The sequence below is a fragment of the Oryctolagus cuniculus genome, chromosome 16, assembly GCF_964237555.1.
Source record: "Oryctolagus cuniculus chromosome 16, mOryCun1.1, whole genome shotgun sequence".
NCBI classification, from domain to species: Eukaryota; Metazoa; Chordata; class Mammalia; order Lagomorpha; family Leporidae; genus Oryctolagus; species Oryctolagus cuniculus.
Window position 1 is genome coordinate 20,715,730 of NC_091447.1, and position 545,505 is coordinate 21,261,234.

Sequence of the window (545,505 nt, forward strand, 5' to 3'; positions counted from 1 at the left end):
GACCATCCTATCCTAGCATGGCCTCGTCTTAACTATTTATACCTGCGAAGACCTCATTTCCAAATAGGATCATGCTTTGAGGTTCCAGGTGGAGAGGGGTTTGGGTGTGACACTCTTCAATCCACTGTCCCCATGGAAAGGATGAGAGCACTTAGAGCACTATCTAGGTGCATGGAAAGAATTTCAGGACAGCTGGACATGGGGTTGGCAGAGGACTGAGGCTCTGCATTTCCAATGAATCATATCAGGATACTTCAAAAAGTTCATGGGAAAATGGAATTAAATGATATGTGTATTTTGGTTAAAAAATTTTGAAATCTAGGGCGTAGTGGGCTAAACCAGCACATATGATGCATCCATCACATATTGGAGTGCCAGTGCAAGTCCTGGCTGCTCTGTAGCTGATTCTGTTCCCTGCCAATGCACCCGGGAGGCAACAGAGGAGGGCCCACGTGCTTGGGCTCCTGCCACATACATGGGAGACCCAGATGGAGTTCTCAGATCTCGACTTCAACCTGGACCAGCTCTGGCTGTTGCAGCAATTTGGGGAGTAAACCAGCAGATGAAAGATCTTTCTCCCTGTGTCTCTCCCTCTATCTTAGTCATCCTGTCTTTCAAATGAATAAATAATTCTTGAAAAAAACTCTTTTGAAATCCATTCATAGCTTTCCATAGTACTCATCTTCCATGAACTTTTGGAAGTCTCCCCATCCTGTCCCTGTCTTCCTCATCCATTCTCCAATGGGCAGTGGCTTCTGGAAAAGCAAATGTGATGAACTCCATGAGCAAACTGCCTGGAAAGCACCCTGTGATGAGGGAGGTCATTGCTGGGCGTGCTTCCAGCCTGGCTATGCAGACACAATCGGCAGGAGCATGGGAGACCCACAAAGTGAGTGCACTCTTTCCCTGGAGACGATGTATTCCCTATCCATGCTGCTGACTAAGCATTTCTTTTGGTATAGTTGACAAAATATTTTTAATGCTTTAAAGAGGAATACTTCCAAAACATCTGTCCCCAAATTTTCCTAACTATGATCAAGTTAACAGTTGAGAATCAAAATGCATGATTTATGGAGGAAGGTCTAACTGCTCCAGGGGAAATGTTTAAGCCCCTTTCTTCGATTGAGAATACTCAGTGGTGAGCAAAAGAAGAGATAAGAGACTGTTTAATATTTCTAATTTGTTTGATTTTTCTGAAAGAGCGTCATTCCTCAACCCTTGTGTTCTCTGTATTTACAGATTCCTCAGAGGTTGGATTTATTAGGCCTTGGTGGGTGAGACTGGGTCCTAATCCAGAACCTGATATCAAGTGACTTAGGCAACTTATTTAATCTGTTTTCTCACCCATAAATAGTAAACCTAATATCGGCTACCTGGCAGTGTTGAGATGAATGGGATTAATAAATAAAGGCCTTAATAAATGGCAGCTCTATCCATACTGACAAGATCATATCCAGACCACAGGACTCCTGGCCTCTGTCTGCAATTCTATTCAACGGTCTGTCCAAGATACTGAATTCTATCCGCATACCACACAAAAGCATGTCCCACCCTCACCTATGTCCAGAGCTTTGCAGGTTCCTTATAATCCAATTAAGATGACACAGAGAATGGCTTGTTTACACACCTCGAGCGGTAAATGCAATTCCATTTGTCTAGGTTTGCAGGTTGGACTTTATATCTGCAGCTGCTGCCACCAAGATTAATGTGGAACTGGAACGAAAACAGGAGAACTGATTACAGCGATCGTGCCCCTCTCAGAAGTATGCGTGTGTGTCTCTCTCTGTTCCCCCACACTTGTCAAGGCTTCAAGCATGGCTCCTTTTTAAGTGTCCATGCCTGTCTTCCATGGAGCCACCTCTGGGCTTGAAGACCCAGCTCACTGGCACACCAGCAAGTGAAACGCCGCAGCCGTCCGTGTATTCTCTTGCTCAGAGGGTGCTTTGCCTAAGCAAGGACGTCAGATGCGTCACACCCACACACTTGGAAAAGGGCATGGTGCGATTACAAAAACGGGGGGGGGGGCCAGTCCAGGAAGCCCACAGCTGCTCCGCACCTTCTCCATCAGTGTGGAAGGCTTCAGGACGTGGGAGGTAGGCCCAGATGGCGTGACTCAGCCAGGAGAGCCACACACGTGCCCTGCTCAGCTGCCTGAAGGCTTCAGTTTGCTGAGGAAGGGGTGCCTCGGAAGACTGGCCTCAGGCTCCGCTCTCCAGGGAAGCTGTGGATAATTGCATGGTAATTATTCGTAACAAGTGCTTCCACTCCCAGCCTGATGACCCTGCCCTGGGCTGCCGGCCTCCCTGTGCCTGGTTTTGGGAGGGAACAATGCCACATTCCTCTTCCTCTGTAAGCATCTTCCTCTGACTTCCCAGTGGTTCAGCCCCTCGGGCAGCAGGTGTTCAGCCTCTCTTACAAAAGGGATATTTTCAGTTTCCCATCAGCTGTGGGAAAATGAGACGTTGGTGGGTTAAAGATAAGTGAGAGGATTAGGTTAACTTGCCCACTCCTGACAGCAGAGTGAGCCCTATGTGCCACCAGGAGGAAGAATCAGTGAACCTGTGTAGGGCTTTTAGGATTTGCCCTGCACATTTCAGGTATGTCATCGCTTTTCATTTTCCCTTCAGCCCTGCAACGTACAGATTGACATCGTGATGAGCCTGCCAGTGTGCTGGGGATAGTGTCTGATTAAGGGCGAGGCCTTCATGGGGCTTTGCATCCTCGCTCATCTGCCTGTTAGCTGTGTGACCTTTGCCGTGTGAATTCACCTCTGCAAGCCGTCACCTGCTCCTGTGTGGAAGGAAGACAACACCAACCCTACGGGGTTCGTGGAGATTTAATGAAATTTCGCGCAGAGCTGTTAAGTCAGTGCAACACCTGGCCTGTAGCAGGCGGTTCGGTCACTTCACCAGTTGAAGGAAAGACACTAACAAGTGATAGTCAGAGACAAACAGGATTTGCCGTCTCCCCTTTGTCTCTTCTTTAGATTTTTTTTCTTCTTATGGAAATACAGGCTCACCCAGGTGCCCTGCATACTTGTAAGATAGTGTGCCTGTGCTTAGTTGCAAAATTCAAAGCAGCAGATCCAGAAAAATGGCTCTACTGGGTTGGTTCTACAGCCTCTCCAGGGCTTTGATGAACTTCAAGAACATCACAGGACGAAGGGATTCAAGTCAAACGGGCCAGCTGGACCTCCTGGCAGGGCTGCTCCAGCACTTGCGTGAGATTGCACCTGGCTCTCCACACCTGGCAGCCTTGGCTGTGCTGCTCAGAGCCACCTCCTGCTAACGCCTATGGACTTACAGGACACTCTTTTCCATCTGAGATGGCCAAACCCTGGGGGCACCCACCAGCTGCGAAAGAAAGAGGCTATGAAAGACCAGCCCTAGGATCTTCCTTCCCTGGCTTCTTTAAATCTATTTCTTCATCTGAAAATGTAGGTCCTAAGAACTCACCTACTCCATCTACCCTTCCTGCTCTCCCTGCCCCAGTGGGTGGAGGTGACTAAATGCACTGGGATAGGAAAGCTATACAGTGTGTACCATATGCCACACAGCGATCACTAACATGATGTCAATTGCCTGGGCTGGGTATCTCCCCCACGCAGATATCCAGCAGCCAAAAGAACAGTGAAGGAAGGCCCTTCCTCCTCTTGGAAGAGTGATCCAACACTGAGTTCTTAGATTCTGGGCCCCTTGGCCCAGGGATGGTTAGAAGCATTAATAAGTTCACTCTTTCTCTGTGTACCTAATTGTTCATTTGTTGAGGCCAAAAGGTCAATAGTGAGCAGCCCCACCTGTTCAGCCTCAGGTGAGGACCTGAGCAGGGGTGGGGACATCCATCTGCTGGCTGTATAGTCAGCCAAATCACTGGGTCTGGCCCTGCCGAGGCAACCGCAGGCAGGACCCAACATCCAAGAAATGTATAGCACTTTAAAAACAGATTTATTTACTTGAAATGCAGAGTTACAGAGAGAAAAGGAGAGACAGAGACAGAGACAGAGAAATCTTCCATCCACTGGTTCACTCCCCAAATGGCCGTTAACAGCCCAGGATGGGGCTGGGCCAAAGCCACAAGCCTGGAACTCCATCCAGGTCTCCCATGTGCTTGGCAGAGGTCCAAGGACTTGGGCCGTCTTCTGCTGCTTTCCCAGGTGCATTAGCAGGGCACTGGATCTGAAGTGGAGCTACCAAAATACAAATAGGTGCTCATTTGAGATGCAGGTGTTGTAGGCGGCCGCTTAACCTTCTGCACCACAATGCTGGCCACAAGGCTAATTTTAAAGTTGATAAATTTTTTGGCCCTTGAATGATATTATAAATATCTAATGGCCCTTGGGAAAAAAAAAATGTTCCCCACCCCTGGAAGCTGCCATCATGGTGGGAACACATGAGAAAAGAGAGAACCCATCATCAGACAGAGATGGCATCCTCCAAACCCTTCCAAGGTCATGACCTCCATCTCCCTAAAGGCCTGCTGCTTGATCCTACCTCCTAAAGGTTCCACACCTCTTCTGCATTGCCAAACTGAAGACTAAATCCAGCAGATGAACACCCAGGGGAAAAACCCACATGAAAACCATAGTGATAAACTAAGTACTAAGACCATTATCAAATAAATGAATTATAAGTCTCTTTCCAAAGCAATAGAGGAAGACAAGGACCAAAGAAGAGAAAGAGATGAAAAGGGGCTTGAGAACTTACTCTTAGCTAAAGCCATGCTGAGTATATCACACACATTGTCTCATTTAGATCTCACCATAACCCTAATGGATGCTATTCTATTCCTCATTTTATCAGGGAAGTAATGCTGCTGTGGATTCGTTCTGAGAGGAGGAGCGTGGTGGGGGGCAAGAGGTGCGGAGTCACCACACAGACCCCGGGAGTCAGTGAAAGCAGGCCAGAGGCGAGCAGCCTGCAGACTCGTTTATTTCAGTTGCTACAGCTGCTTGTATAGCCAAGGTGGCCAATCCATTCAAGGGGTAGTCTATGCCCTAACCAATCACAGCCTGTTGCCAGGCAGTTTCCAAAGCCATCCAATCACAGCCTGTTGCCAGGCAGGCTCCATTGTCATGTGGTTTCCGAAGCCATCCAATCACGGCCTGTTGCCAGGCAGTTTTTGTTGCCAACAGCCATCTTGGCATGACCTTCTCATTCAGCACAAAATAACAGAAGAACAGAGATATTCAATCATTTGTCCAAGGCCAAAGGACCAGAAGTAAAATTCAAACCTAGGTACATCTAATACAAATTCCCACCCTGCCCTCTGCTCTTACATCTGTTTCACAGGCTCCACTCTCAAGTTTAAAATAAAAGACTTTGGATTATTCATATCATGGCCTTGCTTCCCTGTTTTTCAATCCTGTCCCTTTAGCAAGGTCAAGTGTGGAGCAGGTACTTTCTCATCTGGGCCAGGAGGGTAAGCTGATTGGAGAGGGCAGTTGACAAGTCTCCCCTTGGAGGTGATTTCTTCTAGAGAGCAGGGCAGCTGGAGGGGGCGTTTCCTAGATGCCCTCTGTCTTTCCAAGCAGTCCTGGAGTCCATCAGGGTCTGAATGCTGGACAACAAGACTTGAGCTGACAGATGACAGAAGGCTACATGCTCCAACAAAGTCCACCAAGCCATCTCTATTAGATAGAAAACTTTTTCATATTCAGTCTGGCTCCCCACTACCCACCCCTTCAATCTAAAGAGGGCTGAGGCATAGGACAGTGAAGCATGATGAGATGGGGGAACGTTCAGGTGATGGGGGCAAGGGAAGACCTTGGTTAGGCAGCACTGAAACCTCAAATACAGGGTACTTAAGAATGTTCTTGGGAAAATGGGACCACAGTGTTTGTTTTGGTGCAAAACAGCTTTGAAATCCTTGCTTGCAAGGGGACTTCCAAAAGGCCACGTAAAATGTTCATTATAGAAAGAGTGTGCATGGATTTCCAAATTTTTGCACCCACATAAACGTATATCTTAATTCCATCTTCCACAAAGTTTTGAAATAAATTCATATTTGCTTAGAGTTTCCTGGCATCAAGATCTTTTCCACATTCCTTTCCCCACTGGGCCATTCCATTTTGCCTTCTGTTTGTAAGTTCTCACGTGGCATGTCATCTCTCTCACAAACCTAATACATCTCAGTATTAGCTTCCATGTTCTACAAATGTCAAAACAAATTTCAATGATTAGATGCCACAGATTAAGCTTGCTACTTATTTCTCTAAATTTGATATGAAGCAGACAGTTTAATTAGAACGTCTAAATCTAAGCTACTGAACCACCAAGACACTTCCATAATCCAAAATCTTTATCATGAAGCTCTAACTGCTTACAGTTAAAATACAAAAAAAAAAATAAATAAATCCAAAGACAGTGATCTTGTTAAATAACCAGCCTCAACTCATTTCATTTCATTTGGGTTGAAATTTCGCCCTGAGGAAGTGGAGGGTAACTCAACCAAAGCATCACTGATAAAGCGCGTCTATGAGAGCATCTTTGATTCTTTTCTCTTTAGATGTCTGTAAACTCTAATTAAATATGTGCTTATTGGTGTGAATTTGACCCAGAGAGGCTATTATTCTCACGCATAGCTTACACACACATCATGCTAAATGAGCAGACTTCTGTTCTGCACAGCCCAAGACCAAGTCCATGAAGTCGCCATTCTCTGTCAACACTGACAATGGTTCTATGCACCTGGGGATTTGTCTAGAGAAGTCTATCCCGCACTGTCATTGTTGCCATTCTGTGGCTGCCAGGAGCCTATACATCTAATTTTAACACAAAAGAAGAGGACTAGCAAACATCAAAACAAAAGCTACCCTTGGAGCTTAATTTTCATTTTCACACATTTGTTCATCCTCCCCCCTCTGGATGTCAGCAGGAAGTAATCTCACCTATGGAAAGAAAGCCAGCATCCTAACTGCGCTGATAAATTGCAGAGAAATGAAAAGCCTTGATGATTGCTGAGCTTTAAACCTCTTTATTTCCAAAAGAATAATAAAGAGCTTTCTTTTTCTCTTATTTAACATCCTAATCAGCTGTGTCCACAGCTTACTCGGCAGCTAGCCACACCTCTGCATGGGGAAAAAAAAAAAAAACATGCACGCCCTCCACCCAGCCTGCCACACCCTTTGGAGCCTGTGGTGTTGCATCCTTAATCAACGCCCAAAATTGCAATCCAACCTATTCAATACCCAGCCCCTGCTGGTGTCAGGAGTTGCGTAGCTTGTGGTAAACTGCTATCCGTTATTCTATATTTAGATCTTCTCTAGAGAAATGGCATTATCTCAGTCACTAAGCTGAAAGAAGCTTAAAGTTAGCTTTTCACAGTTGTTTATTCACAGTCTGTTTCATGTACCCTTCATTCACATGGCTTAAAAAATATTCAGATGGATGCACAGCTACAGAAATGCAACTATTGAATCCTCCTCTTACAGAAAATGGGCTATGATTTGCATTTTTGCTAATGTTGGGGTAGGTCAGAATGTTATTCCTCTCCTCTTTGTAATGTTTCATTGGAAGTAAATTCTACTTCCTTCTACCAGTGAAAAGCCACTCAATGACCTGAATAAGATCTGGTGATAGAAAACGTATTTTCAGTAATACTGAACTCATTTTTCTGCCAGAACAAATTAGTCAATAGCTATCTCATATGTCACAGAGGTTTTCAAGAGGCACTTAGGAAGATGATAAAAAAAAATAATAACCTTCAATGTAGATTATTTGAAATGCCATGTGCTAATGCAAAAATGCTCTGGTAATCTTTCTGTTTCGCTTTTCCTTATTAAAATACTGTTTCTTGTTTGTGATTCCACTCTCAAAAAGATGTCTTTTGAAGATGGTTCCAAAGACAACCAGAAGGCAAAACTTATCGAGCCCATGAGAGGCAAGATGGAGCAGTCATCAGATAAAGGAAGCAAATTCCTAGGGGGATTTTTATTCCCCTGGGATACCATCTGCACCAAAAACTGGATAAGAAGCGAGGGATGGCTCGGATTTGTAGACAACTTTCCTCAGAGTTGACTGTGATAAAAACAGAACGAGTGGGTGGGCACCTGGCACACTGGTTAAAACACTGCTTGGAGACGGCGCCGCCGCTCACTAGGCTAATCCTCCGCCTAGCGGCGCCGGCACACTGGGTTCTAGTCCCGGTTGGGGTGCCGGACTCTGTCCCGGTTGCCCCTCTTCCAGGCCAGCTCTCTGCTGTGGCCAGGGAGTGCAGTGGAGGATGGCCCAGATGCTTGGGCCCTGCACCCCATGGGAGACCAGGAAAAGCACCTGGCTCCTGGCTCCTGCCTTCGGATCAGCACGGTGCGCCGGCCGCAGCGCACCAGCCGCGGCGGCCATTGGAGGGTGAACCAACGGCAAAGGAAGACCTTTCTCTCTGTCTCTCTCTCTCACTGTCCACTCTGCCTGTCAAAAAATAAAAAAAAATAAAAAAAATTAAAAAAAAAAAACACTGCTTGGGATGTCAGAGTCCCATATCAGAGTGCCTGGGTTCAAGTCCTGGCTCTGCTTCTCATTCTAGGTTCTTGCTAATGCGCACCCTGGGAGGCAGCAGGTGATGGGTCAAGTACCTGCCACCCACACTGGGGACCTGGATAGAATATAGCTCCTAGCTTCTGCCTGGCCCAGTCCTGGTGTTGCATGTATTTGGAAAATGAACAAATGAGTGGAAGATATCTCTCTCTCTCTCTCTCTCTGCCTTTCTAGTCGTTAAAAAAAATGAACAATTGTAAGAAAACAGAATGAAATCCTGGATGAATGAATGAACGCCTGTGATCCAGACTGTCTTCTTCAGGGCTCTCTGACTTCTGAAGGAAAAGCAGTGGTCAGCTCTCACAGAACCTCACGGGGCATCAGTTTCCATCCTCGGATAACAGATACCCAGTCCACCATCAGAGGGAAGTGGAGCACAGCCACAATGCGTTTGCCTAGGAGCAGGGGTAGATGTGCCTGCAAATGCAGGCAGGAGGCTCACTGACTGCTACACAGCATGGTCTCTGGGGGATAGTGTCACTGCTAAAGCATGCGGGAGAGGAGGAAGGGAATGTTGAGCAGCCGGTCTCTGATGTGTGTGCATACTTAGTGAGGACTCCAGGACTCAGCACTAATACGAGAGTGTCCCCAGGAATCTGGCTGGGTGGTTTGTTTGTTTGTTTGTTTGTTTTTGCCTCTACTCAAACTTAAAAGACACTATTAGTGGTTGTATCTGCAATTTCACCCTGTTTAAAATATTTACAGATCTTTTACTCTTTGGGAGATACTCTTGACAGATTTACTCTCTCTATAAACATTCCATTGGGAGCTTTTATTTTATTCTGATAGTAAAATCTACCAGAGGATTGTGACTTCAACCTGATTTCCAGATAAGATATCCCACAGCCACTGAACTATCCTATGTGGCTACGATCCATGGTAAGAGTACACTTTCCCCGGGGAATCTGCCAGCAGAGAAAAGTAGAAACTAGCCAGGCGGGGCTGGCACTGTGGTGTAGTGGGCAAAGCCACAGTTCAAGTCCAGGCTGCTCCACTTCTGATCCAACTCTCAGCTATGGCCTAGGAAATCAGTGGAAGATGGCCCAAGTCCTTGGGCCCCTGCACCCACGTGGGAGACCTGGGAGACACTCCTGGCTCCTGGCTTTGGATCAGCATAGCTCAGGTTGTTGTGGTTATTTGGGGAATGAACCAGCGGATGGAAGACCCACCCCACCTCTCTGTGGCTCTGCCTTCTAAATAAATAAATAATAATTAAAAAAAAAAAAAAAAAAAAAGGAAGAAGAAGAACCTAGCCGCCCATGTGAAAGCCTGGCCAGTCCCTGGAAGGCTCTTCAGGACATGTGCACTTGTTTTCCTGATGGACTCCAGCGGGTGGATTTCTTGACCCAGGGAGTGTGGATGTTTAGAATGGACATCAGGAATCCATTACTTAGTTCTTCCCTTTGCAGAAGAGAGAACCTAGCACAGAAGAGATTCAGTGGTTTTCCTAAGACTCATTGTGGTAAGAGGAAGAACCCTCTAGTCCAAACCAGAGTCCATGTGGTCCTGAGGTGGGTGAATTATTATCTAGGGCAGTGCACTTTGCATGATGGAATTTGACAATTATCTGCAATGATAATTGCTTCAGATGAAATAAAAACCTATTCTTTTTTTAAAAAATATATTTATTTATTTGAAAGGCAGAGTTACAGAGAGAGAGAGAAAGAGAGAGAGAGAGAGAGGTCTTCCATCAACTGGTTTACTCCCCAGATGGCTGCAACGGCTGGAACTGGGCTCATCTGAAGCCAGGAGCCAGGAGCTTCTTCAGGGTCTCCCACGTGGGTACAGGGACCTAAGGACTTGGGCCATCTTCCACTGCTTTCCTAGGCCATAGCAGAGAGCTGGATCAGAAGTAGAGCAGCTAGGACTCGAACCAGTGTTCATATGGGATGCCAGCACTGCAGGCGGTGGCTTTACTCACTACACCACAGTGCCGGCCCCAAAACCTATTCTTTTTGAAAAATATAACATCTAAAAGATATTTTATGGGGGCCAGCATTATGGCATAGAGGGTAAAGGTGTCATCAGCGAGTCCCAGCTGCTTCACTTCTGATCCAGCTCCCTGCTATGGCCTGGGAAAAGCAGCAGAAGATGGCCCAAGTGCTTGAGGACCTGCATCCATGTGGGAGATCTGGAAGAAGATCTTGCCTCCTGGCTTCTGCCTGGCCCAGCCCTGCAGGTATCTGGGGAATGAACCAGCAGATGGAAGATCTCTTTCTCTTTCTAACCCTGACTTTCAAATGAATGAATAAATCTTTTAAAAAAGTTTTATTTGGCCGGTGCCGTGGCTCACTTGGCTAATCCTCCGCCTGCAGTGCCGGCATCCCGGTTGGGGCACCGGATTCTGTCCCAGTTGGTTCTCTTCCAGTCCAGCTCTCTGCTGTGGCCCAGGAAGGCAGTGGAGGATGGCCCAAGTCCTTGAGCCCTGCACCCGCATGGGAGACCCAGAAGAAGCTCCTGGCTCCTGGCTTCGGATCGGCGTAGCATGCCGGCTGTAGTGGCCATTTGGTGGGTGAACCAACAGAAAAAGGAAGACCTTTCTCTCTCTCTCTCTCTCTCTCTCTCTCTCTCACTCACTGTCTTACTCTGCCTGTCAAAAAAGAAGTTTTATTTGTGATATAGTACTGCTATCATTTGTAGTTTCCTGTGTAAGTGGAGAAATGGAATGACTTATTCTAAATTCTAAATTTACTTGCATCAACATGAAATAGAGGGGGTAGGGGTCTTCCATTCACTGGTTCACTCCCCCCAGTGCCCACAACAACCAGGAGTAGGTCAGGCCGTAGCCAGGAGCTAGGATCTCCATCTGCATCTCTCATGTGGTGGCAGGAGTCCACGCATTTGAATCATCATCTTTGCCTCCCAGGATGCATTGCAGGAAGCTGGATCAGAGTGGAGCAGCCAGGACTCAAACCATCAGCTTGCTCCACTATGCCAACAACACCCAGCCCAAGGGACAATCCCTAGATATTCTTCCCACGAATGCACTCACAACCATTGCCTTCACTGCCTTCATTTTGTGAAACATCTCCTCCTCAGTGTGGTGTGCTCTGAGCCTATGCCACATTGTCCACCCCGGGGGGACGATCGATCCACTGTAACCTGCTCCAAATTCCCACAGCATCTGTCACCTGCTGGCTGTGCAGTTCCCCAGTCTAACACCAGAGTGTGAGCTTGTGAGAACTGGACATTTTGTTGCTTTTGTTCACCAATGTGTTGCAGGTGCCTACAGCAGTGGCTGACCTGCAACAGGTTCTCCATAATATCTGTGGAGAGCATTAATGAGTTGTTCCTGATTGACTTTGTCTGGGCTGTCATGACTATACCATCTTCCTGTTGGTGACCATGGTCTGCCCATCAGCCTGCAGTATACAGGAGAGTCAGGCTCTTCTGAAAGATATGCTTTGTGCCCCTTTGGGTCGTTTTTAGAATGCTCACTTTCTTAATAACAGCACAGTTACTTGGTGCTCACAAACAAATCCTGCCTATTTAAATCTAAGCAGTTTGCTACCTTTGGTAGTCAGAGTGTGCGGAGTTGCCGCCAGACATTCAATGTTCACAGAGAGACATCAGCAGGACATTCTGGAACTTGCTAGATTAGCGCCCCATAAAGTTTCTCTAACTCCTTGGTATTCCCCAAGTCAGTTCTTTGGTTCCTCTGCAGGGTGCACCAGGTTATTGACTTAGGCATCAATCATTTCCTACTTCCTCTTGACTTATGTATCATATTCAAATGATGATGATTCTTTTTAAACTTTTTATTTATTTTTATTTTAAAAGCAGAGAGACAGACAAAGAGAAAGCTTCCATCTGCTGGTTCACTCCCTAAATGTCCAAAACAGCCAGACCTGGGCCAGGCCAAAGCCAGGAGCCTGGAACTTCATCTGGGTCTCCCACATGAGTGACAGGTACCCAAATACTGGAATCATCACCTGCTGTCTCCCAGATTCTGCATTAGTAGGAAGCCGGAATCAGGAGTGGAGCTGGGACTCAAACCCAGGCACTCCATGTAGGCTGGTGGTCTACCAAATGCCTGCCCTGATAATGTTTATCAATCACTGATGACAGACTGAAAGTCTCTATTTTTTAATTAATGTAAAAAGATTTATTTTGTTTATAAATATCTGTCAACCTTGAGATGATATTAAGAAAAAGTTTAACTTTATTGAGTCTCCTATCAAGCTTTTCTTACTTTTTAAAACTTTATTTTCTCACCTTCTTTTCTACTTATTTCTTATTTTCTGTTCAGAAATAAGCCATCTGACTTCTTACCAGATGTTATCTTAAACCCCTTCCTCTGCCTTATCTATGATTAACTAGATAGGAGAAGCTGCTCAAAGTTAGAGGAGAAACCGAAATGTTTTTAGCATTGGCCTTGACTGGGTTCTTGAAGCTGTGCTTGTGACCGGGCAGGACAGAAGGTAGAAGAGGGAACAGGGAGGAGAGGCACAGTTGCTCTTTTCCAGCCCATTTTACACGCCACTACCAGGGACTCTCCCTGAGCTGCCGCCTGCACTGTGACTTTCTCCTGTGTAAAGTCCAAGGCGTCACAGAGCCTGCCGGGGGCAGCGTCAGCCCTTTGGTTAGCGTCAGCACCTTTCACGGTCCAGCCTCTACTGGCCTTCCAGCTGGAGCACTTCTACTTATCCAGAACCTCCCATTTCACCCCACTGAGTCTGGATAGTCACCTTTAACTTTTCTTATCCATTTGTGCTTCTTGTCCTGTTTGAATTGGTCCCTCCCCTGAAGTGATGCACCCTCCAAACTCCACTGGTGCTGTGGTGGGGAATGAGTGACCCACAGACCATAGAGGACCTACAGGCAGGACTCAAAATTCAATAGATCTACATCAAGCTGATTTTTCAGTTGATTGCTGTGTACGGCCTGTGAGTGATGTCATAAATACCCAAAGGGCCCTTGACAGAGAAAAGGTTCCCCACTCCTGTTTCTAAGCCCATGAGAGAACAGATAAGCATCTCTTATCCACAATGCTTGGCACCAGAGATTTCAGATTTAGGGTATCTTCAGTCTTTGGAATATTTGCATACACATGATGATGTTTCTTGGGAAGAGACCCCAAGTCTAACCATGAAATCCACTTGTGTTTCATATTTACTTTATGGACAGATTCTGCAAGTAATTTCATACAGTACTGTTAAGATCCCTGTGTTTTGAGTGGCACCTGTCACATGAGGTCAGGTGTGGGAGTTTCACATTTTGGAGCAATTTTCAGATTACAGTTAGTCAACTTGTACTTGAACTTTGCCTGGAACGAATGGCCTTTTATTGAACTTTAAATTTAATTCAATTTGAATTTAAAAACTGATTCTTAAAATTTCTGCTCTGTGAAAGACCTTGCTATGAATATTTGTATCTGCTCACTTACTGTGAAGGCTGGACATCTTTTGATATTTTTGTTGGCCATTCTTTTTTGGCTCTTTGTAAAATTCCAATTTGTGGCTTTTATCTGTTTTTCCACTGTTTCCTCTTTCTCTTATTGATTCATAGACATTTCCAGACATTTTGTCTTCTTGTCTTTTGTCAGTTTTCTTTCAAATTTCTTGACACAACTTAGGGTTTTGTTGTTTTGTTTTGCTCTGATAGCTCTTAAACAAAACTCTTGATCTTTGAAAATTGCAAACACAAAACTAGAGAGAGCAGGATGCTGAGCCTCTGTGTAGCCACAACAGAGCTTTGGTACCCGCAGGCACCTTGCTTCATCTGCAGTCGCTGCTCATCCTCCCTATTCTAGGACGCTGAAGAATGTTCTAGACCTTGTGTATTCCACCTGGGCATCCCTGGGGGACTCTGCTCTCTGTTGGCCCACCTTTACCCCAGGGACTCTGACCAATCTCCCAACCTTTACAGGCTAAAGGCTTTTCCCCCTGCCCATCAAACCTAAGCAATGGATTTGACTCTTAGGAGATTTGTGTCTTTCAGTCTTTTTCTTATATTATTTTAGAGGCACTAGAAATAATTTAGCTTGGTGGATACTAACAGTGTTTACACACTAATGACAATGTTCTGTGCCCAAATGTTGTTTACCTCTGGGTTTACCACCATTAATTTTACCTACAAGCTTCTAACAGGTCTGAGCGCTTCCTGCTTGCATTGTTTGTAACAATGCCCAGCCCAGTGTGACTCAGGAATGACAAATAAATTCTGTCAGATGAAAATGAAAACCACAGTGCTTATCAGGAAATCAGGAAGAAAATGAACTCGTTACGGTTTGATTATTTTTGTTTACCTATTTTTTGAGAGAGACAGAGAGAGAGAAGGAAAGAGAACCCATACCTGCTGGTTTAGCCCCTTCCAAATGCCCTCAAGGGCTGGGGCTGGGCCAGCCCCAAATCTAGGAGAGCCAGGAAGTTAATCCAGGTCTCCCATGTGGGTGGCAGGGATCTGAGGACGTGAGCTTTTACCTGCTGCCTCCCCAGGATGTGCATTAGCAGGAAGCTGGGACCAGGAGCCCAACCATGATTCAAACCCAGGCCCCTGATACAGGATGCACGTGTTAGCTCCTAGATTAAATGCCTGCTGCTGGCTTGACTTTGACAGGTAATTCTAGTGGCTGTAACTAGAAATGTGCTTCCCATAGAATAGGATGTGGGTTTTTCCATTCAACTCATCTCACTTTTCTTCTTTCCATACCTATTCTAGCTAACCCAGGCATTGTATGTTCAGCACTATTGTTAAACTTTTTTTATTTATTTTAAAGATATAGAGACAAGAGAGAGAGAGAGAGAGAGCGAGAGATAGAGCCATCTTCTATTTGCTGGTTTACTCCCTAGATGACCACAATAGCCAAGGCTGGGCTAGGCTGAATCCTGGAGTCTAGAACTCAATCCAGGTTTCCCGCATGGGTTAGCAAAGACCTGAGCTGTCACCTACTGCCTTCCAGGGTGCACATTAACAGGAATCTGGAATTAAGAGCATAGCCAGGACTTGAACCCAGGTCTGATGTAGGATATGGGTGTTCCAAGCAGCATTTTAACCACCAAAAGCCCACCCCAGCACAGTCTTCTGAAAAAGTCCATAACTCAAGCATAGTGATTGTACTACAGCTCAATGTACTACACAGATATTAATATCGCAGAAGAATCTGGGAAGAGCAGCCTGTCTCTCAGTCCCTTAAAATGTGTCATCTTGGTGAGTTACTTCTGAGATAACGTGTGGTGTACTTTGTCTTTCACAGTTTAACATTTTCTTCTGTACACTCCTCTACATTTAGAGGTTTTGTCATTTTAAGTAGCACACCAGTTGTCAGTTTGCTCCCTCCATTGTTTTTACATGAATACCTAAATTCAATAATGTTCTGTTCATTAAAAACAAAATCAAACCATTTTATTGTTGTTATCTTTCCCTTTAAAAGGGGGACGCGGAGACCAAGTAGTGAGTGGGAGAGTGGGGGTAAGGACCCACCCGTGAGCACGGCCTTCCTCTGCCTCCTCTCCATGGGTTTCCGCCTTGCCTGTCCTCCGCACGCCGTCACCAAGTGCAGCTCTGTCTTCAGGACCTGCGTCACAGCTGCCTTCCTTCTCTCCAACCAATGCTTGCGCAGCGGGTGTGGCTGCTGCCTTCTCACTCCCCTTCCTCTGATGGGCTTCCTTGGCCACTTGCTGTTTAGCAGTACAGTGCTGGTGATACTAATGGAATTCTCCGCATGCCCACAGCAAGCAGGACTAGGCCAGGCCAGAGCCAGGAGCCCAGAACCCAGGCTGGGACTTGAACTGGCGCTGATATGGGATGAAGGCGTCCCAGGTGGTGCCTGCACTGCAACGCCTGTGTCTTCCTTTGTTTTAATATCTGACATATTTCTTTCTAATTGTCATTAGCAGTACAACTCCAGGGAACAGGAAATCTTCAAACACAAGATGTTAGTACGCTTTCCTTCTCAGCAGTGTTCTTTTAAACTGTGCATGTGATAGAATTTTTGCTCCATTTGATAGCAAAGATTTGCTCTTCCTTTAATTCATTTTGATATGGGACATATTAGTTTCTTCCCTTGTCATTCATAGCCTCTCCAGGTGCTCATCTGGGGGCTCATTTAAGTAATGTGTGCTCAGCTTCACTTTACAAGGCTTCTTGCACATTCACTGAGTATTTGGAAGGAAAACCAGCCGTTACGTGACAAGTGTGTTTCTCATGCTTCCTATTCGTGAACTCCACGGAACGCCTTGGGATGATTTTCTGTAATATTTAACCTCAGGCAAAACTCGGCTGCTACTGCTCCATGGCTCAACCCATCTAGCTCTCTAATGGCTACAAATCCACATCGCTCTTATTGCTTGCGAGGCATGTCAGTCAGGACGCAAGGTGCACAACAGAACAAACTGCTGGGTTTGCTCTGGGTCCTGACTCTTGATTGCACGGCTGCGCCGCTCCTTACAGGCGCACAGGTGGTCCTTACAGGTGCTCTCTTGCAGGCAATAACAGCTCTGACACTCCCTGGTGAGTTTCCTACACTGTTCTTTCCCTAACAGTCTCTGACAAGCTCTTTGGAGCATCAGGGGATTGCTTAGGTCTGCCACGAAGAACAGTTCATTAGCCAGGCTTGGCTATTTCATGGGGCTATAAACCTACAAAATACCGAGGCGACCCAGTGGCGTGCAGCATGCACCGGTTCAGAGCCCTGGGGCTGAGCTTGTCAGAAGAAAGAGCACCATGCCTGGAATAAGTTAATAGGGTGGGGATTCCAGTGGGAGAAGAATCTCTCCAGAACCTTCCTCAATTCAGCTGCTTTTTATCAAGGGCCTTCTGCGTATAGAGTTTAAGGTCAGAGATTGCTCATGTTTCTTTCACATGTGATGGAGCAGACAAACTCGAAAACCCGAAGGGACACTGTTTAATCAACTTCTGGGAACTGCATCCCTGCAAGCCAGACAGGGCATCACGTGTGTTGCAGGCTGAATCCAAGCATTCATTCTTAACAAAGTCTAGGACACTACCAGGTGTCTCCAAATAACGCAGTTTCATTACCACAATAAGCACGCGCCAATCTGACTTTGCCTAATTCATCACTTTTTTAAGGGATGAACTGGTTGTGATGAAAACATTTAAGCTCACCCTCACAGACAGCCTCTACAAATGGAATTTAAAAGCTGATCTGGAGAGAAGCTCAATTCCTGTATCCTTGAGCACAGAGAACAATGCAGCTCTCTCTGAAGAAGGCTGCCCCCACAACAGAATACTCAACTTAGGGCACGGGGGAAACGTCCAAGGAATTTTTCAGCCAAGGAGGAAGGGGCCACATTCAGCCGCTGTGGCCACATGCGATGTTAGTTGGCTGGTTGGTGATGACAGGCTTGGACGAGGTTGCCACCCAAATAGAACCCAAGGAGGACCTCAGTTTCCAGATCTGGGGGGATTCCTGCAATGATGCAGTCCTTCAGTAGGGCTCCTCTGTGGATCACTGGCACGCAGCACCGCCTCCTCTCCAGCACCCAGTGCCGAGGCCTTAGCAGCTCAGGTGCCATCTCAGCTGGTGTCTGCTAGTTGACTGGTTGTATCGAGTAAACAGGCTTAATGGCCAAGCATTCTGCTTAGTGTAGCATCTGGGTGTAAAGTTTATCTTGGCTTGCTATGACAACTCTCTTTCCCTCTCTCCTCCTCCCTCCCCCTCTCTCCTTCTCTCTCCCCCACCTCTCCCCCTCTCTTCCCTTCTTCCTCTCTCCCTCCCTCTCCCCTTCCTCTCTAATCATGTAGTCATCCATTTATCATTTGTCCAAAAAAGCTTTGTTAAAAATAACCAAGCATTTGGATTTATGAAAACCATCAGAATCAATTTGAATTCCCTTGCAGTTGGGAAATGAATTTTAAATTATTCATGTTAACACCCTCCAGATAAATTGAACTTTTAGAGTATTTAAGAAAAGCTTAGTAAAGTCAATCTTTTACATTAGTAGATTCCATTTTTAAAATATTAATTCCACATTAACCATTGCTTTTTGACTTACACAGCCATCTGATCAACAATTTCAAGGGTCATTAACATTAATAAGAAAAGAAGTTAGTCATTAAAATTTTAATGAGTATAAAATATTTTGTTCAACTTTTGTTTCTGGCTATATAACTTACTACATATCTAGAGAAGCCTTATCTGGGTAAGATTTTTTTTTTTTTTTTTTTTTTTTGCAATTTGTTTAAATACACACCTGAGCTTATAGGAAAGTAGGGAAACCTCTAAGGCCAGTAAACCATGATAGCAGGAACCCAGAGGAAAGTGCGGTGTGCAATTGGCATTGCCTTGAAGGCATTTGCCCGATGAGAATGGCCTTGGCCTTGGTGGTCCATGTAATTCATCCTCCAATCCACACTCTTGTGAAGTGAAAGGAGAGGGTATTGATGGTGCCATCACGTGCCACACAACATTGTGGTCCATGACGGATGACATATATGACAAAGGTCCTGAAAGACCACAGGGAGCCATCGAAATGTCATAGCCCAGTGGTGACGCTGGTGGCAATGAATGCACTGCACATACAGTCATGGAAAATGAGTAATAGTTGGGAATGATAATAAACCACTATGGTCCTGGGATGTGTATCTATCAGGCCACGTTTTATCATTATAAAAAACAAATGCACTGACGAACAGTGTGCTGTGTGACGCGGGCAGCAGCCTCCTACGACTCACGTCCACCTCGTCGCTCCTGGCATCAGGAGGTGTCCCTGAGTAGTGCCCCCCGCCATCCAGGCTGGGGGAAAGGCCACCTGAGAGTCCCCCGGGACGGAACTGCCTAACCATCATTTCCGCCGTTCAGCGACACACGGCCGTACCCTGGGAACTCCTCTCCTTTTTGGAAAGTAGGAGGCCACTCTCAGCCTACCAGCAAGAAAAGGATGAGCAGGGAACAAAAATCACAATTTCCCTTAAGCTCTTTAGAGAGCTGAGATCCTAAGGCAACCAGGAAACTGAACTTCAAAGAGAGGAAGGCACCCCCAGGGAGTTGGCGGAGTGTGGGAGGAAGGGGAGCTGCCATCGAGTGGGTAAGAAGTGCGTATTTCCTGAATGGCGGATTTCTAAGGCTGGGAATGCACTCGTCTCTCCCGTCAGTTTGCAGTGACTGAGTTCCAGACACAGCGGAAGCCACCCACCACCCGACATCCTCTCTGCGGTCTCCACTGGGGGAAGCCCAGAAGGCTGGCAAAGCCCTCTCTGGAGGACAGGATATGGAAGGACCTCTTAGGAGACTGTCGCTCCCCGTCTTCGTGGAGGAACGACACAGGACCCTGCGCTGTTCTTTCGTCTGCTCGGCCCTCCCCGGGTTTGCTGCTGGTTCTTCCCGGGTTGGCTACTGTCCCTCCCACCTCCGTGGAAGGGCGGTTCCCCCTGCCACATTCCCCACTTCCGCGGGGGAGCGGCACACCGCCGGCCGGCTCTCTCGGGGGCTGCACAGGTGTTCCCCTTAGATGTTCCTCGTGCATGCTGTCTCTCTCCTCCTTTATAGTCCTCCTCTGCCAATCCTAACTCGGCTGCCCACACGCCGAGTACGCTGCTCTCCTCCAATCAGGAGCAGGATCAGCTCCTGGAGGTTATCACTCAAGTTGGCAAGAGGCAGCTGTGTAGAAGCTGTTTTCTTCTCTCCCAGCGCCATATTGTGGGAGAGCAGATGCATAGAATAAGTCTTAATTCCAGTAACTCCGTCCAGTCCGGGTTGCTCCCCACAGAGACATAGAAGCCTTGAGCTCTGGGGGAAGAAACAGTTAACCCCCTGGACCCCCGTTGCTGGGGACTAAGGGTGGAGGCAGAGCCAGCTGCCCTGGGGAGAGACCACAGAGCTCTTCCGGGCCAGGAAGTTGCAGCCATGGAAGTGGAGGTCTTCTGGCTGGGATGGAGCAGGCCTCCCATCACAGGGAGAAGGCTAGGGAGTGGGTTTGCAAGGTGCAGAGAGAAAAGAATTATGACAGGGAATCCCAAGTACCACAAGAGGAACAAGAAGCTATGAAACATGGCCTCATCGACTCGGAAAACAAATTTCTAGAGCTGAAACATTTTAATGTTATTTTCAATTCTGCTGATGAGCAGCAGAAGAGATGAACTGATAGCCAGGAGGAGAGAGAGTCAGTGCAGTGAAAGATGGACTAGCCGCTTTGGAGCCCAGAGAAAGAGATGCCTGTGAGGGGCTATGGAGCTTTGCGGGAGAGGGCCTGACATGCGGCAGACTCGCCGAGGTTGCAGAAGGAGGGGACAGGCACGACTCAGTGCACAGCTTTCGTCTAGAATTGAGAAAAGACGTGGCGTTTAGCTCCAGGAAGGCCAATGAATCCTGGGTGATAAATAAAAATAAAGTCAGAGCTGGACACTGTAGGAAAACTTCAGGGCCCCACGAACAGAAGGGAAAATCTCCTAAAGTAATAAAAAGAAAAATGATTGCCCACAAGGAACAATAACTAGATTTACAGTGGGCTTCTTAGCAAGGATACACGTCAGCACTCAGTGCAATACCTTCAAAACGCCAATGGAAAACAATGGCCGGCTTGAATTCTTATACAAATCTAGTTTTTAATTCCAAAGGAAAGACAAAACAATTTACAGACAAAAATGGAAAGGGATTGCTACTAGAAATTCTTTGTAAAGAATCTTTAAAAGAGTATTCTATAGGGAGAAGAAAAAGGAATACAGAGGGGGGAGACCTAGGACAGGTGCTTGGCTTCGTAGTTAAGCCGCCTGTCAGAACATGCGTGACCCCCAGGGGGCGCACACGGACAGCCCTGGCTCCTGACACCAGCTTCTGCCTAACATGGACCCTGGGAGGCAACAGTGATAGCTCAGGGAGTTGGGTTCCTGCCCAGACGGGAGTTCCTGTCCCACAGCTTTGGCTCCATCCAGGGGCCACTGCAGGCACTGGGGGAGTGAACCCAGATGGAAGCTGTTTCTCCATCTGTCTCTCTGCCTCTCAAATAAATGAATATTTTTTTTAAATATCAGCAGTTTACAAACCAACTACAAGATGGAATTTCGAGCCAATGAAATGAGAACTTCTATTTAAACCTAACCAACACTGATGGTGTAATAATAATAAGTAATTTCTGATGTTTACAAAGCAAGACTGAGCTAAAATTCCAGACAGAGAAGCATATGGAAACAAAGCCAGGGAAGGAAAAGTAGAGCCACCGGCTGCCCTCTGAGTGCTACTCAGGACAGGGACAGGGATGAGCTTTAAGCTTGGTTAGCACACATGCGTGAGCTTACATGTCTTACAGCAACTTCTACATGAATAGAAACTGCTGACGACTTTCCATACAGAGAAAAAGAGAAGGAAAAATTCACCTAACGCAAAAAACAATGCAAAAATCGAGAGAGGCGAAAGCACAGAAAGAAGAGACAAGTATAATTCGCTTCTTCAGGGAAAATATTTTTGGGTTAGGGAGCATTGTCTTCTTGTAGAAAGACAGTAAAATAAGTGTGTTCACTGGGAAAATACTCCTTTCTAACATTCAGGTTGCTTAAAGTTATCTGCACCCACATAGATCTTAATTTTTTTTTTAAATCTCATCTGCCTTTGTAAGCAGAATTGTTAGTTCCAGCCCAGACCTCTCTCCATGCAGTACGTGACATCTCCTTAGATGTCTGGCAGGTGCCTCAGACTTTGCATGTCCACTCTACAATGCTGGGTTCCACCCCTACCCCAGGTCCCCCTCCCAGAGCCCTCACCATCTCTGCCAGAGGTGCCGCCAGCCTCCCTGCTGCTCAGACCCACACCCAGGAGTCATCCTGGTGAAGCCCCCCAGCTCCCACTGTCATCAGCTCCACCCTCATGCTCCGTCTCCAGCCTGACAGGGTCTTGCCATCTCCACCGTGGCCATCTGTGTCCACCCCACCAACCTGTTTCTCCCAAACCACTGGGGGAGGAGCCTCGTGACCTCTCCCCCTCTCTTACTACGCTTTCTCTGCAGCAGCCAGAAAGATCTTCTCAGAGTGGGTCAGATCATGCCATCCCTTTTCTAGAAGCTTCAGTGGCCTGCCATTGTGTCTAGAAACAAGCAGCAGACCTCCACTGTGGCCCGTGCGGCTCCCCTCAGCTCTGTGCCAAGTCTGCCTCTGCTTGCTGGCACTCACTGTGCTCCCACCCCACTGGCCTTCTTCCTGTCCCTCCCTCGGCCCAGTGAGCATCTCCCTCAGGCCTTTAGATCCGCTGCTCCCTCGACACCTGCAAGGTCAGGTCTCCAGCGAAACACAGCATGGAAATGTTGCCTGGGAGCTTTGTTGTATGTTCAGGTGAATGCTGATTTTTTTTTTTCAGCACTGGAACGTTCCCTTTTTTGTGGTTGATTGTCTGAGTCTTCAGCTGGACGGAGTATTTAGCCACTTGGGGGCAGGAGGTTTTTCTTAATCGCTCTTTGAGGTCTGTAATAATTCCTGGCACTTAGTAGGACCTCAGTTCTCTGTTCAGTGACTATATGGCATGAACTAGTTCCACAATTTGGGGTGAAAAAAGATTATTATTATTGTTATTATTATTATTATTATTATTATTTTGGTAATTTATCTAGGATTCCACATCCCAGAGCAAACAAGAATTTCCACCTCTGGGGCTGGCGCTGTAGGTGAAGCCTCCGCTGTGGCACTGGTTGGTGTCCCGGATGCTTCACTTCTGACCCAACACTCTGCTGATGGCCTGGGAAAGCAGAGGAAGAGGGCCTGAGTGCTTGGACCCCCTGCACCCTCTAGGGAGACCCGGAAGAAGCTCCTGGCTGCTGGATTCAGATCAGCGCAGCCTTGGCCATTGAGGCCATTTGGGGAGTGAACCAGATCATGGAAGAACTCTCTCTCTCTCTCTCTTTCCCTCTCTCTGTAACTCTGCCTCTCAAATAATAAATCATGAAAAAAAAAAAAAGAATTTCCACCTCTACAAGAACAGGTTAGCTGTCTCCTGGCGACTCAGCATTGTAGAGGATCCCCAGGCTCTCAGGAGGTAGAAGCCAGGAGATTCCTGCCTGCCAGGCAGGGCTGCCACAGTGGAGGTTCCCTGGCAGGCTCGGCTCCCACGCGGAGAACTGCGTGGGCGTGGCCACGTCTTGCTGAGCGTTAGAAATACCCCAGGAGGCAGGATGGCTTGTGTCCCCCGCCTCCTGTAAGAGGGGTTCTGATTCTCTGATTCTACCTTCCTTCTCTCCAGGTTCAGGCCCCCACAGTCAGCTGTGATGGCGATAGAGCTTCCTAAACTTTTGGTTGAAGTCTTGCGGGATGAGAGGTGTTGGACCACTTTTGGATGCTGGAGAACCCGGGGACCCAGTCTCAGCCCAAAGTCTTCATGGAGAGGGGAGCTGCCCTCACACCTACCCTAAGCCTCAGTAGCACGAACGAGGCAGATGCGAACAGCACAACACATCTTCTTAGAAATATTCTTTGTCAAATAGAATTACTCTTACCTATGTAAATCAACACGCTCCTTTTGTAAGTAGAGGGACCATCAATAATGACCATGTATTTATTCCTCAAATTACAAAATACTTAATGGCTATTCCATATTTTATCAACGCAAAGCACATGTAAGCACTGGACATTTGCAGGGGTTATTTAGTGTTCATTATTTTCATGTTTTCCTATGTTTTGCAAAATGTTCAGTGATTTAGCACATGTGAGGACATAGTTATAATATCCCTTGTAAATTCAGTTAGGTCTCACAAGCTTAATCTAATCACCATCTCACTTGGAAAATCTTAAAACAAGTTACATTGCTAAGTGTTTGATTAATCTTTTATTGCCTATTTCCAGTTTATTATTTTCCCCTGGTGACAGTGGAAACACCACTGAGAATGATGATGTCCTTTCATTAATGATGTAGATTGCTTTATTTCCAAATGTTCACACATCGCGGTTCCATGTGTACCATTCTCAGTATTCCAAAGTCAGTCTGTTCCTCAATAGTGTTTTTTATTAGAAGGGAAAATATTTCACACCAAACATTTTAGTAACATCATGAACCAAATATGAAATCTTTTTTAAAATGTGAAAGAGGGCCAAAAGCCCTAATGTGCAAAGAAGCCCTGTAAATTGATTTGAATAAACACTAAGTATCCGTAATGTGCCGAGTTTCGGCAGATTATGAGCCAATAAAAAGTCCTTTGCCACAAATTTGACCAATCCAAGGTGATTATGATCACCATGTAGAGAGTTACAACAAACTTGTAAGAAGAACGTTGACACATCCATTCAGGAGCACTGAAGTCCAGTAATTAAGCACTCAAAGCTCTGGAGTTTGACAGAGATGGGTTCAGATCCAGGCCTTGTGTCTTGCTCTGTGCTGTTGGGCAAGAACCTTACCTTCCATATACCTCTTCAAGTTTAATTTGTAATACAAAGTCAACAAAAGCAGCTGCCGACAGTGTAATTGAAAAGAAAACAGGGGCCAGCATTGTTGTGTAGCAACATATGGGTGCTGGTTCAAGTTCTGACTGCTCCACTTCAGATCCCACGCCCTGCTAATGTCCTGGGGAAAGCAGGAGAGGATGGCCCAAGTACTTGGGCCCCTGACATCCATGGGGAAGACATGAAAAATGCTCCTGACTCCTAGCTTCTGCCTGGTCTCGCTCTGGCCACTGCAACCATCTGGGGAATGAACCAGCCAATGGAAGATCTGTGTGTGTGTGTTTACCTCTCTCTCTAACTCTGCCCTTCAATTTTTTTTTTAAATTTATTTGACAGATGGAGTTAGACAGTGAGAGAGAGAAAGACAGAAAGAAAGATTTTTTTTTTTTTTTTGACAGGCAGAGTGGACAGTGAGAGAGAGAGACAGAGAGAAAGGTCTTCCTTTTGCCATTGGTTCACCCTCCAATGGCTGCCACGGCTGGTGCGCTGCGGCCGGTGCACCACGCTGATCCGAAGCCAGGAGCCAGGTGCTTCTTCTGGTCTCCCATGCGGGTGCAGGGCCCAAGGACTTGGGCCATCCTCCACTGCACTCCTGGGCCACAGCAGAGAGCTGGCCTGGAAGAGGAGCAACCGGGACAGAATCTGGTGCCCTGACCGGGACTAGAACCCGGTGTGCCGGTGCCACAGGCAGAGGATTAGCCTAGTGAGCTGTGGCACCAGCCGAGAAAGGTCTTCCTTCTGTTGGTTCACCCACCAAATGGCCGCCGCGGCCAGCGCACTGCACCGATCCGAAGCCAGGAGCCAGGTGCTTCCTCCTGGTCTCCCACGCAGGTACAGGGTCCAAGCACTTGGGCCATCCTCCACTGCCTTCCTGGGCCACAGCAGAGAGCTGGACTGGAAGCGGAGCAACTGGGACTAGAGCCCAGAGCCCATATGGGATGCCAGCGCTGCAGGCAGAGGATTAACCAAGTGAGCCACAGCACCGACCCCCTTAAATAATTTTTTTTTTAAAGAAAGAAAATAAATCAGATCATACATGAGTGAATCTTGGTGCAGTTACCAGGATTCAGTACTTACTGTTTTTTCAGCAAAAGATACGAATGGGTAATTTGCAAAGCAAGAAACACGAAAGGGGCCCTGTGCTGTGGCGAAGTGGGTTAACGTCCTGGCCTGAAGCGCCGGCATCCCATATGGGTGCTGGTTCAAGACCCGGCTGCTTAACTTCCAATTCAGCTCTCTGCTATGGCCTGGGAAAGCAGTAGAAGATGGTCCAAGTCCTTGGGCCCCTGCACCCGTGTGGGAGACCTGGAAGAAACTCCTGGCTCCTGGCTTCAGATCGGTGCAGATCGGATTGAGACGATTTTGCAGGAGATAATTTGACCATTCTTATCCAGGGCTTTAAATATGTTATGGCCTTAGACTAAGGCTGCAGCCGTAGGTCTGTTCCAGCAGGCACCACTCACACTGAAGTTTGAGCTTGTGTTCCTGGGAGCATCATTTTTGCAGACTGCTCTGTAAGCAGTGCTGTTGTGAGTCGTGAAGTTGGTGGCCTTCCACTAATGTGTTCAACCTACAGCACTCAAGTCTGAGAAAGTAAACAGTAATCACATGGAGATTTGCATGGAGGGAGCTTCATCTCATGCAATTCACAGAAAGCAAAAATGGAACACTTCACATTTCAATCAGAATAGGAAGAATGAAATAAATTATTGTGGATTTATACAACAGAGTTTTATATAGTCATTAAAATTCACGTTAAGGGTGGGTGTTGGGGTGCAATGGGTTAAACTGCCGCTCATTAAGCCCACATCCCGTATCAGGTCGCTTCAAATCCCAGCTGCTCTGCTGTCAGTCCAGCGTCCTGGAAGCAGCAGATGATAGCTCAAGTTCTTGGGACTTCGCCACCCATGTGGGAAACAAGGATGGAGTTCTAGATTTCTGGCTTAGCCAGGCCCAGCCTTGGCTGTGGTGTACATCTGGGGAGTGAACCAGCAGATGGAAACTCTCTTTCTCTCTTTGTTACTCTGCCTTTTAAGTTGATAAATAAGAAGCATTTTAAAATTCACATTAAGAACATGTTATTACATGGGGAAATATTCATACAAGTTCATCCAGAACACAAATAACTTTCTTAAATTGTATCCAAGCAGAAAAGTAAAACACCCATTTAAGAAGCAACACAGGCCGGCGCCGCGGCTCACTAGGCTAATCCTCCGCCTAGCGGCGCCGGCACACCGGGTTCTAGTCCCGGTCGGGGCGCCGGATTCTGTCCCGGTTGCCCCTCTTCCAGGCCAGCCCTCTGCTGTGGCCAGGGAGTGCAGTGGAGGATGGCCCAGGTGCTTGGGCCCTGCACCCCATGGGAGACCAGGAAAAGCACCTGGCTCCTGGCTCCTGCCATCGGATCAGCGCGGTGCGCCGGCCGCAGCGCGCCGGCCGCGGCGGCCATTGGAGGGTGAACCAACGGCAAAAGGAAGACCTTTCTCTCTGTCTCTCTCTCTCTCACTGTCCACTCTGCCTGTCAAAAAAAAAAAAAAAAAAAAAAAGAAGCAACACAATACAGAAAGTTAGACACTGATGACTTTAACACTCCAAGATAGCCGTCAAATATAAGTGAATGTAGACACTCTTTTTATGCGGAAGACAGAGACAGAGCGCTCACTGGCTGGTTCAGTCCTCAAATGCCCACAAAAACCAGGGCTGGGCTGAGGCCAAGCTGGGAACTGGGAACACAACCTAGGTCTCCCACGCGGGTGGCAGGGACCTGGTTCCTTGAGACAGGGTCCACGCAAGCAGGAAGCAGGAGCCAGGAGCCGACCCAGATACTGAACCCAGGCTCTGCAGTATGGGACACGAGTGTCTTAAGCGACATCTTCACAGCTAGGCCAAATGTCCACTTCCCAGATAGACATTTTTCATATAGTTCCTATCATATTTTTTTTTCCACGTGAATGTTCATACTTCTACGTTATGTAAACTGCCAAAAACAGACTTCCAGGGCCAACACTGTGTGAAACCACCACCTACAAGGCTGGCATTCCATATGAGCCATATCAAGTCTTGGCTGCTTCACTTCTGATCCAGCTCTCTGCTAATGTACCTGGGAAACCACTGGAAGATGACCCAAGTGCTTGGGACCCTGCCCCTGTGCGGGAGACCTGGAGGAATCTCCTGGCTCCTGGCTTTGGCCTGGCCTAGCCCTGGTTGTTGTGACCATTTGGGGAGTGAACCAGTGGATGGAAGACCTCTCTCTCTCAATCTCTCCCCATCTCTCTCTGCAATTCTGCCTTTCAAATATATAAATACATCTTAAAAAAGCACCCCCCCCCCAGAAAAGCAGGCTGATAAACTCCTAATCCCCACAGGGAAGAAAAGACAACAAAAGGATTAAAGTACTTATACAGGGCTGTGGGAATATGGATGCTTTTTTGGTTTTATTTGTCACATTTCTACCTCCAATGTGTCTACAGTATGCATGAATTCCTTTATAAAAAACATTTCAAATAACATAAATGCCATAAATGACTTCTTCTTCCTTAACTTACGACTATTTCTTTCAGTGCTTTCAATACAGAATATAAAAAGTAGAGAATATTCCTTTTGCAAAATGAAAAATAACACTCATTAATCATTTAGCAGTCTTCTTCTTAATGAAGACATGCAAATGTGTATGCAAATGAGCTGAACTTCTATTATGAGATGGTGACAGGTTGCTGTACAGAAGAGAAGGTAATGATAGAGTTTGAAAAATCGGAGGGCAGAGGAAGGTTAGCAGTGGTGGAAGATTTCTGTTCTGCATGCCTCAAAAGGATTGCATTAATCTCATAGTGTTCTTTCTAACGGTAATAAAATAACATCACAAAGAGCACTAAAAAATGAAGGCTACTCCTCATGGCAGGACACACAGAGTGTAATAGAATGTGAGCATGGAGAGCCAGATTAAAATGAAAAGGGAGAAATTATGCCATCCTGCTGACTTCTTCTTCAGTCTTGCAAGGTCATCATGTACTTGCCACATTCAGATCTTGTTACCCATCTATCATCTTAGGCTGTTTTTTTTTTTTTTTTACCCAATATCATATATTTGGATGAAAAAATTTTTAAAAGTCAGTTTAACACTCAAATATTTTGTCTGCACAATTGCACCTATTCACATATTTGAAATTCAAATGGAGTGAACTCAACACTGCTCAAGAGTGTGAGCACTCAATAGACAAAGATGAATGTCATAAGAGGATGGAGCATTAAGGCCCTTGAACAGAATTATCCCGGGGGGAAACTGAAGGGAGACTTAGAGAAAATCGGATCCATGGGACAGGGCAGGAGAGAGTTCCAGACAGCATGCTGTTGTGTTCTTCCTCTTCCTGCCCCTCCGTGTGGACAATCAGGTCAGCCTGCTGCCTCTACACGGCTGGGGAGCCAGGACAAAGATTACACACGCAGCTGCATTCTGCAAATACTTTCAAATCCGTATTATGGGGAAGATTTTTAGGGGATGGAAGGAAGAGGCACAGAGGGAAAAGCACCATCGCTGCCCTCCAGAATCTTCCCACTGCCTGAGAAGGCCAGGAGGGAAAGCAACCGAAAAACAGGGCCCGATTGGTTTGTTTGTTTTAAAGATTTTATTTATTTATTTGACAGGTAGAATTACAGAGAGTGGGAGAGAGAGACAGAGAAAAAGGTCTTCCCTCCGTTGGTTCACTCTCCAAATGGTTGTAACAGCCAGAGAGAGAGAGAGATCTTCTGTTGGTTCACTCCCTAGATGACTGCAACAGCCAGAGCTGTACCGATCCGAAGCCAGGAGCCAGGAGCTTCTTCCAGGTCTCCCACATGGGTGCAGGGGCCCAAGGACATGGGCCAACCTCCACTGCCCTCCTGGGCCATAGCAGAGAGCTGGACTGGAAGAGGAGCAACCGGGACTAGAACTGGCACCCATATGGGATGCCAGCAGAGGATTAACCTAGTGCGCCATGGCACCAGCCCATATATATATATATATATATATATATATATATTTTTTTTTTTTTTTGACGTGCTGACTTGGTGGCATAAACACCAGAAGAGGAGACTAAGTGACAGTTTAGCCTCACACAGGAGCTTGTTAGAAATGCAGGCCCTGAGGCCATGTATGAGGGTGGAGCGCACAGGAAGCTCTCCAGGGAATGGTTTTGGGTGTGCAGCTCTGCAGCTCAGGCCCGGTGATTAAAGAGGACAAGGGTTTCTGTTGCTCACAGTGAACTAACTTCCTTCCTCCCTTCCTTCCTTCCTTCCTTCCTTCCTTCCTTCCTTCCTTCCTTCCTTCCTTCCTTCCTTCCTTTTGACAGGCAGAGTGGACAATGAGAGAGAAACAGAGAGAAAGGTCTTTCTTTGCCGTTGGTTCACCCCCCAATGGCTGCTGCGGCTGCCGCACCGCGCTTCCTTCCGTTGGTTCACCCCCCAAATGGCCGCAACAGCCGGAGCTACACTGATCCGAAGGCAGGAGCCAGGTACTTCTCCTGGTCTCCCATGGAGTGCAGGGCCCAAGCACTTGGGCCATCCTCCACTGCACTCCCTGGCCACAGCAGAGAGCTGGCCTGGAGAGGGGCAACCGGGACAGAATCTGGCATCCATAAGCTTGGGCCCCTGCACCCACATGGAAGACCAGGAAGAAGCACCTGGCTCCTGCCTTCGGATCAGTGTAGCTCCGGCTGTTGCGGCCATTTGGGGGGTGAACCAACGGAAGGAAGACCTTTCTTTTTGTCTCACTCTTTGACTGTCTGTAATTCTACCTATCAAATAAATAAATTAAATCTTTAAAAAAATTTTAAAAAGTTCATAGAAAAATGGAGTTTTTAAAGGGTTAACTTTATTTTGGTGCAAAAGAAAATTTCGAACCCACTCTGGGATTTTCTCATAAATTCGTTTCCATGAATTTTTGAACCTCAGATCCATGTTTACGATGTTGCACAAAAATAAGCCAGTATTTTAGTCCCATTTTCCAAGAGCTTGTTGAAGTGTCCTTGTCTATATACACACGTGTATGAGGTGCGTGCAGCTAAGAGAGATTTATCATAACCTCAGTGGCTCACACGGGTACAGAGGCCGGCGGTTCCCAGGCCTGCTGGAGACCAAGGGGGAACTGACAGTTTGGTTCCAGTATGAAGACCTGCAGCCTTGCAGCCTAGGAGGAGCCAATGTCTCCGTTTGAATCTGAAGCAGCAACAAAGCTGGTGACCCAGTCTAAAGCAGCCAGGGAGAGTTTCCTCCTCCTGCCAGGGGAGCAGGAAGCTTTGTCCCAGGGAAGCCTTTGGCTGGATAGGTGGGGCCCACCCACACAGGGAGGGCAGTCACTTGGCAGTCCGAGTCTGCCAGTGTAGAGCTTTACCACATTTGGCATCACACACACAGAAATCCCCTGCATGACACCTGACCAAACACCTGGGCACTGGATGGCCCAGTCAAGTTGACATAAAATTAATGATCACACCCAAATTAATCACTGTAAACATTTAGTTTATTTAATTTGGTACCTTTTTTAAAAAATATTTTGAAAGTTAGAGAGAAAGAGGAAGACACACACACACACACACACATTCAGAGAGAGAGAGAGAGAGAGAGAGAGATCTTACATACAGTGGTTCACTCCCCAGTTGGCCACAACAGCTCCGGCTGGGTCAGGCTGAAGCCAGGAACCAGGAGCTTCATTCGGGTCTTCCACGTGGGTGGCAGGGGCCTAAACACTTCGGTCATCTGCTGCTGCTTTCCCAGGCACATTAGCGGGGAGCTGGATTAGCAGCCGGGACATGAACTGGTGCCCTTATGGGATTGCTGGCATTGCGGACAGTGGCTTTACCTGTTAGGCCACATCACTGGCCCCCGTTTGTCACCCTTCCAACTTTAGCCTTGAGGAATGGGATTTATGTGGAAGAGAATACAATTTTTGAGTGTAAATAGTTGATTCTTGTGGGCATTCGGCATAGAGGTTCACGTGCCACTGGGAAGCCTGCATCCCACATTCACCCTGGGTTTGAGTTCCAGTTCCGCATCCCTGCTTTCTGACAAAGCACACCCTGGGAGGCAGCAGGTGATGGCCAAGCAGGAGACCTAGGCTGAATTTCAGACTCCTGGGTTAGGTCTGTCCCAGCCCTGGTTGTTGCAGGCATTTGGGGAGTGAACCCATGGATGGAAAATCTGTCTGTCTCAATCTCTGCCTTTCCAATAATGAAAAATTTAAGGAGTCTTTTCTGCCTCTCTGTTTCTGCTCCTGTTAGATGTGGATGATAAGTACAGCCACCTGTGATAACACCTTTCCATCAAGTCGAGGGTTTCATTTTCATATATTCAGAACACATAAGAAGTTGAGTGTTTTTCCCCAAAGCAATTTTTCGAGCTGTGGCGTGAAGTATTTCTCTAGCATAAACATCACCCTTCAACCCCATCTGAGCTGAAAATCCCATTTCTAATCTTCTTTCTGATTGAGAAATGATAGAGTGGATTTGCCGGCAAACATCTGCCTCCCTGACAGCTGGCTGCTCTCGGGAGAGTAGCCCTGAAGTAGGTGTGTATTGTTGATATTTGCTCATCAAGAAGTCTATTTTAAAAATCATGACGTGGACCAAAATTGGAAGAAGAATGGCCTCGCTGTTGATTGACACGTTTTTGTCCTAACGTTGGATTGTGTCCTGTTTTCTCCCTTGTGATGTTAGTGGCGATGAATGAATTTGCTTCCCTCTCCTTCCCCTAGGACTGGTCTCAGCAAAACCATGAAGCAACATCAACCTTTGTCATTTTCAGCCAATCTCCTCAACAGAATAACCTATTTGCTAAATCCCATCTTTCCCAATAGTGGTTTCAAACATTAGCCATGTGTTGGAATACTTGCAAGTTTTTAAAAACAATACTCCCGGTCGGGGCGCCGGATTCTGTCCCGGTTGCCCCTCTTCCAGGCCAGCTCTCTGCTGTGGCCCGGGAAGGCAGTGGAGGATGGCCCAAGTGCTTGGGCCCTGCACCCCATGGGAGACCAGGAGAAGCACCTGGCTCCTCTCTTCGGATCAGCGCGGTGCGCCGGCTGCAGCACATCAGCCGTGGCGGCCATTGCAGGGTGACCCAACGGCAAAAGGAAGACCTTTCTCTCTGTCTCTCTCACTATCCACTCTGCCTATCAAAAAAAAAAAAAAAAAAAGAAAGAAAGAAAGAAAGAAAGAAAGAAAGAAAGACCAATACTAAGGGTTGGTTCCTACCCCAACAGATTCCAACTTGATTATTCTGGAGGAATGACCTGGGACTGGGACTTCTGAAAGCCTTCGGGGTGATGCTACTGTACACCCAGGTTGCCAATTCTCACACCGGCCCCCCCAATTCAAAATGTGGTGACGCATCTCCTCTTTGCTACCTTTGAGCTTGCTGGAGAGCAGGGTTTGGGGACTGGCCTAGGCCTGCTGAACCAGACTGCATTTTTGCAAGCCCTCAGGGCAATGTGTAGACAAGAGAAAGGTTGCACAGCCATGTCGTATGTGTTTATCCCCCTCTTAGAATCAAACTCAGCTTTTGTGGCATAGGAGAACACAGGTGGAAATAGTAATTTTATGTAATGCCTTGAAAACCCCAAAGGTGATTGAATTACAACAGGTGTTCAAAGCACTGTCGGAGTCAGTTAAGAAGTAGAAATTTTCTTTATGCAACGTCAAGCATCGAAAGCTAGATAGGCTGGGGATTTTCATTAGAGGGAGTTGTTGGTTTCTTGAAATCCCCTCACTTGGGCAAACAGCTTCGTGCTGTCCCTGATACGATGCCTGTCCCTGCCCAGGCCCTTGGAGTCCAGAGCACCAGTCCTGTGAGTTTTCTGCAGTCTGCCCTAAGGCTTGTGTTTGATGCAAGGCAAAACAACAGCATAATCCCAGGCTGCAATAGAAAACCATGAGTATTCAATGAAGGTCTTGCGTTGTGGCACAGTGGGTTAAGCTGCCATCTGTGACAATGGCATCCCATATGAGTGCTGGTTCAAGTCCCAGTTGTTCCACTTCTGATTCAGTTCCCTGCCATTGTGCCTGGGAAGGCAGCAGAAGACGGTCCAAATGCTTGAGCCCCTGCACCCATGTGGGAGACCCAGAAGAAGCATCTGACTCTTGGCGTCCATCTGGCCCAGCCCCGGATACTGCACCATCTGGGGACTGAACCAGCAGATGAAAGGTCTTTTTCTCTCTGTCTCTATCTCTGTAAGTCTGCCTTTCAAATAAACAAATCAATCTTTAAAAAATGAAAAACATGAGTGTTCAAAGCAAAGAAAATGTGTGTTAAATTTTTCTTTTTATTTATTTGAAAGAATGAGAGAGAGAGAAATATAAAGGAGAGAGAGAGGAAGATCTTCCATCATTTGGTTCACTCCCCAGATGTCTGCAACAGACAGGGCTGGGCCAGGCAGAAGACTGGAGCCAGGAACTCCTTTTGAGGATCCAAAAAAAAAAAAAATGTATTTTAAAGACTTCCTTTCTCAACTGAGCAAAGGCTCAAATGGGAAAATATTTACCAAAAAGGCAGAAACTTCAAACAGAAACTGACAGGTAAGTTTTTCTATCAGCATGTTCTGAAAAGAATCAACAAAAGGTGGGATCAAACAGGTGCCTACACTTATTTTTTTCTTATATCACTTTTTGTTACACTCTGCCATACAATCTACACTTTAACAAAACAGATTCCTTGTGAGAGTGGAATGACTTAGTTTTTGGTATAAGGTGAATATACTTATTTGTTGATGCCTATAAAATAAATAAAATTTTTTTTGACAGGCAGAGTGGACAGTGAGAGAGAGAGATAGAGAGAAAGGTCTTCCTTTTGCCATTGGTTCACCCTGCAATGGCCGCCACAGCTGGCGTGCTGTGGCCGGTGCACCACGCTGATCCGAAGCCAGGAGCCAGATGCTTCTCCTGGTCTCCCATGCGGGTGTAGGGCCCAAGGACTTGGGCCATCCTCCACTGCACTCCCGGGCCACAGCAGAGAGCTGGCCTGGAAGAGGGGCAACCGGGACAGAATCCGGCGCCCCGACCGGGACTAGAACCCGGTGTGCCAGCGCTGCAAGGCGGAGGCTTAGCCTAGTGAGCCGCGGCGCCAGCCAAAATTAATGAATTTTTTATAGTCTTTCCTTTCTTGGCTTTCCCAGCCAAATGCAAGCAGTGAGGATGACAGTTCCTGCACCCAGGGATATTAGGCAGTGTGATTCAGCCATTCCCTGTTTCCTGGCCTCAGTCTCCCTACTGGATGGTGGAGAGAACAGTTCCCTCTCAGGAATGTTGTGGGCGTGCAGTGATGCAGGAGAAGCGGTGAGCACAGTCCTGGAGTGCGCTCGCCATGGTGGGGAGCACAGGGAGAGGGCTGACAGTAGTCTCACAGCCCAGTGTCATCAGGGGTTACTCTGCTCCCCGCTGCATGGGGGCAACACCTGGCAGAGAGCCTAGGCAATCTTTCTCTCCTCCCAATGGGCCCAGGAGGGCAAACGTCCCAGTGGGCGGCATTATGCACTTGTGGGGTGTGTGTGCGCATGAGAGAGGGAGAAAGAGAGAGCTTCAGTGTTCTCTTTTCATACTACACACTTAACTCCCTGGAGTTTCTGACACTGTCCTCCCTCATGTCCCCCCACCCCTGCAAAACCCACCCTCTTCCCAGGGACTATGCCAGAAAGCACCTGCTACACAGACTATTACTGAGTGTGTGGCCAGTGCTATGGCATGGTGGGTTAAGCCGACGCCTGGGACGCCAGGATATCACCGGTGTGAACCCTGGCTGCTCCACTTTTTTTTTTTATTGTGGGTATTTTTATTGTTATTTACTTGAAAAGCAGGGCGACAGAGAGAGGTCTTCTACTCTTTGGCACTGGCGCCGGGGCTGCTGCACTGCAGGTGGCCTGGGAAAAGCAGAGGAAGGTGACCAAAGTGTTTGGGCCCCTGCCACCCTCATGGCAGACCCAGATGAAGCTCCTGGCTCCTGACTTGGGCCTGGCCCAGCCTTGGCCACTGTGGCCACCTGGGGAGTGAACCAGCTGGTGGAAGCTGTCCCTTCCTTTCTCTGTAACTCTTGCAAATAAATAAATACATAAATCTTTAAAAATAAAAGATAGGTGTTGTAATAGGAGGCTCATGGGTAGAGACAAAAATCAACTCTGCATCAGACCCTGACTCTCCCGGATTACCTGGAAAAGTAGGTGCCAGTGTGTCCACGTGGGTCTAAGGGCATCTAGAACTCCTAGCCGGGCTTCTCTTCATTAGGCACTAGGGACCTCTATTATTTCACCTGATCCCCACAAACTCGGTAACTAGGGATCATTAACCCCACTTAAAAGGTCAGGAAATTTGGTCAAGGTCACACAGCCCATCAATGACAACCCGGATTGAAATCCAGGTCTGTCTGACTCCATGGGTGCAGATTCAACGTCCCTGGAATCTCCTCTCCACATCTTCTTTTACTGTCTGGGACACTCATAGAAGGCTCCTAAATCCTGCTTTCTGGGTCAGGTCAGCCCAGATGTTGTGTGTGCTCACTTTCCCTCAGTGCCCACTTCCTCTCCCTTGTGAATAAAAAGAAAAAGATTGCAGCATTTTATGGTTGAATTTATAGCCGCTCCAAGGAAAGAACTGGAATAAGACGAGGATTTCCCGGGCAGTAAGGGCAGAGAACAGTGTCACTTAGCTCTGGGGAACCTGTCGTTAGGCGGTTTTGTCCATGGAGTGAGCTTGCCCATACCTGGACGGCATGGGTGACTCCCTTGACTTGGTCTCTCGATGGACTCAAGAGATGAGGGGAGCACTGGGTGTGTGCGTCCGCTGCTGGTGTAACACGACGAACTGCACACAGTGCACCTTTGAGAAAAGCAAGTAGAGAGAGTACATTCCAGAATCATGATGAGAAAGTACAGGCTGGAGCAGTAAGCGAATACAGAAACCAGGTCCGCTGGTATCGCACCAGCATCGGCCGTGAGTCCTGTGCTGTGTCACAATGTTACGAAGGCTGTGGCATCACCACACTTCAGGCCTTTTGGGGGTTCTGTTATAATCTTTGGGGTCACCACCACACATGCAGTCCCACTGTTGGAAACGTCACACAGTGCTTGACTACATAGCACTGTGCTTGGTTCCTTAGGCTGAAAAGCTAAAACTCAGGATGAGAAAGCACCAGTTACGCAGAAATGGACTTTGAGGCTTGGTTTTGGAGATTTTGTTTGAAAAAAAAAAAAAATAGATGAAAAGAAAGTCATCACCTGTGTGGATAATCCTGTACTTGCCAACCAGGGGCTGCTTCTGTAATTCACAACTCTGTCCCAGCTGAGCTGTCACCATCCCAGCAAGGAGCAGAGGGCATCACATGGTAGGACACCCCCTCCCCACCCCAGGGCTAGGGTGGAGTTTACCCCTTGTGTGTTTTCCCCTGGCCTGGCACACTCCCTAAGGCACAATGAGTGCTGAACAAACACTCCTGGGTGAATTAGCAGGTGCACCAATAAACAGTTAGCAGGGAATAAGCCCATCAGATGCCTTTATGGAAGCAACTTTGCATAGTAAAAGTGTGTGATGCCTTAGGCAGCCCCCAGAAGACAGGAAAACAAAATCACCCCACACTTTTGCCCAGAGCCTTGATTATCTCTCAGGACGCTGGGGCAGGGCAGTGTCAGGGAACAAAGCCAGAAGCTGCAGTAGGCAGAGGAAAGCAAACTGACATCCCCCAAGTCTGCATTGTTTCTCTTAAGAAGCTCTCTCTCTGCTCTGTCTTCTCTCGTGTGCACACGCTCTGTATCATTAAGGACATCGTAGCCCACAGCGTGACCTAAGTGTATGCACGCCTGTGTGTCTGATCCTTCCAAGTCAAGCTCCCAAACAGGACAAAGCAATGCCCAGGGGACCCCTTGGTGGCTGGGTGAGATGCAGGCTTACCTGTGCCTGATGCGTGTGTCGCCACTAGGGGTCCTCAGCAGCCGGCGATGGGCACCAGGGGCTGGGTAGCTGAGGCGGCCTCCTTTTGTGTGGCACCCCAGGTGTGGACTCTTTGTTCAGAGGCAGGGGTGTTACCTGCCACGGCTGCTGGCCCGGGCCACCCTGGGCTGCTGTGCACTTTGCTTCTTAGCTTCTGCTAAGTAGTTCCAGCTCATGTCACTTCTGAAAATCCAGGGTTTTCTCGGTCACAGCAGCAGGTATCTTTGTGTCTGAAATAGGGCTGAAGCTACAAGGGAGCTATGTCTCACCGCGACAGACGATATTGATGTTGAGAAATGGATGGCCACGGCACCACTTTTCGGAGTCGAGTATTTGCCATAAAATATTTAAAGCAAGTTGACGAATAGCCTCACTGTTCTCCAGTGAATGCCGGCCCCTGGATTAATCTTGAAGGCAAGGAATATTTCATCCTGTGTTTAGCACAGGGAAAAAGAATGACCTTTACCAGGAAGTGCCCCAGAGTGCCTGAAATGAGGCAGCGCAGCTCCAACCCTGCGGTGTTTCCTTGTCTGCTTCTTAAACTTCAAAGGAACAGTAGCACAAAATAAACAGATGACAGGACCGTAAGAGCTGCCCAGTAAAGGGCAAATCATGTGAGCTACAACAGCTGACAATGGGGGTGGGCGGGCCCTGCAAACATGTGCTCGGTCAAATTTCTACTCTTTTCACCATTCCAGTGTCCTCAAGCGTCCATCAACTCCCCGATGTGTCACTCACCGGCTCACTGCTCGGTGGTCACTGCTTCTTGGGTGACAACTGGCATGCATGAGAACCATTTAGTGTCTCAGCAAATATCTCCTGAGCACTTAGTGTGTGCAGAGCAAGGGCTGGACAGACCAGGATCCTGTCCCCAGGAAGCTTTTAATGGATGAGGGAGATAAAATACACGCCCAGGTTACCATTAAAACAAGACAGCCCCTGAGATCCGCCATTTGAGTCAATAGGAAGGCTGGCTCCAGCTTGGGAATCAGAAAAGAGCCCTGAGTGGGTGCATTCCAGTTGATCTGTACTGTATGTAAGGTGGGCAGCAGGCAGGGCCTAGGCAGGAGCCAGTGCAGCCAGTCTCAAGGGGCCCCAGTCAGAGAGGGTCAGTTTTGCCAAGAGGCGAATGGAGAGAAGTTAGAAGGCTTTGAATACCTAGTGAAAGCTAAAACAAAGCGGTGATGTTTTAATCATAGCTAGAACAAAGTATTAACAAGTATCCTTTGATCCCAAAGTAGAATATCTGAAAAAGAAACTTCTAACAGAGTAGATTTCAGATAGACCTAAGATCTCTGTAGCACCAATAATCCCTTGCCCTCTGGCCTGTAGGAGTTACCTAGATTTAACACTCTACATGAATGAATAAAATATGCAAACTATTTTTCTCCTTGTTTCATTTGGAGAAATACTTCAGATGGTCCACAAACAGGTTTCGGAACCAACTGGTGGAGGAGGGGTTAGCGTTCTATTCAGCCTCTGCCTGCTGATTTACTGATGGGAAACATTTGTGGGAAGAGCAGCAGACCTAGGCCTTTGAATCCAGGAAAGAAGAGAGCGAGCCACACTGCCTGCCACGTTTCCTCCATCGCTCGTGCTTGACCAATGCCAGTGATCAAGCAACCCTCAGGTTTCAGTTCTGAACCTGGCGTTTTCTTATTTCTTCAAAATAAGGGGCTTCTCCCGAACAGGCTGGGCCTGCTGTGTCATCACATTTCTGCTCAACAAGCATTTTTGTTGGCCTTGTAGTTGCCTTCTGGCCTCGAGCCTTTTAGAAAAGAGTGAGTCTTCATTTTCTGCTACATTTGTACAGCACAGGGCGGCCCTGGGGTGGTGCCTTCACAGCAAGTGCCCTTCTGTTCCCTTGTCTTTGTTTTTCTTTATTATTATGTTTTGCTTTCCTTTTTAATGTTATTTGAGAGGAAGAGAGGGAGAGAGAAATCTTCCATCCTCTGATTTACTCCACAAAATCCTGCAACAACTAGGACTGGGCCAGGCTGTAGCCACGAGCTGGGAATGAAGTCCAGGTCTCCTATGTGGATAGCAAGGACCCAGCTACTTGAGCCATCACGTGCCGCCTTCCAGGGTGGCCATTAGTGGGAAGCTGGGACAGGGGGCTGGAGTCAAGTCCCAAACCCAGGCACTCCGATGCGGGAGGCTGGTGTCTTCACGGCTAAGCCAGACAGCTGCCCCCTATTTGTTGTCTGGAATCATGAAAGTCATCTACGTGACCGGGCCATGCTTTGCTTTCTCTAAGTAACTAAAGCTTATGAAGGCAATGCTATCGATGCTACCATCCGAACTGCACAAATAGAGTCTGAGTTGCATTTCTGTGACTTCAGAGTAATGAAACTTATACTTGTTGCTCAATTTGGGACAAGAAAGGTGTAGCTCGTGGGTCAGGGAGGAGCTGTTTCCCCTGGTAGAACAAATCACTGCTGATTAGCTGTCTCCTGATAAAAAGAAAGTTGCTTAAACTACAGGCAGGATCCTTCAGGCAGCAATTTACAATTGGTTGGGAACATGGACTTTGGGCCAGGAGCATTGTGGTTTTGTACATATCTCATTTAACCGTCACTTAACACACTCCCTTATCTGGGTTTTTTGTTGTTGTTGCAGGTGAGGCCCACCAAGTCAGTCATTTGCTAAAGATCTCACGGCTGGCAAGGGGACGACCCAGGGTGTGAACCCAGGTTTGTCTTCTTCAAAGCCGGAGGAGCAACACTCCTGCTGGGGTGCAGGGCCGAGCCATTGAAAGACCTGCAGGGATGCAGGCCAAGGCCACCTTCCATTAGGACCTGGGGAAGGGGGGAGTTCTGCTCCTAGAGAGAGGTCAAGGGCATGCAGCTCCCTGAAGGGTTCCCAGTGCAGTTGCACCAAGGCTGCCCGGCACAAAAGAGGGAGATGTTGGGAGAGGATGGAGGAAGCGACCAGGCAGCACGGCTTACAAGGTGCAAGCCGATGATGGCCTGAAAAACACGGTCCGAGGCCACTGGCAGGCACTGCCCGGCCCTGCGCGCTTCAGCAAGCCACACTTTAAAGAAGCAGCCTTACTGGGAAGACACACTGGCATCCTGCAGGGAACGCATATGGCCGACATCATCTGGGGAGCATGACATGGGTGCGTACTGTGATTACTTAACATTTATTATCCACACGGTGTTAGCTCCACGTGGACCCCCCCAGGACCTGGCTGCTGTTCCCCAGTCGCTTCCGCTAATTTTTAAATTGACTATGTCCTTTTAGCCGTGTTTTCAGAAATTGAGCCACCCCGACGTGAACACTTTCCATTTTGCTATATAATGAGAGCATTTTCGTTCCTTTAATGTTTGCTTTTCCCTTTGATCTACCAATTTCTGTTCAAATTTCACAGTTTTCTGTTGCTTCAGGATTCAAAGAACCGATTGCCCTGCTGGGAGCGTGAAACAGACTTAAAAAATCTGTGTGATACTTCCTCCCAGTGAAATTAATTGAGGTTTAAATGGGGGTGGGAGGAGGCACACACCTTGCACGGCAGTCTGTCTCACACCTGAGTGGTCCCTGGCCCTTAAAGGGTGCAGTCAGACCCTCTGCCAAGTCTCCGGGCTCTTGGGAGGCTCTTCTGCCCGACGTAGTCGGAGAATCTCTTTGACACTGGCTTTGTGTGAGCCCCAGTTAGCACACTCAGGACGTCCGTTTCTTTGAAGGCCACTCTCCGAAGCCCCGTTGCCCCGGCGGGCACAGTCCGTGCCTGGGATACTTAAGTGTAGCTGGAGTGGCTTCCGGGGTGTTTGGGGAGCTGGGCAGGGGTCTTCAGCTCCAGAAAAACAAAGGACAAATCTGGAAGGCAGTGGAAGGCGCGCTGCCCAGCCGCCCTGGCCATTCCTGAGCCCCTCGGCCCAGCCCCGCGTCCAGCGCGATCCCGCCCTCGCCCTCCGGGTCGCCGGGCGCCACCGCCTCCCCCTGCAGCCCCGCCCGGTCGCCTTCAGACCCCGCGAGCAGCGCTGGGCGCGGCAGCCGCGCCCCCGCCGGCCTCTCCAGCACCTCGGGGGCCGCTCCCACCCTCGGCTTCCCTCCCGCCAGCCCCCGAGGCAGGAGCTGTCAAGCCCGCGGCAGCTGAACCAGCCCGCGGCTCCGCTCCTTCCTTTGTGTGCGCGCGAGCCGGGCTGGGGCGGAGGGAGGAGGGGGAGGTCGCGCTGTCGGTGTGTCTCCCGCCGCCGGTGCCCGTGCAGCTCAGAGTACGGCCGCGGAGGCGGGAGCCCAGCCCGAGGGTGAGCGCAGGGCTGGCGGGGCGGCTCGGGGCCGCCGGCGCGCCCAGGTCCCAGCCGCGCGCGGGGTAGCGCCGACGGCCGTGACGCTCGGCCAGAGCCCCGACCCGCGCGCCCGGCCAGCCGACCCCCGTGCGCCCTGCGCTCGCACCTTCCTCTCCCAGGCCCCCCGAGAAAAGCGCGCAAAGGCGCGGAGAGGGACGGAAACCACAAATAAATAGCGGCGGCAGCAGCGCGTCATCTGGTGGAGCAGGAAGTGCAGGCAGAGTCCGGAGGCTCGTGCTTTCTGCGCGTCCCCAGCACTTTGCCATGGGCTGGGGGCCGCGGAGGCTGCGAGCGGCCGACCCAGGACAGCGGCGGCGGCGCCGGCAGCGCGGCTGAGCGAGCAGCGACGCGCGGGGCGCCCGAGATGGCTGCGTCCAGCAACTCCAGCCTGTCCGGCTCCTCGGTGTCCTCCGGTGAGTTCCAGCTCCGCGGGCGCGGCGGCCGTGCCGGGGCGCGCCCCCTGCCCTCGCCCCGCGCCCTGGCACGCCCCGAGCTACCTGTGGCGGGCCGGCGGCGCTCCACGGCGGGGCTGGCGTGCGGGGGGCACACTCGTTCGGCTGCCGGAGGGCCCCTCGGCGCCCACCGCACCTAGGCGCCGACAGCTGACAGAGCCGAGGCGGGCGGCGGTGGCGCCCTCCGTGTGCGGGCGCCGGGGTGCTGGGCTGCGGGCGCAGCAGGCGCGCGGCGAAAGGAGCCTGGCAACCTCGCGCTGGGTGGCGCCGCGGGAGTTGGGGGCCGGCGGGGCGGGGAAGCTTAGGGCGAAGCGGGGCGCCCCCGACCTGTTGGCGGCGCGGCGCCCGCCACCCTGGATACCCAAATCCCAAGGCGAGGGGCGCACACCCTGGCTCCTCGCAGACTTGGTTTTCTTTCTTTGTTTCAGAAATGAGCGCTGTGGAGACGCTCGCTTGAGGCACGGGTGGGAGGTCGCAGCGGGGTGGGCTGGTGTCCTGGTCTTGATGGAAGTGGGTTTGGGGAAGCGAGGTCGAACCCAGCTCCTGACTCGGCACCTTTACATTGTGTGTGTGTGTGTGTGTGTGTGTGTGTGTGTGTGTGTAGAGAGAGAGAGAGAGAGAGACTGACTGACTGACTCTCCTTGGACATTTCCTTAGGATACTCTGTAATTTTACTTTGAAGGCGAACATTTCACCCCTTTGCAGTGTGGCTGAGCAAAGGGAAGGCTTATTTGAGCCTTTCTACAGTTGATCAGCGGATCTAACTGGAGAAAAAATTAGCTAACGACTCTGAAGGAGTAGGAATCAATGGACAGACTCCGATTCCTGAGTATGACAGGTTTCTAATCAGAATGATGCATTAGGCAGGGCTCCCCGCGTCTGTGGTCACTGAGAACTCTAATGGCAAGCCCTGAAGGGCTGGCTGGTGTGTACCAGGCAGTATTGAAGGGGCAGGAAGGTCTTGAGTCCTAATGGAAGTGCTCGATGTGTTAATAACGTATTAAGCCCTGTTGTGGTCTTTTTATTGTTCCCAAATTAAACTCCAAGGCAGGGACGCCTTTTGGGAGGCATTGGCCAGCCAGCCAGGCATAAAAGGAGCCATATCTATAGACACGAAACTGATCAGACCTTACATGTGGGGTGAGTCTGACAGAGGCGCGATTGTGGTGTGGCTCCAGGTGATCATTGGAAAGCCATCTGTTATCTTTCTTTGGCAGGTGTCATTCCAGGGAAATGTCACTTCCTTTCTCCATCGCTGCCAACTAATCACAAACACAGCCTTGTGCGGTTCACAACCTAGTTCAAGTTTTTGCCAGTAGCAGCTAAGGGGGCAGAGCAGTCCTATCTTATTAAGCGCAGCAACAAGTCGACCGCCTGTGGTTTGAATTCTGAGAACTCAGCAAATGCTGCAGCTTATTTTTAGTACCCTCAAACCGCTGCTGCTGCTTCTCAATTCATTTTGGTTGACTAACATTGAACTTAAAACATAGTGATGTTGGCTGACTTGTTAGCGTATGGCTTTCCCGCCCTGAAAACTGCCCACGAGAAAATCAACTGGTGGAGGAGAGATGGCGAAGGGACGGTAGGAGCAGGAGAGAGAGGCACAAGTTGGCCGGCTGACTTACTGGGGCGCTAGTAACGCCGCCGTGCGGGGTGAGTTTTTGGATCCTCATGCAGCTTTACAGAACCAGATTGAAAGCCCTGACTCAGCCCTGGGAAGGATACCTTGCGTAGAAGCAGCAGGGTGCACGCCCTAGCTGATGGTGATGGCTTTCCAGATAGGACAGAGCTGCTAACCACGGTCCTCGCTCCTGCCTTGTGTTCCTCTGGGACAGAAACTGGGGAATTACGTGACGGCTGAAATTCCAAGAGTGGACATGATTGTGTTATTTGGAGCCCGTGAACTTACATTGCCTAATTCACTGATTAATCAGGCACTTTGGAAAAACATGGAATTGTGGTTCTCTGATTTAAGCACCCTTAGCATTGTGTGGATCATGAATAATTCAGAGGAGAGAAGCAATTCACACCTGGGAGGTGTTGGGCAGGCAAGAACAGAGGCTCTTTGTGGTGGCAGCTGGGCTGTCCCTGAGAAATTAGGGCCCTTCGTGCAGTGCATCTATTAATCACCACTTTCAAGGACCTACTGTGTGCCAGGGGTTAACATGTACGCTCCAACTTCAAGGAGGTTACGTGAGGATGTGGTGATTCTGGGTTTCCTTTTTTTTTTTTTTTTTGACAGGCAGAGTGGACAGTGAGAGACACAGAGAGAAAGGTCTTCCTTTTGCCGTTGGTTCACCCTCCAATGGCCGCCGCGGCCGGCGCGCTGTGGCTGGCTCACCGCGCTGATCTGAAGCCAGGAGCCAGGTGCTTCTCCTGGTCTCCCTTGCTGGTGCAGGGCCCAAGCACTTGGGCCATCCTCCACTGCACTCCCGGGCCACAGCAGAGAGCTGGCCTGGAAGAGGGGCAACCGGGACAGAATCCGGTGCCCCGACCGGGACTAGAATCTGGTGTGCTGGTGCCGCAGGTGGAGGATTAGCCCATTGAGCCACGGCGCCGGTCCTGGGTTTCCTTCTAGCTCTGGATTACTGGGATTAGTGTCTGAATTGTGGCTCCACGGCTGACCAAGTGAGTGTCTTGGGATGAGTTATGGACTTCGTGTTGCCTCACTTTGCTCATCTGTAAATGAAGCTAATGCTAACACAGGACCCACTTCACAGAAGAGTTGTGGGGATTAACGAGAGGATGTGTGAAGAGCATTGAGCACAGGGCCCCAGGCTTTTACTAAGTGCTTGGTGCCAATAAACTGAATTCTTTGGAGTAATGGAAAAGAAGGCACTCACTGGCTCAGTTAGGTGCAGAAATAAGCCCAACACCCATAACACCTGTCTCTTCCATCACACGTGAAATGTGATCTTGCCTTTTGGGCTTCGTTAAGCAGCTACTGAGTGTCTTCTGGGTTTCAGGTGTAGTCCTGAGTGCTTGGAGCAGAGAGGCCAATCAAGAGCCTTTCCCTTAGCCAGTAGCAGCTGAAGCGGACAAGCAGGTGGCAATGTATCTTCTAGTCTGATCGCATGAGCTCTGTGCAGGGGAAGGGGGTCAAGGCCTCAGTGGGGGGATCTGTGGCGGTGACATGATTCGGCCTCAAAGGATGAGCAGGAATTTTCCAGAAAGCAGCAAGAGCTTAGGTAAAAACGGGGTGATGGGGAAGCTTCTGGCCTTGTTGTGACTTTGCTGATGAGGCTGTTGATCCTGTCCCTGGGTGGTTGCCCCTTCCTGGACCGCTATGTCTAGAGGCCCAAGGACAGCATCATGCATGTCTGTTGAGGAAGCCAGTGGATGCACTGGGGCACTGAGCGCTCCTGAAGGAACCATGGGTCTGTAGCATCCGCATCCAGAGTGGGGGGCTCCACATGGGCTCATGCTCCCCTTGAGGAATAGCAGTGGGCGGTTCAGATCCAGTTGTGTTTGTGCAGAGTCAAGATCTAATAATTTACTCAGTGTTAGGCTCCAAGTTATCTGATTTTCCTGAGAATAGGTTCTCACTTGCTGTTGTTTAACTACATCACCCAAGTGTGTCATTTATTCTGCGCTACCAACTGAGACATAACAAATGAGATAATCAGGTTAAAATTAATTTAAAAATACATTTTCTGAGAAGGCTTTAGAAATTTTTTTCTGGAATGTTCAATTATGAGCAAAATAAATTGCTTTGCCGTAGTTTTAATGATAACTGCTGGTAATTAAATTTCAAGCACCTAGATTGGCAGGAAGGTTTGATTACCTTTGTTTTAAATTGCAAAAAAAAAAAAAAAAAACTTTATCCTTAAGCTTTTAATCTAGTCTGTGGTACTTGATTATATTCTGAAATAAACAATGGTTGATTTGCAAAACAGTTTTCTTAATCATGGGTTACATTTGCTTTTATAATTGAAATAAGATTTTTTTGCGTATTAGTAATTGATTGCCAAATGGATAATTTCAGAGTCAAGAAAAAACTAAGCAAAGTAATACATTAGCTATGAGATGTTTTCTAGTAACTGTACAGGGTATAAAATTAAATATTAAAGGGGAGCCCCCCAAACACACCAGGGTAAGAAGTTAAGATTTTGAAAATAAAATATAAGTATATTGCACCATAAAAATGAAGTCAACATAGACTTTTAAATTAAAATGCAAATGGAAAAAGGTAAACATCAGTATCGTATGTGCAGTCATCAAAAGCTTAATTGGGAAAAGAACATTCCTCTGTGGATTGAGATGTTTATTTCTCTGGATTCTCTACAGCAGTAATGGACCCAGGTAAATGGCAATATTTTCTGTTGTCACCTTGGTGTTCACCCTAGGAATGATAAGTAGGATTTTCTGTACTGATTGATTAATAGAGTCATGACCAGGATATATGCAAGTCCTCTATGTTCTTAAATGCAGAAGGTAAACTTGAACAAGGGTAATCCCAGCAAGACTTGAGAATGTACAGTTAGGAGCTCTGTGAACCCAATACTACAAGCCAGGGTGCCATGACTGCAACAGACATTCTTCTTTTGGACCTTTGAGTTCTTTTTTGACAGGCAGAGTGGTCAGTGAGAGAGAGACAGAGAGAAAGGTCTTCCTTTTGCCGTTGGTTCACCCTCCAATGGCCGCTGCGGCCGGCGCATCGCGCTGATCTGAAGCCAGAAGCCAGGTGCTTCTTCTGGTCTCCCATGCGGGTACAGGGCCCAAGCACTTGGGCCATCCTCCACTGTATTCCCTGGCCACAGCAGAGAGCTGGCCTGGAAGAGGGGCAACCGGGACAGAATCCGGTGCCCCGACCAGGACTAGAACCCAGTGTGCTGGCGCCGCTAGGCGGAGGATTAGCCTAGTGAGCCGCGGCGCCGGCCTGACCTTTGAGTTCTTTAGACAGTTTCTTCTGGAATATTCCATCATGTGTAGAAGAAATTTCTTTGCCTTTGGTTTAATGGTAACTGCTGTTAATTAAATTTCACAGTCACCTAGATTGGCAGGAGGGTTGGATTGACTTTTTTTTTATCTTGAATCGGATGCACAAAAAATGTGATGGATAAACTTGCAAATAAAAAAATCACAAAGCTGCAAGTAGCTCTTGAGAGAAGTCAATCACTCAGGGTGCTGTGCTTGCTGCTTCTCTGGTCTTTCTGCCAGTTGGATTGCACTGTCCATGGGCAGTGACTCAGGGGAGCCATGCAGTAGTCTCAGTGGTAAGGGGTTTTTCATAAGCAGCTGTGTGTGTATGGGGGGGTGGGGGTGGACGCAGGCCCCCTGGTTTGTGTGCATTTGCCAAAATGCCAATTTCCTCCCATGAACTGTATTGGATGACTCTGTTGTTTGTTCAACTTAAAAATTGTTTATTTGAGAGAAAGAACTCCCATCGGCTGGTGAGAATGCCCACAATGGCTGGGGCTGTGCCAGCCTGGAGCCAGGAGCCAGGAACCCATTCCAGGTCTCCCACGCATGAGGCAGGAACCCAACTATTTGAGCCATCACCACTACCTCCCAGGGTGTGCATTGGCAGGAAGCTGGAGCCAGGAGCTGGAACTAGGACTCGAACCCAGGCACTATGATATGGGATGCAGGCGTCTTGACTTGCATCTTAGCTGATAGGCCAGACACCTGCCCTGTATAGCTTTTGAGAGATGAGGACATCAGGTGTTTTCCAAGGCCAGCCTGTGTGGGGATTAACTGGACAGTGTGTTCTCTGAGCTGCCACCTGGGGCCGAGTGTTGGCCTTGCTGAGGGCCATCTGCTGCTCGGCGGGGTACCTGGTTTGTGCACAATGGTGGCAGTAACCCAACACTGGTTTGGAAAACCTATAGGTTAGCAGCATCACTTTGGGGTATGTTTTGTAAAAGCGTTTTCTGCTAGAAGAGCAAGATTACTGCAAAAACAGATGCAGGAAAAGAGAAATGGACCTAGTGCTAAACAGACATATGGTTAATAGCATCCACTGATCACTCGCCAATGCTTTATCTTTTATGAATGCATGAGGGGATCTTAAAATGTCCATGGAATGTGGAATTCAGAGATAAATTTTGATGCAATTTTTTTTTGAAATCACATGAAGGTTTTGAAAAAGTTTTAAGAAAATGCATGGATTTCAAAAATTTCTTTTAGGATTTACTTATTTGAAAGGAAGAGTTACAGAGAAAGAGGGGAAGATAGAGATTCCATACACAGGTTTACTCCCCAAAAGTCATAATGGCCAGGGCTGGTCCAGGCCAAAGCCAGGGGCCAGGAGCTTCTTCCAGGTCCCCAACACGGCTGCAAGGGCCCAAGGACTTGGGCTGTCTTATGCTTTCCCAGATGCCTTAGCAGGGAGCTGGATCGGAAGTGGACCAGCTGGGATTTGAACTGGTGCCCAAATGGGATTCCACCATTGCAGGTGGCAGCCTGATGTGTTAAGCCCCAGAAAAAAAATTTTTTTGACCCACAATAAGCTTAGCTTTTAATTCCATTTTATATTAACTTTTTGAACTTGTGTGCATGTTTCAGGCTTTTGAAATATTTTAATTTTCAGAACAAGTGGATTCTCCTTTCCTATTCCTCCTTTCTTAGCTCTCTTCTTCCCTCCCTCCTTCCCTCCCTCCCTCCCTTCCCTTTTTCTCTTCTCGTCTATTATGTCCGTTGGATTTCCACTTGGAGATGCTGTCCTAACACCTTTGTTTGGGTTACATTCTCTGGGTACCTTCCTGCTTCTCCTTCTGCTTGGCCCTTGGGAAAGGAGGCTGCTAGCCCATTTCTCACGTGGCCCCTGCCCAAAGGCTCAAAGTGGACCCGGTGACTCTGGTGTGGGCTGCTTGGTATCACAGCACACACTGATGTGTCTCAAAGCTGCTGACAAACATGGAAGCTTACTCACGTTCTGCATGGCTCGAGGAAATCCCAGTTAGGGAAGTGCTGGGCTGCACTGGGAGTTGGCTCTGCAGGGACCCACGTGAGTGTCCCTTGGCATGTGAGGCCCCAGGCTTGGGATGTGTACACTGCCAAGTGGCAAGGAAACTTTCTGCCCTGCAGCCAGTTAGAGCCGTCCGCCAGCTGTTTGTGCAGGTGACCTTTCTCCTCACTTGGAATTAATTGTCTATCTGTGGGATCTGATTTTTGAATGTAGTCTGTACAATACGGCCTAATTACTGCATTGTTTTGCTTCAAGAGGTTGCCAGTCCTGTTACCCAGCCTCAGCCTATCTGCAATATACTATCAGCAGTGTAAAATACTACTTTAAATCAACCAATCTCTCGGCTCCCACAGACATCTCCTAATGAATACGAGATGGACTGAGGAGGTTTAGAATCAGAAGGGACCTGGGATATTGTTGAGCGGCTTTCAACCTCGTGTGAGAAAATCAGAGCCCAGGACCTCGGGAGCTGCCCTGCGGTGGTGGAGCCAGGGCCGGGACTGCCATCTAGGGCCCACAGACCCATACTGTGAACTCTCCCTCCTCCTTACTGTCTCACCTTACGAGTAGCATCATCCTTAGAGAATTTCCTTGCAGACCTTCTGCTGCCTGGCTGTTCTATTTAATTATTGAATACCTTTTTTAAAAAAAAGGAAGTCCTAAAGTGCTTTGTATTTTAAATGGGCCTCAGAGCTCAAGGCTGTTGTGCTGTGGAGGCACAAAGACACAAGTGAGCTAGGCCTGCCTTAACTCTATGTAGGTCTGCTGTCTAAAGCAGTAACCACTAGCCATATATGTCTATTTCACCTTAAGTTAGAAAGCATTCAGTTCCTCACTTGTACTAGACACGTTTCAAGTGCTCAGTAGCACAAGTGGCTGGCTGCCACTTTATTGGATTACCCAGATATAGAACAGTTGGAATCATTCTGCCGAAAATTTTACTGGTAGTTCTGAGACAGGGCTCTATTTAATGTAATTTAACAAGCTAAAGTTAGAACATTTGTTCTCTCTACTTCTACTCCTTAGGTTCCATTGCTAATTTTGCAAGCTGACTTTTTAAAAGATATTTATTTGAAAGAGTTAAACAGAGAGGAGGAGAGGCAGAGAGAGGTCTTCCATCTGCTGGCTCACTCCCCAATTGGCTGCAATGGCCAGAGCTGTGCTGATCTGAAGCCAGGAGCCTTTTCCAGTCTCCCACGCGGATGCAGGGGTCCAAGGACTTGGGCCATCTTCTGCTTTCCCAGGCTGTAGCAGAGAGCTGGATTGGAAGTGGAGTGACTGGGACTCGAATCGGGGCCCATGTGGGATGCTGGCACTGCAGGCCACAGCTTTACCTACGCCACAGCGCTGGCCTCAGTCAACTGACTTTTAAAAAGTTTCTTTGTAACTTTGAGGGAAACTGGAATGACAGATGGGTGATGATGTTGGGGAGAGTGATGAAAATGTTTGTAAAACTCCTCTAGTCCAGACGCTTGATTCAACTTTCCAAAAAAAGGCCTGCTTTTTCCCTAATAGTAACTCAGTTTCTTTCTGAAATGAGTTCTCCTTGGGTTGTAACTTTACTCTCCACCAGGAAGAAATGTTCAGGTCCAGAAACACTTTGGATCTCTCCATTCTCTTCCAAAACATCATAAAGCAAGTAGAAAGATTGTGACTATGTGAACTGAACTGGCTAGTGGCATATCCAAGCCATGCTATTTTTTTCCCCTTTCATTTATTTTTGCCAAAGAAACTTTATTTAATGAGTACAAATTCATAAGTATAACTTTAGGAATACAGTGACTCTTCACACTATACCTGCCTTCCCACTCCTACCCCCACTCCCACTTCACCCCTCCTCCCCCTCCCATTCCCAGTCCCATTCTCCATTAAGATTCATTTTCAGATAACTTTGTACACAGAAGATCAACTCTATACTAAGATTTTATCAATTTGCACACACAAACCCACACGTTTTGCAGTAAATTCTCATTTATTGAGGACAAAGTCTTGCATGGGAAGTAAGTACACAGTAAAACACATTAATTTTTTTTAAGACATACTAATTTAACAATTAACTCTTACGTATGACATCAGTGATCACCCAGGGCTCTTGATGTAAGCTGCCAAGAATATGGAAGCCTTTTGAATCCAGCAGTATTTAGACAAGGCCAGAAGCAAAGTGGAAGCTCTCTCCTCCCTTCAGAGAAAAATACCTCCTCCTTTGCTCAAGCTATGTTATTGAAGAGAGACATTCTACCAACCAAGCTATCAGCAAACAGTTCATCTGGAAGTATTTCACTTCTAACAAAAGACTCACATTCATAGAAGAACAAATGCATTGGTTCGTAGAAAATAAAATTGGCTTTTGGAATTTTCAGCACATTCAATTGGGGGGGGAGGGCGGGAATGCATGCAAATAAGGAGTAGGCACATGGCAGTTCTTAAGAGAAGGAAGCCGTTCTCCTTGAACCTCTGCCATCATCTTCAGGCTCAGCAGAAGTGGAAGGTGGGAAGCATTTTTAGAGCGTGAAACTACTGTCAAGGACGCGGTGGTTGTTGAGGCTCCTGGGGTCTGCAAGTAGAATAAGCACAAGGCTGCATGCGTGGCTCAGTCTTTACTGGACCTGAGGTCGTAGACTGGAGGCAGCAGGAATCGCAGAATCCCTGGGAGATTGTTGTATGCAGTTCTCCATCGGAGGCCTAGTTCTTGGATTTCATCATGCCCAGCATCTCCCTTTGCAGTTTCAGTGTTGGCTAAGTGTTGTCCTTTTTAAGGAAGTGAAACCTAGCACTCCCTATTGGTGCATCCAGTACCACACTAGCAATTTACAGTGGTTTTGGTAAATGTTTCTGTTTCCAAGGAATCAACCCAAGAGACCACATTAGGGCAACAGGGTTGTAGGAAGCACGGATATGGCTTTAGGGGTAAACTTGCTGCCGCATGTCTCAGATACAGCATAGGAGCTGCAACATTGACTTATGTGGGCTTGATTCTCAAGTCAACACTGTCCAGTGCGACGGCCACATGTGGCTGCTGAGCCCTGAAACACAGCTACTCAGAGTAGCAGTCACACTGTAGTTTAAAGACTTAGCATGGTCGGTGCCGCAGCTCACTAGGCAAATCCTCCGCCTGTGGCGCTGGCATCCCGGGTTCTAGTCCCAGTTGGGGCGCTGGTTCTGTCCCTGCTGCTATTCTCCCAATGCAATTCTCCGCAATGGCCCGGGAAGGCGGTGGAGGATGGCCCAGGTCCTTGGGCCCTGCACCCGCATGGGAGACCAGGAGGAGGCACTTGGATCCTGGCTTCCGATCGGCGCAGCGCGCCGGCCATAGCAGCCACTTAGGGGGTGAACCAGCGGGAAAAGGAAGACCCTGTCTACCTCTGCCTGTCCCTCACCCCCCCCCCCCAAAAAAAGTCTTAGCACAAGACAATATGTAAACTCACTCATGAACAACTTAAAAAATACTAAGTATATGTTGCAATGATAACATTTTGGCTCTACTAGGTTAAATGGAATATATTTTTAAGATTTATTTTAGATGTTTTAAAATGTTTAATGTAGCTGGTAGAAGGTTTAAAACTAGGCATGCAGCTTTCATTGTACTTGCATTGGGCAGCACTGGTCTGGACAAGTCCAGTGAGAATGGCCTGGCCTTTATCACAGGATCTGCTGTGTGTAACCTGCTGATTCACTGCCCAGGGGCTCCCATGGGTGTTGCCCTGTCCACTTTTCAAGCCAGAAGCTTCCCCACCATCCACTGATGCCATTGAGCCCCGTTTCTCAGGTCCCTTTTTTCATTCTAGTCCCAAACATGGACAGATGTCCCTCATTGCTCTAAGTCTGCACAGTGATACTGAAATGAAGTCGCGTTCTTAGGAACAGTTAGGAACTTTAGGCGGATGCTTGTTTATGCAGGTTTTTGTCTTGTTTTGATTTTGCTTTGCTATACTTCTAGACTTCACATATTCACTTGTTACATTGATGTCCACACCTCCTTCCACAGGAAGCCTGAAAGGCTAGGAAGTTGGAAAATGTTGAGAAAATAAGGAACACATTTTTTCCTCTGAGTGTAGGAAACTTGCCTGGTGGCCTTGGTGCTGAGGTGCCCTGCCCTGAATGTGCGTGTCTGTGCCCACATGCATGCATGCATGTGGGAATATGTCTGTATGGGTGTTTATACATGTCTGTGTGTTTGCATGGATATGAATGTGCACAGAGGAAGCGGAAGTGGATTAGTTCAAACAAGTTATTTCCAACCTAATTTATATTGTATATAAACTAATATTAAGGGAAATGAAAAGTCAGCCTTAGCATTACTTTTAGTAATGAAAAAATTCCCTTGGGATTATGCTAATGATCTGTTGATATTAATACACATAATTTGGCTGCCTAATACTGATTTAAGTTGCTCATTCAAATTCACTTTATTAGAGAAAAATTAGCCATTTTGTTTTACTGTGCTTGTCCCCATAGACATTAAGAATGTTAAACCATGTTTATTAGGTAAATAATACTATTTTGCTGACTTTCATATGCAAAGAGAGCCTTATTATGTTTCCTTCAGAATTTGCCCTTTGAATTGTTAGTGTTTGGTTGGAGGCCAGTTAGTTCAAGCCAGATATCCTCTCTCCTGTCTGCCTGCTGATCCATGTCTGGAGTTGAAGGTACTTTCAGTGACCAGGCACAAATTTTCCTTGTGTGTGATATTAATATGTCCTAAGGCTGAGCTTTGGTTATATGAGAGTTCTGTACTGGTTTTATACAGCCAAACTAGCCCATACGCCTTTTTTCTTTTGTTAAAAATTTATTTCAAAGGCAGAGTTGGGAGAAAGAGGGAGATTTTTCCATCCACTGGTTCACTCTCCAAATGGCTGCAAAGACCAAGGCTGGGCCAGGCTGAAGTTGGAAACCAGGAACTCCATCCGGGTCTCCCACAGGGGTGTGCAGCAGCTGAAGCACTTGGGCCATCCTCTGCTGCCTTCCCAGGCACATTAGCAGGGAGCTAGATTGGCAGTGGAGCAGTCGGGAACTTGAACCATCGCTCATGGGATGCCTGCGTTGCAAGTGGTGGCTTAACTTGCTGCGTCACCATGCAGTCACCTGTGCCTTTTGTCTAAACACGAAATCTTCCGTACAGGAGGAAGCAACTGACTGTGCTTTGAAGCTTTCCTGAAATAATTAACATCAGAGGAAGATTAGGGATGGAACTGCAGCAGCTCCTAGGCCATTCCAGATGGAAGCTGTGATTTTGAGTTAGTGCCGTTTGTCAGAACACAGTAATTGCCACAGTACTCACTTGGTTCTATGTTCTAACTCTAGTAGTAACAAGAGGGGTATTTTGTAAAACTGCCAGCGAGCTTTTAGGGAAGAGATGGCCTGCGGCCGTGTGGTTTTTCCTGGGTTGCTGAGTGTAAATCTGTCTTTAGCCAGCCGCAGTTGTAGCTGGTGTTGCTTCTTGTAGTCCTGAGTCCCTTCTACTGTCTACCCATAGAGAGCGTTGGTATTTCCTTCTGTTACTCTAAGCCTCATTTTCTGAAACTCGTTTCTCTCTTCCATTCTTGAGTTTGTAGACAAATGTGGGTTCACTAGAACCATGGACTTGAGTGTGATGTTGTGTGGCCAGCACGAGGCAGTTGGGGATCTGGTCTTAGCACTAGCACCGAACACCTCTGCTGACCTGGACCTCACTGCGTATCCACTTTCTCTTTCATAAAATGGGCTAACAATATTAGTGCAAACCAAGTGTGTGAATGTGAAAGGAACCTGACATTTTGAAACGTAAAACTTGTGGTCTTGTGAAGTTCCCATTCCAATAAGATGTTTCCTAGGCTCCTTGCCAAGGTGACTGGTGGCTTGGAGCTCAGGATTTTTCTAAGATGTGCAAAATTGCCCCTTGCTACATTGCTGTGCTCTTCCTTGACAGGTGCCCTACCCCTTGAAGCATAACCAAGTCAGTTAAGAATCCTCCACTCTGTGTGCATCCCACATTCCTGATGACATTTTAAATTAACTTGGGGGGTCCCTAAGGGACACCACTGTTGATACTTTCCCTTCCAGAGGAGTGGCTCTTTTTTAAATCAAATTTTGTATTATAGTCCATACAGGTGCTTCTTCACTTACAAAGGGGTTATGGTGCTGATAAATCTGTTGGAAATTGAAAATATTGGAAGTTGAACATACACATAACACCCCTAACCCGGCAAACATGCTAGCTCAGCACACAGCTCGCTGTGGGGCCTCCAAGGCTTCGTCTCACAGCAGCTCGGCTGACTTGAATCAGTGCTCACAGCCCCTGTCCAGCAGCAAGCGAGGATCAGGCTGTCCAGTGCCAGCCAGGAAGAGATCCAGGTCCCAGACTCCACATAGGGGCTCCACTGAATACATTTCTGTTTTGCACCATTGTAGTAAGAAAATTGTTAAGTTGAGCTATCAGTCAGAGACCATGCATGTATGTGAACGATATCTACAGTAGACAGGTGAGTTGTGAAGCCACAGCCCCGTTTAGGAACAATAGTGTCCTGTGTCTTCCTCTGGACTCCTCTTTCCTTACCCATTTCCCTCCTGCCCAAGCTTTCTATTCACTCCCTTTTTCAAATTTTATCAAATTTATCACTTATTTGAGAGACAAATGGGGAGGGGAGAGAATATGCTGGGAGCCAGAAACTCAATCCATGTCTCCCATGAGGGTGGCAGGAGCCCAACCATGAAGCCATCACTGCTCCCTTCCAGGGACTGCTTAACGCATGCAGGGAGCTGGAGCCAAGGGTCAGAGCTGGGTATCAGTGTCTGAGGGGGCTCTGAACCCAGGCACTCTGCTGTTGGACACAGGCCTCTTAGCCACTAGGAGAAACACCTGCCCTCAGGGTACTTATTGTTTGGTGCCGACTCCCCTGTGCTTAGTACAGTGTCTGACATGCAGTAGGCACTCAATAACTGGATGCTGAGTGAGTGCATATGCCTTGGTGCCAAGCACTTGCTCACAGGGAGCCACCAAGCCCCTCTGTCAAGACCCCAATGCTGGTTCCTAGGAGCCAGTGCCTTCAATGGCTTTCAGAAAATTTGTCTGTAAACTGATAATATGAAATCTTTGCACTTAGTTGCAACAAGGGAATCTCAACAAAATAGCATGGACCTGTCTTAATTAGGACTTCATAATTTGATTTGCAGCTCATGGACACATTTCAGGTGTGAATAGTAAGTAGTTCTGTGCTGTGATGGGGTGAACCTGGGAAAGCTTGGGCTAGGTGAAAAGCCAGTCACGAGACACCATGTGCTGTGTGATTCTACCTGCATCAGATGTGCAGGACAGGCGTTGTTCCCTGGGGCTGGGAGGATTGGTGGTTTGGAGAGAGAAATTGGGGAGTGGCTATGGGTTTCTTTTTAGGGTAATAAAATCTTTCTAAATTTGCTTGTTACAATGGTTGCACGGATCTGTGAATATATTCAAAGTCATTGGGTTGTACAGTTTTAAACAGGTGAATTGTAGATATGTGGAGTGGAGTCTGTCTCAATAAAACCATTATTTTTAAAAGGCCACCAAAGTGCATACAGTAGGAATGAGAAGGTGAGATGGTTGCAAGGTGAGCCAGTGGAAAGACTGTAGGTTGTTTTTCCTGGGCAGAGCATTTGTTGTTGGAGAGGAGACGTTACTGTCCAGTCACTGATATGTTGTGCAGCATGTGGGTGAGCTCTTTCCCCTACATTTGCATTTCCACGTTCATCTTTTCCACCTCCCAACCCCTGACCTGCTCAGATGGCTCCGTAGAGACTGCCCTCTGTGGCTGGTTGGCGGGGGTCAGCTCGGCCCCCACTGGGCAAGCGCCGCCGCCTCATGTCTGCCTGGCAGCGGGTCTCCCGTGCTGATGCTGGACAGAGCTGTGAGTGCATTCTTCCCGACTCGTTAATTAGAGTTTGATCCAGCTTTGCAAGCCCTGGGCTGAGCTCTTAGGCCCTCATGGTAGAACCTGAGCCGCCCAGGAGCCAAGTTCCCCCGCTGTGTGCCTGGCACTTCTGACGGTTACCAGCACAGGGGTGCTTGTGCAGGCGCTTCCAAGGATATCATCTGCCAGCTCTTTTGTTGTTTCCCATCAAAGGGCCGACACCCTTTGATCACACGGGATCACAGAAGGGGACGATAAACACTTTGTTCGACTAAAATGCTGCACAGGTGTAGCTGTCTCAGATGTCCTCCCGGTGTTTACTTTTACTCTAAGCAAGTAAAGAAAAATGCATTTGATCAGATGAGCTCTAAAATATGAGTTATTACCAGTGGGGACATTCCTAGAACTGCATACATTCTGTAATGAAGCCAGGCGGTAAGCACTTTTTAGAATGCTGGTTTTGAGTGCCAGGTTACGGCCAGGTATTCCGTCCCCTCCAAGTGTAGACTCCTCTAGTGACACAGAGCTACCGTCGGAGGGCTTGCTGGCTGTGGCGTGGAGCTCATGGAGGAAAAGCTGTTGTCTGGAGACAGAGTCCCTGGGTGGCCGCTTTTCTCGGGCAAGCTTCAATCTTGAGTGGCTGGTTTGAGTTTGGGGACATTTTTGTTCATGGCTTTTTGTCCCTTTTTGCCAGCATGGGACTCCTGAGATCCGCACCCCTACAAAATACCGACAAATAGCAGTACTTGGGGGCCTGGGGGCGAAGCAGGTGCTGACACCTCTTCCCTGATAGCTTGTGTTTTCCTGGCACTCGGAGGAGCAGAGCGCGGCTACAGTGGGTCTCTTGTTCTGTTGTCCTTCCTTCGGTGAGCCCTGGTGCTTTGGGTCCCCTGTGGCAACGGTGCACAGGGGGCAGGTATTGCGCATGGTGCTGGCCTCTGCACCTTACTTCAGATGCAACTTTACACCTTGGTCTTCCTACTTTCTGATGCTATGGGCTACACTTTGTCTGATATAAGACTCGTTGTTCCTGGGACCAACTGCTCAGCAAGCTTTTCTCATGCTAACGCCAGTGTGTATAACACATTCACACCTCCCTACTTCCTGGCCAGAACATTCTAGGGTACCCCTGTTGTAAGGGTTAGCATGCTTCAGCTACAAACAAAACCCCAAAAAGAAGTGCTGGGGTGGTGGGGCTCCACTCACTGTGGCATCCGGCTCTGTCTGCTGCTCTCTGTCTCAGGGCTCTGGCTTCTTGGGGGATGGGCTTTGTCCTCAGTGTTGTCTTCTACGATGTCAAGGTTACAACAGTAGTCTCTGGCATGAGATCTAGGAACAGAAAAGGAATAACCTCTTCCTCCTGCTCTGTGGAATACAAGAAAACCTATCGGAGAAGCACCTCTTCCTGGAGCAAACGCACCCTTGCCTCATTGGCTATAGGTTTTGTCACATGGTTAGATGCGAGTCAAGATTCCCATGGTGCACTTAGTCTGGTCATGACCGTTTCCTGGAATGGGGTTGGAGCAGCCTCCTGAAACGGTAGGGGCACCAGAAGGGAAGGAGGTTCTGTTAGGAGGAAGGAAGGGGATGTGCGCATACTCAGAGCATGGCTATCTTCAGTCCTTGGAACCTCCAGGTCCACCACAGAGACGCTGAGAGTTGTCAAGACACTCGGCTTCTCGTGGTCATTGGGTTTACGTCTTGTTTGAGGACTGATGAGTGCAACCAATTCCTTTGTCACAGCATCACTCCCTGCCAAGCTTTTCTCCTTTCCAACCACATTAAGGTGCTGACAGCTTCTACTGGATGCATTGTTTCCATGTGCTGGTGCGGAAGGGTTTGAAGCACTGTGTGTCATTGTTATGGAAAAATATGGATCTGTTAATTCAGATGTGGAGGGATTCTTTAGCTCTAATGAGAAGTAAGATGGCGATGAGGGAAGGTTTTGATTCTCAACAGATTTTCACATCCCTGGGCCTGATCTTAGTAGGAATTGTATTATAAGGAAGTCAGGAAGAAATAGCAGATGACTCAACCACTCCTGGTTGCTATGGCAAGGAATTTTTAAGGCTTTGATTTATGAGAAAGAGAGATCATTAGCAGCTCCTTGTTTTAAAACAGATTCCTGCAAATTATCAAGGCTCAAGTGGAATGGGTGATTGGGAAAAGAATCTCAGGTTATTTCCAAAGAGCAGAGGACAGGCCGAAGACACTGAGAGAGTAGGCTCCTGGTGTTCATTTTTAGGGCAGGCCAGAGTGTGTCAAGATCACTGGAGAACGAACTAAAGGATCATGTCTGTGTCAGCTCTCTCTCAGCATTTGCTTTTCCCATGGCCTGGGGCAAATTGTGTTACCATTTTATACCTTTGATGCTCATCTGTAGAATTATTAGGTTGGACCAGATCATCCTGAGGGTCTTGAAAGTTTTATGATACTCTGACTCTGCCTGTTTCCTCTTGCAGATTTATAGTGTTTTCCCCAGGAGAGCAGCGCTCTCTCCACCCACATAGACACATACTTCCAATAGTAATTATTGGTGGCTCCCTTTGTGCCAGGCACCCAGGCTGCAAGGCAAGACTGCTGACTTTCCCTTACTGCTGCCCTCACCTTTCAGTGCGCTCCCAAAGCAGCTCAGGGATACTGCACATGTGTTCCAGGGAAGCAGCGGACAAGCCTTTTGGGCTGTGACCTACTCTTAGAAGTTGGTTTTATTATTTTTATAAAATTAATTCATTTGTATTTGATTTAAAAGGGCAGGTTGGGGAGAGAGATCGATTGACCCATCTTCTACCACCTGGCTCACTCCCCAGGACTGGGCCACGCGGAAGCCAGGAGCTCCATCCAGGTCTCCCACATGGGTGGCAGGGACCCAAGTACTTGAGCCATCACCTGTGCCTCCTAGCATGTGCATTAGCAGGAAGCTGGATCAGATGTGGAGTAGCTGGGACTTGAACCAGGATGCAAGTATCCCAAGTGGCACCCAACACCCACTCCAAGAAATGTATTTATGTCACACCCCAGCATACACTCCTTGACAGACACACATGATTCATTTGATATATATTTATTGAGTATCGTGCTATAGGTTTGAAAGATACTACTGCAGTGAACAGACAAACATTCTGGACCGTATGGAGTTTTGAAATAACAGATAGCAAAAATTATTATATGTAATTTATATGTATAAATGTGGATCTTTTAATATGCTAATGTATAATTTGTAACTGACACAGTATGTGAGAAGGTGATAGCTCCATGGGGAAGAATAAGTCAGGAGAGGAGGTGGGAAATGCTGGAGGTAGGGAGTCTGCATTTTGACTGGTAGGCAGGGAAGGCTTTCCTGAAGAGAGGACATTGGATGGTGCAGGAGGCAGTGGTGCAGGTGTCTGGAGAAGAAGCGTTCCTGGCCAAGGGAACAGCGGTGGTGAAGCCCTGGGGTGGACCTGTGCCTGCTGAGGTCTGGAAACAGAAACGGGGACCATGGAGATGGGGTGGGGGATGGGGTTGTAGGACTGAGCAGTGACCCGAGGTGCAGCCATGGTGGGCTGCTGGGTTGTTGGAAGCATTTCAGCTTTTACAATGAGGGAGGTCACTGGGGGCTGACTTCGTTTTGAACAGAAACACTTTGGCTATTACCTTGAGAGTAGACTATGCACACATGTGGCATGGACACACATGTGTAGAAATACAAGTTCCACAAACAGCGCTTATTCTGTCATGCGTGATGTGCTGTGATAGTGTCTTCTCTACTGTATTGGTGTTCATTCATCGACATACTGGTGAGGGCGCACAGATTGACTTCAGGATCCACTACAGTGGGAGGACTGGCAGTTTGCAAACAGGTTCTAAATTGGTCCAGAACCTCAAAGACTTAGTAGATTCAGGCTTCCTATCAGGGCGTGGTTGTGATAAAGTATCTCCTCTGTGGAGGCCTCATTTTCACATGCAATGATCATCTTCAAGGAGGTTTTGTTTAACTCGCACGGAATGACACTGCTGTATTGAATGATTATTTAAAAGTTTCATCTTTTCCTGTATATTCCACAGGCTTTTACAAATTCACATTTTAAATAACTTTTTACAGAGAACATTGAAACATCTACAAGTAAGAAAAAACACGATGAACCTGTCATCGCCCACCTTCAACAGTGGTCAGGTCGGGGCCTGCCTTCACCTGTGTTCTGCCCCCAGCCCCTGGGTTTTTTCTGAGTGAATTCCTGGCATCGTTGTATCTGTAAATATTTCAGTTGGAATCTCTAAAACATAGGACTCCTTTTTTGTTAGATTAATATATTTATGGCTTAATATGTTTGTTGGTTACATTCCTGTAATCTGGTGTATGCACATACAGTAATTCCCCCATTGTAGTCCGATCAGCAGTATGTTTTTTATTTATTTATTTTTGACAGAGTGGACAGTGAGAGAGAGAGAGAAAGGTCTTCCTTTGCCGTTGGTTCACCCTCCAATGGCTGCCGCGGCCGGTGCACTGTGCTGATCCGATAGCAGGAGCCAGGTACTTATCCTGGTCTCCCATGGGGTGCAGGGCCCAAGCACTTGGGCCATCCTCCACTGCACTCCCAGGCCACAGCAGAGAGCTGGCCTGGAAGAGGGGCAACCGGGACAGAATCTGGCACCCCGACCAGGACTAGAACCCGGTGTGCCGGTGCCGCAAGGCGGAGGATTAGCCTAGTGAGCCATGGCGCCAGCCTCCGATCAGCAGTATCTTTATTCATTAGCCTGGGAAGAGAAACACAGGTGACTTTCATAGGAGGAAGCCATGTTCTTGGTTTCCCTCTCCTGGTTCTGACAATGGTGTGTCTGGATGCCACACTGCCTCCAAGGGCAAAGCACCTTCTCTCCCAAAAATGACTGAATTCAACCCATTCCCCTTTTATGCTTTCATATGTACCCACACATGGCCTCCTCCTTGGTGGCTCTGGACTGATGAATGGTAAACACCTTGAGGAAGGCCCTGGGTCCTACTCAGGTTGATGCCATTGCAGTGACCCTGGTGTGGACCCTGGCACAAAGTGGCTCTCGCACTGTTAATGGTTTCCTCCTTCCTGTCTCTAGTCCCATCGCTCCCTTTGGCTGCGTGATGTAATGTGGACACAACGTGACTGTTGGAGGACTTCTTGTCTCTACCAGGAAGAAAGCTTTTCTAGATCAGTATTGATGATGACACAAGCCTTCAAATTAACCTCAACTCTTAGGGAATCCTTTCGGCCCACTGTTTGTCAAGTTCACCTCTGATGGGTAGTGTGGCGCTGGCCTGTAGTTATTGATCAGATGCTAATTTGATTTAGGCTGCATTACTGAAAACAGTCACTTCTGAATGTTCAATCAATTTCTGATGGAGATGAGTAAATATTTTTAATATGGGGGTACATGGTGCTTACCAAGCCACTATGGAATAGCTCTTATTTACTTAACTACCCAGATATTGGCAGGGAAGTGGCAATAGCCTGAATTTTATTCTTCTCTTCTCTCACTTATAAAAATGGAGTGCCCAGTGAATGCTTCCACCATGCTTTGGCTCCAGGGGCATAAGGAGATGGGAAGCGGCGCATGTGTAGCTGTTCAGGGTCTGTCTCTGTGGACTGTCACCCTGTGAAGGCAGGGACTCGTAGATCACCAGTTATTAGCAGAAGCACTGCCGCTTCATCACGTAGGAAAAGCAGGTTTTGGATGAATGACTGAATGGAGACAGGGACCTCACCGGAAGGGAGTTCACAGCCGTCCAGCGCAGAGAAGCGAACGAGGATTTGGTAAAACCTCGTGGACCCTGTGAAGTCATGATCGGTCTTAAGTGTTTGTAGTTCAGTCTCTTGGCTCCAGTTGCGCCTCTCATAGATGTGAACAGAAGCTTCTAGTGGGAATCTTCACAAATAGGGTCCTGGTGTGACCTCCAGGTGGCGAACCAGAGGCTGATGGGAAGGCTGGCCACTTCATTCACTGCCCTCTTGTCCTGGCAGGAGGCAGGCGTCTGGCTGCACGAGGCACTCCCCGTTTCTCCGTCTCCTGGTTCTGCCAGTGTGAGTCTTGAGAGGCCTCCCGGATGTCCGGATTAAGGGTCTTGTTTAACCTGGAGCCGGGCCTGCAGTTGTTAACTCCTTCCCATGGGCAAAGCATTGTTAAAACCACACAGGTCCAAGGCTTGTTTCCCAAGGTTTTCTGCTTCTGTTGGAGTTAGGATTTTATGTTTATGCCGCGCAAGCAGACATTTACTTCTGGTTAAGCAGAATTAAAAATACTTGTTGCTGTGTCATTCCAGGGCAAGGATTTGCTGTGTGTGTGTGTGTGTGTGTGTGTGTCTTTGTGGGATGTGGGATATATATGTGTGTCTTTGTGTAATGAGGCATATTTAATTCCCAGTGGAAAGAAAATCTTCAAAGGACCATAAGTTATGGTTATGGATAAAATTTTAGCTATCATTTCTCCTGGTTTTAAATTATTTGCTCGTCTTCCTTAAGTGACTGATTCTGAATATGAAAGAGTTCTTTTAAAGACTGGGAATAATACCATTTAACATTTGAATAGTTATATATAATTAATCTTGTTATGTCAACCAATTTGTTTTAATCCCCAGGTAGGGTGTAACTAATGACTGACAACTCATGGAGTTGAAATGTCAGAAGCAACCATTTTGGAGGGGGGTTAAATTTTTTTTTAATACATTTTAGTTGCTGAAAGAGTCCTTGTAGATTTCTCTCAAAATGACAAAAGCAAGAGGAAAAGGAAATTACAATTAATAGCCTTAAAATTCCAATTAATCTCTCAAATAGTGATTAATTTCCAGAGACACGGAGACTCTGCAGTATATCTGAGAGGAAGGAAAAGACAATTAGGAATGGAGAAATTGGTAGAGGACACTCGGGTCGGTGGAAATCCCACCAGCACTGAACTGCACTCGGGTTGAGATAATTGACAAGATTGGAAGCCTGCCAGAAACTGTGGCTGGTGCTGCCCGTCTTAATGGGGCAAATGTGCCCATTTGGAAATCCACTGACCGTGTTGCCTGAAACTGTCTTCAAATACAGATCTGTTATCCAATGGCATGTCTGCCTTTGTGGCTCTGTAGCGCCTGTCAGTTGGTAGAGCTCCGGCCCCTGCCCTTGTCCCCGCTCTCTCTGCATGGCAGCGTCTTGGGGGGCTGGGGCAAGTCTGTATTGGTGTAAGGTAGCAGGCGCTTCACGTTTCCAAGGCCACTGAGACAGCATGGAAATCGCAAGGACTGACTGGACCAGTTTTCCTTCTGTAAGGGGAAAATAATACAGCGCACTGCCGTTTGTTTTGCACAAATTGTTGAGGATGAGATAAATTAGACGAACGGGAAATTAGTATGTTCGCATAGAGCTGGGGATGGTTCTGAAAGTGATACTCATTTTCACATGTAAATGCTAACTTGGGATGGTGGCTAGATTGAGTCTTAAGTAGTTTGGAACTTACTGGTAGAGAATACCTGAAGTTTGAGTTACATGGAGTGACGATGGTGCTAACCAGTATCTTAGTTTATTATCTGCTCTTTCCCTCCAACTGTACTTATTAGGAGGAAAAAATCCCCCAGAAATATCATAATTCCTTGAATGTCTAAATATATGTAGCATTTTACAGAAATAATGTAAGTGAACTAACCACTTGTGGTCAGCTGGAAAACTTAACTTTCAGAGAGGGATCTGACCAGCTGTACTGACCTAGAAACTAAATGAGCAGTTTAGAAAATCTGGTTTGTGTGTATAATTATTTTTATATTATCTCAGGCTGTGCCTTGCAAAGAGTAGACCACAGTAGTTATCTGACCTATTGCGCAGCTCAGTAATTCTGTAAGACTCTGCATGTTTAACTGTGCCTGCGGGACGTTCCTCAACTCGGGTAGCCCTTGGATCTGAAGCCCACACAAGGGCTCGCTAATACCCTTTATTGAGAATGGAAAGAAACTTTAAATTGTGACCAGTGATAACATTTAGATGCTGGAAGGCCATTGTGGAAATACCAGAATTGAAAAAGCTATGGAAGATGGAATTGGAAGGTGTGTATTTTTATACCTGAGTAAATAGGTATTGGTGATAATTTTCCATCTCTGCATCTCCCTGTGCAGCAGGCTGGAAGGCAGGTCTTTAACCCGAGTGTGGACCGGTGCCTTCTGTAAGCAAGTGCACATTTTTTCCTGGATGTGCAGGAAGGGACAGGAGAGCTAATTAAAAGAATACCCTGATGGCTTCTTGTCCCAATGAGCCAGGATTGTAATCAGAAGGCAGTAACTTTTGTTTAAAACATGAGCTTGACTGGTAGAATTCAGGTATTTATTAAAAAAAGAAAAACTAAGTTCAGTCTATGCTTGTAGCTTTCTTCATCTTGTGTCGAAGAAAGGACACTTCAAAGGAAACAATTAATTGGAATTAATTACAAAGCAGGAAAGGGCCTAGGTGATTTGGGTCTTATTTGAGGTTGTGACATCCCCTCCCACTCATGTCCCCAACCTACCCTTGACCTGCTCACCCACTGCCAGCATAGCAGCCCTTTCTGTTCTTGGCTGGGAAGTTAGGGCCCTTTCCTCGTTCACTTTGCCCTGGAAACATAAGCTCTGGACAGCAGAAATCATGCTTGGTGAGGGGGTCATGTGGGGTGGTGGAATCCCACTGTATCTACACTCAAAGGTCACGCCATGTTAAGATACGCTTTCAGAAGCTAGGTTCAAATACAGACAAGAAGTTCAGACTCTGTCAGAGACTCATCCAGTGCTTCTTAATCCTGAATCACCAGGAATGGGTTTGAAAACACAGTGGCCTGGACCACATTCCGGACTAAAAATTCAGAATCTCCTAGAGACAAAGTTGAGTGGCACCTTATGCAATCAAGGTAATGAAACTGTCCCGTGTTTCCCTAATATTTTTAGGAAGCTGTTAAGGAACGTTATTTAGAAAGAGGGAAAATGACGAAGTTAAAGAAGATTGAAATAAATCAAGGAATTATTTTATAATATTTACGGTAATCATCAAAATCACAATAAGTGAAGCTACAACTAAAATGCTCATTAGAGAAAAATAAGATACACAATATTTAAAACTTAAGAGGAAGTGCGGTTCTTTGAACAGATTAATATAATTGATAAATCTCTACCAGACTAATCAAGGAAAATAGAAAACACTAGTTGGGGATATCATGGAGAAAATAAGAAAGTCAACACTATCAGTAATAGAGATGCTAAAAAGATAATATGAGGATAATTTGGAAAAAATTAAGTGAAGATGGCCACTTAGAGAATATTGAAATATTTCTTCAAAAACATATTTTTCCAAAATGAACACAAGAAGAAACTAAAACTCTGGATAATTTCATGTCTAATACTTAAAATGAAACCACACTTAAATGACTTTGCATAAATTAAATTCCAGACCCACGTTGCTGTAGTAATAAATTCTTAACATTTAAGAAAGAAGTATTGCCAACCTTACATAAACACTTGCAGAGAGTAGTAAAAGATGGACTACTTCTCAACTCATTATGTGAGGTTAGCCTGTTCAAGATTTGACAAGAATGCACTAGTGAATAAAGTTCCTACCTAGTCTGTCTCCTGAACCTTAACACTTATTTTCAAGCAAACCGAGTTCAGTGAAATTTAAAAAGATGGCACACCATGGTCAAATGGGATTTATTCTAGGAATCCATATCTTGATTCAATGAATGGAAACCACCAAGGGTTGGGTGTTTAGTGTAACAATTAAGACTCCTCTTGGGATGACTGCATCCCATATTGGAGTGCCCAGGTCTTTAACTCTGCTCCCAATGCCAGCTTCCTCCTCATGTGTACCCTGGGAGGCAGCAGGTGAGGCTCAAGTACTTGGGTCCCTGATCCTCATGTGGGATACCCAGATTGAGCTCTGGACTTCAACCTGGCACAGCCCAAGCTGTTGTAGGCATTTGGCAGGAGTGAGCCAGCTGATGAGAGATCTGTCTGCCTTTCAAATAAATAAGTTTTAAAAATTAAATTCAATGCCTCATTGAAAAAAATAGGAAAATCATGTAATTTTAATAGCTACCGAATAATCATTTGTTTCAATTCAATCTTTATAATAAAAAATTCTCGACCAATTGCTAATTCATGGCAGTTTGTGTAATTATAGACTTTTTCCTGTCCTTTAATTTTGTATGTGTGGCATCACTCAGTATGTGCACTTTTATCTCTGATTTATTTTCCTCAACACTGTTGAGATTCATCCATATATTGTGTCTACCCATGGCTCATTTTTTCAGAATATCCCAATTTCTGTGTATTTCAATATATTTATTGGTAGATTCTTGGGTTATTTCCAACTTGGGGCTATTAGGAACAAAATGCTGCTGTCAATATATATATTTTTTTTTGACAGGCAGAGTTAGAAAGGTCTTCCTTCTGTTGGTTCATCCCCCAAATGGCTGCTACAGCTGGCGTTGCGCCAATCCGAAGCCAGGAGCCAGGTGCTTCCTCCTGGTCTTCCTTGCGGGTGCAGGGCCCAAGGACTTGGGCCGTCCTCCATTGCCTTCCTGGGCCACAGCAGAGAGCTGGACTGGAAGAGGAGCATCCAGGACAGAATCCGGTGCCCCAACCAGGACTAGAACTCAGTGTGCTGGTGCCGCAGGTGGAAGATTAGCCTAGTGAGCCATGGTGCCAGCCTGTGAATATTCTTCTACATGCATGTGTTCCCATTTCTGTTATGTGCATGTGCAGTGGCTTTATGTGTATGTATTCAGCTTTACGAAATTCTCAGCAGTTGTTTACATTGGTTTTACTCATTTACTTGCCATTCCATCTAGTGATATATGAGGATTTTGTGACGTAGCTGCCCCATGCCTGTGCCTCATTACTTGGAGTTTAAACTCTGATGGTTCTTTTGACTGGACTCTCTAACACCCCATGGACAGTAAAATTCAATTATTTTCTGTTTCAAGAAAAGCAGGTTTTTTATCAAGGGAAAGTTTAATGCATTGTAGTGGAATGAGAAGGCCATGACAAGGTGGCCACTGGCAAGTGAGCATCAGTTACTCAGGAATGGCTTTGGAACCCAGCTGGCAAATGAGCCTGCCTGGCAACAGGCTGTGATTGGTTAGGGCATAGACTGCCCCTTGACTGGATTGGCTGCCTCTGCTATATAAGCTGCTGTACCAACTGAAATAAATGAGTCTGTGAGCTGCTCGCCTCTGGCCCGCTTTCACCTGACTCCCAGGGTCTGTGTGGTGACTCTGTGCCTCTTGCCCCCACCGTGCTCCTCCTCTCAGAACGAATCCACAGCAACAATGCATTTGCCCAAACTGTTAAAGAAAAAAACACTGTCCAAAGAAGCAGAAAGCAAACATGGCAGGCGAACAGTCTCACTTTATGTGCTGAAGTTAGCTCCTCCTCTGGGCCACGTTCTGAAAGAGGAACATTTAGGCAGAATTGCTGTGCCAGAAGAATCCCTTACTTCTTAAGAAATAGTTGTTTAAAAGATTATTTTTATTTATTTGCAAGCCAGAGTTAGAGGGAGAGAAAGATCTTTGGTCTGTTGGATTACTCTCCAAATAGTTAAAACGGCCGGGGTGGGGTGGGACTGGGCTGAAGACAGGGGCCTGGAACTCCATGTGGGTCTCCCACAGAGGAGGCAGGAACCCATTGTCTGCTGCTTTCCCAGGGGCATTAGAAAGAGCTGGATCAGAAGTGGAACAGCCAGGACTGGAACTGTCACTCATATGGGATGCCAGCGTCGCAGGTGGCAGCATAACCTGCTGTCCCACAGCACTGGCCCTGTCACTAAGAAATTTTTCCCCAGAATTCTCAATTATGAAAAATTCTGAGCCAGTTTGGGATTAAGTTATACTACATGTAAATACGGTAAATATAACAAAAAAAGGGGAGCTTTTTAAAGGCCATGATCAGATACTACTGGATTTTAACTAGTTAACTTATGTGACTAACTTAAATTATGCCAAGAAACCTCACAATATGAGTATCTTCAATGTGTAGTGAATGCTTAGACAGGGTTTATCTCTAAATGCCTGCACCATTTAAGGAGAAATTACAGGAAAGAAATTCGGAAGCTCAGGGTCAGAGGTCATTTCTGCGTCTACTAATTGTGAGTTTGGTCCCTCAGTATCTGTATCTGTGTTGTGTGTATCTGGAGAAACTATGGCACATTCTGTCTGCTCTGTCAAAGATGATTGTGAGGAACAGATGAAATGGCCTATAAGGACTACTCCCAAATGGGGACATAAGGTTAACAAAGCACTTTCCATGTATTTTCACTCCTGTATTTGAAAGCATCTTGTAGGGGCAGGTGTCTAGCACAGTGATTAAAATCCACTCGAGACACCCACGTTGTCACCTCGCAGTGCCTGGGTTCAGATCTTGGCTCTGCTGTTGATTCCAGCTTCCTGTTAATACACGCTCTGGGAGGTAGCAGGTGATAGCTCCAATTGCTGGGTTCCTGCCACTTATGTGGGAGACTGGGATTGAGTTCTGGGCCCCTGGTTTCAGTCTGGTCCAGTCCTGGCTGTTGCTGGCATTTGGGGAGTGAATCAGCAAATAGGAGATCTCTCTCTCTGTTTCTGTCTCTCTCTGCCTTTCAAATAAAAAGAAAGGTAAAATAAAAATTTTAAAAATCTTGTAGCTGGTAGGTGCTGCTTAAACAGCAGTTACTTTTTCATGTGTATTTCTGGAGAATCTTATGTGCCTTGTGCCATCAAAGGAGTCTAGCAGAGTGCTTTCTGTAAGTCCAGTTTGCTCATTCTCTTTTGCCTTGGGAGAAAGAAATGGAGAGAATGATTCATAATGAGTAAAACACATATCATCTCCTGGAGATAGAAAATAAGGATAAAGGCAGATTTCCATTTGGGAGAATTTATTTGGGCTTTGGAAGTAATTTAAAATGGCTATCCTCTGTGTTGGCAATTTGAAGCCTGCCTGAGTCGACACCTCCATTTTCAATCACAGCAAGATAGCTTTAGGTTGTAGGGAATTACCAGAGCCAGGGCTTAGGAACCCTGAAACTGAGCCCTACTCAAACTCCATCCAGATTTAAAGCAGATGGGATAAGAATGTGATCTTCTTTTGTGATTATCACCCTATGTGTCACAAATTATTAAAATTAATCCATAATCTGTCTAAATCAAGAAAGGGGAAATGCAGCCTAGGTATACCATGGTTCTATTATAGTTGGGTGTGCTGAATTAGCTCAGAAAGAAGTGTTAGTTATCAAATATCCAAACTTTGTTATAAAGTAGTTGCTTGGTTTAATGCATAAGAGAAGCATTTTCACCAGTAGGTGAAATCTGTGTGTGTGTGCATACTTGCATGTATCTTCTGGCCATCTGTCTGTGCAAGGATTTGTCTGTGTGTGGGAGAGCCAAATCAACAAAGATTCTCTGTGCAAAACTGAGTTTGATTCTATATGACGTGAGTACACTGGTTTAACATCTCTTTTTTTTTTTTTTTTGTCCCAGTTTTTACATGATATGGAAAATCTAGCCCAGATGTAGAACCAAGCTGGTAATCCTTGCTACATTTCCAAGGCATAAGGGGACTGGAGCAGAGGACTGACCATTCACTCTTTGAGGATTCCCCATCCTGAGGCTTCCCCGCTTCTCACACTGGAGAAGGCACCTTCCCTCATGTCAGGACAGTTATAGTTACTGAGAGGGTGTTAGAATCTCTGCATTTTACTGTAGCTAAAACACGATACCAGCGCTGGCACTGTGGCACAATAGGTTAATCCTCCACCTGCGGCACCAGCACCCCATATGGGTGCCACTTTGAGTCCCGGCTGCACCTCTTTCCCATCCTGCTCTCTACTAATGGCCTAGGAAAGCAAAGGAAGATGGCCCAAGTGATTAGGCCCCTCACTCACATGGGAAACTCGAAGAAGCTCCTGGCTTCAGATGAGCCCAGCTCTGGCTGTTGAGGCCATTTAGTGAGATTTAGGGGATGAAAACCTCTCTGTTCCTCCCTCTCACGGTCTGTAACTCTACCTCGCAAATAAATAAAATCTTAACAAAAACAAAAACATGGTGTTGAGACATGGCCTGCAAGCCATGGGATTAGAACTTTATTAATAAAACTCCCCAAATAGTATTTGCCACATGTCATTCCACTTGAAAAGATAAATAGGGTGAAATTAAATGAACACAGATTGCTTATCTTAAAATTAAGAACATCATACTAGAATGAATTCTGAGTTGATAGCAGTTTCTGGGCTGGCCAGGGAGACATATTAAATAATCTTCCTTTTTTAAAAATATCTTTGGAGACATAAATTCTTGTGGGGGAAAAACATAGAACAATGAGCTGTCTTTTCTCAATTGATTGCCTGTAGCATTCTAAATGCTTTGAAAAATGAAGGGAAATTTAACCTTTTTAAACGATCTTTCAGGAATCTTATTCTGAGAGAAAATGAGCCAAAGTACTTGAATGTTAGACTTTCTGGAAACTTCCATGATGTAAGCTAGGTAGATTTAGGGATAGACCAGCCCACATAGCACAGTGACTTGGGACACAAACATGAGTCACTGTTTATTTATTTTTTTTTAAAGTCAGCTAAAAAGCCGCACATCTAATGTGATTTTTTTTAAAAAAAGAAAATTAGACAATGCTTGTATTTCGTGACGTGAAAACAATTTTAATTCCTCCTTGGAAATGTCAGTTTTATCCTGTTTTATGGTGTGCAGTAATATAGCATCAACTTGAGTCTGTGTATTTTAAGACCTTGGCTCAAATAGCATATGTTCTTAAGCATAGCAATGTGGAGAGCTGAACAATTACCCCATCTGTTTTAAAACAGAAAAATCAATGTATACAAATCAGAATCAAATTCATATCAATTTACTGATGCAATGACTTCCCAATCTTTTTTTCTGTGATTTATCCTAGGGATCTTAATTTTGCTTTTAACATTCTTAATGTATACCTAAAGTAATATGAAGAAGAAAATTCTATTGTAATGTTATTGATAACCAATAGTTTTTTATTTATTTATTATTTATTTTGACAGGCAGAGTGGACAGTGAGAGAGACAGAGAGAAAGGTCTTCCTTTTGCTGTTGGTTCACCCTCCAATGGCTGCTGCGGCCGGCGCTCTGTGGCCGGCACACTGCACTGATCCGAAGCCAGAAGCCAGGTGCTTCTCCTGGTCTCCCATGTGGGTACAGGGCCCAAGTACTTGGGCCATCCTCCACTGCCTTCCCAGGCCACAGCAGAGAGCTGGACTGGAAGAGGAGCAACCAGGACAGAATCCGGTGCCCCGACTGGGACTAGAACCCAGTGTGCTGGTGCCGCAGGCAGAGGATTAGCCTATTGAGCTGCAGCACCGGCCACTCATAGGATTTGATAACCAATTGTTTTTCTTTGTTTCTTGCCCAAAATGAATTTCCTTAGACTGTCTTTACTTTCCCCACCTCCAAAATGAAAAATTAAAAAAGCCATATAGGGGTGGTATATAGCCCAGCAGTTAAGACACCGCCAGCCCGCAATGGAATATTTGGGTTCAATTCCCAGCTCTGCCCCTGACTCCAGCTTCCTGCTAGTGGAGACCCTGACAGGCAGCAAGGATGATTTAAGTGATTGGGTCCCTGCCACCACGTGTGAGACCTGGATTGAGTTTCTGCCTCCTGCCCTTGACCAGCCCAGTCCTGACTGTTGTCAATATTTGAGGAGTGAGCCACTTCTAGAAGTGCATTCTCTTTCCTTTTCTCTCTGCCTCTCAAATGGAAGGAAAACAAAAAAATACATTTTAAAAAAATGTGCAGTGCTTGAAGTATGTAGAGAGCACATGTGGTTGTTGTCATGAATGCAGAGTTGCTCTCGGTTGTGCTTACCAAAGGAGTGAGAGTGCTTCCCTGAGTGTAAGTCATTAGAAATGTGGTGAGCTGTGACATGTTGCTGTTTTGCTAGAATATTCCAGGACTCTGCTATTTCAATGTTTAATTTAGAATTGTAGATATAACTATGTTTTTGGTAAATTTAGCAGCTCTTGTTTTCCCCACAGGTCCTATTATAACAACCATGCACACCACTGGCAGTAGGCACCTTCTTGCAGAGAGGTCTCTGTGCCTTGATGGGCCCCATAGCTCACTTTTCCATTTGCACATTTTTCTGATTTGGAGTCGCTTTGCCAGCCAGGAATCCCCTTTCCGCCGCTTGCCACCTGCACTCCATTCAGTTGTTCTTTCTTCCGTGACGCAGACACAGCGAGTTCTTTGATAAACACTTGCCTGCTTTCCAGCATTGCTCCACCTTAAAAAACAGTGCCCATAGCGCCCATGCTGCGCACGAACATTTTTCCTTGTCATTATCCCATAAACAATACAGTATACCAGCTGTTTACATAGTACTTACAGCATGCTAGGTCTTACAAGTAATCTGAGAGATGACTTAAAGTATGTGTGAGGCTGTGCATGGGTTATATGCAAAGCCTATGCTGTTTCACACACGGGACTTGAGCATCTTTGGTTAAAGCTCCTGATTGTCTTACAGGCACTTTTCCAAATCCACACAAGCTTGAAGCGTTTGGGGGTTGGGGGTGGTTGGTGGTTCCAGCTTTAGTTGGAGCCCCAGGTTTGGCTGGAAACAGCGTTATGACTCTATTACAGGGACCATCAGCCATTTGCTCTGGGTTTGCACCATAGTCATCTTGTAGTGAGCCACCAGGGACCTGCCACAGCCTGCCGTTCCTCTGGAGACGGAGCTGAGCAGTGGAGAACTGAATCCCTGGATCCCAGATCTTCATTGTCTGGCCCTGAATCCAGTAGTGGCTGGAGTTCTCTTGGCCTTTAGCTGCTTCAGTCTTTATTATTATTATTATTTTTTAGCTTAAAGCAGTTGGAATTGGGTTGGGGCTTCTGACATCTGTCACTTGCCACAGAACTAAGCCTGAGTGATACAGACCAAGTATCCAAGTTCGTTGTCACTGTTTCCTTGTTTAGTCCTGTTTGTTCCCACTAATAAGTCACGGTGGCAGCACTTTTCATCTGTCAGTGCTGTCATCCAGCAAACCTATTGTGCAATTTGAACTTCCAGGTTTGTCAAGTTCCCTGCCTTGTATATTTCTAAGTTGTAAACATGATACCCATAATACCAAGTTTCTTAAAATCAGGGAATCTACAAGTCATTGTGCCTAATACACACAGGGTATCATAAAAGAATACACACACAGGTGCGTGTCTACAATAGGCAGCCCTCCATATTTGTGGGTTCCTCATCCATGAATTCAACCACAGTTCAAAAAATGTTTAAAAATGTTTGTACTAATCATGTGGACTATTGCTTTTGTCATTATTTTTTATAGATTATTTATTTATTTGACAGGTAGAGTTACAGAGAGAGAAAGAGAGAGAGATAGAAAGGTCTTCCTTCCGTTGGTTCACTCCCCAAATGGCGCTACAGCCAGCGGTGTGCCGATCTGACGCTAGGAGCCAGGTGCTTCCTCCTGGTCTCCCATGTGGGTGCAGGGGCCCAAGCATTTGGGCCATCCTCCACTGCCCTCCTGGACCACCAGAGAGAGCTGGACTGGAAGAAGAGCAACTGAGACTAGAGCCCGGTGCCCATATGGGATGCCGGCACTGCAGGCAGAAGATTAGCCAAGAGAGCCACAGCGCCCGGCCCTGCTTTTGTCATTATTAATACAACATGACACAGCACTTACATTGCACTAGGTATTATAGGTAATCAAAGAGATGATTTAAAGTATCTGGGAAGCTGTGTGTGGGTTTTATGCAAATACTACAGCTGGTTTTAAAATATTTTATTTGAAAGCACAATTAGAGACAGAGAAATCTTCTATTTGCTGGTTCACTCCCCAGATGGCCACAATGGCTAGGGCTGGGCCAGGCCAAATCCAGGAGCTTCATCTGGGTCTTCCATGTGGGTGCCAGGGGCTTGGGCCATCTGCTGCTGCTTTCCTAGGTGCTAATGCAGGGACTTGGATCATAAGTGGAGCAGCCAGGACTTGAACCAGCACCCATATGCAGGCACTAGCTTAATCTGTTCTGCTACGCTGTTGGCCCCAACACTGTTTATATAAAGGATTTGAGCATCTTTGGATTTTGGTATCCACAGGGGCTCCTGGAAGCAATCCCCCACAGATATCCAGGGATCACTGATACACACAGATACGTGTGTGCAAATATATATATAGATATGCATATTTGTATAAGAGTATATATGTGAGGAATATTCAAAATGTTCATGGAAAATGCATATTATGAAAAAGCTGCATGGGTCTCAAAATTTTTGCATAAAAAATTTTAATGCCATTTTTTGTGAACTTTGAAGGTACCCTCATGTGAGGGCACAGATGTGTATTATATGAATGCAAACCAGTGGATGTGAGTGTCTTCTGAATGACTAGGCCAAGGGGTTTGACACGTTTCACTTGCTGGATTGAAAAAATCAAAACTCAGCCTTCCTATTTTCCCATTGGGCAATATCAGGAAATAAATACACCAAGGCAGAGAATCGGACGTGATCAAAGTCCAAGGCCATGTGGCTGCAGGCACAGGGGTGAAGTAGTTGTTTGTCTCTTCTGACCCCAGGGTTCTGGGAGGCCCATCCGCCCACGCCTGCAGGGCAGGGTGCCAGAGAAAGGGGCCTCTGGCGCTGGGCTGTCCTCCTCTCCTGCACTCTCGTTCCACGCCCACTCTTCCTCCGGCTCCTACTCTCTTCCAGTTTGGCCTGATTTCCCAGCATGGTGACGTGCTGGCATCTGGCCTGTGGACTCAAGGAAGGAATGGATTTCTGGCTTTAACCCTTGAAGCTCCCTAAGAGAGGGTTTGCCCGCCTCTGGCCTCTTAGCCCCTGGCCGCTCTTGACCTCCTCCCTGGGCTGGAGGGGCTGTCTCCGTCTTCTACACTGGAGGAGGGTGGGGTGAGGAAGAAGGCTGAGATGAAAGAGGACAAAGGTGGTCTCCTCCCTCACATGTCTTTACCTTATCTAAAAATACTCCCCATTGGCAGAGAGAGGAAGCAGCTGAGCACATTACAATCTGGTACGCTCGCGAGCATATGCCATATTATACACTTGGATTACAGAGTCTGGGTATTACAGCCGTAAACATATGTAAACATTTTTATGTTTTGCTAAAATGGAAAAAAAATCACCAATGATGAATTATCCTAATGAGCTGGTTACGAAGATCAATTAATTATATTCCCACGATCTAGGTAGTGAAGGATGACACCGCCTGCGGTGATGCATTGCTCAGCCGCAGAGGGGCGTGGGGGCATTTTTGATGGCATTTGATGGTCACTGTTGACTACAGCAATGTTTTACATGAGAATCCCTGGACTGAAGGACCCTACAGATGTGAAACTGGGCAACTGTGACCTCCTGGCCCAAACCCACCCTGCCGTCTATTCTAAGTAAAATTTCCCTGGAACCCAGGCAGGGCCATTTGTTTAAGAGTGGTCTGTGGCTGCTTTCTACCCCAGCAGAGCTGAGTCCTTGTGACAATCGCCATATGGCCTGGAGATGCCGAAATAGTGACTCGCTGGCCCTCTAGAGAAAGACTGTCAGCTTACTCTAGGAGGCCATATGCGATCATCTGTCTGCTGGAAAGCTCGTATTCTGTTGTGTCACCAGCGTTTGCCTCATTAGTAAAGATTTGTAGGGGCCGGCGCCGCGGCTCACTAGGCTAATCCTCCACCTTGCGGCTCTGGCACACCGGGTTCTAGTCCCAGTCGGGGCACCGGATTCTGTCCTGGTTGCCCCTCTTCCAGGCCAGCTGTCTGCTGTGGCCAGGGAGTGCAGTGGAGGATGGCCCAAGTCTTTGGGACCTGCACCCGCATGGGAGACCAGGAGAAGCACCTGGCTCCTGGCTTCGGATCAGTGCGATGCGCTGGCTGCGGCGTCCATTGGAGGGTGAACCAACAGCAAAAGGAAGACCTTTCTCTGTCTCTCTCTCTTACTGTCCACTCTGCCTGTCCAAAAAAAAAAAAAAAAAAAATTTGTAGGGACGAACCTTGTCCTGTCTCGCTATACCCCAACTCTTACTAATCAGAAATGCTTTGTAAGGGTGGCTTAACCTAAGTCCTGTATAATGTGGGGTGACCCCAGTTCTTTTTGTCTTTAGTTCTTTGCTTCAGCTGTTCAGTGAGAGCCTTTCATGTAAGATGATCAAACAACCTCATTTTGTCCTTTCCTCCCCTTCTGGTGTAATAACCACCCCTGTTAACACCCTCAAGTCTTGAACCGTTTCTGCGGCTTACTTTCAAAGCCCTTTCTGTTCCCTGTAATGGTAATTCTTTGTTTGTACTTGGAACTGGACATTGTCCTCTGACTGTATTTACTTGTGACAAAGTACATCCAGGTATATCATCAGTTTGTGTCTCACTGGACCTCGTGAGGACAGCAAGTGCTTGTGCTATGCCCATTTTGCCAATGAAAAGCCACTGTTATGCAGCCCACGTTGCTGATGAGGCAAGCGGGGTTAAGTATCCTGTCCAAGAACATGTAGCCAGGAATTGATAAACCTTTTTCCAGTCTGCTACACTGCCAAGTGTGTGGTGATGAGCCTTGCAGAAGGACTTGGCACAGACCCAATAAGCTATATTGCATGTGCCTGGCCCTGTGCAGTGCTGGCTTTGGAGGAAAAATGTTCTTTCCTTCTTTGTATATCTGCTGACTTGACTTCAACCCAAAGCAGGTTGCACATGGGCCAATGTGATGTTGGTTCTTGGCCACTATTTAAATACCATCACTGTGCCCTGGGTGATGTTAGCAGAACTGGGAGAGAGTGTAGTTAAATTAGCAGAACTCCACCATCCGTGGGAGCAGAGCTGTGTGATTTGCGGGGAGCTGGGTTTTAATGGCATTGCTCTTGTCTCCGAAGGGAGAGTTATCTGCAGGTCTTTTCAGCATTCCTCACAGCCAGCTCATCCCACCTTCTGTGTTGCGCCATTTGGCTTTCCTTTTCCTTTGTACTGAACTTGACTCCTGATTTTACAAATTCTCTTAGGTTTTTTGAGTCCACCTCTGAAGGTACTCTCTGCTGTCTTTCTGTATTACCGCTTTGTGTTAATGTGAGTTCTCTCTCAGTCACTAATGAAAACAGTAAAAGAACCATCTGGTTCATAACATTGTTCTCAGCAAAGCACAAAGATAGCATAGGGCACTGCTGTGGAAATAAGGAAAAATTGATATTGCACTTATGGGAGTATTTTCTATTTAGTCTTTTGGACATTTCTTTTGGATCAAATTATAACTCTGATACTATCATTAGCACTTTGGATTACTGACTGCCGCGTATAAGACAGGTCTGGGCTGCCTCTTAAACCTTCTGCGTTTTTAGTTAAATTCAACAAAGCATTTCCTTTTTTGGTTGCATGTGGCTTGTTCATCTTTAACATCACATATACTCAGGATTCCTACGCGTACAACTCGTTTTACCTATTAAATTTCTCATTGTGAGTCATCAGGTAGTTTTAGTTTAAGTATTTATTTTTATTACTGGCAATATTAGAAATTCTAACCCATCAGTCCTTTGAAGCATGAATCTCTTTTCACACAAACAGCAGCAGCCTTGCCCCCAGTGTCTTTGTGTCTGAATCCTATAATTCCTGGTGGTTGTGTAAGTCACAGGAAGGGCACACTTTGACTACTGAGACCCCTGGGCTGCAGCGGAGAGAGACCAGTGAGGAAACTCATCTTGGGATTCGAGCAGACGGGTAAACCTAGAACACTGGCGAGGACATCACGGGGAGACAGTAGCTCCAGGACCTTGCTGTCACTTTCATGGTCAGAATTAAAGTGAAGTGGGACTTTTAAATATGTTTCTTTTTTCTTACTGTTTCTTCCAGTCTCCCCTTAAAACTTCCTTTGTTTTTTTTCTCTAACCGCTCTCTAGGTTAGCGGCCAACTCTTATTCTCATGCTGTCAGATTTCTTCTTGTTCTTTTATGTCTACAGCCAGGGAGCCTTACTAAATCACTCTCCCAGAGTCCCAGATACATTCTCCCTTTGAGAAACCATATACCTTAGATCTCCTTCCCCCCCACCCCTTAGAGTTACATTCAATAGATAGAATTTTCTTGCCCGAGAAGCAGTCGGCCTTAAATTTTTTGCAGACTTAATTTCATTCTGGTAGCTTCAAACCTGAAAGTAAGCTGTGCAATCTGATATCTTTTTCCGCCCAAGAACAAAGGTGCATCTCCTCTTTTCCCCAGTGCTGGGCTTCGGGCGAGGCCGTTCCATTCCATCTGAGCCTGCCCATACATCCCCTTGGTGTGCACGCACATATTTTAGAGTTGTCGGATGCTTGTTGAATGCAGGATGCTGCTAAATTTTGCAGGCAGCTTTCTAAGCTGTTATTTATTCTCCCCATGAAAACTTCAGTTGTTTTTATGACAGACATTATTTTAAAGGGACAGAGGTGACAATGACTATTCATTGATTATTTTCTTTGGATTATCCTCTTGTGTCTACAATGTGGTGATATGATTTGGCGTACATCAATTTCCATGGTCTGTTTTTAGCTTGAAAGTTTCCATTATTTCTATAATTTATATTTTTTACTCAGCTCCTCTTTAATTTTTTCAGTGTTTTATCAAGGAACAAACCAATAAAAGTTCGGAACTCAAATTCTAGAGTTGGAAATCTTACGGTTTTAAAACCCATCCCACCACTAAACTAGCTGTGTGACTTGGGCACGCGGCAGTCTTCCAGGCTGGCTTCTTTTTCTCTAAGGTGGTGATACGGATGCTGCTCAGCTTCTAAGGTGATGGTACAGTTCATGAGTCAGGGCATAGACGGTGCTTGGAAGGGAACCTGGAATTGCTCACAACGGCAGCCATTGTCATCATCCCTGCTCTCTCCCAAAGAGGATGGACTACGTCAGACAGTTTCTCTCCAAAATCCTTTACAGAATCTCATATTAGAAGTGAGTGCTCCAGGGATGAGTGAAGTAAGTGTGGGGCAAATAGTGCCCCCCCCACCCCATGTCTGGTCTTGAACCTGTGACTGTGTAGGCCGCGAGGCAAGGGAGCGTGAAGGGTGCAGGTGGACTCGGGGTTTTTTTGGTGAGCTCATGTTGAGACGAGATCCTCCTGGTACACCCAGTGTATTTACAGGGGTTCTTTAAGCATGGAAGGAGGATGGAGAAGAGCCTGTGTAAGGGAGAGTTGAAGTGAGAAAGGTTCCGCGGGTTACTGGTGGCCTCGAGGATGGGAGGGAGCCACTAGCCAAGGCCTGTGGGCTGCACTAAGATGCTGGAGAAGACAAGGAAGGGATCCTGTCTTCCCTGGAGCCTCCAGAAGGAAGGCAGTGCTGCCAGCACCTCGGGGTTGGCTCCCAGAGACCCAGCTCAGGCTTCTGACCGCCACAGCTATTATGTAATGTGTTTATGTGACTTGAAACAACCAAGTGTATGGCAAGCTTGTTGCAGCAGCACTGGGAAACTAACAGTGGCCAGTTGACCGGGATCATGGCAGCAAAGACAGGTTGCATTACAACAAGACCTAAGGGCTGGGGCTGTTTCTTAAAGCAGTAAGTTCTACACCTTTCTCCATCAGACTCACTCCTTCAGAATAGCTCACTTGCACATGATAATGAAGTTTTGCATAAAATTGAGAGAGACCCAGAGACTTCACTGTAGCCTTCCACTGGCCCCAGGGTTATACCCAGGTTTGCAGAGTATTTGTTAGGGCTCAGCCAATGACGCAGTCTCGGTGCCGAGTGCAGGTGCTCTGGGCGCTGAGTGCTTTGAAGCTGTTAGGAGCAGAGGCTCTCCAGATGCTCATCAAAGCTACTACAAGGTCATTTCGAGATTCGGGCCCTTCCCCCACCCCTCCAGTCAAACTGAACCTTCAGAGCTTACTTTCCATTTCTGCTGTGGCGGTGTCATATCCTGGGGCACACGTCTCTTCTCTCATTTGCTCCATTTTTAGAAAAAGTTCTCATCACCGAATTAATTGGTGTCTTAAAAAAGTGACTTGTAAGCCAAGGTGATGTTAGTGATATGGCTACTGTTAACATGAGTTATTTTAAAGGTTTTGTTTATTTTAGAGCAGTCAAAAAAACTTTTTTAAAAAAGATATTTATCTGAGAGGTAGAGTTACAGACAGAGGGGGAGAGAGAGAGAGAAAGGTCTTCCATCTGCTGGTTCACTTCCCAAATGGCTGCAACAGCTGGAGCTGGGCTGCTCGGAAGCCAGGTGCTTCTTCTGGGTCTCCCACATGGGTGCAAGGGCCCAAGCACTTGGGCCATCTTCCACTACTTTTCACAGGCCATCTGCAGAGAGCTGGATCAGAAGAGGAACAGCCGGACATGAGCTGGTGCCCATGTGGGATGCCAGTGCCGCAGGTGGAATCTGAGCTTGCTATGCCACAGTGCCGGCCCCAGAAAACAGGTTTTTATGTCCCTATCACAGGAAGTGCCCTCCCGTGAAGGAGATAGCATAGGAGGAGGTGTGTTGTCCACTGCAGGCATGTTGTCCAGACGTGCTACTAAGATGAGGAACACTCGTGATAAAGACTGGTTGCAGTTCTGTCCTTGAATCTTACTCTGACCTTTGTTAAAAAGTAAATGCACCTTGCGGGTATGGTTTCAAATGTGGCCATGGGGCTCTTTCTAGTGAGTGGGTTTTTCTGAGCTTATCTTGAAAATAACCTCTGGCTGGAAGAGGGCATTGGGATGGGTCGGGGGAGGGGGAGGTCAGGAGTACAATAAGGGCCTGAGGGGGCAGATAGCCAGGGATGCTAGTGAATGGCACCTCCACTCAGCTTGGGGTTCTCTTGACAAGTTCCCCAGGGAGTCTAAGAGTGACAGAAGAGGGTGGGAGGTTCCAGGTGGTCAGCACAACCCTTGTTAGCTTTTGTGACTCAGTACCTGCATTGGTTGTGCTGGTGTCACATGGAGCTTGCCGTGGGCTGTTGGCAAAGTTGCTTCTGTGCAGCTGTCTAGGAGCTGCCACTGCCTATGATGTCGCACACATAACTTCAACATCCTCCACCTAACGTGATGCCTCGAACATGGGCACATTCTCAGACGGAATCTGCTGATGGCCTGGATGTGGGCATGAGACTGGAGTAACGCGCTGTTGTAGCTCCCTACCATGGATCCAGTAGTTTAGCACAGTGCAGATCGACTGCATTCTGGTGGCCTAGGTGCAGAGTGCTACAGTGGGAGAGCAGGGCTGCGACCCTGCTGTGGGCTCCCGGGAGGACCCGTTTCTGTGCCTTTGCCAGCTTCTGGAAGCTCCCCAGGTTCCTGGTGTCCTCCTGCTTCCGTTGTCACCTCTGCTTTCTTCTCCATGCCTCTCCACAACACTCGCCTCCCTCTTACCTGTATGGGGACCCTTGCTGAGCACGTTAGACCCACCCAGATCACTCAGGAGTCTCTCATCTGAACGTTCTTAGCCTTAGCTCCTCTGCAAAAGCACCCTTTGCTATGCAAGGTCACACACTTAGAAGTTCCAGGGACCAATATGTAGGCATCTTAGGGGTCATTCTTCCTTTTATGTATGAAACTCATTGACGTACTTGAAAGCAGAGAAAGTGTTAAAAAGATCTTCTATCGCTGGTTAGCTTCCTGTATGGCTACAACAATCAGGGCTGGGCCAGGCAGAATCTAGGAACCAGGGGCTCCACCTGGATCTCCCACGTGGGTGATAGGGACCCAAGCACTTGAGCCGTCACTTACTGCCTCTGAGGGTGCATGTTAGCAGGAAGCTGGGTTGGGAGTAGAGGTGGGATTTGATCCTGGGCACTCTGAGATGGGATGCAGGCCTCCTAAGAAGTTCAAGTGCACAGTGCCCACCTGGAGGGGCCGTTAACCTGCCCGCCACAGACACCAAAAAGATGACAGCAGCCAAGCAGTCAAGTGATGTCTTGGCTCAAGGTCGGGAACCCAAGGCCTAGTTGTGGAGGCAGCGCAACCTTTGTAAGCTCAAGAAGACCCACTGTCCACTCTCCACAATAATGCATGTGAGGGAGAAAGTTCACTGTTGTTAGAGTTAGCAGCATCTTCTCTCTCACTTAGCTTGGCAGGGAAAGCCGGTGGGAAGCAGCCGATGTCCGGGTTCCGTGCCTTGCCTTTGCAGGTCTGTAAATTCCTCGCTGGATTCCTGACTGTTTCCATAATCCCTCATCCCTTTGCCTTTTAAAGTGTGCTTTACTCTGCGCTTTTGAACATATATGGCATACCTTTCCTACGTGTGTTTGTGGAAAGCTGTTCTGCAGATTTCAGCTTCATGTCCACATAGGGAGGAGTCATTGTGATTCTCCCCCACCCCCCATAAAACTTCAAAAAGTCTGATGGAGAAAAGAAAGGGGGAAGCAGTATCTCCATAGAGCAAGGGCCTTTGCCAGAACCTTCCCTAGGCTCCTCTCTGCCCGACATCCACCCTCTGGGCCAAAGCAGACAGGAGAGCAGGGGCTTGCAAGGCTGGGCCTGGAGGCAGAAGATCAGCTCTGAGCCAGGAGATTAGGCAATGGGGTTGGAGGCCGCAGGGCCAGGAAGCAGAGGTTCCTGAGCCAGAGAAGTGAAAGATGCAAATGGGAGACCAGTGGGAGGAAGCAGAGGGGTTGAGTCACAAGTCAGACAGTGTGGACAGCTCTTGCATGCGCATCATTCTTGCCACAGTTCTTTGGACATGCATCCAAGGGGCCAGGACACGATTTCAAAGGAGCAGCCCTGGTATTTCCTACTGCACAGCACAACACTCGGTCATGTGGTGGTTTGTTTCTCTCTGCCCATCATTTGGACCTCTGCCACTCACTCACACTTTCACATCCACCTTTTTTAAGATTTATTTACTTGAAAGAGTTAGAGAAGAGGCAGAGGAGAGAGGTCTTCTATCCATTGGGTCACTCCCCAGTTGGCTGCAACAGCTGGAGCTATGCCAATCTGAAGCCAGGAGCCAGGAGCTTCTTCTGGGTCTGCCACATACGTGCAGGGGCCCAAGGACTTGGGCCATCTTCTACTGTTTTCCCAGGCCATAGCAGAGAACTGGACTGGAAGAGGAGCAGCTGGGACTCGAACCGGCGCCCATATGGGATGCCAGCACTACAGGCAACAGCCTTACCTGCTACTCCACTGCCCTGGCCCCTCACATCCACCTATTTTTAAAATTAAAATGTCAGGGACCAGGATTCTGGCATGTGAATCCCGTATTGGAGTGCCAGTTCAAGTTGTGGCTATTCTACTCCTAGCCCAGCTCCCTGCTAATATGTCTGGGAAGGCTACAGAAAATGCCAAAATACACGAGCCCCTGCCACCCACGTGAGAGACCAGGCTGGAGTTCCTGGTTTTGCCTTTGGCCTGGCCCAGCCTTGGTCATTGTGGCCATTTGGGGAGTAAACCAGCAGATGGAAGGTCTCTCTCCTTCTGTCACTCTGCATTTCAAATAAATACGTACATTTTAAACAATAAATCAAACTTTAGGCCTTACAGATGTGTTTGTAGCCAGACAGACCCTTACATTTCTTTCTTGCGAGGATTGATCATATAGAAGTATAATCTTAAATGTAGAATTACAGGGAATACATATTCATTGATGTCACACATGGTTATCAACTATGTGTCGAAGCTGCTTCTAGGCACAGAGGAGACGGTAATTCATAAAACACATGAAAGTCGTGTCTTAGAAGGGCTTATATTCTAGCTGAGAGGGATGGAAAAACCACAAAAACAGCAAACATTTAGAGAGGAAAAATTAGGGCAAGGAGGGGAGTAATGTCATAAGAGGGGTAGAATGTGAGACGAGGTGGTCAGGGAAGGCCTTCCTGAGATGGAGACTGGCTTTTGTGAAGCCTAAAAGATAGCAGGAGAATGCAGTAGGTTGGGGAACAGCCAGTGCAAAGACCCTGGGGCAGGCACATTCCCGGGCTCCTCAGAAAACAGCATTAAGATGGGTGTGTGCAGAGAGAGCAGAGATGGAGTTGGTGTGAGGGGACAGTGGTTTGCAGGTCATGGAGGTCCTTTAGGTCACAGCAGGGCTCTGTCCCCCTCAGTGAAGGGGAAATCACTGGAAGATCTTGAGCTGGGGAGCCCAGTGTTGTGCAACTGGTTAGGCCTCTTGCAACGCAAGCATCCTATATGATAGTCGGTCCCATTTGCTCCACTTCCTATCCAGCTCCCTGCAAATGTGCTGCTTGGGGAGGCAGCAGATGATGACCTAAGTCTTTGGGTCCCTGCCACCCACGTGGGAGACCTGAATGGAGGTCCTGACTCCTGGCTTTGGCCTGGCCCAGACCTGGCTGTTGTGACCATCTGGGGAATAAAATAGTTGACGGACAATCTCTATCACTCTGCCTTTCACGTAAATACATACCTACATAAACGATTCTTTTTTTAAATTGTTTTGACAGGCAGAGTGGACAGTGAGAGATACAGAAAGATCTTCCTTTTCTGTTGGTTCACCCCACAACGGCCGCTGCAGCCGGCGCACCACGCTGATCCGAAGCCAGGAGCCAGGTGCTTCTCCTGGTCTCCCGTGCGGGTGTAGGGCCCAAGGACTTTGGCCATCCTCCACTGCCCTCCCGGGCCACAGCAAAGAGCTGGACTGGAAGAGGGGCAACTGGCACAGAATCTGGCGCCCCGAGATAAACGATTCTTGAAGATGCTGAGCTGGGCAGTGTTGTGACTTCACTTTTATTTTGCAAGTGCATTCTAGCCTCTGCGTTGAGACTGGACCACAGAGGCCATGGATGTCAAATTAGGGCAACGTTTGGGGAGCTGGTCTAATCCAGGAGAGAGATGACAGCTTGTGCCCGAGTGGTAGCAGTGGGGCTGGTGAGGCCTGGTTGAGTTCTGAGACTTTACTAAAGCTGGAGCTACAACGGTCTGGATGTGGGCGTGGGCGAATGTGGAGTCAGGGCGACGTGGAAGTTGTTGGCCTGTGCAACTGAAGGGAGGGAGGTGCCGTTCGCTGAGATGGAACGGATGGCAGGAAGAGCAGGGTTAGGGGAGCCATCGGCTTGGGCGTGTTCAGCTTGATGTACTCCAGTGGGCAGTTGGCTATATGGGAGTGATTTCAGAAGCGAGGTCCTGGCTAGGGATCTAAATTCCTATTTGTACACATACACCTCGCCAAAGGTGTACCACCTACACACCTAGCCTTTGCCCGACAATGCCCTTTACAACACCATCTTACTATAGTCTAAGAAGCAAAGTTCTCATTAAAAAGCACTTGATCTTTTGGCTCAGAACTGCTTTCCACAGTAAGGTCTGATTCTTCTGGTTTCCATGTCACAGCATCAGTCTTGAATTCTCTTGCTGGGCCCAGCTCGAGAGCTGTGAACTCCACACAGGGCCCAGGCACCGAGTGTGGTGAACTGCAGAGACACGCCCCACCCAAAGAGGGCAGCATCTATGGGGAAGCAGGATTTCATTGTTACCCAGCCCTTCTCAGAGTTAAACTAGAAATCTAGATTGCTTTCAATGCACAATATTTCAGTTTCTGAACATTGGCAGCAAACTCGAACAGTTTTCAAGAAGCCGTGGGCCAAACAAAATACATCTATGGACCAAATCCAATCCACAGCCAGCCAGCCAGCCAGCCCTTGACCACCAGTGCCTCTGTTGGATGGGCTGACCAGCTGGGGTCTGGCACCTGGACAATACCTCTTGAACGTATCCGCCTTGGTTTCCCCAAGTGCAGGCTGAGGGTCTGAACCACACCACCTCAAGGAGTCTCCTGGGAGATGTTGCCTGCTGAACCCAGGTCCCACAGGCCCTGCCTCTCTGCAAGGGATGATGAGGCCCCTTCCCCAGAACTCTCTGGAGAGCGTTTGGTGTCCGGTTCTCCTCCCCTGACTTCCTGCCTGCCCTTGTCTCTCACTACGAAAGTGGAATGAGTATCGATCTCATCTCTTAGGTGAGATGAGTAGGGGCTACTGAGCCAGTGACTGGAGTCAGCACCTGTGTCTTTGATGCTTGATTGAAAGATTGCAAAATAGTAGCTGAATGTCAATTGGAGCAAGAAAGTTCATCTCGGGCGGGTGGAAGAAACTAGATTTTCCCAACAATTATGTATTGGGTACCTGCTAGGGGCCAGTTGTTTCATGATGTGCTGTGTGTACAGAAAGGAGATAAAGCGCAGTCTAAGACAAATAGGAAAAGAAATGAGAGCAGCTGGAGAATAGCAGGCTGGGGAGGCCACAGAGCAGAGCGTGGTGGAAGATGTCAGGGAGGCTTTTGGGGGCCGGCGCTAGCTGAGCCGCAGTTTGAAAAATGCAGAGGTCCCCTATACCTGGCAGACCCTGGGGCACTCACACCGGCAGTGTGGCTTGGATCGGAAGCTCTGCATTCACTGTCCGAGCTTCCAGTGTGAAGGTGAGGGTGGGAGGGGTGGGAAACACGGGGTAGGAGGCAGTGCCGGGGACCTGGTTCTGAAGGAACTTGCCCAGGGGGCATAAGTGGTGCCTGTTGGCCCATCTGTACCAGCAAGCATGGTTTTTGGTTTGAGAAGGAAACAAATCCTGTTTCTTCTCCCAAAATGTATGTGAAGAGGAGAACCACCAACCAACTGAGTCTGCTGTAACCTTCATCACTGACTTAGAGACCCCATGCCCTGCATACAACACGTGGGGCATCACATGGCCCTTGCACAGCACTTCCTGTGTGCCCGGCATTGCCCCAAGGGCTCGGTATCCAGACGCATTCATGCAGCTCATTTGATGGTCACGACTACCCTCTGATCAGACAACCCTTTTTACCTTTGTGTCCTGGTGTCACACAGCAAGTGACAGAAGCAGGCGTGGACCCTAGCTGTGCCGCCCCTGCGCTGACCTGCAGGGCTTCTATCTGCCGTGTCACTGGCCTCCTCTCCAGCGGCTTTGGAAAGCAGACAGCAGCCCTTCGACAGGCAGAGACTGGCAGTTGAGTTTGTGTAACACCATCTCTCTGGCATGGTTGGGAGGGAAAATTGGAAGTGCAAATCAGAGAGCTCATCTTCACACAGAGGGCGGTGGGAGCTGCACACTCAGCTGTGGCTGCCCGCTGCAGACGCCAGGCATGGATGTCCCTCCTGCTTCTTTCAGGCATTAAATGCAGCCCCGGCAGCCTCTCTTAGGGCAGTCAGGGATTGTCTTGGTGGAAGCAGAATTGGCTTATCAGCATTTTATTTTAAAATTTATTTCTTAAGAATCACTTTTTTTTTTTTTTTTGACAGAGTTAGAGAGAGAGAGAAAGGTCTTCCTTCCGTTGGTTCACCCCCAAATGGCCGCCACAGCCAGCACACTGTGCCGATCCGAAGCCAGGAGCCAGGTGCTTCCTCCTGGTCTCCCATGCGGGTGCAGGGCCCAAGCACTTGGGCCATCCTCCACTGCCTTCCTGGGCCACAGCAGAGAGCTGGACTGGAAGAGGACCAACTGGGACTAGAACCTGGCACCCTGGGATACCGGCGCCGCAGGCAGAGGATTAGCCTAGTGAGCTGCGGTGCCGGCCAAGAATCACTTTTTGAGAGACAGAGAGCGTGTGTACTTCCATTGACTTGTTTGTTCCCCAGATGTCTGCAACAGCTGGATGCTAGTTCTGGACCAAAGCCAGGAGCCAGGAACTCAATCCTGGTCTTCCATGTGGGTGGCAGGGAGCCAACTACTTGAGCCATCATCTGCTGCCTCCCAGGGTGTGCATTAGCAGGAAGCTGGAATTGGGAGCTGGAGCTGCAAATTGAACCCAGGCACTCTGAAATGGGATGTGGGTGTCGGAGCCAGCATCTTACTGCTAGGTAATGCTGGCATGCTGAGCACCTTAGATAAGTTATTTCTACAGCTATAGAGGGCTGGATTCAGGTGAGGAGACCTTTCGGGAGAATACATAGCCCTGTGGTCCGAGAGCACTGCAGTTTCTCGTGGATGGCTGTCTGCGTGTGTTCAGAGCGGTCTTGGATACACACAGGTACAGGTTTAAAAGCTAAACTCCTGTAGTGAGAGCCTCTGAGTGCAGTGTGGGAAATTCTGTCGCTCTGACTTTCCTCCTGGAAGAGGAAAAGAAAGGACGAGTGAAAGATCAGGTCTTCCTACAAGGAAAGAGGAATTGCAGTTCTCCAGGTGAACGCTTGCCTTTGTCTTTCATGGGAAGTAAAGTTAACCCTTACACGTGTGTTACAAAATATTCCCACAGGGAGGGGAACAAGCGCATTTTTATTAATCCCTGTGTTATTTATTCAAGGAACAAGCAAGGAAACAAATACAATGGGGGACATATTTGTGATCATTTAAAATAAACATATTGTGTGTGTGTTCTGAGAGGTGGCTTGCTCGTAATTAAATTCCATTTTTACATAATCAGTTAATTAGTTTTAGATATATGGGATGGGGAGGAAATTACTTTTTAGAAAATGGGACTTTTTTGGTAAATATTATGGAGAAACCACAAGAACAAAAAAACTTGTAAAATATGGTGACTTCTGTTCCCGTGAGTCATATCTCATGGGGTGAATCTCAGGATATTTCCCATTCGTTCTGGGCCCATCAAAGTCCACCTCACACAAGTGCATTTCACTTTGGGTTGCAGGTGTAATCCTGAAGTGTTGGATACCAGTCAAAATTTCCTATATTCAATCACTTAAAGAATGCAGATAAAACCTTTTTTTTTCTTTTAAAAGGGATTCCATGGAGAGTCTTTCTGGGGGAAATGAGCAAAATAGTTTATATGAGGATGTCTCAGATTACCTATTTTTGACATTCAGGTTTTAATATGCCAGTTAACCATCACGCAGGCATTGTTTTGTTTGTATAAGTGATATAATGTTACTTTGTATATGTTACACTGATTCTGTATTAGAAGGATCTTAAAGTAGTCCAGAAATTTGCTTGTGAAATATGTGCCAGTATCTGTTATCACTTCTTGGGGTGAAACAAATTCGAACAGAGAAGCAAGACTCTTCCCCAAGCCTCAAGGCTATGGAGGGAAGAGAATCCAAAATTCCCACACTTGCTACTCCTGTGCTTGCCAATAGAGCTCCTTAATCTCCAATTCTATCATTTAAATAAGTCTGGGGCTAATTGCAGTTCATCTCGATTGCAGATCTATTTATAGGCGCCAGCGTGCACCCAAGTGGGGCCAGCAGTCAGGACCCGGCAGCCCTGAACATTCAGTGCCTCTTTAAAAAAAAGTCGCCCTGTGTAACAGCTCGCTGGATTGTTCTATTGTTAATGCTAAGGAGGGGACTTCCTGACTTTTTTTCTCCATTTTTGTTTAGTGATTTCTAAACTGAAAAGGAAACACTGCGTGGTGCTTAATTTTAAGTCTGTAGTTAATATGTTATTTTCTTCCCCCTCCCCCCCACTCTCCCCTCTGCCCGCCATCCTCCAGCGTGGTGTGACCACGGATTTGAGGACTCTGAGCAGTGCAGGGTTCCCCCTCTATTTTCTGTTGTAGTTTTGATGTGAAAGATAAACTGCTGTGGAGTGAACGTGGCAGACGAAGCAGGGGTGGCTGCAGTTAGCCGGACTTGTCTGCTGGAGACTAAATGCCTGAGCTCACGCAGGCAAACAGGTTGTCGCTCACCAGGGGGATGCACTCATGGGATGACTTTGTGGGTGACTGGGGCCTCCCTTGGTCACTTCTGCTATTCTGTGTAAAAACTTCAAGCTTTTTTTTTTTTTAATTAAATAATTTGAAAGGCAGAGAGATCATCCAGCCACTATTTCATTCCCTAAGTGCCTGCCACAGCCATGGCTGGGTCAGACGAGGAAGCCAGGAGTGAAGGAACTCCATCCAGGTCTCCCATGTGCTTGGCAGAGACCCAGCTACTTGAGTCATCACCTCACCTGCTGCCTCCCGGGGTGCACATTAGCAGGAAGCTGGAATTGGAGTTCGAGCCAGGACCTGAACCCAGGCACTCCCATGTGGGATGCAGGCATCCTGACTGCTGAGCCAAAGGTCCATCCCTCAAAGCAGTAATTTTCCTATCAAGGCAGCAAAGCTGAGGGCTGATGGGTTCCATTTCTGGGAGCAGCGCCACCTGTTGGTGGGGCGTGGCACACTGTTGAGGGTTGAGTCTGGACTCCCTGATCTGAGAGATGACTCCCTGGGGTGAAGGACGAGGAGGGAGTGTAGGAGCCGCACGTTGTCATTTCTGGTGTGGGGGTTGCAGATCCAGACTGATAATCGGGAAGCCAAGGTTTTCATCCCAGGTCTGTCCATAAGGAGCCACATGACCTTGAGAAAGACAATTTCCTTAGGCCCGGTGCTCTGGTCTTTTAGAGGGGAGTAAATCTTGACTCTCTAGTCTACAAGCAATTTCCCAGCCTTGCGTTCTATGCCCTCAGGCCATACCACTTGTGGCTGTCACTTTTCGTGAGACAGGTGCTGAACCTTCATCTTGACCTTCAGGTCTCTCTCGGTCTGACCTTGCACCACTTTTCAGGCCCTGTCTTCAGTTTTCTGCACAGGCCTTGACCATGCTGCACACTTCCCTGCTCGGTCGCTCTTCTTTGATAGGCAAATGCTTTACACGCAGTGCCTGTGGCCTCCCTTCTTCTCTGCTTACTACAGTCCTGCCCACCCTGTCTTTGAAAGACTCTGAGCCTCATAGATCTCCTTCTCCTGTGAGCCCTTTGTACTCTATGACCAATAGATTGAATACATTTCTATCAGGCTGTCCCTACTGTGTTTGTCAATTCACAGTGGGCAGGCTCTGTGTTTCAGGCCTCCATAGTCTATAGACTGTCTTCAGGGTCCAATCAGGCTAGCGAAATGTTGTAAACCTTTCTTTGAAGAGCAAAAGATAAGCCCAAGGAGCAATGATAGAAATAAAAAGGCAAGGAGGTTCATTTAGGCCAATAAATACTTATCTCCATTGAATCTGAGAACAGCAGGATGGCTTAGTGGGGACCAGGAAGAGTAAGACATGGTCTCTTGTCTTCAAGGAGCTTCATCATCGTCATCAGCATCATCCTGATACTTTTGTTGCATTGGTCCATCTCCCATTGCTCTAACAAAATACCCAAGAGTAGGTAATGTATAAAGAGGTTTCTTTAGCTCACAGTGTTGGAGGATGGGAGTCCAGGATCAGGCAGTCCCATTGGTTTTTGGCCCCTGGTGGGAGCCTCACATCAGGTGGCATCACAACAGTGGGAGTGCATGAGGCAGAGAGGCCAGCTTGTTCTCTTAGGAGCTAACGGGGGTCACAAGAACTACATTAATCCCTAACAAGGGCAGTGGCCCGCTGGCCTGACCACCTTCCACTTGGCCCCAAACCTCTCATATCCCCACACTGCTGTTGAATCTTTGGGGGCCAGGCTGCGTCTAAATGGTAGCATTGATTGAAGGCAGACTTTGTGCACATTCTACATTCCTAGAGCAATTCTGCAAGGTGTCATCGCCTCTCTCTGATGGGTGGTGAAGCTGAGTCCCTGGGAGATGGAGGGTCTTGCCCAAGGCCACATAGCTGGTAAGTGGACGCTCAGAGCCTGAGCCAAGTGCTGGAGTGACGCTGCCTGTCCAGTGGAGGCGGATGACAAAGACTGACAGTTTCCCTGCGTGGTCTCTATTTTCACATTCCCAAGCTTTTGCTTCTGCTGTTCTGGCCGCTTGGAACCCTTCACCTTCCACGCCTCTTAGTTCATGGAAGGGTTTCCCCTGCGTCAGCTGTGAGCATCTCGGATAGCTCCTGCTTGAAGCCGCGGCTGCTTTCCTCTTCCATCATGGCCCCTGGTAACACATGGGGCTCTGTGCACATGCCCGGATTGATGGCACTCGTGCCAACTTCATCTCTTTCTCCATCGGGAAGTTTCTAAGGCTGAGGTAAGACATCTCATGAAACGTGGCTGGAGAACTTTGTTCATTTCACAAACACCCATGCAGCACTTGGCAAGGCCTTGGTAGCATACAGAGGAAGACTCCTAGCACACAACTTACTCCCATTTGCTCAGAGAGGGACAGGTGACACCCTGGTGAGGTCATCATCTAGGATTCATGTTTCAGGGACAGAATCACTTCCTGCCTTGGGCAGAAGCACAGAGGTGCTCAGAGGTCAGTGTCCCTCTCCTGGTTCGGGTCCACACAGCCCACAAGAATGTGGGAAGATGGGCCCTGGTGTGGAGTGGACAGAGTCTCAGAGACTGTTCACTGCAGGAGTTGCTACACTAGAACAGGCTTTTGGGAAGGACACCGAAGCTGCTTTATGGGGTCAAACCAAGGCCATGATAGGCATCATTTCTATTCATTGGTTAATATATTCTTTGATTAGCATGATCTGTTTATCTTTCACGGCAGCCGTTGAGCACCTGCTTGCAGGTGCCCTGGTGACAAAGATAAGGCAGCACCATGGCTGACAAGTAGCTCACATGGCTTAAATGCACATCTTAGTCCATTTCCACCAATAGGACAGACTAGCATGAACTGGGTTCCTACAAGCAGTAGGAGTAGAAATTTATGTCTCATGATTCGGGAGACTACTGAGTCCAAGAGCAGTGAGGGCCTGATGGGTGGTCGTCTTCTCACTGTAGCCTCTGATGGTGGAATGGATGAAGGAGTTCTAGAGTACCAACCCCATGCTCTCATTGGCTCTGCTCTCTTAACCTAATCATCCAGGGCCTCCACCCCATAACCCCATCACCTTGAAGGTTAGGATTGTAACAGGTGAAACTGAGCGGGGACTAGGGGGGGCCCTCTTGCAACCCCTGTATGTGCTGATACTGTTACAGACCAGAGGGAAACAGCATCTGCCATGCCTAGGGGCTTCAGAAACTATTTCATGGAAGTGGTAGCATGTTTACCAGCACTTGGATGATGAATGGGATTTTACTAGGCCAGAAAGGAGGCAGGGCCCTCCGGGAAGAGGGACCAGTGAACAGAGATAACTCGACAGAGCAGTTTGATGCAGGTGGAGCTTGGAGAATGCAGATCTGAGCTATAGGCAGAAGCACAGATTTTGGATTTTCCGATTTCAGTAATGCAGTATTTATGCAATAGCACAGCCATCCAAAGATGCCGGAACAGGCCTGCTCTGGTTGCCTCCTTCTACTACTCTGTCATTTGGGGAAGTTGCTGGCCAGCATCCTCTGCAGATGCAAGGGCCTGCTTGGCCAGTGGCCACAGGCGTCCCCAGCCTTCTGCCCACAGCCAGCCTCACCTGCTGCCTGAGCCCCGCTTGCCAGGGACCTCATGCACAGGGTCTCCTCTGCACCCCTGCATTACGTGGTGCCTGTGCCATGGCCTGGAAGGGGCCAGCACTTGTTTGTTCTTTCCTCTTACACAGATTGTCAACCCCTGGGTTACAGAACAACGAACAAACAAACAAAAAGGCTCACTGTGCCTGCTGTCGCCTCACAAGACCTGACCTTTCGGGAGCCGGTCTTGACCTTCATCGTTCACAGCCGGATCCCTTGGGACACGAGTGTTGACACTGTGCTATTGTTTCCTCCGCGCTTTCCCTTTCTGTGGCTTGGCTTTCTTATTAAAAACGAAACAAAGCAAAGCAAAAGTCAAACAAATCACTAGGGGCTCTCGGCTCCTTATCCTCAGGTGGTCCTTGTGTGTGGAGCTGTGTGCGCGCTTGGCCAGGGTCAGGTGTTGATGTCTGAGAAAGGCTCAGACGCCACGCAGGGGCCTGGCTGGGGGTGGGGTGGAGTCTGGGCTTGGGCTGGCGTCCAATGCTGTGCACTGCAGGCTTGGATCTCACACTCGCAGGGATGGGAGGAAGTATGGCCAGGCGGCTGAAGGATAGGGTCCAGCGTCTCGGGGAGGAAGTCCCACTGCACACAGTGACCCCAGAGGCCAGGAAGAAGTGGCCTCTGATGTCCCACCAGAGACCCGAGCTCTAGACTGGCCACCTGGGACACTGGCCTGCCTTGGGCCTGCTCCTCGTCAGCCTCTTGGTTGTTCACCAAGTCTCCCCCAGCTTCCCTAGCATCCGTTTCTTTCTCCGTGTTCATGCTGCCATGACGTCAGCCCACACCTGGTTGCCATCGTCAGGTGAGTGGTGATTCCCTGCCTGGGGTCTCTCCCGTCAGGGCTGCCTTTTGGAGCAGAGCTGCACGTCGCACTCTCCACTCCTTGCCATCTTCGCTGGCTGCCAAGCCTCAGCTGTCTGCACGGTTCCTCGTGTGCTCTGAGTATTTCCTGTAGTTCTCCACTCATCTTAGGCCCAGTGCTCACCAAGACCTGAGCTCTCAGAAGAGTCTGGGGTGGTGGGAGCTTGTTAAGCCCGGGGCCCTCGGCTCCGATCAGAGAGACACGCCAGTACACTGAGGGTGTGAAGTGGACACTTTGAGCGTGGCCTCTGGCCACGTGGATCTGCAGATGCGCCTTTTTCTTACCATTCCTGGGTGCTGGGGCGCCCTCCCTGACCACTGGAATGCTCTGTTCTTCAGGTTCCAGATTAGCTCGGGCTTCCTCCTAGGGGAACTCTGGGATCCTAGCAGTTGGTCTGAAGGCCCTTCGCTCTGTTAGTCATCTTGTCCCTGCTAGCAGGCAGTTTATCCAGTGTGTCTTGCAACTTCCAGGAAGCCAGTTTAAACCTCACAGCTCCATAGCCACTGCAGTGTGAAAGGTATTGTGCCATTAAATAGTCGAATAAAAATACACAGATAACACATTTTTGTGACATTTTATATCCGTTAAAATAGGGAACATATCTCAGTGGTATTGACATGAATAGCAATAATCAATTTCATTTTTTTCAGTTTAGAAATGTGATTCTGAACAAGTAGCACTTTGCTTTCTAAAACCATGTGTAAGAATTACCTTTTTAAAAAATTACTCATTTGAAAGTCAGAGACAGAGATCTTCCACCCACCAGTTCACTCCTTGAATGCCAGTAACAGCCAGGGCTGCACCGTACTGAAGCCAGGAGCCAAGAATTCCATCTGAGTTTCCCACGTGGGTGGCAGAGACTCGGCTACTTGAGATGGCACCACCGCCTCTCGGGGTGAAGGTTAGCAGGAAGCTGGGATGGAGGTGGAGGCAGAACTCACACCCAGGCACTTGCATTTGGGTGCAGGTGTCCCAGGCCGTGTTTAAAGCACTGTGCTGAAATCGTTTCTTCCACTCTCTTAGCTGAGGAAGAGTTCACAGCGCCTGAATTTATCAGTGTTGCCAAGGTCTTATCAGCTTTACCTTACTTAACATAAGGTTTACGATTTTATTGCTCATCTGTGACTGTTGTGTGTGTTATATTTGCTTTGGTTTACCACCAGAGACACCAGTTAGCTGTTACCAGGCATAGTGTCATGGCATTCTTTGAGATGACAGAAAGATAGGAAGAGTCAGCTGTTTATAACTTTTATAGCAGCAGCTTTGTTGATATATTCTCATTTTAAAGGTTCTTTTATCTGCATTGCAAAAATGAAATTATATATCCATTACCAAAATTAGAGAGGCAATTTATTGGATCAGAAGTGCTTTCTTTTTAATCCTTAAATGACCAAAATGCTCTTCTCTGATAATTCTGAAAGAGTTTAAGTTGCCTTTTATCCTGAAGTATTATGGTGGGGAGATTAGCCAGGCTCTGATTTACCAGTCTAAGCAGTGCCTGTGTCAGGAAACTGGGCAGAGCTGGCAGAGGTGTGTTCAGAAGATGCGAGACCTGGGTGAATTACAGCATGACTCATTAAAGAATAGGAAAGTGCTATAAAATAACGAACTGTTTTAGACTGATTTCCTGTTAAAGCTTGAAGGCTTCCTGTTTATGGATGTCTAGTAGCACACACAGAGACCTCCACTTGAGAGGAAGGCTTCCCTTTCTCGTCTGAACGTCTTTGTAGTTCAGTAATATTTCTGTTGCAAATCAATTGTGGTCAAGGATGGCATAATTGAGTAAAATGCTAAAATTTACCTATTTGCTAAGCATTTATTGTGTCTACTGTGCAGGATGCTTTGCAAGGACTGTGACTAAAATGAAAATACCTGCCTCTCCTAAGCCACTTTTTAGGGTTTTTACAGGGATGAGAAACATGCAAGGTAAGTGAGTACTGAGAAGGTAGTATTTTTAAGGTGACTTTGTGTGAGTAACACAGAGTGAGTTAAGACAATCCAGACCTATTAGTAATGTTTGGATAAACAGAGATTTCACTCCTTCCCCAACACAACATTCTAAGATTCAGCCGAAGGGAAATGTGTCGGTACATGTAAACTGTGAATGTTTATTCTCAACTGTAAAAATAAAGCCAAATTTGGATCTAGTGGAATATTCACATTGGAAATAGAACCCAATTATATTAATTATATATAATTCAAGACTATAAGACTTGATGGATGACAGTTATTTGAAAGATTCAAGCGAGTAAAATCGGGGCGATGCTGGTTTATTCTATGAGTTTGTGAAGGTGGATTTAGATTTTACATCCATCTCAGTAATCTTACGTGCTGTGTAAACGTGGAAATAGTCCAAACTCATTTTTTTTTTTTTTTGACAGGCAGAGTGGACAGTGAGAGAGAGACAGAGAGAAAGGTCTTCCTTTGCCGTTGGTTCACCCTCCAATGGCTGCCGTGGCCGGCGCACCACACTGATCCGATGGCAGGAGCCAGGTGCTTCTCCTGGTCTCCCATGGGGTGCAGGGCCCAACAACTTGGGCCATTCTCTACCGCACTCCCTGGCCACAGCAGAGAGCTGGCCTGGAAGAGGGGCAACTGGGACAGAATCCGGTGCCCCGACCGGGACTAGAACCCGGTGTGCCGGTGCCGCAAGGTGGAGGATTAGCCTAGTGAGCCACAGCGCCGGCCTCCAAACTCATTGTTTCTAACCATGCAAAAGTTATAGAACCTCTGGGTTAGGGGAGAAACCTAGGGTTAGGTACAGACTCTGCCACTATGGTGAGTTGAGTGATGTTCCACCAAAATTTGTGTGAATTAGGAGCCCCAGGATGTGATCTTATTTGGAAATATGTTTCTAGCAGATGGAATTAGTTAAGATCAATTGTGCTGGAGTGGGGGCCCTAGACCCCATGTAACTGGTGTCCTTGCAAGAACTTTTCTGGAAAGCCCCAGCATATTCAGTTTCGTTCTCTTTGACTAAAACTGGGTCACATGACTGCTCCTACATGTGAGGGTGTCTGGGAACTTAAATATGAGCTGGGCTCAGTGCTGTTCTGAATAAAATGGGCAGTCTCTCTGTCAGAAAGCCGAGCATCCTGGATTACGGGCAGGTAATTACTAGTGTCTGCCATAAAAGAGATTTTGGAACAGGTGAGAGATTGAGTGTGAGGTGCTCTTCCAACCGCCAGACCCAGAGCCATGGTTCACAGATCTACACTCAGAGCAGCTATCCCTTATCTTGGAGGCGTGTTCTGGTCTCAGCTATGTGGATTTTGATCTCCGTTCTAACCCTTACTAGAATCCTGATCGTGGGCGAGTACTTATCCTCTCTTAGTTCCTTCATCTGTAAAATACGGATGATAATGTGTTATTTTGAGAATTATTAGCTAAATATTTGAAGTGTTAATTATAGTTGTCTTTTGGTATCTGCGGGGAACTGGTTCCAGGACTCTCCATGGATACCAAAATCCTAGACATTCAAGTCTTTTATATAAAATGGCAAAGTGTTGACATGTAACCTATGCAGGTCCTCCCATTCACTTTATATCATCTCTAGATTTATAATATCTAATATGGTGCAGATGTTACAAATGCAAGTTGTTACACTTTTGCTTAGGGAATAATGACAAGAAAAACATCTGAGCGTTCATTACCAATGCAGTTGTTTCTTCTGATATCTTTGATCCATGGGTGGTTGAATCTGCAGATGTGGAACCCATGGACACAGTGAGCCACCTGTACGTGTTTGGCACTGGTGGATGATAAATGAATGTAGCTGTCTTTGTCTACTAGAAGGTAAGCTGCATGAAGGCAGGGACTGGGTCTGCTGTGTTCACTGTAGTAGCCTCAGGACCTAGTTCTTGATGACCCTTTAACAGATCCTTGTTAAGGAAATGAATGGATGGGACAACCAGTGTTGATGCTAATGAAAAACACGTTAAAAGTACCATTCCCAAGTGAGAGGGGACGTCTGTGTCTGAAGCACCTGCTGAAAGAGTGAGGATGGACAGAATGAGTTAAGGGAGAGGAAGGGAGGTATCAAGATACAGTGTTGCTGGGAGCAGTATTGTTAGTTGCAGACAGCAGAAGCCATTCTAACAAGTTTAAGCAGAGAAGACTTATCACAGGGTGTTAGGAACCTTGAGGAAATAGAGCTGTTCTAATACCCACTCCCTCCCCAGACCACTCAGGCTCAGCATTGGTTTTACTGAGAACTGAACATGAGAATCAATGAACCAATCACTCTGTTGCTCTAGCTATCCCAGACAAATTACACATGCCAGGTGTATAAGATGAACCAGCCTCCCTGGATAGCGGCTGCTTGATAACACCTTCTTCCATATCTCCTGTGAATGCATCTGTCAGAGCTCATTGAGACCACTGCTGCAAGGGAGACTGGGAAGTGTAGTTTTTAGCATTCTGGCCTCTGGAATCCAGGTCAGGGACTTGGCTGCTAATGCATAGTGACCAGTCCGGAAGTCATTCTGGGCAACCATGTACAGTTGTCCCACCAAGACAGCTCGCTGGTCAAAGCAGGGCTGGGCTGTTGGGAGGAGGCACTGGAAGACAAGATGCAATAAAGAGTTCAGGCCAGCATATGCCAGGAGTCCACGGAGCAAGCTCCCAGGAGTGGACCATGGGTTGCTGGTGGGTTGCGGAGGGACAGAGGAGGAGAGGAGAGAAGGTGGCAGTCCTTTGTGCAGGGAGACCAGCTTCTGCATTTCTCTCTGCCTGGTCACTGTCCCAGGTACTCAGCTTCCAACACAGGAATGTGTTCCAGGCTGCACCAACAAGTTCACCCCACAGCCTAACCAACCCCATGGCAGCAGAGCCAGGATGGGAAAGCAGGGGCTCCTGTGATAGCTGTGCAGGATGGCTTGTGGCTCCTGTGTCCTGGCCCACATGACTCTCCAGCTTGTCCTTGAGCTTAGGGCATGGACAGGAGTAACGGTGACACAGGAACAGGAACACTGACCTCATGGAGGACCCTTCGTTAGATCCTCCCAGGCATGAAGGAAGCTGAGTGAATTTAAAAGCAAAAGAAAAACAAAACAAAAAGCAATGCTTGGTCGGGGCTGTTCTTTTCCTTTCTCTGCTCCGCTTTCCTTCCTTTTGTCTTTGTTTTCCATTTAAGTTTGCATTCTGTAGACTGTGTGAAAGGCAGTGGGGCCACTGAGCAATTAGTTGGAATTGATCTTGCAGACGGCCAAGATGGCAAGCTGGGTCGTTCAGGTTCAGAAAGGATCTTTGCTAAAAGAGAACAAGCAGCCGTGCGTTATCCCCACCCCCACCCCCACCTTTTATCCAGTCTTTTCTGTAGGCAGTTGTGGAGAATTTGACTGATATGCTGACATCATTTCTTTCTTCAGAGGCTACATTCAGCTTTGCCCTTTTTGCAGGGATACCTTTGGTAAGGACAGAATCTATAAACGCAACTTGAGGTGTGCTACGAAAAAACCACTTTCTAGAAATGGATTGGGTTTAATGCCATCAAATGCAATCCAAAGTTATCAAGCCTCTTCCTGGAGCGCTCTCCCAAATGTAACCTAATCCAATTTACTGTTCCTTTGGTATTTACCTTCCTGACAGCAGAGTGGGCATTTCTCAGCCCTTTCTCTTCTTCATTTCTTCGTTCGTTTCATGTTAACAACCTGGTGTGATGTTACTGTGGGTTTTAACTCTTGGGTTACGGCCAGCTCTAGACACAGCGAGGTGCTGTCATTTCATAAACTGCATTTCAAGGCGTGGGTGTGTCAGGGATTTCTGGGTGAGAGGATTTGGCATAGCCCTGCCCTCGAGTCCCAGGTGAGTCCTCAGGAGTCAAATCACAGGGTTGTGTGACCACATGGGACCACTTTATCTCCAGTAAAGCTGGAGTTTAATGACTCATTAGCACATGATTTTAATGCTTCCTTTTATTGAAAATGTTCTTTCTTAAGAATAAAAACCACGCACACGAACTTTCAAAAGGAAAGAAAAAGCCGTTTTCCACTCTTTGAACTTGGACGTGGTTGTGATATTTTAATCTTCTCTTTTTGGCTTTGGACCTTTGTGGTGCAGGATGCCTCCAGGTGACTTCATTACCTGTCCCTGCTCATATCACACCCCCCCCATGCCACACCCCTCCCATACACGTCACATGCAGGCACACATGTACACACATCACCCATACATCACACACATACACAACACACACACATAACATGCAGGCACACATGTATACACATATACACACATCACCCCCCCCACCACACACATACACATCACATGCAGGCACACAGGTACGCACATACACACATCACCCCCCCACATACACGTCACATGCATGCACACAGGTACACACATATACACACATCACCCCCCACACCGCACACATACACATCACATGCAGACACATAGGTACACACATATACACATATCACACCCCCACAATTTTCACATCACAGGCACACATGTAACACACAAACACATATCACACCCACACAATATACATATCACACATACACATCACATGCAGGCACACATGTACACACATCACACCTACATAATATATATACCACACATATGCACATCACATGCAGATACACACGTACACACATGACACCCACACACATACACAGATCTCACCCAACATTTATACAGTCATACATATACATACACACATCACACATACACACCACATGCATACACATATAAACATCACACCCACACACATATCTCGCCACACACTATACACAATCACACATAAATATACACATAAACTTAGGCACACATATACACATGATACACAGGCATACACACATACATACATAAACACATATCACACACACATAGATGCACATATATACAAACATATACACATACACTACACACATACCCACACATCAGACATAAACACACATACGCCACACATACCCCACATAAGACACACATGCACATACACACCCACTCACATACATATATGTACATATATAGACACAAATATAAAATAGAGACATAACACATACAGACACAAACACGCAACACGCATGCACAGTGGAAGTTGAGAGTGGAGTAGAAACTTTCATCCCCAGAGTCTCCTACTAGAAGCTGGGGTTCCTGAGTCATTTGTTCAAAGAGTGATTTTCAAGTTCATGTCCCATTTAGCATTAATTAGGGCTGCATTGGGCAGGTCTGGCATGGATGCTCTTTGATCTTTTGAGACCTGGCCGCATGAGCTCCAGGACAGGGGAATCTGATCACCATCGACAGTCCAGGGGCCAGTCCTACAGTGTATGAGAAGCTGACAACCCCTTTGTCTGCATTCTCCCTGTGAGATTGTCCGTTAACCAAAGATCCCCTCGTAGGAAGGAGTTCTGCCTGCAAATCCCTTTTGTCCCTGGGGAAGGAAGCCTGGAGCAATGGAGGTGGCACTTTCTTGGGGCCAAGTTGGGGAGGCCTAGGTTTTCCGTAAGTACACGCTGGGCGAGGGCAATAGAGCTCCTTCACCTTGGAGCCTCGGTTGACCACACTGGGAGCTGGCGACTGGCCTTGCTCTTCGAGACCCATCCTGTTCTCCCAGGCCGCCGGGCCTGAATCGGACAGCTGGCAGCACCGGTCTCTGCCAGGCACACGTGGATGTTGGCAGTGACCACTGGCCCTCCCTGAAGTCACTTGCTGGAAGTCTCTAGGTGTGTGCCCCATCTGGCCCTTGATTCCATCGATCTTTGTCACATCCCTCTGTCCTCTGAGATGTATCTTCAAATCCTCACTTCACTGGCCTCAAATACGTGCACACTGCATGGAAAGCCAAGCTTCAGTCTACCTTGTGGTCCCCCTCACTCGCCCCCTCCCCCTTCACTTGTCGACCACTCTGTTCTCCCTGCACCTCATGCCCATCTATTCTGTCGCTGCCCTCACCCTCCTGTCATCCTCGTCCACTCCTGTGCATATCCCTGCCCCTAGATGTAGCGAGCATCTTGTAGACCCTGGGGTAGTAGAGCTGAAAGCACTGTAAGGCGTCTGGTCCAATACAAACAGGGAGACGGCCGCTCCAGGGCAGTCAAATCGGTCACCCTGTTCCAAGTCAGTAGGAGCAGAGTCAGCCCTGTCGTCCTTCCCCGTCATAGTTGTCACTCAGTGTCTGCAGGTACCCAGGGCCCACTGCAGACACCAAATCGGAGGATGCCCAAGGCCCTTACTGAAAATGGTGTGTGCCCGCACCTGTCCTATACAGTCTGCTGTGTCTTTGAGCTCACCTTTAGATTGCTCATAATACCTAGTAGAACGGAAATGCTGTGTACATTGCTGTGCCAGATCGTTCAGGAAGTAGTGACAAAAAGAATGTACACATTCACAGCAAACGGAATTCTTGTAGATATTTTGGATCTGCAGTTGGTGGAATCTGTGGTCTTCAGCCATTCTGTACACTCAGGAATGCAGGTGCTGGGAAACATGACTCTTGTCTCTGTTGCACACGGAGTTCTGGTAGTCCTTGTCGGTAGGGTGGCTGACTGTAAAATTTATCATACAAACCATGTCCTGTGAAAGAGATGCTAGGGCCGTAGGAATAAAGCAGGACTGTGCTGGGTACCCTGGGACACATGGCTACACTTCACACAGCCACGTCATAAGGGCCAGCCTTTCCTTCCTGGAAGGTAAGCTTCCCATGATCAGGCTCAGCACCAAGAATCTACACAATATTTCACCCCAATTTTCTCATCTTTCTTGGTGTACTTTGCGCATATTTCTACTGGGGAAACTGGACGTCTTTCTCTGCTTATTTAATCTCTGATTTCTCAAGGACCCGGCTCAATGGAGAAACCTTAATCTTCTAAGTCAGTCTCATCTCTCAAGGTTGTCTAGCTCCTCCAAAATTATGACTTGCTGTCTGCTACTAATTTGACACAAGTGATAAAACGAGGTGTTCCGATTTTTTTCTTATAGTGAGGATAGAGCCTCTGATGAGGCCATCTATAAATAGGTCTGCTACAAAAGCTTGAGACCCACAAAACAAGGAAGGAAAAAAAGTAAAATGAACAAAACTTTCAAAATGGAAATCAGAGCTTTACTGATGAGTATCTGAAACTATAGAATCTCTACTTTGCATTGTCCACCAGACATGCAAGTGCAAGCCCACTTCTGTCTTTGTGTCCACACAAGTATGAAACAGTGCATGCTGGAGACTGTTGCTTCTGGCATGACTGTGATCTCAGAAGGGCGGGAGTACTGCGTCCAGCAATAGGGAACTGGTGGACTAGACTGGGAAAAGCTCACATGGAATACTATGCAGCTGTACATAACCAGAACAGAACAGGGAAGCTCTTTGGAAGTGTGGAGAGAGCCATAGGATATGGAGCAAGTGGAAAAGCAAGGTGCAGTAAAGGGATACTGAGTGCTAGGGTTTGTAAGAAAGTATGGGTGAAGAACTTGTGTGATTGATTGCATATTCACTGTATTGTGTTTCCGTGCATATACATCCATCATATGTAAATGTATCATGTGTATATCCAGTTTTCTATATTTTTTCAAGAAGTCACTGTGTTAATCTAAAGGTATCAAGTTTCAGTTGTAAGATGAATTCTGGCACTGCAACGTGGATCATAGTGATGACAAGTGAATCTCGCTGCATTCTACACTTGAGATTTGCAAAGCACATCTTAAGTGCCTGACTTCCCTGCACACACAGATGGCCACTAAGGGTGATGATGGTTGTGTTCAGTAATTCGGCTGTGATAATCATTTCACATCAGGCCATCCCATTGTATGTCTTGAATGCATACAGTTGTTGTCAAATATACCTCAGCATATCTAAGAGGGAAGCAAAACCCAAACAGTGGAAATGTAAGTAGAAATTAAGGAAGAACAATGAGGCAGAGGAGGCAGGATTGAAAGCCAGATTTTCCTCTGTGTGTTTTCCTATCTAATTTTGCATTGTTTTCTTTAAAGAGTGGTTAGCTTGTTGACGTACTTCATTGTATACAATTCTGCCTTTGGTGAAGTTGAGGACAGTTGATTCATGTGGCTTTCCCTCCTTGTCAGTGTTTCTACACTTGCACTGGTGGAACTGAGTAGCCATGTGGAGAGGGGCATTACAGTTGTGCCCCGGAAGCTTTTGGGGCCACCTTTTGAGGGCACATTGGCATGGGGGAGCCTGGAGGAGGTGTGACCAGCCCTGGTGGTTGCTCTGCCAGCCACGGTTCCCTCTGAAAACTCACCCGTTTGCTGGCTCTGAGTCTCAGTGTTTTCTTCCTAATGTCCTTGGCCTTGGAGTTTGCTTTTCAGAATATTTTATTCATCAGCATGATTTTTCCAGCCTGTTAACTCTGGACAGCAGACCCATTTTCTTTGACGGTTTCTCCCAGTAGCGCAGGAAACCAATCCTTCATTCTACTCATCACATTTTGTTTCCCCATGACAAATATAATTTATGGCTCTTGGTAATTGTCACTTAGAAAAGCCCTCAATTAATAAGCCACTTTGCAATTGTACTCTACTTTCTTTCTAATACCCTTTGACTTTCGTGGGGGGAAATTAGAACATTATTTTTAATGCAGACATCTGGGCATGATCTGTTCTAAGAGATACTAGAGAAACTCTGAAACAGATGATGTTTCTTTACCTCCAAGTCAATTTTAAACCCATCTGTCCATCATCCATCCTTCTTTCCATCCATCCATCCGTCCGTCCCTCCTTCTATCCATCCATCATCCACCATCCATTAATCCATCCATCACGTAGATGTCTTCAGAAACTCTCTATCCAGCTGGCTATTTGCATTTCCATGTGCTCCATTTACCATCTGATATTATTCTCCATTCTTTTACAGAATGGAAAAGGGAACTGAGGCTTGGAGAGGTTCAGAAACTTGTTTAAGGTCACACAGCTTATTTAGAGACAGGCCTGGGATTTGGCTTGCACAGTATCTACTGCCTCCCTAACTTAGCCAAGCTGTCAGTCCTGCCTCTACTAGTGTCTTTCACATAAATTCCAAGGCCATCAAGTGGAGCTGTGAGTTTTTTTTTTTTTTTTTTTTTTTTTTTTTTTTTTTTTTTTGACAGGCAGAGTGGACAGTGAGAGAGAAAGACTGAAAGGTCTTCCTTTTGCCGTTGGTTCACCTCCAATGGCCGCCGCAGCCAGCGCGCTGTGGCCGGCGCACCGCGCTGATCCAAAGCCAGGAGCCAGGTGCTTCTCCTGGTCTCCCATGTGGGTGCAGGGCCCAAGGATTTGGGCCATTCTCCACTGCACTCCCTGGCCACAGCAGAGAGCTGGACAGGAAGAGGAGTGACCGGGACAGAATCCGGCGCCCCGAATGGGACTAGAACCCGGTGTGCCGACACCACAGGCGGAGGATTAGCTTATTGAGCCACGGCACCGGCCAAGGTATCATAACTTCTTAACTCAAGCACCTGATTCCTCCCAGCAGGGCTGTCTCCAGGTGTTCCCTCTTGCAACCTCAGGATCCTGATTAGAGTCCTGAAGGGCCACAGGCTTTCCTCCAACTCCACACGCATTTCCCAGTGTACCTGTTCAAATGCACAGCGGCTTTTTGTTTCCTCTCCAGAAAGTTACTCCTCGGATCATCAGACTCTGCCTCGCACGTGTGTCTTGGCTGAGCCTGCTGTTCTGACTAGAGCCATAGTTGACTCCTTGACTTTGGCCCACAGGAGCATTGGAGGAGGACAGGTTGCTGAAATTATTTCAGACACTTACCAGGGTTGGATGCTCAGAGAGGTCACCTGATGACTTCAGAAAGGAAGCCGATTTGCATGGGTTTCGTGATTACTCCCAGGCTCCGAAAGGTGAGACACACACCATTGTACATAAGCCCTTGCAGATCAGATCATTTTAAAATGCAGTAAAGTAAGTGGTGATGTCTTCTCTGTGGTGCTCAGGAACACACATTTATAGGCATTCAAAGAAAAACTGGTCTTGTGTTACATAAATGCCTAGTTATTTCCAGCGGCAGCATCGTATACAACTCCACAGTGCTTTATCTCAAGCAGGGCAAGTGGTACAAGGAAAATCTGTTACTTGATTCAGAAGTGACCCTAGTGACATATTCAAATCTGGTTAATGCTGTGTGCCAACAGCTTAATAAAATTGTTTTATAAAATGTGGGAATAATAAAGAGCAGGTTGTATTTATAACTATTATCTCATACAGCGTGTTACTGTGAATATGCAAATATCAATTGAATACATATGTTCAATGAACTATTTCAACTTAAGCTTTAACAGTGTGTATATTCAAATTGACCAGCAAAGTTTCTCCCTCATCTCCTTTTTTCTCAGTGAGAAAACGGACAGTAGCTTTATTTTCAAGATGATCTTTTTTATTTCTTAATTTATTGATTTGTTTTTTAAAAGCCAAAGTTATGGAGAGAGAGGTAAAGCCAGAGAGATCTTCCATTTGCTGGTTTGCTCCCCTGATGGCCACATGGCCAGCACTGGGCCAGGCCAAAGCCAGGAGTCGGGAGCGTCATCTGGCTCTCCCACATGGGTGGAAGGGGCCCAAACCCTTGGGCCATCTTCGTTTGCCTTTCCCAGGCCATTAACAGGAAACTGGATCAAAAATGGAGTCTGGGGACATGAACCAGCACCCAGACAAGATGCCAGCACCTCAGGTGGTGGTGTTACCCACTCTGCCAGGACGTCCTCCCCAGGGTGACCTTCTGTTCACATCTGAACACTGTAGAAAATCAGATACAGGCCCTGCCCTTGCAGCTCTAACAGTGCAACAGAGAAGTATAACAGGTGCTATGGCTGCATCACAAACTGCCTCACATTCAACAGCTTACAACAGCAACCACTTTACTAGGCTCTTGTATTCTGTGGACGGGAAGTTCTAGAAAGGCCCAGAGGGGACAAGCTTTTCCCATCCCATGATGCCCAGGACCTCAGCTGGGAAGATTTGAAGGCTTGTCTGGAGTCCTCTAGTTTCTCCTCATTGGCACTGGGCTTCCTCACGACATGGCAGCCTTGTAGTAGTCAGATTTCTCACCTGGTGGCTCAGATCTCCAAGCACAGGGGTTTTACTGAACAAAGCAGGAGCTGCTTTGCTTTTTTCTAATCTGGTCTTTTTCTGATGATGACGACCCATTGTAACTTTCGCCACTTTGAGTTATAAGCAAGTCAGAAGTCCACATTTCAAGGGGGCGGATTGACAATAAGATATGAGGTGGAGACATTATTGTGGCTGGTTTTGGAGGATACAGTCTGCCTGAGGATCTTTGGCAGGCCCCTGACTAGCAGTGTGAGAAGGTGAAGTACTTGAAGGAAGTTGAACTTCCAGAAATGTTGTTGATGGGTGAACTTGGGCAAGGGAGGAGAGGTAAGGTGTAGACACTTGGAAGAGTCCAGAGGGTGACAGGAACAGATGTAGAACTCAGGAGAACTAGGCTGCTGGCTGGAGATGTGGGCTCAGAGAGGAGGGTGTGCTTAGGGCAAAAATAAGGAGCGGAGGCTGACAGATGTAAACAGGAAGGAGGAAGAGGAGGCCCGAGGAGGAAGGGCCAGCAGCTGGTCTTCATGGTGTCTGTCACCTCAACACCACAGTTCAGGCATCAGCTCCCTAGCTGCTGTGCCCGCTGCTTGCTGAAATTTCTGTGACATAGGAGCCCCTCTGTGGTTCATTCTGACGGAGCTTATCTGGGCCTTTCTGTCCTCTCTCCTCTCTGCTTCTCCTGGGACTTGTACCCCCAGAGCCTGTCTTTCCATAGGGCACGCTCGGCTGTCTCCCAGGTTCTGCTGCCGTGCTCTGGGACCTCCCCCGCCGGCCCCTTGGACCGATTCACAGCATTTGCTTGAGTGTACCGCCCTCTCCTCCGGAGACACTCCCCATCTCCTGGCTCTCCTTCAGCTCTCGGTGCCTCTCCTTGGCTGAGTCATTGTGTGTTGGTGACCCCCTAGGTTTTCTCCTTGCCTGTTGTCCCTTCTTGCTCTGCACCCAGCACAGGAATATGAGATGCTAGTGGACCGTGAGTCTTGTGATCGTCTGTAGTTAGACACCCATGCTGGGAGATGGCCCACAGCTTCTCCAGGCTCTTAAAGTGGTCTCTGAACTAAGACAACCCCAAAGGTTAACGTTTACTGCTTTCTCTGTAATCACTCCATGCCTTCAGGTTATATTCAGCTCATTGCACTCAAACTGTGGGATCCCTCCCTGACTACACATCAGTCCCAGACCAATTGACTTAGAATCCTGAGTTTGGGGTCTAAACACCCTGTTTCCAAAAACTGCCTGGGAAATAATAATGTGAAGTCAGAGTTTGAGATCCATTAGATTTTTCTATCCAACTATACTCAAGATATTTGTATGCCAGTCTAAGAATGATAAGATTCTTGGGAGAAAAGCTTCAGATATTTGGAATTAGTACTGTGTGGGATATTTCATATGCCAAATGCATTTGATTTTTTTAATACATTTCAAAGAAAGTGTTAACTCTGCTTTGTGCCAGTACAGAAAATAGTTAATACTTTAAACTATTTTCTCTTCACTGGGCTAAAAAGTTATACTACCTTAAACAGAGTTAAATTATATCAGGATTAGACTGTCAATTTAGGTGACAAAAATCTAAGATTTTTTTGAAGTAGAGAGAATAGATTAAATTTAATTGTTTTCTTTGTCTTCACTTCAGTGCTTTAATCTTGTCTTTTTGTCTAATTGTTTCTTTATTTTTGTCTATTAAATTGAACTTTCCTTATTAAAAATAGCCTAGGTTTTAATTGGTATAGTTCAACTTTTCCAAAGAAAGTGTTTTAGAGACTGATGGTGGAGATAGTGGCTCAACAATATGACCATGCTTATCGCCCCTGTACTGTAGAATTGAGAATGTTTGGGGGTGATTTGGGCATGGTGAAGACACTGCTTAGGGTGCTTGCATCCCACATTGGAGTGTCTGGATTCTGGTCTCATCTTTGCTTTATATTCCAGCTAATGCGTTCCCTGCTGCAAGGCAGCAGGTGATGACTCAAGCATTTGGGTCCTGCAATCCAGAAAGGGAGATCTGAATTGAGTTCCTTGCTTCTTGCTTTAGCCTGGCCCAGCCCTTGGCTGTTGCAGGCATCTGGGGAATGAACCTGTATATGAAAGATCCATCTCTCTCTCTTTCTCTTTCTCTCTCCCTTCCTCCCTCCCTCTCTGTCTCTCTGTCTCTCTCTCTGTGTCTGCCTTTCAAATAAAATGAAAATAAATTTTAAAACTTAAATGATCAAGGTGATAAAATGTATATTCCATGTGTTTTTCTCAAAACTGAAAGTAATCAGAGAATTAAAAAGACAGTTGACTGTTAAAAGTGGCATATGAGCCACCAGCGTAAGGTGGGATCAGTAGCTTGCCTTTGTAAAGGAGATCTGATTTTTCTCAGCGAGAACTCCATCCCTTGGGAAAGGATAACAGAACCAACCAGTTCTGACGTCATGTGCAATCTGGAGGGTGGAACGTAGCTGTCGTGGCACTTCAGAGAACTTGGCACTGACAAGTGGGTGGATGCACTTAGAGTCAGGAGAGCGGAAGGGGCTGGAGCCTCCCAGATGCCTTTCTCCTGTGCTCTCCCAGGCTGCTCCACCCGCACAGCCCTCGCCGCCGCCCCTGCTCCTTTATCTTCTCCTTTACACGCTTCAACTCTGCTTAAGACCCCAAGTTCCCTTCCCGCTGTGTAGCCTCCCCACTTCCGGAGGGCAGTCTTGACCTCGCACATGCTGATCTGACCCTCTGATTTTGCACTGGATTTTCCATCTGATGAGTCTCACATGCCCTTCTAGACTTAGACGGGGCAAACCAATTGTCACGAGTCCCCTGGAAGCCTTGGTCTCTTCTGAGTTTTAGTTCTGCTTCCTTAAGACCCCTGGCTGTCAGGCAAGGCCTCCCTGAAGCTGAGCTGGCCATGAGCGAACTAGCAGAACTTTGCAAAGTGCTTAGGAGATGTGGGTAGGCAACAGAACTCCTTAAATGAAGATGCAACAGCAAAATAGAAGTCCTCAGGGTTTAGGATGGCGGCACCTGCCTTGTCAGTCCCTGGAGAGAAGGAGGAGGCTTTGAGAGAGAAGGGCGAGGAGAGGAAACAGTCTGGGAAAAGCAGGAGGCCTGCACCTCCCAGCAGCGTGCAGGGAGTTACAATTGAGGAGTAAAGGATTTTCAAGCTGACTAGGCTGAGACAGCACCCTTTGCTTTGATGGGTGAGTGCAACAAGAAGCGAAAGGCTTGAGTTGGAGTCGGCTCATAAAGTCTGTTTTCAGTGGTAGAAACTTGACTGCTCCAGAAGCGAAGATGCGCCTCAAGCACACCCAGTTCAGTTGCTATTCCTGCCAGTTGGCTGCAGGATGCATTTCCCCACTGATTGCCAGGGTGTGTGTGTCTTCCCCACAACAGACTGACAGTGCGCCTAGAGCTCGAGGTGTCCAGGAGCCTGGAACGCTGTGAGATCTTACTGAGCCTGCACCAGGAGGTCCCTGTCCACAGAGGGGAAGTCTCGGTTTCTCCTTTGTCCCTAACTTTTTTTCCCTCCTCTGTTCCATTACACATACTCCTCTAAGTGTCAAAGAACGGATGTCTGTCTACTGAGATGCTAAACAGGAGATATTATTATCTTCTAATAAGAATATTCTTAAGTATTTGCTTAATCACAAATGGATCCTCTTGTCTATCAGATGGGCCAACAAGGCGGAAGTTTTTCGAATTCTGGAGAAGTCATGGACTTGGTAATTACTATTTCAGTGTGCATGGAGATGGCACAAAGAGTTGGGATCTTGCATTAACTGATCATTTGTGTGCAAGATCACTGAGCCCCCTACCGTGGTAGGCATTTTACAGTTGAGGGAACTGAGCTCTGGCAAGGACTATGATTTACCCATGGCCACCTGGTTAGGGAGAGTGGAGCAGGATTTTGTGCCCTGATCCACTCCCCAGTTCTTTTCAGTATAGCACATTTTCAGCCTGAGTGCCAGAGTGGTTCTAAGCACTGCCCACCAACCCCCTACCTACCCTCCCTCTACCCACACTGATGGCCATAGCCACAGAAAACTGGGGGCCAACCCGGCTTCCTTCCAGGAACCTCCCCCAGCTCCTTTAGAGGCGACCAACAACCTGGGCCTCTCCTCATTTTTTTGGGAAATGAACTGATTAATCGCACTTGGATGTTTTGTCTGTTTTAGGTGAGAAGCCAGAGTCACTTGCTGGTTGAAGTTCTGCCTGTCTTTGAATGGAGGGACTCTGTGAGTCAAATCCCTCCTTTCCCTTTGGTACGTTCCTTCCTGGCTCGAGCCCCACTCAGCCCTCAGCTCCAGTAGCCCTTAGGACTCTTCCTTTCCATTGGCATCAGCATCCCATACCTGGCCCCGTCTCTGCAGGGCAGCTCAGGCCCTTCTGCACATGAGCACTAAGTCCAAGTTTCTCCTTGGCTTATTAAAAGGGTCCAAAAGGTATGCTATTTTTCCACGTGGAGGATCTTGAGGGATGCGGATCCTGGAGCCCAGAGCAAGGCACCGGCACCCTTGCGAGTGCCTCTCATCTCCCATGACTTGGGATGCCACGTGATCCTGTCCTGGGACTCTGGCATTTGAAATGGGAATGAGGCCGTTCTTCATGTCACAGAGTCCTCCGGATGCTGCTGGACAGGACGGGCTCCAGAGCTGGCCACGAGCACATGCCAGAACCACGTGTGCTGTGTTTTGGCCCATGTCCACTTTGGATGACTCTCCTCGAAGCAGGACAGCCAAGTCTGCTTCTTGCTGATCACAAAAGTCAGGTTTTACAGCTAAGTCCCTGGTTGGGCAGGGTGAACAGGGAGGCAGCCTGAAATACTGATTCGTGTTGGGAAGGGGTCATGGCCCTCGAGAAGGCTGAGTATTTGCTACTGAAACCTCTTCCCTCTGCCCGGCACATCTTTCCTGTAGATGTTACGTGAAGGAAGTCTTTTTGGTTATTTTTAAATTTCTTTTATTTGCTTAGTTAAAACCCTGGGACTAAGGGCTGGGGAACAAATCATCTATATTTAGTGGCTGTGACTGGCTCAGAAAGTCACCCATTTTAGATAAGATGGGAGAAAGTAGAGATGAGCAGATAGTGTATCTGCCATTTTCAATTTTTAAAATGTCTTTCACATTCCCATGCCATTAAAAAACAACAATGACAGCAACAACAAAACCAGGATCTCCTGGGTACTAGCTCCAGAGAACCAGTACCAGCTAAAGAGAATTTTAAAAAAAATAAATTTGACAAGCTATTTGTGCATTTTCAACTTCTCTTAATCCTTGCCTAAGGAAGATAGTACTCCCCAGGCAGCTCTGAAGATAACAACAGAGGTGAGAATGCATGGCTGCCCCTGTACCAGCTCCCCTGGAAGGATTTTCCAGATAGGGAATGCCACAGGGAGTGGATCTGGCTGGGATCATTGGCAGCTGCCAGCCTGCGGTCCGGTCCGCAGTCCATGCTAAACTGGGGCTGGGACCCCAGTCAGCAATATGACAGCTATGCTGAGAGCCATGTCCCTGCACAAGGCATAGCTCCCCTCCCTGCAGTTCTCTGCAGGGACTTTGCCCCCTGATGCAGGGAGGAATGCCTGGGACTCCTACCTGGTGTGTAGAGGAAATACCTTGATCCCCTCCAGTGGGCTGCAGTTGGATAATTGGGGATTTGCTTTTTATCAGCGTTTTAATCTTCAACTCTTCTGAGACCAGTTCTTAGGATGAGGCAGGGCCATGGAGTGAAAGGGCTGGGGCTGTCAGCCAGAGAGCGAGCGAGCGAGCATGGTCCCCTTCCAGGGGCTGTGCCCTGTGTGAACCCTGTCCTAGTCCCGGCTTTCACACTTAATGACTGTTAAGCCTTACCCCAAAAAAAGTCTGACTGGCTTTCTGAACCTCATCATTTCCAGGCTTATTAAGTAGGCTGGTTTCGAGTTGTCCTACCTACTTCACAGGCTTGTGCTGGAGATCAAAGAAATTAATATAAGTGCTTTGTCCACTGTAAAACCAATTTAAATAGAACACTCAGATGGAATAAGAGAGAGTCCCTGGTGTATGGTCTCTTTCTAATTCCATTCCTTTTCTGAATGATGACCTAAATCATAAGCGCTTCCTGATAATAACAATAGCAATCATTTGTCGAACATTTTTCCGTGCTGTGCATTGAGCTAAATGCTTTGTAGGCATTGTTTTGCGTAATCCTCCTGGTGCCCTTGCTGGTTGGTATTCTTTTTGGCTTCTCAGTCCAGTGTGCACTTCCAGGAAACCTCATGCACTTTCCTTAATCTACCTTCTCAAAGAGTCGCATTCATCCTTTTCAATTTTGAGCTCTTACAAAGAATGTAAAACGTTAACAACAGACCACTGAGTCCTTTTTAAATGTTTGAGTGTAACATAAGGGGTGCCATTGTGATTACTGAGCAGGGTGAGAGAGTGTGTTGGAAAGAAAAGGCAAGAGTAGACGAGGGAGGGACCGAGAAAGAATTCATGACTGAGAGAAAGAGATACAATTATTTTTTTTTTTTTGGCTGATAAAAAATAGTGATTTTGTGAGAAGTGTTTGTATTTGTAAGTCTCATCTATATTTTACATACACATAACCCTTAAAAGCATACGATTAATTAGTTAATGGGTTTTTGATGTTCCTAGCACAGCAGATTTGGAACGACATGATCTTGATCATCTTTGTCAAAGATTAGAAGAGGCTTCCAGTGTGACTAGACTGTGATGGGCAGCAGTGGTGGAGGTGGGGGTGGGACGTGCCTTCACCAACGACTTCCCCAGCTTCAAGTGCCTGGCAGTGGTAGGTCCCTGGCACACTCCAACAACAAGTGGACAAGTTCAAGTCTCTGGTGGTTGTCTGCATCTGGCAAAAGCCCCCCTGCTTGTTCGCTCTGGTCGTACGTATCATATAAACAGGCAAGGGTTAAATGTGTTTGACAAAGACGTTGGTGATTCTGGGGCCTGTGCTGAAGATGAAGCATTTAGCCATTCACAAGCCTTCTGAGTCCCATTTCTCAGAAGCCCTGGGGGTTGGGTGGCCCTTTGGATGCCTCCTAAGAGCCTTTTTAGTGAGTCCTGGCTGGGAGCCTGAGCCCAAGCAGGTCTGCAGTTTGATGGGAAGACAGGCGCTCTCTGTCCAGCACAACTGGATTTGGGGTACAGAAATACAGTTATAAGGAAGAAGCAGAGAATCTTTTGCAGAATTCCATTTCAGATGCTGATTGTCCAGTGCTGAGTTCTCTAGGGCTGCTGTTTGCTTCCTTTCGGGGCTTTCCCTGTCCTGGTCACAGAGTCTCATTGTCTCTAAGAGCCAGGCAAAGTAGGAGGCGTGAGTAAGACTCCAGGGCGGTCACACTGCTGCTTATGGGCAGCCCCTGGGGGCAGGTAGGGGGCAATCCTTCCTCATCTTTCAGCTTCTGCTCCCCACCCACTACGGGCGTCCACAGGAACTCTGCAGTTGTTTACAGAGGGACGAGATGGCTGTGACTATTTCACTGTGATTGCAGGAGAGAGGTGGAGGTAGGGCTGCATGTTGCTTGTCAGGAGGGATCCCCAGGTCCCTGGAACTTGCTGGAAGTGTGGCTCTCCCTGGTGTCAGTCACCGCCCTCGTGGAAGGGGACATTTATTCCCTAACGCCTTGCCCGCTGATTGACAGGCTGCCATCTCTTGCTCCACACTGCTGGCTGGGGGCTTTGTCACAGTCCCTGGAGCCCAGGTTCAGGATCCTTTCTGGCTCCCCAGATCTAGATGCACTGCTCTCCCCCTGTCAGCCCATAGAGGTGCGCCTGTTGTCTGCTGATTGATGGACCAGGCAGACATGACAGTCCCCAGGGACATCTGGACAGTGCCTGATTGACACCCGAGGGGCCAAGGCAAGCTACTCTTCTCTGCCTTGCCAGGGAGAATGAACAAGCTGTGAACTTCCTGGGCCAGCATCATGGGCAGAATAAAAATGATTCAGTAATAAAGATTTGGGGCAGTGCAGGTGATGATGTTACGAAGGTGAGAATCTGAATCCAAGACCAGCAGAGTGGTGAGTCCAGCGGGTGGGTGCTTGACTCCTGAGCTGGGTGAGGAAGGCAAACTTGGGCTGTGTGCAACAGAAAACTACCAGATTCTCCAGATCAGGGGTTCTCAAATGATTGTGGTCTCAGGACCTCCTCATTCTCTTAAACATGATTGAGAGCCCCAAGTATTTTATGGGGGTTAAATCCATCCATATTTGCCATATTAGAAATCTGAGAAAGTTGAGAAATAACTTAGGAAGTTATTTCAAAGAATGTACGTTAACACATGTGATCTTTATTTCAAAAACGATTATTATCCAAAGTGAGTTACTGAGAGTAGTGCCTATGTTTTCATTTACTGCACATCTTGTGTGTCTGGCTTAAGAGACGTGGTTGGATTTCATATCTGCTTCGGTATCCAATTTGTTGCAGTACCATGTCATGCACTTTCTGGAAAGCTCCACCGTGCAGCTGAGAGAGAATGCGAATGCACAAGCCAAAGAACACTCCAGGATTATCGTGAGGATGGTTTTGACCTCCCAGACCCCCTGGAAAGGTCTCAGGGACTCCCAGGGTTCCCCAGACCTTGCTTTGAGAGCTGCTTCCCTAGGTGCAGACCCCCGAAACCTTCTCTCCATGTGTGTCCCATGTGGTCATTGCACATGATGATGCTCCTGCATGAGCAGAAAGTGGGCGCAGAGAGCCAAACCAATATTAAAGCTTTTGGCTTGGGATAGTGCCTGTGAACATCCCAGAAAGCATCCCAGAGATGAGCTCAAAGAAGATTGATTGATGTACAGTGTCCTCTCGGGCAGCCTGGCCAACATGATCAGCCAGAACATGAGACAGGCTCTTCTTCACACCTTTCAACACATAAACCTCAAATTGTATGTGCTCCATGTAGCCTGGACGACACTGAAGTGTTCCTCTTCCCAGTCGCCAAAAGCTGTGTGAGAGAGGGGCAGCCTCTCCCCAGGCCCCTCTCGGCTTCCTGTTTCCAGTGTCCAGTGGCTGCTGAGATCTGCTTTTCAATTGGCCAGTAACTGGGCAGTTTACTCAGCTCGTCTGCTGTTTCCTGGGTATAGAGTTGTCTCACTTAATCATAATGCCCTCTCTTCTGTACTGTCACTGGTTCGGCTGTGATACCCACAAGATGCACATGAATGGAAAGCTATGGTTTATAAGGATTGTGAGCTGGTTTTGCTTAGCAACAAACCCCCCCCCCCCACCCCGGGGGGGGAGGATGACCGTGGGTATGGTCAGTCAGTCTTCAGCCAATATGCAGATCAAAGAAAGGCTGCGCAAACACCAGAGTGAAACACAGGCATGTCATTTTCTTAAATATTTATTTATTTATTTCAAAGGCAGAGGTGGGAGGAGAGAGAGATCTTTCGTTCATGGGTTTATGCCCCGAATGGGCACAGTGGGTAGAGCTGAGCCAATCTGAAGTCAGGAATTTGTTCCAGGTCTCCCATAGGGTGCAGGGGCCCAAACACTTGAGCCATCCTCCACTGCTTTCCCAGGTGCATTATTAGGGAGTTGGATCAGAAGTGGAGCAGTCAGGACTCGAACTGGCGCCCATATATGGGATGCTGGCACTGCAGGTGGAGGCTTAACCTTCTACACCACAGTGCTGGCCCCAGGAATGTCATTCTTAATGTGGCTCAGAAAACGTTCAGCTTTACTCCTATGGAAAAACTACCGGTGTTAATGCTCTAACCTCCTGCAAGCCAGCAGAAGGTGGTCTCTGTTGATTGCCTTTGGCTTAGGGGATTTTATAGCGAGGAGAGTTACGTGTGTATGTGTGGAAGGAAGGGAGTGTGTGTGTTGTGTGCATATATGAGAAGGACAGGGTAGAGGCAGGGTGGAGACTGCACTGTCATTGCCAGTCACCACGAGTCTTGTCTCTGTCCCCCCACCAAGCCTACCTGTGGGGCTCAAGCCAGCGTGTGAGGCCTGTGACCTTGGCAGTCACCTACTCTCTCTGTATTTCAGCTTCTTTATCTGTAAAAGGGGCAGGGCAGTAGTATCTGTCTCATACGGGTATTTTGTAATGGGAAAAAAAAGGAGACACAGAAACTGCTTTTTAAAAACTATAATATAGGTCCAAAATAAGTGCTAGACATTCTGTTCTTATCGTTGGCTTGTCTGAAACCTGGTTTGCTCATTGGCAGAGTAGGGTTTTCCAGGTTGGTGCATTCACTTAGAGAATATGTGGTCAAGTCTTGGAGAAAATGTCAAGTACCCTAACAAGTAAGGTGGTGAATTTTGGGGAAAATGATAAAAATGTAATTTTGTACCTGAGTGCACACATGATTATCTATATACCATTTTAAAAGCAGGTCAGTTATGTTTAAATAGATGAATATGTAAAAACGAGAGCAGAAGCAGCAATAGCAGTATAATCATAGTTAGCAATATCAATAGCTCATAGTCATGGAGTGGATTTCTTGGGGCAGCCCTACGCTGAGTACTGGAGACACTGTCTACTTCTCCCTGCAGCCCTTTGAAAGAGGCACTGTTCTTAGTAGTTACTGGAATATCTAGTTTGTAGAAGTGGGAAACTGAAGTCACTCAGTCACCCAGGCAGTGCATGGCTGGGCCAGGGTTGAACCCAGGCAGGCTGGTTCTGGAGCCAGCATCAGTGTTGTAACAGGTGCAGTCGTCCTGAGGGAAGTAGAAGGGGACTGCATCCCAGCGTGAGCTCAGCAGGTGCAATGTAGGGTATGCAGGTGATAGGATAGACACAAGAGAGGATGCTTTACCATCCGCATCAGGGGGGAGAAGGTGGATGACCATACACAAACCAGGGATTGAGCACAAAATAGATTGTTGTGATGGGGAGATGAGCTATAAGATTTTAAGAACTTTCTAAGGAGTAGCAGAGTGGGACAGGGTAAGGAGGGAACTGGAATGGAAATCCACATGGAGTTTCAGAAAGGTCTCTCACAACCCCGAAGACAGGTACTCAGGGTAGAACCCAGGGGGACAGCCTGGAGGTGAGGTAGGGCTTTTGGGGGTGGAGGAGTGCAGTTTGTCTAGTTGACTGGAGGCTCTCCCCAGGGGCCTGGGTATTATTTCCCTATCTCTGTCCAAGGCTATTTGTTGGTGCAGAATTAAGCCCCACAGGCATAGCTAGCTGCTTCTGGGGAGCCTGATGACCTTAGTGATTTAAACTGGAAACTAGTGCAAGCTTTGGGGTTGGAGAGACTTGAATTTGCATCTCAGTTCTGCCACCTAAAAGCTGTGTGGTTGGACAAGTAACTGATTCTCCAAGTCTTCGTAGGATGGTTGTAAAGATGAAATGAGAAACAGCAAATAAATGCAGTGGTTTTCAAACAGTGTTTTAAACTTTTGTCATACATTGATAGAAATCATATACTCCTGTGGTCTTAATGATTTTGTGGCTATTTTAAAATTTACTTTAGATGAGTGAAGCAGAACATCTTTCATTTGATTATTGTTTATGGCTTTTGCCAATTTTCCTGCTGGGCTGGAGGCTTCAGCTTTTTATTTGTTGAACTCTGTATTTAGTTAGAGCCATTAAGCCTTTGACTACAATGTAAACTTAGAATATGTTATCTCAAAAAATAATAAATGAAACATTGGGTGGAAAAAAAGAAATAGCTTGTAGATTAACCACTGGGCACGCTGTGAGCCCCCAACAAATCATTCCTATTATAATCAGCTCTTCCCGCTTGGCAGGCTCCTAGATCTTCCAGGTGTGCTAAGAGGCTGTCCCTCACTAGTGGCTGGACCCCAGCCACTTTAGATCACTACGTGGTGCCAATTACAGGGCCAGGAGGGTTGAGTAAGGGCCTGTAGGTGCTAAGCCTCCTTCCCTGCAGGTACATTGTCTAAGGTTAGGAGGGCGTAGGCCAGGTTCTTCTGCTTGGTCCTGTTCTAGCCCCCAAGCCTTAAACCAATATTGGGGGATGGCCAGTTGGCCAACTGCAAAGTCTGCCCCCAGCTCAGCAGGTTCTGGGCGTAGTTTACTATTTCCTGAGTTGGCAGAGCACCAAATTCTGCCAGCGTTCATCAGAACTGTGGTCATGTGTCTATGGGCCACCCCTCATTACATCAGATAGGAGATGTTACTTCCTCTGAGGGAGACCAGGCGTGTATCTAGGAAATGCAGGAACCACCCTGCCCACCCACAGCTCATTAGCTGAGCAGAGCCCAGGAGTTTTGCAGCATGCCCTTCACTTGTTCAGTCGGTTGCTGAGGCACGGATGTTCTTGAAGCATCACTTGGAGTCAGTTCTCTACCCACGGGAGGAGTCCTATGTGCATGGCAGACCAGAGCCCACCTGGGGTTGTCTGGGGATGAGTTTAGCTGAGCGACGTCAAACCCAGACTGGCTCAGAGGCAGGGCCACGGAGGGAAGGAAGCAGGTTCCTGCAGAGCAGATGTCAGGTGCCCACAAATGTGCTGTAGCCCTGGTGTGCGACCCAGATAGCAGGATCAAGGTCTCTAACGTGAGTCTGGAAGACACCAGAGACTAGCAAGGAGGTAGACAGTTCCTCCAGGTGCCGTAAGCCCTGATAGCGTCAGCCTTGCAGCTCACCTGTCCCCTAGCCCTGCTTTAAATGCCGCTTGTCTGGTGTGGTCATGCACAAGCCGCAGTGCCGAGAGCTCCACGTGTATGAGGGTGCCTCAGAGCATTTGTGGAAAGTGGAATTAAAAGCAGGAGATTTTGGAGGCATCAAAAATATTTTGGCACCAATTTTTTCATAATACGTGGAGAATACACATTATGAAAACACTGTGAATTTCAAACTGTTTTGCAGGAAAATAAACCACTTTTAATCCTATCTTCATGAAATTTTTGAAGTATCCTATATTCTCTTCTTGAATCTTCACAACCTAAGTGTTGTTATCCCCATTTCAGAGATGGAGAAACTGAGGTTTGGAGGGTTGAATTTGTTACGGCCATTTAGCTAGTAAGTGACAGAGGATGCAGAGTAGAATTTTTTTAGATTATTTTTAGAAAAGCAGAAAGTAAGAGACAGACAGAATCTCCCAACTTCTGATTGTCTTCCCAAATGCCCGCAACAGTTGGGGCTGGGCTAAGCCAAAGTCAGAAGCCTGGCAGTCAATCTGAGCTTCCCACATAGATGTCAGGGACCCGACTAGTTGAGCCATGACCTGCTGCCTCCCAGGATGCACACGAGCAGGAATCTGGGAGCAGAGCTGGGACTGGAATCCTGGTGCTGGTAGGGCATGTGGTGGCTCAAGCAACAACGTAGAGCCAGGTGTATCATTCTCACCACCACTGCCCCCAGCCCGGTCTTTCCATGACTCAAGCTGTTATGTAGCAGTCAGCTGAGCCGCAAACTTACTCGTCCACCTGCTCAGCGGCTTCTCAGAGTTGCTGCATGAGGCTGGAAAGTGGTTTGCAATCTGGACTGCACGTTGAAAACAGCTTATGCCTGGGTCATGCACCTGCGATTCTGCTTTCAGGCGGCTGGAAGTGCAGCTCGGGCATTTGCTAGGCCAGGATAGGCTCGCTTTGCTGTGTGAAAGACAGCACTTATTTTAAGCTTTACAGGCTGTGTGGTGTCTGCTGCAGCCACTAGGCTCCACCTCTGTAGAGTGAAAGCAGCCGTAGATGACGCATAAATGAGTGAACATGGCTGTGTTCCAATAAGACTTTCCTTGCATAACCAGGTGACGTGAGCCCGTTTGCCAACGGCCGATCAAGTCTGGCAGCTCATCAATGGGTCTGTCCCGTCGCCCCTGAGGTGGGCATTCGTCTTGCCCTGTAGATGTGTCTGTGGTGTCTTGGGAGATGAGATCCCTTCCCCCAACACCCTGCAGGCCTCCAACCTCCACCTTCCGCCTTCCACAGGCCCAGTCTCTCTGACTGTGACTCTAAGCATGGCCTCTATTTTGGTAGAAGACCCCAGTTCCCTGCTGGGTCCAAAACCCTGCCAAGAGCTGCCACCTGTTTGGCGGGGGTCCTGTCTGGCTTGCTAGCCCTGCCCTAGGAGGAGTTAAAATTTCCCCCCTCCCCCTTGGCCTTGGCAGGCAGCCAGGTAGTCTGTAATTAGAAGGATTAGCTAGCCCTCGAGGCTGCCACCTGTTCCACCAGGAGAATGGCATGCCTCTCCCTGCTGGACGCCACCCAGACTCGGCTCCCTCCAGAGCCGGTCTCCAGGGAGGTCCAGCCCCCAGCCAGTCCTCATCCAGGGCCATGCTTTCTTCTCCTTCCAGCTGACCTTCCAGGCCTGCTGCATGCTGTGACTTGAGTGGTGGCATCATTGTCACGCCAAGGAGTCAGGATATCAGTCTTCTCTTAGGCAATATTAATGTAGTATTCCTGACATAGTGGGTTGTGATGATTTAAACGTCAAAAGCACAACTGGAAAATAAAGCTACTGCCTTGTTCGTGGTGATTGGACTCATGCCTGCCCTGATCCTCCAGCAACACAGAATTCAAAGCCTTCTCTTGTGTCTGCACTCATGTCTGCTGTCCTTGGCAGTGGGGCACGGGGCACTTGACGGAAGTGCTGGACTCAAGGAAACTGTGGTCAGAGGTGGCACAGAAGGCATTCACAGTCCGTGTGTACAAAGTGTCTTTATAAATTAGTTGTTTAGACATTGGAACACGTTTGTTCAACTAACATCTATCAAGAACCCACTTTGTTCTATTAGTTAGGGATCCAGGCTCTTGTCCTCTCCAGAGACAGATCATCCCATAATCCCGTAATGTGTACACAGCTCCGAGTGACAGCCTGGAAGGGATGCCCGGGGTTTCAGAGAAACAAGGTTACATGGGATGCTTCAGCCTGACAGCAGGGGGAAGGTGTTTCTGGGTAGAGGGAACAGTGTCAGTGTGGTTGCATAGCGGGAGTGTGCAGCCCTTGGAAGGAGAGCATATGAGTTGAGTCTAGACCGTGGCTTGGGGTCTGGGTGTTCCCAGGGTCATGGGTAATCTGGGCCAACAGAAGAGCAACAGCATCAAGTCTGATTCAAGAAGGTGATCTGGCAGCAGTGGAGACCCTGGGTTAGGGTGGGGGATGAAGAAAGAGCAGGGCTCTGTTGGGAGACTGTTGGCAAAGTGAAGATGCCCCAACTAGAGAAGCAGGAGCTAGGATGGAGGGGACCAGGAAGGTGTGATTACACCTGGGAGACACAAATGAATGGGTACTGAAGGTGAGTGGGAAGGAGTTCTTTTTTCAAAAAATACTTGTTTGTTTTCATTTTAATAGAGAGCTTTTCTGGTTTACTCCCCAGATGTCTGCAGCAGCCAGGGCTGGATTAGGCTGGAGCCAGGAACCCAGAATTCCATCTGGGTCTCCCACGTGGGTGGCAGGGGCCCAAATACTTGAGCCATCATCTGCTGCCTCCAAGAGAGTGCATCAGCAGCAAGCTGGGTAGGACGTGGGGGAGACAGGACTGGAGCCAGGCACTCTGATCTGGGATGTGGTCGTCCCAAGTGGAGATTGAACATTGCACCAGACACCTGCCCCAGGAAGGAGTTTGATCAGAAAATGTGGACAGAGGTGGGGAGGAAAATGACTTGCGTTAGAGGAATCTGGGGGACGTACAGTTGCAGTGAGTCATTAGGCTGTGAGTGATGTGTGGCAGGAAATCCAGAGAGAAGACAGGAGGTAGAAGTGAGATATGGGTGGTGAGTAAGTTCATGGAAGCAAGTGATTTCACCCAAGGAGGGAGATAAGGAGAGGAAAGGGAAATGAAACATTTAAGGAACAGAGTGGAAGAAAACCCTGCAGAGCAGATAGCTTCTTCGGGTGGATCAGCGGGGAGTGGGGTGGGGTTGTCTGGACTTTAGGGACCTGTTTATCCTGGGATGAAGGGCAGTGGTGTCTCAAGAACTCCAGTGTGTCCTGAATAGCCTGGGAACCTTGCTATTACCACTACAATTCAGGACGTTAGACTTCATCACTGGCCCCTTCATTATTGAATTCAACATGTGCTCTCCCAAGTACAAGACACTGCGCGAGGCACGGAGCGCGGACGTGGTTCTACGCTTTGCTGCCTGCCCCTAGCAGAGAGGACAGACACTGAGCGAAGTGTGTGGAAGCAGAGGTTTTTTTCAGAGCAACCTGTGACTGTGGACCTGTGTGATGGTGGGCAAGTTGCTTGTCTTTCCCAGCCTTGACTTCTAAAAACCAAAAAATGGATCATAAGAACCACAGCAACCATGTGGTGGGCAATTAGACCACTACACATAGGGTCCATCTACACGGACAACCTCATGCTTTAGGAAAACTTAGGTTTGGAGTAAGCAGTATGTTCTGATGGTATGAAGTTCAAAATTCATACAGAGATAAATAGTAAGAAGTCTCCCTTCCACCGTGTTCCAGTCCCAAACACTCCATTTTCTCCTGTGCCCTTGCATTCTGCGCAGGTGCAAGTTTGTACTGTGTGTGTGTGTGTGTGTGCATGTTCTTCCTTTTTTCCTTATTCTTACATAAATTGGAAACATACTATTCATTATTCTGTACCTTTTTTTTCTCCACAAAACAAAACATTTCCATTGAAGTTTATAGCACAGTTTTTACTGAAGCAGCCCCTCCATCGCTGGGCATCTTGGTTGTTTCCAGTGTTCCATTGTTATGAACAATGCTGTATTATTTCACACATGTCAGTATAGTTATAGGATAAATCCCTTGGAATGGAATTACTGCATCAGAGAGGATGAACGTGGGTTTGTAGGTTTGATGGCTTTTGCCAAGTTTATCTCTGTAGCGGCTTTACCAGGTTGCGTGCCTGTTGGCAGGTTCTCCCGTGGTTATGCACAACCTGTGAAGCAATGTGTTCAGAACACGCTTGTGAGCTGCAAAGGGTCTGTGTAGCTAGAGTCCTCATCCTCCTTGCCCCTGCACAGTAGCCCTTCTGCCTGCTGTCCGCCTTGCGAGAAGTGACAGCTCAGTGTCAGGGTAGACTGCTCACAGCTCTGTCCAGCTATTTGCCACTAGCAGTTACTCTCCAGTGTTTTGATGTGGGATGTACTTCTGTGTCCTAATCTCCCCTACAGGACAGATGATCTTGAGCACTGTGAGCATCAGACAGTGTCACCTTGCAGCTTCTGCTGCCTTGACACCGGGGTCAAGGGAACCCTAAAGGCACACTAAGGACTGCCTCCCAGCCTACTCTATAGACAGTGCAGTGACGGCTATGTTGACTCAGCAGGGCAAGAAGGAACAGGTCAGCATGGGTACAGTGACCTCACCTGGCTTTCGGCAAGCATGGAAGATGTAACTGATAATGCATGTCAGTTCATTTGTCCACACAAGCCGTCTGCCATGAACTGTGTTCATTGCTACTGGTTGTGTTTGTTTTGAAAACGCTGTTTCACGCTCGTGTTCAGTATTAGGGAGGAAGACAAACGCTAATTAAGTGGATCTACAGCTCCTCAGACATCCGGGTTTAACAGACTGCTGCTGAGACCCCACATGTCAGCTCAGGAATTCTCTGCTGAGTACCTACTGTGTGCAGGGCACAGCGCTGAAGTGGGTCCTATTTTTAAACATTGCTGATAGCTCCATCTGGGCTGGCTGTTGACACCGACTTTGGCAGACTTGCTTTGCTCTCCCTTTTCTAGGCACTCATCGTATTTTTCACTGGCAAACTAGACTGCAAATCTGTGGATGTTTTACTCTGCTCCACAGAAGTCATGAAAATTGGTTTTGAAAATGAATTGTTATCAAATGAATAATGTTTTAACTGCACTGGGGGATTTTTCCAGGAAAAGGAAATTCTGGTACTGAATTGTTTTTGGAAAGTAAAACATTATTTTCTGATTTATCTGTTTGGTATGGAGGAATTTTTAACCTAAAGGGAAAATAAGTCAAAATTTAATAACTTTTTAGAAATTGTAACAATATCAAGCACATACTTTAAAAAAATGTTTTAAGCGCCTGTGAGCAGGAGTAGTAGCACAAAGAAGCACTGTCGTAAAGACCCCGTGGCAGAGCATCGGCCGGCCTGAAGGAAACCCATTGTCGTGTTCCCTGGTGATGACTAATGATGGCAAATGATCTAGTGTGGGGAATAGGCATCACACGCAAAGCAACAGAGAAAGAAGAAAAAAGAACCACAGAGAAAGGGAAGGCGAACAGCAGGTGCTGGACACCTGTGTGGCAGCGGAGATTAAAGCCGAGTGGCTGAAGCAGCAAAGAGCGGGCTTTGGCCAATAGGAGAGAACACAGAAGCCACCTCCTTGTGAGGTGCCATCACCTGACCCACTTTCCCTGTTCGTGCCTGCGAGCCAGTGGCTGACAGACGTCTGGATTCCCCTGGGTTCGGTTCTTCCTTGTGATACCATGTATGTCTGCACTACAGCGCCTTATAACTTGTGTGCAGTGCTTACCTGGTGCCCGGCTCCTGCTCCAAGTGCCTCAAGTCTAACTCGTTTAGCCCCTATGAAAACCCCTAGGAGAAACCTTGTCCCTATTTTATGGGTGAAGTCACTGCGTCTCAGAGAGGCCTGGCCAAAGTCAGCAGCTTTGGGTGGCCAAGGTTGCTGTGATTGACATAATTCTAAGATGGTCCCCAAGGGTCCCACCTCTTGGTATGCACACCCGTAGAATCTCTTCCCTTTGGTGTGGAATTACACTCTCCTGATTAGCTTACGTCTTATAGCAAAGTGGAAGAGATTTTGCTGATAAGTTAAGGTCCCTGTTGAATTGATTTGGGATTAATCTAAGAGACTTGCTGGCTGAGCGTGACCTCATTGGGTGAACTCTTTAAAATGGGTGCAGGCTTGCCCTAAAGAAAGAGAATGAAAGCAAGAGACCCTTCTGCTGACCCTGGGAAACCGAACAGCTGCATAGTGAACAGCCTGTGGAGAGGCCACATTGTCAGGACCTGACAGTGACCTTAAGGAGCTGAGAGGGGTCCCTGACTGCTAGCTAGCAAGGAGACAGACCTTGGTCATCAGCCTCAGGGAGGTGAATTCTGCCAGCAAATCCTATGAGTTGGGAGGAGGACCCCGAGCTCTAGAACGAAACAGAATGCAGCTGACACCTTGGCTTTGCCTGTCAACCCCAAGCCACGACCATGTTTCTGACCTACAAAAGCTGAGCTGGTCATGGCTGTAGTTTTATGCCACTAAGTTTGTGTTAATTTGTTCCGCAGTGATGGAGCACAAATCCACTGAGATTAGAGACTTGGGCTTGTGGCTCAGTGCTCACGCACTTCACCCGTGCTCCAGCCTGTCTCCTAGGAGAAGTCACCTCAGATTCACTGGAACTTCAGGGTTGCTCGGCACCTTTGCGATCATCCAGACTGGTGTCTCGATCTACACCCTTTCTTACCAGCAGAATTCCATAGCATGAACAGGTTGGGGTGCTGCTCTGCCTGCAGTGGGGTATAAGAGCAGGAAACTCCCTTAGTGGAGCCCCTCTTCCTCTAGGGCTTTTGATCCTTGTACTCCCCCCTCAAGGCATCCCAAGGAACACAGTTTGAGAACCGTTGCTCCCGTCCAACAACCCGTCTCTTCCTTACACCCCTCCTCACTCCGCGTCCTGTTGACCTCTGTTTGAACGCCTCCCTGAACTTTTCTTGCCATTTACAGTCGGGCTGTTCCTTTGGGAAGGCTGCTGTCTGTTGCATTGACATCTGGCTGCCTATGAATCCCCACTGTTGGTCTTGGGCCAGCCATAGATGATCCACAGAACAAATAGAACTCTTCTCCCATGAGCCAACTTATCACAGAATGAAACGCAGTTCTCACATTTCATGGAAGCCTTCTATTTTCCAGACAAAACATCTCCAGGCCCTCGGAGGAGTTTCTGGTTCCTTCTCTCCTACTGAACTTCAGTTTGCCTTTGTTTCTGGTAGAGTGAGGTCAGGCTCTGAGAGCAGACTCTTGGTGTGGTCTGTCTCACATAAAACGCAGCGAGCCCAGCATAAGCCACAGTCTCGGGGTTCTGTTTCCCTCCGTGCAGCATTAGACCACATTTGCTTTTTGGCAACCACAGCTGGGTGTTGACTCATACCACATGCAGAGCCAACCCAGACGCCGTTCTTACACACGGGGCTGCCGAGGTATGCCTCCGCTGTCACGTGCTTGCCTGTGTTTATTTTAACCTGAACACAGCCTTCGATTCATCACCATTGCATCTCATCAGGGATCTGGTGCATATCTGGTGTGATCCTCATGACGTCATCCAACAATAGCGCTGCTCTGCCCAGCATCACCTCAGCTCTCAGTCTGGTAAGTATGCCACACACATCCTCGGTGCAGTTACTGACAGGAGTTTGGAACTGGACAGGGCTGAGGTCAGAGCCCTCTGGCGCCATATTGATGACCTATTCCCAGCGCCTGGGTCCTTCAAGCAGTAACAAATCCAACTTGTTGGATCATCCAATGGCAGATATCCAACTCTTAAAGGTACCGTCAGGAATATCAACTACTTGCTGAAATGCAGGCATAAGGTGCTGGGTCCAGTTCTTTGGTTTCCCAAGCGTGGAGGTCCCAGAAGCTCCCGCTGAGTGCTCCCTAACCCTTCACGGCATCTTTTCCAGGGTGTGCAGTACCCACCCGTCTATTGTTTGCTCCCCCTTATGTACACATTGTCTCAGCAGAACTCCATTCTCCATCTCTTTTCTCCTGAGACTTCAATGGGAATCAATGAGAAACCACTTGGGAGGCACATCTTTGGCACAGCAGTTAAGACATCACTTGGAATGCCTGCACCCCATAGTGGAGTGGGAGTGTCTGAGTTTGAGTCCCAGCTGTGCTTATGATTCAGCTCCTTCCTAATCCACATCCTGGGAGGCAGCAGCTGATTGCTCAAGTAATTGTGTCCCTGCTCTCCACATGGAGATGTGCATGGAGTCCCAGGCTCCGGGCTTTGGTATGGCCCAGCCTTGGACATTGTGGACATTTGAAGAATGAATGAGTGCATAGGATATCTTTCCCTCCCTCCCTCCCTCCCTCCCACCCTCCCTCCCTCTCTGAGTTTTTCTTTCTGTCTCTCTGCTTTTCAAATAATTTTTTAAGTGAAATTTTCCATAGGTCTTTAAGGTAGTTCTAGTATCCAGAGACCAATAGTTCGTACCTGGTCACTGAAAAGGAATTATTTGGGGGTGAAGGGTGGGCATTAAGCCTAGCAGTTCAGTTGCTTATTGGGCTCCTGGAAAAGGGGCCTTGGTCTTTCTCGTTTACTTGGAGTGCTCTCTTCAGCTCCTTGACACCAGGAGGGGAGAACAGACAGAGGGAATGGCACCAACACAGAAGGCACAGGTGGGAGACCAGCAACACTGGACTCTGAGCTGACGAGGAGGCAGTGATTCAAGTCCAGGCCCGGGAGCCAGGCTGCTTGGGTTCAAAAGTGGTTCCTCTGAGCGGCTTCATCCCCATAACCTGGTGGCTTCCTCTGTATGCTGCAAGTTGAACAATACCTATTCCTAGAGTTGTAGTGAAGATCAGGGGAGTCATGTGAAGTGCCCAGAAGGTTCTCCCAGCATGGGTCTGTGCCGCACACTGTTGTCATCATCTGTGTCATGGCCATGCCTAGGATGAGGCCCACTCCATGTGTGTTTCAGTTCTAAGAAGCATGATTCTCTTCTGTGTTATCCAACTTGGATTCTGGTTTTGTTACTGTACCCAAAGAATCTTAACTAGTAGATTCAGTGAAATCAAATTCTTACTCAGTTTTCAAGTTTACCTTCCTTTGGGACAGTAAGGTAAAACTAATCTCAAATCATATGTTCCTTTCCTGGCTATTGTCCCATGGTGAACATGATCCTGGAGCAGGTTTGTGACTTTCTTCTTATCTTCTGGGTCACATTTGTTTGAAATTTATACTTTTGGCCGGCACTGTGGCTCAATAGGCTAATCCTCCGCCTTGTGGCGCCAGTACACCAGGTTCTAGTCCCGGTTGGGGTGCCAGATTCTGTCCCGGTTGCCCCTCTTCCAGGCCAGCTCTCTGCTGTGGCCCGGGAGTGCAGTGGAGGATGGCCCAAGTGCTTGGGCCCTGCACCCCATGGGAGACCAGGAGAAGTACCTGGCTCCTGGCTTCGGATCAGCGCAGTGCGCCGGCTGTGGCGGCCATTGAAGGGTGAACCAACGGCAAAGGAAGACCTTTCTTTCTGTCTCTCTCACTGTCCACTCTGCCTGTGAAAAAAAAAATTTCTACTTTTGCATTTCTTAAACTACTGGATGGCCAGTTATTTTAAGAAACCTTTGAACATTGCAATTAGATTTTTAGAATAAACATATACTTTAGGTTCTTTATCTTGAATTCATGTGATATTTTAAGATAACACCTTTTAATATATGTAGTTAGAAATAAGTAAATTTTAAATATAAATATTATAAAAATACACGCCAAGTCGGGGATGGGTAGCTGGCTGTGGCTGTGGCTTGGAACCGGGAGCAAATCCACAATCCTGGGAATATAGCCCATTGGCTGTATGGTTTTGAGTGAATAGGTGCTGGTTCACTTCTTGATGTATGAAGAGTGGACAGGTGAGTCTCCTAGGAGAGCTTTCCTAAGCACCTAAGTGAGATCCTTTGATATTTTCTGTGTTTGAAATGATGGAAAGCAAATTAGAAAAAGCCTCTTAATGAGACCCATGTGTGTTTTGTGATTTCTTAAGAATTTATAGAGGATATTTGAGGGGGACTCTCCTCTAGTTTCTTCCCATCACTGAGGGGTTTGGTTTTGTCTCCGCTTATTTTTTTTTTCTTTTCTTCTCTCCTTCAATCTTAAAATTCTGTGTGGCCTTTTGCCCAAGTCTGCACCACGCTTGGTCCTCCACCAGGAGCTTGGCCGTTGAAGCTGAGAATAGCAGCAGAGGAGCTCAGCGGCTCTAATGAGCAGACGGCACGCAGAGAGGAACAATTAGGCATCAGGATGGAAAACAAATAGCAAACTAGGGAAAATGGAGACAAAGAAATGGAGACAAAGAAAGGGAGTGAGATTGGCTCAGGGAGCTGGGAAGAGGGAAGCCACCCTCCTGTTTGTCTTCCCATTTCTTGGCATGCACAGCCAGGCCTGTTGTGACCGTGGGCCCTCGGTGGCTCAGGGTGAGAGAGTGAGGAGACAGGTGATGAGAGAGGAGAGCCAGCCTGTGTTTGTGGGAGGACGCCCTTCCTCCAGCCAGCTCAGCGAGCCCAGAGACGCTGCGGGAAGAAAGTCACAAAGGAAAACTCGGGGTACTCATGTCCCAGCGCAAAATGCAGCTTCCACTGCCAAGGCGAAAACGTCTGAGCCATTGAGTGAGGAACAATGTGACATTTGAGAAAGCTAATAAGTCGCCTGCTAACCCGAACCAACACATTTGTTTTTGAAAATCATGGTGCTTATTTGCAAGTGAGTATTCATTTCATGCCTTGCTATTTGGCTTTTGGGTTGGACTTAATTAAAAAAGCTGTAGCATCTCCGAGTCCAATTTCCTCTTTTCACATAGCATCTGTCCCTGACAGCTTGTGTGAGGCTCGGCTACTTGTTGAAGCCCAGGCTGGAGGAGGGAATGACAGGGGAGAGGCGAGGTGGACATAAGCCTCTTGTTGGAGGTGGCGCTCTCCAATTCTGCACGGCCCCATCACGTGCTCTGGAGGCTTCTTGGTTTTAGCAAGACAACAGATGTCTCCAACAGGGGGGACGCTGGCAGCGTCACAAAGGCCAGCATGACTGCGGGTTCGGCATGAGTGAGCTAACTGGAGAGCAAACCACACCTGCCTTTGCCCTCTGCTCAGAACTGGAAAATAGGCCAAAATTGGGTAAGAGCAGATTCTAGAACTGAACAGAGGGTGAAAGCCGAGAGAAAAAGACTGATTTGGCACAAGCAGAACCCTGGAGTGAGGCTCAGAGGGCGATGGGATGACTCTACTCAAAGGCAAGTCCGCCCCAGTGCTCCCTGTATTCAAATAGATGGCACAAAAGAAGCCAGTGCTGAGTTGACTTGGATATATAGATATAGACATGGCACTGTTTGACCTTGCAAAGCATGGCTGTCTATTTGTGCATTTAACCAGAAGTTTGGTTCTGAGAGTCACCAAGAAAGAGCACTGGGCTTTCTCCCCTTAGCTCTGTCATTCGTTCTCAGTGATGAGGACAAGCCTTGCAGTAAATCCCAACCGACTTAGGTAGCGTTCCAGGACAAGGAATGGAGTTTGCAGCGAGCAAGCCTTTGAAGAGGGAGCATGCCCTTTATCTACTTTCTGTTTGCTGTGTTTAGTGTTGGTTTTAAAGCAGTTTGCTTGACTTCAAAGTATTAGGATGTAGTTCTTCGGGATCTTCATTCTTAATTTAAGGAGTCTTTGGAAATTGCTTAGACCTTGTATTGGGCCTTGTCCCAGAATTTTTTTTTTTTTTTAGATGTTTTCCATCTGCTGGTTCACTCCCCAGATGGCTGCAATGGCTGGAGCTATGCTGATCCAAAGCCAGGGGCCAGGAGCTAGGAGCTACTTCCGGGTCTCCCATGTGGTGCAGAGGCCTAAGGACTTGGGCCATCTTCCACTGCTTTCCCAGGCCATAGCAGAGAGCTAGATCAGAAGAGGAGCAGCTGGGATTAGAACTGGCGCCCATATGGGATGCTAGCGCTTTGGGCCAGGGCTTTAACCCACTGTGCCACAGCGCAGGCCCCTTGTCCCATAAATTACCTGGAATGTCCCCAGCTATGCTGTTGTTGTAGCACAAGACCCTTTTCACCCAGTATGTGTTGGGTTCACGTTCTCTTCCGTAAGCGCCCAGCCCCTCACCCCACAGGTGTCCTGTCTGCCTTTGTTCTCTGAACTTCCCCAGTTGTTTGGAAGCCAAGGACCCTGACATCATGACACATCCCACCTGAAGCTTATCTTCAAAACGCCCTTGGCATGCTTGGATCTCTGCAACTGGTCCCACTTCCTTCCATTTGATGACCCAAGAATACAGGCGATGATTGCTGAGCAGACCATTGCAGATCTGTGGAAGGAGGCCATCTCTGGGCCATGTTAGGGCTTTCGCTCAAGCATGTCTAGAAAGCCAGTGAGGGCTGGAGCAGTGAGGGTGCATTTGGTCGGTGACCTCGTGAGACATGTGTGCCACCAGGGATCATGTCTAGCAGGTTTCACCGACTTTGTAGTTCCACAGAGGGCAAGATGAGACTTGGGGACATCTTAGAACAAAGTGCCGATGAGCAAAATGGACAAATCCTACACTTAGAAATAACCACTTAAATCTAATTAAATCTCATTTCCTTTTCAGTACATTCATAAATGTGAATATAAATATGATCAGGTTGTTCAGATTAATTTTGTTTCAAAATCTATGAACATTCTTCCATGTCTTTAAGTATTTGACATTATTTTTAGGACTATGCATTGTTCAACTACATGGATGGAATTTTTTTAACTTGATATTTTATTCTTTCTGAGATAACATATTTAGTTTACATATTATAGTCAATGGCTTAAAAACTCCATTAAAGGGAGAGTTCAACAAATAAACCGTTAAAGACCGTAGTCCAGGAAAATAGGCAAGGGCTATAAACAGTGATCAAATGAAAAGCTGTTCATGTCCACTCACATAAAGTAAATTTTAAAAAGGCCGCACAAATCATTAAAACTCTGGTAGTATATAATTGCCATCCATTTTCTTGACAAAGATTTAAACAAAGTTTGACAAAACACTGTGTTCATAGCAGTCACCTATTGTTAAACAGGTAAATTGATTCCAGTTAGCCACACTGTGATGAACAGTCTTGAAGCTCAATTTTCGTGTGTCCTTAATTGTTTCTTTGGTATTAGGACTTTAATTGTTGGGGAGAAAACTCATTGTTCTCCCAGGAATCTATTTTGTATGCCCTTTAGTTTGTACAGAGCACCTTGGTGGCAAAACTAGCTAATAGTTTGCAAGCAGAATCTGAGATGGGAAAAGAAGATGGCAAGTGATTTGTGCCTTCTACGCTCTGGAAGGTTCTATGGGCATTATTCCCTGCCATGAGTTTGAAGAGTGCTGGGATTCTTGCATATGATTGTTCCAAGCCCTAAACACCAAATTAGATGTTCAGAGGAAGCCTCGTGAGCCACCAGCAATGGATGTTTTTAATAATGACACTTTTGCCATGACCGGCACAGTTGCATGTCCCTGCTGTGTCTGCAAGAATACCTGTGTGTGTGATTGTGATTATGTATGGGTGGCAGGGGAAGGAGAGAGACGGGGCAGTCTCCGTAGTTTGCCTCGGTGTTGAATACAGATACATGTTTTTGATATGCTGAGAGGAGTTACTGTAAAATGCAGACTAATAGTATTTCACTGGAGAATAGGAAATACTCAGGGAAGCCAGAGTGCTTTGAGACAACCTTTCAATCCATTTATCAAAAGAGCTTAAAATGGAACACTCATTTCAAGGGAAGGTCAAACGCTAATAAATATTGAGAAAAGAAAGTTAAAAGGACATCAAGTTAATATTTTACCATCCCTTGTTTGATCTTGGAGAGCTTGAAATATTTTTCCAGGCTAATTTTGTGATTTATTGATTCCTTCCTGCCAATTGGCTTATTGGAGCTGACACAGATGCCTTGCTTTTAACTACAGCTTAGACTTCCACGATGCTTTACAATGCCAGCAGATTTTTATGTATTCACTGGCATCACGTATTGGTGTTACCACTGTTTTGGAATAATCTTTGCTGGTTAAAAACTGGATTGTTGTCAGTAAAAGCAACTGAAATGTTGTTCAGCTGGGTCCCAATGCTGCAGTAACACATCTTGGTCTTGTTATACTGGTTTTGAGGAAAAACAGTATATCTTGTACGTCACTGACACTTCTATATTTACCTGTATTCAAAACATATTCAGAGTCTGATGTTCCTGCTTCCATGGCTGCCACTTTGGTCTTGAAAAAATAAACATTTGGGGGTAGGTGTTTGGTACAGAGGTTACCGCATTGGTTGGGACACCGCCTCCCATATCAGAGTGCCTGGGTTCAAGTTCCAGTTCTACTTGCACTTCCAGCTTTCTGCTAGTGCACACCCTGGGAGGCAGCAAATGGTGGCTCAAGCTCTTGGTCCCTGCCCCCATGTAGGAGACACAGGTGGAGTTCCAGGCTCCTGACTTTGGCATGGCCCAGCCCTGGCTGTTGCAGGTACTTCGACATGAACCAGTGGATAGAAGATCTCTCTTTCTTGCCATCTCTGCTTTTCAAATAAAAAAAATTAAACAATTATAAATTTCCACAGTACTATCTCCTTCCCTTCCTCCCTCCCCCGTTCCTTCCTCCTTCCTCCCTCTCTCCCTCTTTCTCTTTTTTTTTAATTAATTTATTTATTTGAAAGAGTTGCACACAGAGAGAGGCAGAGAAAGGGAGGTCTTCCATCCACTGGTTCACTCCCCATTTGACTGCAATGGCTGCAGCTGCACCGATCTGGAGCCAGGAGCAACTTCTGGGTCTCCTACGTGGGTGTAGGTGCCCAAGGACTTGGGCCATCTTCTGCTTTCCAAGGCCATAGCAAAGAGCTGGATCGGAAGTGGAGCAGCAGGGATTAGAACTGGCGCCCATATGGGATGCTGGCGGTGGCTTTACCTGCTATGCCACAGCGCTAGCCCCACAGTAGTCTCTTAAGCGACTGCTGCTTCCACTGTGCCTCCCTGCAGTCTCTCTTCTGAACCCAGAAGTCAGAGGGCGCTCCCCAGACAAGAGTCAGCCCGCGTCACACCACCTCCTCACTCCGACACCCTCTGCAGGAAGGGCCCCTGCCTTCTTGCCCTGCCCTGTGCCCAACTCGTGCTATTCCACAGGCGAGACACAGCGGTCGGAGGTCTCCATGAGTTCTAGCGCACAGCTGCGTCTCCCAGGCTCAGGGTCTGGACACAGTCTGCGTGTCCTGCTTCTTCAGAAGGTGACCACCTCTGCTGCTGCCCCAGTGACCCCGTACCCTCGTCCTCGAAACCCTTCCGCACCAACCTGGTCCCTCACCCCTTCTGACAAGTGCCGCTCGGCTCTTTCATCATCCAGTGTTTTCCTCTATCAGATGCGTTCCCAACAGCATTTGCTCATGAAAACAAAGGATCCAAACAGCAGCACTGTTCTTGACAGCATTCCTTCCTCCAGCGGCCACCCCATCTCTCTGCTCCCTTTACAGCAAGACTTTGTCAGCCAGGCTTTGCCTGCCGTTCTTCCTTGAAGTCTTCCCGCAGCTAGGCCTGGCCCCATCTCTCTAGGGGCAGGAAATGACCTCTGCAGCATCGACTTGACGTCTCTCCTGTCCTCACTAGCCTTGGACTCTCGGCTTCGTTTGCTGTTAGTATTGATCGTTTCCTCCACTGGGAGGCGTGTTCTTTTCTTTGCTTCTAGAAACTACACTCTACCTCGAGTGCCTGGCCACTGTTACGGTGTTCCGCAGCTCGCCCCTCCTCTTGCCTCTCTCAGTGCAGACACACGGCCTCCTGGCAATGCCCAGCTGTGTCAGGTGCATTTCAGGGCCTTTGTGCTCACCACTCCTTGTGCTACAAATACTCTCCTTGTACATAGGCTCTTGGCTCTCCATCCCGCTTTGCTTTGAGGAGTTGCTCAAATTCCACATGCACTACCCACGTCCTTTTCCTGGCCTTTGTCTCCATAGCATCGCTCACCACCTGGCTCACTATCTACTCTCTGTTTCATGGATTATCAGTTTCTGCCTGCTAGACTCTGAGCTCTATGAGGGTAGGAATTTTTATCTATTGTGTTCTCTGTTGTCTCCTCACCACCTAGCAGAGTGCCTGGGTGCATGGTAGGTTCTCAGTAAGTATTTCTTAGAAGAATGAATGAGTGGTATTCTCAGTATTGCTGGGAACATATTGGAGAAAGATTTCGGTGGATCCATTTGAGTCTTCCACTTTAAAGGAGTTTAAAAGATTTATGGTCTCCTTATATGACTCTGGAAAGACAAGAGTGTTTAAGGACAAAAACAGCAAAGGTTTGGAAGGTAGATGCCTTTTTTACTTTGCCGGCTTTTCTGTGTACACAGAAATACTTCTCAGAGCTGTACATTGGGCCATGTCCTCAGTGTCTGTCTGGTAACCACAAGAAGGGGCCACTTCTGTGCCAAACTTGGTGACAAGGGCAGCGTCCAGGAGCAGCAGATGCTCTCCTGTCTTGATGAGGCACATTGGACTCAGAGGCCTTCCAAGGCCCGAGAGACTGCGGAAGGCATAGCACGTCTGCTGCCTGTCTGCTGCCTCCTACCCAGGAAAGGCCTCCCAGGTTTCCACTCCTGTTCCCCAAGCACATCAGCACACTGTGTGTGGACACCGCATGCCCCGCACCATCCCTGCTCCCAAGTATTTGTTGTTCCCCTCTTCACATCCCTTCTTGAGTTCTGCTTGCTGAAGCCCTGTTCCTTTGAAGGCCCAGCACAATGCAAACTTGTCTGCAAAGCCTTTCCATAGTCTTTTTTTTTTTTTTTTTTTTTTTTTTTTTTTTTTTTTTTTTTTAAGCAGGCAGAGTGGACAGTGAGAGAGAGAGACAGAGAGAAAGGTCTTCCTTTGCCGTTGGTTCACCTCCAATGGCTGCTGCGGCCGGTGCACCGTGCTGATCCGATGGCAGGAACCAGGTGCTTCTCCTGGTCTCCCATGGGGTGCAGGGCCCAAGCACTTGGGCCATCCTCCACTGCACTCCCTGGCCACAGCAGAGAGCTGGCCTGGAAGAGGGGCAATCGGGATAGAATCTGGCGCCCCGACCAGGACTAGAACCCGGTGTGCTGGCGCAAGGCAGAGGATTAGCCTAGTGAGCTGTGGCGCCGGCCCTTTCTGTAGTCTTTTCACTGTCAGCATGGACCTCCCCCCCCCCCCAACAATGCACTGTACTCCTTAGAACAGCAAGCCATGGTGTAGCTCAGTGTAGCTATGACCACACACATGTATACACACACAGACAGACACACCTGTCATATCATTGAGGGCAAGGACTGTGTCTTTCTTCAGCACCGAGAAAGTATGTTCAATATAATCAGCATTGTCATAATGAGACACAGGCTCTTTTCTGTCAGATAAAAGACCGTCCTTGGGGATGCCTCTCTGCTGGTCGTTTTCCTTCCTCTCCTGTTCTGTGGGGATTTTCAGCTGCTGTGGTGGATGTAGTCATTCTGTAGAGAAGCCAAGTGTGCACACACTACAGCCCTGATCCAGGGGAGCTCACTGCTACCTGCCTGTCCAGCTGCTCTCCTGTGTGTGCTCTCCTGATGCCACAGCGTGCAGCACCAGCAGTGCATCCCATCCCAGTTTTGCAGAGGAGGAAGCAGGTTAAAGAACTCACATAGGACCGCCACTATGCTTAGTAGGTTAAGCCTCCACCTGCGGTGCTGAAATCCCATATGGACGCTGGTTCATGTCCCGGCTGCTCTGCTAATGACCTTGGAAAGCAGTGGAAGATGGCCCAAGTGCTTGGGCCCCTGCACCTACGTGGGAGATTGGGAAGAAGCTCCTGGCTTTGGATTGGCTCAGCTCTGGCCATGTGGTGGTTTGGGGAGTGAACCAGCAGATGGAAGATCTCTCTCTAACTCTCAATAAATAAATAAATAAATATATATATTTAAAAGAATTCATATGTACGTTCCTGCAAGGCAGAGCTGGATGTCAGTCTCTGGTTTTCTGAAGTCCCAGGCTGGGGGTTCTCAGTAGGATATTGCATCTATATTGTGCCTATTTGGCAGCAAAGCTGCACAAGCATAAATTTCAGGAGTCAAGATAGAATGGTAAAATTGTGAGACAATCTGTGTGTGGCAGTTAAGGCTTTTCTACCTGTGTGTTCACTTGATGACATATGTAAGTCACGGTACAGTTGGCTGTTGAGCCTGCTGACCCTTGGCTTTTCCCAGTATTTGTTAGCAAGACCAGGCAAGTGCTTCTGGAGGCTCTCCGAATAGGAGCCTTGTGCAGCTCTGGCCTCAGTGCCATGACTGTCTTGCCAGCTGTAGGGATTAAGCAACTTGGCAAAAGGCCTCCAGCCACAGGGTCTTGTGGGAGGCCTCGCTGATGTCTGAGATGTTGGGCATTGGGTCCCAGAGGAGGAGGAGGAGGAGTTGGCGTGATCTCAGCAGCCACACTGTGCGTGGGCAAAGAAGCTAGAAATAGTTCCTGTTGGAGACATAGGTGCTGTAGCTGAGAGGCACTTGGCCAGGATTATTACAGAAGGGGCGAGGTATGACCAGGTGCAGTCACCTTTACAAGAAGTCCTAGCTACAGCAAGTGCATTGTCAGGCTTCTGTCGAAATGCTGGACAGCCACCTGCTGTACAGTGATTCAGTCACAGACCCCATATCACACAGTGGTCCCAGAAGTTTGTAGTAGAGGTGGGAAAATTCCTCTTGCCTGGCGTTTTGACTGTGCTTTTTCTGTGAACAGGTGCATTTGTATGCACAATGCCTACCGTGGTGTTACAGTTGCCCGGGAGCAGTAAACACCGCCATTTCGCCTATGTGTATTGTAGGCTCTTCCAGCCAGGTGATGTTCACACAATGGTTAGATCAGGTAAAGATGCATTTCTCAGAATGTTTTCCCATCATGAAGGGATACCTGCATTTGGAAGGATTCCTGATGATGTTGGGTAAACAACTTGCATTTTCTGAGTGCCATAGAGTAAAACAACAGAGAGATGTTGCAGACTTCCAGAGATGAAAGGTGCCTCAAGAACAGTGTTACCCAGTGGACTCTGCCAGCTTCAGCCTGCAGGTGTTTGTGGGCTACAGGCTGAGTTTCTTTCTATTGTGTGTCACAGAGAATAATTCTTCTGGGGGGCTGTCATTGTGTACAGTAAACTAAGCTGTCACTTGCAGTGCTGGCATCCTATGTCTTAATGCTGGATTGAGTCCTGGCTGCCCTGTGTCTGATCCAATTTTCTGCTAATGTACCTGGGAAGGCAACAGAAGATGGCCCAAGTACGTGGTCCCCTGCTGACCGTGTGGGAGACCAGGATGGAGTTCATGGCTCCAGCCTGGCCTAGCCATGGCCGTTGTGGCTATTTGGGGAGTGAACCAGCAGATGGAAGGTGTCTCTGTCTCCCTCTCTCTGTCTCTGTTACTCTGCTTTTCAAATAAATAAATAAATATATCTTTTAAAAAACTTCTTCTAATGGCATATGTATACACCATTCCGAAAGTGAGAGACAAGGGCCGGTGTTATGGCACAGCAGGTCAAGTCTCTGCCTGAGATGCTGGCATTTCTATGAGCACTGGTTCTAGTCCTGGCTGTTCTGCTTCTGATCCAGCTCTCTGCCAGTGCTCCCGGAAGGGCACCCGAAAGTGGTTCAAGTCCTTGGGCCCCTGCCACCCAGGTGAGAGACTTGGATGGAACTTCTGGCTGCTGGCTTCTCTGTCTATCCCTTTCTGTGTCTCCCTCTCTAAGTCTACTTTTCAAATAAATCTTTAAAAAGGAAAAAAAGCAGGGGAAATAGATGATACTGAATCTGTTTAGTAGTCTCAGAGACACAACTGAAGCCAGAGGTCTCACGAACTTACCGTGAATCCCCCTGCATGGGTGCAGTGTAACTTTATACAAGTGAATAACTCTCGCTGGCAAACTTTGTTGCTGAGCTGAGACCGTGCCCCAAGTTAGCTCCATGCCAGGATCCTGCACCTGGGCACGGGGCACATCCAGGGGCTGGCCTGTTAATGGCTCCTCTGGATTAAGAAAGGGAATTTGTCCTAAAGAACATTCCCAGTGTGGATCCAGGGTGGTTTCTGCTCTCGTCAGAGCAGCATCCTTTGTGTAGATTCTCCTGAGTCTTGGTGGTCATGTGTGTTTGGGATGATTTGCGTGAATCAAGACCAACCTGACCTGGCCCCACCAGTGGTGCTGTCTGGAGACCTTAGCCAAGGGGTGCCGTCAGGTCAAGCCTCCCTTCTGTGAGCGCTTCGTGTTTGTCTAGCACTTTCTCTGCTCACCTCTGATAAGCAACATGTATGGGGCTTCCTTGTGCACGTGTGTCAAATGGAGACAGGAGCGTCACCTCTTTCAGGAGTCTTGTGCTAAGACGTGATACATCAGGAAGGCGCAACATGTAGATGACACAGTTATTGCACGTATCTGGGAACTCCGACTCCTTATGAGAGGGACAGACTTGTGAAATGAGGCCACTGATGCTGTCTGGGGTCCTGTGATGATTCCTGTATTTTCTGTTAGGTAGCAGACATGGGGAACTGAGACAGAAACACATGTAACCAAGACATAGGGTAGAAAGACAAGGGTTTGCAGAGATAAACAGCTACCTCTCCATGAAAATACAGATTAAAGGGTGGGTTTCCATGGAGGCAAATTGGGGAGGAATTAGTGGATGAGGTGGCAAGTGGCCAGGCCATGGGGACGGGGGAAGGAATTGTAAACCAAGGGCGTGAAGGGAAGATCTGAGGCAGGAACCTAGAGGGGGACCCAGAAGAATCGATGTCAGACCTGGTGCATTGAGTGCACATTGGGTTGGGAAGAAAGCCAGGGGTGAGTGGAAGTTCTCACATGCAAGCCGAGGGCTGGGGGCTTCACAGGCGCAGCTGAGCTGTGTGTAGGATGAGAGACCAGAAGCCCCAGATGAGATGGAAGGTGCTGATGTTTTAAACTAGGGCATTTCAGAGAGAAAGAGGAGGAGGAGGAGCCCAGAAAGGCCCTGAGAGAAGAGGCAGGAATTAGCCTCCTAATGAAACACAAGAAGCAGAGGTGAGCTGGTGAGAGGTGGCCGGGAGAGGGCCAGCTGATTCCTTAGGGCAGGGGCTGTTTGCCTGGGCCTTGGACAGACGCTGGCTTCTGAGTGCACGGTCTTGGGGAAGCATTGCACTGCCATGTCCTTTCCCAGTATTATTGATGCTACTTTCTACTTTTGATTGTGTTCAGATCAGCCACAGGTACAGCATAATACTTTGAGTCTGCATGCGATGGGGCCAACTGGTAAATTTTTTTTTTTAAAGATGTCAGTTTTGAGACTTCAAGGGTTTTCCTCATTTCAAAAAAATGCCAAAACATTGAACTCTGAATTAATGAAGCGAGTAAATTAGCAGGTGACTATTTGAATAACAAAATGAATCTTTTCCAAAAGCTTTTCTTCAGGCATTCTTTTAACAGCAGCGAGTCTAGTCTGCACCCATTTAAAAGGTGATTTATTTGTAGGTGTTTGATAAGACAAGAACAAGCTGATCTCATAAAGCATGCTATTCCTTAGTGCTACATGTTACCATGTACAATCATTTTTAAAATGCTTACCGATACATATATGAAGTAACTATAACATTGAGATTCTTAGAAATTGAATAATTGCATTTTTATTTTCTGGTAGTAAATTTTGAGAGTGAAAGCCATAATTTATTTATTAAACCTATTAAGTTTAAAGCTTGAAAATTATTTTGATTACTGTCATTTGTATAGTTCCCTTTTAAATACTGAGTCCAGAAAGTCCTTTGTCATTTTTTTCTTAAAAGGCCTGTGAAAAGAAAGGCTTCTGTAGCGTGATTTGGGAAAGCCCTAACAACGCCTTCCTTCATGAATCCTTACAGGGGTGTATTTAATGATCGTCTATTTTTCTAGCAGCTCCTAGTTTTCTTCTATAGAATGCTTTTTAAAAATTACTCTGATACTCAAAAAGAATGAAGGCAGGGACTTGTAGATGTTTGTACATAAATGTTCATAGCAGCACCATTCACAGTACTGTAGGGTAGGAGCAACCCATCATTGGCCTGTGAATGAATCAGCAAAATGTGGTGTGTGTGTGTGTCTATGTCTATATCTGTATCATGTAACTGTCATCTCTCTATGCATTCATCTATGTACCTATCAACTATCTATGCATCCTTCTATCTATGCATCCATCTTTTATCCATCTGTGAGTACATCTGTCTGTATTCATCTATCCATCGGTCTGTCATCTATCTATGCATCCATCTGTCTATTCCTATCTGTCAATCTATCTTGATCATCTGATTCACTTTGGGATCTAAGTGCAGCACCAAGTAGAATGTTTACCCCAGAGAGAGGGAGCTAGATATCCACGGCCTTTCTGTGTTACGCTGACTTCTACTGATCCAAGCTTTCCCAGGTACTGCCTGTGTTCCCTGAAAGGAGAACCTGATGCAGTGCAAAGGGCCACAGATCTGTACTCGGATTATTTGGACTGAAGTCCTTGTTTTAGATGACTTAGGCAGGCCCCTTAAACATGCAGTGCCTCATTTTGTCTCGTTTTTGGCACTGGTATAAGTTGTGCTGTTTACCCTGCTTGAGCTGGAGGAATTGTATTAGAATGAGAACGCTCTTTGGGTTTTAATGCACTTCACAGAAAGACGTGGTTGTCATCATCGTGGCTGTAGATTTCTTCCCATTTCCTCCCCCTTCCTCCACAAATCAGTCCACATTTGAATGTTCTGGGTACAAAAGTGTTAAAGCTCCCAACTTAATCCTATCTGTCTATTCTCTTTATTGAAAGCATGTGGCAACCCTAGCTGGGCTGGAGGTGAGCACTTGGAGGAATAGGAGGTGAAATGACATCATGGCTAGCAGATACGTGGCCCTGGAAGTTTGTGAGATGCACTTGGCCTTGGGGAACAGGGACAATGCCAGGGTCACGGGCGGGAGGATGCCTGGCATATTCAAGTTGACCACTGAGGGTTGCACTTTCCTAAGAAAGTGAACCAGAGAACTATAGTTCAGTGGGGAGCAATTATTATTATTTTTTTTACAGGCAGAGTGGACAGTGAGAGAGACAGAGAGAGAAAGGTCTTCCTTTTGCCGTTGGTTCACCCTCCAATGGCTGCCATGGCCGGCGCACCGCGCTGATCCGATGGCAGGAGCCAGGTGCTTCTCCTGGTCTCCCAAGCACTTGGGCCATCCTCCACTGCACTCCCAGGCCACAGCAGAGAGCTGGCCTGGAAGAGGGGCAACCGGGACAGAATCCGGCACCCCGACGGGGACTAGAACCCAGTGTGCCCCTGCCGCTAGGTGGAGGATTAGCCTATTGAGCCGCGGTGCTGGCCTGGGGAGCAATTATTTTTAAGAGTAACATTAAATTTACTATTTTAACCCTTTCCAAGCAAAGTTCAGTGTAATTCACATGGTTGTGTGGCCAGCAATGGCTTCTACGCCCCAGCGGAACTCTGTACCTGCTACACAGTGATTGCCTGTTCTTCCCTCTCTCCCATCCTTGGCATCTGTCTCTGTGAGCTGAACTACTCTACTGACCGTATAAATGGAGTCATCTATTACTTGTCTTTTGGTTTTGGGCATCTTTCCTTTGGCACTGTCTTCAGTGTTCACCATGTTGTAGCACATGTTAGAAATTCATTCTTCTCTCAGGCTGAATAATCTGTTATACACATACACACACAAGGATGTAGTATTCCATTATACAGACATGAATATTCCACTTATACATATGTAAATACATATAATACACAGGGGAGTATCACTGCATTATACGCAGGTATCTTCCATTACACACACCTCTGTGTATGTGCTCGCGCGTATGTGCACAGGGACGAGTGTTATTTGGCTTAGGTTGCTTAGGTGCCTGACCCACCACTGCACAGGTTGGTCTGGCCTCCAGTGGCCTCCCTCAGCCCTCACTCAGGGACACAGGATTCTGCTCATGGCCATTGTGTGTGGGTACTAGCAACTGTGTCCTGCTGAGTCATTGCTGTGTCAGCCCATGGTCCCCACGGCGAGACAGCTGAGGGTCTGTCTCTCTCTGAATTACTTTTTTTCTTTAAAGATTGAACTCCTTTTTTTGAGTTATTTTTATTTATTTGAAACAATTACGGGGGTTGGGGGTCTTCCATTCGCTGGTTCACTCCCCAAATGGCTGCAACAACCAGAACTGAGCTGATCCGAAGCCAAGAGCTTCCGCCAGGTCTCCCATGTGGGTGCAGGGGCCCAAAGACTTGGGCCATCCTCTACTGCCCTCCCAGGCCACAGCAGAGAGCTGGATCAGAAGTAGAGCTGCCGGACTCGAACCAGTGCCCATATAGGTTGCCGGCACTGCAGTCACTGTTATTCACTCTGAAGTACTTTTGTGATGTAACTTCACACACGTGGGTCACTCTGCTTTCCGGTAGGAGACGTTTCAGGCTGCACGAGGCTCATCCTGCTTTGGGGTACGCTGGAATCCCGCAGTGTTCTTGTAGTGTGCTTGGACCCATCTCGAGCTCTGTGAGCTCCAGCCACACTGCGCAGCATCTCCTCTCTACACCTGCCCAATCCTCCCTGATTCCTCCAGGACCGGGTGTACCAGCTTCCCCCCTTCCTGTGCCCCAGCTCTACCTGGGCTTTCCATTATCCACTTCTCTCTGAGCTCTGCCTGGAACCTGCCACCGCCACCCACTGGTTCTTCCAGCTCTCCCCATCCACAGGACTTTTCCTCAGAGCCTTTGCTTATGTATCCTTCCAAATCTTCAGCCCATACCAGTGCTAACGATTTTGAAAGACAAAAATAATCAAATTCTTTGTTTTCTGCTGTTGTACATTATCCTGTGTCTTTAAGGGGATGAAAACAGTAGTCCTAGCTGACAGGTTGGGTACTGGGTCCAGGGACTAACTACAAAAATGCCACAAAAAGCCACTGGGGTTAGTGCTGAAAAATACTCTCCTCTCTGTTGTGTTCAGCCCATGGTTTCATGGACATTCAGGGCACAAGCAGAGCGCAAGAATTAGAGAAATAACAGAGCCAACCAAATTTTCAAATGATTAAAACCTGATCCTTAATATCTCTGGGAGATTTCTATGATGTGAGGCGTAACTGGGAGTCAAGAAACCTGACTGACTGAGAGAGCAAATAAAAAAAAAGTATATTCAGTGAGGCCTAGGCAAGCTGTAATTATAGCGATGACAGCTCCTAAGTGAACGGTGTGGAACAATGCAAAATGTGATCTCGTGCACAATAATTGTCTTATTCATCAGCTTTAGAAATCTAGCATTTGCTACTGTAGGGTAAAATGGAATGTTCTTATATGACACTATGTTAAAATAGAGCTGTTTTCATCTCAGCTTTGGCTGAGTATCCACTACAGCAAGTGTGCCCTTTCACAGCGTGGTGTGAGACCATTGCAGAGGTACAAAGGCGTGCGTACAAGCTGTGTTTGGGACTCTTACCCTGCCACCTTGAGGGTGTGGCCAGGGACAGAGTTAAGATGTGGGGGTCAGCTTGTGCTCTCTGCTCTCCCACCCTCCCCTGGAAGGGAGGCACGCCATGTGCCTGCCCTTGTCCGCAAGCCCAAGGAGAGAGACTTCAGCGTGACCTCCTGGAGCGTTTAAATGAGTGTCCTTTACCTTTTAGGGGACACAGTGAGCTGGGATTTGTTTCATCCCCTGGAAAATCTAAAGCACAGCTCGCTCTGAAACTGCCATCCTGGGCACTGTCAGGGCAGAGGATGCGATTGTTGCCCACAGAGCAGACTGGGCCTCAGCACCAGCTATCAGGGGGTCAGCTCAGATGTTGCCCTGCAAAATAAAGTGGCAGCAAAAGGAGGCTGAGCCTTCATATTTTCAGTGGCCAAGGGAGGAGCCCTAAGCAACCAGTGTTGGCTGCCTACAGGTGGCACAGGTGGGAGGGCCCAGCAATGGCAGGAGGGGGATCTCTCTGAGAAACCCATGACACCACCCCGGGACAGCAAGGGGCTGTTTTACTTTTTAAATTATTTATATATTTATATAAACATATTTTAAATTACTTAAAAGGCAGGGAGAGAGAGAGGAATAGGGAGGGAGGGAGGGAGAGAAAGAGGTATCTTTTATACACTGATTCACTTCCAGTAGCCAAAGCTGGGCCAAGCCAACGGCAAGAACCAGGAACATTCAGGTCTCCCATGTGTGTGACAGGGACCAGCTACTTAAACCGTCACCTGCTGCCCTCCCAACCACGTTCAGGGTGCACATTAGCAGGCAGCTGGAATCAGAAGTGGAGCAGAGTCTTGAATGCAGGCATTCTGATATGAGACGTGGGTGTCCCAAAGAGCATCTTAACCAGAGTCTGTTTTAAATGGTTGTTAGGAGAGCACTTCCGTCTGAAGCAGCGCTGACCCAGGAGGTCAGTCCTTCCCGGCTCCGACTCTCCCCTGCCTGTCTAGAACAATCTGAGACTTCAGCTGGCCAGATGGAGGAGGAAGGATAAAAGGGCAGGAGAGGGAAGAGGGTTCTACCTCGGGCAACAACCCAGAGCCGGCTGAGCCTGAGAAGTGAGAGGCTGTAACTCTGAATCAAGGTGAAATGTGATGATTTCACTGGACTGACCGAATTAGTGATTCCACTTTGGATTTCGTGAGTACTGTTTTCACGAGTTTCTTATTCTCTAAAAATAATCTGAAAGCCATGGGATTTGCCCTGAATTTCTTTTAGGACAGGGAAGAATTAACAAAATAAATTTAAAGGATGAGAAAGTTGATTAGAGCCCATAAATTTTGCTTGCTCAAAATAGTCGTTACATAAAGATCCAGAGAGATACATTGCCCGTATCCAACATACGTTCTTGAGCTCTTTCTGTATCAGGCAAAACCATTAGTATAAGGGATAGAAGTGGTATAGAAATGGCATAGAAGTGCTGTTCAGATTCCTGCTGAAAGGCAGACATAACTACTCGGCACCCAGCATTCCATAAGGATGGTTTCCAACATGCCAGAGAGAAGGTTTTTTCGTTTCGTTTTTAGTTTTATTCTGGCTTGTGACAGTGCTTGTGATTTATAAGAAAAATTTGCATTGTTAAATCTTGCAGGTGTGATACAATGGAAAGTTGAGTCAATAGCAGCATAATTTTTAGAGACAGAGTAATCAAAGCAATTGTAGAGTTAGCTATTTGGCTTGCCTTGCGATGAATGAAAAGTCTAATAAAGTTTACTTGTGTAGAAAGCCACATCAGCTGGCCAGAAACTAACAGTTCAGGCCCCGGTCTTATTCTTCTGAATTAGAAAGTACATCCGGCCGGCACCGCGGCTCAATAGGCTAATCCTCCTCCTGCAGTGCCAGCACACAGGGTTCTAGTCCCGGTTGCCCCTCTTCCAGGCCAGCTCTCTGCTGTGGCCCGGGAGTGCAGTGGAGGATGGCCCAAGTGCTTGGGCCCTGCACCCCATGGGAGACCAGGAGAAGCACCTGGCTCCTGGCTTCAGATCAGCACGGTGCGCCGGCCGCGGTGGCCATTGGAGGGTGAACCAACGGAAGGAAGACCTTTCTATCTCTCTCCACTCTGTCCACTCTGCCTGTCAAAAAAAAAAAAAAAAAAAAAAAAGTACATCCATTATTACATGGTGATCTCTCCCCTCCTCCACGCCCCTTTCCTTTTTCTTCCTCCTCCCCCTTTCTCCTCTTCCCCCTCCCCTCTTTCCTCCTTGTTCCTTCTCTCTCCACACTCCCCTCATCTTTCTTTGTTATTCTCACCTTCTCCCCAATCCCAGACCCTTCTAGGCATGTACTTCTTTGGCTATTTTATATATTAGATTTATGTTTCACATCTCTAGGATGCCTGTTTCCAGGTGGGCAAAACGTAGACTCATTGTCAGGGACATATCTCAGATGTTATCAGTCCTGTGATTTGCTTTCTGTCCCATTGTAAGTTAGGTCCCCTTTAGCGTTTGTGATGGAGGCTATTTTGTGGGTATTCACTGATTTAGTCAGTAGGGGACCATGTGAGCCGATCAATCATTGGTTCCTAAACTGGTTGTGTCTTAGGAAACAGACTTGAAGGCATCATATTGTTTTACCCAGTTTTCTGAGAGTGTTTCAAGCTGAAAAACAGGTAAGCATCTCCTGGGGTCTTAATTACTAGTACCTATTGAACATGGAAGTACTGGCATCATGTAGAAGCAAGGGCAGTGTCCTGATTAAGTAGCTTGCTTAATAAATAAGAAAGAGGACCCACACAGCAGTAAATGCAGGAGGAGGTGCCTGATGGGAAGGCAGATCCCTGAAGAGAATGTTGCTTGGCCAGAAGGTGACTGCACACCAAGAACCGGGCAGGGGCAGGAAGAGGAGGCCCTGGGTGGGGCAGATGCTGAATAAACCGTCACATCCTCAGGCTGGGGCAAGTTCACTGTCCATGCACAAATGTCTAGGAAATCTCGAGTCCAGAGTGACTTCTCAAGTGTTTTGCTCCTCATTTAGACATTATAAAGGATCACTTAATCTGGTGTAATCAATACGGAGAATCTCTCCAGACTTCCCCTGTCCCGGTAGCATTGTTAGCGTGCCCGAGGGGTGACGTGCACGTGTCATCAGGTCAGCTCAAGGAGCATTGCTTTGGCTGCTCAGTTCTGCAGAGCTGCTCTGTTCCTGTGTACTAACACAGGAACGAGCATTTCCCTCCAGACAGCTGAAGGGTGTCTGATAAGCAGTCTTCTGCGGGTTTTATTTTTGAATTTATTTATTTATTTGGAAGGCGGAGACAGAGACAGAAACTCAGAAACAGAGGAGGTGGATCTTCCATCTAGTTCACTCCCCAAGTGCCCGCAACAGTGAGACTGGGCTGGGAACTCCAATCAGGTGTGTCATGCGGACGGCAGGGACCTAAGTACTAGAGCTGCCCTCTGTTGCCTCCCAGGATGCACTTCAATGGAAGCTGGATCAGAAAGTAGAGCCAGGACTTGAACCCAGCCCCTGTGATATGCGATACAGGTGTCTCACCCACTGTTGCAAATGCCTGCCTCAGTCCCCTGGGTTTTAGCTGTGCTTGCTCATGTCCAAATCTTAGTGGTTTAAAGCAATAGGACTTCATTTATCCCTTAGGTCACAGTCCTATTTGGTTGGGGTGTGTTGTGTATCTGTATAAGGGACAGGCAAAAGGACTGTGCTGTGCCCCACATGGCCATCTCATGGCTCTCCCCACCCCAGTCCCAGGAGTGGGAAACATCACTTGTGCCCACTGCCCCCCCCAAACCCCACACCCCACCCAGACTCAAGGAGGTGGGCGTGTGCTCTTCCTGTGCACCAGCAGGGAGTTCCAACAATCAGGTGGATAGTAGCACGTTTCTGCCCCCACCCCGCCAAGATTGTTGTAACTGTCTCCATGAGGTCACTTACTTATTTCCTCCATAGCACTTTATAAATCAATCATTCATTTGCCCCTTTGTTAATTGTGTTCCCTCTCAAGACCAGAGCTGCCTTAGGACAGGAATGTTCTTGCTCACAACCACACGCACACACCTGATGATGCTGTGTTATGCATAGATTAGACGACCATTGGAAGTAGTTCACTCACGTGTGATGGGTGCACAATCAGGTTATCCAACAAGTGCATGAATGGGAAATGGAGCTTGTCTAGGGGTGTCTACTGTTACAGCACAGACAGAACAAATAGGTCATGAGCTTGTTCAAAATAGGTTTGAAGAAGCAACCAGAAGTATTGTTTGAGTTAGAAATAGTGGCCCTGGGCTGCAATTCACAAAGTGCTTGCAGTGTTTGGGTTTCAGACCTGGATTCCAGACCTCCGGATAAGCAGATGCACTCCTTTCTTTCTTGGGTTGATGACTTCTACTCTTGTTGTTTCTGAATGGGGTACAGACTCCTTCCAATACCCTCTGATTTCCCCCTCCTTCTGTAGGCACAGGGGCCAAACTGTTTTTATACTACTCTTCCACTGCCTATCAGTACATCCGTGGCCCAAGGATGGAGCGGGCCATTGCAGATGATGGTGTTTTCTTACCTTATTCCTCCCCATTGTTATGTTCCTTTCTATTTTCTTAAAGATTTATTTATGTATTTGAAAGGCAGAGTGATAGAGAGGGAGAGGCAGAGACAAAGATCTTCCATCTGCTGGTTCACTCCCCAAATGACTGCAGTGGGACAGCCCACGGCCAGGAGCCTGGAACCCCATCCAGGTTTCCCACAAGCACAAGCAGTTGGGCCATCTGCTGCTGCTTTCCCAGCTGCATTAGCAGGGAGGTGGAGCTGAAGCAGAGCAGCCAGGACTTGAACCAGCATTCATGCTGGTTGCCAGCATCACATGCAATGGCTTAATCTGCTGCACCGCAATGCCAGCTCCTGTAGTGGTTCTTCCTGGCCCGTTTCCTGGTTGTATGTGGTAGTCCTGGAAGTGAAATGCCCAACCCAAGGAAGAGGAAGGACAGGCACTGAAGTGTAACGGAACCCCACTGGGGAACTTTGGGGCTTTTGTTTGTGTTTTCATCCATTGGTTCATTAGGATCAAGCCTGGCTTCCCTTCCTGTTCCCAGGGTGGGGCACTGAGGAGGCTGCCTGGCTGTTTGCTCATCTGAAGGTGGAGACGGAGGCCTCCCAGGCTCTTGCATGGGTCGGCAGGGCTGGAGCTCCGTGTGTGCAGCAGGGTGAGGGGCCCGAGGGCCTGCTCCCTGGAATCACTAACCAGGCATGGTCCCCTGCCTCTGCTGGTTCTCTCTCACCCAGTTCTGTCCCTTGTGGAGCAGGGACATGGCATGCAGGTAGCAAGGAGCCGTGTTTGAGGTATTGTGAAGAGTACAAAAAACCACATTGTGGATTTCCTTCAATTGATGCTGTAACATGGATGAAATACATTAAAATGGACACTAAAATCAGGGGTGTGTGTGCAAGGATTTATCAATAGGAATGTTCAGTAATAGAAAAAAAATGAAAACAATCTAAATGTTCGCATAAGGGAGTAGATGAAAATAAATTATGATAATCCGTGGAGTGAAATACTTGAAAGTCATTACCACTTATCATGTAGGAGACTATTAAATGACATGTAATCATGTTCACTTTTAATTTTTAAAACTCAGCTATAAAACAGTGGATTCCGTATGATCCCATTTTTTCTATTAAATGTATAATAAATAAACTTCCATAAACAGTGGAAAAGATCAAAGGGGGATGGTTAAATGAAGTAATGAGATTGAGTTATTTTTCTTGTATTCTGTGTGCTGAGTAATATTTTCTAGATTTTTAAATAATGAACACATATTTCTTTTGCAAAGGGACACAAATCAGAGATGGCATTTGGCCATTTAGATGCTTCTCTTTGTTTGGCTGCTGTGACAAAGGTACCGCAGACGGAGTGACTTATCAACAGCAGCAATTTGTGTCACATAGCCCTAGAGGCGGGAAGGTCCCAGGTTAGATTCAGTGTTTGGGGGGAGTCCGTTTCCTGGTTCCCAGGTGGTACACGTGACAGGGGGTCAGGAGGTCTCGGGGCCTCTGTCCTATGGGCACTCCTAACATATTCATATCATTGATTAAATCTCCAAATAGCTACTTATTCTAAAAGATGTCTATTGACAAGAGATGTAAAGATCAAGTTACTGAAATGCAATAAAAAAGCCCCACACTCCGTCCCCCTTCTCCGTCTTCCCTGTCCTCTTGCTTTCCCTGCCACTATACTTCATACACCACTGAGCCCTGCAAGTCTGGCCTCCTTAGCATCTCTTGTTTCCAGTGTCAGCCTCGTCTGCCCGCTGCCTCTGCCTGGTCGTCCCTCCCAGCCTTAGCTCACGCTGCTCAGCTGTGCACTTCTGTCCTGCACGCCGACCTGGAAGAGAGGCTGCTACGGTTTGAACCTGGTTTTGCCCTTGGGGAATTTGTGCTGAAATCTATGCACTGATGGGACGTGAGTGAGGCCTGGTGGGAGCTGTTTGGATCATCCGGCTGGAGCTCCTTTCTCAGGACTGGGTCAGCTACCCTGGGAGGCTGGTCACTTCCCTGTGGCACACAGGGTTCTCGCCACTCTTGCGTGCACTCTGCCACTGGATGTCAAGGTGTCAAGGTGCAGCACGAGGCCCTCGGCAGGGGCAGCCCAACCTTGAACTTCCCTGCCTCGGGAACTGTGAGCCGGATCAAAGGCTTTTCTTTAAAAATTACCCAGTCTCAGGTGTTCTCTCACAGCAACAGAAAAGATCTCAGACAGGGGCTGTCTTAAGACATTTAGCCCCAGGGCCACGAGTGTTCTTGTCTCTCCTGACAGTCCCCACCACTTGCCTCATGGAACCTGTCCAGCCCCACTGCACTTCTTCTTTTTTTTTTTTTTTTTTTAATTTTTTTGACAGGCAGAGTGGACAGTGAGACAGAGAGACAAAGGTCTTCCTTTGCCGTTGGTTCACCCTCCAATGGCCGCCATGGCCGGTGCGCTGCGGCTGGCGCACCACGCTGATCTGATGGCAGGAGCCAGGTTACTTATCTTGGTCTCCCATGGGGTGTAGGGCCCAAGCACTCGGGCCATCCTCCACTGCACTCCCTGGCCACAGCAGAGAGCTGGCCTGGAAGAGGGGCAACCGGGACAGAATCCGGTGCCCCAACCGGGACTAGAACCCGGTGTGCCGGCGCCGCAAGGTGGAGGATTAGCCTAGTGAGCCGCGGCGCCGGCCCCCACTGCACTTCTTGACACTGACTTTGTGCCACGTGTATTGTGGTTCCCCATATTAACTCTTACATTCCTAGCAACATCCCTCTAAGGATTATAGCCCCAGTTCATAAATGAGAACACGGAGACACAGAGAGACCAAGAAATTATCCATTACAGGCAGGGAGTGGCAGTCAGGGCCAAGTCCAGGCAGCATGGCTGTAGCGTCTCTAGGCTTTATGTGTCTGTGCTGCCACTTCTCGTATTTGTAAGGCTCTTCATGTGACTCTGGCCCCAACCATGTTGCCAAAGAGGGATCATATCTTAAAGTTATCTGGACTTTTCATAACAATTCCAGCCATTGGCATAGAGATTTTATAATGAGCATTGACTGCATGTCTGTTTCGGCAGCAAATCTTTAATGAGCATTAGCCATTGGCCAGGCATTGTTTTAAGCACCTGAAATGGCTTGGTGGTGGAGGGGCTGATAGATCCTAGTGAAAACGTCAAAGGTAATTGGGTAGGTGGCTCAAGGATTCCTTAGGTGACATTCTTACATCTGCATCTGTGCTTCACTGGATCACATTAAAAATTCTTATTTTAAAGTTTGGGTGTAATGCGCAATAATCACGGCATCAGAAGTTAATGCTAATCCATTGTTCGTCCTGTCACGGCTCTGTAAGTGGCCAAATGTCTGGGATCCATCAGTGCTCAAATCAGGGCTGTCTGTGCTTCCTGATGCCTAGAAACACGTTCTTGGAAACGGCGATGCAAACCTGGAAATCTAACGTTTTCCTCGTTTCTGTGTGCTCTTCTTTCTTGTGCATCTCTTCCGCTTTCTCCTGTCTTCTGTTCCTGTGACACCACCACTGTGCCTCCTGCTTCCCCCTCCCTCTCTGCTCTTGTTTCTTCCTTCTTTCCCTTCCCATCCTGCCAAATCTGAATTTCTTTAACTGTCGGCCAAAATTCATAAAGCACTATGGGATTTTTCTCTTTCAACGTCTAGGTAAACTGCAGAGGAATTCATCTGACCAAATTTTGTGTCAACAAGCGAAATAGATTGTTGTTAGGGAAAGAAGAAAGAGAAGCTAGCATTTTTTTGAGGTCAGAGCAGCCTCATAAAGTAGATATTATTTCTGTTTTATTAACAACAAAACAGAGATTCCAAAGGATTCGTTGTCTGAAGTCACCCAGTGATAAAGAACATGTGGAAGAACGGATTCTTTTACAGCCTGTTGCTAACCATCTTTAGAGTGGGACTCTGAAAAAAAAAATCCACTTCTCTTGCTTGAAAAATGAATGTTCCTGCATTCTCATTTATTAAAATGAAATTGAGGTATTAAGGAAGTCAGTCTATTCCCAAATAATGGCATTATTTTAAAACAAATGGGGTCTTACAGGAACAGAAATAACCTATTATACTTGCAAAACACTAGCTTAAAAATGTACTACCAGAATCTACTCTTCCTCCACTTTTGCCTCCCCACTGCAGTCTCCCTGCCTGGAAATCACTCATTCCCTTAGATATACATTAAGTTCTCAAAACCATAGTGTGGCCCTAGGAAGCCTCTGCATTTGTCCACAGTCTTCCTGAATTGTGAGCAATCGAACACCCAGGATTGGCAGATCTTACCTTTTGCAGATGCTGTTTTTTATCAAGCTCTGATGCCGAAATACGCCTGGCAATCCTGTACCTCTGTTAGTCTACTTCATTCTTAAACTCTCTGCAGTCAGACTTTGAGCCTCTCTGAACCAGCTTCTGAGACCAGTGATGGGCTCAGTGCCAAACCCAGGTGTTTCCCTCAGCTCTCGTCCTCCTCACCCTTTGTGAGATATAAGCAACTGCTGGGTTGATGCTCCATTGATCAGAAACAAATTGTCACATTTTTAAGAAGAGGAGGAGACACAGTCAAGGTCCTGTGCATCCAAAGTGAAAGAATTCCTCCGATGCAGCAAGACTTTGGGACAGTGAGAACCGGGCAGGCAGGGCATGTGGTTTGCATGGCTAAGCTCCCAGAAGGGTGGGCTCATTTTAAAAAAATGCACACGTGTGCTGGATCCCCGCTCCAGACTTCTTTTCCCCCTGCACTCATCTCCTGAGCGCTCTACCAGCTGCTCTGGGGGCACACTCTGGAAAGCATGTCAACTAGAGAAATGCTGTCCTTAGGATCATGATACTTGGCCAGACCAGCAAACAAAGATTAAGCTTCATAAACCTCAAAATATTCATTCAGTCCATGATGATCCACTTGAGCAAATATTTCCAAGAAACTCTTAGTGTTACCTTGGTTCTGGTATTTCCCTTCATCTCCCTGCTTGCTTACCACGTTCATACCCTTTGTTGTCTCTAGGGCAGTGAGAGTGGTTTTGAGATAATTCGCTATGGACACTCAGTATTTTAAGAAATTGCACACAGTGCAAGAGCTCCTGCAAGTTGTAAGCTCTCAACATTCTGTCCAGGCATTTATCCTCCCTATTTGATTATAAAGTAATTCTGCCCAGTTTATTCTTGGAATCTCTCTTCCTCCCTCTCCTCCCTTCCCTTCCCCTCCCCACCCCTCCCCTCCTCTTCCCTCCCCTCCCCTTTTTTGTATCCTGTGCTTAGTGCTTGTCTGTCTGTGTGTCTCTGTGTGTGTGTGTGTGTAAAATAAACACTTGTACATCAATGATAATGTTAGCTTGGTACTATATGAGTCAGCAGTTCCACTTCTGGGTCTTTATCCAAGAGAACTGAAGGCAAAGATTTGAAGAGATATTTGTACACTCAGGTACATCACTCACCAATAGCCGAGAGGTGATGTGCATTGACAGATGAATGGGTAAACAAAATGTGGCATATACATACAATGGAATAGTATTCAGCTTTAAAAATCAAATAGATTCTGATAAATATTCTGATATGTGACCAGCATCGTGGCTCAGCAAGTTAAACCACTGCCAGTAATGCTAGCATGCCGTCTGGGCAGAAGTTCAAGTCCTGACCACTCCACTTCCAATCTAGCTCCCTGCTAATGTACCTGGGAGGATAGCAGAGGATAACTCAAGTGCACTTGGGCCTCTGCCACCCTCGCGGGAGACGTGATGGAGTTCTAGGCTCCTGGCTTCAGGCTGGCCCTGCCCTGGCCATTGCAGCCATTTGGGGAGTGAACCAGTGAACGGGAGATTGTCTCTCTCCCTCCCTCTCTAACTCTGCCATAGTAAAATAAGCTAGTCACATCTAAAAAGACAATACTGCATGTTTCTATGTATGCCTGGAGTAGTTTGGGTTCTCAGACACAGGAGGTAGAATAAGAGTTTTTAGGGACGGGAGGAAATAGGGCATGGAGGACTGTCATTTAATGTACTTTTAGTCTTGTAAACATGAAAACAGTTCTGGAGATTGGTTGTACTACAGTGTGACTCTATGGAACACTGCAGAACTGTACTCTTACAGATGGTGAAATGGTTCACTTAGGAAGGAGGCAGACATTGAACTTGACCATTTAGAGTGAACCAAGAAGGATGGGCAAGACACTAAAGCAAAATAGAACAGTATTTTAAATGACCTGTACTTGCATTGAAGGAGGAATAATTAAGAATTTACTGCCTTTTATTTTTCTGATGTCTTATAAACTGTTCTGGGAATAATTCCAGGTATCTCCTCCATAAAATGTCACTGGATCAAATCACCAGTGTGGCTGAGGTGGGCAAGAGCATTCTAAAGCACCATGAAATCCCTCGGAACTAATCACAGTAGAAAATAGCATCCTCAACACAAACGAGATAACTTGACCATAACTTAGTCTTCGATTATGAAAATGTTGTACAACTTCCTGAATTTTTATGAAATTATGATTTTTATCATGTTCCTGTAAAATAAGCCACATATCCATTTCTGTATTTTTGATTACTTTAAAAATAATCAGATGAGATGCCTGATACTGTGTAGGCTTCTTGTACGAGCATTTCCCCACACTGATGAATTGCATTACTTGGTGATGGTTGCATCTAAGAGAGAGAATATGTCGAAATTGCCTGACAAAGTCTGCTACTTTTGATTTGCACTATCTGTCTCAGCTTTGGCAGCTGAGCACAAAGATTGCAATTTCCCCTGTACAGTCCCAGGAAGCAGACTGCTGAATCATAAGAGTCCTAGCTTCAGGTTGAAGGTGAAGATAATTCCTTCAGGGAAGAATGTATAGGCACAGTCTGCGGAATTAAGCTGATAAGAGATGACATTGCATTAGGAGGCTACAATAATAGGATCACCTTAAATTAAGCTCCCTGAATGAATAAAATAAACCTGTTACTCTGAGGTTCACCTCAGCCTTGTAAAACGCTTGGCACATCAGAAGTTCCAGAAAAATGTCAAGTAGATGACATAAAAATAAAGAGTTCTGATAGTGCCCTGGTATGTTGGAGGGTAGCATATATGATTCATTTCTTTCATGCAGCAAATACTAGAGTACTTTAAAGAGTTCATGGAAAATGAAATTAAAGGTAAGTGTGTCTTGGTACACATTTTTTGAAATAAATTCATAGGTTTATTTCATAATCCATATTTTATTAACTTACTAAAGATCCTTTGTCTAAATTTCAGAGTAGTTGCACTAAAATAAATTTATCTTTTAATCCCATTTTTCACAAGCTTCTTAAAGTACTCACGTATTTCTTGACCTCTCACTTTGTTCTGAACTCTGTTCTAGGTGATAAAGCAGTGAATAAAAGGCAAAAATAATCTTTGCTTCTAGGAATCTTCCTTGCTGATAGGAAAGAAAGGTGATTCAAAACATCGTGAAAAGGCTAAGGAGAAAAGGGCTCTGAAATGCCATGGTTGGTTTTGCAGTTTCAGATGAATTATGAAATTTCAGAGAAGTAGAACACACACAAGACGACGATGTGGAACACATTCAGTCGGCGGAGCCCAAAGGCCATTTGTGCGGCATGAGGCCAAGGTGGTTCCAGGGCTGGCTTTGCCACTAATTCATTGCTCAAATCATTTCTTCTTGTCAAATATGCAAGTTGGACAGCATGATGTCCAAATGTCTTTCAGCTCCAAAATTCCTTGAGCATTAATTTTTTTTTATGATTCGAAGACTCCTCAAGATCCTGCAGTTCCCAAGAGCTGCATATGAAACCAGTCATAATTGGTCATCCTCAGGTTCTGTATCTACAGATTCAACCAACCAGGGATTGGCTTACTGGGGGAAAACAATTGCATCTGTACTGAGTATGTACGGACATTTTGTTCTCTCCTAAACAATATGGAATAACACTATTTATGTGGCACTTGCATTGTATTAGGTATTATAAGTAACCTAGAGATGATTTAAAGTACATGGGAGGATACATCATTTGCTTGCAAATACTATGCTATTTTATATAGGAGACGTGAGTAACATTGGATTTTAGTCTCCCTGGAGGATTCTGGAAGCAATGCTTTGTGGATACTAAGGGATTATTGCATTAACACATTATATTTGAGCTTTCTGGTCATTTAGATTCTGAATGAATAGAAATTTTGCCATAAATATACTACAGAATAAAATTCCGTCTTATACATTGTTTATCAGTTGTAAAACTGCCATACCTTTGTAATCATTTTCTTCTGTAATTTCAGGTAAGGCAATTTGATTCTCTTCATTGGAGATAAGTACAGGGAGAGAGCAATTTATATGAGTTGATTATAGTGCATTTTACTACAATTTAGTAGTGAAAAAGCCTGGTTGGAATCACACATTCGCCATGACACCCATTTTCTGACACAATTCGGCAGCAGGCAGGTTCCTTGCAGATTGTCAAAGGAGATGTAATTATCCAAAATGCTGAGATTATGTGGTGAAAACTAGCCGACATCTTAGGGATTCATGACATTTTTATACTAGATGCGTTTCCAAGCAAAATGAAATGTAGCCAGAGCTGCTACCCCAATGTGATATCTAACTTTGCTGAATTCATATAAAAAAAAAAGTGTGATTTTTTTTTTCTCTGCAACACTGTTGGGGTTATACGTTTAACTTGCCCAAGCAGATAGCTCAGCTTTCATGGAGTGTGGATTCTTCCAGTTAACCTAGGGGAGTAGGTTCTTGGAACTCTGTAAGCATTTATTTGCTCTGCTGATAAAGGAGGTTTTGTTGCTATAAAAAGGGGTGTAGGTAGCCTGAAAATAAGTTTCGATTTGGCCATTGTGCTAGAGTTCTGGGAAAACAGATTGTTCTTTTGAGTTTCTGAACAATAATAATTTGCTTGAGACATTTGCACAATTGTGATAAGTAACACATCTAGATAAGAAAGCCTTGTGTTGGCAGAGTATCTGTAGAGGGATCACCTCACAGATAATGAGCACAGTTAGGTTTAAATTCAATTAAGTGGGCACCAAGGGATAGAAGCAGATAGGCCAGGAGGAGGTCGTTGAAACAGAAAATAGTCCGAGGTGTAGAATTGGCAGTGCAGTAAAGGCTGCAAATTTAAGAGGTCATCCGGTGCCATCAACTATTTTACTAATTTATCTGGAATTTTGAGTAGGTGCAAATAATGATTTAATGAGATGGCCAATGATGGAGGATGGGGAGAGATCAACATGTATGTCACAATTGAAATCTCTGTGTGTATGGGCTCTGTGAGACCTAAGTGTATTTCCTGGATCCTTTGCCATTCAGAAGTTTGGACGATGGCCCAGCAGCGTGTGGCCTCCTGGGAACTGATGAATCAGAACTGATATTAAGCAAGGGCTCCAGGTTGTATAGACATAAGTGCACACTGATGTTTAAGAAGTGCTGTAGAGTTGCTGTAACATTCACTCACTCAATCAGCATTCATTTGAAGTTCCTTTCATAGGACACTAAATTAGACTGTATGTTGGGGAGATAGTTACAAACATGGGAAAGACATGGCCTCTGTTCTCCAGGGAACACACTGATGGAGTGCAACATTTGAGGGTCGGTGGGCTTTGTGCTTGACTGTGGGTTGCCTGCGAGGGGAATGGCAATGATGCCCCAGGGTTAGCCCTGAATACGTGGGTTCTGGTGCTGTGTTTACAGCAGACTCGGAGTAAAAGAGAGGGTTCCGGCTTTGAAACAATGACTTCTGAGGCAGCTGTGGAATTTTTAAGTGAAAATGTCTACTAGGTTGTTGGAATCAAGACAGGGGTCAGAAAACAATGAACCAAATCTTCTCACTTGTCTTTGCGAATGGTGTTTTATTGGAACGCAGTCACACGCCTTGATTTGTATGTTGTCTCTGGCTGCATTATGCTGTGGGGCCAGAGTTGCCAAGGTGTGAGGGAAACCATGTGGCCCACGACACTTAAAGTGTTTTCTCTCCAGTCCCTAATCAGAGGCCTACGGACCCCTGTCCCCAGTCAGCCATGCAGCCATGGGAGCAGAAGAGTCCACCCTGGGAGGGTGTTCAGTGAGAAGGCACGAGGGCCAGGCCAGAGCCCCAAGAGAGGCCCTGCTTGCTTTTGTGCCCTAAAGGGTTTCCCTGGGTGTCCACATTCATTGTTTGGATGACTCGAGTAGTTGGGTTCCTGCCACCCATGCAGCGGACCTGGATTGAATCCCCAGCTCTTGCTTTTAGCTCCTTAGCCACTGTAGTCCTTTGGGGAGTGACCCAGTGAATGGGAGTGCTCGCTCGCTCGCTTGCTCTGCGCCTCTCAAAATTTTAAAAATAGAACTGAATGTGGGAATTTGCACATTTCCAAGCCATTGGCTGGGGTAAACTCTTTAGCTACTTCCTGGGAGTTATGTAGAGGTCTTTGTACATGAAGTGTTTTAATGAAATCATCATGAAAAGAAAAGGATTCAGGCACCCATTCTTAGTGCACCTTTTATAGAAAAATAGCAAGGATGGTATTAACTGCTGGGTTGCCTGGTGAAGCTCGTCGCGTGTGTTGAGGAGAGCAGGTGGAGAACAATGAGCAGATGGAAGTCAGCACCTGCTTGGTGGGTGAACTTGTGGTCTCACTGCATCTTACACCAACACCAGGCAGGTGTGTCCAGGCAGCGTGCGTGGTTCCTTCACCGACTTCCTTGTGGGCCTGATTCAGGAATCACAGAGCTGCCAACATTGCTGATTTACACTTGATCTAAGGTCCTTACCTTCGGAGAGCTGTTTTGAGAAGAGGGAAAGATAACAAAGGTTAGCATGCGATTGCATTGCCAGGTGAGAGGTGCCCAATTTGTCTCCATTTCCACCCTTCCTCTCCACCCCTTGTGAGAGCCGGAAGGTGTCTGCTCACAATATTGCAGTGTGGGGGTTTTCTTTCAGGCCTGTGGCTCATCTGGGCATTTGTTTACCCTGGAACTGAGTGGCACCAAACCCTCTGTGACATCTTGCTCTTTCATGGTGAATGAGCCAGTGTTGGAATGTGGGCTTCCTTTGTGACACCTCCCCTCCCCCAGCCTCACTCACTACCTTCTGTCTTTTGGCTATTTCTGTGTTTTTGTGCTTCTTACTAGAGGGCAGTGTGGAGAATTGATGAGTGAGACAATGGTCATCAATATTTAGTGAGGAGGTATTCCCAGTACATTGCACATATAAGCTCATTGGATCGCCCCCGTCTGCCTGAGGGATGAATCCAATAGATTTCTCTATTAAATAGGAAGCATTGGCGCTTTGGGGAAGTTCAAGAATGTGCCCAGAGTGTCACGGCTGGGAAGGGACAGAACTGGATTAGAAGACTGGAGTGGAGCTCTTAGCCATCAGGGCAATGACAGCACCAAATATAGACACTAGAGAGTTGAGCCACCACGCTGTGGCTTCTGATTTTTTGTGGTCTTTGCCTCCACTTGTCAACTTCCTCTCCAGAGCTTAGACACAGCAAAGCAGGGGTGACAGAAAGCTGTGGATCTGAAGAACAAGGGCATCCTTGCCACAGTTTGCCAAGGAGGCCTTTTGCTGGCATCTCCACAGATTTGGGACCGTATATTCTGTGACTTTCTTATGAAAAATTCTTTTTAAAGATTTATTATTTAAGAGGCAGAGTTACATACACAAAGAGGGAGAGACGGAGAGATCTTCCATCTACTGGTTCACTCCCCAAATGGCCACAGTAGCTGGAGTTGGGCCAATCTGAAGCCAGGAGGTGCTTCTTCCAGATCTCCCACATGGGTGCAGGGGCCCAAGCACTTGGGCCATCTTCCACTGCTTTCGCAGGCCATAGCAGAGAGCTGGATTGCAAGAGGAACAGCTGGGAGATGAACCAGTGCCCATATGGGATGCCAACATCACAGGCAGAGGCTTGACCTACTACGACACAGTGCTGGCTTTGAAAAATTCTCTTTCTAAAAGAGAAAAAGCCAAGTAAATATTAAAGAAACATGAAAGCCAACAGAATGACTTCTAGGATGCCTTTTCTTTCCTTGCTAGCATTGAACAGCAGCCGGATCTCATGCTCCAACTGGAGTAGTAAGGTGGATGACCAAATCTTGTGAAACTGTCTCAACACACCTAGGCTCCCATTCCCTTGGGTTCTGTCCTTTTCGTCTGTTTTCTCTGAAGTCTTCCCTCTGTTGATTTCCTTGCCTGGCCCTCGCCCTCCTGCCTTTGTGTATCTTCTTTTCACCTCACATCCTATGCACAGAGGTGATTCTCTGGTGAACATTGAGACCACAATGGTTCCGTCTTTACTTTTTCTCCAACACTGGAATCTGAACCTGTTGAAATTAGACCCAGCGCTGGGAGCAATTAGGTAAAGGTCTCTCTCCTGGGATGCTTACAAATGGCTTCTTTTCAAACTTCTTGAGAACAAGATCTATGAACTCTCATGGTCTCTTTTACAAAATAATCGTAGGATAAATCTTTATGGACAGTTCTGGTGCAACATTTCATTAGGGAAAATAGTTGAGTTTTTTTTTTCCTTTCAGAAATAGATTTCTGGGAGATGTGTGCATTTCGTTGATGCTTGCTTTCCAAATATCCCACTGCCCCTCCCCGCAGTATCGTTAGCTACGGTCAACCCAAGATCTCGCTTAAGCAAGTAGAAAGCACAGAGATTGGCCTCAGCCACCATGCTAAGGGCTTGCTGTGCTCAGTAACCCACAGATAGTGCAGCGATGGTGGAGACTAACAGGGGAAGCACACACCAGGGCTCTCACAGGTGAACTGCTGTGTTCTTCACAATGTCCTCTGAGGAAGGATGGGCTCCTGTGATCCCCATTTTATAGATGGAGACTCAGGGTGCAGAGTGGTTGACCCACTTGCCAGGGTCACCCAGCTCCTAGTTGGCAGAGCTTGGATTTGAACTCGGGCAGCCTCGTTGAGACACCATGCTGGCACCTGCTCTTCAGCACCTCACACACAGACAAGGCAGGTCTCCCACTTCCTTTACAAATCTTACGGATTAGAGGGAGATGCTTGCCAGTCTTATTTAAGGCATGCTGTGTTAAACACCACGGTAGAAACATAAAATAGAGTGCCTTGAGCCCTGGGTGTTTTCATGGGATGCTAAAAGCCCTTTTGGATCTACTTTCCATCCCGGAGAATTACCAGCCCCAGAGATAATTGAGGAAAATGAGATAAAATGAGGTGAAGGGCCTCTCTAAGCTGTCTTTTCCTTGTCAGTCACCACTAATAAGGGTCAAATGGCTTTTCTCCCACTCTCTCCTAAGAGCTTGGCTCGTCTCTGCCGGTGCATCTCTGCATTCCTGAAACCCAAAGTTCTAACTTGGTGCTCGATTACTGTTACTTTCCATGCCATCTAACAAGGAGAGTGTCCTGCAGAAAGGTGAAGTGTGGCCTTGACCCATTACAGTGGAGCTTGGTAAAGAACCAGGTTACAAATTCCCAACCCAGAGTCTTATTACAAGGTGAGAGGCTTTGTCGAATCTCCCCCAGCTTCCCTGGCTGCAAAATGGGCAAAACAAAACTTTGATTTCCTCCTCCTCCTTCTCCTCCTCCTCCTCCTCCTCCTCCTCTGTCGCTCCCCCTCTTCGTGGAGGAACGACACTAAACCCTGCGCTGTTCTTTCGTCTGCTCGGCCCTCCCCGGGTTTGCTGCTGGTTCTTCCCGGGTTGGCTACTATCCCTTCCACCTCCGTGGAAGGGCAGTTCCCCCTGGCCGCATTCCCCACTTCCGCAGGGGAGCGGCACACCGCCGGCCGGCTTTCTCGGGGGCTGCACGGGTTCCCTTAGATGTTCCCCATAGATGTTCCCGGTGCATGCCGTTTCTCTCCTCCTTTATAGTCCTCCTCCGCCAATCCTAGCTCGGCTGCCCACACGCCGAGTACGCTGCTCTCCAATCAGGAGCAAGTCCTACAGTTTATTAGCTGAACTGGAGGCAGCTGTGCGGAAGCTGTTTACTTCTCTCCCAGCGCCATATTGTGGGAGAGCAGATGCATAGAATAAGTCTTAATTCCAGTAACAGTCTAGTCCGGGCTGCTCCCCACACTCCTCCTCTTCCTCTTCCTCCTCTTTCTCCTGCTCTTCCCCTAGAGGGAGTATTATGAAGATAAAAAGCAGTAATTAATGTGAAAAAAAAAAAAACACCCTGAGCTCCATAGATGAAAGCACTCTGTGATACCAACAGCTCATTAGACTGGCTTTATTGGGATTTCCATACGGTTTGGTGGCTTACAGAAGTAGCTCTTGAAGTTGACAGTCAAGTCCTAGGTCTTTATTCCAGAAAGGGTTCAGTTGCCTCAAATACCATCTGTATAATACCATTCCCAGTCTGTATAACACCATCCCAGTCTGTATAGTACCATCCTAGTCAGGGACAGCCTAGGATTCAAGGATGGCCCTACCCCATTTTGGAAAGCACCATTTGGTCATTGCCTTAAAAGGCTCCTGGTGATAAGGAACTTCTAGCTCCTGAAGTAGCCACTAGAGACTGTTAGTGTGCTTGCTGTATCAGCACCGCTTCTGCTCCTCTGCAGCCTTGGGTGGCGTCGAACACATCTGCACCTGGCTGTTCAGCTGTTTGAAGAGGGACACCATGCTTGCTCAGAGGCAACTTCCTTTAACCATGTTGTACACGATGAAATTTTGAGTCTTCTCAATCTGTTCATTCTCCTCCAGACATATTCCAGTTCTCCCTGAGTATCTTAGAATGTGGTGCCTGGAAGCATACACGGCACTCCAGGGTGACTGACCAAAGCAGAGGGCCTTGTTGTCATTCTGTGAACATGATTGAGGATCACAGAATTTTCTGGTAGCTTTGTCACTTTAACTGCCGTTGAAATTACACCCATTATAATCTCTGCATCTGTACCATAAGTACTCCTTCTAGGCTGTGTCTTCCCAGTGTTAGCAATGATTTTTTTTTATTCTTGAGGGAAAAGTCATATTTATTACTTTTCAATTAAAATGGTATTGAATTTTGTGGCAGGCTATTCTGATCATTTTAATTCCATATTTTGATATATATTCCATGAGGGGTCAAGGGCTCACTTCCTGCAAATATAGTGGAAGTTAACCCGCTATCCATGGCTGCTAGTATTGATTAGACTGCTCCCTGCTGTAGGGATGAGGCCAAAAACTGTTTTTCTACCAACTAATTCATGGCCATTCTGATTGTCAGTCATTATGTTATTCCTCTACCAAATGGTGCTGGCCTCTATGCTGTGTTTGGAACTGTGTCCAAAATTCTTTGGTGGAGTCCCTCTTGCCTCATTTTCTCTGATCCACTAATTTCTGGACTTCGTCCTGGAAAGAAGTGACTGGACATTAGGATGGCTTGAATTATTTTTAGTGAGTCTGGATGTGTTCCCAGGGCACTACCATTCCCAATTCTCCTTACATCCCATCCCATTGATAATTTCTGGGTCAGTTTCTAGCACAATCACTGACGTCTTGGGGGAAAATGGAGACCTTTGCCTAATTCTTTACTCTGGTTCCACTCTCCCGGATCATTCAAAGACCTCTGTCGGCAGCTTGGCCATCTCATCTGAAGGTTTGCTGGGAGCCCATGGTGCAGTTGTCCAGATGTGAGATTTGAATTCAGAGTAGTTAGATGCTCTTCTGCTATTCAGATCATCACACCTTGGGCTCTGTTTCTTTTTCATAATCTTTGTGTTGTCCTTTGCAGTCCAAGGAGATTCTCCTTGGCAAAGAAGCCAGTGGCAACTAGAAAGGGAATTGTGCTCCCTCTTTGCCATCCATCCACATCACTCCAAGGGTGCTAGCCACTTAGGCCTTGTCAAAGCTCTTCTGGTTCTGAGCCTCACACCATTCTTTTAAATGCTGTTTTCCCCTCTTTAAGTGACCCTGATGCAAATACCTTCTAGAAGCAATGTACTTTGAAACACAAGACCAGTCAAGTGCTAACATCTTCGTAAAACATAGCTTTTATCTAGGCCTATGAAGTTGTAAGGGTGGGTGGGTTTTAAAGGAAGTCAACCTGAATTGCTCACAGATGGCTGGGATGAAACATTTCCCCTTCACAGGACTCTACACTAAGTATCACTGAGTGGACAAGAGCCAATGCCTACTTAATTTTTGTGGTGGGGGATGCTCCAGTTGGGTTCTTGTTTGCAGGAACTGAAAGGAGTGAACCAGAAATAAACTGGGATTATGAGTTAGAAGCATGGGCCACACTCCCAGGATTTGCTTCTAAATCAGTGCTATCATTTTCTATGAACTGAGAAAGTTGGCTCGATTTTAATTCACTGGGAAGGCCATTTCAGATTCTGTGAGACTGCATCCTACTCTGGTCCCATCTTTGCCGTTATAATTGGCTTTGGCTCCTGTATGCAAAGTTAGAAGGCTCTCTGCCTCTTAGTTTGCTTGATTTTAAAGAGAGAAGTGATTAGTGTGCGGTTTTCTAGATGAGCTGGGAGCCAGAGAAGCAGCTCGGGCACGTGCAGGAGGGACGTCTCGTCCTCTCACTCCCTGCTCCACCACAGCAACTCAACACCTACCTCTCGGTCCTCTGCGCAAGCTTCATTCACAGAAGAGTTTTGTTGTTGCTATTTCTATGTACAAGCCATGTAGTATAATGCCATGGAGGAATCTGAAGTCCCCATGTAGCTCCAAAAATGAGATATTAAGCTCCCTGAGTTAGGGATCAGGACTTGACAGTTTATTTCCATTACGCTTCAAGAGCCCCAAGTATAGTAGGCCTTGGATCAATATGTAATGATAATTATTAGAGTTTGAACTCCATGCCAGGCGTTTAATGAATTCATGGATTACCCAATTAATCCTTAAATTAAACCTGTAGGGCAGATATATTTTATCCCCACTTTACAGACACAGCAATGGAAGTACTGCGACTTGTGTTGACGGGAGGCAACCTTACTATATCAGCAGCGTGGCCTTGGTTCTGTCTGGGGGATGTACTGACTGCTACTAGGGGATGAGAAAGCCGGGGGGACAAGGCCAAAAGGAAAGGGAGCATCGTCCTGAAGGCTGAACCCAGAGAGAGAGAAGGGTAGTTCCAGGGTATGTGGGAAGTGGACCGTCTGTTTCGTAGGAGTGAGCTCCCTGGGCTGGCAGTGAGCTCACCTGGGAGCCTGTTGAAAATGCAGGTTCTCAGGCCCCAGCCCATAGTTCCTGAGTCAGGAGAGTCAGCAGTGAGGCCCAGGAGTTTGTGTTTGAATGAGCCTGCGACTCTGGGATGTTCTGATGCGTGCTAACATCTGAGAACCACTGCTGTGATGACAAATTCAGTAGTGGTGGAAACGTCTTGCTTTCTTGTGGTGGGAATGATATTGTAAATCTATACCAATATTTAAGTCTTTGATAGGTGAAAGATAAGGCTGGACAAGATGCTTGCTTGGCCTGAGAGACACTAAAGATCAGATTCGTCCTTTCTACCTTCTGTTTAGTCTGTAACCCGAGGCCCGTCACTTAACTCCTGATTCTCTGCCTGTAAAATGTGGTTAATGACACTGCTCTCCCCTATTGGCACAGCCAGAGAAATGTGTAATTAGTGGTTGGGAAGCAGCTGGAGCCCAGAGCGCCATATAAATACTGTAGGATAATAACCAGTTTATGGCCTTAAATGCCGCCTACAATTTGACACGTTTAAAATTTCTTCCCTGAATTGTAAAGTTTCAAGTTAATTTAAGAGTTTGGTATTTGCACTTATTTGGTTGTTCATTCGGTAGACTGAATTTTTTTCTTTGTGTTTCCTTTAGCCCTCCAGAGAAGTGGGCAAGAGAGAGAGAAAAAAAGAACTTAAATAAGCTAATGCCTGCTTTTGGCAGTCCAGGCTGTGACTCTTCAGACAGTCTGTCTTGTGCAACATCTTCATTTCTGCTCAGTGTTGTAGCAGAACCCTCCTCCTCCTCCTCGGACTCCGAGAAGGCTAAATACTGGTTTCTACGTGGTCATTCTTTATTCATGTCAGGCAAACACTTCCTTTTTTAGGCAAGACTGCTTGTCTTATGTACACGCTCATTTTAGGTTGGATTCGCAGCGGTCCAGGCGAGTTCATCTGACTCTAGAGCAAAGACCCTTTTCCCCTTAATACTCAGGAGATGAACGGCCAAAAACAGACACCTTTTGGGATGCCCATATCCTAAATCAGGGTGCCTAGGTTCAAGTCCTGGCTCCTCCTCGTAGCGTTCTGCTAGGTTGCACTGTGAGAGGCAGCAGGTGACATCCCCAACACTTGATTCCCTGCCACCTACAAGGGAGGTGGATTGAGTTCTAGTCTCCTGCTTCGGCCTGGCCCAGCCCCCCGTATGGCAGGCGTTTGGGCAGTAAATCAGCAGACCAAACACCTCTGTCTATCTGTGTCTCTCTCTTTCTCTGACTTTCAAATTAATAATAATATATTTTTAAAAGCCCCAGATGAAACATAGTAAGAGTTTGATAGTTTGGGACTGAATCCATATGGAGAATACAAATGTGCATAGATAATCAAAGATATGTATTTGAACGAGGCTTTTATAACAGCAGTTTGGTTTGAAGAAAAAAAATTAAAAATACTAAGTAACCCTAGCTTGTATTTTGTATATTATAAGTTTAATATTAGAACAAAATTACTGGGCATGGAAAACCCCCACTCTTCCATTACCATTTCCTGACATTTGAAATCACATACTACTGCTGAATTAAAAATTAAAAAAATAAAAAGAACAGCAGAAGGATCATCCAGACCTTGAATCGGCAAATGTATTTATAAACGAAGTCCCAAGTAAGCAGGCTTGTTTCTCCTTGTGTCTTATGCTGGAGGTCAAATGCTTACACTAGCCTAAAAGAACAAGTTGAGACATGTTTTCATAATTGGAAATAAAAAGAAATTCTGCCATCTGCTAATGAAAAGAAAAGTTTTGCAATAAAGCTGACAGCTGCTGTCATTTCTGAGGAAACCTCTCCAAACGCTCGGGAGACTGTAATAGGACTCAGGGCAGCCACTACGCATCCCGGGCTCCGTGACTCACGAGGAATTACCTGGGAGCCATCGTGCCGGTTCCTGGAAGGACCGCATGGAATTCCTCAGTGGATGGCTCCCCTTTATGGCGGTCTGTGGTTGGTCATTGCAGACTGAAAAGTGTTTCCTTTTCACGTCCAAATCTGCGGAGATGAACAGGACAACAGAGAGCAGGGAGAGCAGCAGGCAGGAGGAACCTCTGCGCCCCCGACTCTTGGAAGTCTACCAGCTGAACTGCAGAACGGCTTCTTTCACACCAAGCTAGGAATGGCAGTGTGCTAAGCACTGCAGTGAGATGAAATAGTAGTTAAGTCTGGCAGATTGCGAGGGCTGACAGCTAACAGAAAGGAAGAGTTTAACTCCTCCTCATCTTCCACGCTAGCATTCAGCCTTCCAAGGAGGCAAGAAAAATGGCCCGCTGTTGGGTCAGCGTGCTCTTCATGATAGCACATGGTCCAGCCAGCAATCCATCCTCATTTTTTTGATCACCTTTCTTCTCTGATCCTGTCTTTTCTTACTGGGTGTAAATTATTTGCAGCATTTCTAAAATTGCTCTAAGATCAATAGGAAAGTGGTGAGGGAAGGGAATATCATTCCACCGTCCTCACTTCTCTGAAAGCCACCGATTCTTGCATTGGTGTACTTCCTGCTGACTTGGTAATAATTAATGTATGGTGTGTATGCAATCTGCAGAAACCTATCAGGAGTAAGTGCATTTAATCATTGTTTGAATGATAAGCGTTTTAATAGTAGACGGTGTGGCCAGCAAGCCTCAGCAATGAAGAAAGCATGTTTGATTGAATTGGGTAATTGAAAGTTACCTTTAAGAGTTTTTAAAGTAGGAACAGTTTCTTTTCAGCGAGGAAATGTTCTCCTGAGGAGTCTGCCTGACAGTTTTCTGTGGTGTCTCTGCAGTCTTGGCGCTCTGTCTGCACTGTGCATGTCTCACCTTTCACTGGTTCTTTCATGGGCTGTTATTCCTCTTCCATGCCCTAACCTAAAAGACTAAACTTCTTGAAGGTAAGAATCGTCTTCCACATTTCTTTATTTCTCAGAGTGCCCAAAGCAGCAGGTTTTCAGTTAGTTGTCACAGATTTTATGTATTGAATCATATTTGGGGATCTAACTTACTTTTTTTTTTTTTTTTTTTGACAGGCAGAGATAGACAGTGAGAGAGAGACAGAGAGAGAAAGGTCTTCTTTCCTTTGGTTCACCCCCCAAATGGCCGCTACGGCCAGAGCTGCGCCGATCCGAAGCCGGGAGCCAGGTGCTTCCTCCTGGTCTCCCACACTGGTGCAGGCGCCCAAGCACTTGGGCCATCCTCCACTGCCTTCCCGGGCCACAGCGGAGAGCTGGACTGGAAGAGAAGCAACCGGGACTAGAACCTGGCACCCATATGGGATGCCGGCGCCACAGGTGGAAGATTAGCCAATTGAGCCATGGCACCAGCCCTGATCTAACTTACTTTTTATTAAAACAGTGGGTCTCACCTTCAGCGTATTCTATATATCATTAAGTCATATTGAAACGTATTGTTCACGGGGCCGGTGCAGTGGCTCAGCAGGTTAACACCCTGACCTGAAGCACCAGCATCCCATATGGGTGCCGGTTCGAGACCTGGCTGCTCCACTTCCTATATAGCTCTCTTCCCTGGCCTGGGAAAGCAGTAGAAGATGGCCCAAGTCCTTGGGCCCCTGCACCTGCATGGGAGACGCAGAAGAAGCTCCTGGTTCCTGGCTTTGGATTGGCACCGCTTCAGCTGTTACAGTCAATTGGGGAGTGAACCATTGGATGGAGGACCTCTCTCTTTCTCTGCCTCTCCTTTCTCTGTGTAACCCTGACTTTCAAATAAATAAATAATTCTTTACCAAAAAAAAAAATGTATTGTTCACCAGTCTCTTTTCTAAAATGACCCTGGCCTGGTTCAACACAGTGGTTCATGATCTAGAGCCTCTGTACTAGGCCCTGGATGTATATTATGGTCTGGGTGTTTGACCTAATCAATCTTTTTAAACCAGTGTTACTGTATTGGAGTTCATTTCGGGACACAAAGTCAGATTGGGTCATTTCTGCATGAGTATAAATGAGAATTGTTACCCTCCTACCCCCAGACCCTTCTACTACTGGAGGACAAAAGAAGGAAAGAGGACCCCTGCTCTTAGTTGGATATTTATCTACTTATTGTAGTTAATAAAGATTTAATGAAGGTGGCCTTTCTGAAACTTGTTTTTGGAAGTTAACTTTGGCTACTGACTGATCTTCAAGGGACAAATTCATGTTCCTGGACATTGTATTTGCATGTGTATGCATGGTTTAGAAAAACAAAGGAACCATTTGGTATCTGCACCATATCATTTAAATTCTTAGAAATCCCATAATTGAAGATTGGTGGTGTGCATATCATAAGAAAAGAAAAATAGCCCACCACGCCTTGAGGTCTTGCTTACGGTCAGAATCTATCGCAGAGGAGTTGACGGGAGACTGTTGATAGCTGTGTGATGATTTTTATTTTTAGGAAAAGCAAGAGTGTGGATGAAAGTCCCTGTACCTACACTGAGTCAATTTGGAAGTTTATTGCAGATGTGAAATTATGCAGTATGTAACCAGGATAAATGTTTATTCATATTCTAAATTTAACCTTCCCACATTTAAACTTCACTTGGAAGTGCCGTTTTGGCTTGTGGGTCTGAAAGTCTGCCTGCACTGCCGTGTAGCCCAGAGGCAGAGCCGTGGAAGACATGGAAGCTCCTTTCCCCTCTTTGAGGCAGCGTACTTGAGTACGGTTTATGAGAAGTGAGACACAATCAGTGCAAAAATAAGATGTCCTAGTAAGGTGCTGTGAATCCTTCTGTGATGTCGGGAAGGCAGAGGGCACCTGTCAGGGTTCCGCAGGGGACAGAGGCACGCTCAGCTGGCATGGCTGAAGAAGTGGTTAAAGTAGGATCTGTCGGCAGGGGTGTAGGCAGGTCAAGAGAACCATGAGATTATGGTTTCCAACAACGGGAAGCCATTCCCACCAGCAGGATAGCATGGCCCTGAAGGACAGCTGGAGCCACGGGAGAGGAGCTGAGACTGTGGGAGTCGTGGAGTCGCCTCCGCCGCCTGCAGCATTAGAGCAGGACAGCTGAGGTGCAGATACCCTGGCCTCCTCCTACCCTCCCCTTTCCTGCTGTGGCTCCCATTGACTCAACCCAGCTGGAAATCAGAGGCCAGGAAGTTGCAGCCATGCAGCTTACAGGGGTCAGACCCCCAGAAATGAGGAGACCCCCATCAGAGTCGATTCTGCCCTTCTAATTCCAGGGGTTATGAGCACAGTGGGTTTTCATGGGATTGACTGGGAGATGGGGTTGGAGGGGCTGGTTACAAGAAGGGCTTTCAGAAGTTTAGCTTATGTGATCTAAAAAGACTTTTATGTCCATGCAAAGGAGGAAACAGAGCCACGTGGAGTCATGGTTAAGAACACTTGCTGTGCAGTGAGGCTGTCCGTGTCCACCCAAGCCCAGCCCCTTCCCAGCGGGGCTATCTGGCCAATCTTCTCTCCAAAGCTCTGCTTGCTCATTTTTAAAGCAGGGATAATGAGCATGTGTATCCCTGTGGGATCTTCAGGAGGCTGAAATGAAAAGATAATTGTAAAGTGGTTGGCCTGGGACATAGACATCACTCGGTAAACATAGAAGCTGCCTGCTAAGACAAAGCACAGACAGGAAGGCTGGGTCCTGGCTCTCGTCCTGTCTTGGAAGACCTCTCTCTCTCTCTCTGCACAGGCAGATAGAGCACAGTGAGGAACAGAGAACGTGAGCTGACGTTAACTGAGCAGTGCTGTCTTAGTCTTGCTGTTGCTATAACAGAATGCCTGAGGCTGGGTACTTTCTAAAGAAAAGAGGTTCATTTTGGCGGAGGGTTCTGGAGGCTGGAAGTTTCAAGAGCGTGGCCCTGGCATCTGTTCAGCTGGTGCTAAGGGCCTTGCACGACTTCACTTCGCGGTGGAAAACAGCAAGGCGGTGAGCACGAGGAAAAGAGACAAGGCGTGTGAGACAGCCTCACTGTATGTCCACCCTCTCTTGGTAACTAAGCTAGTCTCTTAAGAGCAAGAATGCACCCATTGGAGAAGGGGATTCATCTGTTCACCAGGGCTACTCCCACATGACTCAGACCTCCCACGGGGCTCCGCCTCCCAACACTGTGGCCTTGGGTACCAGGCCTCAACATACAAATCCAATTCAGACCACTGCAAGTTGCCACCATGCCCGCCTCTTTATAGCGAAATGCAAGTCAGGCCTGCTTCTCTCTCCTGCATTGGTAGCCTAGGGGACTGGGAAGCAGAGAACTGAGGAGGAATGGGGTGCTAGGTTCTCAGGGCGTATACAGCAGCATGGGAACAGGGGAGACCGCTCCAGGGACTGAGCCCCCATTCATTGTCACTGCCCACACAGAGTGGGCATCAGAGAGGCCTGTGCCCCCGGCCCTGAGCCCACCACCTTCCTAGCTTTATAGAAGAGCTGCTGCGAGGAATGTCCGGGCCGTGCTGGGTCTTGTTTGCAGGAATGGATCCCCCTTTGGAGAGGAGATGATGCAGTGAGCAGGAGATGTGCACTCAGCCAAGGGCAGATCAGGAAGGAACGGAGGTCTCTGGAGGGAAAAAGGATCCAATAAAAGAACTGCAGATGGAATTGGATCCTCTAAGTTCATTCATTCTATTTGTATAGTTTTATTATTTTTTTTTTTTAGTTTTAAAAATAAAAGTTGGATGAGCATACTGACACCAGCAGACTCGGGAATCGGAGGCAGAATTCTGCTCTAAATTCATGAAGGCATGGCACTGGTTCACACTGAACATGCTCAGTTCCTGCTTAGCGTCCTCCTAGCTGCTGCCTTTTCTGGTCCAAGATTTCTTTCTGTTTTTCCAATCAATGTCAAATCCCTGCCTACCCACCCACCCACAAGCTAGTGGCTGCCAAAGGCGGTATCTTTTGTAGCAAGAAATCTCTGGATTTTCAGCAGTAATGGGTGATTTGGAGACAAGAGGACTATGTGGGAGCTGGTGAAAAGGATCCAGAAAAGAATAAAAATGCAGGGAGTGATTCTGGGGGAGCAGTAGGTAAAGTCACTGCCTGCATCTCCACATCCTATATATGGGTGCTGGTCCATGTCCTGGCTGCCCCATTTGCCATCCAGCTCCCTGCTAAAGGCCTGGAAAAAGCAACGGAAGATGGCCCAAACACTTGGGCCCCTGCACCCATGTGGGAAACTTACATGAAGCTCCTGGCTTCTGTCTGGCCCAGCCCTGGCCATTGTGGCCATCTGGGGGAGTGACCCAGTGGATAGAAGACCTTTCTCTCTGTCTCTCCCTCTCTCTGTCAAATATCTTTTTAAAAAATAATAAAAATACACTCTGCAGTGGTGTCTGGCAGTCTGGGACATTTTGCAGATTACCTGGCCTTTGACAATGGGTAGATATGACCCTCGTGCTGTAAGAAAGGATTACAGATACTGAGTAGCCAAATGATAAATAAATGCAATTTTACAGCGACTAGTTCACTATACAGGATGAGGGGAGGGATTTTTGGCAGACAGTTGTGGCAATTGGACTTCACAAAGCGATAATGGTGAGAAATTAGAAACCTTTGTTTAATTGTGTTTGGAAAGAAATAGTTTGAGAAAAGATCCATGGAGTTGCATGCTTCTCTGAGTGTAAGGATTCGGGTCGAAGGGGTAGAGCGGGTCAGGTGCAGAAGTATCCTTCCAGGTGTGGACAACGAGCCTGTGCGTGAGTGTGTCTGTGTAGTATGCGTCATTTCTAAGACGTTATTGGCACCTGGGTTGAGCAGTGCACTAAGTGTGAGAGACAAGTGGATTGCTGTAGAATGGGTCAAGTTTGTTTTTAAAGTATTGGTGACCTAAAGCATATTTAGAAAGACATCCAAAATTCTACAGGAGCTATCTCAGTGGTGCTCAAGGGCAGAGGATGGCTTCTCTCCGGAACTGTCTCTAGTGCAGTGGTGTTCACTGGAGTGGAACAATGTGGAGTCACTCATGCATTCTCTGTCACTGTGGTGGACTGCGGGAAAAACGCCTGCTTCAATAGGGTGAATTAATTCTGAAAATAGAACTAATTCCTAAAAAGCCAAAGGTTGCATGTGGAAAACTCCACACAGCTCTTGCTGCGGCCTGAGTGTCTTGACTTTGCTCAGTATTCCTGGGTACAAGTGGTCTGTTAGTGCCACGGGGGAGCACCCTCTTCCCGCTGGTAGGTGTGAAGCTGTGGACACAGGGCGTGTTCAGGAAGTGCTTCTCCAGCAGACCCAGACATGGGGAAGACAGGGCCTCCACTGTGGTATTTGGGGGTTCCCAATCCAGGCATTTCTGGCTGCCTGCTTTGCTACTTTTTGAGTTTTGGCGGCCGGGTCGTAATCTTGCCGGTTAGTGGTCTGTGTGGGAAACTGTGTGAGTTAGGTAAGCCACATGCAAGCCTTGGCTAGGAGGAGACTTCCAGCACGCTCCATGTTCCTTTCCTTGATAGATCCGCCGGCTCACAACTGCACAGCTGCCTGGCATTGCAGACGGCGGAGACCACCTGCCGCAGCTGGGCCCTGCACGGTGCTTGTACCTGGTGCAGACATCCCAAAGGAGAGACTGACTGGGGTTTCCCCTCCACTTTTATGGCGGGCACTCGGCTTGGTCCATCAGACAAGCATGTGTTGAGCACCTGGAGTGTCCTTAGCCAATGCTGTGCTTGGGGAGGGTCTGCAGAAGGGAGTAAAGCTGCAGGGGAGGGCTGCACACATGCCGTCCTCACACTCCCCCCACCCACTTCCCTCCGGAAATGAGAGCTGACCCGGGAGAGGACTTTGTCATCGCTCTGTATCCAGTGCATGACTTGAGATCAGAAGCAGAGTGATGGACAAATGTTTGTTAAAGGGACCAATTAGGAAATGAACAAACGGTCTTTCATAAAGGCACAGGTGTGTAAATACACAATTTGCTCTCGCGAAAATGCCGCGGAAAATAGGTAAACAGAGGTTAGCAGTGCAAACAGCGTCAGAAAGCGCACACTATCAGGGGAAGGTTTGTTTTAATATTCGGTGTCAGATTCTGGTAGTAGAAGCAGGCGCTTTCACAGGCTGCGATTAAGAAGACAAATGTCCCACTGTGCAAACAGCAAGAGGATCTGACTGCCGCCAGCACGCGGTACAGCTGTCCCAAGCCCTATGAAGACATGCAACACTGCGATAACAGCAGGCCACCGGGAGGGGATCTATTCTTCTTGCTCTGCTATGCAATGCAAATACTTTCTCCTGCGGAAATCATTGGGACTACTTGTTGTTTGCCTCATTCTTAACCCTTTAATTATAGACCCGCCCATGCCATGGGGTGACAGGAAGACTTTCCTTCCTGAATACATTTGTTCGAGCCTTTGGCATGAGAGTGATAAATGCGTGCAAGGCAGAGCTTATCGTGGGGCTTTAATTAGCCCCTTGCAGGTTGGCCGTGTCGGGGTTGCTCCTACTGTCAGGTACCCTGACTCTGGCTTCTCCTTCCTGTCTATCAAAGACCCGCTCCCTGTGCTGTTTTTGTCGCTTTGTGGCATAGTTGATGAGGCGGATAAAGTGTTGCTAGTGTGTGCATCTGTGATCTCAGAACTGTTTTCTCTGTAAGAAGTTATTTTGAAAGTAAATGATTAGAAACCACAAAGGCTGAAACTCAGGAGGCCTCCAGTTTCGGAGCCAACAGCTGCCCCACTAAGACAGTCTTACCATAATGGGTAAGGTATAGGTTGATTGTCCATGAAGACAGACTTTGTCTACGGCTGTACCACCCTGAACGTACCCAATCTCGTCTGATCTCAGAAGCTAAGCAGGGTCAGGCCTGGTTAGTACTTGGATGGGAGATGAAAACAGACTTAATATATTCAAGTACCAGGTTTAATGTTGGAAAGTGAATCTGTTTAATTCTTATGCTTAGAAATGAAAGGCTAGCCTTCCTAAGATTATCATTGGGTATATATCACATCAGTCTTATGGGATGCATATGAGTTGGCCAACTTGGGGCAAGGTGTCGTCTTTGAGACTCATGTCTCATAGCTGTAAAATGGGTTGGTAATACCCACCTTACAGTGCTGTCTGGAAACTGACTGTGGTGTTACAGGTAAAGTCCTAGGGCATATCAGGGCCCAGAATGATGGGCAGGATTTTATCATTGTTTTCAGAGTTGGAATTGGATTTGAATACCTAGTTCTAGGTGGGGTCTTCAGAAAGTTCATGGAAACATAGTAATCCTTCTATAAGTCAGTTGGAAAAGACTACATTCCCCCAGATTTATAACAGAATGCCTCTTCTGGATAAGGGATATGAAGATGGGGAAGAAGGTTTGGGGGTAGAGGTTAAAAAGGGGCTAAGTGCTATACCAAGACATTGTTTATATTACCAGGTAGTCCCTTTGCTCTCTGTTTCCAAGGGAGGGAGGAGGAAGGAAGGAAGTTCATGGAAATGCACATTAGGAAAAACTGTAGATTTCAAGAAACCATACATGGATTTTGCATCAAAACAAAACTTTTAATGCCTTTTCCCCAATAACTTTTCTGTAAGATTTATTTATTTGAGAGGCAGAGTTAGAGAGGGAGAGACAGGGCCTGTTTATTGCCAGACTCCTGCAGGGCTGACGAGCTAGGCCAGGCAGGGCTGACTATCTCTGTGCATAAGGAAATCTGGGAGGAGTCACACACTCTGCCTGATACCTACACAGAGGGGCCCTGAGGAAGAACGGGGAAGGGCAGATGGCCGACTGACTGGGTGGAGGAAGGGCGGGTGGGAGAGAGGGAGGGAGGGAGGGAGGGAATCTTGTTTAGTGCAATTGCACTTTTAAAAATCTTTATTTGTGGCCGGCACCGCAGCTCACTTGGCTAATTGTCCACCTGTGGCACCGGCACCCTGGGTTCTAGCCCCGGTCGGGGTGCTGGATTCTGTCCCTGTTGCTCCTCTTCCAGCCCAGCTCTCTGCTGTGGCCCGGGAGTGCAGTGGAGGATGGCCAGAGTGCTTGGGCCCTGCACCCCATGGGAGACCAGGAGAAGTACCTGGCTCCTGGCTTTGGATCAGTGCAGCGTGCTGGCCGCGGCGGCCATTGGAGGGTGAACCAACGGAAGGAAGACCTTTCTCTCTCTCTCTCTCTCACTGTCTAACTCTGCCTGTCAAAAAAATCTTTGAGGGGTGAAAATCATGTAATGCATGAATTACTTTTCTGTTCATCTAGTGCTGTTTTCTGTACTGTTGGAACCATGTTATATTGTTGAAGGAGACAATAAATTAAAAATGAAAATGTCCTGTTAGCTTCTGCACTGGGGAGCTAAAGCCATGAGGAGAAAACCAGCAGGCTCCGAAGCCAGACAGATCTGGGCCGGAGCTCCACCTTCTCGTACACCATGTGGCTGGGAAAAAGCCTGACTCACTGAGTTTGTTTCTCATCTCTAGGAGGTGAAAATACCTTACAGGAACTCAGCTGCATGGTCCACAGCCCCTGTACTGTGTCTGCTGTAACTTCTTATAGTTTATTTCTGGGACTGTTTGTTGACTTCATTGCTGGACTGAAGGCTCCTTGAAAGCAGGAACTGGGACACTTGGTTTGCAGCTGTGTTTGTCATGGAGCTCAGTGCTATGTCTTTATCAGGGAGCTCTGTGTCGTGTCTTTATCGTGGAGCCCAATGCTGTGTCTGTCTTTACCATGGAGCTCTGTGCTGTGTCTGTCTTTATCATGGAGCTCTGTGCTGTGTCTTTATCAGGGAGCTCAGTGCTGTCTGTCTTTACCATGGAGCTCAGCGCTGTGTCTTTATTGGGAATCTCGGTGCTGTGTCTGTCTTTACCATGGAGCTCTGTGCTGTGTCTGTCTTTATCATGTAGCGCTGTGCTACCACAGAAGCATTTGCTGAAAGGATGGGCAGGTGGGTTGGTGGATAAGTGGATGTATATTTGGTTGAATGGTAGAGAGATCGTTCAGGAAGATAGTAAGACTTGAGATAACATATATAAAGGGCCAGCCCAGAATCTGAAATATACCAGGCACTTACAAATAAATGTACTCCTATGTGGAATTTTTTTTAATTTGTAAAAAAATTAATTTGAGAGTTAAGATACACGGACTAACATCCCAGTTTCCCATACACTGGCTCACTCCCACATGCCCACAGTGGCTGGGACCAGGCCAGGCCAAAGCTGGTAGCCAAGAGCTCAGTCCAGGTCTCCCCCATGGGTGGTAGGGATCCAGCTATATGAACCATCACCTACTACTTCCCAGGGTGCGCATTAGCAGGACACTGGAATTAGGAGTGGAGTTGGAATTTGAACCCAGGCTCTCTGATGGGGGATATAGGCATCCCAGCAGAGGTCTTAGCTGCTAGGTTAACACATGGTTACCTTTTCACTTTGAGTGGAAGACCTCTCCTCCTCCTCTGTCTCTGTAGTTCAGGACGACTGGCCTCTGAGACAGGAAAAGAAGGGCGCCTTTTCCTGCCAGGAGCAACATGGCCAGGAACATGATGTATGGGTTACTTTCTTGAGAATTAAATATCTGAAGAGACACAAATGCCCACAATGGACTCAAGACCCACACAGACTGTTAGTCTAATAGGAGAACAAAATGAGGCTCTTCTGAATGGCAGGGGTGGAGAGCTGGCCCATCTGCATCGTCTCTTCTCCGTTCTCCTAGCACTTTAGATTGACTCGTGCTTGATAACCTTGATAATGCATTTCCCACCTTGTGTTACGGGGACATGCACCTAGAGTCAGGGACCTGATGCCAGCAGGTGGCCAGTTAGGGTGTGGCCAGTGAATGAATGAAGAGTTGGTGTCCTGTTTCATCTCCAAACAGATTCCTTGTAGCTAGACCCTACGTCTTCCCTTTATGCCTGCATCCGTATTTGGTACAATATTCTGTGCCAAGTAGGCTGTAAGCTCTAGGTAAATATTTGCTGAAATGAATGCCCAAAAGGGCCTCTGGAGGAACGCCAGGAAGACCTTGCTCTGATGAGAATAATTTGTAAAGAGGCTGGTGAATGCCAGGAGGAGGAGGGGCTCCGCAGGCTGGGTGGAGGAGGTGATGGTGGCGAGGCGGGAATAGTGGAGGAGACAGTGGGCGAATGACGGAGGAGGAGATTGTCCACAGGGAGGGCAGCTCCCTTCTGCTGGAGGAGCGTGATGCTCATGGGAACTGAGTCTCTGAAGAAGGAGAGGGCTCCAGGACAGAGTGGGTGGGGGAGACCCCGGGCCGTGGCATGTGGTTTGGCAGTGGTAATGGTGATAACCAACTTGTTTATCGTCTCTCGGCAGTGCATCCTTGTGACTGCGCTGCAAACCTTCCACTCACAAGTGCTGACTCCTCAGCTTCCATCCACCCTGTTCTCAGCTGATGGGGGCCTCCACTCACGCCTTTCAAGGCCATCGAAGCCCCCGTGTCACTGCAGCCCTGGGCCCCTCCAGGCTCCTAAAGGAGCTACCCATGGTCTTGACCGTATTTCCCTTATATTTTAAAGATTGGTTTGTTTGAAAGGCAAAATGACAGAGAGCGAGCAAGTGAGCTAGCTTCCACCTGTGGGTTCATTCCCCAAGAGGCCACAGTGGCCAGGGCTGGGCAAGCCCAAAGCTAAGAGCCCACATGGATGGCAGGGGGCCAAGGACTTGGACCATCTTCCACTGCCTTTCCAACAGAAAGCTGGATTGGAAGCAGAGTAATCAGAACTTGAACTGGCGCTCGGCTTTGGGATGCTGGCGACACAGGCGGTGGCTCAACCTGCTGAGCCACAAGCCCAGCCCCATACAATGTCTCCTTTGTCAGTGTCTTCTGCTCAGCCTCCCATGTCATCTGTCCCCTGGTTTCTCTCCTGTCTCTCTGGCCTCTGCATGTTTTCTTCTCATCTTCATCTTGGGGGCTTCTCTCAAGTTGCCTTTGCTCACTCTGACCTCTCCCTCTCTCTTGTACCATCTGCGTTAGTGGCTATAGCCACCATCTGTTTGCCGGAGCTTCCACTCCTGCATCTCCAGTGTAGGTCTCTTCTCAGCTCCAAGCCTCCTAGCGATGCTCACTGGGCTGTGATAGCCCTCTCTTCCCGACAGGGAAAAGCCGAGAGCATCACCGTGTGCCAAAACCACTTCTCCTCTGGTCTGCCCTGTGTCTATGAGCGCCGTCCCCCACTCCTCCAGTTGCTTAAGCCAAAAGCAGTTGCTCTTCCTCTGCCCAAGCCAGGGGCCGTTTCCCCTCCTCTCCTAACCTGTATTCATCTTGTAGAGTCTATCAAGTCCATACCATTTTCCTTGTCTCTGCTGCCACCATTCAAGTTCAGACCATCCTAACCTCCCTGGGTTAACTGGGCTCATTGCCTCCTACTGCCCCTGCTTGCCATCTTGTCTCCTTACAGTCCAGTCTCACTCTGCAATTGCAGTGACCTCTCTAAAATACAAACTAGACCCCATGGCCTCTCTGGTTTTCATTTCCCCTTCCCTCTAGAAAAAGCCCCTAGCACGATTGTAAAATGCTTAATTGTTTGGTCTCTGCTTATCTCTCTAATCCCCAGCCACTATGAAACAGCCCACCCCATGCACATTGCGGAGCGTCCACCAGCCAACTGCAGGGCTCTCAGCTCTCAGTGCCATGTTCTGTCTTGCCTCTGGTCCTGTCGGGCCACACCTCCGTCTGTGTCTCCATGCATTCCTTGCCATTGGCTGCTGTAGTTGATGTGAGTGTGCTGCGGTATTGGAAGTGACTCATTCTGCTCTTTGGCATGGGGGACTTGGGCCTTGCTGTTGGATTCTGCTCCCCTGAAGGAGTCCTGGAGGGGGCTGTCCAAGGCCCGAGATGACTGGACTTCTCAAGGTTGGGCAGTTCCGTCATAGACAATCCCCCTACACCTCCTCTTGACACTTCACACTCCATTACGCCTCCTGTGTATCCCTTAACAGAATGCACATTTTGAGTTTCTGTCTTGCATAGGCCCAACCCCTCATTGAGCACCTGCTATGTGTTGGAATACAGCAGTCAGGGCCATTCCTGTTGGGCCATCTGTGCCTGCCCACAGGGACAAGTGGGGGCTACACCCAGCCTGGGCTCCCACAGGAGCCACATTCTTCACATCCAGGTGCTATCCTAATTCCAAAGCACCTGCCTGAAAGGGACACCTTGTTCTCACTCACAGAGGTAACCTAATAGGCTCCAGGTAATGTGGAAGCAGAGAACAAGAGGCATGAAGCTCTTACCCTCTCAGTGCTGCCTGTCTATCATGGAGAGAAAGCATATAAACAGACACGTGTGTGGATGGGATAGATCTTTCTCTCCTCACGGTTTTTCTGTGTCATTCTACCTTTCAAATGAATTAACAAATATTTTTAAAAACTACAACATTATTGGACTTTTTCTGTTTTTCAGACAGTGAAAGGGCTTTGCAAAGAACTAAAGGAAGTGTCTTGGGAACCAGTGTAGGTGGGTAGTACAGGAAGAATTCTCTGCAGAGCCAGAACGTTCCAGCTGATCAGGAGATCAGAGGGAAGAGACTCTAATGTATTCTTGATGTATTCAAGATCAAAAGAAAGATGAGAGTAGTTGCTGAATTATAGGGAGCAAGAGGGGGAGGAATGGGCTGACCAGGGAGCGCTGGTCGGGAGTCAGGCTATGTAGTGCTTTTGAGCTGTGCCTGCCCTGCTCACTGTGGGAAACCCAAGGTCTGCCTCATTGTTTTTATTCAATAAATGCCTTTTGGGTGGGAGAGTTGCATCCTGCCTCTCTGAATAGAACACATGGCCCAGAACAGAAGCTCCATGTGGCCCTCTAGGGGCCACAGACTCCAAGGCAAGGCTCTTGATGGCTTCATCATCTTCAGACAATCTCTTCCTGGCCTTACCTTGGGGCCCAGCAAGAGTTCCTGGAGGCTGTCTTATTAGCTGTCCTCTGCAGGTAGGACTGTATCAACTACAAAAAATCCTTGATAGGAGATCCACAGTCCAGGGCACATCAGGCCCTCATCCCTTACCCAGGCGATGTTTCCAAAAAGAATCCATGGATGTGTAATGTCTTAGGGGAGTGTAAGGAGACTGCACAGGTGATCAGCATGAGCAAGAACACTCTGGAACAGCCTTCCCGTGTTAATGTTTTGCAGTAGTTAGGATGCTCTCCAGGGAAGCTTGCAATTCTGATTTGACACCATTTGGCTGTGACTGTCTGACAAGGCCAGAGCCACCGTCTGGCTGCACACCCTGGCCCTTCCTTCCTTCTGTAGGCTGAGGTTGGGCACGTTGTGTGGATGTGGAAGACATCCTGTGGCATGTGCACAGACATGGCACACCGCTCCCGTTGCTGTTGTTGGCTTGCATTTGAAGCCCATCCCATTCTGTGCCTATTAAGCTAATCACCCAGCAAATCCTGGACTGTCTTCTCATTGTGAGGCTGTTCCACGCCTGATTGAAAAGCCTGCTCTCACCCAACTTCCCTGGAAAAAGCCCACTGCAGCCCATTTGCAAATGTGTGCATCAATAAATCAAAAGTGACAACAGACACGTGGCTTCCCTGGGAGAAGGGAAGGGGGAGAAGGAACTCAGTCCTTCCACCCTCTTTCCCGCATGATCCTCAGTGCGGTTTATACGGCTTTGTTGGGAATAAGCTAAGGAATACATCACCTCCCGCTTCCTCGGTGACTCATTCTGTACATCAGTGGATCTTTGTCTGCTCTCCTTTTCCGAAGACCATGCACCTGCTTTTCTGTTAATCTAGTCACCCTCCACTGAGCCAGGCAAAGGAATCTGGCTCTCCTCCTGTTGGTTACAGGTATTTCCTCTTCAGTGACCACTCACCCAAGTGAAGCACATGCATTCTTTAGCTTTTCTTCATTAATCAGTCTCCAGATTCCTTTACACCTGCTCCTCGGGCAAGTCCATCAAATCAACCTGTTTCTGGAGCTAAAAAGAAAATGCCTGGAAGAACACAGCTGCAGGTACCCAGATGTGTGCAACGGCGTATTTTCACCTCTCTCCATGGCCATGTGTTCCTGCAGGTCCTCTCCCTGGAGCTTTGCCTGCCTCCATTTGCTACCCTGCAAATGCACACTTTGCCTTGTCAACCAAGAGAAACAAAAAATGGGTAAAGTGGAGGCATGGCGAGAGGGATAACAGCAGGGCAAGGAGAACAGGTACCCCTCCATTGTGCACTGAGTCGGATTCAGAGAGCTTGGAGCAAGGAGAACTGTTTCAAGACAGAAATGAGGATTCCACAAGATATTTTGTAGCAGTCAACTTTGGTCACAGGGACTAATTACAAGGGTGATGGCAGTAGAGGTGGAAGAGACAGTTGGCAGCTGAGCCAATGTTTTTGCAGAAGTGCATTTCATTTAAGATGGTTTTGTTTAAGGTGGCTGTGGCCTTGGGGAAAGCTTGTGGTCCTGGCGGTCTTTTGTGATAATTTCTACCATGCGATCGTGTATAACCACTTCCTTCAGACCCTCCTGGGTCTGTTGTTGTTAGGGTCCATACATGCAGGTCCACCTTGATTCTGACAACGTAAATGGTCTTCTCTGTGAATTTTCCAAGTTTTAAAAGTACCAAAAATTGACATGCATGTTGATAACAACCAGTGCTAGCAAAGGAAGCATGTGGGGAGACCAGAGTTTCTGTACACAATGTTGACAATTCTGATTGACACAGCATTCTTTTTTAAAATGTTTGCAACAAAATAAACTTGCCTTTTAATTTCATTTTTCCATGAACTTTTTGAAGTACCTCTGTATGTGATATGAGGTCTTTTTAAAAAAATGTATTCTAGCTATTGACAGAACAAAGTGTGGAAGAATTCACATAAATCTATCTTGGTGATGCTTTGCTCCTAAGACAGGAGACCTTGTGAACAATGCATTTTTAAACTATTTGGAGGTATTTGAAGGACCAGCATTGTGGCACAGTGGTTAAGCTGCTACCTGCATTGCCAGCTTCCTGTATCAGAGCATCAGTCAGATCGCAGCTGCTCCTCTTCCCATCCAGCTTCCTTGTTGATGTCCTGGGAAACCAGCAGAAGGTGGCCTAAGTATCTGGGCCCCTGCCACCCATGTGGGAGACCTGGATGAAGTTCCTGGCTGCTGACTTTAGTGTAGCCCAGACCTGGCTGTTGTGGCCATTTGGAGAGTGAATCATGGATAGAAGAAATGCCTCTCTCTCAGTTAAAAAAAAAAAAATCAAAATTAATAAAATGTGTCAAATTAGGACAAATTGTATGTGGATGGGGTGATGTTGGAGACAAGATTTGCTGCAGCATATTAAAGATCTTTTGTACTCTGCCGCTTGACCAAGGCCTCTTAACTGTATGTCTCAGAGGTTTGTGAAACGTGTCTCGAGGGCCGGGGTAATTCTAGCTGCTCCACTGAAGCATGACAAATGGCCTCTCACTTTGAATTCGTGTATGGGAAAGGAAAGCCTTCCATGACACCAGCCCTGGAACTCAATTACAGGCTCCAGATCTGGGGTAAGAGTGAAGTCAGGCATCGGCTGTGTTCCGGAGACAGGAGCGAGAGCACAGACCCGACCTGGGCAGAGTAGGGACTGAGTAGTGTGGCAGTAACTACAGTACGGTGAAAGCCAGGAGACGTCATTGAGAACTGACTGCGGGTGCTGTACTTCCTACGCACTGTCTCACTGAGTTCTCACAATACCTCTGCTAAGACATAGGTTATGAAATCCATCACAGCAAACCAGCCAATCAATTGATAATTTCAGATAACAAGTGCAAGGAGGAAGGTGTTATTCAGATGGTAGTCAGTGCTGCGTATTAGGGGAGCGGGAGGGCATCGGAGCAGAGCCCTACGACATGGAGCATGGAGCCACAGCAGGATCTGGTGGAGCAAAGGCTGGGGGCGCTCCAGAGTTGGGCTTGCTCTGGAAGCAGAGAGAAAGCCAGCGCGGTTGGTTGACGAGTGAAGAGGGGAAACATCTCTGCGGTGGTGTCAGAGAAATGGGCAGGTGCCAGATGCCACAACACCTTGAGGGTCACAGAGCATGTTTGTGTTTGATGGCGCATGCAGGGGAAGGCGTTGGGGGATTTTTATGCCGGGAGTGCTACCATCTCCAGTCTGCACTGGCGGCTCTCTTCACCTCTCCGAAGAAGCCAGAGGAGCTGAAAAAGGCTCCCTTGTTTGCAGGGCAGCCTACATGGCAGCCGAGTTAGCGGACAGTATTTCTGTTGAAACAAAACTCTAGATTTTTCAAGCAACAAGACAGATGGTCAGTGACAGGTCCTCTGGTCTCAACTTGTCTGACTACCGGGAAGAAAACCTTAGCAGGTCTGAGTAGAGCGTCTGGACTATGAAGGTCTACGTAAAGGGATCACTTCCGTGTCCTGGGACTGTCCCATGGCATACAGGGAGTACTCCTCCAGGGCTGAGCGAGCTCCCTCACTTCCTGGTTGGGAGGTGATACTCGCAATCTCTGAGATAAGACATCGCAGTTCCAGGTCCATAGCATCTCAGGGATTTGCATTTCTATGCAGTGTGTGTGTGTGTGTGTGTGTGTGTGTTGCATATCTTCATGTTTGTCAGTTAAAAATTATTTTTAAAAACTTATTAGAGTTGCAGAGAGAGCACTCCCATCCACTGATTCACTCCCCCGAGTGCCTGTGAAGGCTGGGGCTGAGCCTGAGATCACTCCAGTCTCCCCCATGGTGGCAGGAACCCAGCCATTTGCACTATTGCTGTTGCCTGCCAAGGTCCACATCTGCAGGGAGCTGGAGTCAAGAGCCAGAGCAGGCAGGCATTGAACCCAAGTGCACCAGTATATGGGATGCAAGTGTCAAGCTCTAGACCAAGTGCCTGCCCCCGAGGAATGATTTGTAATACCCCATCGATGTTTAAATGCACAGCTTCTGGCTTTTCTGGTGAGGTGACATTGTGTGGGTGGTTCTGAAATTTTGGTGTCAACTCAATGACTTCGTTTATTTTATTTATGGTCTTTATATACAAACACTGATGTTAACCCATTAAAATTGGTTTATGTCAGATACAGGGTGGACTTAGTTGGTTGTTTAGGTTAAAAGTTCCCTAATCCAAGATCCTGTTCTCTTACATTGACAAAAGTATTAAGAGTTAATGCCCATATTTATCCAGCAAACTAACCTTGAGTATTGGGAAAGTGACGGAGTGGAGGGACGGCTTTGCACAAGGTCAGCAGCAGCCAGTGTTGGTGGCTCTGTTTGTGTGTCTTGGTGGCTGACTCTCCGTGTGCAGGTCTGTGACAGTACACGCCTAACGACATGGACTGGTTTGTATGAAACATGCTTTGGAGGCATTGATTTGAGCTCTGTGATATGTGGACCCCAGAGAGCAGGATATTCATTGTGGGGGGACTTAGCTGCAGCTACATGGTGTGATGGAATAGGACTCCAGGAGTTTGACTTGGTTGTTATTTCTAAATAGCGTTGTTTCTTGGGGGAAGACATGCTCCAACTATTTGCTGTGTGAGGGTAGAAAAGTTGCAAGTACCTGGTTTGATCTCTTGCTGCAGCTCCTGACCCCAGCTTCCTGCTAATGCAGACCCTGGGAGGGCAGCAGTGATGGCTCAAGAAATTGGGTTCCTGACCCCCGACCCCTATGAGAGATTTAGATTGGGTTCCCAGCTCACAGCTTCAGCCCTGGCTGTTGCAAGCATTTGGGAAATGAATCAGTGATTGGGTGTGGGGGAGCTCGCATGCTCGCTCACTCGCTCTCTCTGCCTCCCTCCCTCCTTTCCTCCTTCCCTCTCCATCTCTCAAATAAATAAATAAAAGGAAAGAAAAGTTCTAGGGGCTGGCATTGTTGGTAACTGGGTTAAGCCTCAGCCTGGGATACTGGCATCCCCTGTGGACACCATTTCATGTCCCAGGGTCTCCACTTCCAGTCCCGCTCCCTGCTGATGGCCAGGGAAAGCAGTGGAAGATGGTCCAAGTCCTTGGGCCCCTGCACCCACATGGAAGCCACAGATGAAGCTCCAGTCTCCTGGCTTCAACCTGGCCCAGTCCTGGCTATTGTGGCCTTCTGGGGAGTAAAACAGCGGATGGAAGATCTCTCTCTGTACCTCTTACTTTCAAAATAAATAATATTTTAGAAAGGAAGGAAGGAAGGAACGAAGGAAAACTCTTAAGAGGACAGCAGCTCGAGGACAGGCCATTTGTTGCCTGGGGAGCACAGGATGTGCAGTTTCCTCATCTAAAGGTGCCGAGTGAGAGAACCCTTAAGGTTCCCTACAGATGGCCATTCTGTGGTTTGAAAGAATTTCTCCCCTGCTTGAGCTAGAATATGTTTTACAAAGCCTTGGGGCAGTGGGCTCAGGAGGACTCTTGACAATCGGTGCAGAATTATAAATTCGGCTGTCAGCTCTGGGATCGTTGAGTCGACTGAACAAGCACATTTCCTCCATTGTCTGTTTTCTTGAAGAGGAACAACCCAGTCCTCTCTATTCTGTTGTAAGCCTTTCACTCTGACACTTCTGATTGCTAAGAAAAGAGATTTCTGGAAAGAGTTCATTCCAGGAGATGATGGGATTCCAATGGGACCCTCAGTGCCTCCACTGTCAGACCTGGTATTTTAGGAGTTGGCATGGGTTGAGCTGTGCACCTTTGCAGAGTGAATATGACATCCTTGCTGCTTTGCATCTCAACAAATCTTTATAATGGGCTAGAGATCTGACTGGAAACTGTGAGATAAATTACATGTTTATGGCACCTGGTTAAGTAAATACTATTTGGATTAGTAGCGGGTACAATCAAGTGAATTGCTTAAAAAATCTTTTTTGATATGCTAGGCCCTATGAAAATGGGGAGCCATTGATTCAGCTATGGGAAGGCAGGGAAGAAAGTGGTGTTGTCCCCACAGGGTTTGCATGCAGGCTGCCTCCCTCGCGCCTGAAACTGTCCAGAAACGCGCAGGGGGAGTCCCCAGGGACGGAGTGTGAGTGCTGCTGATGGAGTGTGCTCCTGCACTGCAGACACATGCTGACAGTTTGACGTGCAAGCTGACGGATTGATTTCTTTCTTTTCATTCCAGATGCTGAGGAATACCAGCCTCCAATATGGAAGTCGTACTGTGAGTACACACAATGCAACGCCCCTCTGAACAATTCGTGCTGTGGCTGCAGTGCACGCGAGTGGTGCCGCATCCCAGTGCTGGAAACCCTGCCCGCCCTTCGCCCACCGAGCAGAGCCGGTGGTCAGGAGTGCTGACTCCTCCCTGCTCCGCCCCTGGGACCTGGGAGAGCCCAGGGCCTGTGGCTTACAGCGGGCAGGAGTCCACAGGGACTCTTGGACGTCCGATTTGGGACTGTTGTTTTAGAGCTGTGTCCAGTTGGTCCAGGAGCAATGCGTTGCCTTCCCTGAGTTCTGTGCTTGGCTCACTAATCAGCTTAAGGCTGTACCCAGATAACGTTAGCCACTGAAAAGTTAACAAATCATTAATCATGATGACCTCCTCATTCGTCATCACCCACTGTCTCAAAGGCTGGCACTTGATATCAACCTGACCTCCTTGTCTGTCTCCTGAGTATCGCTGCCCAGCTTAGAAACCATCCCCCAAGAGAGAGGTCGGATGGAAACCCATTTGTGATGGGAGCAAGGGCTGCGGCTGCTCGTGGGGGCCCTGCTTGTAGGCAGCAGCGTGAGAATAATTAGCTCTGTGGTTACTGATGATGCTGGGGCCACTACAGCTGGCTGAGAACCTGCTCTGGCCAGCAGCTGCAGGAAGCCACTGAAGCTCAGCTTCTCACCCAAGCCCTAGCGGACAAGCGCTACTGGCATCTCCATTTCACACAAGGAAACCACAGCTCAGGGCTGCTAAGTACCTTGGTGAAGGTTTTGCAAAATGCAGGAGCCAGGGGCCAGCCTGACCCACCGCCTGCAAGTCTCCAAGTCTTTTTTCTTATTATTGAAAATTTTTAAATTTTAAAATTTAAATTTAAATTTTTAAATTTTAAAATTCATTTGAAAAGCAAGACACACACACACACACACACACACACAGATAGACATAGAAAGACCTCGCATCTGTTGGTTCACCATGCAAATGCTTGAGTCACTGGGACTGGGCCAGGCCAAAGCCGGGAGCCTGGAACTCAACCCAAGTCTCCCACATAAGTGGCAGGGACCCAACTACTTGAGCCATTGCTGTGCCTCCCAGGATTTGCCTTAGGCCGAAGCTGGAATCAAATGGAGCTGGAACTCAAACCTATGCATTAAGCATCCTAATTACCATGCCAAAAGTCCACCCCTAAAATTTTATACATGTACACCTAAATATATATCTATTATCTACATACACATGTACATATTTGTTCCAAAACAATTTCTTTTCTACATCAGAGAAAAAGTTTAGAGAAATACAAAAAAACTATGATCCACATGCCAGCCGCTACCCAATTCTATTCCTCCTTGCCACTTCCCGATGACTGATTTCTGTTTCTTTGGAGGGAGGGTGCTTCCCCAAGTTGTTTTAAAAATAATATTGAGGCATTTTTGCTGCTTGGTTGCATTTTGTCAAAACGGCATTATGCTGGACCTGACGCCCTTCAACTTCCTGTTTCACGTCACAGATGTTTGGCTTGTGTCTCTCCTTGTCCACACAGGCAGAGGCACCTCTCTCTCTATTACCTGCATCTGTTCTCCCATCTGTGAAATGAAGGCTTTGTGCTGGGTCTCCAGGGGCCTTTCCCATCCAGTGCTCTGCACTCTGATCTTCGATTTTAAAAGGAGTGCTAATGACTTAGTAATTGGATGTTTTTGTTTGTTTGTTTCCTAATGGAGTGTGAAGTGCTCTGACAGTAAATCAACAAAATATCTGCAGTGAGAGGTATTGGATGCTCCATGGCATAGGGTACCTGCACACGTGAACTACCCAATAAATACTTGTTGAGTGGGTGCTACCCCCGAGAGCTTTACTGAAGCGTTGGATGCCATTGGCTCCATCTAATTTCACCTTTTTCTAAGAGACTTTTGGCCACCCAATATATCTCTTAAAAGCACATCTATGTCACAAGGAAACTAGGAAAAATGCTAATTACGTGTTCACCATATTGATTTTACCCTAGTGTGTTGGGTTTGATTTTCTTTTAATCTAACCAAGTTGTGGGTTTCTTAATTTGCTTTAGAATCACAAAGCTTTCTGAAAGAAAATGCTTGAGGCCATAACCCAGTGGCACATGAGACACTCCTTCTTATTGCACCCAACTAACAGTCATCCAGGCATTTGAGGGCCCCTAGTGGTGTGGCACTCCCAATGGTGCAAGGGAATATGCTACCCAGGGTATCAAAAACGTGTTGACCAAACCCTGCAGAACACAAGGCAGAGAATTCTCTCTTGTTTGTCCTGGACCCATGAATTCTTTGACTCTGGGTGTTGCACCATGTATAAATGTTCCCTACACAATATGGTTCTCAAGCTGGTGTCATGTGTTGATTTAATCTTTCAGCGAATACTTTCAGAATACCAGAGGATTTGTGTTAGGAATGAACGATGAATCAGTGGCCCACACTGTCCTCCCATTTATACTGTAAAGGAGACAGATGTAAACCAATAAACTTAAAATGCAAATAGATATAGATTCTAGGAACAAAGTATACCTCTGTCGCTGCTGGAATTGGGGAAGATGTTGAATTTGCCCCTGGATCTTAGAGGACGCCCAGGAGAAGGCGTCTGAGGCCCTTAAAGACCCTCCTGGGGTATTTTCAAGAGTCCAAATACATAGGATGGGCACTGGGTTCAGCATTTATATGCTGCTTGGGATGCCTGCGTCCCATATAGCAGTGCCTCAGTTTGAGTCCTGGCCCTGCTTCTGATGTAGCTTCTGGCTGATTTCACCCTGAGAGGCAGCAGGTGGTGGCGTAGGTGGTTGTGTCCCTGCTACCCACGTGGAATTCTTGGCACTTGTCTTCAGCCTGGTCCAGCCCCTGCTGTTGTGGGCATTTGAGATGCAAACCAGCAGATAGGGAGACTTGGCTTTCTCTTCCTCTCTCCAGTAAAATAAAAATGATTTTAAAAAATCAAATATGTTAAAGCTATAGCATTTTCCTAATATGAAAATCCAAGAAAACTATCAGAATATTAAATTTGTTTTGTTTTAAATGGCCTGTCGGTAAACCCATTCTGAACTGTGGCAATCACCACATCCTTCTCTTAAGTGCTCACAGAGCATCCTTGGGGAGAATAATTTTGTGTATTCATGTAAAACTCATTAGCATATCACTTATGGTATCCATATTTTTCCCTCACACACTTTTTAACTCCAGCAATTATGTGTCTCTCACATCTTTTCCAAATGGAGTACATTTCTTGCCACCACATTGGCCTTAGTTTAAAAATGTGTGATTTGCAGTGGGTGTAGACTGTGTTAGTAGAACTGTGTGTTTACCTTCATTGACCATTGTTGGCCATAATTGACTTATTTGGTATCTGATTCCTAGTATGAAGCATTAATTCCAGTTATGAGATTGTTCCTAAACAAAAGTTGGTCCACTTCCAATGATTCATTTTATGGAGTTACCTCTATGTTTTTGTTTCGTTTATTTTTTATTTGAGAAGTAGAGAAAGAGTGCTCCCATCTGCTGGTTCACTCCCCAGTTGCAAGGTAGTAGCCAGGAACTCCATCGGGGTCACCCACATAGATATGGCAGAAACCCAGCTACTGGAGATGTCACCACTGACTCCAGGAAGCTGGAATCGGGAGTGACGACGGGCATCGCACCCAGGCACCACCGGGTCAAACATCCACCTCCAGTCCAGGTTTTAATGCTAACTACAGTGCCTTTGGTTACAAGCAACAGAATGCTCCATGAATCCCATTGACTGACCTAACCAAAAAGTCCAGAGGCACTTGACTTCAGGCATGATTTATTCCAGCAACTTAAATGCCATTGGCAGAACCCTGTCTGTATCTATTCCTTTCTTGGTTCTAGGTTTGGCTCCACACTTAGTCTGTTCTTCTCTTGTGATTCCCTAGGTAGCTACCAGTAACACCAGGACTATTGCGTCCTCCTTCAAAAACAGCAAGCAAAGAGACAACCCATTTTCTTGACCCTGCAAACAAAGTCACTGTTCAGTCACTATTGACTGGCTTACTTGCCTGTTCTTCACTCCATTGCTGCAATGGGCTGAATGCCCCAAACCGATTCGGACCTATCGCTGGGTCTCAGGGCAAGATCCATCTTATGTCCACATGGCTTAAAAACTTGTGGTAATGTTAGGAGGAGGGAGGGGGAGATGGATGTTACGAAGCAGCTGCAAATCCTGACTTATAAATGTAGAGAATTAAGGAAATTTTAGAAGTCAGCCCTCAATATTTTATACAAATAGTGCTCATTAATTACTCATTCAACAGACACATACTAAATCTCTGCATTTGTGAAATCTATGCCTTCATTGTGCTCACAGTACTTGGAATTGTGGAACCTTAAGGATGAATAGGAGTGGGTCTTGCTTCCTTTTACCCTGGTTTCCCCTCCTTCCCTTAGAAGCTAACATTATCAAGTTCTTGGCTACTTTCACAGAATAATCTTGTCCCAAAGTCTCCTGCATTGGTGCTAATCTGTTGTTCTCAAAACTCAAAAACATTGATGAAGTCACTGAGAAAGATTTAATTTCTATGCCCTAAAAAGACATTATCTTCAAGTTCAGTGGGAAAAAAAATAAAGCCACGTTCTAATGCTTATGCCAGAACTGTATGAACTATGTGCCCCCAGCAGACAAGTTCAAATCCAACCGTCATGGGTATGCTCTGAAAGATTTTCTTTTCTGAGAGGCCAAGTGCCAATTGGGCAGCTGGTGTGGTGGCTAACAGTGCTCCCAGGCGTCTGCCCTGGGCAGCAGGTTACGGAGTCCTAGCTTCTGCCAGTTTTCCTAAATAGGATTATAGAACCTCAAGTCCTGACCAGCAGACCCCCTGCATCAGAGCCACCTGGTGGGAGTATTTACAGTGATTGTCCCATAACTCTCTCCAGGCCTCTGATTATGAAAAGCAAGGTGGGGAACTGCAATATATTTATTTATGTTTAAGATTTATTTTATTTGAAGAGCAGGGTTAGAGGGAGAGGGAGAGAGAGAACATATGCTTCCTCTGCTGGTTCATTCCCCAAATGGCCACAATGACCAGGGTGGACCAGGCCAAAGCCAGGAACCAGGAGCTTCTTCTGGGTCTCCTATGAGGGTGCAGGGGCCCAAGGACTTGGGTCATCTTCTGCTTTCCCAGGTGCATTAGCAGCAAGCTGCATTGGAAGCAGAGTAGCTGGGACTTGAACCAGCACCCATATGGGGTACCGGCATTGCAGGAGGCAGCTTAACCCATTACACCACAATGCTATCCCAAGAACTGCAATTGATTAAGCCCCAAAGGTGTTCTTTCTGCACACTGATGTCCAGGACCCTGATTTGAAGGTATAAAAGCTGTTTCTTGGCTTTCTCCCAGTGCCACTAGGGAAGGGAAGTCAACTCCAGTAAAACTTGACTTTGTTAGCAAGGCAGGGTCCTCCCATGGCAGCCTGGGGGGCTGGGAAGCACCTGCAATTCCCTGCCTTTACCCTTGAGAAGTTCCCATGACCTCTGGCTCAGCCACATGACCGCGTGGCCGGACGCTATTCATGGGTCCACTTGTCCACTTTAGAAAGAAGTGGCCTGTGAGAAGCCATCCCCGTGGTCTCCTAGGGACTGATGGTCTGGACTGGGCTTCAGCATATGCAGCCATGAGTGCCCAGGTCATTGGCAGGGGTGGGTTGATTCTGTCCCCCAGGAGGGCCAGGCAAGCTTTCTTATTGCGGAAGAGGCAAGGTGAGCTCTGGATTGCTCATTCTGCTTTCAGATCCTTGGGGAGGTGGCTTCTACCCTTGCCCAACAGCTTATTCCCAGGCTAGGCCTTCCCTTGGGTACCACGGAGGGCTCTGGGCTGAGAGTGCTGGGAACGTATTCAGAACATTCCCGTGGGAGCAAATCCCAGCATGCCATTTCTCAGCTCCCAGCACTGCCCAAACAGTGACATTCAGCCTTGGATTTTGTTCACGAGATGTGTGTGTTGAGCAAAGAAAATCCAAGAAGTGACATTTTGAGATTGTGTGACAGGTTTCAGTTAGGGTAAGCATGTCTGGGAGGTGTTTCTTCCCGGGTGTGTGTTTGGTCATTGCTGACTGGGAAGGTGGTGGGCAGGCTGTCGATTAAAGCTAGAAGAGATCAGGCCCTGTTTTTCACCTGGCTGCTCTTGCCACGTTGCCTTCTCCTTATCTTTAGAGACAGATGCATTAGCCCTTGGCAGATACACTTGCGAGCCTGGTGGCCCACTCCCGTGGCTGCCAGCAGCACAGAGCAGCTCTTGCGACTCCAAGCCTGCTCAGCAAGATGCAAGTGATGGATGAGTGTCACATCTACCGTCAAGGGTGCAGAAGGGGGAGGCAGCCCCAGGGCTCTGCCCAGAGCCTCTGCCCTGCCCTCCTGCAAGTGGCCCCTGGGCTAGCAGTGCACTTGCTGGGTTTCCCACTTGGTGACTACTGCGTTTCTTTCTGCCACAGCCCAGAGTGGCTCCAGACCACCAGGCTTTGGGACTTAGCCTGTTGACGTAGGAGAGGAACTTTCCAGAAGGGCCCCATCGCCTGCCTCCCCTCCTTCTGCGTGTCTCAGGACTCAGCTCCTGGCTACCAGGCGGTTTTTCACCAAGTCCTGTCAATCATCCTGTGCAATCAACTACCTTCTCGCCTGCATTTCCACCAGTGTTACTGCAGCTTAGACCTTCACAGTCCCTTTTGTGTGCAAGTAAACCACTCTTCTCTCCTTCTCCCCCTCTCCCTCTACCCCTCCCCCTCCCCCTCCTTCTTCCCCTCCCTCCCCCCCCTCCACTGTTGCCCCTCTCTGATGCCTCTGAAGTGAGGGATCATTCCCGGAAATGGGGTCTGGGAAGCTGAATTTCGCAGCAGCGTCTCAGAGCTTCCCACACGGGATGCAGCCACCGTCTGCCAAAGCCGAGAGAGCAGGGTTTGGTTCAGGGATGCCGGCTCCGCACCTCGATGTTGCCCTGTTAGCCGTGTCACGCTGGCATTTTCTAAGATGGCAGGCATCTCCAGTGGTTTCCCAGGGAGTGAGAATGAGTCCCCTTGGGAGCATAACTGGGAAAATAAGATGCAGATAAGGCTTCTGGCACATAGTAGGTGTTCAAAAAGTGGAAGCCTCTGTTCCTCCATAGGCTCATCCTTGTCACCCTTGTTCTAAAACAGACGAGACTGCGTCCCCTTCCTGTTCAGGATGTGGTGCAGACGTCCGAGTCCAGCCTTGGGTGTGTGCCTCCCACACATCCACACCGGGGCCCAGCAGGTGCCTGCCACACATCCACACCGGGGCCCAGCAGGTGCCTCCCACACATCCACACCGGGGGCCCAGCAGGTGCCTGCCACACATCCACACCGGGGCCCAGCAGGTGCCTCCCACACATCCACACCGGGGCCCAGCAGGTGCCTCCCACACATCCACACCGGGGCCCAGCAGGTGCCTCCCACACATCCACACCGGGGCCCAGCAGGTGCCTCCCACACATCCACACCGGGGCCCAGCAGGTGCCTCCCACACATCCACACCGGGGCCCAGCAGGTGCCTCCCACACATCCACACCGGGGCCCAGCAGCCCTGATGGCCCCTCGCCGACTCTTGAGCAAACCATCCTCTCTTCCCCCTGCAGCTCTGCCTGCACCTGACTTTCACCTGCAGAAACCCTGTGCCTCTGCCCCTCACTGAGCCATCCCTGAGCATCAAGGCTTCCTCCTCTCTCCCGCATGAAAGCCAATGGCCCACCTTGCTTTGTTTTCTCTGCCCGCACCTTCCTCACTGGGTCCCAGGCTGCTCGAGGCACAGGCGATGGTCCCTGGGCTCTTAATTTCTTTACCCACCCACCACTCACCCAGTCTGCATGAAGCACCCACCATGTGCCAAGCACTGTTCTTGGTTCTGGGGACACTAAGTGGACAGAACCTGCCCGCGGACAGCATGCATTTGAATCCAGGAAGATAATACATAAAATAAATATTTACATTTTCTCCCTCCCCTCCTTTCCCCCTCACCTTTCCTCCCCCTCCCATTACATTTAACAGTGCTAATGGTGATGAGCAGAATCACAATGCCATGTAAGGGGGTGGAGTGATGGGGTGGAATTTATTTTTAAAGATTTATTTGTTGACTTGAAAGGCAGTGACAGAGGCAGAAGGAAAGAAACACACACAGAGGTGTTTCGTCTGCTGGTTCACTCCCAAAATAGTTGCAATGGCTGGGTCTGGCCCAGGCTGAAGCCAGGAGCCTGGAACTCCATCTGGGTCTCCCGCGTGAATGGCAGGGACCTGGCTCATCACCTGCTGCCTTCACAGGTGCATTAACAGGGAACTGGATGGGAAGCAGAGCAGATGCTGGCGTAGCAAGTGGCCGCTTAACCTGTTGTACTACAACACTGCCCCCTAGGGGTGGGATTTTATGCAGCGTCAGGGAAGGTCTCCCTGATCAGGTGAGATTTAAGCAGAGACCTTAATGAGGGGGCCAGGGTGAGCCACGCAGATATCTTGGGAAGGAACAGTCCAGGTAGAGGGAGCAGTGAGGGCAAAGGCTCGGAAGCATAGGGAGGATAAACCAGGGATTTGCAATGAAAAGATACATTTTATTGGAAGCCCTGAGTTAAACATTTGTCTTCTATACTTGTTCCCTCTTGGAGAAATGAAAACAGTGGCCTCTTAGGAAGATTCAGTCAAGTATGGCTGTGATACATGGCAGTCCCTGTCTGTCCCCTCCCTCTCGCCCTCCATTCCTCCTCAAGGCCTCCCCTTGATGCTGGCTGCGGTAGCTGGCGTGCGGCAGGTGCTCACCCGCTCGCTGAGATAAATTGCAAAGGAGCACGTAGCTGGCAGTGCTTCCCTCTTGTAAAAGGTGTTTTTCCTTTGCCATCTACATTCCCAATTATGTCCACAAAGTCGTTCCAGCCCTGCCCCCTCTCCCCCAACCTGTCACTTTGGGCTTCAAGGCATTGACAGAGGAAGGAGGGGCGCAGACAGGATCCTTTGCATGTGGGTCTGGCGATTCTCCTCAGGTCTCAAACTCACAGCTCCAGGAGACAGCCCTTTGGTTCCCACTGTCAGCAGCAGCTTCCTGCTGAAACCCAGCAGAGCGGGGCTGGGGCTGTTCGAGGGCAGTAGAGGAGCTCCGTAGCAGTACTGGCACAGACAGTGTGATGTGCACCGCGGTTCCTCTCTCTGATCCACCAGCTCTGCCTAGCGGTTCCTCTTTGGAAACCAGCCTCCTCTGACCCTTCTTTTGCTGCATAAGCCGTGCATCCCCGGTTCCAAAGTCAGAGCAGTAGACTCAGATACACGTTGAGGAATCTTCATCCGCTTTCATCCTTGTCTGTCTGCTCATCCCCTGAAGGTGTTGCACCTGTTACTTCCTGTTCCTTCAAGAGTCTCTTAATATATAGAGCAAAAATGTGAATGTACACGCACTGTTATCATAGTTTTTTTTAAGATTTATTTACTTGAAAGTCATAGTTACAGGAAGAAAGGGAGAGAGATCTTCTATCCACTGGTTCACGCTGCAGATGACCACAACAGCTAGGGCTGGGCCAGGCCAAAGCCAGGAGCCAGGCTCTTCTTCCAGGTCTCCCATGTGGGTGCAGGGGACCAGATTCTTGGGCCATCTTCCACTGCTTTCCCCAGGCCATTAGCAGGGAGCTGGGTCAGAAGTGGAGCAGCTAGGACTTGGATGCAGGTGTTGCAGGTAGTGTCTTGAGCGGCTGTGCCACAACATTGGCCCTTGCCCCTTTTCTTAACATGTACTAAATATACATATGGGAGCATATGCGTGTACATGTTTACCTTGCTTTTTTTCCCCTAGCAGGGTATCTCAGATAGTATCACATGTCCAAGTATGAAGAGCATTCTCAAGCACTGTTACAGGAATGTGGGATCCATGGGAAGACCCTCTGAGCTATTCCTTCCATTGGGGATTGGCACCCCACAGCCTGGAATGAGTGACACTTTGCCCACTTCTGCACTTACCATGCTAATTCCCATGTCTCCCCCCACCCCCCGAAGCTGCTGCTTGTTTTAGTTCTGTTTCTAGCCGTTTCACTCTAGCAAATGCCAGGACCATAAAATGAAGCAAACACAATGTCTGCCTTCACAGTGGGACTTCTAACATGGGGAAAAGCAAGCATTGTTTTTAGAACTCCCACCAATAAATGCAGACTTACGATTGTGATAGATCCTGTAAAGTGAAGTGCAAGGAGTTGCAATGGCACAGAATGGGGATGACGTTTTTGGGTCTGGTGTGAGACATCCTGAAAGGCTCCCTCATGACACTGATGTTTGGACTGAGGTCACAATGATGAGGTTGCCAGAGGTGGAGAGGGGGATAGCATGGACCAAAGGGATAGCACTGCAAAGGCCCTGAGGTTGAAGGGAGTGGTGTGCATTTAGGGAAGGAGGAGGAAGCCAAGGGCTGAGCAGAGAGCATGGTTCCTGGGGAAGTCGTAGAAGTTGGCAGAGACACAACTGTCCATGACAGGGGCACATGTTAGAGACTTTAGCCTTCATCCAGCGGCGGTGGGAGACCATGGAAGCAACGTGGTCTGGTTGACATTTTAAAATAGCCACACTGGCCAGGGGGTAGGAAAGAGGCTACAGGGGGTCAGAGCCGAGAGCTGGGGGTAGGGTGTCAGTGATGGTGATGGACAGGAATGGACGGCCTGAGAAACATGAACAGAGCCAGGATGATAGACTGATGGGGAGCTGGTCACGTGAGTTGTCATGGGTGACGTAGGAAACACCTGCCAGAGAAGTGGCTGGGCCTTGGGTCCTTCACGGGATCCACAGAGAGGTCCTATTGGGAGGCAGTGATCCTTAGTTCAGTTTTTGGGATGTTGAGTTTGAGGTCCTTTGGCCAAACTCAGGAGGAATGTCTGAGATTAGATATGCAGCCTGGAGCTTAGAGGAAGGTGCTGAGCAGAGATGGGTGAGAAAGGAGGTGTTAGGAGAGGAAAGAGAATGAGTCCCAGAGAGGGGCTCAGGTGAGCCTTGGGTGTGACCTCTGAGCCCTGGAGGGGTTGAGGAGGAGGAGTCAGCAGTAGGCATGGGGTGGGGACACCGAGGGAAAAGGGAGACGGCAAGGGTGCTGGTGGGTTGAAGAGGCCGTGGGCACGGTCACTCGTCTTTCCTGTGGCCCACCCCTCTTGGCATCACTCCACTGGAATCTGCAGGGGGAGGAAGGTGCATGGAGGCCTTCTTTTAACTGCCAGTCATTGCTGGTCTCCTTCAGCTCTGCTGTCACAGGCGGGTGCTGTTGTCCTGAGGTGTCACACGCACGGTCGTCAGTCTGGGCAGCCTACGTGTGGCCTATTCAGACATCTAGTAGTGGGTCAGTGTCCTCTGCATGCTAGGGCTGGGTCCTCTACCTTAATGAGATAGCAAACAACCATGTGGAGCCAGGATTACAAAATATATGCCATTATTTTCATATCTGTTCCCCTGTGACTGCCCTTCAATTAAATTTTTTTCTTTCAAATATTTTTAGACCTGAGAATAAATCATAAGTTTTTGCTTATTACATTTTCTAGGAAGACTGGGTGTGATTTTTGTTTGGACTTTTTTGTGGCTTTATCCCATCTGAAATTAATTCTTCTCAAGATTCCCAAGATAACATCACCTTGATTGCTGGCTGCCTCTGATCTCTCCGAAATAAAATGCTAAGGTGTCAGCCTAGGGTAGCTTTCCCCCTGGGAGAAGTAACTAATTTAGCTGAGCAGCAGAAAAAAAAAATCACAAATAATGATTCACTAAATCAGGTGCCTACAAAAGCTTGCCGGATTTTATGCCCCAGGCTGGAGGGACGGGTGTATTGTTAAAGCAGGGTAAGTGAGTGGCTGTTAGGATTTCAGATGTGACGGGGATAGGAAGGAGTCAAATGGATGGGCATCCACAGAGATAGAGCAAAAACTGGAGGGAAGAGGAGAGCCCAGAAAGCGCCTTGGCGTTTCACTCACTCACGGCACAGTCCCCTGTCTGTCTACAAGTGGAATGGTTCAGAGGGAGACTCAAGTGGCAGTGCCAGCTTCCCCCTGGTGTGCACAGAGCCCTCAGCGCCTAAACTCGAGAATCCTATTTACCCTGTCTTACTAGTCGGAGGCTTACCCTTGGAATTTCATTTTTCAAAAAGTCAGAAGAAGTTGAATAGCATCTAGTCTCCCTCGAAAGCCACCAAATGAACAATGCCAGTAACAATTATGAAACTCAATTGGCCTTATAAGGAGAAAAGAGAAATCAATTTTGCCAGTTTACATTCATGGCAACTAATTTCCATATAAATGATCTGACTTTATCCAGTCTAATAAAAAAGGTGCCCTATCCCCTTTGGTTTTTCTTTATTTTTTATGTTTTGTAGTTGCTGTTCTTGAGATGTGCTTGGGTGGATGGAGTTGAAGGCGTGTTGGGCATTGGTGTGCGTTGCTGTTTCCTAAAGGGATTGCTTGTTTTTGCTTTATTGGCAGTGTATCAGCTACAGCAAGAGGCGCCTCGTCCCAAGAGGATCGTCTGTTCCCGGGAGGTCAGTACCCAGCTCCTTCCCATAGCTCTGGTGAATTGTCAGCACCGTGTTGATACTGGAGGCGGTGTGGTTTTCACGGGAGCTCATTCCTGCTCATGTTTGTCAGAACATCGCCAAGTTTAACATCTGCACGTTCTGTATTTTGAAGCCAGACGTTATTTTAAAAACACTTGAAAGCTAACTTGGAATCCGAATTCTCCTGTCTTGCACCATTGCAGAGACAGGGGCCATCTTTGCGCTTCGTGTTTAAGTAACCAAACCAAACCTTATAGGAAAAGTCACTGTGTTTTCATTCTTGGCAACAGCTTAGAAAACGCATCCCCCGTGCAAGGGCTCCCCAGCCCTCCAAGCTTCCTGGCCCTCTTGCACTCAGATTTCTTGTTCCTCTGGGTGCCACTTTAGTCAGCCAATTTCTTTTTGAAAAATGTTTGTTTATTTTGCAAGTCAAAGTTACAGGGGAAGGAGGCAGGGAGGGGGAGGGAGGGAGGGAGAGAAAGCGCAAGCGAGCGAGCGATCCAGATCCAGATCCTCCATCCACTGGCCTGCCCCTCAAATGGTGCAATGGCTGGGGCTGGGCCAGGCCGGAGCCAGGAGCTAGGATCTTCCTCCAGGTCTCCCACATGGGCACAGGGGCCCAAGCACTGAAAGGCCATCCTCTGCTGATTTCCCAAGCACATCAGCAGGGAACAGGATCAAAAATGGGGCAGCTAGGACTCGAACCGGCACCCCTATGGGATGCCTGCATTGCAAGTGGTGGCTTAACCCGCTATGCCACAGCACTGGCCCCCAGACGATTGCTTTAATGAACAAAATAACATCCTTCCAACCATGGGTCCTTACTTATTTTTGTTATTATTCCTTTGATAAAGTGTAAAGTAGCAGGCAGCTTTGAAAGCACCCTGTGTGCCTTGCTGGGGCAGGGGCTCCAATTCCAACACCCTTGAGATTCAGCCTTGAGCACCAGTGCTTTCGGGTTCTGAGCCTGTTTCAAAGGCCTCAGCCCATCCATGTCCTTATCCAGAGTCAGCTTACGTGGCTTACTGAGTTTTTCTACAGAAAATGTTGCTTTCGAAGGGGATTAAATTTCTTCAAGTAATCTGGATTTGAATAGAGAAGACATTTCATCCCAGGAAAATAACTGGGGAAAAACAACAACAACAAAAAAGCCGAGGCGTGTGAAAAAGCCCAGGATGAGTTCCAGTTTATTTGGTAGTCGGATCTTGTCCCGTCACTGCCTCTGCCTTCTGTTGTGCTTTGGATTTCTAGCCGCGTCGAAACAAGAGAAAAATAGGACAAGCATAAATGTTTTAATGAGCTGTGCTCAATAAGGGTGTTCTCAGAGAGAATTAAGAAACGAGTTGCTAAAAATTCCTTCCCTACTGCTTTTCATGTAGTATTTCTCCCAGAAAAGCTATCACCATGTGTGTAGGGAGATCGAGGGGCTTCGGTGTATGGATGAAAAGAACGTTCAGAATTAGCAAGTGGCCAAGGACTCCACTTGGAGGTGTCCACACAAAGCTACCAGGCGCGGTCTGGCACCCACACTTGAAACTCAAGTGCAGGGTAGTCATTCATTCGTTCCTGTGTTGAGTGTATGTGTATGGAAAGCCGCTTTCAGCTATTGGCATGTTGAATGTCATTAAAAAAAGAGAACAAAATTAGGATGTAATTAAATATGTATGTCTAAAACCTTGCCTGTGTGTGAGAGAGAGGGGGAAGTAGGGGCGGGTTGGGGGGGAGTAGGCTGGCTGACTTTGTGGGATGTCTGCAGTGGAGAGAGGTGCATTCGGATTATTTTCTTAAAGAGCCCTCCCCGGTTGATGGAGAGGCATCGGCTGTGTGCACTGCCCAGCCAGCTAATGTTTCACAGCTCTCACCCTCCACCATCCCTGAAGGATAGGATACATGCACAGCCTTTCTTCCCCTCTTGTCTGTCTGCTGAGCTTGGCTGCCCACTTGTGCCCTTTGGCCAGCTTGATTTGTGGGTAAGCCCTGCCTGATCAGCGCTGGCCCCACAGGTCACTCGCCTCTGGGGAATCCATATCCCCTTTCCGCTGTGAAACACGGGCCTTCCACAGCCCCCTTTCCCTAGCAGGCAGCAGGTGTCAGGTTCCAAAGGGCCAAGTTTGCTGGCTGCTGCACAGATGCCACTCAGCTGAGAGCCATAGGGGGTGGCGTCCATTCCCCGGGTCCTCCAAGGTGAAGTTCATTGCAAAGAATTCCTGCCCCTTTCCGGACTTGGCCTCCTGCAGGGGCAGGCACTGCCCACTCTTGGATGCTCCTGCTGCCCGTGGTGCTTCACCAGATGCCTCTTTGCCCTGTCATACACCTGTCTGCTCTGGGTACCTGCCTGATCAAGACAGACAGCCCTTCCATTAGAGCGCGAGGCCTGACCGATTGAAGCTCTGGCAACACCTTTACATAAAGCCTATGTTACAATTTTTTTCTGTTGCATCTCATGTCTTAGCCAGGTCGGAAGAGCCCACACCTTCCTTTCCGATGTAGCCGTCTTGGGTTTGCACCGAACCCGGCCACTCCTTCCCTGGTCCCTGGCTGGGTTGCTCCTCTGCCCTCATTCTCCAGTATTTCTCTGATGATTGGTACCTTCTTTGGCATGGGCCTCTGTCACATCAGGCCCCTGGGCTCATGTGCTAAATGCACACATTGGTGCCCTGAGTGAAGCTTGCCATGACGGACGCAAAGGGCCACTGTCACTCCAGGGCCACCTGGCTCGCTGCGTAGCTTGCTGTCCACAGCTCCCAATCATGGATGGGACCTTTGCTGGAAATTTGATGAGCCAGGCATTCAGACCACACCACAGGCACCATTCAACAAGCTCAGCAAAGCCAAGGAGGCACCTTGGACTTGAGACTTCCGGCTGTGCCTCTTTCCAGCTTCCTGGCTTGGAATCCGAGGGTGGAATCCACTTGGCAGGGTTGCTGTCATGGGCTGTGATTGTCCAGTGTCTAGGATGGCCCCTGGCGCATAGTAGGTGCTCGATAAGCAGTCACGATTCCTGGCTGGTGTGGCAGCCTGTGAGGAGCTGGCTGTGAGACAGTCCCGAGGGACAGAGGCAGAGCAGGAGGAGGATTCTCCACATGGGAGTGCCAAATGGTGATGCCCAAGAACAAGGCAAGATGCTCGGGTCAGGAATTGACCTGGCACAAGGCACGATCCTGAGGACGAGGAACAGGAGGTCCCAGCGGCTGAGCAGCAGCTCTGGCGCCCGTTCAGCCGGGCAGGGGCAGCCGCTGAAGGAGCAGCTCATTGCCTTCTGGAGATTGATCTCTCTGAATTAATACTACTGAGATGCCGCGGCACCTGGCACTCTACACACCTTTCCTCAAGGCTCCTGGCCAGGAGACGCGAGACATCTCCCAGGTTGCAGACTCCGCCCTCGTCCTCTCTGTCAGTCAGTCCCTTCCGAAGAATTGATTCGTTACCAACTGTGAGACTGGGTGGGCTTCCCAGGACTGTGCTGAGCACCGACTCCAGCACATGTTTCTCTGCGAAGACCTCCAGCCCGGGCTCCAGACTCCACTGTCCAGGTGTGTGCTGGGCCTCTCCCCAGCCGTCGAAGCCTCGCGTTCTAAACAGAGCTGGGCTCCACTGTGAAATGGTGCCTAACCTCAGGAGCCCGTGGTTCTCCTCTTCATACTCTCACTCGCTTCCCTTCTGTTCTTAGCAGGCAGCAGGTTTCCCCCACATCCATCTTCTAACTTCCGGCATTACTGCATCTCCGTGACTACCGCAGGATCGGGCCATCACTGCTTCCTGCCTGGGTTAGGGCAGGTCAACAGGCTCCTGTCCTCTCCGGTCTCCCTGCTCCCACTCTTGGCACCCGGTTCACAGCCTGCGTGCGCGCGCGCGCACACACACACACACACACACACACACTTCATTCTTCAGGCAGAATCCCGACTCATCTTTGTATATAAATTGGAGCCTTCAATATTCTTCCCATTACTCTTTTTTTTTTTTTTTTTTTGACAGGCAGAGTTAGAGAGACAGAGAGAAAGGTCTTCCTTCCGTTGGTTCACCCCCCAAATGGCCGCCACGGCCAGTGCACTGCACCGATCCAAAGCCAGAAGCCTGGCACTTCCTCTTGGTCTCCCATGCAGGTGCAGGGCCCAAGCACCTGGGCCATCCTCCACTGCCCTCCCGGGCCGCAGCAGAAGGCTGGACTGGAAGAGGAGCAACCGGAACAGAATCTGGTGCCCTAAACGGGACTAGAACCCGGGGTGCCGGCGCCGCAGGCGGAGGATTAGCCTGGTGAGCTGTGGCGCCGGCCTCTTCCCATTACTTTTAAAATCAAAGCAAATCTTGCTGTGTGTTTGCAGGATTGTCACTGCCCTGTCTGCAGCATTCTCTCTAGATTGCCTTTCAGCCCCGCTAGCTTCCATTTCCATCCGTCAAACAAACCACAGTGTTGCTATCACAGGGCCTTTGCACTTGTCCTTTGCCTGGAAGTCTGGTTCCCAGGTTCCCTGCATATCCAGGTTTCATAGCATCTCTTACCTGATAAACAAGGCCTTCCTTAACCCCATAAAAATGAGCACCTGCCCCAATCCTCAGGTATTCTGTGTCCTGTCTCCTTGCAGTACTTAGTGTATCACTATTACACTTTCCAAATGTATCTATTTAATTGTTGCTGTGTATCTTTCTCTGGGGACTTCATCAGTCTTAATCATAGGTATCTCCCTAGCACTGAGCATAGCTAAGCAAAAATGTGTAATCAGTAAATATCTAGCAAAGTGATGGAAAAAAGGATAGAGACCGCTAACGTAAGGGATTTTGAATCCTCAAACTATTACTAATAGCGTATCCGATTTTCTCAATGCTGTTATTAGGGTAGCGAGCTGGGCTTTTGGCAGTTGTTGGGGTATTTTACTTAAACACAGACTAGTATTTTTTTTTCCTGGAATGGTCTACATTTCTTTTTGGCTTTCCCCAAAGGCCAAAATTCCACTAGAATCGCCTAAAGGACACAGCAAACAAGCAGAAGATTTTTTGTGACTGTAAATGATTTGGTGTCATCTTTTTGGAAATTGCTGTAGTGAATATGGGATTTTAAAAAGCCATTTCAAAAAAAGGGAAATAAAATGGCAGGCTATTATTTCAAATCGTTCCCCATTTTACACAGTATCATTTCTCTTCTCCCTCGCCTTGGAATAATCTATTTGGGAAAACCTTTTTGTTTTCCTAATGTAAAAGTGGATTTTAGAACCGAGACTCCTAGCACGGCTTATCAGAAGCAGCTTTTCTGCTGAGCCTCAGAGCTAAGGGGGAGCACAGGAGAGAGAGCCGAGCTGGCAGTGCGGGGAGGGCAGGGGGCACCCCTACTCCACCTGCTAGTGCATCCCTGGCATTTGTAGATCCCACTTGGAAGAATCCTGCCCTCCTTAGGAGCATTTTGCCGTTTTTGGCATTCCTCAGTCTCTACTGCTTGGCTGTTTCCTACATGGATCGGTGAAACCTGTTCTTTGAACTCTACAAAAGCCTTCCGTTTCTGCATCCTGCTTTTGAAATTTTTATTCATCAGACCGAGACTTCACAGGCTGTTTGTCTTGTCTTAGGGGCGTCTGGAAGATGTTAACAAGCCCTATTGATTGCTTGTATCATCCTCAACTCTCAGGACATTTCAAACCCCAAATTTTAAGTGAACTCAGAGGAATTTTCTGCTCTCTGAGTTCTCTTCACTTCCTTCTTTTATCCACTGAAAGTACACGTTTTAAGACAAAGTGTATTTGGTGGAATGTGAACACTGCAGACAAGGTATGTCTCTAAAATAATGAGATTGATTGCACCAGCCACAAACAAAAATCAATGTCATTACCTTTTAATTGGCTTTATGGCTAGTAATCAGAGGGCTATTTCTTCCCAAGTAAGAAATATATCTGTTCATTTCGTCCTAGACTTTGTCCACTGTTCTCTTTTTTTTCCTCTTAATATTGACACAACTGAGAATAAGGGGCCTTTCTCATCATCAGTCCTCCAGGCTTTCATCTCACTCACTAATGCAGTCAGCTCTTTTTCTTCATGCAGTTCTGTCCTGAGCTGGAATTACTTTGGTTTTAGGCTGACTGGAGTGTAGAGAGAGAAGCTTCCAGGAAAAAAATAAAAAAGCGCTAGAAAAAAATTTAACATATGAGGGGTTTTCCCCCAAAGATGGAACTGAACATTTTTTTGTGCGTTTTATAAAATATAAATGTTCTTATTGTCAAGTACTGTGATGTACCAAAATACATAGCTTCCATACCCCCATACCCCCACCAAGAATAAAAAAAGAATTCACTGTCTTTGGAACAGTTTGGATTTCTAATGTAATACAGACCCAGGATGTATATGCGTTTCCAAGGTGTGATCATAGCCCTGGATACGGACTCTGGGGCTAAGTTGCTGTAGACCCAGAAAGTCACTGAGGAACAGCACCCACACCAGGGTGTGAATTGAGGCCACAGTGGACAAGAGCATGTGGGAGAGCAGGCAAGGCCTGATCGTATGCAAAGCTTCCTAAGAAGATTCTTATTTTTCTTTTGTAAGCATGTATTTATTTGACAGGCAGAATTACACAGAGAGAGAGAGATCTTCCATCTGCTGGTTCACTTCTCAAATGACTGCAATGATTCCAACCAAAGTCAGGAGCCTGGAACTCCATCCAGGTCTCCCACATGGGTGCAGCAGCCCAAGCACCTGGGCCATCCTCTGCTGCCTTCCAAGGCACATTAGCAGGGAGCCGAATCAGAAGCGGAGTAGCTGGAGCTCCAGCCAGTGCTCTGATATGGGATGCTGACATCATAGGTGGTGGCTTAACTCGCTGTGCCACAATGCCAGCCCCCCCCCCCCCCGAGAATATTATAGAATCTCCCTGGGTGACTTCTTAAAATCTAACTTGAAAATGTGTGTTCTCTTTCCTGAGATGGGATTCTCTGTTGTATAGTTCATTGTTTTGGGCAAATGTGAGTAGCTGGCAGCAACCTGTATTGCCACATGTGCTTTGCCAGCCTTGCCTAGCCTGTGACAGCTGTACACCAAGATAGCCCATCATGCATCCACGGATGAGAGTGAGGCGGCCCAAACCAAGGCACAGCAGTGACAGGGAAGGGCTGTCACCGTACGGCTAGGCTTCCACGCCTTTGACTGAAGGTCCCCTCCAGAACACATGCTGTATTGGATTGACATTGTACCCACGATGAGATGTGGGGCCTTCTAAGTGACTGGGTCATGGGAATGTCTCTGTGTCCGATGGATTAAAGTTGCTATGGAGGCAGTGGGTTAGTTTCTCAGGGATTGTGCTCCTGGCTCAAGGTGTGAGTGGGGCCCAGCTTTCTCTCCTGCCTCCGGCATGCTGGCTTGCCCTTCCATCACGTTGTGACGTCCGTAGCACAGAGGCCCTTGCTAAATGCCACCACCATGCCCTCGACTTCCCAGCCTCTAGAACCATGAGCCTAACAAACTTATTTATCAAAGGCCCGGTTGGTGGTATTCTGATATGGCAGCAGAAGCAGATGAAGATGATACCCGGACCTCCATAGCAGTCACTACCCAGAGCAGCCTGGTATGCCTGCTGTGTGGCCCTGCGGCCAGGCCCACTACCTGCCTGTGGGGCTTGGGGTTCCTGGGATGAGGAGGAGGTGCACAGCTCCCAAGATAGGCTTCATGATTTTGCTCACTTGTTTAAATTGTCACTGAGAAATAATGCTGATAAAAGCAGGTGACATTTTGGCTCAGACAAGCCTTGTCTCCTAGAAGGATGTGGCCTGGCTAACCAAGCGCTGAGCGTCTCGAAAACCAATTTTTACCCTCGACTCTATCTGCCATCAGAAACGTGCAGATGGTGCCATCTCCGTCCCGATGTTGCTATGACCACCTTGCCTGGTGGCGCCTGTTTATCTCCTCTCTGTCAATCTCCGATGAGAGCTGACCCGTGTGCAGTACCTACTGTGCCCTGAGCACCCAGTGAAGGGTTTGGCATCTGTTACTCCTCAGAACCAGGCCACAGGAATTGGTCTTCCTCTCATCTCATAGAAGAGGCACGAGAGGCAGGGCCAGAGTTCAACCCACATCGTCCAAATCCAGGCCCTGATTGTCACAGTGTGGTCCCAGGACCAGCAGCAAGGGCATCACCTGGGAGCTTGTGAGAAGTGCAGATTCTCTACCCCCCACCCCCTTAGAATCAGAGACTCGGGAGGTGGCGCCCGGCGACCTGTGCCCTAACCTGCTCTGCAGGGACGCCGACGCCCGCTCGTGGGTGGGATCACTGGGCTGAGGACTGTTCTTGCTGCTCTCTGCCTCTCACTCTGTACCCTCCTGTGTTCCAAGGAACAGAAGGATCAAGTGCTAATCCTTACTGTTTGCCCAGCACTGTGCTCGGCTGTTAAAGGGATGCAACACAGACACCAAGTCATCCCATAGCCTTCTTTATCTTTTTGAGGTGTGTTTTCCCCTAGATGTTATTTTCCATCCAAAATGAACATGTTTCGCCTTTTCTCTTTGCCGTATCCAATGTTCCCACACTGTTTATGTCACACTGACCAAACGTGAACCCTTCTTGTAAGGTTGTGGCCAGTTCTGAGTTTAGCCTCATCTCCCACCCCTGCCGTCTACTCTCGGCGTGCAGGCATTATACAGCTAGTGTGATGTTTGTATGATCGATTTAAAAATCTGTTCTCATTGAGTTCTTCTTAGATGGGTCATTCCCATCTCCATTCATATTCAGTGTCTACTTTTGTGAACTCTGCCTGTCTGGAGGTGTCTTAGGTGTTTTCCTTACCTGTGACTGTGCAAAAAACCTTGTAGATTTATTTGATCGTTGATCGTCATGTCAGAATTACTCTCAATTATATTTCCAATATTATTTCCATTTTCCAACATGCTGGTTCCCCCAAGGGTCCATCATGGGTGTGCTTAATGAGTATGTCTGAATTCAGGATTCTCAGTGACTAGTTTGTTAAGAAGTGCCTGTCCAAAGCCGGCGCTCTCCCAACTCTGCCTCCTCTTCTCGGTGTCCGCTCACCTGTCATCTCTGACATTGACTGAGCCCCTGGTGGTCATTCACCTTTGGCTGTGTCCTCCAACTTGACATTAGCCATGAGTACACCGCATTTCCCAGTCCTGTCCGGCAGCATCACAAGCTTGGCTCACTGGTGGTGTCTCTTCCCGCCTCCTTATTTACATAGCCGGTGTCATCTCCCCGTCTACTATGGAAGGAAATGAAATAGCCTTGGCACGTTGGTTCCATCCAGCACCTTGTGTCTTTCTAGGTAATTACGCGTTGATTGTTCAATGAATTGTTCCTGGAGCTCCCTGAGTGTGTCTACCAAGTCTGTAATTACACTTCTCTGGTTTTCCCTTTGCCCTGTTGTGGTCCTCCATGTTCCATGACTTCCCAAAGACTGTGCTTAATGATGTGGCATCAGCAGCATTTAATTCAAGGCTATGGATCAGACACCTTTGTGTTTTAGAAGCCTTGGTTATTTGAAAGTATAACTTAATCCATTTTCCTCTCCCGTTCATTGTGATTTTTTTAAGTTGACATCAATATACCACAGCTTAAAAATTAATGATTCTCTCTTCTCAGGGCAGAAGCGATGGCACATACATAAAGAGATGATTTGATCCACCATTAACTCAAAAGGCCTTTGAGGCATTGGCAAGCTCCGTGTTTTGAGTTAATTGTAAAATGTTCTCAAGTTGCTATCTGAGAATGGACTTAATTCTTGTCTAGCAGAGATATTGGCAAATGACAGCCTCCTGACTGTGTGATAAAGTTTTTTTTTTTTTTTTTTTTTTTTTTTTTTTTTTTTGACAGGCAGAGTGGACAGTGAGAGAGAGACAGAGAGAAAGGTCTTCCTTTTACCGTTGGTTCACCCTCCAATGGCTGCTGTGGCCGGCGCACTGTGGCTGGCGCACCGCGCTGATCTGAAGCCAGGAGCCAGGTGCTTCTCCCTGTCTCCCATGGGGTGCAGGGCCCAAGCACTTGGGCCATCCTCCACTGTCTTCCCAGGCCACAGCAGAGAGCTGGACAGGAAGAGGGGCAACTAGGACAGAATCCGGCATCCCGACCGGGACTAGAACCCAGTGTGCCGGCGCCGCAGGTGGAGGATTAGCCTAGTGAGCCACGGTGCCAGCTGTGATAAAGTTTTGTTAGTACACAGCAACATGCATTGTCCATGGCTGCTTTCAAGCCCTGTGGTAGAGCAGAGTATCGGAAGCTGGGATGAAGTGGTCCTCAAAGCTTAAATAATGACTGTCTAGACTTTTCCAGAAATGTCACTGAGCCGTAGCTCTGCACCAGAAGTAACTGCAAAGAATAAGTTAATTCATGTCAATGATTTAGGAACGGGCCTGGTGTTTATGTATTGGCGGCACTGGTCTTTCATTTCTACCATCTTCCAAATACCATGTACAAAGATACTTCAGAAAGCCCATAGATATGCAAGCAAACTTACCTTTTAATTTTATGCCAAAAATTTGAAATCTACACATATAAGCAATCTTCAAAAAGTTCCTGGAAAATGAGTATTATGAAAAAACTGTGCATGGGCTTCAATTTTTATATCAAAATAAACTTGTCTTTTAATTCCATTTTTTCCATGCACTTTGTGAGGTATTCTTGTATCATGTTAGTGAAGAAAGAGAATTTTCGCTGAGTGATTTTATTCCAAGCCATTCTAAAACACAGCTCAACTTGGCGTTTATATGTAACACATGAAAATGGATGAAAGAGGCCCAGACAGGTACAAGAAGCAAGTGTTACTGCTGTCTTGTGCCTCCCCCCATCCCTTGTTGGGTAGTGATGGCCTGTTTGGAGGGTGGCCCAGTGTTGGTAAGAACATCTGAGCATATATACACTACACTTGCTTTAATTTCCTGTGCAAAGCTGGTGTCTTCCTCATGTGAAAGCCAGTCTGTGCAGAATTCTGATTGATGATTGGCATGCCCATGCATTTGGGGGGGGTGGCTGTGTCAGCAGCGTTCCCTGAAACACATTTTGCAAATTTAGATTGAAGATGGATGAAGGCATGAACACATACGTAAGCTCTAAGCGAACATAGAACCTACGTGGTGTGCATGTGAGTGTTTGCCGTGAAAGTCTTTCGGCCTTTCGTAGATGCCACCAAGTCGATGGCAAATCTGGTAACCAAAGGTCAAGAAGGAAAAGCAGAGGCTGTGCCAGAGGACTGATGGCTCTGGTCCAGGGAAGAGAGACATCCTCTTGGGTGCTCAGCCCTGACAGGCAGGAGACTGTCTTGGTGTAAGGCGAGCCTAAGAATCTTGAACACGGAATACAGAACTTGTCAGAAGAAGAATGGCTGAAAGCAAGGACAAACATTATTGGGGCCTTTTGCTCTTTAATTGATTACCAGGTTGGGAATTATTTGGCCAGGGCAGTATCTGTCTCAGAAATACTAATGTTATTGTAAATAATAGAGAACAGGCTTCTGGATTTTTATGGCATTGGCATAATATGGAGAAATGAACACTAGGCCTGCAACCAGGGCCCAGGTTTCAACGCTGAGTCTTGTGCTGGCCTTGGGGAGCTGTGAAGCACAGGAATCAATCACTCCAAGCTGTACTTTCTCATCTATAAAAGAAGGCAGGCTGGCGCTGTGGCTCACTAGGCTAATCCTCCACCTTGTGGCGCCGGCACACCGGGTTCTAGTTCCGGTCGGGGTGCCGGATTCTGTCCCGGTTGCCCCTCTTCCAGGCCAGCTCTCTGCTGTGGCCAGGGAGTGCAGTGGAGGATGGCCCAAGTGCTTGGGCCCTGCACCCCATGGGAGACCAGGAGAAGTACCTGGCTCCTGCCATCGGATCAGCGCGGTGCGCCGGCGGCAGCGCACCGGCCGCGGCGGCCATTGGAGGGTGAACCAATGGCAAAAGGAAGACCTTTCTGTCTGTCTCTCTCTCTCACTGTCCACTCTGCCTGTCAAAAAAAAAAAAAAAAAAAAAAAAGGGCAAAGACGCACCCGCCCCGTTCCTGGTGGAAGAACAGAAGGTAAAGCATCCAGTCCAGGAGATCTCAGTGCGGGCCACGCCACCCCAGCAGAGAAGAATGGACTCTTGGAGAGCATGCAAAAAAAAAAAAAAAAAAAAAAATCCTACTCTTATTATGTATAAGGCACAGATACACATACAGAACATAAACAGGTCTGTAGTCAATCTACAATAGTGACATTGCATTGCAGAGAGGTGATGATGGGGAAAAGAACCCTGTCTAAATCCTCTTCTTGGGAGCTGTAACGCAAACATGGCTGAGAATTCACGAGCCAAGCCTTCAGTCCCTACCATCTCCCAAGTTCTGTCCATCTTTCCTTTTCTTGCGGCACATTAATTTTATCAGTCGATGTGCACACTGAATGCTTGTACACTCCTCGGAGGAGGAGAAAAAAAGCCTTCTGGGGAATAAGAGTGGGGGGCATCATCTACCTTTCCCCAAGCACATATCTTAGCATTCTCCCCTGATACCGCTGCACTCCAAACGAAGGAATTTACTAACCAGAGTGAGGAGTTAAACGAGTGCACTCACCCAGTCCCCACCCCCCACCCCGCAGCCCCCAGAAATGTAACAGCCACGTTCATTTTTCCTGGATTTGATTCGATTCTATTGGGTACTTCAAGCCCTGTGAGCTTGAGAGGTATGTGAAGAATTTAAAGAGAGTTCCGGAGAGAATAATGAAGATGAATTAAGGATTGGGAAGTGGAGCCCATTAGCAAAGGTTAAAAGAACAAGGAGGATTTAGTTGGAGGAAGGATAGGCAAGCAGGTGGCACAGACATGACTGCTGGTGGTGGAGCCTGGTTCTCAGTGATGATTCTCAGAGCTCAACTGTGAGGAAGCCCCAAGGCGGGAAGAAGCATCAGGAAGTAATAGGGATAGGAAGTTAGACACGAAGATTCCATCTCTGTGTTTCAGCACTGGGTTTGATTCTCCTTTACAGAATTTCTTATTTTAAGATGTATTTTTTCAGAAGTATCAGCAGAACAGAGAGATCAGCCCTCGTCTTGGTTCTCCTGCCCTGATGGGAGGCTGGCCACGGTGCCCTCCCTCCCTGGCGTTTGACTTGGTCTGAGAAAACGGTTTTACCTGGAGTTGTGGCTTCAGGATGTGGGGCATGAGCAGCCGCTCCAGCCAAGCGTGTGCCAGCTCAGAGCCAGAGCAAGATGCGTACCTGGGTTGTCCAAGCAGGGAGGGCCCGTGGTGGGTTCTGAGAGCCAAGGAATCATAGTGCAGGGAAGTTGCAGCAAGGAACAATGGGTTCCTGGAAGCCACGTGTGAGAGAGGGTTCAAATCCACGAGCAGGTTCTGGAAAGGTGTCCCAAGCTTCTGGGAAGGTGGTCACTGTCTCTGGGTTTTGGAACTGTCACTCAGAGTCCAGAATCCATAGCCAGGATGTGAGTCAGAATCCCCTACAGAGCTTGGCAACCTTTACAGACGCCCTGGCTGCAACCCTGGAGGTTTAGATGGCATGAGAATATCGCTTAGGATTCTGTTGTAAAAGCATTAGAAACCCATTCTAAATGTAGTGCCCATAACAGGTGGAGGCAGGAAAGATGGAGGGTGGTTAGAAGGATATGAGGGGGCCCAGCACTGTGGCATAGCGGGTAAAGCTGCCGCCTGTGGTGCCAGCATCCCATATGAGTGCCAGTTCAAGTCTCAGCTGCTCTACCTCCAGTCCAGCTCCCTGCTAATGTGCCTGGGAAAGCAGTGGAAGATGGTCCAGGTGCGTGGGCCCCTGCACCCATGTGGGAGACCCAGAGGAAGCTTCTGGCTCCTGGCTTCAAATTGGCCCAGCTCTGGCCATGGTGGCTCTCTGGGGAGTGAACGAGTAGATGGAAGATTCTCATACTCCCCCTCTCCCCCTCCCCCCCCCCTCTCCGTGTGTGTGTCTCCTCTCTCTAACTCTGCCTCTCAACTAAATAACTAGATCTTATTCCCTGAAGGAGAAGCAAGGTTAATTTCATTTGGACAGAAAAACATTGTCTCAGGTGAATGTACCCCTCATTTATGTCCAGTAGCAGCAGCAACAGTGAGACAAAAAGTACTTTTTAAAAACTTTTATTTATCTCTGAAAGGCAAAGAGACAGTAAGCATAGAGAGCCCCCATCCACTGGTTCACTCCCCAAGTGTCTGCAAGAGCCAGGTCTGGGCCAGGCTGAAGTCATGAACCCAAAACTCAATCCAGGTCTGCTGCTAGAGCCATCTCCTGCCTTAGCAGGAAGCCGGAATAGGGAGTGGAGCCGAGATTCGAACCTGATAATCTGATGTGGGACCTGGGGTCTTAACAAACATCTTAACTGCTGAGCTGATCATCCATTCACACCTTCCTCTTCTCCCATGCTTGTTTTGCAGAGTTGCTTATACAGGAAGTCAGGGCCCCACAGAGGTCAGTACTGGGCAGCCAGGCATAACTGGGCAGCCACTCACTCCTGGGGTGTGTTCTGTGTCTGGGGCTCTGTGAGGGATGCCAAGTCTTACTTCCAACCCACTGATCCGGGCACAGTCTGAAAGCAGCCTGCTGTGAGGCCTGGGGTCCCAGAGCAGGAAGGGATTGAACGCTTAGTCCCCATGTGTGCGTATCATGGCTGGTTACTCTCAAGAAACAGGTGATAGGGCCAGTGTTGTGACGTAGCAGGTAAGCCCACAGCCCTGCGATACCAGCATCCCCTATGGGTTTGAGTCCCAGCTACTCCACTTCTAATTCAGCTCCCTGCAAATGTGCCTGGGAAGACAGTAGAAGATGCCCAAGTACTTGAGCCCCTGCACCCACATGGGAGACCGGGAAGTAGCTCCTGGCTTCGGCCTGGCCCAGCCCCCGCCATTGCTACCTTTTAAATAAATCTTAAAAAAAAAAAAAAGAGAAAAAGAAACAAGTTAAATTTTTTCTTTAGTGTTTTTTAGTTTACATTGCTCAAATTTTTTCCAAGCAGGGAAGGAGTTGCCTTATTCATCTTTCTGACATTTCCATCTGTACCATTTTGTATTCCTCTGAGCTGCTTGTTGGGTATTTGGAGGCATTTCATCTGTCTTTTCTTTAAAACTTCTTTCTATATTAGCAGTGTTATCAAGAACAAATTATTGCCTATCACCTTCCTTTTCATCTCTGTGCTTGAAGTATTTGTTGCTTGCTTATATTTTGGTTTAATTTTTTTTGCCTTTTTTTTTAACTTTTATTTAATGAATATAAATTTCCAAAGTACAGCTTATGGATTACAATGGCTTCCCCCCATAACTTCCCTCCCACCCGCAACCCTCCCCTTTCCCACTCCCTCTCCCCTTCCATTCACATCAAGATTCATTTTCAATTCTCTTTATATACAGAAGATCAGTTTAGCATATATTAAGATTTCAACAGTTTGCACCAACATAGAAACACAAAGTGAAAAATATTGAGTACTAGTTATAGCATTAAATAACAATGTACAGCACATTAAGGACAGAGATCCTACATGAGGAGTAAGTGCACAGTGACTCCTGTTGACTTTACAAATTGACACTCTTGTTTATGGCATCAGTAATCACCCTAGGCTCTTGTCATGAGTTGCCAAGGCTATGGAAGCCTTTTGAGTTCATCGACTCTGATCCTATTTAGACAAGGTCGTAGTCAGAGTGGAAGTTCTCTCCTCCCTTCAAAGAAAGGTACCTCCTTCTTTGATGACCTGTTCTTTCCACTGGGATCTCACTTGCAGAGATCTTTCATTTAGGTGGTGTGTGTTTTTTTTGTTTGTTTGTTTGTTGTTTTTTTTTTTTTTTTTTTTTTTTTTTTTTGCCAGAGTGTCTTGGCTTTCCATGCCTGAAATACTCTCATGGGCTTTTCAGCCATATCCGCATGCCTTAAGGGCTGATTCTGAGGCCAGAGTGCTGTTTAGGACATCTGCCATTCTATGAGTCTGCTGTGTAACCCACTTCCCATGTTGGATCGTTCTCTCCCTTTTTTATTCTATCAGTTAGTATTTGAAGACACTAGTCTTGTTTATGTGATCCCTTTGGCTCTTAGTCCTATCATGATCAATTGTGAACAGAAATTGATCACCTGGGCTAGTGAGATGGCATTGGTACATGCCACCTTGATGGGATTGAATTGGAATCCCCTGGTATGTTTCTAACTCTACCGTTTGGGGCAAGTCAGCTTGAGCATGTCCCAAATTGCACATCTCTTCCCTCTCTTATTCCCACTCTTATATTTAACAGCGATCGCTTTTCAGTTAAGTTTCAACACTTAAGAATAACTGTATTGATTACAGTATTCAACCAAAAGTATTAAGTAGAACAAACAAAAAAATACTAAGAGGGATAACATATTAAGTTGTTCATCAACAGTCAGGGCAAGGACTGATCAAGTACTGGTTTAATTTTTTAAATTAACTTTCCTGGGAATACTAAGGAGTTTGGGTCTTGTTAGTCTAAAGCAGGACTTCTCAGCCTTTCCCACGTTTTGGTTGGTGAAGTTCTTCGTTGTAGGGAGCTATGTGTGCATCGTAGGAGCACACTCCTCCCACACGTGGCAATCAGAGCTCTCATACTTTTCCAAATGTCCCCTGGGGTGCAAAATCACCTCCTTTCCAGCGAGAAATGTTGGTCTGAAAAGCCTTGCTTGTTTTGATTCATTTTAATACTATCACTAATTTTAAAATCACTTGAAAAATCTAGAGGAAATATTTGAAATAAATCAGTCCTGCATGCTCCTAACCTCATGTTTTTTCTTTGTTTCTTTGTTTTGAGATTTATATATTTATTTGAAAGGCAGAGTTAGAGAGAAGAGACAGAGGGAGATCTTCTATCTGCTGTTTCACTCCCCAGATGACTGCAACAGCCAGAACTGAGCTGATCCAAAGGCAGGAGCCAGGAGCTTCTTCTGGATCTCCCACGTGGGAGCAGGTGCTCAAGCACCTGGGCCATCTGCTGCTGCTTTCCCAGGTGCATTAGCAGGGAGCTGGATCAGAAGTGGAGCAGCCAGGAATGGAAGCTATGCCCATATGGGACTACGCCGCAGTGCCAGCTCCTAACCTCATATCTGGTGCACTTCCGTGTGCTCATGGAATGTTTAGAACGGGTGATTGAGACACTTGACTTGTGTGTACTTCAGAACTTAGCAAAGCCGTTGGTGACCCTTCAAGGAAGTTTATTACAGGGAGGCTGACTAGTAGATTTTTTTTTTTTTTGACAGGCAGAGTGGACAGAGAGAGACAGAGAGAAAGGTCTTCCTTTGCCGTTGATTCACCCTCCAATGGCCGCCACCGGCGTGCTGCGGCCGGCGCACCGCGCTGATCCGATGGCAGGAGCCAGGTGCTTCTCCTGGTCTCCCATGGGGTGCAGGGCCCAAGCACTTGGGCCATCCTCCACTGCACTCCCGGGTCACAGCAGAGAGCTGGCCTGGAAGGGGGGCTACCGGGACAGAATCTGGCACCCCGACTGGGACTAGAACCCGGTGTGCCGGCGCTGCAAGGCGGAGGATTAGCCTAGTGAGCCACGGCGCCAGCCCAATCAGTAGATTTTGATAACAGATTATGTTGAGACAGGTTGGAATTTGCCTTTCAGTCCCCTTCCAGAATATTCCACCAGTAGTAGCATAATGCCATATGGAAGCAGAAGTCCGTGGATTCCAGGTAGAGTTTGCTCAAACTTCATTCTGTACCAGGCCCTTGGATTCCCAGGGTGTAAATTTCCGTTCCTGCAATTTCTTGCTCTCTTTTCTAGAGATCTTTGATATCTACTTAGAAAGCAATTAAAAGTATTTATTTTTGTGGGTGAGGTTGCTCCAATATCCCCAACACAAATTCCCCCTTCAGAAGCTTTTCCTCCTCCCCTTGATCTAAATCTCAGAAAATCCAGCCCTCTATGTGTCCTGTGTAGGGGGTTACTAAATGGCTTGTTAAATTATTTCTATTAAGTACAAACTTAACATATACCAGCTGCTGAGGGATTATACAAGCTTTGTTTTTTTTCAGTAATTGGAAGCCTTGTTTACAAAGGACTTGTAATATTCCTTTAATGTCTTTGGGCTGAATATAAAAGAACGTGTGCTTATCTAGGCAATGATAATCGAACTGCGAAGCAGACTCATTTAAGGATTATGCCTCCTGCCTCTCCCTGTGCAGCTGTCACCCTACTGTTCTTTCCAGCCTTGCAAAACGCTGAGAAGTCTTCCTTCAAATTAGAAGAATAAACTGGGAAAGAAACCAGGTAGTTTGGAAACATATTTCATTGTAAATCACTGGGAAATGCTGGAGAGATCCAAGATACCACTACATCTAGGCAAATTTATTTGAAATTTTCATTGATGGGAGTCAGTTCATTTGAAAGATTTAAAGAGGCCCAGCCTTAGCCAAGAAGAATGAAGGACCATTCAGATAATCCAATATTTAGCCTAATTGTAGAATTTTCAGAACCAGTAAAGGCACCAACATTGCTTTGTGTCTACTGGGCAGCATGAAGCCTAGTGGGATGGGCCCATCCTGGTGTAGCCCCTGCTTGCTTGGAACCTCTAGCTAGTTATTCAGTTGTTTTCTGTAAAATCATAGCATTTGGTGCTGGCACTGTGGCACAGTAGGTTAAGCTTCTGCCTGTGGTACTGGCATCTCATATGGGCACAGGATCCAGGCCTGGATGCTCCACTTCTGATCTAGCTCTCTGCTGTGGCCTGGGAAAGCGGTGGAAGATGGTCCAAGTGCTTGGGCCCCTGCACCCAGATGGGAAATTGGGAAGAAACTCCTGGCTCCTGGCTTTGGATTCCAGCCGTTGCAGCCATGTAGGGAGTGAATGAGTGCATGGGAGACCTCTCTTACTCTGTGTGTGTGTGTGTGTGTGTGTGTGCGTCTCCCTCTCTGTCTATAACTCTGTCTCTTCAATAAATATATAAATAAATCTTTAAAAAAGAATCCTAGCACTCACCTACCTTGTAGTGTTGTTTGGAGACCTAAGTGATATAATACTCAGTACAGTTCCTGGCAAAAAATAATAAATGTTGAACTGTTCCTACCATGTTCCAAGTCTGAGATTTTTGCATGCAATGTCTCATTTGATCTTTGAAACAGCTTTATTAAACAGTATATTTTTATGACTGTAGTTGCAACAAAAATTGAGGAAAATGAGATGCAGAGAAGTTTAATAACCTACTCAGGATCCTGGAGCAATTGGATCAACAAGCAAGGATCTACACCATATTCTTTGTCTTGTTTTACAACCTTCTAATGAGCAGACTCCCTTTGTTCTTTGAATCTTCCCTATCTGAGTATTCGCTATGACTTACTGAAAATTTTAGCCAAAATCCTTCCCAATTAAAAACCTGCTATAGGAGCTGACATTGTGACATATCAGGTTAAGCCACTACCTGTGACTCTAGCATCCCCTATGGGCATCAGACAGAGTCCCAGCCGCTCCACTTCCAATCCAGCTCCATGCTAATGTGCCTGGGAAAGCTGCATAAGATGGCCCAATTGCTTAGGCCTCTGCACTCACGTGGGAAGAAGCTCCCAGCTCCTGGCATTGGTCCATCCCAGCCCTGGCCATTGCAGCCATTTTGGGAGTGGGACCAACAGATAGGAGATCGATTGATACTCTCTCTCTCCTGTATCTCTCTCTCTCCCTCTGTATCTCTGTATCTCTCCCTTTCTTTCTAACTCTGCCCTTAAAACAAATAGATAAATCTTTTTAAAAAGTGCTCAGTTTCTCAGACTTGGGCATATGTGACTGTGCTTTGAAATGCAGGTCTGTGTTTCTAGCAAGAACCAAGGAGAAGCCAGCACTGCTGGTCTTGAAGGGAAGCTCTGTGAGTAGCCAGATACTTGAATATGGGGGGAAGGCGTCTCTCAGTCTGGCTTGTGTCTGAACATCGTGTGCAGTTCCTTACTTTTCCCCTAAGGATGGAGCCCTTCAGTGTTCGGTTAGGCCAAGCATCTGGGGGTACTGTGAAGTCAGGTGTAATTAGTAACTTTGGAATCTTTGGCAATATGATCTCATTGTGTATTTTTTCTTACAATCTGTACTCAGTTTAGAAGGATAATGAATTACCTCTTCCATTCAGTGTTAGACTGCACACAAACATGCCTACTTATTACTCCATTGAGTATCAGAGAACTACAGAATTGCTTTTTAAATGTTTTGCATTGTGCAAAAAAAAAAAAAAACACCACTATTAGATTGTTAGAGAGCTATTTAGGAGTAGTTTAGTAATATTTGGGTAATTGATATGTTTGGATGCTCTGAAAAGTGAATTGTTCCTGTTCTGCATGTCACGTCACGGAATATCGACTCTCACTGTTTGAAGCTTTGCTGCCTGACACATTTATTAGGAATAGATTACATTCAGAGAGCAAGGTGTGCCTGCATTTATTCTGCTCCAGAATTGGGAGACATCTTAGGAATTCCGTGATGGTGCAGACAAAACTACTGCATCAGGACACCCACAGAGAAGTTCAAGGGGAAGCTAGCAAATGAATACTTAACATATGGGGAGACAATAAGATTTCTAGTGGAGAGTCGTGGAGAAGCCCTAAGAGCTCAGCAGAGGAGTGGCTTCAGGAGGCCTTCTCTGGATGCCAGAAACAGCTGCTCGTCCTTGAAGGCTCTGGGCTCCTGCACTGTGGCTCGTCTGTCCTACCCTTGTTTCTCCATCTAACGGTAGCAGCAGCCCCACCAGGCAGGCTCTTTTATTGTTATCAGTCCTGTTTTAAAGATAAGAATCAAGCATCAGACAAATTAGTAGCTTGCTTAAGGTTACACAGGTCTGGCCCCAAAGCTCCAGTGGTCTGAGTCCAGAACCTGCTCCCTAACCATTGTGGCATCTCTGTCTTTTGAAAGAGAATTCAGGTTGCTAAGGACAGAACATGTAAGAAATAATGAATGTAGAGGAGGGAGTGCATTTATGGAAAGCAAGTAACTCAGTTTGCCCAGAGTGTAGGATGCACATGGGGCGATGAGGTCATAAGTCTGGAAACCTTGACATTCACCTTGGCTTCACATTGACCTGTGTGGGATAACATATGGACAGTATGGAAAGGAGCAGCCAAGACCAAGCCAGCTTCATTACTCATGGCATTGGCGATTTAGTTACACTTGAGATGTAAGTATAAAGTCATTAAATAGGTTTCATTTCAATCCATAGTCATCCCTTGGTGTCTTGGGGGGAGGGGAGATTAGTTCTAGGACCTCCCACAGATAGGAAAATCCACCAATGCTACAGCCCCTTATTAAAGTAGTATGATATTTAATATAACCTATGCTCCTTCTCCCATATGTGTTATTATTTATTTACTTATTTATCTATTTGAAGGGCAGAGAGAGAGAGAGAGAAGTCTTCCATCTGTTGTTTCACTCTTCAAATGCCTGCAATAGCCAGGACTGGGTCAGGCCATAGCCAGGAGCAAGAACTTCATCCGAGTTTTTCAAGTGGGTGGCAGGAACCCAACTGTTAAGCCGTCATCACCTCTGCCTCACAGGTATATTAGCAGGAAGCTGAACCAGAAGTGCAGAGCAGCCAGGACCCACACCACACTCAGGTATTGCATGCAGGTGCCCCAGGCTTTGACCTAACTGTGCCACACTGTCTACTCCTCCCACATACTTCAGGCCATCTCTGGAGGACTTGTAATACTTTGTTCAGTGCTTCCACGTCATGTCAACCACACAAGTCCAGGTGGTCCTCCACATGGCAAAATTTGCTTTTTGGAGCTTCCTGGAATTCCATTCTAAATATTTCAGTATGCGGTTGGGTGAATCCTCAGATACAGAACAGCTCACGTGAGTCCTTCCCGTCAGTCATCCTGGGATCAAGTTCCCCTAGATCAGAGCATGTCAAAGTCTGCTAAAATTCCTTTAGAGCGAATGCCAGTACAAATCCTACTGTCTTAGGCTCATGTATCATGTCTTTTTACCTAAGGAGAGGCGTCCGTTTGTGAACCAGGTGCATCGCCTAAGCATCCGCTGGAGAAACCAGTGATTTGTCTGTAAATTACGTTCCTGCATGGTTTTCGTTTTCTCGTAGAAGCTGGGCTCTTTTACTTCTTGGAGGTGGAGTGCGCAGCCCCTAAAGCAGGCCTGGCAGGTCCCAGCATAGTCTGATAGTCATACAGACGGTGGCAGGGGGGCCTCCAAATGACCTTCTTCATGTTGGGATCCCTACATTTTCCCTCTTTGCCCGAGTCTCTGACACCACCTAAATTACCCCCCCCCCCTTTTAAAATCAAGTTGCCTTGGGAAAATGCAGCAACCTGTGAGTTGCCCTCCTCTTTATTTATCTGCTGTCAGCTGTCTCATTCACAGTCTCAGGAGAGAATCTTATACTAGAAACTGAAATTCGGTGCTGCTTTAAGCAAACAAAGCCATGTTTCCCAGGCAGGCCCTGAGTCCCGTGGGTGCCTGGGTGCTGCATGAGTGAGACTCCCTGTGCGTGCTCAGGGGCAGTGCAGAGCTTGCTGGTGTCTCTGGGCAAGTCCCTGGAGCCAGACTGCGTTTGTCTAGATTTGAGAACCCAGTGACATCTGACGTGCACAAATACGGACGTCCTGGTGCTTGTCCAGTCCCACTTTACTTAAAATTCACCCCCTGACTGTCTTAAAACTTGAAGGATAGAGACAATGTTTAGATTCCCATGAGCAAAAAGTTTAGAAGGAAGAAGTTCTTGATTTTTTTATGCCAGCCTTTTTCCCCTCGCCCTCTCCCTCTCCCCCTCTCCGCCTCTTCCTTCCTTCCTCTCTCCCTCTCTGTTCTCTCTCTCTCCCTCTTTAACAGTAACAAGGACAGCTCTCTGTCATCTAACAGCCATAGAGACTACATAGGGAAGAGAGGCTGACTCCAATTGCTATCCAAACAGTGCCATCCGTGATAACAGCAGTCACGTGGTCCAGTTCACCCTCCTTCACTCTCTCTCTCATTTCCATCTTTCCTCTTGCCCTGTGGGAGGTATCTGGCTTAAAAATAAAAATAACCAAATGCAACTAGAATACCTAAATTTAAATTCCAGGTGAACAAGAACTATTTTAGTGTATGTCTCATGCCACATTCGGGACTTCCTCCGTGGCCCTACTCTGTCCCACACAGTGTAGTGCTCGTTTTGTGTTTTGGTGGTTGTCATAGAGACAAGATTTGTGTCTCCACTGGATCAATCTCTCCTCTGGGCAGGATTCTATTTGGTATCCCTCAAGGCACCATCAATATTGATTTCTCCATTTGGAGACCTGTGTTGTATATCCCCTGAACTACTTCCCTCCTGCTGTGCGCACACACACGCCCCACCCCTCCAGTTCCTCACGGTGCTCCTCTGTGTACCTGCGAGACCATTACTTCCTGAGTGATGGCACACTGAACGCAGAGCCCTGAACCTGAGAAGTGTGCTGTATATTTTTATGACTCATTGATGAACTAAAAGCAGGTAGCATCTTGTTAAGAGTCAGTGGCATTCGACATTTATTAACTCCATACCAGCAGTTAGTGGTGGTGCTGCCTACCGTGCTGTCCACCTGGGAAGTTACGGTGATTATTCTTCCCCCTTTTGGGGAAATGAGAGAGAAAGGGAATAAGTTTGGTACTACACCCAGATTTGCAAACTTGTGCTATGGCTCAGCCAAAAAAAAAAAGTGGAAATAAACTATCCTTTTACAGAGACAACCGTTTCAAATTTTGGAATATTGCCTCTCAAAGAATGGACGGTTACAAGGGTACTTCAAAAATTGTGTGGAAAAGGCATATTATGAAAAATCTATGCATTTCAAAAATTTTGTGCTAAAATCACCTTCGTCATTTTTCCGTGAATGTTCTGAAGCACCTGGTGTTGTGCTGTTTCATGCTGTCTACCTCCACTCGCTTTTCTGGTTCTGAATTTCTTCTGTGGCATGTGTGGTATTGCAGTCATGTGTCTGCAGTATCACACAAGGAAGAAAGAACTGTGAAAGCCAAGAGAATGATATAAATGACAAGGTGTTCAATTCATATTAAAAATCTTACCAGCATGAGCAGTAATGGTACCATAATTTATAGAAAGGACATCAGGTAATGAAGTGCCTTTTTATATACTCTGTGCTTCTATTAATGATATTATTTAAATCTTCCTTCACAGATGACACTGAGCAGGCTTCAAACCTTGAAGAGTAAGAGTTATGAATGCGCCCTTGGTTGAATGCTTTTTAGGTGTAGAATGCACAGGAGAGTGGACACATCTTTAGGATGGTCTGGATGATTGGTTTGATCCCAGCTTGTCCTGGGAAGAATTGTGAGTGTGTCCTCAGAGGCCCAGCTCCCCCCCCCCCCCAGCCTCTTCCCCTAGCATCCTCGGACCCCCTGCATCCCAGGAAGCTGCCCCAGGTGCAGAAATTCCACCCTTGTGCCTGTCCAGGAGGCTGGTAGACAGAAATGACCAGAGACAACATGGCAACCCAGGTTATATTCCACTCCAGCGAATACGCTTCAAGTTGCTGTCATTCATAAAATTCTGTAACCCAGTGGACATTACTGTATTTTGAGTGGAACTGCACTAAGCTTTTAGACCAGAAGAACAAGAACTGACTATGAAAAGTCATGTTAGTTTCTTACCAACTCCAACACTATAAACATAGGAAACGCAAGTTCTTTTGAAAGTGTATTACCATCCATGGAATCCAAATCCTATATGATAACCTCAAGGCTAAAACTGAGATGAAAAAGTCATTGCAGGAGTATTGTGATTTTTAGTCAAGTCCTACATTTTTTATATCCTGTATCTCTAGTGACAAATGGTTTCAGCCTATTAGCCATTTGTTGAAAAAATAAGAATGTTGGAATGTTGATTTTACTTGGAAAGAGAACAAATTAAGCCTATTTTGTCTTTATTTTTTAAATCCAGGTTCCTGTTTTTATTATAAATGTATAACAAAACAATTAGATGAAGATTGAAAGATATGTTTATATTTTATTCATACTAGAAATCATTGTTTTATCCATCAAGATAAAGTTTTTTAAATTCCTTAATATTGCTAAGCAGCATCTTTTTTTCTTTTGGAAATTCTTTTATACAGTGACTGGGTTTGGGTGGGGCATGTGCTTAATGATTGCAAAATGTGATGATTCTAGATCATTCCTATGCAAGATTGTGGGATGTGTTAATGCCATAGCTTCACAGATCTCTGATTTGGGAAATAGACTTTGTAATAAAGTTATATTGGGACTCTAGGCCTATTTGTTTGCACAATTGAGCTGATTTGAATTAAAATGGATTATTAATATTTTTCTTCTTTTTAATATAGGTGGAAAACAGACCAAAATATTATGGAAGAGAGTATGTATGATACTATTCTTTGTTTTAATAATTTAATAAGTAGTCACTCTGTGTGTCATTTAAATATTAAATATTAAAAATCCTCTAATATATAGTCTTCATCACATGTCCATTGTGCAAGACTTTAATGATGAGAAGAAATGCAATCAGAGCTCTTTGTATTGCATTCCCTTTGTGCCATCAGGTGCTTGGTTTCCCTGAGTGTGGGAGGGAGAGGGGCTCGGGCTCCTGTTCCCTCTGAGAGTAGCTACTGAGTGCCTGCAAGGAGCTGGAAGTGAGGCAGCGTTTTTAGTAACTGAGGCTCTCTGTGAGGGTGTTGTTTCTCCCTCTACCGCAATACGAACTAAACGTTTGTTCGAGATGCCAAAGATCGTACCCCGTGGCTGAGTTGCAGACGTGCATCTCAGTAGACCCGGTGCTCAGGAGAGGTGGCTGGTTTCCCTGCAGTCTCAGGAAGCCAAGATGCTGACCCCTCTGGGCTCGCGGACATTGGCTAAATTGCCTTACCCTCCATCCCTGTTACGCCTTCCCAGTTTCCTTCTTAATTCCAGCTCCTGTATGGTTTTACTTACAAACCTACTGCAAAGCAAATATGCAACCATGAAATAACTTGCCTTCTAAGACTGCAACATGTAAAACCCCTTATAGGGGTCAAGTTGAACAGTCCAGAGCGAGAACAGGTGCACACATCACATTTCTTCCCACAAGCAATCCGCAGGCATGAGGAGGCAGTCTCCTTAACTCCACCTCCCAAGCTCTTGAGGCCAATGCAAAACTTTCTTCCTCTTCCTGCCTTGCATGTTGGAGCCTCATCTCCACGACCAGTGGCTCTCAGAGTGGCCCCAATCCAGTGCACCTTCCTAACTACCACAGCTGCATTTCAGAGCCTCCCCTGCCAGGCCTGGGAACTCAGCTCAGGGACCTGGCCCCCTCTCTCATCTATCCCACATCTCTAATGTGTGACCTCTGGTTCTCAATATATGGATTTGTGTTTGGCTCACAGATAATCTTATGAAAGAAAAAAAAAACATTCTGCAGGAGGAGTCTTCAAAAAATCCATGGACTATCAATATTATTAAGAAACTGATTTCAAAAATTTTAGCACTAAAATAGTTACATTTTAATTCCATTTTTCACAAGAAATTTTAAAGTCCTTTAATATACCTTTGCACATGAATTCTAAAAAGAACTCTGCTTATAATATATTTTTGCAAAAAAAATTGCTGAATAATGTTTTCGGCCGGCGCCGCGGCTCACTAGGCTAATCCTCCGCCTAGCGGCGCCGGCACCCCGGGTTCTAGTCCCAGTCGGGGCGCCGGATTCTGTCCCGGTTGCCCCTCTTCCAGGCCAGCTCTCTGCTGTGGCCAGGGAGTGCAGTGGAGGATGGCCCAGGTGCTTGGGCCCTGCACCCCATGGGAGACCAGGAGAAGCACCTGGCTCCTGGCTCCTGCCATCGGATCAGCGCGGTGCGCCGGCCGCAGCGCGCCGGCCGCGACGGCCATTGGAGGGTGAACCAACGGCAAAGGAAGACCTTTCTCTCTGTCTCTCTCTCTCTCTCACTGTCCACTCTGCCTGTCAAAAAAATAAATAAATAAATAAAAAAAAAATAATGTTTTCATTTGTATCTTCCAACCTCCAAATCTTGTAAAACATATAGTGAGAAGAGGCCTAGGGAACATTTTTTTAACCACAAAAAAAATTGTTATTACAGGAGAATTAGCTTATAAGCTTCAGATTCTGTATTTCCCTTCCTTTTCTGTTCTTTTTTTAAAAAATTTAAATTTATTTGAGAGACAAAGAGACTGCTACCATCCACTGGTTCACACACCAAGTGCCTGAAACAGCCAGGGTTAGACCAGCGTAGAGGAGCTAGAAACTCACTCTGGGTTTCCTGTGTGAGTGCCGGGAACCCAATCAGTTGAGCTACCACCACTGCCCCCTAGGGTCTGCGTTAGCAGCAAGCCACAGTCCAGAGCCTTGTCATAAACTGGTTTCATTGTGACCTGTGGGTGTCGTAACTGCAGTTAGCAACACCTGCCCGGCTGCTTTTTTCTTAGAATAAAGGGTTTTATTCCTTCCACTCAAAAAGCAGTACACCCCTTTTCAGGAAATACTCATGCACATTTTTTCCTAGAAGGAATCAAAAGAAACTGCTGACAATAGATACTTTTAGAGGAGAGAGAGTTTTTCCTTCTGTACTGTTTAAATTTTCACTTCCTTTTACCTTTCAACCTTTGAATTTCCCCATTGTGCAAAGGCATGATTCTTGTTTTTAAAAAGTTAATAAGTACCTGCTGACTTGGAAAAATTTTAAAAGATGGGAAAATGCCCTACAGACCCACCATAAAAGAAAATCATTATTAACTTCTCCCTCTCCCCTCTTTCTTTTGGGTCTTTGTGCACGCTTCCTCTTCTCCAGGTTGCAGTCATGCAATATATACACATAGATATCTGGACTCATTTCAAACCATGCATAAAGGATAAGATGAGCCACGTCCTGGATCTTAAAGTGCACAAAAATGTCATTTTCTTCTTCTGAACAATTAACTTAGTTATTGGTGCTCTCCCTGCTGCTGGCCATGGCTTAAATTTGCCCGACAAACTAAGACGAAGTTGCTCTCGCACTAACTGCTTGCTTAGAATACTCATCCCCGTTCTCCTGCCCTTGTCCCTGCAAGTGGCTTGGGGTGGGCAGCAGGCCCCTGTGCTCTGCTGTGCGGGGGCCTCACTCCGCTGTTGTGTTGATCCACGCTTCGGTTGTGTCTTGGACGTCCCCACCCCAGGCTGCTTCTGACACCAGCTCTGGTCCTCTGTGACCATGGTGTGGGGTGCTTTCTGATGTGCATCCCAGACACACGTGCCCATCGGGCAGAGCACCTGCAAAGCTGCCCCCAGGCCTCTCTGCCCAGAGTGCCTGTCCAGTCCTCTCCAGCCGGCTAGACGCTTTTCTACAAGCTCCGCCGTGTCCAGTGGCCTCACTCACAATCCAAGTCCCAAAGGCTACTCCTCTGTGGTCCCCATAAACTGGCCTATACCAGTTTTAACCCCACCCATGCCGCAAGAGCAGAGGACACGGCTCTCCTGGGGGGCAGAACGGTCACTCCGGCCACAGCGTATTCGTCCTGACTCAGGCTTGGGCTCTCAAGATTTAAAACCAAGCCTGGGAAGCTGGCAAACTCCCTTTTCCCAAGCTTCAGACTTCAGGGCGAGTTTGGAATACAGAAGTCAGGGCTGCTGCTGGCCTCACTCGCCTGCCTGCAGCATCAGCTGGGGAGGGCCCCATTTGAAAGACAGACTTGGGAAATGGTTTGCTTTCGCAGATTATCACCCTGCTATGTTTGTCCTCTGGCTTGCTGTTTGCATTCCTGGTAGGGGTTGAGAGGGGGTGCCTAACCTGCTTCCCTTGCCCCCTCCCCTCCTCCAAGAAGGCGAGGATGTTTTGCCCAGTTCAGAACATTTCTCTCCTGATTTATTCCCCAAAGTCCTCCCAGATTGGGAGAATTCTAGAATTCTAGAAAGAGGGTTTGTTCCCCTGTGGAGAGCCTGGAGTCCCTGGGCAATGGCCTCACCCCCTCCCCAGGCCTTGCCTGCCTCTGAAGCTTAACCAATCTGAACACCAGCCATGGGGGTGAGCAGCTGCCTTTGTTTACCAGGAAGGTGACTGGGGCCTGGCCTTCCTCCCCCTGGCTGCTGGCCACTCTGCAGGCCTCAGACAGCTGCCCCGGCCAAGCCCGCAGCCCTCCCCATCGGCCCCATTGTCAACATGCAAGTGCACTCCTCCTCAGTGGTAGAGAAGGAAGATAGAGAGGTACATTCTCCAGACACAGCCCTAAGCTACTGCTCTCAGAACGTGAACTGCCAGTGCTGACTACAGCCGCTCCCCTGCCCATGCACTGAGCCTCCAGAGTAAACAAGGGGGCCCCAGAGCCCAGCCACCTGTGATCAGTAGGTGGTCGTTTGTGACCAGGATAATACATGGTTCTCTCACATGAGTGCTCAGCTGGTAGCTGTGCTGTTGTCATTCCCCGTGGTTGGGAGGGGAGCTTTTTGATTTGACTTTCATTTTCAGCTTGAGAGCAGACAGTGGAAGAAAGGCAGGTGGGCTGGACACCTTGTGTTTGCTCATCTGAGTACTTACTGTCTGAGTACTTACTACCTATTTGGGTACTTATTTCTATTTGAGTATTTGTTAACTATATGAGAACTTATTGTCTATTTGGGTACTAACTGAGTACTTTCTATTTGGGTACTTATTGTCTGAGTACTTATTACCTATTTGGGTACTTGTTTGAGTACTTATCTCTTTGGGTACTTACTGTCTATTTGGGTACTTAGTACCTATTTGGGTACTTATTGTCTGAGTACTTACTGTCTATTTGGGTACTTAGTACCTATTCACTGGCATGCCAAGAAGTGCCTCCAAGTCACCTTGCAAGATGAACAGTGAGCCCTGGGCAGGAGGTGGAAGAGGGAATGTGGATTCTGGATGCCCCACTGCCGTTCTTAGCCCTGTTCCTCGTGGTCTCTACTTTGTACGCAGTCCGCTCAGAGCCATGATGGTCTCGCCCCTCAGGTTTCACGGGATCATCTCCCGGGAGCAGGCTGACGAGCTGCTTGGGGGCGTGGAGGGCGCCTACATCCTCAGAGAGAGCCAGCGGCAGCCGGGATGTTACACGTTGGCCCTGCGGTAAGTTGCGTGTTTTCCTTGTGTTGCTTATGTGTCGACCATTTTAAAGAACTGTGATAAGATATACATAATGTAAAACTTGCCGTTTTAAATTGTACAGTTCAGTGGCATTAAATGCATTCTCAAGGATGTGCAGCCCCCACCACTGTCCATTCCAGAACTTTTAATCATCTGAGCAGAAACTCCAGTCCATAGATAATCACTCCTTCCCTACTACTTATTTGTATTTATTTATTTATTTATTTATTTATTTATTTATTTATTTATTTTGACAGGCAGAGTGGACAGTGAGAGAGAGAGACAGAGAGAAAGGTCTTCCTTTTGCCATTGGTTCACCCTCCAATGGCTGCCGCGGCCAGTGCGCTGCGGCCGGCGCACCGCGCTGATCCGATGGCAGGAGCCAGGTACTTATCCTGGTCTCCCATGGGGTGCAGGGCCCAAGCACTTGGGCCATCCTCCACTGCACTCTCTGGCCACAGCAGAGAGCTGGCCTGGAAGAGGGGCAACCGGGACAGAATCCGGCGCCCCGACCGGGACTAGAACCCGGTGTGCTGGCGCTGCTAGGCGGAGGATTAGCCTAGTGAGCCGCGGCGCCGGCCCCTACTACTTATTTTTAAAATTATTGATTTATTTAATTTATTCGAAAGTCAGACAGAGATTCCCCCTTCATGGCTCCACTCCCCTGGGCCAGCCTGAGGCTTAGAGCTGGGAACTCAGTCCAGGTGGCCCACGCGGGTGGCAGGGACTCAACTGCTTGGGCCATTGCCCGCTGCTTTCAAGGATGCACCTGAGCAGGAAGCTGGACCCGGGCACTCTGACAGGGACACAGGTGTCCCAGGTGGCATCTTAGCCACTGCATGGAAAGCCTGCCCCTCCTCCCTGCTTCCAGTTTCCAAAGCACCAACCATGTATCAGGCTGTTTGCCTTCGCTTGGCCAGATGCTGTGAGCACTTATAGCCACTGGAGCTATATCTGTGAACACAAGGGACACTGGAGAATTCTCTGGAAGGTTAGTGTTCCCATAGCCGTCTCTGCCTGAAGCATAGCTACACCAGAGCACCATCTACACCCCAGACCTCAGCAGCCCTCACTGGACAAAGGTTGGGTCACCGCCCCTAGGGCAGGTGCACCTGGCAAGACCTGCCCCGCCTCATCTCTTCTCTCAGGGTTCCCCAGGGAACTCCTGGTGCCAGTCCTGGTGCTGCATGCCGGTGAGCCGGTACAGCAGGACTCCTGAGACTTTTGCCACAAAACCACAGCCAGGAGGGCCTTGCATTTACTGCACTTCCATACCTCAAACAGATGCTTCCTTTTGTCAGTTGATCCACACTGCAAGTTTGGGGGAAGGTATCCAACTTCGGAATCACATTCTCGTCCAATAGTTCATTTGTGAACTCTTTGGAATTGGGACTGATTTTAGTAGGAACGCTCGCCAGGTCAGCCCACCGAGGCGTGCATATCCAAAGCACCATCTCAGGACCATGACCTTGAAAGGAAACTCTGCAAGTTGCAATTGAGATATGTCTTGAACATATCTTAAGTGATTATGAGGAAGTCCTTCAAAAGCTGTCAAGTGCTCTTGGAATGCAAAGTATTCTGTCTTCCCAGCACTTCAGCTGCAGGAGCCAGTCGTCCCAGGTGGGAGATGCACAAGGGCCATGAGATGAAGGGCCGGGGCCCCAAGGGGAGAGCCAGTGATCAGAGGAGGAGACGTTGTAGGTGACAGTGCCGGGATGCTGGCAGGCAGCTTGGCACACCTGCTGCTGCACGAGGATGGGAAGTGTGGCTGTTGTCCATGTTCCCCGTGGGGGTCGAGACTGTGATAATAAGGGGACCTCAGGGGTGCTCGTGGTAACTGCAGATACAGGAACATGGTCAGAGAGCAGTGGGTATTCCCAGAAAGGAATTCTATGAGTAAGATATTTTTTAAAGATTTATTTATTTATTTGAAAGGCAGAAATACAGGAGAGAGAGAGAGAGAGAGAGAGAGAGAGAGATATCTTCCATCTGCTGGTTCACTCCCCAGATGGCTGCAATGGCCTGGGCTGGGCCAGGCTGAAGCCAGGAGCCAGGAACTTCTTCTGGGTCTCCCATGTATACGGTTACAGGGGCCCAAGTACTTGGACCATCTTTCCCTGTTTTTCCCAGGTGCATTAGCAGGGAGCTGGATGGGAATTGGTGCAGCCAGGATTCAAATCGGCACACATATGAGATGCTGGTGCTGGAGGCAGAGGCTTAACCTTGTATGCCACAGCACAGGCCCCTAAATTAGATATTTGGGAATCAGGAAGTTCCCCCCTGGCTTTATAAATCAGAATGCTGATGACCCAGTGGCCTTAGTGATTTCTAGAATCAAATGGCCCCTGTGACTGTGTGGGTTAATCCCCACCTCTGCCGCACTCCAGGCGTTCAGCCTTAAGCAGGTTTTCCATGTCTTCCAGCCTTGGTTGCATCTACTGTGAAATGGGTATAATAATTGTTCCTGTGTCAGAGGGTATTGGTGATGGTTGACTAGGGGGAGGATCGTGACATTGCTGAACCTGGCGCTCACAGGCCGCCAGCTGCTGCTGTTTGTGTGCATCGCCTGTTCTAACCCTGTCGCCATCTCACACTCCCTGGCCGGCAGGTTTGGAAACCAGACCCTAAACTACCGGCTCTTCCATGACGGCAAACACTTCGTGGGCGAGAAGAGGTTTGAATCCATTCACGATCTGGTGACAGATGGTTTGATAACGCTGTACATAGAAACAAAAGCTGCTGAGTACATTTCAAAGATGACAACGAACCCCATCTACGAGCACATTGGCTACGCCACTCTGCTCCGAGAAAAAGTCTCCAGGAGGCTGAGCAGGTCCAAAAACGAGTCCAGGAAAACGAGCGTCACGAGCGAAGAGCACCCGGGCGTGGAGAAGGTGAGCGGGGCGGGCTGGGAAGGCCCTGGGTGAGCCCGCGGGCATGGATGGTGGACGAGGTTTGCCTCTGTGTCCGGGGAGACCTGCCCCCACAGAGCACCCCAGAACCAAAAGGGATCTTAGGAGTCTTCCAGTCCCCCTCCCCGTTTCACAGGTGAGGAAGCCGAGGCTCAGAAAGTGTCCCCTGAGTTGCTCAAACCTGTGCCGGGAGAGCCTGAAGCAATCATTCGCAAGTTTATTTGGAGTTAGAAAAAGCACCCCCTCCATGTATTAGGGTGAACCATTCATTATGGGAAACGTGTTTGTGATTGTCCGTGGAGGCTTCTACCCAGGCGGGGCACCTGTGTCGGCTTCCCCTGGGGGTCGCGTGGCTGTCCGTGCTGCACAGGGTGGCCTGGCTGGAAGACCATTCTTTGTAGCTTGAAAGTTTAGCTGGCAGGTGCGGCGATCGTGATTCTTGTGGGAACACCGGCCTCGCCGGCGTGTGTGGTGTGCGGGCAGGGCGGGTGCAAGCGGCCCATGGCGGGGGAGTTCTGCTGTCCCTCCCCTTCTCCAGTGCGTAGCTGTTTATTTCCAAGGCACCGCCACAATTTGCGAGCAGATTTTTTTCTTTCAGATGTGCCCCTTTTGGGCCCATCTGCTTTGCCTGGTGGTATATGTTTCCCACTGAAAGAGAGTAACAGCCAGCCACGCCATCAGCTCCCACCCAGGCTGCTGTGCCTGGCTTCCCAGGTGAGCTCCCACCGGGACAGAGCGAGTGGACAGGGACTGCAAGTGCAACCCCTTCTGGTGGTGGCTAGTTCTTCAATGAACCCAGTGGGCCACCTGCTGTCCAGTGTTGGTGGAAAGCAAAGGCATCAGGTTGACTGGTCTGACCTTGGCCTTGGCCTTGGCGGTTTGCAGAAAGCCCTGACACTGGGAGGAGGGTGGGGGCGGTGGCAACCTGGTCCTGTTGGCAGGAGAGAAGATGATCTTAATTGATTTGCTAACCTAGTGCCCCAGCCTAGGAGAGCCCACCCCAGAATCACATCCGTTGAGCAGCTGGCCCATGAAAAAATCATTTGCCGTTTTCTTTTTATAAGCCCAGCGTCTCCATAGCACCTGTTTATTCTTTTGCAAACAAGTGATTTGGGAGATCGTGGGGTTTCTGATGGTTTACAGTTTCAGCAAAAGAGAGCCAGGTCTCGGGTCCCAGCTTCCAGGGTTTGTGCCAGGCCAGACGAGAGCTGTGCCTGAGTCTGTTTGCAGAATCTGCTCAAAAGTAATTTAGAATAGAAAATCTGGAAGCTGACCTTCCTGGCTGTGACACATCACAAGATGAACTGTGAAATAAATCTGCGGCGCAGTGTTTATATTTCCGAATCAGAGGACAGTGCCACCCAAGAGGAAATCTGTTAACAAGGTGCAGGCCGCAGGGGGTGGGGGAGGAGGCGGGCAGAGGTGGAGCCCCTGTGTGTCAGGTTGAGCGTTCACGTCTTGGGGTGGGAACTGATGCTCCCAGAAGCGGATATGTCTGGATGTGTTCCCAACAGGAAGCTTGTGCAACAGTATGCCTGTCTTTTCCTATGGATATTTTTATGCTTGTTAAAAATAAATTGGGGAGGGGGCAGATCTGTAGCCTAGTGGTTAAGACACCACATCCCACATCAGAGTGCCTGGGTCTGATACCCAGCTCCAGCCCCTTCCGCTCAGCTTTGTAATTCTGACCCTGGGAGGTGGTGGTAGTTGTGGCTCAAGTAATTAGGCCCCTGCCTCCCACGTGGGAGAGCTGGATTGTGTTCCCAGCTTCTGTCTCGGCCCAGCTGTCTGGATTTCTCAGGCCAGTCCACAATACCTAAACATTGTTCAGTCATTAGCTTTACTGATGATTTTAAATGAACCCAAAGAGACTGCGTTAGCTGTGCATCCAAGAATATTAGCAGTGTTAACTGGCAAAAGAAATTGCCTCCTTAGATCTGTTGTAGGCATTTGAGGGGTGAACCACTGGGTGGGAGCTCTCCCTGCATCTAACTAATAAACGAAAAAATATTTTTGAAAGGGATGAGAAATATATTTTGGAGGAAATTAACAACCAGATTAATCATCACTTTGAATGAGCAACCCCACCACCAGCTTCTACGTTTGGGGGAAGATAAATAGAGGAAATATTGCAGGAAGCAGCCCAGCCGTGGTGTGTTGGGGGGGGGGGGGGCGTGATGAACAGCTGTCGGTGGTGTGGGCCTCTCCAATGCTAACTGTGTGGTGCGTGGGCTCCCCCAGGGAGGCTCGGCACAGGGTCTGGGACCCTTGCTAGAGGCTGCTGTTGTGTCCCCAGGCTTGTTAAGTCACTTGGTACAGATCCATCCGTTTCCCTCTGACCAGCATTGACACGGGGAATTATTAAAAGTCTCCATCTTGCCAGAGATGTGACTTCCCCTTAGGGCAGGTCAGTGCCTGTTGCCATGGTGGCTGCGACCTGCAGGACTTGGCGGAGACTTGAAGGCGCGGACTGAGACAAGCGCTGAGCTGCCTACCTGGGCAGCAGTGCCGGGCGAAGGTGGAATGAGCGCAGAGGGTGGGTTTCCTCGTGTCTCTCAGACCCCGACCTCCCAGCTCGTGGGTTCCCAGGACCTAAACCTCGCTCAGCCATTTATTCTGTTATTTCCAAATGAATCCACAGAGGCCAGGTTAGCTGTGGGTCCAAGAATATTCACAGCGTTAATTGGCTGAAAACACTACCTCCCCCATCGGACTTGCGTGGTTCCCAGATTTATCTCCTGTCGAGGTTGTTGGCAGTGAACTTGATTTTAATAACCGTAGCCGAGGTGGGGAGACAGGGAGGAGAACATCAGGTTGTGGTGGTTGAGCCCGTTGCAATTTGTTCCTTGATTGTTTATTTGATTGGTTTCATATTATGGTATAGAATGGCCACCATTTGGTGCAGTTAGTTAAAATGATCGCGTCTGGTGCAATATCTTTTATGGAATGCATTTTAGAATTTATTCCTTCGGCTGATCCTCCACTGACCTTCGGAGCCGGCCCTGGGAGTTGACGACAGGATTTAGCATCGTTTCCAGCATTTACGGTTCACAAACAGATTGCCCATTTCCTGTTTTATCCTCGGAGCAGTTTCACCAAGTCCACAGGGCAGGAATCACATGTCCATTTCATTGGCCAGTTCTCGGTGGCAGGGTGAGGAGTCAGACCCAGGCTTCCGAGTGCCAAATGCAGAGCCTCGAAGTGTCCCGAGCAGCTGGTGCTCATGCGTCCCCACTGTCCTTCCTACTTTGAGTGAGCGTCCTTGGTTTGGGCCACCACAACCAACACTAGCCGTCACACGGTCATATGTGATCTGTTTTTGAAAATACGCGGCACAGCGGTGACTAGCTGTAACGATTAAACTTCCTTACACACATACCCTACAGAATCAAATACAGCATCAACACTGTTTCCAAAAGCACCTTTTTTGGAAGTAGACACTATTTGCTATGTTAAATTGCATGCATATTTTGGCTGGCGCCACGGCTCACTAAGCTAATCCTCTGCCTTGTGGCGCCGGCACACCGGGTTCTAGTCCCGATCGGGGCGCTGGATTCTGTCCCGGTTGCCCCTCTTCCAGGCCAGCTCTCTGCTGTGGCCAGGGAGTGCAGTGGAGGATGGCCCAAGTGCTTGGGCCCTGCACCCCATGGGAGACCAGGAGAAACACCCGGCTCCTGCCATCGGATCAGCACAGTGCGCCGGCCGCAGCGCGCTGGCCTCAGCGGCCATTGGAGGGTGAACCAACAGCAAAAGACCTTTCTCTCTGTCTCTCTCTCTCACTGTCCACTCTGCCTGTCAAAAAAAAAAAAAATTGCATGCATATTTTACTAGAGAAAACTCACCTGTACCTTAGGTAGAATAAAAGCACATTAAAGAATATGCTGGTTGGTAACCCTGGATCCAAAATGCTTGGGACCAGACACATTTCTGATTCCAAATTTTTTTTTTTTTTTTTTTTTTTTTGGATTCTGGAATCTGTGTGCAGACTTTACTGCTTGAAGATCCCAAATACGAAAATCTAAAGCCTAAAATGCTCCAAATTCCAAAAGGTTTTGAGCGTCCTGTCCGTGCTCAGGAAGTTTCAGATGGGAGCATTGTAGCTTTTGGCTTTTCCTGTTAGGGACCTGAACCTGTATCTTAGCAGGTCATTTGTCTTGCAGAAGGATCGGAAACGTCCGAGATGTCTGTCTATGCAAGATGCCTCAGTGAGTTATGTACATCCGTATAGAGGAACAGCACACAGCCCTGGGAAAGCAGTGGGAAACCTGTAGGGGCTGGTATGCAAAGATCCCCCAAGGTCAATACATGAAGAAGCTCCTTGCAATACAGTGTGCCCGGCACGAGGTGCTTCAGGCATTTCATGGGGAAGTGCCTTGAGTAGATGAGTTTTTTGATGCAGAGAACTTTGAAATAATTTTTTCATGGCGTGCACGTCCATGAAGTTTTTGAAAGACCCTTTGTATGTATCATTTGTGTAAATTAGGAGGGGAAGAGATTTTACATCTGTTTTTCTTTTTTTCTTGTGAAATTGTAGACGATCCCTGGGAGGACACAGGAGCTGGCCCCATGGGTGTCGTGCAGGGAGGGGAAGTTGGGGAAAGTGTGGGAAGCAGATCGTGCCCCCTCCTGTTCACCGAGCTCTCAATTGGGAACCCTGGTGAATGTAGGATCCTGTTCACAAATCCAGTACGAAGAGAATGGTTCTGTCTTAAGTTCACCCGTGGGCACTGATTGTGTGAATGTGGACTCGGGTAAGATGCGGTGTAGCCTCAGTGTGGTGCATAACAGCTGCAGCACCCGGGGCACAGGCTGTTTCTCCCCATCCTCGCTCGCTCGCGGGCCCCCTACCCTCTGTTGATAGCCCCCCTCTTCCTGTCATTCCCCCAGGACCATTCTCAAAGCATCTGTGTCCCAGCTGGAGGCTGGGAGAGGGTCATCCAAGCACAGGGAAGGAATCGGAAGATCAAGTGCCGCGCCTGTCCCTGGAACGGGTCGCTGTCGCTGTGGCCCTACTGTTGCCTGGCCCCCCCATCTGCAGACATCCTGTGCTACCTGGGACCCTGCAGGGCCGTCTCCTGTGCCTATGCCCCACCTCCCTTCTTTCTCTGGCGGCTGCTGCGGGCCGGCCCCAGCTTTCTCTTGCTCTCCTGTGGCGTCCTCTCTCTCATTGCGACTCCCAGGGTCGCCTCGCTGGCAGATGAGCAGATCCGGAGCGGTGGTCTCTCCCTTCACACCGCCCACCCTTCTGTTCTCTCCAGGGCGATTATTTTCTTCCCTTCCTTGCATCCCAGTGATCCTTCCACTTTCCACCCTGCGACCCTGCTGGACTGTCCAGATACCTGAGCCTGGGACTGACAGCACACTTTCCTGCCTTGCGCTTGGACAAAGGCTGTGGCCAGCCAAGAAAAGAAACAGAAGCCTCGGTAGCAGGAGCCCTGAGTGGGTCTCCCTGTGCCCCCTCATGGCCGTGGCCATGGGCTAGGGTGTTGCTTTCATCCGGGCAGAGCTCTGCTCTGCTTTGTCTGCAGAGCCCAGTTCCAGTTCCTCTGAGTGACGTTTGCAGCCTCTTTGAGCCTGGGCCCCTGGAAAAGCAGAGCCTGGTACACGGGCTTGGCACAGCACAGAGGGCTCATTAGGAAAGGCGTCCAGGGGCCACGAGGGGAAGGCCAGGGTCAGAGGAGGTTTGTGTGGGCCGGAAAGCAAGGGTGTGGGCCTGGCCACACCATGTGCTGGAAGCCGGAAGCACTTAGCAATCACAGGCAGACTTCAGCCATCAGGGGCAGGAGACAAGGACAGGCCCCTTCCCTTCCTCAGCCACGATTCTGCACGGCGCCTTGGGGACCACCGCCACCATGTCCATTCACAGGTCCCTGGAGACAGGGAACCCCGGGCTAGGGGAGAGGGGAGCGGGAAGGGAAGCTCTTGGACTTTTGGGGAGCACTTCCTGTTAATGAAGGACATCTGTCCTACCTCCTCTCCTGCCTCTTGCTTTTTTGGGGACTCTCTTTGTTCCTACTTTGTGGTGTTCCATCTGCCTCCACATAGCCAGAAAGAGGCCTCCATGGGTAGCTGTGGCTGTCTGGGCTGGCTCAGGGGGCTGCTGTTCTCCCTCCTCCCCAGAGTAGTGGCTAAAATGGAGATGATGCAGAACAGTTAGCTGGAGCAGGGTTAAGGGGAAGTCAGTGTCCCCTCTAGGAGCCAGCTGGCAGGGTGTCGGTGACAAAGCTCACAGGACTCAGCCTCTCCCCCTGGACCATGGTCTGCAGTCTGCTGGGGTCCTAAAGACAGGCCGGACCCCCAGCCCCAGAGCTCAGGTGTGACTTCGTGGGGGAAGGTCTGGGCACCTGGAGTGAGAAGTGCCAGGTGGCTAGGACACGTAGGTGAAGTTAAGAGCCCCAGCTATGGAAGAAAAACTCCAGATGCTGTCTTTCTGTCCCAGTGGGGTGAGTTTTCTATTTTTAACCACCTCTCACCCTCTATGGTCCTGCGGCTAGGACTTTACAGGGACAAACGGCAAAGTCCTGACATCTGCAGTCTGTCCCTATCTGAAAGCCGTCTCGCAGAGGCACCAGCTCTGCTGTTTTTCTGTGTTGTGCAACACTGCCATCTGGTGGCTTCCAGGAGAGTTACATGCCAAACCTAACAGGTGTCGGAGTAATGAGCAAGAACAAATCTTAGGCAATGAACCCCTTACGGTTGTCCCAGGGGCCTTGGGTTTTATAGTTCGGATCCGGCGGTGCAGTGGCTGGGGGCGGGTCTTTGCTGCATGTAAGCTCCTCTGCTGAGTGTGTGGGCTGCTCTGCCATCCTGGGACCTTAAATATAAGAAAGGTCCTAGGAATCAGACTCACGGGGATTCTTGTGCAGCGGTGCTTACACATCTGGGCCTCAGGACCCCTTTAAATTTTTCAAGGACCCCCAAGAGCTTTCATTCGTGTGGGGTCTCCCTACTGATAGCTACTATCTTAATAAAGTGAGAAAAATCTAAATATTTATTAATTCTCTTAATCATAATAGTAATAAGCCCAGTTATGTGTTGGTGTAAATAACATATTTCTATGGAAATAACCTCATTTTCCAAACTGAAAAAAAAGCGGTGACACTGTTGGCATTGTTTCTGTGTTTTTGCAAATCTCTTCCGTGTCTGGCTGGATGAAGACAGCTGGGTGCTCACGTCTGCTCTTGTGCTCAACCTGTGATGACGGATGGCTTTGTCTGAGGCACAGGAAGCAGCGCCGGCCTCACACAGATACGTGACTGTGGAAAAGGATGCTTGGATAGGCTTTTCAGGTGACCGAGGGGTTTTAAGAATACACTGGTCTGTAACTTAACAAGCGATGGTTTCTTTAAGGTTAGTTGCAATGTCAGTCATGGAAAAAGCCATTAATAAAATTAGTTCTGGCATCACTGGCTCTGCAAAGCTCTCACGCTGCCCCCCAGCCCTGGTAGACCACGTTCTGGGCACTGCTGCTATCTCAGACATTGAGGGATGCAAAGGGTGCCAGTGGGACGTGTGCAGGTGCACCTCCGCAGGGTGGCATTTGGACTGGGGCAGGTACAGACACTGCCGCCTGGGACCTTTGTCCCAGCCACAGAGCCAGGCAGGGAACAAGCCGTGAAGAGTCTTCTGGGGGCTGGCGCTGTGGCGCAGTGGGCTAAGCCCCGGCTACCAGCCCCAGCATCCCACATCAGAGCACCAGTTCCTGTCCTGATGCTCTGCTTCTGATCCAGCTCCCTGCTAATGTACCTGGGAAAACAGTGCCAGATGGGCCCCTCCCACCCATGTGGGAGACCCGGCTTCCTGGCTCCTGGCTTTGGCTTGGCCCCGCCCTGGCCATTTGAGCAATGGACGCTAGATGGAAGATCTCTTTCTGTCTCTGCCTTTCAAATGAAGCAGAAAATCTTTACTGTTATTCGGGGTGCGGCTCACTCAGTTTGCCTGAATCCTGGCTCTCAGCTGGTGTGAGCGACCCAACTGGCCTGGGGCCTCTGTAATTTGGAGACGGGTTTCCAGGTGATTCTGAGATGCTCAGTTGTGTCTCAGTGCCGCTGCAGCATGGGTTCCAGAAACCTCGCCTGCCGATCCCTAGCGCTGCGGACACTGGGGTCCCCTGTAGGTGGTGGCCCAGGATCTGCACAGGAACTCGTGTGCTCCCGGTCTTCCCCAGATAACTTCTACTCCCGGTGTAGTTATGTGTGTTCTGCATGGTTCAGGGATGATGACCGGTGACCAGAGCCTGTGCGTGTTCAGTGCAGGTGCAATTAGCCTTCCTCTTTCAAACAGTTTCCATCCTCAGTGGGTTAAATGCACATATCCGGGACTTGTGGATCCACAGAGCCAACCGCAGTCCCCGTGAGGAGCTGCCCCCGATCCCACCCTCCCCTGTACAGGGGAGAAACCCGGGCGCACGGCTCACCGTGGGATGAGACCCAGTTTAGAGAATCCTTCTCCTTCCCTTCTCTGGCCTGGGACAGGTGTGTCCTTGTCCCCACTGCTGCAGGGCCTGCCTGCCACTATCATTGTGCCAGCTAGTCAGACCCCTGGGGCCCCCAGCTCCATCCCAACCATGAGTAGCTGTCATTGCCTGCCACCCAGAGGCCCTTGCAGTTTTGGTCTCTGAGCTTCTGGTGGAGCTACAGGGCCCCCTGACCCCAGAGGGGGATTTGCGGTCCAAGGCTGATCCGCAGGACCCTATTCCCTTGACCGTGCTGAACCCAATCAGCTTCTGCCATGACGTCTGGGGAGGGGGAGCGCTCCCCCTGGGTCTGCGTGGCTGGAGGCAGCAGGAAATAGAGTCTGGGCTGCTGAACCTGACCCTGGAGCCCTGGGAGCCAGCACTGTGTGTGCGGCACCTCAGCCAAGCCTGCGGCAGAGCGGCTGCAGCCCAGGGTTCCCTTGGTGTTCCTGGAGTTCTTCCTGGTTTGCTCTGAGCTGGGGGAGGGAGGCCTCCCTGTCTTCATGCCGGGAGCCCGGGTGCCCGGGTGCCCACCGCGCCAGCTGACCACTGGCCCCTCCTGTCTGGCACTCCCTGCTCCCTTGCTTGCCACCACTGTTGAGAAAGCACAGGTGTTCACGTTCAGGTGCATTAGCCTTCTTTAAGACAACAGGAAATCAGAGATGGAGACACTTGATGCTTACTGAAATGAGCAGGGACGCGGTGCCCAGCTTACGAGGCAGACTGGGGAAGTAAACCCCAAACCACTTTGAGATGCACCCCATGTCCTGTGGCTCCAGGCTCTAAAGTAGGGGGCCCCTTCACGAAGTTTATGGAAATGCAGGTCGTGAGAAAAGCATGTGTGCGTTTCACGGTGTTTGCCACCAGGATAAACTCACCTTTTAATTTCATGTTCCATGAACCTTTTGAAGTTCTCCTGTGTTTTTGTAGCCCTCTTACTAATGTGTTAAAGGTTTATTTGTTCACTTGAAAGGGTTACAGAGAGTGGGGAGAGTCAGAGATCCATCCACTGGTTCACTCCACAGATGGCCACAACAGCCCGGGCTGGGCAAGGCTGAAGCCAGGAGCCAGGAGCTGCTTCTGGGTCTCCCACATGGGTGCAGGGACCCAAGCACCCGGCTCATCTTATGCTGCTATCTCAGCCATTAGCAGGCATCTGGGTGGGGAGTGGAACAGCCAGGACTCAAACTGCTACGCCACAGCACCAGCCCCACAGACCTCTTAATAACTGAATGCACTTGGCCGGTGCCGTGGCTCACTTGGCTAATCCTCCGCCTGTGGTGCCAGCACTCCAGGTTCTAGTCCCGGTTGGGGCACCGGATTCTGTCCCGGCTGCTCCTCTTCCAGTCCAGCTCTCTGCTGTGGCCCGGGAAGGCAGTGGAGGATGGCCCAAGTGCTTGGGCCCTGCACCCTCATGGGAGACCAGGAGGAAGCACCTGGCTCCTGGCTTTGGATTGGAGCAGCGTGCTAGCCATAGCAGCCATTTGGGGAGTGAACCAACAGAAGGAAGACCTTTCCCTCTGTCTCTCTTTCTCTCTCACTGACTCTGCTTGTCAAAGAAAAAAAATTGAATTCACTTAAATAAAATTAAGGCACTATGCCAAAGAATGTTAATAAACTCTAATAAAGTAGATTCTTATCAACTTGTGACATTTCCTTGACATCTCTTCTAAAATATGTAGTTGGGGGGGGGGGGTGTCTGGCACAGCAGTTAAGCCACTGCCTGGGGTTCACTCACCCCATATCAGGGTCTTGGGTTCAAGTCCTGGCCCCACTCCCATTGCAGCATCTGCTAATGCACACCCTGGGAGGCAGCAGGTGATGGATCGAGTGGTTGGATCCCTGCCACCTGCATGGGAGACCTGACTGCATTTCAGGCTTCTACTTCAGCATGGTCCAGCCCTGGCTGTTGTGGACCTCTGGGGAGAGTAAACCAGCATATAGAAGATCTGTCTGTCCATCTGTCTGTCTCTTTGCTTTTCAAATAAGTTAAATAAATAGCAACTTGAGAAATGGATAGAAGCATGGCCCCCTCTGCTTTGGATGTGGCCAGAGAGCGCTCTCTAGGGGACAGGGGCACACCCCACCCCTCCCAAGGGCACCAGGAAAACAGATGACCCAAGCTGGAAGCCTGCAGACCCTGACTGAGGAGAGAAAGGTTGCGGTTCCACGTGTAGTCTGAGAAGGCAAAGCTCAGCCTAGCGGCGTGTACGAGGTCCTCTCCCAGGCCGACAGTGGGAAGAGAAGGATTTTGTTTCCTGAATAATTTCCATTGACATTAATGGAAACGAGGCTGTCAAGACTGCGTCGTAGGTGATTTGTCTTCTTGGCCTGTGGAACAGGTTGTGGCGCTGACATGACTCATTTCTCAATAACGAGATGTCTGGCTGTTTTACAATCATGGTTTATAAATACCCCCATTGGTTTTGTCTCTCCCTGCACATAATCACTTTGAAGTTTCTAACAAGTTAATATTTCACTTTGTTCCTAGTCGCTGTTTATGAACCTAATGAAGTCCGCCCAGTGGAAGAATACGTTAAAGTTATGCATGCAGCTTTCGTTGACCTCGTGTGATTTGATGCTTTAAAAGTGTATTTCAGGAGTCAGGTTTTGTCAATGGCAACAGACACTTCTTAAATGCTCAAGTCTAGAAGCAGAAGTAAGACCCAGCGTCCGGGCTGTGCACATCCCAGCTCACCTTGAACACAATAAAGACAGTTACGTTTAGCCACGGTGCATGGAAATTCCATGCAAAACAATGCCTGATACGAGAAGTTTCTGATACATTTATCCTGAATGACGTGAGGATGAGGATTTCAGGGTTTAGGATAGAAACCCCCCAAAAGGACTTTATATTTGCCAAACATACCATTATTTTATGGCATTATAAATTACTTTATTTCCTTTGGCCTCATAACAACCTTCAAGTTCAGATTTCTTCATCGTTGCCAGTAGAGGGGGAAAAAGAAAAACAAGAAACCAGGACCAGCATTATGGCACAGCATGCTAGCCACTGCCTGTGACACTGGTGTCTCATAGGAGCGCAGGTTTGAATCCTGGCTGCTCTACTTCCCATCCAGCTCCCTGTGAATGCACCTGGAAAAGCAGTGGAGGATGGCCTAAGTGCTTGGCCCCTGCCACCCATGTAGGAGATCCAGATAATATTCCTGGCTTCTGGCTCTGGCCTGGCCCAGCCCTGACCATCACTGCCACTTGGGGAGTACATTGGCACATGAAATTCTCTCTCTCTCTCTCTCTCTCACTCACACACACTCACACTCTGTCTGCCTTTCAAACAAATAAAATGAATCTTTTTTAAAAAGCAAGAATCCTGAGGACTGGGGAGTCTGGGTGACCTCCATGGGGTTGGGTATCGGCACCAGGACCGGGAACCACAGCGTGGTTCATCTGCCTTGGGGTCAGCCGTCTGTTCCCCAGTCCCACCCAGATGGAGTTAGCACATTGGCTTTGCTCCTCATTTTCAGGCTGCTAAGCGATGCATCCTTGTGGGAGTTATTCCCCTCTGTGGCATGATTCTCCTCACCTTCCCCTCCTGACACGTTTGCTGTTCTGGAAAAATGCATATGGCCAAGAGAATTCCTTTAGAAGAGAAGGGTTCATTACCAACAGACGAGTCTACCTCTGCAGTTTCTAGGATCAAATCCCCAGGTGCATGTTTAGCCTTGAGCTGTATGAATTTTAAGCAGATTCTGAATACTGTAAAGTTCTGTCCACTTTCAGCAAGTTTCACAGCGCCGAGTGGGAAACGCGGGTCATCATCCACAGTGTGCACCTCGCTTCTTCCGATGGAGAAGGAGTAAAATGGGAGCAGAGGACCTTGGAGCCGCTGTGCTCTTCTCGGGCACATCAAGTGATCTGCCTGCGGGCTTTAGGTCATAGGAGCTTTCTCCCTCCAGGCAGGGAAATGTAAAAGCCAACTGGGTCACACAAGGAGAGGAAGCACAGGCACGTCGTGCAGTGTCCAGCCCGTGCCATCTGCTGCACTGGGTGGCTTTAAGCTGGTTGTCCCCCTCTGTGCTCCCCATAGCTCTGGTTGGGGGAGGAGAAACCAAGGTGGCTGAAGTCGCTTGGTCATGACCACCTAGCTGGCAGGTGCACCCAATCCCAATACCATGGTTGTCTTCTCCTGGAAGGCTCTTCAAGAGCTCCTGGCTACTTGAGAGTGACCGCTCAGTGTGGCATGCGAGGCCTCTTGGGACCTCATCCCCATTACCCTGCAGGCAGCTGCACTCAATTCTTCACCCTCACCCATGTCCTCTCCCAGCTTTGTCCAAGAGGCCAGCGTATCTGGGCAATGAGGGCTTTCTGAGCCCCATCGTTGATGCTCTCCTATGGACAGTCACATTCCCTGATTGTCTAGCTACTGAAGTCAGAAGCCCTACTGTCACTTTCAGTCTCAAAACACCATCTTGTTTTTTAAATTATTTTTTTTCACTTATTTGAAAAGCTGATGAGGGCGGGGAGAGAAGAGAATAAGAGGGGAGGGGAGGAAAGATTCTATCCACTGGTTCACACTCTCCTCACCCCCACCAAATGACCACAACAACTGGAGCTAGGCTGAGGTCAAAGTCAGAAGCTAGAACTCAATCTAGGTCTTATACAAGGATGGCAGGGACTCAAGTAGTTGAGCCATCACCTGCTGCCTCCCAGGGTGTGCATTAGCAGGAGGCTGGATCAGAACTGGAGCAGGGCTTCGAACTCAGGCACTCTGATATGGGATGCAGGTATGCTGAACGGGTGTTAACCACCAACGCTTGTTCCCGTAGTCTTGTTTTACCAAATAGAATTCCTGGTCCTGAATAATACTAGAGAATCTGACCTTGACTTAAGTCTCTGTTCCTAGTGAGGGTGCCTGTGGCCCGGCGAGGGTTGTGGTCAGCTTCTGCCTTCTCCTTTCGCTCTGTTTCCCAGCTCACCACCCCTAGGGTAGGGTGCAGAGGGAGGGAGGGGTCTTAGGTGGTAAACACCGCTCTGAGAAGGGTTTGGGGCATTGTAGGTGCATTTGTGGGATCTGAGGAGGTTAATCCACTGGCCCCCTCTGACTGCAGTTCTTGGAATGGGAGTAATACAGAGGCATGACTTACCTTCTGGACCAGCTGGTGAGCGGGAGAATGCACGGGTTGGGAAGTGTTTGCAGGTTTTCCAGACATGGCAGTCATGGGACTGTCAGCTCCTGTGGCAGTCTGGGAGAGGGTTCCTAAGGGTCCCTTAGCAATGCCTGGCCTCCTCCTGTGGCCGTGCCCTCAGCCATGTGTGTTTCCAGCTGTCCCCTTCACCAAGAACTCTCTGCAAAGTCCCTTCTGTGTGACCCGCTTCTGGGCCGGTCCCTTCTCCAGGTGCAGCCTCTCCCCACACCCTGAGAGAAGGCTCAGTCTGCTGCGCCCTCAGAAGCACCCCTCCATTTCTGCAGGAGTTGGGGTGGGGGAGGTTGCAACCCACAGTGGCACTGGGCAAAGAAATCTCGCGAACACTTTCCCAGTAGTCAGCCTCCCCATCCCCTTCAGCTGGCGTGAGTCTGGGGGCTCCGAGCTGAGAGCTGATTTCCCCTGGTTCCTGGGACTGCCTGCAGATGCTGTGCCTCATTGAGCAGTTTCTTATCCAGCCCCAAATGGAAGCACCCAGGGCAAACATTCTGACCCAGAGGCCTGATTGCTGTCTACTGCTAAACTCTGATGTCTTGAAAGGCCACTGGAGTTCTGTAGGGTCCTGGGGCTTCCTCAAGGAGTGGTCCCAGGGTCATTAAGCCTCAGTCCAGTATCTCAAGTTGTTCTCTCCTGTCTTGACTATGGACCCTAACTGCCACTGCTCTCTCCACATAAATTCACCATCTCTGGTTTCCTGATCAGGGCGATCCAGAACAAGATGAAAGTTCTCAAAGCCACGGGCAAGATTCTGGCTCAGAAATGTACATTTTAGTCGCCCAGCGAGTAGCAGGAGGTCTCCTGGAGACACTGTCTTCCCCTTGTGCTCTGTATGGGTGAGATTGAGCGCTCCCCTCCAGAGAATCGAGACGACATTCAGACGTCACGTCTTACCCCAAACGCAGAGGTCAGCAAGAATCTCCCTAAGATCCCCACTCTATGAACACAGGTTGATGGACTCATTGGGTCCTCTAACTGGGAAGCCCACCTGAAGAACAGTGGGGCCGTCGGTGTGGATGTGGGAATCTGGGTGCTCATGCCGGCAGGGACCGGCCTTAGGAGTGAGCCCCCACGGAAATGCCATCAGCTGTGCCCGCGAGCCAACCAGACCACAGCTGAGTATTTTTAAACTGAAGAGCAGAAAATAACAAGCATGAAATTATTTTATGATAATTCTTGGAATATTTCGGATGAGGCATGTGTCACGGGTAATCCTGGTATATCTCTTGTTGCTTTGTTCATCCTTAGGGTATTAGCAGCGGCTCTCCTTGGCCTTTGGGGGTGTGATTATATATATATTTTTTGGACTATAATTTGGCGGCTACAGCCAGAAGGAGGACAAGGTTTGTGTGGCGTCCAGGCTGACCTTGGGAGGCTGTAGCTCGGACATCCCTCTGGTGGCTGACAGCTCTGTAACTGGGGGGAGGGGAAGGGATATAAAAAGATTTTCCAGATAATGGAAAGAGCTCTTGCACACAAAAAGGTGTTCCATCACAGGAACGGACTCTGACTGGCAGGAGTGTTTTATTTGGGACTATTTCTTTTGTGCAGTGTTTAAGTTAGCAAATACTTACTGTGCATTATCATGCAGCCGCACCCTGTAGGGAGTGAATGTGTTTTTAAGTACATTTTAGCAAAAAGTGATGTGTGCACAAAGAGATGAAACTCAGGTTGCCTTAGGCTGTGTCTTAAGAAGGTCTGGATACCCAGGAAGGGCTTTGGGGGTATCAGGGCAAGTTTTGTGTTTGAAATGAGATTGGAAAGATGTGCAGAATTGGGAAAGACTGCTGAAGGGAGCAGGCAGCGCTGAGAGTCCTGGAGAAGGAGGTACCAGGACATGTCTTGCTTTGACCCTGAATCATCATCTGTATCAGGGCAAGTGCTGAAGGTATACAGAATTTTTTAGGGTGGAATGAGACCTGGCCCATGGGAGTAAGCCGGAGTGTCCCGGACAAGCCTCGGTGTGGGGCTTCCCGATCCCAGAGGGAACTTTGAGTTTTCAGTAAACCATAGCAATGCAAAGAGGAGACCAGGGGAGCGTGTCCGCCGACGGTCCCTCACTGAGAACCTTCTCTCTTGCCCACATTTTCTCTTCTTTTATTTTTATTTTTGTTTTTAAAAGGTCTATTTGTGGGACCAGCACTGTGGCATAGCAGGTAAAGCCACCGCCTGCAGTGCTGGCATCCCATACGGGCACCAGTTTGAGTCCCAGCTGCTCCACATCCAATCCAGCTCTCTGCTATGGCCTGGGAAAGCAGTAGATGGCCCAAGTCCTTGGGCCTCTGCACCCATGTGGGAGACCCCGGAGGAAGATCCTGGCTTCAGATCGGCGCAGCTCCGGCCATTGCAACCATCTGGGGAGTGAACCAGTGGATGGAAGACCTCTGTCTCTCTCTCCCTCTCTCTGCCTCTGCCTCTCTGTAATGCTGCCTTTCAAATAAAATAAATCTTTTTAAAAAAGATTTATTTGTTATTTGGATGGCAGTTATTGAAAGAGAAAGAGAGATAGAGAAACAGGGAAAGAGCTGTTCCATCTGCTGGTCCACTCCCCAAATGGCTGCAGTGGCCAGGGCTGGGCCAGACCAAAGTCAGAAGCCTGGAGCTTCATCTGGGTCTCCCACATGGGTGGCAGGGGCCCAAGGACCTGGACCATCTTCCACTGCTTTCCCAGACAGCAAAGGGAACTGGATCAGAAGTAGAGCAGCCAGGACACGAACCAATGCTAGAAAGGGATGCTGGTCTCACATGTAAGGCCTTTGCCCACTATGCCTCAATGCTGGCCCCTTTATCTTTTTTCAAATCTATTCCCTTTTCCCTGGTAAAATGAGTATGATAAGCAAAGTGGTGAGAGATTTGTGTGCCAGCAGGAAATTCTGTGCACTTTCCCCTTCCTTGGGAAATGTCTTCATTCTGTGCCCCACACACATATGACACCAGCAACCATATGCTTCTAAGGTGATTCTAATTACCTGTGACTCCTCTGTCCCCTAAGAGTTCCTACAGGTCTGTAACCCATATTCTCCCTGGGAAATGCAAATGCCCTTTATCATTTTCCTGGGGTTGCCAACGATAAGTACCCCAAGCTGATGGCTTTGAATGGTAGCCATTTGTGTTTCTTAGTTCTGGAGTCTGGAAGTCAGAAGCTGTTGGTCTTTAGGGCAGTGCAAGCAGAACCACACTGATAGGAACTCACACAGACTCAGATGGCTGTAGTTAGAGACACACACGCTCAGCAGTGGCCAGTGTTGGGGGGAGGAGGTGGAGAAATGAGAACCCTCCTACATGGCTGGAGAAAAGGCAAAATGATATAGCCTCTCTGGAAAACAATGCAGCAGTTTCTTCAAGTGGAAAATTACCCTGTGGACCAGCTGTTCCACTCCTAGGTGTATACACCAAAGGACTGCAAACAAGGAGTTGGGAATGTACACATGAATGCTCACCATCTCTACTCACAGTAGTCAAAAGGTGAAAACAACTAAAGTGTCCATCCACAGGTGCATGGGTAAATGGACTGGGGTCTGTATGCAGGTACTTCAAAAAGCTAGTGGAAATTTCAGTTACAGAATAAGCTTATTTTGGTGCCAGGAAACATTTTAAACCAGTGCATGGGAGAGGTCTTCAAACAGCTCATGAAACCTGCATGAATGAAAAACTGCGCATGGGCTCCAAAACGTTTCACACCAAAATAAACTTAATTCTGTTTTTCTGTGAAATTTCTGGAATATCCTAAACATACCATGAAGTGCTATTCAGCGATAAAATGGGATAAAAATCTGATGCATGCTGCAACACAGATGAATCTTGAAGAATTGTATACTTTAAAGTGGTTAAGTTTATGTTTCATATTTCATCTGAATTTTTAAAGGCAGCAAATAAAGACTTCAGAAGCAGAAGCAGGAGGGTTACATGTAACTCCCTGGTCACAGGAAGTTCTCAGGACTCAAACTGGTTACAGGTGCCGGAGAAGTTACACTGGAGTGTGTGGGAGGGAGTGTGGGTCCACTGGAGTGTGTGGGAGGGAGTGTGGGTCCGGGGCAGGTAGGATCAGACTGTTCCTTGCAGGGCTGAGCTCAAGCTGATTTGCATGCTGGGGTTTTTATTGGGGCGATGGTTTGCCTGTGTCAGTTGTAGCCATCTCTGTTTAGGGTTTGGGAAGGGCTCTTTCATTTCCAGACCCTATGAATCACAACAAAATAGTCTGTTGATAACTGAATCATTGCACTCAGGGTGAGCTTGCTTCCACTTCCCACCATGCATAGCCAAGCTTCAGTGTGCACACAGCCTGTGTTGAATTCTCTTGTTACATTGTTGCCTTTCCTCCACCTAAGACTGATATAGGCGTATATTGTATCTATTCACATGGAAATTTATAGTGGACATGCATCCATAACTATTCTTTTTTAAAAATATTTATTTATTTGAGAGGCAGAGAGAGAAAGGTCTTCTGTCCACTCGCATACTCCCCAATTGGCTGCAACAGCCAGAGCTGAGCTGATCAGGAGCTAAGAGCTTCTTCCTGGTCTCCCATGTGGGTGCAGGGGCCCAAGCACTTGGGCTGTCTTCCATTGCTTTCCTGGGCCATAAGCAGAGAGCTGGACAGGAAGAGGAGCAGCTGGGACTCGAACCGGCACCCTTATGGGATGTGGATGCCACAGGCAGAAGTTTAACCTACTACACCACAGTGCAAGCCCCATACCTATTCTTTTAATTACTCTAGAACATACAACACTGTCACTGATAATTTATTTTTTCAGCCATTAATCCCTGAATGTTTTGTTGCCTAAATTCTTCATTTATTCTATTTCTTATGCTCCTCTCCAGTTAATCCTCATTGCTTGTGATTTTCACTGGCTTTCTAACTCTGATAGAATGGAATCATAGTAGAAGTCATCTTGCTCATTTGGATGGATAAGTTGAGAAACACTGAGTTAGGAGAACAGATACAAGTCAGCCCTTTACACCTGTACATTGACCTAGCTGAGGATCAAAAATATTTGGGGAAAAATTTGTCTATACTGAATATATACAGATTTCTTATTTCTTGCCATTCTTATCTAAACACCTATTTATATATTATTTGTATTATCATAGGTATTATGAACAATCTAGGGATCATTTAAAGGATATGCATAGGTGATAAGCAGATGCTGTGCCGCTTTCTAGAAGGGACTTGAGCATGTGCAGAGTCTGGTGTTTTGGGGGGATCCCGACAACAGTCCCCTGCAGATGCTGAGTGTACATCTGTCCGCGTGGGCTCTCTTATTCCGTGGTTACAACCCCAAAGTCTCAGCACCTTCCACAATAGTAAAGGTTTGTCTCTCACAAACCTTCATGACTTGGCTAAGGCTCTACTTTATCTGATGATCACCCCAGGACACGGCCGAAGTAGCAGCCCTTGCCTGAGATGTGCCGCCTCGGAAAAGAGGAAGGGAAGAGAGAACCAGAGCCACATGGATGCTCTTGCGGATCTACTCAGTTGTGGCTGAAGCCACTTCTCACTCCCATTTCATTGACTGAACAAGCATGGGACGGAGATGCATAACCCTTCCCTGGAAAGAAGCAGCAAATCCCTGGGACTGTGTCTCCCAATACTGTGATTGCCAGATCAGGCTGCCCTGAGTTTAGCTTCATCTAAGACGCACCCATCTATGGGTTTTGCTTACAAAGCAACTCCTCAAGCAGAAATTTTATTATTAATTTTATTTATGCAGATGGGAAAAGTAATATATTGTTTGAAACTTGATTTCCTATGACAAGTGGATTAACAGCATAAATATTTGAAGTTTAAATACTTAGGAATTTTGTGATATAGTTTGGTGGAAATTATCTCAGGTCTTTGCAGCTAACATTGGGTGAATCCTGTTTGTCCCTTGTTTCAGTAGCTGACTGCTGCATGACAAATCCACTCCAAAATATAGTGGCTTAAAACACCAAGAGGCGTTTTCTTGTTGCTGTCTCATGGCGTGTTGGGCAGGGCTTTTTGGTGGTGGCCCACATCTGTGCCACGTGGTTCTGCCTGGGACTTCCACTTGGACATGAGACATCAGCAATGCTCACGCACATCCTTGGTATCTGAGCAGCTGTACCTGGAGCACCTCGGGCTGGCTGGGCCTCTCTCCCTTCCTGCCTTCCTTCCACATCTCTTATCCCCTGAAGCCTTGATCTCTCTCCATGTGACTGCATAGTTCAGCTCTCTGGAAGGGTGCTGCAGGCCTGAGCTCTAACGTCTCACGGTGGCCCTTCTGCCATATCCTATGGGCCAGAATCAGTCATGGGAGTGGCCCCGACCCAAAGGCAAGAGAACCAACCAGACTGCCCCTCTCAATGGGAGGAGGAGCTTGCACAGATGGACAGGTAGGGGCTAGCAGCCATCCAAGCACATGACCTGCCACTTGACCCTTGGGCAGGTGGCCCAGCCTCCACCTTGGATAGCAGACAGGACGTGTGGAACCACAGCTGTTCCTCCCCTTCTGGGGTTGTCCCTTTCCAGGGGGTCACTCAAGGATTTGGATACTGTTGAGGACTCTTTGGAAGGATTAGGAGACAGGGAAGAATCATGACTAGAAGAGGAGAGAGTTAATTCTGGATATGAAACTTAGCGATCTGAGCAGAGTTAGGAGCTTGGGTCAGATAGCTACATGCAGCTCTCTCCTTTCCTGGTCTGCTGGCCTCATGCCTTCTTCCCGAGGGAGGCCTTACCAGTGTGCAGAGGGAGTCCATGTGGAGCCAAAAACCACAGAATACTGAAGAGTCCCAGCCGGAGTCTTGTTAGGAACATCAAGAGCCCTGCCTTCTAACTGGTTAAGGGACTAAAGACCCCAGCCAGGCCTATCTCAACGTCCCTCCTGTTCTGCACTCTGCATTTTCAGGCTGGCCACCAAAAATGTGGTGGTGTGTGTAGGTATTTTATTAGCATCCTTGAATAAATTATGCAAAATCACGCTCCATCAGATGTCCCTAAAACATAATACTGCTTTAATTAGCTGTTAAACAATTAAGCAGTAAATGATTATTAGCATAATAAATCCTGCACTCTTGCAAGAGCATTCATTAAGATCCATCTAGAAAGGATTTTTTTTAAGCTTAGTTGTTTAACCCATTACTGTTTATGATGCTGTATGGTAATCCCTGCTACAATCAACCCAGGTTTATCTTTTGTTTTGCAATATAGGGGAATGAATTTTCTTCATCCAAACAGAAAATATTTATGGAGCTCCAGGGAAGTAAAGGGCATTTGATGAAATACCATAGGATTTTATAACAAATTAAATACACTCATCAGCATATGTTCAGAACTGTTTCAGTTTAGTCATCGTTGTGGTACCTAAGGGAAAGAAACCCAGGCCTCCAACTACAAAATTCCATACTTGACGGGACTCCTAAGAGCCTTGCCTGCCCTCTGGTAGAACTGGCCATACCTGCTCTTCCTCAAAAGATTCCATGGAGCCCAGTGCTTCTCTGCCTTGGAAGCACATTAGCATGGCCTGAGAGCTTCTAAAAACCCAGATGCCAAGGCCATACCCTAGATCAATGGCTACAGCACCTCTGGGTAAGAAATAGAAGCAAGGTTTTAAAGCTGCCTAGGCGATTTCAGTGTATACCTAGGGGTTAAGAATCATTCTAAGTCATCAGGCCAAGAGAGAGTATAGGGGCCAGATAAGGTGTATATCTCCCACCTAAAACACACACACACACACACACACACGTGTATAGAAGCAACAGGTTTTGAGATGCTGTCATCAGACAACAAAGAAGAGTGGTGGCTGAGAGTCTGGATCCTGCAGTTGCCCCCTTTGAGTGTCCAGCAGGTACAGGGAGGAACACTCAGGCACAGCACCCAGTACTCTGATTTCAGGAGCTGCACTGAGAGTCTGGGAAGATGAGAACAGCTCAAGTTCACGGGACCTAGTAGGGGAGAGGAGAGGGCTTACCAGAGAAATCCTTAGGTCTGGTGTCGGATATGGGTCCCCCTGGAGTAGTGAGCAGACACAGAGCAGCAAATATAGCAGTGTCAGCACAGGCACCAGAGGAAAGTAGCAAGACCAGGAAGCAGGCCAGGCAAAAAAGATGAAGTAGTTCTGATGGTCACGCTGGGTCAGAACAGTGGCTGCTCGCACAGCTGAAGTCTCATAACTCAGGGAGCACAGGATAGAGTACCAGGGCATGCCTGCCCTGCGCACGGGGCACGCTTAGCCCACACAGAGCCCAGCTGCAGATCATCTTCACAAATCACAGAAGCTACACACTGTGGACTGAGTATTTTCATGCACGGTGGCAGAGTTGAGTAGTCCTACAGGACAGAGACCGTGTGGACTGCAAATCCTAAAGTGTAGATATTAGCACCGTACAGTGAGTGGCTGGCCCCTGGGCTGGCAGGTGAATGAGGCGTCCTTTGCTCATTCAGATTTATGCGAGGAGTTCTACAGTGAGTTGAACATGGTGACTGGCATGATGCTAACCCAAATGTACTCACCCGTTGGCTGTGACTGATCTTGTGGGGGGTCAGGCACACTGATCACACATTGGTACAGGTGAAGCTGCAGCCCCAGTGCAGGAGGCAGGAATGCAGGTGTTCATGGCCTGTGCAATAGGCAGAGGCCAAGTGCAGACGCAGGAGGGTGGTAGCTTGGCATTTACTATCTTCTAAAGAAAGCCACTTTCAGATGATGCTTACGTCACTTCCTCCAGAGAAAACGATGGAGGGCCGCACCCAGTCTGTGGTCAGTCTGCACCTCACTCTTCGTTCTGTGAAGCAGCTTCCAGGATTTCCCGCAGGGGATGGGGTAGAAGAAGTTCAGGATGTGTATTTTCCTTTCACTTGAAGACTATCTAGAAGGCAAACAGAAAGGTTCAGCAGGCGTGTTTGTAGTGCACCCGTGTGTGCGCGTGTGAGTGTGACGTATCCGCCTCCTTGCGAAGCTTCAAGTAACTGGAGCAGCTCAGAAGCTCAAGTTCTCTGCAGAGGAAGGATGAGAAGACTTGGGCGTGTGAGGATGTGGTAGGGAGATTAACACCCCCAAAGATATCAGGGCCTCATCTCTGGAGCCTGCAGATGTGACCGGAAATCGGAAAAGGGGTTGTTTCTGCAGATGTGATGACACTGAGAATCCCAGCATGCAGATTGTCCCGGTTCTCTGTGTCTTTATGAGGAAGAGGCAGGGGAGATTTCACGGATGGGCACGGTGAAGTCCCTGTGACGTGGACCCGTGGTCCCATGGAGCAGAAGGGGTGTGACGATGCTGGAGCGAGGTTGCCCCAGCCCAAGGTTGCTGTAGCCAGCAGCAGCTGGAGGGGACCTCGACAGATGTGGCACCAGACTGTGCAGGGAGTGGAGTCCTTGACTCCAGCCCAGAGAAGCTGAGCCCAGACTTCTGGCCACTGGAACTTACCAGAACACATTTGCATTGTGTTTCACAAACAAGTGATAGTGATTTTCTGTTTCAGCCACAGAAAACTAATACAGGTATGTCTATCAGATGAAGGAGGTGTGCAATGCTTCCTTGCTTTTTTGTGCTGTAACAAATGAGAAAGAGAAGCAAGGTCTCCTGCAACTTTCTCTCCACCTATGCGAGGAGGGACAGAGGGTAAAAGACAAGTTACTGAGCCAGGAGTGAGACAGAGTCTGATGGAGGACGATTCCTCCAAGGGGTGGTTGGAGACATGAAAGGAAAGGCATTCGCTGAACCTTTAGATCCTGGCCAGAGATGGTGCCTTGTTTCTGTTCACAGCACACAGCACCTACCTTCAGTCCTAGCTTGTTTGTTCTTCTCTGCATCTCTACATGGGAACATAAATGCCACAGGGTGTAGGCTTCTGTCTGCCACGTTCACTCTTTCTCCCATGCTGCACACAGTGCCAGGAACAGAGCAGGTGCTCAGTAAATCAAGGCAGGTTCCAGTCTGGAGTACTCGCAGGCTTGTAATACATTGGGAACCCAGATTAATACAGTGGTTACAGTGCATGGCAAAGATGGGTGCCCGTTTGAGAGCCATTTGTTGCCAATCTATGACAAGAGACGCATAGAAGCCTCCAGAAATACTTCTTTTTTGTTTACAGATTGAAAAAAAATAGAATTGTGGATAAAAACCTGTTGGCAATTATTTTACAGCAATGTGTTAATCACAGCATATTTACCTCTTACAATGTCCTGTCTGTGAAAAAAGAGACAAATAAATTGGAAGGCTGTGTTTATTCCAAATATAGATAATTCTCCAGACACATATAATAATCATGAACGCTGGGAGTCCAAATGTTCAAAGTGATAAATGGGTCCAACCACGGGAGCGAGGGTTCAGAGGTATCTGTGAATAGCCCAGGGTCTGACTGCCTAGCATTGGAGACCAAACCCAGGACTCCTGTCTGCTGGTCCAGCTGATCCTTTCCTGAGCCACCAGAATCTGGCTAAAGAAGGAAGCCTTGTGACCACCAGTCTCCACTGGAGGTCTGCAGGCACTTAGGACACCTCTGGGCGCTGGGGCACGACCTCTGTGCCTCACAGGGTCCTGTCCTTGGAGAGCCCATGCTTGATTGGATGCACTACTGGCACCTTTTGAAGCTAATAATAGTTTTAGAAAAAGATGCCTGCATTTCCATCTTTCTCAGGACCCTACAAAGAATGTACCTGGTCTAGTGTGGGCAACACAATTGGGAACTAATTTTTTTTTAAAAGATTTATTTATTTGAAAGGTAAAGTGACAGAGAAAGGAGGGGGCTTCTCATACAAATATGTTAGAGAATGGGACTGGGAATGGGAGAGGGAGGGGGAGATGGGGTAGGAGTGGGGGTGGGAGGGCAGGCATGGTGGGAAGAATCACTATATTCCTAAAGTTGTAATTAAGAAATTTGTACTCCTTAAATAAAAGGTTTCTTTGGGGAAAAATATGTTGAATCTCAATCTCTCTCTCTCTCTTTTTAAAGATTTATTTATTTGAAAGGCAGAGCTACAGAGAGACAGAGGGAAAAACAGAGAGGTTTTCCTTCCACTGGTTCACTCCTCAGATGGCAGCAATGGCCAGAGCTGAGCCATTCTGAAGCCAGGAGCCACAAGTTGCTTACGGGTCTCCCTTGTGAGTGCAGGGGCCCAAGGACTTGGGCCATCTTCTACTGCTTTCCCAGGCCACAGCAGAGAGCTGGATTGGACGTGGAGCAGCCAGGACTCAAACCAGTGCTCATATGGGATGCCAGCACTGCAGGCAGTGGCTTTCACCCACTACACCACAGTGCTGGCCCCTGCATTCCTATCTAAAAATTGTTTTTAAATTATTTTTATTTATTTGAAAGGCAGTGTGACAGAGACAAAATAATTTCATCCACTAGTTCACTCCCCAAATGGCTACAACAGCTGAGACGGGGCCAGATCAGAGCCAGATACCAGGAACTCTAGCCAGTTCTCCCACTTGGGTGTAGGGGCTCAAGCACTTGGGCCATCTTCTGCTGCCATCCCAGGTGCATTAGCAGGGACCTGGACTGGAAGCAGAGCAACTGGGACTGGCTCTCTGATATGGCAAGTAGGTGTTGTGTGTGGCAGTTTAACCCACTGTGCCACAATGCTGGCCTCCACTAATTTGTTTTCTTTCTGGTTTGCTTCTCTTGTGGATACAGGCTTCATTATTGCCCCCTCAATACCTTACAGATCATCAGCTTTGGGGTGAGCACGTGCAGGACCCCCAGGCTGGGCCCTGGGTGAGGGAAGAGGGAGAGTTAGGGTGCAATGATCAAGGGAGCCATGACCCCCAGGGTCATGTAGGGTAGACACCTAGGGGTGGGTACCCGTTAAATTTTATACTTCACTTGCTTCACTCTCATCCTGCCGTGCATATACAAGCAGACACCTGTGGTATACCTGTGCACATAGTACTCTCCTGCTCTTTGTCTCTGTCTTTGTGCCTCTGTGGTCACTGAATTTCCTTAGCCAGATCAGGTGGCACACAGAAACCTCCTTCACTGAATTTTCCTTAGATTTTTCTGCAAGTGCTCTCTCTTTGTTCAGCTTTTGTTGAGGAGAATGGCATAACCCTTTCTCTGCGGAGCTCAGAGTGCTTGGTGTACTGTGCAAATGTAATTTGATATAAAGCCCAACTGTCAATAGCATGAAGCTTTTTACAGGGAGAGTGATTAGGAGGTAGCACTGGTGATCACATCTGTTGTGGCCAAGAGAGCAAAAGAAGTAGCAAGTGGCAAGGAGCTGACTGCAATGTTCAGTGTCTGGGTGACCTAAGGCAACACTTTGTGCCTGCTTAGCCTCAGTTTTCTCACCTGTAAAGTGGGGTGAAAAAAAGCTGTCTCTATTTCATGTGATTTCTGAAGGGTTCATGACGTAGTGCATATGCATGTGCTTTGCATGTTGCAAAATGCTTCCTGGTTACTGGTACCATGTATTCAGTTTTGAGAGTGGAATTTTTCTTCAAAGTTTGCCACTTGTCACCTGCCAAGGTCCAAGATAACTTCCACGATGTCACCCACAATGGTGTGAGCCTTGCATAAGCTTTATCAAGGGGAGGAAGACCCAGAAGGAGGTCACCCAGGTGGGAGGAGGGGCAGGCTGAGGCTGATGGGTTTTGCTGGATGGATTTGTGTTCCATCCACCCTGGCCCATCTCCTTTCTCTCCCCCTGTCACAGCACAAGTGTGGAGCACTCTAGTTAGTAGGGAGACAGTGGCATGCCTTGTCCACCAGAGAGCCTGGATGTGGGTGCCAACTGTTCATAGGAATTATCAGCTCTCAGCACCCAGGGACCTTGAGCCCAAGAAATGTGACCCTGGGGAGGACACCCCCCTCTGGGTCTCTTTAACCTTCCAATCTGGGTGAGCGCCTAAGGTATTGTCACACTCCACACTCAGTCCTCCTTGGACCCCAGGAGCACCATTAAATTTGGGGAACACAGACTGCCAGTGCTAACCCTGGTGTTAAAGTCTAACCAGGTCACACCACAGTTTATTGGTGGTTGATTTAGATTTGATAGTGGGATCAAGGTCTACCCAGGTTAAATCCAAATCCATCTATTAATAATGACCTGCAATAAGAGGATTCTATCTGAAAAGGTTTCTCGTGTACCCTTTAGGCTAAAAATGCCGTCACCGTTGATTCCTTTAACCAGCTTTGCACTGTCTTTCCTGCTTGACTTGGAAACCTGTGCAACCCCCAGCACTGTCCTCACTCAACCTTTTCATCCTGACTTGGAGTCGGCCGCCTCCTTCCTAGCCTGAATCCCTGCCTTAGATCAGGCCTCAGTTGCTGCAAAGCCCAGTTGTGGGGATGAGGCAGGAAACCACAGCTGCGCCACGGAAGTAGCGTGTGACAAGGACACAGTATACATTTTGCACAGAAATGCTTTGGAAGCTTAGTGGTGGAGCCATTTGTTTTACTGAGGAGGAGGGATGGGGATGCTTCAAAGTGGAGAAGACAGCCGAGTTGTATTCTTAGGGAGAAGTGGGATGTTTTAGGGCAAAGATGGGGAGAAGGGCATGCGATGTCAGGAGCACAGCGAGCAGGTATGGGACTTCGGAAGGTATCCGTGTTGGAAGTGTTTAGAGTAGTGTGTAGCATATAGTAGGTGCTCAGAAAATGTCAGGAGTGCTAGTAGTTGTTGCTATAAAAATCAAGGAATTGCAAACACCTAGTCTGGCTACGAGACACGAAGGAAAGGGCTAGAAATGACAGCTGAGAGGTAGTTCAAGATCTCTTTAGTGAAGGCCTTGAATCCTATCCTAAGGGAGGTAGTTTTACTTCGCATTGCCTTTTAGCCACTAATCTACAGCTATCAGTGTCTTTGTGGAGATGGGCTAGATTAGGCTGCGATAACAACCTCCAAATATTTTTTTAGATGTATTTATTTTACTTGAAAGGTGGACTTACAGAGAGGGAGAGGGAGAGGCAGAGGCAGAGAGAGAGGTGGCAGGGAGTGGGGGGGGAATCTTCCACCTGCTGGTTCACTCCCCAAAATGGCAGCAACGGCTGCAGCTGGGTTGATCCAAAGCTAGGAGCCAGGAGCTTCTTCTGGGTCTCCCACGTGGGTGCAGGGGCCCAAGCACTTGGGCCATCCTCTACTGCTTTCCCAGGCCATAGCAGGGAGCTGGATTGGAAGTGGGGCAGCCGGGACTTAAACTGGTGTCCAGATGCAATGCAGGCAGTGGCTTAACTTTAACACCACATTGCTGCCTCCTGCCCCTCAAATGTTAGTGGCTTAGAGCCTCCAGCAGCTAGTTCTTAGCCTCGTTCTATCATAGAACCACCGTGTCCTTGCCTGCGTTGGCCTCTGTGACCTGACCCCACAGTGACACCCACCACTACTTCACTCCAGTAGGCAAGGCAAGTCACCTGGCCACACTTCTCCCCTCATGGGACACAGAAGCCAGGTCTCCCCACTGGGAGAGTTACGTGCCCGCGTGTGTTTGTCAGCACTGGATGCCTCCCACGGGTGAATGGGATTGTGCCTATCTTCTACGTCAACGAGTCTGATGTTCAACAACACTTCAGTGTATTTTTTAAATGGCCGCTTTCAAAAAATTTTTAGGGGTGGGCGCCATGGCATAGCAGGTAAAGACACTGCCTGCAGTGCTGGCATCCCATCTGAGTGAGTCCCAGCTGCTCCACTTCCAATGCAGCTCTCTGCTATGGCCTGGGAAAGCAGTGGAGGAAGGCCCAAGTCCTTGGGCTCCTGCACCCACGTGGGAGACCTGGAAGAAGCACCTGGCTCCTGGCTTTGGATCGGCACAGCTCCAGCCATTGCAGCCATTTGGGGATTGAACCAGCTGATGGAAGACCTCTCTCTCTGCCTCTGCCTCTCTGTAACTCTGCCTTTCAAATAAGTAAATACATCTTTTAAAAAATTGTAAGTCATAACTCAATCAACCTCTCAACATATTAATTACTTAAAGTTAATTTTATGGATCCTCTTGGGATATCATAACCTGTAGTGATGTTTAACAACCAGGAATGCTTTCCCTCGAGGAGAATCCTGATGTAGCATTTTCCTCTATGGTGCAAATTCTCCCACTGTGGCCATTTTCAAGCTATTGATGTGATGTCACTAAGTTTAATTGGAAAGAGAGCTACATGTTATAAGCTAATTCCAGCACAGTACTAAAAATGTGCTGTAATTTAAACTGCAAAGTAATGAATGTCTTCATGATGTTCCAATATTGTCTTGTACAAATTCCCATTTTCTAGTAACGCAGGATTAGAAGCAGCAGCAGTAGTGGTCGTAATAGCTATTATTATAATAGTGTCAACCATACCCTGAAGCCTTGAAAAATCATCTGGTAGAATCAGCAATTTAAATCTAGCTGGGGTCTTCAAGACCATTGGGTCATCTGACAGTTGGGGATACTCAGGTAAAAGGGAGCCCCCTCAGGTGGCAGAACTGGAACAGGAACCCAGGTCTTCTCTCTACCTGTGTGACGTCTGTGCCTGCATCTCCCTACCCCTTCAGGGAGAACCCAGGTCTGCTCACTTCCTGTGTTTCATCTGTGCGTGCATTTCCCCACTCCTGCAGGGACTATGGATTCCTGCTTTGGCATGAGGACTATTGGTGCTAGCAAACTTTCTGATTTCCGTCCTACAAGGCTTACTTTGAAAGGGTCAAATCCTTCCACTGGGCTGTGCCTGTGGGGACCCGGTAGCAGGGCACAGAGGCTGGGGAGAGTGTCAGGTGCTACTTGATAGGTGTCAGATTCAAACAATGCATTTCCTCCTAGGAAGAACCTGACACCTGCCTGAGGACTGTGGTTCACCCCCAGTCCCTGGGGGAGCCAGTTTTCAAGGCTTGCCTGGCCCTGTGCTGACCCAGCCTTTGGCCATGCACCCCCAGTTCACAGCAGCCACATGCTCAGAGCAAGGCCACTCAGCCAAAACCCAGGGTAGCTAATGGGGACAGGATGAATCCGTTCTCCAGATCTGAGGCTAAAGTCAAAGCCAGGGATAATAATAACTCTCTCATGATAATAACTATGTGGGGGCCAAGCCAGACTTGTCCCTGAGTAAGTTTCAGACTTCCTTGACTCTCTCTGCTCCTCCACTCTAAATGCCTTTTTCTTCTTTCCCGATCTAACAAACTCTCGCAGTTCGTCCAGGCCCATCTCGGTGTCACTTCTTCTTTGAAGAGTTTTCTGACCTTGACCTTGGAGTGCCTTCCGTCCACTCCTCTGATTTTATTGCTGCTTCCACGTACGTCCAGGAACACTTTGAACCTACCTTTACTGCAGCCCGTATCACAGAACGTTTTATGATTATTTGTTCAGATGCCTATCTCCGCAGCCAGACCAAACATCTGCTCCGTGAAGCACACGGCGTGTCTTAGTCATCCTTGGTCTCCTTGACCTAGCACAGAATGTGGCCTGGTGCACGGTGCACGTGTACACACACACACACACACACACACACACACGGAGAAAGAGCAGAGAGGAAGATCTACCATTCCCGGTTAAAAACTGAATCCCTGGAGGGAGTGAAGGTCTCTGCACTGAGTTACCAAGTGCTCATGTAAGCCCAGGGCTCTGTTTCAAGCCGATCTGTGTGCCTTCCTCTCCTCCCATTCTGATTTCTCGGTCTGAGATGGGGTCCGGTGTTTCCACGGGGGTGACATAACGATTCAGAGCACCTGCAGAAGCCTGGGCATGGGGTTCTGGGAATGCAGCAAGGTAGGGCCCAAGGGGACCGGTAGAGGAGAGCCCCGTGTGCTCTCTGCGTGAGCCATAGAGGGCGCCTGGGAGCCGGCAGGTGCTTGGCCATCGCACAGACACCGAGCCACTACGTGGTGGGTGTGGGTGCCTCCTGTCAGCACCGCAGGTGGCTCCTCCCAGCTGCACACCTGGGCAAGTCCATCCCGCGGTGCTTAGGACTGAGCTCCGAGAACAACCTAAGCAAGGCGTGGGCCTCGTGCCGCGCGTTCACGGGCCGAGTGTGCTTGCCACGTAGAGGCCGGCGGCTGAGGTCACTGTCATTGTCCCCACGTGGGGTCTGTCTGTCGCTTCATTAGGGGTCGCGGCAGGTGACACTGGGCGCCCTCGCCTTGGCAAGCTCCCCTTGTGTCAGGAGGGAACCCCACGAAGCCCACGGGAGGAGAAAGCAGGGGTTGCAAGGGCAGCTTCGGAGGAGGGCGGCACAGGCAGCTTCGGAGGAGGGCGGCACGGGTGTCGCCGCCCCGGAAACACCCGACGCTCCGGGCTGCGGTTTCTTCAGCGCCAGCCCTGCCCGTGACTCCGCGGCTGCTGTTTGTGTTAGCAGCAGGTACCTCTCCGTTCCTTCCCAAGGTTTTACCTACGGTTTGCACAGAAACGGCAACTCCCTGCTGTTGTGTGTTCTGGCCCTAGATCCTCGCTGTCTCAGAGTCCGTGATCCTGTTGCCGTGTGTTGCCAAAGGCAGTGATGGATTCTTGTTCACTCGGGTTTCATTTAAGCTTTCCCCGTGGAATGCAGCCTTTGGGTTTTCCCCACGGGCTAGGATGGAGGTTTGTGATGTAAGCTGAAGTATAGCCTCTGTCTGTTTCCAGATGACCCTAGAATCACTGGGATTCATGGGTTTTGCTTGAATCTAAACTGTGAGGCAAGTTCCACGGGCAATGAGTTTTCAGGAGTGCCTTGGCAATTGAATAATGGACACACATACACCACCTGCATACACACACCATACACACATCCCCCACACCACACAAATCACGAACACATGCATCGCACTCACATCTCATACACACACCACACACATCTCATACATACACACACATCACACACACTACACACATACATCACACATCTCATACACACGCGCATCACACACACCACAAATCTCATACATACACACACACTACACAATACAGCACACTCACATCTCATACACACACACTACACACATCTCATACATACACACACATCACACACACTACACACATACATCACACTCACATCTCATGCACACACACTCCGCACACACCACACACATCTCATACACACACACACTACACACATACATCACATTCACATCTCATACACACTCCACACACATTTCATACATACACACACATCACACACACTACACACATACATTACATCTCATACACACACCACACACATCTCATACATACACACATATCACACACACTACACACATACATCACACTCACATCTCATACACACGCGCATCACACATACCACACAATCACATACACACACACTACACACATACATCACACTCACATCTCATGCACACACACTCCACACACACCACACACATCTCATACACACACACACTACACACATGCATCACATTCACATCTCATACACACTCACATCTCATACACACACACCCCACACACCTCATACACACACACTACACACACCCACCACACACCTCATACATACACATACATCACACTCATATCTCATGCACACACACTCCACACACACCACACACATCTCATACACACACACTCCACACATCGCATACACACTCCACACACATCGCATACATCACACTCACATCGCACACACCCCACAAATAGCATAGACACAACACATTATACACACACACACACACACACACACCACATCACAAATAGAGGTGTATTCCTTGTTAGCTGCCCCGCTTCTGTCCCCCCATTGCCCACAGTCATGCAGTGATCTCGTTACCTGTTTCACCCCAACCCTGACTTTTCCCATCTCAGCAGCATCTCTGTTTCTTGTGCCTGGACTTGACTGTTGCTGGACATTTGGGATGGACGTGGTGCCAGCGAGGCCCTCCTTTGGGAAGCGAGGAAACATAGCCTCGAACGCCCCTGAATGCTCGGCCAAGGTCACAGCACTCGGGACAGCAAGTGTGTGTGCAATAAGCAAGAGGCTTTTCTTTTTCTTTTTTTTTTTAATTTGACAGGTAGAGTTACAGACAGAGAGAGAGACAGTGAGAAAGGTCTTCCCTCCATTGGTTCACTCCCCAAATGGCCGCTACGACCAGCGCTGCACCAATCCAAAGCCAGGAGCCAGGTGCTTCTCCTGGTCTCCCATGCGGGTGCAGGGCCCAAGGACTTGGGCCATCCTCCACTGCCTTCCCAGGCCACAGCAGAGAGCTAGACTGGAAGAGGAGCAACTGGGACTAGAACCCGGCACCCATATGGGACACTGGTGCCGTAAGGGGGAGGATTAACCAAGTGAGCCACAGCACCGGCCCAAGAGGCCTTTCAATGAAATCAAAACAGTGGTCGGATGTCTCCTATCAGACTTCTGAGTTTTCCCCATCACATGGCCGTGTGGAAGAACACACTTTCAGTATGGCAAACACACAGAAAAAGATAAGACTTTTGGCCGTGGCTTTCCCCTCCACCTGCTTCATCTACAAAGTCCTTTTTGCAGTGATCCAGGGGTGTGGCCGAATATCAGGATTCAGGAACCAACAGATGCACCGCCCAGGAGGTGAAACCCAACCAGCTACGAACTCTGGCCTTGAATTTGACAGTGATTCTTTCACAAAGAAACCCCCTCTGCTCTTGAGTTAAGTTACACTGAACTAGGAGAGACCCATTCCTGGTTCCCTTTCATGTCGGTTCAGGTTTTCTCAGGAATCCTTTGGGGCTCTGCCCGGTAGCCACAGGCACTGCCAGGAATGCGGGGAGGTCAGAGGTCAGGCACTGCCTCTGGAGGCTTTGAAAGGCTTAGGTCCACACAATGCAGTCTATTATTATTATTATTATTATTATTATTATTATTATTATTATGTGAGTTTCCAAGGATTTATAGGTGTTTGGAAGACCCGTCATGTTTTCCCCCTCTGAGCTTTTTATTGCCTCTTTTTCACATGCACTAATCCCCTTGCCCATTCTTCTTCGCCCTCCTCTGGTTTCTTGTGTCACTGGAATTTTCTTTCTCTTCTCCTGTTGAAAGGAGACGCAGCCTTAGAGAAGTCAGGGCGAGGTCGTGCTGACTACCACTCTCCCCTCTCCCGTACAGGTGAGACTCCAGAGCTCACCTCCCCAGCAGGTTCTGAAGGAGAAGACTTTGTGCATGACACAGACAAGCTCCAGCTGCCTGCAGACCCAATGCAGTGTCTGGTTAACTGTGTAGTGAGACAGGAGTCGGGGCGCCCTTCTGGGACCAGTCAGCAACCCCAGGAGCTGAGTCAGCCTCACAGCAGCAGGGGGCGGAGCGGGGAGGGGGAGCAGAGCAGGGGCTCTGCTGGGACAATCATGTGCCCTGCAGGCCCTGTGGGACCCCAGCCTGCAGCCCTTCAGGGCTCCGTGCCTTCCCACCTCTCCTCTCTGCCAGGCTCAGATGCCAGAGAAGTAAACCCACAAGTGATAGGAGAAGCCTCTCGAAGCTTGGAGATGCTTTCCACGGGCAGTCCACGAGGCAGGAACAAGAAGAGACAGAGGAGGAGAGGAAACAGGGGCAGAACAACAAAATGCAAGATGCCAGTCACATGTCACCACTGTCCCCCGTGGCCTCCCCCTTTGTCACTAAGGCAAAGTCAGGGAACCTGCCCCTTCCCCAAGCCAGCAGCTATAACCCATGATCCTTGGTATTCTTTGGAAGCAGGTTTCCCTTAGCGCGTGTGCGTTGGGCTCAACTGATGTCCTTTAGCACTACTGATCCCTGGCTTCTGCCCCCAGACATTCTGGGTTAACTGGTGCAGGTGCCAAGTGGACATGTGCATTTTTAAAACTCCCTGGATAGTTCTGTGCAGCAAACTTTGAGATCCACTGCATGATTGGACAGGTAATTCCTAGGACCATGCCCCACCCCTCAGAACAGATCTGGGCCACAGGCTCCTCTTTTTGGGGTAGGGGCTGGTGTGGGGAATCCATCACCTTTTTGAAATAATGGAGACGTGGTAGCAAATTCAGATCCATGCCATGTTTATTAAGCACCTACTATGATCTATGCCCTGCGCTAGTGGCCTGGCTCTGCGTCCTATTCCAGCTTCCTGCTATTGGGCACTCTGGGAGTCAGAAGGTGATGGCTCAAGAACTTGGGTCCCTGCCACCCACATAGACCCAGATCGAGTTCTCATCTCCTGGCTTCAGCCTTGCCCAGCCTCAGTTGAGGAGTGAACCAGCAGATGGAAGATCTCTGCTGTCTGTCTCTTTCTGTCTCTCTGCCTTTCAAATAAATTTCTAAAGACTTTCAAAAAGTTATAGAAACTTTGGAGCAGCTAACTGCTTATGAAAAGTACAATTTTATATAAAGTCTGAAGACTTGGGCTCACAACCCAGAGCTGTCTTGGTCTCAAAAGCCAGCTCTTCTCTGAAGAGGTGTGGGACTGAGAAAATTATCTGTCCTCGCAAGCCTTAGCTTCGCCTTCTCTGGAACCTGCTTCATGGGTTTGTTCTGAAGATAACGATGGCAACTGTGGCTGAAGCCAAGCATGGAGTCTCAATCAGTGTGACCTGTGTCACCTCGTCACTGTCATCAGTGTCACAGCACACAGCTTAGGCACCTCTGTTGACAGTGTCTGTTGGCTTCTCAGCCTTGGGGCAGGACACATCTGTGCCTTCTGTAATCCCTGTGTTTCCACCTCTGTACCTGTGGAGCTTTCTTCATTGGTAGCAGGGATTCTTTTCATGGTGGCATTTCTTTGCAGTACAAGGAGTTTTCAAAATGTTCATAGAAAATGCATATTATGAAAAAACTATGCATCATTTCTTTTTTCTTAGCAAAGTAACGCTTATTTAAGTCTGCTCCAAGACAGGAAGACCTAAAAAACTGGTGAAGAGTGGAATCTTTTAAGCAAAATTCAGGGAAGGGTCAGCCAGAAAGGGCGGGGACAAAACTCATCAGAAGAGCAGAATTGTACTCAAGTCTAGGCTGCTCATGATAAACAAAAAAAGCCATCAGAGGGCGGGATAGGTAACTACTTCTTTCTGTTCTCATGATAAAACTAAAAACTCAGAAGGGTGAGACTGGCACTTTTATCTTGCTAAAGGTAGCTTTTGCAGAGAAGCACACGTTTTGTACACCCTTAGAGAGATTTCTCCCTTTTCTCACTCTAACAGGGACCCGACCTAAGTACCGAATAGTTCATTTATCTCCTTGCATCCCAGCCCCCTCCCCCCACTAAAGAATGGACCCTGACTGCTGTTAGGGATGTGGGGGTTAGTGGCCACTCTGGCTGCTTCATATTGAAAGGGGACATCGTTGAGGGACAGCAGTAGAGCATTCCCCTGAGGGTTGACCTAAGGGTCCCTGGTAGAAGGCAGATTTCCTCAGGGGTGTCGTCTGGAGTCCTGCCTGGGGGTTGATGCCTTCTAGTTGTTTAGTCCTGGATAACAGAGTATAAGGCAGGTAGTATCTTAAACTCATTTTTTCATTCTGTGTTGTGAACTTTTTGAAGCCCCTTCCTGTAAAGAGAAACGATGGTGCCCAGTCTTTAGTCCTGCCCAGCCACCTTGAGAATGTGTACCTGCGTCATGGGTCCCCAAAGGGGGCACTGGAAATACTTTGACCAGATTTTCAAAACTGTCAAGACTTTAAGGTGCTTTTTTTGGTCTTTCGTTCTTATTCCCAGGGCTATGGGCAGCAATCTGAAGCTCCAGGGAAGTAGCCGGTGACTCCAGATGTCACCATTTGATTTGTTTCTCAAGGTCAACAGTGCTTTATTTCAAATCACTCTGGTGGCTTCCGGATGTTCTTTGGAGCATCAGTAATTCAAGGGTGCCAAATGTGGATGAAAGATGGGATTAAAAGATAAATGCAAAAAAATTTAAATCAATGCATATGCATCTAAACCCAAATTTTATGCTGTGAAATGGGCAGAAGAGAGTTATTTCAGGCAAGAAAGTTTTCTATTCTGAGGAAAGTGTCTCCATGGGGATCAGCCAAAAACTAAGAAATAGGTCTACAGGAAGAGACTGTGATGCGTGTGACGTCATAACGATGAACAGCCCTGTGCATGGCAAACTTCCCAGGCAACAAACACCTCTCTTCGTCTGGGGACTACCAGAAGTGGGAGCAGAGACGGAGCCTTATTTCACTTTGGCTGCCTGGAGTCCTGCCTAGGATGCTGTCTAGCACTTAGGAGTTGTTCACTTAACGTTGGTTAATTGGTTGGTTGATTGCATGGCTGGCTGGATGACTGCATGGGTGGGTGGGTGTGCTGAAGAGAGGGTTTTAAATGTCTAGAGCAGTGTTCGGTACATACATGTAATAAGCGGTAACTATATTTCTGTTGTCCTACAGCATAAAATACCTTATTTTCATATTATACCAAAATATTTCTTTCTATAAATTTCCACTCATTTAATCTATTTTAATACTAGGAACACTTTTTCTCATAGTAGAAAAAAATCTACTCATTGTTTCACAAGGGGTTTATGTGTGCAGAAAAACCAGGACACGAATGCGTTCTGCATAACACTTGTCACCATGTGTAACACTACTGAGCACACACATTCCCAAGGACTTACCCCTAAGGGTAAAGCTAAAAACTTGCCCTGGGACTCCAAATCCCATTAAACTGGGTGGTAGTAATGTCATTTTCATAAAACAATTTGATGATTTAGCCTAAACGTGAATGGACAGTCGTGTTATACTTGTGTGAACATCATAACACTTATTCTTCATGACTTTGATTTTATTTCCTCCACAAGGCATTCTTAGCAAGCAAAAGCTTTTATCAGAGTTTTATTGCCATTTCTGTGACAAGATATGTGACTTTTTAAAAAAAATATTTATTTACTTTAGAGGCAGAGAGAGAGAGAGAGGTCTTCCATTTACTGGTTCACTCCCCAGATGGCCGCAATGGCTGGAGCTGGGCCGATCTGGAGCCAGGAGGAGCTTCCTTTGGGTGCAGGGGCCCAAGGACTTGGGCCATCTTCCACTGCTTTCCCAAGCCATAGCAGAGAGCTGGATGGGAAGTGGAGCAGCCGGGACTCGAACTGGCGCCCACTTGGGATGCCGGCACTGCAGGTGGCAGCCTTACCCGCTATGCCACAGCGCCGCACCCCCCCCTCCCAAATATGTGATTAAACACCTTCCCAGGATTAGTCTTTACTCTGAGAACATCACCTGCGTAGGCATGAAAGTTGATTTATAAACATGACCAGTGCAGCAAGCACTGTTTTGTTTGAAGTATTGTTTAAACACTTCTCATTCTTTTGTCTCCGGGAGAAAGTCTCTTCAGACACTTAGGCAAAAACATGTTTTCATGCTATCTTTCTTGCACTTTGGAAAGATTTTAATTTCTACCAATAGAGGCCAGAAAATGGCGGGAGCCGAGGCCAGAGAGAAGGAACCCTTCCCTAGTCCCCGTCGGATGAAGAGTGTTCGCCTGCTGTCGTGTGACCCGCCCCCTCGCTGTGCCTTCCTGGAGCTGTAAATGTGTTCCCGCGTGAGAGGCACACTACAAAAGGCTCCGGCCCGTCAGACACATTCGCTTCTCTAGTTTTACTTACAGCTCCCTAATTGTCCCCCTCAGGCAGTGCTGTCCCAGTACAAAAGCAAAGCGAAATCCATGCCAGCTGAGAAAAAAAATGCTTTTGTTCCTCTGTGGCAGGATTGTGCTTCTTTTTCATCATCTAACGATAAAGGTGATGTAACTAAAGGAAACTTGAAGGCTGAACAAACCACAGACGTTGCTCTGCTCCTGTGATCTCCTGTGCATTGGGGCTTACATCTGTACGTCGTGGTTGTAGAGCCTGCTCGACACAATGCATCGGGACGCGCTTCCCAGGCGTGATGATGTGGGTGCCTGTGTCATGCACGCCTCCTTCGCTGTTTCCTAATGCTGGGGCATGGCTAACACAGTCCCCTCTTCATATGAGGAATTATGCTGCCATAGATGCCTTGCTGCCTTAAGAATCATTTCCTTAACATAGACTCTTAGCAATTGAATTACTGAGCCTTAAAGGATATTAATGTTCTGAAACTCTGGTACACAAGGCTGGATTATTTTCTAAGATGATTTCTAACAGCGTGCATTGTGTGGTGATTGCTCATGTTTGGTCTGGGTGTGTGTGTGTGTGTGTGTGTGGCCTCTTTCACTTGTGCATTCTGGGAAAGCATGGGAACTGATCAGATCTCTTGTTGTGCAGTGGAAGGAGCTTGGCCCTGCAGTGCCAGCAGCCACTGCCTGGCTGGGCCAGGCCCTGAGAGACTGGGCCAAGCCAGACCCAAGCGTTTGTTGATAAAATCTTGTTGAATGTTCTTCATGGCTTGGGGTACCAAAGAGATTAGAAGATGTGAATTCTGGGCCTTTTTTCAGGATTTGAACCCCACTGGGGGGCAGATGTAGAGGGAGAATCATGTAAAATAGAAGAAAGCCCACAAGTAGCTGGCTCTGGGTTCAGATCCTAGTTCTTGTCTGTTTTAGCTTGGTTTCCTACTGTGAAAAATGGGAGTGATAACACCTTAGCCAGGCAGTAGTTGTGCCGACTAAATGCGAACACAGTCAATGGGCCTGGCACAGTATGTCCTCTGTCGTGGTTAGGTTCATTGGGTTTTTCTGGTTGTTTTGCTGATGTGACTCTAATACAGTTGATATTTTCAGTGCTAGGGACTGTGTGTGCCAATGCATAGCTTCACAAAAGAGCATCACAACTTCAAATAGGTCCCGAGTGCCAACCACTGATAAGATGTAGGGCAGCTGGGAGGCAAAGTCACAGGGCTCATCTAGGGTGGGCTCCAGTGGGCTGCTGTGGCTACTCCCAGAGGCACACTGGGTGCCCCACCCAAACATGGTTGTGCAAAGTTGTGTGGCTCACACAACGACTCACAGGCAGGACCCAAGGTGGCTGAACACAGCCTGCAAGGATGTGTAGCTTAGTGTTCCATGATGGTTAGGAGCGAGCAAGGTGAGAATTTTCCCAGCAGCTCCAGCTCAGGTGATTTGCATGTCCAGAGAGGGAGCCCGCCAGCCTTCATTGGCTTGAGAGCTGTGGGCAGTCAAACCTCAGGCATGGAACTGGACCCTTCATGCCACGGGTTGTGGTTCGACAAGGGGCAGGGAGAGTGCAGTGACTTTCTGTGTTTCGTGAGGAAGGCAAAGCCCGTGTCCCATCGGCCATCACCACCACTCACTGTGTGTCTAGTGCCTCGCGCCTGCTCTTCTTCCTGCCAATCACTCTCCTCCCATTTCCTCCACAAGCACCTGCAGTGGGCTTCCTCCCCCTGCCCCCTGGAAACTGCTCTTGTCGAGCAGTTGCTGATCCTGGATCCCCTCGCCAGCCAGCCCCATCGTACGTGAGCCACAGCCGATCACCTCTGCACCTGGCGTTCAGGGGGTCGAACTCGCCTCCTCTTTATCAGTGCTTCCTTCTCCAGTTCCAGACCCGCCCATGACTCTGTCCTGTGTGGTTCTCCATCTGCACTTTGCCCCTTTCTCTGAATCCTTCCGAGTGCTGGCTCTGCTCTGTGTGGCTCATCCCCAGCACCTCCTGCTAGTGTTGACCCAAATGTCACCTCCTCCATGAGGCTTTACCTGACTCCCCAGACTTAAATTGCAACCTCCTTCGCTATTCTTCCTTATCCTGTACCCTTGTGTTGTTTTTCTTGATGGTCCGTCTCACTTTACAAAATTTCTTTTAATGTGCTTATTAATTGTATTTATTGTCTGCTCTCCAAGGGGGCATGGACTCTTTTTCCGTTGTGCACTGCTCAACCCCTCTGGCTTAATGCAATGCCTGGTAGACAATAGGTGCTCAGCAAATACTTGCTAGAAGCGAGAAGAAAGAAGAGGGCTATGTTTGCAACAAATCCCAAAATAACTGTATTGCATTAAAAATAGAGCTGAGGGCTAAGGGGTGTGGTTACTTCAGCCTGTGCCGTCTTCCCCTGGAATGTTCACGGCTCACATTGGTGCACCATCTCCCCTCCTGGGACAGACAGGGGCTGTAAAAAGAGCCTGCACCACCACACCCACTCTGCCATTCCATTCAGGAGGGACTACAGAGCCCTACCCATCATTCTAGGTTGCTCTCCCAATGGGCAAACCTGAGGGCCAATCGCAGAGTTCGAAAATCCCAGTCCCCACCCACACAGCAGACCAGACACAAACTGAGCTTCTATTTGGAGTGCGCCGGCACCCGTAAGTGTGAACTGCTGAGTTCTTAAATAGCCCAGGAACTATCTCAGGCAGCGTCAGCCACACAGCTGGCAGTGGCGTCGAGGACTGCTTTGTTTGGGTGATTGTTCACCCTAAAAAAGCCCAGGAGGGGATCTGAGATATTTTTATTTGTAAAGAGTTGGAAAACTGCCCAAAGGATGGCCATGGCTGGCCCCACGGCACAGTCCACATGCAGAAGACAACTGGTTCATCTGATTTTTTTCTGTAGCTAAGGGGACAGAACCTGAGAGAGAACAGCTTGAGACTGTTGGGTGCAAGAAGGTGTGATTGGGCAAATGTGTGGCCCCTGGCAAAGAATTCTCAGACTCAACTGGGTGAGCAACAGTGGCATGGAGAGAGGAAGAGTTGGGCAGATACACTTGGGTTCCCAGTACAGGTGGGTGCCAGAAACCAGAAATTGTCTTGACTTCGGTAATAAAATTCCTAAGTCATCTCAGGCACCTACTTGTGTGGCCAGAGGCAAGGAGTTATGTGACAGCACCAAAATGGGAAGAAACAGAGATAATCCTGGAATACGAGGAGAGAGCATCGTAGGACAAGGACAGTAGGAGAGTAGCAGCTGGGAGCTGAGTTACAGCTGCCTCCACATTACATTTACATTTTGACTGCTTGGCTTGGATCTTAGTTTCTGCAAGTTTTCCTTCTTTTTTTTTTTTTCCTGTCTCCAAGTTTTCCTTAAAATTGTGAGCAGTTTTAAGGAACTTGGTTGGACATATGTTTAAAAAATCACCCTGCCATCCTTTCTTAAGTTCAGTACTTAAGATGTTTGATTTTCAGAGTTCTTGTGTAAGGAAATGGACAATTACACTGATGAAAAAAACAGGCTTTACTCTCTCAAAAGTTCTATGCATAAACAAAACCACACAAGCAAACAGCACCTACAAGTTGAAATATGTGAGATGCTTAGCACAGCCTGGCGCCTTTCTCTATGATGTGGATTGCCTCTGTGTCTCCGTCTAAGCAGTCTGGGAGACCCATCAGTCATTAGTCAGAGTCGTTGACAGCAGACTGAAACAGCTGGAGAAATGCTATGGGTAAGGCAGCGGGGACAGCACTGCACAGTCCAGCAAGCCAGAAAGCATCAGGGTATCTGCTTGCTGAGCAAGGTGAATTGGTCCTCCCTTGGAGACCCCCTAGGCCCTGCAGTGGGGGCGGATGCTAACTGCTGGGAAGAAACAGGCATGCTGGCCAGCACCGTGACTCACTAGACTAATCCTCTGCCTGCGGTGCCCTGGGTTCTAGTCCCAGTTGGGGCGCCGGATTCTACCCCAGTTGCTCCTCTTCCAGTCCAGCTCTCTGCTGTGGCCTGGGAAGGCAGTGGAGGATGGCCCAAGTGCTTGGGCCCTGCACCCTCATGGGAGACCAGGAGGAAGCACCTGGCCATAGTGGCCATTTGGGGGCGGAAGACTTTCTCTCTGTCTCTCTCTCTCTCTAACTCTGCCTGTCAAAAAAAAAGGGGGGGGGCAGGGAACAGGCATGCTTTTGGGGAGGGGCAATGAGACCCGTCCTTCCTCTGAGACGGTCAGCCATGACACCTGGCGCACTGGGTCCACTGAACACGAGGACGTCAGCCCACGCTGGCCCCCTCGTGCCTCCAGCAGGCACAGTTTGAGCGTGGGATTTACTCATCTGGCCTTGTTGTCTGCCGCCTCTTTCAGGCCTGGCAGTGTGTGATAGGCAGGTTCACTGGGTAGGGGGAGAAAGGGTGCCTGGGGTCACAAGGCTGCGTTCAGGGCAACAGGGAACAAAAAAAACACCCTTGATTTCCAGCGACGCAGAGAAGGAGTAGCGCGGCAGAGCTGGAACTGCCACAGCCGAAAACTGTCAGTTATTCACCAGGCCCCTCAACAACTCTGTGTGAGCTCAACATGTATAAATACATACGAATGCGTCAGACACTCGTGTGTGTGTGTGTGTGTACGTGTGTACTTCAGATGGTTCAAGGAACACGAAATTGAAAGACAAGCTGATTTTGCTGTCAAAAGTTTTGAAATCCATACGTATAAAGGACTTCCAAAAGTTTTCAAAAATGCATATTAGGAAAAAAATTGCACATGAACTTCAAAAATTTTTGTGCCAAAATAAACTCTTAATTCCATTTGTCCAAGAACTTTTAGAAGTACCCTATGTATATGTGTGTGTGTACGCACATAGTCCACAAAGAGTTCATGGAAAATGTATATTATGAAAAAACTACGTTCCACCAAAGGAACTTAACTCTTAATTCCATTTGCCCTCATATGGATATGGATATGTATGTGTGTATACAGATACATATTGTGAATGATAGATACAGGCTGTAACCATATACTCAATGTATCCTTTTAGAAGTTTTTAAGTGTGACCCACAGAGAATGAGAACAAAAAGAAAAGGCAGAGTTCCCACCACAGTCCTGGACTGAATGCAGCGTTTTGCTGAGTGTCCCCAGACTGAGCAGGATTGGATGGTTTTAGCTCTGGGAAATACCACCTGGTCCGGAGTCATCCCCCAGCCCCAGAAACGCAGCCCTGTGTGTGGGAAGTGACGCAGTGGTCTAAGGAAGCAAGGAGCATGTGCTGACTCATCGCAGAATTCAAAAACATTCTGGAGGGGCCAGCGTGTGGCCCAGCAGCTTAGGCTGCATCCCACGTGGGCACCTGTTCAAGTCTAGCTGCTCCACTTCCCATCCAGCTCCCTGCTAATGTGCCTGGGAGGGCAACAAAAGAAGGATCAGGTACTTGGGTCCCTGCCACTCCTCTGGGAGACCCGGATGGAGCTTCAGGCTCCAGGCTTCCTCTTGCTCCAGCCCCACTATTGTGGCCATTTGGGGATTTGGAGAGTGAACCAGTAGATGGAAGATTCATTCATTCTCTCTCTCTCTCTCTCTCTCTCTCTCTCTCTCTCTCCCTTTCTCCATCTCCCTCCCCCATCTCCCTCTCCCTCCCCCTCCCTCCCCCCATCTCCCTCCCCTCTCCCTCCCTCCTTCTCCCTCCCTGTCCCTTCCTCCCTCCCTCCTTCCTTCCCTCCTTCTCCCTCCCTCCCTCCCTCCCTCCTTCCCCCCTCCCTCCCTTCCCCTCCCTCCCTCCCCCTTCTCCTTTCCCCCCTCCCCCTTCTCCTTCCCCCCCTCCCCCTTTCCCTCCCTCCCTCCCTCTCCCTTCTTCCCTCCCTTCCTCTCTCCCCCATGCCTTTAAATAAGTGAATCAAATTTTTCTTTTTTTAAAAAAAGAATATGTTCTGATGGAACATAAGAAAAACAGGACTGCTGAAAAGTGGATTTGTTGATTTTTCAGGCAACACTTTCCTGGGCACTGAGCCAGTGTTGGCACCAAGCTAGCCCTAGCAATAGAGTAAGTGGGAGAAAGAAGAGCAGCTTTTTTTTAAATAAATTTTTGAAGTTTTATTTTATTTATTTGAAAGAGTTGCAGAGAGAGGTAGAGACAGAGAGGTCTTTCGTCTGCTGGCTCACTCCCCAGATGGCTGCAACGGCCAGAGTTGCACCGATCCTAAGCCAGCAGCCAGGAGCTTCTTCCAGGTCTCCCACGTGGGTGCAGGGGCAGGCTGAGTCCTGTGCCCCTGCACTGTGCGTCCGCTCATCTTAGCTGGGGGGCCTCAGGAAGCCGAATTCCTGCCCCGCACCTGCCCATCAGTAGCTCAGTTTCCTTGTCTGTAAAATAAGGATAATGACAGCTGCTCTGCCTTCCTCGCAGGAGAGAGAGACCATACAAGGGTACTTCAAAATGCCTGTGAGAAATGGAATTTAAAAATAAACTTATTTTGGTGCAAATTTTGAAATCACCTACATTTTTTTATCTGAAATCTTCATGAAATTTTTGAAAAACCATTGTGTACGTATTTTACATTTTTTACACCAAAATAAACTTTTTTGACAGGCAGAGTGGACAGTGAGAGAGAGAGACAGAGAGAAAGGTCTTCCTTTTACCATTGGTTCACCCTCCAATGGCTGCTGCGGCCGGCGCATTGCGCTGATCCGAAGGCAGGAGCCAGGTGCTTCTCCTGGTCTCCCATGGGGTGCAGGGCCCAAGCACTTGGGCCATCCTCCACTGCACTCCTGGGCCACAGCAGAGAGCTGGACTGGAAGAGGGGCAACTGGGACAGAATCTGGCACCCCTACCGGGACTAGAACCCGGTGTGCCGTCGCCGCAAGGTGGAGGATTAGCCTAGTGAGCCACGGCGCCGGCCACCAAAATAAACTTTTAATTCCATTTTCCACCAACTTTTTACAGCACACTTGTATAACGTACTCCATAAAATAGATGATGTTGCTTTAAATATTATTCTAGGCCCTATCTTTGCCTTGGCCCTGGCAGCGTATGAATTTGGGGCTGACCCTGATGTAGGGAGCCCCTGCTTCCAGGGCCCTGTGGCATGATCACAGAAACCAAAGAAGACTCCAGAAGTCACAGCCCCTGGGTTTTATATTGGAGGTTAACAAGGGTGACTCACTAAGACCAGGCTGTGGTGATGAGAAGCCTCTCGAACAGTCTCTGACCTCAGCATGTAGCTGCGGGCATTCATTCACTTGTCCGGTCAGCAACGTGTGCTCACCCCCTTCTTGGTGTCGGTTTGCATACATGACACAGGGGTTTCATTATACTGAAAAGCACACCAAGGACCTGCGCTCGTGCAGCCGGCAGCTAGCAGGGGTCCTCGATCCTGATTCTAAACCCATACTAATAGGTCTGTGTTTACGGAGTCCCAAGGTGAGGCCAGCAAGGTGGCAGGGCTGGACCACACGGACCCCCGTAGACCATGGTATGGATTTTTGTGTTTAAGAGGGGTTTTAGGCTGGCGCCACGGCTCACTAGGCTTATCCTCCACCTGTGGTGCCGGCACCCTGGGTTCTAGTCCCGGTTGGGGCGCCAGATTCTGTCCCGGCTGCTACTCTTCCAGTCTAGCTCTCTGCTGTAGCCCAGGAAGGCAGTGGAGGATGGCCCGAGTCCTTGGGCCCTGCACCCATGGGAGACCAGGAGGAAGCACCTGGCTCCTGGCTTTGGATCAGCACGGCGCGCCAGCTGCAGTGGCCATTGGGAGGTGAACCAATGGAAAAAAGGAAGACCTTTCTCTGTGTGTCTGTCTCTCACTGTCTACTCTGCCTGTCAAAAAAAAGAAAAAAAGGGTTTTAGGTGGCACCACAGGAGGCAGGGGTGGGCTGAGCCTCAACAGAAAGAGGACAATGTTTTGTGCTTGAAAAAAAGCTGACTCCTTTGAGGAAGGTTGGATTTGCTCGTGGCCTTTACCACGTTCAGACTTGCATCTTTCCCAGCCAGGGCACTTGAGATGAGCACCGCTATGCCAGGAGCTCGTTACAGTTCCCTGGAGGCATTTTTACAGACAGGGCCCTTGACCCAGAAGCGTGGGTTTCCTTGGTCCACCTGTCCATTTTCCATCACCATACCAATTGCCAAAGGCTGAATCCATAAGAGGCACGTTTAGCCCACAGTTTTGGAGGCTGGAAGTCTAAACAGCACAGCGCTGGCTCTGGTGAGGGTCCCCTGACCCTGTTACCTCTTAGAGGATGGCATCAAAAGGGCAAGAGCCTATTGGGGACCACATTGCAAGGCAGGAAGCCAGAGAGCAGGCCCCACCTCTTAAAGGTCCCACCATCTCTCCACGTGGCCCCACTGGGGAACGAGCTGCCTACACATGACCCCTTGGGGACCACATCCGTGCCACCACAGTTGCTCTCAGGTGGAGCTTGAGCGTGGTTTTCCGTGTGTGTGTGTGTGTGTGTGTGCACGTGCACACACACTTCCCCAGGTGATTCTAATTATTAGGCAAGGTTGCAACCTACTCATTCAATAGAAGGCATAAAACAAGAGTTTTCATAGTGTATTCCCAAGACCAGCAACGTCGGCCTCTCCTGGGAACCTATTAGCAATGCAGATTCTTGGCCCTCATTTCTTGCTGGCTGAACCAGAAACTCCAGGGCTGGACCCAGACATCTGTTCCCACAAGTCCACCAGGAGGATCTGACGCCTGCCCAAGGGTGAGGAATGCTCACTGCAGGGGGCATGTAGGCAGGAGGTCTGCTCCTGAATCTCTTTGGATCTAACTGGGATCTGCTTCTAAATCTTGTGGAAGACCCCTGGGACGAGGGACAGTCATCGCACTTCTCAGGTCCTCAGTCTCTTCACCTGTAAAATGGGAACCTGGGATTAGATGAGCTCAGCGTTCCCACTGGATGTTCAGAATTTATGGGCCCACGCACACTTAAGCTCATAAGGCTTTATGATGTACTTCAAAAGCCATTTTTATATTGTAACTATAACACAACCACTGTAGGAAACTCAAAAATAGAGATAAGTTCTCACATCATTAAAAGGCATTTTAATTTTGTTGTTCATATCTCCATAAAATTCCATTCTGTTTATACTGTAATTTAGTTACTTTTGCCCAGTCTTGAATATTGAGGATTTTTCTCATTTCCTGTTATGACTGTTATGATGAATATCTGTATCTATGTGAGTTTTTGAAGACCTTCAGAGACATCTAGAAATGGAGTCACTGGATCCGTGCACACGAACTTTGTCAAGGCTTTTCCTTCATCACCAGATTTCTTTGCGGACCTAAGCCAACCCTTAGAAACGCCAGCAGGACATTAGAGAAGCCTGCCCACAACACCCTTACCGGGTCTGTTGATTGTCTTTTCACACAGCGAGGCAGCAGGAGCCGGCGGCAGCAGTGTATTGTTGTATTCGGGGCACAGCTTAGGTTATTGATGTCTAAGAGAGATCCAGACTTGAGAGCGGCTGGAAATACTCACACTGGCATTGAATCATGGGGGAGATTGTCCAGGGATCCGTGATGATGTGTTAACAAGCTTTCCTGAAAATGTGGCACAAGAATTTGATGTCTAAGGGAGAATTAAGCAGCCCTCCAAAAATCAGCAGTCATCTGCGCTTGGAGGCGGAGCGGTGGCGCTGCCTGAAGCCAGGCGTTGAAGGAGCTGATGAGTAAGGTCCCCTCTGGGTCTGGGATGCGGGCTGGGATTGTATTCCTCCTGGTCCTTTTCTGGGCACTGGACACGTACCCAGATGCCCCGAAGGCTTTGTCTCCCTGGTTCCGCCTGTCGCTTGTCTTCATCTGACAACCTCTCACTTTCATCTTTCCTGATTTTTCTTGGCTCCAGGGTTGTAGAGCAAAAGAACAGTGAGAACCTCAGAAATAGAATCTCAACCCTCATTTTTATAAAAAAAAAAAAAAAGTGGTGAGCTTATGTCACCATTTATTTATCACATCCACTTCCTCCCATGTGTGGACAGAGACCCCAGGGAGAGCAAGAGTCTCCTTGTTGAAAACCAGTCCAGGGACCGCCCGCCCTGCTAGTTGTTAATGGGCTAACAGTAAGGAAGAGAGTTATTCCAGCTCTCACCCACACTGTTTGAATGGTGGGTGCTTACAAAAGGATTCCATGTATACCCAAAAGAATGGAAAACAAATGTTGAAACACAACTTGGACATGTGTATTCTGAATAGTATCACGTGTAGTAGCCAAAAGGTAAAGACAATCAAAAAGTCCATCAGATGTTAAAGATATCAACAAAATGTGCTGTGTACCTATAAATGGATGGTTACTCAGCAATAAGTACTGACACACGCTACCTGTGCCTGAACCCAGAAAATATGCAAGATGAAAGACACTCGACACAGAAGGCCATGTGTTGTATGATCGTTTTCATTTAAAACACTCAGAATTGGCAAATTCATAAAGAGAACACAGACTGGAGCTTGCCATGGGCTGGGGGAAGCAGGGAACTGGGGAGTGACTGCCGATGGGTACATGGTTTCGTCTTGGGATAATGAAACCTCTGGGGCTAGTGATGGCTGCAGAATGCCGGAGAATGACACACATGAATATTCTACATTTTATGTTCTGTATAGTATACTAGAATAAGAAAGGACACTTGTTCTAGGGGATTGGAAGGTGTATACATCTAGTTAGTTGTATGTACACTCTACCACTTATGGATTGGGTGACCTTGGCCTAAATTGACTCAGTTATTTCCCCATCTGTAAAATGAGAATAATCACAACAGTACCTGCCTCCTAGAGTTATAAATCTCAAGGGAGTCAAAATGTGTGAAGTGATTACCACAATATCTGGCTTTGTAGTAAGTGTGCGGTCAATATTTCTTATTAATTTAACCCAGGTATTCTCATCCGGGGCCCCAGGGAATATTTGGCAACATCTGGAGACCCTTCTGATTAGCACCATGATGGGGCCTTGACTGGCATCCAGTGAGCAGAGGCAAAACTTGCCAGAAAACGTCCAAAAATGCACACGGCAGGTCCTACAAGAAACGGTTAGGAGCCCCTGAGAATCCTTGGTCTAAACAGAGCAGCAGGTAGGCAAGTGGACTTCATCTCAAGGGTGTGTATATTGAGAATTATAGGTCAGATAGGAATCATGTTAGAAAAAGAGTACCAGCAAAAGTACTGGATGCCCACTGTGTATGGAGAACACTATAATAGACATTGTGGGTGCAAGGGATACCAAGGTCCACACCCCCTTGAGTGGCCCAGATGAAGAAGAGCTCTGTGGGAGTGGCTTATTCAGGAGGGGACCTTTGTCATCAATATCCTTTACCAAGAGGGTGATCTGAGGTCACCACATTACTAATGCTCACATTATTATAATGCTCATCTTAAGGCAACAGTGTGTGGTTCCTGCACATGTCTCAATGTGTCTTTGTTTGGGTCAGTTCTACTGAGTGAATATGTGAATAAGAATTCACTGTCACAAATAGAAATAAGAAGTGACACAAGACACAAGAGAAAATATGAAATCTTGTATTCAACCACTCATGCCCCAAAAAGGGGATCCTTTGGCCCACTGTCCATTTATAGCAGGTGTATATCAGATTCTAAAACTGTGTATTCATATAATTAGTCTCGCCTAGATCCAGAATTTGTTCTTACAGGAAATGACTGGCTGGTTGTCAGAAGGTCTCTTGATTTGTTAGCAGTGAAGGTGTGGATAAAGACTTTTACTGCTGCTCATTCCTCTTCTCCACCAGTTCCCCTTTAGGCTACAGGCGGGAAGCCCTGCTAAGGGCTCCCACACCTCCCTAAGGTTGGCAGTGGTCTTTCCAGACTTGGACAGCAGGAAGGAGGGCTACAGAGTCTGCTGGAGCCCAGAGTGGGAACAGCCTCTTAGAGGTTCACATCTGGAAGTTGTAGCCTAGGGACGGGTGAGCCTAGGATGTAGCAGGGGACCCCCCCTCCCCCCACCAGCAGTCACCTGTGCACACCTTCCTCTGTAGCTCTGGCTTCCCCTACGTACAAGTGCTCTCCGGAAACTTATGCCCCCTGTGACCAGGATCTGGCCAGACCCAGGCAGAGACAAAGGTGAGTTAGGCACAGAGCGTGTCACAATGAGTTCTCAGAGTGACAGGAGGGTATGACCTATTAGAAATCACTTCAGTACAAGGCAGAAAGTGGCCAGTGTGATCAGGAAAGTGGCTTCCCAGCTCTGGGATTTCAGTGGAGGCTGTTTGCCTCCCGTCAGGAGTTTGGAGAAGTCTTTCTGGGGGAAAAGCAGTTGAGCTAGATCTCATGTGAATGTGCGTGAAAATGCAGACAGGCTGACATAATGTTGGAATGTTCTAGAAGACAGACCTACCGAGCTACTGAGGTAGGAAGCTGACGATGTCGGAGAAGCAGGATTGTGGAGGGGAGTGGAGGAGACGAGGCAGAGACGTGGGGACCTGCTGGTGAAAAGCCCAAAGTGCCGGGACACAGCTAAGTCGCAGGAAGCTCTGGCATTTTCTGAGCTTGGAGTGGGAGTGGGGCCTGGGTTAGGACACTGTAATTTCGTGTAAGAACTGGGTTGATAACAGAGTTATGAGGCAAGAATGTTGGTGGGGGTGGGGAGCATATAACTAAGATAAGGAAACCTCAGAAAGTTCATGAAAAATGGAGTGAAATGATAAGCTTATATTGGAGCAGAAACAATTTAAAATACATTGTTTTTTTTTTTCGTAGTATGTATTTCCGTGAACTATTTGAAGATTCATTGTATATATGGATCTCAAATTATGTTTTGCACCGAGATAAACTTACCTTGTAATTCCATTTTGCATGAGGTCATTGAGGTGCCCTCATACTTCAGCTGAAGGATCTGGCTGCCCATAGCGGCATAGCAGGGTACTTGGGGAACAGGGTGCTGGCAGGTGCCTTGTGATCTAGTCCTGGTTCTGCTGCTTAAACTGGCTGCATGTCCTCAGGCACATTACTGTACCTCTCAGTGCCTCAGTTGCTGCATCTGGAGAATGGGGGTGCACGTCTCACTTCTCAGTCCCAGGCACTGAAGATCCAATGAGTACGTGCGTTGAACACATTCTTAGTTCATCTGGAACGACAGATGTCATTGTGCCCAATAGTGCGACGTAAGAATTATTATTTTATTGAAGGTAGTAAGAGGAAATGGGAGCCAAATAGAAATAGCAGAGAAATGCAGGAAGCAGGGACTCACACATAAGTGGGTCCTGTCCACATCCCACAGGGCTTGGAGGGGCTCTACTGAGACATAGGCGACGACCCAGCAGAGGACAAGATGGAGTTCAGGGACCTTCCCGCTCCACAATGGCCCTGCCATCTCCACTGTTCTCGCTTTCTGGTCCCTAAAGCCTTGATCTTCCTGCCTGGCCTTAGCCACATGAAATTTCACTGACAGATCAGGAGTACCCCCAAGGCATCATGACTCCCCCACTTCCGTGAACAGGGAGACCTGAGGCCAAAAACTATTCTCCCTGCAAGTCCCACCCATCTGATGATGCTGTCAAGAGCAAAAAGGCATTTGGGGAGCCTTGGGCTCAGGTCACTGGAAATGTTTTACTTACAAGCAACCATGATGTTTTGGGTGTAGCTAAGGAACTGTCCCGTCTGTGTGAGTTAGGGGGTGTGGAAGGCGAGGGGTGAGGAGGCACTGGGGAGCAAGACACCCTGCCTCTTATTTTTGCAACTTGGACTGTAGAACTCAGAGCCAAACTGCTCAGCTCTTCTCTGCTACCCCCTTCAGTACTCAGACGGTTCCAATTTAATGCATGCATAAGAATAAAAATCCAGCTTTCAAGTGCTGGGCTGATTTTGCAAAAGAGATGCAGGCTTTATCCCTTTAAGATGAAACAATCATCTGGGTTTAAAGGCTTAATCTGCTGGAGTTCAGCCCAGGATGGGGTTCAGAACCCCAGAATAATTGGATGCAGCCTCAGACTTTGAACATTGGAGCTGGCCGGCGTGTGTGTGTGTGTGTGTGTGTGTGTGTGTGTGTGTGTGAGAGAGAGAGAGAGAGAGAGAGAGAGAGAGAGAGAGAGAGAGAGATATGCCATTAAGGAGAGAGGGAGTGAGCTCTCCTTTGCAACGTGCTGGGACAGGACAAATAAAGCTGCTGCTCCTGCTCCCTGGATGCTCAGTGGCTGACTGGGTAGGCTCCTGGGGGTTGCTGGCACATGAATGCGTGCTATTGTTCCCCACACACGTCGGCCTACAGCGAGAGCACAAAACAGGCCCGGCCTTATTCTGGAGCGGAGCCCCCTCCATCCCTGCAAGCGGTCCTTCCAGGTCACATGCCGGAGGCCGCTGCACGCAGGACACAGCTGCCTCAAATCTGCCTGACATTAGCTGCAGCTCAAAAAAAGAAAAAACCTAACAGCCTTGAGACCTTCCCGAGCTCCGCAGGGGAGGCTCCGGCTCTGCAGGCACGATGTTCTCCCAGGAAGTGTGGCCGGAAAATGAGAAAAAGTGTGCCGTGGTCCGGAAGTCCAAGCAGGGCCGGAAGCGGCAGGAGCTGCTGGCCGTGGCCTTGGGGGTGAAGGTGGGCGTCAGGGGCAGCTTGCTTTGGCCCCCTCTCAAACTCTTTGCCTGTTCGCAGATCTCCTCCCTGGTCCGAAGGGCCGCCCTCACACACAACGACAACCACTTCAACTATGAGAAGACACACAACTTTAAGGTAAGCAAACCGGGGTGTCTGTCCTTGTGGCCAGGGGAGGTTTGTGATGGTCTCTGGTCTCTGGTCTCTGGGAGCCAGCTCCTTTGTGCCCCATGTTTGGCTGCAGGCTTCCCCCTACCCCAATCACAAGACACCTCGAAAAGCAACAGGGGGGAAGCTTGTGCCTGCAGACCCCTTCTCTGGGTCGGCAGAGATCCTCAAAACCCTCCCCTGCACCTTGAGAGAGGGCAGAGCGTGCCCAGCGGGAGGTGCTTAGAGCCCTGCTGGGGAGCCTGCGGCGCTGACCATTGCCATCTCCCCTGGGGGACAACAGTTGCCCGTGTCACATTCTGCTTTTTGTCCAACTTCAGGGATGCCCACTCCTTTATTTCTGCGTGGACAGCTGAGAAAGCAATGACAAGTAGATCCCATCCAGTAGCTTTTGTCTGTGCTGTGGAGTGGGGGTGGTGGTGGTGGGGGCATCCTTGGGTAGCCTCGACAAGCTTGACCCTGCTCATCAGACCAAACAAAAAGATCTAGGAGCCTGGAGGGAGTGCTGGTGGATTCTTCCCTGTGTGTTTATACTCAGACCTGCACTTGTAGCGACTCTGCTGTCAAATCCTGGCCTGTTTCCTTTACTCTCCTGTGTTTTCCAAGAAGGGCTGGAAGGGGCTGCCTGGCTGGAAATGCTCTTGGGGGGGCGGGGGGGAGACGGGGCCGACTTAAAAGTTTTACCCCATGGCCAGCGCCGCGGCTCACTATGCTAATCCTCCACCTTGCGGCGCCAGCACACCGGGTTCTAGTCCCGGTCGGGGCGCCGGATTCTGTCCCGGTTGCCCCTCTTCCAGGCCAGCTCTCTGCTGTGGCCAGGGAGTGCAGTGGAGGATGGCCCAAGTGCTTGGGCCCTGCACCCCATGGGAGACCAGGAGAAGTACCTGGCTCCTGCCATCAGATCAACGCGGTGCGCCGGCCGCAGCGCGCCAGCCGCGGCGGCCATTGGAAGGTGAACCAACGGCAAAGGAAGACCTTTCTCTCTGTCTCTCTCTCTCTCACTGTCCGCTCTGCCTGTCAAAAAAATAAAATAAAAATTAAATTAAAAAAAAAGTTTTACCCCAGCAAATGGGCTAACTCTTTGGAAGTTGGAGAGGGTGGAGCTGCAGGATCCAGAAAGGAAAGAATCAGCAGGGGAGGCAACAATGGGAATTGCCTGCTTTTTAAAAAACTGCTTTCCTTTGGGTCCAGCGCCCAAGACAGTGTTGCAATCAGAGAACTTTTGCCAGAGGTGACCAGGAAGGTGCTTTTCTTCTGTTGCTTTCCAGTCCTTCCAAAGGACAAATGTGCATCCATTAAACACACGCTCGCCTTTGGTCTGCCTCGCTGCTTCTGTTTTTAGAAAGCCAGCAGACCCGCCATTTGCATGCTATAATTGCACCGAGGAGAAGTATGGAGCCTTACAGAATTAGCATGAGGGTGAAGAATTGCATTACAGGCAATTCTTCTATGCAAGGCTCTTGCTATTTCTCCCATGACGGAATAGTGACAGGTCTAATTTGAAGCCTAAAAATCCTTTATATTTTCTTTCTCTTTTCTGTTATCTGTTGCACCATCATTAAATATTTTTGCCTTAAGGCAACAGCAGTCCCTGCCTTCTGCTGGGTCCTCAGGGCTCACTACCCTGCATGATAAAATGCATCTTCTTGGACTTGTGCATCGTTGTCCTTCCTCTTGGACATCCCTGTTGCAATTGGGCGCTACCTTCGTACGTTTGCATGGAGCAACTTCTCAATGGGCAAGCACATTCAAAAAGCTCATGGGAAATGGACTTAAAAGATAAGTTATTTTCGGTGCAAAACATTTTGGAATCCATGCCTAGTTTTTCTGTAACGTGCATTTCCTGCAAACTTTTGACTGATTTCTTGTGTAGATTATGTCTGAGCTTGTGTTAAAAACACGTGAGCATGTTTTGTGGATTGGCGTTTTGAAAACTAATGTCAGTATCTTTTATCTTAAGATCTCTGAGTGGGAAATTAAGCTTAGGACACTTTAGCACACACACACAAAAAGCTGGTTAAATCGTCTTTTCTTCAATGACAGTGTTGCTAACATGACATGTGAAATATTTATCAGTGAGAAACACTAGCGTTTTAAATGTTTCCTTGAAAACTCAGTATCTATCCGGTGTGATCACTCCAGACTTGGCAGCCCTTGAGAGAGGGAAAAGCAGAGAATGCCTAAGTCATCTGTGAAGAATGCACAGACCAGACAGGACCCTCTCCCTCCCCAGTTTTAAATAGATGTCTTTGACACTGAGCGCACCCTGGCGTGGCTGGTGGCTTTCAATGGTACGGCTGGTGCCACTGTCCCAGAGCTCGAGTGGCTGGGGTGGGCGTTCCCTCTGGCATTCCCTGTCCCTTCCACCCTCTCCTCACCCCCAGCTAACTGCAGTTGGGAACACTGCGGGTCTTTGGAGGAACATTCGAATGCAAAGGCGGCCTGTGCTATAAATAAAATGGGGTTTTTAGTAACAAGCCATTGAACGAACTGAAGAAAGCAACCTCTTATCAAAGGCCCCTGCCAGTTGCTTGGAATTTGGTTTAGTGCCTTATTTCAGCATTAGCTTTGTGTTCATGCGGCCTCCTCACGGGCCTTATTCTGAAACCTTGATTTGTGATCAGGGTTACTGTTCAAGGGTGTAATGTGCATGGCACAGAGTATGTGCTCAATAAAAAGAACACATGACCACATTTTCTAAGATTTTGCTGTTTGAAAGGCAGAGCAATAGAGAGAAGAGGAGAAGGAGAGACACAGAGAGATCTTCCATGCACTGGAAATGGCAGCAATGGCCAGGACTGGGCCAGGCTCAAACCAAGAGCTGGGAACTCCATCCAGGTCTCCCACATGGGTGGCAGGGGCCCAAGCACTCGGGCCATCTTCTGCTGCTTTCTCAGGTGCATTAGCAAGGAGCTGGATTGGAAGTGGAGCAGCCTAACCTGCTCTTCCACAATGCCGGCCTCAGCCTCACACGATCTCATTTTCGTGTCTATCAGGAAATAGGCCTTGCTAGGCCCTGTCTGAGCTCCAGCCCAGGGACCTCCAAACTGAGATTCAAATCTACCAGTGGAGCTCAGCGCCTCACCCCACAGCAAGATTTTTTTGCCCCAGACAGGACTGTTTTTGCTCTACCCAGAAAGCTGGGCAGGAGGAATGAGAGGCAGCTCCTGGCACTCCTGTCATTCAGTCCCCCATCACTGCTCCTGAGGGCGTTCACTGCACTTGCGTCCCAAACACAGCCTGTCTGGGGAAAGCCCACACGCAGCCCTGGGAAGCACGGCACGGTCCTGCCTCCTTTTATGCAGGAGGTACGTGCTTTTCAGCACTGCAGGCTAATGCGACATCGGCTTCATCTAAAACCTGAGTTTCCTGGGGTTACCTGTGCCTACTAGGCACCCAGAGGAGTGTGTTACAGGAATGCTGAAATCGACTCCTCTCACCAATGAAAACTGTTGCTCAAGACAGAGACCACTCTGTTAATCAAGTCTTTCACATCTGTGACATAACTGTCACCTTCCCTGCCAGCACAGGGATGAGACAGCTGCGGCTGGCTTAGTGCTGCTGCGGGCTGTTTCTTCCTCTGTGTAATGGGATTGTCATGAGGCTTAAGGAACACACATCAGTCATTTCCCGAGTCTCTGGTGTCTACGAAGTATCCATTGGCTATCCATGTGTATTGACACATTTATTCCTCATCTGTTTTGTTCCCGCCACCTTTCCTGCACCTCTGTGCTCAGCTTTCTTGACGTTCTGACTGTGCCCTCGCGTCCCCGTGTCTGTCTTCTGCCATCTCTCTCTTCCTCTCTCATTAACTAGATGTCATGCAAAATGAGACAGTGTGAGAGAGAGAGACAGAGAGAAAGGTCTCCCTTTTTGCCGTTGGTTCACCCTCCAATGGCCGCTGCGGCCGGCACGCTGCGGCCGGCGCACTGCGCTGATCCGAAGGCAGGAGCCAGGTGCCTCCTCCTGGTCTCCCATGCGGATGCAGGGCCCAAGCACCTGGGCCATCCTCCACTGCACTCCCTGGCCACAGCAGAGAGCTGGCCTGGAAGAGGGGCAACCAGGACAGAATCCAGCGCCCCGACTGGGACTAGAACCCGGTGTGCTGGCGCCGCAAGGTGGAGGATTAGCCTATTGAGCCATGGGGCCGGCCCTGTGTTACTTCTGAAGGTGTTTTATCATGCAGCTGACGCTGGCTTATGTTTTCCTCATGGATTTAAAATGTAAATGAGTGATTTAGATGTTTTTAGATTTCCCACATGTTCCCCAATTTTGTAATGTTTTTAATCTTTTTTCAAAGATTCACTTATTTATTTGAAAGGCGGAGTTAGAGAGGCAGCGGCCGAGAGAGAGAGAGAAAGAGAGAGAGAGGTCTCCATCTGCTTGTTCACTGCCCCAAAAAGTCACAATGGCTGGAGCTGGGCCAATCCAAAGCCCGGAGTCTGGAGTTTCTTCTGGATCTCCCACGTGGGTGCATGGACCCAAGCACTTGAGCTATCCTCATTTGATTTCCCAGGCACATCAGCAGAGAGCTGAATTGCAAGTGGAGCAGCCAGGACTTGAACCGGTGCCCATATGGGATGCCGGCACTGCAGCTGGCAGCTTTATCTGCTGCACCATCGCACCAGCCCCTTCCCCGAGATTTTAAAAAGTACTTTACTTCTATGAGGACTCAGTGAGTTCCTAACGGTGCCAGGACCAGAGACCACAGAGGTGACCAGGTTTGGGGGCCAGAAGTCAAAAACCAAGGTGTCAGGAGGGCATGCTGCCTCTGGACGCACTGAGACAGGAGCTGGACCATGTGTCCTTCTGGGTTCTGGTGGCCGCTGGCCATCCTTGGAGTCTTTGGCTCGTGCACTCATCACTCTCACCTCTGCCTTCATCTTCCTGGCGCCACCTTCTCTGTGTCCATGTCTGCTCAGAGACGATGGTTGTATTAAAGGCCCACCCTAATCCAAAATGACTGCATCTGAATTGTTTGCTCAATGATCCTGTTTCCAATAAGGTCACATGTGCAGTCATCAAGGACTAGGACTTGAACACCACACCTATGGGAGAGGGAGGAGAGAGACAGTGCAACCCATGAGGGGGACTTTAATGTTTTCAGGAGCCTTCAATGGGAAGGTATCCAGCCCCCCCCCCAATAACACATCATCAGTGCTGTGAGTTTAAGCTTGCCATTTAAGCAAGGGCTGCAAAGCATGCTGGGATCTGGTTGTTTCTAAGCATCAATCTCTGGGTCCAGGCACCACTGCTAATCTCCATCACTCCTGATTTGGTTTCCTGAAAGCAAAGTTCTTATTGATTTTTTTTTTTTTCCGTATCAGTGTTCCATTGTGGTGATAGAAGGTGATAGAATGCAGTCATTATTCATTTCACATCTGACAAACATTTCTGCATAGAAAGAGGTGCGGGGCTAGCACCGCGGCTCAACAGGCAGTCGGGGCACCAGAATCTGTCCCAGTTGCCCCTCTTCCAGGCCAGCCCTCTGCTGTGGCCTGGGAAGGTAGTGGAGGATGGCCCAAGTGCTTGGGCCCTGCACCCCATGGAGACCAGGAGGAGGCACCTGGCTCCTGCCTTCCGATCAGCGTTGTGCGCCGGCCGCAGCACGCCAGCCGCGGCGGCCATTAGAGGGTGAACCAATGGCAAAGGAAGACCTTTCTCTCTGTCTCTCTCACTGTCCATTCTGCCTGTCAAAAAAAAAAAAAAAAAAAAAAAAAGGTGCGGTAGGAGCGCTGAACATCTTTGTAAAACAGGTGGCGACCTTGCACTCTGTAGAGCAGAAGTATCTGTGTGCGTGGCACACTCTGGTGTAGAGCCTGTGTTTTCTAATCAGCTTGACGACATGGGCTTCAGTTCACGTTAATGTATGTGGCTAAGCAAAGGCTGGCTAAGTATTGGGGATGGGGGTAGTGAAAAATGAAAATACGGGCTCCTTGTTAAAGAATTAATAAGGGTTTCCAGACAGTGAGAGCAGAACACTACAGCAGAGGGCCCTTGGCAGGGTCATTAGGCTGTGCAGGAGAGATGGAGACACTCTCAGGACGCATGAGGCCCGCGCTCATGTCCCACCTGGCCAGTGATGCTGGCCATGCACGCTCCCCCGCATCTTCTACGTGCAGGGGGCTTGTGCTCTGGCTTAGCCCAGGTGTCCCAGCATGCTGAGTGGTGACTCTCCCAAGTGCCCCTGTTGGACATAAGTGAGTTTGTTGCCCTACCGACCCTTTCCCTACCGACCCTTTCCTGTCCTCACAGTGAGCCCGTCATGTGTGTGCTAGGGCCTGCTCCTTCTAATGTGCCTACCTGTCCCATCCTGAGGGCCAGGTTCAAGTTCCCAAGGCAGAGGATGTGTCTTGCCGCTACCGCTAGTGAGCCTGTGCAGAATATCCCCGCACCTTCTCCATCTTCTGGTTCACTCACTCCCGATGTGTGTTCCTGCCATTGCTTTTTTTTTTTTTTTTTTTTTTGGCAGGCAGAGTTAGAAAGAAAGATCTTCCTTCTATTGATTCACCCACCCAAATGGCCGCTACGGTCGGCACGCTGCAGCCATCCGAAGCCAGGAGCCGGATGCTTCCTCCTGGTCTCCCATGTGGGTGCAGGGCCCAAGTACCTGGGCCATCCTCCACTGCACTCCCGGGCCACAGCAGAGAGCTGGACTGGAAGAGGAGCAACCAGGACAGAACCGGTGCCCCAACTGGGACTAGAACCCAGGGTTCTGGCGCCGCAGGCGCAGGATTAGCCTAGTGAGCCGCAGCGCCAGCCCATTATTTTTTGTTTAACCGATCTAGTGATGGTCTGATTTGGAACAAGCCATCTCTGCTTCCTCTGCTTCCCTCCTTCTCCCTGACCTCATAAAATGCTGCATGAGCCCATGGCTCCCACTTGTATTCTTGCCAGGCTTACAGTTGCCTGTCCCCCTTCCCATCCATCCTCATTCCACTGTGTGCTCCTCGGGAGTGCAGCTGGGGGATGCTGCACCTGCACTTTGGCCCGGGCAGAAATGGAGTTCAGAAATGGTCATGGGCCTTGTTTTTATTTGTTTTCTCCAATAGCCAGAAAAGGCTGTTTTGGAAGGAACATGTCTGAGAGAAACAGGTCCAAGGAAAGGCAAAATTCATCACCTGAGTATAAATTGGAAGACTCCAAAGGGGGAACTTTTACACACTGTTGATGAGGATGCAGATTAGTATAACCATTGTGGTGAACAGCATGGAGGCTTCTCCAAAAACTAAGAATAGATCTGGCAGATGACCCCACCCTGCTACTTGTGGGTGTAGATGCAAAGACAGGAAATCAGCGCATCAAAGAGAATTCTGTACTGCCATCCTCAATGCAGCACTGTTCACAATAGCTAGGCTGTGGAAGCGACCTAGGTGTCCACTAGTGGATGGGCAGGTAAAGAAAGTGCGGTCTGTACATTGTGAGATAGTCCTCGGTCATAAAAAGAATGAAATCCTGTCATTTATAGCAAAATGGATGAGACCGGAGGACACTGTTAGGTGAAATAAGCCAAGGCCAGAAAGATAAATACTGCACGTTCTCATTTATATGTAGGAGCTAAAAAACAGTGGTCTCAAGAAGAGAAGAGAATGCTGGTCCGCGGAGACTGGGAAGGAGGGGAGGGGTCCGGGAGCGGCTGGACAATGGGCGCCAGAACACAGGAGGCGGAATGCGCTATAGTGCTCCGCAGTGCAGCAGGGAGACTGTAGCCCACAGCCACCTCTGTTTTATGATGAACCACACGGAGGTCAAAGCCTCAGATACAAAGAAGTGATCGGGAGATGGAAATGCTCATTTGCCCTGATCCAATCATGACACACCATATGTATGTATTGAATTATCACATGGAGCCCATAAATATTCCGATTATTTGTCAGTTAAAAACTGGATAGCAGAGCACTCAAAGCAGGACTGTAAGAAACAGGGTTAGAAACAGTAGGCAGCAAGAAAATGCAGTTTCTGCTCCCAAGGGGCTGTGAGGAGGAGCCTCTCCCACCTGCCTCGCCCTGTAGCCCGGTTCCACCGCTGTAATCCTTAGAACGTCTTAGTGTCAGGGAGTAGCACTGCTGGAAGCCATCTAAAGGGAGACAGGCACCACTGCACAGGAGGGGCTCCTAGAGCCCAGGGGTTGCCCAGAGCCCAGGAAGAGGAGGAGACAGGAACTGGGCCTACACCTGCAGCCCATCCCGTGCCTCTTCTCTCTGCCCCTCTCCCTCCTACCTTTTCTCTCCCTCAGTCTTCCCATTCCTCAATCAGCTAGCTGTGGAGGAGGCTTCCGGAGGCCTGCGGTGTGGACAGTGAGCTGGTGGTGTGTGAAAGAAAGGAACCCACCGGCCAGGTGCCTTGAGGATGTCTGCTGTGCCCCCTGCTCCTTGCTCTGCAGAGTTCTCCCTCGGTTTGCATTGGGTTCTGCCTGAAGCAACTCATGAAGCCACTCTGGTGTGACTGTTGACCACTGCAGGCCCAGACATTCTGCAGCTGGGTGGTCCCCTGACCCCCACCTCTCTGGGTACAAGGAGGGGGCCTCCTCTTCCCCTTTAGTTCATCGGGGGTACCCATCACTGCTGTGCCATTTGGGAGCCTGGGCTAGCCCTCAGCAAATCTGGGAAGCAAATGCAGTTCATCTCTGGCAGACGTTCACCCAAACCTCCCGCGTGGCCTCTCTTGCTCCTGTTGGCCCTGACCCTTGAGTTTTTCCATTGCACCCCCCTCTGAGACTGGCCAGCCTACCCCTTCTAGATTTGAGCTTCTCTTTATTCCTCGAGGGGGTACCTTCTGCTGATACCATATGTGTTAGGGTTAATTTGAAATAGCCCCCGAATCCTGACGAACCAACCTGGGGAGGCACTCAAAGACCTATTCTTGGGACCCTGAGATTCACCAGGGATTCACTGTGCTCCACAGAGAGCAGGTGTTCCTTTTCAGAAGAATTCACTCATGAAAGTCACAGCCAAGTGAATCTAGTAGCCCTGTTTCAATGGATTTTTTTTTCATTATTGTTTTTTCATTTATTTGAAAGGCAAAGAGACAGGGACAGACAGAGATCTTCCATCTGCAGGTTCACCCCCCAAATGCCTCACAACAGCCAAGGTCGGACCTGGCCAAAGCCAGGAGCCTGGAACCCATTCTTAGTCTCCCAAGTGGGTGGCAGGGACCCACGTACTTGTGCTGACACCTGCTGCCTCCCAGAGTGCACACTGGCAGGAAGCTGAGTCAGAAGTGGAGGAGCCAAGATTTGAACCCATGTGCTCCAATATTGGATGCCAGGGGCCCATGGCATCTAACCACTGTGCCAAAGGCCTGCTCCTGGCAATCCTGTTTTCAGTGAAACCTTTTGGAGCCTTAACAGCACGATGCTTTTATCTGAAGGAGTTGCGTTCAGCGGGCAAGTGAGGAAGTAAGTTTTGGAGAAGGTCCTCGCACAGGTGGCTGTTTCTTTGCCTGACAAGGCCTGACTCAAGGCTGATTCTGACCTTCCTGGCATATCTGAATATAAATGCCGGGACAGTGTCATTGTATATCCTTTACAAAGCAGCAGAGCTCCATGGAAGACAACGGGCTTTGACGCAAACCCTACGGCCATGCTTTGCTTCGGCCTCGCACCAGGGAAGTGGCTTGGCCGAGCTACTTCCCAAGTGTCAACCATCTACTCCAGAGACTGAGCCACATGGAGTGCTCAGCTGTGAGTAATTTTTTATTGAGATTGCTTTAGTCCAAAGGACACATCATTCAAAGGGCCTATTCTAAATGACTAAATGCCCGATCTGGCATCGTTAAGCCAGTGAAATGGGCCTTTTGGCTTTTGCTTGGAGGAGCAGGGTTCTAGTGATCACTGTATGTTTTAGTTGGGCATTTCTCTAAGTTATAAGAAAGGGAAGCTCCATGGTCGTGCATCCCAGCACTCAGCAGATAAGGGTTAGGGCTGAGTACCCACCAGTGGCGGTGTAAGAATATGAACTCTCATTCTACTGAGTGGTTCTCAGTCAAGGCGATTCTGCCCCCTGGGGAACATCGGGCGATACATGGAGATGCTTTTCGGTTCTCACATCTGGTGTCCACCAGAGGCCAGGGGTGCTGCTGTATGTCCCACAATGCCCAGGACAGGTATCCACAGTGTTCAGTTATGGGACCCCAGAGGTCTGTAGTACTTAGATGGAGACACCTGGCAGTAGGGAGCCCCTGGCAGGTTTTGATCAGGACCTGTCTGGAGAACGTGGGTGCTGAAGTGCTCATGAACCTGACACCAAGCCAGCACAGAAGCAGGACTTGACACAAGTGGGAGGTTCCCAAAAAGGAGCTGTGCCCATCAGCGTTTTAGAAATTAAATCCTATTTTAAACGGACTGAGCGGTTGCTGATTAAACAAACGGGGTCTCCATGGCCCCATGGTTGAGAACCCTGGCTGCTCAGCAGGCCTCGCAGTCTCTGTCACAGACCAAGTGAGTCCCCTCCTCGACTTCACATCTGCAAAGGTCACTTCAAGGTCAGTCTCATCTGATCCCGAAGGTAGTTCTCGAGGCGTTCACTGTCGCATGGTGATGGGGAAGTGCACAAGAAAAGCCCTCACTAGAGATCTGGGGCCTTTGCTGTGCTGCTGACCTTCTGGGTGACCAAGGGGAAGCCACCTGCCTTGCATCTCCTCCGTTCAACCTGGGGAAAGCTGCACTGTACCCTCTCGGACACAGTGGCCGGTCGCCAGAAATGGCGTTAGGCATCTTCAGGTCTCCCTTTGTGCATGTAAAGTGCCTAAGCGAGAGCACCTCTGACCTCCCCGAGGCCTTTCAAAAGCAAAAGAATGGATTCACATTTTTTTTTTTTTTTAAAGATTTTATTTATTTGACAGAGTTACAGACAGTGAGAGAGACAGAAAGGTCTTTCTTCCACTGGTTCACTCTCCAAATGGCTGCAATGGCTGGAGCTGCGCCAATCTGAAGCCAGGAGCAAGGAGCTTCCTCCTGGTCTCCCACATGGGCACAGGAGCCCAAGCACTCGGGCCATCTTCCACTGCTATCCCAGGCCATAGCAGAGAGCTGGATCAGAAGTGGAGCAGTTGGCACCCATATGGGATGCCAGCACCACAGGCAGAGGATTATTAACCTAGTGTGCCACAGCGCCAGCCCAGTGGATTCGCATTTTTAATGTGAATAATGAAAATGGCAAAGTGGGGACACCTGGTTTTAGTCTACATGAGGGACTCAGCCAAGGGGACGCTGGGCACTTCTGGGGATCTCTGTGGTTCGTCCCACTGTGGGGTCTCCCAGTAGAGGCCAGGTTGCTGCTGAACATCCCAGAATGCGTCAAACAGCCCCACCCCCACCACAAGGAATTTTCTAGTCCTCAATGTGAACAGGAGCAAGGTTGAGAAACCCTGATGCAGACTGATAAGGAAAGCAGGAATTCTCCACTGTAGCGCATCATGCATAGCAGTTTTGCTTCCTCCCAGCTCCCGGGCTGAGCTGGTTAGACGTTTGGATGGTGTTCACCCTGACCCATCAAAACAGATTTGTTACAAAACCACGGGAGAATACTGCCTTCCAGAGCCGACAGATGGGGGACAAATAACATCCTGTCCAGTCAGGGCCAGGCTGGGGGCTGTGGCTGAACGCCTGAGATTTTTCTTAACAACTTCTCTTGCCCTTGTTTTTGCTGTGGTCGCTCTTGGGCTATTTGTCAAACATCCCTTATCTCCTGTAATATCATCTCTTTGTGTTTGGTGTGGTTTCTGAGTTCCAGGCAGACCATGCCTAGTATAATAGTCTTGGATAGACGTTCTTCCTGTCTGGGGTATTTTCTTCCTGTCTATGGTATTTTAGTGACTGCCCTCGAGTTTTCAAAATGTTCTTTCTTTAAACAGATACTCTTGAAAGTCAGTAAACTTCAGAGAATGGAAAAATCCTGATCGGTGACTTTTAAGATATGGGGTATTTCATGAACCCCACCTACAGTGAGGTTCAGAGTCAGTTTGTACAGGTAGCCTACCATCGAGAGACTGAACTAAAGGAACCTGAACTCTGTATCAGCCATGAAAATAAACAGGGGCCCGCCCCAAAAAGGAGTTAGGCAGTGGGCCTAAGACAATGTTTAACTTTGTGTTTCCATTTTGTGTTCCATTTTGTGTTATTTCTGTGGGACCGTGTGGGGATTCTGGGAGTTAACTGCTGTTCAGAAATGTCCACCTGCATTTGTTCTGCTGGAGCTGGGAGAGGAAAGGCACAGGGGTGCTGACGGGGAAAGGATGCTGTGAATGTGGGCAGGGGGCAGGTTAATAAGTATGGAGTGTGGCTTTGGTGCTCCCATTTATTTCTCAAGCATCAGTAAGAAGTGAGATGTCTGAAGAGCTGTGATCAGCCTTGCCTGGATTTCCTGAAGCAATCAGTAGGCCAGTTTCTGTTCTGTTAACGTGGAGGCAGCGCTGTCGCTATGCCCGTAATTTCTAAACACTGTGCTCCTGATAGATTTAAACTCTGCACATCCAAGGACCAGTGCAGGGCCAGGTTCACAAGGAGGCACACAGCATGCAAGTACTGAATGAGTGAACAATAAGTCAATAGCAAGGTAGGTACGTGGAGGAAATGGGAAGTAATTCTCTCTGACCTCCTCCATGCCACTTCTGAGAGATGGTCAGTTTCCACGTATGCGTAGTTTGGTTTCTGACCTTCCCTCACTGAACCGCTGATAGCAAATATGTTGCAGCAAACACACTGGGATCTGGCTATCAATATTTACTTGGAATTTACTGGCATTATAGTCAAGACACGGTGTGTGTAATATTGATTCATTTGCATACGTTGAGTCTTGATTGATGGTCAGTGTATGTAAATGTTCTGTGTTTTTGGAAAGAGTTGTGTTCTTTGAATTATTTGATATGAAGTCCCTTTCCTGTTCACTAAATTAACTGTGTATTTGAGCCATTCCTTTCTGTGAACAGATGTTAAAAATCATTGTGATTATGGATTTATCAGATTTTCCTTCTAATCTTTCCATTTTTGCTTTGTATTTTTGAGATCATGTTGTCACAGACATCTAAGTTCAAAATTATTATACCTTTCTGACAAAAGTAAGTCTTATAAAATGGCCATCTTTATCCTAATAAGGCTTATATATTTGATTCACTTTGGGTGTCTCTTGACTAGCATTTGGTATGTTTTTAATTTCAACATTTCTCTCATTTAAGACTGTGTTTCTTTAAGAGATTTTTTAAAAAATATGAGCCGAAAATGTGTCTTTTTGATGAGTTAGTCACTTATATTTACTGTGATTGGTGACCTATAAGGATCATCTTTCTATATTCACTGCTTTATATTACTGCTTTTTTCTCCTCTCCTTTTTATTAGCCTGATCAAGTGTAATTCCCTTATGTAGTTTATAACTTAAGAATTCCATTTGTCCTGTTTCAGGAGCCCTGAAACCTTCTCACTGTTTTATGCAGATCATATCTGTTTTCTTGCTCACCACTGCTTCTTAAAATCCTATTTCTTCCTCCTACGTTCAGCTCTCTTCTCACAGGAGTCCATCCTTTGGTATTTTGGGTGAAGATCTGTGAGTGGAAATTCTTGGCATTTGTCTGAAATATCTGTATTTTACCCCTGCTCACATTTGATAATCTCATCCCGTTTGGCTGAGGAAGAGCCTGGTTTTGCCCTAATTGCTGTCCTTTTGCTGATGGAGTATTTTTTTATTTTTTTAAGTTTGCTTGTCTTTTAGCGTTCTGCGATTGACTGCAATCTACATAACTTATAGACTGTTTCTATTTATCTTGTCTAAGATTCATTTAACATTTCTTGATCTGACGTTTACGTGGCTTTTGCTGATTATGGACATGTCTTGACTGGTTTTTGAGTTTTGCCTCCATGTATGGCCTTAGCTTATCATCTCCCAGCTTTGCTCTTGGCTTGCCCCCTCTCTCCTTCTCCATCTCTCCTCCCCCCTTCAGACCCATCCCAGCTACAAGTCAGCGGACACCCGTGCTCTCCTGACACCACATCTCAAGCTAGCCTGTCTCTGAGGGACGAAGCGTCCATCTTTCATGGTGGAGTCACTCTACCAGCTTACCACCTGTTTGTTCTCCAGTTCCCTGGTGACTGCTGCTGTCACCCATCCAAGGAGACGTCTCCTGCTGAGGTTGCTAATGACTTTCACGCACCTGGACTCACTGCATTTCTGACCCACATGCAACATGGTTGATCCCTCCTTCCCCAAGACACTCTGCACACCTTGCCCTCTGAAGTAGCTGGCCTGTGTGGTGAGCTCTCTCTTCTTGATCTAATACTCTCTGTCCCTGATACTTTTAACTGTTCACCCAGTTCTCAATAGCATCTGTTTGTGAAGGATGGCCAGATTTATACTCTTGCCCTCACCCTCTTCTGAGCTCTCCAATTATGTGTGAATTTCTGCCTGATGCTAACAGGTAGATAGCAGAGTAGCATTTAACGAACTTCACCCCTCTAAAGTGAGTTCTTGAACTTCTCCCCGAAAAAGAATGTCATCCCCATCTCAGCCAATGGTATCACCGTCCACCCAGTTCCTGAACGAGTGTCTGGGAGTCGTTCATGATTCCCCTCTCCTTCAAAGACCCACAGTTACCCTTTTATCAAGCCCTATGCATTCTGTCTTCAAAAATGTCTCCAATCCATCCAATAGTCATCTCCACCCCCGGCAACCGGATCTCAGCCACCATCATTTTTCAAACTAGACCACTACACAATCTCCTATCACACCATGAACATTCAGTTTTTAAGACAAAATCACTGTATTTTCTTAAGTCCTCTCCAAGCACTTCCTGTTGTGCTGAGACTAAAGCCAGATCCACACTTGGGCAGGAAGCCTTCAGGGCCCACGCCTGACTTTCTCTTTCCTACTTCCAGCCGCATCCTAGCTCCTCTCCCCTCACTCTGGTGCCCTGGCTACCTGGACTTCCGGTTCTTGGCTCCCACCACACTGTTTGGCTCCTGCAAGGCCTCTGTGCATTCATTCTACCTGGAATGTTCTCCATCCCTCCCACCCCACGGCACCAGCCCTTCTCTCCCCTCTGGTCAACTTTTAGGAGAGGCCCCTCTGATACCGGGCAGCACTGGGCCTCTGGTGGCAGCCGTAGCCTCATCTTTTCTCTTCTACAGCCCTTTTCACACTTTATTTCAGGGCGCTGTATTTTACTTATTTTTTGTTGAGCTTGCCATGTCAACAGTAAATTAAGTCAACTTTGTTGCCATGGTTTAACCAGCAGCTTTATTTTTTTTTTTATTTTATTTATTTATTTTTTTTGACAGGCAGAGTGGACAGTGAGAGAGAGAGAGACAGAGAGAGAAAGGTCTTCCTTTGCCGTTGGTTCACCCTCCAATGGCCGCTGCAGCTGGTGCGCTGCAGCCGGCGTACCGCGCTGATCCGAAGGCAGAAGCCAGGTACTTTTCCTGGTCTCCCATGGGGTGCAGGGCCCAAGCACTTGGGCCATCCTCCACTGCACTCCCTGGCCACAGCAGAGAGCTGGCCTGGAAGAGGGGCAACCGGGACAGAATCCAGCGCCCCGACGGGACTAGAACTCGGTGTGCTGGCGCCGCAGGTGGAGGATTAGCCTAGTGAGCCACGGTGCTGGCCAACCAGCAGCTGTAAAACATTTGTAGTAAAACAGTAAGAAAACTATGACTACTGAATTTGGAAAATGTTCACCTTTTGTAAAAATTTTTTGTTTACTTGGGAAGTGAGGGTGGGGAGAGGGGAAGGAGGGAGAGAGAGGGAGGGAGGAAGAGAGAGGAAGGGAGGGAGGGAGAGAGAGAGGGAGGGGGGGAGAGAGGGAGAGAGGGGGAGAGAGAGAGGGAGAAGGAGAGAGGGAGAGAGAGAAAGAAAGATCCCATCTGCTAGTTTACTTCCCAGTTGCCCACAACAGCCTGGACTGGTAGGGACTGGAGCCTGGAGCCAGGGACTGAGTCCAGGTCTCACATGAGCCATGTGGACCCAGTTATTTGGGCCATCACCACTGCCTCCCAGGGTCTGCATTAGCAGGGAACTGGAGACAGGAGCCAAAGCCAGGACTTGAACCCAGGTACTCGGATGTGGGAGGTGGGCATCCTACCCACTCGGCTAAACACCTGCTCCCACTGTCCAGCCTTTCATAGGAGGTTTCACTGAGCAATTCTTTTCGTGCCAGGTTTGATCCCAGTGGGCCTCGGAGAACCATGGCCTTTGGTGCCATGAGAACACATTGCCCCCGAGACGGACTGCCTGCACCCTTACAAGGAGTGCTTTGTCACGTGCCTGGGCCGTGCTCTTACAGACACGTCTCCGTTTCAGTAAGAACACTTTGAAAGATTTTTCTTATCGCTTGTCACATCAATAGACAGTTTGCATGTGGCACACCAAAATGCCAAAAGATATATTTTTTTATTTTTAATTTTTTTTTATTTTTGATAGGCAGAGTGGACAGTGAGAGAGAGAGACAGAGAGAGAAAGGTCTTCCTTTGCTGTTGGTTCACCCTCCAATGGCTGCCGCTGCAGCCTGCGCACCGCGCTGATCCGATGGCAGGAGCCAGGATCCAGGTGCTTTTCCTGGTCTCCCATGGGGTGCAGGGCCCAAGCACCTGGGCCATCCTCCACTGCACTCCCTGGCCATAGCAGAGAGCTGGCCTGGAAGAGGGGCAACCGGGACAGAATCCGGTGCCCCGACCGGGACTAGAACCCGTTGTGCCGGCGCCGCAAGGTGGAGGATTAGCCTATTGAGCCACGGCGCCGGCTCGAAATGCCAAAAGATATTATAATTCAGTTTACTGCATAGAAATCATGGCCTTAAGTTGTTCTTTTTGACTTATTTTTTACTTTTTCTTGCTGCTTTTATTCCTCTGTCAGTCCCATTAGGTGGAAACCAGGTGTGCGTTGTCTGCCACTTAATGTACACACAGGGACTGGCGTGGGTGAACACAGAACTCAAATGATGCTCTCTTTTCTTAAGCAGAGCTGCGTTCCAAATTGTGACCATGGCCGTCATCCTGATTCCTTTGTTAGATAAGTCATAAACAGGCATCCCAATTTGTTTTTTTTTAAATGCAAATGTCTACATTTTTATTAACAGAAGTTTAAAAGTCTGAAAGGCCTTTTGTAATAAAGCGATACAACATCGGGACCCCATCACGTGCTTGCCTGCCTGCCTCTATGGACGGCCTTTGGCGGTTTTGCTGACTGTAGCCACGTTGGCTTGCAAGGAACGCCGCAGCTCTGCTTCTTGGTGCCAGGAAACAACTACTTTTATTTTGTTTCTGCTGTAAACCATGACTTAATCCATGATCCTGTTACAGAAAGACCTGGGCCCGAATAACTAGAGCAAAACCATCCTTATGATGTGATAGGCCGGGTATCTCACAACCGGCAGCGTACCAGCCAAGGAGACTGGCCAGCCAGGGTGGGTTTTCAGCCCACCCACATGAAGGATAGATGGACACACACACACACACACAAACACACACACAAACACACACACAGCTTGCTGGGCACAGACTCTATCTCTGGGGAGAGCAATTTCATAGGCCCTATGGGTAGCCTGCATTTTCAGCCAACTCCCTTGCTTTTTTTAACACTCTCTTTGGAAGTGGCGCAAAGCCCTGGAACCTTTTAATTATCCTGTAATCACATCTTATTTATACCTGTCTGGGTATTCTACAGATGGGGCAACTGCCGTCCCAAGGACACAGTAATTGAGCCCTGTCTTCCAGAACTTGCTGAGCTAAATGCAGGTTGCGGCGAGCGGCCCAGGCTATCTTGGGTTCATCCACACGGTGCCTAGTTTGGGGCAGTGAGTCTTGTTCCTTAGTTGATGGTGTGTTCCTGTAACCTGACTGTTTCTCCACATTCCTTTTGGACCGGGGCACGGTGGGTCAGTGCAGGGTTTCAAAGATCAAAGCACGGCTCCGTTTCCTCTGGATCCGCCCCACTGGATGGAAGACACCCAGTGAAGATCATTCCTCTGATGCCTGTCTTTGTTCTGTAACTGCCTCCATGTGTTTCATGTCCAAGGCCACTTGCCTCTAGGTCACCGAATCCTCTGACAGCCTTCTTCTGTTTGGATCACAGGTGCACACTTTCCGAGGCCCACACTGGTGTGAATACTGTGCCAACTTCATGTGGGGGCTCATTGCCCAGGGGGTCAGGTGCTCAGGTAAGTATGAAACTTTCTTAAAAAAAAAAAATTTATTTGAAAGGCAGAGCCACAGAGAGACAGAGGCAGAGAGAGAGAGGGGTCTTCCATCTGCTGGTTCACTCCCCAAATGGCCGCAGCAGCCAGAGCTGGGCTGGTCTGGAGCCAGGAGTTTCCTCCAGGTCTCCTATGTGGGTGCAGGGGCCCAAGGACTCTGGCTACCCTCCAGTGCTTTCCCAGGCCACAGCAGAAAGCTCGATTGGAAGTGGAGCTGCTAGGACTTGAGCCGGTGCCCATATGGGATGCCAGTACCACAAGCGGTAGCCTTAACCACTATGCCAGTCCCAGAATGGACCTTTCATTTTTCTTTTCCAATTATGTAAAGTACCATCGTGCTGAGCCAGAGGACGTCTATCTAGAGCTGGGAGATAGATATGCCTAGACTGGTTCAGCAGTCAAGTGGTCCCAGAGGGCTCCAGGCCTTTTGGAGCTCAATGGGGAGACTGTTCTATGAGTTTCCAGGAATGAAGAAGAATATCTCACATTTATACAAGGAAAGGAAGAAAGAAGCAAGCAAATATATTTCCATAAGCATCAGCCTGCCTCCCAAAATAGGCAGTGGTCCTCAAAAAGAAAAATCAATTCCACTGGAATTACATGGACAGAAAAGCCATGCTTCTCTCCAACGCTGTCTTTTAAAATAAATGTAATGATACTGGCGATGAGAATTTACCACCTGCCAGGCCCTGGACCACACACTTACTACTTACACTTCGCCTCACAACCAAACCTGGGGGATGATAGCACTGTCCCTCTGAAACATAAGAGGAAACAGGAACCGAGAGGTCACTGAGAATTGCCCTTGGCCACCAAGTAAGTGGTGGATGTTGATTCAAAGGCAGATGGGCTGCAGGGCCCAAGCCCAGCCTGCTTCTGCCATCGGATTGGCACTGAGACCACAGACCTTAGCTCTGGTATTTTCAAAGTAGTTTGAACCCCAGACATCTTCCCACCTAGAATTAGATGCACACATCATGGCTATGTTAAGATACATCCGACAGGGAGCGGCGCTGTGGTGCAGGTTAATCCTCCACCTGCAGCGCCGGCATCCCATAGGAGCACCGGTTCTAGTACTGGCTGCTCCACTTCTGATCCAGCTCTCTGCTATGGCCTGGGAAAGCAGTAGAGGATGGCCCAAATCCTTGGGCTCCTGCCTCTGCATGGGAGACCTAGAAGCTCCTGGCTCCTGACTATGGATCAGCCCAGCTCGGCTGTTGTGACCATATGGGGAGTGAGCCAGCAGGTGGAATACCTCTTTCTCTCTGCCTCTGCCTCTCTGTAACGCTGCATCAGACAAAGGATAAAGCATTGCCAGGTGAATGTGTAACCTGGCTCCCTGCTCCATGCCAGTAGCCTTTTTCTGGAGCACAGTTGTGCTGGGGGGAGAGCAGCCCTCTGTGACACTGACAGGGTCCACCTGCCCCATGACTGATTCCTCCTTGCTGGGGTGGGACTGTAAAAGATAATTATGTGACTCATTTAAAATGAGCCACCAGCACTATGCCAAGGTGGTGGATCTCCTCTCCCATACTGGCAGCTTTGGTCACAGGATCATGCAACCTTGAATCACCACTGTGCCTAGAAGGGGCTTCTACAGGTACAACAGTCACTGGTATCACTTGGGCAGTTCAGGTAGTTCTCACGTAGCCCGGAGAACTCTGCCTTCCCTCAGCCCAGGTCCAAGGTGCAAAGTGGTAAGACCTGAGCTCAAGACCTGAGCTCAAACGCAGCCCCCCAAGAAGTGGGCAGGTTCCCCAAGTAACACAGAAGACTCACAAAGTATCTCCGGGTTCCACCACTGAACAAAGTGGTAGAATATCTGCATTACTCATTAATTTGGCCTGTCCAGGTTATACTACCAAAAATATCCCTAATTGTTGGTATTATCCAATTTCAGCAGGAAATTGGTCCAAAGTCAATATTATGAGAACAAAACCTGGACTTTACATTCGCTATGATCAGCAGCTTTCTCTGGGATGAAAAGCTTTGGGGATTTTTTTTCTCTCTCTGTTTTTATAATCAAAATAAGACACAGTCTAAGTCTACATTGTTAGTATTCTCCAGTGGCTACTCTTTTTTCTTGGACTTCATCTGCGTAGCAGAAAAGCTGAAAACTGGTCATTATAGGTTAAGAAGAGTCATCGTTGCCTCTCAGCTTTCCATAATGTTAAATTTTTAAACCAGGTTTTTATTTGTATCATAATTGAGCTCTATTAATTTGTAAAAAATATTTTGTACATAGTATAAAACATCTTAATGAAATTTTAGAATTTAACTCTACATCAGTTCACTGTTGCGTCAGACCTTAAAATGAAATTTGTAAGAAAATTAAAAATAGGACTGCCGTTTGATCCAGCACCTGGAAAATAACCCAGAAGAACTAAAAGCAGGCTCTTGAACAGACACTTGGACGCTGGCTCAGCAATAGCCAAAAGGTGGAAGTGACCAAAGTGTCCATGCATGGAAAGATGGCTAAACAACATGCAGTGTAAACACGTAACGGGGGATTACTCATCCTAAAGAACGTGTGGAGGGGGGAGACAATGTTATGTTATTCTTTGTGTGTAGAAGGCAATAGTATAAGACACTTTGAGTAGACAATGATACACCAACTTTGAACAACTTAAGCATTAAATTTTTATTTTCCAGAATGTAGACTCTGGCTTTTTATTGTCAGGGAAATTCCATCAGTGGATACCAACTGCTAACAAGGCTTTTAACGTGTTCAGTGAACTTAAAAGCGCCTTTTCAGCTTTGGATCTTGATATGAGCTTTATAAATAATTACTCTAATCATCATATTACACGGCATTGTTATAAATGGTAAACTCTCAATTACTCCCACTGGGCTACAGTTAGACAGGATTTCCATTCCCAGGTGTTAGAATGAGGCAGGTAGAAATAAATAAAAATGGCCTGGCCACAGGAGGACGGGCCTGGGAAGTAGGGACCTCCTCTCCAGGAAAGCACAAGATGCCAACAGTCGTGAGCTCCTCAAACCAACGAGTAGAGATTCTACAGAGACCAGCTTTCTCCTCCACACCAGGGACTTCCAGGAAACAGGCTGGCAGGAGTCCTAGGTGCCGCTGGTGAGCTGTGACCTAACCTGGGAACCCAAACCCCAAAAAGCCCACTTGTGTACGCAAAGTTCCAGCCCAGAGAGAGAGAGAGATCACATCCAAACACCCTAAGCACCTAAATGAGCTCAGTGAGGGCTTCTACTCCTCGGGCCCAGCCCAGGAAGCCGGACGCACGTAAGGGTGCAGAGGGTAAAGATGACTCTCGGCAGCACCTGTCCTGGGTGGCTGTTCCGGAAAAACACGGCAGGCACGGGTGGTGGTATTTTTATTTTTGGCAACGTATAATTTGTGCTGGGCTCTTGACAGAGGCCCGGGCATGGCTAATGCGACTCCTTCGTTTGCAGACTGTGGGCTGAATGTGCACAAGCAGTGCTCCAAGCATGTGCCCAACGACTGCCAGCCCGACCTCAAGCGGATCAAGAAGGTGTACTGTTGTGACCTGACCACGCTCGTGAAGGCCCACAACATGCAGAGACCCATGGTGGTGGACATGTGTATCCGGGAGATTGAAGCAAGAGGTTTGGAAAATGCTCTGTTAATTTTTCCTGTTGTCAAGGAAACTGGCTCCACTACTTTTGTTGGGAAAATGGTCCCAACCAATGGTATCAATTTCCATTTCCGAGAAAAACCACATGTGTATGGGCTCAACAGATGTTTCCTGAGCTTTTACTGTGTCCTATACATTGAGAAATCCATACTACTGTGTGGACAAATAAATACACGTGCATGCCCATATTCAAAACAAGATGGATTCACAAAGGAAGATGCTGTAATCGTATTTGAGGACAATTAAGAAAGAGTTCTGGCAGAAGTGAGGTTGGAATTGGATACTGAGAAGTGCTCCTGGAAGTGGGCAGTTGGCCTGGTGCCTAAGACGCCAGAGAGGATGCTCAGGCCTCACGTCAGAGTGCCGGGTTTCACTCTTGGGTCTGGCTCTGGCCTCCAACTTCTGCTAATGCTAACCTTCTAACTGCTAATGCAGACCCTTGGAGGCAGTGGTAATGGGTTCCTGCCACCTGCCTGGGAGACCTTGCTTGTGTTCCCAGGTCCTGGTTTCTGCCTGACGCTGCCCCAGAGGAGTGAGCTAGCAGATAACACTCTCATTCTTTCTTTCTCCTTCCCTCACTTCTTCCTCCTTCCCCCTCAAATAATTTTCACAGTGTTTGTATTTAATAGAAATATTATTGATCATTGCACCTCCTACCATATAAAAGTTCACTCCTAATTCTGTTCTGCTTATTTCAAAGATGAGTTTAAAAGGTTTCAAAAATCTATTTAGGGCTGGTGCTATGGCATAGTGGGCTGAGGCCTCCACCTGTGGTGCCAGTATCTCATGTGTATCTCAGTATCTAGTCTCAACAACTCCTCTTCCCATCCAGCTCTCTGCTATGATCTGGGAAACCAGCAGAGGATGCCCCAAGCGCTTGGGCCTCTGTGCTCACATGGGAGACCTGGAAGAAGCTCCTGGCTTCGGATCGGCCCAGCTCCAGCTGCTGTGGCCGTTTGGGGACTGTACCAGCGATGGAAGACCTCTCTGTCTCTCCTTCTCTCTCTCTGTAACTCTACCTCTCAAATACATAAATTTTAAAAATCTATTCAAGAAAATTATCAAGGAGGCAAGAAAGATAAACATTTCAAAAAAAAAAAAAAAGGCAAGCTTCTTTACATTATGTGCGGGCCACCTGTCCTTTGTGCTTTGCTAGGCGCTGTTTAGTATCGCAGTGCTCAGTGGTGTCACAGACTGGGTCTCCATGAGGAGAACTGGGATTGCTGGATGGGGCTTGGACCACGTATAAAACCTTCCAAAGGCCTCAGTGATGTTGGCCATCTATTATATTCTGCTACACTGGGTACCCATTATTGGATCCAAATTGGCTAAAGACATTCTACAGGTATCCACTGGCCAACTTGCCCATTTGTTCCAAAACAAAACAAAAGGCTGTTGTAGCTTGTCATCCCAAGCCTTCTAGAGATAGGAAATTATTTCCTTTCTCTTTCAGGAGGAAAGCCATAGCTATTCTATTTCTTGAGGGCTTGCTTGTTTAGTATCAGATACTAAGAACTGCCTCTTCCCTTGTTGTTGCTATGGCTAACAGAGCTCAATGTGACTGTGAAGGACATGAGCTATGCTTCTCTGGAGAAGCTGGGATTCTGCTGATGCTTCAGGCAAAACTATACCACACTGGACATGCAGAGAGACTGTCTACAAAGAGCATATCACTAAGCATGCCTCATACAAGGATTACAGGGGCACCAATCAGCAACTGATGCCAAGGGAATTGCAGCAGAGGGATTGGAGCCATAGGTGCTGGGGGCCTAGGTGGCCAAGCTGAATCCAACAGTTGCCTTTGGAGGAATTCACAGGACGCATCCCCAGCTGCACGGGCACCACTGCCAACATCTCACATGGACTCCTGTCCTTAAAAAATTCCTTACTGCTCTCCTCAGGCTCACTGTGTCTGCATGATACCATAGAATGAAAAGGTCGTGAGCTTGAGGTTAGATTCCCAGCCCCATCTCTTACTGGCTCTAGCAAGACCTTGGGCAAGCTGCTTACTCCATATTTTTAAGATTTACTTGAAAGGCAGAGTTACAGAGACACAGGGAGAAAGAGTTCTTCCATCTGCTGGTTTACTCCCCAAAGGGTTGCAATGACCAGGGCTGGGCCAGGTTGAAGTCAGAAACTTCATCCGAGTCTCCTACATGAGTGCAGGAGCCCAAGTACTTGGACCATCTCCTGCTGCTTTCCCAGGTGCATTAGAAGGGAGCTGGATTGAAAGCAGAGTAGCTGGGACTTGAATCAGCACTCATATATGAGATGCTGGCATCACTGGCAGTGCCTTAATCTGCTGTGCCACAAAACTGGTCCCTCTTTACTCTATGTGAGTATCTATTTCCCCAGCCATAAAGTGAACTGATAAATTGCTCCTCATAAAATGGTTTAAGAATTAACATCAGTTGACACAGATAAAGGACCTAGTACAGTGCCCAACACACAGGAGTCAACCTGTGTCATTTCTTTTCTTTTCTTGGAACGATTACCTCCCCTAACTCCACCTCCGTATCTGACTGTGTAACGCAGACTTTGTGTCAGTGCTGTCGCAGAGACCTGAATGATAGTGCCTTCAACATGATGGAAATCTGCTTCTCTCTGCAGCAGGGCAGCGGGGCTGGTCGAATGGATGCCATGGCGGAACCCAGGCCCTGTGTTGCCCTGCCGTGGTGCCCACTGTATGATGCCACCTGCACGCCCACCAACAGGAAGGGGGAAGGGAGTGTTCTTGCCCTTCAGAGCCACAATCCAAAAGCTGTTTACATCCCTTCTGCTCTCTTCACATTGCCCAGACTTCAGACCCGGCTCTAAGAATCATAAGGCTCTGTTCAACCGGGAGATGGAAGATAAACTATTAGGAGGAGAACTGACACACTCGGCTCCTCTGATGAACTCCAACCCCATCCCTTCAGACTCCCCCTCGATATGAGCTCCCCAGGTGCCCCCTTCTACCGGGGTTGGCCGTCCCCAATTCTGCTCCCATGAGCCACCATGTCCTCACCTGTGTGGCATCGCCTGTCCCAGCTGTACTGAGGTGAACAGTGTGACACACAGGTATACTGGTGGGCCAAGTCCCACTGACCAGCAGTGGCAACCTGGGTGAGTGGTACTCGGAAGAGTTGAGATCGACTAACAGCCTCTGCCCTGGTCACAGGAGAGAGTAGGGACTGTATCGATGCCATGTGCTCTTGCCGGATGCAGGGGATCTCAGATGGGCAAAGACACACTTGATGGAGTCTTTCCAGAGGAAGCAGCAGGGACGTATGTTACTTAGGAGGAATCTGACATAGCATACTATACTGCCGCAATTTTCTTATCTTCTGACAGGACATAGTATAGATATGAAACTAGAGTCCATGTGCAAATATTTGGGGAAGCTGAAGTTAATATCTCCCCAACACCTACTTACCTACCTACCTACCTACCTATCTCTCTCTCTCTCTCTCTCTCAGGATTAAAGTCAGAAGGAATTTACAGAGTCTCCGGGTTCACTGAGCACATTGAAGATGTCAAGATGGCGTTTGACAGAGGTAAGCTGTGCTTCAAGTGCCGTCTGTCTGTCTTGCCCTTGGCAACTGCTCTGTTGGAACCAGGTTTCATTCACGGTAGAAATGGGGTTTCAGAAATGCTGAGAGCTGTTTTTCAGGGAGCTGAGGAGGGATGGTTTAACAATTTCACAGGCGCAAGCATTTGGTGTTGGTAAGCCTGTATCCCACGTCAGAGTGCCTAGGCTCAAGTCCCAGCTCTGCTTCTGATCCAGCTTCCTACTCATGTTCACTCTGGGAGGCAGCAGGTAATGGCTCAGGTAGTCGGGTCCTTGGCACCCACATGGGAAAGCCAGATTGAGTTCCAGGCTCTCATCCTTGACCTGGCCTGGTCCTGGCCCTGGCCCTGGCCCTGACTCTTGGGGGCATTTGGGGAGTGAATCAGTTGATGGAAGCTCTGTCTGCATATCTCTGTGTGCATGTATGTGTGTGTGTGTATGTATCTATCTTTCATTAGTAAATTGTTTTAACAGTCCTACAGTTCCTTTCTGAGGAAGGGGGGTGCTTAGTTAGAAGCTAAACACACAGCACCAGTGCACCCCCCTGCACCATCCCTCATCTCAGGACCCTGTTGGAGACTCTTCGCCCAAAGCTCCAAGGAGCGGAGCAGAGTTGAGAGGGCAGCCCCAGGGCTGCAGCAGGGGAAGCCGATGGAAGTGCAGGAGGTAGCTCCTTTGTTCTTTACAGTTCTGACAGATGTCCCCTCGGACACTGTATCTCTTAGGTGAGCTGTCACAGCCAACCTGGGAACTCTTAATGCAGATCATCAGGGCCCCCCATGAGAATGCATCCACAAAGCTCCATGAGTCCAAGGCTCTGCATTTCTAACGGACATTCCAATCCATTCTGGTGCAGCCAGTCAAGTGAGGGAACCCTCACCTAACGTGACCCACCCCAGCAGTCCTGGTGTGCACCTCACCTCGCAGAGTTCTGAGCACCTGCACTGTGTTCACACTTCTGTGTAGCAAAGGCCTTGTAATCAGGGGTTGGATCAATTCTTCGCTCTTTCATGAAGCCTTCTTCACTGCCCAAAGCTGACCTAAGAGCTTCTGTTTGCTTTTCCTATGTCTTCTGGGTATTTTACCTGCCTCCAGCATAGCAATCTCTCCACATACCTTGTAACTATTGAATTGCATGCTAATTCGCCACCTAACCAGAACTACTGGAAGACAATAGCTCTACTTTGATTTCACTAGGACTTTACAATGCTTGGCACCTGGTATGTTTTCAATAAATGCTTGCAAAATATGTAAATATTGGGATCCACATAGCCTAGCTACTTTGCTTTTACTGTTCTCTGTACATGAGCAGAGAACAGTACCTTTTGTATCACCAGATCCAAATTTGCTGAGGTGTCTGTTCTAATTCTCCATGCAGTAGATGCTTGTAACCCCTACGTGGCTGAAATGTTTTTTAACCGAAGAGTTTCACAGTCTCTGATAGCTCAGTGGGACTGGTACTTGCTAATGATAAAACCGTCAAACAATGTCTTGAGAATGATTGTTAAAAATGTTAAGACCTCTAGCATCACTGGAGGTAGGGCAAGGGTGAACTTTCCCAGATTCAAGCCCTAGGGGTTGTGGGGGAGGGAGGGAACACTGTGACAATAGCAACTGAAGATGTTCAGCAATTGTTCTGTGTTCCTGACCTTCCAATTCCTATCTGAGAACACCTTAGAGCTTCTCCATGCTTTCTTATTTAAATCAGATGGTTTTTCTGTTGTGAACCTTTGTGTCTACCTACAAATTGCTGGGCTGAGTTTTTTTTTTTTTTTTTAAGATTTTTATTGATTTATTTATTTCATAGGTAGAGTTACATACAGTGAGAAAGACAGAGAGAAAGGTTTTCCTTCCATTGGTTCACTCCCTAAATGGCCGCTATGGCCGGAGCTACGCCGATCCAAAGCCAGGAGCCAGGTGCTTCCTCCTGGTCTCCCATGGGGTGCAGGGCCCAAGCACTTGGGCCATCCTCCACTGCCCTCCCAGGCCACAGCAAAGAGCTGGACTAGAAGAGGAGCAATTGAGACTAGAACCCGACGCCCATATGGGATGCCAGCGCCACAGGCGGAGGATTAACCTAGTGTGCCACGGCACCAGCCTCTCTGGGCTGAGTTTCTATTTAACAGGTTAGCAGGGGCTTGGACCCAAAAAACCATTAAAGTCTACTTCCTTAGCCTTGGGCTGCAGGGTACCCACACACCCTGACCTCACTCTCAGCAAACTCCTTTTCATTACACCTCCATGTAATCAGAAGTCAAAACAGTGAGCCGAGATTGTCAGAAAGCAGTCGTTGTGAGATCTTATTCCCCCTCCCTTGTGCACACTTTAACTTGGTGAAGTAAGGTCCTCATTTGAACTTGGGTCGCTGATTGTTTTTCAGATGGAGAAAAGGCGGACATATCTGCCAACATCTACCCAGACATCAACATTATCACTGGAGCCCTGAAACTCTACTTCCGAGACCTGCCCATCCCTGTCATCACATATGACACCTATTCCAAATTCATAGAAGCAGCAAGTGAGTGTGCAAAGCCAGCGGTTTGTTTGGACCACACTCTCCAGCACAATGCTTTCCGTTCCAAGGCAATTAGAACTCAATTCTCTCTCATTCTTGCATGAACGCGAGTGCTGCCGAGTGAGGACACAACAGCACCGTTAACAGAAAGCCAGCCGTGGTTCCCCAGCTGTGCTGACCCAGTGCTAAGCCAACTCCTCTGGGCGGACGCGGGGTGTCAGGCACTGCTGGCTCCCCCTTCCCCTCATTGTTCCTTGTGTGCCAGGAACCAGCACAGTTGGGTCTATTTTATTCTGTGTTGAAAGCGTGAATATTTGGGTAGCCAAAAAAAAATTATTTAAGATTTATTTATTTATGTGAAAGGCAGAGGCTTAGGAACAGACAAGAGTAAGGAATGGGAGATTCAGATGCATGACACAGAAGTCAAGCCCACTTTGAGGAAGTCTTTTTGTTTTTGAGGTTTCTTAATCTTTAATCTTGTGCTGTTAAATATAGTCATGAGTTGTCTTAAGGGTAGGTACGAGGGCCGGCTGGCAATATTACGAGGTGCACTTTCTGGAGGAGCTGAGGCCCTGCTCCCTCCTAAGAACATTTCTTCCTATGTCCAGAGCAGAGAAGGTTCTAGAAGCTAGGTACCCTCCACCCTAAGAGGAATGATAGGAGGGCTTTCTTTGAATGGCTGCCAGTATTAATCAGAGACCCAAAAACCAGAAGCATGCATTCTTCCTCCCATTGTTAATTTTCCCAGTATCTGCTTCCTAACCAGGGCTTGCACCGAGGTCAGCCCTGCCAGCAGTTGGGTGAAAAGTGCCATTAGTGCAGGCTGTGCTGGCTGACTCATCTGCCAATGTCCTTGCATTGCAAAATACATTTGACTATGGAAGGCTGCCAGGCAAAGACTCATTAGGCAACTTCAAGGACACACTACCATAAGTGGTGTAGTCTGGATTAAAGCTGTGACAGTGAGATTTCTAGCAAATCCAGTTCAAAAGAAGGGTGAAGCACAGAGCATGAGCGTGCCCCAAGACTGTAAGCATTCTACTGGACTGGTGCTTCCCAGAAAACAAGACAATGTCCGCCCTCCAGACCCGCATCACAACGTCCACCAAGCATGTGATGCTTGGCCACAGACTGTGAAATGAGGCAGTACAAGAACAAACTCATTAAGTGCAACAGCACCTGCATTCAATGAACTTATTAGAACTCTGGAAACCCCTGAGGCAACTAAGTTTATAAAGAGATAAGGCTTCTTTGGCTCAGAGTTGTGTAGGTTCAAATCCAAAGATTGGGTAACCCCATTGGTTGGGCCTCTGGTGAGGGTGGTGGGTAGTGATGGTGGAGTGGGTAAGTTGGAAGGATCCTTGGAGAGAGAGAGGGAGGGGGGGGAGAGAGGGAGGGAAGGAGGAAGCGAGGAGAAACTGAGGCCAAACTCAGGCTTTTACAACGACCTTCTCACGAGAACAACCTTCAAGGACATGTCCCCAGTGTCCCAGTGACCCTAGGCCCCACCTCCTCAAGCTTCTACCGCCTTCCAACAGCACCACCCTTGGAACACCAAGTCATTAACACAGGGACCCTTGGGGGACAGCCAAACTCTATGGAACTGTAGCCACCCTCCTCCTTCGTTGTTAGAGCAGACCTCTCGTTACTTCTCTGAAAGCGTGAGTGTCACCAGGCTGACCTCCCTTGTGTGCCATCTTCCCAGAAGTCTCCAGTGCAGATGAGAGGCTGGAAGCCGTCCACGAGGTGCTGATGCTGCTGCCGCCCGCCCACTACGAGACCCTGCGATACCTGATGATCCACCTCAAGAAGTAAGCTCAGGCCTCAGCCACGCGCCCTGTCCTGGCCCCGGGGGTGGGCATCCCGTTAGGGAAGCATGCAGCCTTCCTCCCTCGCACACCGAATGGGCAGACACTCCACTCCTTTACGGGGAACTATGCTGCCTTGTCGGGGCCAGCCTGGTCGGAATGGCTAGAGCCCTCACTCCACTCCACGAGTGGCCCCACACTTCCACGTACAGTCCCTGGTACACAGGAAATTGCAGAAGCTTAGGGAGATCAAATCGCTGATCTCAAGAGGTGAGGCCAGGATGGAAACCCAGACAGACTCATCCAGACCTCATACTGTCTACACTGCCTCTCTACATTCTCCTCCAAGACAAGCCCTGCACTCTGTAGTTGTTCATCCTCCTGCTGTTCCACCCCAGTCCTGGACTCCCTGCCTCCTCAGAGTGCATTCCCAAGCCCACCTCTTGTGTTTCTGGATGTATGACATTTCTGTCACCAAGTTACAAACTGCCCATAACTTAGTGACTTAAAACAATAAGCATTTATTATCTCATACCCCCTGTGAGCCAGGAATATGGATGTAGCTTAACTAGCTGCCTCTGGCTCAGGGTCGATAACGCAACTGCGGTAAAACTATGTGCCAGTCTCTGAGGCCATCGCCAGGCTCGATGGGGCAGCACCTGCTTCCAAGTTCCCTGCTGTGGCCGCGGGCAGGATGCAATGCCTCAGAGACTACGGGACTGAAGACTTCACACCCTCAGTTCCCGGCCTTGTGGTCATTCCCACTCACTAAATAGTAACAGAGCTCCCCCCAGCGCAAGCAAGGAAGAGTGCCTAAGACAAACACAGCCTTTCTCTTACTTCATCTCGGCAGGGACATCCCACTGCTTTTGCCACTTTCATTGGTTAGAATAAGCAAGTCACTGGGTCCAGCCCCTACTCCAGGGGCAGGGACTGCACAGGGAATGAATTTCAGGGGGCAGAGGTCATTGGGGCCTCCTGCCTGCCACACAGGGGACCGTGCGTTGAGGAGCGTGTGGGACGTTAGGGTGTTTGCAGGACACTGGGGCCTCCGGATCCAGACTCCTCTCTCTAACCCTTGTGTCTTGTTCCTGGGCTGCTCACATACACTGAGGCTGCCGGGTTGGCCTCTGAAATGTTGGGGGGATCACATCTGTGGGCTTCACGATGTTTTTGGAAGACCCATGGCGAGAGAGCCATTCTTAGATAAAGTGCAAATCGCAATTCACAAGTCCATTCCGTAAGCGAAAGGAAGCACATTGCAAGCACTACAGACACTAGCTACAGAAGTTGTTCTCTTTCTGCCTTTTAAGACCTACAAATGCTGTCGCCCAGATTCAGGATGATCAGAGGTGGTAACAGGCAGCTCTAGTCCCATTTTTATACATGTGATGAACAGAAAAGAACGAGTGCTTTTTGAGATAAGGAGTTGACTAGTGGTGTCAGGCCTGGCTTTTATTTCCCTTACGGTGATCAACGTCCAGCTGTTACAGTTTGGAGGACAAAGTACCACGCTCGGGAAAAATGCTGACACTTGCCAGCTGGATTTTCAGTGCCGATGACTGCATGTTTCCCGCGGTGGGCCTGCCGGCCGCCTTGCTGGGCCAGGTACAGCGCTTGAGTGCACAGGGAGAGCCGGAAGAATGCCCTCTGCTCAGCTCTGCAGTGTGAAAACAATGCAAACTGGGCTGACCTTCCCGAAGTAACATGGCACATCCGATCCTAATAAGCCGTAAGGAAACAGGGATGGTCTTCAGTGCAAAACCTCAATAGATTTTAATTATTTTTGTCTTCAGATATCTTACCCTCTTTCAGGGCTTACGAACTATCTAAAGTTCTCAAATTCCTGAAATCCAGGATCTAGGAGATGGCTCCACTAGGCAGCTATTAAACCAGTCTTAGAGTCCGAGTTGCATTCTTGAAGGCTCTGCTGATCTTATCTGGGTGTTGAAATGATGACTCTTCAATTTCAACAATAATTACTGCTCCAGACCTCATCCTGCGGGGACTGGAAGTGATGCCCAACTGCCTTCCAGCGTGGCCACCTGCCAGCCTTCCCCCGTCCCATGATGAGGGCCCGGCTCTTCCTACACTCCTGGCAGCCCATTCTGCCAGTAACCTTTCTCCCCTGGCACTGCTCCTGCTAGCACACAGGGAACCTGCCCTCAACGCCCACTGTCTAGAACACACAAGTGACAGGAGGAAAAACAGCTGGCCCCACCAGCCAGCAAATAATCTGCTGTCCCTTCAAACCGGTATCCCCCAAATGATAGCTCCATACTTATTACATATTTATTAAGAAGTTAAAAAAAATTGGGTCCACATTCCCTTCATGGGATTCCTGTGCCAGAAATTTAGAAAGAAAAACAGATCAGAAAACTACCTTTAGAAAGAGAGCCTTCTGCCATTCCGATCCCCACTTCGCTCGTGCAGTTTCCCAGGCAAAGATGTTCCCGGGTCTTAGGGACGTGCACAGCATCTCAGCGTGCGCGTGCACCCCCCTCACTCCCCCGTGTGTCTGCTGCTTCGCAGGGTCACCCTGAACGAGAAGGACAATTTCATGAACGCGGAAAACCTGGGGATCGTGTTCGGGCCCACGCTGATGAGGCCGCCCGAGGACAACACCCTCACCACCCTGCACGACATGCGGTACCAGAAGCTGATTGTGCAGATTTTGATAGAAAACGAAGATGTTCTGTTCTAAGCCATCAGGGACAGGAGCTCAAGGGGCCCCCGTCCCTTCTAAGTTGATTCAGCTAAAGGAATAAAAACATTTCTTGCACTTGATTTGTTTTTCAAACAAGTGACAGAATTTCCTGGGCCGCGGTGCACCGCGGAGTCGGGTGCTGTGTCTCATAGACGCGTCGTCTCCATGTGAGAACGAGGGTGAGGGTGGGAAGAGGCCCTCACCCTGGCTCTTTTGCCGTGCCTCGTGTGTATATCTGTTCTGCTGCAAGAGTGATTAATAAATCTTTCTTTAACTTATTAAAAAAAGGAAACAATGTAGACCTTGAAACTTCAGTCTTAGTAATAAAAGGGAATTTAATTCTTAAAGGTACTTGATACAGTTATACATTTTCCACTTTCAAAAAGAAGACAATGCTATATGTTAAATGTTAAATGAAACCTATATTGTAAAATGTATTTTTATTTTGGCTGCAAGAATGTTATTTTATTTTAGCAAATAGAACTCAATGCAGTGCATTGACGATTGCCCTGTGTTCCTTGTTCCCCGCGTCCTTGCTGTGATGATAAAGTTGGTCCCGAATGCAGTATTATCTTGACATACCTCTGTCCTGATTAGTGCTTCTCCGTAAAATTCCACCTGCCACATGTATCCTGCTTCTGATAGTTTTTGCTTCTGCTCTCCTGCAGTATGTGTTCATAGCCATTGTGGAATGGTCTGAAATAGCCTCAAATTTTCTTTCCATAAAACTCTGGTGAATTCCCAAAGTATGCTTGGATCCAGTCCTAGCCTCTCTGTGCCACCAGTGTGTGTCCCAGAACGTGCCGAACGTGGTCATTTTACAGATGGCGACTGGAGGAAGCGGGGCGTCTCTGGGCTGTGTAAAACTTGGCCCCTTTCTTCTTTCCTGTTTGGCCACGCCCCTTGAATGCATCCTTTAATGGAAGGTTGTATGTCTGTCACATGTCTGTATTGCTGAAAAGTCAATCTGCAGAACAATTTTTTCATTTTTGTTTTATAAACAAACCTATTTTTGAAAGAATGACAAAGACTGTTTGCTCCCCCTTGATAAAGCAGATGTGTATGGGTCATAATTTGATTACTGTAGTTCCATCTGACTGGTTGCATCGATCTTAGCGTGAGCCTTTTACCCCAAGATTTCTATATTTTGTAACATAGGTGAGATATTTAAAGACATCAAAAAGTGCAAATCTAGATTTTTTTCTTAATCCATCTGCCATGTCTTTTCCTCTGATTGACATGATCCCTGTAAGTACTCGCCCACTGCTGTCTGGAGTGATCAGGAGAGAGCCTCCATGTGTTCTCTGGGGCTGGAAGGAGCGCAGGACCCCTGGGGCCTACAGATGGGACCCCTGGCACACAGGGGTCAAGCGGCTCAGCCTGGTCCCTGCTGCTCTCGTCCCGCCCAGCTGTACAGATCGGTTTGTTGTAGCTTATGTACTTCTTGACACTGTCAGAAATTATCTGGAAATGGTTTTATTTTGTGAAGTGAACAATACTTTGTAATTTATGATGGTGTAAATGGAAGGAAAGACGTTACATGTATTAAATTCTGCTGTCTGTCACTGTGGAGTATGTACCGGGGAATCATGTCAGAGTGGCTGGGCGAGAGTCTTCAAGATGCTGTTCCCTGATAGAGCGAGCAGCTGACTTCCTGACATCACTAAAACAGAAAGCTCCCGCAGACATCCCCCGCAGCACCCCCCACCCCGCCCCGCCACTGCTATGAGGCCAACACGCCCATGCTCCACCCTTACTTTCTGTAAGGCTGATGGGTTGATGCCCCGAGAGAGAGGGAAAGAGCTTAGAGTGGATCAGACAGGGCTGGCTGTGGGAAAGCAGATCAGCAAGTTTGGAGCCAGGAGGCCCTGAGTTCAAATCCTTGATCTGTCAGAGTTTGCTCATCTGAAAAATTAAGGATACCATTCTAATTGTAATGTCTTTTTTTAAAAAAATGTGTTTTGTAATTGACCCATGGTTACTGTACATATTTATAAATACGGGGCACAGCTGGTTTTTCAATGCATGTATATGGTATATAATAACCAGAATAATTGCTTATCTAATCACCTCAGAGACACTGTGCTGGGAACATTCAAAATCCGCTCTGGCTATTTTGAAATAATTAATAGTTGTCAACCACTGTTACCCTGCTGTGCTACAGAATATGAGAAGTTGTTACTCCTACTCAAGCTGTACCCCTGTACCCCATCCTCCTTCCCCCACTTCTTCTCCAGCCCTCCCTCCCCATACCCTAGCCAGTCTCTGGCTTCTTAAATGAAATTATCAACCAAAGTTATCAGTAACCATTATTTCTCATTATTATCATTACTGCTCCAGGAGTGATGGAGAAGGGGAGAGGGCAGAATGTGGGAGCAGGGATGGATTCACCCAAGTCCAGGTCCAGGGACTACTAAGGGCTATAATGGGGCTGCATAATGCATAATGTGGTTCACCTGACTCCCTCTCTCAGCTGTGATTCCAACACATGATCCCTGGTGCCCTGCTCATCCACACCTGTCTCCCCTACCATCTGGCAGCCTGACCGGGCTCCCCTTCCCTGGCTTGAAACTCCTGCTGTTGGAGCAACTCTAGCAGCTGGACCACCCAGGAGGCAGCACTGTGTTAGAAAGCCACTGTTACACCAGCCATGGAGAGCTGGAGGAGGTGAGACAGGGCAAGGTAGGTGGGAGAAGACAGCCGTAAGGAGAAGCAAGACCCCTTTTCTTTCTCCCATCCACGTCAGTGGTGTTTTCTGGTGACTTGGTCTGGATAGCTTTGGGGGAGCTGGTGCAGCAGTCAAGGTTAACAGCCTATAGGAGCCAGGGATGAGGAAGATGAGGCCAAAGAGGGGTGGACACACACTGCACACTACACAGCTGATGCACTGCCTGGGCTGTCCTGACTCCAGCTGGGAACCCAACTCAGCTTACAAATGCCCAAACTCAGTCACAAATTTACATTTGTTATTTTCATTTGACAGAGAGAAAGGTCTTCCTTCCACTACTTCACCCCCCAGATGGCTGCTACGGCCAGAACTATGCCAATCAGGAGCCAGGTGCCACCTCCTGGTCTCCCAAGCGGGTGCAGGGACCCAAGCACTTGGGCCATCCTCCACTTCCTTCCCTGTGGGGAGCAACTCGGACTAGACTAAGTTACTGGAATTAAGACTTACTCTATGCATCTGCTCTCCCACAATATGGCGCTGGGAGAGGAGGAAACAGCTTCTACGCAGCTGCCTCCAGTTCAACCAATAAACTGCAGGACCTGCTCCTGATTGGAGGAGAGCAGCATACTCGGCGTGTGGGTAGCAGAGTTGGGATTGGTGGAAGAGGACTATAAAGGAGGAGAGAGACAACATGCACCAGGAACATCTAAGGGGAACATCCGAATAACATCTGAGCAGCCCCCGAGAGAGCCGGCCAGCGGTGTGCCGCTCCCCCGCGGAAGTGGGGAAAGTGGCAGGGGGGCCCGCCCCTCCACGGAGGTGGAGGGACGGCAGCCAACCTGGGAAGAACCAGCAGCAAACCCGGGAAGGGGCGAGCAGACAAAAGAACAGCGCAGGGTCCTGTGTCATTCCTCCGCAAAGAGGGGGAGCGACACTTCCCGGGCCACAGCAGAGAGCCGGACTGGAAGAGGAGCAACTGGGACTAGAACCTGGTGTCCATATGGGATGCCAGGCGGAGGATTAACCAAGTGAGCCACGGTGCCAGCCCCTGTTATTTTTAAAGTGCAACAGTTGGGGGCATAGCAGTTAAAGCTGCTGCCAGTGACACTGGCATCCCATATGGGGACCAGTTTGTCTCCTGGCTGCTCTGCTTCTGATCCAGCTCCCAGCTGATGACCTGGGAAAAGCAGCAGAAGATGGCCCAAAAGTTTGGGCCCCTGCACTCAGGTGGGAGACCTGGATGAAGCTCCTGGCTTCAGCCTGGTTCAGTTCTGACTATTGTGGCCATCTGGGAGGTGAACCAGCCTGGTGATATCTCTCTCTCTCTCTCTCTCTCTCCCCTTCCTTCTCGCCATGTTAACTCTTTCAGATAAATCAACAAATCTGCAAAAACAAAGTGCAACATTTGTTACTTCTCAACCAATTTTTATCAAGCATTTACTAATCTCCAGACACTGAATACTTCGAACTTGGAGACAAGGCAAACATTAACCTCACTGGAAGAATTAAAAGGTCCAGTCTGCCTGGAGAGAGGAAGCTAGTTAAGCATTTTGGTCTCTAGCATAAGGAAAATGGAGCTGCTAATCTTTTCTTTAATAAACTTCTAAGTGTTCAATGCCTTTCTATTTCCTTACCCAACTGCCCCTAATGCTAACATCCGGTATGACCACCATTTATCAAAACTCAAAAACTGACATTAGCACTTGATTTTTAACATCCCTTCTGCCACATGAGGACTTAACACAAAGGCCCTGTCTATGCAACAGGAAGCCCACACCAGACACCGAATCCGCCAGCACCTTGCACTTGGACATGCCAGCCTCCAGAACTGTGAGCGACAGATCTCTGTTGTTTATAAGCCACCCAGGCTATGGAAATTTATTGTAGCAGCCTGCAAGCACTGAGACAGCCAGTGTCACCTTTATTTTTTCCTAACTGAGCTGAGAACATTTTTTCACACTCAAGGGTCTCTCCTTCATTGTCTTCTGGCTGCTGTTGGTACAAAGTTCTAATCCAGTGCGTCACAAATCCTGCAGGTGTGTATACGCCTGTCTCCCACAAAAGGGGAAACCACTTGAGATCAGGCACCACGGTCCCAAGTGCACAGCTTCTGCTGCACGGGTCCCACGTGGTGCACTCCTCCTCGTCCCGCACGGCTCAGCTCCACAGCCCCATCCCTCTGGAGCCTTTCCCTGGCTCCTCGCGAGCTTCCCGCTGTGAGCAGGTGAAAGCATGGACAGTTCAGGGCACTAAAGAGTGTTGGTGGGGAGAGTAACGGGGATGAGATGAAATCGGCAGACTTGGGAGACAATAAGGGGTCTTGTGTGTCAAGCGGAAGGAACAGCTTAGAACAGAGTGACCTCGCCCTGTCAGTGGCAGGTAAAGGATGGGCCAAGGGGGCTCAGCCTGGAGACGGGCAGCTGCTCCGGAGGGAGGCTGCTGCAGGCAGTGACAGCCTGGCGCACTGCACAGCAGCAGGGATGGAGAAGACACTTGGAAGTTATTTAGGCGATGGTCACGACTTAATGATTTGATGCCAGGATTGAGAGGTGGGAGTCACAGATGCACCCCTATTTCTGGCTTTCGCGACAAAACAAATATTTAGGAAGATAGCGAGAACACAGGTAGGGAAGCAGGCTCAGCAGGGAGCAGGCACTGCTCCAGTCTGCGTGATGAGTTAGGGCTCTCATGGCTCACCCCGGGGGAAACATCTGGTTGCCACTGGGCCCGTGGTTTGCAAGCTCTGGAGAAAGAGCTGGTGGGGCCCAGTCAGAAAGCTTGGGCAGGTGAAGGAAAGAGCACAGCACTGCTGTGGCTTACACGACATTTGGTTCCCCAACACCTGTAGTTAGTTACTTTTAAAGACTTATTTCAAAGGCAGAGTTACAGAGAGAGAGAGAGTGGTCCTCCATCTGCTGGTTCACTCCCCAAATGGCCGCAATGGCTGAGCTGGGCAGATCCAAAGCTAGGAGCTTCTTCTGGGTCTCCCACGTGGGTGCATAGGCCCAAGCACTTGGGCCATCTTCTGCTTTCCCAGGCCATAGCAGAGAGCTGGATTGGAAGTGCAGCAGCCAGGACTTGAACCGGCACCCATGTGGGATGCCAGCACTGCAGGTGGTGGCTTTACCTGCTATGCCACAGCACCGGCCCCCACCTGTAGATATTTAAACCCCAAACTCATAAACTGATGGTACTAAGAAAGCTAAACTTAGTGATGCTGTTTAGTTGGCAAACCTGGGAAAGGTCCTCAGGTGACCAGGGACGTGCCCTCAGAAAGGGCTGCGCAATGAGGGCTGCTGCTGAAAGCTGAGAGGGGCCCAGCCTCGCAGCGTCCTCCCTCCACCTGAACTCCACCGCTGCCATCCTCACCAGAGGCCAAACCAGCCTCGGGATGGCACCTGCGGATCCTTGAGCTGAGTAAACCTCTGCCCTCTGTAAAGTTGGTTTTCTCAGGTGTTTCGTCCTAGCGATGGGAAGCCTGGCTCATACAGAACCCCGGGTGAGAACAAGGTCTTAGAGGCCAGCAGTGGGAGGGCTGTGCAGGAGGATCACAGGGCCCAGAGGAGGGGGTGGAGGGGAACCAGACACGTGACACAGCATGGGAGGACAGACTCTCAGGGGTACGGCAGGGGCCACTGGGGCAATGCTGAGTGCCCTCGGGATGTGGCAACCAGGAAGACGCTGGTGACACAGCAAGGAGATTCCAGGGGGCACAAGGCAGATTCTTGGACCTTAAAAAGTGGGGTGAAGAGAGAAGATAAAACTTGTAGTCAGGCTAGACCAAGAAAAACAGGTGAAACTTATAAACCTACTATGTAAGTCAATAGTTAGAAGCAAAAAGGATTCAATGTTGGCAAAAATATATAAAAATAATATAACCTTAGCATAAGCTCAAAACTCTGAAGGAGAGACTGCATTTTGGAGTAGCAGGTTAAGTCACCACTTTAAACACCAGCATCCCATACGGAGCTCAGGTTCAAGTCTCGGCTGCTTAGCTTCACCGCTAATGCGCCTGAGGAGGCAGTGGGAGACCGCCCAGGTACTTTGGACCCTGCCACCCATGTGGGAGACCAGAATGGAGTTCCTGGGTCCTGACTGCTGTGGCTGTTTGGGGAGTGAAGCAGCAGATGGAAGACCTCTCTCTCTCCCCTCTCTCCCCTCTCTCCCCTCCCCTCTCCCCTCTCCCCCCTACTTCCTATCCCTCTCCCTCTCCCTCTCCCTCTTCCTCTCCATCACTCTGGCTCTCAAATAAATAAATGCTTAAAAAAAATCCTGAAGAGGTAAGGCCAGTATTCCTGGCACACATTTTTGGTCACTCTAGTTACTAAGCATAATGTCAGCTTTTCCTATGTCCAGTTATATTAAGATGGGTAAAATCTTGATTTATTTTCTTTCTATAATCTGGAAATGGGTAAAATAACAGAATGCCTGCCCTCCTTCCTCCCAAGAGTTTTTTAAGGATCAACTGAGATCCTGAATGTACAAACGCAGTGCAAACTGTGCAGTAATGTACAAATGTCAATTACTATAGGCTGGTTCTCCCAGAATCAACCCCTGCTGTCGCTCCCCGTCTTCGTGGAGGAACGACACAGGACCCTGCGCTGTTCTTTTGTCTGCTCGGCCCTCCCCGGGTTTGCTGCTGGTTCTTCCCGGGTTGGCTACCGACCCTTCCACCTCCGTGAAAGGGCGGTTCCCCCTGCCACATTCCCCACTTCCGCGGGCGAGCGGCACACCGCCGGCCGGCTCTCTCGGGGGCTGCTCAGGTGTTCCCCTTAGATGTTCCCGGTGCATGTTGTCTCTCTCCTCCTTTATAGTCCTTCCACCAATCCCAACTCTGCTACCCACATGCCGAGTACGCTGCTCTCCTCCAATCAGGAGCAGGTCCTACAGTTTATTGGTTGAACTGGAGGCAGCTGTGTAGAAGCTGCTTCTCCCTTCTCAGCGCCATATTGTGGGAGAGCAGATGCATAGAATAAGTCTTAATTCCAGTAACTTAGTCTAGTCCGGGTTGCTCCCCACACCCTGCCTGCTGGGGCCTGCCAGGGTTAACCCGTTAACTGGCAGGTTTGGAGGATGTGAGGCTACAGGACTGGAATAGGGGACCCTGCCAGTGGCAGTTCAGGGCTTCAGGGCAAACATGCGCACACCACATCTCCCACGTCCAGGCAGACACAGGCCCAGTGGCAGGACAAACACAGACCTCCTTAGGGCAGGAATTCAGTGCCATGGACAGAGCCAATAACAAGCATGTGCGGAACAGGGCATTTAGCTTGGCCACTAAGACGGCCGTGCCCTACATCCCAGGTCAGAGTGCCTGGGTTCAAGTCCCAGCTCCATCTTCCTGATAATGCAGACCCTGGGAGGCAGCAGTGATGGCTCAAGGAACTGAGTCCCTGCCACCCACGTGGGAGCCCTGGATCGAGTTTCCAGCTCCCGGATCCAGCCAGGCCCAGCCATTGTGGCCATCTAGTAAGTGAACCAATGGATGGGAAGTATCTCCCTCTCCTTTCAGATAAACAAAATTAGTAAGTGTATATTATGGGCACACAGTCACACATACATGCACCCATGTCTACATGGGTGTAGACATGAAATAAGCCTGTGTTTGAGAGAGAAGGGCATGGATCTCTTTTCCAGAGAGTCACTCCATAAAACCTGTGAGGTCTTCAAGGCTCAACAGGTTCATAACTCCTGGATATGTCCCCACTTGCAACAATTGCAGTGTTGCAAGATTAGCACGATGCCAGTAATACTTGTAGATGATTTCTTGAGCCTGAATTAATGACTTCTAGTAATGGGACAACCATTTACCTATAAGATCTGCTTTCCTCTGATGTAAAGTTCTTTAAGAATAAGAACCCTTGTTATCTCAACAAGAAGTCCAAATTCAAGTCATCTCCAAGGTTATCTTTCCACCTCACCGTACTCAGCTTGCTGGTACTCCTCTCAAGCTGTGACTCATATGGTTACAAAGGTGGCTGTGGAGACAAGCAAAATGATGCCTTCTCTTGCACGACTCCCTTGTAATAATGGCCAGATTTGCAGGGCATGCTCCTGGCTAAGCCGGTCACCAGCAAAGACAATGAGGTCCCCAGCATGAGTTCAGCTCAGTGCTTCACAAAGTGTGATCCTCTGACCAACAACAGCACTACTAGGACTTGCAAAAAAAAAAAAAAAAGAAAAAAAAGAAAAAAAAGACAAATTCTCAGACCCAACTCTCTGAATCCAGACCTGGAACTCTACAATCCGGTTTTCTTTTCTTTTGACAGGCAGAGTGGACAGTGAGAGAGACAGACAGAGAGAAAGGTCTTCCTTTGCCGTTGGTTCACCCTCCAATGGCCACCGCGGCCGGCGCGCTGCGGCCAGCGAACTGCACTGATCCGATGGCAGGAGCCAGGTACTTATCCTGGTCTCCCATGGGGTGCAGGACCCAAGCACTTGGGCCATCCTCCACTGCACTCCCTGGCCACAGCAGAGAGTTGGCCTGGAAGAGGGGCAACCGGGACAGAATCCGGCGCCCTGACTGGGACTAGAACCCGGTGTGCCGTCGCCGCAAGGCGGAGGATTAGCCTAGTGAGCTGCGGCGCTGGCCCGTTTTTTATTTTTAAACAGTCCTCCAAGTCATTGGACTGCAGGAAAACATGACAAATGGTGATTCAGACGAATCAGGATGTATACTTGAGTTAGATGGATCTACCTTATCTAAGATACTTGGATACCTGGGGGGGGGGGGGGGGGTGGGAAATCAGTGTTTATTAGCAAAGATGGGGACAATGGCTTTGCAGCATTGTGGAGGTTGTTCCAACCCTCAGGCCACATGCATGGAACCTTCCTCACTCACACACCCCTTCCTCTGTGACCAGGGTCTCCAGAGGGCTCACCCCCATGTGCCGACTGTGTCTCTCCTACAACATTACCTAGACTAGAACCTTTACAAAGGCAGAAATCAGTGGTCTCCTTTGCTCACCATGCTACCCCAGCTGTACCTAGCACACGTCCGTACCCCAAGATTCTCTGTGTTACAGCACAATCCTACGAACACTGCAATGTCCCGCTTTGGAACAGAGGAGCAGAGAACAGATTCTGGGGACAAGAGACTATGGAAATGCACATTAACTTCTCTCCATCATGTGGATCGGTGCCTGACATGTGAACCTTTTGTTATTGATGTTCTCTTTAAACTAGAACTCACCATAGTCTTCCGCCTTTTACCCAGTGGGCATGGCTAGGCATCAGAATTACTCAGTTTGAGGATACAGAGATCTGCGTCTGTAGCTCAACTGCAGGTGCAAAGATTACAGTGGCCTTATGGGGCCAGGAAGTAATGCAGAACAGACCTGCGCAGGTCAGGGGCTGGGTCCAGACATCCTGCTTCCATCACTGTCTAATAGCATGACTTACACAAAGTTACTTTTTAACTCAATTTCCTTGGCATTGAAATGAATGAATACCAGCTCCTATTCTGGCTAGTGTTGAGAGGATCTGTGGACAGCATTCAGCACAGTTCAGGGGACAGACTGAGCCAACGAAAGCTTTTCTAAAACAGCTCCAGGTGGGGGAAAGCACCTGTGAGAATCCTTAACCCACTAGGCTCTTCCCTTCACAGGTAGAAGACACTGCTTCTTGCTGCCTAGGAAACGCGCTAACAGGAATTTCAGCAGTTTACTAGCCAGTGAGCTTTGGAAGCCAAACCACACCTGTCCCATGCAGAGGGATAGGGTAGAAGGATGGCACGGCACCCCCACAGGAGCACTGGCTGCAGAGCCAGCAGACACGGCTCAGTCACAGATCAAGGCTATTAACATTTCTGAGCTTCGAGTTTCTCTCCTTTGAAACATGAACATTAATGCCTGCTGCCCCCTCGACACATCCACCTCCAGGATTTTCACTGAGGCCCTAAGGCACAGGGAAGCAGGTGCGGAGAGCTCTCACACACCCTCACCCCTGTCTGCTCGGGCTCCTCTGCCCATTCCCCCTCTACAATGAGCAAGTTTGCTGGGGCCCCCTCCAAGGCTGCTGCCTGCCCCACTCACTCCCTGGGCAATCACATCCATTCTGTCTTCGAATGCTATCTGTCAATAAATTACTCCTTAGATTCAGTAAGCTACTTAATGCCCTGTAACAAATCCTTTGTGCTTAAACCAGCTCATCTGTGCTCACAGCCAAGGGCCCTGATGCACACACCTGTCACTCTACCAGTCCGCTCTGTAAAATCTTCACATCTGCCGAATTTGCATCACAATAAAATAATTTTAAAATTAATAATAAATTAAAGGCCGTGATCCCATTCTCCTTTCTCCCCCCATTCCTTGGCCCTTTTTCTATCCTTACTACACACACTCAGTGTATGTATACACACACACACACACACACATATATATACACACACATACATATATGCACATATATGTATCACATTTTACAGAAATGTCATCCTAGTCTACATAATCATTCCACCGCCTATTTCTATGTTATGCTCTTGGAATACACCCATCTTGACACAGAGTTCTACTTCATCCATTTCAACTATTCTAAAGCATTCATCCATCCTTCCTGCTACCTGCAGATGCTTAGATTGCTTCTTGCTGTATTGCACCTCCATAAACATTTTCATTAAAGTCTTCATGCACTGCAGGTGGCATTGCAAGCGCAGAGGATGTACACGTCGGCTTTCCCCAGTGCTACCCAAAGTGACTGTACCAGTTTATACTCCCATTCTCAGGATCTGGAAGTTCCTGTTTCTTCATATCCTTACAAATACTGACATCACCAGACTTAAATATTTTTGCTAACCTGTTGGTAAATATGATCTTTTTCAGTGTGCATTTCCCTGATTTCCATTGAAATTTAGCATTTCTCTTTCTATATTTTTTTAAAGATTTATTTTATTTATTTGAAAGAGAGTTAAAGAGAGAAGTCGAGACAGAGAGAGAGGTCCTCCATCCACTGGTTCACTCCTCAGATGGCTGCAACAGCCGGAGCTCTGCCGATCCGAGGCCAAGAGCCAGGAGCTTCTTCCGGGCCTCCTACATGGGTGCAGCGGCCCAAGGACTTGGGTCATCCTCTACTGCTATCCCAGGGCATAGCAGAGAGCTGGATCGGAAGAGGAGCAAGCCAGGACTAGAACCGGTACCCATAAGGGATGACGGCACTTCAGGCCAGGGCTTTAACCTGCTGTGCCACAGTGCTGTCCCCCTTTTTTTTTACATATATTTACTAGTCATTAGTCACTGAAGTGTCTCTTCTAGGTGTCAGCCATTCATAACCTCCTCCACTTCTCAGTTGAGCTGTTTATTTACATCACCTGGTTTGTTGGAGTCTTTTATGAATTTAAAACTATTTCTAGAGCCGGCACTGTGGCATAGAAGGTTAAGCCTCCACCTGCAATGCCGGCATCCCATATGGGCACTGGTTTGAGTTCCGGCTGCTCTACTTCTGATCCAATTCCCTGCTAATGTACCTGGGAAAAGCAGAGGAAGACAGCTCACATACTTGGGCCCCTGCACTCATGTGGGAGACCCAGAAACAGCTCCTGGCTACTGGCTTTGGCCTGGCCCAGCCCTGGCTGCTGTGGCCATTTGGAGAGTAAATCAGTGGATGGGAGATGTTTCTGTCTGTCTGTCTCTCTCTCTTTCTGAAACTCTGCCTTGTAAATACATAAACAAATCCTTAAAAAGGAAAAAACTATTTAACAGTCACATGGCAATAAAATTGAAATCCATGCATTTGAAGGGTCTTCAAAAAGGTCATGGAAATGTGTATTTTGAAAAAGCTATGAATGAATTTCAAACTTTGCACCAAAATAAATTTACCTTTTAATTCCATTTTCCTTTAATTTTCACAGTACCTTCAAACATTAATTTTTTGTCTAAATCTTGAATAGATGCAGAGAAAACATTTGACAAAATGCAACACCCTTTCATGATGAAAACTCTAAGCAAATTGGGAATAGAAGGAACATTTCTCAATACAATCAAGGTGATTTATGACAAACCCATGACCAGCATCCTATCGAATGGGGGAAAGTTGGAAGAATCCCACTGAGGTCTGGAACCAAACAAGGATGCCCGCTCTTGCCACTGCTGTTCAATATAGTCCTGAAAGTTCTAGCCAGAGCCATTAGGCAAGAAAAAGAAATCAAAGGGATATAAATAAGAGGAAGTCAAACTATCCTTATTTGCAGATGACATGATTCTATAAAGAGGATCCAAAAGACTACACCAAGAAAACTATTGGAACTCATAGAAGAGTTTGGAAAAGTAGCAGGATATAAAACCAATACACAAAAATCAACAGCCTTTGTATATACAGAAAATGCCAGAGCTAAGAAAACTTCTAAGATCAATCCCATTCACAATAGCTACCAAAAAAATCAAATACCTTGAAATAAATTTAACCAAGGATGTCAAGGATCTCTATGATGAGAATTATAAAGCATTAAAGAAATAAAAGAAGATATAAAAAATGGAAAAATCTTCCATATTCGTGGATTGGAAGAATCAATATCATCAAAATGCCCATTTTTCTGAAAGCAGTTTACAGATTTAATGCAATACCAATCAAATTACCAATGACATTCTTCTCAGATATAGAAAAAATTATGCTTAAATTCATATGGAAATACAGGAGATCTCGAATAGCTAAAGCAATTTTATACAATCTTATACAACAAAAACAAAGCTGGAGACATCAAAATACCAGATTTCAAAACATACTACAGGGCAGTTATAATCAAAACAGCCTGGTACTGGTACAAAAACTGATGGAGAGACCAATGGAACATAATATAAATGCCAGAAATCAATCAAAACATCTACAACCAATTTATCTTTGACAAAGGAACTAAAATCAATCCCTGGAGCAAGGACAGTCTCTTCAACAAATGATGCTGGGAAAACTGGGGCTCCACATGCAGAAGTATGAAGCAAGACCCTTATCTTATACCTTTCACTAAAATCAACTCAAAATGGACTAAAGACCTGAATCTGTGACCCAATATCATTAAATTATTAGAAAACATTGGGGGAACCCTGCAAGACACTGGAATAGACAAAGAGTTCTTGGGAAAGACTTCAGAGGCACAGTCAATCAAAGCCGAAATCGACAAATGGGATTACATCGAATTGAGAAGCTTCTGCTCTGTAAAAGAAATAATCAGCAAAGTGAAGAGGCAACAGACAGAATGGGAGAAACTATTTGCAAACTATACAACTGATAAAGGATTAATAACCAGAATATATAAACAGATCAAGAAACTCAACCACCACAACAAAAAACAACCCACTGAAGAAATGGGAAAAGGACTTAAACAGACATTTTTCAAAAGAGGAAATCCAAATGGCCAACAGACACATGAAAAAATGCTCAGGATCAGTAGCCATCAGTGAAATGCAAATCAAAACCACAATGAAGTTTCACCTCACCCTAGTTAGAATGGCTTTCATACAGAAATCAACAAACTACAAGTTCTGGCAATGATGTGGGGAAAAAGGTACCCTAATCCACTGTTGGTGGGAATGTAAGATGATAAAGCCACTACAGAAGACAGTATGGAGATACCTCAGAAATATGAATAATGACCTACCATATGACCAGCCACCCCACTCCAGGGAATTTACCTAAGAGAAATGAAATCAGCATATTAAAGAGCTATCTTTACCTCCATGTTTATCACAGCTCAGTTCACAACAGCAAAGACTTGGAATCAATCCAAATCCCCATCAACTGAAGACTGGATAAAGAAATTATGGGATATTTACACCATGGAATACTACACAGCAGGAAAAAAGAAATCCAGTCATTTGCAAGAAAATTGATGAAATTGGAAAACATCATACCTAGTGAAATAAGCCAGTCCCAGAGAGACAAATACTATATGAATACTAAATGTCCTCCCTGACCTGTGATAATTAATAGAGCACATAAAAGATAACCTGTACAAGTAAAATTGATACTTTGAGAAGCAATTTCCTTGAACAGCCCTTGGCTTGACTGTTGAGAAACAGTTTTTCGTTTTTTCTTCTTTATCTTATTTTACTTATTTTTTCTTTCATACTAATCATTGAACTCTTACAGAGTTAATCATATATGTATAAAATTTTTGAAAATAGATCTTAGTAAAAAAATAAGAGAATAAGAGAGGGAAGAGAAGGTGGGGTTTGAGTGTGGGTGGGAGGAAAGACAGGGTGAAAAGTTTCACCATGATCCTAAAGTTGTAATTGTGAAATGTATGAAGTGTGTAACTGGAAAGCAGTATAGTTCTGCCTACAATCCTATAGACTTTAAGACTTATTTAAAGAGTTTCACAGAGAGAAAAGGAGAGAGAGAGAGGTCTCCCATCCACTGGTTCACTCCCCAACTGCTACAATGGCCAGAGCTGCACTGATCAGAAGCCAGGAGCTTATTCCGGGTCTGCCATGTGAGTGCAGGGCCCCAAGGACTTGGGCCATCTTCTACTGCTTTCCCAGGCCATAGCAGAGAGCTGGATTGGAAGTGGAGCAGCCAGGACTTGAACTGGCACCCATATGGGATGCCAGCACTGCAGGTGGCGGCTTTACCTACTATGCCACAGTGCTAGCCCCTGGAATTACTTCTAAGGGTACAGTTGAAAAACTTGTCATGGGACATCAAATCCCCTTGAGTGGTAAAAATATCATCGTAAGTGTTAAAGTGATCATAGAGGTAGGATCAAATGTTAAAGTAATCATATAAATATGACTAAGTGCTTGGTATTAATAATTGATAGAATTAAAAAGGAGTGAATACTCCAAAATGGAAAGCAGTTCACATAGTGGACTCATAGAATGACAATCACATTAACTAGCACTCTAACCTAAGAATCAGCCCTTCAGGCATTCTGGTCTGGCTGAAAAGCCCATGGGAACATTTCAGGTATAGAAAGCCAAAATGCTGTGGCAAAAAAATGTTCTACATGAAGGACCTCTGTGGGTGAGACCTCAATGGAAAGAAGTGACCACCAAAGAAGGGGGTCCTTTTCTCTGAAGGGAGGAGAGAAATTCTACTTTGCTTGTGGCCTTGTCTAAACACTGAAGCAGTTTGTGGATCCAAAAGGCTTCCATAGCTTAGGTAGCTCATGTCAAGAGCCTCGGGTGATCACTGACATCATACCTAAGAGTATTAATTATTAACAACAGGAGTCACTGTGCACTTACCTCCCATGCAGGACCTCTGTCCTCAAAGAGTATATTGAGACTTAATAGTAAAACTTGTTCTCAAAGAATTACTTTGTTTTAGTGTATTAAGTGGAGGATAGTTTAATGTATCATAAGTTCTAGTTATGTCTAAGAACTCACAAAAGATTTATCATTCTTGGGTTCTTCTTTAAAGAAAATTAAGTTTTGGGTCCCGTGTTGTGGTATAGCAGGGAAAGCTGCTGCCTGCAGTGCTGGCATTCCATGTGAGTGCCAACTTGAGTCCCAGATGCTCCACTTCCAATCCAGCTCTCTGCTATGGCCTGAGAAAGCAGCAGAGGATGGCCCAAGTCCTTGGGCCCCTGTACCTGTGTGGGAAGACTGAGAGGGAGCTCCTGGCTCCTGGCTTCAGATTGGTGCAGCTCTGCCCATTGTGGCCAACTGGGGAGTGAACCAGCAGATGGAAGACATCTCTCTCTCTCCCTCTCCTTCTCTGTGTAACTCTGACTTTCAAATAAATAACTATATCTTTAAAAAAAGATAATGAAGTTTCTAAAAAAAAAAAAAAAGCAAAATATCTTTGAGATGCAATGACTTTGAACAGCCCTTATCTAGACAGTTGAGGAACAGTTTGTTTTCTTTCTCAAAGTGTTGAACTATACTTAGAATAGTTAATTTTCTGTGTATAAAATTAATTGAAAATAAAATGGAAGTAAAAAATACTGGGAACAGGAGAGGGAAGAGGAAGACGGGTGGGAGTATGGGTACGATGGGAATAATTACTATGTTCCTAACGTTGTATTTATGAAATGCATGCAAATAATTAAAAACCTTGATGAACACCCTCATTGATCTGATAGTTTGTCTAAAGGCCTTCTTGGATTTTCTCTTTCAGATAGCCTGCAAAGATGGACACTTTTGCCCCTTTCTTTCCAACCTTCATTCCCCTTATTTCTTCTTCTCATATTACTGCAGTGGCTTAGAATTCAAGGCGACAGCCATCATCCTCACCTTATTTCTGGTATTTCCATAAGAATAAAGTTTCACCATTAAATGTGATATTTCTTATAATTTCTACACTAGTGATTCTTAAATTTGGTGTGTCCCAGAATCACATGGAGGTCCAAAAAGAACCCCAGTGCTAGTTTTACTGGAAAAGGAAGGAGCCTTCTTCACCTTTGCATCTTTGTTTCTCAGGTGATAGTTATATCCACAAAGAATGAGAACAGCCTTTCTACACGAAAACCACTTCTGGGAAGAAAGCTCCCTTCCAGTCTCGGTGAGTTCATCTTTTTCAGAAATCATGTATGGATGGCTTTCTACTGAATGCCTTTTTCTAGAAACTCTTAAGATGATCTTTAGATCCTGTTTTCTGCTCTACTCCGTTGACGTAAAATCTGAAGTCCTTACAAGCCTGCATACATGACTCCTGGGTCTTCATCAACGCTCTCCCCTCTCCTCCACTCAGGCCCTCTGTTGTTCCTCAAACATACCAGGTCCTGTCCTGCCTTGGGAGGTTCTGTCCATGGCCCTTCCATCCGCCTGGAATGCTTTGCCCCCATTTATCCAGATGGTTCCATCTTTTCCCCCTCTCTGTTGAGCAATGGGCTTAAGCACACATCCCCCTGCTTCACCTGCAGCAGGGCAGACTTTAGGTTGGGAAGGTAAAAGCTGGCAGAGAGGCATCTCGGCAAAGGCCTAGAGACGTACCATGGAGGTGGGCTGCAGGACGTGGAACTACTCAGACTGTGCTCCTTCTCATGGGGCAAATGTGAGGGTGGGCACGTGTAAGAGAAAGAAAAATTTCAGATTCAGGTGTTAGGCATTCTAAGTTTGGTAATCAGATGTTTAGGGAAAGTTCTAGAAAAATACCAACTTGCCGGGCACTTGGAATTCTTGAGAGCTCCTAGTCCAGGTGGAACTTGCATTTCGGCACAGGTCCTCACCATGGGAGAGAGAACGAACCCTGGAGATAGCACCAATCTTTTTTTTTTTTTTTTAAGATTTTATTTATTCGAAAGTCATAGTTACACAGAGAGAGAGAGAGATGTCTTCCATACACTGGCTCACTCCCCAGTTGGCCACAATGGCCAGAGCTGCACCAGTCTGAAGCCAGGAGCTTCTTCCGGGTCCCCCACGTGGATGCAGGGGCCCAAGAACTTGGGCCGTCTTCTACTGCTTTCCCAGGCCATAGCAGAGAGCTGGATTTGAAGTGGAGCAGTCGGGACTCGAACCAGTGCCCATACAGGATGCCGGCGCTTCAGGCCAGGGCATTAACCCACTGCGCCACAGCGCCAGCCCAGACAATCCTGTTTTTCATTCCACTAGTTGTTGTTTTTGCTTTTCAACTTTTCTTATTATTACCACAGGCAGAATTATAGAGGGGCAGAGGCAGAGAGAGAGAGAGAGATCTTCTATCCAGTGGTTCACTTTTCAAATGGTTGCAATGGCCAGGGCTAGGCCAGGCTGAAGCTAGGATCCTCTTCTGGGTCTACCACGTGGGTTCAGGGGCCCAAGCACTTTGGCCATCTTCCACTGCTTTCTCAGGTGCATTAGCAGGGAGCTGGATTGGAAGTGGAGCAGCTGGAACTTGAACTGGTGCCCACTAAGGACAACAGCATTACAGTCAATGGCTTTACCCACTATGCCACAGCACTGGCCCCTCAACTTCTTATATGGAAATAAGTTTACAAAATACTGAGTCTAAAATACCCTTCACTCTGCTTCCCCAGCAGTGACATTTAACCTGACTACAGTATGTTATGAAAAACAGGAAATGCGCCAGTTCCTAAGACTATATATCCTACTTGATTTTTCCGAATTTTAAACCTACATCTGTGTCTGTGTACACAGTTCCATGCAGCTTCATGAGATCAATAGGTTTACGCATTCACCACCACAATCATGATATTATCTGTCACTTGAAAAGCACTTCTTCTGCTATGCTTTTGTGTTCACGCCCACTCCCGACCACGCTCCCCGCTCTGTCCCCTAGCAACCACTAATATCTGTTCTCGGGATCCACAGTGTCATCATTTAGAAAATGTTATAGAAATGCAAGCACACAGTGCATAAGCTCTTTGGATTGGCTCTTTGACCCAGCACAGTTTTCTGGAGATTCATTCAAGCTGACAGGCACACTGAGAGTCTGTTCCTTTTTACTCATGAGAAGAATCCCACAGCCGGGCAGCAGCACAGTTTGTTTTACCACTCGCTCACTCACGGACATCTGGATTGTTTCCAGTTTGGGGCTATTATGAATAAATCAGCCATGAACACTCAGTACAGGTTTGTATGTCAAGGAGGATTTTATTTGGGGGGAATCACTGCCCACCAATGCAACTGGGTCATATTTGCATGTTTAGTTTTTTTTTTTTTTTTAAGATTTATTTGAAAGAGTTACACAGAGGAGAGGCAGAGGCAGAGAGGCAGAGAGAGAGAGAGAGAGGTCTTGCATCCAGTGGTTTAGTCTCCAATTGGCCACAACAGCCAGAGCTGCACTGATCAGAAGCCAAGAGCCAAGAGCCTCTTCCAGGTCTCCCACGTGGGTGCAGGGGCCCATGGACTTGGGCCATCTTCTACTGCTTTCTCAGGCCATAGAAGACAGCTGGAGCGGAAGAGGAGCAACTGGGACTAGAACCTGCGCTCATATGGGATGCCGGCGCTTTGGGCCAGGGCGTCAACCTGCTGTGCCGCAGGCCAGCCCCTGCATGCTTAGTGTTTTATGAAACACTTTATGTTCCTACGAGCAGTATGTCAGTGATCGAGCCCTGCACAGTATCACCACGACTTGGGGTTGCTACTGTGTTTGGTCTGTCTCTGGCCTCCATTCTTCTCATGGACTGAAGTGTCTATTCTTTACTACACAGTCAATCTCACCATCAACTAAAGAGATTCCTCCCACTTTATCCTTTTCTTTCAAAACCACCATGGCTACTCTAGTTCCTTTGCTTATCCATGAACACAGTATGTCTCTCACTTACTTAGATCTTCTTGGTTTCTTTCGTGTTTTGTAATTTCCAACAGAATGGTCCTTTATATGTTTTATTACATTTACATCTAGTTGAGTCTCTTTCTGGTGAGGGTTGGAGAGGACCGATTGTAAACTGTGGTTTTTAACTTCTGTTTTCACGACTGTTCCTGGTGCACAGGAGTTTGAATGACTTTGTGTGTTGACCTTGTATCTTACAACCTCGCTGAGCTCACATACTATTTCTATGAGCATTTTTGTGAATTTTTTTTTTTTTACTGTAGATAATGATGTCATCTGAAAATAGGGACAGGATTTATTCTTTTCAAACGTGTATGTCTTTCATTTCCTTTTCTTGTCCTATCACACAAGCTTGGAGTTCCAACATTTTGCTGTTAAGCGTGGTAAGATCAGGCATCCTGGCCTTGTTCTCAGTGCTGGGGGAACACGGTCACTATAAAGAAGGTTGGCTGCAGGTTTTTATAGCTGCTCTTCTGCAACTTGAGGAAATTCTCCTGGATTCCTCATTAGCTGAGGGTTTTGTAAAATCATGAATGGATATTGAAATTTGTCAAACGCTGTTTTCTGCTTCAGTTGAAATAACTGTGTGGGATTTTTTTTTCTTCTGTAGCCCATTGCACTGAACTGTACTGACAGACTCTCAAATACTGACTCAATGTAGTGTTCCTGGAACAAACCTCACATAGTGGTGACATGACTCTTCAGTCATGGCTGGGCTTGATTTCCTAACATTTTGCTGAAGTTTTTTTGTGTCCAAAAACAATATTGGTCTCTTTTCCTTCTTCATAGTGTCTTTGTTTGATTTTGGTATTGGGGTAACACTGACCTCATAAATGAATTGAGAATCGTTCCCCCTCCTATTTCTTGTTGAAATTGAATAGAACTTGTATAAATTATTTTTCAAATTTCTGATATAATTCAAAAGTGAAACGAAGTGTGGAGATGTTAGGGGGGATGTTAACTATGGACTCAATTGCTTTAACAGCTATATGAGAGGTCTTCAAAAAGTTCATGGACATGCATAGGGTCAAAGAACTGTGCCTGCGTTTCAAAATGCTTCTGTTCCCGAATAAACTTACCTTTAGAGTCCATTTTTCCAGGAATCTTTTGAAGTACATTCAATGTGTCTTTCATATTAGGTGAGTTCTAAGGTTTGTACTTTAAGGGATAGCTGCATTTCATCCAAGTTAACTGGATTTATGTAGATTCAGTTACACATAGTATACCCTTATTTATTACCTTAAGAGCCTCAAAAATCTAATTATACTCCTTATTTCATTTCTGATATAGGTAATTCCCTCTTTTTGTCTTTGTCCTAGAGGTTTACCTATTTCGTCAAAGACTCAGATTTCTGTTGAATTGCTTTTCTCTTTCGTCTTGTCTAGGAAGAATCAGAGGTCAGGCACTTGGTGTAAAGGCTTAGTTGCTGCTTGGGATGCCCACACACCATAGCAGAGTGCCTGGTTCAAGTCCTGGCTACTCTGCTTCTTATACAAGTTCCTGATAAACCAGACACTGGAAGGCAGCAGTTGATGGCTCAAATGCTCGCCTGTCCTGCTACCCACATGGGAGACACATATGGAGCTCCAGGTTCTGTGATCTGGCCCAGCCTTGTCCATTGCAGGGATCTGGGGAGTAGATGGAAAATCTCTGTATATCCATCTATCTGCCTGTCTGTCTCTCTCTCTGCCTTTCAAATAAAAAGGAAAATAAATATATAAAAATTTACAAAAGAAACAATTAGAAAATAGGGACAAAGATAAGAAAATTAAAAGAAAAACCAAAATATCACCTAACTTCAGGAAGAGACAAAAAGTCAGAAGATAAACAGCTATCTGCACACTGCAATGCTTTGCCTGAACGGTATTTGCATGGGTACAGCACTATAAACATGGAATGGATAAGTAAAGAAAGGCTGTAATATAATACGTATAATAAATTCTCTGGTGGGAACACGGGAGAAAGGAAGCTGAAAGATGAATCCCTAAACACCACAAGAGAAAAGTCTGCAGAATGTCTAACACTGATAAATCAAGAGAAACCATGAGGCACAGATTATTTAGACATAGGGAGATAGGACAATGCCAGAAATGAAAAGCCAACATGGTGAGCGCGGGGGGGGGGGGGGGGGGGGGGGACCAAGGGAAGGAATGGAGGAAGAAACCCCCACGATTCCCCATAATCCTTTAATAACACTCGACTTTAAACTTGCGGGCATCTATTTCTGTAATAAAAATGAACAGGTTTCTGGAGAAAGGCAACAGTGTCACACAGAGGCACAGGGCTTCCTTCTCCTGCCCGGTTTCCTCCTCTGCTGCAATCCAGCCACGCAGGTTCTGTACTAAGATTCCAGAGCTAATGGGGCGGCACATCTTCAACATATTCTCTGGCTTGTGCCCTGGCCGCAGTCTGGCAGTGACCCTCAGTCTAAGGATTTGTCTTGCAATTTGTTAATCCGTTTCTCGTGATGTTGCTTTCAGGCTTAACTGAGTGCCCTTCCTCCTTTAACTACAGGTAATGTAATTTGGGTGCTGGAAGGATAAATATCGTTCTTAAATCACATACAGAAAACTTCTGCTTCATTAGATTTAATCATTACGTATGTTCCTGAAAACAGATTCATGGCTAATGGTTATATATTAAATATTCTACAGTGAATGTTACTAGGATGTTCTTGGGGAGGGTGGCCAGGCGCTGGGCCCAATCAACATTCTTCTAAAAATTTAATTAAGTATTATTTGAAAGGCAGAGTGATACAAAAACAGAGATCCTTCATCCGCTGTTTCACTCCCTAACTGGCTGCAATGGCCAGGGTTGATCCAAGCTTGTCAGGAGCCTGGAGCTCCATCCAGGTCTCCCACATGGGTAGTAGGGGCCCAAGTACTTGGGCCATCTTCTGTTACTTCCCCAGGTGCATTAGCAGGGAGCTGGATTGGAAACAGAGCAGCAGGGACTCAAAGCAGCATTCCCACAGGGGATAGTGATGTTGCAGGCAGCAGTTCAGCTCACTGTCACAGTGTCTGCCCCTCAAACAACAACAACAGTGTTCTTTAAGACTCTACCAGGGCAGGCCGGCACCGCGGCTCACTAGGCTAATCCTCCACCTTGCGGCGCCGGCACACCGGGTTCTAGTCGGGGTGCCAGATTCTGCCCGGTTGCCCCTCTTCCAGGCCAGCTCTCTGCTGTGGCCAGGGAGTGCAGTGGAGGATGGCCCAAGTCCTTGGGCCCTGCACCCGCATAGGAGACCAGGATAAGTACCTGGCTCCTGGTGCAGCACGCTGGCCGCGGTGGCCATTGGAGAGTGAACCAATGGCAAAAGGAAGACCTTTCTCTCTGTCTCTCTCTCTCACTATCCACTCTGCCTGTCAAAAAAAAAAAAATAAATAAAAGACTCTACCAGGGGCCGGTGCTGTGGCATGGTGATGCTGACATCCCACATGGGTACCAGATAGAATCCCAGCTGCCCCTTGCTAATGTGCCTGAAAAAGCAACAGAAGATGGCCCAAGTCCTTGGGCCCCTGCACCCATGTGGGAGACCTACAAGAACCTCCTGGTTCCTGGCTTTGGTCTGAAACAGCCTTGGCCTTTGTGGCCATTTGGGAAATGAACCAGAGAATGAAAGATCTGTGTCTGTAAACTCTGCCTTTCAAATAAATAAATCAAAAAAAAAAAAAAAAAAAAAAAAAAAAAAAGAGACTGTCTACCATTGCTTTCCCAAAACATGTGACATTGACTGATTTATACTGTTCATATAATTGTCCTGTACAGCCAGTGAAAGAAATTAGCCAAAGGGAAATGAGCCTGTTCTGTGGCAGCCACTAATGAATGGATCATCTACTTGGACCCTGGTGGGCACCCAGGAAGTAGAATTACCCCCACTTCACAGACAAGGAGCCCAGAGCCCAGATACTCAGTCACTTCCCTAAGTTACACAGTGGTAATTCAACCCAACCCTCATGGCTCTCCCACAGCGCCCAGAGGGAGGCTGAGCTGTGTTCTCAGTGCTTGGTTTACCATGCAAGCAGCCACAAACGACTCAACATTGTTTTAAGTGGGGAAACCTAGAAGCGATGATGTAATTAGGGTTTTTCAAGTAGGACTGCTAGCTTTGTTGATGAAACAATCTTGATATCAACAAGTGTTTACCGATCTAATGATTAACTCTGTGCAATAGGAGATTCATGTCGTCCCACGAGGACGCTGTGTTAGTGACACAGTAGCTCCACCTCTTAAGGTCCTGTGACCTGGAGCAAATTCTCCAGCTTTCTAATGGAAGAAATGACCAGCATGACCAGCAGGTTCTATCGTTCTCGTGGCTCTGGCCGTGAAAAGTGACAAGACCACAGAAAGCAGGCAAACTCAGCTGTGCTATATTGTAACGGAAGCAGCTCCTCTCACTGTGCAAGGAAGCTCCATCATGTGTGTAACAGGGGCAAGGCTGGGACAGCTGCCCATGCTGGCTCCGAGTAGGGCCAGCCTCCCCGAGCCGGGCGAGCCCAGCCTGTGACCCAGGAAAGCAACTATATGTTAAGTGTTGCCAACTGTGTGCGCTTCATGTTGGCCTTGACACAGGTGAGGAAGCCGAGATTCACTTCCTGCATCAGATCAGATACCCACCTCCCACCTGCGCACAGGATGCTTCTATGAGGGCTGACACGTTGACAAGCCACAAAAGACAAACTACAGCCTGACAAACGGGGCAAGACCAAGCCAGCACTTGGAAAACTAACCGCAGCCGAGAGCAGGCCACCTTAATCTAAAGGAGCGAGGCTACCCCAGGCCTGACCTGGAATCAGGTGACCAGCGAGAGAGCAGTGCTGCCGAAGGTGACGAGTGACCAGCGAATAATGAAGTCGAACTGTTTCCTGATGGAGTCCAGCTGCCCTGCGGAGACCTGTTCCAGGGTTTTGGCTTCTCTCCATCACTCATTCATTCCTTAAGTACAATACTGAACACATCTCTGCAGCCACCCTCCAGCACCACAGCACGCCTCCCCACCTGCATCCCACCTTCACTCCTTCTCCTTCCAAGGGCATCACAAAAGCAGAGCGTCCTGCCAATTTTCTGAACACAGAAGCAAAAACTTCTCAGATGCTTCGGTCTACCTCCATACTCCCACGGCACAAGTAAAGAAAATCAAGCTCTCATTATGCGCGACAATGCTGAGTTGTATTTCACTGCCACTCTTACTACATTTCTTCTTACAAGTCTGTCATAGGATAACCAATGGAGCACTCATGTTTATGCATTCAATGGAAACTCACTCAGCAGCCCTGAGAAGTGTTACAGCTGGCACCAGGCCAGCAGCCAGGATTCGACAGTGACCTGTCTGAACGCTGGTGGAGACACACATAGCACTGTGGTGTGTGTGTTAGGCTCCTGAACCCCCAGGCCAGCCTCCCTGGTCAAAGGCTGCCTCTGATACTTCAGCTCCTAGTGGCTCATTTGCCTCATCTATAATAATGACCCTGTGTATTTCATAGGCTTTTGGAAGGGTTTAATGTGTTAATATTTATATCATACATACATAGTGTTTATATGGAACCACACCTGATACATACAAAGTATCATATAAATGATCATTAAATGAGACTCATTTTCTAGTGAGAGATTAAGATAATAGATAAACAAGAAAATTATAGGGACTAGGGCTGTGACATAGTAAGCTAATCCTCTGCCTGCAGCTCCGGCCTCCCATATGGGCGCCAGTTCATGGCCCACCAGCTCCTCTTCCAATCCAGCTCTCTGCTCGCTGCGTGGGAGGGCAGTGGAAGATGGCCCAAGCACTTGGGCCCCTGCACCCACCTAGGAGACCTGGAAGAGGCTCCTGGCTTCGGATAGGCCTGGCCCCAGCCATTCTGGCCATTTAGGGAACGAACCAGCAGATAGAAGACTTTTCTATCTCTGTAACTTTACTTCAGATAAATAAAAACCTTTAAAAAAAATTATAATGTAAGTCAAGAGGAGAAACCTAAGCAAACCATCTACAATCTAACTAAAGCACGCCCTTCTGCCAGGGGAAGGGTGGACGATGTGTGTGCATTCTGCTGGCAGCCACTGAGCATAAAAGGAACTCCAGTTCTGAGCGCCTCCTGGAGCCACAGGGACAGCGATTCGTTGCACTAATAGTAGATCCTCCCCTTATTAGGCTCCGCCCTCAAGGGGCCTGATGACTTCCAAATGAGGGGGCGGGCAAACCAGAAGTAAAGTACGCCCAGGAATCTGGGTGAACATTTGGCACAGAAAAGAGCTGAGGAGTGGCGAGAAAGGAAATGAATGGACTTGTCTCTGAGAGGGGGCAGTTACGGGCCGGTGTTCACACGGTCTTCCATTTCTGTTGCCAAAAGAAACCTCATGAGCTTAAAGAGCTCTGGTCTAGCAACTCCCCTGAGCTCTTAACAACTGTTTCTGGAGTGAAGACACTTTTGTCCTAGGCCTTAAATTTTCCTGCCCCCACCAAAAAAAAAAAAAAACTTTTACAGAAAATGAGGAACGCGCAGTAATATCCAAGAACACCAAGACATGACCAAGGTCCTGAGGCCTGAGCTCCCAGATGAGATTAGGGTCCTTATCAGAGACCCCAGGAGCTCCTTCGTCCCTTCCACCAGGTGAGGACGCAGCAGGAAGAGAGCCACCCACGATCCAGGAGATGGGCCCCACCAGACACCCAATCACCAGGCAAACCTTGGACTTCCCAGCCCCTAGAAGTACGAGAAACAACTTCCTGTTGTCTGTAAGCCTCCTGCTCTACGGTATTCTATCATAGCAGCCTGAGCCAACTAAGCAGACGCTTTGGTTTGTACTGCTGCTTCGCTATGGCACCAGCCACTTAGAAGATTCCAGAGTAAGGACAGGTTAGGGGAACAGGAGACAATATTGGGAGATCATATTCTATTCTCATTCAGCTTGATGTACACTGAAGATGGCCAAGAAGAAATGGCAAGGAACTGGTTAGATACTCAGGTCTGGGATTTGAAGGCGAGGCCTGAGCTGAAGTGATATATTCAAGAGCTGCCTTCAAGTAAATGGTACCTGAAGCCAGAGGCATGGGCGAAGAGGCTCGGAAGAGGACTCAGGACTGAAGCTCCAGAAATCCAACAGCACAAATGCTTCAAAGCTCCAGCTCCACAGGGTGACTGCCTGATTTTTTTTTTTTTTAAGATTTATTTATTTATATGAAAGCCAGAGTTACACAGAGAGAGGAGAGACAGAGAATGGTCTTCCATCCGATGGTTCACTCCCCAATTGGCCGCAACGGCTGGAGCTGTGCTGATCCAAAGCTGGGAGCCAGGAGCTTCCTCCGGCTCTCCCACGCGGATGCAAGGGCCCAAGCCCTTGGGCCATCTTCCACTGCTTTCCCAGGCCATAGTAGAGAGCTGGATGGGAAGTGGAGCAGCCAGGACTTGAATTGGTGCCCACATGGGATGCCGGCACTGCAGGCAGTGGCTTTACCCACTATACCACAAAGCCAGCCCCAACTGCCTGATTTTTGATTCCTGTTCCTGCCACAAGCTGTTTGGCTTCACAAACAGCTGAAAATATGCCTTTTCAGGATAAAGAAATGATAAATGAGGAGACGGACATGTTTACCCTGTCTTGAATACTACACAAGGTATGCACACATTGAATCATCACACCGTATCCCATAAATATCTACAATTTTATGTCAGTTAAAAATTTAAAAATAGATGTCAGCTTGTAGATAATATTTCTGGGAAAACAGAAGATATGTTGGCAATGTAGACAGAGGAGGAGAAGTCAGGAAAAAAGAAACTGAAACAGTGCCCCCCTCCCAAAAAAAAAAGATTTGAATTTTTTTTGAAGATTTATTTTATTTATTTTAAAGAGTTACAGAGAGAGGTAGAGAGAGAGAGAGAGGTCTTCCATCCACTGGTTCACTCCCCAGATGGCTGCCAACAGCCGGAGCTGTGTCAATCCGAGGCCAGGAGCTTCTTCTGGATCTCCCACATGGGTGCAGGGGCCCAAGGACTTGGGCCATCTTCTAGATTTGTATTTTGGTTTCAAAGGCAGAGCATCAGAGAAAGAGGAAAAAGGAAACAAAGATCTTCCATCTACTGGTTAACTCCCCAAAGGGCCGCAACAGCCAACATTAGGTCTCCCATAGGGGTGATAGGGACTCAAGTACTTTGGCCATCATCTGCTGCTGCCCAGTGCATTAGCAGGGAGCTGGGTCAGAAGCAGCTGGCACTGGAACCAGGCACTCGGATATGGGATGCAGGCTTCCTCCCAAAGCAGCGGCTTAACCCACTGCAGCACATTGCGGGCCCCCGAATAGTTAGGAAGACTCAACAATGCTGACGCTGCCAATAGACCAAAAAGATGAGGACTGCTGCTGTCCTCTAAATCCAAGAACCTGCGAGAAGCTACGTTAGGGAGAGATGGGCAGGTGTCAGACTGGAGTGCAGTACAGCGAGACTATGAGGCCAGCACATCTCAGAGCCCAGAACGAGAGAAGACGGCCAGTCTCCAGGGAAGAGAGAGGGAGGGTCAAGAGGTGCTCCCACTGAAAGGTGCCCCCAGCCACCTGGCTGTGGGATGGCTGAGCTGGGAGGTCCGAGTGCCTTGTCACACAGAGACTTGGTGACCACCTGCTGAAGCAGGTGACAGATAACTCTCTAAGCTCTGAACCTGTCAGAGGGACTCCTGAGACACAGGGACTAGTGGTGGGGAGAGCCGGCTGGGATAGCTCAAACCGGACCTGAAATCAGCTCTGCTCAGGGCAGGTGCTCAGCAGAAATGTGCAAAACAGAAAAGATCTGTAACAGCTTGTCCTGACAGCAAGGGGCTCGCAGAGAGGAGGAAGGCAACCGCCGGCTTCAAGAACCTGGATGACCCCACCGAGAACAGGGGAGAGGCAGGCCTGCTCTTAAAAGGGCGGAAGTGTCCACAGAAGAAAGAACAGAGGGAGGGAGCAAAGTGGGAAGAGAGGGAAGCAAAAGCAAGGCCAGGCACGGCAAAGAACGAAAACGTGAACAGGAAAAACCAGGGGGCACGAGGACTCCAAGGACTAACGCTCCAAAAGTTAGCCGTGGGGAGCCGTGGCTGCTGCGGGCAAGAAAGGGCACAGGTGACTTCTGTTTTTGTCATTCTGACTAGCTCTACTTCTTGGAAATTTCCCACTACATTTCCTTTTGCCAAGTTCCCATCATAGAGGATTAGAAGGCAGACAGCCCCCTGCCCAGCCTCCTGTGCAATGCCAGGTTGAAGCTGCGTTGTCCTTACCTTAAGGTCTAGTACACAATGCCTGCCCTCTGAGTCCATTCGCTGCTGTCCTCGGCGGCAGTGCCACTGCCCTGAGAGGTTCCCCTAGGAAAGCAGCAACCTTGTTTTAGAGAAAGAAAGCAATGTCTTTACCCAAGTTGGCAACACACTTGGAAAAATAATAATGGCAAGATAAAATAACAGTAAGAACTAGAAGCAGGGCTGGGCATTTGGCACGGGGGTTCAGACACCCCTTGGGGCTCCCACCTCCCTTAGTGGAATGCTTCAGTTCAAGACCCAGCTCCACTTCCAATTCCAGTTTCCTGCCAGCGGCCACCCTGGGAGGCAGCAGGGGATGGCTCCAGGGCCGGAGTCCCCACCACCCACATGGGAAACCTGAGTTCCAGGCTCCCGGCTTTGGCCTGGTCCAGCCCCAACTGTGTGGGTATTTGGGGAGTGAACCAGCAGATGGAAACTCTCTTTCTCCTCTTTCTCCATTTCAAATAAAAAGAAAATAAATTTGGAAAAATAAGTAATATCCATCCTAAACATATTTAAATAGCATAACATTAAGGGTCATCTATTGCTAACTGGATCAGTTTTTTCTTTTGAATTCATCTACACTATATGAAGTCTAACTTAGCAAACCAGAACCATAGGACTAGACCATTCCTTCCTTATAGAGCCATATAGTAGATTCCTGCGCAACAGTCACAATCCACAATTATCTGGGTAACACGAAACCTGTGTGTGTGCGTGTGTGCGTGTGTGTGTGTGTGTTATGGCATGAGATGGTTAGGAGAATTTTTATAGATTAAAAACAGTTGTTGATGCAAAAATAGTAGAAAATAAATCTTAGTTGTTTTAAAAATTATCTTTAAACAAATTTCTGGGGCTGTTGCTGTGGCGCAGTGGGTTAAATTGCCTGCACCGCCAGCCTCCCACATGAGCACCAGTTCAAGTCCCCTCTGCTCCACTTCTGATCCAGCACCTTACCCATGTGCCTGAGAAAGCAGCGGAAGACGGCCCCAGTACTTGGTCCCCTGCCCTCACACGGAAAACCTGGATGAAACTCCTGGCTCCTGGTTTCAGCCTGGCCCAGCCCTGGCTACTGCATGATGCAGCTGTTTGGGGAGCGAACCAGCAGACACAAGATCTCTCGATCTCTCACTCTCTCCTTCTCTTTGTCTATGCCTCTCCCTCTTTGTAACTGCCTTTCAAATAAATCTTTAAAAAAAAAAAAAAAATCAGGTTACTACAGGATGAGCCTCCCCGTCTGGACTCACCCCTACTTTTCCATCCACGCACTGCACACATGTTTACCTACACATTCTGTAAGTCTTTTCCATGGAAGTGCTTCATTTTATAGATGGATTTTCTGTGTCTAAAACTTTTCCCATCATTTTTCACTAAATCTTCCTTTTTCTTTGAACTTTTCAGATTGATGCAAAAACACTTCTTTCCCCTTTAAACATCATCATCTTCCCTTAGAGTTTGTACCAAGTATGCCCTTGGTTGCAAGTAACCAAAAACAGTGTTTAAATGGGGAGATCATAAGGGTACATATTATCTCACAGAACTCAGTCATAGGGAGGTGTTCTCTCAGGGACTCAGTGGCACCAAGGACCCAGACACTTTCCACGCTCCCCTGCCATTGTCTTTAGCATGTTGCCTTTTAGTCCTATGCCTCTTGCCTCACTGTTGCAGGAGGGCTGCTGTAATACCAGACATCACATTTTCACACTGTCCTTGTGGCAAAAGATGTTCTTCTTTCAGAGGGCTCCACCTTTTATCTGGGGAAGAAGTATTTCCTGCAGTCTTCCCTAGAGCTCCATTGGCTGAGGCTGAATCTCATGGCCCCTCTCAGTTGCAAGGAAGGCTGGGAAGCTATTTCCCTTTGAAGCCTCCGTCTAACTTAATCTCCTGTTTGTGAAGTAAACAAAATAGTGCCTACTGATCCTACTTCCACTCTCTCTCTTACCTCCTCTAATTCTCTCCACCTTCCCCACTGGCACCAGTGTACAAGTGATCAGAACGCCCCACATGAACGACTCCCGCTGTTTGTTGCTGGTTTCCTTGTAGCCTCACACTTTCCCCTCTACCACCAGTCTTAACATGCAACTAGGGGGCCAGCTGGATGAAAAATCTCATCATGCCACCCCTTCTTCAGTGGTATATGGTCCACATGGGCTGGTCACGCCCACTTTCCCAGAACCATCTAGAGCACATGGGCTCGCTCTGGGCCCCCAGCCGGCACCAGCCCTCTCTGCATCTCAGGCATCCTAAGCTCCTTCACATCTCGAGGCTCCCACCGGCTACTCCCCCTGTCCAGGACCCACATCCATCCCCACCCCCACTCCTCGTCCCCCTCTTTCTGTCCCCATCTAAATGTCTTCACTGGGTGCAGGATTTGTTTGTAAGGTGCCATCATTAACTCCACGGAACACGTCAGAAACATTCCAGGTTGCTGACTGCAGATGGGGTGGGGTATGAGAACCAAATTCCTATTTCAGCAGTTAGTAAAGGTTCATTTACCAAGAAAATGCTGGCCTGGATGACGCGCCATTGGGCAGTGCTACCTTTCTTTCCCTCCATTTCTTCATTCTTACACCCACACGGAAAACGAATGCATTAGCAACCCAGCTCTAGGAAAACAAACACAGTAGCAGCAGTAGCAGGGTGGCTCTAGGTCACCTGGGTTCAGGGGTGACGACACCTCCCCCAAGGGCACCCCTGAGGGCCGCAATTCCTCCAGCTGTAAAGTTCCAGCTCCAGGATGGACCATCCCACTCCCCCCTCCCAGTCGCTGGCCTGACTGCTCAGCCCTGGTGCCATACCACGGATGCTGTAAAACTAACTCCAACCAATATTTGAAAACACAATCACCCGGGCCCAAGGTGTGGCACAGTGGGTTAAAGCTCTGGCCTGCAGCACCAGCATCCCATATGGGCTCCCCTTCGAGTCCCAGCTGCTCCTGCTAACGCATCTGGGAAAGCAGTGGAGAATGACCCAACTCCTTGGGTCCCTGCACCTATGTGAGAGACCCAAAAGTTGTTCCTAGATCCTGGTTTTGGATTGGCTCAGTTCAGTTGCGGCCATTTGGGGAGTGAACCAGTGGATCGAAGATCTCTGTCTTTACCTCTCCCTGTAATTCTGTCTTTCAAATAAATAAAATAAGCCTGGAAAAAAAAAAAAACCTTCAATCGCTTTCAAGTGCACCTTGCTGCGCCCCTGACACAAATTCAGACTCCTGAGCGAGGGTGGTCCTATCAACTAGTCACACCTGGGCTGTGACCATCTTCCATGAGCAAACCCTACAAAAATGTCCCTCTACTGATTCTACCCCACAGGTGAGTTAGAGGTAGTCAGGCATCCGTGGCTCCACTCACGGTCCCTGGTGGGGGTGGGGTGGGGAGGAGGTACCCTTAAAAATGAACCCAAAGGGAATCCAGATAGTTGATTAAACAAAGACCATCTTGCAAGACGGAGCAAGCAGCGCCTCTGCCTTCCTCAGCCCAAGCGCCCAGGGCGATACCTTGCTAACTAACCAAAGACCCTGCTGGGGGGGGGGGGGGGGCTCAAAAGCGCCCCCAACTCAGAGCAGCGCGCTTTGTCGCTCGTCCCTCCCTGCCGTGGCTCGGGCTGGGTTTCTGCCTCCCTTGGGGACAGGCAGCGGTCCACGTACCTCCTGGCAAGAAAGAAGGAAATTCACACCCTCTGGGAGCCCAGTGAACAGCCAGGGACCCGCACGCGGTGGCGACACGTGGAGCGAAGATCGCCTGGGTACCAACCCGGCTCCCGCCACGAACCAGCCTGCCACCCCGAGCACAGCGGCCCAGGGAGTTTAATAACTGTACCTGCCTCCTGGGGCGGCCGTGCGGAGAGAACGAGTTGATCCATAGAAGGAGCTTGGGGCCGCGCCCGGGGGGCACGCAGCAAGCCGGTGAATGTTACAGCCTTCCAGCTCCCGGCGCCTGCAACGCTTTGACCCGCTTGGGAATCAGCGCCTGCGAGTTCCCGAACTCGGGCTCCTAGGACCCACAGGACAGGGGCAGAGGTCGAGCGGCGGCGGCGGCGTTACCCCAACGGAGCCCACCTGCGGCCGGGGTCCTCGCCGGGAGGAGTCGGGGCGGTGAAAGGCGCGGCGCGGCTTTCTCCAATCAGACACCTCTGGGCCGGCGCCACGTCTGCAACCTGATCCAATCTCGAGCCCCGGAGGGCGGGAACGCCAAGTTCCACCTGCACCTGTGGCCACCGAGGCCGCCTCCTGGAGCCTGCCCCCCTCCCCCGCTGCCCCGGGGTTTCTCGAACCACTTGGCGAATAACCAGCAGGTGGGCAGATGTCTTTGCCCGTTCCTACGGATGCGTAGGAAGTTCCAAGGCGCCACAGGGAGCAGCTGAGGTCCCGGCTCTCCACGGCTCCCGGGGGCGCCCAGCAGGGAGAAGGCGCGCAGCCGAGGAGTGAAGGCTGCTAACCGCGAAGCCTCGGGGCCATTCGGCGAGGCTGGCCTCCCTGCGACCCCCGCCTTCCGCGCCGTCCGCCCCGAGCTGCCGCCGCAGCGCGCTGAACGTGGAGGTGCCAGGGGAGACGGGCGCGCCCTGGTCTTGCTGGGCTGAGCGGACTCCCGCAGGCACACTTCGCAGAAGCCCGGAGGGGACGCCGCGCCCCAGCATCCGGGTGGCCCCGGCGCATCCCGCTTAGTGCCCGCGGGGCTGCGGGACCCTGGGAAGCCCGAGCAGGTGAGCGACCCCGGGTGGTTCTGCGTCCGCCCAGACAAAGCCTGGCGCCGGGGTGTCCTCCTGGGAGGCGTCCCGCGCCTCCGGGTCGCGGACCCCGGCTTCCCTGCGCTCCGCGTACCTTTGCGTCATGTGCGATCTTTTCCTTGCGCCATTCCCACAAAGCCTTTGGGTGCACACGAAGTCGATCTTTGAGGGGCTGAGGGCAGAGAGCAGCATCAGGGCAGCCCCCCGCCCCCTGGGGAGTGGGGGTTCTCGGCCCCTCTGCAAAGTAGTTGGGAGCGCAGTGGTGGCAAGCCGGGCCGGGCCGGGCCGGGCCGCCCCTAGCGCCTGAAGGGGTCGGTGCCTTTTAACCGAAACGGCTGTTTTTTTCTTTTATTGTTGTTTTCAAGTCACTGCCAGAGCGTGCACTCGGGGCGTCCTGGGAGGAGCCGGCGGCGCGGCTTTGGGGCGCCAACGAGGCCTCCGGGCCGCCTCCTGTGGGCGCTCAGACTCCCGCGGCCCGCAGTTCTAGGGGGAGAACGTCCGAGAACCGACGCCACTCAGTTTCCCCTCCCCGCACCCTCACGAATCGATGGAGCGTGAGCGAGTGCGGCGGCCGCGTAGGGGCGGCGCCCGCACAGGCGCTGAGCGCCCCCGCGCTGCCCCGGCGCCCTGCACCTATCCGCGAGAGAGGGGGGCACTCAGAGCTGGGGGCCGGGAGCGGGGAGCGCATCGTTCCTGAGTTCCCGGTAGCGCGCAAGGAAAGGAAGAGAAACCCTTCACTTGTGGTTCAAGTCCTCAAGAACTGAGTTGCTGTTTTAACTTAGTTGCATATTTTAATACAGAATTAAGGGAAGAGGACGTTTGTCCTGTGGCCCCATCACGGCCGTCGGCCGGGGCCGGCTTCCCTAAGACGCGAGATTGGTGTCGGGAGTAAAAGGAAGCGTGGGAGGGGCGGTTTCCAAGGGAAGTTCAGTCTAGACGTGTGCTTCTCTGAAAGTCACGAGGCCCAGTGAGTAACAGCAGGATTTAGAACACAAAGCGGCAGGAGCCTGTCCCTCTCGTACTGGGATGTAACTTCTCCCCGGAGCAGAACTGCCCGGGGGAACTGCAAGTGCTTGTGGTCTAGTCCACCTTGGTTCTCCCCCAGCCAGGACGCACGCCCCTAGGGGCTCCTCTGAAGAGAGGCCACTCTGGGCCGGGTGGTCACCGTCAGGCGGTGTGGACAGGATGGGCCATTCTCCCTGGGGACCCGGGTTGGTCCAGGTGTCTGGGCCCCTCTCCGGGGGTCCTTTCTGCATGCAGACCACAGAGCTTCTGCCCCAAAATGCCAAGACTGAGGCCGCGAGTTCAAGACGCCGCCTTGAGGCCGGGAGGGGGCGCCCTGGAAGCTGCGCCTCCGTAGCCACCTTGGGAGCACGGGCTGGGCAGCTCGGGCCTGAAGGCGCCCGGAGCCCCGCGGGTTGTGAGCAGGCAGAGCGCGGGGGAGGAACCGGGCTTGGGGTGCACGTAATTTCCATCAACCCAGTAACCAAGTTTTGTTTTCTTTCCCAGCAAGGGCGCTGCCTCGGCTGCCAGTGGCATCTCGCGTGGGCCGGGCCGGGGAAGGGGTGGAGAGGGGTCGTCCCCGCCGAGCCCCTTCCCGAGCCGGGGCGCCCCGGGCCCCTCGGCCGGCCAGCCATGGCTGACAGCGGTGGCACAGGCAGCTCGGGCCCCTGGTGGAAGTCGCTAACCAACAGCAGGAAGAAAAGCAAGGAAGCTGCGGAGGCGCAGCCGCCCGCCCCGCCCGCACTCGGGGAGCCCGCGCCGCCCAGCCCAGACTGGACGGGCGGCGCGCGCGAGAACCAGCACCCCAACGTCCTCGGGGGCGCCGGCGAGCCCCAAAAGCCGGACAAGAGTGGGGACAAATCGGGCAGCAGCCGCCGCAACCTGAAGGTCTCGCGCTCTGGCCGCTTCAAGGAGAAGAGGAAAGTGCGCGCCACGCTGCTCCCGGATGGCAGCGTGGGGTCCGCGGAGGAGGCGGAGCTGTCCGGCAACCCTCCGGGGGGCGCGCAGTAACCGCAGCCCCCGGGCCCTGTGCCAGGTGTTTCACCCTGCCCGGTTCACAATAGTCACACAAGGCCTCCAGGATTCTGTTTTCTGGACGAGTGAAGTGTCCGTTGAATTTTCTGTATTCCATGACCCGAGGACGCATTAAATATTTATTTCTGGTAAGAGGAGATACCTGCGGCTGAGGAAGATGGCATAATTTTTGTCCCCCCACCCACGCAAAAAAAAAAAAAAAAAAAAAAACCGGGGGGCCTGGCCCCGCCTCTGGTCTGTGGGCGGGAGGAGGCGATGGCCGCTGAACCTGAACTCCGCATCCCACTGGTGAAGGGGGTGAGCTCCGAGGACCCTGGGAAGCGAGTCTCCGCACTGCCGTGGGTGCCCCAAGGTCAAGGCCGAAGCCCCTTCCCCGGCGGCCGCCTGCCACACAGGACACGAGAGCGACCGCTCTGGCGCAGGGGCGATTCCCACGAGCGGGCCGGCCTCGGATGTGGACCCAGGACGCGGTACCGCCGGTCTGAGCGGGCACCCTTCAAATGCGTACACTGCAAGACTTCCGGAGAAGCACATCCAGACGCAGGCATGCCAAGACCGAGGTGACAGAGTGAATCATCTGCCACCCAGCGAGGGCGGCAGGGAGGAGAGAGCCGGGCGGGGGGCCCCTTAGCCGGGCGGCCCACCACAGCGCTGGGGCCGGGACCGGTTCTGGATCCTCAGTGCTCCTATTTCAGTGCCTTTTCTAGAGTGGCCCAAGTCACACTGCTCGCCGCACGTCCTTTCCCGTCGCCATGGTGAACAGCCCTCTGATAGTACCCAGGTGGACTGACTCGGGCTGGGCAAAGCCAGCTTGTTCCCCTGCCCTCTGCTTCAGGGCTCCTGTGTTCGCTCCACGGGGCACATTTGTCCAGTCTCAACGCCTGTAGATCAGCCTGAGGAATACAGAACAAAAATTTACCTATTTGCTTTTATTATGAGCTCTCGTAACAGGAGTGAACGGATAGCGCTTGCTTGCAGCAGGTGACAAGTGATACTGCAGTCCTGAAGAAGGGGCAGTGGGCTCTCTTCCCTCCATAGTGCAGGGCCAGACCTGGTGTTGCTGGCCCTGGGGCCACAGAAGGCGGCAAAATCAGAAGGTCCGGCCTTGCCAAGGCAACCACAGGCGGAACTCGAAATTCAATAAACCTATAGCAGGCTAACTGATGCTTCTGCGTGGCCCAGGAGTGATGTTATAAATCTCCACAGGGCCCTTGATGGAAACCTGGTCCCCCACCCCTGATGGAAAGAGGATGGGCTTTTAATTTCTCTCAAATTAGTAGTTTAAGCAATCAACCTGTTTTGTTATTTTATAAACAAACTTCACAAAGATTGATAAGGATGGCTGGGTTGAATTGAAGTTAGTGACTCAGCGTGGGTACCAGCAGCATAACAGTGTACCTACCGCTTGTCACACGGCTGTACACAGACCCAATGCCTTTTTCTAAAGGGAGGTTCTTACATGGACACTGCAAACAGTTTACACTAGAAGAGACAGTATGGAAGAGTATTTCTAAGCATGAAAAGTCTTCTTGCGGTATATTTAGGACGGGGAAGGATGTGACCACAGGCTCATCAGGGTGGGCTTCCTAGAAGAGGAAGGCATTATATAGATTTGAGATGGGCTCATGTTCTCTAGAGGAAGAAGAAGGAGCTAAGAAAGAAGGCCATAGTAAGGGAGGGGATTGTGGGCTGGAACTAAGCACAGCAGGTGTCAAGGAGAGCTTGGGAAACCCTCATAGGTACGTCAGTTTCACTGGAGAAGTCAGGTAGAGGTATGTAGTCTCCTGAAAGCCACCTGATTGGGCTTGCACCCCGTCTCAGAGTCAGCTCTGCCCGGTTTTACAGTTACACAGGTGTATCAGTTTTATCAACTTTAAAACCGTCTTTTCTTACAAGTTCCTTTAGAGGCACAGACCCTGGCATTCTGCCAGCTTCCGTGTCAGGCTCTGCCCCCCCCCCCAGTCCACCAGGAGCAGACCTATGGCGTGGAACTGATTAGCGCGACATCCTTACTCCCCTGTTCCAGAAGAAAACCGTGCCACACAGTTATGACAGTGAATGCAGTTCACAATCCGCCATTGAGCTTGGTAGCTGCAGCCTTTCAAAGCAGTCTAAATTACGCAGTGGGAAGAATACACTGATTTCATCCCAACTCGGTAGAATCCGAACCCCAACAAAATGGGTGAGATAAAAAGATCACGAGGGAGATGAGATCATTTGACGAAGCGTCTTGCAGGAATCTCTGCGCTCTAGATGGCTCATCCCCATAATGTATACAACCTAAAAATTCTCAACCTTGACATAATTTAACCAAATAAAAGGAAAATGGTGAATAAAGCTGGAGTTAAGTAGATTAGAAATTTTTGTTCTCTTTCAACCCCCTTACAAATGAAATTTCACCTAATATTCGGAAACTGTCAAAAAGTTTTAGATCTGAGCTACTAAATGGTATGAGAAGAGGAACAAAACTCTAGTGGTATGTTCGCTGCATACGTCCGTGCTGCACACGTCCCTAGCCAAGATAATTCTCTGCCCTGAGTGGTTTTGCCTCAGTGAGTCTCCTTGCAAACTCTGTGGCTGAGCAGGGACTCATATTACAGGTCACCTGAAGGCCCCTTTGTGTTGGTGCTTCTGCTCATCCCCTTCTGACTTGCATTTCAAGAGCACACACTGGAATTTGCATCCGTGTAGTGCTTGCTGGGGGGCGGGAGGGGGGCACCTGTAGATGTTTTTTCTACTTTGAAATACTGTGTGAACTCTGCCACTCTGGCCCTGCCTGCCTGTAGAAGGACACTAAACCTCATGCACAATGCACAAAAGCCCTGGCTCAGGTTTTGCTACTGAGTTCTTTTCCTGGGATACACAGAAGAAAAATTTAATGCCTTCAAATGAATTAATTTTAAAAATGAGAGGCTGATGTGGCGCCACAGGTGAAGCCGCACCCTGCCAGCCCTGCAATGCTGGCGTCCCGCGTCTGAGCACCAGATCAACTCCATCTTGGATCCAGCTCCCTGCTAATGTGCTGGGGAAAGCGGTGGAGGCTGGCCCAAGTGCTTGGGTCCCTGCCACTCAAATGGGAGACCTGGATGGAGTTCTTGACTCCTGGCTTCGGCCTGGCCCAGCCCTGGCCCAGCCCTGGCCATTACAGCCATTTAAGAAATGAACTAGTGGATGGAAGATCGATTCTCTCTCTCTCTTTCTTTGTCACTCTGCCTTTCAAATAAATAAAGTAAATCTTTAAAAAAAAAACAAGTTCAAATAAAAAGTAATCTAAAAAGGAATGAGTCATGGACATTAATAGTGACAACAAGGGACCTGTGATGAAAAAAATTTTTTGCTAGCTGGGTAGTGTCAGCCAGTCTGGAAACAAGCCTACAAAGCCAGCTTGACAGATACAGAAAAGGAAGTTGATTCTTTTACATCTATATTTTATTGTAACTAAACAAAAATTTAAAAGGTTCTTTCTTGGAGTAAGTTCCAATTGATCTTTGATGGCAGGTAGTGAGTGGGCTCAGAGATATTTTACACATGACAACATACAAGGACCATCGTCTAGAAATTAGTGTGGCAACCAGGGCAAGCTCGCCATTGAGGAGCTGACTGTCCCATTGCAGTATTGTTCTCACCTGCTCTCCACACTCCCTGACCCTGTGCTCACCTGGCCTCTCCAAGCACACTCGTAAGGTTCAGAAATGTGGAAGAGGAGGCATCAGGATGTCCAGGGGCTTGCTCTGGGCTCCTGCAGGCACAGGGTGTTGCCACCACTTTTTAAGAAAATGGCTTGCAAGTGTGGAACACGGAATGAATAGTGTTCGTGGTGAGAGGAGATTCTCACAGGGAGATGGAATGTACGGGAACGCCGAACCTGGCCTTTGCAGAAGGCAGCTGACCATTTACATAGATACAGTAAAGGCTGCTAACCACAATCCACGTGGCCAAAGCCAGCATATACAAGGGTACTGCATAAAAGTTTATGGAAAAATGGAATTAAAAGCTAAGTTTGTTTTTGGCACAAAAGTCTTTTGAAATCCATGCGTGGCTTTTTTCATAAGTGGTTTGAAGCCCACTGGTGAGCAGTCCTTGCAGGAATCCAGCCATGCTTCCTGACTCAGGATCATCCCTGCAGAATTACTGGCATAACCTCAGGCAACAATAAGGTCCCTGAGTAGAGGGTCTGCATTTCTGAGGTGTGCACCAGGACTGCTGGTTTGCCCAAGAGGTGAGAATTTCTGGCTCTAAATCTAGAAAGGTTAGGACTGAAGACGCTGAAGATGGACAGCCCTGGGGGGAGCCGCTCGTGATCTGCGGGCTGAGTAAGGCAACCTGGGACCGATATGGGGTCTCTCTGTGCCTGTTGAAAAGGGATTTTCCTTGAGCTACAAATACCCTGGGTTTCTTCCTAGTAGCTAGTTAATAAGCAGAGCCAGTGTTTCTTACTCTTGTCCAAGACACCTTCTTCAATCCTGTCTCTCTGGGTTAGTCGTAGACGATCTAGGTGAAGTTTACTGTTCTGTAATTGAAGATGCGGAGTTTATGGCCCAGCTTTAAGGTTCCCTTTTAGTATCCTGCTTTTTGGAACAACTGGTTATAAAAGTAAAGATAATATTCACTGTTTACTTTAAAACAGAAGGTATCACTGCTTCAATGTTGATTGTTAGGTGGGGAGACAGGAGGGCGGGCTGAGAAGTATCAACCAGGATACGGACGCCACTTAAATTAGCAGACTGCTGCTTGACCCAACAACGGGGGAATTCTCTAAAGGAACATCAAGCCTCATTCTTCCTCTCCAGAATCAAGTTGCAGAAAAGACTTCTTATGCTATATTAGTATTCAAAAAATGTCCTTTCTTTCTGAAAGACATACTAAAGACCAACAGGTGCATGGAAAAGTACACACCCTCTCTAATCATGGGAAACGCAAATCAAAACTGCGATGAGATATTAACTCACTCCACTTAGACTGGCTATCATAAAGACGAAAGGCCGGCGCCGCGGCTCACTTGGCTAATCCTCCGCCTGCGGTGCCGGCACCCCGGGTTCTGTCCCGGTTGCTCCTCTTCCAGTCCAGCTCTCTGCTGTGGCCCGGGAGTGCAGTGGAGGATGGCCCAAGTGTTTGGGCCCCGCACCCGCATGGGAGACCAGGAGAAGCGCCTGGCTCCTGGCTTCAGATCAGCGCAGCACGCCAGCCGCAATGCACCTGCCGCAGCGGCCACTTGGGAGGTGAACCAACGGAAAATGAAGACCTTTCTCTCTCTGTCTCACTGTCTAAAACAAACAAACAAAAAATTAAAAAAAGAAAGACGAAAGAACAAAAATGCTGCAAAGATGTGGAGAAACGGAAGCGCTTGTACACCATTGGTGAGAATGTAAATTAGCACAGCCATTGTGGAAAACAGAGGGGAGGTTCCTCAAAAGCCTAAAAATAGAATCACCATATGATTCAGCCCTCCCACTACAGGGTATATATCCAAGGGAAATGCAATCACTCTGACGTGTTTATGGCAGTACTATTTACAACAGCTCAGGCATGGAAACAACCTAAGTGTCCAACCGTGGCTGAGTGGATTTCAAAAATGTGGCAGATAAACACAATGGAATATAATTCAGCCATAAAAAGGGATAAATCCTTGCCCTATGCAACCACGTGGGTGGAACTAGAGGTCAGAAATAAGTCAGTCCCAGAAAGACAAATATCACATGGTCTCATTCATACTTGGAATCTAGAAGCATTGATCTCATGAGATCGATGAGAGTAGAGTAGTTGTCCCGGAGCCTAGGGACTTAGGGTAAAGAGGGAAAGGAAGGTGGATTAATGGGCACCAAGTTACGGTTAGAAAGGAGTAACAAGTTCTGGAGTTCTCTTGCATGGGAAGATGACACAGATGATACTAACATACTATTTTTCTTTAAATAAAAGCTAGAAACAATGATATTCCCTGTCTTCACCACAAAGAAATGATCACTGTTTGAGGAGACAAGTATCTTTACCCTGATTTGAACATCACACAATATATACATGTGTCAACATAACACTTGGTACCCCAAATATGTGCAATTTTTATGTATCAGTTAAAATAAAATCATTTTAAAGGATACTTTGATTATTTTATATGTTCTTCTTCATAACTAGCTCTGCAGGGTCCAAATCCTGTCCATCCCTCTAGTCTTATTTAAACTTGATTTTCCCATCGTATTGATGTCATCTGGATCAGGAATTCATCCACTTCAGGCGCAGTGGCCTGGAGACAGTCATCTCTCACTTCTCCATGCTCGGTTAAACCCTCCAGGATAAGACAAACCCCTCAGGAGCCACCCCTCTGCCCAACCATTGCATGTGACCGTCAGTTCCATGGAGAGTGTTGTGCGCTGGCCACATCTGCAGCTTTGTGGGGGTCCTGCTGGCTCCACATGGCACACTCTTCCCCCACCTCCTTCCTCACAAACCTTCCCTCAACCTTCACAAGTCTCTTCCCATTTTATGTCCTGGACCACATTTTCCCAAGGAGAACTGATCACTCTGGGAGTAGCGTGTTTAGTCAACCACTCTGCACGTATGTGATCTCGCATCTCCTGGACATTTTTGGTTTGTGAAATCAGGAAGCTTCAAGAACAATGATCAGAGTTTTTGTACTTTCACGAACTCCTGACCAATCCACAAGAAATGGACCCTCTGGATGCTTGTACAAACAGGTAGCAATAACTCTTTTTTTTTTTTTTTTTTTTTTGACAGGCAGAGTTAGACAGTGAGAGAGAGAGACAGAGAGAAAGGTCTTCCTTTGCCGTTGGTTCACCCCCCCAAATAGCTGCTGCCGGCCGGCACGCTGCGCCAATCCGAAGCCGGGAGCCAGGTGCTTCCTCCTGGTCTCCCATGCAGGTGCAGGGGCCAAGCACCTGGGCCATCCTCCACTGCACTCCCGGGCCACAGCAGAGAGCTGGCCTGGAAGAGGAGCAACCGGGACAGAATCCGGCGCCCCGACCGGGACTAGAACCCGGTGTGCCAGCACCGCAAGGTGGAGGATTAGCCTAGTGAGCCGCGGCGCTGGCCAGCAATAACTCTTAGTAGAGCCATAATCCTTTCTTCTGTAGGGAGGCAAGCTACTTCTGGCAGGTAGAGAAATTTCTCAGCAAGAATCCAATCAGGAGAGAGAAACCACCCAGTAATAGGAACAGGAATATTTCATATAAAGAACAGAGGTAGAGACCCTTTCTGAGATATAGAGACGCCGCCTTTACTATAAAGGGCATGGCCATGGCCCACTGACCAGTGAGAAGTCACCGTGGTCCCATCGGTGTCAGTCACTGGAAATCACCTTCTGGAACTGGTTACTGTGTATCAGTGGGCACCAAACCACTGATTATGTTGGGCCTCAGGGATGAAAACATGACAGCAAACCTCACTGGACTGGTACAGTTTGAGGAGGAAACTGGTATTTCTGCAGGTGAGGCTGCCTCGCTCTAATAACATCTCCTTCCTGTGCTCCTCCTGTCTCCCTTTCTCTGCTTTAAAGATTTATTTTATTTATTTGAAAGGCAGAGTAATAGAGAGTGGGAGAGGGAGGGGGGAGGAAGAGGCAGAGAGAGAGAGAGAGAGAGAGAGAGAGAGAGAGATCTTCCATCTACTGGTTCACTCCCAAATGGCTGCAACAGCAGGAGCTGGGCCAGGCCCAAGCCAGGAGCCAGGAATTCCATGCAGGTCTCCCTCATGGGTGGCAGGGCCCAAGTACTTGTGTCATCTTCTGTTGCCTTTCCAAGCGCATTAGCAGGAAGCTGGATAGGAAATAGAGCAGACAGGACTAAAACCAGCACTCTGATACGGGGTGCTGGTTTCAAGGTGGTGGCTTAACCTGATGCACTACAACACCACAACCCCCCTCCCCCCGCACCCGTCTCATAGAAAGACAATGCTGGGGCCCAGCATAGCAGGTAAAGCTGCTGCCTATAGTACCAACGTCCTGTATGGGTGCTGGTTCGAGTCCAGGCTGCTCCATTTCTGATTCAGCTATCTGTTATGGCCTGGGAAAGTGGTAGAAGATGGCCCAAGTCCTTAGGCCCCTGCACCCACATGGGAGACCCAGAAGGAGCTCCTGGCTCCCGGCTTCAGATCGGCCCAGTTCCGGCGATGACAGCCACTTGGGGAGTGAACCAGCGGATGGAAGACCGACCTCTCTCTCTACCTCTTACTCTCTGTAACTCTGCCTTTCCAATTAAATAAATTAATTTAAAAAAATAGAAAGAAAGCCAATGCCCTCAAGAGGCAGTGTGGCATCACTAAAACTATGTTAAGGACCCTACATGGGCAGCCTCTGCCCATGTCTCCAGCTTGCTCGCTCTTGCTCTTGCTCTCTCTCTCTCTCTCTCATCCATCTTTCCAACTATTCTCCATTTCCACCAAAGCAGGAAGATGTCAGTTCATAGCCCCTCTCCCTCTTCAACCTCCCATCTTGGAACATCTCCCCCTGCCTAGAAGCCTTTCTGGGAGTTGAGTGTTCCAAGGCCCGGGTCTCTTTAGCTATGCCCTTCCTTGGCAGACAGTCAGTGACTCTGAGGGCACTTGGGCTGCCCGGGGCAGCCATGCAGAAGTAGAGCCTGAGTGTACCTCCCTCGCCTCACTGGCTCTGTGCTCCTTGCCAGGGAATGGAGGTGATAACATCACTTCCCCGTGTGAGCTGGGAAGCAGCGTGTCTCCCAGAGACAACTACACAGCGTAGACGCAGCCCTCAGTCCTACCAGCTGCATTTATTCTTACCTTGAGCAATGGGCTGAGGTCGGCCAGAAGGAATTGTTCCAGTAGTTTCTGTTTAAAACTTTCAAAGCTCCTCTTCCTTGGAGTCCTGGGAAGTCTGCTTTTTTAGTGAACTATGGCTATGCCTTTGCCCCCAAAACTCAGACAAGCGACAAGGGGCAATGAGAAGGAGAAAGAGAGGAGACCACAGGGCCAGGCCCTGGGGTGACAAAGGAGAGTGGTTTCTGTGTTCTGTTCTATTTCTGTCCCAGATGGTACCTTGAGTCTGCGATTATTTTGTGAATGTGTTTAAAGTGTCACCAGATTCCCCAAAGTGAGAGTGAAACAGAGAAATGAAAAGGGAGTTACTTGGGACTGGCACTGTGGCATAGTGGGCTAAGCCTCCCTCTGCGGCCTGCATCCCATATATGCTCCGGTTTGTGTTCCAGCTACTCCTCTTCTGATCCAGCTCTCTGCTTATGGCCTGGGAAAGCAGTTAGAGATGGCCCTAGTGCTTGGGCCCCTGCACCCACGTGGGAGACAGAGGAAGCTCCTGGCTTCGGATGGGCCCAAATCTGGCCGTTGCAGCCATTTGGGGAGCGGACCAGCAGATGGAAGCTCTTTCTCTCTCTCTGTCTCTCCTTCTTTCTGTCTGTAACCCTGCCTCTCAAATAAATAAATATTAAAAGAGGGGGGAGGTTACTTGGTTGGGAAGTGCAATGGAGAGTTTCAGGCCTAGGCGCGGTCTGCAGACTCTCTCGGGGACACCACTTTGTCAACAGCAACATCCCCAACTCCCTAGGAGTGACCACACTCCCTGCATTTCTGATCCTAGAGATGGGAGGAAGCCAAGGAAGAAATTTCATCTTCACAACCCGTATGGTTACTCAAGCTGCCCACTGCTGTACTGTGGGAGAGGAGCTGAGGTCGGTACAACTCTTCAGAGGCAACAATGGCAAGAATCCAGGGCAGGCCTCACGTAGCTCCGGGGCACCTCCCTGCCGAGCCTGGGCAGGCCATCTGTTCCGGGAAGTCTGTGCCAGGCTGAGTTCATACAGAGGGGCCTGTGTGATTGAAGGCAGCTGCTCATGTCTTCACCCTGGGATGCGGCCTCCGCTTCTTTTACACTGAGGCCAATTCTGAGGGATTACATGGGAAGGCTGATGCAGGTGGAGAACAGGCAGCCACAGAGGAGGAGATGTAGCCTAATGAGGGTCTCAGCAGGCACCAGAGTTCTCAAAGGAGATGCCCTATTATCCCCTACTTTCCCCAGTGCACAGAAAAAGCACATGGCTCAGAGATCAGCCAATCAGAAAACGGAGCTGTGGCTTCCACTTTCCCTGAACAGCCAAGACTACACAGTAGAGAGCATTCGGAGAGCAAAAGCCATTATTTTCAGTTTGAAGGGAGACAGAGCTAGGGCTCTTCAGAAAGGAAGGGTAGAATTTCACCCGCTGCACCCTGTAATTGTGGGGATTCTTAGGTGTTTCGTTATTCTAAGGTCAGAGTAGGATCTAATTTCTGAGTCCTATAAGTTCAGTGCAATTCAGTAACTGTTTATTGAGTACCTAGCACACACATGCCCTTGTAGGAGGGACTTGGGAAAAAATGGAGAAGGCAAAGATGGTACTACTGCCTCACACTACTGCAGGGGTTTAAGTCCTGGCTACATCGCTTTTCATTTATTCATTTACTCTCAAAGGCTTATTGAGTTTATTCACTTTTTAGTTGCTCGATGTGTCTATCAGGTACTAGATAATGGATTAAACTGAAGATGCAGAATGAAAATAGGCCCTTACTCTTCTTTAAGATTGATTTATTTGATTTATTGATCGATTTATTTATTTATTTGGGGGGAGAGAAAAAGATAAAGAGATCTTCCATCTGCTGATTCTTTCCCCAAATCCCTGCAATAGCCAGGGGTAGGCCAGGTCAAAATCAGGAACCAGGAACCCCCTCTGAGTCTCCCACATGGGTGGTAGGAACCCAAATATTTGCCCATCATCCGCTAATGCCTCCTAGATACATTAGCAGGAAGCTGGATCCAAAGCTCAGAGGAGCCAGGACTCTAAACCAGTGCTCCAGTGAGGGGTCCAGGTGTCTCAAGTGGTGGCCTATCTCACTGTGCCACAGTATAAACCCCTGGGACCTTATCTTTGCTCTGCATTACCATGCAATAAAGACAAAAATAGGGGCTGGCGCTGTGGCATAATGGGTAAAGTGGCCGCCTGCAATGCCGGCATCCCATGTGGGCGCCAGTTTGGGTCCCAGCTGCTCTACTTCCAATCCAGCTCTCTGCTATGGCCTGGGAAAGCAGTAGAAGATGGCCCAGGTCCTTGTGCCCCTGCACCCGCATGGGAGACCCGGAGGAAGCTCTTGGCTCCTGGCTTTGGATTGGCTTAGCTCTGGCTGTTGCAGCCAACTGGGGAGTGAAACAGCGGATAGAAGGCCTTTCTCTCTCTGTGTAACTCTGACTTTCAAATAAATAAATAAATAAATATTATTAAAAAAAGACAAGAATAATTTGTGATCTGGTGTTAGATCACTCAAGAATGATTCAGGATATTTTGATGAGTTATTGTAGTTCCACCTCAGGCAGTGTAAGTGGCCTGAGGGCACTAACTGGTCCCCAGTCCTGACAAGTCGCCCTCTTTGCTTCTGGAGCAACATTATCCTTGGGCTGATAGGCAGCAGAGGCCACCAGCAGTGTGGGATGTTCTGCCTTTTAACTCTTGAAGTTTGCAGAGCCCCAGCGCCATCACCGAGTTCCCGAGTGGGAAGCAGCCCTGGATGGGAAGGAGAATCTCCTGGAGTCATGGCCAAATGGAATTTTCTGTTCAGCAAACCCGATGCCTCATCCCCTCAGCCTCTCAGCTCTCTGACGTCTCAGGGCGCACAGATTCACTACTGGAGTCCAGTGCACCCTCCTGGAGGGGGGCCTCCCAGCAGGACAGCACTGAACTGGGGGTGTGCTGTGTGATCCTACTTGTTCTCAGCTGGGGCAGAGGCACTACCTGGCCAGGCCATCTGTTCCCACATCTCCGTATCAGGATTTTCCCCGGCGGTCCTGCGAAGACGGATGTCAGCAGGGAGAGGACAACTCATTCTTCCTTGGGCAGTCAGTGTCTTGTGGAGAAAGGTTCACGGACGCAGGCACCTTCTGAGGATCCCTGGGGAAAGAGTCCAGGGCCGTAGCCACAGAGCCACCTGCTCGTCACCTGCCGAGGCCGGCAGTCCATTTTCTCCCTTTGTCTCTCAGGGAAGTGGTGAGCATGGCTGCAGGCCCAGGAAAACCAAGTGAATTTGCATCCTCCCATTCTTCTATTCATCTGAAGGCCAGCCTTCCTGTTCCTGAATTCCTTGAGTGCAATCATCATTCAAATATTTATTTGCAAGGTTTTAAGCTATGAAAATGCAGTGTTGCCATCCTATCCATGACTATCTCTCTGGTTAATTATAGGGCTTCATTCATTAGGCAACAACTTTTACCAAGTCCCTGGACAAAATGGGTCACACGGAAGCACCTACATTTCACTCCACCTTGCTAAGAAAGTGTCACAGCTGCCTCAAAGCAGGACAGAACGCTGGTCATACCCAGCATTCTACACAGGGCTTAACAATTTGGAAAGCACTTTTCATGTACGTGATTTCATGTAAGCCTGTATCCACACCTGTTTGATGGGTAATTTCTCAGCTCTTCCCATGAAGACACAGAGTCTTGGGCGTTTAGCCTAGCAGTTAAGAAGCCCAGGTCCCACATCAGAGGGCCCAGGTTCAAGTCTCAGCTTCAGCTCCTGATTCCAGCTTTCTGCTAATGAAAGATGGACTCGAAGTCTGAAAACATACATTGAGATGAGGCATCTTAGGGCAAGGTATTTCCCATTGAATTGATTCTTGATGGGCTGGATTTTAGCGTGAATGTGTGTGTGTGTATGCATGTGTGTGCAGGTACTTGTATTCCCCTGAAGGACACAGACCCAGGGCTTACCAGGCTCTTCAATGCCAAGTGCAATAAGGTCACCCCTGCCAAGTGGGTGTGTTTGCTTCTGCAGCCCTTGTGAGCAGTGAGTAGCTTTGCTGGCAATGATGGATGCAGACCTCGCACACTTAGGTCAGCCTGAGGATGCTGCTGGTTAAGGGTGAGCAGGTGCTTGCTTCAGTTTGTGGCTTAGCTGTTCAAGGCTAATAGTGCATCACCAGTAACTACTTGGTTTACAGAATGGGTGAGAACAGAAGAACTGCGTCATATCTTCAGGTTGGAATCGTGTCTATAGTGGATTGAATGGCAGCCCCTAAAAAGAGAAATCCTACTCTCCAGAACCTATGAATATGGTCTGATTTGGAAAAAGGGGTTTTGCCATTATAGTGCAGGGTCCCAAGATGAGATCATGATGGGCCTTCCAGGGAGGCCCTGGAGAACTAACTATTCAAAGCAACACAGTCCACCAACCACCACTAAAGAGAGGGCCATGGAAGAAGGAGACAAAGGCAGCGAGTTATGCAGCCCAAGGGGCACCTGGAGCAGCCGGGACTGGAAGAGGCCTTCAGAAGGAATGTGGACACCTTGATTTCAGACACGGACTTCGGAATTGTGAGGCTAAACGTGTATTGTCGTAAGCCACCAAGTCTGGGCTCACTTGTCACGGTGGCCTGGAGAAGCTCAGTCTTCCCTCCTGTGGTCCCCTCTGTGCCACAGGCCATCAATGGTTCCTTGCCGACTGTCAGAGGACTGAAGGAAGCAGAGGAGGCACGAGGGGAGACACAGGGGTGGAGCGGGGCGGGGCACCCCAGGGAGAAGAGAAGAGAAAAAGGAAGAGGAAGGAGAAATGGTGTCTGCTATGGCAGCTGAGTCCCACGCATCCCACATCAAAGCGCCTGGGTTCCAGCTCTGGCCGCGCTCCCTATTCCAGCTTCCTGCTAGCGTGCACCCTGGGAGGCAGCAGATGAGCGCTCAAAGTCCTTGGACCCTTGCCCACGCCCAGAGGAGACCCAGCTGCAGTTCTCACCTCCTGGTTCCCGCCTGGCCCAGCCTTGGCTGTGGTGGGCATTGGAGGAGGAAGGCAGCAGCTGGGAGATGTCTCTCTGGCTCTCCTGACACCCAAATATTGGGGTGGGGAGGAGACAGGACGGAGGCCTCTGCTGGTCCTTTTCTGCGTCCTCCTCCCAGCCCCTCCCTGCTTCAGTCGCCATCAGTCCATTTTGTGCTGTGCAGATTTTCTGTCCCATCCCACGTTTCTGGTTTCCAATCGGCAGGCACCAGGGAGAAGGCTGCAAGCCTGAGTAGATGCCCGAGCTCCCCCAGAAAGCTCCCCGTTCCTCAGACATTCCACCCGGCACCCTAAAGGCCCTTCCCCCACGTGGGCACCCCAAACTTAGCCTGTCTCAGGCACCCACTTGGAATGCTTCTGCGGTCACATCACCCCCCTCTGCCGCCCACAACACGAGTGAGTCAAACAAAGGAAGTGACCTAGAATTGCAAACTCTGCACTCTGAAAACATTCCAAAGGCAGCGGGGGAAGTCTTCAGTGCCTTTGGCACCTTCTGGCTTTGACTGGGGACATCTCTGTGCTGCCTCTAGTGGTGGCGGGAAGTAATGTCCTCTACAACCCGTGCGGGGCTGCGGGAGCCCACTGCTTCCCTGTGCCAACAGTGCTCAGGGGACCTGAGCGCCGTGCCTACCTCTGTTCTCATCGTTGTCCACAAACTCCACACCTATTGCTTTTTGAAATTTCCTTTTGTGTTTTTATCTAGGCATTTTGATCGTTTTTACATACGGAAGATGTTTAAGTGTTTTAAGAATTAATTTTTTGATCTCGTTTTTAAAATTTATTTTGAAATGTACATTTGATAAAAGCTCTTTGGTGTACAATTTTGAAAAGTGTGAGCTTTGAAAAATTCATGCAGGACTATGATCACAACCCCACTCAGGATACAAGGGAGTTCCCTCTCTTAAAAATTCTCCCACACTTAAGTTCAAAGTCAAGTCCTCCTTCTACCTGAAATCCTAGGCACCACTGATACTTCTGTTCCCACTGTGTCCTTTCTCCCAGGATGTCATATAAAGGGAATCCTACCATCTGTGCTGCTTCACTTGCATAATGCATTGGTTAGCATGGTGCATCCACGCTGATGGCACCAGGGGTTTGTCCCAGCTTACCGCTGAGAGTATTTCATTGAGTGGAGCTACCCTACTGTTTATCCATTTACTCAATGAAGAATACATGGATTGTTTCCAGGTTTTTGCAGTGATGAATAAAATGGCTACAACTATTTTAATATAAATTTCTGTGTGAAACTAAGTTTTCATTTCTCTACAGTAAGTACATAAAGAAGTATATGTTTAATTCATAAGAAAGCTGCCAAACATTCAGACTACTTGAACATAGTTGATACTGCCATTTCTTATGCTGTTTTTGCTTTCACCATTTAAAAATAGATGAAAAGGGGGCTTGTGCTATGGTACATCAGGTTAAACTGCTGCCTGCAACACAAGCATCCCAAATGAGCACCAATTCTACTACTAGCTGTTCTGCTTCCTAACCATCTCCCTGCTAAAGTGCCTGGGAAAGCAGCAGCAGATGGCCCAAGTGCTTGGACCCCTGCACCCACATGGAGACCCAGATGGAGTTCCAGGCTCCTGGCTTCAGCCTGGCCCAGTCCCAGCTGTAATGGCCATTTAGGAAGTGAACCAGTGGATTAAAGATCTCTCTCTCTCTCTGTCTCTCTGTCTTTCTATAACTCTACCTTTGAAATAAAGAAATAAACCTTTAATAAATAAATAAATACAAATAAAATAGATATAAAGATACATCGTTGTGGCTTCAGCTTGCATCTCCCTAGTGGCTATCAGAGCTTCTTTTTGTGCATGCTTATGTACTATCCATTCATCTTCCTAGGAAAAATATCCACATCTTTTGCCCATTTCTTAAAATCTTGTATTTATTTCTGAGACAGAGAGACTGACAAACAGAGAGAGCTCCCATCCACTGGTTTCTCAGAGCTGGAAACTCAATCCAGGTCTCCCACATGTGACGCCAGGGACCCAACTGCGTGAGCCACCTCTTGCTGCCGCCTGGGCTGCACATTAGCAGGAGGCTGGGACTTGAGCGGAGGCAGGACGGGAGCCCCAGCACACAGAGGCGAGCTGAGCGTCTAAGAGGCATCTCAGCCACTGTGCAAAACACCCAGTCCTTGCTCATTTTTTAAAGTTTGTTTTCTTTTGAGTTCTGAAAATTGTTTACACATCCTGGAAATAATTCCTTTGTCACATACATGATTTACAGATATTTTCTCCCAGTCCGTAATTTATCTTTTATTTTCTTAACATCTTTCACAGGGAAGAAGTTTTTAACTTTGTAAATTCCTACTTAGCAAGATCCTTATTTTTTTACATAATGGAATTTTGATGCCATATCTTAAATGCCAAGTCCAAAGTCATAAAGATTTTTTTTTATGTTTTCTTCCAAAAGTTTTATAGTTCTGTGTTTACCTTTAGACCTATGCACTGTTTCTTTGGTTTAGGTTTGGTTTTTGGTTTTTTGTATTTCTTAAAGTTTATTTAAAAGGGAGAGTTGTAGAGATGGGGGAAGAGACACTGAGACAGAGATCTTCCACCCACTGGTTCAATCCCCAAAAGACCACCATGGGTGGGCTGGGCCAGGCCAAAGCCAGGAGCCTGGAACTCCATCTGGGTTTTACACATGGGTGGCAGAGTCCCGAGCACTTGAGCCATCTTCCACTGTTTTCCCAGGTGCATTAGCAGGTAGCTGGATCTGAAGCAGAGCAGCTAGGACCTGAATTGGTGCTCACGTGGCATACTGGTGTTGCAGGAGGCAGCTTAACCCTGTTGTGCCACCACACTGGCCCGCAATCTATGCACAGTTTTAAATTAGTTTTTGTATATAGTTTTGTACATTAGTTTTTTCTTAAGATTTATTTATTTACTTGAAAGTCAGAATTACGCAGAGAGAGAAGGAGAGGCACAGAGAGAGAGAGAGAGAGAGAGGTCTTCCATCTGCTGATTCACTCTCCAGATAGCCACATCGGCTGGAGCTGCACCGATCTGAAGCCAGGATCCAGGAGCTTCTTCCGGGTCTCCCACGCAGGTGTAGGGGCCCAAGGACTTGAGCCATCTTCTGCTTTCCCAGACCATAGCATAGAGCTGGATCAGAAGTGGAGCAGCCAGGTCTTGAACCAGCGCCCATATGGGATGCCAGCACTACAGGCGGCAGTGGCTTTACCTGCTATGTCACAGCGCCGGCCCCTGTACATTAGTTTTAAATAGTATTCACCTCTTCTAGCTCCATCTCCATTTGTTGAAAATCCTTTGCTTCCTCACTGAATTCTCTTAGTAACTTAGTCAAAAAATAATGAACATATTTGCTTGGATTGACTTCTGGTCTCTATTCTACTTATGATTGATGTGTCCATCTTTTGTGAAAACCACTCTGTCTCAGTTACTGCAACTTTATAGTAAGTCTTTTTTTTTTTTTTTTTTTTTTGACAGGCAGAGTGGACAGTGAAAAAGACAGAGAGAAAGGCCTTCCTTTGCCATTGGTTCACCCTCCAATGGCCGCCGCACCGCGCTGATCCAATGGCAGGAGCCAGGTACTTATCCTGGTCTCCCATGGGGTGCAGGGCCCAAGCACCTGGGCCATCCTCCACTGCACTCCCTGGCCACAGCAGAGAGCTGGCCTGGAAGAGGGGCAACCGGGACAGAATCCGGCGCCCCGACCGGGACTAAAACCTGGTGTGCCGGCGCCGCAAGGCTGAGAATTAGCCTAGTGAGCCGCGGCGCCGGCCTATAGTAAGTCTTAAAATCAGGTAGCACAAGTCTCCCAACTTTCTCTTTGTCAAAATCATTCTGTTCAATCTAATTCCTTGGACTTTGCATACAAATGTTTAAGTCATATTGTCAATAATTAAAAATAATTCTGCTAGGATGTTTATTGGGATTGTGATAAATTAGTTGTAGATCAATTTGGGAGAATTAACATCATAACAACATTTAGTATTACAGTATGTTCATGAAATATATTTCAGTGTTTCATTATGCATACTATACAAATATTTTCTTATATTTATAACTCAGTATTTCATTTTTTGGAGTTTTTAAAAATATATTTATTTATTATTTGAAAGTCAGAGTCACAGTGAGAGAGGAAGAGACAGACAAAGTGAGAAAGAGAGGTCTTCCATCACTGCTTCACTTCCCCAATGGCTGCAACAGCCGGGGATGGGCCAGGCCAAACCCAGGAGCCAGGAGCCTCCTCCAGGTCCTCCCCAGGGGTACAGGGCCCATGCATTTCAGCCATCCTCTGCTGCCCTCCCAGCTGGATGGGAAGGGGAGCAGCTAGGTATCAAATCGGTACCCATATGTGATGCTGACATTGTAGGCAGTGGCTTCACCCCACGGCACAGCACCACCCCAGAGTTATTTTTATAAATGCTAATTTTACAAAATTTTAATTGCCAGCTGTTCATTGATCATATACAGAAATATGATTGCTTTTTAAATATTGTCCTTTAATGTTACCTGTGGTATCATTAAAATCACCTAATTCTAAGAGCTGGTTATTTTGTTTTGTTTTGTTTTTGTTTATTTTTGGCCCGTTCTTTGGGTTTGTATGTGGAAAACCATATTGTCTGCATATAGGGATTTTTTTAAACTCCTTTTCCAATCTGTGTATCTTTTATTTCTTTTGCTTTCCTAGTGTACTACCTAGGACTTCTACTATGCTCTTAAAAAAGACTAATGAGAATTTATCTTTTATTTATCTTGAGAATTTATCTTATATTTATCTCTTTGAGAGGCAAAGAGACAGAGAACTTCAATCTGCTGGTTCACTTCCCGAATGCCTGAAACAGCTGGTAGCCAGGAACTCAAGCTAGGTCTCCCATGTGGGTAGCAGGAACTCAGTTACTGGGACAATCACCGCTACTTCCCAGAGTCGCTATTAGCCGGGTGCCAAAGTTGGGAGCAGGAGCCTGGAAGGGAACCAGGTAGTCTGATGCAGAACACAGGCACCTTCACTGCTAGGCTGAACTCCCACTCCCAGTGATAAGAACTTTACTCCAGTCTTGAATCCTGCCCCAACATTAAGAAAAAAATATTCATTCTTCACTATCATGAGTAAGCTGTAAGTTTTAGAAGATACCTTCTATCATCTTGACAAAGTTCCTTTTTACTCCTACCTTCTATCATCTTGACAAAGTTCCTTTTTACTCCTATTTTGTTGAGTTTTTGTCATCGATCTCTATTGCATTTGTCCAGTGACTTTTCTGCCTCTGTTGATATGATCTGTGTCTTTTTAATGTAATGCGCATTGACTAATTTTGTTGGACAAATCTTGAGTTCTCAGAATAAATTCTGTTTGCTCATATTCTCTTCCTAAGTTCCTTCCTCTTCTACTTGGAAAACCCCTTGGAGAAACACTGACCTGCTCTGAGTCCTTCCTCTAACAGACCTGAAAGTTAGTGACTTTCCCAGGGTTAACTAGTTGGTGGAGTAGCTGAATTAGAACCCATGATCTGGACCTTGTCCTTCAAGATCCATGTGTTGGGAGAGGAATCTATCAAAGATTTGAAAAGTGTAGGGTAGTGGTTAAGAGCAGGAAGTTGGGGCCAGACCACAGGTCTCCGATCCTGATGGTGTGGCCTCTGACGAGTTACTGACCTCCTTGAGTTACTGACCTCCTTGAGTTCCAGTGTCCACGTGTGCACATTCCAGATTTACTTGAATATCGTGACTCCTAAATGTCAATACTTCAACTAAAAGCTCTGCTTTCCCTCACCCTAAAACTGGCTCCTCTCCTTTGTTCCCAATTGCATTCAATGCCAACCCTATCTCCCCAGGAACCCAAGCCAGACACCTAGAAGATAACTTTCTCCTGCCATCTCCCCCACCTCCACACTTGAATAACATCAAAGCCTTCCAAGCCTCCATCCTAAACCTCAACCAAATCAACACACATTTACCCACTTCTGCTGTCTCTCCCCTGTCAGCTTTTCTTGCCAAATGGCTGCAAGCTTACTCATCAATATTAGGATTGATTAAATTTACAGTTCATAAAATACATTAAGCATGATGACTGGATGGTGCAGTATATAATTATTTTGATTATTCAATAACCTTCCCCATTTTCTTCATTAACATTTAGTCTTTCTGAACACATATAGATCATAGCACAGGTAACAAGCAAAAATAGAAAGCGTTTAGCATCTACATGGACTTCCTGGTGGTATTTGCTGCCCCCAGTTCTCTGCCGCTCTTCAGAAGGAGCAAAAACCCTGCGGGAAGTTACTCTTGGACTCAGCTGACTCACTACAGCAAGGGGCAAAGATTATTATATGCATTTTAAAAATTCTGTGAGCAAATCATTTGAACTTCAACCACGCCTTGCTAATCCCAGGAACAGATGTATTCTTGGTTGATAAACAGCTCATAAAAGGAATTCTTATCTTCCCTAATTCTCTGTCTTATATTTGAATATGGTATAAAATGGCCAAGGTCTCATTGTAGGGATGGCTCCCTCTCCTATTAAGTTTGGAAAAGCAAAGTTAATTACGGTTGAGTTTTACATAATGCAAGATCACCCTAAATGACTCTTGATTTAAAATCCTAATTCTCTGAGGCAGAAAGAATCAACAAACTCATTTGTAAATCTTATTTTCTTTAGACTAATTCTAGAAATATAGTCAAGATAAACAATGTTTTATCTATGAAGAATGAAAATCTGAAATACTAACTTTCCCTCTGGTATTTCTGAGGAATTGTAGATTTTGGATTCACAATTCTATCTAAATGATAAAAATATTATAACAAACATGATCCTTACGGAAAACACTTATATTATTTTAGAAGAAAAATATTGAATGCTAAGAAAATTTTTAATTAATTTAATTTCTTGAAGCAAGATTACACAAATATGTGGTCTCTTTCTCCTATACTTGGCATTCTTAGTGATACAAATACTTCTATTGCGAAATCAGAGAACTTCTGTATTTCAGGATAATTTCATTACAAGGATGAGCAATTAAGAAAGAACAACACTGTCTGGTTTTTTATTGCTTATTTTTAGTGGTTTATTCTCCAGATTCAAGATGTACTGAGCTATGGATGGGAGCACACGTGGAAAACAGGAAGATGGGAGGAGGCTGCTGGCTGGCCACGGTGCAGCAAGATAAATGAAACTGACCAGCGCCCCTCCCCCTCCCTGTGGTAGCAGGGAGGGGAGTGGATTTGGGAGGCTGTGGGCTCAGCTTTCCCAGAAAGGTGGTGTTAGTCTGTGGGTGAGTCTGAGTCAGTATGAGTTGGTGTTTAAGAGAGTTGGAGAGAATATTATGTTCAAAAGCCCATTTATTAACTAGATAACAAACACTTGGACAGATATCTGGGGTGAAATTAATGCTTGGAATGTAGTCAAATTCCAAGTAAATGTTTTGCAGCAACATTGGCAAACTATTTTAGCCCACATGCTCCCACTCTTCCAAGAAGCAACTAAGTAACACTCCTGTGTTGGTACCATCAGGTGATCCCTGATCAAAAGTATGGATCAACTATAGGGCCTTTCAGCCTCCAGAAAAAGTCCTCTATTGAATGCTCATCATTTTCTCTGAATACCATTTATTGCTGAATAATATAGAATTAAATATTTAGATTCTTAGTGAATCAGTATAAGGTACCACACAATTACACACACTAATGCATACTAGGATCCTTCAGAAAGTTCCTGGAAATATGGAATTAAAAGATAAGTTTATTTTGCTGAAAAAAGAATTTGAAATCTTTGCATAGTTTTTTTTTTTTTAAGGGGAAGGTTTATTATCAGGTTGGGGAAGCCCACATGTCTGGGGGAAGAGTCCGAGAGTGAGAGAGGGATCAGGAGAGAGACTCCTTGCATAGTTTTTTCATGATATACATTTTCCATAAACTTTTTAAAGAGCCCACATATGCATGGATTTCACTTGCACCAAAAAAAATTATCTTTAAATCCATCTTCCATGAACTTTTTGAAATACTTCCATCTCTAATATGACTTTATAATACATATAAACATACAGTTGATTCTTATTGTTCATAGCAGTTGTAAAGTTCTATAAAGTCATGAAGTTCTGTAGAGTTATAATGTTCTATAAAGTTTTATAAAGTCCCTTATAGTCAATTAGTAGTTCACTAGTTCACTGAATTAGTCAATACTGAGCCATTGTTCTCAGGGGAAACACAGGGTTAGGTTCTTGTGTGCCTGGTGTCACGACACTTCTATCAGTTGATCAGTACACAACTTCACGCTATGTGTGTTCCTCCTTAAAGACACCTTATTTAATATACACTGTTGACTCAACATTGAACTCCTGGCCGGCTGCACCAACCATACTCTGTGCCTGGCATGAAGCTTAGCTAACATTCATGTTTTTCTCTGTAGCGCGCATCTCCGCCACCTCGCTCTTAGGAACTCTGGACAGCACTTGAGCATTATGCTCAGGGGCCATTCTAAACAGTGAAATCACCAGCAAAAAAGCACAACAAATGTGAGCAACATGGCACTAAATAGACTCGGAAAAGGACACTTGCCCATAGTGTGAGAGCTAACACAAGAAAGCAGAGCACTGCTTGGGAACAAGACTGAACACGAGACGACTGGAGTTTCTCACTCCTCTGCCTATGCCGTTGAATGCCCACCAAGGTAGGGTATGGTTTGGATTTGGGGGTGATAAGTGTGTCTGAATGTGTAAGCCAGTTTACAAATTGGGAATCCGTGAACAGTGAGATGGACTAAAAGGTATTACACGCCTGCCTCCGTGGGCAAGCACATCCTGCAGGTGTTTCCCTGATGACCAGATACATTTAGGCCAGTGTTGCTGGCAGTTTTGATGGCAGCTGTGACTATCTGCAAGTACAGTGTCCTTTCTGAAATGTAACAACTGCATGTTTTTCTCCCTGGAGTGTTGACTATTTAGGTAGCCCTGCATTTGATGGGGTGAGGTTGTAGCTATACAGTTTCTGTTTTTCTTCTACTTACAGATTCTTAGGACTGCACTGTCTTGAGCCTCTGAAGCACCCCTCCCCCACCCTGGCTGCTCTTTGGTATGCTTGGTTTTCTAGTTTTGAAAATAGAAGGAAATCTGCAACTCACAAGCCTCCCCTATCTTTCTGGAGCTGGGAAGAAGGTGAGCCTAAGCTTTGTCCTTGTTGGGACCAACTGTGACTTGTTGTGTTACTTGGCACCAACCCATGGAAAGAGGGATGGGCATGTAGACTTTAGATCCACTTGTTGGTTATGTTTCCTGTGTAATCTTCATCTATATAATGAGATTAATGATGTCTATCTCCCAGTGCTGTTGTGAAAGTATAAGTAATATATGGTATGTTGAGTTTTATTCTCATTAGCCCTGATACCAGCGATAACAGTCGTGCTCAGGCTAAATGTGAAAAATATATCAAACTCAGCCTCCAAAGGGATTCAAGGGCAATTTAACAAAACAGATGTTTCCCATGCCCTCACTGATTTGAGTCTGTTTATCTGAAAATACAGCATGGCCTTCATGGCTCTCCATAGAACTTTGTCGAGCCCTAGAACCTGGGGCAGGACACGCTCCCCTCGGCACACGCATGTGCTAATCCTGCTGGTCCGTGGAAGCCATCACTGTCCCAAGAGCGTTCCCAGTCACCTCATTCACCCCTTCCCCTCTGCAGAGCTCTGGCATTCAAGGTCAAGTCAAGGACACTACAGAAAAGTTGGTCCTAGCCTAGGGCCCAGGGAAGGAGCGCTCAGTGTGGACAAGACTCCTTCTACGCCCTTCTCTCTGTCATTCACCCTCACTCACTCCTCCAGGCTTCGCTCCCCCTTTGTCTCCGCATCACCACCTCCCAACTTTTGATTCCTCAGCTTCTGATGCTAAACATACAGAATGGAACATGTTGATTCTTTAGAGCTGCAATAGAAAGAGAACGAAGGCCTAAGTCAGAAGAAAAAGATCTGTAACAGACACATGCTAACTTACATGCTAACATGTGTGTCATCCAGAGAGAAAGAGGGATTGGGCCAGGCATTTCCTATAAACACTTATCAGAAAGTAAAAGACAGCAGCTACATGAAATCCTATTGTCCTACACAAAGTGGGAGGGCTTGTCAAACAAAATGGGCAGCAACCGTGTGTGATGAGGAGTTTCCTGTCACTCGAGGAGGCCAGGAATGGCCAGCTGATGACTGTGTGTGCAGCCATGAGTGCCGGTCCAATGCCTCACTGAGCCAACACTCACATGAGAGGCCAGCATTGTAGGCAGTGGCTTAACCCAGCGTGCTCAATGCTGGCCCCAGATTTTGAAGTCTAAATGTCCTACAAATATAAAAAGATACACAAATGTATTAACATTTAAAAACTGCAAATTAAACAACACAAATCATGTTTTCACTTCTACATTACAGAAACTTTAAACACCTGGTGACCCCTCATGTTCATGAGGACAAGGAAAAACAAGCCTTCAAACACTGCACAGGGGAAGGCGTTTGGAGCAGCAGTTAAGACACTGCTCGGGGTGCCTGCATCCTATGTCAGCGTGCCTGGGCGTGAGTCCCACCTCCAAATCCGATTTCACTTTCCTGCTGATGCACACTCGGGGAGACAGCAAGTGACGCCTCAAGTAGTTGGGCCCCACTCATGTGGGAGACCCAGACTGAGTTCCTGGCTCCTGGCTCCTGCCTTTGGCCAGGACCAGTCATGACTGCTGAAGGCACTTGGGGAGTGAATCAATGGACAGGAGATCTCTCTCCCTGTCTTTCCATCTCTATCTCTTTGCCTTTCAAATTAATAAAATCATTAAATAACTTTTTAAAAAAACTAGATAGTAGTATAAGTTAATGTAGCATCTTTAAAGGGCATTATGACAACTGCAGTGCTGTTAGCAATGTTAAAAGTTGCAAACAACCCAGATACTTATTAATAGGAGATTTGATAAACTATACAAATTAATATAGTGACATCTGAAAGAATGAGATAGATTATATATGTGCTGACATGGAAAGATATGCAGAATATATTGATATATTATACAGTTAAAAATTAAAAGGATAACATGAATACTTTGAACTCTACACACGCACACCATTTAATGTAGGGCTGACTGGTCCCTAGAAGAGAGCGCTCTAGCCGAGTCAGCTGGTTTTACGGGCCGGGTCAGTCCTGTCTTTAGGGAGCTACATTTCATAGTCTGCAATGGTAATTTATTTTCCCTTCCCCGTAAATTCCAAGAAATAATGGCACAGTGCCAGCAACAGCAGAAGAAAGTGTTGCGGGCTAAGGCATTGTTGATGATGCTCTTCATGATGCCCAAGAACCTCCACCAGCACTACCTGCCTGTTCAATTCTCTCCTCTCTTTGCTCTGCCATTTTCATTCAAGTGCCCTGACCATCCATAAAGCATTCCCTTTAACAGCTTCCTGAGTCTCCTCTTTCGTTTCTTTGGGCCAGGTGCAGCCAGGTGCAGCACCATCACCTGTAAGCCCTTCTGTTATTCTATACAGGATTGAACTTTCTGCCAGAATTTGGAGTAAATAGCAGGGAAAGCAGCCACAGGGCGCAAATCACGTGTGTTATATAACAATGATGATAGCCCCGGGGAGCTTTCACTGGCTGCAAGCAGTTGCAGGAAGGGGCCCAAAGCCGGCAAGTCAGCTAGGAGTGAGTGGTTGACTCTGCCCGGTGGGGTCTCCTTGGCTGAGCGTGTAGAACAGTACAGAGCACAGCCAAGATATACCGTGGTGTGCTGTAACGGGTTTCTGGAGATGCAGGATCCTATTTTAAAGGCAATGTAATTTCAAATCCTCATTAAAATAACTTAATGAGATGTTTTTCTATAGCCCCATTTTTGTAAAATACAAATGTTATATTAGTAATAATGTAAATGTATACAAAGAGAACTATTCAGAGAAACTATTCAGTTAACAAAGGTTACATTTGGAATATGGGAATGAGATAATTCTGCTTTCACATTTTAATTTCATGTACTATTTGAAGGTTCTATAGTGAGTGAGAAAGTTTACTTTTGAAAGCCCAAAGAAGCAATAATGACTTTTAAAAACATTTCCAGGGCTGGCGCTATGGCATAGCAGGTAAGGTCACTGCCGCGCATCTCATATGGCTACCAGTTCGAGACCCAGCTGATCCGCTTTCGACCCAGTTCTCTGCTATGGCCTGGGAAAGCAGTAGAAGATGGCCCAAGTCCTTGGGTCCCTGCACCCACATGGGAGACCTGGAAAAAGCTCCTGGCTCATGGCTCCGGATCAGCACAGTTCCGGCTGTTGCGGCCATCTGGGAGCGAACCCGCGGATGGAAGGTCCCCCCCCGCCCCAACCCTGCCTCTCCTCTCGGTGTAACTCTGACTTTCAAATAAATAAATCAATATTTTTAAAAAATTTCCTGGGGCCTGCGCCATGGCTCACTTGGTTAATCCTCTGCCTGTGGCACCAGCATCCCATATGGGCGACGGGTTCTAGTCCCGGTTGCTCCTCTTCCAGTCCAGCTCTCTGCTGTGGCCTGGGAGGGGCAGTGGAGGATGGCCCAAGTGCTTGGGCTCCTGTACCCGCATGGGAGACCAGGAAGAAGCACCTGGCTCCTGGCTTTGGATCGGCACAGTGCTGGCCGTAGTGGCCATTTGGGGAGTGAACCAATGGAAGGAAGACCTTTCTCTCTGTCTCTCTCTCTCACTGTATATAACTCTACCTGTCAAAAAAAAATTTCCTTAGCTTTACATAAAATTCCATGTCTCCAACAGGAGAGTTCAACTTAACAATTTTTCAATTTTGTGATGCGTGAAAGAAATTCAAAAGAAATCATGCTTGGAATTTTGAATTTTGATCTTTTTCCAGGCTAGCAATATGCAGTACAACCAAATGTCTACAGTTCATACAACTGGGTGAACAGTGGTGCAAGTAACTGAGCTAGACAAGGACTGGGAGAATATCATAAACTCAGCTTTGGAAATTTTGAGTGGGTCTCTGGCACACTGAATGGAGATAGCTAGTACATCATTGAATATGTGAACCTGCAACTCAAAGAGAAAAGATTTAGAACAGAAGTTTGGAAGTCATTAGCATACATGTGGTCATTGACATCACGGCTGTGGTTGAGATCAGTTCTTCCTAAAGAAGCTCTGTTTTCAAAAGATCATTAACAACATCAACCAGGGTCCAACATACCAGATAATATGAACAAATAAGACACGAGGGAGAAGAAAAGGCCATGAAGCAGAAGGGTGTAAAATGGCTACTTTAACAGAGTCCACATCAAACACATCACTGCCGTGTGGAATTAAAAATTCTTTAAATACAGGCTAGGTCCCATGACTACAATTACCTGAATTCCAAACTCTAGAATAGATTTGAAAATAAAATACAGCATGTAAAGTAAAATGATCGTAAGGAGTAGAGAAGTATACGAAACAACGTAAAGCAACATGACAGAAAGAAAATGAATTATGCTAAATCCAACAATACATGAAAATGAATTAGACTCAGTAGATAACAAAGACTTCTGGTTTGGGTTTTAAAATGCAATCAAAATTTATCTTATAAGTAAATCAAAAATGAAATGGAAGATGAAATGGAAGAAAGAATACTTTTTTAAAGAATAAAGTGATATAGAGGAGGTGATATTCATCGTAAACAAGGTCCAAGCTAAAAAATGCGTGGAACAAATAGCGTCATATTATATTATTAAATTGCATTGTATTATAGAAAAACATCCATGCATCTTTATCTGTAGTACAGCACAGTATCAAATTGTATGAATCCAAATATTTTATACACATTAGAAGTGAGAGCATGAATGGGGGGGGGGGGTATTGTACCATATCGCCCTCTGCCCTTGACAGTTTATTCAGCAAACAAAGTCATTGAGAACTTGAACAATCCAGTAGATACATAAGACTTTATACCCTGCCAACATTTCTACCCTAAAGAGAGAACACTGCTTACTCAAATTCGTAAGACAGTCCTAACCATGGTGGTAACAGAATTCTGTTGGTTCACAAGAAGAATCATGAAAACCTCCACAGCAAGCACGCAGGCCATATTCTCTAACACTAGAAAATAATAATAAATAAAATGGAACTTAAGTTTTAAAAGATCTTTCTGGAAATGGACCAAAAAAATGTCTGAAGTAATAAGTTTCAAAAAGGAAGCAAAAGCGCATTTAAGAAAACTCTATTCTGTGATTCTTCTGTTTGGTGGAAACAGGGCTGTTTTAGTAGCTGAATTTTTCCAACTGCGGTGCTTATAGGAGCTGTTTTTTTCTTTTTATTTATTTATTTATTTGACAGATAGAGTTAGACAGTGAGAGAGAGAGACAGAGAGAAAGGTCTTCCTTCTGTTGGTTCACCCCCCAAATGGCTGCTGCGGCCAGTGCGCTGCACCGATCCGAAGCCAGGAGCCAGGTGCTTCCTCCTGGTCTCCCATGCGTCTCTCTCCATCCATCACTGGTTTGATTTCCCACCTTTTCGATTCTGCTCCATACTGCCTAAAAGATAACTTTAATTTTTTATTGCAATTTTTGTTTAAATTCAATCTTATCTCAACCAACTGAGCTCCTCTTTTTGTTCCAAAATGGTTTCTTTTGTTCTATGATTATTATGTCCATCTTAATTTTGAGGTTGTCATACACAGTTTCAGGATTCTAGAGATAATAGCAGAAATTGCTTAATTAATCATTTAAATTGTTCACTTTATGAAATAAAAATGGAACATTAATCTGTCCCCCAAATTTAGAGGAGGTATTTTACTGAAGCCCAAAATACGACAGCCATCTTTAAATGTTACTGATTTGCTTTAATTGATGAACAATAGCCATGTATATTTAAGGGGTACAGTGTGATCTGTGGAAACAACCTGAGTGTCTGTCCATGGATGAATGGATAAAGGAAATGTGGTATGTAGGGTGGAATAGTATACAGCCTTTAAGAAGGAGGAAACCCAGTCATTAATGACAACGTAACTGGATTTGGAGGGCATGGGCATTATGCCACATGAGAAAGCTCAGGCAGAGAAAGATGAACACCTGATCCCAGTCACAGGCGGATCCCAGTCAGCCTCACAGAGAGCAGCAAAGCAGGCTCTGCGGGGTGATCAGCTAACGACAAGGGGCTGGAGCCGGTGCTGTGGCATAGCGGGTAAAGCCACCACCTGCAGTGCCGGCATCCCATATGTGCACCGGTTCAAGTCCCAGCTATTCCACTTCCAATTCCGCTCTCTGCTATGGCCTGGGAAAGCGGAGGAAAATGGCCCAAGTGCTTGGGCCCCTGCACCCGCGTGGGAGACCCAGAAGAATCTCTTGGCTCCTGCCTTTGGATCGGTGCAGCTCCAGCCATTGCAGCCACTTGGGGAGTGAACCAGTGGATGGAAGGCCTCTCTCTACCTCTGCCTGTGCCTCTCTGGAACTCTGCCTTTCAAATAAATAAATTAATAAATAAATCTTTTTTAAAAATGACAAGGGGTTGCACATGTCAAGAGTGGCAAAAATCGGCTTTTAGTGTTCTCTCCACCAAGAAGAAAGGGAAGTTGGTGAGGTGATGGACAAGGTCATCATCCTCCCTAGATCTTTCTACGATACATACATAGATGGAAAATCACCCCTGAGCTTTCGATGTTCCCGCTCCCTGTCACTGTCTGTCCATCTTGGCTCGCTTACCTAGCACGTCTTCCCACACGGGGACCCTGCCAGGCAGTTTCCTGGCATTTCCTCCTGCTTCCTATCACAGAATACTTCCAGGCCAGCCCGCCTCACAGACGTACCATAAACACGCCTCTTTCCTGATGCTGCAACATGTTTGCAACGATCCCCTTTCCACACTCATTTATCTGAACAAGGAGAGATCTGCTCAGGCCGAGTCCTTCCCCTGGGTCAGCTGCAGCGGTCCACTCTGGCCCTGTCCGGGGGGCCTTTGGGCTCTGATCAGTGTTTGTAGCGCCTGCTCAGCTTCTTGTGCCTCGTCTGCGTTTCTCTTAGTCGTGCTGCTGGATCTTAGGCCACCCGGCTCCTCTTGACACCTGCTGTTCACCTTTTAAAGTCAGGTGTGGGCCATGAAGAGATGCCTGCCTGGTTTTCTCTGTTTTTCCTGACTCGGAGGGCAAGTGCAGGGGTACGGTTATGAGGGTCCCCTGCTTCACTTTAGCCTCGGTGGTCTGCTGTCCCAGCTAACACAGCCCAGGAGTCCTGTAGTTAGCACATGCTCCGGGCATTCTGGTGACACTGTGACCAGAGGGTTTGCTTCTGGTGATTTCCCACGCTTTGATGGCAACAGAGCAGCACTGCACCAGGAATCTCCAGACACTGAAAATCAACAGCTCTTCTCCTTGGTTTTGAAAGAGGAGTTTTATCCACTTTAATCCACTCTCTCCTGGATTCCCCCAGCCATTTGAGTTGCCTGGGCACCAATGGATTTGGCGGTCACAGACTTAATGTTTAATATGAGTAGCTTCTGCTTTTCTTGTATTAAGTGAAGGGTTAATAGAAGGCTGTTGCTCTACTGGGGTGCAAATGTGAAACGCCTGCTGCCAGCAGGTGAATGAGAACAAGTGCTTGGTTCCTGAGCAAACTGGGCAACCGTCCAGCATCTTCATCGTCCACTGCTCCCTAATGCGTCGCCAGCATCCCAGCTGAAACAATATTGAGGGGGGCTGGCGATGTGGCAGAGTGGGTTAATGCCCTAGCCAGAAGCGCTGGCATCCCATATGGGTGCCGGTTCTAGTCCCAGCTGCTCCACTTCTGATCCAGCTCTCTGCTATGGCCTGGGAAAGCTGTAGAAGATGGCCCAAGTCCTTGGACCCCTGCACCCACCTGGGAGACCTGGAAGAAGCTCCTGGCTCCTGGTGCAGCTCTGGCCATTGTGGCCAGTTGGGGAGTAAACCATCGGATGGAAGACCTCTCTCTCTGCATAACTCTGACTTTCAAATAAATAAATCTTAAAAAAAGAAACAATATTTAGAATTATATTTCTTCAGGGAGGACAAGAACCTGGCATTAAATGAGAGTAAACATTTCAATGCTAGTCTAAGTGACTTGAGACAGGAAGTAGGCACAACAATGTGAAGCAACCGAAGGGAAACGGGAAGCTGCATTAACATCTTTCTGTGTACAGATGTAGGCATCGGAGAGCGCCCTAGGACAGACCCAGGCACACATCCCATACCCACTGCACTGTGGCACACAGATCAGGTAAGTGCTTGGGATGCAGATTACAGGAGCCGTAAACATTTAGATTTGATTCCATGGAAATAAGGCTACAGGAAACTCACCTGTGAAATTAGCAATGTTTACCACTACCTCTTAGAGTTACCCATTTCTTGAGCTGTTACACTGCCCGGTACCTGTTAAGCACAGGGTAAACATATCATGGATCCCTCAGAATAAATCCACCAGGTTATTATCTCCAGTTACAGATAGACAAACAGCAGCGCAAATAAGTGTCTCTCCAAGGTTCCCCTGCCTGCAAGTGGCAGGGGAATGCGAGCTGTCCTGACCCTCTCACGGCCTGCCTCCTGTGCACTGCCAGCCTCCCTACATTCCTGCTTACATGGGGGAAAAATGTACCAGGAGCTCCATTTTATCACCAGGTCCCATGGGAGGTGAAGAAAAGGTAGCGCTTCTACAGGTAAGATAAAGACTATCCTAGGTCCCACCTTGAGTCACGGAAGCAACACAGCATCGCTGGTCCAAGAACTGTGCCTATGCAAGCTCAGGACGGCACATACTCAGCTCTCACGGCCTTCACCGCAGCTTATCCTACAACACCCTATTAATGGTAATGAAAAAATAATCTTTGGCTTTGTCCTATCTTTGACGTTTTCGTATAGTCCGTGTACTAAATTGATGACTAATTGCTGAATTCCTCTTTGTGAGCAAGACTCGGCTTGCGCTTCATCCCAATCAATACAGCAAGTAGGTATAAACAAATACAAATTGAATGTGCTGTGTAAAGTGAGATATTTACTGAAGGAATTTATTATGAAACCCTGAAAAGAAGCACACGCCTACAGCACACAGGGTGAGTCAGAGGGTGTGGCCAAGGCAGAAACTGATAATCACTCCACAAGCCAAACAAAGCCAACGCCACTGCAGAGTTCTCCTTCTTGGTGGGGGACAAAGGCCAAGGCAGGATCTGGTGCTTCGAGGCTGGCATTCCAGCCCCTGCAAAGAGGTCACGAGCGGAGGCACTAGGGCATCCGTACTGTGCTGTCCCTCCCTTGCCTGGCTCCCACTCGGGGTTAGCTCTGCTCTCTGTCTGGCCTACATCACTGCCATAGTCTTGGTAATGGCCGCCCGCTAAGTCACTAATGAGTGTTGGGTCAGGTTGGCCCAGGCGGCCGCACGTCTCTGTATCTTGCAGGCAAAGTCCAAGGTCTTCAGCGGCACCTGAGATTCCAATCATCCAGATCTGAGCCTGGCCGGCTGGCTTACCACTCTCCTCCCCGTGGGTCCTCATTCCTTTGGCTCATTTCTCAGTGTTCCCCGAGTGTGTGGTGTGCATTCCTGCCTTCCTTTCAAGGGTGGGAAACAGCAGGCCCGTGGGCTGTATAAGGCTTGAGAAATCGTTTGGTCTGGCCCTGCCAGATGGAACTTGAAATTCAATAACTAGATAGGTTAATTTTTATAACGCTCACTTGTGTGGCCTGCGAATGATGTTATAAATATCCTAATGGCCCTTGGCAGTAAAAAGTCTCCTCACCCCTTTGAGTCTACGCGAAATTCCCATCCTGTCTTTGCCTCTCTCTCTGTATCCATGTCCTTCCCAAACCTTTGAACCCAGCGCGGCACCCTGCAGGAAGCTTTCCTAGGGCACTCCAGCACATAGGATAGAGGGTTGCCGCTGCTGGTAGAGATGAGTGAGGCAGAGAGCAGCCCTACCCCAGGCACTGTGCTAAGTGCTTCCTTGTGGCCGAGCTCATCCACTACACAAAAATCCTGGGTGGGAGGTGTGGGTATCTTGGTGGATAACTCAAAGTGGATTAACCCATGAACATGCTGTTTTATTTAACTGAAAAGTCCAGTCCTTCTTCAACACTTGGCTCAGCTTCTGTGGAATAGTTCCTCTCTCAGCCACACGGGCAGACGGCAGGCTCTCACCCCCAACACCCAGGCCAGCCGAAGGCGGGGATATTCTTCCCCAGACTTCCCAGTCATCGTCTCTTTCTGGTCCACGGTTGTGAAAAAGTCACCCAGCGTCTCTGAGTCCATCACTGTGACCAGGGGAGCAGGATGTGTGATTGGCTTGGCCAGTTCAAGTGCCCTCTCCTTGTCCTCCTCTTCCAGGTAACAGGCCAAGCAGGGGAGGAAGTGGTTCTGTAAAGAAAACAGAATTGCTGGAAAGCCAAAAAAAATGCACATGTCATGCAGAAGTCCATGAACGTTTCAACAATGAAGGACTTCTGCACACTTGGAGTGGAGTGAGCTTTGCTTGACTGGCAAATGAGGAAGATCAGGGATCCTCAGGCAGCAAGTGCAGGGCCAGCATGTGGTGCCACCTGCAACGCTGCATCCCATAGCAGAGTGCTGGATGGAGTCCCAGTTGCCCTGCTTCCAATCCAACTCCCTGCTTACGCACCTGGGAAGCCAGCAGATGATGGCTCGGGTACTTGAGCTCCTGCCACCCACACGGAAGACCCTGATGGAGTTCTAGGCTCTTGGTTTCGGCCTGGCTCAGTCCTAGCCATTGTGGCCATTTGGGATGTAAACTGGCAGGTGGAAGCTCTCTTTGTCTGTCTTCTTCTCTCTGTCACTCTACCTTTCAAATAAATAAAATAAAAATCTCGAAAACAGAAAAGCTCGAGGAAAAAGTATTATGGAAAAATTGTGTGTGTATTTCACAATGTTTTGCACCAAAATAAACTCATATTTTAGTTCTATTTCCATGAGCTTTTGGAAGTACCTCTTGACTATAATAAGGTTGAATGACAGATGACAACTGGAGGTTGATCACCAAGAATTATTTTCCAAAATTGTCTTTGATTGGACTCAAAGATGAAACAGGAAGTCTATGTCCAGGTCCACTCACAAAGCCATCTCTAGAACCTTCTAAAATGAGATTATATTTTGTGTTGTGACTAATGCAGAAATGGGAAAAAATTTAGCCATTTTTATCAAAAAATTACCTGACTATAATCTAAATAGATTTTTATTAATTCCAATCTACTCCTATACCGTAGTCTCTCCTTATCTGCAGTTCCATTTTCCATGGTTTCAGTTACCTGCAGTCACTGTACATGGACAATTCTAGAAACAAATTACTTGTAAGTTTCACGTTGTGCATCTTTCTGAGTATCTTGATGACATCTCACACCATCTCTTTCCATCCTGTCCTGGACATGAATCAGCCCTCTGTCCAGCATATCCACATTATACACACTACCCACCACCCACTAGTCACTTAGTACTTATCTCCATTATCAGCTTAATTGTGGGGGTCTTTCAGTGCTTATATTCAAGTAGTCCTTTTTATGAGTATTTTAATAATTGTTTTATTACACTGTTGTTAATCTCTTTCTGTGCCTAATTTATAAATTAAATCTTATTGTAGCATCATGTATAGGAAAAACATAGCATAGCTACTGCCTTGGGCTTCCACTCAGGGGACTGCTGCATTGCTGCATCAGAGCCCCCGCTTGGCATGCACTTTCATATAGAGCATGGCTTCTTACACGGGTTGGCTGCCAAGAAAATTTGTATCCTTCGGTTGTATCCTTGGGTTCTGCTTGAGGCTCTTGCCACAAGGTAACAATTCTTCTTTCCCACGTGCTGTAGCTTCCAACTAACTCAGCACCTTTTGTAGTGTTGAGTCTGTTTTTATCACACTGTACAATTCCTCATTTCTGCTTTGGAATTTGCCCTTGAGATTCAACAGTCAATTACTCCAAGTGTTCACGGCCCAGAGTTGTCGCTCAAGCTCCTCTGACATGTTCTCCGTATCATCGTGACGTAGCACTAATAACTCTGGACCAAGTCCTTCATTTAATTATCTCATCTACTGAGGGCTGCTTAACTCCTCTCAATAACAGATGAAAGAATTGAGCTTTGGAGTGATCCAAGGCCAGCAGGCCACGGGTCAAACCCCGACCTCCTCCCTTCTGGTTCTAAACGTTCTAGAAAACTGTGTTACGGGCCTCTCAGCAGACTTCCCCAACAACGAGTGGGCACGGGAACATGCATGGCATCTGTGTGCTGGTGAGGACAGTGGGGGCTAATTCGTGCACAGGTCCTCTCTTCCCCCAGGCTCAGGAAACCTTGGTGCCTCTCGCACTCACAAAGAGTTAACCGCACATGCGTAGTTAGGCGGTCCCGAAGCATCCCGTTCTGAGTGGGCTTGTGCCTTTCAGCTCTTGCCCTGCGTGGCCCAGCCCCTCCCAGCCACAGTAAATGCCAGCACAGCCTCCTCTCCTCTCCCGCTCCAGCACTGAAGAGCGGAAATCCAGGAATACTGCGGTGGGAGAGGTAGGAAGGTTTTATTTCTCACCCTTGGTAACCCCTTAAAGCCACGGCAGCTCAAGTTCAGACCACAGAACAGATGGGATGTAGGTCAGAGAGGCCAGGGACCTTGGCACAGCTGGGCCTGTTTGCCATGGTTTTGAGAAACAGAGTGGCATCAGAAAGGACCCCAAGGACCATCTGAGAGACCCTCGGGCTCGTCACGGGGTAACCCTTCCCCAGCATCCTAACAGGTAATCACAACCCTGGCCCACACCTTCCCCCTGACAGCTCAGTGTCTTGGGGAATTGGCCTTGACCTCAGCAGCTCCCCTCCCTGGGAACGGCTGCTCCCTCAGAGTGAGTGGAGTGAAAAGCAACAAGGACGGTGCCTTCCCACATGGCAGACTCTCACGTAGCCTATGGAGAAGGAATATCGGGTGGTGGAAAGGTCCCTGGGAGCGGTGCCTGTCTGGACCCAGGTCTGTGACATCCGCAGGCCGGGCATCCAGTACATTAGCCTGTCTGGCAGACACAGCCCTCAGGGCCTCTTGCATGGCTTTCAAAGGAAAGATGATCTCTCCTCCGGCTCCCAGCCTGTGGAACCAAACGAGCTGCTGGGATGAGCGTGAGTCAGGTCCCCTCCCCCGCTCCCAGGGCACCCTCTCCTCGTGTCTCTCCCCACCCCTCGCTCCCTTTTCTTTGGAATTTTCCTTTCTTGCTGCTTCTCCTTGGCTCTCTGTGTCTCTCTTGGTTCTTCCTCGTACCTCCCGTTCCCCGTAGCCTCGATCCCCTGTTATACATCCTGCATTAGACAGACTAACGACAGTCCCAATAATTCACCCCATTGTCACTGGGCTGAAGTCGATAGCAGCAGGGTCCACACACTGGATGTGCACGGGGAGCATTGAGGAGATGGAATGACATCACATTCCAAGCTGCCTTTAGATAGCTCAGGAGCAATGCCCCAGATATCTGCCGCCTGGTGATTCGCTTGAGCAGGGGCCACAGCCCCATTCCAGTGCTGCACAGACGCCATTGACATGACACCCGCATTTAGGAGGGCTCATGTTGACTTTTTCATGATTTTGAGCAGACGCTAAGATGTTCAGAAATGGCATAAGAGGAAGGTTTCGTAAACCTCAAGTTGGATATTAACACATATTTTAGACACAAGGCTGTTTATGGTTAAAATCGATAGAATTTACAAGGCTCCCTTCTGTTTATGATAAAGCAAGTATCTTCTTCCTAAGTCACTGTTTTCCAAAAGGGAAGGGCATTGACATTTTTGAGCTCAGAATTGTGGTTTTTTTTGTTTTTCATCAAGTGGAAAGAATTTGCCATCTCCACCATCATGGGTTTTTGGGACTATTAAAAATATCAATATTTACTGTAAAATCACTAACCAAAGAAAGGAAGGCTGATTTCGATGAAAATACCATTGAAGTTAATTAAATTTAACGACAGAAGTCTCTCTTAAATCCACATAAACACAGCTGGTGACCCTCACACAGGTGTGCCAATGGCTTCTGAGCCACCTGTGAGATCCACTGGTCTGAGGGCTGGTCTGAGACTACGAAAGAGGCAGAGAACAGACACCCCGCCATCGTGGTCTCCCGAGGGTCTTGGCCTCCAGGGCCTGTCGCTGTGACCACGAGTCCTCCGGGCAGCCCCCGGCAAGGCAGCTCTTGCAGGCCAGCCCTGGGGGCCAGCACGGATGGTTCTGTCTCCCATTGGCTATCTCAGCTGCCTCGCTGGGTCCCTAAGCACATATTTACAGCCAGGCTCTCTCACACAGTGCAGGGGATTCTTCCTTCATGCTGTGCCAAGAGCATGGAGCTCTGGGGCCTTGTACCGCGACTTCACTTGGAAAAGCGAGCCGTCTCCGGCCGTGTGGATGAGTCCCTGTGGCCAGGGCTCTAGTTTTCTGGGACCCAGTGCCTGAGGGAAGAGGAGGGCCACTTCTTGTCCACTGCAGTAGAGGACATTTTGGTGTGGGAGGTAGTGGAAGTTACTGGGTAGCTTCCATTTTCTAAATCCCTATCAAATTCAGTCCCGGTTTCACAGTGATCCCATACTGCTCCCCTACAGGTTAACTCTTACACAAAACTCTCCAGTTTCTCACCAGGGCATCAGAGAGGAGGAGATGGAGAAACTGAGTGAGAAAAATTAAGAGAGAGAGAAATCCAATGACAGTAATTCAGCTGTTTCATGAACAACCGCCACCCTCCCCCCAAGTCTTTTGCACGAACAAGCATAAGGAAAACAGCCTGTATCTCCTTCAGTGAGGTGTTGGGAGCTCTTTGGGATGGGGCCATCTGCCTGGACACCTGGCTCACCAGCCACCGCGGGGGAAGCCCTGGAGTGATTCTCAGGTGAACCTGCCTACTCAAGAGCCAGCAGAGGGGCCAGCGCTGTGGCACAGTAGGTTAAAGCCCTGGCCTGAGGTGCCAGTATCCCATATGGGCGCCAGTTCTAGTCCCTTCTGCTCCTCTTCTGACCTAGCTCTCTGCTATGGCCTGGGAAAGCAGTAGAAGATGGCCCAAGTTTTTGGAGCCCCTGCACCCACATGGGGGACCTGGAGGAAGCTCCTGGCTCCTGGCTTCAGATCAGCATAGCTCCGGCCATTACAGCCATCTGGGGAATGAACCAGCTGATGGAAGACCTCTCTCTCTCTCTCTCTCTCTCTCTCTCTCTGCCTCTCCTCTCTCTGTGTAACTGACTTTTTTTTTTTTTTTTTTGACAGGCAGAGTGGACAGTGAGAGAGAGAGAGAAAGGTCTTCCTTTTTCTGTTGGTTCACCCCCCAAATGGCTGCTATGGCCAGCACGCTGTGCCGATCTGAAGCCAGGAGCCAGGTGCTTCCTCCTGGTCTCCCATGCGAGTGCAGGGCCCAAGGACTTGGGCCATCCTCCACTGCACTCCCAGGTCACAGCAGACAGCTGGACAGGAAGAGGAGCAACCGGGACAGAATCCAGTGCTCCATCCGGGATTAGCCAAGTGAGCTGCGGCGCCAGCCGTAACTGACTTTTGCATAAATAAATAAATCTTTAAAAAATAAGAAAGAAAGAAAAGAGAGCTAGCAGAGAGGGAGCAGAAATAGAGGCCGGGGGAGACGTGGGAAGATGTGGAGGGAGAAACTGGTCAGTTGGAGGAGGAACAGGAAGGCAAAGGCAGACAGGGAAAGGAGGGAAGAGAAGTGAGGAGGGGAAGAGAAAGCAGACAGAGCGTACAGACGGACTGCTGAGAAAGAAGACAAAAGGTGGAGTAGCATCAGGGCATCTATCTTTCCAACAGTGACCTGAGCCAAAGCGCCAGTGCCGCCACGCACCAGGCCCGGCCCTGCAGCTGCATGGTGAGGGAGTCAGGGTGGCTGGGAGCCTCTGTGCTCCAGGAGGCTGGGCTGCTCTCTGCTTTCACAGCCTGGAGGGCTGAGCCCAGCTCCCCATAGCTCTGGGAGCACCTGCTGCCAGTCTCCCCTCTCCTTTCTGCATCTGACTCCCCTCCACGTCTACAGGAGGCACCGTCATGGGAAGGCAGCGAGAGATGTCCCCAGGAGCCGACTTGGGTTTCTGGCTCCACTGTCAAGGCCACTGTGGGAACCTCGGCAGGGGTGTTGGGTGTCCTGCCCTGGGGAGCAGGGCAGAGACGGCCAAACAATGGTGAGGCTGGCCCAGGAGAGGCTGCTGGCCCTTGCCGCCTCTCTGTGCTCCCGATCACCAAGAAGTCCTGCCCCTTTCATTGGCTTGCTTGGAACTGAGGCCAGGTGGTGATTTATGTGCACCAGGGAGCATTTCGCTTCTCTCTTCCCATGCTCCCTCCCAGCAATTCACAAGAAAGGCTGGCTCAAGCCTTTTAAAAATTTATTAGACTCAAGTTGACCATGAATCAAAGAAAACAAAAGACATGAAAAAGGGGAGAGGTCAGCAAAGAAAGAGGGAGGGATTTTTTTTTTAAAGGATCAGAAACACACTGTATTTACATTTCAGGTACTGGCTTTAGCCACATAGAAAACAAAGCAAGAACAGAGAAGGGGAGCTCATTCCGCACCTCTGTCGCACCTCTGTGCACTGACTCCCAGGCAGCGACGCCCTGCCCGAATCCTAAAATTTCCCAGCTGGAAGGGATCTCAGAGACCCTCTACTCATTTTGAGTTTTTGATGTTGAGGATATAAAAAAAATGAGGCCCATGAATTAAATCCCTTCTCCCCACACTAGCAGCTTTTCCAAGAGGTTGGCCTTGGCCTTGGCTCCTTGAATTGCGGACACCCGGCCAGCTTGACCGGGTCCGCGTGGCAGTGACTATGGGGTTGAATTCCTGCAGGGACCACTCGCTGCATTTCGATACAGGCAGTGCAAAGAAGGGGGCGCGGTCGATTCACAGGGTTTTTTTTTCACTTCCTAGCAGGATATCGTGGGAACAAGCCTGTGCTCTCTGAGTTCAATGGTATTATTTTACCCAACCCTGTATCACGTGCTGCTGGAAGTACAAAAAGCAAAGAAAAAAAAGCCCTCTGCGGTTTGTGGATCCCTCTGTGGCAGAGGAGACAGCTGTACGTTTTCCCCACTGTTCGGCCTTGTCCACGTTGCCTAATGTTTCAGTCCTCAGTTTCCCCATGTGTAATTCCAATGTCCCCACTGGAATTCCTACTTGGGCAGTATTCCTTTCAGCTGACATTAATCCAAGATGTGGCCTTACAACAGTTACATGAGAAAGCATTTAGTCTTGGTGCCAGTGACTTTTATCACAGTGGTGCCCGTGCTTGCACTCGTAAGGTTGTAAGGCCTGTTTTTATTTCCGTGATTAATAAATCCTTGTTGAATAAAGGAATGAGTCAAGTTTAAAATAGCTCCTAAGGCTGGGTCATCGTACTCTGTTTATTTTAGTGCCCTCCAACCTAACTAGTATTCTTTTAGTATTTATTCATGGAGAAATTGACATATGACAAGATTCTTATAAAACATGAAGGGAGGGGCGGGTGTTGTAGCACCACGCAGGGTGCCCATATCCCTGTTGGGCTGTCTGGGATGGAGTCCCAGCTCCACATCAGCCCCCTGCTAATGCGTATAGGAAGCAGTAGAAGGTGGCCAAAGCACTTGGGTTCCTGCCTCTCATGTGGGAGTCCTGGGCGGAGTTCCAGACTTCCTTCTGGCCCAGCCCCAGTTGTTGTGAGCTTTTGGGAAGTAAACCAGCAGGTGGAAGATCTCTCTTTTTGCTATCTTTACCTATTTCTTTGTCACTCTGCCTTTCAAATAAATAAGTAAGTAAATCTTGTTAAAAATAGAGAAGAGATAGGTCAGCCAGCTTCCACAGGCTCCTGTCTCACTGCAGGTACGAGTCAAAATCACGCCCATTAGCCGCACAGGACCTAACCTCTTCTCCCACTGCTCTTTCCTGTCGTTCACGCGGCACAAATCACGAAGGCTCCTTGCTCATCCTTGGATGCACCAGGCAGGCTTCTGGCCCAGGGCCTTTGCACGTGCTGTCCCCTCAGCCAGGGATCCACTCCCCCACTTGCTCTCCCTCACCTTCACTGGCTCAGGGATACTCCCCACAAGCATCAGATTTAAAATTGTTCCACTTTATTCCATGCCCACAGCTCTTTGTTTTCCGCTACAGATCTCACCTCCAGCTGCTCTGCGATGCACTGTGCATTCTCACGTCATCATCTAGAATGTACGTTCCGGGAGGGCAGAGGTTTTTGTCTGTTTTGTCACTGATGCTTCCCTGGCATCCAGAAGCGTGCTTGGCAGATGGTGGACACACACACATTTGCCAAGGGAAGTTTATAATTGTATAAGGCTTTATGTCTCAGATCTCTAGAGAGTCAGGTGGCAAAAAAAAAAAAAAAAAAAAAGCAGAAAAGGAAGAAATAAGGGTATGAAAGAGAAGAAAGAAAAAGAGGATGGGAGAAAGGAAAGAGGGGGGAAATGGAGAGAGAGAGATCTTTCATCCATAAGTTCACTCCCCAAATGCCTGAGACAGCTGGGGCTGTGGAAGGCTTAAGCCAGAGGCCAGGAGCTCCATCTGGGTCTCCCATGTGGCTGGCAGGGACCCAAGTCTTGGACCATCACCTCCTGCCTCGCAGGTGCATTAGCAGGAAGCTGGACTGGAAGCAGAGTAGCTGAGACTCAAACCAGGCACTCACGTTTAGAATGTGGGCATTCCAAGAAGCAGCTTAATCCGCTGCAGCACAATGCCTGCTCCTCCCTTAAGTCTTGAAGACCCTTCATACTTCCCAAGTTATATTTCTGAACTACTTCCTCCACGGGTGAAGGTGACCCTCCGTGGGTCTGATCTGTGCGACAGGAGCCAGGGTGATGTGTGTCCCTTTACCTCAAGCAATCTTTATCCTCTCTCCTGGGTCTGGGGTTCCATATGCCTCAGCCATGGACATGATAGGAGGGGACCCCTCAGGGAAGCCCTTGCCTCATGACAGCAAATACAGTGGCCTCGAGTGACATCCTGGGGTCCATGTGCTGTTCCTGTGTTTGGTTGATTAAACCTTTGTTGTGTCTACCAAGCAGGGCAAGACGCCGCCAAGATTGTCCAGGACTCAGCAACTTCCCTTCAGTGTGAAACTTCCAGGGCTAAGAACCCCAAAAGTTTCAGGCAAACCTGGATGAGGTCCCATCCGATAGCCTGGGCTTGTTTGTTGGTTTGCTTGTTTAGATGCTCCCTTGTTAGGCTGAATAAAGGCCTTTCAGAATGTCACATCTTAGTCTCTGAAACCTGTGGCCCCATTGCTTAAATGGCAAGACAGATGACTGCAGATCGATGAAATTAAAATTGCTGAGATGCAGAGGTTGTCCTGGGCTCTCCTGTGGGCTCCATGTGATCACAGGGTCCTCGGGGTCAAAGAAAGAGAAGGCGATGTGACCATGGAGCAGAGGTTGGCAGCAGATGGAGGAAGGAAGGCGCAGCCGGCCAAGGGCCTAGGAATCTTCCAGAAGCCTCCAGAAGGAACAGAGTCCTGCCTGCACCCCGACTTTAGACTTTTGACTTCCAGAAATACAAGAAAACTAATCCATGATGCTCTAAGCTAGCAGCATTCGCGACACTTTGGTACTCTTTCCATCCTTCTCTCTCCCTCTCCCCTCTCTCTCCCCGTCCTCGCAATCTCACCAGTTAGAAAGTTTCCCCACTTTTAAGGACTTGTGCGATTAGACTGAGCCCACCAAGTACTCAGAGCAATCTCTGTGTTTTAAGAGAACCATCAACCTTCATGCCATCTGCAAACTCAAGCACCCTTAGCCCTGTGACACAGTCACAAGCTTGAATGACTGGGATGTGGACATCTTTGGGGAGCCATTGTCCCTCTCGTACCCAGTGATTCTACTCAAGTTCTGTTTACCCCAGTAAAACGAAAGTTTATGTTCAGACAGAAACACATGTGTGAATGTTCATAGCGTCTTCATGTGTGATTGTCAAAAACCGGAAGCAACCCAGATGTGCTTGTATTGATGCATAGACTTTTTTAAGACAGAGTGGAAGAAGCCACACTCAGAGGCCATGGAACACAGAGCTCCATTGGTATGACTGTCTGGGAGAGGGAGCTGCACAAACAGCAGATAGAATCGTGAGTGCTCGGGACCAAAGAATGGGATGGGAGTGATTAATAGAAGGAATGAGGGGGCCATGAAAATCTCCTGACTTGATTATGGTGATGCTTTTGTGCCTGTCTGAGTTCACCAAAACTCTTAGCACTGGGAGAGAGCAGGCCTTCGGCACAGTGAGAACTCTGCTTGGGATGCCCACATTCCATATTGGAATGTGAGGGGCCAAGTCCTGGCTCCCACCCCCATGTTCAACTTCCTGCTAACGTGCACCCCGCGAGGCAGCAGTGACAGCTCAAGTAGTGGAGGCCCCGCCACACACACAGGAGACCCGGATTGAGTTCCTGGCTCTTGGCTTGGCCTGGTTCCACCCCAGTCACTGTGGGCATTTGGAGAGTGAACTAGTGAACTCTCTCTCCTTCTCTCTCTGTCTCCTTGTGCCTGTCTCTCTAGCAGATAAAATGCTGAAAATAATGAAAGAGAAACCTCATAGCAGTGCCCAGGAAAAGGAGGAATTTTGCTGGGAGTAAAATTCACAAAGCTGACTTAGAAACGTGGGAGCAGGTTGGGAGGGGGGGAAGTTAGGGCTGAGCGGTTTTATTCTGAGACGCTTGCCGCTGTCTTCCTCTAACTGTGGTGTCTGCTGTCCCGGGAGGGGGCACTCAGGCTGTCCCCTCGGTTGTGAGTCACAAGGTGTCATCAAGGCTGTAACTTCTCTCTCGCGCCCTTTCCCCCATTAAAAAAGAAAAAATAAAAAGTGGGGGCCAGCGCTGTAGCACAGTAGGTTAATCCTCCGCCTGCAGCACCGGCATCCCTTATGGGCACTGGTTCTAGTCCCAGCTGCTCCTTTTCCAATCCAGCTCTCTGCTATGGCCTGGGAAAGCAGTAGAAGATGGCCCAAGTGCTTGGACCACTGCACCCATGTGGGAGACCAGGAAGAAGCTCCTGGCTCTTGGCTTCAGATCGGCGCAGCTCCGGCTGTTGTGGCCATGTGGGGAGTGAACCAGCAGATGGAAGTCCTCTCTCTCTCTCTGTCTCTACCTCTCTCTGTAACTCTTTTTTTTTTTTTTTTTTGACAGGCAGAGTGGACAGTGAGAGAGAGAGAGAGAGACAGAGAGAAAAGTCTTCCTTTTGCTGTTGGTTCACCCTCCAATGGCCGCCACGGCCGGCGCGCTGCTGCCAGCACACCGCGCTGATACAATAGCAGGAACCAGGTACTTATCCTGGTCTCCCATGGGGTGCAGGGCCCAAGCACTTGGGCCATCCTCCACTGCACTCCCTGGCCACAGCACAGAGCTGGCCTGGAAGAGGGGCAACCGGGACAGAATCCGGCGCCCCGACCAGGACTAGAACCTGGTGTGCCGGCGCCGCAAGGTGGAGGATTAGCCTAGTGAGCCATGACGCCGGCGTAACTCTGTCTTTCAAATACATAAAAAATAAATCTTCCTAAAAAAAGTGGAGATTATATTTTGACTGTGTGGATATAAGGTTTTCCTTCTGATTTTAAAAGAATTTAAACCTTCTGCAAGTCTCTCAATGGACGTGCAGCCTTGACCCTGTGCCCGGTGGGAAAGTGGGCCTTGCGCAGGACCCACACCAGCCAGGAAGGAACGTGGGGCGATCGCTCCCTGCCAGGCAGTGAGCAGGAGCTGGCATTGTGCATTCAGCTCCTCGTGCTGTCATTGATTTCCCAACAGCTTCACACAAGCCAGGTCACCTCTCTGAGTCTCAGGTCCCCAAGGTGTGAAGAAGGGATAAAAATCCAGCATCACTTAAAGCCTCTTCTGGGAGACGTGGATATTAAAAATTGATCCAACAAATATTTGCTTTGCACTGGGCACTGTGTGATAGATGGAGAAACCCAGGATAAATCCCCCACGGTCTCCGACCTGAATCCCCTCCATAGAACACTGTAGCATTAAAAATGCACAAAGCAGAAGATCTTGAAAAAGCACTAGCTTCTCTTTTGTCTTTTTTTTTAATTGTTCCTTCAAATTTAATTATTTTGCCTGTAGCCGTGGTTTCGTGACAAATATAAATTCTGGAGAAATGGGATTTCTAGTGCGGATTCCTATTAACAACTCACGAGAGCTCGCCAGTGTCCTGGCTCCAAAAGCCCAGCTTCTCAATAACGCTGCCTGTCTATCAACGGTCTAGAAAGGTCTTTAAAGGCCAGTGGCGCCATCACTTATCCTCCCACTCTGGTAAGTGGGAAAGGGAGCAGATGGGTCAGTGTCTGTCCCGTGCAAATTGCCTTTCGCTCGGATGACGGCAGTGGGCAGGTAAGATGGCATAGTTGGCCGGCGCCGTGGCTCACTAGGCTAATCCTCTGCCTGCGGCGCCGGCACACCGAGTTCTAGTCCCGGTCAGGGCGCCAGATTCTGTCCCGGTTGCCCCTCTTCCAGGCCAGCTCTCTGCTGTGGCCCGGGAGTGCAGTGGAGGATGGCCCAAGGATTTGGGCCCTGCACCCCATGGGAGACCAGAAGAAGCACCTGGCTCCTGGCTTCGGATCAGCGCAGTGCGCCGGCTGCAGCACGCCAGCCGCGGTGGCTATTGGAGGGTGAACCAACGGCAAAGGAAGACCTTTCTCTCTGTCTCTCTCTCTCTCACTGTCCACTCTGCCTGTCAGAGAAAAAAAAAAAAAAAGATGGCATAGTTAAGGGAAACAGCCTTCCCCAAGAACTATGCCACTGCCAGTTCCCGCTCAGGCACGACCTGCCTGCTCTTTCCCTGCAGGATCTCTCTGAAGATTCAAATACTCCTGCCACCCACTGATGGTTTTGTACAGGGGCAATGCAAGCTCCGAGAATTTGGTAGAAGGACCCCTGGACTAAAAGAGGAACAAAGTCAGGGCAGGGATCTTTGAGGCAGGCCCCACCCTGCCCCACCCATTACAATCGTACCCTACCTTGGAGATGGATTTCCTGTTGCTCAGCCAACAGATATTTATCCCATAGCTAGGCCCTAGTTACGAGGGGGACATCGGTGTCAGTCTCAATGAAAAGCGTCTGCTTAATGTTATCAGTGACAATCGACCTCAAATGTCACCCATATGTGTGGCTCTATTTTTAGAAATGAGCGATGTTTGCATTCTTCCCCCATTACTTTTATGGTTTTGCTGTAGTTACTATGGATTCAAAACGATCCATTGCACACACTGATCTTGAACATTACTCATCCAAGGGTACTTCAGTAGGTTCATAGATGGGGCTGGTGCTGTGGCGTAGCAGCCGGCATCCCTTATGGCCACTGGTTCTAGTCCCGGCTGCTCCAGTTCCAATCCAGCTCTCTGCTATGGCCTGGGAAAGCAGTAGAGGATGGCCCAAGTCCTTGGGCCCCTGCACCCGCATGGGAGACTAGGAGGAAACTCCTGGCTTCGGATTGGCGCAGCTCCGGCCATTGTGGCCAATTGGGGAGTGAACCAGAGGATGGAAGACCTCTCTCTTGTCTTTCTCTGCCTCTCCTTCTTTCTCTGTGTAACTCTGACTTTCAAATAAATAAATCTTTAAAAAAAAGTTTCATGGAAAATGGAATTAAAAGTATGAGTTTAATTGGTGCAAAACCTTTTTTGAAATCTATGCACGGCTTTTTCATAATATACTTTTTCCATATATGAAAACAATTTTTGTACCAAAATAAACACATACGTTTCATAAGCTTTTTGAGGTACCCTCAGAACTGCCTCTCATTATTGTAAATTTCTATTTAATTATGCACCCCTTGTTAGCTGAGCCCCTTGAAACTAGTACCTTTAACATGTCAATCACACACTTTTTTCCTGCTCCCTAGTTCCTCCTGCCTTCACTCCGGAGCTGAAACCGCCTGGCGCTCAAGCCACTTCTGCAGGTTCATTACGTGACCGCCGTTACTCTAAGAGTGGAGGCTGGAGCCCCACCAATAATAAGGTTTTTCATCAAGAGAACTGTAGAACCCTAACAACACAAGGGTATGTGTGTAGCTCTTTTTTCCTTAAGCTAACAGCTCTTGGCCCTTCTCTGTGCCCTCTAGGCGCATGCAGAGTTTTTATTTCTGTAACCTGAGCTTCGCAGCTCCTGCCAGTCCGAGCAGACAATGGAGAGGGCAGGGCTTCCTTGTAAAATAACAGCGGTCATGAGCCTGATTTCTCCCAACAGAACCCCTGGACACTCCCCGCCCTTCTCCCCAAATCTGCTTGGCCTCTGCCACCACTCTGCAGGAAGGGCTGGGTAGACAAGGGCTCCTCTGCTGGCATGGCGACACCTGATTTGCCCTCCCAGACTGAGAGCTGTGAAAGGGAGCAGATACCATCGGCTGCTCCTGGGGTCTCACTGGCTGTCCAATAAGACCAGCATCCAGAGCAATCACAATGCGGTCAAGGCCAAACCACACCCAGGAACAAAGCAGCCACGTGGGCCTGGGGGAGGGAGCAGATGTGGGAAGCGTGATGGGTGGCAGGTAGGTCACAGGGGAGATCCTAGTCAGAGGGACAAACAGGGGCAAACCTCTAGCAGCCAGCTGTTCTCAGCCCTGGTTGAACATTAAAATGACCCGGGGAGATTTCAAAGAAAAATACTGGTGGAGGCCCAGATGGCAGAGTATCTGGCTCCATCGGCCCGGGGCTGAGACCGAGCCAAGGACATTTACAAATGTGCCCCAGACTTGGTAGGCTCTTCTCCCAGGCCCCCTAGGGCCAGTGCCTCGTGCTCGCTGCTGACCCCGAGGCCTGCACTCTCCACTGCAATATGCGAATGAGTGGGGGAAGGGGAAGTCTCCCTTAGAGAAGGAATTCTGATTGGTTAACGTGGAAGAAATGAAAGAAATAGAAAGTCACCCTTAGAACCCTGGAGTACTGTCAAAAGACAGAATTAAAACAAACTGAAGATCTGAACTGGCTTTCGTTCCCAGTGCTGGAATCAAGCAACAGCTCGTTACATAAAACAGAATCAGCGCTCCGATGAGCTGAGCAGAGGCGGCTGGTTGGACAGAGAGGGGCTGGGGAACACAGACACAGAAAACAACAAGCAGAGCGGTCAGTTCAAAGTTACCTTTTTTTTTTATAAAGGGTGAGACAGAGGGGACTTCTCATCACGCCGGCTAATCCCGGCTTGAGTTCCTGAAGACTGGATAATCAGCTCAACATCTGCTGCTCCAGGGAACTTCCGCGTGAAGCCTGATTTTGGTCTGACCTGTGGGGCCTAGCACAGAAGCGGAGCACAAACCAATGGCCTCCTGTAAATTTTGCTTAACAGTAAGAATTGCTATTGCAAGATTCATAGAAGAATGCTAAAATCCGTGGGCAAAACTTTGAGAAACATTGAGACTATTCTGCAAAGCATCAGTCTTCCCGCAAACATTTTTGAATTACTGTGGTAGCTTTAACACATATCCACAGTCATACACACACACACACACACACGTACTTCAAAAAGCTCATGGAAAATGGAATTGAAAGATAAGTTTGGGAACAAAACTCTTGGAAATCATGCAGTTTTTTCATGATAGGCATGGATCTCAAAATGCTTTGCACCACATAAACATCCCGTGCTTCCACTCTCCTTGAACTTTTCTAAGTGTCTTTGTATGTATGTGTGGATACATGTATTTTTTTTCTCCCTCTAAAAGGTGGGGTGAATTTCCCTCCCCTTGAGTGTGAACTGGACTTGGTGACCCACTGGCTGACCTGTAGGGAATGAGAAAGGCCAGAGTCAGCAACGGAGAAGGCGTTCCCAGCACGTGCTCGGGGTGAGCGCCGGTAGTGACCCGTCCTGTCGCCAGCAAGCGCCCTCCGATAGGTGCACCCCTGGTGGGACTCTCCCCAGAAACCCACAGCCCTGGCTTAGCCATGAGAAAATACCAGGGACCCACACTTGCCGACCAGGGCTCTTTAAAAGTGGCGAGGCCTCAGGGCAGACATCTTTCCTAGCAGTGAAGACTCGCACATCCTGAATCAGAGCAGCTTGGTTCAAGTCCCAGCTCTGGCTCCTGACTCCAGCTTCCTGCTAACACGCGTCCCAGGAGGCACAGTGGTGGCTCACGTCGCCAGGTTCCTGGCACCCACATGGGAGACTGGGCTTGAGTTCCAGGGTCCTGGCCATGCTGGGCACTGAGGCATGAGCTAGCAGAGGAAAGCCGTCCCTTGCCATCTGCCTGCCCTTCAACTAAAATAAATGAATAAAGAAGTGTAAGCGTCAAGAGCCTGGGAAACAAGGAAAGACAGAGGTTTTCACATATTGCAGACGGCCAAGGCGCAATGTCAGATCCGTGGGACTTCCTAGCTTGGATCCTTGAACGAAAGGCTTCAGTGGAAGAACAGCTGAGTTACTATTACTGCCACAGTTAGGGAAATGCTGGCGGCGGGGAGCTGCTCGTGGGCACACGGGAGCTCTGTGCACGGCTTTACGACTTCTCTGTAAATTAAAATCGTCCTGAGCTTTAGAAGTTTGAAACGTAAACAAGTGACGTCTCCCAAACTGCGCACCAGGGGACAGTGATGAGCCTCTGGGGCTGAGAAGCTGGGTTCTGGGCAGAAGCACGGATCTGAGCTGAGTCCTAAAGTGATAAGGATGCCCTTAGCCGTTCGCAGGGCATGACGGGAAGTTTGTATGGTAACTTTTTTCTACAACCCACATGCTGGGGGGGGGTGGGGGGTGGGGGGATGTGTAGAAGGAGAGCTGGCTCTGGTGATGAGTGGTCTTTTCACCTTTCTGAGGGCAGCTCCCCCAGGGGCCTAAGGACCCCCGCTAGGCCCCAATTCTCAAAGGTCCACACCACCCCCCAGCACGGCCACACTGAGGGCAAGGCCTCCAACACGGGGACCCTGGCGGGACAAGCCACATGCAATCCAGGTGTAGCCCACACCCACATGATCCGCGCATCTGTGAATAGTTCTGCTTGAGCGTGCCCTTTGGTCACTAATCAGCAGCTGATTCAACTCTGTCCTTGGGCTGCTGGAGTTCAGATTTTAGACGGCAGAGAGAATTGCATGGCACTCTATTCACCTGACTGTGTAGCATCTCAAATTTACCTTCCAAAGGGGCAGGAAATAATAATAATAATAATAATAATAATAATAATAATAATAATAATAATAAACGACCCAGCTATCCTGACCTCTCCCCTGATCAAACGCTGAGAAGCCCACGTGCTTCAGCTGTCTCCCCTGGCACACGTTCCTCCTTCCACAGCTCCTAAGCAGCGTTCAGCTTGGTCTCCATTCCTTCTCGAGCTCCAAGCACATCTGGTAACTTCGTCCACCCCTGTCCAGAGCACGCATCACCAGCCCTGTGCCTGGGCCTAGCTCTGGTGTCCCCCAGATGGTTCTGCTCAGCCAAGATCCATTTAGGCTCTGCTAATCAGGCCAGATATGATGTAGATGGACTTACTTTCAGGGCACGAGGCGGAGGGAGCTAGTTTGGGTTCATTTTTTAAAGAACAGATATTATTTTTTTTCCCATTATTTAAGAATAAAAGAAAAGTGGAACTGATTCCCAAGTGAAAAGAATACCGTAACGTTGGCATTAAAAGTTGAATCCTTAAAAAGCCATAGAGTTAGACTTGTGTAATTTTTCTTTTCCTGATGCAGGGGCAGCGTGCATCTGAACATGCCATTCTGGCTGGCAGCAGTCAGAGCCTCGTTGCTTTGCCAATCACATTTGGGACTGTGGACACATTTCCACGGGTAGCGTGGAGTAGCCTGCTCAAGGGATGCTCTGCTCTCTGGCGCTGGTCCAAGACGAGATAAGTAGAGAAATCGAGAGAGGATGCTCACGTTGGCAAGGACGTGGAGTATCTGGAGCTCTCAGACGTTGCTGGTGCAAATGTAAAGGGGCCCAGGCACTTTGGAAACAGTATGGCACTCTCTTATAAAGCTAAGGAACTTAATGCACTCACCGTGACAAACCAGCAATCCTACTCTGAGGTAGTCATGCAAAAGAAATAACAACAGGTACCCACACAAAGACTTCTATGTGGTTGCATTATTTATAATAGCCTCAAACTAGAAATAACCTACATCTATCAAGTGTAAGTGAATACACACACTGTACAGTATCCATACTGTGGAACATTAGACAGCAAGGAAAAGGAATGAAATACTAGACAAGTGCATGAATAAATATCAAAGATGCTGTTTTAGCTGAAAGAACTCAATACACAGACTCCATATTGCAGAATTCCATGTATGTGAAATTTTATTAAAGGGTCCAGGGATCAGGATAAGGGTGTCTATTGCAAACAGACAGGAGAGAACTTTGGAGGGAGGTAGAACCTTTCCACCTATGGGTGCTGGTGAGGGTGCACACAGTCATCAGTACTCACCAGTTAGGACACTCAGAGGCAGTGTGTTCTACTGTGTAGACATTACAGCAGTGTGTTCTGCTGTGTAGACATTACAGCTAAGACTAAGAGGAGGAAGGGGGAGGGGAGGGGAGCGAGAAGGGAAGGATGGGAGGAGGAGGAAGACAAGAAAAGGCTGGGGACAGAAATGCTCGTGAAAGTGAACGAGACTTTGCAGGGATGAGATAAAACCTCCCAGGGCCCCAGAGGAGACCGTTTAGAGCTCTTATTTTGTGCGAATCACAGTGAGTTCTGAGAGTCCTGTAACACCGATGCGGCAGCCAGGATGAACACACTCAGTTCTGCCAGCTCTTGCCGGACGGACACGGAGCGAGGAGGTGCCACTGGGCCTGGGGCACGAGACCCGAATCCTGCCACAGTGCTGTGCCCACGCCTCCGGAGGGCCGGGCACTTTCCCTGACAGCAAGGTGGCCTTCTCGCTGCCACATCTACTGTGTCTCGCTTCCCGACAGCATCTCAGGGATTCGCATCAACAGCTGCATGTTTGCATCAGTGATTCAGGCTGTTTCCATAGCAACACCTCTCATTCTCCGGAACTGCAATTTTCTGTCAATTTACTATTAATGGAAGACGAAACAAAAGCAAGCAGACAGAGCAGACAAACCTTGGTCCCTGAGACCGACTAGGAGAACAAGAAGGGAAAGGAGTGAATGTGTTATTTGCAAGAATTTAGTGAGTCCTGAGGTTATTTAGCATTTAACCATTTCATGATCATGATTTCATGGCCAAAGAATTTTTCTTCTTAAAATTGTTTTCTTTTGATTTGATCTTTTTATTTGAGAGAGAGAGAGAGACAGAGAGAAAGAGAGCTCCTATCTGCTGGTTACTCCTCACACGCCTACACTGGCTAAGGCTGGACCAGGCCAAAACCAAAAGGTGGAAACTCACTCAGTTCTTTCACATGAGTGGCCGAGCCCTGAGGACTACAGCCATCACCTGCTGCCTCCCAGAGTGCACATTAGCAGGACACTGGAATCAGAGAACTGGGAATCCAATCCAGGGATTCTGATATCAGATGTAGGCGTCTCAGCTGCTAGGCCAAATGCTTGCCTTTGACCAGAGTTTTTTTTGTTTTTTGTTTTTTTTGTTTGTTTGTTTGTTTGTTTATTTTTTGACAGGCAGAGTTAGACTGTGAGAGAGAGAGAGAGACAGAGAGAAAGGTCTTCATTCTGTTGGCTCACCCCCAAATGGCCACCACGCCTATCCGAAGCCAGGAGCCAGGTGCTTCCTCCTGGTCTTCCATGCGAGTGCAGGGCCCAAGGACCTGGGCCATCCTCCACTGCACTCCTGGGACACAGCAGAGAGCTGGACTGGAAGAGGAGCAACCGGGACAGAATCCGGCGCTCCGACCGGGACTAGAACATGGGGTGCTGGTGCCGCAGGTGGAGGATTAGCCAAGTGAGCCACGGCACTGGCCTTGACCAGAGTTTTCAAAGCTAAAACAGACCTTAAAATCATAAGTTCAAGTAGGAGTCACTAGTACCCATGCCATCCACAGTTCTGGCAACGGGACACTGGGCCACTTTAAGGTGTGGGAGGAGAGCACAAAGTTCATGCTACCCCACATTAGAAGACAACCCCAAGAGTGACCAGGAAGATGCCACAGTCTAAGTCCCACCTTCCAGTTTGCAGTGAGTGCATCTTGTTGGCAGGATCTAACTCAGACCCTGAACTTTACAAGCAGGGAAGTGTAACAATATAGTTAAAAAAAAAAAAACCTTTCACTTCTTGTCTCCTTCTAGCCAGCACCAAGCGATGGGCATCTCTGGTGACAAGTGACACAAGTGGCACCAGACCAGGGGCGAGACAAAGCCCTGCCACCAAAGGTGGAAGCACACAGGGATGACCCCCGGCTGCCAGAACTGAGACTGGCCCCTGTTGCATACACACAGGCCAAGGAGGCAGCAGAAAGCGCCTTGAGGCTGGGTGTGGGGAATAGCTCCTGGGGCTCCAAGTGTTGCATTTGCAGAATGAGGACCATCATCATCATGGTCTACAGTGCCCACGATAACCAGCTGACCAGGACCCTGGCAGAAAACCTCAGGATGCTCAATGCTAACACACGGTACCAATCCTGGTGCGAATCCCCAGGGCGGCAAGAAGGAGACCAAGCTGACTCCCAAGGGAGAAGAGACTTTCCACAAAAAAAGATCAAAGAGAATTCCAGAGCAACGTGATTAAAGGGAAATGAGGGCCCAGCTCAGCAGTCGCCTGCAGGAGCAGATCCAGCAGGGCGAGCTTCCCACCTGCTCTGCATCAGGACCCAGCCAGTGTGGCCAGCAGGTGCCGTGTGCTGCAGGGGTGAGGAGCTGCGGTTCTCCCTGAGGACAATCAAGGCCAGGGAAGGAAAATCAGCCCTCCCTTCCTGTCTCAGCTCATGTTACAAAGGGGCTGATGGTTCTCAAAAGAACACATCAAGAGCTGGCACCGCGGCTCACTAGGCTAATCCTCCGCCTTGCAGCGCCGGCACACCGGGTTCTAGTCCCGGTCGGGGCGCCGGATTCTGTCCCAGTTGCCCCTCTTCCAGGCCAACTCTCTGCTGTGGCCAGGGAGTGCAGTGGAGGATGGCCCAAGTGCTTGGGCCCTGCACCCCATGGGAGACCAGGATAAGCACCTGGTTCCTGCCATCGGATCAGTGCGGAGTGCTGGCCGCGGCGGCCATTGGAGGGTGAACCAATGGCAAAAGGAAGACCTTTCTCTCTGTCTCTCTCTCTCACTGTCCACTCTGCCTGTCAAAAAAAAAAAAAAAAAAAAAAAACCACCTGATTTCTATTGTTCTGGAAACAGATTCAAGTCAGTTCTTTCTACCTGGGTGAAGGAAGTCGCCTGGCTTTAAGCCGGTTGGTGGGTTGATGTTGGTGTGAATCCACAACCATTTGGGAAATTACGTTGAGAAGGAGACCGATACCATGCGTAGAGGGAGTGGAGTAAAAGATACCCCGACGCTGCCCCTGGGAGGAAATCCAGAGCAAGGACATCACGTTGGCGATCAGGTCACTGAAAGGATGAACGATCGTCAGGCTCACGGTCTGTGGCACAGCCACACTGCCTCTCTCTCTCACTCAGAGGAGCCATTGCACAAGCGCACGAGGAGGCGTGGCAAAGAGTGTTGACTTCCAATCATTTTCATTGGCAAAAAAGTTAGAAGAACCAGAGCATTCACCACTAGGGTGAGGGCTGGTGGACTTCAGAGCCGCCATTTAACAAGGACAAGATGAGATGGCATGTGCTGTCACTAAAGGAGCCCCCAGACACGGTGTCGGAAGGAAACAAAAGCCATAGCTGGGCAGGTGAGTGGCCCAGTGTGTCAGACTGTGTGGCCGAGAGCCTTGGCGCTGCTCCCCAGTGTGCTCCCTGCCGGTGCACACCCTGGAAGGGAGCAGACGATGGCTCAAGTACCTGGGTTCCTGACCACGTGGAGGTGCCTGGACCACCATCCATGGCCTTGCAGTTGCGCGTTAGCAGGAAGTTGGAACAGAAGCGGAGGCAGGACACAAGCCGGGCATTCCAACAAGAGATGTGAGTGTCCCAAGCAGAGGCCCAACCCGCGGCGCCACAGTGCCCACCCCAACAGGATGGTTTTGAACGTTGAAATTTGATGTTTGCCATGGTAAAACTATTATATACTCATTACAGAAAATTCAAAGTATAAGTGAACAAGAAGTCACCTATAAATTCCCCATTAACATTTGGCATATTTGTTCCCAGACTTATCTTTATGTATTTTTAAAATGAGTTCATCATGGATAAAGCATCTTCTGATTTTTTTCATCTTCATCCTGCCAGCTTGGTTATAACCACCAGAAGCCCATCTGTTAATATTTGTCTTCCACTTGGAAAAATTCAGCTATGTCTCATAATAATTATTTTAATACTACATATAATTATTTTAATACTATAGATAATAATTTTAACACTATACATAATAATTATTTTAATACTATAACAAAATTGACGGTACAGCTTTCTCAGCTGTAATTGTCATAAAAACTGATGGGCGAGTTCTTTCACTGTTACCATTTTACAGATTTGGAAACGGGCTTGGGAGAGTAAATCGCTTGCCCAAAGCCACAGCAACCTCCAGTCCCCGTTTCCTAGCTACAGGCTGGGCTGAAGCTGGCGGAGGGACGCTTCCTCGCCGAAGCCGCGAGTTTCAGAATGAAGAGCCCTGCCAAATCTTGAGCTAAGCAGTGAGCGGCAGGGCTAGAGGAAAACAAGAGTTCGGGAGCTAACCCCGAAGCCACCAAGCAGAGCCGAGCGAAAGCGAGGGTGAACGCGGGGAAAGGGCGGTGGTTTCTAGGCTAACCCCGGGGGCAGCGGGGGCGTGCACAGCTGGGTTTAGTAAGCGCAGACGATGCATGGGGCAGTGGGGACCTGGGACTCGTTCCTTTCAGCTACTGTGTTGTACAGAACACATCCCTTGTTTTCTTGAGTCGTTGCTGCTGCAGAATTGTCCGAGGGGATTTCCTGGTCTGGCTCTCCAGCCTCCTTCCTGCCCTCCTTGGGAACAGTCACAGAGGTCAGCACCCCTGGGTGCCCTGGAGGACATGTGTGGAGCCGCTTCCTCCTGCCTACTAATCATAGTAGCCATCAGGCTTCCAGGTGGGGGCAGTCCCGGTATGACCACTGGAAAAGTAAGTCCAAATCGAAAGATGTCGCGACACTGCTCTCTGCAAGACAGAAAACGTCTTAGTGTTTGGAGAGGAAAAGGCGCTACTTTACCGTAATTTTATTTCTTATTGGAGGCATCAGCCTGACAGTATCAGGGCCGTTTAAGTAAGAGTTTTCCTTGATGTCAGACAAAAGATCTATTTTGTACAAACGGCAGCAGAGGGCGCTCGTCTTACAGGTTCGCCTCTAACAGACCTTCTCAAAAGAGAACCCTTAAAATGCCTACATGTTTTGACAATTTGTGGTTTCTTGTGGAAGATAGATAGATAGATAGATAGATAGATAGATAGATAGATAGATAGATAGACAGACAGATAGACAGATAAATGGATGGACAGACGGATAGATACATGATTGATAAATGATGGCTGGACATATAGGTAAATGGATGGATGGACTGATGGACAGATAGATAGGTAATTACTTTTATGGCTCCTCTCCTTTCCATTAATACTGTAAATGTGTGTCCATGGGTTTTCATGGACCTTAACATGCTCTCTTGTGGGTCCCCGAGTCGGTGGCCATGTAAAGTAGTCCGCTGGAGGGTTCGTGTGGCCAGGAACCAAGCCCTGCCAACAGGCAGCAGAGCTGTTCCGTCACGCGAGGGAGCCACCGTGGAAGCAAATTCTCCAGCCCCCAGAGAGCCTGCAGACGACTGTGGCCCTGGTCAACATCTTGACCACAACCTGATAAGACACGCTAGCCAGAGCCACTCAGCCACGCTGCTTCTGGATTCCTGACCCACAGGAGCTGAGAAGCCGCTGAGGGTTATCGTTCTGACACACTACATTTGGAGTGATTTGCACCATGGCAATAGCAATAATACTCCTTTCATTGAGACTGATGACATGTTTAACGCTGCTGTCTCTGCGCTTTCACAGGCTGGTGGCTGAAGCCCTGCAATGGCTCATCACTCATTTCAAGACGAAATTCACATCCGTTGTAGGGGGAGGCACCTGGCACGGGGGTTAAGGTGCTACTTAGGCCACTCTGCATCCCATATCGGAGTACCTGAGTTCCAAGTCCCAGGTCTACTTCCAATTCTAGTTTCCTAATGCAAACCCTGGGAAGAAGTGGGTCATGGCTCAAGAATTTAAGTCTCTGTCGTCCACATGGATGGAGATTTGAGATCCTGGCTTCATCCTGGCCCGTCCCCAGCTGTTGCAGGCATTTGGGAAATAAACCAGCAGATGGAAGATTGAGATTCTCATTCTCTCTCTCTCTGCCTCTCTCTCTCTCTCTCTCTTTCCCTTTCAAATTAATTTAAAAAAATTTAAAATATATTTTTGGGGCTGGCACTGTGGCATAGCAGGTAAAAATGTCACCTGTAGTGCCAGCATCTCATATGGGCGCTGGATTGAGACCTGGCTGCTCTATTTCCCATCCAGCTCTCTGCTATGGCCTGGGAAAGCAGTAGAAGATGGCCCAAGTCCTTGGGCTCCTGAACCCACGTGGGAGACCTGGAAGAAGCTCCTGGCTTCAGATTGGCACAGCTCCAGCTGTTGCAGCCACCTGGAGAGTGAACCTGGATAGAATACCTCACTCATTCCCTCTCCCTCTCTCTCTCCCTCCCTACCTCCCTCCGCTTCTCTGTTACTTTTATTTGAAATGTAGAGTCACAGAGAGGCAGAGGCATTGAGAAAGAGAAAGAAGTCTTCCATCCGCTGGTTCACTCCCCAAACAGCTGCAACAGCCAGAGCTGCACAGATCCAAAGCCAGGAGCCAGGAACTTCCTTCAGGTCTCCCACATAGGTGCAGGGGCCCAAGGACTTGGGCCATCTTCCACTGCTTTCCCAGGCCAGAGCAGAGAGCTGGGTCGGAAGTGGAGCAGCCAGGACTCGAACCGGTACCCATATGGGATGCTGGCACTGCAGGCAGTGGCTTTACCTGCTATACCATGGCTCCAGCTCTGAAAATATATATTTTTTAAAAAGCCCCAATCTCGGGCCGGCGCCGCGGCTCACTAGGCTAATCCTCCACCTAGCGGCGCCGGCACACCGGGTTCTAGTCCCGGTCGGGGCGCCGGATTCTGTCCCGGTTGCCCCTCTTCCAGGCCAGCCCTCTGCTGTGGCCAGGGAGTGCAGTGGAGGATGGCCCAGATGCTTGGGCCCTGCACCCCATGGGAGACCAGGAAAAGCACCTGGCTCCTGGCTCCTGCCATCGGATCGGCGCGGTGCGCCGGCTGCAGCGCGCCGGCCGCGGCGGCCATTGGAGGGTGAACCAACGGCAAAGGAAGACCTTTCTCTCTGTCTCTCCCTCTCACTGTCCACTCTGACTGTCAAAAAAAAAAAAAAAAAAAAAAAGCCCCAATCTCCCCACATAGCAAGGATCTTTTGTGATCCGGCTCCTAGCTCTTTCCCAGCCTCACCCAACCCACTCTGCCTTTTCTCTGTCCTCCTGTCTTTCCAGCTACTCAGAAACACATTTCATTGCTCTAGACATGGACAGATAAAATTGCCTGATAAAAGCAGGATGCTGGGTGGAATTAGAATTCCCGGTAAACTATGAATAATGAGTGTGGTTATGCAATATTAGGGACACACTTAGACTAAAAATATTGCACGGCACATACTGATTCTAAAAAGTTCTCGTTAAATTTGAGTTTCCCAGGGCACTCTGTACTTTCAGCTGCTAAATCTGGCACCCTACAGATGTGAGCTGCTTTCTCTGGGCTTATTCTCATTCTGTCCTACAAGACATCAGCCTTCGAGAGCCTATGCTCACCTCCTCCCAACACACACACACACACACACACACACACACACCTAGGATAGGTCAGATGCACCTGCTGGAGGGTCCCACCCCACCTGTTACACCTCTCTCACATTGTAATTACAGCAGTCTCCTCTTATCTCAGAGGGATACATTGGAAGATCCCCAGTGGATCCCTAAAACAGCAGACAGTACCAAACCGTATATACACCATGCTTTTTCCCATATGCATACCTCTGATAAAGTTTAATTTATAAACTAGGCACAGTGAGAAAGTAACAACAATAGCTAATCATAAACTGGCAGCAATAACTGGCGCCATGACTGATGGTTCCAAAGCCACTATATACAGGAGGACAGCACCCTAACGCAAATCGGGGTGCCGCCATGGAAGGAGCAGGGACAGACACTGGGCTGGTGGAACCTGTGGGTGCTCACTCTGGTACTGCACCATTCGCAAGGTGGCTTTGTGTACGTCAGTGACATCCTGCGTCAGCTGTCCAGGGAAAGTTACGTCCTAATTGCCACTTCCTTAATGTGAGTGACAACGACTTCTTAAATATTCTAGAAGTCACCGTACCTGTGGAATATGTGGCTATAATCCTCTTCCTAAGAAAGGTGGACATGCGTGTTGGGGAGATTATCTCTACTTCACTTGCCTGCCTCTAGACGAGCAGAAACAAGTTACAGAAGCCATCTCCCCACGCGCTCTGTTTGTGTCACTGTCATCCACGTCATGTCAGGCATTTCTGGTCAGACTACTCACTCCAAGGGGCAGTGCAGTGGTGAAGAGACACGTCACCTGGGTTCCAGTCCCCGCTGTAGGAGTCAGGCAGATGCTACCCTCTCCGCGGCTGCAGTGTAGCATCCCTATGAAATGGGATCAAATAATAACAGAAAATAACACCTACAAGCTTGGAGTGCTATAAAGATTAAGATTTCTGGGGCCAGCACTGTGAGGCACTAGGTTAACCCTCCGCCTGCGGCGTCGGCATCCCATATGGGCGCCGGTTCTAGTCCTGGTTGCTCCTCTTCCAGTCCAGCTCTCTGCTGTGGCCCGGGAGGGCAGTGGAGGGTGGCCCAAGTGCTTGGGCCCCTGCACCCGCATGGGAGACTGGGAAGAAGCACCAGGCTCCTGGCTTCAGATCAGCGCAGCTCCGGCCATTGCGGCCACTTGGGGAGTGAACCAACAGAAGGAAGATCTTTCTCTCTGTCTCTCCCTCTCACTGTCTGTAACTCTACCTGTCAAATAAATAAATAAAATCTTAAGAAAAAAAGATTAAGACTTCATAGCTATAAAGTGCTTTGTTCAATAGCTGGCCCTTATGAAGTCCTTGGCAGTGTCTGATGCTGTCTCGAGTTGATCCCGGTTTCCCACTTGTCACTCACGGTGACAGTGTTCAGGAGACGATCCTAAGTGGCCTCGTCCCATGACTGAAGTTTGGGTTGCCGGGAGCAAGCCCTCCACTGTGGCCACAGACGCCATTCTCTGGGGCTGGAGGATGGCTTTACGGGATTACCACTCTTCCCTCTGCTGTCTTCTCCCTTCTTCAGGCTGTTCCACTGCCCTCTGCTGGGAAGGAGGAGCAGAGCACAGCGTTCCCAAAACTGATCCCTGGGGTTAGCTCACAACAGACAGCCTGCTTACCCCTGGAGGGAAGTCGCCAGCCCAGCAGCTGCCAGTGACAGCCCCTCTGCTCTGGGTGCTTCTTGCTTAGAGGTGGGAGTACCCTGAGGTCACACACGCAGTCCTTCCCTCCCCTCCTCTCCTCCAGCATCCTCGTCCCACGTTCTTTCCCAACTTCTCATCCACCAGAGTTGCCAAAGTAAAAATACAAGACACCCAGCTGAATCCAAACTTCAGATACGCGGATTCATCTTCCATTGGTAGTCATCTGAAATTGCAGTTTAACCAGGCATTCCGTATTTTGTGTGGCACCACCCCATGAGGGGTGCCGGTGCGGCTGGATTTCCTAAATGGCAGGTGGCAATGGCCCTGCCTCACCCCAGCTCAGGTCCAGGGTGCTCAGCAGCTCTGTAGTTCCAGCTGGGATCCGGACTGACTTCTATGCAAGTCCTATCTGCCCAGCCAAACACAAGGCTCGCTTCCCGCAACATACTCCCACAGGCTGCCGGCGAATTAAAGCTCTCTGCTCAGACAAATTCGGGAAGCTCTGCATTCTTCTTTTAAAAAATATTTACTTATTTATTTGAAAGTCAGAGTTACACAGAGAGAGAAGGAGAGGCAGAGAGAGAGAGGACTTCCATCCACTGGTTCACTCCCCAATTGGCCACAACAGCCGGAGCTACGCCGATCCGGAGCCAGGAGCCAGGAGCTTCTTCTGAGTCCCCCACGTGGGTTCAGGGGCCCAAGCACTTGGGCCATCTTCTACTGCTTTCCCAGGAGCATCAGCAGGGATCTGGATCGGAAGGAGAGCAGCCAGGACTCGAACCGGCGCCCATATGTAATGCCGGCACCCAGATGGACACTTAACCTTCTGTGCCACAGCGCCGGCCCCGTCTATGCATTTGTGTTGTCCATGAGTTTCAGATTCTTTTCTGCTATTATCTGTGTATATAGTAGGGTACTTCAAAATGTTTGTGGAAAGTGGAATTAAAGATAAGTTTACAATGGTGCAAACATTTTTTGAAATCCATGCATATGAGGGGTCTTAAAAAGTTTGTGGAAATGCATATTATGAAAAAACTGGGCATAGATTTAAAAACTTTTCCCAGCAAAACACCTTTCAATTCCACTTTCCATGAACGGTTGAAGTATCTTCCTATTGTCTCTTCCCCTCTCTGGTCTTTCCTCCTGGAATCCCCCTGAACGAAGACCACATCTGCACATCCCACCTTCTCTTTTAAATTCTTACTGTTTCCATTTCTCTGAGTTGCAATCTGGATAATTTCTCCAGATCTACCTCATAACCTATAAACTTTGTTTTTAAAAATGTCTTCCCACTCTTTATTCACGTCATTGAATTTTTATCTAAATAATGTTTCTTGTTTCTAAAAATTCTATGCATTACTTTTTAAAATCTGCCTGCTTCTTTTAAAAAAAAAGAATCTTATTCCTTGTTCACATTTTAATTTTTTCTTTCTTAATAATTTATACATTTTATATCCAGTCCTTCCAACATCTGAAATCCTTGGATATAAAATTCTGATGTTAATTGTTTCTGGGAACTCTGGAGAGTTCGTGTCCCCAAATGTTTTGTAATTCTGGACTTTGAACTCGTGTTTAATGGGCATCATATGTGTGAATATTGAAAGGTTTTGGTGGAAAATGAGTCCCTGGAGTGGGCATAACTGCATAAAAAAACCTTAAGGCGATCGCTTGCCTTGCAGTTCCTGGGTGGTGTATGTCCTCAGGGATCATGAAGTACAATGGGAGACTTTCCCCGACACAGTAACACAGGTCAAGGCAGAAGCACTTCCTCATCAGCTCCTTTTTTTTTTTTTTTTTTTTTTTTTTTTTTTTTGACAGGCAGAGTGGACAGTGAGAGAGAGAGACAGAGAGAAAGGTCTTCCTTTTGCTGTTGGTTCACCCTCCAATGGCCGCCGCGGCCAGTGCGCTGCAGCCAGCACACCGCGCTGATCCAATGGCAGGAGCCAGGTGCTTCTCCTGGTCTCCCATGGGGTGCAGGGCCCAAGCACTTGGGGCATCCTCCACTGCACTCCCTGGCCACAGCAGAGAGCTGGCCTGGAAGAGGGGCAACCGGGACAGAATCCAGCGCCCCGACCGGGACTAGAACCCAGTGTGCCGGCGCCGCAAGGCGGAGGATTAGCCTAGTGAGCTGCAGCGCCAGCCATAAGCTCCCTTTTCTAGAATGGACTTCCAGTCTCTCATGTCACCTGTCAGAGGAGCATCTGAGGATCCAGACTTAATCCAGCGCCGTCCAGGGCTGGCTCTCCACCACTGGAAGGAGCCCTCGGTGAGGATATGACTTCATTGTTAGCCAGCTGATCCAGTTCCCTTGACTCCTTTTGGTTTCTGTCTTTTTCCACCAAACTATACCCCTAATTGTGCACCTCTGTACATATATTTTACCTACTTTACCCAGACTCTTTCTGGGTTTTGTGAAGAGAAAGTGTTTTAGAGTGGTTCACTATGGAGCCACATCCTACATGCTGACACTCACTCTTAAGAGATTCATGGGGCCGGCGCTGTGGTGTGGCAGGTGAAGCCGCCGCCTGCAGTGCAGGCATCCCATATGGGCGCTTGTTCAAGTCCCGGCTGCTCCACTTACAATCCAGCTCTCTGTGATGGCCTATGAAAGCAGTAGTGGATGGCCTAGGTGCTTGGGCCTCTACACCCATGTGGGAGACCTGGAAGAAGCTCCAGGCTCCTGGCTTCAGATTGGTGCAGCTCTGGCTGTTGCGGCCAATTGGGGAGTGGACCAGCAGATGGAAGACCTCTCTTTCTCTCTCTCTCTCTCTCTGCCTCTCCTTCTCTCTCTGTGTAACTCCGACTTTCAAATGAGTAAATAATTCTTTAAAAAGAGAGAGAGAGATGCACATTTCATGGCGGCACATGGTGAGGCCTTGGACTGCATAAACTGATGGAGCCTTGTTTAGGTTGATATTTCTTGAACATTCATTTTTACCCCAGTACCCTTGATCAAAATGATACCTCTCCTAAAGGCTGGTGATTTCTGGAATGTGCTTTAGGAACCCCTAGTCCAGGGATTTCATATATCACTAGTACAGGAGAATCTAGCTGCTCCAGAGGTTCTTCTTGATGGTGCTGGGAAATTGCCAAGGAAAACTGAAGCTCATAGCCTGCATTCCTGAGCATTGTGGAGGGGGTGGGGGGAGTGCGTTTTGTTTTTTCATCATTGGTCCCCTGTGGCCTCCAGAAACAATGTGACCATGGGCACCTCTCCTGGCCAGCACACATCCTGGCGTTATCTCTCTTCACACATGGCGGGACAGGAAGTAGCTGCCGTCCTGCCCATGTTTCGTACCCCAAAGTTGCTGTGGTTTTATTCTGGGTGCTAAAACTTCCCAAGCCCAGTGTCATGCAATAAATTCGGTGGAACAGTTGTGTAAAATCTGTTCTGCTGTTTTTGAACAAGGGAACTTATTACATTTATTTTTAGGCCACAGAACGTCTATATTTCTGACAGCCCAGGAACAACCAACACTGGAACAGAAGTGCAGAGAGCTGCTTCTCCTAACCGAGAGGCTGAAGTGAAGCGCACTCCCTCAAAGTTGACCAAGTTTCAGTGAGCTACCTAAACAAAGTATAATCCTACGCAGTGTGCACTGGAGGCCTGCTGAATTAATAGGGACATGTCAGAAAGTTCTTTCACTCTGGTGCACGGATAGTAACAAGAATGTTCTAAATTGTAGAGCTGCAGAGTTAGGGAAATTAACTTTGTGAATATTTCCAGGGACTAGAAGAGTAGAACATTGCTACGGGACTTAGACTAAAGCAAGTTTAATCTAGGAAACAAACAGGAAAAACCAGCTTTATCTAGGACACGCTTGCATTGTTTGGCTGGTTATAGTGAGACTTTATCTGAAGATTGGGAAATGAATTTTAGGGTCTCTTCCAACCCTAAATTCTGCTTTTAAATTTCCCTCACCGCACTTAGGTGACAAATTTGTTTGATAAGCTTCTAGAAAAACATAAGCCACAACAGAGTGTGGCAAATAAATAGCCGACCAATTAGCCCATCAATCTATATTAAACCCTCTCTAGGGCACTTGGCCTAGCAGGTGAGATTCCAGTTAAGAAGCCCACATCCCAGATCAGAGCACCTGGATTCAACTCGCCTCCTGCTCCTGACTCTAGCTGCCTGCTGGAGCACACCCTGGGGGGCGGTGGTGATGGCTGAAGTAACTGTACTCCTGCCAGCCATGTGGGAGACTTGGGTTGAGTTCCAGGCTCCAGGCTCAGGCTGTGGCCACTGCAAGCATTCAGTGAGTGAAACAGGTATAGGGTTATTCTTTCTCTGTCTCTCTCCCCTCCACCTCTCCGTGTGAGGGATTCGAAGGAATAATGATCCCTTCCCTTGAAAACTGTCCAGTGTACCTGGAGAATGAGACAAGCATGTGAAAAGCTAGAAACAGGTCACCTCCTTTGTACAGGTGACAGTGTGACAACCCTGATAAAGTGTCTTTGGACTTCCAATTAAAATGCCTATGAAGATGCTGGAAAAGGTGAGAACTTACAACACAAAGAAAGACAAAGTTTCCAGAATATATTCTCCAGCCACTGAAAATAACACGGAGGTTATACCTCGGAAAGCATTTGTCTGTCTGCTCACACCTTTCTGCATCACACAGAGAAGCCAACCCACCTAAAAGAAGAGGTTCCTCTCCTGCTCGAAGGACCAGACATGCAGGATCAGGGGCCCGTGAGAATCAGCAGCTCTCTCTTCAGAGTGTCTTGCCTTGAGGGTTTGTGAGGGTACCATTCCTGCTTCCCCCATGGCACCCCTGTCTTTCAAATGCATTTGACATTGCAATTCCAAGAAAAAGTAGGGAAGACCAGCCCTGGTACACAGCATCCTGAGAAGTGTAGTGTGCGGTGGCTCGGGGGTGGGGGGGTGGTACCAGATGCATCCTGAGAGTGATGTGATGGGACCTCCTGTTCCATGGACCCCACTAGAGAACCAGGCGGCGAAGGTAGGAGATCTCACCTTAGGGCAGGAAAATACATATAAAAGACACATGTGTGCTAATTGGGGGTTTAGACCAATTTTGAATGTTTGAAGAAGGTAGAAGGGAAAAAATGAGGTCTATCAATGTGATGTAAAAGAAAGAAAGGCTAATGAAGGTAAACACAGCCAGCCCTCCTATATCCATCGATTCAACCAACTGTAGATCCAAAATATCAAGAAAAATTATTGCATCTGCACTGAACATATACAGACTCCTTTTCCCTGTCATTATTCCCTGTACCCTATAACAGAACAACTGTTCACACAGCAGGGATGAGGTATTGTGAGTAACCCAGCAGAGTGCGAGACACCTGGCCCAGGAAGTCATCTGATCCGACCCTGCCAAGGCAACCACAGGTGGTACTCAAAACTCAGTAAATCTACAGCAGGCTCATTTCTAAATCAACAATTTTGCGTGACCCATGAGTGATGTTATAAATATCCAAATAGTCCTCACCAGAAAAAGATTCCTCACCCCGTGCAGGTTACATGCAAATACCATATCATTTCATATGAGGCTCTCGAGCATCCTCAGATTTTGGAGTCTGTGGGTGTGAGGGGGTCCTGGAACCAACGCCCACAGATGCCGATGGACACCAGCACCAAGCTCCACGTCATGTGAGTCATGTCGCAGGCTTTCTTGGGATAAAGGTCCATGACCAGAGAAAGAGGCATCTGTTTCTGTCCTCCTTCTCCCATCATCTCATCATGCCGTGGAGACAGGCAATGTTGTTGGACGCCCTGCGCTTCCGTAGTCTGCAGGAGGGGCCCTGCCCACACAGCAAATACCAGAACAACCTTGTGGGTGAAGAACAAACTACCGGGGCATCCGCACCAAGCAGCCGTGTGGGCGTTTGAGAATGCAGGCTCTCCTCACCTGGCAGCCATGTGCAAGGCTGGGTTCAGGCTGTTGGGAGAATGGCCACCCAGTCCCAAGGCCAGCCTGAGTTATCCAGTTGTCCCCAAGCTTTTGGGATCACTCAACAAACAACCCTGCTTGCCTCTCTCCTAGAATCTCCCCGTGGACCTGGAGGCTCAGGGGACACGACGCTGTCTGAGGGCAGTGTCCCTAACCCAGTGGAAGAGGAGGCTGGAAACACAGAGGAAAGTCAGTGCACAAAAAGTCTCAGTTCCCTTGGGGCGGTTGCCATGGAGTGACTTCACAGGGACAGACATCATCCAAATGCCTACCTAGGAACTGCTCCCAAACCAGGAGACCTAACCTTCGCAGCCACCCTCTAGCGCCGAAGAGAACATGAAATGAAGGAACAGAATTAGGCATAGAGACACCAGGGTCCTAACACGACCAGGGAATTCTTCAACCTGCATTGCTCCCCAGACCCAGCTCTTGCAATGTCCAAACACCGGGTGTGAGACAGTTCTGGTCTGCACAACACTATGCTGCCTTCACCTTGGGCCCCCATTCAGGGCGTCACGGCTCCTGGCCACCTTGGACACCATCTCTTGAAATGGAGTCATGTTGCCCTCTCCCAGATTAAGAGCTTACAGACCACTAAGGCCTTACCTGCTCCCTATAAGTATATTAGCATTTCTTGCTCAACAGCTGGTGTTACAGGCTTTGGGAGAATTCGGATTTTTGTTTTTCAAATGAATTTTTCATTGGGTACCATTCCTTCTTGGTGGTTCTGGGACCAGGTTGAGTTTGAGCATGGATTCAGCAGGCTACTGTGGATATGAGAGTCACCTGGGCCTGCCAGATTTTTCATCCAAATATTCTATTTAGAATATGATCTCTTCTTGTGGGGATGTGCAAAGAGCACGCTCAGAGCTGTGTCTCTGTATGTGTTATCAGAGGGACATGGCATGTCGATGCCCTTCATATTCAGTCTTGAGTGACAGATTACATAGCGAGTCTTTTAAGAACAACTCACAAGGCCGAGGAGATGTATGTTTTAGTCACTGTCAGGATAGAAAATTCTACCCATTTCCAGGACAGCAATGCAGTCCTTGTCCACCTTGAAGACAGGCTATACTAGTAATGAACAGGCTTAATTGTTTTTTGTTAATTATTTTACATTTATTTTTGAGAGACAGAGAGAGAAAGAGACTGATAGAATGAGGGCTCTCATCCACTCGCCCACTCCTCAAATGCCTACAGTGATCCAGGTTGGGCCAATCTGAAGCCAGGAGCTGGGAGCTCATTCCAGGCAGGGACCCAACCATTGAGCCATCACCTGCAGCCTCCCAGGATGCACACCAGCAGGAAGCTGGAATTTGAAGCAAAGCCAGAACTTGAACCCAAGTGCATATGTGATGTGGGTGTCCAACTGGCATCCTAACCACTGTGTCAGATTCCTGCCCCGAGACTTTCCTGTCAGAAAATATATCTTGCATTTGAGATTGTCACTCTACTAGTAACTTCAGTGAGACATCAGGTGGGACCATCAAAATACCTATTGGATGAATAACCGTCTGTTTCTATTCCCAAATTTGACTGAGGTCTCAAGGACCAGATTGGACCTCAATTGACGCACCAATTCAATTTAATAATAGAATTTTCTTGGCATCTTCCCACCTCCTGGGTTTTAGTTAGGAGAGAACTAAATGTGTTGTCACATTGGAGTGTCACATTTTTTCTTTAGGGAGACAATCTGAACCTATTACTCAGAAACAGGTTGAGCTATTTAGCAATGGAGGGAAAACTCAGTGGGCAAGGATTTAACAACCAGAAAATACTAGCAGAATCTCACTGCCAGCAATTCCAATAATCTGTGAGACTGGTGCTCGCATTTGAATGTGTCCCCTAAAAAGCATGTTTTGGAAATTTAACCTCCAATGCAACAGTGTTGGAAGTTGGGCCCACTGAGAGGTGGCTGCGCCATGAGGGTTCTGTCTTCATGAGAAGACTAAGTCATTATCACATAAGAGATTTCATTAGGAAAGGGAGAGTTTGCACTCTCGCTCTCACTCTCGCTCACTCTCTCCCTCTTCTTACCTTCTCCTGTGTGATGACACAGAGAGCCTTGCCACATGCCAGCCCCTTGATCTTGGACTTGCCAGCCTGCACAATTTTAAGCCAACAACTTTTCATTCTTTATAAATTACCCAGCCCCAGGTATTCTGCTGTGGCAGCACACAGAGGATACAAACAACCAGGCATGGAGACAAGTAACTTCTCACGGCTGAGGGGAGAAGGGCCAAGGGCAAAACTGAATCCATGACACTAGACTGTCCCAGGGCTCCCTGTCGCAGGGACCACCTGCTTAAGTCTGCCTGCCTGACTGGTGAAATCTCACCAGTGATGTGCTGTATCCAAAGACAGGTCTCATGTTATGACTATTTTTCTGTAGTTTAAGGTTAACAGAGTGGCACTGGAGGTTGTGAAATATCTCTGGGATTGCTGCCTAAGGAACTCCCAAGGCAGACACTTGAGAAGTGAGGATGTAGACTCTATTAATTCAGAACTCGGCTGCCTGTGGACAGCATTCCCAGTCAGCCTGCACTACAATGTTGGCATCTTTCTTAGTTGGAGCCATGATCAAGATGTAATAAATGTAATATAATACTTGAATCTCAATGAGCTGTTCATACTATGTGCCAGATGAGGGCTGAGCCAGGCTAAAGCCAGGAGCCAGGAACTCCTTCTGGGTCTCCCAAGTAGGTAATAGGGGCCCAACCCCTTGAGCCATCTTCTGCTGCTTTCCCAGGTGCATTGGCAGGGAGCTGGAGGGGCAGCAGAGCAGTACTCCTATGGAAAGGCACCACTGCAGCGACTTAACTTGTTGCGTCACACACTGGCCCTTGAATTTCATCTAAAGAGTTCAAATGTCCTTCAACAGAAAAGTGAAGATGTACTACATGCCCTGGTAGGTAAAAGCAATGTGCTATTGGCCGACTTTCTAGAGAAAAAATGAAGATGCAATAGCAGTATCTAACTGATAATAACTCCTATCAAGTCACTGACCGTTAGGAACACCTCGTTAGTTTGCCAGTATTGTTCAGTCAGGCACCACGACCAATCCGTACCTCCAACTTTTTTGACCAGCCAGTATGGACTGTTGAATCGGTTTGAACATAACTACAACCACACTTGTAGGATGAGAACGACACTTTCAGCCCCTCCTCGGATGTAATTCTGCTTCCACTGCACCATCCTTGCTTGCACAGGAAGTACAGGCAACTCCCAGAAGGCCAATCAACTGCAGTGGCTACAGCAAAGGCTATAAGTGGGTGTTCATCTAGCACCAGGGTCCTCCATGCTGCTGACACTTAGGAATGCCCACTTGCGGGGTGCTGCCTCGCAGAGAAATCACAAGCACAAACAGTCACAGAAACTGGGACCCAGGCTGTCCACTGCAAGTCATCCCAGCCCTGAATCCTGACAGGGGCTTTCATTTACCATGGCCCAACCCGTGAAATCTCTGAGTCTGTTAGAAGACAGGGTTGAGTGCTAGTCCTCCTTAGGTTAGAATAAAACAAAAATCAACACAGAGGGACTCTTTGGACCTTGAACTTGGCTTCAGAAGACAGCAACCAAGGCTGGAGCTGGTTAATTTGATGTATCAACTTGGTGGGGCTATGGATGCCCAGATTGCTGTAGTACATTTCTAGGTGTATCTATGAGGAAGTTTCCAGAAGAGATTAGCATTTCTGTCTGTGGAACGAATAAAGATGACAGAAAACCCCCCTCACCAATATGGTGGGCATTGTCCAATCTGCTGGGGGCCCGAATAGAACAAAAGGGCAGAGCAAAGGTGACTTTGTTCTCTGCTCCAGCTGGGGCACCTGTGCTCCTGGTTCTCAGGCCGTCAGACCCCACCCAGGACTCATACCATTTGCTCCCCGCGTTCTCAGACCTTCAGGTCTCCACCAAAACCACACTGCCGGCTTTCTTGAGCCTGCAGTTTTCTGACAGTTGGTGACTTGTCTGCCCACACAAGCTCGTGAGCCGACTCCCACAATAAACCTCCTTCTACATCTGTCCAGTTGGTTCTGGGGCTCTGGAAAACCCAGACCAACACCACATCTCTGTTTTTATTGTCATAGTTTTAAAACATAATATCAAAAAATTAAAAAATGACAATAATAATACCAAGAGGCAATGTGGCACAGGGGGTTAAGCCACCACTTGGCAATACCAGCGTCTTGTACAGGAGTGCCAGTTCAAGTCCCAGCTGCTCCTCTTCCAATCCAGCTTCCTGCTAATGTGCCTGGGAAGGCAGCAGAAGATGACTTATGTGCTTGGGCCCTCTGTCACCCCTGTGGGAGATAAGGCTAGAGTTCCGGGCTCCTGCTTTCAGCCTGGCCCAAACATGGCTGCTAAAGTCATTTGGAGAGTGAACCTACAGATGGAGATCTGAATATTTCTCTGTTTCTCTCTCTCTCTTTCTCCCCCCCCCCCACCTCTTTCTGTCATTCTGCCTGTCAAGGAAATATATAAATAAATCTTAAAGAACTGGGCTGCTATTTTGCGACCTCTTATTTCCACATTCCCTTCTTCGATGGGGACCTAAAATCCTACCCTACCTGTTAAGTACTCCCAGGCCAAAGATACAAGGATGCGGCCAGCACATGGTGGCCTCAACAAATAGTCTGATGGTTGGCGCCGCGGCTCACTAGGCTAATCCTCCACCTAGCAGCAATGGCACACCAGGTTCTAGTCCCGGTTGGGGCGCTGGATTCTGTCCCGGTTGCCCCTCTTCCAGGCCAGCTCTCTGCTGTGGCCAGGGAGTGCAGTGGAGGATGGCCCAGGTGCTTGGGCCCTGCACCCCATGGGAGACCAGGAAAAGCACCTGGCTCCTGGCTCCTGCCATCGGATCAGCGCGGTGCGCCGGCCGCAGCGTGCCGCCCGCGGCGGCCATTGGAGGGTGAACCAACGGCAAAGGAAGACCTTTCTCTCTGTCTCTCTCTCTCACTGTCCACTCTGCCTGTCAAAAAAAAAAAAAATAGTCTGAAAGAATGACTGGATAGCTGCTTAGCCACTCATAAGATATACATCTCTTGTGCAGTTTTCAGAAAGAAAAGAAAACCGGAAGACATACTCCAGCTAAATCACAGATTAATATAAATTCACACAGAAAGAATGGGGGGCAATGTAGTTCAACGAGGGAAGATCTCCACTCACTCAGGTTACACCCCAACTCCAGGAAGCCGCTTCCACTATGTATTTCCAGAAACTCCTGCGGTCTCAGGAAGGTGTCTGACCTCGTGCTGTTTCAGCCAGGGCACCCCCTCCTCTCCTGCTTTCCCAGTCCAAGGACACCCATCGCTGGAACCATAGTCTCCATGCGACAGATCAGATGGAATTGCTTGACTTGGCTTGATGATGCTTTAAACAATAAGCGCTATTGTTTTTCCAGAGCTTGCTAACAATGGCTACGATTCTACTCCATTCTGGACACTGTGCCAGAAGAAATACTTAGCAAAAGTCTTTTTTCCCTCTGTCTAAAAGCAGAATTACATCGAACAACATAAGGGACATTTTTATAGCTGACCAATTTGAATAATTGTATTTTACTTTTTCAAAGCTAATTTTAAATGATTCTAAGGATTCTTTTAAATTGAGAAAACTTAATTAACTACCCAGGGACAGATATTTCCTGTCACCAGATTTTCGTTTATAGCATCAGGATCTGTTAATACTCCTAGCTTAACTGAACTTTAAAATACATGCAATATGATCTTGACAATATAATCTTGAGCATGTAAAAATACATGGGGCGGGGCAGGCATTGTGGTGCAGCGTGCAAAATCGCCATTTCTGACGCCCACATTCAATGCTGGAGTGCTGGGGTTTAGATCTCACTCCTGCTGCCGATTCAGCTTCCTGCCGATGTGCACCCTGGGAGGTGGCAGGTGATGGCTCAGGTAGATGGGACTGGCCACCCACACAGGAGGCCCAGATGGAATTTCAGGTTCCTGGCTTCATCCTGGCTCAACCCTGGCTATTGGAGGTGTTTGGAGAGTAAACCAGCAGATGGGAGATTCTCTCTCTCTCTCTCTCTCTCTCTCTCTCTCTTTCTCCCCTTTCAAATACATGAAAATTTCAAAAACACATAGGCACTGCACAAAAATACTACAAAGAAATATATCAAAATGCCTGGGGTGCTCAGTTCTACATGTTGGGAATCTGGGAGATATAAGGTGTTTTTCTCCAAGTTCCTGTATTTTTGAATGAGCATTTTCTGTAATTATTAAAAGTAGGTATAAATTTTATAAAAATCAGAAAATACTATTTTATATATCCATAATATTAACTAAGTGAAGGAAAATGTATGAATAAAAATGATTGGAAGGAGAATTCCAGAATTCAATAGTCTCTGAAAGATTTAATTTCTACTTTCTGACTTTTTGTACTTTCCAAACTTCTTCCAATTAGCAAAGCATATATTACATAGATTATTGTTGTTTGTTTATTTGAGAGTCAGGGTGCAGAGACAGAAAAGTCTTCACCCACTAGTTCGCTCCCCAAAGGCCTGCAACAGCAGGTGTTGGGCCAGGCCAACGTCTCCCACATGGGTGACAGGGACCCAGATTCTCAGCTGTCACCAGCTGTCTCCCAGGGTGCTCATTAGCAGGAAGCTGGAACTCAAACCCAGGCATTCCGATACGGGATGCAGGTGTCTTAACTGCTTGACAAAACACCCACCCTTTACTTCTAAATATTTAAAAACAAAATCATCCCTTTTCTTAAATAAATGGCAAGTGATTAATACAAGGCAGTAAAAGCCAAAACGATTTTTTTTCAACAGTAAGCACAATTATTGGAGGAAAGGTCACTGAAGGCCATATGTCAGGAACGGGCTCATGGGAAACAGAGCTGTTGCTGGGCTTGAAGTCCAGACAGGTGTGACTGGGCTGTGGATCGGTGTGAACAGGGGTGGAGCATCCCAGGCCAGGGTCACAGGAGGAACTGGAGCTGTCAGCTGGGTAGCAGGGAGCTCACTCAGCACAGATAGGACGTATGCATGGATTTGTGCTCCACTCAGTGGGGGGCCGGGGGCTGAGGTGTCCCATGAAGCACCTTGAGTTTCTTCTGCAAGGACAGCATCTTCAGTTTATGCCACCACCAACAAAGCAGCCTAGGAGATGTTCTCCACGCACATCCCAGAGGGACTCTCCCTCAGCCATCGAGCCAGCTCCAAAGACTTCCCGGGTGCCGCCTCTGTCACTGTGGCCCGCGTTCCACCTCCACTGTCTTCAGTGTTCCTCCTTTCTGCACAGAGCTCTTGGCTTCCTGGCTGCACTCAGGGGCACTCTCCTGTTGCAAGTTCTCTCCTCTACAAAACCATCCCACTTCCTTCCTCCCGCCCATGCCTGCCTAAGACCTCTCACTTTTTCTTAATGTTAGTGATGGCAGAAAATTTCCTAGTAGTTCAGAAAAAAAGGGGAAATTACTTATAAGCTTAATATTCACTTTCGAGAGATATTCACAGAGTGAAAGGGGTGCTGCTTAAACCATTGGACTTAAAACAATGGAGGCACAGTTTTCAAGCTGCCTAACTAATCCTCAAACTAATAAAACCACCAGCTCAGCTTCCCAGAGCCAGCAACTCCAGGGAGGCTGTTAATCCTCTATAATCCTTGTAAATTCAAGGGTGAGCTGGGGCGGGCCTTTGGAGCTACCGAGAAGGCGCCTTGTGAGACATCCGCAACGTGTATTGGAATACCTGGGTTCAAGTCCCAGCTCTGCTTCCAGTTCCAGCTTCCGCCAGCATGCACTCTGGAAAACAGCAAGCTAGGGCCCAAGGACCTGAGTCCCTGCCCCCCTCATGCGAGACCAAGACTGAGCTCCTGCCTATGCTTTTGGCCTTGTCCAGCCTCGAATATTGCAGGTATTTAGGGAGTGAACCAGTGGATGAAAGACTTCTCTGTCTCTCTGCCTCTCAAATCAAATAAAACTAAATAAAAAATCTAATGCCCTATTAAAAAAAAAAAGAAGAACAACCGACTGAGAACTAAGAAGCAGAGCCTATGACCCTCCAGTCCAGGCCACTGCCAGGGAGGGTGGGTGCTAACCTGTGATCTTCTACTCTGATGACACAGCTGGTCAACGAAGAAGAGCAGGTGGTTTGACAAAGAGCTGCGTGGAGTCTCGAGGGGCCCCGAGAAACCCAGGACTTCCTTTGACCCTGGAGTTGGGTCACATACTTTCCTGCTTGCCCCCCTGCCCACCTGTCCAGGGCATGCTTGACCTGACCGTGCCCCCAAGGAGGTGGAAGAGGAGATCCGTGCGGACAGCACTCTGAGCTCGGTGACGTGGGGAACAGATGCAAGGCTGGCTATTCTTAGTGCCCTCGGTAAACAGGGATGAAAGCAGCTGCTTTTGTTCTGGGGCAGGTTCCAAGGATGACAGCTTCCGCTCTGCCCAGCTTGCTCCGACTCCTTTGCAACTTGGAAACTGCTTCCCGGCTTGGGATGCTTCATCCCCAGGCTACTTGCTGCAGCCAGATGTGCGCTCATCATCCTCAACATCGCCCTGTTGAAACAAACCCTTCCAGGAACAGGTCTAAGGCTTCAAGCTGAATAAACACAACTTTCCTTACAACCGGCCTCCGCTGGAGATGCTGCGGTCACCGACTCACAATGAGAACCTTAAAGCCAGAGAGTTTCAGTCCCTTGCCTGAGACGACCTGGCTGTAGGTGGCAGGACTGGGACTTGAACGGCTCACAGTCCCCAACCATGCTAATGCACCACCTTCACTGCTGAGCCTCGTAACACTTTGCTCTCGTTATGCATGTAAGGAACTCCGCACTGCATGTGCACACGGCCCAGTCTGCAAGGAAAGGATTCCCTCACAGTGACTTCGCCCTACATAGCCAGCTCCATCCTGCTCTCTGCCTTCTTTGGTGCATGAAATCGGCCCCTTGGCCGGGAGCCATTCAACACCCTCTGCACTGGCACGCGCACTCGTGTCCCTGCACGTGCAGCCCTCGTCTCCCACCCCACCCCCTTCTCCAGCTCACTGGGACACTGGTCCTTCCCCATCCTTTCTCTTGTGTCTGGGACAGAGCTCTGAGTAACAGAACTTAGACATGGGGTGGGCAATTGGTAGAGCAGTGAAGATCTGGCTTGGGATGCCCCTGTCCCATATCAGAGTGCCGGGGCCCAAGTCATCCCTCTGCTTCAGACTCCAGCTTTCTGCTAATGTGCACCCTGGGAGGCGTCAGGAGATGGCTCAGGTAGGTGGGTCTCTGCTACCTACATGAGGGACCTGAATTGAGTGCACAGCTCCTGGTTTATTCTGCCCAAGGTGTTTGGGCAGTGAACCAGTGGGTGGGATCTCTCTCTCTCACTCACTTGTAAAATAAAGATGGAAAAGAATAACCAAGAAAACACATACAAAAGACACAGCTTTCTTATTTATTCATGATCGCTTCCCCTTGCTTCTGCCAGCTCATGGTTGCCCACGGTGAGAAGCCCCTCCCAGCTCCACCTTGCTGGTCAGGTGTCCGCCCTTCCTCAAGGAGCTGAAATGGTGAGAATCTACATCTATTTTAATAAAACACATTAGAGTTCCTTTAAAACATCTGATGTCTGTGAGATACTCTGGGCAAGTAGATCAATAAACCTTCAGAGCTGAGTCATCCCTACCCCTACTTGTTTACCTGTCAGTGACACCTGCCCAGTCACTTTGGTTTCTGGCTCCTTCCACTCATGTCCCACCATAAGCCCTTGGTCACCTGCTTGGGGGGTGGGGGGGGTCTCAGGCTTCTGTACTCACACAGGTCACTTAGGGACACTGATCGAGGAGGCTTGAGTGGCACCTGCAATTCTGCAGCTCTTACAAGCTCCCTGGTGATGTCAACGCTGCTGGCCCGTGGACCACGCTTTAAAGCAAGCTCAACATAATGCTTGACTCAGTGCTGCAGGTTTCAGCTCCCTTTCCTGCTCTGCCGGCTGATGTGTGCTCAGGGCTGACGTCAAGGCAAACGCTCTCCTGCGTCACCCTGACACGCCCACAGAAACTCCCATTGGCAAAAGCTCCGCTATGTCAGTTGCTACCTCTTGCTTTGCCCACGTCTTAAATCTTCTGTCGTCTGTGGTTTCACTTCCCACATTTTTAGTCACCCACAGCCGACCTCAGTCTAAAAATATTACACAGAATGTTCTAGAAATAAACAAGTCATAAGTATAGATTGCACGCCCTTCTGACTAGCATAAGGTAATCTATGTCTTCTCGCTCAGAGTATGAGCCATCCCTTTGTCCATCACGTCCAACTGTATATGCCACCCACTGAGCAGCCATCTGGGCCATCAGATCAGCTGCTGTATTGCAGTTCAAAGAACGAGGTTCTTAGTGATGGCCCACAGCCCAAGAGTTAGGATGCTAGCAATTTGGATATGCCAAAGAGAAGCCAGAAGATGCTTCCTTGTGGTGAAAAGGTAAAACTATCGTGGGTGTGCATGTGTAGGAACAAGCGTGAGGCACGCATTGGTTTCAGGCAGCTGCTGGGGGTCTGTGAATGGACCCCTGTAGCTAAGGGCAGACTGCTCTGTTTTCTCTCCGTGTGTCTCCTCTCCTCCTTCCTCTGCCCCACGCAGCTCCCGATGAGTGCTCACCACGGCAGACCTTCTCCCTGGGCTCCCTGCTAAGCAAACGCAGTGTGCGTCTCTCACTACCCAGAAATCCAGAATCAGAGTAACAATGTCTGCACACAACTCCTCGCTCTCGGAAGGCTGCTCGCTGCTGTGGGACGCATGCACCACCAAGAGGGAAACACGTGGGAAGAGGAGCAGAAAAAAGCTCAGAAGAACACTCTGTACTTCATGTTTTATTTACGAGGGGCCCTGATTATTTATGACGAGTGCCATTATTCTTCCTGGAGTCACAAGAGAAAAGAGAGCATATTACTGGAGCTGAGAGGTAGGAGGGGAGCCCCAGGGAGGCCCCCGAGGGCTCACACGCTGCAGGCACAGGACTGACATGGGCATAGAGACGGAGTAGCTGAGCCTGCAAGGCCACCAGGGGCTTCCTCTTCCATCAGCACCCAGCGTTGAGGCTCCAGAACTTGTTGATTTCACGGCACCTTCTGGTAATGTGAATCTGAGGCAAGACGGGGTGCACGCCTTCCTTAAAATTAGTGGGGTTCACGGGCTTCTCAAAGTCCTGAATGGGGGACCCTGGATTTAAAACTACACATCCCAGAGGAGCAGGAAAGAGCAGTGCTCCAGAAACCGTCTAGCAATGAGAGGTTGAGTGGTTCAGCACAAGGCTGTGGAGTTAGAACAGGCGTGGGGGAACTTGTGTTCTCCCAGAGGCCACTTGGATATGCATCACATCATTGGCGGGCCATACCAAATGACCAACTTAAAAATTAGCCTGCTGTGCACTCACTGTATTTCAAGTCTCACCTGCCTTGGCAGGACCAGACCAGCTGATTTCACGAGGACCAGATATTCTCCACTCCTGCACTGCAAGATCTAGATTCACAGCCCATGCCTGCCGTCCCTAGGATGTGAGTTTGGGCACCTGCCCCAGCCTCTCCAAAGGAGTGACTCTTACCCTGTGGCTTTGCAGCAAGGATTACACGGAGCAAAGGCCGCGAAGCTGTCTGCCAGGAAATGGGCACGAAATAGAAACACAAGTATTGGGGGAAGGTAGCACTCTGCTTTGGGCTGCAGCCGGGGAAGATTCTTTCTCAGAATACAAGACGCCTGTGGAAGAGGGACTTTGTCCTTGCCTGACTGGCGGCCGCTGGCCAGCTGACCGTGGTGTCCACGCCTCACTCAGTAGATCCTAATGAAACTGGGGCAGCACAGCAAACCTCGCACAACACCCCAGGAAAAAACACACATGTGGTGTGACTGTCCCCTGGAGTCCCAGGATGCCAATGCAGGTGCAGAGAGTGAGAAAGCTGCTTGCAAGCACTGTGTGAAGTCCTGGGTAACCATGCAATCGAAGGACGCTCGCATTTCTGCACTGAAGGGCTTTTCACAATGCTCAGATTGGAAGGTCAGGGCTTGCAAGAGCATAATGACCGGCTGTTTATCCCCATTACCCTCTGCTTCTGTGAACACGTCTGACCTCAAGCTGTGGGTGGAAACGCAAGCAGGATGCTGCCTGTGCATTCGCGTGAGCCTGGAAACCAGCCTAGAGAGCTTCAGAAACTCTGCCAGGATGAAATAAATAGCATATAGCCTCCCTGGAAACTCGACTTGAAAATGACACAGTAGAGCTCTGAATTAAAAGATTCCAGAATGTTTTAAACCATTTGATAGGTTTTACTAGAAAGAGAAGCCGCGACGATGAAATGAGAAAAGTTGATGCGAGGCAGACCATAAAGCAAAGCAAAAGTAAAACCAAACTTATTTAAAAAAAAAAAAAAGCACAGGGAGACACCTTTATGATCGTCTCAGTCTGTCTGCACTGCTGTAACAAAATCCACGGGCTGGGTACAGAATTGACATTTCTGACTCACATGCTGGAAGCCAAGGCACCTGTGGGTGCAGTGTCTGCTGAGGCCTGGACTCTGCTTTCAGTGTCCTCACATTGGGGAGGGCGAGGGAAGTGAGGGGGACCAACACCCTCAGTCAACCCCTCTGTAGGGACACCCAACCCACCCCATGCATGAGGGCGGACCCATGGGACTCAAGGCCACGTTTCCTAGAGTTGTTCTACCAGGGACTGGATTTCAGCATTAATTTTGGAGAAGCCAAAGTATTCAAACCAAACACAGATTTCTTAAACAGCAAGGAAAAATAATCATAAAAGAAAAATAGGGTGGTTGGTGTGGTGGTGCAGCAGGTTCAGCAACAGCCTGTACGTAACACCAGCAGCCCATGTGGGTGCCCCTTCAAGTCCCAACCGCTCTGCTTCCAATCCAGCTCCCTGCTAATGTTCCTGGGAAAACCATGGAGGATGACTGAAGTGCTTAGGCCCCTGCTGTTCACATGGGAGATCCTGAAAGAGTTCCAGGCTCCTGGCTTTGGCCTTGCTCAGCCCCAGCTATTGTGGACATTTGGGGAGTTATCCAGCAGACAGAAAATCTCTCTGTGTAACACTGCCTTTGAATAATTTAAAAGAAAAAAAATGGGGGCCAGCATTGTGGCATAGTGGGTAAAGCCACCACCAGCGACACCAGCATCCCATGTGGGTACTGATTAGAGACCCAGCTGCTCCACTTCCGATCCAGCTCCCTGCTAATGTGCCTGGGGAAGCAGCAGAAATGGCCCAAGAGCTTGCACCCCTGCCACCCACGTGGAAGATCCAGAAGAAGCTCCTGGCTCCTGGCTTTAGCCTGGCCCAGCCCTGGCCATTGCAGCCATTTGGAAGTGAACCAGCAGATGGAAAATTGATCTCTCTCTGCCTTTTCCTCTCTCTGTGTGCAACTCTGACTTTCAAATAAATACATAAATCTATTTTAAAAAGAAAAAGGCAAAAAGGGGACAGGCATGATGGTCACAACTCCGCTTGGGACACACGTCCCATACGCACACCTGGGCTTGCGGCCTGGCTCAGCTCCCAGGGCCAGCTTCCTGCTCACCTGCACTGTGGAGGCAGGAGATCAAGGCTTAAGCACGTGAATCCTTGCCACCCACGTAGGAGACCCAAACTGAATTCCCAGCTCCTGGCTATTGCGGGCATTTGGGGAATGAATCAGCAGGTGAGAAACCTCTGTCTGTCTTTCAAATAAATTTTAAAAATAAAGCCTACTTTTTTTACATGCACATTTCAAAAATAATGACAATAAAAGGCAAATCACTGATGAAACATTTCTGTTTAGTATTAAGAACTTTCTGTCTGGCCGGCACCGCAGCTCACTAGGCTAATCCTCTGCCTGAGGCACCGGCACCCTGGGTTCTAGTCCCGGTTGGGGCGCCGGTTCGGTCCCAGTTGCTCCTCTTCCAGTCCAGCTCTCTGCTGTGGCCTGGGAAGGCAGTGGATTATGGCCCAAGTGCTTTGGCCCTGCACCTGCATGGGAGACCAGGAGAAGCACCTGGCTCCTCACTGCGGATCGGCACAGCGTGCCAGCCTTAGCGGCCATCTGAGGTGGTGAACCAACGGAAGGAAGACCTTTCTCTCTGTCTCTCTCACTGTCTAACTCTGCCTGTCAAAAAAAAAAAAAAAAAAAAAAAAAAAAAAACAACTTTCTGTCTGCATTAATCCATTTTCTATTGCTCACAAAATACCTGAAGCAGGGAAATTAATAAAGTAGAAATGCTTATTCAGCTCCCAGTCTTAGACTCTGGAAGTCCTAGGTCGGGCAGCCCCACTGCTTCAGCCTCTGGTGAGGGCCCCTGGCTCTACCACAGCGTGGCAGAAGACATCACATCAAGAGAATGTGGGGAGGAGAGACAAGCAGTGAGACGGAGCCAGAGAGAGTCAAGGATCAGGCCCATTCTTTGAGAACAGCCCAATCTCCTGGAATTCACTCACTCCTCAAGACCAACATTGATCCCTTCCAAGGGCAAGGCCTCCAGTGACACACTCACCTCCCAAGAGGCCCCATGTCTTAAAGGGCCCATCATCTCTTAACATCACCACATTAGGGCTCAAGCTTCCAGCACATGAACCCTTGGGGGACAAACCACATCCAAACTACAGCACTGCCCACCAAAAGATACCATTGGGAAAGGGACAAACAGCAGCGTGGGAGAAGACCCTTGCAACACACATACCTGATACAGGACTCCTATCCCACATTGATAAATGGCTCCTATAAACTAAATTTTGAAAGAAAAATCCAAGGGACCAGCTTTGTGGTATAGAGGGTTAAGCTACTCCTTGCAATGCTGGCATTCCATGCTGGAGCACCAGTGTGGGAACTGGCCAGCGCCTTCAGCTTGGATTTTCTGGATTGTAGGATGCTAGGAAATGAGTGCACATTGTGTAAAGCCCCTGTCTGTGGTATTGTGTTATGACAGCCCAAACTAGTTGGGAGAATAGAGTTTTTTTGTTTGTTTGTTTGTTTGTTTTGACAGGCAGAGTGAACAGTGAGAGAGAGAGAGACAGAGAGAAAGGTCTTCCTTTGCTGTTGGTTCACCCTCCAATGGCCGCTGCAGCCGGCGCACCGCGCTGATCCAATGGCAGGAGCCAGGTGCTTCTCCTGGTCTCCCAGGGGGTGCAGGGCCCAAGCACTTGGGCCATCCTCCACTGCACTCCCTGGCCACAGCAGAGAGCTGGCCTGGAAGAGGGGCAAGCAGGACAGAATCTGGCGCCCCGACCGGGACTAGAACCCGGTGTGCCGGCGCCGCAAGGCGGAGGATTAGCCTATTGAGCTGTGGCGCCGGCGAGAATAGAATTTTAAAAACTCAGAAGTGAGACACATCTGGGGAGGTATGTTTCAAGTCTCTCGTACTTGATCCCACTGGAGACCACCCCTTATCTACTGGGCGGTGCCCTTGAGGACTCCAGCTTCCCTCTGCTCACAGCCTGTCTCTGCTTGTTTCTTGTTTCTCTCTTTCGTTTGAGTTTAGTTCTCTGGGTCTAGGCCATTGATCTGGTTCAGCCGCCCATTCCAGATTCCAATAACTCTTTTTGACTGCAAGGGAAGAAATAGACAAGCAAGCTATTGGATTTACTCCTGATGGCTGCAAAATGCTTGCCTAAGCAGCGCCAATACGGCTTTCTTTGTCAGAAGATATTCAGGATTACTGTAGTCTTACTATAATTTTCTTTCTTAAGCATGAATGCTGGTGATGATCACCTTATTCAGCAAGTTGCCCTCAATCCCTCTTCTAGATCCTTGTTTAGGTATTCCGTTATGTTCCTGGTGTCAGCCTCCTCCTGTCCCTCCTGAGGCCAGTCCACCTGCCTGCAGTGGCCGTTATAACCTCCCAACGCTCTGTTTCATGAATGCATTTCGCCAAGGGCATCACTGGCCAAGAACAACTATGGGATACTGGATCCCAGCCTCCACTCACAGCCCATGAACATGTTCTATGCTTGGGGTTAGAGATAGAGTTTTAGAAAGTAACACTTTAAATCCAGGCTAATCTCAATTTCCCTCAGTGTATGGTGCCCTCAAAGTCACGTGGATGACTTTGTGGATTATTTGGGCCACTCAGCACTTCTCTGTATTTGATTGAAGCAGTTAAAGGGAGGACAGATTTGTATGCAAAGTCATTTCTAGGAAATTTGTCAATGACTTCCTTGTGTCTCACAAACCCTGCTGATCTCCATCAACAACTTGAACTTACAGAGCAAAGCCGAAGTTCCTTCTGGTTTGTGTAGTTCCAACCTGTTTCACATACACTAGCTCCTTGGCTGTAGAAGTAGCCCTGAGCACCCTGGTTTGCAGACAAAGACACTGAGTTCTAAAGGGTTAAGGAGCAGGTAGACCTGAGATGAGCCCAGGCCTGCCTGACTCTAGCTACACCACTATACTACCGTAGGGGCATCAGGCTGTTTCTGTGTTTCTATGATCTCAGGTAATGATAACTAATGAGAAAAATGAAAAAGTATTATCGTGACTGAACAATGATCTTAATGGTTTCCCATAGTGGCGCCAGAAAAGCTTCTTTGAGGATGTAATGACCGAGCAGTGTCTTGAACAATAAGAATGAGCCAGGGCCGGTGTTGTAGCAGCAGGTTAAGCCGCCTGCCTATGATGCCGACATCTCATATGAGAGCCAGTACAAGTCCTGGCTGTTCTACTTCTGATCTAGCTCCCTGCTAATGTATCTGGGAAAAGAGCAGAAAACAACCTAAGTGCTTGGGCCCCTGCCACCTGTGTTGGAGGTATAGATGGAGTTCCAAGCTCCTGGCTTTGGCCTGGTCCAATCTGACCTTTATGGCCATTTGAGGAGTGAACCAGTGGTTGGAAGATCTCTCTCTCTCTCTCTCTCTCTCTCTCTCTGTAACTGCCTTTTAAATAAATAAGTACATCTTTTTAAAAAATAGGCCAACCAGGCAAAGATATGGGGGGAGGGGTTCCAGATAGAGGAGTGGCATATATAAAGCCATGGGTTATGTGCAAATCTTTGTGTGGCAGTGAACTGGAAATAATGAGTCAGGAGGTAGCAGATGAAATAAGTTTGGGTGGTGTGGGCCATGGAGAAGAAGTTAGAAGGCGTTGGAGGGTTTTTATTTTTTTAAGATTTATTTATTCATTTGAAAGTTAGAGTTACACACAGAGAGAGAAGAGGCAGAGAGCGGGGGGGGGGGGTGGTTTCCATCTATTGGTTCACTCTCCAGATGGCCGCAATGGTTGGAGCTATGCTGATCCGAAGCCAGGAGCCAGGAGCTTCTTCCAGGTCTCCCACGTGGGTTTAGGGGCCCAAGGATTTGGGCCACCTTCTACTGCTTTCCCAGGCCATTGCAGAGAGCTGGATTGGAAGTGGAGCAGCCAGGTCTCGAACCAGCGCCCATATGGGATGTCAGTGTTTCAGGCCAGGTTGTTAACCCGCTGTGCCACAGTGCTGGCCCCGATTGGAGGGTTTTATGCAGACAGGTGACTTCATCAAATTTGCCTTTTAAAAGGTCAATTTGGGGGCTGGCATTGTGATCCAGTGGGTTAAACTGCCTCCCGCAATGCCAGCCTCCCATATGGATAACCGGTTCGTGTTCTGGCTGCTCCGCTTCTGATGCAGCTCCCTGCCGATGACCTGGGGAAGCAGCAGATGATGGCCCAAGCGCTTGGGTCCCTGCCACCCATGTAGGAGACTGAGATGGAGGCCCAGCCCTGGCCATTGTGGCCAGCTGGGGAGTGAACCAGTGGATGGAAGCTCTCTTTCTCTCTCTCTGTCTCTCTCTTTAACTCTGCCTTTCAACATAAACAAATAAATATAAAAATAATAATAATAAAGGACCACTTTGCAGCTGTGTGGAGAATGGACTGAGCAGAGGCCAGAAGTTGAGGCAGAGAAGGGGACACCATGTGGGAGGCTGCTGCAGTAACCCAGGCGAGAAAAGACGGATGGTGGCCAGCGCCAGGGTGGGAAACAGGGGAGGTGGGGAAGCGGTGGATTCGGGGTAACGTCTGAAGGCCGAGCTAACAGGGCTGGATTTGGTTCACTGTGGGTGTTAAAGGAAGGAGGATGCAAAGGTGATTCCTGGGCAGCTGGTGGGACGTGGTCTGATTTGCTAGAACAGAGAAGGCTGAGGGGGATCATTTGGGGAGGGGTCTGTGGAAAGGATTAGGACTCTCAGGTCAAGGGCTCCCTGTTGGGCACGTTATGTCTGAGATGCTTACGCAGCCTCCAGCAGAGATGCTGAGTGAGCAGGGAAATCACAGAGCAGAAGTTAATCAGGGGCCTGCTACACCGGGGGTCCTCATACACGTCACTACGCTCCACACGCAGCCTTGTGAAATAAACAGGTGCTATTGCTGCCACCAACCCCAAAAACCCAGATAAAGAAAAGAGACATCCCCAAAGGTCAGGCTGCTGCCCGACATCCCACTGTGGGCAGTTGGCACGCAGGAGGCGAACTCAAGGCTGGGGACTCCAAGATCCTTGCCCTTCCCTAGGCTCCTCCAAGCCTGGTTCTTTCCCCAAGCAAGAAATCCTGGGGTGAACTTTCAAAGTCTTCGTGGGCCATCGTACAAATCCAGAGCAGAAGTGGGGCCCGCTTGGTGGGGCGGGGCTTCCTTAGGCCAGACCCCTAAGCTTCGTTAGGGCGCATTCCTTGGGCAGCTTCAATCCCTTCCTAAGGAGACAAGGAAGAGATGTTTCCTGGGCTAATGAGATTTTCACCGCCTGTTTATTAAGTCTGAAAGGCCTTGGGTTTTAGAACCCAGATTGATTCTTTCCCATCGCTTCTCTTAGGGATTTTTCAAAATGTGATGTTACCTGACCATATAGAAAATGCTGTCAAAAGCGCTTAGGAAGCAGGGAGAGAAATGAGCGGCTTCTGGGCTAGAGAAAGGGCACGTGGCAAGGAGCCTGCATTCAGCATTATTTAACCAGTAATGATGCCATGAGAAGCTCCTGGCAACCTTGGAACCCACCCATCACTTCTTACACTGAAAACGAGCCGTGAGCCCATCATCTGAGGGCAGCCAAGCAGAAACTGTGGCAAAATAAAGACGGATGTCAGAGCTGGGAGCCTCAGCTAAGGTCTTCGGGGAGAAGCGCATAATAGGCACCCAGGGAGGAAGGGGAAGGTCAGACTCTTGGTGTTCCTGTTTCCTTACACAAGATGGTTCGAGCAAGTTCTTGTGGTCTTTGGGGTCCAGAGAGGGGATACTAGGACATACCCAGATGGTGTGGTGGACGTCCCACGGGGGCTGGTAAGCACCGACTTAGGCAGCATTTGAAACTCCCGTCTTGAAGGATCACTCGATTTATGTATTTATTGTAACTTGTATTTCATGTACAGAGACAGCTCCCACGCACTGGCTGACTTCCTAGATGCTTGCAATGGCCCCGGCTGGGACAGGCTGAAGCCAGAAACCAGGAACTCAATGCAGGTCTCCCATCTGGGTGCCAGGGACCTAATTCTTTGAACCTGCTGTCCCAAGATGCACAGAACAGTAAGCTGGAATCAGAAGTGGAGCAGGGACTCAAACTCTAGTCTCTTTGAGAGCAGACACCGTGGTCCCAACCAACAGCTTAACTACTAGGCCAAAGGCCCTCCTCAGGGGAATATTTTAAAATTCACATAGCAACATGATCCAGAATTCCACCCTCTGCCTCTGTAGGGTCCACTGTTTCTCTTCCAGATAATTTCAAACAAACAACAACAACAGCAAGAAATCTGACCCTTCCAACAGAATGCACTGAGTTCATGTTCTGAGCTTGAATGAGGATTTGTTTTGCTTTCTCTGCCTCAACCTTGTCTTCTGAGTTATACAAAACGCTGACATCATGCAAGGGATTTTCATTCCTTGAGTTTTTTTTTTTTTTTTTTTTTTTTTTTTTGACAGGCAGAGTGGACAGTGAGAGAGAGAGAGAGAGACAGAGACAGAGACAGAGAGAAAGGTCTTCCTTTGCTGTTGGTTCACCCTCCAATGGCCGCCGTGGCTGGCGCGCTGTGGCCGGCACACCGCGCTGATCCGATGGCAGGAGCCAGGAGCCAGGTGCTTTTCCTGGTCTCCCATGGGGTGCAGGGCCCAAGCACCTGGGCCATCCTCCACTGCACTCCCTGGCCACAGCAGAGAGCTGGCCTGGAAGAGGGGCAACCGGGACAGAATCCGGCGCCCCAACCGGGACTAGAACCCGGTGTGCTGGCACCGCTAGGCAGAGGATTAGCCTAGTGAGCCGCGGCGCCGGCCCATTCCTTGAGCTTTAAACTTGGTGCAATCTGGAAAATTTCAAGAACACGCCTGATCCATTTGTGCTGGAATCACCACGGGGCTGCCCATTGGACAATGCTAAAGACTCTGGATTTTTCCAAAGATCTTCTCTTCTCCCTCCCTATTTCCTTAAGAGGAGAGATAAGGAGAAATCCCAACCATTTACTGAGCTCTACCACATCTTTCGTCTCTCAGTGAACTCAAAACCCAAGAACAGCCAAGCAGCTCTGCAAATGCTCACTTCCCATGATAACCCCAATCAAGTAAGGCTTTCTACTGGAGGGTGGGTGAGTAGAGTGGAAAAAAGACTCCTGGGTTAATTATTCCAACCTCCTAAGGCAGCTGAGCACACAACTAAGCAGCTGCATCATTATTGGCACATCTGTGCCCCTGACATAACCATGAGCACGAAGTCCAGCAGTCCTGTTGTCTCCCCACCTGCTTACAGTCTTATCATTGCACTTATTCAGTTGTCTAATTAATAATGAATTTCACATAGAATTCATGCGTATCCTTTGCTTTCTTAAGTGTAACTATTCAGGAACTGGTTTTATTATCATCTCTATTTTCTAGATAAGGAAAGTGAGGTTCAAGGAGGGAATGCAGACGAAGACAGAGGCCAAGGTTTAGGCTTTGACCTTTAAGTCCACATTGACTCTCCCTTCCCTGGGATCAGCCGGACACGGTCTGCAGCTCGTCATAAAATTCTGCAGGGAGAGATGCTCTAAGCTTCTTTTTAAAATGTCAAGCTAATAGCATGATGTTTGCTTTCACTGCTTAGGGCACTCTGTATGCTTGCAGAATATTAAATACTTAAAGACCAATGGGAAGAGGGTCCTGTGGTTTATCCTACCTGACATCAGTTCAGTTCCATGCACATGAGGGTGAGAGATCAACATGTAATGAATTAATACATTTCAAGGTAGTTATGACAAAGTGTAATTAGTTTTTGATTTTTAAAATTTATTTTTATTTACCTGAAAGGAAGAGAGAGAGAGCAAGAGAGAGAGAGAGACTGACTCCATTAGGGTCTCCCACATGGGTGGCAGAGACCCAAGTACTTGAGCCATCACCTGCTGCCTTCCAGGGTGCACATTAGCAGGAATTTGGATCAGAAGCAGAGGCAAGACTGAAACCCAGGCACTCCAATATGGGACGTAGGTGTCCCAAGAGGCAGCTTAACCCACTGTGCCACAACACCGGCCCTGGTTATTTTATTTTAAAGTGTAGTTGAGAAAAATTTTATCCCAATTTCAAAAATGTAAATATTGGAGCATAGCAGGTAAAGCTACCACCTGTGGTACTGGCAGCCCATATGGTACAGATTCAAGTCCCGGCTGCTCCACTTCTGATCCAGCTCCCTGCTAATGCACCTGGGAAGGCAGCAGAAGATGGTTCAAGTCCTTGGGCCCCTGTACCCACATGGGAGACCTGGAGGAAGCTTCAGGCTCCTGGCTTCAGATTGGCCCAGCTCCAGGCTTTGTGGCCATTTGGGGAGTGAACCAGCAGATGGAAGACCTCTCTCTCTCTCTCTCTCTCTTTTTCCCCTCCCCCCTTCTTTCTGCTTCTGCCTCTCTGTAACTCTTTCAAATAAATAATTTTTCTAAAAATATAAATATTAGCATGTGTATAAAGAAGATCATCTAAAAAATAGATCAAATTTTTAACATCTGACACAACATGTTTCACTGATCCAGTTTGAAAACTATAGATTAACAAAAGATCCACCGGAAAGTTTACCAAGCATCACACTGTCAGACTATTCAACTCCTGGGTCCTTAGGATCCCAATTTAACTGTTGCTTGCGGGGAAAAAGGCATTAGTGAGATAAATCATAGAGAGAAAGAATCTGTCCAACTGAACCAGGGAAGGCGACAGCTAACATAGCATCTCCTACAAGACAGGGACTATTTGAACACACACGTGCAAGTTCATCGCGTGTACTGGGCTGCAGGGCAGACCACCGGTACACTCAGGTTCCACAAGTGCCAGGGCACCCAGGTGTCCCCTTGCTTGCTCCTTCTCCATGAATGAGTCATTGACAGAAGAGCCCAGGGAGCTTTCTGCTCTGTCTAGACGGCCACCAGCAGAGTTAATGGGCTTAGAAGTGTGCATGACAGAGGTGAGCAGAACACGGGCTGAATCAAGCCTTGCTCTTTCTGTGGAGAGAAGGGGGTGGGGGGTGGCTCGATTTGGCCATAGCTGAGCTCCAAGCTCTGCCTCTCTCTGCTGGCTTGTGATTTGACCCCTAGTGAGATATCATTTTATTTCACAAATGCAGTCTTTACCTTCAATGATGGGCGCTAGCCCTCAATCTCACTCCACATAAGCACTGTATTTTGACAGCAAGATGCCTTCAAAAGCAAGATCACTCTCAGTTTGAGCTATCAAAGGAAGAACGAGCCACTGCACCACATTAGCTACCTTGGTGCCTCCATTCCAGACTACATGATAACAGGAAATTTGTTCTTGCTGTAGAGTTAAGTGGAGAAACAAACAAACAAACAAAAAAGCAGAATATGTGTGTATGTATCTGTTACATAGATGGGTGTGTGTGTTTCTGAAAAATGTATTAAAATATTCCCTGGGGTGATCTGGGTAGTGGAATAATTATGGGGGATTTGTACATTTTCTGTATTTTCAAAGTTTGATTGACAGGGTGCCAAGGAGCATATATTAATTCATCAATAAAAGCAAAAATAAAATAAACCTTGCATTGAGAACTTTTTTTTTTTTTTTTGACAGGCAGAGTGGACAGTGAGAGAGAGAGACAGAGAGAAAGGTCTTCCTTTGCCGTTGGGTCACCCTCCAATGGCCGCTGCGGCCACCGCACTGATCCGAAGGCAGGAGCCAGGTGCTCCTCCTGGTCTCCCATGGGGTGCAGGGCCCAAGCACTTGGGCCATCCTCCACTGCACTCCGGGGCCACAGCAGAGAGCTGGACTGGAAGAGGAGCAACCGGGACAGAATCTGGCACCCCAACCGGGACTAGAACCGGGGATGCCGGCGCTGCAGGCAGAGGATTAGCCTATTGAGCTGTGGCGACATTGAGAACTTTCTTTTCTGGTTAAAGCAAACGAAACAATGCCTCTTGCCTCAGGAGAGAAGCAGCAGCAGAGAAAGGAGTCTGTCCGTGGAGCTGCCACGTGTGGTTGCGTGTCAGTCCATTTTGTGTTGCAGTAACTGAATGCTCAATGCTAGGCAACGAGCCTAGAAAATAGGCTTCGCTGGGTCAGGATTCTGGCGCTGGCTTCTGGCGAGGGCCTCTGGCTGCCTCCCAACACTGGGAAGCATGTGACACAGTGGGAGCACATGCGAGGGAGATGGGAGGTGAGGAGGAAGCAAGAGGGCAGGGAGGGACCGGGCTCGCTCTTTCATAACCACTCATCCTCCTGGGAACTCATCCACCCTTGCCAGATGCACCCCAGTCTTCAAGGCCAGCACAGATCTCTTCTCAAGCAAGGTCACGCTCCAGTCACCTCCCTCTGGGCCTCATCTATTTACGATCCAATTGTCTTTCAATACCATTACACTGGGGAGCAAGCTTCCAGCACATGAACTTATAGGGGACAAACCATATCCTAACCATGGCACTGGTCTTTATTTGCCCAATGAATTCTGGGCTTTTTTGTTTGTTTATTTGTTTGTTTTTAAGATTTATTTATTTGAATGACAGAGTTATAGAGAGATAGGGAGAGAGACAGAGTTACAGAGAGAAAGAGAGATCTTCCATCTGCTGGTTCACTCCCCAAATGGCCTCAAAGGCCAGAGTTGAGCTGATTCGAAGCCAGGAGCCAGGAGCTTCTTCCACGTCTCTCACGTGGGTAAAGGGGCCCAATGACTTAGGCCATCCTCTGCTGCTTTCTCAAGTGCATTAGCAGGGAGCTGGATCAGAAGTGGAGCAGCCAGGACTTGAACCAGTGCCACATGGGATGCCAGCACTGTAGGCCAGAGCTTTAACCCGCTGTGCGGCAGCACCAGCCCTGAGTTCTGGTCTTAAAGAGAGTATAGGGTGATGGCTAAGAGCAGAGGTCAGGGGCCGGTGACTCAGTGGGTTAGACAGTGGCCTGCAAAACCAACACCCTATATGAATGCCAGTTTGAATCCCAGCTGCTCTAATTCCCATCCAGATCCCTCCTACGATACCTGGCAAAGGAAAGCAGCAGAAGATGGCTCAAGTACCTGAGTTCCTGCCATCCACGTGGGAGACCTGGACAGAGTTCCTGGTTCCTGGCTTCAGCCTGTCACAGACCTGGCTGTTGAGGTCATTTGGGGAGTGAACCAGCAGGTGGAAGATTTCTTTCTCTCTGTGTCACTTTGCCTTTTCAAATAAATAAAATAAATCATATTTTAGAAAAGAAGAGGGAGCAGACTCACCATTGTTGTGAGCGTGAAATGAATGTCACAGTGCCTGGGACAGTACCTGGCACACAGGTAGGGAAGGTGTCGTCATTATCGCTGTTGCTGTTCCTCTCAGATGCTGGCTCCCCTCCAGCCTCCAGTCCCTTTCCTCTCTAAGACAATGAGCAATTGTTGATTGCCCTAAAGGAGCGTCCAAGTGCATAGTGCACCTGTTCATCCCTCTGATCTTATAATGTAGAGCTTGGGTGTGTGCAGATACTTTGGGAGTTGCATCCTGAAATTCCTGTGTGCTTTTTCCTGGGCTGGATCATGCAGCCCCTGGTATCATAATTGGGATTTTCTGCTGCTGTTTGATTCTGCAGCAGATTTTCCAGGGTCACTCCTTCTGCCATCTGCACGAAGTGCTTCCTGTCCATTTCGCTTGAACAGCCAAGAAGAATAAATATTTCAAGCTGTTGAGGTGTCCTTTGATTTATGATCACCACACAGCAGGCTTTTTCACAACAGAAAGACACCGTTAACCTAATACTCAAACTCGCTACCTTGTAGATGTGGAAAAAGAAAGGCAAACCCTCTCTTTTGAAAATGGACTGATGAAGGCCTGGTTAAGTCAGACGGGAGCTATCGCTCTCCCCTAATGCCAATAAGTGGCAATTTAACACTGTCACTTGTCACTCTTTGTTGTTAGAATTCCAGGACTTGCAGGAACAGTGCATTCCTGACCACCCTGGCAAACAACACATCTCTGCTTTAGGGAGTGGGAGTACAGATAGCCCCATGTCTCTGCTTTAGGGAGTGGGAACACAGATAGCCCCACATAGCAGAAAAAGCCAAAACACGTCTGTTTAACCTTGGACTACTTTTTTGCTTGAGACTTTGAAATGTAGGCAGCTGTTGTTTAGGAGTTTTCCCCAGTAGACACATAAACAATTAAAGCTACAAAGTTGAGATTTAACCCAGGATTGCTGGGAAACTGCTTTCTTATTCTTTCATTTTCTTCCAAAGATTTCCACAGCTTCACACCCTTTCCCACCAAGACAGAATCAGAGCATCCACTTTGGCTGGCTTGTCACCTCCAAGGCGTATCTTTGTGGTGTCAAATTTTCCCTGGACAGATGAGAAAAATGAGGGCTGGATACTGTTTTTGTTATGCCATGACGAATTCCAGATTTACTGGGTGTGCACTGATTACGGGATACCCAACGCGCTTGATGCTGAGGGTCCCGTGACGATGGCACCATGCCTGCCCCTAAGACACTGGACTAAGCAAGCAGAGGCTATGACACCATGTGCAGAGGAAGAGGGCCCTGGTTTACCGCAGGGACTCAGAAAGCTTTCTCAGAACAGACAAGAGTTGGCTGGCGCCGAAGCTCAATAGGCTAATCCTCCACCTGCAGTGCCAGCACCCTGGGTTCTAGTCCCGGTCGGGGCACCAGTTCTGTCCCGGTTGCTCCTCTTCTAGTCCAGCTCTTTGCTGTGACCAGGGAGTGCAGTGGAGGATGGCCCAAGTGCTTGGGCCCTGCACCCGCATGGGAGACCAGACCTGGCTCCTGGCTTCGGATCAGCGCAGCACGCCTGCCATAGCGGCCATTTGGGGGTTGAACCAATGAAAAGAAGACCTTTCTCTCTGTCTCTCTCTCTCTCTCTCTCTCACTAACTCTGCCTGTCAAAAAAAAAAAAAAAAAGACAGCCAAGAGTTGATGTTGACAGGTGACAAGATGCTCTCCAGGCAAAGAGCAGGGGAAAGGTACTGTTCAGTACTTTTTAATTTATTCTACAGGCAGAAAGAGGCAGACCGAAATCTCTGATCCACTGGTTCACTTCCCAAATGCCCTCAACAGCCAGAGCCAGGCCAGGCTGCAGCCAGGAGCCAGGAACTCCATCCAGGTCTCGTGAGCGGGTGTCAGGGAGCCAGCCATGTGAGCCATCACCTCCTACCCCCAAGGGTCCACACTAGCAGGAAGCAGGAATTGGAAGCTCAGCTGGGACTTAAACTCACACACTCTAACATGGAATGCAGATGACCCAAGCAGCCCTTCTCCTTTTTTTATATAAATGTTTATTAATTTATTTTTATCTGCTTCAAAGGCAGAGTAACAGAGAGATTGCCAGGGCAGGATCAAGGTGAAGCCAGGAGCCTGGAACCCCACCCTCCACTCCCACATGAGTGGCAGGGGCCAAGCACGTGAGCCATCATCTGCCCATGCAGCATCTTCACCATTGTGCCACACCAGGAAAAGTAATCTGCAGACAAAGAAGGGGCGTAGGTGACGGCAGAGTCAGGGGAGCACACAGTGAATGCAGGGGACTCAGCCCTTGGAGGAGCTGGAGCACGTGTGACACGGGGGACGCGAGATGAGACGGGAGGCCGTTCTCGAAGGTCTCTGTAGACAATACGAAGTTTTCAGCTGTATCACGAGCTCAAAAAGAGTGACGCAGGATTTTCAGCAGGCAAATGAGATGATTAAATTATTGTGGCTGCAGAGTACAGAACAGTTGGGAGACGGAGGGAACAGAACACCAGTTTGGAGATTCTGGCGATAGCCCACGCCTGAACTGAAGCAGCAGCTGCGGGGATAGCACGGACAGCAGGAGTCTGAGAGGTGCGATGGGACGGGTTTGCGGCGGATCAGTTGGTGGTGGCAGAAGCCAGGGAAAAGACGCAGGACTCGGTGAGTGTTGGTGCTGTTAGCAAAAGTGAGTCAACCCCAAAGAGGACGGACCACCCCCCGCCCCAGTCTATGGCTTCCCCCACAACTTGAGGGCTTGTCCCAGAAGAGAGTGAGCAGTGGGCACAGCTGAGCTAGGGTCACGGGTCCAGGGAATGTGTCCTGCCACAGGCTCCTTGCTGGACAGCGAGATGACCGGTGTTGTGGCATCAAGATGGACAAGGCAGAGGGTTCCTATCCACCCACATCTCTGCTCCCCAGCAGCCCAGGGACTCCTGGGAGCCCAATAACTTCTGAGCTTCTGTTTCCTTACCTCAAATACTGTGACCATGCCTCTCCATGCTGGGTGATTGCTCTAACAACACAGGGAAAACCCTCAGTAGCCTGTAAGGCACTGAAACCCAAGTGGTCCCTTCAGCAAAGAAGCTGAGAGGCGAGTTTGCCTTCTGATTAATGGACACGGCAGCTACTGAAGAGCCAAGACACACCAGGAGAGGAAACTCAGCTTCTTAGAAAGGGACAGAGGGCTCAGAAGACCCCTCTTGCCCTAGCTCCTCCACCCCTCGGGCCATCCAGTCCAGCCAAAGCGTAAGAGGACTTTGTCAGACAAAGGCGAATTCTCTGAAACAGCACAGGCTAAAAGTTATCAGTAACAGTCATTGTTTAATTTAAAGTGTGGCCCAGTAAAAGAAAAGCAAAGTTCTTTGTGTTGCTGCGGCCCATGAAAGTCCTTTTATGCGTTCTGAGAGTTCACCTCTAGGTATGCTCGCAATGACTCCGAGACACAGTGGAAGTAATTGCACCGGTGTTTCAGGTGAAGCACTAAAAATGTGGGGGTCTAACAACTGAGACTCCCACAGCTGGTTAGGAATAGCTCAGACCTATGTCTCTTGCCTCCAAGATCCAAGCTTTTTTATTGATTTTATGTTATTTACTTGGAAAGATCAAAGGAATCGAAAATCTGTAAGATATCCTTCAGCAAATTCCATCTTGGTTTCTCAAAGAACAGATCGAAGAAGGTATTTTAGAGAATTCCTTGCTCCATTTATCACTCTTGCTTTCCTAAATCTTGAACCCCTTTCCTCTGCAGGCTGTCTTTCCTTAACCTGCAGTGTGTTCAGGTCTCTACTTTCTCCCCTTCTGGAGGTAATCCTAATGCTCTCCTTCTCTTCTGGGCCAAAGTTTTTTTGCTTTTTCTTAATGGACAAGTCTATTAATTAATGTATGTATGTAAGAGGGAAAGAAGTGGGGGGGCGTGGGGGGGAATGAATGAATGAATTGATTGATTTCTCTTCCACTGATTTATTCCCCAAATGTCAATAACAACTAGTGCTGGGCCAGGTCAGAACCAGGGATCTCAAATCAGATCCCCGACGTGGGTGGCAGGGATGCAGCCACTTGATCCATCACCTGCCACCTCCCTTGTGGGCATTAGCAGGGAGCTGGGAAATTGGAGGTGAAACCAGGACTCAACAACTGTGCCAAATGCCCGCCCCTGGTCAAAGCTGCCTCGTCATGTTTCTTAATGGTCTCAGCCCATTTTCTGCTGCTGTAACAAAATACCCGAGGCTGAGTAATCTGTCAAGAAAGGAGGTTTCGTCTGGTTCACAATTCTGGAGACCCGAGGGGTGTGGTGCTGACAACTGCTCAGCCCCTGGTGAGCACCAAGTCCATGCGTGGGAGAAGGGGAAAGGGAAGAGGGCAAAGGCAGAAGAGGACGCTGGGGAGTGAGAGAGGGAGGGGGTGCCATAACTGCCTACTCTAGCAACAACTCACTCACTCTCAGGGGATCTGGATCAGTTGCATCAGAAGTGAGGCACCCTCATAACCTAACTACATTCCAAAGGTCCTGGCCCCTCACAACACTGTTACACTGAGAATCAATTTCAGCACTTTCAGCTAAAGTCCAGGGGCACTCGAACCCTAGCAGCAGTGCACACTCCAAGTCCTTTCCACACTGCAGCTCACTAAGATCACGCTGCTGCTGGGCCTACTGCACTGAACTCGCACATACTAGGGTCACCGACGACCTCCTGTTGTCACTTTTTTTGGCCACTGGACATGAGCTCCAGGCAGCAACGTGCTACAGGCCACATTTTCTCTTCCCTTGGTGTCCACGGCCCCCGTCTCTCTGGGCTCTTTCTCTTGCCCCTCTTTTCCATCCTGCCCTGTGAACTGTTTCCTCCTTTCCCTGCTGTTCCGTACAGTCCCGAGCCCTCCACAGGCCTCAACCTTCCTCTCTTCTCACTCCGCAAGTAGATCTCAACCTTCTCGGAATGGCAGGACATGGGGATGAAGCCTGCTGGGATTATCTTGCATCTACAGATACTGAACTACCTCTGGGCACTCCAGCACAGGCTGCTGTTTGGATAGCACTGTCTGTTCTCTTTCACATACTATGCTCATGAAGTCAAGTTTCTCAGCCCAAGACCCAACAGCCCCAGCCCGATGTTAAAGTGACAGCACGCCCCGCTTCTTAACCCCACGGGAAGCTGGAACGTGTTCTCTGCGCGGCAGCTTTACAGAGTCTCTGATCTGCTGGCACCTGCCTGGCATCCCCACCGTCTGTTGTGGTGCCTGGGGCAACAGCCTTTGCACAGTGACCATGGCCCTAACCTCTTGCACCTGAAGTTTTATCTTTTTAAAATTCTTGCAGTAGATCATATAGAACATAAAACGTACTAAGCTATGTTATGTGCAATCCAATGGCGTTAAGCTCTTTCACGATGGTGTATAATCGTCACCTTTATGCTTCCAGAATATTTTTATCCCCCCAGTGGAAAGCCACTCCCATGAAGCAGCCACTCCCCATCCCCCCCTTTCCTCTGTCCCTGGGAACCACTGCTCTGCCTTCTGTCCCTGTGGATTTTCCTATTCTGAATTCTTCGTATAAATGCAAATATACTTCTTTCACTTAGCATAAAGTTTTCAAGGTTCTTCCCTGCTTCAGCATGTATCAGTTCTTCACTCCTCTCTGTTGCTGAGTACGGCTTCATTGCATTGACACGTTACATTTTCTGTATCCACTCTTCTGTGGATGGAGATCTGAGTTGCTTCCACTTTTTGGTTATTCTGAATAGTGCTACAGTGAGCATCTGTGTGCTACACAGGTTTTTGCTTGAACCTCTCAGTTCTTCTGAGTGTATGTCTAGGTGTGGGGTTTCTGGGTCATATGGTAATCCTATGTTTAATTTTTTGAGGAAATGCCAAACAGTTTTTCATAGTGGCTGCATCACTTTCCACTCTCACCAACAACGAATGAGGCTTCCAATGTGTCAGCATCCTCACCAACCATTTTTCCAGCATAACCATCCTGGTGACCGTGACATAGTATCTCATGTGGTTCCAAGGTTTCTGTCTTCATTTTAAATGCTCAAGATTCTTAAGACATGTAAGCATTTACCCAAGAGAAATAAAAATGTCTACAAAAAGACTAGTATACAAATATTCAAAGCAGCTTTATTGGTAAATTCCAAAAACTGGAAACTATCCAAATGCCCACCAACAAGTGAATGGAAAAACAAGTACTGGCATATTCATACAATGAATGCCAATCAGTAGCAAAAGGAAACAAACTACCCACAGCACATGAATGAATTTCAAATCATCATGTATGATTCTAGCATCCAAAGCTCTAGAAAACACACAAGTAATAATCAGTAACAGCTCTGTGGTTGCCTGGAGCTGGGGCAGTGACTGGTGGCCAACGGAACAAGGGAAATTTCTTAAGCAATGGAAACAGAACTGAGATCTGGACCCAAGTGGTGGTTCCATCAGAGTGTGCATTGGGAAGTACTCATGAAACTACATTTAAGATGAGTTACACGCTAATTACCCCTCAATAACGTGATGTTAAAAGTTAAAAGAAAGATGCCATAGCCTCTCGAATATGCTGGTCAAGTTTCCAAGCCTGACTTGTTCATTTGTTCAATAACTCACCAAATCTGTATTGTGTGCCTGCTCTGTGCTCAGAGATACCATGGAAGACCATATCTGGAGGGCAGATGGGCTACCACACAGGGGCATGCTGGGTTATAGGAGCTGGACACAGGAGAGCCAGGAAGTGATGACTGAGCTTAGCTGAGATCTGAAAAATTGAGTTCTTTCTTGAAGTGTTCTCTGCAAAACTGGAAATCATGTTCAAAGGACCTGAGGAAAGAAGGGATGTTACCTGAAAACAAGTCGACGTGGCTGCAGGACAGAGATGGACAGCGAGGACTGGCGGAGATGTGTCAGAGAGAAGGTCAAAGCTAGACCCTGGGGGCTCCCAACAAGCTCAGAATCTCGGTTATCATCCATGGGAAGTCACCATGCTACAGGGGCCCTCAGATGAGCATTTAGTGTCCAGGGAACCTCTCTGGCCAAATTGTGGAGATGGTTTGGAACAGATGCAGCACGTCACAGAGGGATCAGGCAAGAGGTGGCTGTAGAAGCCCCGGAGAGAGGTGACAGGTTGTGATCTTGGGTGGTGGTGGTGCAGGCGGATGAAGATTTACCTGGTGAAGTCTGCCGTGTCAAGTCCAGGGAGCGGGAGAGATGGCCAGCACTTTGAAGGGGTCAGGTTTGGGGGTTCCATCCCAGACAGATAGCATTGGAGGCTCCTGGACCACCAAGCTCTCTCTGCAGTGTGCTCCCTTCCCCAGCTTCTGAAAGCTGAGCTGCTGCTTCACCCCTGGAAGCCCAGGTCAGGTGTCACCTTCCTTCCACATAGCACACAGAGAGATCATAGTTTCTTCTCCTGCGCTGGCGCTCTCTCCAGGACAAACACCTCCATTCCAGGGAAGTGCGAGACTCTATTTACAGGCTCTTGTCCTCTACTAAGCTGTGACTTCCCTGGGGACAGGGCTGCGAATTCATCTTTGCACCCTCTCGGCAGCACAAGTGTGAGGTCCCCACCTAGAAATATCTGAGGAACTGAAGTGAATGTGTGGACAACACATTTAAGATTCCTATAGTGTCTTTCTCCTGGAGAGCTCAAGAAGCTGCAGAGCAGATGTGAATATATGTTTACAAGTAGACGGTGTGAAAGGTGTGCAAGCTCTCACCAGCACTTGGTGAGTAGCAGGGAAAGATTTTGCCTTCACCAGTTTCTGTATCAGTTAGGCACGCAGTTGACTGTAAGGTTAGCAAATGCAATCTCAGCAGCTTAAACAAACAGCAGGTATTTTTCTCACAAAAGAAATCACCCAAAGAGGCCAGCATTGTGGTACAGTAGGTTAAGCTGCTGCCTGCAATGCTGGCATCCCATATGGGGATAAGACTTGGCCACTCCACTTCTAATCCAGCTCCCTGCTAATGCGCCTGAGAAAACAGTAGAAAATGGCTCAAGTGCCTGTGCCCCTACCAGCCACATGGGAGATCTGGATGGAACTTCTGGCTCCTGACTTAAGCTGGGACCAGGCTCAGCTGTTGTGGCTGTCTGGGGGAGTGAACCAGCAGATGGAAGATCTCTATCATTCCATCAAATAAATGAAATAAATATTTTAAAAAATCATCCAGAGGTGGACAGTTGCTGGCTTTGGTTCACGCACCTAGCAATGCCACATCAACTTTTATTTTCCATTCTGTTGTCCTGATTAAATTGGTTTTTTGGCCTCAAAGACATTGCCCCTTGATTGCAATCTGCCTGCAGCTGTGCTAGGCATTTCATTTACATTTAAGTCATAAAGAGAGGGGAGATGGAAAGGCAAAGCCAACAGAAGGTTTTTTCACATGCCCTCCAGCCACCTGCCTCATTCAACTTGTTGGGGATAGGGGAGCCTGGAAAGTCAGGGATGGGATTGTCATGGTGGTTCTTGGACCAATCCTGATCCTGGGTTCAGTTAACAGGGAAGAAGGGGAGAATGGCTTGGCTATTGGGAAGACAACTCCAAGGTCTGCCACAGGACAGACATCACCCCATAGAATAGCTCGAAGTTATACACATGCTGGTGGAGCCGGATGGGAACGAACCCTTCTCTAATGTCCATAGAAACAAGATGCTAATAGCAGAGATGCTGCACGTGGATCTGAGACATGGCCTAGCTCTCAGCCCCAGATGTCCGTCCCTACTTGCTAATCAATTCTTCATTCACCACTACCCCACTCCCTCAAACCAGACATTTAAAAACAAATTATCTGGGCCGGCGCCACGGCTCACTAGGCTAATCCTCCGCCTTGCGGCGCTGGCACACCGGGTTCTAGTCCCGGTCAGGGCGCCGGATTCTGTGCCGGTTGCCTCCCTTCCAGGCCAGCTCTCTGCTGTGGCCAGGGAGTGCAGTGGAGGATGGCCCAAGTGCTTGGGCCCTGCACCCCATGGGAGACCAGGATAAGCTCCTGGCTCCTGCCTTCGGATAGGCGCGGTGCGCCGCGCCAGCCGTGGCGGCCATTGGAGGGTGAACCAACGGAGAGGGAAGACCTTTCTCTCTCTCTCTCTCTCATTGTCCACTCTGCCTGTAAAAAAAAAAAAAAAAAAAAAAAAATTTATCTGATACAAGCCAGCACCTAGCCATCTCTCAAGTAACAGCCACTCCATCCAACTAGCTCATGCTTGGGCTACTCAGTAGGAGGCCAGAGAGGACCTCTCTAGGTCCATGGAAGTGTCTTTTCTGCATGTCAGTCTTTTCTTCCTTTTTGAATGGAACATTAGTAGCTGTGTATTTAACAGGAATGAGCACTGGGAGTCCAGAGAAGGCTTTGCCCTTTCTGGGTAACGCCTCAGGTCCTTTTCAGTATTGATCACTCTTGCAAAATAGCTTACAAGTGTGAGATGGGAGTAAAGGTCATGAGGTTTCCTGTCCATGGTCATTTATCATGGTTCCAAAGTCATAAAAGGCAGGAGGACCACAGGCTAAAGCGGAGGTAGGAAGCAAGAACCTCATTGGCTTCTACTGGTTACACAGGCACACACCTTTCTTCACCTAAATCAAGAAAAAATCACGGGCCGGTGTTGTGGTGCGTCCCTTATGAGGCCAGGTTCTAGTTCTGGCTGCTTCCAACCCAATTCCCTGCGACACTGGTTGGGAGACCCAGCAAAACCTTCAGGGTCCTGGCTCCCGCCTGGGTGGGGCCATTTGGGGAGTGACCCAGCAGATGGAAGATTCTCTCTCTCTGCCCCCACCTCTCTGCCTTTCAAATACATAAATCTTAAAAAGACAGGGAGAAGAACATAGTTCCTAACAACACAGCAGTGAGAGACACGAGTATTCTTTCTTGCTATAAGCACAAGCCTACACCTTTTCAGGCTACACACATCAGTAATTAAGAAAGCAGCTAAGGGCTGCCTGGGGCACATTGACAGCACCTGCTGCCCACTCAGAACCTGGAGAAAGACCGCACTTCTCGTGTGGGACGCCCCCACCACCACACGGAGTGGGCAAGAACGCTCCTGAGGACATGACAGCCAGCGCACCTTCAGCGACACAGTACGTCCAGCCACAGACCCGCGCCTTCCGCACCCTCCAAGGGCTGAACCTGAGGGTGAGGGGGATCTGCCGGCCACGCCAACCTCTGCTGCCTCCCCCAGCTTGTATCGGTCTTTACCCAGTGTGCTCTCCCGCCCCTCGGCCTTCCCGGGCCACCTGCACCGCTTCTCGGCCCGGGTCAGGTGCGCCTCCGACCACCCCCGCCTGGTCCTGGGCTGTGTAATTGCCCCTCCTCTGGTTTCCCTCCCCGATCGCGAACTTTCCGCGGGGGGAGAGGCTGTCTTGTTCCCTCTTTTGTCCCATGGTGAACGGAGCCTCGAGCTTGAAACGTTTTTCGAATAAATAGGAGCGGCGGGGCTGGGACGTGGCTGCCGGCCCACAGCCGCTCTCTGGGGGACCCACTCGCCCCGCAGCTCGGACTTAGGACTCTGCCCCGGGGAGGCGCGCCTGGCGCCTGGGACCCGCCTCCCGGCTTCCCGAGCGACCCCGCCCGCCCAGGCCGCGTCCCCGCGCGTGGGGCGGCGGCAGCGGCTCCCGGGCAGGAGCCGGGGAGCAGGTGGGGGCGGCGGCCCCGCCTCCGCGTCCCGGCAGCGCCAGAGCCGGCGGCCGCGGAGCGAGCGGGGCGCACCGAGCACAGCGCGGCCGCGGCTGGCGCCGGGAGCACGGGCGCTGCGGGACGGAGCCCAGAGGCGGCGGCGGCGGGGACGGCGCCCGGCACGACCAGCGGCAGGTAGCGGCTCCGTGCGCGCGCGCGTCCGGGTCGTGAACGAGGGGGAAACGGGCGGTGTCGCGGCAGCCGCTCGGGCCGGTCCCGGTGCGGAGCGGGCCCCCTGCTCAGGCAAGGGTGCAGCGCGCGTGCCTGTGCCCCGGGGACCCCAACCCGGCCGCAGCCCCGGGTCCTGGCCGGGGTCCGGGCGCTGCCCTAGCGCCGGCCACCGCTGCTTGCGCCGGGCCGCGACCGCGGCGGGGAACGAGGTCACCGCGGGGGCGGCCCCGGGGACTCCCGGGCCCCGACTCCGGCGAGTAGCCCGGGACGCCAGGGCCGCTGGGGCCTGTGCTTCCAGTGGCTCTTTTTCCCTTCCCGGCTTCACCCCCGGAACAAAAGGCTGGGGTCTCGCTGGGGAGGGGGCTGTGGATGGGAGGACTGGGGCGGAGTAAGGAAGAGCTAGGAAATTGCGGCGCTGGGGGTGGCTGTGGGGATCCGGAGGCGGCCGCCGGGGAGGAAGCCAGCTCCGGAGGCGAGAAGTGACTTGGCCAAGGTCGCACGTCGCGTGCTGCGGGCGCTGCAGCCAGAGCGCGGGGCTCGGGCCCCGTCCCGCTGCCAGCTCCGAGGTCTGGAGTCGGACTGAGTGGCAGTTTACATCCGGCCACAGACGGGCTTTGGAGCCCTCTGGAGGGGTCGCCGGCAGGTGGCAGAGCCTCCTGGGCGCCACCAACCCCTGTCTGCAAGCAGGCACTCAGCAGGCGCTGCTCGCGGGAACGGCTACCCGGGAGGGCGGCAGGGGCGGCGTGGGGGACCCCGGGGACGTGCATGGGGGAACTCCGAGAGAGCTGCTGCAGGCGCGCTGGGGCGGGGAGCCTACCTCCATCCGCAGGACGCTGGGCTGCCCCTCGCTGAACGAGGGCCTCGTCTACGCGAAGTCTGTGCTCCAGCGTCTCCTCCCTTCCAGATCCTGCAGCCTCGCGAGGGGAGGCTGGGGAGCGCGCGCGTGTGTGTGTGTGTGTGTGTGTGTGGTCAGCGCTGTTACCCCCGGGACTCCAGCCTTCTGTTAAACTTTCTGCAAGGCCAATTCGTGGCCATGGAGGTTAGCAGAGGGGTGACCTTTGGGCCTTGTGCTGGCCTGGACAGGACATGAAGGAGGTCCGCGTTGGAAATGGCCCCCGCCTTGACCTCAGTGGTGGTCACACAGGTGTCCACACAGGAAAACGCAGGAAGCTGTAACCTTGACACTTGCGCATCTGATTAGGAAAGTTTTACCTGGATAAAAAAGTAAATGAAAATGTAGTGTGGTAAAAGCCACTCGCTGCGGTAGCACACGGAGAGTGAATGTGTTTCAGGGGATCCTTTAAAAACCACAAAGCCAAGAAAAGAAGAGGAGGCTGTTAAGTGAGGCATTCACTGCAGGGTGCTTGACCAAATGCCCTTTGTGCACCGCTACAGTACTTTCAGGGGAGCTGCTGTGTGCCTTTTTGGCTGACAAGAGAATCAAGAGAGAGGCTGTGAGGGTGGAGGACTCACTCGGGAAGCCCAGGATAAGAGTTTAGCTAACGGACTTCAGGTTCTCTGCCTGCAACCATGCACGAGAGATTTGGGGCCACCTGGAGCGGGACAGAGCAGCCCGGGGGACACAGACTGGTAGACTGGCTTCCTTCCATGCCCCCTTTTCTCTCCTTCCAGGAGATCTGTTGTCACGTAATTGGGAGTGGGACGCTGTGTCACAGCCTGAAGTTAGCCAGCAGCAGAAGGGATGGAGGGCGGGTGTGCGTGTGTGTCTAAGAACATACAGTTTTAGGGACGGCAGAAAACCAGCTGGCCCTGCCTGGGAACTGTGCGTGTAGATCTATTGTTCAGAAGCCTTGTGGTACAGACTGGTTCTGCAGGCTCTCTAACACACACACACACACACACACACACACAATTAGCAGTGCATCCTGCATGAGGCCCGAGAAGCCCAAGTTTGATTAATAGGAGAGAAGAAGTAGAATTTGCAGTCAACTTTTCTTACACCCTAGAAATGTACAAATGGATGTCTAATAGTGCTAAAGTGTTTTTTAAAGAAAAACCTACAAGGATAACTGAGCAGAGGCAGGCGATTTGTTTACTAGCAAACATATTATAAACATGCATTGACTTTGGTGCAATAGCATGACATCCAGGGGGAAATTTATCCTCATGTGTAGTCTTCATTGACCTCCAGTTCAGAGCTTAAGTGTGTTTCCTTCCCAGGCAGGTTTCACACTCAGAGTTGAGGATCCTAGTCCTGGAATTCAGAGGTTTTGATGTCATGAACCTGGGGCCGCTCTGGGGTCCTGCTGGGTGCAGCCCGTTAGCTGGGTGCCATCAAGTGTGATTACGCCTCAGCAGCTGTCTTGAGGCGAAACTTGCCTCATTGTCGCAGTACTGCTCCCACCGTCTGGCTGCTGGCGTATTTAGAGGGGGATCGTCATGTTTAACTGACTTTGCTGATGGCATGATAAAACAAGAGGGAACTCTACAAAAGAGGGAAGGTTGGTGAGCAAAGGATTCATTACTTCTTGGGCATCCCCCGTGGACGCAGAGCAGGTGCCGTGCGTTTTCTTGCTGGCCTCAGCCAAGGACGCACCTGAGCCCCCCACCCACCCACTTTGCACATCTAGGTGGGGCTCCAGCGGGGAGCCCTGGTGCAGCAGGGGGTTGTGTAGGGGATGCGGTGTCCCAGTGCCAGGGACGGAAAGGGAGGCAGAGAAGATGCTGGGCGGGCATTATGTGGGCCAGGCATTGTGGAGGAAGCTGTTCCAGTGTGCCTTGAAGGAACATTCATCCTGTGTGGGTGATGGATTCCAGCAAGATGCTGACTCTTAGAAGAGCGACATCCAGAAGAGAGGGAGTGCCAGGGCTGCCTAGGGACTGGCAGGGAGAGTCTGCTCCTGGGACTGGCTGCGAGGAGGTGGGAGCCAGCCTTGGCTTTAGTTTCCAAGGACGTAGGTGGGAGCCAGCCTTGGCTTTAGTTTCCAAGGACGTACGTTTGTGTATGCACACGTGTGTGTCAGAGCAAGGCTCCCAGGCTGCCTGTTCCTTAAGAGCTGACGGCTAGCCCGTGCCAGAGCCAGGCTAAGAGCTTTCTGTGTGTGAACTCATCACAGCAGCGCCAGAGGAAGCTGCTGCTGCTTCCTTGTGTTCCAGAGTGGGGCAGAGGCCAAGGGCGATGCTGCTCTCAGCGCGACCATGTCCATCGTGTGCTCAGTCCCCTCATAGCCCCATGCTGCCCCGCCCACCTGACTCTCCCTTGTTGCACCTGAGCTGAGCTCCTGGAGGGCAGGTACTGTGTCCAGTCATCTCTGTGGCCAGCACCTGCACATGCCTGGCACACGAGGTGTACTCTCTTAGGGCTGTTGAATCAGTGAATGAATATCTTTAACAATGTCCCGAGATGAAAAGCCGATGATTTTTAAATTACCTGTTGTTCTGACTTCCACCGTCTCATTCCTCTGTTGATACAGGTCACCTGGCCTGCCTGTGTGGCTTGATATGGAAAAGGTGTCCTTTAGAGTTAAAATTGACCTATAAAATCAGAAGGACCCTGCTCTATAAGAAATGAGTTTTTCTTTTGTGTAATTGATAAAATTCAGAACACCTGAGTTTGAGTCGCATATTCATCACTTATTTGCCATGTGATCACAGATAAACTTCTCTCGGCCAAGTTTTCTCATCTGTAAAAATGGGGAAAATAATGGTATTTATCTCATAGAGTAAGACAGGTTCAGTGGTTAGGACAGTGTCTTCCTCATAGCAGTGTTCAATTATTGATTTGGTGCTTTTAAAAATTTGCCTTAAGTGTTCTCTGTTCTATAAAGTATCGGAGGAGCTTTCAAAAATTGGCAGTTAATGACATAAAGTTAATAGATCAGGAAACGAAATAGAGAACAAGATAAAATCAGAAGTAACTTAGAAAACTGGAAGATACCCTAAGGTGTGGATAGTTTCCAGAGGTGAGATGAAAAAATTTTTTTAAGATTGATTGATTTGAAAGAGTTGCAGAGAGGTAGAGACGGGGGCAGGGGAGAGAGAGAGAGAGATTGAGCTTGAGATCTTCCATCTGCTGGTTCACTCCCCAAATGGCTGCATCAGCCAGAGCTGGGCCGATCCAAAGCCAGGCGCCAGGAGCCTCCTCCTCGTCTCCCACATGGGTGCAGAGGCCCAAGGACCTGGGCCATCTTCTGTTGCTTTCCCAGGCGCATTAGCAGGGAGCTGGATCGGAAGTGGAACAGCCGGGACATGAACTGGTGCCTATATGGGATGCAGGCCAAAGCTTTAACCCGCTGTGCCACAGAGCTGGCCCTGAGATGACATATTTGTCAGAGGTTCCCAGCAGCCAAAACGAAAAGGAAAACACAAGTAGTTACCCAACCCACAGCAACCAGGAGATAAACGCAGATCAGTTACACAGCTCCCCCTGCTCCTGCAGCCGGGGATAGCTTTCTCCTTCAGGCCTGGAGCCGTCCTGGTGGCCATGGATACCTCCGTCTTTCACATCACTCCTGCTGCGAAGGCAGTGGTGGTTTTGTGGGAGATGATGCCACTGAACATTTCCTAGCACTGTAGTAACTCCAGCTCTGGAGCCAGAATCTCAGAATGCAGCCCTGTACATCTGTAAGGAGCCAGAGCGCCAGCTTCAGGACCGGCCACATCCTTAACTTGTGCCCCGAGTGCTGGGAGAAGGGGACCAGTCGTCTTCCCAATGATAATCAGGCTTATGTGAGCCAGGTGAACGCTCCCGTCTTAAGGAACACTTAATGACTGAAGCCATTCAAATGAGCCCTATCTGTCGACTTCATCCAGGAGAAGTCCGAAGGGTGTCATTGTACATTTTACTTAGTAATAGACGACTGTGTATTCATGAATTTTCTTAGTACTTCAAGTTCATAATTTCCCTTGAGCTGCAAATGTTTATAACCCTAATTGGAAAGAGAAAAATTCAGGGCTAGTAAGAATAAGTGATGTTTATTTTTAGACACTTTTTGTCATTGAAATAATGATAATGATGGTCCTGTCTTCAGCCTCTCCGTGCCCTCTGTGTGTGTGTGTGTGTGGTTGTAGTTTTTTTGTATGTCCAGCTATGACTTGTATCCAATAAGATTGCCTTCAGCTGCCAAAGCAAATAAACAGCACACATACCCACATCTGACTTAAACAGAAAAGGGTTTTTTGCCCCGTGGAACTGGACTCTCTAGGGCATTCTGGAACTGGTGCAGGAGCGGAAGTGGTGCATCGGAGGCCGGTCTTGCTGCACCGTCCAGTTCCCCCATCCTTAGCCTGTGGGACCTCATCCTGAATCTGAGTGTCTCACGGGCACAAGATGGCTGCTGCGTCTGTGGCCTTGTATCTGCAGTCTAGGCAAGGAGGAAAGCAAAGCGCAAGTAGCTAGCGCGTGGAGATCCTCCTGCAGGGAAGGGCTAGCCTTTTCATTCAGAAGGCGATGCCCTCCCTGGGACTGGAATTGCATCCCATCGGCCAGAAGGGTGACACGTGGCTCCTCTAAATAGAAGAGGCTGAGAAATCAAATATTTTTAGCTGGGCGAATTGCAGCCCCACCCCCACCCCCACCGTAGCCGATCTGCCACGAGGAAAAGAGGGAATGGTAACTGAGTAGGCAACAGCACTAGGAGCAGCCCCACTGACTTCCATTATTAGCCGTGTCCCCGACTTAATTAGAAAGTACGGAAAGTGACTCAGTGATTTTAAAGTGTTAGACTTTTCTAGATCTTCATAGGATCAGCCTTACAGAATGGAAGACACCTGCCTGCCCATGTCAAGATTCCTAATCCCCTGTGGCCAGCCCTGCTGCTTTGTCTACATTTCAGGTCTAAATCTCTGTTTGCCAAAAGCAACTCAAACTTGACGTGTTTCAGGTTAAACTCATGGCTTTCTGTCCATTCACCCCCACCCTACCTTTCCCTGCTTCTCCTAATTTAATATTAAATTGTCTGGGCAAGAAGCCCTGGGGTCATCCTGGGCTCTCCCTTCTTCCTTGACCCGAACAGCCAATCTAATTTCCTCCCGGGCTCCTTCCCACCGTTGTCATTACTCAATTCAGATAAATCCCCATCCTCACTGTGTGGATCCCCACCTCGCTCTGCGTGCTCGCTCTTTGCCCTACAATTCATTTCCCGTATGTGGCCTCCCAGCTGCTGTTTTTATAGCACAAATGTCCAGCATCGTTCTTTTCTTTAAAAACCTACAGAATAAAGCCCAAAACCCAGCTCCGTGACAGTCTGGCTCTGGGAGCTCTCGGCCACCCACCCAGCACACCTGGGCATGGCAGAGCCCTGCACCCTCCCTGGCCCCCGTCAGCCCTGAAGTCCGGCTCAGGGCCGCGTGCTTAGCTGTCCTACTTTCCACGGCCCACAGAAGCAACGGAAGACCCTTTCATGCATGTTTCCGAAGAGCTTTGGATTGCCCTTGATGCCTGTTTTGCTGCACCAGTTTTTAACCAAATAACAGCTTTATTGAGATAGTCACCTGTTTAGGCATGATTTCAGTGTTTCTAGAATGTTCACCAAGTCATATGACCGTCACCCTCATTCAGTTTCAGACATTGCTTACTCCAAAATGAAGGCCATCAGCATTCATTCCCCATGTACCCTCCCCTCAGTGCCTGACAACCATGGGTCCTTTTCTGTCTATGGAGTTGCCTGTCCTGGACACTTCGATAAGTGTACTCACACAGGTGGGGTTCTTGTGCCTGGCTTCTTTCACTGGCATAATTTATTTATTTATTTATTGACAGGCAGAGTGGACAGTGAGAGAGAGAGAGACAGAGAGAAAGGTCTTCCTTTGCCGTTGGTTCACCCTCCAATGGCCGCCACGGCCGGCGCGCTGCGGCCGGTGCACCGCTCTGATCCGATGGCAGGAGCCAGGTACTTATCCTGGTCTCCCACGGGGTGCAGGGCCCAAGCACTTGGGCCATCCTCCACTGCACTCCCTGGCCACAGCAGAGAGCTGGCCTGGAAGAGGGGCAACCGGGACAGAATCCGGCGCCCTGACCGGGACTAGAACCCGGTGTGCCGGCGCCGCAAGGTGGAGGATTAGCCTAGTGAGCCGCGGTGCTGGCCTCACTGGCATAATCTTTTTAAGGTTCGCCAGTTTTGTTGCATATGTCAGAACTTCGTTCCTTTTTTGTGGAATGGCATGCTGTTGAACGGCCATTGTGCGTATTGTCCGTATGTTCGGGAGTGGATAGACACATGGATTGTTTCTATATCTCGTGTATTATAAAGATGCTGCTGTGAATATTCTTGTGCACATTTTTGTCTGGATGTAGGAAAGTACCTTGAAGAGTTCATGGGAAAATGGAATTAAAATATGAGTTTATTTTGGTGCACAAAGTTTTGAGATCCATGCAATAGTTTTTTTTTTTTTTTGTAACATGCATTTTTGCATCAAAATTAATTCATACTTTTAATTCCATATTTCATGAACGTTTGTAAGTACCCTCATATGTTTTCACTTCTCCTGAGTAGGTATCTAGGCGTGCAGCTGCTGGGTCTCAGATAACTCTGTGTTTGAGGCTTCGAGGAACTGCCAGTCTTTTCCAAGTGGCCACGCTGTTTTACCTTCCATCAGCAATGTCTGAGCATTCTGCCCCAGTTTTGAGTGTCTGCCTTGGGTATTTTTCATTATTTTATTTTCAACTTTAAAGCATCATTTTGATGTAGCTGTGTTTTTGGTAGACAGGATAGCTGATAAACACACGTATAAAAATATGGGGTGGAGGTTGTGGAACGGCGGATGAAGTCTTCGTCTTGGGATGCTGCACCCACGTCGGAGTGCCTGGTTTGTGAGTCCCAGCTCCTCTGTGTCTGATCCAGCTGCCTGCCGATGTGCATCCTGGGTCTACATTTCAGTGACATTTGAGTGACAGCTCAGTACTTGGGTCTCCGCCACCCGTAGGAGAGACTGGATGGAGTTCCCAGCTCCTGGCTTCAGCCTGGCCTGTCCGAGCTGTTGGGAGAATTTGGGGAGTGAACCAGTAGAGAGAAGATGTCTTTCTGTTTCATTCCCTCTCTCCCTCCTCCTGTCATTCAGCCTTTCAAATAAATAAATAGGGCCCCACACTGTGGTGTACTAGGCTACTAGGCTAAGCTTCCGCCTGTGGTGCCAGTTCAAGTCTCAGCTGCTCCACTTCCTTTCCAGCTCTCTGCTATGGCCTGGGAAAGCAGTAGAAGGTGGCCAAGTGCTTGGACCCCTGCACCCACATAGGAGCTTCTTCCAGGTCTCCCACACAGGTGCAGGGGCCCAAGCACTTGGCCTTCTTCCACTGCTTTCCCAGGCCATCAGCATAGAGCTGGACTGGAAGTGGAGCAGCCAGGACAGAAATGGGCACCCATTTGGGATGCTGATGCTGCAGTCAGAGGCTTAACCCTTTGTGCCGCAATGCTTGCCTCTCCCCTTTCCTGCTGTTTCCTAGAAAACAGCCTGACACACAGTAACCTCAAAAAGGAGCTATGAGCTATTATTATAAGCTATCATTTGTGGATAGGAGCCATATATCCATAGATTGATTGATCAAATATTTATGGATTACCTGTGTATGGTTTTCACTTGGCACTGTGCCAAGTTCAGTAACCATAGGCTGCCTTGTACCAGCTGTGCACAGACAGGTGCTTGGCAAAAGCTGGAGGGAAAGGCAGAAGGTGCCTGGGCAGTGGGCTCAGATGTACTTGCACTTGGTCTGCTCTTGTCACATCCCAGCTACTTGATCTTGGGGTAATCACTTTGCATCTTTGAGCCTTGATTTTCTCATCTGTGAAATGGGGGTTGGGGCTGGCGCCATGATTCACTTGGTTAATCCTCCACCTGCAGCGCCGACATCTCAGATAGATGCCGGTTCTAGTCCCAGTTGCTCCTCTTCCAGTCCAGCTCTCTGCTGTGGCCTGGGAGGGCAGTGGAGGATGGCCCAAGTGCTTGGGCCCCTGCACCCGTGTGGGAGACCAGGAAGAAGCACCTGGCTCCTGGCTTTGGATCGGCACAGCACCGGCTGTAGCTGCCATTAAGGGAGTGAACCAATGGAAGGAAGACCTTTCTCTCTCTCTCTCTCTCTCTCTGTAACTCTACCTGTTAGAAAAAAATAAAAAAGAAATGGGGGTGATAGAAAAGATACATCAGTTACAGTCGGAACGGGCAGGGTAGGGAATGTACTTCCAACCATGAACCTCAGTATTAAACACCAACTGTGTCTGCCAGGGAACGAAGCTGTACTGAACCGTGTAACTAGCCCCTTTCCCGTGCATTTGCCATGAATTCTTGCCCTGCTGTCAGAAGGTGGGATGTTTTACCCTCACAGGGTAGAACCAAGGGAAGGAAACAACAGTGTCCCTTCCACTTCTTTTTTTGAGACACAGAAATAGATTGTAAGTCTTCAGTGTCCTGGCAGCTGTTGGTTTTCTAACACAGTCACACTTTGGAAAGAAATGCTTTTGTTTTAATCATGCAACTCTCCAGCAGCTCAGAAGAGAAATAAAAGTAGCAGCAAAAATAGGTGAGATAATTGCCTACCACGATGAGCAAGCGAACATCTTTCCGGAGCTTAAAATGCACTTTCCCCACATCCTAATGGCTCTGGCGTGATTCTTTTGTTGTTATTCTGGTGCTCACCCAAAATGTAGGGGTTTGGAAATTGACCTGCAGACTTCTGGAAGGAAAATTCGGTGCATACCGGATGGGTGCCTGGTCGTGTGCCTGCCTGCTGGCACTCAGTGGGTTTAGGTGCTGCTGTCTGGCATTACTCGTATAAATTACTAAGGCAAGGAGCTGACAGCCAGGATACCAGTCTGTGGGGTCCAGGTGTGCAGTGTTCTGTTGCGGGGGACCAAAGCCACCCATTGTTATTACAGACCTGTGGCCTTGGCTTCCCTCCAGCCCTCTCATGCCCCGGAAAACCTTGCCCTGTTCTTGTGTTATTGCTTTAAGTGAACCAAGTTGCAGATGACCTGTGCCTACTGCGGGCTCGTGTGTTCAGACTGTAACTCACCGTGTGGTGGCCATGTGATAACAGAAGAGCTAAACTCATGGGCTGTGGTTGCTTTGGGGACTGCTATTTTCTTGTACTCGTGCCTGTTTTCCTGTGCAGTGGTCAGTTGCCTCGGACTCTAGCGGATGGCCGTGGTGGAGTTTTCCACTGTTGTGGCTGCTGGTATGCAGGGCCAGAACAGGGACGTTCAGTCTCAACACTTGGTCCCCCCCTTTTTTTTTTTTTAAAGATTCATTTATTTATTTGAAAGTCAGAGCTACACAGAGAGAGGAGAGGCAGAGAGAGGTCTCCCATTGATGGTTCACTCCCCAAATGGCCACAACAGCCGGAGCTGCGCTGATCCAAAGCCAGGAGCTTCTTCCTGGTCTCCCACGCAGGTGCAGGGGCCCAAGCACTTGGGCCATCTTCTACTGCTATCCCAGGCCATAGCAGAGAGCTGGATGGGAAGTGGAGCAGCCAGGACTAGAACCGGAGCCCATATGGGATGCTGGCGCTTCAGGCTATGGCGCCACAGCGCCCTTGGCCCTGTTCTTGATGGCTCTAGCCGTTTGTTTGGACCAAATTGTCAAAAGAATTTTGATTGTTTTTCTTTATTCATTTGTATATACTTTTTAGGTGTAGAGAGACCTCCTAATTCAGATAGCTCAAAGCATTAAAAACAACAACAACAATAAACCTTAGCAGTTGTCCCAGATAAAGATGCTAGTTCTCAGAATGGGAAGTCGCCAGCACCGCGGCTCACTAGGCTAATCCTCCGCCTTGCGGCGCCAGCACACCGGGTTCTAGTCCCGGTTGGGGCGCTGGATTCTGTCCCTGTTGCCCCTCTTCCAGGCCAGCTCTCTGCTGTGGCCCAGGAGTGCAGTGGAGGATGGCCCAAGTCCTTGGGCCCTGCACCCCATGGGAGACCGGGATAAGTACCTGGCTCCTGCCATCGGATCAGCGCGGTGCGCTGGCCGCAGCGTGGCAGCCATTGAAGGGTGAACCAACGGCAAAGGAAGACCTTTCTCTCTGTCTGTCTCTCTCACTGTCCACTCTGCCTGTCAAAAAAAAAAAAAAAAAAAAAAAAAAAAAAAGAATGGGAAGTCCTAAACTTCTGTATTTTTACTTGATTTTTGGAACAGGTAATACCACACATAATAAATGCTTTAAAAATTTCAAAAAAGAATATACGATGTAAAGTAAGTCTTTCTCATACTCCATTCTCAAGCTACCTAGCTATACATTCTTCTAGATGCTTCATACATATGTACGCATAAGCATGTACATGTGTGTACACACACGACACAAATAATGGCATGCTCATTCTATGCACATTTCTTACCACCTGCTTTTTTCACTTACAATAACCTGGAACTCATTCCACATTGAATTAAATAGGGCAGCCATATTTTTTAGCAGCTACCTGATTTGCGATTTAAGGGACGAATCATAGTTGAATAAGCAGTTCCCAATTAATGGACATATAGGTTATTTCCAGTCTTTTAATATTAAAAAGTGCTGCAACAAATGTCACTGGCCACGTTATTTCTTACCATGAGTTCCTAGAATGGGACAGTACACTCTAAGATTGCAGTGCACTCGTCCATTTCCGTTGACAGAAGCTGCACAGATTCTTGCTTCACCATTAGTGATGAGAATGATTGGCCCTCTGCACTCTTCTCAGCCTGTGTTTATCAATTTTTTGATCCTTGCCAATCTGGTGGGTGAAGAATGGTATCTTCTTGTAGCTCTGACTTGCACTTGCTTATTATGAATAAGGTGGAGCACCTTTGTGTGTGTGTAAATGCCATTTGTTTCCTGTATCTTAACTCTGTAGGCCCACTATGCATTTTTCTATCCTATTCTCTGAGTTTGCAGGAATACTTTGCACAGGTATATGAAATATAAGCAATAGGAGAAAATAGCCATTTTACTGTCATTTTTTCTTTACTGTGGTTTTACCCCAGTTTGTAACACAATTTGTTTTAATATGATTTTTCTCCCATTTGTAGCCTGTCTTTGGTTTTGTTTATTGTAGTTCTATGGCTTTCTGTACTTGTTTTGCAGAAATTGTTTATAACTTGGAAGAGTCTTTCTGACTTTGAGATTTTAAAAAAATTCTCCTGCATTTTCTTTTACTATGATTATAGTTTCCCTTTTTAACAAAAATTTAAAATGACCCCTTGGAATTAGTGTTAGACATGAGCTCCTTACATTGTATCTCACTTTGTTTTTCCAGTTTGTTGCCAAGTTTTTCAGCAATTTTCACTCTTCTCCCCACCATATTCAGAGTGTGTCTGTCTTTTTTTTTTCATGGCAAAAATTTCCAAAACTATTTAGGCCTACTTCTGGACCCTGAGTTCTGCTACTGCACAGAGTCTCCATGTAGCAGCACCAGCTGTTTTAATGAGTATAGCTTCATGATTTGTTTATTATCCATTGATTGTAGTTTTCCTTATGAATTTTAGAAGCACCTTATCTTGTTATAAAAAGCAGAAAGTTAGTATTTTCATTTACAAACACTTCCAGAGAACATGAAGTCTCTATTTTCAGGATCTGCTATTGGATTCCAAGAGCTCGTGGAAAAATTGGATTAAAAGATAATGCAAAGTTGCCATGAACTTCTCTTTCTTGTTCTTTAAAGATGTATTTGTTTATTTGAAAGGCAGAGTTAAAGAGAGAAGGAGAGACAGAGAGCTCTTCCATTCACTGGGTCACACTCCAAATGGCTGCAGCAGCCATGGCTGGGCCAGGCTACAGCCAGGAGCTACATCTGGGTTTCTGATGTGGTGCATGAGCCATCTTCTTCTGCTTTCCTATGCACATTAGGAGGGATTTGGATCGTAAATGGAGCAGCCGGGACTTGAACCTGTGCCCATATGGGATGCTGGTGTTGCAGACTGCTGTTTAACTCCCTACGCCATAGTGCCAGCCTCGCCATGAACAACTTGACATCCCCATATAGGGTGTTCTGTATTTCTGCTGCCTTATAATTATTTATTTATGTCTTTTACAGCTTTATTTTTTGTTGTCAGAGAAAAAAACTGACATAGGCAAGAAACACAGTAAGAGTCCCACTTTGAATATGGTTTTATCTGCCTTACTGCAAATGTTCTGTCGTTTTGTTTTAATAATTTGATTACTGCTACTTGGCACCTTGCTATTCATGGCTGCTAACTCAAATCCTGTGTATTATACTAATTTCCATTGTAAAGAATCTGCCTTGTGAAATGGTTTTTGTACTGATTTTAACTTTTCTGACTGAAATTAAGTGTGTATTTTTCACAGTCATTTTGATCCAATCTGAGGGGATTTTTTTCTTTTAATCTGTGAGTTTAGCCTATTCACTTGTATTGTTATGACAGATATGCTATTATTACTATCATATGTTCTGTTTTCTATTTTTTAGTGGCTGTTTTTGTCTTTGTTTCTTTGACTTTTTTTTTTTTTTTAATTTCCTTGTATTGCACTGGAGGATGTACTCTACTTTCAGGTTTTCTGGTAGTTACCTGTTTAATGGTAACTTCTATAATTCTATGGGAGTTTTAAAATTTAGAGAGTGTCTACTGATTCCTCACTTTAGTGCCAAGCATCTACTCCCTCCCACCTCCATTCCGTTCCTTTCCAAAGTGCACTTTCACCTCCAGTCTTGGTTGATTGACCCCTCTCCTCAGTCTTTCTGGTATTTACATTGGTACCTCTTAGTGTATATGACATGGACTCTCCTTAAAACTTACTTACTTGAAAAATGGGGGGAGAGAGAGAGATTAAGATGGAGTTATCTTCCATCTGCTGTTGACTCCTCAAATGCCCACAGCCAAGACTTAAGCCCGGCCAAAACCAGGAGCCAGGAACTCCATCCGGGTCTCTCATGTAGGTGGTAGGAACCTAAGTTCCTACAGCAGGGCTGTCACCTGCTGTCTCCCAGGCACATTAACAGGAAGCTGGATTGGAAGCCCTGAGTAGCTGGGACTTGAACCAGGCACTCCGCTGTGGGATGTGGGCGTCCCAAGGGGTGGCTTAACTCACTGTGCCACGGTGCCTGTCCCACTCTTACACCCCTAAATATTCACGACTCTGTAACGCTTAAGTTGATTCTGACCACATGAATGTAACAAAGATAGTTAGGGAATCAATATACCTACATCTTCCATGTTATTTTATACTTGATAGCTCTTGCTGGCTGTGTCGCTCTGTTTTGCTGTGATGAACAGCAGTTACATTCCTTTGTGTTACCGCAGTTCCGCAGGTACTTAGTCTTGGTTCTGCTGTTTTGGCTGCATACGCACTGCCATTTCTTTAGCCCTGCTTTCTCTCCTCAACTCCTGATTGGCTGAACATTCTTCCTATAATAGTATCTTTAATAAAAACGTAGGAGACGTAAATTTTGCATGTTTTAAAACATTTATCACTAGCCTGTTGCCTACATCAGCAGTTTGGCTAATATGACTTTTTCTTCAGATATTTTGTGCCTTTTCAATGAAAAGATTTGTATCATAGTTTTGACAATTTTTCTTAAATTATATTTTTGGAATTATGTGTTTTAACATTTGTTCTCTTCCATGTCTTTTATTCAGGAAAACCATTATCTTTTATCTTCCATATCATTTTCTCTCTTTTAAACTCCTTTTCCATTTTTACTTTTCTCAGTCTTCCATGGTATATTTTTAGCAATACCTGTTTTCTTGGGACTTTGCCTAGTTTGGTCTTTATTTTCCTCTTCTACTTCTGCCTCATTTTATCTTCTAATATTGTTGTATCTTCTAAGAATTTTTCTTTTCATTGTGTTCCGGTTTTTGAGGGTTGTTTCATTCATTTCTTTGGGTTAATAATTATAGGTCTTACCATCTGTTTTACCTACTCCACAGCAGTATTTTTCTGCTAAGTTCTTCATGTCTCATCTGTTCTTTTTCCTGTTCCTCTCCTTGCTTTGTTCCAAGTTTCTTTGTATGGGTTCTGTATTGGTCCCTCCTTTTACTAAGCATCTTGCAATGAGTTGAATTCTTAGTCCAACTCTTTGCAGGTTCTAGACCAACAAGAATTCTCCTTGACTCAAGAGGGTGCTCCCTAGGACAGAGGGAGGGGAGGAGGTGTCTGTGATGAGACCCTTATTGAAACGCGCACTTGTGTGCTTGTACAAGTCGCTTGAGACCCTCCATTCCCAGCCTTCAGAGTTGGATGCCTTCTCTGCTTTGTCTGCCCTGTTTCTCCAGTGCACCTCATGAAAGGCTCACCTGTGCCACCTCCTCTGCCCACTGGTGGATCGAGGGTCTGGGGCCACTCCTACTGCCTGCCCACGCATCCTTTCCCCTTATTCTACAGGACCTGCGGGCTTGCCTCACCGAGGAGCTGCCTTGAAGACCAGGGCTTCGTGGGCTGTGCCTTGCAGCAGCACCCCGGGCACTGAGCAGTCCTGGCTCACTTATCAGAGTTCTTCGTTCTGATTTCCCCTTTCCAAGAAAGAGAACTTTTTTTTTCAGTCCACCGTATTAAAACCAGAGGCCCTTTGTGAACTGAACTTTATTTTGAAAAGTACACTCTTTAAATAAGGCAAACCATCTCCTCTGAGCTGTCCTTTCTTCCATTTCTTTTTTTTTATTTGACAGGTAGAGTTATAGACAGTGAAAGAGAGATAGAGAGAAAAGTCTTCTTCCATTGGTTCACCTCCCCAAATGGCCGCTACAGCTGGCGCTGCGCCGATCCGAAGCCAGGAGCCAGGTGCTTCGTCCTGGTCTCCCTTGCCGGTGCAGGGCCCAAGTACTTGGGCCATCCTCCGCTGCCTTCCCAGGCCACAGCAGAGAGCTGGCCTGGAAGAGGAGCAACCGAGACTAGAACCCAGCTCCCCAACTGGGACTAGAACCCGGGGTGCCGGCACTGCAGGCGGAAGATTAGCCTAGTGAGCCACAGCGCCAGCCCTCTTCCATTTCCTTCTTACACTTAAGCAAATTAGGAAAAAGAAAACTGACTTCCCTTTTTATAGATGGGCATTAAATCCCGAATGAGAGACCTGTTCTCCAACCATCAAACCTTTTCCGTGGATTCTGTCATCCTCCTGCATACAGGGAGGGCTTTTTTAGTGGGAGCGCTGAGCCCGGAGAGCCCTGCGTGCAGGCTGTTTTACCCCCACACTGATCGCGGGGTCTGCCCTTGGGCAGGAACTCCTCCCGCACTCCCCTTGCCTCTTTCTTCAGTTTCTAATGTATTTCCTCAATGGTCATTAGGATGATTATTTAATCTCACAGATTAAATTAGGCTTCCATGTCATGCTGCTGCCAACGCAGAGTTCCAGCTTCTGCTTGAAGAGTTGGCCTGGTCCCCAGTGTGCATGCCATTGCTTTAATACAGAGAGATCTCAACGTCAAGGCAATGGCTTTTGGCATTTTGGCCTCACCGTTGGCCTAGGTTGTACCAGGATACCGAAGGCATAGTCCTCATGTTTGAACCCCTGAGGAATCCTTGATCCAGTAAAGGGAGACATGTTGATCTAGGAAAAGACAGTTGCCCAGTGCCTGGTGCCATGATACAAGGTGTAACCAAAGCACTACAGGTGCCGTTGGCTCAGCCAAAGCAGGAGAACACCTGTGCAGAGAAGCTGGTGTCTGGATGACACTTTCAAGTGTTAGTAGGAACATTCTGGGTGGTAAAGGCCATAACGTGCAGTCCGAAGAGCAGACATGAAGACATAATGATATAAAGAGAAGGCATGGGTCTTGGTCCATTTCTGCTGCTAACAAACTCTCCAAGGCCAGGCAAATTGAAAACAGATCTGTTTCGTTCATGGTTCTGGAGATGGAGGCAGGTGGCAGTGCCTGGCAAGGGCCTTATGCTGCGTCGTTTCATGGTCGTAGCATCAAAGGGTGAGAGCAGTTGGACAGGGGGAGACTGATCCACTTCATGATTACCCGCCCTTATGGTAACTGTGCCAGTCCTGGCAGACCTAACCTGCCTCTGACACAGGCACTAATCCTTTCTGACAGGTGCCCCATGATCTGGTCACCTCCCAGTGGGCCCCACCTCTTTAGAGTCCCACTGCCTCTCAAAGCCGTTACATTGGGGACCAAGCTTCCAGCACGAGAACCATTGGGAGACAAATCATATCGTGGCCATAGCAGCGTGTAAGAAAGTACCAAGGGCCAGCGCCATGGCTCACTTGGTTAATCCTCTGCCTGCAGCGCTGGCACCCCGGGTTCTAGTCCCAGTTGGGGCACCGGGTACTAGTCCCAGTTGCTCCTCTTCTAGTCCAGCTCTCTGCTGTGGCCTGGGAGGGCAGTGGAGGATGGCCCAAGTGCTTGGGCCGTGCACCAGCATGGGAGACCAGGAGGAAGTACCCAGCTCCTGGCTTCTCATGGGCGCAGTGCCGGCCATAGCGGCCATTAGGGGAGTGAACCAACAGAAGGAAGACTTCTCTCTGTCTCTCTCTCACTGTCTATAACTCTACCTGTCAAATAAAAAAAAAGAGTGCCAAGTGACGTGATGGTGTCTGGTAGAGCAGGCACGGAAAAGAGTGCAGGATGAGACGTAGAACTGGACTCCTCAGGAGGACGCGTTATCTCCAGGAGTGACGTTGTGGTGGTGTCTGAGAGGTGACACTTGTCAGTCGGTGCATCAGGCTTGGCTGCCTTGAGCTGTGCTGGCTAAGGAGACTGCTGATGGCAGAGATGAGAGGGGTTCCGTGCAGCTGGCTACTTGAGGTCCTAAAGCAACTTCAAACTGGACGAAGGACCCAGCTACAAGCATGTGTGTGGTTCTTCTCTGGGCAGGCGCTAGAACACTAGGAATGATGGGAAAGTGCTTATGCTAATCTACAGGCTCACAGTACAACTTGGGATGAAAGGGTTTGTCTTTGCTTATGCCTCACGTTACCTTCATCCTACACTTGATTTTCAGAAGAGCATTTCAGGTGCACTCACACTTAGTGCTTTGGAAGGAGCATCCTCCTTATCAAATCTAGCATCATAAACTAATCACAGTGGGGTTTTTTTGTTGTTGTTGTAAAAGGTCTCATTCTTTTATAATACTGATTGCAAGTTTCCATTGAATAATCAACTCCATTTTTTATACTTGTCATACCTCGATTTTCCAAAACTAGAGATGCCAATTTTTAGAAGTATAATTGTTATGTAAAACTGAAAAGTACTTTTAAAAATGTGTGGTTAATGTGTTTTTTAAAAATGTATTCAAGAGACAGAGTGAGAGAGAGAGAGATACAGAGGGCTCCAGTTCCCTGGCTCACTCCCCAGAAGCAGGTGTCATAACCAGTGCTTTAACTACTAGGGCAGGCACCCACCCTGCTGTCATGCATTTTTAATAAACCATTTCTTATTTTATGAATTCAAGGGCAGGGGGAAAAAAGGACAGGAAACCAATATTTTCTCCTTTCACCCTGGGGGTCTACACATGCAATGGTTTTCATGGCATTCAGCCATAATTTACGTGCCTGGGTCAATGATAAATATTATCAATATCAACATTTTCCCCTTCACCAAATGCTGTTCAAATATTACAGTAATTTTGATGAATGATCTGGGGACAAATTTGCATTTCAATGTCTTATTGAAAGGAAACCGGCCTATGTGCTCACTGTAGGCATGCTGTACTTGGTTTCATCTTAGACTCTGGTTGAAGCGTGCCATCGTTTTAGAATTCTCATAGACAGACCACATTAATCCTTTAAACGTTGCAGCAGATAATTAACTGTAATATCCAGTCAGGGCTGAGCCGTCTGGGTTGCAGAAGCGGATGCCTGGGCTGGCGTCTCTCAGGTGTCTGCAGTTACCTGTGTGGGAGGTGCATGGGTACTGTGCTGTGTCTCCCTTTCACTTTTGTGTGGCGCATGGTCTACTGTTTTCCTGGGCCCAGCCTGTTGAAGTTAAATAAATCTACACACAAATGGTTTTTTTTTTTTTTCTTGGTGAACAGCTTCCCGCTGTTTGGGACAGAGTGTTCACCATCCTGGATATTCCACAACTGTGCCATAAAGGTTCCCTGGTGTGCAGATACTCCCCAAGATTCTGACTGAGTAGGTCTGGGATGGGGGACTTTTCTTCCCTTTTTTTGGGATTGATTGATCAGTTGATTCAAAAGGCAGAATGACTGAGAGGGAGAGACAACGAGACAGAGACAGAGAGATCTATGCCATTTGCTTGTTCATTTCCAAATGCACCCAATGGCCAGGGCTGGGCAAGGCCAAAGCCAGGAGCCAGGAACTGCATCTGGATCTCCCACATAGGGGCAGGGGCCCAAGCACTTAGGCCATCTTCCTCCACCCTCCATTACCCCACCCTGGAATAGATCTGATGAAGAGGTTGTGCTGTGACAGCCCAGGGTCCTCCTGTGTGACTGGCAGCCATGCTCTGTTGGCCCACCATTTTTATTATTAATTAATAATTAACTCGAGAGGCAGAGCTCCCACTCAGTTGTCCACAGATGCCCACCGTGGCCGAAGTCAGGAGTTGGGTGTTCAATCCAAGTGTCCCACAAGGGTGACAGGACCTCAACTACTTGAGCCATCCCTGCTGCCTCTCAGGGTCTGCATTAGAAGGAAGCTGGAGGGGCCAAGGCCGGTGCGGTGGCATAGCAGGCTAAGCCTCCACCCGTGGCTCTGGCATCCCAGATGGGCCCCAGTTCATGTCCCGGCTGCTCCCCTTCCGATCCAGCTCTCTGCTGTGGCCTGGGAAAGCAGTGGAAGATGGCCCAGGTGCCTGGGCCCCTGCACCCACATAGGAGACCTGGAAGAAGCTCCTGGCTTCGAATCAGCCCAGATCCAGCCATTGCAGCCATTTGGGAAGTAAACCAGCAGATGGAAGATCTTCCCCAACCCGTTCTCTGACACACTAACTCTCAAATAAATAAAATCTTTAAAAAACAAAACAAAAACAAAAACAAAAAACGAGGAAGGTGGAATCAGGAAGTGGAGCTGGAGCCAGGAATTAAACTCAAGTACCAAGTGCTCACACTTGCCTGGGAAGGGGGGTGGAGGTAAAAATGCCTTTGAGTTATGCTAGCCTGCCTTGGGTTCTGTATCTGAGGATTCAACCAACCACAGATAGAAAATATTTAGAAAAAATACCTGTATCTGTACTGAACATGTAGACTTATTTTATTGTCATTATTCCCCAGAATATACCACTATTTGTATAACAGTTACATTATATTAGGTATTATAAATAATCTAGAAATGACTTAAAGTATATAGGAGAATCAAACAGGAGACAGAGAGAGAGATTTGAGTATCCATGTGGATTTGGAATCCTCAGGGGGTCCTGGAACCATTATCCCCACAAATACAAGATATGTCTTTACTTACCAGCATTTCAAAATTGTATTTCACGCAAATATCTAGATATGAAGCTTTTCTTGGAAAAAAATGGGAGGCTCTGGCCAATACTGGGCTCACATTCCGACGGCATCCCAATCAGCCCAAACTGACGGTGGCCCCTGCTCCAAATCCAGGCCTCTCTCTCCCAGGCGGGTTCACCTGTCACCTCCCCACCCCTGAGTCAGCATCCCAGGCTACTGCCTGCCTGCAAAGGGCTCAGGAGAGGAGTTCCTGGCCTATGACTGGGGGAAGTAGACTCATAATGGGAACAATTTCTCAGTAATGGAGAGAGTGTTCAAGAGGTGGCCACAAAACGAGTGTTCACCCTACCCAAGGAAGAAGACATTTCTGAGTGGGCAGGTGTCCTCCACCCCTGCTGAGCCTCCTGGGCTGCTTGCTCATGACTGTCCTGCTACTCGGCACACACACCCTGATAGGCACCTTGTGCCTGTGAAGAAGGCGACAGCTCCCACCAGGCCCTCATTTATTGTGTCCCATCTTGAGTTTGAGCTGAGCATTCCCTAGCAGTCGCTACCCTATTTTAAAAGAAGAGAGACCTCCTATCTGCTGGTTCACTCCCCACATGCCCACAACAACCAGGCCTGGGCCAGGAGCCCAGACCTCAATTCAGGCCTCCTACATGGGTGGCAGGAACCCAAGTAGTTGAGCCATCACCTGCTGCCTCCCAGGGTGTGCATTAGCAGGAAGTGGGATCGGAAGCAGAGGAGCTGGGACTTGAACCGGACTCTCCATCTGATATGGGGTGCAGGCACCCCAAGTGGTGTCTTTTAACTGCCGGGTGCCACATGCCTGTCTCCTACTCCTCTTACTATGATTATTCTTGGTGAGGATGATACCTGTAGCTTCCAATTGATTGTGTCAGGATTTGTACTACATTCCTTATATACAACATTTTTTTCTAAAGATTTTATTTATTTGAGAGGTAGAGTTACAGATAGAGGGAGACACAGATAGAAAGGTCTTCCGTCCACTGGTTCACTTCTCTAATGGTTGCAACGGCTGTGGCTGGGCCAGGCTGAAGCCAAGAGCCAGGAGCTCCTTCCAGGTCTCCCATGTGGGTACAGGGGCCTGAACACTTGGGCCATCTTCCACTGCTCTCCCAGGCCATTAGAGAGCTGAATTAGAAGAGGAGCAGCCCGGACACAAACCAGTGTCTATGTGATGCCAGTGGAGATTTAGCCTACTATGCCACAGCGATGGCCTCCTCATTTACAACATTTTTGAAAAACACCTTGATAATTAACAATTAAGTATTATGGCGTCTACTTTGCAAATAAAGAAAAAGAGGCCCATGGGGGTGAAGTGATTTGACCAAAGTCGCGCAGCTGAGAAAAAGCCAAAGGGACGCCAAGACCGGCACTGTCCCCTGACTCAGGTCTCACGGGGAAGCCCAGCTGGTTCTGATCCCCTCACCAGCCTCTGATGCTGCTTAGGCAGCTAATGTGCATTTCCACGCAGTTTTCCAGTTATTTCATGACTTCGGGGAGAGTATAAAAGCCTTATATTGAAGACATCTTAGATACATTTTTAAATGGGTTGGAAGAACACAAAGTGTCAAGGAGCTCCTGGGTGCACAGCCTGTGACTTCCGGGAGCTCTGGGTCGCTAGCTGTCAGATTTTAACAAATACCTCTCTAGATAACTGCTTAATTATTATACCTGTCAAGAAAAAGCCTTCACAGCCATCAGGAACTGCATATAAAAATAGCCTCTAATCCCTAGCCTTCGAAAGATCCTCGCCTGTGACTTTAGCAAGGCAGAGTTCCAGTGCCACCCCATGGGTCTCAGATTCCTAAGGATAAAGCTTGATGGGTGCACCTGCTTACAGAGAAGCAAGAGAAGGACTGTGCCCACCTTGGAGGGTTGGTCTGTCTTGCCCTCTCCCTCTCAAATAAATTTAAAAATAAACTAAACTGGCCTCCAGTCATAGGGCTGAAGTGCTGTCGTGTTCCTAAGCCCACAGATGCTATAGTATTTCTTACGGAGGAAATGTGTGTGTTGGTGCAGTGCCATTGGCCGTGAGTTCTGTTGCTCTGTTTAGGTCTTCAGCAGACAGCATGATGTCCACCCACGTTGGTCAGCGAGCTCTTTACTCGGTCTGCGGGTTCGAGTGGTGATCTCTTTCTGAAACCCCCCCAGACACACCTACAGGTAATGTCCTCTCGGCTATCTGGGCACCTCTTGACCTAGTTAAGTGGGCATATAAAATTAACCGGCACACTCAGTGTCCACACCACTTTATAGAACATAGCCACAGTGAGTAATGAGAATTTACCATGCTCTATGTAGTTCCTGTAGTGTGCAGGTTAAATTAGTAGCTATAGCAAATTAACACCAACATCTCCGTGACTTCACCCAATGGACATGAACTGTCTCATATGTGTAAAGTCTAATCAGATATTTGGCAGGTTATCTTTTTTTTTTTTTTTTTTTTTTTTTTTTGACAGGCAGAGTGGACAGTGAGAGAGAGACAGAGAGAAAGGTCTTCCTTTGCCATTGGTTCACCCTCCAATGGCCGCCGCGGCCGGCGCACCGCGCTGATCTGATGGCAGGAGCCAGGTACTTCTCCTGGTCTCCCATGGGGTGCAGGGCCATCCTCCACTGCACTCCCTGGCCACAGCAGAGAGCTGGCCTGGAAGGAGGGCAACCGGGACAGAATCTGGTGCCCCGACTGGGACTAGAACCCGGTGTGCCAGCGCTGCAAGGCGGAGGATTAGCCTAGTGAGCCGCGGCGCCGGCCATTGGCAGGTGATCTTACAAAGAGTCAAGGACCCAAATTCCTTCCATCCTGTAGCTCTGCCAACGCATAGGATTTTTGCTTCTGAGCAGTAAATGGGGAAAGAAAAGCTGTGGGTAGAAGGCCTTCCTGAGCCAGCCGAGGAGCAGAGCACATTGCTTCTGCCTTCATGCCATCGTTTGGAGCTCTGTCTCATGGTCAGGCGTAACCACAAGGGAGGCTGGGAGATGTAGTCCAGCTGTGTGCTGGGAGATGTAGTCTGTGTGCCACAGTGCTCTGCAAAGTTACTTCCTATGCTCGTATTTCCTCGGGCAATGGTGCGATTGTTAAGTAAGCGGCATTTACCTTCTTTAAGGTCATTTCTTCAAAGCCTTTTCAGTTCTTCCCCAGGAGAAGCAGGTCTGTCCCCTCCCATTTGTCTTTGTTAAAAGACGAGATCCTTACATAATGAGGCTTGTCTGTATCCTCCTGTTCTATTAATACGTCAGCCAGTCCTTTAATCCCTGCTGTAGATTTCAGCTCACAGTATTTTTGCCACTGAATAAAAGATCCCATGAAGACCGCACACAGGGCCTTCTATGAAAGAAATTGTTCAAATACAAATGGTTGATGATTGACGCTTGTTCCAACCAAATTGTGAGCTTGCACCCAATGTGCTGTAGCACTCAGCCTGTAACTGCCGCCTGTGTCTGACCTCAGGTTAAGGTGTGCATCTGACTGATGCTACCTGAAAGCAGCATCTGCTGCACTCTGAGGTCTCTGCTCAGTCTTACCATGGCTTTTGCTTTGAATTCTGATGAGGGGTATTTTTGTTTCGGGCTTTCTGTTGTATTAATATCAAGGATGAAGTATCACAGTACATAGCAGGATCCTTCTTCCTGGGAAATACTGTATAAGAAAGTGTGTTCTTGTTCATTGACAAGCTTATGCACCTCCTTGGAATGTATAGAACACCATCATGGACTGTTTGCGCCCAAAGTTGCACTTCCACGTATATTTTATATCATCTACACTTTTCACACAATTTTAGGGTGATTCTTAACCCTACTGAAAAGAAGCTGGAACCATATAACGCAGCAATTCTTGCACTTGCACCTTAAAGAATTAAAAGCAATGTCTTTAAGAGATCTTTGTACACAAAAGTGTACAAAGAGTGAGCAGCATTTTCCACAACACCCTCAGTGTCAGCAAACCAGGCATCCATCAGCAGATCAGTGGTTAAACAACTGTGGCTATACACACAGTGGAGCAGCAGGAATGCATTTCTGATACTCGCTGCATCATACGCGGATGTTGGAAATGCACGCTCACTGACACAAGCCAGACTCGAATGCACAGATAGCGTATGGTTCTACATATTTGAGTGCCTAGAAGAGGCAAATCATAGAGACATAAAGTGGAATACAGGCTACCAGGGCTGGGGCAGGTGACAAGGGAGTCACTGTTTCATGGGTACAGGGTTTCTGGGATGATGAGAAAATCCGGAAGCAGAAGTGGTCATGGTTACATAACACTGTGAATGCGCTTAATGTTCATTATACAAGGCGCTTCAAAAAAACTCAAGGAAATTGAATTAAAATATGTGTATTTTTGTGCAAGAAAACATAAGCATGTGCATAGTTTTTTATAATGTACATTTTCCATGCATATTCTGGAGATCCTTTGTATGCATGAAGAATTATGAAGTCCGGCGCCGCGCTCACTAGGCTAATCCTCCACCTAGCGGCGCCGGCACACCGGGTTCTAGTCCCTGTCGGGGCGCCGGATTCTGTCCCGGTTGCCCCTCTTCCAGGCCAGCTCTCTGCTGTGGCCAGGGAGTGCAGTGGAGGATGGCCCAAGTGCTTGGGCCCTGCACCCCATGGGAGACCAGGAGAAGCACCTGGCTCCTGCCTTTGGATCAGCATGGTGCGCCAGCCGCAGCGCGCCGTCCATTGGAGGGTGAACCAACGGCAAAGGAAGACCTTTCTCTCTGTCTCTCTCTCACTATCCACTCTGCCTGTCAAAAAAAAAAAAAAGAAAAGAAAAAAAAGAATTATGAAGACTCCCCTCAATGTTTTGTTCCACCAGTAAACTTGCCTTTTAATCCCCCTTTTCATGAACCTTTTGGAGCTTGTTATCCTTTAAAGTGATAAATTATAGGCTTACTTTGCCACAATAAATAAAAATTATATTGGAAAGAGACTGGACTTGGAACCTGTTAAGTCTGGAGCCCAGTCCTAGGTCTCCCAGTTCCTAGGTGTGTGTGGCTTTGGGCAAAAGATTTCATGTCCCCAAGTGTCCTTTTTGTCACCTGTAAAACTGGGGAGACTGTGACTGCCCTGTGGGACTGTGGAAGAGGTTAACACAATGAGCCTGCCCCTTGGCAGCATTCCAGCCGAAGGTAGAGGCAGCTGACATAGTCAGGAGGGAAAATCGGCTGCACATCTGTGGCCCATTGCTCTTTGGCTCTCTGGAGATAAGAGTGTTCGCGTGAGGTGAAATAGATTCCATGGGATAGATCCCATGGAATCTTTGGGTTGGAGAAACAGAGGGGCAGGCCTTTCTGCTCCCCTAGGACTAAAGGGACAGCAGGAACACAAACCCACCCATGCCCCAGTCTGAGGTTTAGTTCAGTTTCTGCTTAAGTTTCTGAGTTTTCATGTGGGTTTTTATAATTCTTACAAACTGGGGGAATTTTTTTTCATACGGGTTTTTAAACTTATTTATATTTGAAAGGTAGGAAGAGGAAAAGAGAATGAACTTCATCTGCTCTCTCACTCCCCAAATTCTCCCCAATAGCCAGGGCTGGGACAGACCAAAGCCAGGAGCCTGGCACTCAATCCAGGTTTCCTAGGTTGGTGGCAGGGACTGAAGTACTTGAGCCCTCCCCTGCTGCCTCCCAGGGTGCACGTTAGCAGGAAGCTGGAATCGGAAGTGGAGCCGCGACTCAACCCAGGCACGGATGTGGGATGCGAGTATCCCAAGCTGAGCTGTAACTGCTGCACCAAACGCCCACCCCCTTAATACAGATTTTAATCTTGAAGTGGATTCTAAGATACACATCCACCTCCATATGTGTGAACGCAGACATGCACACACACACACACACACACACGCACGCCTCTCGGAGAAAAGCATCATGTAGGATGCAGGCGTCCTGCAACATTAAGGATCTGAAACAGAGCTGTGTTTGCAGAGCCATGTCGGAAAGCTGTCTGTGTTGCAAATAGCAGAGAGTCTGCAGAGGAGAGCCCGTAACTCCCCATGCCCCAGGTGCCAGCCCAGGAGGAGCAGGGATGGAGCTGACAGGACAGGAGGCGGGGGAGTGACTGAGGTCCTTTCCAGGCCTAGCTCGAGGCGGGCGTCACGAGTGACGTTGAGCCTGTGACATTCAGAAAAGGTTAAATTTTGTTCTGTTTGCTTAGGAAAAATGGGAGGCTGTGCAGCATGTATTAAAGATCATAAAACTAAACATTCCGTGCTAGCTAGCTAGAGTTAATTATTTGGAAAAATCGCCGTGGAATGAGATGTTGCTATTTATATTGAGATACAAATTCATATTGAGATACAAATCAGGAAATATTGTCAATTTTGTCACCTGTTTAACTCTGGAAACTGACTACTTTGTCAAAGTAGTCAAAGTAGTCCGTTTCCAGCATGTAACACAAGGCTTGCCTCACAGGTGGACACTCTGAGAAATGAATGAATGGACAAACAAGCGAACATGCCAAAGGATGAAGCTGTCCCATGCCTGCATCCGCGAGACGTGTTACCTGCGTACGAGTGAAGACTTTCCCTTTTCTCTTTTTCAGAGTGGAACCTGCTCCCTTGGATCCATTCGTAAGCAAGAGACACCAACACCGTGACTCATGCCAGTGCCACCGCCGCCACCACCTCCTTTGCCTCCACCTCCTCCACCCCTGGGGGCTCCTCCTCCTCCCCCACCGTCTGCACCCCTGGTAAGACCTGCGCATTTTTATCTGCTTCATTGTGGAGTAGGAGCCTCCAGGCTCTGCAGGAGCAGAAGTTCTGAATGTACGGAGGCAGCCCCTGCCTGGCACCCCTCTTGTGGGTGGCATCTTAGGGAACTGGGCCTGACAGCTTCAGGCTCTGATTCCAAACCGGCCTGGCTGCTGTGCCCCATTCCCTGGCAGCTCCTACCTCCATCTCGTCGGGCCCCTCGTGGCTGCATCAGTTCTCCTGTAATTCCTGCTGCTTGGTGCAGCCTCCTGAATCTTGCCCTGGTGTGCCACACCCAATGTGCATTCCCTGAGACACTGCAAAGTCGCGTCCTGCCAAGCCATGTGGTTGGTGAGGGTGATAGCTTGGCTTCAGCCCCTGGGCTCTCAGCTGCACTAACTGTCATATGGAATGAAGATGTCAACTTAGGACTGGATATGGTATGCTGGGGGGAGTGTTGTTGGGTATTCTGTCTTGGTTTAGTGGTTGGGTTGGGCTTAAGGGGAAGCCACAGCAGGTGCTCATACTGTTTAAGAATGGGGATTCCCAACCCCTTCACCATTCACATTTGGGACACATCATTTTTTGTTGTGGGATGCACTGTGGAACCTCTAGCAACATGCCTGGCCCCTACCCACTGGACACCGGGAGCATCCTCCAGTTGTAGCAAGTAAAATCAGGCTCAGATATTGCCCAGTGTCCCTCCACACCCAGTTTTAGGAGAAGGTTCCTGGGGCTGGCACTGTGGCTCAGTGGACTAAAGACCTGTCCTGCAGCGCTGTCATCCCAAATGGGTGCTGATTCAAGTCCCAACTGCTCTACTCCTGATGCAGCTCCCTGCTAATGAGCCTGGGAAAGCAGCGGAGGATGGCCCAAGTGCTTGGGCCCCTGCACCCATGTAGGAGACCCAGAAGAAGCTCCTGACTTCAGCCTGGCCCAGCTCTGGCCGTTGTGGCCATTTGGGGAGTGAACCAGTGAATGGAAGACCTCTCTCTCTCTCTCTCTCTCTCTCTCTCTCTCTCTCTCTTTCTCTCTTTCTGCATCTCCCTTTCTCTCTCTAATTCTGACTTTTAAATCAAACAATCAGTCTTAAAGAAGAAGAAGGGTCCTGCTCGATGCTGGCAGTGAACCTTCCCTCTAACAAAACCCCAGAACCCATCTCAGTCGTATGCTCGTTCTGTGTGCGGCTCCTATGAGGTATGTGTGGCACCAGATCCACAGCTTCTGTTTTCTATGGAAGATGGGCAATGTGATGACGTGGCACGGAAACACCAGGCTGCCTGGGGAGGAGCCGAGTAAGCAGCCGCCAGGAACAGCACCTCCCGGTCACGTTCCCTTAGTCAGACTTGGCCTTGGGGAGAGCTAGCTGCACAGCCACGGGGCCCAGAGTGTGCCCACGGCATCGCCCCCGTGACCTGAGCTTTGTGCCAAGGGCATGCACCTGCCTGAAACCTGAAACCTGCCCTCGCAGAGGATGGGAGGAAGGCATATCGCATGAAGAAGCAAGCACCAAAGCGTGCAGCGAAAGCACGAAACAAACCAAAGAGCTCTAACCGGAAGACAGAGCAAGAATACAGATGGGAGTTCCACTGCTGCGTTGGACCTCGCCAGCTCAGCTTCATGGTCATCGCCATGGCTCTAAGTGAAAGGTACATACGCAGAACTCTGATGGGAAGCTCACGAAGTATGACTTACAGCTTCAGATTCCATTCTATACCCATAAACCATAAAGTTAGCCAGAATAAACATAGCAAACGCCATGTGACTGGGAATTTGGGAAATAACCCCTTTCAAACATTGCTATGATATATAAATATCTGGGGCTCAATAAGTGTTGAGCATGTGTTTCTGGAATGTTCTCTGTCACAAAACAATAAGCCTGTGTCAACCAGATTTTCCCCCTGATAATGAGATAGTTTTATTTTGGAGATTGATTTAAGACTTTAAAGGAGCCAAAAAGAAAACATCCACCATTATGCACAGCAGTGCTGTTTATTCTAGTGAAATAGATACTAAGTGGTTTATGAGAACTAAATGAAATGTCTGAGGTCATACTGTTGATTAAAAATTCCATTTTGCCATGGTGTTAATTAGAAATTACATCTATGCTGATTATGGAAAAGTAGATTTGACATGATGGGTTTAAAAACAACACGTTGTGTGTGTGATAAAATCGGCTATGGGCCAGCCTTAGGGCCTTGGGGCACAGGTGGAGACACCCACATCCAGTATCCCACACCCAGCTCTGGCTCCTGCCTCCAGCTTCCTGCTGATAGAGGGAGGCCCTGACAGACAGCAGGCAATGGCTCAAGCAGCCGGGCCTCTGCCACAGCAGCGGGAGGTGGGGACTGTGCTCCCTGCTCCTGGCTTCGGCCGCTCCGCCAGGCCCTGGTGGGCTGTTGTGGGCATTTGGGGGATGAACTGGCAGAGGTGCACTCTCCCTCTCTCTGTTACTTAACATCAGCTGTGTAATAAATACAGTACAGGTTAGAATAGAAGGTGATAATGCTGATTACAAAAGTCAGTATTTTATTAGGGAATTCTTTTTCTTTAAAGATGCTTCAGTTAATAAACAAAACAGTTTGTATGTGGTTAATTATGTGAATGTCCTCATTTTTTTTTTCCTTTTTGGCTGTCTTTTGGAGGAATAGGTCAATTTAGGAAGAAAACGGCCATGTAAAGTGTGCAATTTTTAAAAACATTTTTCCACAAACTGGGAAAATATTTACATATTAAAGGGCAATTAATGACCTTACTCAGGAAATGTACAAAGTATATACTCTCACTATGGAAAGAGTAGAAAAGTGACACAGGACATGATCAAGTGGGAGAAATACAAATGTTTCGGCCTCACTGCAGTAAACACAGAATAAAAGAATGAGAAACCCTTTCATCTATGAACTTGATGGTGCTTTTTAAAAGAGTGTTTGTCACAACCACAGGAACTGGCCCCTTCTCACTCTTGGTGGAGACAAGCACTGGTCTAATTCTCCGAGACACAATGTGTCAGCGCAGATCAAACCTTCTGGAAGACAGACGCACTTAATGACCTCCTTGCACTGAAGCAGTGTTTCTTTAAGTCACTGATTGTGGATGAACAGGACTACTTAGCCATACATATTGAGGAAAGCATTACTTACAATGACAACCCCAAAAGGGAGAAGAAACACCCTACATGTATAATATCAGGAAATTCAATAAATAAACAATGAGATAATCCACAAAGCGGCATGGAAGCACCATTAAAAAATCATATCAAAATTATTTTATAACTTCCAGCGTAGTGACTGAGGCACGGATCCGCCACCGTGAAAGCAGGAACCTGCGTTGGAGGGGAATGGACGCTCTCGGGGATCCTGAGGGACGTGCACATTATTTCCTGTCGCAAACGGGAGGGTGACTTTATGTCCCAGGGCTTTGGTTGTGCCCCGGGGGAAACGCACCGCCTCACTCAGCAGCAGTCTGCCAACGCCAGCCTGCTCTGGAGCAGACCCCGGCACACCACAGCAGGCCAGCCGAGCCCCTCACTGCTGGCCGACAGCCCCTGTCTGGGAGTGCTGCTTCATCTCCAAAGAATCGGGAAGAATAATCAGAGGTAACGTGTCACAGCCCATGAAGAGGACGTGGATTCTGCGTTCAGCCCACAGATGAAGTGTACTGGAACACAGTCACGGTCATTTCCGTCGTGTGTCTGGCTGCGTTTAGGATACGGTGGCAGAACACCAAATCAGCAAAATGGAATTCTTCCAAACGAGAATTCCGTTCTTTTCATTAGTAGATCTGTGTTTTTAAAAACCATGCTCAACTATGATTGCTATCTTTTGAAATTTGTCAATAAATACTTTGTGGAATTCTCTCTTCTCTTTTGTGATAGAAATACAAAGATAATACCCTTGATTTGCAGCCTGGCCCATCATGCCCAAAATATTTACTGCCTGGCCCTGACAGGAAGTTTGCCAACACCTGTCCCGCAGCCAGCTGGCCTCGCTCAGCCCGCCTTTCGTTACCAGCAGCCCCGGAGCTCGGTCCCCAGCATCAGGTCTTGTCCCTCCTCTGCTTCACCTCGGGGTGGGGGCTGTGGCCCACTCACCCTTGCCTGCCTGTCCACCCCCACGATGGGCCTCCTCCTGCTGTCTTTACGCAGCTCTCCCGTCTGCCCGGAAGGCTCTTTTCTGCTGTCATAGCTCACACTTCTTCCTCCTACTCCACACTGCTTTGGTACATATTTTATATTTTGTTTTGGTTTTTATTCTTTTAAAAATATATTTATTTTAAAGACAGAGCTACAGGGAGAGAGGAATCTTCCATCCACTGGTTCACTCCTCAAATGGCCTCAACAGCGGGGGCTAGGCCAGGCTGAAGCCAGGAGCCAGGAACTAACTCCATCCTGATTTACTACTTGGATGGCAGGGGCCCAAACATTTGGGCCATCTTCCACTGCTTCCCCAGGGGCATTAGCGGGGAGCTGGATTTGAAAGTGGAGTAGCCAGGACTCCAGCCTTTGTTCGTGTGAGACATTGGCATTACAAGCAGTGATTGGAGTCTGTGTTTGATATTTTGTGATCTTCTGTGTCCCTCATGCCTGGCTCAAATTAGGCACTCAGCTTTCAATGAGTGAATATGAACAGGGTCAACAGATGGAGCTAAAACTTCTTTAGCCGGTGCCCAGGACTCTGAATGTCTATGCTGTTAAAGAAACGTTGTTAAAGGCCCTTTTTAGAGTACGGTACAGAAGACTTTGTTCAGGACCATCACAATAGGTACAGGCGGGACCACTGCAGTGGGGTTTTACACTGGCCTAGGGAGAATGGGTTCATCTCCACATACGGCCTGGGCGGGTGCTGGCAGGCCTGGGTGATCAGACATCGCCTGAGGGTGGCGGAGGAGGAGGAACCCAAGCAGGTGTCACTGCTGAGGGTTCTGGCTAAGTGGATGCAGCAGGGGTCCTGCTGAAACTGGCTGTTACATGGAAGGCTGCAGCTGGGCCTGGGGGAAGGCTCAGGAGCCTGGGGAACGTTTGGTCAAGCGGAGAACCTGCCTGAGTGCTCACAAAACAGCGTGGCAGGTTTTGTTAAATGCCCTCTGCAAGGAGGGAGCGATGGGGCAACTGCCCTGGTTCCCTGTGGTCCCACGCAGCCAATCAGACTTCGCTTCAGCACCGGGGGACCTGGGACTTAGGCTGGGGGGGCTCGGGTCAGAGATTTTGGGTTTCTCCCTGCTGAACCTGTCCGTTCCCGTCCATCTCCATCCTCTCCTGCCCTCTGCTGTGCTGGCTGCCTCTTCCCAACGCTGCGGCCTAGAACAAGGAGAAAGGGCCGAGGGGGCAGCCAATGCTTGGGAGCAGGCCTCTGCCTCCCGGGCCTTTGGAACTCTGCTCCTTTGTCTCATCTCTTTAAAATCCCAAAGAGAGCAACATCAAAACTGCCCACGGGGTGCACCGGCCACCTAGCATTACATCATCATTGTTGCTTTGCTTACAGAATGGAACGTTTAAAGATATCTAAAGAAAATGTAATGAGTTTGATTTTTGAAATGCAGCAGAATTTTACAGAGCTTTTGTTTTGAATGTCCTTTGATCCATGAGCTTCTGGGGTGGGGGCTTTGAGTTCTGAGCCCTCGTCACACGTGCTGGACTCCATGCAAGTGACAGTGTCACGGAGCAGCAACTGACCAATTTTGGAGCTGGGTTGCCCAGGCAGAGCCTGACAGCCAGGCTCACGGCTGTAACACGGGTGTGTGTGTATGACGGATTTGTGGATTTTTTGCAGCACTCCTTTTCAATGCTGCCATTAAGTTAAAGCGTCCTAAGAAGGAAGCAGTTTTCTGAGAGCAGGTGGGTCTTATCATTTAAATGCCAGGCTCCCCGATTATTTATTTACCCAGAAAAGTAGCGCTCCAGGCCGGAGGACACCATGGTGCTGTGTTTGCTGCCCGACCCCGGGGTCAAGTTTAATAACGATGCTGACGGAAGGCGACAGTGAGCAGCAAGTTGTGGTCCCTGGCTGCTCTGTGCCCTCACTCCTGTTGCCAGGTCCTCCTTTGTGGTTTTTCTCCCCGTGGTCTAGGAGCTGTGTGATTCTTGGGCCAGGGAGACTCAGTGCTGGGAGGCGTGATCCCAATGCCCGACCTCCTCCAGCAGGCCGGGTGTGAAAGAAAGCGGGGGAGCCAGAGTGCTCAGTGCGGTCCCTGGAGGACTTTATGGGAGTTTCTGTGTTTGCTGTTGTGGAGAAACAAAAGCTGGAGTGTGGAGCACCAGGTGGAAGGACGCGTAGCAGAACTGCATTTTATGTCATGTCTGGAGAGGGCATTTGCACAGTTAGCGGTGCATTTGGAATAACAAGCGGCTTAAAAATTCTTAAGCACTGTTAGGTAGGTTCTGATTAGTGTTGCTAAAGAAGGGTTGGGGCGTTTATCCTGGACGGAGAGGGGCGGCTGGAATAAGGAGGCTTCTGTGTTTGGCTGAGCTGTGAAGCTGGTATACGCTTGACCTTTGGTCTCTACTTAACAGTTTGCAAAACTACGCCTCTGTCTTCAGGTTATGTTAAAAACATGGTGCTCCCTCTCCTTTGCTGATTTTCACTGGGAGCAGCCGCAGTGAAAAAGGGGCCCTCCTAGGGGCAGATTTCCTGGGTGAGAGAGAGAGAGAGAGATGTATGCAGGGGTTACCACTCAGACTTCCTAAGGGCACTGGGACACATTTCAATGTGTTTCTTTTTTCTCCACTAGGAGGTGGGAGGGGTGGCAGGAACAAAGAGGAGGAGGTGTGCAGGGGTGCACAGGAGGCAGCAATTGTGCACCGGCAATGCCTGGGACTTGGCAAGAAAAGCCTCCTCCAGTGCTTAGTGAAGCTTTTATCAAGTGGCCCAGGAGCCCAGCAGCGGAAGCAGCTCCCACGCAGCACCTGAGCCCAGCCAGGGCTCCAGAGGGAGGGGACGTGGGGTGCGAAACCCCCAGTATGTTTCTGGGGCCAGGATCCCTGGTGGCAGCTTTGTCTTACGCCCCCAGGCTCCTGGCTCCGAGCCTTGAAATCCCAGAGTCACTGACCATTCCCAGAAAAGCTCAGGGGCCCCTGCCGCCCGCCCCAGGCATCACTGCACGTGCCCCCCACCATGTTGTGCTTTGGTGGGTGACTGTGGTTTGCAGCCTGGGGTCTTTAGGGTCGTGTACCCCATCTGCCTTCATTCTTCATCTTCCTTGTCAGAAGAGGGGGAAACACCCTATTAACGTCAGGTTGTAGGAGGCACATGCACACCCCAGCCCTGGCCATGTAGAACAAGCTGCAGCGAGGCAGGGGGAGGGTGCTGGGTCCCCCCAGGGCACCTCTGCAGCGGTGTCGCCTCGGATGTGTGACAGAGGACAGGTAACATGAAGTGAAGAAAGCAGGACACATGCAGGCCCTGTGGTCCCAGTTACATAAAGCTGAGTGTGTGCAAGCTCGAGACGCAGTAAGGAGGGCGGGTGTTTGGGGCAGTAGTTACGGCACCACTCGGGATGCCTGTGTCCCATAGCAAAGCGCCTGGATTCAGCTGCCAGCTCTAGCTCCTAATTCCAGATTCCTGCTGACCCACCAGTGGGAGACAGCATGTCACAACTCAAGTACTTGGGGTCGCTGCCGCCCATGCGGGAGACCTAGATGGAGTTTCTGGCGTTAGCCTGGCCCGGCCCTGGCTGTTGTGGGCATTCAGAAAGTGAACAAGTGGATGGAAGATCTTTCCCTGTCTCACTGTCTCTCTTCCTCTCTCCCACCATCTCTCTCTGCCTTTCAAATAAAATGAAAATAACCTTTTTAAAAATGTAAGAAAAGAGCCCTAAGGACACAGAATACAGATACCATCACTAGGTGGTCTTGGCGTGGAAAGGCAGTGTTGGATGATTTTTGTTTTCTTTTTTCATGATTCTACATTTTCTCAAATTTCTGTGGGAGCATTTATCACTTTTGTAATTAGGAGATAAGGTTTTTTTGGCCGACGCCATGGCTCACTAGGCTAATCCTCCACCTGCGGTGCTGGCACACCGGGTTCTAGTCCTCGTTGGGGCGCCGGATTCTGTCCCGGTTGCTCCTCTTCCAGTTCAGCTCTCTGCTGTGGCCCGGGAGTGCAGTGGAGGATGGCCCAAGTGCTTGGGCCCTGCACATGTGTGTGAGACCAGGAGAAGTACCTGGCTCCTGCCTTTGGATCAGCGCGGTGTGCCAGCCGTAGCGGCCATTGGAGTGTGACCCAATGGAAAAGGAAGACCTTTCTCTCTCACTGCCCACTCTGCCTGTCAAAAAAAAAAAAAAAAAAAAAAAAAAAAAACTTTTTTTTTCTTTGACAGGCAGAGTGGACAGTGAGAGACAGAGAAAAAGGTCTTCCTTTTGCCATTGGTTCACCCTCCAATGGCCGCCGCGCTGCGGCTGGCACACCGCACTGATCTGATGGCAGGAGCCAGGTACTTATCCTGGTCTCCCATGGGGTGCAGGACCCAAGTACTTGAGCCATCCTCTACTGCACTCCCTGACCACAGCAGAGAGCTGGCCTGGAAGAGGGGCAACCGGGACAGAATCCGGCGCCCCAACGAGGACTAGAACCCGGTGTGCCGGTGCCACTAGGCGGAAGATTAGCCTAGTGAGCCGCGGCGCCGGCCGATTAAGTTTTTTTAATTAAGCAAAAAGAGCGATGATCACTTGCTGGTTGACTTAGGCCATATAATAATAATGAATAATAATAACAGATGTCCGCGGACTAACTATTGTACACTAGGTGCTGTCACAGGCACTTAACGTGATTGTCTAAACTCGCATCTACAGCAATACAGCGAGGTGGGCCCGAACAGTGCCATTTTACAGGACCACAGCTGGTGACCCGGCAGGGCTGTAGTTTGAACAGCCCCAGTCCCTGCCCTGAACCTCTAACCCAGCTGCTCTGTGATACGGATTCAGAGGCTGTGGCATCCACTGGGAGTCTCAGGAGAGCAGTGCTCAGGGGCTGTGTCTACTCCGTTGAATCTAAAAGCCAGGAAGTTTCTGACTGGATCCTGTTCCCTGAAACTTAGAGCTTCCAGATTTCTTCCTGTGCCCCCAAGCTTGCCCTTTTTCTTTTTCTTTTTTCTTTGTGGTTTCTTTATTTTTTCCATGAGCTTTTGGTTTCCCTCACCCTTTGAATTACACACACATACACATACGCACAGAGATAGAAAGATGATAAAATGGGCAGATGTTTGGACTAGTTGGGACACTGCACCTGATACCCAGAGTGCCTGTGTTTGAGTTCTGGCTGTGCTCCCCGTTCCAGCTTTCGGCTGTTGCACGTCCTAGGAGGCAGCAGGTGATGGCTCAAGTAATTGGGTCCCTGCCACCCACATTGAGTTCTAGGCTCCTAGTTTCAGCCGAGGTTATTGCTGACGTGGGGGATGGGAGCTCTGTCTCTAGGATGTTTCCTGCCCCCCTCCAAATAAATTAAACAATTTTTGAATATATTAAATCGCCCTCTGAATCAAACTCATGGTTTGACAGCAGAGAGTCAGAATTAAAGGAGGGATGTGATGCAGAGGAGCTCAGCTGTGTCCTGCTGTGCTGGCTGGCTTTTGATAAGCTCAGAAAGATGGGTTTCTTCCTCTAGCAGTGTCGGGTGCACACTGGGGACAGTATATGCTTCTTGACTGAATAGCAGCTGACTGTGTCCTTAACCCACTCCATGATGCAAGTATGCAGAGAGGCCTGGACATGCTGTTGACCGTGACCAGGAATGGAGGTGCTCAAAGTAGAACCAGGCTCTTAGACCACAGCTTTGTGCTCTAAGTCGCCTCTTCGTTAAGTATTTCCTGCATATGGGATCCTTGAAGCCCCAGCTTGAAAGAGACCTCCTGTTCTCTGAATTAGTGACCTTCGTCTTCCTCTGCTTGCTTCTCTGGTCATCAGGCACCACCTGTGTCTAGCTGAGGTGTTGGGCTGTCTCCTGAGTAGAGCAGTCAGTAAGAGATGAGGGAGGGCTTGGGCCCAGCGCTCACAAAACAGTCTGAGACAGAGGGCCTGTGCCTATGTCAGTACAGGCATGTAGCAGGCCCTCGGCACGTAGCGTTACTTCCTGAGATCTGGGCTTTAGCGAAGGGAATGTAATTCTCCAGGGAGACCTGCTAGGAGCTTGGTGACTACTCCTCTGTGCCTTCCAGGTGCCCACACCTTGAAAGCCAGAACATAGTGACACAGTCACATTTTAGTAAGACTAGTTTGTAAAACAATTGCAGTTCTATCAGAAGTATCAAACAAAGGGACAGCAAAATTTAATACTTGGGCATTACATTAAAAGCGGTTGAAACTATTTGTAAGGCAGAGAAAGAGAGAACTCCCATCCATTAATTCACTTCCCTAAATGCCTACAACACCTGGGGCTGGGCCAAGGCTGAAACCAGGATCTAGGAACTCAATCCAGGTCTCCTGTGTGGGTGACAGGAACACAATTATTCACCACTTTCTGCCATCCTCACCCCCCGGGGTCTGCATTAACAGGGAGCTGGAGTCAGGACCTGGGAATTGAACCCAGGCATTCTGATGTGGGACACAGGCATCTCAGCCACTAGATAAATGCCTGCCCCTTAGGTATTATTGAACTTATTGATTTGTAATTTATTCGAAAGGCAGAGAAAGACACAGAACTTCCATCTGCTCATTCACTCCACAAATGCCAACAGCAACCAGGACTGGGCCAGTCTAAAGCCAAGAGCTTGGAACTCCATCCATGTCTCTCGCATGGATGGCAGGGATCCAAGTACTTGGGCCATCACCTGCACATTAACAGGAAGCTGGATTGGAAGTGGAGCTAAGACTTGAACCCAGGCCCTCTGATATGTGATGTGGGCATGCCAAGCCGTGTCTTAACTACTGCACTATATTCCTGCCCTGAGTATTACATTAAAAGCCATAAATTATCCCCAGTGCAAACTTTTCCATTCCAATTTCTTATTGTTTGTGAGGAGAATAGGCCCTGTACCTTTGCTTTACATACAGACATTTCAATCATGGCAGGAAGCAGCATGGTGTGCCCGTTTTATATATGGCAGTAATAGATTTCCATTTTAATCAGGTCTGTTCACAATAGAGGAGTTTAAATGTGTTTTCAAGCTGGTAAAAGCAGAATTCCACCTGCACGGCACAGTATTTAAAACACAAAGGTGTAAAAACATGTTTGTGTCCCCCAGTCTTCTGCTCAGCTGTCAGGTTCAGCAGGGATCCTGCAATAGAGCCTGGTGTATGGGAAACCAAACAGGCGGGATTGAGAGGCTGCAGATGCCAGCTGAACCCCAGCTCTGCCATCCCCTAGCAGGGTGATGTCAAGCAAAGTACTTGGTACCTCTGAGCCTCAGTTTCCTTACCTGCTCGGGGAAGAATCGTCGCCACTTCCTGGGGTAGAGTGCCCCTAAAATGGAAGCTTCAAGAAGGGAAGGATTTGTGTCAGTTTTGCTCAAGGTGCATCTTGGACATGTGGGCAGTGCTGGCACATAGTGGGCGCTTGGTGTTGAGTGAATGCATCCTGGGGTTATTGTGGGGATCCAATAAGGTAACAGTAGCAGCTGTTGGTTATCAAGTACTTACTGAATAAATGGCATCTGCTTCTATTTTGGAGACAAGAAAACAACTGGGAAAATCTTGCACTGACAGATGCAGGTCAAAGGTCCCCGTGGTCAGTGCAGGGCAGGAGGTCAGACACCAAAGGTCAAGATTAAGTTTGGTAGCCTGAGTTATCCAAAGTGAAGAGTCAGGCCAGCGGTCTGAAAATAGACCAACAACACATGGGCAGAGGCTCCCCTCCAGGATTTCCTGGAGTTCTGAGGCATCAGTAGCTTGATTCTTAGGAGTGATGGTTGCCTCTTCCGTCCTCTTTTGTGCACTGAGTGTACCTTGGTGCATGGGTGTAGCAGGAGGTACCTGCAGTCAGGCCCAGGTTAGAGCTGCATGACCTTCGCTAGGAGCTGTCTGAGCTGCCACCACGAGAGTGACAGATGCACGCATGGAGGCCCGGGGGTGGCCTTCACCATGCATCTGGGTGAGATGGCAGCTGGTCAGATATTTCAGACATCTGCAGGAGGCTTTGTTTCCTCAGCTGCGGGTTGTTCCTCACTCACAAGCAGCTTCTGCAGCAGCAGATCAAGAAGCTGCTACCAGGACCAACACCCGTTTCCCTGGAGGGTTTGATGCGAATGCTGGTGCAGGAATTCGAGACCTCCTGGCTCCCAGCGCCTCTCTGGAGGGGAGGAAGCAGTGTTCTGGGATGCTGAGATTCAGATACTCTGCCTTGCTCTTTTGCTGCCTGAGTCAAACATTGATTGAACATTCTGCTGACCATGGTAATTGATAGAATATTTTCTTTCCATTGGTTGATATAAAGAAATTATTGTTACATTTGTGACTAACTTTAGTTAATTTTATGTGTTTACTTATTAAAGATTTATTTATTTGAAAGGCAGAGAGAGAGAGAGAGAGATCTTTATTCTACTGGTTCATTTCCCAGCTGGCTACAACTGAGGCTGGGCCAGGCTAATGCCAGGGACCTGGAACTCCATCCACATCTCCCACTTGGGTGACAAGGGTCCAAGTACCTGCCATCATCTTCTGCTTTCCCGGGTGCATTAGCAGGGAGCTATATTGAAAACAGAGTAGCCATAATTTGAACAGGTGCTCCCATATGGGATGCTGGCATCTCCAGCAATGGCTTGACCCACCATTAACACAATGAGTGGCACAACACCATCTCTGGTGAGTTTCATCTAGTATTATACTTGAATTTTTAAGGGCCCCTGTATAGGTATACACTGAAATCCTTGTGAATGATATCATATAGTGTTGCATATGTTGTTAATAATTAAGAGCAACAGAGTGAACTGGACTGGAGATGGGACAAGATTGCCATGAGTTCTATTGAAGCTGAGTTTTGGTATCTGAGGTCTCATTATACTACTGACTGTATGTATCAGCAGTTTTCCATAAAAATAATAAAACAACTTTAATGGGCAGCAACAAACTCACATTTAGTGGAAAATACAGGTGATCTGGCAGAACTAAGGAGGGAGTTACATAGTCTGCTTTTATTAATTTAGATGGATGTTTGAAACCAAGTGCTCTATCCTTTTTAATTTTTCAATTAAAATTTTCTTATGACCCACATAGGCATGAGCTGTTTGGTTGAAATGCTTTCTATGGCTGTGATTTGTCCTGAGTGCACCAAACACTGTGGCTCCTGTTTTTCTAGGGATTGATGTTTTAGTCCAGCTCCCACGTCCTGCAGCTACAGTATCGCCTCTAATCATTAAATTGATACATGGGGTTCTCTGGTTTACTTCTTACAAGAGTGAGTATTGATAGCAGCCACTCTGAGCAGTGTCAGAGAAGCCGTGGGCTCCCGGCTACGGTGGCTCTTGCTACTTTTTAATTCAAATAAGCCTTGAGAGCAAGTGCAAGAGCAAAGATAGCAAACAATGTTTTGGGAAACTGTTGCACTTATGTTCTCTACCCTGGTTCAAGGACATCTGAACCAGTTTGTGTTTTTTCCTCAGATAAAGCATAGGGGACATTGGAGATAATTATTAAAACAAAATTCTCCCAGTTGGCAACTCTCCTCAAAGCCAAGGTCACCCAGATATGGAGGAATTCTCACCTTCAGCATTCTCTGGGACTGAATGGCTCCTGTGGCTGGAGTGTTGGGGATTCAGAGACTGCTGGATGGGAAGAGCTTTGCAGGCAACTCGGACACCCCATCTATCTATATGGTCTCTCTCGCTTGCTCAATGTCTGAGAGTACTTCAAAAAGTTTACGGAGGGGTGGGTGTTATGAGCATGGAGCTGAGCTGCCACCTGCAGCACCGGCGTCCCATGTAGGAGCACCAATTGGAGTCCTTGCTGCTCACTTCCCACCCAGCTCCTTGCTGTTATGCCTGGGAAAGCAGCAGAGGATGGCCCAAGTGCTTGAGCCTCTGCCTTCTACATTTGGAGACCTGGTTGGACCTGGCTTCAGCCTGCCCAGCCCTGGCTGCTGCACCCATCTGAGAAGTTAACCAGATGGAAAATGGATCTCTCTCTCTCGATCTCTCTCGTCTCTCTCGATCTCTCTCTATCTCTCTCTCCCCATTCATATAAATAAATAAGTCTATAAAAAGTTTGTGGAGAAATCCATGCATAGTATTTTCAAAATATGCATTTTAAGACTTATTTATTTGAGGCCGGTGCCGCGGCTCACTAGGCTAATCTTCCACCTTGCGGCGCCGGCACACCAGGTTCTAGTCCCGGTCGGGGCGCCGGATTCTGTCCCGGTTGCCCCTCTTCCAGGCCAGCTCTCTGCTGTGGCCTGGGAGTGCAGTGGAGGATGGCCCAAGTGCTTGGGCCCTGCCCCCCATGGGAGACCAGGATAAGCACCTGGCTCCTGCCATCGGATCAGCGCGGTGCGCCAGCCGCAGCGCGCCGGCTGCAGGGTAGCGGCAGCCATTGGAGGGTGAATCAACGGCAAAGGAAGACCTTTCTCTCTGTTTCTCTCTCTCACTGTCCACTCTGCCTGTAAAAAAAAAAAAAAAAGGTTTATTTATTTGTTGGAAAGGCAGAGTTACAGAGAGGCAGAGGCAGAGAGAGAGGGAGAGAGACATCTTCCACCTGCTGGTTCACTCCCCAAATGGCCACAACAGCCGCAATTGGGCTGATCCAGAGCCAGGAGCTTCCCTAGTGTCTCCCAGTTGGCAAGGTGCAGGGACTCAAGACCTGGGGCCATCTTCTACTGCATTCCCAGGCCAGAGAAGAGAGTTGGATTGGAAGTGAAATGCTCGAACTGATGCCATATAAATGCTGGCATTGCAAGTGGTGGCTTTTCCCACTATGCCACAGCACCAGCCCCTATAAACTTTGCAGACTCCTCATAAGCATGAGTTTTAAAAGTTTTTGCACCAAAATAAACTCACTTTTAATTCCATTTCTAGTGAAATTTAAAAATTATTTATTTTTATTTGAGAGGCACAGGGAGAGCCAGCAAGCAAACACGCACACACTGCTGTCTACTGGTTCACTTCCGGGGTCCTTGGCCGGTGCCTGAGCTGGGAGCTGAAACAGTCTGGGCCGGCGCCACGGCTCACTAGGCTAATCCTCCACCTTGCGGCGCCGGCACACCAGGTTCTAGTCCCGGTCGGGGCGCCGGATTCTGTCCCGGTTGCCCCTCTTCCAGGCCAGCTCTCTGCTGTGGCCAGGGAGTGCAGTGGAGGATGGCCCAAGTGCTTGGGCCCTGCACCCCATGGGAGACCAGGAGAAGCACCTGGCTCCTGCCATCGGATCAGCGTGCTGCGCCGGCCGCGGCGGCTATTGGAGGGTGAACCAACGGCAAAGGAAGACCTTCTCTCTGTCTCTCTCTCTCTCACTGTCCACTCTGCCTGTCAAAGAAAGAAAAAGAAACAGTCTGGGTCTCCCACGTATGACAGGAGCCTAAGTTCCTGAGCTCTCACTGCTGCCTCCTAGTGTCTGCATTGGCAGGAAATCGTAGTCGGAAGCTGTGATGTAGGACGCAGGTGTTCTCAACCAGTGTCTTACCTGCTAGACTAAATGCTTGTCCCCCTATACACTTCTTGAAGTAACCTCATATGTATATAATATGTGTTATATAGTATATCTTGCATATTGAAATTATGGATTTATAATATATTGACATATTAAAATTATGCAAGTATTTTATATATTTAAAGGTATTTTAAAATTATATATTTTCTATATAATTATGCATCTATATGAAGTTATATGTATTTACTCATCTATGACTGTATAATATAGCTATGCAGGTGTATATAATATGTAATTGTCACAGAAGAGCATCACTTGGACTATTAGGAGACAATCACAAAGCAAAAGGAGGTCCCAGCCCCGTTGGTGGAGGATCCTAGCTTAAGTTGATGTGTGTTCTAGAACATGGGCATCTCAGGTGATGGAATTCTCTAGAAAAGTACTTGTAGGTGGTTTCGTGATTATTTGAGAGCTAAGAATCAGCAGAGAATTTTCTTCTGAGCCATTTGTTTTGGAGGTTGTTTACTTACCTGTGAGAAGGCTGTGCCCTTGAGGTTTAACGAATACTTGACATTGTAGCACTTACCAGCAAATGCCTTCATGTGCTGCCAGCTCATGGGAGGCCACATCCATGTGTCCATGTGTCCCCTGCCAGCTACACAGAAGCTGCATCCGTGTGTTCCCCGACGGCCACGCAGAGGTCGCATCCATGTGTCCATCTGTGTGTTCCCCACCGGCTGAGTGGAGGCCGTGGCTATGTGTTCAGGCTCTGAACATGGCTTTGGGTGCAGGTAGTTCATTGGGAAAGTGATTCCTGGAGCACTCACAAGCGAAGGAGGAAGTAAAGTAGAGGATGAGGAAAACCAATTAAGGACCGGGGGACCACCAGGGTCCTCCCTGCTGAGGGCCCGAGAGACCAGGTGGAACGTGCCTGGCCTTGTCCACCACCTCTGGACACATTCCACCCCTTCACTCATCCATCCAGAAGGAAGTGTCTTCCTGTCTGGGCAGCTCCCCTGGCAGAGCCCGCAGTGTCCAGAGGGGAGCTGTCTGAGCTAAGCCAGGCTGAGCGGGCGTGCATGGGCACCCACAGCATCTGCCATGGTCCTGCTGACCACTGAGTGATTCGGAGGAGAAGCTGAGACACAGCAAGATGAAGTGCCCGGAGTGGCACGGCTGGTGGAGCTTTGGACTTCTTCCCCTGCACCCTGTCCTCCTGTCCAGGCTGTGGTTGGGGCAGAGATGGCCGGAGCATCCCCTAAATCCAGGGTGGCCAGTGGCCTTCTCAGAAGATACTCCTCCTGCAAGGACCTGTGCTTGGCCCGTGTGGCCCAGTCTTTGAGCCTGGTGGCCAAGACTCCTGAGCCAGATCTCCTGCGCTCTCTTCTGGATGTTGCGTGGTCTTGGTTGGGCAAATGACTCCATGTTCTGTGCCTTAGTTTCATTCTCTGTGAAAGTGCTGTCTGTCTCTTTATGGTCACTATGAAGCTTGAGTGAATTGCTCCGTGCAAAGTGCTTAGAGAGTTTCCCTTTTACTAACATTTTCCCGACATTAGAACGAACACACTGTGTGAAACAGAAGCTCACGTCTCATGGCAGCTTGTGTGTCTGGTGGATGCCCCACCAAGACTAACACCGGGGCCCTTCAGGTGATTTGCTCATCCCTGCTTTCCCTGCACATGGCCAGGGTCCCTAAGGAACGTGGCTGTGCTTGCTTTGCGCTCCAGGGCATTGGCAGCGTACATCAGTGTGGTGCTCAGCCGTGGGTGCAGTGTGGGACTCACGTGTTTGATGAATGAGGGCAACTGTCCCTTGTGTTCGTCGGTGACACCGAACCTCAAGTTACTCAGCCAAGCCACCTGCTGCTAGTGGCATCGGCATATAAAGAATATGAATGATTGCACTAGAGATGCAGTCCTTCCAGAATTTTCTCTATTTATAGAACACTATTCTGAGGCCTTCCAGAGAATTTTCAACTGTGGCTCAATTCTTTAATCCCAAGTGAGATGAAATGGGGATCTGCCATGTGGAGTGTGTGCTGAGAACATCTGCCATGAACTGGTGTTAGTGCTTCACTGGGGGTGACGCTAAGTGCTAACAGGTGGACTGATTTTAATATCGGCTTCACCTTGACACACACTCACCAATGGAGGGGTCTCGTTTTACACACGGGGAAGCCAGACCCATGGAGGTGGGCTGAGAGCCCCAGAGCAGAGCTGACCCATGCAGGTTGCATGTTCGTGTTTACCAGGTTCTTCTTGGTACGTGTCAGAAGCAGCCAGAAGCGGGTGGTGGCAGGTGCAGCCTCAGCACCAACTTCCAGACCCAGTGCACTGTGAGCTGCCCTCCCCACCAGCGTAGGAACTTGGGCCTCCCTCCCCAGAACCTATCCTAACCCTGAAGCATGACTGTCTTCGGAAACATGGCCTTTACAGGGGTAATTATGGTAACAGAAGGTCATGAAGACAGGCCCTTCTCTTTTCTGTGCAGAAACTCACCCAGGGAGGACCCTGTGATGACCCTGCTCAAGCCAAGGAGAGAGGCTGTCCTCAGAAATGAACTCTGCTGCCCCTTGATCCTGCACTTGTAGTCTCCCCGAGCAGTGGTGCTCTGTTATGGTGACCTGAGATGTGTTGCCCTTATTAGCAGGCTTGTGCGCACCCCTGGCTGGCTCCAGCAGCCCCATGGAGTCTGCGCTCCCGGGCCTTGGGGGCAGATGTCCTTCCAGAGGCTGGATCTAGCCTTCAGCAGACAGATTCTGCATCTTGCGTCCTCACTCCTCAGACTGCTGTGTGTGCACATCCTTTGCCCCAACTTTTTGTGCTGCTTTGTTCTCTGTTTTATTTTGTCTACTGTTCAGAAAACTCAGAATCTCTGATTAGATGGAGCTTTTGACTCTGAAACCTCATTTAGGCTTTTGCTTCTAATGACATAAATTTGCTGAGTGTGTGCAGGAGGAATGCATTTCAGAATCAATGCTCAGAACACTATTTCTGGAAGCTTCTAAGGAGAGTTGTGTCGATTCCTTGCACCCTTGGATCGTTTTAGCATCCATTACGGGACGGTCTCTCGACAATCAGAGCAATCAACGCTGCTCTCAGAGCAGCCCGTGACCCCTCCCTTCGGGGACCTCCTTGTTCCGGATTCTTGCTGGGATGGTGGGGCTTGAGTAAGGTTAAAGTGGACGGACAGACCCAGGGTGAGCCTAGGAGGAGATCTTAGCCTAGACTTGCAGTGGAAAAAGTACAGCCCATACCAGAGAAGCCCCAAGGAGGGAAAGTTAATCCACTCTTTACAAATCATCCCGCTCCTTCCCATCTTCATCTCCCTCACCTTTTCTCGCTCTGCCATCCCTTTCTTTCTTTTTCTTTCTTTCTCTCTCTATGTAACTAACAACAGCACAGGATGCCCAGTTAACCTTGAACTTCAATGACCAAATAATGGTTTTAGTATAAATACGTAGCCACTATGGGCAGTTAAACTGAAAACTTCTTGTGTACCTGAAATTCACACTTACTGGACATACTGAATATCATCTGGCCACCCTACGTCTGTCTCTCACCGAGCCACTCGTGTTTCTCACGTGTGTATGTGTGTGTAGATACAGCTAGAGAGACAGCATAGCTCTATCACCCGTCTTTCGGCAGTGTTATTTGTTCATGTCTATTCTGCAATTATCAGATCTGTGACTCCCCTTGAAGCACTGGGTCCCATCCTTGGACCACAGGTGGAGGGGTGGGATGTGTCCTGGGCAGTGTTAGAAGTTTGAACAGTAATTGTTTTTCTCTTGGGTCACATTTCATTAGTAGATCTGCAAGTCAACCAGGCAGTTGGCAGGAATTACTAATGTCTGTGTTTGTGCAAATGACTATGCCAGTCTATGGAAGACCCAAATCAGTGAAGCCACTTGATCTCTACTCTCAGATAAGAGGTAAGAAAATTCAGAATCCTAAGGAAAACTTTAACGCGTGACAGCCAAGGATGAGGCGTGTAGGGTGGAGGAGGAGGAACTGTTGCTAACAGCCCTGCTGTGCGCTGTGGGGCCAGAGCAGCTGCCTGCTCCCCAGCACGAGGGCCCAGCAGGGAGGCGCTGGGGCGCCCTCTGTGGGTCTCACCCCCTGGATCTTGCACCCTAAGGACCTCCCTCAGCTCCCCTTGGACCCAGCCCCATGACACAGTGCAGTTAACTCCTCCCCAAAAAATGCGGCTTCCCAGACACTAAACAAAATCATTTCTCTTTTAATAGGAACTGTGGCAACATTTTTCTTTTTTTTTTTTTCAGTTTTATTTAACAAATATAAATTTACACAATACAGCTTTTGCATTACAGTGGCTTCCCCCCATAACTTCCCTCCCACCAGCAACCCTCCTATCTCCAGCTCCCTCTCCCATTCCCCTTCACATCAAGATTCGTTTTCAATTCTCTATATACAGGAGATCAATTTAGTATAAATTAAGTAAGACTTCAACAGTTTGCACCCACATAGAAACAAAGTGTAAAATACTGTTTGAGTACTAGTTGTAGCATTAAATCACAATGTACAGCACATTAAGGACAGAGATCCTACATGAGGAATAAGTGTACAGTGACTCCTGTTGTTGACTTAGCAAATTGACACTCTTGTTTATGGCATCAGTAATCACCTTACCCTCTTGTCATGAGTTGCCAAAGCTATGGAAGCCTTTTGAGTTTGCCGACTCCGATTTTATTTAGACAAGGTCATAGTCAAAGTGGAAGTTCTCTCCTCCCTTCAGAGAAAGGTACCTCCTTCTTTGATGGCCCATTCTTTTGTGGCAACATTTTTCAAATTCCTGTAGGAAAATAGGAATAAACAGATTTCTTTTTCTTGTTTTTTTATTTCATCATGCCCCAACTCATTCCACAGAAAGTTGACACACTAGTTTTAAAAATTCTGCTCCCACAAAGCTCTCCTAGGCCCTTTCTTTCTGTAGTCCCTGACATCCAGAGACCCTCCCCCCAGCCCAACTTATCAGGCATCTAGTTAATGTTTTAACAAAATACATCTAAAAGCTCTATTGGGTGTTCGCCAACTCAGTGCTAAGAAACACTACAGGCGTCTGGTTCTGCTGGCCCAGTGCTTGGCCATGCGTGTGCTCTGGGGTTTCCACCGTTCTCCTGCCTCACCCAGTAACTTCAGTGATAAGAGTGCTTTAACACCATGACTTAATCTTCAGGATTTTCCCATATAAACACTGCAGTGTATCTGTGATTTAATTTTTAATTAATGAATTTGAAAGGCGTAGTAACACAGAATCTTCCATCTGCTGGTTCACTCCCTAAATGCCTGCAACAGGGGCCAGATCAAAGCCAGAAGCTGGGAATTACATCCGGGTCTCTTATGTGTATAGCAGGAGCCCGAGAGCTACCTCCTAGGAGCATTTATCTTGTACAGGACTTTATCTTTAACAGAACTTTTAGGTTCACAGAAAACTTGAACAGAAAATACAGAGAGTTCCTAGAAATCACCCCCACCTGCAGACTAATTTACACAAAACATTAGATTTTAATCAAAAAACTGTATTTTATTAGAGATTCATCATTAAAACCATCCCTTTCAAGCAGGCATTGGCACAGGAGCTAAGACACTGCTTGGGACACCCACATCGCATCAGAGTGCCTGGGTTTGAGTCCTGGCTCTGCTCCTGCTCCCACACTGTGGGAGGCAGCAGGTGATGGCTCAAGTACTTGAGAGAACAGGATGAAGTTCATGGCTCCCAGCCTCGTCCTGGCCCAGCCCTGGCTGTTGCAGGCATTTAGGGAGAGAACCAGTGAATGGAAGGAGTGTCTGTCTGTCTCTCTCTCTCTCTCTCATGCTGCCTTTCAAATAAATAAATAAATAAATAAAGCCATACCTTTGATGACACAATGAGCATAATAACTGCCAAAGATTGTTGAGAATCTTAAAATGTGATTTCTGTTAAATGTTTGCTCATCATAGGACCTCGCCTTGTTTTCTGGCAGTACGAATATTTTGAGTGCTGACAGTGGAATTAAATATACTGGCAGTCGGCACAGCAGGAGCCCTCGGTGCCTCACTGTGGAAATCCTGGTCCTTACAGAGCCTTAGGACGTCCAGACGCCTCTGGGTCTCTAAGTGGCCTCTCCCTTAGCAGGGCTGTAGCCCCTTCAGGTGCAGTGTGAGCTTCACACAGGTGCCCGGGAGGCAGAGCCCATCAGCACCAAGGAGGGGCTGGGGCTGGGGCTGGGGCCACGGCCATGGCCACGGCCACAGCCACATCTTGGTTTTCAGCAGTGATGGTTGTATCAGCCTGTACCTGTCTGGTCAGAGAGCCTCAGCCAGCCAGCCTAAGTTCAGGAGGTGTAAGGCAAAAATACCGTGAGCTAAAAATAACGCCCCCTCCTTATCCTGTTATCACTTCCTCAGATAATGTTCTGTTCCATTTAAGCCAGATGCTCTCCCTGTCACAATGGTCATGAAGACTTTGCTATAGTTTTCAAGAGCCAGGAAAGCCTGCATTTTCTGTTGATCCATTGTAAGTGCGATGACCCTCAAATTTTTTCTATTCCCTTCCAGAACCGCTGGTGTCCAGAGAAACAGATGCCAGCATAGCTGTCAGGGAGGGTTGAGGGGGGCCCCGTTTTATTAAAAATACACAAGGTGCATAGTTAAAGGAGTACGTTCGTTAGTGGGAGTTCTTCGTGTGGATCATTCTCTGGGACCCTGCAGTTCTCATGAAAAAAAAAAAAAAAGCTTAGTTTTCTTCTTAATGCACACAGTCTTCACATTGAAGAGCCCGTTTTACTGCAGTGGATTTTGGCATGTTTATTATATATAAGACGTTGTGTAGAGTACTGGAAGGCTTGATGGAGATGTAATGTCTGCCCTGAGTCATTTACTCAGGGACGACAGGTGCGTATCAAGATGGACAGCACGTGATCTCTGCAGCTGCCGGCGGGTTTCCTCCTGGGGAAGAACCTGTCCTTGATAAACTGCAGGAGCGGGGAGGGAGGGTTGGAACTTGAGGCTGGGACGGAGGCAGCAGGAGAATTGCTAAGCCGCAGGTGGTGTGTGAGACGCTGGGCAGAGGGAGAGGGTAGTTAAGAGAGGTTACCCAGAGCAGCCCAAGCCCTGGGTGTGAGGTGGGGCCCTACGGGATGTGGGCCCGGTGGACTCCCTCCGTGTCAGGACTGTCAGGGGCCCCTGGAGGTCAGCTGGCCCAGTGCTCTCTGTGAGGTTGTGGATGATGCATGGGAGGAAGCCTTCCTGCTCTCCACCACGTTCCAAAGGCCGATGGCCCCGTGAACACTGTGTAGTGCCTGGGGTGGTTTTCTGGCTGGTGCTTGTCACAGAAGGCTTTGAGCTGCAGCTTCATGGCCTTGAGGAGCAGGTCAGAGACAAGGTGATGGAAGCAGGAACCTGGAAGCAAATGTGTCCATGAAACATAAACTCCCCTGAACTGCAGAAATCTCGGGGAGGCTTTGGGCTTCCTGGGCGCATCCACCCTAGACCTCCAGGGCTCAGGAATCCCTAGAAGCTTGTCTGGGCTAAACTCATAAAATGTATACAATATACACAATACGTGGGTAAGAGTGGATGTGCCAAGTAGGGAATAGTTGACTCTGGCTCTCTGAGTCATTTCAGGTTCCCTGAGAAAGCCTTGGAAGAGACATGTGATTTCAGGAGGCAGAGCTAGGCGAGAGGTCCCATCAGCCAGAGGGTGTGCACAAGCATTGAGTTCAGACACCAAGCATGTGTGCTACTTGTGCAGGGAGTGGGGAACCAGGCACGTGCAGCTGGTTTGCTGTGAGAGCAGGTGATAGGTGGAAGCTGGGGCTGGGGTCGGATTCTGGAAGATGGCAGAAGCTGTGCCTCGGAAGTTCGTCCTAACTCTGTGATGCCTGGTCCAGATCTGGAGAAGAACACTGGAGAACAAAGGTTTTAAAAGCAAGAGGCCCAGCTGGCGCCGCGGCTCAAGAGGCTAATCCTCCGCCTAGCGGCACCGGCACACCGGGTTCTAGTCCTGGTCGGGGCGCCAGATTCTGTCCCGGTTGCCCCTCTTCCAGGCCAGCTCTCTGCTGTGGTCCGGGAGTGCAGTGGAGGATGGTCCAAGTGCTTGGGCCCTGCACCCCATGGGAGACCAGGAGAAGCACCTGGCTCCTGCCTTTGGATCAGCGCCGGCCACAGCGGCCATTGGAGGGTGAACCAACGGCAAAGGAAGACCTTTCTCTCTCTCACTGTCCACTCTGCCTGTCAACCAAAAAAAAAAAAAAAAAAAAAGGCAAGAGTCCCTGTTGGAGACCATTTAGATCCCAACTCAAGCTTCCCACCCCCACGTGCGCCCCTGAGGGAAGATCTGTTCTCCGTGCTTGGGTGGGCATCATGGTTTAGGCAGTGTGGGTGAGGGGTGCAGAGTGTGTGGGTGCATACAGGAGTGGAGCGGGGGACTGGAAGGGCTGGCAGTATCAGAGACCCATTTTGAAGGCAGAGTTGGTAGGAGGTGAAATTGACAAATGATTGATACAGGGATTTGTTTGTTTTGAGCCTGCTTGACTGGAAGGGTGTAGCTGAGGTCTGTTTCACAAGAGGAAATAACAGGTGTGCAGGGGTGTGTGTGCATGTGTGTTTGTGTGTGCGTGCATATTTGGGGTGATGATGTGCAGATGATCAGTTTATTTGGAATGTATTGATTATAACAGGTTAGTTTAAGATGTTTTTACATGTTCGGCTGCTGGTTGGAAACATAAGCCAGGGCCATACACTCTGTTCATCCTGAAAGGACCCATGCATGTGGCATAAATGCCAACACATCCGACAGGTACACTGCGTAGACTCCAGCTGGCACCTGTCTGAGCCTGTGTAGGAAGCAGAATGTGGAAGCTCCAGCTTTGTCCCTGCCCTTAGTAGATGCATTGTCATGAGGATGAATGAGAGCGGCTGCCCCAGTGTGGCAGTGCAAAGAGAAAGAGCAGGATTTAACTTTCCTTGCAAATAATGCTGTGAAAGTACCCCATTTGTTGTATTCTCTTGTCTCTGACCTTTGTCCACGGGCACGTAGTATAACAGACATTTTCCTAGGTAAAGAAAAGTAACTACTAAAGAGGTTACAGAAAGCAGAGGGAAAAGGAGTGGGAGTCTTCTGCCTAGTCCCAATAACACCTTCCTGCCTTTCCTATTTGCCTCTGTTCTGACCATTAGCAAAATAGTTTCTGCTACCTTCTGTTTGTCATTTCTATTGCCCGCCCCCCTCCAAGAGCAGCAACTTGGCACTGTCTTTGCAGAGAACTTTAGACTGCAATGTTGTGCTTCAGTCGACCAGGAAAGAGATACAGATGGGATTGCTGCTATGCAGGGCTCGCTGGACAGATAGGGCACCAGATGAAGGAGCTGACCTTCACGCCCCAGGGCTGCTGTGAGACACCCAGGCAGGGATGCACATGCAAGGACTTGTGTGTTCTCAGTGTTGGTGTTGGGGGAAAGAGAAGCTAGGTGAGAGAAAGCCCAGTTTCCATAAAGTACCCCATGTAGTAGGTGGATCTGAGCCAGACAGAGCCGCCGTACTGGTGATGGTCGGGTCAGATCCATCCAGAAGTGTTTTGAGGTCACTGATATGGGAAGGGGGTGTCTTTCTGACTCTCCACGGTACCCGTCAGTCACCTGGTGTAAATCAGGGTGCTCTACCCTTCCCAGACGTGTTCATATTAGCTTCTTGGCCAGCAGTACCTCCTGGCCCACTGGCCTTGTTCCCTGAAGGTCACACACACACGTGAACTAGATTGTTTAGAGTTCAAGAAGAGGCTAGGGGAGGTGCCCCTCCTTTTCTTAGGGAAACTCTCAGACATGATTGTTTCTGGATGTTTAGACTTTCTCATATTGTGAAAGATACTCAAGGGCCATGCAATGATGATGGGTCAGAGAGACCCCGGGCCAGCAGCCAGGAGTGGTCACGTGCCAGTTGTTGGCCTAAAGACACAGTCCGAGCACTCCAGTATGCTGCAGGCGTGACAACATAACACTCGGGAAGCTTCAGATTTTGGAGCACTTTGGACTTGACCTTCAGGTTAGGGGTGCTCCCCTGGTGATGTCGCTGCAGTCATTTCAGAATGTGAAAACCCTGAAGGCAGAGACATTTCCAGTCCCAAGCATTTAGGGTAAGGGCTGCTCAGTCTATGCTATTCTGCAAATGAACAGAAGTGAGAATTTAGCAAGTGGCCCAGTAAGTATATCACATTATTACTGTCTTAGTCTGATCTCAGCTGCTTAATAACACAATACCACAGACTAGTCCAAGGTCAGGGGGCCACATCTGAGGATGCCTTTTTGTTGGCAGAGTCCCGAGGTGGCTCAGGGAAACATGGCCAAGAGACAGAAGCACATGTGTGTAGGGGTGGGGAGGGTCTCTCCTCTGGTCTCTGTGTCTTACAGAGCCACCTGTATTCAATCAGGGGTCCCCATCCTGAGGACTTATCAACCCTAATTACCTCCCAGGGACCCCACTTCTACATCCCATAGTCAGCACAAGGGTTGGGGGCACAAAGCATCTCCAAACCATCGCAGCGCCCACGTGAAGAAGGAGCAGCAGCAGCACGTGTTTAAGTGGAGTTTGAGTTGTCGTTCCCTTTTTGTGGCTTGTTTTTGCAGCAGGAGAGATGCTAAATCTGTTGGGACGTGTTGAGGTTCGGCTGCCATCTCTAAATAATGGACCGGCGCTGTTCGTTCTGTATCACACTGAGACCTCCTCGGCTGACGAACTCCCAGGAGAGAGAAGGGTTTCACTCTCTTACATCACCCTCACTGCCTCCTCGCCACCTTCCTCCTATTTTTGGTCCTTAGTGCACTGGGTGGACTTCTTCTGTGGTTACCTTGGTCCCTTAGTCAACTCCAGCCTCTGGTGTCCTGCTCAGTGTTGGGCAGTGTGCTCCTGCCGGCTCCTGTGAAATGAGATCAGTGGTGCCCCACACTTTGCTCCACTTCTTTTCTGTCTACCACGTCCCAAATTCTCTCAGCCGTACTTTAGATTTTGCTTTTATATTTCAAATTAGCATAAAGTGAGACTGACTTTTGCAGAGGAGGGTGATGGGCCTGTGAATTACAGTGCACTTGTAGCTTTGTGTAACCATCATCAGGATACAGTAAGAGTCCATCACCTTCACAAACCCCCGCATGCTACCCCTTTGTAGCCACACCCTCCTTCCTTTGCTGACCGCCTCTGGGCTTCCTGTTTATTAGCTCAGCCTTGTTCCACTGTTGCCGGGTAGCATTCTACAGTTTATTAATCTATTCACCATTAAAGCAGCACTTGAGTGCTTCAGTTAGGGCTGCTTATGAATAAGGCTGATGTAAACATTTGTTCTGGATTTTTCCATGAACCTAAATCTTTATTTCTCTATAGTAAAGGTCTAGGAGTGAGAGTGCTGGGCCATGTGTTGAGTGTGTCTTTAACTTTATGAGAAACTGTCAGAGTGTTTGCCAGAGAGACTGTGTTTTTTCACATCCCACATTTGAGGGCTCCTGTTGTGCTACGTTCTTATCTGTACCTGGCAATGTCAGCCTTATGTTTTCCTTTGTTTCACCGTTCTGATGGTGTGTAGTGCTATCCCAGTGTGGTTGCAAATAGCATTTCCTTGATGGCTAATGGAATTGAACATCTCTGTATGTTCTTATACAGTATGTCTTTTTTAGTGAGATGTCTGTGTGAGTCTTTCACTCTTTTTTTTAAAAAAATAACTTATTTTTTTCTTACTGCTGAATTTTAATAGTTTTTTTTTAAAAAAAAAAACTATTCTAGGTACAAGTCCTTAGTTGTACATGCAGTCTGAAAATATTTTCTCTGACTCTGTACTTGTCTTTTTATATTCTTCACAGTCTTTCCCAAAATGAAAGTTTTAGATTTTTTATGTCATATTTAGTAATTTTTTCTTTAATGAGTTGTGCTTTGAGTATCTTATGTTAAGCACTCTTTGCTTAGATTGCAAAGACTTCACCATGTTTTCTTCTAAAAATACTATAGTTTTACCATTCACATTTATATTGTGAACCATTTTGAACTAGTTTATATATAAGGCATGAGGCTTAGGGTGAGTTCAGTTTTTGTTTTTGCTTTTGTTTTGCATATAGATGTCCAGTTGTTCCAACAGCATTTTTTGTAAAGACTGTCCTTTTTCCATTAAATTGCCTTTGCACCTTTGTCAAACATCGATTGAGCATATTGGTGTAGATCTAGCTCTGAACTTTCTTCTGTTCCATTGACCTACATGCCTGTCCTTTTGACAGTTCTCCACCATTCTGATTACTGTCATTTATACAAAGTCCTAAAACCCAGTAGAGTGAGTCCTCCAACTGTACTCTTCTTTCGCAAAGTGCTTTTTGAGTGTTCTCATTCCTTCCCCTTTCCATATAAATTTTAGAACCAGAATGTCTGTAAATATTTTATTGATTACAATTGCATTGAACTCATAGATCAGCCTGGAGAGTATTGACATTTGGTGTATCAAGACCTCCAATTCATGAACATGGTATGTCTCTTCAGTTATTTAGGGCTCCTTCCTTTCATCAGCATTTTGTGGTTTTCAGAATCTGTATCCTATACATGTTTTGTTAGATTGATTTATTTATAAGATTTTCTTTTGTACTTAGGGGTACAATGTTTTAAGGTATTGTTATTTCTTTATTTCAATGTCCAGTTGTTTGCTAGTATATAGAAATAGTGTTGATTTTTGTGTGCTGACTGAATCCTTTTAATTTATTTGTAAAGGTTTATTTATTTATTTGAAAGTCAGAGTTATGGAGAGGAAGAAGGAAAGGGCAAGAGAGACAAAGAGAGGGAGATATCTTCCATCTGCTGGTTCATTCCCCAGATGGCTGCAACAGCCAGACCTGGGCCTGGCCAAAGCCAGGAGCCAGGAACCCCCTCTGGGTCTCCCATGTGGGTGGCAGGAGGCCAAACACTTGGGCCATCTTCTGCTTTTCTCAGGCCATTAGCAGGGAGCTGATGTGGAAGTGGAGCAGCTGGGATAGGAAATGGCACCCATATAGGATGCCAGTGTCACCGGCAGCAGCTTTACCTACTACACCACAACACCGACCCATAACCTTGAATCCTATGACCTGCTAAATTCACTTACTTGTTCTGGGCGTTTTCAACGTAGTTAAACCACATTACATACAAACAGGGACATTTTTAATTACCTTTGCAATCCATGTGCTATTGATTTTTTTGTCTTATTGCACTTTCTAGGATTTCCTTTATCATGTTGATTTAGAGTGGTGAGAGGGACCACCCTTGCTTCGTTCCTAACTGTAGAGGGGAAGTATTCTGCCACTGAGTACGATGTTATTTATAATTTTATTTTCTATGCTCTTTACCAGGTGATGAAGTTCCTAGTTCAGAGTTTTTATCATGAATGGGTGTCAGACTTTGTCAGCTTTTTCTGTATCAATTGATGTAATTTTTCTTCTCTAGACTATTAAAATGATGATTTTACTAGTTAATTTTCCAATATTGAGTCATATTTTCCTATATTACCTTCCCAGAATAAATCCTACTTGGTTATAGCTTATTATTTTTTATATTCATATATTGCTGGGTTCTATCAAATTCTTCATACTAAGGATGATACGATTTGCCTTCTGTTGTGTTTCCATAGTAAACTTTTTCTTGCTCTATCTCTAAAAATGTCTTTAAAGCTGAAAATCTCTGAAAAGCAATACTTTCAGAATTATGAAGTGTAAATACTGTTCAGCCAGAACCGAGTGAGTCTTGATTGCACGTCTCATACCAGTGTACTTGATGTTAGGCTCTTAGGGTGACTCCCTCCTTCCCCTGCTGAGCCGGTCAAAGGCAGCGTCGTGGATGGTGTTTTTTCTCCCAGAGTCTCGGAGGCTTCATCTTCAGCAGGGGCCGGGGAGCGGAGACCTGCCCCTTCCCCCCGGATGCCCAGCATCACCCGGCTCTTTATCCCTGCTCTCACTTGGACTCCATCCCGTTCTTCTCCGATTTGAACTGGCTGTTTTCTAGGGCTGTTCCTCAGCTGTCGTCTGGGATTTCTTTTTATTGGTCTCCTGGCTTTATTCCAGGGAATGTAAACTTCCAAATGGGAAAAGGTGCGCGTCTGTCTGAAAGTGTCAGCAGGAGCTGATGTTAATAACTAACGTGGATCGAATCATTACCAGGCGTCGATCCCATGTTAAGCTCATCATGGGGATCACCTCATTTAATCCTCATCACAACGTAGGTCCTTGTTGTCATCCTCGTCCTGACTTCTCAGATGAGGACGTTACATTCTGAAGAGGTCAGCTAAGTGGCCTAAGGTGTGCCACGAATAAATGGATCCAGGGTGTCCGTGGGGGAGGGCGGCAGGATGGAGCCCTCGACCGTAATGCAAGGGAGGGCCGTGTCCAGATGCAGGCTGCAGGGCTCTTAGTCTACCAAGAACACTGTGCCGGCAGACGGAGCACACTTCCTAAGTGAAGGCATAAGGAGAACGGAGGGTAGACGGAGGAGCTGAGCCCCAGTCCCAGCCCTTCCCTGTGCTGTCACTGCCTTCTTAGCAGCAGGCTCCGGCCGGGCCTCCGGCCCCTCCTCCAGCACCAGAGGGCTTGGTTCAGGGAAGAGCAAGGGTGCCAGGGCATGGACCATGGAGACAGTGGGTGGGCCGTGGATGGCCACCCGAGAGCAGCGGGAGGATTCCGGGTGCCGGAGGGGGAAGGAAGAGTCTGTGCTCCTCACCAGCAGACCTGGGGGTGTGCCAGGCACTACCCAAGCACTGTGTGGGAGTGAACTCACTTCAGGGGTCCTTGCACTGGGCCACGCTGTGGGTCCTGGTTTTGAGAATGATTTCACTCCGGAGTGAGGGCAGAGTTAGGGGCAGCTATGCTGAGGATGGGCCCAGGTCTGGTGAGAGAGGTTGGGAGGCCGGCCCGGGGTGCGTGGGGAGGCCACTGGGTGGGCTCGGCCTCGAGCCATTCTGGGGTCCTCTGTCCAAGTGTGGACCCAGAGGCTTCTGGTAGACTCGGTGCAGAGGACCTAGGAGGTGACTGAGGAAGGAAGGTCTGCGTCCACTTAGTGCCTCGTCGGTTCCAGGCGCAGCGCTTTGAAGACTGGAACCGTCTAGCGGTTTGGAACTGCCCCCCTCCTCAGTTTTGTGCGTTACCTTTGTCTCCTCTCCCTGGTGAGTGATGTTCACATGCGCCATTATGTTAGGGCCAATGAGGGAGGCCCCGGGGTACAAAACCCCACCTTAGCCAGCAGGAAGGTTCGAAAGGAGGCCAGGAGCCCAGCGCGGCCAGCGGGGCTGGCCCGGAGGCCGCTCAGTGGCCCCTGCCAGGGGAGTTTCGGGTGTGGGTTATTTGCAGTTGAGGATATCAGCCAACGGCATAGGGTTACTCTGCACAGTTTCCATTGTCAGTGTTCCCCGTGCTCCCCGGGCCAAGGCAGCCGCTGCTGGCTCACAGGTAACGCACCCACCCGGCTGCTCTCAGGGCCAGTCACCCAGCCGGGCTGGCCTTGCTGGCCCTGGCAGTGGCCTTGCACTTGGCTCCTCTGGCCCCAGCCTTCTCAGCGGCCTCCCTCACTCTCCTCCTCCCCGGGCTGCCTTGCCTTCTTCCTGTTCTGGCTCTCATGGCCCTTGGGAAGTAACAACATCTCCCCTGCTCCCAGGCCAGAGGACAGCTGGCCACTGGCCCTGCCCAGCTGTAGGCCTGCCGTGAATTTCTGGGTGATTGGACTTGCTCATCTTTCTGGGTGATGTCACGTGGAAAGAGAAGAGTCACACTTGCTGCATCTCCCCGCTGAGCCCTGCACTCACTGGCGGTAGAGAGTTGGCTTCATTTCCGAGCCTCATCTCTAAACAACCTAATGCTCATACCCGGGACCCGTAGGAGAGGACTCCATGAGGGCCCTTGAAGGGCGTTGGTGCTTGCAAAGGACTTGGGACAGCGCCTGCCCCCAGCACGCCCCTTCCCATTTGTATTTGTTGTTGTCACTGTTGCTGCTTGCATGGTGCAGCCCTGTTGACACGTTCCTTCCTAGACAGTCTCTCTGTGCACACTAGAGAGAAGGAGCCAGGTGAATTATTGGCTGTTTCAAATAAAAGGGCAGAAGGAGCCACAGGTGTCTTTGAGGTTCCGAGCTTGGATGCACTGGTGGGGAGGGGTGCCGCCATCAGAAACAAGAATGCCCAGCAAGTGCTGGGACAGGGGACAGTGATGTTCTGTCTTTAGCTTGCAGATGCCCTGCCAGGAGGCAGGCGTGTTTCATTTTGGTAACATTTTTTGTTTAAGAGCAAGAAGAGATAGGAAACATGGCCGTCTCTGAGACATTGTTCCAACAGAGATTAATTATCAGCCCTGCTGCCCTTGACTCTGGCTCTGGCCTGCTTTTACTGTTTTCTGTGTTGAGTTCATGACATTGTTGTGTTTTTTTCCAGATACAACATAGGTTTTTTAAAATATACTTTCTCCTAATTTAAAATTTATTCTTGAAACCTGGGAATGCTGGCATCTTTGGGAAGAAAAGAGGGATACTGAAAGGAATTCACATTTCTAGGGACAGAGTGGCCCAAGGACTAAGAGCGTGCGTGCGGCCAGCGTGCAGGGACCAGGGCTGTGCGTGACCAGAGGCCACAGGAGCTTCTCCTCCGCTCCCAGCCTGCGTGTGCTGTACAAGCAGAGAGATGTCAGGAGCAGAGGAGCCGGAGTTGAGGAGCTAAGGATTCTGTGGGGTGCACAGCAGCAAAACACTGATCGATGGCTCAGGCAGCTTTTTAAAACCTGAATGCTTGGTTACAGAATGAGGGGTGGCTTCGTTTCTGCACTCCATGTAATAGAAGCTCTCATATCGGGCAGGATCCGGTAGCTGCAGTAGAGGAGGCCAGTGCTGGGCTTGGGAGGTCACACAAGGAAAAGTCTAGTTGAGGAAGCTTAGGAGAAATGGGTTCTGTAACAGAACGCATATCTGCTGTACAGCTCACAGGAGGGGAAAGGTTCAGCGGGTGTGGCAGGGCTTGGGCAGGGTAGGGGGAGGCTGAGTAGCAGCTTGGAAAAGAACCGTGGGGACTTGCATCCTGGGCAGGGCATACGAGGCCTGGAGCTAATCAAGAATGTAAAACACAGGGACGCTGGCGTGGGCGGCGTGGCTGTCCCCCGTCAGGCAGAGGGCTGCCCAGGCATATTCACGGGAGTTAGACAATTAGTGCTTTACAAAATTGTCATGGGAGGTGGATGGGCTGTTTGGCTCAGTGGTCAGGATGGCCCTTGGGACACCCGTATCCCGTGTCAGACTGCCTGGGTCAAGCCCCAGCTTCTCTACTCTGTTGCAGCGTCCTGGGAGGCAGCAGGTGACAGCTCACGTACTTCGCCCACGCCGCCACCACCCTCAGAGAGATTCAGAAGGGCTCCTGGCTTCAGCCTGACCCAGTCTTGGCTTTTGTGGGCATTTGGAGAAGAGTGGAGAGATTCATTCATTCTCTCTCTCTCTCTCTCTCTCTCTCTCTCTCTCTCTCTCTCCCCCTCTCCCCCTCTCCCCCTCTCCCCCTCTCCCCCTCTCCCCCTCTCTCTCTCAGATAAAGATAAATAATTTTTACAGAGAAACTGTCAGAAGGGGTCTAAAACATAGATTAGAATCCTAGTTTTGGAGACCCACTGGGAAGCTCAGTCCTAGAAAATTAAAAAATGAGGGGAGGCCAGCACCACGGCTCACTAGGCTAATCCTCCATCTGCGGCGCCGGTACCCCGGGTTCTAGTCCCAGCTGGGGCGCCAGTTCTGTCCTGGTTGCCCCTCTTCCAGTCCAGCTCTCTGCTGTGGCCCAGGGAGTGCAGTGGAGGATGGCCCAAGTGCTTGGGCCCTGCACCCACATGGGAGACCAGGAGAAGCACCTGGCTCCTGGCTTCAGATCGGCGCCGGCCGTAGCAGCCATTTGGGAAGTGAACCAATGGAAAAGGAAGACCTTTCTCTCTCTCTCTCTCTCTCTCTCTCTCACTCACTCTCACTCTCACTCTCACTCTCACTCTCTAATTCTGCCTGTCAAAAAAAAAAAAAACCTAAAAAATGAGGGGAAAAAGTTATACATATGCACATAATACGCAGGTATATATGCACACTTGCATTCATGTATACACACACACACACACGCACACAAACTTAGAAACGTTCTTGAAGGAGTGAATTGAAAGATGAGCTTAGGCGCAGGTGTTTGGACCAGAGGTTAAGGGGCTGATAGGATGCCCGTATTTCTCATCGTAATGCCTGGGTTCAGTCGTTGAGAGAGAAACCCAGGGTAGTGCATGCACGTGCGGTCAGGTCTCGCAGGCAGTGTGAATGCGGACTTTGCATTTTTAATCTTGAATGAGCTGGGAAACTGTCACAGGTTGCCAGGGGAGTGACATGATCTGGGTGGCAGGTGCGCTGCTCGGGGAAGCATGCAGCTCTGGGAACACAGACAAGGCTCTTCCTCTGGCCTTCCAGGGTCGGAAGTAACTTGAAAGATGGCCAGGAGACAAGCAGACTAGAACAAAGAGAGTAACTCCAGCCACATTCCCGAGGTGAGCCCCGGTTAGGGGTGCCCCAGGACTGGAAAGTCGGGGTTGGGCCCTAAGGGCCCTGTGCAACCCAAGGGGATTCCAAGTGCACCCTGAGAGCCATGGGGAGCCAGCTAAGAGTTTGGTGGCGACAGGATGATGTGTTCTACAGCTTGGATGCTGTGTGAACAAGGGTGAGACGGGAGGCAGGAGAGCCAAATGATGGAATCCAGAGGTGGCCCAAAGGGGCTGGAGAAGAGGAGCCAGGGTGCAGAGGAATCACTCAGGAAAAGCCAGCAGGAGTTTGGGGTGGACAGGCTGTTGGGAATGGGCAAGGAGGTAGGCGCCACGTGGAGAAGCCAATCTCACCAGCACGTGAGATAGCACTGAGGGCTGGACTCTTTCTGGGTGTGAAGAACAGGGCCAGATCGACCTGCAACCTGTGCTGTAGTGGGGAAGGGACCGAACTCCACGCAGCTCTGTCCTCTCGCCGCAGCCTGAGTCTCCCTTGTCCTGTGTTTCAGATGACAGACTGTTTCAGGCGTTGCTGTATTTGTACATACACAATAAGCCGTCTCGGGGCAGGTCCCAAGCCTACAAACAAAATTCATTTATGTTTCATATACGTCCAAGGCATATAGCTCAGAGATAATTTTATACAATATCTTTAATACACATGCAGTTTGGCCGGCGCCGCGGCTCACTAGGCTAATCCTCCACCTTGCGGTGCCAGCACACCTGGTTCTAGTCCCGGTCGCCCCTCTTCCAGGCCAGCTCTCTGCTGTGGCCCAGGGAGTGCAGTGGAGGATGGCCCAAGTGCTTGGGCCCTGCACCCCATGGGAGACCAGAAGTACCTGGCTCCTGCCATCGGATCAGCGCGGTGCGCCGGCCACAGCGCACCAGCCACGGCGGCCATTGGAGGGTGAACCAACAGCAAAGGAAGACCTTTCTCTCTGTCTCTTTCACTGTCCACTCTGCCTGTCAAAAAATAAAAAAATAAAAATAAATAAAATAAAAATAATACACCTGCAGTTTGATGGTCACCTGTTCTAGGAGGCCAGGTATGGAATTTTCCACTCGTGGCGTCACATCCGTGCTCGGAAAGTCGCAGATTTTGAAGCATTTCTGATCAAGCTGTAACAGCCACGGCTCTGAGTACAGGTTTGTTGAAGAGAGCAGGCTTTCAAAAGGAGGTTGGAGGATCCATTCATTTGGCTCGTGGATTTAAATTGCATATTTGGATTTCTAAAAATGAGATGCAAAACTGTTGGATCCCAGCATGCCTCCTTCTGGAACAGTTTGATTTATGCACATTTGGAGCGCAGGGAACATTGTGTCAGGCCCGACGGGGGAAAGTTAGCTCCTTCTGAAATGATTCTGTGTTTCTCTGTTGGACCCCGGGCTCTCTGTGTTCTCCAGCAGAAAGATGGCAGCAGCAGGAGGAGGGAGACGATGCTGTGCTGGCTGCTGGTGGCATTCAGACCGGGGGTGAACTGCACATACCCCGGCTGCCCAGACCCTCCCCCAGTTTGGAGGAGGCAGGGGATGGCTGATGGCTGAGGGCTGGGCAGATGAGCAAGCGCCTGTGCCTGGAAACCTGGGTACTCCTTTTAGGGTGAACGGTCGTGATGGAGAAGCGACCTTTTAGAGACTGCAAGACTGGAACTGTGTTAGGATGACTCGGTTGAGATTATCTGTGGGTGGAAGAACAGTCTGCTGGATTTGGGTTGGCTGGCGAGATTTTTATTAGCGTCTTTCACACACTGGTGTCAGATGCAGGACTGGCACACGGTGGAGGGTGTCAGCTCGCAGGAGGATGTGCGAGTCGCGGTTTTGGTGGGGGCTGGATGTCATTCCCCTCCCCCACACTGCACTGGAACGTGGTTGCCCCATTTGTCGGAATGACAGGAAGATACAGAAAAGCGTTTAGAATGCATCAAGAGTGAAGGTACCGCACGGTTCTTCTTCCTACCTCGGCTCGGTTAGGATGCTCTGCAGTGTTTGTGTTTCTACTCCTGTTGGCTCATGTTAGCTTGTCAGCCTTCACAGCCCAGAGCACTAGCAAATGTGTGTTACTACTCTGCTGTTTTGAAGCTTGCTGTAGGAGAACCGGGTGAAAAAGAAAGCCTTGAGTGGAACCCGAGACGTTCTCACCCTCAGGAGCAGTGTTAGCAGGAAAGTACAGGAGTCGACTTCCAAGATGTGCTCTTCTGCGTTTTTTTTTTGTTTGTTTGTTTGGTGTCTTTAATTCTGGGTGTGTGTATTTGCCACGGGAGAAGTGTTCAGAGCTGGCTTCATCTCCCTTAGTTGTATTTTAAGTAAAATTACCAGTGATCAGTCATCAGGGTCAGCACAGAGCAAAACCACCCAGGTGATATTTGGAAATCTCATTCTTGTGTCTTTATCCTGAAACCACAGTTACAAGGGTTCTTAGGGGTGTGGATTTTAAAGAAAAGAAATTATGGTTGAATCATGAATAAAGACGGCAGGTAGACTAGAAAGGTCTGTGTCATGAACTTCAGCGTGTGAATGAATGTGTTCTCTTGTACAAAACCCATCAAGTGTGAATATGTCTGCTCACTTCAGCCACAAAGTTATCCCTTTCTGCCTCGCTGGAGGAGGAGTGGCTTGGAGTGCCACTGTCACAGCAGGTGAGCGAGAGCCCTCTAGCGGACAGCAGAGGGGAAGGTGCAGAGGAGTCCCAGCGAGTCGGACTGCGTGGTGTGAACACCGTGTGGCTTGTCGCTTCCTCCTGCTGATATGGAGGATGTTCATTAACAAATCTGTCACTGGAGATGGTCAAGAACTTACAGCGGGGTACGCTAAGTAGGTTCTAAAATTAAAGTGATTATTGCAAGGGCATGTGTGTTCTTAGCCCTCAGTGTGAAGCCTGCGTTGGCAAGTTCAGGGAGCTGTCCATTTTGGTAAGCAGTAGTAGTAAGGAGAGTGAGGGATAGACTTTTCTCATCATTCCACATCATCTAAGAGCAGCACGCACCACCCTAACCCTCGCCTTCCCCAGGGCTGTCGTGTGAGTTGGGCTGTGAATGTTGTTCTAGTTGGTGCTGTTTCTCACACACCCAGGGGGAACATTACAAAGCACTCTGTCTGGAATGCCTGACCGCACCTGAGACGGTAATGCCAAATTTACACAAAGATGTTCAGACCCTCTTGGTTGCAGTCGTGAGAGTCCCATTGATCCCTTATTCCTTCTCACTGATTAATTTAGAAGTAAAATGAGAAGGGGGTTTTAAACTTAAAACTTTGCAGTTTAACTTGCGGTTTATGTGAGTTTTTAAAAAACACATGTTGTGTAGGAAATATTCTACTATATATGCACACATAGATGTATATTCTTCAAAATAAACACATACTGGGCCAGCATTGTGGCACAGTGGGTTGAACTGTGGCTAGCACTGTTCATATGGGCTAGTCCAAGTCCTGGCTGCTCTCTGTACCTGGGAGAGCAGCAGCAGATGGCCAAGTAGTTCGGCCCTTGCTACCCTGTGGGAGATCAGGACAGAGTTCCAGGCTCTTGGTTTTGGCCTGGCCCAGCCATGGCTGTTGTGGCCATTTGGGGCATGAACCAATGGATGGAAGATCTGTGTGTGTGTGTATGTGTGTGTGCATGTGTGTGTGTGTGTGTGTGTTGCTCTCTCTCTCTCTCTGTGGTTCTGCTTCTCAAATAAATAAAGTTCAAAATAAATACATACATATACCCAAGAGTAGTTCAAAAATTTCAAGGAGAGTAGAATTAAAAGAGTATCTTGATGCAAAAAGAATTGTTGAAAAACATATCATTTTTTCCTAACACCTGTTTTTCATGAGCTTTTGGAATTTCCTCAAATGGATCATAGAAATGCATATTGAAAAAAACTGCATGGATTTCAAAAAATTTTAAACCAAGATAGGCTGATGTTTTAAGTCCATTTTCCATGAACTTTTTGAAGAGTGTGTGTGTGTGTGTGTGTGTTCCCAACGGAGTAGAGAAAGGACTCTTTGCTCCCAGCCCCTGGCTGACCATCCACAAGCCCTCAGAAGTGTAGAGATAGCCCGTGTCCAGGCAACAAGGACCAGCCTCTAAAGCATGTGTGTCTTGTGCAGTGGCGTCAGCCCGCGACAATGTAGACTGGGCACGTTTCAGCCAAAACCGCAGTTGCCCTTGTTTCTATCCCGATGCTGGGGAGCCCAAGACTTCCTAGTCAGTAAACCTAGTGTGTCCTTTTCTGAACAGAAAGCAGCTGTAGCCAGAGTCTGGAGAGCCCGATTATCCTCCAGGGACTGTCCCTCGGAACCTGCTTGGCCTGGGGCAGGTGGCTGCCCTGCACTCTTGGTGGCCTCCCCTCTGTGGACTCACGAGGATGCCGAGTCCCGTGCCACATCCTGGTGGCCGAGAGCAGCGCAAGGTGTCCTGACCCCTGACTCAGGCTCTTCCATTCACTCAGTGCGCGTTCACTTGTTTGTGCATCCAGAAGAAGGTCCTGAGTCTGTCTCGGGCCGCGGCCGCTCTGCTCCTGGGGATGGATTGGTGAACACAACGAACAGGATCTCGTCCCTGATAAGGAATCCTGTGTGTGACGAACACTAATCACAGAACCACAGTGAGATAGAGACTACATCCTGCGGTAATCATGATGGGGGGCGCTGAGAAAGAACGGTGGGTGGCCTCACTTAGATTTGGGGCCAGAAAAGGTTTTAAAAGTGCTGATGTTTACACTGAAACCCAGACGTGTGATACTCCATGTGCGGTGTAGGGGCTAAGATGGGTTTTGTACGTTGAGCAATGTGTCACCATCTCCAAGCTCGCACAGTATAAACCTCCCAACCACAGAGACTCCTCCTGGCCATGTGTTCCAGCACAGCCCTTCCCTTCCCAGAGGTTCCTCTGTGACCCTGGGTTCTCCGTAACCCAGGGGAGCCCCGGTCGTGTCAGCTTAAGCTACGGTGGAAGTGAAGCAGCTCAACCTCAGGGCAACTCGCCAAGTTAACACAACCGTCGGTCTCGCTAATATATTTACGCAGCCTTTTAGCAATGCAGAGGACACTAGTGCTAAAAGTAGCACGTGCCCTTAACAGCTGCAGTGTTGCTATGTAAAATGCACTTGGCCTTTGGGCTGGAGCCCCACCAAGTGACCTCACACAGATCCCTTCAAGTCTTATTTTTATTTATTTATTACCTAAGAGAAAGAGACAGACAGACCTCCCATCCACTGCTTCATCCCAGATGACCACAACAACCAGGACTGGGCCAGGGCTAAAGCTGGGAGCCAGGACCTCAGCCCAGGTCTCCTGCGTGAGTGGAACCTAATCACGTGAGCCATTGCTGCTGCCCTAGAAGGAAGCTAGCTAGAGACAGGAGCGGAGCTGGGTATGCAGAACATGGGCACCTTGACCGCCAGGCCAAATACCCACGCCCAGACAGGTGATTGCAGGGTCTCTTTTCCCATCTATAAGAAGAGGGCAAGCTCACTTTGAGCCCGCAAGGTGGTGTGATGATTAGTGTGGCATGCTCAGGCTCCCTGGGATCGCTTCCCACTTCTCCCCGGCTTCCAGACCCCCTTGGTGCTCCCCAGTCCTCCCCTCTGCCCCTGGTCACATGAAAGCCACCATCTCTCACTCACCTCCTGGAGCCTGAGTCTGCTGCAGCTTGGAGAGGATGGGCCCATGGTGGGCCCCTGGGTCCCCCCAGCAGGGAAGATGTGGGTCCTGGGGCCTGAGTGAGACTTCAGTACTGCTCAGAATAGGCCAAGACAAGGCAGGGCACGGGAGGGAGCAGCTGCCATCATCGAGGTGCAGGTCAGCTAAGGATTTGGTCTGGAGGGGAGCAGGGGCCAAGTGCACAGGAAGGAAGCCCAGGTTGTGATAGGGCTTCCCCAGGAGGAGGGGAAGACGGGCTGTCAATCAGCGCTCCTGGAGACCTGCAGAATCGGGAACACAGGATAGGCACTTGGGCCTGGAAGAAAGAGGCCATTCTAGGTCCCCAGGGAGACAGAGAGGTATGAGCAGGGCTGAGGGCTGGCTCCACCGAGACCTGCAGGTGAGCACACCTGTGGAATGATCGGACCGGGAAGGGAGAGGCGCAGGAGAGACACCTGCAGCAGACAGTGCGCCGCGCGGTTGTGGTCACTCCCCTCTTCTCCCCCTACAGATCAGCTCAGATGCTGCTGGCTTGAGAAAGGCAGACCCGCGAGGTCGGAGCGCGCTGCTGGCTGACATCCAACAAGGGACTCGCCTGCGGAAGGTCACGCAAATCAACGACCGAAGTGCTCCACAGATCGAGAGTGAGTGAGCGCGAGCCGAGGCAGGCCGGGCCCGGGACAGCCCAGCTGGGCGAGGAAATTGCCCCCACCCCCACCCCCAAGGGCTGCAGAGGCTCTCTTCCATCACTTTGAAGATGAAAAAAGGAAAAAGAGGCCGGCGCCGCTGCTCACTAGGCTAATCCTCCGCCTTGCGGCGCCGGCACAGCGGGTTCTAGTCCCGGTCGGGGCGCCGGATTCTGTCCCGGTTGCCCCTCTTCCAGGCCAGCTCTCTGCTGTGGCCCGGGAAGGCAGTGGAGGATGGCCCAAGTGCTTGGGCCATGCACCCCATGGGAGACCAGGAAAAGTGAAAAAAAAGGAAAAAGGAAAAAGAACTCCACAGTAGGGTAACTGTTCTTTATTGTGGCAGCTCACTGTTCGCATCACTTAAAGTATTCCATTCAGGGGCATTTTAGCGCCTTGACAGTGTTGCAACCGTCACCTCTGTCTAGTTCCAGAATATTCCTGTCACCCCCGAAGGAAAGCCCATACCCGTTAGAGTGACTCCCCAGTCCCTTCAGAGCCCGCCCCTGGTGCCAGCTGCTCTGCTGTCCACGGAGTTGCCCTTCTGGACAATTCATAGAAATGGAGCCACGGAATACAGTGGTCCCGCGCTTCCTCCGCGGCGCAGCGCACAGCATCCCTCACTCCTTCTCACTGATGAACACTGTTTCACTCAAGGACAAACCACATTGTATGCATCCTTTGTGGGTAACATTTGAAGTTCACTTACAATGGCCCACGTACATGGGTACACGGGTCCCTACCATGGGAGCCCTGGCTGCAGTTCCCAGCCCTGCTGATTCAGGCATTTGGAGAATGAACCAGTGGATGGAATTTCAGTCTCTCTCTCTCTCTCTCTGTGTGTCACTTTGCCTTTCAAATGATAAATAAGTTAATTAATTTTAAAAAACTTTCATATCCCCTACCCTTTGTCAACGTAGTCCTCAAATTCAGGGGTTGAAAATGAAAGTTTCAACCTAAAAAAAATGCCAGATTTTTGTTCTGTTTTTCACAAAGATGATTTATTCCAAATTGTGTCTCATGGGCTCAGATAAATGCAGCTGTCTGTCTCCTGGAGTGTGATAGAGAAGGAGGACTCCTGCCGTGGGTAGATGACCCCTGTTGCTTTCTGGCTCTGCTACAGACAAGGCACAGAACCACCTTATATAATAATACCCAGAGTAATCCAGCCACTCTTTACCCACCAGTGGACACTCTGTCTCTGAAGTTCAATTTGCTCATCTGCAAGATGGAGAGATGATAATAACACTCTCTTTTTGGCCCAGATTGTTGAAAGCTTAATTGTTTGTGAGAAAAATTTCATGGTGAACTGTTTAGAAGGATAAAGGAGTGTTCAGGTTGGAGTTATGAAATAAAACACAAATTTTAATTTTTCTTCAAAATGTATGCAGAACTATTTTAAAATGTAAGGTAGGATTATGCCTGCATGTGATTTGCAGTGACCTGCATCACGGTAATTCTCAAAGATAGTCCCCAAAATATAATTGTATCTCATCTCTTGTAATTATATATATTTATGCACAAAGATAAATACATTTTAAAAGAAATATTTTAAGCATTGATCATAATAAGTGTCTGGTTAGATACACTATCTAAACCAATTAACAGGTAAATCCATTTTATTTTATTTATTTGACAGAGTTACAGAGAGAGACAGAGAGAAAGGTCTTCCTTCCATTGGTTTACTCCCCAAATGGCTGCTAAGGCCGGAACTGCATCAATCTGAAGCCAGGAGCCAGGCACTTCTTCCCGGTCTCCCATGCGGGTGCAGGGCCCAAGCACTTGGGCCATCCTCCACTGCCCTCCTGGGCCACAGCAGAGAGCTGGACTGGAAGAGGAGCAACTGGGACTAGAACCGGTGCCCATATCGGATGCTGGCGCTGCAGGCAGAGGATTAACCTGGTGCACCCCGGCACCGGCCCCAGATACATCCGTTTTATTAGAATACCTCCTTCCTTATCATTTCACTGAGAAAGTAATAAATGAGGGTACTTCAAAAAGTTCCTAGAACATGGAATTAAAAGATGTTTATTATAGTGGAAAAAGCATTTGAAATATATTCACACAAGATATCTTCAAAAATGTCATGAAAACATGTATTTAAAATTATACAGGGGTTTCAACATTTTTGCACCAAAATAAGCATACCTTTTAATTTCATTTCTACTGACTTTTTGAAGTATCCTTATATAATATTTTTCAAAGATATTTTATTTGAAAGAGTTACAGAAAGAGAGAAAGAGAGGTCTTTATCAGTTGTTTCGCTCCCCAAATAGCTGCAATGGCCGGAGATGCGTCAAACCAAAACCAGGAGCCAGGAGCTTCTTCCCGGTCTCCCATGTGGGTGCAGGGGCCCAAGGACTTGGGCCATCCTCCACTGCTTTCCCAGGCCATAGCAGAGAGCTGGATGGGAAGTGGAGCAGCTGGGACTCGAACCAGGGCCCATATGGGATACCAGCACTGCAGGCGTTGGCTTTACCCACTACGCTACAGCACCGGCCACCTTATATTATAATACCCAGAGTAATCCAGCCACTCTTCACCCACCAGTGGACACTCTGTCCTTAATCTGTGCAAATTCACTCCAAGCTGTGACCGGTTTCTGGGAGGACTGAATTCTGTAGTCAGTAGTCACATCTGGGAGGCTCTCCCCAGGGCCCGTGTGCTGTCCACGCCACAGGAAGGGTGGGGGGAGGGGGCAGCATGAGGGTCTCAAGGCCTGAGAGCTGGGGAGACAGCAAGGGAAATGCCCAAGCAACGCTCACTGCAGGCCTCCACTTGCTGCTTGTGCGCCTGGTCCACTCACTGGGGCCTGCACTTGCAGTTCTGACCTGCACTCTGTGGACAAGAAGTTAGAGTGACTGAATTAAATCAGTGGGTTTTCTTGGTCTCAAGTTGAAAATAGGACCAACTCCATGCCTACTGTGTTTGGGTTTTCAAATGCACCAGTGACTGTCAGCTCCCCTAATGTCATCTACAAAGTGACCCTTTTATTGGTTGCTCTTCAGGGTGATTGGCCACAAAAAGTCAGTTCTTTGATCGGACTGGAGAGGGCGCCAGACAGGCCTAGGGAGGGGAACCTGCTGGGTGTCAGGCAGAGGGGCCCTGGAGAAGGCGCTGTGTGGAAGGGTGACCTGGAAGGGGGGGAAGAGGAGGAAGGTGCCAAGGCCAGCGTTGGGAGAGAGCCCAAGTGAGAACGGGCAGCTCTGCACTGTGCACAGACCTCAGCTCTTTGTTTCTTCTCTCTAAAGGCCCTAAAGGAACCAACAAGGAGGGAGGAGTTGCTGCGAACTCCCGCGGCGGCAGCACACCCCCGGCTCTGGGAGACCTGTTTGCTGGGGGCTTTCCTGTGTTGCGACCGGCAGGCCAGAGGGATGCGGCAGGTAAGGAAGGGTTCAGACCAGCTGCCTTGTGTTTTTCACCTTGACGTGTAGAACCTGCCCGGAGTAACACATCTTAGTGAACAGTCATGGAGTAGGAGATCATGGATTTGGGAGCTTAAGCATGGGAAGTTTCCAAGGCACAGTCATTATCCTGTTGAAGTGATGCCACTGTCATTGTTGAAGAATGGCTTGCTGTGGTGTGTAGTTCCTAGCTGCAACATGAGGGGGATTCAGAAGGCAAAGTACAGGCGGCCAGTGCAACCATGATGGAAGGTCATATGGCTTCGCTGGAGACTCACTGACAACGTGTGAGTTGTAATGGTTGTCGATCCCCGTATGATCCATCAGGTGTTGCTCTATAACAAAACACCCTAAAACTTAAGAGCCTTAAACAACCATTGATTTCACCTGCAGTGCTGTGACCTAGCATCTTAGGGTCGTCTCTGCTGGGCCCCTCTAGTGTCTGCATACAGCAGCAGGTTAGGCAGGTGGCTTTGTGAATCTAATTTTTCTCATATTTCTGCTATCTCTGGGGACTCAGCTGGAACAACTGGCCCAGCTCACTTTTTTTAAAAAAGGATTTATTTATTTTGAAACAGGTACAGAGAAAGAGGGAGAGACAGATTTTCCATCTGCTGGTTCACTACCCAGATGGCCACAATAGCCAGCACTGGCCTAACCTGAAGTCAGAAGCCAGGAGCTTCTGGGCCTCTACCTGTGTACAGGGGCCCAAGCATTTGAAATTGTCTTCTGCTGCTTTCCAAGGTGCATTAGTGTGGAACTGGATCATAAGTGGAGCAGACGGGACTCGAATTGGTGCCCATATGGGATGCCAGCATTGCAGGCAGTGACTTAACCCACTATGCCACAGCGCAGGTCCCAGGTCCCCCCTCTCCCTTGCTGACTCACTTCTGATCCATGTGGACTCTAGCAGCCTCTCCAGGACTGGTGTTCATGGCATTGGCAGAGTTCTAAGAGAGAAGACGAGTGTATCAAGTCCTTGAGAGCATTACTGGGAGGCGCCTGAGCAGGGTAGGAGGTCTGACTTCCTACCACATCCTCTTGTCCAGAGCAAGTCAGAAGGTCAGGCAGAGACGAGGACAGGGAAACAGCCGGACCTCTTGGTGAGAAGAGCTGCCAGCCCACATTGAGATGGCAGTCAGGCAGGACCGGGCAGTGGCCATTTTTCACTGTTTTGTGTGTTAGTGGGCATTGGTATTTTGAAAGTATTACATTAAAATTGGGCCAATACATATTTATGTGAGCAAAACAAAAAGTGCTTTCCCTGTCACTGTGCTCTTTAATCAAGCTGAATAGACTCCAGGGAGGTGACTCGCCCAGGGGCTATCAAGCCCCTGGCACACCCGGGTCTTCTACCTTGAGACTTTTATTGTTTCTTCTTTTTTTAGAGAATCTGATTAGGCAGTAAATCTTTCCATTTTTATTTATTTCTTTGTGAGGCAGAGAGTGTTGCCACCTCCCAGCCTTGTCCCCAAAATGCCCACAATAGCCTCAGATCCGAGACCACAGCTGGGAGCAGGGAACCTAATCCAGTCTTCTACGTGGGTGGCAGGAGCCTTCACCTTGGCTGGGGCCCCTCTATGCCTGTCCTCAGTTCCTTTCCCTCCTGGGGTCTCACCCTCCTCCTCGGGCAGGCACACACAAATACTGAGCAAGGCATAGGGCTGCCCTTGCCTCTGCGGTTTTCCCACATTTCTCATTTGGTCGGCTGCTTAGTGCTGCTTAGCAGATCCTGGGCTCTGGACTGCCCCGCTTGAAGGGTCTAGGGGTCTTGGATACACCATATCTAGACTCTGTTCTATTTTCCAAGCTTATTATTCCTTTAAATTTTGCTCAGCAGCTGGGAGCTGCCTGGGTTCTCTGTCACCGGCTCTGTGTATTATAACAACAGGTTTGGGACCTTGCAGGCAGGAAGTCCTAGCCTGAGCCCTGCCTTAGACATCTTATAAAAAGTCCAACATTTGAGTCTGGCATTGTGGCAAAAGCGGGTTAAGCCGCTGCCTCCAATGCCAGCTTCCCAGATGGGTGCTGGTTTGTATCTTGGCTGTTCCATTTCCCATCCAGCGCTCTGCTAATGGCCTGGGGAAAGCAGCAAAGGATGTCCCATGGCTCTGAGCCCCTGCCACCCATGTAGGAGACCTGCAAGAAGCTCCTTCTCTAGCCTGGCCCAACCCTGGCCATTGCAGCCCTCTGGGAAGTGAACCAGCAGATGGAAGATCTCCCTCCCTCCCCCCCTCCCCTCCCCTCCCCTTTCTTTTTTCTTCTCTTTCTCTCTCTCTCTGCAACTTTGACTTTCAAATAAATGAATAAATTTAAGAAAAAAGAAATCTAACATCGGAGATGCTCTCCCTGGTCGGCCAGCTCTTCTGGCAGCGCCTGCGCCCAAGCCCCAGGGGGTGAAGTCTGCAAGGTGGATGCAGTGCTGCAAAGACGAAAGTTCTCCTGGAATCAGCACAGAGAGGAACAGTGGTGTCGCCACGTGCCTGAGAGCGGCCGTCCCCCAGGGTGTTCTCCACGTGACTGCCCCAGCAGAGCCAAGGGCACCCGTTCGGAAGTCAGACCCTGTGGTGCTGCCTGCCGGCTTCAGTTCCCAGTGACACCTGCCCCGTGCCTTGCTTGGACTGGCCTGACTTGTTTTGTTTTAAATGGAAGCTTTAAAAAAAAAAGATTTATTTATTTATTTGAAAGTCAGAATTACACAGAGAAAGGAGAGGCAGAGAGAGAGAGAGAGAGAGAGAGAGAGGTCTTCCATCTGCTGGTTTACTCCCCAGATGGCCTCAATGGCCAAAGCTGCACCGATCCGGAGCCAGGAGCCAGGAGCTTCCTCCTAGTCTCCCATGTGGGTGCAGGGGTCTGGCCTTTTTTTTTTTTTAACTTTTATTTAGTAGATATAAATTTCCAAAGTACAGTTTATGGATTACAATGGCTTTTCCCCCCCATAACTTCCCTCCCACCCACAACCCTCCCATCTCCTGCTCCCTCTCCCATTCCATTCACATCAAGATTCATTTTCGATTATCTTTATATGCCTGACTTTTGACATCAAGTTCTTTGAGGATCTGATTTAGCACTTGAATGGGCAAACACACTGGAGATGGATGTGCTAAAGAGCTCAGAGGCACCCCCCACACCCCCCACACATAGACACCCCCAATCCTCACCCCCACCCCCGGCATAGGCTAAAGATTATCATCTGAAACAAAAGCACTGTTTCCTGTGCCAGGACACCTAGTTAGCCGTAGGTGTGAGAAGCAGCAGTTTTCTCAAGTGTTCTCCACATGTGGTCATGGTCATGGTAATTATAAAATACAGGGGTGCTGAACTAGGGCAAAATATATTCTCCAGAATTCCTTTTAGGGAGAGAACTATGCTTGGAAGAAATAATTTAATATGCCTCCCGAGTGGACAGTGATACACTGGACATGTGCAGGCAGACTGCAGAATTCCTATGCAGCGAACAGGGAGAGGAACTTCTTTCTCCTTAGAGAGCGGCAGAACGGGAAGGGTTGGGGCAGGATGGTACAAGGCTGTGCTCACCCGCCACCCCAGCCTGCCATCAAGTCCCCGGAACACGGATGCTCAGTGCGAGAAACCAAGGGAGGCGCTGAATTTCAAGCACAGGCAGATATGGGGAGGGGTCTAGGTGTATGGTGAGAAGCCAGGGACCAGGACGCAGCAGCCCCTTGGAAATTAGCCCAGGTCTTTGGGAAAGCAGACTCTGAACTTCCAGGGGCGTGGAATTGGGAGGTTCAAGGTCATTGGATGGACTGTCCCATGCAGGTGTCTCCCTACTGACCGATCTCATATAGTCAGGGCATCTTGCATCTTCTGTGTTCAGTACAGAAATCAAGTCTTGGCTCGCAAAATACCAGGAGTGAGGAAGCCGCCCTGGCCGGCACTTCGAGTGGGTCCACCCGAGGCCCCAGCTAGAATTCCAGGGCTGGTCTACCCAGCGGCAGCTGAAGGCAGAAGAATGTTGTCCCTTGAGATGCGGAAGGGCAAGGAGGCCAGGCAGCGCCAGGACCTCTTCCGGGGCCCTGGCAGATGCCAGCTCAGGCAGCACGGACCAGGAAGGCCGGTGGCCGACTGAGCTGCTGGGCTGGCCCTTCCGACCTCGGCCTGGAGCCTGGACTCGCTCCATGCTCCATCGCCCAGCTAACCTCACTGTGTTTCCCTTCCAGGTGGCAAGGCGGGGCAGGCCCCTGGCTCCCGGGCACCATCTCCCAGGCTGCCCATCAAAACCATCAGCGGCCCGCTCAACCCCCCAGCCTCCCCCAGGCTCGGCATCGCCTCTGAGGCGCACGGCACTGCCAGGACAGTCCCTCCTCGCCCCACCGTGCCCGCCCCGCCGCCCCCCACCCCGCCCCCACCTCCCCCGCCCTTACCCCCTCCGCTGCCCCCTGCCTCCCCAGTCAAGGCCCTGCCAGTGTCCCCAGCAGGGCCGCCCCCCAAAGGGAATGTCTCGGGGGTCGCGCCCCCGGCCCCTTGCGCGCCTCCACCCCCGCCTCCTCCCCCGCCCCCGCTACCCCCAACCTCTGGGCCCAGTGACAAGACCGTGAAGCCTCAGCTCGCCCCTCTGCCCCTGCCACCCCTACCGCCCCCGCTCCCTCTCCTCCCACCTTGTGGGTATCCGGGTCTCCACCCAGAGCCTGCCAGCCCCGCCCAGGATGCGCGGGAACCTGCGGGGCCACCGCCCCCGCCGCCCCTGTATGCCGTGTGCTCACCGAGGGCACCTGCACCCCCTCCGCCCCCTCTGCCAGGCGCAAATCGCGGCAACGAAACCCCACCCCCGCTGCCCCCCAAGTCCCCCGGCTGCCCCAGCCCGTTGCCAAAGGCCGGCGCAACTCCGGGCTCGCAGCCCTTCCTGCAGAAGAAGAGGCCCGGCCGGGGCCCAGGTGAGCCGCCCCGTGGGCTCGCGGCACTGCCAGGTGGTGGGACCCGTGCGCTGGAGGTTTCAGAAATAGGATGGGGGCAGGGAGGCTGGGAGCCTTGGAGCCTTGTCTCATGCCCTGCGGGTCCTGGCCCTGCAGAGCTGCGCAAGTCTGGCGCTTGGCCTCCCCACAGGGTGGAGCGAGCTCTTGGCCTGTGAGGTGCTGGGAGCTGGGCCTGCCTGGCCACTGAGCCAGAGAGGCCAGCTTGATTCTCACCATCGGTCTTCCAGCTCGGCGGGGTGCCCAAGCAGGTCTCCTGCGGGTCAGCCCGCCTGACTCGTCCCCAGTTCTCGGTTGGTTGGATTTGCTAATGTGAATCCAACTAAGGGCCTGTGTTTGGCGCCAAATAGTTCCAACACAGTTGACTTAAGTGCCCCAGCCCCAGGACTGAGGGCCCAGGTCTCTAGAATGGTGAGGCTTCATCCACTGTAGCCCTTTGTTGGGAAAGTACCCCACATGGCCACATGCACCTGCAGCCACACAACATCCATGCATGTAAACACACTCTACACACACACTCGCCTATAAACACACATCACACACACCCACACTCAGAAATGCATGCCCCACGCACAGATCCAGATGCCCAAGCACCTTTATAAATACCCATAGGTACACACGTAAACAGATGTCCACACACGCAAACACACACCTTCCACACGCTCGTGTTCCTTGGTCTTTCTCTAAGGCTTTGGGTGCAGAAAATTTCTTCCAGAGATTTTAGTCTACATTTTGGATTTCAGCTTTGAGGATAAGTTTCCAAAAGGGGAATCCTGGCAAAGATTATGTTTCAGACCCTTGATCACCAGAGATGAGGTGACCTCTCAGCTGGCTGTGCCTCCAAGGGCTAGCGCTTGCCCTGGTGAGCCCTGTCTGACATTTGGGATCTCCAAACATTCATGGCATGGTGAAAAACAAGGCTTTGGATTCTGAGGGGTCTGAGTTCACATCCTGAATCCCCTACCTATTCCTGATATCAGTTGGGATTTTTCTTTAACCTTGTTAATTTTTTTGTTTCATTGGACAGTGGGAATAATAGCAGCACGGAATGAGAGGATGTGTTGAAGGGCCTGGGTATAGTGAGGCTGCTCTTACACAGAGGGGCAAGCAGCCCTGGAGCACTCCGCTCCTTTTATCCGCTCCTGGGAGCCGGGGAATCCCTAGTGGATCCTGGTGTGGAGGGAGGGAGGAGGCAGAAGGAAGGCACTGCTGAGGGAGGGGGGTGCTGGCTGCTAGGGATGGAGACCCAAGTAGTGAGCCCCAGGACAGGAACGGGTGCTGCTCTGTGTGTCTTTGGAGTGGAAGTTGCTTTCTTCATGGATACAAACTGGAGGTGGTTTCTGCTTCAGCATAGCATGGTGGGAAAAGAAGAAGGTAGTGATTGTGACGACCTTGGCGTAGATAGTAGTGGTGTCATTGTCATCATTTTGAGGGTAGAGTGATGTTTGCTTAGCCATTTCCCAGTGAGTCCCACAGAAACAGGTTGGCAAAGAACAGAGGGGGCCTTCGCCACCATGATCAGGGGAGGCTTGAGAAAGTGGCTGGCATCTGAGGGGGGACCTGGTGCCCAGGAAGGATTTCGATTGGGTTGAAGGGGAGAGTGGGGTTTGTGGCCCTTGTGAGCAGCACCCATGGGCAAGAACCAGCCCCTGGCTACTGGTTCTCCTGGCTGCTGCCTTACCCGGCCCTTCAGAGAGCCCTTCCTGCAGTTAAGGGTCTGCAGTGGCTCCCTTGTTTGGGCTGTACCATCTGCTAACAAGTGCCATCACCAGCACTAATAGGAATTAATATTATCACAGCACCCAGGATAATTTACTGAGCAGGTGCTCCATACTCAGTCCCCCGGCAGCCTCAGGAGGAGTGGGGACTATTATACTCCCATTTTGCAGGTGAGGAAACTGAGGCACAAAGAAGCCCCCCCCCCCCGCTTATCCCAGCAAGAGAATGGCCATTGCTTCCCAAGCAAGTGGGCCCAGAGGTGACTCTCTTCCTCACCATGTCCTGTTACAGCTGCAGATGTAAACAGCTAAGCTTGCATGTAAGAGCTTCCACCACCCATTCCTGTGTCTGAATGCACCCTCATCTTCTCTGTAAGGGGTCGGTGGGGGGAAGCTGAACCCGCCTCCGGCACCCCCTGCGAGGTCCCCCACCACGGAGCTTTCGAGCAAGAGCCAGCAGCAGGCCCCAGCCTGGACCCCGACCCCGCAGCCCGGAGGGCAGCTACGAAACGGGAGCCTGCCCGTCCTCGGTGAGTGGGTGCACCATCGCTGGGCTGGCACCTGGGGGCGGGGAGTGACTTCTTCAGGCCCCTGGGGACTGTTTGCTGTCATCTTGGGAGTGTGCTCCTCTGTGAACAGGGGACCCTCCTGCACCGAGCAGCCCCTGTAGTCTGTGAGAAGGGGTTCTCTCATGGTTCCAGGGAAGTCCCTCCCACCTTCCAACTCAAAGAAGGGAAAAGCAACTTTTAAAAAAATTATTTAAAAGGCAGAGTTACAGAGAGGCAAAGAGAGAGAGAAAGATCTTCCATCCTCTGGTTCACCCCCCAAATAGTCGCAACGCTGAGCTGATCCAAAGACAGGAGCTTCTTCCGGGTCTCCCACATGGGTACAGGGACCCAAGGACCTGGGCCATCTTCCACTGCTTTCCCAGGCTATAGCATAGAGCGGATCAGAAGTGGAGCAGCTGGGACTTGAACCAGTGTCCATATGGGATACCGGCACTGCAGGTGGTGGCTTTACCTGCTATGCCACAGCACCAGCCCGAAAACCAACCTTTAAACCAAGTGTGTATGTATATCCATGGAGAAAACAGTGCATCAGCCTGTAGGACCACACTGATTTGGATAAGGGGGAGGAATGGATGGAAGGCTCTTAGAGCAATAGCCGGAAGGTAGGAAGGAAAGTCCCCTGGGGTCAGAGGTGACCACAGTACCATTGCATCCCTTCCATGTACTGGGCTTCTCTGAGACACAAGCCCAGATCACAAAGCAGGGCCTCAGCCCATGAAAGGGCCCCAAGACCTCTCTCCTGCAGCCATCAGGAGCTCATGACAGAACCCATTTGCTCTGGGGAGCCTGGGTCCCACACTGGACAAGGTCAGGCTGCCCGCCAGCCATGCCAAGGACTCTTTTTCCGCTTACTCTTCCATCCATGCATAGGAGCTCAGCAGGTGTTCAGGCTACTGGGACTTTACCTCTGACCCCGTACCCCGGAGAGCCATGAACTACTTCTTCCCCTTAAGCAGCTTCCTTTAGATGTTGATTAGCCTCAGTGGGGGTGGGAGAAAGGGGTATGGGGACTGTGGGTCTTGACTTTCTTGCTTCTTGCTTCTCCTTGCTTTTATCCAAGCAAGAAAACCTGCAAGGCGGATGGGTGTCTTAGGGCACCAGCGCTTCCATTAGGATCCTTGCACTGAGCAGGCAGAGGGAACCAGAGACTCCCACATGCCCTTGGGAATGGTCAGAGCCTGGGGTGCTTAGAGTAACCAGAGTAAACTCTCCATTTCTCTTGTGTGCAGACGACTTCGAGTCCAAGTTCACCTTCCATTCTGTGGAGGACTTTCCCCCTCCGGATGAGTACAAAGCAAGCCAGAAGGTCTACCCCAGCAAGATCCCCCGAAGTGAGTACCGCCTCGACAAGACTCCTGGCTGCCCCTGAGCCTCCAGAACCTGGTGCTCAGTGTGTCCCGGGTGGCCACAGACTGGTGGAAGATGCCACTGCGCTCGCACTGCGCTACAGGGCTGCAGGGTTGTGCAGCCTTCTGTTCCTGTGTCCCAAGACTCAAGGTTTCATTTTCTGCAGAACGCCAGGGCCAACAGTGGGGCATCACATCTGGGTCCTGCATTTCCCATTCATCCCTCTCTCCCTGAGGCTTTTGACCAGGGAACAGAGCACCAGATCCCAGAAGAATGGGACACAGGAGTTGGGGAGGAAGCTAAATGCTCCCAACTCCAGGTTCTGGAAAATATCAGGAAGAGAATGTCCTTAGGTCTGTGGTTCTCCATGTGGACTCCGTGTTAGAATGACCTTAGGAGCTTTGAAAATCCTGAAGGCCATGGCGGCTGCATCTAGGTCAGCTCACCCAAAGGCCCAGGTGGGACCTGGCTGACTCCCGTGTACTGCCAGGGCTGGGCATCACGGCCCAGAGACAGCCTGCCCCTCCTGCTCTCACTGCCCCACCAGCTCCCAGCAAGGTCTTTGCTCGGCTTCCCTGGTCGTCCTCACAGTGGGAGAGAAGGCTGGCTGCCTGGGACCAGAGCTTCAGGAAGGTCCCCTAAAGGCAAGGGTGGGATGTCAACCTGTCGTCAGTGTGACCCAGTTCTCACGCAGCGCTGGACCAGGCAGGTTGGGGAGGAGCCAGCAGGTGGTGCCGTAGTCAGCAACATGGGGTGGAGCTCAGAGGTGTCCCCGCCCCACAACCTCAGGAAGGTCCTGGATCCCAGACATCCATGGACCTAAGGACTATGTCTGGGGTGAGGCCGCGACCAGGAATCTGGAGCCAGGCTCTGTGACGCCGTGCCTCCAGGGGGACCTTGGTGAACCCCTGCTCCCCACTCAGGCCCAGCCTGGCAGTTTCCCCTGCTGACTTGGGGGACTGCACATTTACAGAGAAGTGACCTTGTGTGCTCTGTTCTCCTTTCGTAAGATGTATTTATTTATCTGACAGAGCGGCAGAGAGAGAGAGAGAGAAATCTCCCATCTGCTGGTGTACTTCCCAAACACCAGCAATCAGCCAAGATTGGGCCCGGCTGGAACCAGGAGCTGGAATTCCATCCCTGTCTCCCATGTGGGTGACAGGGACTCAAGCACCTGACCCCTCATCTGTGGCCTTCCAAGATGCGTTAGCAGGGAGCTCGATCAGAAGCAGAGCAGCAGGACTTGAACCAGCGATTTGGTACTGGGATGCAGGCAGCAGCTTAACCTGCGTCCACAACACCTGCTCCTAAATGTATCTTTTCATTCCATTCTTCTATAACTTTTAAAAAGTTTTGTTTTGTTTATTTGTTGAAAGATGGCAGGGGGAGAAGAAGAGAGAGCGAGAGCATAGAGAGACATCTTCCATCTACTGGCACACTCTCCAGATGACCACAACAGCCAGGGCTGAGCCAGGGTAAAGCCAGGAGCCTGGGACTCCATCAGGGTCTCCCACATGGGTGGCAGGGACCCAAGTGCTTGGGCCATCTTCCACTGCTTTCCCAGGCAGGTGGCAGCTTAATCTTGGTGATTCTGAAATGCCCTTTTGTGGGAATACAGCCAGTGAAAGGGCTAGTCCAGGACTAATCTGACAGACTCTAGTGGCACCTCCTAAGGGACAGTCCCCTTAAGGGCTGTGGGATTAAGTGCACCTTGACCTTGACTGTCCCCTGCCACTCACTTGGGCAGCAGTGGGTTCCTTCTCCAGTGATAGGCACAGTGTACCCTTCTGTTTCAGGAAGAGACAGTCTCCTGCAGCCGCTGCCGTGGGGTCCTGTCACACTCATTGACAGCTGCTGGGAATCTCTTACTGTCCAGTGGTTCTCAAGAGGTGACACCTTTGCCCACTAGGGACGTTCGACAATGTCCAGAGTCATCATGTGGTTGTGACACGTGGGCATGGCACGGGACGTGGGGGCTGCTGGCATCTGGTGGGCAGAGAGAATAGGGATGCTGCTACCCATCTTACAACACACAGGACCGCCCCGTGACAACCAGTGAATAAACCAGCCCAAGACGTAACCAAAGCTGAGGCTGTGAAGCCCTGGCCGGGGAGCCGCCTCTTCTGCAGTGAACAGGAGTTTCTTAACATCAGAGCAGGCACTGCCGCGGCCACCCTCTCCCATGGGCGCACACGGTGGGCGGCCTGTGTGGCAGTGCCTTGTTAATTTTTACCCGATAATTGGCTAAAGGGCCAGCATTCCCTATGTATTCCACCCCCAACTGTCTTTATTCTAGAGCAAATGCACCAGTGTTAGAATTTTTTAAACGAAAACCACAATGTCCGTCTGGTCTCTCATGTAGAGACCCTTCTACATGACAGTTCATTTTTTTTTTTTTTTTGACAGTGAGAGACAGAGAGAAAGGTCTTCCTTTTTGCCATTGGTTCACCCTCCAATGGCCGCTGTGGCCGGCACACTACAGCCGGCGCATCGCGCTGATCCGAAGCCAGGAGCCAGGTGCTTCTCCTGGTCTCCCATGCAGGTGCAGGGCCCAAGGACCTGGGCCATCCTCCACTGCACTCCCTGGCCACAGCAGAGAGCTGGCCTGGAAGAGGGGCAACCGGGACAGAATCCGACGCCCCGACCGGGACTAGAACCCGGTGTGCCGGCGCTGCAAGGCGGAGGATTAGCCTAGTGAGCCGCAGCGCCGGCCACGACAGGTCACTTTAAAACCTATCTTACCTTAAAAGGTTCCAGCAGTGACCTACAGAGGTAGAAAACTATGAAACATATGCTGTAGATCCTGAGAAGTTCTTTCAGGAAAGTTCAAAAAAAAAAAAAAAAAGTAATTCTGCCTCCCAGAGGAGGAATAAACCATAATTTTTACCCATGATGACTTTGGAAAAGGAAGCCAGGGGCCCGGGGAGGGGCAGGCAGAGAGGAGGACCTTGAGGGCTTTTCCCATTATCTTCCTCCCTGCTCTTTGAATGCTTAGCCAGGAGAGCACGTCCCTGTGGGATTTGAGTCCTCCTTTAGCACAGTGTATTCTGGACAATGAGTTGGATCTTCATGGATCAGAAGATCCTTATCTTTTTATTTTTTTTAAATTCATTTGATAGGTAGAGTTACAGTGAGAGGGAGAGACAGAAAGGTCTTCCATCCACTGGTTCACTCTCCAAATGGCCGCAACTGAGTTGCACCAATCTGAAGCCAGGAGCTTCTTTCAGGTCTCCCATGCAGGTGCAGGGGCCCAAGCACTTGAGCCATCTTCTACTGCTTTCCCAGGCCATAGCAGAGAACTAGAACAGAAGAGGAGCAGCCAGGACTCAAACCGGTGCCCATTTGGGATTCCAGCACTGCAGGCAGATGATTAACCTGCGGCCACTGCACCAGCCCCAGAAGATCCTTATCTTTTACTCTTGCTAACCAACCCGAGCACAGCACCTGCACCTCGCCGGTGATGGACTGATGAGTGTGGTCTGGAGCTGGCGTGGTGTTTTGAGTCAAGAAGTTCCAGCGAGCTCTTGGTTGATAGACCTTCATGCCGTGTCCTCCTCGCTGTGTGTTAGTGCAGCTCGCCCACATCCATGGTGTGGAAACACATGGGACTGGGCCGGCAGCCTGCAGGGCTGTGGTTGAGGTGCTCACGTGACCCTGGTTTCTCGGGCTGAGGCTGGTTTGCAGAAGCTCCCCACACAGCCCAGTGCTGGGCCAGGAGATGGGCAGGTGGTTCTTGTCTCTTTCAGGCCGCACACCTGGTCCCTGGCTCCCGGCCGAGGCAGCCGCGCAGGGCTCCGACGACATCAAAGGCAGAAACTCTCAGGTGACTCACCCGTCGGGTCTCAGCCTTCCCAGGGAGCACAGAGGAAGGAGGTGGGCGGCCCCGTAACACTGAGCCAATCCCTTTGTTCCAAGCCAGAATGTACACCCATGACTTTCCAATCTGGAGGGGGAAAGCTGGGCATTGCGGGGGGCCCCACCATGTACAGAAGCAACCTGAGTAACTCAACCCCCCTGAGACACTTGTAGATTTGTTTATTTACAAGGCAGAATTACAGGGGGAGTGGGAGGCGGGAGAAGAGAGAGCTTCCATCTGCTGGTTCACTCCCCAAATGACCGCAATGGCCAGGGCTGGGCTAGACTGAAGCCAGAAGCCAAGACATCCATCCTGGTGCCCCACATGGGTGGCAGGGGCCCGTGCACTTGGCCATCACCCTGGCTGTTGGGGCTATTTGGAAGATCTCTCTCTGATGCTCTGCCTTTGAATGAATGAGAACCCAGCTCCTTGCATGTGACAGCAGCAGCCTTGGGTGAATGGGGAAAGGCCTCAGTGCCACTCTCGGGCGGGTCCTCCCAGCCCCACCCAGTACTGTTCTGTCCTCCCCACAGCTCTCGCTAAAGACACTGCGGTGAGAAGGCGGATGCAGCCAAGGTCCTGGGCTTGCGCATCGCCGATGGGCGTCCCCAGAACACGGCAGACCCCGCCGTACTCCAGCCACAGTCCAGTCGACGTCCAGGCTACAGATGGAGCTTCTGTTTGCTGTAAATACGTGGTTTGCACGAGCTTTAAAGCAGCATTTGAGCCGAGTTTTATTTGAGTAATATTTTTTAAAAAAATCCATGTCCCCATTTTTAAAAATGTATCTTGGCATTCGTCTGTGAGTGCAGATGGAGCCCTGTCGCCCCCATAGCGTGCTTGAGGCTGGCCCCTCCTGGCTTTGGAACCCATTTCGGAACTTCATTTGCAGGTAGTCCCGAAGTCCTAGTGTCGGCAGCAGCTTCCTATCAGCATGCCCTCATATTCGCATTGCACCCACTGCAAAACCAAACCAAACAATGCCTTACAAACGATGCAGCTCAGAGGAAGGAGCGTGGCGCCCAGGTGGCGCTGCGCGCCCCCGCGGCACTGCGCGCCCCCGCGTCTCACTTCCATTGTGCAGAACAGGGGAGATTTTTGCTGTCTAGTGTAAATAGATCGCAGCGTCCAGGCGCGAGGGGCCGGGGCCCCTCCAATGCCGGCTGCAGGGCCCCTTTTGTAACTGAATAGTCCTACGGTAGCCAACGCTCCTACTGTTTACAGTGTCCCTAGTGCCCGTGTCTCTGTCACTTTCCTCTGTCATTTCCCCATCCTGGTCGCCAGGGTAGGGTCTGCTTTAGGAGAGGCTGGTGAATGGTTTTTTCTGCCCTGCCAGTGAAAAAACATACACAGCTCATTGTCCTAGTAACGCACAGATTCCATCTCAGCTCAGCCCCCGCTGCGCCCATCCCAAGGGCAGAGTGACCACGGCAGGTAGGACCCGAGAAAGCACAGAGGGGATCATTCCTGAAACAGCTGCTTCAGGATCCGTCAGGCGAAACCTAGCGCCCTTCCACAAGAGGTGGCTCTCGCCGGCTGGCGGCTCCCTGTTCCCGGGGAGGCCAGGGCGCCTGAACGTGGAAGAGTCAGGTGGGCCGGGACTGCCAGCAAGGGAGTGGCAGCGTGGTTTTGCTGGATGCCTGACCGCAAATTCTGCCTGTCCCAGGTAGGTGGGGGAGGGGGAGACGCTGAGGCTGAGTCCAAGGGAATGAAAGGAAACAGACTGACCTTTGGGCTGTGCCCAAAATACCTTTCCAGGGATGAAACTGAAGAGGGAGAGGGGGGAGAAGGAAGAATAATAAAATCCCCTTTGGAGCGCCCACAGCTGAAGGGTATCAGGCCCAGAGCCTGCCATGCAGAAAAGACAGCCAGTTGGGAGGGCTTGGCTGACGTGACTGTGTCCATGCAGCCATCGTCAAGGGGAGACTAAGCTTCTGCCTTGCGCCAGCGCTGTGCTCTCATTCCACACAGAGGCAGCCAAGCCAAGGTCAAGTTTCCACCTCTAGGGACTGACTCGGGCTGAACTGCAACAGCTCAATCAGCAGAATAGGCGCCCCTGCAGGGCACCACTCTGTGCCCAACTGATGTGTGGTCTCGGTTCTGGAACATTTCCGAAAGGTCAGAATCTCCTTACTCTGTGTCCACTCCAGCTCCCTCCCAGTTGTGTAAAATAATCTAAGGTGTCCATGATCATGGTTAACAAGGCCCTAGGCAGGTACATCTTCAAAATAGACTGCCCCCCGTCCCCATAAGGCAGATGCACATTTGGGGTCCAAACTGCTGGGATTAAAACTAAAAGTTGTTCAAGGACAGAGGGAAGGAATGAGCAGAAACCAAAAACGGCAATGAGGGAGAAATCTCAGGAATTTGGTATCCCATCTGTCCTCGACTCGGGCCGAGTCACATGGCCCTGGAGCCATGCAGGTGCGCGGGGTTCCCTCTGGCAGTGTCGGGGTTCACCCTTGACTGTGAACTCACATCAGAGCATGTGAGTCACAACGTCCCCGCCATCCTCATGTGTCCGGCACCAGAGTCTGTGCCGCCCCCACTGTTTCACCTGTGTGTATTTATTGATGTCTCCCTCTGCAGATCCATTTCTTTGTACCTAATAAACTGTAATAAGTGGAAATGCTCCCGTTTCCTTGTTAAAACCCATCAATGGTCACCTGTTCCAGTCCAACCCAAACAAGGATTGGGGGGCTTCTAGAACCAGAGAGCAAGGTGGACATTTGCATGGACCCCTCAGAGCTGAGACAACCATTAGGAGCAGGCCTTTGTGTCCAAGCTGATGGCCATCATGGGTATTTGCCAAAACCAAGGTGGGGGGGAGCAGTACTTTTCAGGGAAGTGTTTTGTTTTTAAAAAGTAGGTAACTCCACAGTTAGTCCTATTAATGCCGAATGGGCAGAGTAGGCTGCAGCAACTTCCAGGCTGCCCTGCGCCGAGACCCCTACCCCCTCCGCTGGCTGCTTAAAGGAGCTTGCTGAATAACAGGGTCATCTCCGTCTCCTGCACGGTGTTGTTAACCCTTCCGGGGCTCAGTATGGAAGAGGGGATCTCGGGGCGGGGGGGCGCTCGGAGGGCAGGGGACCCTTTGGAACACAGTGCAAGGGAAAGGTTTATCTAGTGGCGAGGTGGCTCAGGGTTAAAGCTCGGAAGGCAAACAAGAGTCTGACTCTCCATTTTGCCTCTTGCAATTTGGAAAAGCGAATTATTTAACTGGTCCGTGCCTCAGTTTCCTCATATGTCAAATGGAGACATAACTATGGCCCTGAGCCTGTGGTGGGGAAGACTTCAGGACTTGACACGTGAAAAAGCCCTTAACTCTTGGTCACAGCAGAACCAGGTGCGAGCACAAGCCCACACGCCGGGAGCCACCTGCTGGCAAAGCACACGCTAGATCGTGGCCCCACTCTGCTGGCTCGACAGGCCTCTCGCAGAGCAGCCGGGTGAGCTGCTCAGAGCACCTTCACCGGCTGAGGCTGGGGAACAGAGGGAGCGGTGACTGAAAAGTCATAGATGGTCCTGAAATCTATCTCATCTAGACACTGATTCCAACGCTTTGCATCAGAATTAGCTAAGGGGCTAATTTAACTCTTTAACGACCAAAGGGCAAGGCCGGGTGAGGACAATAAAGACTCAAGATAATCCACAATGTAGAAGATGGCCCCGAGTCACTGCAGACAGTGTGGCGGGAGCTGGGTGTGCAGGTGTTCCTTGTAGGGAGGGGGTTTCTGGAGGGGTCAGCAGAGCAGCCCAATGGAAGGGCTGTAGACCCAAGAAGCAAGTTCCCAATTCTCGGGCCATACCCCAGCAGGCTTTAGCATCCTTCATGAACCCGTTCTGTTGTGGGTTACACTGTGTCCTTCCCCCACCAAAATGCATAGGTTGACGTTCTGGTCCCCAGGACCCCCAAATGTGACCTTGTTCAGAAATAGGGTCATTGCAGACATAATTCTTAAGATGAAGTTGTACTGGCATAGGGTGGTTCCTTCGTCCAGTGTTAGATGCCCTTAGAAGTGGAGAGTTGGACATAGCCATGCTCACAGCAAAGAAAGCCATGTGACAGGCAAGAAAGTGAGATGAAGCTTCTACAGGCCAAGAAATACTAAAGACTGGGACAAGAGCCACTGAACAGGTTCTCAGACCCCTCAGGAAACAACCTTGATCTTTGATTCGTAGGCTCCAGGACAGTGAGACAGTTTCTCCTGGTGCCGTCGCCTGGGTCGGGTGCTGTGTCACCGCTGCACTCCACAGGAGCGTGCTGCTTACGGAGAGCGAGCTGGGGATTGGGTTAGAGGAACGAGCAGCTCCTGTCCTCTCCTGACCCTGGCGCGGGTCACTGCTGCAGGGCCTAGGTCCGATTTTAATGCACAGCCAGCCAGCTGCAGAGAGGGAACCACGCAGGCATCTGGCATTCCTGGCTCTTCTCCCGTGGCCCCTCTCCTGTCATGGGAGAGCTGTGACACTTTAGAATAAAGAGGCCCCCGTGGATACCCCGGCCATGCTGAAGACCTGGACTTGAGGTTCGGGTATGCTGCTGAAGACTGGTAAAGTACACTTAACATAATTAGCCACTTACCGTGGCTAGTGTTCAGTGATGGTAAGCACACCCACCTGTACACCGTCCACCTCCAGAACACTTGTCCTGCAAAGTGGAGCCCCCAGACCCGTTAACCAGCAACTCCCTAGTTCCCTTCCCCAGCCCCTGGCACATCCCCTTCTACTTTGTCTTTTCTGTCTACTTTCTGAATCTTGACTCTGACTCCCTTAGATACATGTAATTCTGCTCTGTTTGTCCTCTTGTGACTGGTTTCACTTAGCTCAGTGTCCACCGTGCTATAGCATGGGCCAGGATGCCCTTCCCTTGTGTGGCTACACCACATATGCTCGTCCGTTCACCTGTCGCCGGGTGCTTCAGTTGTGTCATTTCAGCTCCCATGAATGCAGCTGTGAACAGCGTATCTTCCAGAACCTGCTTTCCCGTGGGATTGCTGGGGCCTATGGTAATTGTTTTCTATCTCTGAGCTGTTTTCTACAG

The 545,505-nt window shown here is 48.6% G+C and overlaps 3 protein-coding genes and 2 long non-coding RNA genes across 8 annotated transcripts; 3 read left to right on the plus strand and 2 right to left on the minus strand.

Moving 5' to 3' along the window:
- The first annotated feature begins 42,007 nt into the window (after window positions 1–42,007).
- On the plus strand, window positions 42,008–321,642 carry CHN2 (chimerin 2). Of its 2 annotated transcripts, XM_070059690.1 has the most exons (13): window positions 42,008–42,482; window positions 189,651–189,689; window positions 202,138–202,193; window positions 227,408–227,439; window positions 232,013–232,126; window positions 234,753–235,038; window positions 287,587–287,664; window positions 305,748–305,832; window positions 309,295–309,468; window positions 312,956–313,033; window positions 315,428–315,565; window positions 317,268–317,373; window positions 319,903–321,642. In XM_070059690.1, the coding sequence occupies exons 1-13, from the start codon at window positions 42,434–42,436 to the stop codon at window positions 320,072–320,074; spliced, it is 1,407 nt and encodes a 468-aa protein (XP_069915791.1). In that variant the 5' UTR covers window positions 42,008–42,433; the 3' UTR covers window positions 320,075–321,642. The 2 variants fall into 2 exon arrangements, with proteins under 2 accessions (XP_069915791.1, XP_017199896.1); XM_017344407.3 differs by lacking the exons at window positions 42,008–42,482; window positions 189,651–189,689; window positions 202,138–202,193; ... (1 more) ...; window positions 232,013–232,126; window positions 234,753–235,038 and adding an exon at window positions 285,130–285,348.
- LOC108177222 (uncharacterized) lies at window positions 281,529–355,389 on the minus strand. Its single transcript, XR_011383124.1, has 3 exons — window positions 353,968–355,389; window positions 285,777–286,065; window positions 281,529–281,848 (listed from the first exon to the last, which is right to left on the minus strand). It is a non-coding gene; the product is annotated as an uncharacterized lncRNA (long non-coding RNA).
- LOC127492660 (uncharacterized) lies at window positions 347,700–353,098 on the minus strand. Its single transcript, XR_007922336.2, has 3 exons — window positions 352,967–353,098; window positions 349,131–349,214; window positions 347,700–347,889 (listed from the first exon to the last, which is right to left on the minus strand). It is a non-coding gene; the product is annotated as an uncharacterized lncRNA (long non-coding RNA).
- A 119-nt stretch (window positions 355,390–355,508) lies between the features above and the next one.
- Window positions 355,509–357,074, plus strand: PRR15 (proline rich 15). The gene has a single exon (XM_070059691.1). The coding sequence runs from the start codon at window positions 355,509–355,511 to the stop codon at window positions 355,884–355,886; it is 378 nt and encodes a 125-aa protein (XP_069915792.1). The 3' UTR covers window positions 355,887–357,074.
- Window positions 357,075–457,086: 100,012 nt separating this feature from the next.
- Window positions 457,087–543,093, plus strand: WIPF3 (WAS/WASL interacting protein family member 3). Of its 3 annotated transcripts, XM_051853270.2 has the most exons (10): window positions 457,087–457,330; window positions 479,689–479,798; window positions 484,176–484,322; window positions 524,468–524,600; window positions 527,891–528,022; window positions 532,225–532,938; window positions 535,070–535,222; window positions 536,491–536,592; window positions 540,355–540,481; window positions 540,998–543,093. In XM_051853270.2, the coding sequence occupies exons 3-10, from the start codon at window positions 484,233–484,235 to the stop codon at window positions 541,005–541,007; spliced, it is 1,461 nt and encodes a 486-aa protein (XP_051709230.2). In that variant the 5' UTR covers window positions 457,087–457,330; window positions 479,689–479,798; window positions 484,176–484,232; the 3' UTR covers window positions 541,008–543,093. The 3 variants fall into 3 exon arrangements, with proteins under 3 accessions (XP_051709230.2, XP_051709229.2, XP_051709231.2); XM_051853269.2 differs by lacking the exon at window positions 479,689–479,798 and having other exon boundaries at window positions 457,090–457,330; XM_051853271.2 differs by lacking the exon at window positions 479,689–479,798 and having other exon boundaries at window positions 457,092–457,330; window positions 540,355–540,431.
- Window positions 543,094–545,505: the final 2,412 nt, after the last annotated feature.

What these genes read in the sequence shown, in the direction of transcription:
- CHN2 (XM_070059690.1), top strand. Translation starts at nt 42,434, where the DNA reads ATGGCTGCGTCCAGCAACTCCAGCCTGTCCGGCTCCTCGGTGTCCTCC. An exon ending in TGTTACACGTTGGCCCTGCG is followed by an intron (nt 232,127 to 234,752) that starts GTAAGTTGCGTG and finishes CCTGGCCGGCAG; the next exon opens with GTTTGGAAACCAGACCCTAA. An exon ending in CAAATTCATAGAAGCAGCAA is followed by an intron (nt 315,566 to 317,267) that starts GTGAGTGTGCAA and finishes CCATCTTCCCAG; the next exon opens with AAGTCTCCAGTGCAGATGAG.
- WIPF3 (XM_051853270.2), top strand. Translation starts at nt 484,233, where the DNA reads ATGCCAGTGCCACCGCCGCCACCACCTCCTTTGCCTCCACCTCCTCCA. An exon ending in AAGTGCTCCACAGATCGAGA is followed by an intron (nt 524,601 to 527,890) that starts GTGAGTGAGCGC and finishes TTCTCTCTAAAG; the next exon opens with GCCCTAAAGGAACCAACAAG. An exon ending in AGGCCAGAGGGATGCGGCAG is followed by an intron (nt 528,023 to 532,224) that starts GTAAGGAAGGGT and finishes TTTCCCTTCCAG; the next exon opens with GTGGCAAGGCGGGGCAGGCC.
- PRR15 (XM_070059691.1), top strand. Translation starts at nt 355,509, where the DNA reads ATGGCTGACAGCGGTGGCACAGGCAGCTCGGGCCCCTGGTGGAAGTCG.